This window comes from Zootoca vivipara, chromosome 11 (genome assembly GCF_963506605.1).
Source record: "Zootoca vivipara chromosome 11, rZooViv1.1, whole genome shotgun sequence".
NCBI lineage: Eukaryota > Metazoa > Chordata > Lepidosauria > Squamata > Lacertidae > Zootoca > Zootoca vivipara.
In genome coordinates, this window is record NC_083286.1 from 45,875,041 (window position 1) to 46,288,449 (window position 413,409).

A 413,409-nucleotide genomic window follows, 5' to 3' on the forward strand; every position below is an offset into this window, starting at 1 on the left:
AGGGAAGTCATTGATATTTTACAGATGTTTAAATGGGTATTTTAAATTGTAAAACAGCAAATTTAATAAAAAATTATCCATAAAAACAAACAAAACAGAAGGCCATGTGACTCAAAGCTGTGCAAGGCTCTTTCCACAGCTTCCAGCTGGCCACAGTCCATGGCATGGGAGTGAGGCCGCATTCTGTTGCTCTGTGTTGCTCTTAAGGCAGTCCAGGAAGTGCATCTCGAGGCAATGATTCCCATCAATCACTTCCACTAATCAAGTGGTTTTCAAACTGGTTCTGGGTCATCCCGACCCTGCTGGGAAGTTTATAGGCGGGGTTCAGGAATGAGGAGATTAATCGCAGCACCTGAGAGATGCCTTTGCCACTGCCAATACTTTCCTGCAACATAGAGATGCAGGGGGGAGCACTGAGCATTGTGCTAGTTCACACCGGGAGGCCTAATAAGTCAAGCCGTGGGAAATGCTCTGAACACTTGCAAGAACTGGGGAATGTAGGAAACAGGCCTTTAATGTCCTGGAAGCTAGGGTTGCCACCTTTGGTCGGGCGAAACGCGGGACAGTTCAGGCAAAATAAAGGTCGGGGTGGGGACTGGGAGGCCCACACACTCTCATGACACCAAAATCGTCCCCCTTTGTGGAGGAGCATAGCTGCCAAGTACCCCGTTTTCCCTGGGAAACCCCCGTATTTTCTTACCGTTTCCCACAGGTGTCCCGAATGGCAAAATACCCCGTATTCCCCTGGATTATGGAACTCCTGCCGGCGGCCATGTTCTTCTGGTGCCACGCCAGCACCGGAAGTCAATGTGCGTAGAAGCGACTTCTGGTGCTGGCGCGGCACCAGAAGAACATGGCTGCCGGCAGGAGCGAAACTTCCGGTGCCACGGCGCTGCTGATCCCGGATTTTTCAATCCAGAACTTGGCATCTGTGTGGAGGTGGGGTTCCCCACATTTGGCCTCCTGCCTCCCTCACCACCGTGGCCCCTCACTTCCACTCATGTAGGCAAGCAGGGGCTGTCTTCCATGGGTGAATTGGGCTGCAGCTCCAGCCTCTCGCCCATGCTTGCTGTGGCGCTTGCCCACTCATTATGGAGATGTCGTACTGGGGGGGGGAGAGAAAGGGTTAATAGGCTGACCAATAAGAAAGCCCAGGGGCAGAGCCTAACTGTGTTTAAGGTTCAACACGTGGGTTTTGGCAGTTAGTTCGGCTGGTTTCTTGTGGGTGGGAGGCATAGGAGTCAGAGTGAGTTAGAGACAGAGAGAGTGAATTGGATTACAACAACAACAACAACAACAACAACAACAACAACAACAAAATTTTATTTATACCCCGCGTTCCCCAGCCAAGGTTGGGCTCAGGGCAGCTAACACTAGATATAAAACAACTGATTAAAATACAACTTAAGAACAAGATTAAACAAGATTAAATACATTATGATTAAAATGCAGCCTCATACAGAAGGAAAGGAAAAGGGGGAAATGGGGGAGGGGATCAGGTTGGCTCCAGGCCAAATGCCAGGCGGAACAACTCTGTCTTACAGGCCCTGCGGAAAGAAATCAGGTCCTGCAGGGCCCCGGTCTCAGGAGACAGAGCATTCCACCAGGTCGGGGCCAGTGTTGAGAAGGCCCTGGTTCTAGTTGAGGCTAATCTGATTTCCTTTGGGACCTCTAAGGTGTTACTATTTATGGACCTTAAGGTCCTCCATGGGGCATACCGGGAGAGATGGTCCTGTAAGTACGAGGATCCTAGGCCGTAGTGTTTCAAAGTATTTAAAACTTGTTTGCGTTCACAATAAACTGGAATCTTTGTTAATACGTTACAACCTGACTGAGTCTGAATATATTACCGGGGAAACCTGGTTGGTGGCAGTGGAAGAGATAAGCAATACTCAATAATCCGTGGAAGGACCGGGGGCTCTGTGCGAATACAGGGGGACACTTTTGTCCAAAAACAGGGCAATCCCGTTCTTCTAGTGACGGGTGGCTACCCTACGTGGCACCTACCCTTTGGAATTCCCTCCCATTAAACAGCTGCCGTCTCTGTTATCTTTTGGGTGCCTATTGAAGACCTCCCTCTCCCAACCAGCCTTTTAAGTGGATATCTTTATCCCAGTCTGCATCTATAATTGTACTATTTTTAGGATGTTTTAAATACAGCTCCTCACTGGTTGTTTGCAGCTCAGGCCTCCTCTGGGAGGAAATAAAAAAATATAAATTACACACACACACACACACACGATGCTTTTTTAAAAAATATATTTAAATAAGCATCTGCAGATTTTGTGGCCATCGTGAGGTGCAAGGAAGCAAGGTGCAGAGTTAAGTTTGAAACCTGTTTTATATCCACATCCATGCAATTCCAAACAACAGCCCTAGGGGGCACCCTTGAATTAATACAGTAGCCTACGAAAGAAAACTTAAAAGTAACTAACTGTTTCTCTTTGCTTTGACATATTGGACCTCCATCCTGCCACCTTGCAATTCTTCTGCTTGCTTTGTCACGTTTTGACGGTGAGTTTTAAAAGAGATCATTGCTTACTTTGGGGGAATGTTAAGCCATATCCAGTCCTTAGTCCCTTTGAAAAGCAGCATTCTAAATATCATTCTCAAATTACATTCGTCATGGGATTTTCCCTATTGGGTGTGAGTGTGTGTGTGTTTGTGTGTGTGACACAGGGATATCTGACAGGGATATCAGGCGATCAGGACAGCAAAGAGGAAGAAGCATATGGACACTTTCACTGTAGACTGCCACACTTTTATTGCACCAGGAACATGGCACCTGTATATAGACAGATCTGGGTTGTTTAAAAGCAAATCTGGACAGCTCTTGTCCAATTAGTGCACATGAAACTTCAGTCTCTGGACAATTGCTCTGAAAGTAAAGGAAAATAAAGATCTGCTACAGTGCCCCAAGTGGGGTGCAGGTGGCGCTGTGGGTTAAACCACAGAGCCTAGGGCTTGCCTATCAGAAGGTCAGCGGTTCAAATCCCCACGATGGGGTGAGCTCTTGTTGCTCGGTCCCTGCTCCTGCGAACCTAGCAGTTCCAAAGCATGTTAAAGTGCAAGTAGATAAATAGGTACCACTACAGTGGGAAGGTACATGGCATTTCCGTGTGCTGCTCTGGTTCGCCAGTAGCAGCTTAGTCATGCTGGCCACATGACCTGGAGGCTGTACGCCGGCTCCCTTGGCCAGTAAAGCGAGATGAGCGCCACAACCCCAGAGTTGTCCGCGACTGGACCTAATGGTCAGGGGTCCCTTTATCTTTACAGTGCCCCAAACTTCCTTCTATCATTGAAAAAGTACTGCTAAGTGAGGTGTTGTTGTTTTTAATTGCTTTATTTCTTAAAAACTGGATTGTTACATAACTTCACAAGTACATTTAGAAAAAGAAGCCTCTTTTCTCAGCCCATGATGGAGAAGGCAACAGTGTCCAGCAAAGTCCATGATGCCATTAGTGAATCTGTGTGTCTGGCAGGCACCAGATATAATAATAATAATAATAATAATAATAATAATAATAATAATACCATGCCCACTCTGCACGACTCCCAACAGAATAATAATAATAATAATAATAAAGCAAGAAAACATTAAGCATTAAAAACTTCCCTAAACAGGGCTGCCTTCAGATTTCTTATAAAAGTCAGATAGTTGTTTACTTCCTTGACATCTGATGGGAGGGCGTTCCACAGGGTGGGCGCCACTACTGAAAAGGCCCTCTGCCTGGTTCTCTGTAACCTCACTTCTCGCAGTGAGGGAACCGCCAGAAGGCCATTGGAGTTGGACCTCAGTGTCCGGGCAGAACGATGGGGGTGGAGACGCTCCTCATGGTATACTGGACCGAGGCCGTTTAGGGCTTTAAAGGTCAGCACCAACACTTTGAATTGTGCTCAGAAACGTCCTGGGAGCCAATGTTGCTGTTAGAAAAGGCTATGAATAGATACCATACTTCTAGAAAGTCATGCGAGTCTTAAGCGCCACTTAATGCTTTAACATGCCTAGTTAGTTTCTCCACCAGTGCCACTAGCCACACCTTCTGTCTCCACAAGAGTGGTGGAGACACCCCACAGACATCAATTTGGTCCCACCCGTCCCGATCCTCTCCGCCAAACACGCACACACCTAATAGGTGATAGATACTGTCTCTCTGACACGTCACTCACGCCTGAAGCAGTGATGGGGCGGCAAAACCTCTATGGGGTCCAACAGCTTTTTCCTTCAATTAAATTACCTGGTGCACAGAGGCTTTGTGGGATAATGGCTGGAGACCAGGGAGACACAACTTCAGCCATGGAGCTCATTCGGTGGGCTGGATCCAGTCACTATATTCCAGCCTAGCCTACTTTGTAAGGTGTTGTGAGGATAAATTGGGAAGTGGGGATAGCCATGAATGCTACCATGAATGGAGGAAGGCAGGAAACAAGCAGAAATGATAAACCACCACAGCAAGTGACGTACCGAAAGCCACCCACCGTGCTTCATCCTTGAAGACTTGTTTAAGCCTAGCTTTTGCATTTTTTCCAAATCTGGCATACTTACCAGCTGCCCTGCCCCAGTTATGCACAAAAGCCACACAGAAACTAAAGTTCCGTGCCACAAAGTAATGTGCATTATCCGAACCAGACAGCAGGTCTCAATCTCAGACGGCAGTCTTGGCACTGAAGTATAAAGGACAAAGTTCAGCTCACAAATTAACAAAGAAACTCAATCTAGCCTTAATCTCTTTAAAACTCAGAATCCTTTAAAACCCAGCACATATTAACAGCGCATATTTGAAGTTCTTTCACAGCTGTTTGGGAAGAGGGGGCAGGGAGAGATACTTGTACTTACAGAATTGAAAGTATGGGTCAGTTAAACGCTGTTCTTTATGGGCGCAGCTTACAATATGCAAACTTGCCTAGCCAGCAACTTTCCAGGATTCTATTGCATACTGTAGTCTACCCAACCAGGAGCGCCAGAAAATTGATATTCTGGGAGTGAGAGTCAAGAAAGCCTTTTTTTATATCAATATGGAACTGGCAGAAAAGAGTCTCCTGATTTTCTCAATACTTTTCTAGAACTGTTATTGCATACCATGTGTCCCTCAATACATGCAGACACCTCTGAGTGAAATTGGAAGGGATCCAACCCCCTGTAATGCAGGAATATGCAGCTGTTCCATACAGGGATTGAACCTGCAACCTTGGCATTATTGGCATCATACACTAACCAACTGAGCTATCCCGGCAGGTTAGTTGAATATGGCCCATAGTGATGATTACCAGCTGTGGTTATTAACCACCAGTTAAACTATCACCACATAGTAACTCATTATTCAGAAACGATGATTTGTTTTTTGCATATTGTACTTACTTTCCCTAGCTTATCATCCTATCTTACTTTGAGGATTAATTCTGTTAAGGTAAAAGGATGCAATATTTTATTAAAGTTCTTTCCCCCCAGTGATTTTCATAGATAAAGGAACTAGCACAAAATTAATTCTCATTTCTATAAACTCTCTGTTTCTCATACCCTACTCTCAGTCTGATTGAGTGTAATCACTATTCAGCTAAATTAAAGGCTGGGTCTGTACTTTTCCCCCACTCCTAGAAATTATTTGTTCTCTGACTCTACAAAGAGGCTTTGTTAAAGAGTTTTAAGAACTCACCTGTCCTGCTTAAATGTAAAAAGAAAGAAAGATGGAAAATGGTTATAAAGCAGATCACAGAGGAAGTTTCAAATTGGATTGCCAGGTTTCCAGCAGGCCCCCTTCCTTTTCCTTTAACTACAGGCTGATCTGGATAGATAGATAGATGATAGATAGATAGATAGATAGATAGATAGATAGATAGATAGATAGATAGATAGATAGATAGATGAATAGATGATAGATAGATAGATGATAGGTAGATGATAGATACACAGATACAGTGGTACCTTGACATACGAATGCTTCGACTTCCGAAGGTTTCGACTTATGAAGTCGACAACCCCAGAAGTCTTTTCGCCCTGTGTGTTCTGCGCATGCGCAGAAGCGGCGCACGCGGTCCACACATGCGCAGAAGCACAAAATCGCGCTTCGCGTATGCGCAGAATGGGCGCTTCGACAACCGAAGACCTTGACTTATGAGGAGTGCTGTGGAACGGATTGCCTTCGTAAGTCGAGGCACCACTTTAGATAGAGATAGATAGATAGATAGATAGATAGATAGATAGATAGATAGATAGATATAGATAATAGATAGATGATAGATAGAAAGATAGATACTTCGTTGTCATTGTACATAGTACAACGAAATTGAATGCCATCCCATAAAAAAACACAATTACAGCCACACATACACATACATACACACACATCGCAAATCCCCAAGATCATATTATTTAGTTACAGCATTTAAGACCTTAAAAGACCTTGGGAAAGTGCTGCCAGTCAGAGTAACCAAAACTCTAGGCTAGATGGACAAATACTCTGACCCAGTATAATGCCCAGTATTTCTAGCGAATCTCTCTCTTTTTCTTTCCCCCCTTTTAAAGTGGCATGTAAGAGATCTCATCACATGCTAACCAGCGAAGAGATCAAACCATTCCAAAACACGGCTGGAGGCTTGCAGTAGGCGTAGCAGGGGAAGGGAGACAGCCGACATCATCATTCATGTACAGGAAGTGATAAACAAAGCAGTGGTTTGTCAGGGGCCTCCTGGGAACTCAAGAAATGAATACCCTCTTCCCAGTTCCTCATGAACAGTTCAGATCATCTCCTCCCCTGGTATGCGATGTTGCAAGCCCTCTGATTTGCTTGGAAATCTTTTTAATTAAGTGGCCGGGAACATAGGGATACAGCTGATCGCGACGGCTAGCCAGCTGGCTGTGGCAAACTGCATTTTTCTTTGATGACCGGATATGGACAGAACATTATTAGTCCCCAACTCATCAATCTGCTGTGGCTTCCAAAGCATTGTCCCCCCCCCCCCGTTACAAATCCTTGGCTTTAAAGTAGGGACGGCACAAAAAATAATTATTATTTATTTGGGTATTTCTATACTGCCCCTCAACCTATGGTCACAGGGACAGGGACGGGCCCAGTTCAAGTCGCTCGCGTTAGTATTTACAGTCTTAAATGTCTTAGACCCCAAATATTGAAATAATGAGAGCGATAGTAATAGCACACCAATGAACATTTATCAGACCAGAAACTAAAAGTAGTAGAAGAAGAAGAAGATAAGAAGAATAGCAGCAGGTGACACCAGGTAATTTGACCCACTCACCTGTCAAAGCAGGACCACGAAGGTGGAGACAGATGATAATCTGGCCTACTGGGCCAAAAAGGTTCCCCACCCACATTTAAAGTTACCTTACCCAAAATGTATCACTCTGAGGAAGATCTCTCACACACCTTGGTCCTTTCTCAAACTACGTTGGTGTCAGGGACTGTTTTGATGCCGAGGATTGGTGGGAGGCACAAGCTGGGGAAACCCCCTCCCAAGGGAAGACAGCTGTCAGGAGTATGGGCAGGAGTCAGGCTCTGGGGCCTGTAGTGCTTTGCAGGACTGGGGCCTGCCTCAGCTTGTGCTGGAGAAGCAAGGAGTGGCCACTCAGGTGAGGCCTCAGCTTGTGCTGGAGAAGCAAGAAGTGGCCACTCAGGTGAGGCCATTTGATACCTCACTGCACCTGGTGGCAGGAGCTGGGAGGGATAAAAGCTCAGCATTTCCCTTCAGCTCTTTTCCACAGCAACGTGATCCCTGCCTGGTTGCCTCTGGCCTCTTGCTCCTTGGACCCTTGCCTTGCCGACGCCTTGTTCCTTGGGCCCTCGCCTTGCCGACGCCTTGATCGTCGACCCTTGGACCTCTGCCTTGCTGACACCTTGATCCTCGCCCCTTGGACCTTCGCCTTGCTGACGCCTTGCTCCTCGACCCTTGGACCTTTGCCTTGCCGATGCCTAGCTCCTTGACTCCCATACCTTCGCCTCTGCCTTGCTCCTTGACCCTGCGACTGTCTGCTGCTGGACCCTCAGCCCTGCACCTGTTCCTGCTTCTACACCACCATCTTGCCTCTGGTCCTGACATCCTCAGCCAGGGCTTCAACCGTCCGCTGACTGGACCGTGACAACGGCTCAGAGCCCAGGGTGGGGGGACGACAATGAGTGGTCAGAGGGAGAAGAGGGAGAAGACTGGAAGGAGGCAGTATCGGAAGCAGAAGAGACGGGGAGAGTCTGTGGCAGAGTCCAGAATCAGAAGCAGAGGCAGAAGCAAAAGACGGAAACCAAGAAGCAGAAATTAGTTAGGCTGGTGAAGAAGTCAGGGTGTCTCCCCCTCCTGCTGCAACAAGCTCCCTTTCCCCTGGTCTCCCAGGACCAGGAGAGGCATGAAGAGGAAGGTGCAAAGGCAGACATCCCAGCATAGTCTCAGATTGCTTGGGAAGGACCTGGCGAGGAGACTTGGGCAGCTCTGGGAAGGCAGGGACCTTTAGTCTCCACAACTGCCTCATAGGGGGCAAGAGTTGCTGGCACTCCTGAGACAAGCTTGTTACTTCTAATAAAGCGTTAGCTTCACTTATTCAGTGTGATTTATTCCTGACAAGAGGGGCTAGAGGCGAACTGGTAACTGCTGCTGCTGTGGCACTACCACCGCCACGAAGACTCGTGGGAGGGACAGGAAGAAGCAGCAGGGGTGATGGCGACAGGGGTGTGGGGTGTGGCGAGAGGGAATATGAGGAAGCACGGGGGTGATGATGGTAGCTGCTCCTTCCACCTCATGTGGTGCAGATTGTTTTAAGGACTGCTACCCACCTCCCTGTTGTACTAAAACACAAAGACAGGAACCTGGTACCCACTTACCTGGGAATAAGCCCCATTGTTCTTGGCATGCATAGGGCCAAGTTGTCTCTTCATCTTGCCTTTCCGCAAGAGAGAAGCTCTTGTACCTTGTGACAGTTAAACACTATAATAAAGAGGAAAGACCTGAATAATCCTCGGGGACAAAGGACTTGTTCTTAGCTTTTTGCTACATCCCAGGAAATGCCTCTTAAACATTTGACTTCCCCAGACACCCGCAAGATGTGGGAAAGGATGCTTTGCCTTCTTTAAATGTAGCTGTGGATAGGGCCCTCTAGATGTCATCGTACTCCAAAACCCATGAGTTCTAGATAGCATAGTGCATGATGGGAGTTGTAGTCTGGATGGCCACAGGTTCCCCATTCCCGGAGTTAGACAGCTACCATTCTGAACTGTTCCTTTATGATCCTTTCCCCCTCCATCCACCCCTCAGCTTAACCACATGGGTACAAACCACATGTGGCACAGGTATTTTGAGTCTGGGCACCACAGTTCAAGAAGGATACTGACAAGCTGGAACGTGTCCAGAGGAGGGCAACCAAAATGGTCAAAAGCCTGGAAACGATGCCTTATGAGGAAAGACTTAGGGAGCTGGGTATGTTTAACCTGGAGAAGAGAAGGTTAAGGGGTGATATGATAGCCATGTTCAAATATATAAAAGGATGTCATATAGAGGAGGGAGAAAGGTTGTTTTCTGCTGCTCCAGAGAAGCGGACACGGAGCAACGGATTCAAACTACAAGAAAGAAGATTCCACCTAAACATTAGGAAGAACTTCCTGACAGCAAGAGCTGTTCGGCAGTGGAATTTGCTGCCAAGGAGTGTGGTGGAGTCTCCTTCTTTGGAGGTCTTTAAGCGGAGGCTTGAATGGCCATATGTCAGGAATGCTTTGATGGCGTTTCCTGCTTGGCAGGGGTTTGGACTGGGTGGCCCTTGTGGTCTCTTCCAACTCTATGATTCTATGATTCTATCATATTTCCACAGTGGACAGTCAGAATCAAGGCATGAAGAAAGTAGCTCTTCCCCACTGTGGTCCCTCCACAACTAGCATTTGGTGTCAGGCTGCCTCCAGAATATTCTTTTGTGTGTGGTTGGGGGGGGGGGTTGCATGCAGGTGTGCACCTGAACAGAGGGACTTACTTCTGAGTAAAAATGCCCAACATGTATGTGTGTTTGTGTGTGTGTGTGTGTGTGTGTGTCTGAGTAAGAGGTTGATTGGTGTGTCTTTCTTGTTCCTTCTTAGTCTCTGCACACGCTTTATTATTTTCTGATTTCACATAATATTACTGAGTCTGTGACTGTACAGTACAGTAAAAGTTGTTCTGATTTCATATTACAGAATTTAGTCGGGATGTTGTTGTTGGATTGGGGCTAAGACTTTTCTCATAAGTTGCCATGAGGCCATAAGGCAGGGCATAAATTTGAAACAAATCCCTTTGTATTTATTTTTGCGTGCCGAAGTTTTCTTGCCGTTTCTGCAGAGCTCTTGAGCAAAGTTCGTTTGCTTAAGGCTGAATGTGGCAGTTCCTGAAAAAGCGTCTCTAGAATTTGTTTTGTGCTCCACACAATTCAAACAAACACGTTGTGTGTGTGTGTGTGTGTGTGTGTGTGTGTGTGTGTGAGAGAGAGAGAGAGAGAGAGAGAGAGAGAGAGAGAGAGAGAGAGAGAGAGAATGCATTGTTTTCCATCCTTTCTCCATCACAGGCAGAACTGAAGCTGGTGTGTGTGCCTAAGTTTCAAAAGCATCACTTAAGCTTCTAGCATCAGATAACAGGATTTGATCTCCTATGTGGGGAAATAGCCAAGCAGAATCCAGGGGGGTGGGGGTTATCTGCTGAGGATGTAGTCACATGATCCCTGAAGGGACGGGAAACGAGAGTGACTGTTAAGGGTGAAAGGTCAAGGGAAGGAGCGGCTGATCTGCCTCCCTGAGGAAGCACTTCTTCCTTCATTCTGTCAGCATCCTAGAGAAATGAGAGCTGCGCTGTGCACGTGAGGGAAGAATTCGAAAAGGACACATTTATCAGAAGGATACGAAAAACAAGGCTTCAAATGTGACATCGGATTGTTCCTGGAAGCAATGGACCAGGAATTGCTGTTGCTTCCAATGCTAATGTTAATTATTGTACTTGTACGTGGTATGTCATCCCACTTGGGGTGCAACAGTTAAGGCTAGTTGGGAAAATTACTTTAAAAAGGGAGTTGGGGCATATATATATTTCCCAGCATACAAGTGCAACGGGGGTACATAGCGGAAACACCTCGTGTTTCATAAGCGGTAATCATGCTATAAAACAGGAACGGGAGACCTGTGGCACTCCAGATGTTCATAGAATCGTAGAGCTGGAAGGGATCCAAGGGTCATCTAGTCCAACCCCCTGCAATGCATGAATGTTTTTGGACTCCAGCTCCCATCAGCCTCTGCCAGCATGGCCAGCGATCAAGGGCAGTGGCAGTTGGAGTCCTTCAACATCTGGAGAGCCACAGGTTCCCCACTGCCACTACAAAACAAGGAATGTTTCTCATTTTTTTAAAAAAAAGCGGTGGCTGCTCCCCCCCCCCTGAAAACGCTTTGGCTTATATTCTATGATTATGGATTGCATGTGTATAGGCACACATAGAGAACAGCACACATGGAGAACAGCCTTTACCAAAGGTGTCATGGACTTTAAAGAATCACAAACTCAGGGCAAAAATGGAAAACAAGCTAAGAGGAAGGCACGCTTGGTAATCCTCACCATAATCAGCTCCCACCCGGAAATCTATGTTCCCACTGTGGAAGGACGTGTGGACCCAGAATTGGCCTTCATAGTCACTTACGGACTCACTGTTAAGACCATCTTCATGGAAGACAATCTTACTCGGCTACGAGTGATCGCCAAAGAGGCACATAAAAGGAATCAGTGTGTAACCCGTATAGGAAAAGTATAAGCAATGTTACTGAAAAGTGCAGGCTGTAACTTTAGTTTGGTTTTCTATGTTGCGATTGTTAAAAAGCCAGAGAACTGTGTGAGGAAACTGCTTTGTCCTCTTTGCTTTAAAGAAGGCGTATCTGATTGATGGGAATAATTCCATTGAAAGTTGGGCCACAATGAGGAAAAGTAATTCTGTGTGAGCATTTCTGTATACAGAGGTATGAGGAATGTGTATGCCTCATGTGAGGTTGGTGTCCGAATAGGACTTGGGTTCAATTTCCCACTCAGCCATGAACCCCACTTTGCAGGCTTAGGCTAAGATAGCTCAGTTGGTGGAGCATGGGATTCTGATAATAATAATAAATAATAATAAATTATTTATACCCCGCCCATCTGGCCGGGTCTCCCCTGCCACTCTGGGCGGCTTCCAACAAAAGAATAAAACACAATAATCTATTAAACATTAAAAGCCTCCCTGAACAGGGCTGCCTTCAGATGTCTTCTAAAAGTCTGGTAGTTGTTTTCCTCTTTGACATCTGATGGGAGGGCGTTCCACAGGGCAGGCGCCACCACCGAGAAGGCCCTCTGCCTAGTTCCCTGCAACTTGGCTTCTCGCAACGAGGGAACCGCCAGAAGACCCTCAGAGCTGGACCTCAGTGTCCGGGCAGAATGATGGCGGTGGAGACGCTCCTTCAGGTATACTGGACCGAGGCCATTTAGGGCTTTAAAGGTCAGCACCAACACTTTGAATTGTGCTCGGAAACGTACTGGGAGCCAATGTAGATCTTTCAAGACCGGTGTTATGTGGTCTCGGCGGCCGCTCCCAGTCACCAGTCTAGCTGCCGCATTCTGGATTAGTTGTAGTTTCCGAGTCACCTTCAAATGTAGCCCCACGTAGAGCGCATTGCAGTAGTCCAAGCAGGAGATAACTAGAGCATGCACCACTCTGGCTAGACAGTCTGCAGACAGGTAGTGTCTCACCTGCGTACCAGATGGAGCTGATAGACAGCTGCCCTGGACACAGAATTGACCTGCGCCTCCATGGACAGCTGTGAGTCCAAAATGACTCCCAGGCTGTGCACCTGGTCTTTCAGGGGCACAGTTACCCCAGGGAATCCTCCACACCTGCCCGCCTCCTGTCCCCCACGAACAGTACTTCTGTCTTGTCAGGATTCAATCTCAATCTGTTAGCCGCCATCCATCCTCCAACCGCCTCCAGGCACTCACACAGGACCTTCACTGCCTTCACTGGTTCTGATTTGAAAGAGAGGTAGAGCTGGGTATCATCCGCATACTGATGGACACCCAGCCCAAACCCCCTGATGATCTCTCCCAGCGGCTGCATGTTGATGTTAAAAAGCATGGGGGAGAGGACAGAACCCTGAGGCACCCCACAAGTGAGAGCTCAGGAGTCTGAACACTCATCCCCCACCACCACTTCCTGAACACGACCCAGGAGGAAGGAGCGGAACCACTGTATAACAGTGCCCCCAGCTCCCAACCCCTCTAGACGGTCCAGAAGGATTTTATGGTCAATGGTGTCAAAAGCCGCTGAGAGATCCAGCAGGACTAGGAAGCAGCTCTCACCTTTGTCTCTAGCCCGCCGGAGATCATCAACCAGTGCGACCAAGGCAGTTTCAGTCCCATGATGAGGCCTGAATCCTGACTGGAAGGGATCCAAATGGTCCGCTTCTTCCAGGCGTGCCTGGAGTTGTTCAGCAACCACTCGCTCAATCACCTTGCCCAAGAATGGAAGATTTGAGACTGGGCGATAGTTGGCCAAATTAGCTGCCTCTAAAGATGGTTTTTTAAGAAGCGGTTTAATGAAAGCCTCTTTCAGTGGGCTCTTAATCTCAGGGTCATGGATTCAAGCCCCACATTGGGCAAAAGATTCCTACATTGCAGGGGGTTGGACTAGATTACCCTCGTGGTCCCTTCCAACTCTACAATTCTATTAATCTATGTTCTTCATTCTTTCATAAGGTAAAGGTAAAGGGACCCCTGACCATTAGGTCCAGTCGTGACCGACTCTGGGGTTGCGCGCTCATCTCGCATTATTGGCCGAGGGAGCCGGCGTATAGCTTCCAGTTCATGTGGCCAGCATGACAAAGCTGCTTCTGGCAAACCAGAGTAGCACACGGAAACGCCGTTTACCTTCCCGCTGTAGCGGTTCCTATTTATCTACTTGCATTTTGACATGCTTTCGAACTGCTAGGTTGGCAGGAGCTGGGACCAAGCAACGGGAGCTCACCCCGTCACAGGGATTCGAACCGCCGACCTTCTGATCAGCAAGCCCTAGGCTCAGTGGTTTAACCACAGCACCATGGTGATTGCCCCAAGCACATTAAAACTTGGTTTTAATGTAGCCTCAGGCTGCAATGGCGGCTGTGGGATAGATAGAGCTTTGTTTTCAGCTCTGGACAAATGTCATATTTCCATGATTCTGTATCTGTGTTTGGACAAGCACATGATATTATGCAACTATTTGGAGGTAACATCATTGTTTTGAGTGTCTGTTTCGGATCAAGTTCTGTTAATAAAGATTCCGGACCATATTTTTGGACTGGACCATTTTTATTTCAAGAAGAATCCGTTTTCTTATTCATCCTATTGCTTCCATATGAACAATATTAATAACCGCAACGGAGGACACATTCAATTATTCTGCTATCCTTTTCCACCTCAGAATATGAATCAGCAAGCCACTTTCCACAGCCACACATTCAGCCAGAAAACTGTAAAGAACACTGGGGCAGCCATTCCTACATTACAATATAACCACATCCTCATCAAGAGACATACGTGAATAAAAATGTGTCAAGTGAATCAGGATACCATTTGTAATGGCTTCTGAAACAGCATCTGCATTTAGAATCATGCTACTGTGAATGGAGCTATTCATGAAAGCTTGCAACCACCATCTCCCCCTGTTATTATCTTTCTCCGCCTCCCGTTTTTAAAAAACATTTCTAGGAACCTGCTTTCCAGTTTGATATCCTAAATGCTTCGGAACAAAGAAAGATGATGACATAAGCATATCCCTTTCCCCCCGGCGGATGGATTGTGTGTGATTTAACCTTTAGCTCCTGCCTGTTGATGGAGGTGAGATGTCAAATATTTCTAAGTGAGTTTTTGGCAAAGGCTCATGTGTCTTTTCAGCGGCCATCCACAAAGCCAGGGAAGTTTTTACAGGCTTAAAAAAAAAAGTGGCTGTACTTTGCTTTCCTCCTGCTGCCCGCCACTCTCCCGGGCTACTTCCTTCAGACCGAAACAGGAAAGCCCAAGACAATGAAGTGATCAGCCATGTCCCCTCAGTAAATCTGTAAGTACTTCAAGTGTCACTTCCTGTTTTTGAAAGCTCACTCGCTTGTATGGCTTAGGGGCCCATCCCAGAGAGCACAGGGCATTTTCTTTTTGTAAGAGTGGAGCATCCACGTTCTGCAGTCCAGATTTTCTCTCCAGCGAAGAGAACACAAGGAGAGGCTTCTGGATGAAGCCACTAGCCCATCTATTCCAGCATCCTGTTCTCACAGTGGCTGGCAAGATGCCTGTGGGAAGCTCACAAGCAAGACCCAAGGACAACACCAAAGTGGGTTCCAGCAACTGGTGTTCAAAAGCCTCCGCTGAAGTTTAAACCATTACAATTAATGATTCAAGGGCTAACCTGAGAATGTCAAAGCAAAAACCCTCCAAGGGATGTCACCAGACAAGGCTGCATGTCTGAATAAGGCAACCACTCTCTTCTGAGATTAACTTGCCCAAATTGCTGCAAGGTTTGCGGATTCATTAAAGCAAGGCCTTAATCCTAAACAGGTTAACTCAGAAGTAAATCCCATGGTTTCGACTTGCTTCTAAGTATATATGGTTAGAGCTGATCCCTTTGGAATGAACTGGCTCAATGAGCATAGCTGCCAAGTACCCCGTTTCCCCCGGGAAACTCACGTATCTTCTTACCGTTTCCAGCAGGTGTCCCAAATGGCAAAATACCCCGTATTCCCCCGGATTACGGAGCTCCTGCCGGTGGCCATGGAAGTCGCTTCTACGCACTTCCAGACATGCATAGAAGCGACTTCCGATGCCGCTCTGCCCATTTCCAAAATGTCCGCAGCACCAGAAGTCGCTTCTACGCACTTCCGGACATATGTAGAAGTGACTTCCGATGCTGCTCTGCCCATTTCCAAAATGTCCGCAGCGCCAGAAGTTGCTTCTACACATGTCCGGAAGTTCATAGAAGCAACTTCTGGTGCCGCAGCGCTGCTGATCCCAGATTTTTCAATCCGGAACTTGGCACCTATGTCAGTGAGTGCACAAGTCTGTGGAGCTGCGTACACAACAGATCAAGAAATGCACACTCACACAAACACTAGTACATGTGTACTAGAGAGAACATATGCCTGTGTTCAGTGTAACATGTGGGTCTCCCACCCCTCGCTGAATAACCCCTAACAAAATTTCAAGATCCCTGGGTTCCTTGAAAACTCCTGTTCAAGAGATCTTTCCCAACGGCTTTGGAAAGACCAGCAGCAGTCCCCTCTGGCAGCAAACAAATCATTTCAAAGCCTTCCTTCTCCAAGTAAACCCACCTGGCATTCATTTGGAGTTCTGCACCACCCTCTGCTGGCTTGCAAAGAACTTCCTTCGTTGCACTTAGCTGACTGGTCAGTTGGCGTTTCTTGTGCCTTGCACCCCTGAGGGCTGGTTCCCCCTCCACACAGCCCAACTCCCCATTTTAAAACAATTTTGCTGTCTTGGCAAGCGGATTGAGGAACTGAAAGTGCAAGAGAAGGCAGAATGAATTCCAGGTGGGACTTACTTTTGTTCCCCTTTTGGCATGAACCCAGAGCTTTTGAACCAGCTACAGATATATAGATAGATATAATGCAAAACATTACTTCTGGTATTTTAAAGCTTTCTCAGAACAGTTCGATACAAAGAGCTACGGAAGACTGTAATATATGGAAGACTGCTGCTGCTGCTGTTGCGAGGCCGGCCTTTTGTCGGCCTCGCGGGATTGGGCTCTCTCTGTCACTGCGGGATCGGGCCCTCACCACCACCAGCGGCCTCCCGCCACCCGCACTACCTGCAGATCTGGCCCTATGGCTGGATCAGGCTCTCGCCGCCGCTGCTCAGCCGGCCCCCTGCTGCCCCGCGCTCGCTGCCTCTCGCAGGCCTACTGCCTGCCTTTAAAGTGCCTTTTTTAAAAGGCCCCTGAACGAATTAATCCGTTTCCAATGCATTCCTATGGGAAACATCATTTCCACTTACAAACGTTTCTACTTACAAATGTGCATTCGGAACGGATTAAATTTGTAAGTAGAGGTTCCACTGTACTGACAGTCTGAAGGCAACTAATGCTGGATCTGCTCTGCGAACAAAAGTGATACTGACAGAACTAATACTGGCAGGTTTGAGGGGGTCCTGGGCAAAGCATCTTGGAAGTAGAGATGCACAGATTTGTCAATTTCTTCAGTCTTAAATTCAGCACTCCAGATTTCCACATCAGCTTTTTTTAAAAAAATGTCCCTATGAAAATTCATCAGCATTTTTACTGCAAATGTATACAAATTCAGTGTTATTTTGTGTAATATGCACATTTTTGCAAAGCAATTTTCCCTAACATGATGCATTTTTGTATGTTATTGTCATTAATATATATGCACACTTTACCCCAGGATATGTCTTTTGTGCAGATAACCCATCTGGAGAACTGCATTGCAAAATTCAGCAACGTGCGAATTTCCAAGGACTCCTGTACTATGCTCCATATATTGTTTCAGAAAGTGTGAATGAGATAGATTCACCTTTAAATGCCAACCAAATCAAATTTCTAACCCATCCCTAGTTGCAATGTCATAAATCTGGAGGACCTTCAGTTAGCGAATGTCGCTCTGAGATTACTGATTATTCCAGAACTCAAATAAAGCTTTTCCAGCATTCTTCTCCTGCCCATTTCTGTCCCTCTCCATTGTTAACACTGCCCACAAATTTCATTTTAACATTGATCTGGATCAAGGGAGGATTTTCGGAGGTCTCCTCTTCTTGAGGGTTCTCCCTCTTCTTCCCACAGTCCAAAATATATTCCTGAGAGCCATGATTTGTGCCAACGGATTGGGATGAAGAGCTCATTCTTACAGCAAAGAAGAGCTCCTGCCTTCCCACATGGTTCAAAGACTTTGTAATTCACCAAGATCAAACCAATGGGGTTAAAATAAACAACACTCCTCAGCAGAACTTGATGAAGCCATCAGGAAGAGAAAACTGACCTTGGTGTTATGGCTATGGACAGAACTATTGATATTGGCGGAGCCAGGCTTTGCCCAAAACTTACCAGTTATTCATTGCATCACATGTTTTATATCCCACCATGGAACTCAAAGCTGTATACATGTGGCTGCCAAGCACGCTGTTATCTAGGTGCTGATAAGACCCAAGCCTGCTTGGCTACAACAAGCATTATCTATTTCTTTTTTATTAATTGCAAAAAAAAAATGTTGCCAACATTCCGGAGGGGGGGGGAATCCAATCAAAATTACCACCCATAAAACAAGTTCAAAATACTTCACAGATCATTAGATCAGATACAGGGTTTCCCAAACTTGGATCTCCAACTGTTTTTGGACTTCAGTTCCCATCATCCCTGACTATGAGCCCTGCTAACTAGGGATGATGGGAGTTGTAGTCTACTCCTCTTTACAAAGATACGGATGTTTATTTTTACAGACAGAGGAAGAGGCATTGATGACCTAGCAGGAATAGGAGAGCTCTATAGTTCTGGGGTGGGTACCTGATCTAGCCCTTATGGCCCCTTGTGGGCCAAATTCGGTAGGCAGGCTCAAAGTCACTTCCTATCATTCCATGGACAGTGACTTCAACCCTGATTTCTGCTAGGGTTGCCAGACTCAATAGAGAACAGGACTTCTGTGCCTTTAATTGCCCTGCTCTCTTTTGAGTCTGGAAACCTTAAAGAGAAACCAGCAGAGCCTTTGTTTAATTTCCAAGCAAAGGGTCTGCTGGTTTCTCTTTTAAGGTTTCCAGACTCAAAAGAGAGCAGGGCAATTAAAGGCACAGAAGTCCTGTCCTCTATTGAGTCTGGCAACCCTGTGGGCTGGAGGTCGCCTACCCTTGCCACATTGTAAGGAAACAAACTCTTAGCATGGCAGCACCCAAATGTTGAAACTCCCTGCCTAGTGACATCAGGAAGGATATTCACTGCTGAAAACATTTTCGTTAGCCTACCCAGATATGTTGACATTGTTTCATCTGCTTTTAGTTGATCATCAAAGTTAATTATTTTAATGTTATTGTTTTATTCTTTTGGTGAACTGTTTCGAGGTGGTGGTGGTTGTTTTTACAAAAGTTTCATTAAACAAAATAATATTGCATTGTTCCTAGCCTCAAAGGCCTGCCCTGACCTTGAAACAGACCCTGTGCTCTCAAATGAAGGGAGTCCACACATTTGTGTTGAAACTTCTTCACTTCAGCCAATAGGGTGTGTGTAATAAAATGAAGCCTAGATCACCACAGGAAAATGTGAAGGCAGGCAGCACTTGATCAAGGCAAACGTTTTTGCAGGCTGTGAAATAGCCGAAAGGAGAAAGCTCTTTTCGACAGTCTTGAGAATGTATGACTAGCATTCATTTCAGTGTGACTCAATTCAAGCCAGATCAGTTCATTTCGTTTTCCCCCCACTGAGACTGTTGGTTTCCCTGGTTTTCATTGGAGATGTCATTTTTAATACACAGAAGTGAAACCGGGATGCAAAGGTTTAATATTGCCACCAAGATATTGGTGAGATATCCCCTGGTTTGTTTTGGGGAGTGGGGGAAATCGTGTCTGCAAGAAAAAAAAATCTTCCACCGCCCATCGTATTTTCTTCATTTTGACACTGCTAATATTCTTCAGGAAACTGTGATGTCATTTCCTCTTTGCTGCCTAGTTACATAAATGCTGGAAAACAGCCATTTCAAACAAGCCTCCAACAGATGGCCATGTGTATAAAATGCCAGAAAGTGAGAGCCGCCACTTACTGTAAAAATGTTCCCCCACATATGGTATAATGTTTATTTTATAACCACCCCTCCCTCCCTCCCTCTCCTTCCCTGGGTCTTATGTGGCTCATTCTCCTAATTTTTTCCAGGCACAAATCCCTAGGAAGTGACTGTACAACAGCAAAGCAAAGCAAATTAAAATTATTAAAATATAAAATAATCCGAGTAGAACATGGCTTTGCAGCTTAATGTTTAGCAACCAGAATAAACAATCTCAAAGCGTGAGGGAGTCGGTGTAAAATGCTTCATTTGCTGGAGTACTCTAAAACTTTATTTTAAAAGACCTGACGGTACAATCCTATGCGAGTGCATTCAGTGGGACTGACTCCCACATAGGATTGCAGTTTTAAACCATGAGAACTCCAGGAAGTACAAATATCAGTAGTGGTGATAATAAAAGTTTACTGTGGCTTTGAAAGTTTGGTGTGCTGAGTAAGTTAAGTTCCAGAAACCTACTTTTGGTGCTGTAAAAATATCCAAAGCATCCATGGTACAGATTCATTGCATGACACGCCCGTAAGGGGAAACAGATGGACTTGCAACCTGATTCTGAATTGAGCAACAGAGCAGCAAACAGTCCAGACTGGAAGTTGTCTACACTATGAGGACTAGATTCTTGGCTACTTGCTTTTAAGTTGCTAATATTGATATGGTATTGGGACCTCTGTTTGTACATGGTTCTTCATAACTATCATGTGCATAGCTGCCAAGTACCCCGTTTTTCCCGGGAAACCCCCGTATTTTCTTACCGTTTCCCACAGGTGTCCCGAATGGCAAAATACCCCGTATTCCTCCACATTACGGAGCTCCTGCCGGCAGCCATGTTCTTCTGGTGCTGCACCAGCACTGGAAGTCACTTCTACACACTTCTGGACATGCGTAGAAGTGACTTCCGGTGCCGTTGTGCCCATTTCCAAAATGTCCGCAGCGCCAGAAGTCGCTTCTACGCCTGTCCAGAAGTGCGTAGAAGCGACTTCCGGTGCCGCGGCGCTTCTGATCCCGGATTTTTCAATCCGGAACTTGGCACCTATGATCCTGTGTGTTAGATCAGGCTAGGGGTAAGCAAACCTTTTCAGCAGGGGGCCAGTCCACTGTCCCTCAGACTTTGGGGGGGGGCGGATTATATTTTGGGTGTGTGTGTGAACGAATTCCTATGCCCCACAAATAACCCTGAGATGCATTTTAAATAAAAGCACACATTCTACTCATGTAAAAACACCAGGCAGGCCCCACAAATAACCCAGAGATGCATTTTAAATAAAAAGACACATTCTACTCATGTAAAAACACGCTGATTCCCAGACCATCCGCGGGCTGGATTTAGAAGGCGATTGGGCCGGATCCGGCCCCCGGGCCTTGGGTTGCCTACCCATGGATTAGGCTGAGAGACGGTGATTTGCCCAAAGTAGCTTGATGATCTCCATGGGACTCTGTTCCTGTTCACATGTGCATTGGTATCCTTTCAGAACCGTTCCATCAAGTAACGCCTTGCATTTGTGAAATGTTACAAATCATATGTCAGGGGAGAAGCTTCTCAAACACAATACTGTGTCCTGTTCTGGGCGCCGCATTTTAAGAAGGATACTGACAAGCTGGAACGTGTGCAGAGGAGGGCGACCAAGATGATCAAGGTTGTGGAAATCAAGCTGTAGGTTGAAGTAGTTGGGTATGTTTAGCCTGGTTAAGAGGAGACTGAAAGGAGATAGAGTAGCCGTCTTCAAATATATCAAGGACTGTCACATGGAAGATGGAGCAAGCTTGTTTTCTCCTGCTCTGGAGAGTAGGAGCCAAACCTGTGGATTCAAGTTAAAAGAAAGGAGATTGTGTCTAAACATCAGGAAGACCTTTCTGACAGTAAGAGCTGCTCAACAGTGGAACGGACTCCCTCTGGAAGTGGTGGAGTTTCCTTCCTTGGATGGTTTCAAAGCAGAGGTTGGATGGTCATCTGTCATGGACGCTTTAGTTGAGATTCCTACATTGCAGGGGGTTGGACAGGTTGATTATTGGGATCCCTTCCAACTCTCCAGTGTGGTGAGAGAGCCAGTGTGGTGTAGTGGTTAAGAGCGGTGGACTCGTAATCTGGGGAACCGGGTTCGCGTCTCTGCTCCTCCACATGCAGCTGCTGGGTGACCTTGGGCTAGTCACACTTCTCTGAAGTCTCTCAGCCCCACTCACCTCACAGAGTGTTTGTTGTGGGGAAGGAAGGCAAAGGAGATTGTTAGCCACTTTGAGACTCCTTAGGGTAGTGATAAAGCAGGATATCAAATCCAAACTCCTCCTCCTCCTCCTCCTCCAATTCTATGACTCTATGACAATGTTTTCCAGTGAAGGCCATTGTTATCCAGGGTGGTACAGACCACCACCCATGCCCTCGTCTATCTATTAATTCTTTTTCGTGTGCAGACTCTGTCCCAACATTGGAAGAATTGGAGCAGTTGTGGCAAGCAAATGGAGCTTAGTGCACCTATCAGATTTTCGTTTGCCTATAGAAAAATTTCAAACATGAACACATATTTCTCACCAGCAGCAGCAGCAGCAGCAGCAACTTCTAACCCACTGATTTGCAGAAGGCCTCAGGTTCATTCATTTGCAACTGCAGCTGCATTTGAGCGAGACCCTTGCCTGATGTCCTGCATAATTTGCTGCCACTTGTAGACCATACTCAGCTTGATGGACCTATGATCTCACTCAGCAAAAGGCAGCTTCCTGCCTTCCTTTGCACTTACTATTCTCCCCGTAAACATTTTTGCCTCTCACCATCCTCAATTCAATTTCGTTGTGCCTTTCTGCCCCCATGCAAACATCCAACATTGTTGGTTAATCTGCAGGATAAATAAAAGACACCTTTGTCGTGTGTTGTCTCTCTGGCCACGTGGGTAAGCAAGACGATGCTGGCAACTGCCAGTTAACTGCAGCTCGTTCGTCTCCCTTTTTTGTGGCAACACTCTTGCACATCTCCAAGGAGACAGGCTGACCCTTCCTGCCAATGTCCCCAGAGATGGAGGAATCCAAAGCAGTGAAATCACAGAGTCTTGCCCTCTCACTCCATTACATCACTCAAAGGGCCCGGGATCAGTGCAATTAGCCAAGAGAAGAATGAAGGGGTTGCAGGGTGGTAACTAAAACAAAACAAAACATCATGGACCCTCCCCCTTTTCACTCTTAGCATTGTACAGGGATCCTTGGAAAGAGACCAGCATCCCTGGTCGTGATGTACCCTTGCTGCTTTCGTGCCTGTACCAGGTTGCAAAAGAACACATGCTCATTCCCAAAAGGTAGGGCTGTGCCCTCCAACTTTGCAAAGCTCCTCTTGGGATGGGCTGCCTGAACTTTACCAAATATACTAATAAGTTCCATATGCCCTATTTCCCCCCCCTTTTTTTGAAGAACACATTTTCAAAGCAGCAAATGTTTTGACTGATCGGCTCGCAGAGGGCCTGAATGCTGTTATACACATCGTTTAGCATTTCACAAGGCCCCCACTGTTAAATTCTGGGAACAGGGCCAGAGTGACCTACCTAATGTTGAATTAACTAGCTCCAAAAAGAGAGCAAGAGGTTTGGTGTGTGGGTGGGGGAGATGGGAGAGGGAGAACTCTTAACTATTGTGTTGCCCTACAGCAGATCTGGAATGTGAACACTACTTTGCAGCCCCGGTCATTTCTCCAGGAGGCAAATTGGATTTGGTGCCTCTCGGCAACTAAGACAAAGAAAAGCTTCATGCAAAAACAAAACAGAAACGTCTCTGAGCACCAGCAGAAGCTTTACACAGAGAACATACCAAAACCCCAAACTATGCAGGATGCTTAAAACCTGATCATACAAACATTCATTCAGAAGAAGGTCCCACCAATTTCAGTGCGACTTGCCCCCGAGGAAGTGGGCATGTTGCATTACAGCTCTCTCCTCTACAACTAGGGATGAAAGAAGGCATCAGTTTGCATTCCAGCCCATGTTCATTGCATGCAACACTGCTTCTGTTCTGCTGCAGTTTAGCTTCTGACAACGTTATTCATCTCGCTGTCTGCTGTGGTTGAATTTTATGTAATTAATTAATTACGCTATTCCACACCATTCATTTCAATGCAAAGAAAGTACAATGGAAATGGGCGGTGAGGGAGTAATCAGTTACGTATTGTTTGAGGACCGCAAGCAGCAACAATGAATACTGGTTGTATTTGCTGGTTTGATTTCTATTTCAGACATAGGAATAGAAAGTGAATATTGGCAATTTCTGCTCCTGTTTTCATTTCCATCTGAATTCTCTGGCATCCATATCCACAACCACCCTGAATAAATGAGAGGGCTGCTGTGGGCAGAATGGGACACCACCATCATTATCCCCCAAAAGATGTGTTCTGCTTGGTTCTCCTCATCCAGAATATAGTCTCTATATGTGCTCCAATCTTGTTTATGGTCCTTCTTCTCCACTGACATCCTCATTCAGTTGTCATAGTTCCAGAAATTGGTTTGCTGGACTTTCAGATGTGTGAACTTTGACATGATCCATTTTATAAGAACTCCGCTTATGAAGACAATAATTGTTACTCCAAGGAGGTTCTACATGTCCTTCCTTCACCACTCTTCCAGCCTCTCTAGGGTGGTAGCTCCTTCCTTCCTCTCTGTTAGCCCAGAAAGTTTTTCCTTGGTTGTTAGGGCCTGTGTGTGTAGGAGATGTGGTGATCTTTTTATTTACTTTGGAAGACCAAAGTAAGCCGGGAGCCAAGCTGATGGCTAGGTGGAGGTAGCTCCAAAAGTGGGTGGAGTTGAAGCCAGAAGTGGAATCAAAGCCAATTCTCCACCCCTAGTCTATATACCTAAAGAGGTAAAAGGTAAAGGGGCCCCTGACCATCAGGTCCAGTCGTGTCCGACTCTGGGGTTGCGGCGCTCATCTCGCTCTAGGGAGCCGGCGTTTGTCCGCAGACAGCTTCCGGGTCATGTGGCCAGCATGACAAAGCTGCTTCTGGCAAACCAGAGCAGCGCACGGAAACGCCGTTTACCTTCCCGCCGGAGCGGTACCTATTTATCTACTTGCACTTTGATGTGCTTTCGAACTTCTAGGTTGGCAGGAGCTGGGACCGAGCAACGGGAGCTCACCCTGTGGCGGGGATTCGAACCACTTACCTTCTGATCAGCAAGCCCTAGGCTCTGTGGTTTAATCCACAGCGCCACCCGCGTCCCAAATAAGCAATGGCTGGTGCTTTAAAATCTAAAGAATTTAAAGTAATTCATATCATAGGAGCCAACTCCACGGGGCCATGGGTGCTTGGGCACCCACAATAATATTATTGTGGGGGCTAGGCACCCACAAAGTCAATGAGGAAAGGCAGAGAGAGGCAGCCAGCCAACCAGTCTCTGCAGCACTGCCTCCGAGAGAGAAGCAGTTCAGCTCCACCCTCCACAGCCAACCAGCAAGGCACCCTCTTCAGGAAGTCTAAGACCTTCCCTGCAGAAAAGGGTGCCTCACTGGTTGCGGAGAGGAAGAGGAAGAGGAAGAGGAAGAGGAGCTACCACCACTGCCAGCCAGGGCAATGCGGACATGCAACATCACACACACATGCCTGCATGTAGTGCATGTGCCGCCACCTGCCCAATGTGTCATGTTTTTGGAGGAGCAAGCCCCCCTCCAAAAACAAGACATGACGTTGCGTGTGTGTGTAACGTCACATGCACTATTTTCAGGCATGTGCGTGTGATGTTGCAGGTCCATGTTGTGGTGGCGGGCACCCACAATCCTGAGGGTGAGATAGCGCCCCTGATTCAGCTTAAGTGTCCCTAACTCAATACCGGATTCTGGGCTTTGCATTAATGGTTGGGTTGCATTTAAATGCCTGCTTGTGCAGAATGATCAGCAGGAATGATAAATGTGGCATTCTAGAGACCTTTTTATTTACGACAATGCTTAGAGTATGGAAGTGAAACCAGACAGGATCTGGTTTATCAGGGCGTTGACTTGGTCAAAACTGCAATCTAAATAATGGTGGCTTCCTTCTCCCCCCGCCCCCCTGCTAAATCAGCAATAATAGGTGGAAGACAAAAAAGAAAAGAAAAGGCAAATAAACATTCTGAGAGCTAGAGTATAAGCAGCTATTCATAACTTGCTGCAAAGAAGGCTGGGATCAATCTGAGAACTCACAGAGCTCACTAGTAGAGCATTGGCCTTGCATGCAGTAGATCTCAAGTTCAATCCCCGGCACCTCCAGGAAGGGCTGGCAAAGACTTCCACCTGAAACCTGGGAGAACCACTGCCAATCAGGGTAGACAATACTGAGCTGGATGAACTGTTGGCCTGACTCCTATAATCCTATCACACTATATGCTGCTGCATAGGGAACACAATGGCTGCTGAACCAGCATAACATCAGTGTGATCAGCTAAATCCCCAAAGTTATACTGAAATATATGGCAAGGTATTTTGTTTTAAGTTCAGTGGTGGAATCCTCTAAGGACTTCTCCGCACTTCGCTTGTCCCTTGCCTAGAAAGCACTGGTCTGAGAGATGTTCTGCTTGTCCCGTGCTTTCTGTGCATGAGCCTAGCGGTTTTCCTGATTGGTGACTGCTCCAATTTAGCGGTGAAGAGAAGGCTTTGCGGAGGGAAAGTGGTGGGACAAATCAGTGGCGTAGCATGGGTTAGCAGTGCCCGGGGCTGCACGGAGGAAGGAAAGAGACGGAGTATGCATGCACGTTCAACTGCCTAACGGAGTACACGTCTCCCAAGAGATTGCAGCCACAGAGAAGAGAAAAGAAGAGTTGTTCCGTTGTCTGGACAGGACAGACAACCTGGTTCACATGGAGAAGCCATTTTCAATGGAGCCCAGCGACAGAAGTACACAGCTGTATTGGGGCAGCACCGGGTGTTGAAACTTTGTGCCACTAACATTTTTGTGCCCAGGGCAACCACCCCTGTGCCACTGGGACAAGTGGAAGTGTGGATGAGCTCTCTTACATGCTGACTGGCCCCAATGGTGTGATAAAGTTTCTTTATTTGGTTGGTGGTTGAACTATAAGCTACTTTCCAGGGCAAAAAGGTCTCTCGTGGTGACATACATAATACAGTAATATATTAAAATACACAATAACAAATAGAACACCGTAATTTAGAAGCATCTCAATGGCCACCCAAACAACCAGCTCAAGTTCTTAAGCAAAAGACAACTCAGCTAAGAGCAATTGAAGCAAATCAGTTCCTATTTAGAAGTTCAGAACTGATGAACAGAACAGTGGAAGTGAAGGGCTTGGGCGATCTTGAACATTTCTTCTCCACAGATGCTGAAGAAGGTTGCCCTCTTCTTGGCTGCATCGGTGATGTCCTTTACCTCCAGGGGGAACTTCCCAGTATCCTTCCCAGTTTCCTGAGGCTGGGCTGAACGGCATGAAGCTGTTGTCTGTCGCCATTCTGGGTCCTCGGGTCCTGAAGCTGTAGCCTGGATGCGCAGTGCGATGCTGTGTTGCCTGTGGTGGCTGTGTGCGGCGGACAGCTCAGCAGGATCCCACCTTCATCGCCAGTGAAATATACTTGGAGTCCTGTAGTGACTTCATGCTCTTTATTGCAGCTTGTAAAACAGTGAATGAAATGCCCCCCAAACCTCCGGCTTTTATATACCTTATTTACACAATGAGTCCCGCATGATTGGCTGATTCTGCTTCCCTCCTGGAGCCTGATTGGTCTTCTCCTGCAAGCCAATCAGTTGTTGCATTCTAGTATCCTACTTGCCTATTGTTCTAGGATCCAAGCTTAGTACATAACAGGAGGAGTCTGTAAAAGTGGGTATGCCCCAAAGGAGCTCCTCACATTTCTAGTGTCCACCAGTCTAACTGATCTTGGAGGTAAACCAGCAAGCAAGGTTCCTGAAGGACTGTTGTACAGCAGATGCTCTTCCGCTGCCTCAGTGATTCATCACTTCTGGGTTAGAACCAGTATCTGAAACAGCTAATCAGCATTATAGAATAGATCTCATTTTTGCGGGGGCAGCAGGAGGGAATTGTGCATCTACAGCAGATTTTCTTTTTCTGCCTGCCTGCTACGGAAGGAAATTGGGATACGTTGAGGGCCAAGCATGCATCCGTCAAGGCTCGCTGACATGAGAATGCTAAAGCAACGTATGCGCATCGAGAGGGTGCAACCGCCCAAACCCTAATTCCATTGAGATGCAAGCCAAGGAAAGCCCGCACTCTAGGAAAACATTCCCAAAGCATGGGTGGCCTGAAAGGAGCCTGACCACATGGGGACACCCCAGCCAAGAAAAGCTGTACTTGTAGGATTTCAAAACCCAGTTAGAAAGCCTTGGCTTGCTGGTCCTAGTGTATGGGCTTTGCAAGGATGCAGTGGCCACGAAATTATGATTATCTTATGACACAGCTCAGCTCCAGTTCACCACATTCGGTGGCTCCAGCTCACGGCAAATCCTGACAATTCCTTGTGGTGTTACTTTCGCTAAGGCTTTGCCACCTATCTTGAGCAAAGCAACAATGATTGCCTGGCACAGGATTTGACCAAGGCACAGTTTTCAGGAAGTGACATGGGTGTTTGCACTGTCTCCTCGTCCATTTTCTTTTGGTGATGCCCATTAAACCTCCTGGTTGATTGTCAGCTCCTGCCAAATGCTACGGGTTGTGACCAACGACACCTCCTGAGCAATGTTTGGTGAGGTCCTGCTGCCTCAAGGAGCACTAGGAACTGTGAGTGTTGGGTCACTCTATAGACACCATTTCCCCATCACTGGTACTGCTGAGCCATTGAGTCTCTAGTTCATCACTGTTGACAGACATATTGTCACTCTTCTAGGTTTCAGAAAGGGATCTTCCTGTAGGTGCCAGGAATTGAATCTGAGACCTTCTTCATGTCAAGCACATGTTCTTTCACTGGCTTTCCACCTTCCATGAACACCAGTTTTCAGGTAATCCAGACTGCCTTCTATAAAGCACTCTTGAGCCACCCCTTTCCCCATAATCTGTCCCTGCTGCATCCTCCCTAAGTAAGTGCCTGAATTTCATGAAGTTTGGCTTGATACTGTTCTGCCCATATGCTTGGCTATTCTCTCCTCCGCTCTCTCATACCTCCTTATCCACCCCCCTTTTTGCTTATTTTGGAGATATTCATTGATGTATCTCAATGCTCCCTCAAAACTGGCACTCTAGTCAAGCAACTTGGACAGAATTCATAATTGCTGCAGTGCAGTGGGGTCCAGTTTTAACTCCATTGGCGCAGATTAAATTGTAATAAGCAAAAAAACTACCTCTTTTATAGACTGGGTAACCAAGACAGCGAAAATCTGTCTTTCTTACTGTTTCTTGCAACAGCTGTCCAGCTTCCATCCAAATGGTGAGTCACTAAAATCCCACACCCTTTCCCCACTACTGGTGAAAAACATAGAACATGCTTATATAATCAGAAAACCAGCCATGCCACATGCAAAACCATTGCTTATTTTGATGATACGATACAACATCTTGCTCCTCTATTTCACAGAAAATGGCCCAGGTGTTGCTTGGAAGTGAAGGTGCATGTGATTTGGACCCCAGGAAGTTTCTGCCTCTTATTCCCACATTTCTGGAATAATACAAAAATGGACGCATGGGCTTTTAAGTGCACATGCTGCTTCTACATCTGCTGCTCTTGCATTTAAAATCCACATGCTTTTTCTGATATAGTATCCTGTCAGAGCGCCCTCCTTTTCAAAGCCTAGCATCTCACTTACCCAGCTTCGGGAAGGCAGCACAAGTTCTATAGGGTGTGTGTGTGTGTGTGTGTGTGTGTGTGTGTGTGTGCCAAATATTGCAGGAGGTCACCAAAAAGGTCCTCGAGGGCCGCGTGCAGCCCTCATGCTGTGCATTTGACTACAGTGGTACCTCGGTTTATGAACACAATTGGTTCCGGAAGTCTGTTCATAAACTGAAGCGTTCATAAACTGAAGCGAACTTTCCCATTGAAAGTAATGGAAAGTGGATTAATTCGTTCCAGACGGGTCCGCGGAGTACTTAAACTGAAGCGTTCATAAACTGAAACATGGGTGTAATTGGTTCCGGAAGTCTGTTCATAAACTGAAGCGTTCATAAACTGAAGCGAACTTTCCCATTAAAAGTAATGGAAAGTGAATTAATCCGTTCCAGATGGGTCCGCGGCGTTCATAAACCGAAAATTCATAAACTGAGGTGTTCATAAACCGAGGTTCCACTGTGCCGTGCTTTAAATGCATGGTGTGGATGTATCCTGACCCTGGGGAGCCACTGCTAGATGGTCCAAGTGTCTGACAGCTTCCTATGGCCGAAATCTCTCTCTGTGTGAAGGATTAGCACATCAGGGGCATACCAGGTACACAGTCTGGGAGTCATTTTGGACTCACAGCTGTCCATGGTCAATTCTGTGTCCAGGGCAGCTGTCTACCAGCTCCATCTGGGACACAAGCTGAGACCCTCCCTGCCTGCGGACTGTCTCACCAGAGTGGTGCATGCTCCGGTTATCTCCCACTTGGACTACTGCAATGCACTCTACATTTTCCTACTCACCTTTGAAGGTGAGTAGGAAAATGAGAGTACCCCAAAACATTTTTTTAGGAAAAAAAAAGGCACTGACTAATCCAGAATGCAGCAGCTAGACTGGTGACTGGGAGTGACCACCGAGGCCATATAACACAGGTCCTAAAAGACCTTGATTGGCTCCCAGTACATTTTCAAGCACAATTCAAAGTGCTGGTGCTGACCTTTAAAGCCCTAAACGACCTCAGCCCAGTATACCTGAAGGAACATCTCCACCCCTGATGTTCAGCCCAGACACTGAGGTCCAGCTCCGAGGGCCTTCTGGTGGTTCCCTCACTGCGAGAAGTGAGGTTACAGGGAACCAGGCAGAGGGCCTTCTTGGTGGTGGCGCCCACCCTGTGGAACACCCTCCCCCAGATGTCAAGGAAATAAACAACTACCTGACTTTTAGAAATCATCTGAAGGCAGTCCTGTTTAGGGAAGATTTTAATGTTTGATATTTTATCATGTTTTTTTAATTTTCTGTTGGATGCCACCCAGAGTGGCTGGGAAAACCCGGCCAGATGGGCAAGGTATAAGTAATAAATTATTATTATTATTATTATTATTATTATTATTATTATTATTATTGGTTTAGAATCACTAATATGCTAGCTTTCCACATACAAGGATGTTGTGTCGTGAGGGCACTATTCAGACATCCAGTTTGCTATCCTGGGCCTGTTGAATTGCCTCTCTCAGGCTTATTCTTTCTCGGTTATTGTTAAAATGCTCTGTGGTTTTCTAGCTCCAACTTGATGCATGTAGGTTTCATTCATTCCTCTGTTTGATCATACAAAACCAAATCTGATATGCATGTGTTGGAAACAATGCCATGCTTTTTTCACAATAAGTCACAGGAACAACTCCCAGGAAGCCGACATAAATTTAGCTAAAGTTCTAACAATGGAGAACAGCTTAAAGCTGACCTTAGTACTTGCTTCGGCTGGATGTTAACTAAAACTGGAACAATTATTGCCAAGGCTATTTGCATGGCCCCGTCAAGAGCAGTGTGTGAAAAATGTGTGACACGGCCCATGTTTTTACCTCAGCGACTCCCCTGCCTCCCCTCAAAAGTTTCCTGTTATTCTCTGGAGCTGAAATGGCAACAACTCTTCTTCCACACTTCCAAACACCGAAAAGAACCAGCCAGTCTTTCACATTTGGCCCAGAGGTGATCTCGACAAGCGGGACCACACAAGAATAATAAGGAGCCTTTTGCTGCTTGCCAGTATCCCTGACAAGATTCTTGAGATTGCTGGTGGTTTCTGGATAGCAGGAGGAATGGAAAACTACCTTCATTTCCTGTCTGAAATGTTAAACATTAGAACAACTTAGTAACCCAATGACTAAACTGCAGTTAAAACTTGTTAATACCTGGGCAAAAGGTACACAGACACTACTGTATTATTGCAGACAGCAAGCCCCTCCTGATAAGATAATCATTGGTAAATATGGGGGGGGTGCAATTTCTTTTGTGGTGGGGTTTGAAACAAAATTGTTTTGAGTACTTCACTGAGCCTGCTGTGAAACTAGACTTGCTTGCAGGCTTCCCACGGGGACCTGGTTGGCCACTGTGAGAACAGGATGCTGGACTAGATGGGTGTGATTCCATCTTACGGTCTTATCAGTGAAGACTGCCGACCTTCCCATAGACTGTACATCCATTTATATAGAACGGTTGCGATCAAACATTCGTTGTAACTGAGCTGAGTTCCACTGAATTTGACTGAGCTGCAATAGAAACCAATTTCAATGCTTTCGCTGCTTTGAATTACAGCAAATCCATACCTCCCAGCTTTCATATGTTTTTGGAAATGGTGGCTACTCCTGCTTCTCCTTTGCAAAAACGGTATTTAGGAAGGGCTGGTTCACAGGAGCAATGCAGCGGGTGGTGGGGGGAGAGGTGTGTTTAACCCTTCTTCTCCCTACTGCTTTCCCTCCTGAAACTTCCCTCAGCTGTTTTCCCCTCAATCAGATTTCCAAAGAGAAAAGCCTGGCATGTTTATGATATTGTATCACCCCAGGCTGACACTGGAATTAGTTGCTTCTTCATTGTTGGAGAGAGTTGATCAAAGTTCTCCTAACTTCCTTGATGGTGTTTATCTAGCCTTTCACAACACTTCCTGAAATGGAATGTTCTGGAGCCTCAACTCTTCAGGGCCTCCAAAGGTTGAGGTGTAGAAATAATGACAGGCAAATGTTTCTCACTAACAGGGCAGCAGGTTATTTTTGGTAGCATACAGAGAAATTTCATCACTTTAGGTTTAACTTTCATTCCTCTCTTCTTGTCTTTTTTTTCTTTTTTTGCCTCAGCAGGATTGCCTCCGTGTTTGAGGGGACCGCCTCAGCAAGGTGGGCCACCCCTAGCTCCTACATTACTGGGCCCCTGGCTACCATTTTAAAATTTCAGAACGCCCCAGAGCAACACTGAGTACTCCAGGGCATTGTGGGACATTTAAAATGACCATCAACTGTCACGGAAGGGTGGAGGGGACTGTCACTAGGGTCAGCTTGAGGCTTGGCAGCTCCCCATGAATGATTGGTGGGGATCCTGGCACTTTACCTCAGCACTGTCTATTTTTCTCCCTATGAGTAGTACAACCTGTGCTCATGGTCCCCTTACATAGTTACTCACACTACTGCTATGCCACAGTTTAATTAGTATTTTATTCTGTTATCCTCTGGTTTTTGCCTCCTTCACTACAGACACTCATGTGTAATTGGTTGTTGCACCATCCTCAGAAGCTCTGGGAGGTGATAACCCAGGAAAATACTTTTCTTTCTTTCTTTCTTTCTTTCTTTCTTTCTTTCTTTCTTTCTTTCTTTCTTTCTTTCTTTCTTTCAAGCCCCTAAGCCAGCGTTTCTCAACCGCTGTTCCGCGGCACACTAGTGTGTCGCGATACACTGGCTGGTGTGCCGCGACGTGCAGCGGTGAGAAGGGCAATTTGCATTGTCACGTGCCTGGCGGCCGCCAATAAACGGCACTAACCCGCCGGAAAGGAAGCCGGCCGGGTCACGACGCGGGGCGAGCGCAGCTCTCAACAGCCACCACCACGGGAGGGTGGTTTTAGACAAACTTAAAGAAGCTGGCTGGATGAGCTCAACCTGAAACTTGCTGAGCAAAGGATTGTGCTGGCAGAGAAATCAGCGGCTTGTGAAGCCTTATTACAGGAGATTGCAACCAACACAGCAATTGGCAAGTGTTTCTTACAGTCATAATGATATAGTCAATATAGGGCGGCACAGAGTTAAAATTTTTAACTTTTTTAATGGTGGTGTGCCTCGTGATTTTTTTCATGGAACAAGTGTGCCTTGGCCCAAAAAAGGTTGAGAAACACTGCCCTAAGCTCTGGAAACTCCCTCCCCACAGCTTCATTATACAACTTTTGGCAAATTCTGAAGACACACCTCTTCATTCTAGCTTTTGACACTTTTCAGGACTACCTTATTTCTGTGGTTGAAGGTCACTGGAAACTGTTTTAACATTGTGTTTTAATTGTTGAAGCCCACATTGGGACCTCAGGGTGAAGAAGGAGGAATAAATTGCTATGATAATGATATTCATGATGTGTTGTTGCAACCCAGAGAACATGGGAAGGAAGGAAGCTAGAAATGAAATGAGATATAAAGCACTCTTCAAGAACGCAGGTTCCCCTTCCAGTGTGTGAAATGTTTCCCAATTATTTTTGTTCTGAAGAAGTTCCCACTTTCTGTATTGAGCAAGAGTAACTGTTTTCCGTTACTAATCATACTCCTTCCTAAAATGCAACTTGTACAAAACTTCTGTTTGTTCTTCAAGAAGGGTTTCCTGGAATGAAAGTCATAGGCAAGACAGCAGGTTCAAGAGCAAAGTCATGAACATCTCTTGCCACATCGGATTCCAGCCTTGCCGTTTTGAAATATTCTTCAAAGCATCCTTAACATAACAAGCCATGCATGTGATATTTCCGGGGGGGGGGGGGGTGTGTGGCAGAGGGGAGTTGCTACCAGGTATTCGTAACGTGCCATAAAAATTATTTCAAGGATGAAAGGAATACTCCATCTGTCATGTATCAAGAGGGACTATCCCCAATTCAAGCAAAAGTCAAAGGAAAAAAGGTTTACAGAATCATAAAACTAACAAAGCAAGGCTTTGTAACAATTTTCTTAAACACATGTAGAGATCGATGGCTGATGCTTAGGGGTAGAGCTATGAGATGACAGGGGAGAACATTTGGTTCTATTCACATCTTAAATATTAATCTGCATTTCCTTAAACAATGTGAAAACCGAAGCATCACACTTCACTGAATTTGGCAGATAAGTTCTCAAGCCAACCCAGTTGTCATGGACTGGCTGGATGCAGAAGAATGGTGGAAGGCACCAGCTGGGAGACCTCCATGGGAAGAAGGCTTACAGTCGAGAAATTGGTGGTGGGATTACGATGAGCAGTCAGAGGAAGAAGAGGGAGTAGACTGGAAGAAGGCTGCATTGGAAATGGAAGAGGTAACAGGGTTTAGTTAGGAGGGAGAGTCTTGTGGCAGACAGAAGTCCAGAATCAGAAGTGGAAGCAGAAGCAGGAGAGGAGGGAGGCCAAGAAGCAGAGTTGAGTCAGATTAGTGAAGAAGAAGAAGCAGTGTCTCCCCCTCCTGCTGCAACAAGCTCCCTCCCCCCCCCCGTCTCCCAGGACCAGGAGAGGTATGAAGTGGGAAATGTACACTGGCATAGTCTCAGATTGCTTCAGAAAGACCCAGGAGAGGGGGAGACTTAGGCAGCTATGGGAAGTGTGGGAATATTGAGGGTGGCAGGAGAGGATATATTGTATATTAATATCCTTCCTAACTTGCACTAGCAAGTTTCTTCACTTAGAAAGTGCATTCCCCTTCTTACATTGCTGAAAGCCGGTTGCAAACTCATGTGAGTTTCTTAAGACAACAAGCAATTCAATCTGGCTTGTCCAGATTGAGATATGATCTAATATTCCTGGTAAGACCCCTTTTGAATCCCTCCTAAAAGAATGAAGACACCACACTCTTATTCATAAGTAACAAAAAGTAGTTTTACTGATGATCAGGCAGAGCACAGTGTGATTCCTCAAGGCAGGCTTTAGGCTTAAAGTTACAAACATGTACAAACAGGTTTACCCTATATGGGAGATAACCTAGGGAACTGCTGTGGCAGCCAGCAGTCCAGTCCAGGTGATGCAGGAAGCAGACAGGATGAACAGGAAGGTCAAAAAGAGAGAAAGGCAGCAGTGTGACTTGGCCTTTTACCAGGTCTGGAAAGGTCACACCCACCTGCTAGTCACATGCAAGGAAGGATGCTCCAAGCCAGGAGGAACAGGAAGTTTTGACTGGCTGGACCAAACATTCCCTTGCATGTCCACTCTAGGGGATTACATCCCACAGGAAGACCTTCAGTCTGTATAACTGTCTCATGGGGCAAGACCTACCAAAGAAGAGTTGCTGTGCTCATTAGGCCTGGCAGCATAGCTGCCAAGTTCTCCCTTTTTTTAAGGGAAATTCCCTCATGCTGAATAGCCTTCCTCGCGAGAAAAGGGAAAACTTGGCAGCTATGCCTGGCAGTCCTGAGCAGATCCTGATTCTTCTAATAAAGAGTTAACTTCACTTACTCTGTGTGATTTATTGCTGACTCGCTCCTGAATGACCATTAACAAAAATGCACATATTAGGGGAAAGTGTGCATAAAAATAATGCATTCATGAAAACAATATGAAAACATGCAGTACATTACAGTAAATTACTTTCAAAAATGTCTATATTTGTCAAAACGGAATACAGAAATGAGTTTATTAGGAGAAATTCAAAGTAAAATGCTAGTGAATTTTCATAATGATTTCTTTAACATAGAAAATCACAGATCACTGCAGAAATGTGGAGAATTGAATTTAAGACTGGAACTACAACAATACCTGAAAAATCAGCAAATTCATCCATTCCTACCCAGGATGCCTTGGGTAATTAAACAGAAAAAAATGCAAGGGAAACATTCTTAAAGCTGCTCCTCCACTGATTTTTCTGCTAAATCTCCCTGCTCTCAATGTTTTTATTTCCAACATGGAGAAAGAGGTGTTGTCCTGAAAATGGGGTGGAGGAGAAATTTTGGGGAGGCATTTTTAGCAGGAAAAGATCAGGCAGTGAAGAGGTTAAGAAGCCCTTTTGCTTCATGCAGATCTTATGCTGCGGACTGGAGCCTCAATGGCTGCATTTTGAAATAAATAAAATGATTGGAGAGGGGCAGAATTAGACATGATTTACCTTGCCACCCAATGTATGTGTGCACAGAGACTACCCCACTGAGTTCTGGATTCCTCATGAGAAGCGATTCATAAGGAACGGACCATAGTTCAGGGGTAGATCATCTGCTTTGCAGGCAGAAAGTCTCAGGTTCAATCCCTGTCATCTCCAGGTAGGGCTGGGAGAGGCATCCCTGCCTGAATTCATGGAAAGCCACTGCAAGTTAACGTGGACAACCGAGAGCAAGATGGACCAATGGCTTGCCTCAATATACGGCAACTTCCTATGTTGACTGATGACACCAGGTCTACTTAGAAGCAAGTCCTATTGATTTCAATGGGGCTTACTCTCAGGTCAGTGGAGTTAGGGTCTCATCTTGCATGTTGCATATAGCTTGGCCCTTATGCTGCAATCTTGGGCACCTTTGCCTAGGGATTAAGCCCATTGAATTCAGCAAGCAAATTGTTTGTGAGGTTATTACGCAATGTCCCTATTTTGTGGGGTGTTGTGGGGTGCCTCTGCAAATGCCTATAATCAACATCGAAGTGGGATGGTGAGACAACTATCATTTGCTGACGGTAAGCCCAAACGCACAATGTAAAAACAAGGGGAAATGTAACTGAAAGTGGCTGGTGTTGATGTTGGCAGGAGCTCCTGCTGAACAGCAGAGAAATACAGGATGCTCCTGCTGTTTCCTTTTTCTTTGTGAAATACATTTTCTCTAGATCACTTGGAAGCATTCCCTGAAGGCCACCTCTGCAAACACAAATAGCCAAATGTAAATTAGGGGTGGTTTCTTCCCCCCACAACCGGTTCAGCTTCTGACTTTTGCTGAATCAGGAGCAAAGAACTTTGACAAGCGTGTGCTCAAGATGGCAAGTGAAAGCAAGAGAAAGTGGAGCATTTCGGAGTCTCTGCAAAGCCTATCTCTTACTAATAAAGGATAATGGTATTTGGCAAAGAGCAGCTCAGAACCTTAAATGACTGTGCTGCCTTACTGTAAGAACAATGGAAGCAGGGTAGTCCAAGTTGGAAGAGGCAGAGCGGCCAAGTCTCTTGGACTACAGCTCAATTTAGTACGATTGGACTGGTCCCAAGACAAATAAATCATGTTCTAGTTAAAGAATCATCTTTGCTGGGAGGAAAGGGAATGATATCGCATGATGCATGCCCCAAATCAGGCCATCCAAAATAGCAACCAAAACAAAAAACGCTACACAGCAAAAATGGAATGAGCTAGAGAAACTGCAAAATTACGGTTGTAACTTTTTTAGTGATAAGTTTTATTGTAAATCACTTTGTGGGTTTTTTTCTGCAATTAAGCAGTATATAAATTTTATGAAATAAACACATGAAAGAACTGAAACATGAATGGTCAATGATCACCAATGCCGCACATGTGTTTGCGTGTGGGGTGTGTGCTATCCAGTATATTCTACAGAGCAGAAGTCATGGGGGTGTGCTAGACGCAATAAGCTCCTGGCCTTCAGGGAACACATTTGCTTCCTTTAGACCAAGGTATCTGATTTAAGGAAATCAGCCCTGAGTGCTCACTGGAAGGACAGATCCTGAAGCTGAGGCTCCAATACTTTGGCCACCTCATGAGAAGAGAAGACTCCCTGGGAAAGACCCTGATGTTGGGAAAGATTGAGGGCACTAGGAGAAGGGGACGACAGAGGACGAGATGGTTGGACAGTGTTCTCGAAGCTACGAACATGAGTCTGACCAAACTGCGGGAGGCAGTGGAAGACCTGAGTGCCTGGTGTGCTCTGGTCCATGGGGTCACAAAGAGTCGGACATGACTAAACAACAGCATCTGGCTTAAAGAAGCTGACAGGGTTGGTGGATGAGTTGGTGGGTGTCAACTTCCACAAAGTCATGGAGAAGAAAGGTCTTGGAAAAGGAGTCACTCTAAAGAAAAGCCAAATGATCACTTAGAAGGGACCCTGGCAATGGCTCCTGGTAGCAGTTGATTCAATCATTAGGGACATAGATAGCATTTGTGGTGGACATGTATTTATTAAATTTATATGCTTCCCATCGTCCAAGGATATTTTTACAATATAAAAATGCAAAGATACATGCAGACTGCATGGTAGCTTTCCTGCCTAGTTCAAAGGTTGCAATTCACATGTCACATTTAGATGGTCTGGTAGATAAGGCTGGGGTGAGTCAGTGGCCGTGATGCATATTGGTGAGAATTATGTGGGGGTTATGTACTCCTGGGAGCAAAATATAGGTTACTAGGCAGGAGATTAAAGTCAGGATATTAATATTTTTAATTCATGTCCAGAATGCTTGTATTTTATGTTCTTAAGTCTGGATCCAACCCAATACCCATAAAAGTAGGTATAACTTTTCCTTCTCTTCTTTTCTTTAGGAATTTGGTCCTGTAACTTGCTAGGAGATTAAAAGAAAACATCGCCGAAGTCTTTGAGTGCTGGAAAGTGAAGATATGGTGGACTGACATTATTACGGTGTCAAAGGTTGGTTCCTGCTGCTACGTGAATTTCAATCAGCCAGAGCTGAGGCATTTATAGAATATGAATCTTGAAGCAAAGCTGACAAGTTTATTTTTTCAAAGCAGGAGGCAGCTGTCCCAAAGCAACATTCTACATTAATGACTTCATCATCTCCACTACAGCAAAGAGGCAACACCAAGTTCATTTATCTTAGGCAGACAGCACTTAAGAATTCGAACCCAAGACTGCACTAAAACAAGTGGATTCAATTAGGGACAAACTGAATCCCCCTTACTGTCTTTCAAACCTCATTTTTTTGTTTCCCCCAGTATGTTGTCCCCCCTTGTGGGCCTTTGTTCTCTGTGACCATCTTTCACTTCCCATTCATTCTGCAGACAATTTGAATTGTGCAGTCCTTCACTTAAGCTTCTGGTGTCATTATGCAATCCATCAAGAAATAATGTAGTACATTACCCATTTTCAAAGTGGTTTCTGGTTGGAATCCCTGGCTCTGTTTAATGATGTCCCATCGTGATAGCATGACATCATTACGTACCATGAGATATGATTGTCTTGCAGTCTGACATCATCACACTGTCTCGTGACCAATTCGTTTCATGTGATACCTGGGATCAAAATGCATTGATAGCGTAGAACGTCTTTGGGCTAGAGGCATGGGGGAATTGTGCCAAATGGTTTCAAACCAACATCAATTGGAAGGAAGATTAACAGGGCTGCTTGTTCGACAACAAAAATCTGGATTTAACTGAGCTCTAATGGTCTCCGCAGTTGTGCAACCCCATTTACTAGCTGAAAAATTGGAGGGGGGACATTTTGGTGATTTTCAAGAGTGCCACATGATTTTCAGGGGATTGAAACTCACTGGAGGCCTCCAGTGGCTCTGATCAGTTGGTGACCACCATTTTTTTACCCCAGAATAGGAGCTCCCAGGTGGCGCTGTGGTTAAACCACTGAGCCTAGGGCTTGCTGATCAGAAGGTCGGCGGTTCGAATCCCTGTGACGGGGTGAGCTCCTGTTGCTTGGTCCCAGCTCCTGCCAACCTAGCAGTTTGAAAGCACGTCAAAATGCAAGTAGATAAATAGGAACCGCTACAGCGGGAAGGTAAACGGCGTTTCCATGTGCTGCTCTGGTTTGCCAGACGCGGCTTTGTCATGCTGGCCACATGACCTGGAAGCTGTACGCCGGCTCCCTCGGCCAATAATGCGAGATGAGCGCCGCAACCCCAGAGTCGGTCACGACTGGACCTAATGGTCAGGGGTCCCTTTACCTTTACCTTTAGGAGCTCCCATGAGACCCCCCTACTACTAAATGCAGCCAAAGAGAAATAGCATGTCAGAAAGGACTTGGCCAAATGCTTGTCCTAGGTAAGGAGAACATTCCCACTCACAATGCCTCAGCAGCAGCAGCCTAAAATGCAAAGCCTTCCCCCCCCCTGACTTTTGCTGACTGAGCTGACTGCTGCTCAAGGTGTGTGCCTGGATTGACTGCTAGATTTTGCAATTCACCCTCATGCGTTTTGCCACCTGCTGCCTGCTCCTTTCTGGTCTATCAACTCTGCACGTCACGACTTTATGCAGACGAGCCTCAGAAGTTATTGTTTTACTGCTCTGATGAATGAAAAGCAAATAGTTAACAAGTGACTGGAAGTCTCTATAACTGCTGACCTTCAGAAGTCCATATAATGTGATTTCAGGCCACCAAGTAATAAATAGACTGGGGTAATATTTGCAGACATGTCTGGAATGCCATAATTTGCTCGCTCTCTTACGGGAAACTCATTAATGATCATGCACGGAGGTTGAGGATTATATGATTCTCCAGGGGTCCTTCTCTGTCTCTTGTCACTAGTTTAAATTAAGCTTTTCTATATCACTGTGAATGGCTTTTCTCTTCATTCTGTTTCCCAAATGAGTTCTGTTCCCGATGGGTTCAGCAGTGCTTGCAAGCCCTCATTCCCAACAACTGAGTCCTCATCCAACAACCGGAAGAGGGTATAGAAACAGCCTCTCTTACAGCGCTTGGATCGAGAAAGAACAAGTTCTTCATCTGAATGGAATTTTTTCCCCTTGTCGAAAGTACAAACTGAACCATTTTCTTTGCTTCTGGCAAGCAGATCGTACTGCTTTGAAATACGAAGATGCTTGGGGAAAAGGGGGAAATGCGGGAAGTCTGTTCCATTAAGGAGTCAAAACACAAGGGAAGACTCCCTCCCTCCCTCCTCTCTTTTTCTCTCTTTCCAAATACCAAACCTGCTCCTGAAAACTTTATTGAGTGATTGGAAATCTTCACCATTGGGCCCCAGTGACTTTGAATGCTGGGCTCTGCTGAGGATTTACTTGGTTAAGAAAAGATGAGGTCCTGTTTCATAATCCCCCCCCCCCAATTCTAGATCAAATGCATAATATTTTTCACTTCCACGAAAATGCTTGGTAACTCTTTGCAGCTGCCCTGAGGCAGTTGTCTTTAAATTCCATAATATCACTGAAGGCAGAAAGGAGGAGGCAGTGTGCCAGTTTTCGTTGATCACGGCGTTGGCGGTAAACCGCTCCGCTGTGGTCTCCCAAGCCATTCTGATTATTACTGGCTTGTTTCTGCCTTGATGCCAACTCCAGGAAAACGCATGAATCTGCTTCCTATTTAGAACTGGAATGCAATAACAAAACAATCCCATAAGATTATTTTAGAATATCTAGCTAAAAATATTTCCAAGGGAGAGAAAGCAGCCATTGTGGCATGGACCACTAACCCACTTTTTTTCAATGGGGTTTTCAGCAACTCGGAGCCTCCTGAGCTCCAGGAATCAACAGGAGGAAGCAGAATTGGACAACATATAGATTAGGGGTAGTCAACCCTCTTACTGTGGAGGCTTGTTGTAAGGATGAGATGGGGGGGGGGGAGAGATATGTACCTTCTTGGGGAAAGGGTAAGATATCAATATAGTAATAAATGAAGAAAATAAAGCAGCCAGTCATTTCAGTTACCGGTATACTAAGCTAGCAGCAGTTCAAATTCATTACGAAATATAGTCTGAGTCATGAAAACACAATGGGAAGAATTCAGCGTCACACGCTTCTAATCACTCCATCAGCAAACTTGCCAGATGGCGCAATCCCTAGTCTCTTCCCCAATGCACTATTCAAGATGTTCTCCCAACACTCCCCAGAACCAATTTGGGGGGCACTTGGGGGAGGAAAAGGTGGAAAGCCCTGCTTTGCAAGCAGAAGTCCTTGAACAAGGCTTCTGCTGATGGGACTAGACTAGCTAGATTAATCCTAACCAATATCAATTGATATTATTTGTTGATCTGTATGCATATATACCTGGCAACTTTATATAATCCATATTTGTTTTCTCATACTCTCTATAAAAGCATCCAGACAGTTCCCAGATGTTATCATTTGTTGACGTCAGGTGTCGACAATATGCTGCTCTCTAGATGTTTTGAGGGAGGCGGGTGACACTGTGGGTTAAACCACAGAGCCTAGGGCTTGCTGATCAGAAGGTTGGCGATTTGAATCCCCACGACGGGGTGAGCTCCCATTGCTCGGTCCCAGCTCCTGCCAACCTAGCAGTTCGAAAGCACGTCAAAGTGCAAGTAGATAAATAGGTACCGCTACAACGGGAAGGTAAACGCCGTTTCCGTGCGCTGCTCTGGTTCGCCAGAAGTGGCTTTGTCATGCTGTCCACATGACCTGGAAGCTGTATACCAGCTCCCTCAGCCAATAAAGCGAGATGAGTGCTGCAACACCAGAGTCAGTCATGACTGGACCTAATGGTCAGGGGTCCCTTTACCTTTACCTTTTAGATGTTTTGAAGTACAAGTCCCATAATTTGTCATCGTTGGCTATTGTCACGGTTGAAGCCCTGGCTGAGGACGTCAGGACCAGAGGCAAGATGGTGGTGTAGAAGCAGGAACAGGTGCAGAGCTGGGGGTCCAGCAGCAGGCAGTTGCAGGGTCAAGGAGCTGGGCAGAGGCGAAGGTCTGGGGGGTCGAGAATCAAGGCGTCGGCAAGGCGAAGGTCCAAGGGTCGAGGATCAAGGCGTCGGCAAGGCGAAGGTCCAAGGGTCGAGGATCAAGGCGTCGGCAAGGCGAAGTTCCAAGGGTCGAGGATCAAGGCGTCGGCAAGGCAAGGTCCAAGGAGCAAGAGGCCAGAGGCAACCAGGCAGGGATAGCGTTGCTGTGGCAAAGAGCTGAAGGAAAATGCTGAGCTTTTTATCCCTCCCAGCTCTTGCCACCAGGTGCAGTGAGTTATCAAGTGGCCTCACCTGAGTGGCCACTCCTTGCTTCTCCAGCACAAGCTGAGGCAGGCCCCAGTCCTGCAAAGCACTACAGACCCAGAGCCTGACTCCTGCCCATACTCCTGACAGCTATGCTCTCTGTGACTGATGCGAGTTATAGTCCACAGCATCTAGAGGACACCATGTTGGCTACCCTTGCCTTATAACTAGTCAGAACAAGAGTGATAGGTGGACCAAATGGCTGCAAGCATAAATACATCACTCCATTTCTCTGACCATTCCCGAAGTCTTACTCATTTACTTGTGGAATGCCGTTGCATAATAATAGAGGTGACTTGTGGCTTGTCAGCTGTACTTTGTTCTTTTTACTAGTACTCTTAAGATCCACCAAACAGAGCCAGGTGAATATCTGTTAGAATTAAAGAACTTTTAGCACATTCAGAGCCTATAATTTTATTTTAGTATGGAAACTGAAATGAACTCACAGAACTTCTACCCAAAAGCCTGCTCCTGGTTAGCTTTCTTCATTGAGGTGATAATAAGTCAGTTTGTTGCTGCTGTTAAACAAGTGGGAATCCAAAATCCTCACCGATGTACAGCAAATTACCCAAGGATCTATTCTTACAAGGGCAGCAAAGATGGTGACCTGAGTCACTGTAGGACTCCAATCAGCCACAGCTACCATAGACAATGGTTAAGGATGATGGGGGTCATAGTCCAACAACAACTGGAAGGCATCCAATTGGCCATCCTTGTTTTAGTAGATCCTGATCTACCTTCTGCCTACCATTAATCTAAAGGAAAATGGCTTGGTTATTGGCTTCGCTACACAACAAGGTTCAGGTCATGCAAGTTCTTCTACTGTTATAAACCATATGTTAAGTTGGCCTAACATCCTCAGCTTTATTTTACAGTATATGCAAGGCACAGAGCCTCGGGCATGAAATTATTTGCCCTAGATTAAATGCTCTTTTTCATTTTAAAGTGAAAGCTTATGGCAGAAACCTTAGCCCATGCTTTCAAAAGGATGTGCTTAGCTTTCCTGCTTCAGGAAAGGAGCACTTTCAGATGAAGCAATAGCCTTGGGGTATTAGAGCAAAACACTGAGACATTTGATCCAAACAAACAACACATCTGACTTCTAGTTAAACACTATGGAATGATGATGAGCTGGATACTTATCTTGTTCCCCCTGTTTGGAAGTGGCTTTGTTTTTGGGAGAGACTAAAGTTGAGATAACATCATGTCCAGTTGTCTTTGAAGAAAAAGAAAATATGAAAAAGTTGGAAATATCTTCTGTATTAAAACTACAATGAATAAAATTGTGGTGCTTGGAACTACCATACTATCTGGGGAAGTGAAGAACTAGGTCAATAAGACCATGCAGCTATAGGTCCAGTCAGGAAGATAACAGAATGCCATTTATCATTAAAGATCTCAACCAAAGCATCTCCAGCACATCATCAAGGGTCCATAGCCCATCTGCAAAGATGATTCTTCTAGAGAAGGGAAGGGGACCCTGTGGTCCTCCAAACCATGTTGGACTACAACTCCCATAATCCCTGGCCATTGGCTGCAGGTTCCAGATCCTTGTTCTGGAGGAAGGTATATCTTACCACTAGCTTGGATTCTAACTCGGTCCTCATATTTGCTTTGGCAATATTATCATGGAACCAAACAATATCTGGTCTTTTTCACGTGCACATATGTAGGCTGAACAGAATATGCAACCGAATAAATAAACATGAATCAGGCATTTTAAATGCTGATACTTAGAAACCAGCATGGGATTGTATTGATTGCCAACCATCGCCCGGCTGTGAGTCGTGAAGGCCGCTTCCTGCAAGGCCCTTTCCACCTGGCCTAGGAGGCGGGACCCAAACTCACCCAGACGTACTAAAGAAGCGCCTGGTGAGACCACGGGGACATCACTATGCCTGACAACAAATCCTAATTATTGGATTCTTTTGCCCCATCTTTTTGTGCCTGCCAAACAGCTGTGTTATGCTTATGATAATATTTTATTCTCTTGTTAATTATGCTGTTTTAAATGTGCATTTTATATTTAACTTCACTTAGCAATTTTTTTGAAATGTTTAAGGTTTTTTTTTGTTAACTTTGTTTGTGTTAAATATGTATTTGAAACCTTTAAGATAATATTTTAGTTTCTTGTTAATTATGTTGCTTTGGCTGTATTTTATATTTGACTTTCTTCAGAAATGTTTGATTCCGGAGTGTTTTGTTGATGTTTTAATATGCTGTAAAATGCTTTGAGATTTTTCTTTAAAAATATAAAGCAGTATAGAAAAAGACCAGATATTGTTTGGTTGCATGATAATATTGCCAAAGCAAATATGAGGACCGAGTTGGAATCCAACCATTCTCTGCAACCTGTCCCACTGTGATAGATTGTAAGGTATGCTACCAGGTACAGTGGAACTTCGATTTACGAATTTAATCCATTCCGAATGCACACTCGTAGGTCGAAAACGCCGTAAGTCCAGTTTCCCAAAGGAAACGCGGTTTCCCATAGGAATGCATTGGAAATGGAAAAATTCATAAGTCGAGGAAACCGCATCTAAAAACTCATAAGTCGAAGAAACCGCATCTAGTTCGAATGTCAGAAAAACCGTAAGCGCGCGGCCACTTTTTCCGCTCGTAACTCTAAAACATCGGATGTCGAATAGCTCATAAGTCGAGGTCCCACTGTATTTAATCTTCTTACACCTATTCATTGCCATTGTCTGCTGGTTGCGGGTAGCTCACCTTTCATTATATGCATTTAATTGGATTCTGTATTCATTTGCAATTCACAAAGTACAGTGGATGCTCGGGTTGCAAACGTGATCTGTGCAGGAGGCACGTTCGCAACCCGCAGCGTTCGCAACCTGCAGCGCTGCGTCTGCCCATGCGGGGGTCATTATTTGGTGGTTCTGCTCATGCGCGAGCGCAGAAACCCGGAAGTAACCCGTTCTGGGTTCGGCGCAGTGCGCAACCCAAAAACACGCAACCCGAAGTATCTGTAACCCGAGGTTTGACTGTATAGCACACGATCATTCAACTGATAAATGGGGAAACAGCTGTTATGAGTGCCTAATGCCTAGCACCCATCATTACTAATGAAACACACATACATACACACACACAACACACTAACCATGGAACAAAGGAAGAATATTCACAAACATGTGCTGCTTTTGTATTAGATAGATGATAGATAGATAGATAGATAGATAGATAGATAGATAGATAGATAGATAGATAGATAGAAGTGCCTCTGTGCCAGACAACAAATGGGTGGGCCCCATTTGTAGTTAGAAAAACAGTGGCAGATTTGGGAGTTGAGTTATGTGAGCTGGAAGCTGGAAGCAAGAAAGGGCTGGGAAACTAGGGAGTCAGAGCCATGACTGATTTCTGCTCTGTAACAAGGGAGGAAGCAAATGCTCTTACATTCTGGGCCATCTTTACCTGGGGGTGCAAGGGGTGCGGGCCACCCGGACGCTGAATTCTGGGGGGCGCGCCAGGTGCCCACCGCTGAAGCCGCCTAAGCTCTTAACTATCTACCTGTTATGAAATAATAAATAATTTTGATCAAGCTAGAAAAATAAAATACATATATACCTAGGCATTACCGAAATGTATACCTACTGTTTCACTAAAGGACTTTCGAATTTTTGCGCTCATTTACCAAAGACGCACTGCGCCACTGGCGGCACTTGTCATTCACAACGGCGCCACTTGTCAGACAAATCAATGACGGCGCCTGTCACTCTCAATGGCGCCGTGCACACGAAATTAACTCTTACAAAATATTGTGTTAAGTATTCTATTGAGCTGCTAGGCGGCAGAGGGGTCAGCGGAAACTTTGACACCTGCCTGTCGGCTGCATCCAAGCCATGCAAGATCCATCATGTCAAAGGTGCCGCTAACCCTGAGTAAAACATTGCAAACTGCGTTTTAATTTCATCACTTACAGTTCAAATTCGTTTAGAGAAATCTTTTTTTTAAAAAAAAAAAGTGGTGTCTGACATAAGCATAATAAAAGTTAATTTGGGGACTAAACTAAATTTGGGGGTGCTGGGCGGATCTTTCCACCCTGGTGGCGCATATGCTAAAGACGGCCCTGCCTACAGTGTAGGCTCACGTTTTATATATGCGTAAATAAACCACAGTCTCTGCTGTCTCTCATTCTGAAGGAAACAAGAACTCTGGAACTCCTGGAATCTCTCACTGCTCAGAGATTGGGGTGGCATGCAACAATATAATTAGTCAGTCAGCCATTCAGTTTGCTGTGTTTTAGCAAACAGCCATCATACACATGCAAATAACATGATAATAATAATAATAATAATAGTGACTTACATGACCCAGGTGGCACTGTAGGTTAAACCACAGAGTCTAGGGCTTGCTGATCAGAAGGTCGGCGGTTTGAATCCCTGCAATGGGGTGAGCTCCCGTTGCTCGGTCCCAGCTCCTGCCCACCTAGCAGTTCGAAAGCACATCAAAGTGCAAATAGATAAATAGGGACCGCTCCGGCAGGAAGGTAAACGGCGTTTCCGTGTGCTGCTCTGGTTCGCCAGAAGCAGCTTTGTCATGTTGGCCACATGACACGGAAGCTGTCTGCGGACCAATGCCGGCTCCCTCGGCCTATAGAGCGAGATGAGCGCCGCAACCCCAGAGTCGGACATGACTGGACCTGATGGTCAGGGGCACCTTTGCCTTTACCTTTAAAGGATAAATCCTTTCCCATACCCCCTTTAAGTTTTATAGCATTTCTGTATTTTAGTGTTTTGTTGGAAGCCGCCCAGAGTGGCTGGGGGAATCCGGCCAGATGGGAGGGGTATAAATAATAAATTATTATTGTTGTTGTTGTTGTTGTTGTTGTTATTATTATTATTATTATTATTTGTAGAGCCTTAGTAAGAAATTTAGATATTCTTAAGGATATGTATTTCTCTACATCAGACAGCAAAATACAAGTCTTTGCAAGAGATGACCTTCTTTTCTGCGATCTTAACAGTGGTTGATTATCATTGTTTCTAATATCATTATAAATAAGTGGACACTTCCCCGATGAAGGAAGGAAGGCAAGGCTGAGGTTAACCCAACTCTTTGAAAGCAATCTGCCAACATAATAATTTGCCGATAGACATGTGTAGAACACAAACTGAAGACCCACTGCTGAACAACTTGGTGTGACAATCCTTAGAAAGCTAACGTAACTGTGGGATTCGCTCTCAACACCTCTGGAACTTGACCCAATTTTTAATAGTTCACATTACCCTAATATTAAAAACATTTTTTAGGGGGGGCACACACAAGGTGGGTGGTATAAGAAAAATAGTTCTCATCGATGCTATCTCTTTTTCTCTCTTAATTGTAACCCCATTAAAATATAATTAGCCCATCATTTATGTTTTTATTAAGGCAGGATTGTACCTTGTTTGTTTCTAAATCCCCTTGGAGAATTTCAATTAACTCTTCCTTTGTGCAGCTAAGTGAGCTCTGATTAAATATGCATTAGCATACAAATGGAAAGTTCCCCCCAGGAGAACAGCATCAAGCCCAGATCATGGCTTGTACCTAACAGCTCAAGTCTGAAAGGCCAAATTAAAAACCCTAAATATGACAACTAATGCAATTTTGAGAGAAGCGAGGTAGGTTCTGACTTGTCCCGGTCTCTAATATGGGTGATTCATTCACTTCACATCCCTAGAAGTTTCTTTTCAGTCACTGGTTCCAATTCTGAAACAGAAGCAGAACTCCCCTATTTTCAGATCTGTGGTTCTTCTTTAACGCCTTCTGCTCCTGAACCAATTGTCCTCCCATTCCACCACCCCTCTGCTTTTTTTTCTCCCTCATTGAATTCATCCAGACTCTCGTGAGCTGTTGCGTTGTTCTGCACCCAATGATGTAAGTTTCTCAATTTTTAATTCTCCATTTAAGACGTCTCCTTGTCTGGGTGGCTTCCAAATGTAATGATTCAGCAGCGTTAATGGAAATTGCATTGTGATGAAAATGGTTTTGGAAAAACAAAGATGCCAACACCGAAAAAACTCCAGTCAATATTATCTGTGTCTACCCTTCTGGAAGTAATTCAAAAGCTCGTTCATTCAAGAGAGCCACTTGGCACAAATCCCAGGATTATCAAGATATGGATGGCAAATCATTAGCACATTACCGGTATGTACTGTTATGCATTTTGCTAAAGAGCATCCTGGTCTGCAGATCAATGCAGAACAAGGTGGAAGGTTCTGGGTTGGAGGGTGGCTACTAAGATCTTTGAGCCTCCTAAGAGATTTTGGTACTATCCCCCAGTTTTAAGTAGAGGAGCAGGACTTAGGTCAGGGGTCAGCAACCTTTTCCAGCCGTGGGCCGGTCCACCGTCCCTCAGACCATGTGGGGGGCCAGACTATATTTTGGAAAAAAATATATATGAACAAATTCCTATGCCCCACAAATAACCCAGAGATGCATTTAAATAAAAGGACACATTCTACTCATTTAAAAACACCAGGCAGGCCCCACAAATAACCCAGAGATGCATTTAAATAAAAGGACACATTCTGCTTATGTAAAAACACGCTGATTCCCAGACCATCCGCGGGCCAGAGTAAGAAGGCGATTGGGCCGTATCCGGCCCACGGGCCTTAGGTTGCCTACCCCTGACTTAGGTGGTATCCTGCTTCTAGACATGTGTGTCAGGGATAGGAAACCTCAGGCCCAGTGGCCAATGTGGCCCTCCAGTTCTCTCGGGCTGGCCCCTTGAGACTCTGCCCTCCTGCATCACTTTTGCCTGACTGGAACAAGCTCTTGAACTCTGATAATGCCTCTTCCTTGCTTGAATGGAGGATGGAGAAGGGTATGTGTAGAAACCAGTTTACTGTACAAAGACGAAATGTACATTCATTGCTGCACCCACTTTTGCTTCTGACTCCACACCCACTACCCACATGTGGCGCCTGGAAGGTTATCCAGAAGGGAATCCGGCCCTCAGGCTGCAAACAGTCCCCAGCCCTTTTCCTAATCGTTTCTCTCACAGGGATGAAATGTCAACCAACCATCACAGAGTAAGCTTGGAGAGGAGATATGATAGCCATCTTCAAATATCTCAAGGTCTGTTCCATGGAAGATGAAGCAAGCTTGTTTTCTCCTGCTCCGAAAGGTAAGACCCAAACTAATGGCTTCAATTTATGAGAAAGGAAATTTCAACTAAACGTCCGGAAGAACTTTCTGATAGTAAGAGCTGTTCGACAGTGGGATGGCCTTCTTCAGAAGTTGGTGGTCTCTCCTTCTCTGGAGGTTAAACAAGGTGGGATGGCCATCTGTCAAGGATGCTCTCAAAGTGAACCATTCACAGGGGGATCAGGTGTTAAACAGGGTTGTGTTATTGCCCCAACTCTATTCATTATTTCATTGCCATGATCCTACACTTTGTCAAAGGGAAACTCCCCACTGGAGTAGAAATCATAAATTGAACAGATGGAAAGCTTTTCAATCTGAGCAGGCTGAAAGCAAAGAGTAAGGTTTCCATAACTTCCATCATAGAGCTTCAGTATGCTGATGACAACATAGTGTGCGTACGTTCAAAGGATGACCTCCAAACCATCCTAAATATATTTGCAGAAGCTTACGAAAAGCTTGGCCTATCACTCAACATCCAAAAAACCAAAGTGCTGCACCAACAAGTACAAAATAACCCTTCTGTAGCGCCACAAATCCAACTCAGAGTGTTTGAGGACCGGGACATTCGCAGGGAAACCAAAATGCTTGTTTACAAAGCTATTGTGCTGCCAACTTTACTACAGTGGTACCTCGGTTTATGAACACAATTGGTTCTGGAAGTCTGTTCATAAACTGAAGCGTTCATAAACTGAAGCGAACTTTCCCATTGAAAGTAATGGAAAGTGGATTAATCTGTTCCAGACGGTCCGCGGAGTACTTGAACTGAAGCGTTCATAAACTGAAGCGAACTTTCCCATTGAAAGTAATGGAAAGTGGGTTAATCCGTTCCAGACGGGTCCGCGGAGTACTTAAACTGAAGCGTTCATAAACTGAAACATGGGTGTAATTGGTTCCGGAAGTCTGTTCATAAACTGAAGCGTTCATAAACTGAAGCGAACTTTCCCATTAAAAGTAATGGAAAGTGAATTAATCCGTTCCAGATGGGTCCGCGGCGTTCATAAACCGAAAATTCATAAACCGAGGTGTTCATAAACCGAGGTTCCACTGTATATGCTTGTGAAACATGGACCACTTATAAACACCATCTCCAATTCCTCGAAAGATTCCATCAACGGTGTCTCCGAAAATTTTTACACATCACTTGGGAAGACAGACCAACTAATATCAGTGTACTGGAAGAAGCAAAGATCATTAATGTTGAAGCAATGATTCTTCAGCATCAACTTCGTTGGACTGGTCATGTTGTGCAGATGCCTGATGATCGTCTTCCAAAGCAACTACTCTATTCCGAACTTAAAAATGTAAAGCGCAATGCTGGTGGTCAACCAAAGAGGTTAAAAGACTGTCTCAAGGCAAATCTTTAAAAATGTAGCATAAACACTGACAACTGGGAAACACTGGCCTGCGAGCGCTGCAGTTGGAGAACAGCCTTTACCAAAGGTGTCATGGGCTTTGAAGACACTCAAACTCAGGACGCAAGGGAGAAACATGCTAAGAGGAAGGCACGCTTGGCAAATCCACACCGTGATCAACTCCCTCCTGGAAACCAATGTCCCCACTGTGGAAGGACGTGTGGGGATCCAGAATTGGCCTCAACGGTCACTTACGGACTCAATGTTAAAACCGTGTTTATGGAAGACAATCTTACTCAGCTACGAGTGATCGCCAAAGAAGAAGAAGTTGAGATTCCTGCATTGCAGGGGGAGGGTTGGACTAGATTGGACTTGGGGTAGTTTCCAACTCTATGATTCTAATAGCTAGCAATCTGCCCAACAAAGCCATTGCCAGCTGGCAATTCTAGCAATGTTGAAGAGCAGTCTTGGGTCTTGCCGTAAATCTTCCTTCCCCACTACTACATCAGAATCTCTTTGTTTCTGCCCTCTCCAAAAACAATGAAACGACAGCTTCTGCCTGACATCCAGCCTATAAAGGATTCAGCTCCAGCCACTGGCTTAACTTGAGTCTTGACATTCAAGTTTTCAAAAGAGAAGGAAAAGGGAACAAGGGGGGAGATTTGGAACTTGGCAGGCACATGGTGTGTGTGTGTTTTTTAAATGCAACCTTGCAGACTCCCAAAATACATGCTGAATTCTCAAAATATGCTGAAGCAGGAACTTTGGTTTCTTATAAAATTAGAATGTATTATTTTCCCGTTGCTAGAATTGAACTATCTATCTAGGATGTCAAGGCATTTCATTTTCTTTCGTTTTCTTTCTCCTTTTTTTAAGAAAAGAAAACCTCTGAATCCCGGTGTTCACAGTAGGAGTTGCATATTATGGCAGTGTTGTTGCAAGTCTTGCTCCAAAGGAGAGAAATGTTTTTGCAGGGTCAGCTTCCAAGTCATCATTAATGTTTACAGTTTCAATAGCAGCCAGCATTGCTATAGTAACCCTTAAAGGCACATTCCTCCAAAAGACCAGTTTGGAAGAGAAACAAATCCTTGTAATCCCCCCCTGCCCCCCATCCCGCCGCCGCTGCCGCCACAACTCAAAATTCCTAACATGGCAATTATCAAATGCACACCTTTTTTTGTTTTCTTTTGTTTTTTTACAGATAGGTCCAGAACAAAATGGGTTTCTTGTTCCAAGAGTGCATCAGTTGTACGGAGCTTTGCAAAACTATGTGTTATGAAGCTAATGGAACTGTGGAATGGGGGAGAAATTGAATTCAGATCACATTTAAAAGGCAAACCAACCCGATTTGCATTTCCTAAAACAATACACGAACCAAAACACAGCCGTCCAATGAAAATTTGCACCATTTCCCTTCCCCTAAATGGAACCCAGGGACGCAGGTGGCACTGTGGTTTAAATCACTGAGCCTAGGGCTTGCAGATCAGAAGGTCGGCGGTTCGAATCGCTGCGATGGGGTGAGCTCCCGTTGCTTGGTCTCAGCTCCTGCCAACCTAGTAGTTTGAAAGCACGTCAAAGTGCAAGTAGATAAACAGGTACCGCTCCGGCGGGAAGGTAAATGGCATTTCCGTGCGCTGCTCTGGTTTCACCAGAAGCAGCTTAGTCATGCTGGCCACATGACCCAGAAAAACTGTCTGCAGACAAAACTTCGGCTCCCTTGACCAGTAAAGTGAGATGAGCGCCACAACCCCAGAGTCGTTTGTGACTGGGCTTAACTGTCAGGGGTCCTTTACCTTTAAATGGAACCCAACGGGATTTGGACAAAAACCTGTCTCTCTTTTTAGAAACATACCTTTTATGCCAGGGGTGGGGAGTGAATTCAATTAATGGCTAAAACACATAAAAAGGATGGGGAACCATTTTGAGCCAGAGGGCCATATTTTGTTCTGAGCAACCTTCTAAGGGCCACATGCCAGTGTCAGGCATGGCCAGGGTCATATGCTGATGGGGCAGTGCATGTCGACCTTGCCTTTGTGCAGCAGGCAAGTTTCCAAACCCCCTTCTCTGTCCTCCATCCAGAAAAAGCAAGAAGCGTTATCAGCACTCGACACATTCCCACCAGGCATAGGCCACAAATCCCATCACCGAATCTGAATTTTAACCATTATTTGAACAGCTGTAACATCTTCTGTAAAATGGAAGCCAGGGTGGACCTCGGTGGAGAAGACCTATTTTGCACACAGAAGCTCCCAGGTTCCATCTCCAGACAGAGCTGGAAATAGTCCTCCCTGAAACCCTGGAAAGTTGCTGCCAGTCAGTGTAGACAATACTGAGATGGGCGGACCAACAGTCTGAGTCAGTAGAAATTCTTCTATGTTAACCATAATTAAGAAGGTTGGGAAATGCAGACGTGTGTTGGGGAAAAAATAACTTATCTCATGCCACTTGATTCTAGAAAAAAAGGTGAATGGACTAACAGTGAAATGATTCATTGGCGAAAGGCAAGAGTGTGGTTTACCGAAGAAGTCTCGAATTGTCTGGTGCACAGAAATGTCAAAGGACTTGTTTCTTCTCCCCATCAAAGGGCCTCTTTAAGATTTCCATCAGGCACAATGAAGGAGAGGGGCTATCTTGCATGGCCTGCCATCTCCGACACGAGCCTTTAGTGAATGCAGAGATGGGGAACCCCAGACTCGGGTCTAAAATGTGGCCCTCCAAGCCTTTGTATCTGGCTCATAAAATTATCCATGGCCATGCCACAACCGCTTCCCTCACTGCCCTTCCTCTGTTCTCTCTTCCAGTGCCTTTGCCTGGCTGCACTGTGTCCTTGAAGTGTGATAACACCTCATGCTTACCTCGCTGGAGGTGTGTACAGGTGTAGAAATCTCTGGATTGTGTGTGACTGAAACATAGACTAATGCACAAAGGTAAGAGCTCATTGCTCCATCCACTCTTTGCCTCTGGCTGTGCCCATCAATGGCATGAGGCCCCTGGAAGGCTGGCTGAAAGGGAATGTGGCCCTCAGACTAAAAGTGTTCCCTGCCCCTGCCTTAATGCAGAAGGGGGTTCATCTGAACCCCTCTTTTGTTACTTTTAAGCATAGCAATTGCAGGGGCGAGATGGTTGCCAGGGTCGCTCCTGCAAATTTACTTTTCCAGCCCGTCAATCTTACTTGCGGCTGACAAGTGGCACCACTGGCAATTTTCTTTGTTGCTTTCTGAATGTTAATACTGTCTAAACCGGCGATTATTCTGCTCGTTGGGATTTCATTCCGAATGAAGATTAGACATGGGTGGGCAAGGCAGGAGAGGATTACGTTTAAGCACTTGTCGGCAACAAGAGTCCTCCGTGCGGGAAAGCTTCCAGCTCAAAAACATGACTATTTTGCAATAATAATAGCAGCAGAAGGCAATGGTTTTTTTTTTTAAAAAAAAACAGCAACTAATCCTGGGTTAGTTCTCCTCACACCTCAAAGTTCCTTCCTCATATTTTTATTTTTATTTTATAAGCGTTGTGGGTCTGAAAAGAGATATGATTGGGTGAAGAGACGGCATCATGACTCCTGGGATGCCACTACCGGCCAGGCCATTGACAGGAGGGTGTCTGCTGCAAGGGATCAACCATGCCATCACTGGAGAGGAGGCAATAAGGGTCTGGAAGTTCTTGCCTTCCCTGGGCCATCCCTCAACCTATCAGGCTTGAACTATCATGCTAACATGCAATCCTATCTGGTGGTGCTGTTGGTCAGTTCACAATAAAACAACTCTCATCCATGCTACGGTTGTAGGTAATGTAGATCATCTGGTGTGTACTACCAAGACCAGGGTAGATGAGGTGAGGTGACCAGATTTGACCCAGATTTGCTGCCTGGCTACTCTGTACGGCAACAGCATTGCAGTTATTCTAGGTCCTTCACCAGGAACTCAGTCCACCTGGGGATGAAGAGTGAAAAATTTTACCTGGCCAGAAAGACAAGAAGGGGATTTTGTTGGTGTATTGCCTACCCAACTGCTCAGCAGCATCCCTGACTGAGATGACAGAGATGGTCCCAGGCGTGGTGTTGGAGAACCCCAGGCCCACCTTGTCTGATTGATTTATTTATTTTTAAAAAAAAAATTATTATTTTTTACAGAAACATAACACAACAACTGACAATACCAAAAGAAAAAAAACAAAAGGAAAAAAGGAAAAAAACAAGAACAACAATAATTTCATTTGCTTGATCTCTTATCAACTCATTGTTCTGCGACTTCCTCAGATCCTCCTTACTGCGATTCATTACTTATCCTTTTTAGCAATTTCAATTTCATAATCGTTTTAACCTTATATAAATTGTACTTCTTCTTAATTGTTTACAAAACCATTGTCTTCAATTACCTATTTTTCTTTGCCACTAAACCCAGTCCTACGCTACAGCATTATATATAACTCCAAGTCCATTTCTTATTAATTAATTACAATACTATTCTTCTTCAAATAAACTTTGTAGTTCTTCCAATCTTCTTCCACCGATTTTCTCCCTGTTCGCGGAGCCTCCTGGTCAGATCAGCCAGTTCCATATATTCTATCATTTTCATCTGCCACTCTTCCACAGTTGGTATCTCTTGTGTCTTCCAATATTTAGCTATCAAGATTCTAGCTGCTGTTGTGGCATATAAAAAGAATGTGGTATCTTTCTTGGGTATTTCATTCTTGACTATCTGTCTGATTTAGATCAGGACTTCATGACTACCATAGCAACCATGTGACTGTCTCAGTACATCATTGGCCCAATGAGGTGGAGGTAATGTCACTCTGCTATCACTGATAGATCATTCCTTGGTGAAGTTTAGATTGGTTGTGACTGATCCCCCTGTACAGCAAGAGGATGCATTAAGATGCTCCACTCCTGGCTTCCGATTCGTCGCGCTGGTGAAGTTGGACGCAGGGACTTCGTGCTCTGAAGTCCCTGGCTTCGTGGAGGGGGGGGAAGTGCGCAGAGCGAGCGGACTCCCCGAAAAAACACCGGGTAGAGAGTCCCGGTGACATAGTGCCCAGCTGTTTGCTCCGAACGCGAATCCTCTGCTGCCCGAGAGCTCAGTAGAGCAATCGAGAGCCAGCGGAGTGGAGTCGCGGGAGCCATTTTTGGGTTTCATCTTACCTCCTTGAAGTGAAACTCCGAGTCCTCAGCCTGCAAGCGGCGGATTCTTCCAAGGCAATAAAAGGCAACAAAAGGCAATAAAAGAAGGCAATAAAAGACTTCTTCAAAGTAAGTCAAATCTCTATTCGGATCTTAAAAATTTTAAATTTGAAGATAGGAAGAGATTCTAAAGTAACGGAAGCCAATCTCTTCCAAATGGACAATCGGGAGGCGCATTAAATATTCCCAAGCCGAAAAGGGAAAACTTCTTTCAAGATTGCGGACCCGAGAGAAAGAAAGACTTTTCCAAACCTCCCCAGCCCCCCGGTGTCGTTGCCCCTTGAGGTTCAGCAGCAACAAGGGGGAGGACGTTTTGACAGCTGTCAAAAGCTGTCAAATTGTTAAAGGGCTAAGAAAGACGATTTTATTCCTGTGAATTGGAAAAATTGATTCAAAAGGTTTTAAAAGGATTTAAGCGGACTGTAAATTTGAAATCTGATGAGGTTAAAGACAAAGGATAAGAACAGCCAAGATGGAGCCGAAAACGTGGTAGAGAGGAATTTTCCAGTACCCTTCTGCCCTTATCTCTGGTCTGCCTGTGGTCAAGTGAACTATGAAAACAAAATTCTCTCGAGCTTTCCAGGAAGCTGTGCTGGGTTATCTACAAACATGGGAAGATATCTACAAGGAAAGGCAATGTTTCAATCCAACAGAAAAGGAGAATGAGGTGCAAGAGCAAGATTTAGAGGACAATTTTGATTATGAGATTGTGTGTGAGGAGCAACAATTTGAGGACAATTTGGAGACTGATTCAGACTATAAAAAATATGTGTTGGATGATGAAAAACAAAGATCAGAACAAAGAGATGAGGCCGACAAGGAGAAGCAAAGTGAAGAGAAGATTGATGGAAGTGAAAATCCTGGAGAGACTGAAATGTTGAATGGTGTTAGTGAAGGGAGGGAAAGGCAGAAAGAGGGAGGAGCAGAGGTCTGGAAGTGGATGTGGGAAAGAATTGGTGTGGGGTAAAAATTTTAGTTTAAGGTACTGTTTTTGGTCTATGAACAACGGTGTTGGAATCTTGGCCTGTTAAAGGATATGCTGATCCAATTGGGAGGAGGGACATTGGGGGGGGGAGGAGAGATTTTTATAGTTTAAGGTTAAGAGCTTTCTGGAGGGAGTAAAAAGAATGGCTAAGGAAATATGTTTAGAGTTTGTTTTTGAATAATTTTGGTGATCAGGTGTTTGGGTGGAAAACTGCCTGTCTCCCCCTTCTTACTCTTGGTACCCAGTGGCAGGGGGTGCCTTGAGGGGAGAGGGAAGGGTGGAGGGAAACCCAGACACAAAAATGGAACCTTTTGACTGCTGGACTCCTCGGGCTACCCCAGTGGCAGGGGGGGGGGGCTCAGAGGGGGACAGCATGAAGAAGGAGGAGGATTGTGTTAATATTATAAGAATAAGATTCTGAATTGGATTAGAAAACCCGCCATAACTATGTAAAGAGGTTGGGAAATCCAGGAGGAGGAGAGTCGTGGAAGCCATTAATATTTTTCCTTTTTCCTTTTTTTTTCCTTCCCTTTTTTTCCCCTTTTCATATTTTTGCTTTTTTTTTTCTCTCCTTTTTTCTTTGTTTTTCTTTTTTCCAGTACAGTGAAGAAATAGCTGGGGGATAAGCCAATCCCCAGAGATCCTCCGCCTTTGTCCTCTCAGTGGCAGGGGGGGGGGATGAGGGGGGAGGAAGGAGGGGGGAGGTCAAACCCAGCTTAAAATGGACCCCTTTGTTCCCCAATACCCATGGGGCTCACTGGTGGCAGAGGTGGGCTTGTGGGTGGAGGGAAAATGAAGGGACAGAGTTTATGTTGTATATTTTGTATGTGTTTTCTTTTTCTAAAAATTAATAAAAATTATTCCAAAAAAAAATAAGATGCTCCACTCCTTAAAAAATTATGGAATCTAAGGGATTCCTGAATACTCTCTGACATTTTCCTGTTGGCATGCAATTTGCTCCCATTGAGGCCCTGGTGTGCATTCGGACATGCAGAATATTACGTTAGTTTTCCTAGTTACAATGCTTCTGTTCCATTTTCTAATGTTCCTTTCACACTGAAGTACCTACATTATAGAACTGTGGCTTTCTTTACCAATATACCAGCATGCCACGCTAAGTTTTATCCACACCAGTAGATATAGTCAGTGGCCGAGCAAGCCGATCGGGCGCCTGGGGCGGCGTCCGTTCCCTGTGCCCAGGGGCAGGGCTATCTCCCCATGGGGCGAGGCAAGCCAGGGCATGGCGTTCCGCGGGGCCTCTGAGGAGTCTGCCTGCTTCCTCCCACTTAGCTGCCCTACAGCTGAGGGGCAGGCAGCGGGCAGATTGTTTGGGGCAGCGTGGAGCTTGTGAGCGCCCAAGCCACCGCATCACTCCCAGGAGAGATGCGTGGCTCGGGTGCACTGCAGGTCCCGTGGCGAGTGCCACCTGGCATTTTGACACCCCCCCTCAGTGGTTACACCTGGGGCAGCCTGCCACCCCTGGATACGGTGCTACACAAGAATGAGCCTCATTGGATGACTTTGCCCCACCTTTTCTCCACATAGGCGCTTCGGGTTCCCCATGGTTCCCTCATGAAAATGACAGGAAAGAACCATATACTGCCCCAAATGTTGTCCCTTCACTCCCACAATTTTCCTGGCAAAGGGGTTGCAATTGATTTTTTTTTGGGGGGGGGAATCAAATAACATTGGTTACGAGCACTAAATATGAAAGTACCAATATAATGTAGAACATATTCCAATATAATGTAGAAATTAACGATTACGGAAAATTGAGTAAACTGCCGACATGGTTGACCTGCACTCTGTGTGTGTGTGTGTGTGTGAGAGAGAGAGAGAGAGAGAGAGAGAGAGAGAGAGAGAGAAAGAGAGAGAGAGAGAGAGAGAGAGAGAGAGAGAGAGAGAATCATGAGGAACCTCAGGCCCCTCTGGCCTTGCTATGTGGCCCTTGGAAGTTTCCCCAGGCCGCTCCTCTCGCTGACCCTGCATTGCTCCTAAGTTTTATTTTACTTGCTGCAATGTATCCTTGAACTCTGGTGGTGTCTTCTTGCATTCCCAGAAGGACGATAAAGAGGAGCATGTGTAGAAACCATACGAAGGTAAAATTTACATTCATTGCTCCGCCCATCGTTGCTCCTGGCCCTGCCCACAATTGGCATATGGCTCCCAGAAGGATTTCCAGAAGCGAATGTGGCCCCCCCCCAGGCTGAAAAAGTTCCCCCAGACTTTCTATGCATTTTAGGCATTAACAGAATTGATTTGTATTCTGTTACTTTATGTCGTACATCACGCTGACCTCCTTTGGGAGAAAGGGTGACACTTAAATATAATTAATTGCATTATAGCATGCAATTGCTTAATTAAATGTAATTAAATAAATGCATTAAGCAGCAAAGAACCTGCCGTCTGTTACCGACATCGGGGCAGCTCCTTCCTATACTCTTTCCAATGCCTGAGAAAAACATTTCAGTTTAGGCAAATGTGTCCCGACACATGCAGAATATTGACATGTGTTTTAATCTGGATTTCAGTTTATCATTTATTTTGATTACTTTTTACATGTTTCAAATAGCTATTTTTAACTTTGCCTTTCATTGTTTTATTCTTCCTGTAAAACCACTTTGAGGTTTCTATTTTAACCAAGCAGTGTATGAACCTCGTGAAGTTGATAATGAAAACAAACACAGTACCAATGCAATGTTTTTAAGGTTGCATTGAAATTCGCATTTGCAGCCACATGCTGGTCTCTTTCGGGGGGGGGGGGACTGCTAGGGTAGTTCGGTCATCAGGTTTCACAGGAAGGGGAACATGCCACCCCGAATAATCTGCAACTTGATGGCACAGCATAGATTCACATCCTGGATTGCAGTGTCTGTCTGTTCTTCAGATTCACTTGCATCACTTCCTCTTTTTCCCCTCACTTGCTTTTTATAGCCTGATCTTTCTGGCTCTCTGGTGGGGCTTAATTTGAGCCAGAGGAAATGGTTTCATAGAATCATAGAATCATAGAGTTGGAGGAGACTACAAGGGCCATCCAGTCCAACCCCCTGCCAAGCAGGAAACACCATCAAAGCATTCTTGACATATGCCTGTCAAGCCTCTGCTTAAAGACCTCCAAAGAAGGAGACTCCACTACACTCCTTGGTAGCAAATTCCACTGCTGAACAGCTCTTACTGTCAGGAAGTTCTTCCTAATATTCAGGTGGAATCTAAAGCACCATAGTTTGAAGCACCATAGCTCAGCCTATATAGGGTGGCCATTTCTGCATTGTTACCTTTTTACAGGAGAAAGAAAAGTGAGGAGGTCTCATTGCACAAGTGGAAATCCTTGCACTGACAGGACATGTTAGCTGGATACAACCCAAAGGCAATTTAATTAAGTCCATTTTTTACTGCCTAGGAAGGGGAGAGGCACTTGAAGGCTTTCTGCCACAAGTGCCAAAACTATTTGGTTGGATTTGGATTTATTTATTATTATTATTATTATTATTATTATTATTATTATTATTATTATCATTATTATCACAACGCCCTTAATCAAAAAATCTCAGCAGGGAGGTAAATAATCAAACCAAGCCAACAAAACAATAACTCCTTTCTTCCCACAGACACCTTTAAAAGGCCATAGAATATTAATCCGCCCAATACTGATTAATGGAATGCTCTCCCCAGGGAGGTTCGCCTGGCACCTATGACTATATAATGAAGGTGCCAGGCAAATCTCCCTGGGGAGAGCATTCTATCAATGGGGAGCCACTACAGATAAGGCTCATTCTCGTGTTGTCACCCTCCTATATGTGACTTGGCTACTCTGTTCCAATACATTTTGGGTCTGGTGGTGGGGCCCTTCTATGTACTTAATGGTCTCATGGCAAGCCAGTCCTGCTGTGCTTTGGAGCCCTGATGGACATGCTGTGGAGTGGACCCCTCCACCTCTTCCCCAAAGTCCTACCCTAAGGGCACCACTGCACTACCTCGGTTTACAAACACAATTGGTTCCAGAAGTCTGTACTTAATCTGAAGTGTACTTAACCTGAAGCGAATTTTCCCATTGAAAGTAATGGAAAGTGGATCAATCTGTTCCAGACGGGTCCGCGGAGTACTCAACCTGAAGCGTACTTAACCCGAAGCATGGGTGTAATTGGTTCTGGAAGTCCGTACTTAACCTGAAGCGTACTTAACCTGAAGCGAACTTTCCCATTGAAATCAATGGAAAGTGGATTAATCTGTTCCAGACGGGTCCGCAGAGTACTCAACCTGAAGCGTACTTAACTCGAGGTATGAGTGTAATTGGTTCCGGAAGTCCATACTTAACCTGAAGCGTACTTAACCTGAAGCGGACTTTCCCATTGAAAGTAATGGAAAGTGGATTAATCTGTTCCAGGCAGGTCCGCGGAGTACTTAACCTGAAGCGAACTTTCCCATTGAAAGGAATGGAAAGTGGATTAACCCGTTCCAGACGGTCCGTGGAGTACTTAAACTAAAACGTACTTAACCTGAAGCGAACTTTCCCATTGAAAGTAATGGAAAGTGGATTAATCTGTTCCAGACGGGTCCGCAGAGTACTCAACCTGAAGCGTACTTAACTCGAGGTATGAGTGTAATTGGTTCCGGAAGTCCGTACTTAACCTGAAGCGTACTTAACCTGAAGCGGACTTTCCCATTGAAAGTAATGGAAAGTGGATTAATCTGTTCCAGGCAGGTCCGCGGAGTACTTAAACTGAAAATACTCAAACCAAGGTGTACTTAAACTGAGGTATGACTGTACACATATTCATTATGACATCTGCATACCTGCCAAGTCATCGGCAGCCGCGCGACACCAGAAGTTGCGTAGACGCAACTTCCGGTGTCGCTTTGCCCATCTATGGGCACAAAAAATGGCCGGTGCTAGTGCCGGAAGTTGCGTCTACGCATGTCTGGAAGTGCACGCATGCAACAGAAAAATGGCTGCTGACAGGAGTCAAAATAAAGGAGATTAATGGGAGATGAGCTGAAATGGGAGACCGCCGGGAAACGGTAAGGAAAAATGGGGGTTTCCTGGGAAATACGGGGTACTTGGCAGCTATGCATCTGCAGAGTGCATCCATATGTGGGATCATTTGTGTCTGTCATAATGAATGAACACTGCTTAGAGATGGAGCAGCTCACACATAAACACACAGATTGCTAGTTATTAGAATAATAGAATTGTACAGTTGGGAGGGACCTAGAGATTGAATCCAACCCCCTGCAATGCAGGAATCTCAACTCAAGCACCCATGACAGATGGCCATCCAAACTCTGCTTAAAAACTTCCAAGGAAGGAGAGTCCATCACCTTCCAAAGGAGTCCATTCCATGATTGAGCAGTTCTTACCTTCTTCCTGATGTTTGGTCGGAATCTTCTTTCTTGTAACTTGAGACCACTGGTTCAGGTCCTACCCTCTGGAGCAAGAGAAAACAAGTTTGCTCCATCTTTCATGTGACAGCCCTTTGGATAGTTGAAGGTGGCTATCATATCACCTCCCAGCCTTCTCATGTCATTGCTGTCCCTGTTATCTATCTATAAAGTAATTCAAACAGTGTGGACCTATCAATTGGTTTAATATTTTACCAGATATACTCCTGCCACTTCATTGCTATGAACCAAGGTGACTCACCTGAGTCCAGGTTTCTGAGTTCAGTTCATTCCAGGGGACTGTGCCATTCTCCATTGCTTACTGCCCTCCCCCATAACTCCTCCCACAAGCTACAGGTACAGTAGTTCTCATTTTCATTACTTAGTAAATAAGCCTTCATCTTCTTCTTCTTTAATCCCCCTAATTTGCTATAATTATCTTAACGCATCTGCCTTAAATGCTCCTTAATTGTATGAAAGACATGCACGGTATCTCTGAAGTGCATGTATCCCATGGCATATACCACTGAAGAATGCTAAACCTGTATCAGATACTCTGCATAACAGGTGATGGGCACAATCCTGTAACATATCGTATAAGGGTTTAATTCTGACAGAATTCAATGGCTCTACAAGTCTGAAGATTAAGTCTGAGGTGACTTGTTAATATTTAGCAAAACAAAAAACTACAAGGGTTTCAAAGCTCCAAACCATTTCCAAAGGAGTTATCCTACTGCTGGATCAGAACAGTGGCACATATTCTGAGAATGATATTGTTTCTAACCCTGGAGAGATCATATAGAGACTTCTTTGGCGATCACTCGTAGCCGAGTAAGATTGTCTTCCATAAACACGGTTTTAACAATGGGTCTGTAAGTGACTGTGAAGGCCAATTCTGGATCCACATGTCCTTCCACAGTGGGGACATTGGTTTCCAGGTAGGAGTTGATCATGTTGTGGATTTGCCAAGCGTGCCGTCCTCTTAGCACATTTCTCCCTTGCATCCTGAGATTGAGTTTCTCCAAAGCCCATGACACCTTTGGTAAAGGCTATTCTCCAACTGGAGCGCTCGCAGGCCAGTGTTTCCCAGTTGTCAGTGTTTATACTACATTTTAAAAGATTTGCCTTGAGACAGTCTTTAAACCTCTTTGGTTTAAAGCATTACACTTTCCATTTTTAAGTTCGAAATAGAGTAGTTGCTTTGGAAGACGATCATCAGGCATCCGCACAGCATGACCAGTCCAATGAAGTTGATGTTGAAGAATAATTGCTTCAACACTAGTGATCTTTGCTTCTTCCAGTACACTGATATTAGTTTGCCTGTCTTCCCAAGTGATGTGTAAAAATTTTCAGAGACACCGTTGATAGAATCTTTCAAGGAGTTGGAGATGGCATTTATAAGAGGTCCATATTTCACAAGCATATAGTAAGGTTGGTAGTACAATAGCTTTGTAAACAAGCATTTTGGTTTCCCTGCGAATGTCCCGGTCCTCAAACACTCTGCACTTCAATTGGGAGAAAGCCGGACTCGCAGAGCTCAGGCGATGCTGGATTTCAGCATCAATGTTGGCCCTTGTGGAAAGGTAACTCCCTAGGTAGGAGAAGTGATCAACATTTTCCAACGTTGCACCACTGAGTTTGGATTTGTGGAGCTACAGAGGGGTTATTTTGTACTTGTTGGTGCTGCACTTTGGTTTTTTGGATGTTGAGTGATAGGCCAAGCTTTTCGTAAGCTTCTGCAAATATATTTAGGATGGTTTGGAGGTCATCCTCTGAGTGTGCCCATATAGAGACAGTATATATATGATAGATATCATACAGACTTCATGATTAGCAGCCCCCGTTTGTTCTTTAAAGCCATCGAAGTTGGTGTCCACCACCGGATCTCATGGCAGCAAATTTCACAATCTGATTACACACAGCATGAAGGACTACTTCCTCTTTGTCAGTCCTGGATGAACCCATTCACCAGATGAACCCAACTTCTAGTATTCTGAGAAAAGAGTGATACAGGCTGCTTTGCAAAGAAGGAAGGTGGGGTTCGAGAATTTATGGCCCTTCAGATGTTGTTGGGCTGCACCTTTCATCCACTCCAGCCAGCATGGCCAACAGTCAAGAATGATGAGGGGTTGTTGTCCAACAACATTTGAAGGGTCACAGGTTCCTCATAACTGGGATAAGGGATACTGAATCTGGGATGGGGGCTTACCAGGGCTTAGCATCAGAACTTTCTGCTTCATGGCTCAGGGGAGTGCCTCTGAGCATGTGTAGAATGTCTTTCTTTTTCAGCAGCAGTGAGGGATTTGTGGCCTTCTAGATATTGCTGGAGTTCAACTCCCATCATCCCCAATCATTGGCTATGTTGGCTGGGATTGATGGGAACTGGAGGTATCTGAAGAAGTGTGCATGCACACGAAAGCTCATACCAAAATAAAAAACGTAGTTGGTCTTTAAGGTGCTGTTGGAAGGAATTTTTTATTTTGTTTCGACTACGTCAGACCCACACGGCTACCTACCTGTAACTAGCACCCAAAGGGTCACAGATTCCCCACCTCTGCCTACATATATTTCTAGTGTTGGGGGCAGAGCAAGAGTTTCTTGTTTAGCCCTGGCTCAGCTTTGGAGGACACCAGCCCTATAACCTATTGTTTTGTGGCTGCTGTGTTAGGAAGATTACTGGATAATAGCCCAGAAAAGTTGATTAATGTTGCATCATTGAGCGCCAATGGGTTAGGCAATTGTGTCCTGATAGCTGGAAATCTCTGTGTTTTTGAATGAGACACCCATCAAGGGTTTGGAGGAGGCAACATCCCTCCAGCTGAGGAGGGGGTCCAGACTCCAGACACAAGGTGTGAAAAGGGTGTTTGCATTTTGGAAGAGAAAGTTAGACACAATGAAAGAGAGAGAGAGGGGGAAAACTCAATACCGCTGCAGGTATTAGCTAGAAGTGAGGGTGCAGTCTTGGAGGGCTGCCCAGGTTCCTCTCTGGGGGATCTCCTGCCTCGAAGGAGTGCCAGTTGCCTCCACTTGTGTTGTACTTGTAGATTAGTTAATAAGACACCATGAGTCTACAGTGCTCTCTCATCCAAAGAAAACCAAGCCCTGCCCTGCCCACTGCTCAGAGAAGTGGGGAACGTGGTACACTTATAGCATGGGTAGGCAAACTAAGGCCCGGGGGCCGGATCCAGCCCAATCGATTTCTAAATCCGGCCCTTGGATGGTCCAGGAATCAGCATGTTTTTACATGAGTAGAATGTGTCCTTTTATTTAAAATGCATCTCTGGGTTATTTGTGGGGCCTGCCTGGTGTTTTTACATGAGTAGAATGTGTGCTTTTAATTAAAATGCATCTCTGAATGGGGCATAGGAATTCATTATATATATATATATATAGAGAGAGAGAGAGAGAGAGAGAGAGAGAGAGAGAGAGAGAGAGAGAGAGAGAGAGAGAGAGAGAGAGAGTCTGGCCCCCCACAAGGTCTGAGGGACAGTGGACTGGCCCCCTGCTGAAAAGGTTTGCTGACCCCTGACTTATAGTAATAGGAGCAGTAGTAATGGGACAACTAACCACTCTTGAGACAGTTGAAACCTCTATGTACACGAGCTATGATAGCACTATGTTGAGGGGTTTTGACTTAACCAGGTGTGATGGGGGAAATGCCAACAAGGTGGTTCTGATTACTTCTTCCCTCCTGCAAAGAACCAAAGTAAGAATGGATATTTCTGCAATTTCCAGTGCATGGAACCTAGTGAGAATCAAATCCTATTACACAATCTGTATCCTTGGCTGAATTCCGATGCTATTTTATTTTATTTTGATTAACTAATACATAACAATACTTTTATTACATATTTCATTCGCATTAATGTATATTGTTGTTCACTGCTTTGGGAACCTTGAGTTCAAAAGCGGCATATCAATAAACCACACCACAATGACGATGCACAACATTTGTATGGCACTTTTGACTATTTAAAGTGTTTTACATGCATTTTCTAACAATCCTCAAAACAAGTAAATGTACACGAAGAGGAATTAGAAGTGTGTTAGAAATAGCATGCCATTTAAATGCAAATTTCCCACCTTTAAAAATCCACAAAACGCAGAATGGAATGGACCAATGACTGAGCCCATGACAGGCACGGAACAGAAGCAAGCTGAAAAAACAGCCTTGTAAGGCAGGGATGGGAAAGGCGCAGTTGGTGTCAGATATTTTATTCCCCCCCCCCACACACTTTGACAGGTAGGTTGAATAAACTTGAATAAACTATCGGGAGGGCCCAGGTAAGCCCCCCCCCCATCGATCACAAAACTTGGCATGCACACACCATTTGAATGACAATGCCCATTAACTTTGTAGGGGGCCTGGTCCCCTCAAATGTTTTCTGGGGAATGAAGGGACCTTGGCCCCTAGGAGTTCACTTGCACACACACACACACCCCCAAAAAACCCCAAATATCCCAAACTACAAATGACTTTTAACATTATGACCACAATCCTCAACCCTTTTGGACCTCAATCCTACAAGCATCACTGAACTCCTTTGTTACTCATCTACAGGCCCTTTTAAATCCCATTGAATTTGATGGAATACAATGAAGGATGCTAGGTTGAAGAGTGCAAAGGAAAGAAAGCAAAGTGACTGGGGCCCTGATCCTGAACAGAGCATCTCACAGAGCCAGGTTTTTTGGAAACCATTGAGGCTCCCAGCCTGTCTGTGTGTGTGTGTGTGTGTGTGTGAAGAAATGCACATGGGGAGGGTGCCAGACTGGGTGAAATAAAGTCTAGTTCTGCCCCTGCATAATCTTCTCAAATGCCCCCTCCCCCTTATAGATTTAAAGGAAATGGCCCACCATACGAGGGAAGGGCCATAGCTCAGTCTATGGTGGAGCACTCGCTTTGCACGTCAAATGTCCCACGTTTGATCCCTGGTGTCTCTGGATAGGGCTGCCCTCTGCCCGAAACCCTGGAGAGACACTGCCAGTCAGTGCAAATGATATGGAGCCAGATGGGCAATACTTAGAATCATAGAAATGTAGGGTTGAAGGGACCATGAGGGGTCATCTAGTTCAGCCCCGTGCAATGCAAGACTCTCAACCCATGCCCCCCCCATCCAATCTGAAACTATACCGGATGGACCCTGCTCAGTTTTGCAAACCTGCTGGCAGTTATATTGCTGTGCCATTGGGGACTCGGTTTGGGCAGCTCCCTGGGCTCCTTTGAATTTGTCCCATTCATAACATCCAGATCCTAGACTCCGCCAAACCCTTCTCCCCCCCTCCAGCCCCAACTCCCCCTCCCCGCTTGCTCTAACCACTGATCCCTCCAGCCAGGGCCGGATTTAGGTTTGATGAGGCCCTAAGCTACTGAAGGTAATGCCCAGCTGTCCTTCGTCAACAAATAGTTGCTGGAAAAATTCCTTCAGTAGCACCTTAAAGACCAACTAAGTTTTTATTTTGATATGAGCTTTCGTGTGCATGCACACTTCCTTCGATTTCAGAGGCAGACTGGAAAGAGAAGTTGCTGAATTGGAACTCATTACCAAGCTTAAAACCATGGAACCACCTGGGATGAACAAAGACATTGGATTCTTATCTCATTATGCATGATCAAGCTTTCTTTAGTGCCTCAGCCCTTGCTCCCCCCCCCCCCCCGCAGGACCAATTGCAGTCATCAGCAGTCGTTAACAGCCATCAACAGGTTTACCACTCCTACCAGCCCATCACCCATTCCCACCCACCCCCACCCTCTGTCTGGCTCTTCTGTTTCAAGTATATCAAGTGTGCATGCACACGAAAGCTCATACCAAAATAAAAACTTAGTTGGTCTTTAAGGTGCTACTGAAGGAATTTTTTTATTTTGCATTGACTTAGACCAACACGGCTACCTACCTGTAACTAGAAATAGTTGCTGGTTTTTTGTGTGTTAAATATATGCTATATGGTAATTTATGAATCTAATATCTAAAGCTATTTGCACATGTTGCCATGCAACCAGTCCATGCAGAATGTAGGCACCCTATATATATGAATGAGCAAACCAGTGATATTTTAGGGAGCAGGCGGGGCCCATTACTGACATCATAGGAGCTTACACAACACAAAACACTGTTGCTGTACGTTGGTTTTTTGTTTTTTTATCTTATGTTTTGGAAATGTACATCCAGGGCTTTTTTTCTCTTTAATATTTTTGGGGGGCCCAAGAGAGTGGGGCCCTAAGCTATAGCTGGTTTAGCTGGTCAATCCGGCACTGCCTCTAACCACTGACCCCTCCAGCACGCGCGGCGCTGGACTGTTTCTCACCCCCACCTCCTTCCTTTCCGGGACGGAAGGAGTTAAGTTTGGGAGCGCAAGACACGTTGAGGGGGAGTCGCCCGATCCGAGGCAGCAAAAACATCGGCGCGCATTCCTGGGCAGTGCTCAGCTGCCAGCAGCTGATTAAAACCATCTCTCTCGCTGTGAGTGGCTCAGGCCGCCGAAGGCTCGCGCGGGGCTCAATATTTAAGCGGAGCCGCCGCCGCGTCAGGGCGCTTGCCGGCTTCCAGTGGCGGGATCATGTGGGGAGAGGCGCGGCGCTGAAGCTGGTAAGGAACGCGCTTTCGGCAGGGAGGGAGGGAGGCAGGCAGGCTCCGGTTTGCAGCGCCCACGAGAGCGGCTTCTTGGAGGCGTCCGAGTGACATGTCCGCGTTTTGTCTCCCACCCACCCCACCGGAGGTATCGTGGGGAGGCTCCGGAGCTCCGGGATCGACCGGACGAGCTGCCTCGCCAGACAGCCGTGGAGCCTCCGAGGGGTGGCTGCTGGGTCGTGGAGGCTCGGGGGGGGGGGCTATTGGGTCTTCTGAGCAGGGTTGACACGCACACGCAATGCAAACACACGCGCAAAAAACGTACCCCGCACACCGAAGGTCTCTAGGTGGCCCTGCCAGACCTGGGAGGCAGGAAACAATGGCTATATTTTGGCCTCTTGAATTTGGAATTTGCTTTCCACTCTCTAATGCTGGGTTGCTTTCTATAAAATAACTACAGTGTTTCCTTAGCTTGCTTTTTTTTAAAAAAAACCTTACAGCCAAGAGTGCTGGCCCTGGGAGCTATTATTACTATTAGTTTAATTTTGCTGCAATTGTATGGTGGAGTAATGGAATGAGTGGGGAGGGTGACAAAGTAGCCAGCTCTAAATGTGTTTTGCCTGTACTGTAGTGTAAATGTAGGAATCCTGCTTGAGGATAATGTCCCTGCCGGAGCTACCCCTTTAAGAGACCAGGACTCTCGGCATTTCTTGGGAAGGGGTGTGGGGAGAGCGGAATCCTAGGAAAATAAACAAGCATTGGAAAGGGGGCTAGGTCAAGGCAGGCAAATGTATACAAAACAATAAATCTTGCCATTGAAATGGCCGTGCTGGAGAGCTTGGTTTGAGCAAGCTGAATAAAATAAGGGAGCAATTAAGCAGCGGGAAGTCGGAGGAAGCATCCCTTGAGACATTGCTATTCAGTTGGCACGGGGGTACCCTCCAGTCTGCACAGCACTATTCAGGGATGAGTGGAGCTAGAGTGCATCTGTTATCCCATGTTGGCTATCTTTTGTTTGCATCTGCAGCGCTCACACTGATTGGTTAGGCTTGAACTGGGCCCTGGAAAATGTCAAGGGTAATGGTTTTTGTGATCCCTGGCTTGTGTCCTAAACGTGGCAGCTTTCCCTAGAGTAGGGCACCTTTCCCAGGTGTCAAATGCTCCTGTGACTTCTTCCTTGCCCAGGTGGAAACAGTGGTCCATTTAAAAGTAAGTAGAGAGACAATAGAAAGTCGTAAGTCCCCAAACCCTGGCTGAATATGTGGTTTAGTGTGTGACTTAACAGCTCGCCCAAGGGCTTATCCCAGGAGTTTGTTGGTATAGGGTGGTTTGGAAAGGCAAGTGAACATTTTTTAAACCTCTGGAGTTCTGGGGTTGTGCTGCCTTTCTTCTCTCCAAATAATTTCCGAGAGGGTAAAATATTGGATTTAATACACAATGCATCTGGAAGAGAATTTGTACAGCAAGAAAATATGTACAGGGGAAAAACACACATTTACAACACTCTGGAAAGCTGAATGAAATAATACTTGAAGCCATTATGGTTTATGGTTGTGGGGAGGGAGATATTGAAAAGTATCTGAAGAATGTAGGATTAATGTGGCCAACAGGTTCATGTCTTGTGTATGAAGAAAGGTTTGCCACTTTCTTGGCCTCCAGGATCAGCAGAGCATATACAATCTTAGTTCCATACCAAGAAACCTCACCTTTCGTGTCCAAAGCCTTGACTGACTTGTTGAGGCACAAGACCAGTAAAACATGTCAACTCTAGAAGCAAAACCCTTATTTATATCAATTTGCTTCACTGAGTTCCTTCAGCTCCGCCAGCAGTCAGGCTATAGGAGAAGAGAGGTGGATCTGCCAGACTCCCCATCTGCTTTGCTGATAGACTAGTGACTTTTGGCAACTTCTCCCCTTGAAATCTTGTGCCAGAGTTGGTTTCCTTCCTTCCTCCCAATCCCTTTTCCTTTTGTAAGCATGGAGAGGGATTGTCATATGATTGACCTTTGATTATTGTGCTTTAAAGGATCAATGTGCTTTAAAGAAATAAAATTGTTGGCCCCAGAAAGCCCCTGATGGAATACCATCAATATCAGCATGTAGACATCTTGGGATTCTCTTTCCAGCACTTCGTTTGAAGCAGGGTGGTGGTGGTGCCATCACACAATTATTGCCCTAAAATAGGAATGCATGTTTCTGCAGAAAAGGAACTACGGTAATGGAAGATGAGGAGCAGGTGAGTTGTATTCACAGGTGTAAGGAGGAGAGCTATGGGTGTGGTAGGCTAATCACCAACTAGCCAAAAGCCATGGCTTCTGTTAATGGGATCAAGTGTAGATGGGCTGAAAAGGAGGGTTTTGTTCTACTTCAAGTGTAACTAATTGGTTGAACCGCCTTTTTTTCTTTTTCTTTTTGCTATACACCTGCTTGTTTGAATGAAAGTAGAGTTTGCAGATGCAGAGGTAGAAGCGTTTCAGACAAAGTTACTGCGACTTGCTTTTTTCCTCCTCCCTCCCAATCCCTATTCCTTTTCTGCTGTATCATTCTTAGATAGTAAACAGGTTGAACTCTTATCATGGAGGCTTCTTTTTTTAAAAAAAAAACCTGCCTTGCAAGCAGAAAAAGTGAGAATGCCTAGACCTTTCTCTCTGCAGGTGTAATGCTTAACTGCGGTTAATAAACATTGTCTTAACAGGACTGCAGAACTTGCAAGCAAGCCTCCGATCTAGGAGTCCAACTTGACTGAAATCCGGAACTTTTATTACCCCTTTAAGCTTAGGGGTGGGCTTAAACTTTCTGTGGCAGATAAGGCAAAGCCATTTTATTAATTAGCTGCCCCTTTCAATGAGCTATATGAGATCTTGTGGAGTCACAGCATTCTTTAAGGTGGGGAAATGCCAAGTCATTCCTTCGGCCACAGCAAGGAGATGAAATGTCAAATGGGAATGCTTAACCTAATATGTTATCTTACCATGCTCTGTGCATCTGGGATGAGCAGAGTTCATCAGCAGGCCAATCTCTGCTTGGAAAAAAACAAACACCCCAGCTCTTATTAAATGTATGTGTGGATGTTGGAAGCATATGCATTAATCAACAGACACCTTCCAAAAGCATGAGGTTTTTGCCTGGTAGTATGCACACGTCTTGACAGTTCATTACTGTAGCCATTAGGGGTGGCGGTGTAGAATTGGCTGACTGGTTGGCTAGATTGGTGCTCCGAGTAGGAAAAGAGCCCCTAATTAAATGTTCTCGAATAATCCTTGCTTGAGGTTGTTTGTTCCAAGTGGGGCATGTCAATCAGCAGTGTTCTAATGGAATTATTTCAGATGGCTGAGGCAGAAGTTGCCTTTGGCAGAAATCTCGTTTTATGGAAGTAAGGGGACCTCTGTATCGTGGCAGGATGCCCCTGATCCTTCTGAGAAGTTGCCTTAACTGGAAATGAGGGTTTTGATCGGATGGCAGCTTGGATTAAGGGTGGGGAGGAGGAACAGAGACTTGCGCTGGGCTGAGACGACTTCCCGGAAAGTATTGAACGGCCCCATATTAATGCGAACTTGACAAGAAGCTCTGCAGAAATAGTGTTACCTGCTGGGAGAAGGTAGCAGATTGTGTGCTATGTATGCCTTGTGCTGCTCCTCTTTAAATATTTCAGAAAACTTGAAATTCTCAGGACTTTACTACTAACCATGTAACAGGGCCAGCTAAGGACAAAACATTGGCATCACTCAGCAGTTCAGAATGCAACTGAGTAATAAAATGGGAGGAGCTATTGAAGCAAAGGATGGTGCTGCTTGCCCTGACTTAGAAGGAAATGCATGCACGTTTTGCTGTATGCTCCAGGATGCACCTACTGATAACCTCAGATGTTCTGTAAAGCTGTCTGATGGCCACGGAAATGGTCTTTGCAAGGAGCTATGGGCGAGAGAATGCACCAGTTAGATCTGTTATGTTGAAGCTGGCTACTAAGTCCAGCCAGTTCCTCTTGCTTGAAAAATGCAACCTGTGCTGTTGATAAAGATAGTACAACTCGTACAGCACGTTGGCGACAAATATTCACACAGTTGTTCAGAAATAATTTTACACCATTTATCAAATTTGTGAGAAAGGGACAATTACTTACAAAGTGCCATGAAAACTTACAAACTCCCTAAAATAAAGTGAACTTGCAATATCAGATTTTACTAGGTTCTTACAAATTCTTTACTCAGTTTTACGTTTGTTTTTTAAAGTTCAAGAAGATTCAAGAAAAATGTAAGTTCAGCGTTGTTCCTGGTAGCTGTGAGGTGCTGATGAACCCGCGTATGAAGTTATAACGAAGAGAGGGTGACAGCATTCTATCCCCATTTCACCCTAGCAGTCCAGGCAGTTCAGAGGCTGCTGTTTCGCCCCTCGTGGGGCTGATTTGTTGGGGTTGGTGAATAGCACACGTCCTGAGCACAGTATTCTGGGCTTCTTCGGTAGTCTAGTCTCGAGCCATTGATGCGTCTACTAGTGTTAACTAATTCAAACGGAATCTTATTAGAATCAACATAATACGCTTCTAGGTATTCAATTAAATGCAAAGTAAATATACAGTCTCCCACTACAGTCTCCCACTATCTACAAAGAATCAAATTTGATGCAAAAGTTCATAAATATGTACTTACAAGCAAGTTCCTCTTGCTTGGCAGGATAATCATTGAAATGAAAGCAGGATAATCATTGAAATGAAAGCTAACCTACAAATTTCACCTGCAGTTGCAGAGCAGTTAACTTAAAAAGGTAAAGGGCCCCTAACAGTTAAGTCCAGCCGCATACGATTCTGGGGTTGCGGCGCTCATCTTGCTTTACAGGCCGAGGGAGCCGGCGTTTGTTTGCAGACAGTTTTTCCAGGTCATGTGGCCAGCATGACTAAGCCGCTTCTGGCACAACGGAACACCGAAACCAGAGCAGCGCACGCAAACGCCATTTAACTTCCTGCCTGAGCAGTACCTATTTATCTACTTGCACTTTTTGGCATGCTTTCGAACTGCTAGGTTGGCAGGAGCTGGGACAAAGCAACAGGAGCTCACCCCGCCGTGGGGATTCGAACCGCCGACCTTCTGATCGGCAAGCCCAAGAGGCTCAGTGGTTTAGACCACAGCACTACCTGCGCCCCTATCAGTTAACTTAGAGGGGTGCTAATATACTGTTGCTTGGCTGGTGCTAATACTCTTGATTGGCTACTGCCAAGATCATCCTGAGATTTGCAAATTCTGTAATGCATTTGGTTCACACAACAACGTTATAATTCTGGGGCCCACATGCCAGCAATGAAGAGACCTTGCATTATTTGATCCAAGGCCAAAGGCGAGAACTTTCTGGCACTGACATAGCAGGCCATGTGACAAAGGCATAGCAAAATTGCAGTGATGCATTCCTTCTGGATTAATACAGGCAAATCCTGCAATTTGGTCAAACCTCGTTATGGCGTTCTAAACATAGCTGCTCACCCCAATCTGGAAACCACCCAGGGTATATTCCCTGGCTCTTGCTGCATAATCCTTATATTTCTTCCCCATTAACTTGCCATAGCTGGGCCTGCAGCTAACAAGGGATGGGGAGAATACTCCCAGTTAGGGTAGGCATAGGTCCTCCTTTTGAGAGAGTGCTCTATTTGAAGGGCTGTGGTCAACATCTAAAAGATGAAGAGCCTTTGGAAGGAATAGCAATGAACTTGGAAGTTTAGCAGCAGCAGTTAGTACCTGGACAGCAGACTTTGGTTGTCCAGAGGAGGGCAACCAAAATGGTCAAAGGCCTGGAAACAATGCCTTATGAGGAACGGCTTAGGGAGCTGGGTATGTTTAGCCTGGAGAAGAGAAGATTAAGGGGTGATATGATAGCCATGTTCAAATATATAAAAGGATGTCATATAGAGGAGGGAGAAAGGTTGTTTTCTGCTGCTCCAGAGAAGCGGACACGGAGCAATGGATTCAAACTACAAGAAAGAAGATTCCACCTAAACATTAGGAAGAACTTCCTGACAGTAAGAGCTGTTCGACAGTGGAATTTGCTGCCAAGAAGTGTGGTGGAGTCTCCTTCTTTGGAGGTCTTTAAGCAGAGGCTTGACAGGCATATGTCAAGAATGCTTTGATGGTGTTTTCTGCTCGGCAGGGGATTGGACTGGATGGCCCTCGTGGTCTATGATTCTATATGCTAGTCTCCTGGTCTCTTTCCTACTGCTGTAAATATATATTGTAGTTCTAAGCTTGTGTGTTATAAACAGACTTTACTACAACCATTTAACCCTAAACATTTTTTTTCCAGGGGGACCATTTTATTAAGGGAAATACATGGCTATATACTGTTGAACTCCCTGATTGATGAGCTTTCTCCATATATAACCTTAGAAGGTTTGTGTTGCTCTGTCAATGATGTTGTTGGATATGACAGCTAAAAATGTGGAACACTTGATAGGAAGCGCTGGCCTCATAATCACCCCATGGAAGTGAAAACAGGACGTGGGAGGTGACCCAAATGGGATTTGTCTAAGTGGTTGGCTGGTTCTTGGTGTTCTTACAACAGAGGAAAGATCTCCTGGTGTCAGGGTGGTTTTTGCAGCCAACGCTGTCACAACTGTTTAGCCTTTTTTTAATGAAATGACTTGACTCTCTTCCACTGGAGTTTTTTTACTTGCTAAAAGGCAGCTGTACTTCCAAGAATGTCTGTCCCATGACTTTGACTGGGATGCGCACACAGTATGCACTTAAAGTACATCTCCAAAGAAATCTGGGACGTGTAGTTTGTTAAGGGTGCTGGGAATTGTAGTGCTGTGAGAGGTAAGCTTCCCAGGATTCTTTGGGGGGAACGCCATGTGCTTTAAACGTGTGGGTGCTTAAGCCGCCTTTGTGTCTAGCAACCTGGGAGCCAGTTCACAGAAGTGCCTTAAAACTGTTAGAAACCATTGGCATCTTTCAATGAGAGCTGACTCCCAGTCACCCAAGTATTCTCATGGTAGCATGATTGGAATTCCTCTGGGTTTGGTGGGATTCTAGGCCTCAAGTTAAAGACCTTTTTTACAGGCAGCTGCAACTGAGTGCAAAATCCAAAGCTGTGCCAGTTGCAACAGACTTTGCCAAGTGTAGTTTTGTGAAACTGCTATGGGATGACTAAACAGTGTGCCAAGTGTGAAGCAACCTAGAACAGCAGCATCTGGCTTTAGTTGTACAGGTTTGCATGTAATATATAGCCGGGTGTTAATTCAGCCTCTTCTAGCGCACAAAAGGAAGATAATGGCCCACCTGTAGCGTTGCTGAGCATGTACATCATCAATGTTTCCCTGCCAATATTTCAGATCAAATATAGGCAAGTACCCATGACCAGGGCCCCTCCCACAATGAGCAGGAGGACCACAAAATGTGCATCAGTTTCCGGGCTGACTTTTGCAGTGCAATGCTGAAAGGTGCCCTTTGCACCCTCTGTTCTTTATCCCTGTACTGCGCCCTAGGTCATCCTGCCCTGGTTCCTGAAGCAAGGAGTGTTGCAAAATGTACCCATAAACCTAACTTCAGTGGATCTGGTTGTCTTCAACAGAGAAGCTTGCACCATGCTGTTGAATTTAAATAGGCTGTTGAAGTGAGTGGCTGGGAAGCACCTAACCCATGTAATGGGGCCTTCTAGGTGGTGGCGCCCGTCCTGTGGAACGCCCTCCCACCAGATGTCAAGGAAATAAACAACTACTGTATCTGACTTTTAGAGGACATCAGAAGGCAGCCCTGTTTAGGGCAGTTTTCAATGTTCGATGTTTTATTGTTTTTAATATTCTGTTGGAAGCTGCCCACAGTGGCTGGGGAGGCCCGACCAGATGGGCGGGGTATAAGTAATTATTATTATTATATACATACATACAGGCATGCACAGCAAGATGGCATTCCCCCATGTGTGTTGTTGTTCTTGTTGAACATTAATAGTCAAGGAACCTTTAACATCTTGAAAAATAGGAAGGGTTAGCAGAAAATAAGCATTTGGAGCATATGGTATCTGCCCAGAAGATTCCCATTAACTGTAGTCTCGTGGCTTCTAGAGAATCACTTGCATTAACTTCAGGCAGAGGATGAGGAAGTTTGTGAGAGTCAAAATTGTATAAAATCTATGTGCTGCAAGGAAGGTTGCATTTGGTAATGATTCAACATAATTTGGCAGGTGCCTTCTAAACCTTTTTAGATCAGTCAGAGCTTTTAACTGCTAGAAAGAACAAGGATGGGAGCAGGAGAAGTTGCCTGAGTAATCCTGGTTTAATGTGAACACCGTGTAATCACCATACCACAAATCTTGCCAGCATGGGCAAGATTACGTTCTTCAACGTAAGAAGTTGCCCTTGCACAGAATCAAACCATTGTTTCATCTAGCCCATTCTTGTATATATTGACTTGCAGTGGCTCTCCAGGATTTCTTAGAGGTTTCCCTCTCAGGCCTGTTTGAAGATGTCAGAGGTTGAATCTGGGAGCTTCTACATGCAAAGCAGATGCTCTTGCCCAAGCATGGGTTTATCACCTCATCTGCTGTTTGAGGAAACAGTGTCATTCAGTTATATAGTGCTTTTAAAGAATACATGTATTCTAACACACCTTTCAAAAATCAAAATGCAGTAAACAGCACTTGAAAGTAAAGCTAAGCTGGTTGAACAACCTTTCCCAACCTCGGGTCCTCGGATGTTGTTGGAGTACAGCTCCCATCATCCCTAGCTAGCAGGACCAGTGGTCAGGCATGATGGAAGTTGTAGTCCAACAACATCCGGGGACCAAGGTTGAGAGGGGCTCTGGTATAGTGTACTGCTTTAGATGGTATCTTAAGTCATACTTGGAGTGGACCTATTGAAATGAATGAGCTTAAGTTACTCATGAGTGAATGTTTAAGTCCATTGATGCAATGGGTCTACTGATACTCAGGATGGTATCATTGGATACCATCCTGAGCCCAAGAACAGGCATCCCCAAACTTCGGCCCTCCAGATGTTTTGGACTACAATTCCCATCATCCCTGACCACTGGTCCTGTTAGCTAGGGATCATGGGAGTTGTAGGCAAAAACATCTGGAGGGCCGCAGTTTGGGGGTGCCTGGCCAAGAATCATGAATAATGTGGCTGATCCCTTGCCTCTTCTGGGAACTTGCTAGGTAGGCTTAGGAAAGCTGTTCTCTTTTGGCCTAAGTCTCCCCCAATTGGGGAATAATAAGGCAATTGGGGGATAATAAGGCAGGTGTGCCTTACAGGAGCCTTTCCCAACCTGGTGCCTCCAACTCATACGATTCCCAACCAACTTGTAGAGAGCAGCAGGTTGGTCAAGGCTGCCTTACAGGATGGCTGTAACTACGGTAGATTACAAAGTGTTTCTGAACCCTTCGATGCACTCAGATCAAATGCTTTTCAGTATTAAATATTGCATATACTAAAAAATCAAATCAAATCAATTTTTGGATAGGAACTTGGAGGAAGGTTTCATTTAAGCTCCCCACCCCCTCCCAAAAAGTAATAAGCTGCTTGTCCCTTTACCTTTATATTAAAGGTAATATACATCTTTCAGAGGATGTATGTTAATAGGCATTCAGGAATAGTGCACAAGAAATACCTTGTGTCTTCATCAGCTTTGCAACTTGCCTCCCCCTTCCCCCTTGAAATAGGTAGCTTCAGGAATGACTGTCCGCCCCCCCCCCCTTTGTCTTGCCTACGCATACCAGGACACTTGGTAGAATAGGCACAATAGATAATGCTGTCTTTGCAAATACTTGACATAATTGCTAGTGCTATATCCTACTCAAGTGGAATGCAACCAAGTAATGCTGAATTTGTGTGCATGGCTGAGCAAAGGAGAAAATTGTCAGCGTTATCTCTAGTGGGAGGTGCAGTTACAGTATTCCTTTCTATTCCAGATCACACTCCTTAGTTGCTGATTCCAGGACATTGCAGGCCAGATGAAAAAAAAACCTCCTTTGTAAAGTAGAGTGAATGGGGAAATCTATCTTAATACTGAAGCCAGACCCTATGTGGGGATGGGTGAAGGAGAAATGTAGTTTCCCCTTGCTTGCTGGCAAATAATAACCTATTTTCTAATAGGTAGTAAAATGCAGGTCTCCCCTTGCTGCTTGATGAAGGGAAATAGGGGTTGAGCACACCCAGAAAATACTAGTTTTTTAGAAGTCTTTCCCATAGTATACATGAAAAGGATCTAGGGCAGTGTTTCTCAACCTTGGGTCCCCAGCTGTTGTTAGACCTACATCCCCCATCACTCTTGACTACTAGTCTTGCTAGCTAGGGATGATGGGAATTGTAGTCCAGCAACAGCTGGGGACCCAAGGTTGAGTTTCAAACACTGATCTAGGGGTTCTCTGTGGAGTGCAAGCTTAACATGAGTCAACAGCAGCAAAACATTCTAATAGTCCCACTCTATTCTGCCTGGTCAGACCATGCCTGAAATACTGTGTCCAGTTCTGGGCATCACAATTTAAGAAGGATATTGACAAGTTGGAACGTATGCATAGGAGGGTGAAGAGGAGGGTCTGGAAACCAAGCCTTATAAGGAACTGTTGATAGAATTGAGAATCTTTAGCCTGGAAAAGAGGAGACAGAGGAGATGTGATAGCGATCTTCAAATATTTCAAGGGCTGTCACATGGAAGAGGGAACAAGCTTGTTTTCTCCTGCTCTGAAAGCTAAGACCCAAACCAATGGCTTCAAATTTCAAGAAAGGAGATTCCGACTAAACACCAGGAAGAACTTTGACAGTAAGAGCAGTTTGAGAGTGGAATGAATTCCCTCAGAAGTTGGTGGACTCTCCTTCCTTGGAGGTTTTTAAGCAGAGGTTGGATGGCCATCTGTCAAGCATGCTTTAGCTGAGATTCCTGCATTGCAGGGGGTTGGACTAGATGACCCTCGGGGTCCCTTCTAACTACAATTCTATGATTCTATGGAATAAAACCCAATAAAATTGGAAGTTCCAATAAAATAAAAGCCAGCTGAATGGCATGGGTTATTTAAAGGGTGATAGCATACTCATTGTATTGCGGCTTTCTGCCCTCCTGCTTGTGGCTGCTTTGCCTTCTTCCATCTTTTAGATAATGTGTAGGTACTTAAAAACCCAGCTTGTGTATCTCAGATACATTTCTTGCATGTAGGAAGGAATTGCCATCCACGAGTATCCAAAATAGCAACACTTAATCTCTTACCTTTTTAAAAGTCTCTAATGCTTTAAATGTACTAATATAAAGATTTTTTAAGATCCTGTTCTGGATAAATGTATGGAAAGCAGATGTGTCTCTGAAAGTGCTTTTGGTTCTTGGAACTTAAAACCTCCTACCCTGTAGTACTTCGTGAATTACAAGTGAGGCCTAGAAGAAGGGCAACTCCACTGGGGCCATTACAAATTTCTGCAAGTATGGTGAAGACTGTAAGCCTGGGTTTGGGGGCCGGCACAGACATTGGGCACAGTGAGGCAGTGTCCTTGGGTAGAAGATGGCTGGGAAGCTGTGGCAAGGTATTGGGAGAACTGTGTGGCATATGGCCTACCTTGCACTGGAGGAGGATGCTGTTCCATTCCTATCACTGAGGGTAAGGCAAGAACTGCCAGTCTTATCCATAGAATGAGGAGGTGCACTTTGTCCTTCACCAGTGGTGGCTGGCATCCACTGCTCAGAAGACAAAGGAGCCCAACAGTAAGCAGAGCCAGAATCAACGATTCTAATTTTCTCCCATTCTCCTCAACACAGAGTTCTACAAGGGCAACATTGAGACTTGGGAGGAGGAAGTCAAGGCCAGCTGCTGGGCTGGTTGTGGTAGGAAAGAAGGCAGGTGGGGGCTGGCTAAGGTTGGTGGGCAGTGCCCCATTTGCCCAAATGGACAACCCACCACCGTCCTTCACATTTGGCTGTGAAACGCCTTGGGCTGAACTCTACCCACATGGCTCATTGATCACCGGTGGTGGGGGAAACCGACGATGGCAACCTGCATAATAAGACATTTTCTCCTCTGTCTAACACAGGCTTCCTCAACCTCGGCCCTCCAGATGTTTTTGGCCTACAACTCCCATGATCCCTAGCTAGCAGGACCAGTGGTCAGGGATGGTGGGAATTGTAGTCTCAAAACATCTGGAGGGCCAAGGTTGGGGAAGCCTGGTCTAATGTAACTTGTGATACCGGTAGTAAAGAACAAGTGCTGATATGAAAGCAGTGGGCAGATGGTCCATAGGGCTATTATTGCTCAGTTAAAGGGCACTTAATCGGCTGGCATGTTATTGACACAGTACATCTAAAAAGAAGGCTGCTCTTCTAGAAGCTGTGTGTGCATGATGGGACGGTGCCCGGGGTTAGCATTGTTGGGCATTTTCAGCCAGAGCAGCGTAGCCCTGCTGCAGTCCCTTGGCTGTTTCTGCCCTCTGTCCAAGTCTCCTCACATTATACATGGGCTTTTCTTAGTCAATTGTTACCTGGATTTATTTTCTCTCTGGACACCACCTGCATTATTTAAGTGGCTTTGCTAACAGTAGCAAGGTTAATGCAACCTAGTTATGTGGAACCTCTGGTCCAGGAATAGCAAACATGGCATCCTCCAGAAGTCGACAAGTTCCATTGACCCCTGCCAGTTGGCCAATGCTCAGAGTTGTAGTCCACAACATCTGGACGGCATCAAATCGGCTACCCCAGCTCCAGCCTAAAGCCAAATACAGGCCTCAGTCTAATCCCTGGCACTCACTACAGACCCACACCAAGCTTCCTTTCTCCAACTCGCTGTTCTTGTTCCATTCCTTCCATGTTCGTATTGGCATCTGTGTTCACTTGTGCAGCATTGGTGAGAGGCAAAGGGGACTGCAGAGGAATGGGGCTGAGCTGGCAATGGAAGATAGCGCTCTTCCTCTGCCACTGGCAGCTTGCTGCATTTTCCCCTGCTGTGCACTGTGAAGACTCAAGGCTGAGTTTTCAGCAGAATTTGTATTTGTAAGTGTCCTAGCAGGTCAAGGCTCTGATATACATGAATGTGCTATTGTGCAGATCCAACTCGGATAGTCATACAAAAATGTAGCTCTTTGGGTATGGTTTTGCAATGTGTGTTCATCTTCCGCTTTGTGGTGCTTCAGCCCTACTCCAAACACAATGAAAATATATATGTACAGTAGTTGGGATTAGGAATAGTGTAAATAACATTCCTTGCTGTGTGTTGAGACTCCTTCGAGCAGTTTTTAAGGGCTGACTGTTGGGTAGGGTGAGCTAGTAGCTTCCACGTCCCCCAAGCAACTTTCTCTTAAGAAGCTGATATGGGAATTATTGGGCTGCTCCCCTTCCTCTTCCAAAGGAAAGAGGGATTTTGGGGGTAGCTTCTGCCTTCAAAAGCTACCGTGCTTTTTATTGAGTCCCAGGCTGTGGGTAGAGTCAGTGTTTCATAGTAGCATCCCTATGGGGAACTAAGATTTGTGCAGACTTTTAAAGGGGCAAACAAGCCCCCACAGTTACAACTTGCTCAAAGTGGTATAGAATTGAGCACATGCTTTCCATATGCGAAAAGGCCACTATTTCAACCTCTGGTATCCCAGGATACCACAGTATTGCTAGAGGCAGGTCCATCGCTTGGCTTTGTATTTGGCAATATCCTCTGTGTGCTTGTGTATCAAGCTTCCTTGAGTGTTTGAATTATCGGGTATGCATCTAAAATAAATGAATAACACTTTCAGGAATGCCACCTTCTGGATCCAGTTTTTTTCCAGACATTTGAGCGCTTATACATATGTCTGTTCCCTTTAGCTGACTGGAGTACTTGCAATGAAAAATTCAGAAGTGCAAATTTTGCAGGACAGCTGTGTGTCTTCTTTGCATGTTGCTCTGCTTTGGGAAGTGTCAATTAGGAAAGTCCACCTTTCCAAATGTAGACTGAAATACAATCAGATTTATCCCCCTCCCTAGGAAGAACATTAAGGTTGTCTCTTTTCTCCAAAAGGGTTTTGAGAAATGTGGGGTTTGGTATATAACTGCATCTCTAAATCCCAATGTATTGAAACCTATTTATCATCTGTGTCTCAGGCAAAAGAGGCTCCTTAGGACATAGAAACCTACTTGTCCTAGACTCGGATAGCTTTGCATCTGGAAACTGGCAAGAAACTACCTGAAAGCTGTTGACTGACCTGCCCAGTTAAAACTGGAAAAACATACTTTAGGCACTCGGCTATTGGTTGGCACTGGTGTATTTTCTTGATCTGCTCACCAAAGGAAGTGCCAAGGCAAATGTTGCATGGCTTTATTTTCCAACGCTGGTACAGCCCATAAGCAATTTGTGCTTGGGATTCATTGGGGGATTCCCGAAAAGTCTTGTGCTACTTCAAAAAGTGTGACGGGCTTGCAGTGTGCTGGGCAGGGCCGTCTTGAGCAGATCGCTCCGCCGCCCGCCCCGCCCTCGCAGGGCGCATTTGGGTTCCGCGCAGCTTTGCCGCGCGGCGCCCTCCTTGCCAGGCCGGCGCCCAGCTTACCAGCCCCCCGCCATGGTGCACTGCGCCACCGGGGGTCTATGTAGAGCCGGCCCTGGTGCTGGGTGAGCTGCAAGCATGCATGGCTGCGAACATGAGCAGGCCTGCTGGTTGTAATTGTACCAAGAAAGGGGAAGCCAAACATACAGACCTACGTAGCAATCATGGCTTTAAGGCTACCTTTGGAGTGATGGGAGGCTGAATCTACAAAATGTAGTCCTGGAAGATCAGTCTTGCTTATATTCTGCTTCACTTCTCCCGTCATAGGAGCATTTGCTCAAATGCCAATGGGCATCCCTTCAAAAGAGGAGATCCTTCAGGACCTTGAGGGAGATGTCGGGTAGAACTAGACAGAACACTGGCTTTGGGTAGTTTTATCACCTAGGCATCTATAGTCGTTTAAAACTGCTAAACGGATGACAATGTTTTAAATGAGCACGCTTAACATAGCTGCATCTGTTTTGAGAAAGAAAACAGTCACAAGACACTGATCTAGAACATGCTATGTTTCTATGCCATGGACCCATGTGATGCCCCCCTGCAACCTACTGAAAATAGCTGGCAGCCTTCTGGCTGCTTCTCCCAGTAGTGTTCACTACAACCTGTAGCTGAAGAAGCAGGTTGGAGGGCAGTAGAAAGTTGTGGGGGCCCTTTCCCTGCTATTCCTCCAAATGTAGAAGCAACCAGTTTAAGTATAAATGAATAACATCTGTGGTCTTTCCTTGACTCATACAACCGTTGGCATGCTTGTGGTCATGAGACAACAGATCAGAATTTGTGCTTAATAGAAGAATGGAGAGTAACAGGATTGAGAACTTGCTCAGGTACAGCTACATTCTAAGGAGTGGTCACATGATGTCAAATCACCTTTTGAACCTCTTGGCTCTGCCTTGTGCCCTGTTAACACATGGCACAAAGCAGAACTGCTTATTAATTAAATTTTTTTAAAAAAACAAAACCATTGTTAAGGTACATCCCAAGAGGATTTAAGTCCCTTTTGTGAACTCCATACCAACACACCTTTTTTTTTTTTTTTAAAAAGGCTCTCTCACCTTGGCAATTGTAGTATTTACAAAGGTGTTAAGACAGGTGGTAGTTTTGCATCCCTGCAGCATTCCAGTTGCAAAGATTATGAGGGACTTGGGTGCCATGGCCAACCATCTTGGCAAGCAAATGGGTGCAAAGGTGTGGACCGTATTTAGAATCATAGAATCTTAGAGTTGGAAAAGACCACAAGGGCCATCCAGTCCAACCCCCTGCCAAGCAGGAAACGCCATCAAAGCATTCCTGACATATGGCTGTCAAGCATCTGCTTAAAGACCTCCAAAGAAGGAGACTCCACCACACTCCTTGGCAGCAAATTCCACTGCCGAACAGCTCTTACTGTCAGGAAGTTCTTCCTAATGTTTAGGTGGAATCTTCTTTCTTGTAGTTTGAATCTATTGTTCCGTGTCCGCTTCTCTGGAGCAGCAGAAAACAACCTTTCTCCCTCCTCTATATGACATCCTTTTATATATTTCATAGAATCATAGAGTTGGAAGAGACCACAAGGGCCATCCAGTCCAACCCCCTGCCGAGCAGGAAACACCATCAAAGCATTCTTGACATATGCCTGTCAAGCCTCTGCTTAAAGACCTCCAAGGAAGGAGACTCCACCACACTCCTTGGTCGCAAATTCCACTGGCGAACAGCTCTTACTGTCAGGAAGTTCTTCCTAATGTTTAGGTGGAATCTTCTTTCTTGTAGTTTGAATCCATTGCTCCGTGTCCGCTTCTCTGGAGCAGCAGAAAACAACCTTTCTCCCTCCTCTATATGACATCCTTTTATATATTTGAACATGGCTATCATATCACCCCTTAACCTTCTCTTCTCCAGGCTAAACATACCCAGCTCCATAAGCCATTCCTCATAAGGCATCGTTTCCAGGCCTTTGACCATTTTGGTTGCCCTCCTTTGGACACGTTCCAGCTTGTCAGTATCCTTCTTGAACTGTGGTGCCCAGAACTGGACACAGTATTCCAGGTGAGGTCTGACCAGAGCAGAATACAGTGGTACTATTACTTCCCTTGATCTAGATGCTATACTCCTATTGATGCAGCCCAGAATTGCATTGGCTTTTTTAGCTGCTGCATCACACTGTTGACTCATGTCAGGTTTGTGGTCTACGAAGACTCCCAGATCCTTTTCACATGTACTGCAGGTGTCACCCATCCTGTATTTGTGCCTCTTTCTTTTTTTGCCCAAGTGTAGTACTTTACATTTCTCCCTGTTAAAATTCATCTTGTGTCACCTCAACACAGATCTTCAAGCTGCCTGACCTCTGACCATTCCCCCCTAATCTCATGGTGCCTGCTGGTGCAATGAGTTCCTTCAGCTGAAATTAAAGGCGCCTGAGAGCGCTCTCTAGGAGGGGAACTGTGTTTCTTGGCCTCTATCTACTTGGCTGAAGAGGATCAAAGGAATCTCAATCACTAAAATATTAACTTTGTGAAACGGCAACCTTTGTACCCCTAAACAACCTGGTCAGCATTCCACTTGCTTCAGTTGAGTGATAACAAACAGCAAGCAAGAAGTAAGCATTCCATCTTGAAGAGAGAATGGGTCTCTAGAAAAATAAATGAAGCTGTTTATTTAATTTTATTTGTTTCTACAAATATTTATAGGTGGCTCCCTCATATAAAATATCCACGTGGCATACAACAAAAATTGCACACAGAATCATAGAATCATAGAGTTGGAAGAGACCACAAGGGCCATCCAGTCCAACCCCCTGCCAAGCAGGGAACATCCATCAAAGCATTCTTGACATATGCCTGTCAAGCCTCTGCTTAAAGACCGCCAAAGAAGAAGACTCCACCACACTCCTTGGTAGCAAATTCCACTGGCGAACAGCTCTTACTGTCAGGAAGTTCTTCCTAATGTTTAGGTGGAATCTTCTTTCTTGTAGTTTGAATCCATTGCTCCGTGTCCGCTTCTCTGGAGCAGCAGAAAACATCCTTTCTCCCTCCTCTATAGGACATCCTTTTATATATTTGGCCATGGCTATCATATCACCCCTTAACCTTCTCTTCTCCAGGCTAAACATACCCAGCTCCCTAAGCTGTTCCTCATAAGGCATCGTTTCCAGGCCTTTGACCATTTTAGTAAGATGCCATAACATACCTAATTGTAAAACTGGTGGTGCGTCTTGTTGTTGTTTAGTCGTTTAGTCGTGTCCGACTCTTCGTGACCCCATGGACCATAGCACGCCAGGCGCTCCTGTCTTGCACTGCCTGGTGCGTCTTGGAAGATTTAAAACAAATTGAGTAGGCCTGTTTTTCTAGATTAAAATGGGGGCTGTGGGAAGTAGACTATGGGGCAGGTGGAAGTGTAGCCTTTGTGGTATTCTGGAGCAAGGAGGGGCTTGTACAGATACTGTACTGACAAGTCCAGAATCCCTTCCAAATCCCACACTTAGGCTTGGAATTGGTCCACATCTGCTACACCTCTGTGCAAAAGCACGTGGATGGCACTTCTGCCGCCATTGGTTTTCCTAACCTCGGCATGAATCTGTCTGGTGCTTAAAATAACTGTGTCCCTTACTCAGTATAGCTATGTCGATAGGGTACCTGCCTTGCATCCGATTCCCAGCGCTGTGTAGTAAGAATAGACTGCATAGAAAAAACACTGAATTATATTCTCCGTAACACTTGAGTCTTAAGGTGCAGGGCTTGAAGTGTCTTGTGAAAGCTTTGGATCGTCTGAGGCTGTATGTTACCTGTTGAAACATTTTCCACAAATGGCTGAACAAATGACTCGCTGGTCCACCCAGGCAGTTTTGCTGTATTGCAGTTTTGCTGTTTTGCAACTTCAAGTCTGCAAAGCAGGGCTACTCAAAAGTAAACAGACACCCCAAGACCACAAGCAGATGATGCCCGCATCCCGTGTCCTAAATACTTTGAAATGCAGCCTCAGCTAGAATTTCTATGAGGTCAAGCTCAGCAAAAGCAACTCTGCCAACATCAGCCGGCATTTGAAAGCTGAACCAAATACCTGTAACAGGAATGAAGGCCAGGTCTGGTGCATATGGACATTGCATAGCTAGTAGTGTCCTTCCTGGCTTGAAAACTGTAGATATCCAAAGGCTTGCAGCTGATCAATGCATGTAGAACTAGTCATATGATGGAGCCTTCCCGGTGCTGTACCACTGAAAGCCCAACCCACCTACCACATTCAAATAACACTCCCATAGTGTAAAAACCAGTGGGGGTGGTAGCTAGGGAATAAGAGTTCTCAAGGCGTGTGCAGATGACCATTCCATGTTTTAAAGTGGTGCAGCTCTCCTAGGACTGCATAATATTATTCCCCGCCCATGGCTTCTAAGGAATTGGGATCTGCTGCATTTGTGTACACTACAATTTACAAAGTTTCCCTAAACTGATGGCTAAAGGTAGCATTCTGAAGAGCCCTAGAGAAGCTTAACGAACTCTCTTGCGCAAACCAGAATGAGGTCCCTATATGCAGGAATGTGCAATCTCAGTAGCTGCTTGAAGCATGTGTCTTAGTGACGGGTTTACTGCTGTCTGATCTCCCCTCTGCAACAGATCCCTGTCTTCAATTCACTTGGAGAAAGCCCCCCCCCCAATAAAAACCAGCGGAGTCTCAAAAGTGAACGAAATACAAGATTATAGCTTGCAATGTTTGTGCCTTGGGTAGGTTAGTTGCTCGCTAACAAATCTGTTAGCATGATGTTATTCTGCTAACACAGGCACCCCCAAACTTCGGCCCTCCAGATGTTTTGGACTACAGTTCCCATCATCCCTGACCACTGGTCCTCTTAGCTAGGGATCATGGGAGTTGTAGGCCAAAACATCTGGAGGGCCACAGTTTGGGGGTGCCTGTGCTAACAGTTGGCAACGAACAGGAGCTGGAAGGGCCAGCATCATTGATTCCACCCATGTTCATTCCTATGCAAGCTAATACTAGGCAAAGGCACATGCTTCATTTGTGCAGCATTTGTCTGGAGTTTCCCCCTTCATATCAGCTGCAGACTGTGATCCCTAGTCAATTCACCCAGCGGCAGGATGGCAGGGAGTGTGTAAGAGTCCTTGGTCTGGGTGTGGCGGTCTTAAAGTGCCTTGTCCTTTAGTATTGGTGGGGCTACATTGTACACACATTCCCAGCCTCAACAGGTGTCCCCACTTAATCTAAATCAGGCATCCCCAAACTGCGGCCCTCCAGATGTTTTGGCCTACAACTCCCATGATCCCTAGCTAACAGGACCAGTGGTCGGGGAAGATGGAAATTGTAGTCCAAAACATCTGGAGGGCCGAAGTTTGGGGATGCCTGATCTAAATTCTACCACTACTGTAAACGCTGAATGGGGCCTGCTAAGCTCCCCAGGTTTGTACCCATATCGTGGATGCAACCATCATTCTGGAAAATGAAGGGAGTTTGTTATGCAGCATGCCAGGAACCTTGTAACTGAATCACATCAAGTCTTCATGAATAATTCTTCACTGCGCCCTGAACTTATTGTTGAAGGAACATAAGCTCAGTAGCGGAGAACATAATAATAAAAAATTATATGTTGCCCTTCTGACTGTGTGGCTTCCAGAAAAAATATATTTTAAAAAACCATTTTTTAAAATTTATCTATGTATATGTGTTGTATATATGTATATGTTTTGCATATAATAGGTCCAGTTTCAGTCACTGTCCAATTCCAGTTCAAAAGGCTCAAGTAACAGATAAGGACCGCCTTCTGTAGTGCTGTGCTGAATGAATGAACAAATAGTCCTGATATGAAGCATCATTTTATATTCCTGTTTCTTGAGAATTGTGCCTTGTAACTCTTCAATGCAACGCAGTGGCAACACTGAATTTAATCCCAATTTTTGTCTCCTGAAGGTCAGAGTAGTATGCCTGTCCGCTGCTAGCTGGATTCCAGTCACTTTACCAAGTGCTGCATTCGCTCCTGGAGTTGAGACTGGTGCCTCTCACCATGTCGAACGAAGTGGAAGCAACCAGTGGAAACAGTCCGCCTGCCCAGCAACAGGCACCACCAAAAACACAGCCTTTCAAAAAGGAGAAGAAGAAAGGTAAGGCAGGAGTTGGCACCAGGAGGCAGGACAGCTCTGCAGCTCCGAAGGAGTTGCCATAATTAAGAGCTGCCGAAAACAAGCAGCAGTTGCCGCGGTAAATGCTCGATGACAGGCAATTTAGTCAATTAGTTCTCAACGTTGCAACCTTACGGTCACAAAGCCTGTCCATCATTAGTCCTTTTGATGGGTTAGTACACAAAATCGTGGAGACTCCCACCTGCCCAACTGGTTTTTTATTTAAAGGGGTCATAAACCAGAGCGTTGAAATAAGCAGACAAGCAGGAGTTTGGCAGAAGGCTGCCACCTACGGGCTTTGCCTTGGATTGCACGGTCACGGACGGATCCGTGAGTAAGAAGACAGTGGGCAAGGAATCTGTCGCAAACTCTGCCTCTTTACACCTAAAATGTTTGTGAGTGGATTGACCCTGCTCTTACCCAAGAGCATTCCACTACCAGTGTGGAGATGAAACGGTGGTTACACAATGAATGTTGATATAGCTCGTGGTGAAACATACTTCTATATTAAATTGCATCGTTAGGAATGAACAGCGATGTAGGTTCTGATTTTTTTTATAGCCTGTGCAGGACAAGCCAAGGCACATGATTGTCAATAATTCGGCCATCCTGGGGGCCAGTTGACAGACTGGTCCCACAGGCCAAATATATGATTGCTCTCACAAACGTGATGAACAACACAACACAACACAAGTCAGTAAATAAGGCTTAACTGCTTTATTTACATATAAACAAACTGGGAGTTCTACATCATGGCTCCCTCTCACTGGCATAACAGCCAGTAAAGAGAAAGAACAAAGGAACAACAGTCCCACGTAAACATCCTGTCTACGTCACTTCCACTCTATGGGAATGAAAACACATACAGTCATATGATACACAATAACCCTATGACTGCAGATGGGGAATGAATCCTAACAATGACCATATGGTTTTTCAGGGCCAGAAAAGACAGAAGAATTTCTCTTGGCCAGATTTCAAGGTGATGGTGTCAGATACAAGGCCAAACTGATTGGTATTGATGATGTTCCAGAAGCAAGGGGAGACAAGATGAGCCAGGATTCAATGATGAAGCTGAAGGTGAGTCTGTTGTATTTTCTGCTTCTTCGGTTTTTTTAAGGTGCCAGATCGTGGTTGTAGCTTCATGGGGGCTAGGGATTACGAATGGCATCCTTGCAAAACTGCAGCTCCTATAAGTTATTTTAGCAATGGCAATTATACCACCTTTCCCCAAGTATCTTAAACTAGTGGAGAATGGGTCCAAGCACATACCTGCAGGTTGCTTATAGTGCTGATTCAGATAACAATATAAAGTGGCAAAGTCAAATTTCAGGTTAAGTGCTAGAGCATTATGCTGTAGATGGAACTTGCATGCTGTATTGGGAATCCATGATGAGTTCCATTTAGTTTCTAAGGTGGAATGTCACCACCTTGTGTCAGAACCCCTTTGTTCATTTCCCCCCACAAAATAGCTTCATTAAGATGAATGAGGTTTTTGCTTATGTACTGAAACAGTGCTGGGAAATTCCTGTTTGAGACATGACTGTTCACAACACTGTCCTCCCACTATGTTGTTTGAAGGCCACACATTATGCCTTCATGCAACAAAGGACCCTCTGAATAGCCTCTAGGTGTGGTGGCAATCCCTGGGGGCTGCTTGTCAACAAACACTTTTGAGTTTCTAAGTTTTACTGACCTGGAATGCAAGACAACTGTTGCAAGACGATCCCCCACCCAGCCAATCATGCAATAAATCCTAAAATGTGAGGGAACTGGGGAGCAGTATATAACTGGCATTTTCATAACTCAGATATAGGGAAATTCAGATATGCTGAAATGAAGATTGCATTACCCACTGGTCAGTGGCTATATTGGCTAATGGGGAGTTGGAATGTTGGCTAATGGGGAGATGGGAGGGAAATGGATTCCCCATCCCTTATCTTAAGTGATAGCCGTAAGCTGCAATAAGTTTATATTGACAGTACATCTTGAATACCAAAGTGTCTTTGCTGTTCCATTTGTAGGGAATGGCGGTAGCAGCCCGTTCTCAAGGACAGCACAAACAGAAAATATGGGTGAACATCTCTCTTGCTGGGATCAAAGTCATGGATGAGAAGACGGGGGTAAGTTCTGAGGAGGCCAAGCTGAATCCATTAGGAGAAACTGTCTATTCTCAGAAAGAAAGAAAGAAAGAAAGAAAGAAAGAAAGAAAGAAAGAAAGAAAGAAAGAAAGAAAGAAAGAAAGAAAAGTGGGGTCAATCTAACCTAAAACTTGTTGGGGTGAAGAAACTTCTAAAAATGTGCTGAACCCAAACAGCAGCTTTCCCATTGGAGACACTTCAAAGAAATTCAGAAACTGGCCCAGGCCAGTTAAGTTATCCATCTAGTTAATTATCCCTCCAGGTGAAGTATCTCATAATGGACCAAACTCTCGTGCCAAACCTCTAGTGTGGGGACTGTTGCAGCTATTCTAGCAAACCTTGACTCATCTCACAGGTCACTTCAGCCCTATCTAGGAAATTCTGGCTGATGAACACCAAGTGAAAATTTTAATTGGGGCATTCTATTTTTCTTGGGCTAAAAGCTACGTAAGAGACAGGCAGCTTCCAGTCCCTACTGGAGTGTGTGTGTGTGTGTGTGTTTGCGTGTGTGTCAATGACTTCTCCTTAGTGATTACTTCTAAGCTGAAGAGTAAACTTTACCATAAAGCGAAAACTATTGTTAATTTGGGTTTTGCCTGCCGCATAGCAAATTGTCACAACTTGTAAGGTTGCGGATAGGCACTGGTTCATGTGATAGGGCTGGGAGAACGGTCTCTCCATCCTTTTTGTTTGTTTAGTCGTTTACTCGTGTCCGACTCTTCATGACCCCATGGAACAGAGCACGCCAGGCACTCCTGTCTTCCACTGCCTCCCGCAGTTTGGTCAAACTCATGTTTGTAGCTTCGAGAACACTGTCCAACCATCTTGGTTCTCTGTCGTCCCCTTCTCCTAGTGCCCTCCATCTTTCCCAACATCAGGGTCTTTTCCAGGGAGTCTTCTCTTCTCATGAGGTGGCCAAAGTATTGGAGCCTCAGCTTCACGATCTGTCCTTCCAGTGAGCACTCAGGGCTGATTTCCTGAACGCCTTGTACAGAGGCTAAAACATTTGAGCTCTATTGATGCTGATTACTTTGTTGAATGGGGAGTGCTGAAGCAAAAGCAAGCTGGACTGGCAGCAGTCTTTATGGGGAAGTCAAACTTCCAGGGCACATCTAAGACAGTAAAACATGAACAAGTCATTTTTATATCAGTGCTCCCTGCTGCACCATAAAACAGGACTTAGAATCATGGGCTTGGAAGAAGGTCGACTTTGGACTTGGGGTGGAGGATTCTTCACTTGTGTAAGAGCAGTTCATTGGGACCAATGACATAAAAGGGTCATGAACGCTGCTGCAGGTCTTCAAACAGAAGATGGATAGGCGGTTGCTGGGGGATGCTCTGCCTCTGGATTGAGCAAAGGGTGGCCTACAAGACCACCAGTGCAAGGTTTACACATTTTCAAGAGTTAAGTCTGGTACCATGTCATCCCCTTTGATTCCAGGTTATTGAGCATGAGCATCCAGTCAACAAAATATCCTTTATAGCCCGGGATGTGACTGACAACCGTGCCTTTGGCTACGTTTGTGGAGGAGAAGGGCAGCACCAGTTCTTCGCCATCAAAACAGCACAGCAGGTAAAACTTTACATCGTGGGGCTCTATCTTGGGACCAGCGGTGCCGATGTACAGCTCTTCAAAATAGCATTCTGGGTGCATGAACATTCGATGCGGCACAGTACAAAATTGCAAATGGAAGCTGTCGCTCTCTACTTAAATTGCAGGATTGACAAAATTTTCACACAGCGTGCGGTTAAAACTGGGGAATTGGTTGCCACAAGTGTTTTGGCCACCAACTTGGATGGCTTTAACAGAAGCTTAGATGTACTGTTAAATTGCTTATCCAAGGCTTGGCATTTGCTACATATCTAATAGGTTGGAGAAATGTTGAGCAAGACCAGTGTGGTGTAGTGGTTAGAGACTAAGACCTGGGAGACCAGGGTTTAAATTCCCACTTGGTCATGAAGCTCATTGGGTAGCCATGGGCCAATCACCAACTCTCAGCCTGTTTGGGCATTTGTTGTTGTTGTTCTAGTCGTTTAGTCGTGTCCGACTTCGTGACCCCATGGACCAGAGCACGCCAGGCACTCCTCTTCCACTGCCTTCCGCAGTTTGGTCAGACTCATGTTGGTAGCTACAAGAACGCTGTCCAACCATCTCGTTCTGTCATCCCCTTCTCCTAGTGCCCTCAATCTTTCCCAACATCAGGGTCTTTTCCAGGGAGTCTTCTCTTCTCATGGGGCTACCTTTGAAGGTGACTTGGAAACTACAACAAATCCAGAATGCGGCAGCTAGACTGGTAATGGGAGCAGCCGCCGAGACCAAATAACACCGGTCTTGAAAGATCTACATTGGCTCCCAGTACGTTTCCGAGCACAATTCAAAGTGTTGGTGCTGACCTTTAAAGCCCTAAATGGCCTTGATCCAGTATACCTGAAGGAGCGTCTCCACCGCCATCCTTCTGCCCGGACACTGAGGTCCAGCACCGAGGGCCTTCTGGCGGTTCCCTCGTTGCGAGAAGCCAAGTTGCAGGGAACTAGGCAGAGGGCCTTCTCGGTGGTGGCGCCTGCCCTGTGGAACGCCCTCCCAACAGATGTCAAAGAGGAAAACAACTACCAGACTTTTAGAAGACATCTGAAGGCAGCCCTGTTCAGGGAGGCTTTTAATGTTTAATAGATTGTTTTTTATTTTTCTGTTGTAAGCCGCCCAGTGGCTGGGGAAACCCAGCCAGATGGGCGGGGTATAAATAATAAATTATTATTATTATTAGGTGGCCAAAGTATTGGAGCCTCAGCTTCAGGATCTGTCCTTCCAGTGAGCACTCAGGGCTGATTTCCTTCAGAATGGATAGGTTTGATCTTCTTGCAGTCCATGGGGACTCTCAAGAGTCTCCTCCAGCACCATAATTCAAAAGCGTCAATTCTTTGGTCATCAGCCTTTTTCATGGTCCAGCTCTCACTGCCAAACATCACTACTGGGGAAACCATAGCTTTAATTATATGGATCTTTGTTGGCAAGGTGATGTCTCTGCTTTTTAAGATGCTGTCTAGGTTTGTCATTGCTTTTCTCCCAAGAAACAGGCATCTTTTAATTTCATGACTGCTGTCACCATCTGCAGTGATCATGGAGCCCAAGAAAGTAAAATCTAGGGAACTCTAAACACAGCAGGGAATTGGAACACTGGGAGAAAATGCCACTAGTATAGTCCTTGAATTCTGTTCCTTGAATTCTATTCCACTCCATTTGGAAATGAGCTGAACTGTGAATTCTGCCACAAAGTGGAAATCTAAGACCTGTCCATTCACTCACTCACTCACTCACTGCCTGTTACTCTCTTCTAGGCTGAACCTCTAGTAGTAGATCTGAAGGATCTATTCCAAGTAATCTATAACATGAAGAAAAAAGAAGAGGGTGACAAGCAAAAGGTAATGCTGCCTGTTAAGTTTTCAGATTTTGGGGCTGCTCAGTAGCCATACCTAAGATAAATGAAACCTGCTATTGATCTAAAGTGGCATTGACTGAACCATGAACTTGGTTGATCTAAGATAAATCCGACACGGCTGGAAGGAGCCTGTCTAAACTTGGCAATACCACTTACTCCCAGATAAGTCCACTATTCAAGTACAGTCAACAAGGTAAATGGGGTAAAAAGGAAAATGAATTCATCTATTTGGGTTGGAAGATTGGGGAAATATTGCCTAACAGAAAGTAGATTAGTTGGGTGTCATTCTAGAGTGAATATTTTGAGCAATTTTTTTATGTAACCAACAGAAAATCAGAAGTCCTTATTTTCCTTCTCTTCTTTTTCTCTTGTCTTCTATTTTTTTGTTTTCCTGTATTCTCTTTGGCTTTGTTTTTCGTTTTTATGTAAATTAGTTTCTTTTATTTTATTGTACTATGAAAAAGCTTTTTTTAAAAAGGTAATGGTGTAATAATAATATGCAAGTGTCTCTGCGTCCAGTCCTTGTGTCCCTGGGTTTGCGCTACTGCACATGTGCCCCGCGGACACAGGGACTGGACGCAGAGACTGGACGCGCACGCATGCACTCTCTCCCCCCCTGCCTCCCATTTACTTGCGGCCGCCAACCGCCGCTCCTGGCCGGACAGCGCCTCACGGCGCTTGCATGGGGCGGCGCTGCACAGAGGAGAAAGAGGCGAGCGGAACGTGTCAGGGGGAAAGGTCGTGGCACAGCCGAGCTGAGGGAGCGTTTCTTTGTTCGGCCGTCCCACTGCCGGGCCACTTTCAGGGGCGGCGATGTCGCCGCCCTCCTCCCGCCTCCTCTGAGAGAGCGACAGAAGGGAATCGGGGCTGCCGCACCCCGCCAGGTCAGAGGAGGAGGAGGAGGAAGCGGCAACGGCGGCTTCCACGCGGGCTCTGTGATTCCACGTGGGCTCCGTGAGGTGGCTGGAAGGCAGCAGCAGCGCTTCTTTAAAAGGGCTGTTGGTTTATTTATTCCCCGCCTTTTTCCCCTGACAAGGACTCAGCTGACCACTTACCCACCACATCCAAGCAGCTGCTTTTATATTTTGTTGTTGTTGTTTCATTAATTTATACACTGCTTTTTTCCCCTGACCATGTGTCCTCCCGACCTGTGGGGTCTGTGTGTGGTTGGAGATGCCTGGAAAGGAGCACCTTTTTTACAGCAATTAATTATTATTACATTACATATTTATTTGTACTCTGTCTTATTCGCTGTCAGGGATTCAGTTGACCAGTTCTCGATGTTTCACCACATATGTTCTAGCACCCGTTAATTTAACGGGCTAAATGATACTAGTGGTGTAATGATGGCCATTGGAGTTTAAATGCATCAGTAGTTAAACACTGAATCACTGCCAGAGCAGCACCCTGTACCATGGATATAATCACACTAAGACTTGAGTTGAGGAAAATAAGAATGCTGCATTTATTTGAGGAAATACATGCTTGATAAAAAAAAAGAGTGGTTCTGACTAAGTTGGAGAATTCAAGGAGCCATGCTTGGTCTTGCATCTCAGCAGAAGAGACCCAAAAGATGCCTGCTGTTCCAGGGCATAGCTGCCAAGTTTTCACTTTTCTCGTGAGGAAGCATATTCAGCATAAGGGAAAATCCCTGTAAAAAAGGGATAACTTGGCAGCTATGTTCCAGGGTGAGGGTGTAAAAAAGGAAGTAGGAAATGAGGTCAGCAACCCTAAAAGTATCAGTCTAGCCTGAAGGAAATTGAGCCACAGGTTAAAGGACAGACTAGGAAGCTTGGAGGTTCCACAGTCTGCTCCTTCTCATGCAGACAGAGTTGCCTGCAGTGCAATCTGAGTTGCATCTCAGCTGTTCCAACATGTAGTATGATATCCCCCCCCCCTTAAGGGAAGGGACCATAGCTTGATACTGAAGAACATACCTTGCACCAAGCAGATCCCATCCATAAGTTGTGCATGCTCTAGTTCAGGTAGCAGGTGATGGGGCAGACATTGGCCTTGGACAGTGGCTGGGCAGCTGCTGTCCATCAGAGTAAACAGATGGACAAATATATAAAGCTTTTCTATAAATGTTGATGGGGTGATGTCTTTTTTCCCCCAGAATGAAGAGACCAATAAACCTGTCGAGGTAAGAAACAAATAAGTCTTTAGGCCTGAAAAACCAAATGCAATTGCCTGTTAGACTTTTAAGTACATTCGCTGCTTACAAACAGTATGAAAATGGAGGAAAGCTTATTCTTATTGAGTATCTGTGTAGCAGAGACCAAAAACCTGACACACTCTCTCTCTCTTTTGTTCCAGAATGGCAGTGATGAAACAGCTACTGAACGAGCCGACAAAATGAAGCTGGTATGTGATTTCTTTTTTCTTCATGGGACCAGGGGGGAATCCATGTGGTTTCCCGATAGTCACCCATCCAGGCTTTGACCAGCTCTGGTTGACTTCAGCAAAATAGTGGCCTCTTCTGCTTTGAGACCACACCCAAGGTCCCTAGAGAGGTTTCACACACACATAGTAGCAGTGAAGCTGGTGCAGATTACTTTCCGTGAGCAAACTGAACTACTACAGAGAAGTAGACCACAGAAACTTGGGCTTCCAAGCATGCTCTTGGTTAGACTCGAATGACCTTGTAGGCTGAGGTGTATGATAGATTTTAATTTTCTGTCCATTTCATTCTTAAAGGGTATGGAGCAGATGGATCTGTTTGGAGACATGTCTACACCTCCTGACCTGAACAGCCCCTCAGTGAGTAGTAAAGACGTGGCTTTGTGCTGTTGGTGAGAGAGCCTTTTAAAAGGACTTAATGGTAGGAGGAATCTTCTAAGAACTGACCTGTCTTGGATGCTTAGGGGTGGTTTCAGATGAGCAGTTGACTACCTATCCATATGATGGAACTTTTCCATATATAAATGGGAACACAGTCCCACCCCCAGAGTAAAGGTTAAGGTACCCCTGACTGTTGGGTCCAGTCGCAGACAGCTCTGGGGTTGCGACGCTCATCTCGCTCTATAGTAATAATAATAATAATAATTTCTTATTTATACCCCGCCCATCTGGCTGGGTTTCCCCAGCCACTCTGGGCGGCTTACAACAGAATATTAAAATACAATAATCTATTAAACATTAAAAGCCTCCCTAAACAGGGCTGCCTTCAGGATGTCTTCTAAAAATCTGGTAGCTGTTTTTTCTCTTTGACATCTGTTGGGAGGGCGTTCCACAGGGCAGGCGCCACCACCGAGAAGGCTCTCTGCCTAGTTCCCTGCAACTTGGCTTCTCGCAACGAGGGAACCGTCAGAAGGCCCTCGGTGCTGGACCTCAGTGTCCGGGCAGAACAATGGGGGTGGAGATGTTCCTTCAGGTATACAGGATCGAGGCCATTTAGGGCTTTAAAGGTCAGCACCAACACTTTGAACTGTGCTTGGAAACGTACTGGGAGCCAATGTAGATCTTTCAAGACAGGTGTTATGTGGTCTCGGCGGCCGCTCCCAGTCACCAGTCTAGCTGCCGCATTCTGGATTAGTTGTAGTTTCTGGGTCACCTTCAAAGGTAGCCCCATGTAGAGCGCATTGCAGTAGTCCAAGCGGGAGATAACCAGAGCATGCACCACTCTGGCGAGACAGTCTGCAGGCAGGTAGGGTCTCAGCCTGCGTACCAGATGGAGCTGATAGACAGCTGCCCTGGACACAGAATTGACCTGCACCTCCATGGACAGCTGTGAGTCCAGAATGACTCCCAGGCTGTGCACCTGGTCCTTCAGAGGCACAGTTACCCCATTCAGGACCAGGGAGTCCTCCACACCTGCCCACCTCCTGTCCCCCACAAACAGCACTTCTGTCTTGTCAGGATTCAACCTATAGGCCGAGGGAGCCAGCATTTGTCCATAGACAGCTTCCAGGTCATGTGGCCAGCATGACTAGCCGCTTCTGGCGAACCAGAGCAGCGCATGGAAACGGCATTTACCTTCCCGCTGTAGCAGTTCCTATTTATCTACTTGCACTTCAACGTGCTTTCGAACTGCTAGGTTATCAGGAGCAGGGGCCGAGCAATGGGAGCTCACTCCGTCACGGGGATTCGAACCGCCGACCTTCTGATGGGCAAGCCCAAGGCTCTGTGGTTTAGACCACAGCGCCACCCGCGTCCCCACCCCCAGAGTAAGGTGCATGAAATTGGGCCCGTTGCCCATTTGTACCTCTTAGGAGTTGCCATGTTGTCAGGATGGCATTGGCTTAGTGGAGGGGTAGCTGAAATGGTACCCTTCAACTCTGACCGTTGGCCATGCTTACTGTGACTGGTGGGGAGTATCTGGAGGGCACCATACGTGTTACCTTGGTTTAGTAGAAGAGAATAATATGCTTTAGAGATTGGCTCAGCCATACTAAATACACTATTCGGGGATTCGAACACTGCCACCAGAATCAAAGCTGTGAATCAATAATCTATTAAACATTAAAAGCTTCTCTGAACAGGGCTGCCTTCAGATGTCTTCTAAAAGTCTGGTAGTTTTCCTCTTTGACATCAAGCTGGATCAGCAAGCTTGCATTGGGACAGAGAATATATGCAAAAGTACAATATGATTCTCTAAGATATTCCAAGCAAGGGTTGAGAAGGAAACTAGAAGCAAGAAGCACTGATAATCCTGCTTGGATTTAAGTGACCACAATTGCCTCCATGTTCAGGTTTCCTAGTCAGATGCCTTTGGGAAGATTGCAACTCTTGGGCGCAAGTACTTGTGGTTTTTCCAGACAGGCCACCATGGCATTAGGGGTCCTATCCATGAGGAGGAGGAAGTTGATATCTGGGGCTACCCCCTGGGCTGAACCTAAATTCAAAGGTAGGCCCATGGGGGTTGGCCAAGAGCAGACTCTGGTTAGTGGTTTCCATTTGCTCTAATGGACCAGACTCCACTCAGCATTGTGTAAACATTCTCCCTTTACCACAACTTCAGAATTGATGCTCCTGATCTTCAAATCTCCTGGTTGATTGTTCAATAAGTGCACAAAATTCACTATAGGATTACCTATCAAATGCGGGGACACAATGTGTGTTTCTTATTTTAAGAATTGCTGGAGTTCATTGTCATTCTGCTTGCTCTGTGATTTTTAATAAGCACATGAGACTCTCTTGCACATTGTCTACAGTGTCTCTTCTGCTAATCAGTCTTCTCTCTCAAACCTAATAGGAGGAGGATAAAGAGATCCTGTTAGTGGATTTAAATTCTGAAATTGAGGCCCCTCCGACTTCTCTCAAAGAGGAGGATATTTTCTTGAATGACATCACGCCTCCCCTACCACTGTCCAAGCTGCAGCCACCTTTCTTGCCTGACAATGCTTTCTCTGCAAATCTCAGCTTCTTCCCCACCCCAAATCCCGACCCTTTCAGGGATGACCCTTTCACGCATCCCGACCAATTGGCGCAGCCCCCAATTGATTCTTCTCTGAAGCCTCCCAGCCAGAAGATGGGAAGTGTTGTGACTAGCCCCATGGGGAGCGGTGGTATGAATGGGGATGTAGACTACTTTGGGCAAGAGTTTGACCAGATCTCCAACCGAACTGGCAAGCAGGAAATGCCGGCCAGCCAGTGGCTGCTTGAGAGTAAGCCTGTCCAACTAGCTGCGAGGACTCCAAATGGGGTGCCGGAGAGAGAACAGAACGGCTTCCCTGCCGCCGCATCCCCAGTAAATGTCTTTCTGGAGAGCTCTTCCAAAGGATTACCGGTGCAAAACGGATTACGGCTAGACTCCGATAGCAACGGCCAATTGATGTCGCATGACTCTATCACGATTAGCCCACCTCCCCAAAGCACCAAGCCAGGAAGAGGAAGGAGGACTGTAAAGGTGAACAAAAGTGCATGCACAGAGTGGTGACATGCATGTTTTCCTTCTTGGACTAGGTGAAGGGATTTCCCTCCCCCTTCTTCAACAAAACCTCTGCTGGCAGAGAACTAGCTTGCCTTCGGTCCTCTTATAAGCTGTCGGCCATAGCCATAGCAAACCTTAAACCCTGTGGCTTGGCTTTCTGTGTACATCAATCATTCTTTCTAATCCTAACTTTCCTCTCTCCTCCTAATGCTGCCATGTCTCTGTAGCTCCGGTAAGTAAGACGCTTAAACTCCTAATGCATGTGTTGAATGTAGTTTTGGGGAGATCACTGGTGTAGTTCAGGAACAAGGTGTCGAGGCGTTGCATCGGCCTTGCAATATAAAATACCTCTATTTGGCGGCAGCCCTTCTTGGTTGCTATTGTACAGAACTGACAGAGAATACTGTCGATCAAAGGGGGGTAACTTGTTGCCCTCCAGATGCCGCTCGACTACAAAACCCATTGTCCCTGACCCTGGGCCTGATGGGTGTTGGAGTCTAAAACAGTGTTTCCCAACCTTGTGCCTCCAGATGTTTTGGGACTACAACTCCCATCATCCCTAGCTAGCAAGACCAGTGGTCAGGAATGATGGGAATTGTAGTCCGAAAACAGCTGGAGGCACAAGGTTGGGAAACACTGGTCTAAAACATCCAACAGGTTCTCCATCGCTGCTGTAGATGGAAGCCCACACTCGCCTTTATTGAGAATCAATTTAACCATAGCCTTAGATGCACACTATAGGATTCTTCAGCCTATGGGGCAGTTTGGGGGAGGGGTTGTAGTGCTTGTAATAGCAATCTGGGCAATGTTTAACTTCCTGTACATATATAACCATTGTGCCTGATGTGTCTTCCCCACCAACACATTTCCAGGGTTCAGCCAGTAGTGACCTGTTTGGCTCAGGCATCTTTGCTCCTGCAACAAACACTCTGACAACTGCAGCGCCGTCTCCACCTGCCCAGACCAACCCTCTAGACCTCTTCAACACTAGCGCTCCTGCAGCAGCACCCATGCCTGTACTAGGTTAGTAAAGCCTCTTCTTTCCTTGAGGCAGGGATGGGGAAATCCTGTCCTCGGACTACAAGTCCCACGAGCACCAGTCTGTGTGGCCACCAGTGGGTTGGGGACAATGTGGGGTTGTGGTCCCAACATCTGGAAGGCCATAGGTTTCCCCACCCGTGGTTTAAGCTTCTTAGGTGATACACTTTATAAGCTGAGTTGTAGAATTTCTGAAGGTTAAAAAAAAAAACCCCAAAAACTATCATAATTCTAGGGCATGATTTAAGTCCTGTAGAGACACTTGGGGGCAGACGTACTGGTAAGCTCACAGAAAACTGGGCTCAGGGAGTGTGCTATCCGCCAACCCCAACAAATTGGCCCCACTGGGGGCGAAACAGCAGCCTCTCAACTGCCTGGACTGCCAGGGCAAAACGGGGATAGAACGCTGGCACCCTGTCTTCTTTATACAGTGGTGCCTCAACTTACAAAGGTGCCTTCGGAACGGATTAAATTCGTAAGTCGAAAAATTCGTAAGTCGAAAAGCACCATTGGAAACGCGATTTCCCATAGGAATACATTGGAAACGGAAAAATTCGTAAGTCGAAGCAACCCTATCTAAAACCGCCGCGGTTTCCCCTCGGATGTCGAGACATTTGTAAGCGCGCGGTCATTACCTCCATTCGTAAGTCGAAAAATTCAGTTGTCGAGTCGTTCGTAAGTCGAGGTACCACTGTAACTTCATACGTAGGTTCATCAGCACCTCACAGCTACCAGGAACATCATTGAACTTCTTGAATCTTCTTGAACTTATTTAAAAAAACGAAAAAATGAAAAACCGAGTCAAGAATTTGTAAGACCTTAGTAAAATCTGATATTGCAAGTTCACTTTATTTTAGGAAGTTTGTAAGTTTTCATGGCACTTCGTAAGTGTCTCTTTCTCACAAATTTGATAAATGGTGTAAAATTATTTGTGAACAACTGTGTGAATATTTGTCGCCAACATGCTGTACTATTGTCTGTAATTGCATTAGGGCAAAGTAACTGCCTGTTGGTTCCAGAAGATACAGCTACTATTGGTTCATTTAAGCTGCTGTATTTGGATCCTCTGTCTTATTCGTTTCCTCCAAAAGGCAGCACTGTGATTGTCTGATATTGTTCCCCCCAAAATGTATCCCTTTCTAGCTAGTCCCCTGTCCCTATAAATGTAGCTTTCCTCTCCTCAGAGCTGTCTTGTTTGCTTTAATAAAGAAGTGTTACTAGAGAACTGTCTCCAGCATATTATGTCAAGAGAGCTGAAATCACGAACCCAACGTCACAACAGTAGTAGTAATTTCTTATACCCCACCCATCTGGCCGGGTCTGCCCAGCCATTCTGGGTGGCTCCCAGAAGAATATTAAAAACAAAATAAAACATCAAACATCAAATACTTCCCTAAACAGGGCTACCTTCAGAGATGTCTTATAAAAGTCAGTTGTTTATTTCCTTGGCATCTGATGGGAGGGTGTTCCACAGGGCGGGTGCCACTACCAAGAAGGCCCTCTGCCTGGTTCCCTGTAACCTCACTTCTCGCAGGGAGGGAACCGCCAGAAGGCCTTCGGCGCTGGACCTCAGTCTGAACGATGGGCATGGAGACGCTCCTTCAGTTATACTGGGCTGAGGCTGTTTAGGGCTTTAAAGGTCAGCACCAAGACTTTGAATTGTGCTTGGAAACGTGTTTTTTTTTTCAACTAGGGGTGTTTGTGGAGTTGCCTGATGAGAGAGCAGCATAATCTATTGATGTGTGGCCTTTTTCTCCCCAGGTGGCCTGCCCGCAACTGCTTCTCCAACACCAGCGTGGGGTCCCCAGCCTGCGATCTTCAACCAGCCGCCTTCAGCCTTTCCTGGATCTGTTCTGGGTGTTCAGCCAGCAAGCTTCCCTCAGCCTCTTGGCTTTGACGCTGCTCCACAAGCTCCCAGCTGGAGTCAGCCGCCTTTGTCCTTGGGAGCCCCGATCCAGGCTCCAGCTCCCGACCTCTGGGGTCAGCCTGTACGGGTTCCTCCTCCTCCTAATGCGTGGGTCCAGCCCTCCAGCGCCGGGAACCCTTTCCAGCCCGCCATATTCCCACCTCCGCTCGCAGCCCAGGGCCCCTCTCTGTTGCCTGCTCGAAGTCCTCCTCAGTTGCCTCCCAGAACTGCACCTCAGAAGGAGTTGCCCAAGAAGGAAAGTGACGCCTTCACTGCCTTGGATCCGCTCGGCGATAAGGAAATAAAGGATGTGAAAGCCATGTTTAAAGACTTCCAGCTGGCAAAGCTGCCCGCCGTGCCTGTGAGGAGGGCAGAGCAGCAGCAGCAACAACAAGGTCTGTCGGAAGCTTCTGGAGCCTTTGCCAGTTATTTCACTAACAAAGTAGGGGTTCCTCAAGAGTTGGCTGACCACGATGACTTTGAAGCTAGCTGGCTGGCTACAAAAACTGGTGGTAAATCTGCTATATTCCTTGAGGGAACCTTAAAGTGGTGACCTTTCTCCCCCGCTCGCAGAAGGCGCATACAGTGGAACTTTGGTTGTCGAACGTAATCCGTTCCCGAAGACAGTTCTACTTCTGAAACATTTGACAACCGAGGCACAAAAGGCTGTCGGCAATTTCCATGGAGAAAATTGCAAAACACGCAGTGGAAGCCATTTGGCTTCAGAGGCGCGTTTAAAAAACGGAAGCGTTCGATTTTCGGTATTTGGCTTCCAAAACGTTTGGCTTCCGAAATGCTCGAAAACCGAGGTTCCACTGTATTTTAGTGGACATGATGCATATTTTTAAGTAGTCTCTGGGGCAGGTGGATGTGTGCTTTAACCTGGGGTGGGCAGATGGTTAGGGTCTTCTTTTGGGGCCCGTGGGCACATTTGGAAACTAGAGGAACAATTGTGGGTGCCATGCTACACCACAATGAAGTAGGAAGCTTGCTTCAGTGACTAATGTCAGGGTGATGATGGTAAGAGGACTTTATGGGCCCCAGAGAAGGCCTCTGTGGGCATAGTCCAGCTGCTTAAGAAGCCTTGCCTCTGAATTCTGTCCATGTGTAAACTAAATGGTGATGTCTAGTGATATACCTGCAATGGGTGCCCTCAGCAGAAAATCGCAGCGCTTGGTGCCAAGTTTGGCTGTGTTTGCTGTGTTATGTGAAATGGGTGGCTTACTGTGTCTTTCAAGTGGTGGTTTAAAAATAAGCCTGTTCTGTATTGCAGTGCCGCCAAATCCTGTTCTCAGGCCAAACGCTGTGCCACCTGCCAGGCCTGCTGAAGACTTGTTTGAAAACCCTTTCAAGACAGACCCTTTCGCTGTTCCATCGCTAAACTCGGTAAGTGGCAGAGCAAACTCCACTTCTATCTATCCGTGGCTGTAAATGTGTTGGCCGTAAATTATGGACCACTTCTTTCGCCAGAGTTGAAGCACCCCTGGGGTCCTATTGCCTTCTAATGAAAGCTGGCATTGTCCCCGGTTAACGCTCCCAAGTGCAGGTGGCTGGATAACTGTAAAATTGTCCATCTTGGCCCCTTACTATTCGAACATGACTGCATGATCAAAAGTGTTTATAGGGTAGCTTAAAGCTGGCGATCTGTACAGATAAGAGTGTGTTAATGCCAGCCCTATGGCTTATTCATTGAAGGCTCCATGCATTTATTTTTTAAAAGAGGACGGGGGTCATGCTAGGACAGGGCCTATCAAGCACCCTTCGACCTGTGGTTAGAATGGAAAGCACACTCAAGCAACATGCTTGTTAGCTATCAGCCTACCAACTGCACTGATCCTTGACCAAAATAATTGGCAGGGGTTGTATGTTTGCATAATTCAGCAACACTTTGCTGTAAGACCAAAACACCATAGTATATGGTGCCACATTAGAAGCACTGTGCATTCTTTTCCCTCCACCCCACCCCCCTCTCTCTCTGTGTGTGTGTGTACACACACACACACACACACAATAATGCAATACCCAATCAGGCCCTTCACCTTGGAGGGTGTGGGAGTATAGTTTCTGAAGGTGCCTTGAACGGAACTGTTGCCTGCATCGCCCGTCACCTGCAAGAGATCTGTACTCTAGATATTTCAGTTGGCGATGGGGGTTGATGTCCCAACCACAACTCTCACTTAAGAAGCATGAGCTGCCTCTGAACAAGCTGCTGCAACCTTACTGGATGTGAGAAGCTTAGATCCTGTAGACCAAATAAGATAATTGGCCAACTCGACCCAGCTAGCAAGCATAGGATATTCAAGTATTTGCAGCTTGCCTGCAAAAAATACTTCCCAATTATGCATAAATAAAGCAGTCTCCTTCTTTCTAGACTGCCGTGCAGCACCAGCTGGCTTCTGCTCCGTTTGGCGATCCTTTTGGAAACCCGTTTGCGTAAGCTTGATAGGTAAGTGTCTCTTAGAGGCGTGGCAGTTGACCCTGAACCTGACACAATCTAAAAAGGCAAAACGGGGGTCATGCTAGGACAGGGGTAGGCGACCTAAGACCCGTGGGCCAGATGTGGCCCAATAGCTTTCTCAATCCGGCCTGCAGACGGTTCGGGAATCGGCGTGTTTTTTACATGAGTAGAATGTGTGCTTTTATTTAAAATGCATCTCTGGGTTATTTGTGGGGCATAGGAATTCATTCATTTTTCTCTTCAAAATATAGTCCGGCCCACCACATGTGAGGGATGGTGGACCGGCCCACAGCTGAAAAGGGTTGCTGACCCCTGTGCTAGGAGGTAAAAGAGGCAACTGTGTGGAGAATCAATGTGGTTTTGTGGTTGGAGTGTTGAGCTTAGGACCTGGGAGACCAGGATTCAAACCACCACTCAAGCCATGAAGTCATCTCCAGGGTAACTATCTGTTAACCTGACCTACCTCATAAGGTTGATGTGAGGATAAAATGGAGAGTGGGATGATGCCTGCATGCCACCTTGAGCTCCTTGTAGAAAAGGTGGGATCTTAATGTACTAATAAATAAATAAAAATTGTTCCGACTGGCTTGAGCCGAAGGGCCAAACTACAGTTACACTAATACAGCCTTCCCAAACCTATTACCTACATTCCAGTTGTGTTGGACTACAACTCCCATCAGCCCAGGCAAGCACAGATGGGAGTTGTAGTCCAAAATACCTTTCTTTCTTTTTTTGCAAAGTGTGGGGTGCTATATACAGGTGAAACTCGGAAAATTAGAATATCGTCAAAAAGTGCCTTTATTTCAGTAATGCAACGTAATTATAATTTAATTATAATTAAATTGTAATTAATTATAATTAATTGACCCGCCTAACCAAATAATTACAATTACAACAAAGATTTGACATATCTTGCTTTGCATGTCATGCATCTATCTCCTATATTGGTTTCACCTTTTAAGTTGCATTACTGAAATAAATGCACTTTTCGACGATATTCTAATTTTCCGAGTTTCACCTGTAAGCACATTCCTCTTCCACCAGATGCTGCCAATCTGGATTGTAGCTCCCATGCCTGGGAGTTTCTCACACTGGATAAAATTACAGCTTGCCGCTGCAAAAGCAGGTACAGGGGTCCCAATCAAAAGCAAATGCTTAAAGCCCCTTACCCCACAATGTGGTTCTCATGCTGGCTAGTTATGAAAGCAACCTTTTTTTACTTAAATTCTGTTAAGCTGCCCTTCAGTGAGAGTTATGGAGTAGTGTAGAAAAGTATGAAAAATAATAATTCACACAATGTATTGATAGCTTAAAGCTGGCAGACTTAAACATGGTGAACTACAAGAAATAATAAAATAAAACCATAACAACTAAAATAAGACTAGAACGAACAAAAATAATCTAAAACCTAAAATTCCAAGAATACCTAAGCCAAATAGACACTGCTTTGTAAAGGCCTTCTCTGTTGCAGGAAACAGAAGCTTATGTTTCCTAGAAAGTGTTCTTGGAGCAAGGATTCTCCAGAAGATCTTAAAACACAGACAGGCTAGTGTGAAGAGCTGCTCCTTCAGTAATTTGGTGTTGTGTCATTTAGGGCTTTGTAAATGTTGGGGCCATGAGCTCCTTACATTGCACACAGATGTGAACAGGCTACCAAAGTCACAACTCTGGCTGTACCAATGGACATTCTAGTGGTTGAGTCCTGCACTAAGGGGCAGTCCCAAAGCTTTACAGAAAACCAGCTGTGATGTCATTGGAGCATGGAGCTGTGGTTTAGGTTACGCCATCCACAAATGGTGGTAGCAGGCAAGCCGGTTCAGCTCGTAAAGGATCAAGAAGCACCCAGAACAAAATACGCATACTGCATTGGTGGGGAGTAAGCCTTGCCCAGAGTGGGATGGACACCAGTTTTGGCCCTTAATGTTGGCTCAGTAGGGATATGGTGCTAAGTAAGGAGATGGCTATTAGCTCAGAAGATCTGCTTCACATGTGAATGATCTTTGGGTAGGCCTGGAAAAGATTCTTTCCTGGAAACCTAGAGGGCAGCTGCCAGACAGTGTAGAATATACTGCACTATCTGGACTAATGGTGGTATTATTTATACATACATACATACATACATACATACATACATACATACATACATACATACATACCCCGCCCATCTGGCTGGGTTTCCCCAGCCACTCTGGGCGGCTCCCAACAGAATATTAAAAACATAAAACTTCCTGATACAGGGCTGCCTTCAGATGTCTTCTAAAAGTCAGATAGTTGTTTATTTCCTCGACATCTGATGGAAGGGCGTTCCACAGGGCGGGTGCCACTACCAAGAAGGCCCTCTGCCTCTTTCCCTGTAACCTCACTTCTCACAGAATGATGGGGGTGGAGACCATACCTGCCAAGTCTCCCGCTGAAAAATGCAGGATCAGCAGCGGTGCAGCACCGGACGTTGCGTAGAAGCCACTTCCGGGCCGCTCTTCCCATGTGTGGGCACTGGAAATCGGGCAGAGCGGCACCGGAAGTCACTTCTACGCATGCCCGGTGGCCATCTTGGTGGTGGCCACATGGCGGCAACCACCACCAAGATGGCCGCCACCATGCGGCCACCACCAAGATAGCTGCCGGGCATGCATAGAAGCGACTTCCGGTGCCGCTCTGCCCGATTTCCGGTGCCCACACATGGGAAGAGCGGCACCCAAAATGGAGGCTCCCTGGCAGGTAGGAAATCTGGGGAAAATTTCCAGGATTTTTCTCCATTTGGGAGAACAGCGGGAAATGGATTAAAATCTGGGGGTTTCCCACGAAAACGGGATACTTGGCAGCTAAGGGTGGAGACGCTCCTTCAGGTATACTGGGCCGAGGCCATTTAGGGCTTTGAAGATCAGCACCAACATTTTGAATTGTGCTCGGAAGCATACTGGGAGCCAATGTAGGTCTTTCAGGACTGGAGTTATATGGTCTTGGCGGCCACTCCCAGTCATGCTGCTTAAGTATCTTCCTACATACCAGTTACAGTCCTAACAGCATTCAGTGCTATCTTCATACCAGCCATTTACAGTTACAGGTAGGTAGCCGTGTTGGTCTGAGTCGAAGCAAAATAAAAAAACTCCTTCAGTAGCACCTTAAAGACCAACTAAGTTTATATTTTGGTATGAGCTTTCGTGTGCATGCACACTTCTTCAGATACACTAGAAACAGAAGTGTCAGACCCTATATATATACAGAGGGTGGTGGGGGTGGGTGGGAATGGGTGATGGGCTGAACTATATTCTGAACCACATGGTCCAAAAGGAACCCCAGCAAAAAATAGTGATGGTAAAGACTAAATATTTGCATGATGATAATGCTATATTGCCTCCCATTAGCACATCCCATTATTAACCCATTACTTTTCAATGGTTCCACACAGCAAACCCCAAGAGAGCAAGTTCCATGTGACTCAGCCCAGTGGTGCTAACCATCTCCCCCTCGTTCTCTTGACCCAGGAATGAATGCAAACCAGCACAGGAATAGCTGGACTGCCCATGGTGCAAGGATGTGATGAATAACTGGATACCCTCCCCTGTTACTGTCTTCACTCTGCATGCATTATCTGCCTCATTCTTCGCCATCCACGTTTGGAATGCAGTTCGGTGCAATGAGTCCTTGGATTGTAGCCACCGGAAGCCGAGGAAGGAATCTGCTAGAGACCAAACTGGAACGGGTGGCGAACTTCAGCCCAAGTGGATTTAAGTAACTGAACACTGTGGTGTGTCTCCTAGGCCTTCACCCAACTTCACTTTTTGTCAAGGCTTGGATGCCCTTGGCTGTAAATGGGGCTTTCTACTGAACTTCCTTCTAGGATGAGAAACTGCACAGACTAGTATTCACCTCCACACAAGGGGAAAGAACCGTGATATGAATTCGCAGCACTGAGTCACCTAGAACATAAAATGGTCTCTTGTACGTCTCCCAGCCTTAACTGCAAGCTTTAAAAACTGGACAGAGCTCAATTTCACACCCTCTCTGCTTTCCAGCAATGTCAAAGTGAAAGCATGTTTGAATTGTTATGAAGAATCGTTCAATACCACCTTTGACTTGTAATGGGAAGGTTCCAAAAGTGTAATGACTGACTCTTAATGTCCATGCAGGTTGGCTGTGGTCATAGTCGAGAGACACACAGGCAACACATTGGAAGTGATTTTTTTAAATGCATCTAGTGTGTTGACTGTTGTGACCCTCTAGCAAGATTCTCCAAATCAGGGTTGAAAAAAGGATGGATGCAGAAATAGATGGGTGTCCTTTAAAGAAGGGGGCGGGTCCTGTGAATGTACTATCACTTGTGAAAATCGAAAAAGCAACTGTACTTGGAGCAAAGCAAAAATTGCAATCATGCCAATCAAGGTATAGTATAGCTAGAACTCTATGCAGAGTGACAATGCATTAAAACGAGGGGCGTAATAACAAACCGAGCAGAACTGATGCAAGAGCATTGTGTGTGTGTCTCCTTTACAGCGTTTATCAGTGCAAACTTGAAAATGGTATCCATGTTTAAATGGCTAGATAAATGCATAATGGGAGATCTGCTTTCTAGTAAACACTGTGCCTGTAGTGACCCCTTCTGCCGGGTGAGTTATGCAAATCTGCTCTGTACATATCCTACTGCACTTTCCCTATAATGAAAAACAAAGCTATCAATTTATGTGTTTGTCTCCGACTGGAAATGTAGGAATTTTTTTGGATTGTGTTACATTGTAAAAAGTAGTCAAATACTCTGACAATTAAATGTAACTTCATTTCAAAAGCGGCCTCTGCCTCAAGGGAGTTTGGTGGAAACTTTTAACACGGTTTTCCAGAAGCACGACTCTTTTGCTTTCATATGATAGACTCAGGTTGCCCGAGTAAAACTGCTAAGCCATTGAACAGGTGTGTAAAAGCATTTGTAACTAGAAGCTTAGGGCCCTTGAATCGCCTAGAATGGAGACCCACATTGATAGAGTACTGCTTCCCTCAGTGCACTGGTCTGCAACTTAGGCGGGCGCAGCGTGTCAAATCATAAGCCAATTTTCTGGGACCAGGGCACATTTGGAACATTTGGAAAAATTGTGGGTGCCAGCCATAAAGTGGCTGCTCTAGTGAAATGCCACTACACAAAATGGCCATCCCACTTTACCATGTCAAAACTTGGAACATACGTCTTCTGGGATGCACTCCTGGGTGAGTCACATGACCTGTGCCATGATCCCACTCCCCCTTCCAAAAAAAAGCACTTTTTCAGGGCGAGAGCAGGGTGTGAGAGCACGGCACCAAAAATCGCCTCCATGATCTTGTGAGAAAAGGGGGATGTCCTGTTTTTTCCAGGACATTTGGCGGGTATGTGCTCCTCACTAGCCACCTGCCCAGTTAGGGTGGGAGTGCACCTACATCGGCCACTGCCATTCATGGGGGAAGCTCCTTGCATCTCTCTGTTGCTAAAGAATGGGTGGGACACTGAGCTAAGCCACCTAGAGCAAAATATACATTGGGGGGCTTACTTTCGTCAGAATTTAATATACACTTCCAGAGTTAACACCAAATTCACTACTTCTGGTAAATGAGTCACCATAGCTGCTAGGGGGCCTTGAAAATTTGGGCCCCAGGCCTTTTAGATTCGTCTCGCCATGTACTATCTGAAACCAAAGGAGTGCATTAGTTGCCATATGTGAAATATATTGGCATTATTTTTAACTCTCCTACCCCACTGTTAGGGGTTCGTTCCCAGCTCCTGCCCACCTAGCAATTCAAAAGCACGTCAGAGTGCAAGTAGATAAATAGGTACTGTTCCGGCGGGAAGGTAAACAGCGTTTTTGTGCACTGCTCTGGTTCACCAGAAGCAGCTTAGTCATGCTGGCCACATGACCCGGAAGCTGTAGGCCAGCTCCCTCGGCCAGTAAAGCGAGATGAGCGCCGCAACCCCAGAGTCGGTCACGACTCGACCTAATGGTCAGAGGTCCCTTTACCTTTACCTTTATCCCACTATTGGGGTCCAAAGAACATTGGATGCAGTCCACAGGATGCTGGGAAATAGTCTGTATGCGGGCTTAATTGACAGCAGCAATATGTCGCTATTGAAAATATGACTCTCAACTAGGTTCTTGCTGCTGCCTCAAACTTGGGGTAAAGGCTTGCAACATAGCTGGTGGTACAACAGTTAATATTTGGCTTTGACACCCGTGTGTTATGTGCACCAAGATTGTAGTCCATCAACAACTGGAGGGCACCAGGTTGGCAAAGGTCGGTCTACACAGCTTTGCATACAAAGATCCCTGGCATCTCCTTGGGGAAAAGGGCTGCCCTCTGAAACCACGGACAGCTACCGCCAGTCAATGGAGATAATATAATGCTGGATAGATTTAATAGTCTAGCCTGGTAGAAATTGGCTTCCTATGCACTGCCAGACTGGTAGTAATTCACTGGGCTCTCAGCTAAGGGATCTACTATCTGATCCTTTCAACTGGAGATATTGGCAATTGCATTTTGATTGTGTGTGTGTGTAAACCAGATTTAACCCACGGCTGTGCCAAAGTTCTTTCCCACTATGGCTGTGGGAATCACAAGCTTCTCTTTTTGAAGCATGTTTCCTGAGTACCCTGCACTGTTAGGGCAGGTGAGGAGGGAATCCCCTTCTGCCCCAAAAGCTTCGTTCTAAGCTACAAAAAATGTGTTTGAAGTTGCTTCCCCAGCTACCGAGTTCAGGATGAAATAAATGCCACAGCCAGCTAGTAAATGTTTAATTTTTCTTTTGATTGGACATGGATTGCTAAAGAATCAAATGTCCCTCTGTATCTTTGAAAAGTAAACAATCTTACTCCAAACAAGGGCATATTTAAAAGGAACTTTGTCGAACCTTCTGCACAATCAAGTTGAGCTTAAGATTACTGCAGAACTATTCCTGCAGAAGTATGCAGCTGTGGCACTGGCTCAGAAGGGAAGCCAGATCTTGCAGTGCCTTGAACTAACTCTAATCTCTGCTGCCTGATACTATGCGATGGATGTATGGCAGGCTTCTTCAGACTTTGCCCTCCAGATGTTTTTGGCCTACAACTCCCATGATCCCTAGCTAGCAAGACCAGTGGTCAGGGATGGTGGGAACTGTAGTCTCAAAACATTTGGAGGGCTGAGGTTGAGGAAGCCTGGTTTATAGCATCTCAAATGTGTTCTCATTGGCCTCTGTGCCACGTACAACTCATCTTGAATCAAGCAACTGCACGGATCCTGCTCAGCGATGCTACAACCTCCACCAACCTAACCTGCCCACCCTCTTTGGGAGGGTGAATATTCCACTAACCGTGGCCTGTTCTGATGTCTGGTTTCAGCATTTGTGTAACTCTGGAAGTGTATACTCAATTCGGACCAAACTAGGCCTCCTATGTATATTTTGCTCTAGGGGACTTTGTCTGGTCAGAATCAAGTATGCACTTCCAGAGTTAAATACATTATCTGCCATGGAGGCTCACTTATCAGAAGTAGAGGGCCGTGAAAATTTGCGTCCCAGGATTTTTAGACTCTTCTCCTCATGTATTAAAGGGAAAGGGAAAGGACCCCTGGACAGTTAGGTCCAGTCAAAGGCGACTATTGGGTTGCGGCTCTCATCTCGCTTTCAGGCCGAGGCTGTTTGTCCACAGACAGCTTTCCGGGTCATATGGCCAGCATGACTAAACCGCTTCTGGTGCAATGAAACACCGTGGCGGAAATCAGAGCGCACAGAAACGCCATTTACCTTCCCGCCGCAGTGGTACCTATTTATCTACTTGCACTGCTTTTGAACTGCTAGGTTGGCAGGAGCAGGGACAGAGAAACCCCGTCAAGGGGATTCAAATCGCCGACCTTCTGATCAGCAAGCCCAAGAGGACAGCCCCACTCTTGCCCCAGGCTCTTCTCCCCATGTACTGTCTAAGGTTTTGGGCTGGCTCATTGAAGACCCTCTCCTTGTTTTATCTTAGGCGATCAGTTATCTTAGGGATAACTGATAATGCTGGTGCAGCATTAGGGACTTGTGAAATGCTCCAGTTAAGTGGTCTAACTTGTTTTTGGGTGTGCCTACTGCGTTCTTTTCTCCACATTCTTGCAAAGGTTCCTGTTGTGCGATAAAACAGGGCTGCTTTGTTCTCTCTCCCCCCCCCCACTTTGTGCATAAGAACATAGGGTGCTGCCTTACATCAAGGCAAACCATTAGTCCACCCAGCTCCAAATTGTCCAGGCTGACTTACAGGCAGTGGGTCTGCAGGTTTTCGGATGCAGGGAATTCCCAGCCCTACCTGGAGATGGCAGGAACTGAACCCGGGACCCCCTGTATGCAAAGCAGATGCTCTGACCCTGAGCTACCGCCCTATTGTGTAATGCGTGGAATTGGAGAGAGGAAGGACAGGTATTTGGGCTTTCTCTTCTACGCTTCTCTCTGCCTGGGGAATGCCCAGGCCAGCTGATTTTCCAAATGTTTCACTGTCAACAAACTCCGGAGTGCTTCCCGAAAGTCAGCAGCAGGCTCTGCCTCCTTTCGGCAGGGGTTTCTGTTTGTTTTTCTGCTAATCAATAACAAAAAGGAAAGGACAAAAAAGCTTCCCGTTTGAGTGCTACAGTTTTGGTGTCGCAGCCGACAGCAGCACCATGAAAACTTTACTGCCTCTTATAGCGGCCCTGTGCATCTTAGGAGCAAATAGCTTTGTCTCGCCAGGGAGGAAAAGGTAAGTGGACTTTACAATGAATACATAAATAAAATAAACCTGTGTCGCATTTCCCGCAGCAAATGTAGAATTTCTCTTTGGAGCCTGAGGATAGCGAATCCAAATGATTTCCAATTTCAGCATCAAGGTAGTATATGAGACCACAGTTCTGCGTATGCACAGATTGTAATCGGCACCAATGAATTCGATGGAAGTGGCTTCCAGTTCAAACATGAAAGGAAGATCCACTGTCAGGTTTCCCAGGAGGGAACATCTTGGGATGAAAAATGTCCTGTATTTTAGTCTGCCCAGTCTAGTTTTAAAGATAGAAGCATTATAAGAAAGGACAGTAAGGACCTTAAAAAGGTGAGTGCCTAGAGAGCAAGCACCAGATCACCTGGTGGTCACAGGCTTCCCCACTAGAGCAAGATGGGCTGTAAATATTTCTGCCTTTGCCTCTGTGTCCATAAAAATCAGCATATGAAAATATATGTCCCTTTTCTCTTTTGGTGACGTCTTCCCTAGTATGTAAGCGAAGGGGGCCTCTTTTTCCTGCTTCCCCAATAATATTGCTTCAGATTTTTAGTTTACTGAATAGTACTGCGGGACGCGGGTGGCACTGTGGGTTAAACCACAGAGCCTAGGGCTTGCTGATCAGAAGGCTGGCGGTTTGAATCCCCGTGACGGGGTGAGCTCCCATTGCTCGGTCCCAGCTCCTGCCAACCTAGCAATTCGAAAGCACATCAAAGTGCAAGTAGATAAATAGGTACCGCTCTGGTGGGAAGGTAAACAGCGTTTCTGTGTGCTGCTCTGGTTTGGCAGCAGCGGCTTTGTCGTGCTGGCCACATGACCTGGAAGTTGTACGCTGCCTCCCTCGGCCAATAATGCGAGATGAGCACCGCAACCGCAGAGTCGGTCACGACTGGACCTAATGGTCAGGGGTCCCTTTACCTTTACTGCATAAAAGCATCTTGTTCTATATTAAGAGAGCGAAGACAAGTGGACGTCAGGCCCGTCGATTGTTTGCTGAGCCGCTGGAGTGAATGGGGACCGTGCAATGCATGTGCGAAGGAACGAGTAAGTCATGGGATTGTGACTGATAGTTAGCTCAGGAGGCTTTTGTTTAAAACAACAACAATGTGTTTTAGGGATAAGAATGTAAGATTAGCCTGAGGATCAAGACAGTGGCCCACCCAGTGCGGCATCCTATTCTCACAGTGGCCAATCAGATGCCTGCAGGAAGCACTCAAGCAGCACCCCAGCACAAGAGCACTCTCCCCTCCTGCAATTTCCAGCCCCTGGGATTCAGTATCAATGGCAACTAGTTGTTGCCATTGGTAGCCTTATCCTCCATGAATTTGGATTTGTCCAGACCTCTGGCAATGGCACACTTTGTGGAGCTCCTCCAGTTCATATTGTGATCTGTCATAATTGGTGGTGGCTCTGCTTAGCTAAACCCAGAAGCGACTCAGTAACTCCAAACTCCTGGCAGTAAATGTTCGTGACTTTGGGGGGCAGGGGGTAGCTTGTTTAGTTTTCTAACTTCGTAGAGCCACTGGATAATAATGAACTTAGTGGCATCATCCATAATCCGAATCAGAACAACAGTAAGGTACCAATGATTAAGGCTGTTGATAATTTTATCTCAACGCAGGGATTTAGACTCTGTGATGCAAACTGCAACGTTCCAGTCCTATCCTCAAATTATCCGGCAATGTAGTCAGCGTATATTTGGTGGATTGTAGCACAAAGAGTGCCACCTACTGGTGCACTGCACACTACTTTTAGAAGGTTTCTGTGTACAGTACAGTACAACACCCTGCATACTGGATGTTCCTACAGCCCTACTGTTAGGCAAGGTGAGGCAGCCATCTCAGGCAGCAAAAACTGGGTGACAGGTAGTAGTAAAGAAGTTTGCCTTGTGCTTCTTGTACTGCCCTCAAGTACGGCAAAGGACACTGTCCTTTTGCCACTGTTGAAGTAAAATTCAACTGCTAGTCCAGCAATAATAATAATAATAATAATAATAATAATAATAATAATAATAATAATTTTATTATTTATACCCCGCCCATCTGGCTGGGTTTCCCCAGCCACTATGGGCGGCTCCCAACAGAATATTAAAAACATGATAAAACATCAAATATTAAAAACTTCCTGATACAAGGCTGCCTTCAGATGTCTTCTAAAAGTTCTGTACAGTGGTACCTCGACATCTGAATGCCTCGACTTCCAAAGGTTTCGACTTACAAAGTAAGCAAACCCGGAAGTCTTTTTGCCGTGCGCACGTTCTGCGCATGCGCAGAAGCACAAAATCGCTCTTCGTGCATGCGCAAAATGGACGCTTAGACAACCGAAGACTTCGACTTGCGAAGAGCGCCGTGGAACAGATTGCCTTCGTAAGTCGAGGCACCACTGTGGTTCTTTATCTTCTTGACATCTGACGGGAGGGCGTTCCACAGGGCAGGTGCCACTACCGAGAAGGCCCTCTGCCTGGTTCTCTGTAACCTCACTTCTTGCAGCGAGGGAACCGCCAGAAGGCCCTCAGAGCTGGACCTCAGTGCTGAACAATGGAGGTGGAGACGCTCCTTCAGGTATACTGGGCTGAGGCCGTTTAGGGCTTTGAAGGTCAGCACCAACACTTTGAATTGTGCTTGGAAATGTAGTGGACTTCTGAATGTGGAATGTGAGGGCAGGGTCCCCTTTTGTCCTTTGCTTTAAGCAGCAAAATGTCTTCAGGCATTCCTGGATATATTAGCATTGTAGACAAAGTAGTCATTGGTACAGTATTTTCTAACCAGACATGCTTTTTGACCAGAACACAACAAATGACTTTGAAATAAGAAAATCATCTACCACCACTCTCCCTAATTGTTAATTGTTTCTTAGAAATAGCAGACTTTATTCTTTGTTTTGTTTTTCAACCATAAAACTAAAACATTTTCATTGTCTGGGAGCTCAAAGCACAAAAGAATGGAGACTCCATTGTGGAGGCGCGATGAGTAGGCCTCCCTTTAATTTCATCCATAATTCCCCCCACCCCAACCTCCCGCTTAGTTTCCGTCAAAGTTATTTGGCATGTGCAAAGAATGTACATCATTTCATGGCTGCGCAGCCACACCAGTCCTTTTGAGCACAGGCTGTAATTCTTCCTCCTTTCTTTTCTGAAGTATCGCTCGAGGAGTGTTGTGAGGTTCGGACAATACGGAGGGAAGCCATGTTTGGAAGCTCTGGGAGACAGACAGTTCTGCCAGCCAGACACCCCCTGCCCTGAAGAGCAACCAGATTGTGGCAATGACTTCATGTGTGAAAACGGTATGCAGTTCTTTTGCATTATTCTCTGAAACGGATTTCCCTGGTGGATTATATTGGAGTTAGTTGCCTAACGCAAGGCGGTCTCTAGGCGACTTACAGTCAAGTTTAGAAACATTGCAAAATCATTGAAAACAAGAGCTATCTAAACTTAGAGCAAATCAATACACATGAAACTTTTTTAAAAAAACAGCCTCCACAGATAACATGCAAAAAAGCATCAGCAACCCACTAATATAAAGCCAGGGGCAGGCAAATATGGATTGCCAAGCACCTGCTCTTTCAAGGATAACGCAACCAACATAGAACAAATGAATTGCTCAGTTGCGTGTTTAGATGTTTAAACCTCCCCCCTTAAATAAATTCAGACAAGACTCAAATTTTGGTTTGGTTTTTGGCAGAATTTAGGCCACAACTTTATTGATTACATCAGGTGAGTGGTTGCATAGGCTCTGGTTCGACTAGCTCCCTGCACCAAGGATCAAAGGACAATTATATATGTGTGTGTGTGTGTGTGTGTGTGTGTGTGTGTGTGTGTGTTTAATGTCTACATTTTCACAGTGACAGTTTTTTAAACGTTGAAAGGGTAAATCAGGTTTCCATTTCCTTTATGGTCAAAAAAATCCACCAGTGGCACTGGGGGGAAACCCAACTAGGTTTTGTTCAAGCCAAAAGACTGAGGACAATAAGAGCTGTTTAACAGCTAGAGATACTGTTCCTCATTCTACACTTAGGACACTGTGTAAAGAAAAGGTTAGTGTGTAATACAGAAGACGATTGTGGAGACTTCTCCGATGAAGACAATTGCGAAGGTGATCCTCGTGCACCCTGTCGTGACCGTATAATTGATGTATCAGAGGTTGGAAGAACAGCTGGCCGTGGGTAAGTTCTGGGAAGTTCTTGGGAGAATGATGGGAGATGTAGCAAATGTATTGGCAGGGCCGACCCTACCCTTAGGCAATTTGAGATGCCTACCTCTGGTAGTGGAAGCTGTTAGCTTATGAGGAGCAGTGGCAGCAGGTCCCTTGCCTGTTCCTCATGAGTCCCCTGGCCATTCTGCTTTGTTAGAGGGCAGGTCTCTGTGTGCCATGTGACATGCCCAGCACTCCCTATGATAGCTAGCTTGCCCTTCATTGTGGTAAGGATGAATTACAGTCATACCTCAGAAGTTGAACAGAATCCACTCCAGAATAGGAGCATAGCGTCTAGATCAAGGGAAGTAATAGTACCACTGTATTCTGCTCTGGTCAGACCTCACCTGGAGTACTGTGTCCAGTTCTGGGCACCACAGTTCAAGAAGGATACTGACAAGCTGGAACGTGTCCAGAGGAGGGCAACCAAAATGGTCAAAGGCCTGGAAACAATGCCTTATGAGGAACAGCTTAGGGAGCTGGGTATGTTTAGCCTGGAGAAGAGAAGGTTATGGGGTGATATGATAGCCATGTTCAAATATATAACAGGATGTCATATAGAGGAGGGTGAAATGTTGTTTTCTGCTGCTCCAGAGAAGCGGGCATGGAGCAATGGATTCAAACTACAAGAAAGAAGATTCCACCTAAACATTAGGAAGAATTTCCTGACAGCAAGAGCTGTTTGACAGTGGAATTTGCTGCCAAGAAGTGTGGTGGAGTCTCCTTCTTTGGAGGTCTTCAAGCAGAGGCTTGACAGGCATATGTCAAGAATGCTTTGATGGTGTTTCCTGCTTGGCAGGGGGTTGGACTGGATGACCCTTGTGGTCTCTTCCAACTCTAGGATTCTATGATTCTATGATTCAGAAGTCCGTTCGACTTCCAAAATGTTCAGAAACCAAGGTGCAGCTTCCGATTGGTTGCAGGAAGCTCCTGCAGCCAATCAGAAGCCGCGGAAGCCAAGTCAGGCATTCATGTTCCAAAGAACATTCGCAAACCGGAAAGAATCACTTCCGGGCTTGCAGCGTTTGGGAGACAAAACGTTCAAGTTGGTTTTAAGTGACTAAGATCCTGGAAGACCCTAATTTGTTGTGCGATGTTGTTGCAGTGTCAACATTCTGGGCATGGAACCAAAGGAAAGCCTGTTTTACAATGAGTTTTACAACGGAGTCTGCGACAGAGTCCGCGATGGGAATACTGGAATATACTATCGCAAGCCATGGAATGTTGCTGTGCTCAATTATGACGTAAGCCCCTTTGTGCAAAGTGGAGAGTGTGCATTTGATTCCATGCTTGCGTAGCTTTATCCAAAATGCATACGCCTACTGTACGTTGTTATAAAATGCTACAGCCTGATGCTTCTCACTGACTGGAGTCCTGAAGTCATTGCTAATTTGTCTCTAGCCAAAGTTTTTATTTTAAAAATTGTTGTTGTTTACTAATAATATTGCTGCTTTATTGTTTTGGTAAACCGCATTGAGGTTTTCTACAACCAAGTGGTACGTACATTTTATGAAATGAAATTTAAACAAAGGGGTGAGCACCTTTGCAAATAATGAAGCTGTGCTGATGTGAACAGCTGGGGGGGGGAGAGCTGTGCAACACACCCAGGGGGTGGGAACAACCTTGCCAAGCTCTAAGGCTGTGATAACCTCTCTCTTGCATACACAACTCTGCAATGCTATCAAATCGGTTTACAAACTCCAAAGGGTCACTTTCACATGAAATGAGACCTCTGAAACATCATTAATTCTATTTTTGTGTGGCTACCTTTCGTGTTTTGAGTTGCTATCCTAATCACCAATCACTACCACAGTAAAGCTCTGGACAGGTGTACTGTGGTACTTCGGTTTAAGTACACAATTGGTTCCGGAAGTCTGTACTTAACCTGAAGCGTACTTAACCTGAAGCGAATTTTCCCATTGAAAGTAATGGGAAGTGGATTAATCTGTTCCAGACGGTCCACGGAGTACTTAACCTGAAGCGTACTTAACCTGAAGCGAACTTTCCCATTGAAAGTAATGGAAAGTGGATTAATCCGTTCCAGACGGGTCCACGGAGTACTTAAACTGAAAGTACTCAAACCGAAGCGTACTTAAACCGAGGTATGACTGTATTGTTTTCTGTGAGGCTTCTCCAGCTCACAGAAAAGCAGCATAAAAGGCTTTAAAACGATTCAAGAAGTTCCTTCTCTGGAGTCTAGACAATGGGTGTTTCACTCTAGTCTTCTTTTGGTCCAATGAGGTAGATGTCAGTCATTGCTATGGCTAAAAGGTAAAGCACTGAAGGAGGCTAGTTTCTCACAAAACAATTGAGAATAGCAGCTGCACATTTTGTATTATATCTTAGATATTACAGGTGCTTGAATGTGGGGGTTATGGCTGATCCAAGGGCAACCAACCTTTTCTTCCCACCGCTAGGTGGATGCCCATGATTCTACAGATATATTTAGTTTTAAATATTTTGTTAAAATTTGTACAGACTCAAATTCTTGTTTTTAACTGGTCGGTGGCAGGAATTGATTATTTGTTTATTTATCGGTCCTCTCCCACTCTGCCCCATCTTTTCCCCCTGTTTTGTTTTGGATCTTCTATGCTTTTGTTTTTACTTTGGGAATGTGCTGGCCTTTGCTTATATTTGCTTTTGCAGCCGGATAAATGGGTCATTACAAGAAGTGATCAATTGTAAGGGTTTAAGCCTCGTTTTAAATGTATTTGGCTTTTCAGTGTGTTTTTAACTATTCTATGTGCAAATTGCCTTAAGACAGTGGTTTAGAAAGCTATTAATAAATTAATAACAACAACAAATAAGTAATAAAGTTGATGTGAAATAATAGATAGATAGATAGATAGATAGATAGATAGATAGATAGATAGATAGATATAGTATGAACTTTCAGAGGAAAGGTGAATGAATGAATGAACTTTATCTTAATTAATGAGCTTTTCTCTTTGTCCTGAATCTGCTGCCATACATTTTCAATTATGGGCTCTAAGTTTCTAATGTTATAACAGAGAGTGAAAACCATTCCTTCCATTGGGCTGCATATATTCCATGCAGATTGCCTACTCAATTGCCTGCTATATCTGTTTTTTTTCCCCAAGACAAAGGGAGATAAAAGATTTAGAAATGAAGTCTACGAGGACCAGGTGTCGGCGGTAAGGGAAATGTTCAGCGAAAGGCATAGGTCTGCTCAGTCTAGCTTTTCTCTCAAACTGACGCCTACAGAGATAGGAAATGGCACATCCATCGGCCTCAGTTTCAGCCAGAACACTGATTCATTCGCCAATGGAACTCTACATAAATTCTTAAAGGATTCTAAAGGAAAGGTAAGCTATCCTAAACAAATAAATAAACAAGCAAACAAAAAATGGAGAGCCCTTCTGTGTAATTTTGGGGACTTGATATTAGCATGCCGTTAGGAGTGTTTTATTTATTTATTTATTTATTTAGCATAACCCGTACAGTGGTACCTCGGTTTTCGACCGTAATCTGTTCCGGAAGACCATTCGAGTTCTGAAACATTCAAAAACCGGAAACTAAATAGGCGATAGCTAGGCCTCAGGATCTTGCACTCAGCGGAAGCCGCATGGCATGTTCGACTTCCAAGGCGTGTTCGAAAACCAAAGCATTTACTTCTGGATTTACAGTGTTCGAAAACCGAAATGTTCGTCAGTGCAATGTTCAAAAACTGAGGTACCACTGTATACGGCTTAAGATATGTTTGTGTGTCTTTTCCTTAACAGTATAAAGTATTTATTTAAAAAGCCATAAAAACAGACTTTCTTTAAAAAGGAAACACAATAAAACAATCAAAATATAGATAAAATCAACAGTTTTTTGAAGGGATACATGTGAAACTGACCACAGATCTATCCCTAGCTAAAGAGTTCCAGGAAAGAGCTGGGAAGAATATAGTACCTACATTTTGCCATTAAAAAGTTACCGGTGGCCTTGCTCCTTGTCCTACTTTTTAATACAGATTTTATATTGATAAAACTTTTATATAAACTTAATATTCTTTTTTTAAAAAAAATATGTTTGTTTTAGGGCATTGTGTGACCTATCTACTTTACTATCTCATTGCTCCTGATCAGACAGAGTAGGTTTCATAGGAGACAACTCCTCGGAGCCGAGGTCCCTCCAAGCTCCTCCATTAAAATATTTGAGGGGGGCTGGGCATCCCCAAAGTTGATGGGCATTGCCATTCAAATCCACTGCATCTTGTGATCAGTTATGTGCACAGGGCTTACCTGGGCTCCCCCAATATTTTATTCAAGTTAGTACCGCATTAGGTTCCAAGTCCCTCCAACCAATGGTGTGGATCCTAATCTCCCCTAATAGTTTGAGGGGCCTAAAATGTTTCAAGGGGAGGAGCTGTTCCCACATTAATTTTTGTTTCACCTTCCTTGGATAGGTATGCAAAGTTTTTTGAGTCAGTCCATCCTAATCCCCTAGTTGAAGGGGTCCATTGAAACTAAGTTTTGTTTTGGGGAGTGCAAGACTGTCCCTTCCACCCTGATGCTTAGGAATATGTTTAGAGCCCTTTCCAGATGCATGTTTGCATATACACCAATGAATCTTGAATGAGGAACAATGTGGAAGTTGTAGAGGTTTCCATCAACCTCAGCCAAATTGTCTAATTAAAACAAATTCCCTGCCACTTTGGGTCATTGATAACTGTAGAGCAGGCGAGAATTCACTGGTGAAGCTTCACCAGGAAATATTTAATTTCTATACAACCCTTCATCCGAAGATCACAGGGTGGTTTACAATATAAGAATACAAACCATAATAAGAAATGAAAACAGTAACCCATACACCAGGGGTTAGCAAACTTTTTCAGCAGGGGGCCGGTCCACTGTCCCTCAGACCTTGTTGGGGGCCGGAGTATATTTTGGGGGGAAAATATGAATGAATTCCTATGTCCCACAAATAACCCAGAGATGTACAGTGGTACCTCGGTTTATGAACACAATTGGTTCCGGAAGTCTGTTCATAAAATGAAGCGTTCATAAACTGAAGCGAACTTTCCCATTGAAAGTAATGGAAAGTGAATTAATCCGTTCCAGACGGGTCTGCGGAGTACTCAACCTGAAGCGTACTTAACCCGAAGCATGGGTGTAATTGGTTCTGGAAGTCTGTTCATCAATTGAAGCGTTCATAAACTGAAGCGAACTTTCCCATTGAAAGTAATGGAAAGTGAATTAATCCCTTCCAGATGGGTCCACGGCGTTCATAAACCGAAAATTCATAAACCGAGGTGTTCATAAACCGAGGTTCCACTGTATTTTAAAGAAAAGCACACATTCTACTCATGTAAAAACACACTGATTCCCAGACCATCCATAGGCTGGATTTAGAAGGTGATTGAACCGAATCCGGCCCCCGGGCCTTAGGCTGCCTACCCATGCCATACACACACAGTTTAAAAGGCCATAGTTTCTTTAATTGGCCAAAGGCCTGGGAGAAGAGGAACGTTTTCACTTGACACCTAAAGATATGTAAAGAAGGCACCAGATGAACCTCCCTGGGGAGAACATTCTACAAGTGGGGAGCCTGCTCTCGTGTTGCTGTGCTCTGGCACATGAAGAAGGGCCTCAGTCCGTTTATATGGGGAGGCAGTAGAAGCTTCAACTATTCTGCTTTAAAGAGAAAAGTTGAAGAGGGATGGTTGGTAGGTGTGACTTCTGGGGCAACATTCTAACATGCTACCCTTGTTGAGCACTGCGGGTTTTAATTTTGACAAGGAGTCAAGCCCACGACAAGTTAACCCACTTGCGGAACAATAGTGCTTGGAATCCTTTCCAAAGGGAGGATGCCATCAAACGAAAGACTTCCCTCCATAATGTAGGACACATTGTCACCCTAGGGATGGGAGAACATCTGGTCCTCTCGTTTTCCCACTGGCAGAAGGTTAACCCCGCCGTTCTGCGTTACAGCATCAAACATTTTTTCACGTGAAAGGAAACATTGAACTGGGGACCTTTCAAATGCGAAGGCGTGACGTCCGCCTGACCGACACGTTCCTCGAAGATGTAAAATACCTGCCCAGTGCATACGACAAGGGAGAATATTTTAAATTTTTGGAAATGCACGGAACTCATTTTGCTCAGAAGGGAACGGTTGGCGGGAAATATGAACTAATGTATGTACTGGACAACCAAACAATGAGAAGTGAAGGTAGGAACTGTTTCATTAATTTCAGAGGCTATACTCCGATCCAATTCAGGCTGGGTGCTAACCTATCTGATAATAATACTGAACTATGGACAAAAAAACTAGCAAACATACTTTTACATAACCAGTATCTATGGCAATAAACGATCATAAAAGGAACAATCCAAAACCGATAAGTAATTATTGGTCTGTTTGTGCAGCCTAAAGCAAAGTCACTGCTTGCAAGAGAAACCAACCGACTATAGCTGGTGTTACCTTTGATGTATTAGCAAAGCTAGAATTTCCATCACAAGAGCTGAAAACTCTTATATTAGACTAGTCCTCAATTGCAAAATTGTGACTAATGTAATATGAAAACAGGAAGCGAGAAAAGCATAACAAAATTTGGCATTAGTCATTATGACATGACTGGATATCACACATAAATGAAAACTAAAAAGTCTTTGCTGCTTTTTCTTATGGGTACAACTTGATTGCCTTTCCAAATATCATTTCATGGTTCAGGAAATTTGTTAATGAGCCTTTCCCTCCTTCCATCTCTTATCGGATGTCTGTTTTTAACTCTGTCTGCAGGAGTCACCGTCGAAGATGTAAAAGCTTGCCTGGGTTACAATACAGATTTTGGTTTAACAGCTGGCACATTTGAAGTCAAGCATACCGGCAAAGGAGGTGACTGCAAAAGTGACAAGATTAGAAATGGTAAATATATTTATATAGTTAAAGATTTATGTTCAAAATACACATAAAGGGGACTATATATTTAGACAAACCCTCTTCTGAAAATTTCATGTCCAAGCTGGCATTGGCGATGGCAAATATGCCCCTGTTGCAAAGGTGGCCCTGTGGCAAGGAGGTGCATTTTCAGCACTCATTTATATTTGCATCATCCATTCCAAAAAAAATTTAAAAGACAAGCAAGTAAAATGATGGACTATGCTGAATCAGCAAAGTTAACAGCTAAGATAAGAGAACTTAACAATGACTGTTTTATGGAACAATGGAAGCCTTTTTGGATGATTTAAAGAAATATTATAATATGATGAATTCGCGAGCAGGATTTGAGCTATTTATTGCGTTGTGGTTATGATATAAAATAGGGAAGATAGGGCACAGTGAAATATTTAAAAACACCATGGAAAATGGGATGGGAAGTCAATAAAACTAAATATTAATTTATTATGTATTGAAACAGTGTGAAATTTGTGGAAATTTAATCAAATACTTTTTTTAAAAAAAAAAGACGTTTAAAAAGCAGATTGCACAGTAGCACAGATTTGAGTACAGTACATATGTTGTCATGAATTTGGCAAAGAGGGGGGTTGTTTGTTGTTCTGGGCCTTTCCAGGTGTTTGTCAGCATAAGAAAGTCAGAATGATGGTGAGACAACACCTCGAGGGACCTTGGTCCATCCTTGTCCTGTTTCTTTCCTCTGCAGCGGGCAACGCCCCTAAGAGCGGAATTATCCACGATGTGATATCTCTCGTTCATGGAGGGAAGAGTGAAGTTCTGGTTAGGCTGAAGGAAAAGCTGTCGCAAGGTCACAGTGTCGTTGACGTGGAAGACTATGTCCAGTGGGCAGCAACGCTACCTGATGCTCCCACAGTGATACAATACGAAGTAAGAGGGTTTTCTTCCTAAACTGATGCGCATATTGATATGTGGGAGAGCAGGCATGGCTCATCCCTGGTGAGAATGCGCATCGCCTTTCCCTTCTCATCAGATCTATTATTTTATGAGCAGGGAGGGGTAATAAACGCCATTCCTCCTCAGCTTGATCTGCATGGATCCACTGCAGTTGGTGACCGAGTGCCTTGGTTTGTGTGCAGTGTGCTCCGTGCACATGTAAGAGAGTGTGTGTGGCAACATCTGCTTTCGACCACAAGCTGGCTGAGAGCGACTAAGGTCCTTAGGCCAAAATGTCAGTCACCCCTGCTGTAAATGCTGCCCCCTTGAAATGACCTTTATTCCTTGCTGAACCGTGGCGAGGGAACAGGCAAGTGTTATGTTTCCAAGGTAAGCACAATAATCACCTGAATATAAGAGTCAAGGAATTTTAGGTGCTTTCCATGCTAGGGTATTGTGAAGGATTTGGAGTTTGCTGTCCTAGACTGATCATATGAACCTTGTTTAATGGGTGTTTGTGTATTACAGGCACGTCCAACTCACAAGAGGCTGCGATCTACTCCCAGTATAAAATAACTGGCAGTGATCTACCCATTGTCATTATTGGAGGGAGGAGTAGTTTTTTAGGGGGAGTTGGCCAGAGATGTTGAGCTTGGGGGGGGGGGGTTGGCCAGAGTTGAGCTTTTTGAGGGGTAAAAGGAGGAAAACTGCTCACCATAAAATGCAGCGATGCCGATCACATGCAGCAAAGGAGGGACCTAGCACAGGCAGTAATGTCCCCGCGATCGACCAGGATCAAGCGCGATCGACCAGGATCACACAGGCGATCAACCTGTAGATCACGATCAACCAGTTGGACATCACTGGTGTATTACATGAGGAGGTAGATCTTCCTGGGTTTTAGAATCAAATGTAATGCAGGAATCTTTGGCCCAGCATGTGGCTCAAATCCCCAACCCTGAGATTAAGAGTCCTATGCTTTACCGACTGAGCTATGGGTCGTTTGTTTGGAATGCTGTGTATTGAATGAAAATGCATATCTTTGTTCATGGGGGGTTATGGTGTTAACTAGCTACACCATATCCATGAGGCTAAAATGCTAAGGCAAGGAGCTCCGTTGTGAATATGGGGAAGGTCGCATCTCTTTCTGTCGCCTACTGGGAGGGATTGAACTATTATTTCCCAAAAAGAGCTCAACAACGATATGCCCAAAGAGGGAAGGGCTATTACTTGACGTAAGTGACATAGGGACATGCTGCGTCCCTACGTCACTATGCAGCACGTCACTACGGAGGGATGCTGTGCGCCAAGGGGCAGGGTGCTGCCCCCGGTACCAGGGATGCTTGCGACGCCACTGTGTTTACCTTCAGAGAAAACAGAAAGCTTTTTAGTCCGTTTTTGTGTTTTGCTTCAAAGGGAGTATTCTGCAACTTTTGCATGGCACACACCTTTCTTAAAACTCCCTATTTTTGTGTCTTTACTTGTTTCATAAACCTGTATGGCCCCCTTCCCTGTTTAGGGGAGGTTTTTAATGCTTACTGTTTTATTGTGTTTTTAATATTATGTTGGGAACTGCCCAGAGTGGCTAGGGCGAAAGAGCCAGGTGGGTGGGTTATAAATAAATTTAATTTAATTTTAACATTCCCCAATAACCTATGCTACTACGTAAGAAGCTTCAAGGAGACCCCAGGAAAGTTTGGGGGGGGCTAGTAGATAAAGAGCAGCCTTGCAGATATAATTTCTAACCCCCCCCTTTCATCTGGTGGCAGCAAATTCCTTAAGGGGAAAGAGTGGGTTGAGCAGAAAGATGCACTCTGTGTTACCTGGGAACACCCTTTCCTCACATGGTAGAGGACTCGGAGTAGCTACTGTAAGAGGTGGCTATCATAAATGTCAGGGAAGCTTATATCATGCTTGTGCAAAGAGTAACGCTGTTGTAACAAGTTGGATTAAGGCATCTGCTTTTCTCCGCAGCCGTACCCAATTTCTACTCTCATACCGGTGACGATACCCAACTCCACCGTAAAGAGGCAGAATCTCGACAGAGCTGTGGAGGACTACGTTGCTGAATATAGTGTCTGCAAATGCCAGCCTTGTCAAAATGGTGGCACTGTCATGCTGTTGAATGGAAGGTGTGAATGTGGGTGCCCCCCTTACTTCAAGGGAGAAGCCTGCCAGATACCCACATCGTCTTTTGTACCAGGTCAGCAGTAGATCAAGAATTTAGGGTTCATTTCCGTATTCTATTCAGGACAAGTGAGCTGCGAAGATAAAGCCGTTATCCCACCTAACCCTGTACTAGGGCTCTGCTCATACGAACAGTGATGGAATTGTTCCTGGACGATGCCACTTAAGATGCATAGTTTAATACACCTGCAAAAAACCCTTTGCATTGAAAAGCAGGTGTTACGAAGAATATAACTTTCACCAAGATATTCTCTGGGCCTTCACATCTCTAAACCTGGAACCAAGAAACTCTACCAAACTGGTGGAAAACAGCAGGGGTTGGGGCACAATCTATAGCAAAGCAGTTGGCGTTCCACAATGGGCAGTTGGCCATTGTGTCAGGTAGAAAAGCGCCCTAGGGGAGGAGTTATGGGGGAAAGGAACAAGTGGTGGGAAGGGTTAAGCATTCCTCTCCTGCCCATAGATGCTAACTCCCAGATTGAAAAATCCAGGATCAGCACCAGAAGTCGCACTGCGGCCATTTTGGAACTGGGCAGAGCAGCACCGGAAGTTGCTTCTATACATGCTCTGCCCATTTCCAAAATGGCCGCAGCTCCGGAAGTCGCGCTGTGGCCATTTTGGAACTGGGCAGAGCAGCACCGGAAGTCGCTTCTGTGCATGCTCTGCCCATTTCCAAAATGGCTTCAGCACCAGAAATCGCTTCTGCACATGTCCAGAGACTCCAGACATGCGCAGAAGGAGCCTCCCCGGGCCAGTAAGAATCCGGGGGATTTACGGGGAGGTTTAAAATCTGGGCTGCCAGCGGGAAACGGCTGGAAAAACGGGGGTTTCCCGGGGAATACGGGAGACTTGGCAGCTATGCTCCTGCCCAGCCCTTCACTTAAAACGACACCTTGTCCTATTGCTTTGTAGCTGTTCTGTGGAAGCAGAGATCCCCTATCCACCTAAGAAACACCCCTATCCCAGACTGCACCCTGAGTGACCATTTGGGCTTACAGACACGAAGGCAGTTACTTCAGTATCGAAGTAACTGCAATGCAAGTTTGTTTGCTTTTTGTTTTGATGTTAGACTTAAAATATTTTTCACTCCAATCTTAACTCAGTCCCGACTGGCACCGATGGGGGCTGGAGCTGCTGGTCTACCTGGTCGGCATGTGCGCAAGGAGAACGCACTCGCAGAAGGCAGTGTAATAATCCTGAGGCTCGTGGGGGCAAGGACTGTGCAGGAGCTGACTTGGAATCGGGCTATTGTGCTGCTGACATTAAATAATGGTGCAGAAGACCCAAAGCAGGTTTGTAGTTTACTCGGCGGGTGTAATAAATGGAAGTCCAACTTGGGTGGGGCAGGACAACCCCTAGATCAGCACACAAGTGGAGAGGTAAGATTGTTCCACTGGGCAAGCAGAAATTCTTGCGTTGACAGAACATTTGTGTTGGCACAATGTTGAACTTTTATTGTTGTTATTACAGGGCGACCGCAAATTACATTCTAGGTCATGAGTGGGGAACCTTGAGCCCATAGGCCTCCCTCATGAAGCCAGGGGCAGACTTGGGTTCCATGCAAGGCCAAAATTTGGTGTGTGTGTGTCCCCCGCCACCTCTCACCTTCTGTTCTGTGCATACATGATTACGCCATAGTTGCAACGCTCTGCCATACCTGCCAAGTTGCTGTCAGAGAAATAAGGGACCGGGCCAGAAATAGCAGACCGGAAGTCGCGCTGTCACCATTTTGGAACTGGGCGGAGCATGCTCAGAAGTGACTTTTGATGCTGCTTTGCCCAGTTCCAAAATGGCCGCCACGCCAGAAGTCGCACTGCAGCCATTTTGGAACTGGGCAGAGCAGCATCAAAAGTCGCTTCTGAGCATGCTCCGCCCAGTTCCAAAATGGCCGCTGTGCCAGAATAAACCAGGGGGAAACAAAAAAATCCATTTTTTCAGCTAGGAACAGCTGGAAAAACGGGGATTTCCTGGGGAAAACGGGAGACTTGGCAGCTATGCGCTCTGCCTTCAGCTCTGCGCCCAGTGTGGAGAAACTGGTAGCCCTGCCCTAAATCTGCCACTGATGAAACTTCCCAGGCCCTTCCCATTTGCCTCACCAAGCCATTTCAGCCAAGCCAGTTGCCCCTTACCTGACATCATACAAAAAAATAGAATACCACATGCAGGAGGGAGGGATGGCAGTTAACAGCACCCCCTGGTGGAGCCATCCACTCTGCACACAAAGAGCCTTTACAAGTTATGCCCACTGACTAAATAGGTTGCATCGACACCGTACTTTTAAAGCACGTTCAACACATATGGCTTCCCCAAAAGAATTCTGGAAACTGTAGTTTTCCCTTTGCAGAGCCGTAATTCCCAGTACCCATACCAAGCTACAGTTCCCAGGGTTCTTTGGGGGAAGCCGTGTGTTTTTAAATGTGCATTGAATGTGTTTTAAATGTGTGGAGTGGATGTGACCTTTGCGGCAACTCACATGTGCAGAATTTTGACCATGGCGTCGATCTCAAGTTATTTGGAAGCCACCAGCCTGCTTTGACATTGCAAATGTAGAGGATCTCTGCACATTATACCAGCCGGAAGATTCTCTGGTTAGTTGATCTAGCTGACTGTGTGTCTTTTCACAGGTGTCTGATAGGAACACAAAACAACTGGGATGACCCTCAGATCTCCACAGCAAAGTTCAAGCTGCCAAAGAGATTTGAAATATAAGCCAGAAAATCTTGGAACCTTAACAGTACCTGCTTGCGTTAATTTGTTTTTCTTTTCTTTTTTTCTTTTCTTTTTAAAAAAAGTTTAAAATAAATTTCAGCTGATGACTGGCTTGGCAGAATACATTTGTATTATTTATTGCTGATACTTTTGTGTTAAATTTGTGTGCCACCTTTTCTCCAAGTTGCTCAGTGCAGGGCTTGATAGATTTGTAAAATCATTTATATTCTACTTTTGGGGGCCCCAAAGGACGCCCCCCCAAAAGCAGCTCACATCCAAGCACAAAAGTAACACAACAGAAATCAATCAAAATACAATAAAACTGAGAACAGAATAAAACAGCGAAGCATAATCACCAAGGAGAGACAATGGATTTAATTGTTATTATTACGGTATTCTTTTTTGCTGGCTAAATACTAGGTGGAAGTCTGAGCAGCTCGTTTAAAAGGAGGGAAGCCTGACAAACCTCTTTAGTAGGGAAGCTTTTCCAGATTGAGGGACACATTCCCTTCCCGGACACCTTTTGAGGGCCACATACTAGCGGTGAGAGTGCTGTGTTTATGGAAGACAATCTTACTCAGCTATGAGTGATCGAAGAAGAAGAAGAAGAAGAAGAAGAAGAAGAAGAAGAAGAAGAAGAAGAAGAAGAAGAAGAAGGGGGGGAAGGGGTGAGAGTGGTCAGAAGCAAAAGTGAGTGCAGCAATAAATGCCCATTTTACCTTTTTAGTGCTCTCTCACACACCCCTTTCTATCCTCCTTCAGCCCAAGCAAGGACACATTCCAGCAAGGCAAAAACATTGGGGTACAAAGCAGGGTGTGGCCTAAGGAGAGTTCCATGGGCCAGACTGAGCGTTCTGGAGGGGCTACATTGGGTTCCCGGTCCTGCTCTTTAGAGAGGGAGTCCTATAACCTGAGTGCTGCAGTAGAGAAGTCCTACCTCATGTCCCAACCAAGTGTGCCTGCAAAAGAAGTGTCTTCTCCCTCAAACTTCTGCAAACTTTGGGGTTATTTCAACCCTCCTGTTGCCTCCCTCTCTTGTGTGAGCAGTGCTTTTCTGCCATATATGGACAGGCACTCAAAGAACAAATTTGCTATTGGTATATAAGATGCTATCTGGTTGGGCCTTTGAAATACCGGCAGTTCGTTGTTGGGAGGAAGAGGAAATAAGAATCTAAGAACATGGAAAGAACCTCTCAGCCTTCCTGAGAGATTTCAATTGAGGATGCAATGGAGAGAAGTTTTAGGTCAGGGGGGAATGGAGAACCTGTGGCTCTTCCGATGTTGATGGATTACAACTCCCATCATCCTTGACCATTGGCCATGGTGACTGCGGGTGATGGGAGTCCAGCAGCATCTGAATTGCAACAGCTTAACTATCCCTGATTTAACATAGCAAAAGCCAGCTTTCAATTGCTTCGTTTTTATCCAACTTCTGTGCTTTTTCCGATCAATAAGTTTAGGCAGGCATTTTGCCAGTATGGAAGATGTTTTCTGCCCACTTCCTGGTGCCACACAGACGGCAGCTCATAAAAGCACCATTCCCACCAATGAAGTCCCTCAAAAATCCCTCTGAAATTTGCAAAGTTATTTAACAGTAATGGGCTTGTGAATTGTTCAGCTGAGTTGAACAATGCTGACATTGGGTGAACTGGGGAGGGTGGGGGAGCAACCCATTCTGTAAGCAAACTGTAGCATCATCTACATCAAACGCTGGACACTCTGAGTCACGCTCAGTGACATGTTTGTTGAATGTCTTTCTTATTTTATTTGGCTTTTGTTTCCTTAAAAAAGCCTTAGTGACCAGAATTACTGTCCAGCTGGGATTAAAAATCTGGCATCTTCTTTCTCTTAACAAAGTAGCACTTTGTTTTTCAAATAACCTTGTGGGGCTGTGGGTCTCTTAGGACGAGTCAGTGAGTTGGATGACTTTGCAGAGTTAGAATTTAAATTAAAAGTTGGCTGCCTATGAAAAAAAACCCACAACATTGACAGGGCTTTGTGTTTTTTTGTTTTTTTGCCTGCTTCCAACTTTCCAGAGTTGTGAAAAGTTCCAGAGGTGGTGCTAGGCGAAAATGGCTGCTTGATTTGCAAATTTGTACAAATGGTGCATAAATGCAAACATAGACAGCTGCCTTATAGTGAAAAGGGATGTAAGATGGCAGCGATTTTCATTGTGATATGTATTCATCACAGTGAGTGCTGCTTCCTTTCTGCTGCAGTTCAGTTTCCGCCAAATGCTACATTATCTACAACCCAAGCTTAGGGTATTCATGAGCAGATTTTGAACATCAAACTGGATATTGGAGATTTTATTACCCTCCTGTGTTTAGCTGTTTGTTCTATATAATATTTATTTGAAGAATTCATAAATAACACTTGTTTGCACGTATACTTAAGAACTGCCAGGGAGCCCAGCTCCCCCGGCCTCACTTTGTATTAAACACTGCTTTAAGTATCCGAGGCAAATGAGTTTTGCATGCAAGTGACCAGGCAAAAGTTGTACTTCTTTCTATTTATTGCTTTTTACAAAAAGAGTCTTAAAGTGACTGCAAATACATCAATTCAGACAATAATACACATTAAAGGGGTTTATCCGAAGTACTGTAATCTATTACAGGTTTTTAAAAATGTCTTTTCCATTTGCAACATGAGGACGAGCCACCAGATACAATCAAAATTGCTTCAAAATTGCATTAATGTCCAAATGCCAGGAAAAATAAAAATGTCTTTGCTTGGGAAAGATATTTGTCAAATCAGGTGACATTCTGTAGGAAGAGTGCTCCAAAAGCAGGGGGCTGGCACTGAAAAAATTGACTCTATTTAATTTGATTCTATTACAGGTAACTAGCAACACATTTAACTTTTGCACATTCAGCTTTACACACTTGGCCAAAAAAAAAAGAGGGGGTGGAAAGGGGGGACATGAACCCAGAAAAAAAGACTTTGGCTATCCCACCTGCCATTGAAGATTGTGTTATCTGAAATGCTGTGTTAATTATATATATGTTGCAGATCTTTTCCTGCCCTAGGACTAGCAATTGCTTAAGGAACATAGACCCTGTCCATAAGACAGGGTCTATGTTCCTTTCCCCAGCTTTCAGAGTCACCGCACATTCCTCAATGGAAAGATGCGTCCCCATTTGCCAACCCCAGCTATTCCCCCATAGTGTCCTGAGAGTAAAATCCAATTGCATCCCCACCATCCTTTACAAATAACCAGATTTTGAACCTTCAGGCAATAAATAAATACATCACAGTAATGTGCATAGTGTTAAACTTTGTGCAATGCATTGTGAGAAATTTGCTCCATACTGCACTCACGGCAGGTGTCAGAGAGAGGGGGGGAACACTTGAGGAATGTGATCTTGTGAATTCTGATAAGAAATGATCTGATCCAAACCCCCTAGACTAACATGTGGGTCTGGACTTAAGCTATTTACCAGCTGTCACACTTTCTGAGTGTTTTGACACCAGTCTTCTGCTCAAAAGAAACACCAGAATACATTTAAAGTCTGTATGCTTCTGCCTATTTTTGAGAGTAAAGATTTGTGCACATTTTTAAAAGTGTAGATTAATGAATAAATGGGACTTATGAAAATGTGTCAAGCCCTGGAAATAAAACTGATTTGCCCATCTCCCAAGGTTTGGATCCCCTCTTCCTAGATCTTCTAACCCATAGCTTAGTAAGAACCCACTGGAAAATTGGGGCGGGGGGGGATGTTAGAACAGCTAAATTGGGAAAGCAGAAGCTTGCAGAAAGAACAACACATGCCAGGGAAGGTATCTGAGATGCATTTGTGGTCTGGGGAGGAAGAGGGAGGAGAAAGGGGAGCTGCCTTCAACAAGCTCTGGTTCAGTAAAATGCTTATAAATTTTCATGATCACTTTAAAAAAAACAACACACACAAACACTGATGTAGAAATATAGAGAACTAACTAAAGGTTAGGATGGGAAGCTGGGAGAAACCAAAACTGACAGATCCACCCATAGTATCAGGTCAGGATACTATGGACTAGTTAGAAAAGACTTTATTTTTATCTTAATGCAAACTCTTGTTTCTTTTACTTCCTCTGTCTTGAATCCCTCCAACAGAAGTCTTGAACTAGAAACTCTGAAGGTGGCTCTGTATTTTGCTAAGGAAGGATAACCACTTCTGCATGCCCCAAGTTTAAAGGGGAAGTAAGCGGAAAGTTCAGATTTTGGTCCCTTTGTTAGCAAGACCCTCAGATTATGTCCCAACCCTCAGATTAATATCTGAAGCTCTTGGCCATCTAGCAGCTGGGGAGCAAGGGGATTAAATGGGAGACGGTGGAAGTCTGTTAATGAATTGAGGAAGTGTGGGGCTCCTAGCCTCTTTACCTTGCAGGGAAGAGATGGGAGTGAAAGCTCCTTTTGTTACAAGGTGTGTGTCAAACAGTTGGAGAAAGCACCTACTCCCAAAATGACCTTTGCAGGAGCTCCAGGCTGTGATCAGTTCACAGCAAGTATGTTCCTCCTTGCTTTGTCAGCCATCCATCTTCCTGACCAAAATGGAAGATTCAGACAGGACAACAAGCAGATATGACCTTCCTTTTGCATGGGACTGGCTTAGTTACAATCCTCTTTCCTTTTTGCGTGTTCAGACCTCCCTCCTAAATAAATACACACACGACTTTAGCCCATAACTTTATTGATTACAGAAAAGTGAGTGGTTGCATAGGCTCTGGTTCGACTAGCTCCCTACACCATTGCAGGTAGCAACGGTGGTTCCAGCATAGGTCAGCCTAGGGTGAACACCTGGAATGGCGGAAAGCCGGGGACATGCTATATCCACCACCCAGATGTCCCCCTGGACTCAGGCATAGGCACAACCCCTTGCAGGGTTGTCCAAACCATAGAGTTCCTGGATTCCTTTAATGGAATACCCTTCACATTCTTAAGGAAATCAGCCCTGAGTGTTCACTGGAAGGACAGATCCTGAAGCTGAGGCTCCAATACTTTGGCCACCTCATGAGAAGAGAAGATTCCCTGGAAAAGACCCTGATGTTGGGAAAGATTGAGGGCACAAGGAGAAGGGGACGACAGAGGATGAGATGGTTGGACAGTGTTCTCGAAACTATGAACATGAGTCTGACCAAACTGCAGGAGGCAGTGGAAGACAGGAGTGCCTGGCATGCTCTGGTCCATGGGGTCATGAAGAGTCGGACACGAGTAAACGACTAAACAAACAAAAAGGATGGAGAGACCGTTCTCCCAGCCCTATCACATGAACCAGTGCCTATCCGCAACCTTACAAGTTGTGACAATTTGCTATGCGGCAGGCAAAACCCAAATAGCAACAGCCAATCACTTACCTTCCAAGTCCCGGACTGCAGAATCCGGGACCGGCAGCCGTGTGACACCGGAAGTTTCGTCGGCGTAACTTCCGGTGTCGCTTTGCCCTTCTATGGGCACCAAAAATGGTCGCTGCCGGCTTTGAAAGTCACTTGTATGCATGTCAGGAAGTGCGTCGATGCAACTTACGGTGTCGCTCCGCCCATCTATGGGCACAAAAAATGGCCGCCGCCGACACCGGAAGTCGCGTCTATGCACTTCCGGACATGCGTAGATGCGACTTTTGAAGCCGGTGGTGGCCATTTTTGGTGCCCATAGAAGGGCAAATCGGAAAGAAAAAAAAAAGGCCACTGGCAGGAGAAAATTACGGAGAAAAATGGGAGACGAAGTGATACGGGGGACCACCGGGAAAAGGTAAGTTTCCCGGGGGAAATGGGGTACTTGGCAGCTATGCAATCAGCTAAGTGGGGAAAATTCCTTCTGTGCCCCTGTCCCAACAACAGATGACACACGACGGCATAGCAAGGTCAATTGCAAAATACCCTAAATATAGGGAGAGGTGGGCGGGTGTTCCATTTGCCCAAGCCAAAAGAGAATCTCTGGGTCACGTGCAAGGGATTAAATAGGTTGCTCGAACTGTTTAGACTGCACCCCATTGGCCAGATTACAACCAGCAACGAGGGACCCATCATCCCTGACAATTGGCCAGACTTGCTAGGACTGATGGCGGTTGTAATTCAGCAACAACTGGAGGGCCCAAAGTTCCCCACTCCCACAACAGAAGATGCCTCAAATAGACGATCTTTGAGAATCTAGGGCATTCTTGTTTTTGTTTTGTTTTTTTACCTTTATCTGTTCATCTTAAAACGAACCAGCATACAAAAAACTTCTCAGTCACTCAGCAACCAGTTCTTCCTGGAATGACTTGCAAACTCAGGTGGTTATGTTGGTTTTTAAAACTTTTCCCTTTGATACTAAACTAAAATAGCAGCTGCTCCTTTTCTCTTAGAATTCAGACTCTGGCTCACTACATAGACCTGTTTCTGTAGCTGTCTGATAAATCTGCAATATTTACCCGCATGCATACAAATCGAACTGTTAGGCTGTGATTTACCTCACTTAGAAGTCTGCGAAATCAATGCAAAATATGATGCATTTCCACTTTGAAGTCCAGAGTTCTTGATTAAATATGAAGTGAAATCCAAATCACGGTAAGCTTGGCAGGGAGAGGGGATGTTGGTTGGATGTGTGTTTTTCAAACAATACCTGCCCCTTCCTTCAGTGCCACACAGCAAAATGCTACAGAAGCTGAAAAAACTTTTTTTTGGGGGGGGGAGCATTCTGGGACTGCTTTTCCAGGAAAGAAAAACCTCCAAAAGAAATATCACTAGGCATGGCCCATCTTGCGATATCTGGCCTAAAGGGCCTCTTTTATTGCAGTGAGCTCTTGCAGAGAAACATCTTTGGGATCTTCCGGATTGGAAAGCTTTTTTGTGTGGATATTCTCTGGAGAATAGTCGTACCGTAATGGTAGATTTATACTGTAGCATATACAAAGGATGGGGCGTGGGGGTGGGGAATGAGTCAGTTCACATTTAAATGCAAACTGACCTGATTCCCACTTTTCCAAACAATATGTAGAATTTTCACGTCTCCAAATTTTGCTATGCAAATACAGTGGTACCTCTACTTACGAATTTAATTTGTTCCGAACGCACATTTGTAAGTCGAATAAATTTGTAAGTCGAATCCCATAGGAATGCATTGGGAGAAAAAATTCGTAAGTCGAAGCAACCCTATCTAAAAATTCGTAAGTAGAAAAAATCCTATCTAAACTGCATCCAAGATGGCGGACAGAGCTCCATTCGTAAGTAGAAACATTCGTAAGTAGAGATATTCGTAAGTAGAGGTAGCACTGTAATGTGTACAAAAATGCATATACTGGTGTGCATAGAGTAGTGAAAACAACATAAAAGATGCATTATGTTATAGCAGTTATACAGGAAATTGCTTTGCAGGAAAAGATATACTGTGGTACCTCGTGTTACGTACTTAATCCGTTCCGGTGGTCCGTTCGTAACCGGAAACCGCTCGTAACACGAGGAGCGCTTTCGCTAATGGCGCCTCCCGCTGTTGCCGCACAGTCAGAGCGCAACTTCTACTCACAACCCGGGGCAAATTTCGCAACAATAGGCATCTACTGCCGGGTTAGCGGAGCGCATAACCCAAAGCATTCGTAAGGGGGGGCAGTACGTAACACGATGTACCACTGTATTAGGCAAAGACAAATGTGTATATTAGGAGAAATGCACATTAAAATGTGGATGAATTTTCATAAGAAGTTTCTTATTTAAAAAATGCGAATTGATGTGGAAATGTGGAGAACCAAGCTTACAGTAAGCCTGGAAAAATGAGAAACTGAGAGCAATCACAAATGCCAGACTGTCCACACATCATTCTGCTTTATTAGTTGCTCTGTTGGGCTGGTGGTTGGCAGCTGCAGGCAGCAAGCAGGCAGACGATTTTCAGCAATCCCCCCCAAAAAAGCTCAACAACTCTGGTCAATCCCTACCCCCCAAAAGCTTAACAACTCTGGGCCATCTCCCCCCTCAATTCTCTTAATCTGGACTCCTCCAAAATAGGGGTCGTCTTATACATGGGGGCGTGTTATACATGGAAAAATATGGTAAACAACTATCCTGTTGCAACTCCTAGAAAAGCAAGACCAAAACACACACACACACTGGGAAACGTGTGCGTTAGTATAGTGCTAGGGATTTTTCTAGTTATTTGTGTATTCTCCCGCCCAGAGTGGCTGAGGCAACCCAATAAGATGGACAGGGTACAAGTAAAATAAAATAATTACTATTATTTGTTTGTTTGTTTGTTTCCCAGTTCCTTTGGCTCCCCCCCCCCCCCAGCACTACAGGGCGTTTTCAGGTTACTGCTACAACAAGCCGTGCTAGTTGTTGGATCAAAATATGCAAACTAAGGATTGCACTTGTTCGGTTTTTCCTACGAAGGCTGGATTAGAAGAAGAAAAAACAAGCCCACTTCCTATTTTGAAAGTGTTAACCGTTCCAGGCAAAAGGACAAAGAAAAATTTCCTCTTCTAACACTACATTCTTCAGCAGGCTTGTGATCCCACAAAGAACTTTGTTGTCATGGTAAGTGCAGGCTTCTAATTTTTATCGGTTTCACTGAAATAAGTTATTAAAAAGTAAAGTGATAAGACAGCAGCTGTAAGACTGTATTGCAGCAGTGGTCATGAGTGGATGATGCATGAGTTTTCATTTCATATCTTTGAAAGACCAGCTGTGTGGCATTCTAAGAAACTGTCCAAACCTCTTTCAGCAAGGCCAGCTGATCAGGCTGCACGCAGCTTGTGATCTACTGAGCCAAATGCTGTCTGCCAGCCACATCCTGGTGCCTCATCTGCAGAAGGTCCATGGCCCAGCGGCAGAGTGCATGTTTTCCATTCAATAGGTCCCAGGTACAGTTTCCAGCATCTCTAGGCATGGCGGGCAGAGACTGCTGTCTGAAACCCTGGAGAGCTGCCGCCATTCAGTGTAGACAATGATGAACAAGGTGGTCAGAGTTGCTATATGGCAGCTTCCTATGTTCCCGTGACGATGCCTTTTCTTTTCTTTCTGCAATTTGAGACAGGCTGCACAAATGCATTTCTCAAGAGCCTGGTGGTCCACCATGCGTACGTAGCTGGTGGGCTGCACTCCTCTCCATACACCACAAGTTGTAGATAAAACTGAATTGTGTTGTGGTTGAAGGCGGGGGCAGTAAATGTGCCCCGCCGGTGTCCTGGACTAGAACGCCCATCCGCCCCAGTTAGGATGGCCAATGGTCGGGGATGATGGGAGATAAAGTCTACAACATCTGCAAGACACCACATAGGCTACCCAAGGGTTAGTATTGAGCTAGGAATATGGAGCTCCAGGTTCAAATTCCTACCTAACCATGAAGCTCATGCAGCAATCCATACCACCCAAGTGCCCCTATTTTCCAAGGCCAGTCTCAGAATTTACAAGAGCCTTCCCAGCTTCTGATTTGATCCTGGAATGTCCCTATTTCCCCCACCAGTGCTGCCACTGCTGAGCTCAGGGGGGAAGATGTCCTGAGCAGTGGCAGCTGTGAGGGAGCACCTTGTTGCCTCTCTTTAGCCTCCCCATGGCTGCCGCTGTCATCCTCCTCCCTTGGGCATCTCGTAGCAGCTGCTGGAGAGCAGGCAAGGAGGAGGAGGAGGAGAGGCTACGGTTGCAGAGGCCTCGTATGATGCACTGGCCCCGAGGTGCAAGTAGAGGACAGGGGCTGGGTGGGAAGAAAGAAAGAGGGAGCAGAGCAAAGTATAAAGAATCTAGTTTTTTTATATAAAAAATGCTTTGTGTGTCTGCATCTAATCTTGCCCCTTTCTAAAATGTATTTATTAGTGTGCGTTTTTTCCTTTTCTGTAAATCTACCAAATAATCAAATCAAATAAAAATGGGATTAAGAGGTTTTCTCAGGCTGGTGGAAGGTGTGTGTGCTGGTGTAGTGGTGAAGGAAACGCTCTGCAGGGGTTGGGACAACAAAACTGGGAGGTGGAGGAGGGTCAGTTGTGGGGGAGAGAGAAATGTCCCTATTTTCATCTGAGGAATGTTGGCGGGTACAGTTGATCTTAGACCAACATCTCTCTTCCAGCCCAACCCAACTCCCAGGGTTGTTGCTAAGGTAAATGATCTAGGGGGGGGGGGAGGGAACAACCTACCACCCTTTGATATCCGTGGAAGAAAGATGATATATAAGTATAATTCTTAGAAACATGATATGTTACTGAAGAATATCAACTAGAGAAATACCTTAAAATTGGTGGCAAGGCGGAGTGACTAACATTTGCATTACTTCTCTGCATATGGTAGTTTTTATGTGATTTCCCTTGACAGAGCAGGCGTAAGAGGTTTGCAGATAAAATGATTAATCAGCCTGTCTTTTTGTACGATGAGACCAAATGTAAATGTAAGATAAAAGCCGTCTCCAGTACAGTGCTGTTTTGTGTACGCATTGTTCTTTTCTGGGGCTGAGGCTTTGACTGGATCAAGAGATTGTCTGTGGACCTGCGGTCTTCAGACCTTCCCCTGAAGATCCTTATCTCTTCCACCTAACTCTGGGAGTTGAGAAAGAGTGATGTAACTTTGTGCAGTGACTTCATGCAGTGATTCCCTCTATGTTTGTGTCCTTGAGTGTGTGTGAGAGACGCTTATCAGTGTCCACCATAGTCTGTGCTTAAAAGGTAAAGGGACCCCTGACCATTAGGTCCAGTCGTGACCGACTCTGGGGTTGCGGCGCTCATCTCACATTATTGGCCGAGGGAGCCGGCGTACAGCTTCCAGGTCATGTGGCCAGCATGACAAAGCCACTTCTGGCGAACCAGAGCAGCACACGGAAATGCTGTTTACCTTCCCGCTGTAGCTGTACCTATTTATCTACTTGCACTTTGACGTGCTTTTGAACTGCTAGGTTGGCAGGAGCAGGGACCGAGCAACGGGAGCTCACCCTGTCGCGGGGATTCGAACTGCTGACCTTCTGATTGGCAAGCCCTAGGCTCTGTGGTTTAACCCACAGCACCACCCGCGTCCCATAGTGCTTAGCAGAGCATTATAGAGAACCGGCAACAGCCACCCATTGAACCAGCATATTGTAGGAAGGATTGCAACATGGGCAGGCATCTTGCTCATGGCCAAAGTAGCCTGCTTACGCACCATACATTCAAAGAGCATTCCCAGCCCCTCCCTCCAAACCCTGGGCACTGTAGTTTATAAAGGATGCTGAGAATTATAGTTCTGCAAGTGGTGAACTAGAGTTCCCATGTTTCTTCGCAGTGTACTTGAAACGTACCGTATGGTGTGTGTACATCTGTGGACATTAGGTAGGAAATGCATAAACATCTCTTTTATGGAATCAAACTGCTAAGAACTTTGTTCTTCCTCCATCCACAAGAATAGCCAGCTTTGATAAGTAGGGAAATACTTATTTTTTTTAATTGATAAGGACTTTCTTGCCAAAATTGTTGTTTGTAGTTGATCTCTACTGGCCCTTGAACTTCAGCAGCAATCCTCTTTTTCCAGTGAAATAGCATCAGATAAGAACAACCAGGGCTATATCAGGTGTGGCGAAGCACCTGCTTCCAGGTTGGTTGCAGCCTGCTGTTGGGTTTCATCAGGTTCTCAGAGCCCCCCTCCTGCCTATCAACTGCACAGCAGGGAGCAATGAAGAGGTAAAGGGGCTTTGATATTCTGCAGTGTGTGCAGTTTATACATCTTCCTCTGCAAGTTTTTAAGCCTTGCTTCAAGAAGATCAAAGCAGGAGGGGAAGTGTTTCAGCAGAGAGATAGTCTTGGGTTCCTTACAAATATGCAAAAAGTGCTCATGCATTTTGCAATCGTATGCATGCAATTTTCAGGATGAAATTGGACTTTGAAACATGAGGCTTTCTATAGGTGAAAGGAGAGTGTGCACTGATGTCTTTTGCTCTCTGCTGCTGGGATCCCTGAGCTCTTTTTGCATATATATATATATATATATATAATTACAGTCAGGGCAGGGCAGGGAAAGGGTATTGGAGAACATTTTTGACAAACTTTGTTTTAAAAGAAAAATTACTTTCACTTTTTAAAAAACTCCATTAATTCAATTCCGATCCCTTTCCCCATTAATCTATGACATTTAAAGCAAAGATATGCATTTAAATGCATATTTGTATTTAAGTATGTATTTAAATACACACTTAAATGAATATTTTCTCCAATATACTATTTAAATGCTTGCGGTACTTCAAAAGGCGTATTTAAATATGTGTTCAAATATGTACTTGCTCTAAAAATAAAATAATTAGAATATTTTTTGTAAACCACTTAAAATTTTTATTACAATCAATGGGCACATACATTTCATTAAATAAATTAATGCATTAGTATTTTCTCGCAAAATACACATGCATAGTTTGGGATATTTAAACAGCTAAGGATTCTTGACCATATGCAGATTTGTCCCTTAACCTGAAAGGTGAGGGTGAGGTCATATCGCAGAGGAATTCACAGAGACAAAATTATCCATGTATCCCTGTGAGTCAGCAAACATCTTATACCAGAGACCAAATTCATACCACATTTGTTTTGTTAATATTTACTGAAGTTTAAAGTTGAAAGATAACCAGGGCTGTCTTAAGCATATCCGGCACTGTGGTTCAAAGATCCCTCTGGCACCCCCCCCCCCACTTTCCCAGAGTTGTCTACCTTTTCCCAAGCCTCTGTGGGAATTGCTCTCCTCCCGTGGAAGCTTGGGAAGGAAGCTGCACGCCTGCCAGCCATAGTCATACCTTGGTTTAAGTACGCCTCGGTTTGAGTATTTTCAGTTTAAGTACTCCGCGAACCTGTCTGGAATGGATTAATCCACTTTCCATTATTTTCAATGGGGAAATTTGCTTCAGGTTAAGTACGCTTCAGGTTAAGTACGGACTTCTGGAACCAATTACACTCATACCTCGGGCTAAGTACGCTTCAGGTTGAGTACTCCGCAGACCCGTCTGGAACAGATTAATCCACTTTCCATTACTTTCCATGGGAAAGTTCACTTCAGGTTAAGTATGCTTCAGGTTAAGTACAGACTTCCGGAACCAATTGCGTTTGTAAGCCGAGGTACCACTGTAGTTGGCAGAACGCTGCTTCCATCCTAAGCCTCTGCGGGGATCTCTTTCCTCCTGCGGAGGCTTGGGAGGCAAGCTGCACGCCCACCAGCCATATGGTTGATGGGGCACAGCTGGTGTGCATGCAGGGAAAGGGGAGGCCGCCGGCAAAGCCGTGCAGCTCCCCCACTCACTGGAGCGCCCCTGAGAGGCCAGCACCCTGGTGCAATGTGCCAGTAAGCCCAATAAGAAAGACTGCTCTGAAGATAACACTTAAACCAATTGGGAGAACAAGCAGGTGGCACTACAGCAGCACATTGATCAGTTTGCATCATTGAGTAGAATGGACTCCCAAAACATTCAACTCAATAGGTTGTATCCAACTCAGTTATACTCAGAGCAGACCTGTTGAAACTAATGGACCTACTTTCAGTCCTGTCCATTCATTTCAATGGGTACTCTTGAGTAGGACTAACATTGCATACAACCTTCTGCATTGTAAACCAGCATGGCATAGTGGTTAGAGTGCCAGACTAGGATTTGTGAGACCAGGGTTCAAATTCCCACTCAGCCTCGATGCTTAGGTGCCATAGAAGTGCCCTTTGGAGGTTTGCGTGATACTTCAGGCACTTTGTTTAAATCTACTTTGCATTTGCTCAGGGTGGGAAGCAGATTAGCTATGTGAATTCATGGCCATGGGCAAATGCGTTGCACAAATAACTGCACAGATGTTTTACATATGCAAATTTAAGATGGAAAAGAAGGCACAGCCTTGTTCTGGAACAACATGACAGGCGGAGGGCAATGGAGGTAATAATACCTATTATCTATGTAGCACTATTTTCCTTGAGTGATCAAAATAATGCACATGCATAATCTCAGGAATCATTACAACTGTTCAGCAATGCAAGCCAGCTCTGTTTCCTCTAGAGATTACAGATGGGGAACTGAGGTGAAGGCCGGCATCGCTTACCTAAGGCCATGTAGTGAATTCATGGCCGAGGAGAGTTCATGTACATTGGTTAATCCTATATAAGTTTCCCTGCTTATTATTCTCCTGAATTTCTTTTACAACTTGATATCCAACTAAATTAAAGGTGATTAAGAAGAGAGTGATCATATCACATTAGTACCTGCTACCCAGCTATCCCTAGCCTGCGGCAACAAGTCCTATTTTTTGGAAGCTCTTTCAGATAAATCATAGTTCCAGGTTTTACCTTGGTAAGGCAGGGAATGCCTTGTTTAAAAAAACGTTAGCATGTTAGAGAAAAGGTGGGGTGTGTATAAACCATCTTTATTTATGGACAGTAACTACAGATTCTGCTGTTTTTCTCTCCTTGGGATGGCTGCCTCTTGGATTCTGCTGCCTGAGGTAGTTGCTTCCATTTGCCTCATGGATGTGCCGGTCCTGCCCCCAGGCCACATAACTTGCTAGCCCTGCTTCACACCCTCCTTGAACTCTGATTTCCATTTGTTGCTCCTCTCACTTTGGCCTCTGACCTTACCCACCACTCACATGCAGCCCTTGGAAGGTTTCCAGAAAAGAATGTGGCCCTTGAGCCAAAATGGATTTCCCCCCCCCTTCCTAACAGTAGGGTTAGCCCTGGTTGCAGCACATAGCAGGGAGGGGGGCTTGAGATTGGAAGGGGGTAGGGGGAATCCAGTCCCTAAGTATGCAGACTTTTGAAAGTTTAGCCAATAAATGCTAATAAAAATTTAACATCTTCTGTTGGGTATCTCCTAGGGCCAAGCTATACCACACTCCCCATCTTGATTTAGGCCCTTCAGTTGTTGTTGTTGTTTAGTCGTTTAGTCGCGTCCAACTCTTCGTGACCCCATGGACCATAGCACGCCAGGCACTCCTGTCTTCCACTGCCTCCCGCAGTTTGGTCAGACTCATGTTCATAGCTTCGAGAACACTGTCCAACCATCTCATCCTCTGTCATCCCCTTCTCCTTGTGCCCTCCATCTTTCCCAACATCAGGATCTTTTCCAGGGAGTCGTCTCTTCTCATGAGGTGGCCAAAGTATTGGAGCCTCAACTTCAGGATCTGTCCTTCCAATGAGCACTCGGGGCTGATTTCCTTCAGAATGGATCGGTTAGATCTTCTTGCAGTCCATGGGACTCTCAAGAGTCTCCTCCAGCACCATAATTCAAAAGCATTGATTCTTCGGCGATCAGCCTTCTTTATGGTCCAGCTCTCACTTCCATACATCGCTACTGGGAAAACCATAGCTTTAACTTTACGGACCTTTGTCGGCAAGGTGATGTCTCTGCTTTTTAAGATGCTGTCTAGGTTTGTCATTGCTTTTCTCCCAAGAAGCAGGCGTCTTTTAATTTCGTGACTGCTGTCACCATCTGCAGTGATCATGGCCCTTCAGTTACCCCTCAGCAAATAAAAAATACAGAGCTGTAGAAACATATCACATTTAATTTGACCCCTATTATTTGGGAGAAAATGGCAACTATCATTTGCCAAGCTCTTTTCCATTCATACAGTTTGTTGTTGTCAGTAACAGAAACATCTCAAGAAGTTCAAGGCAAGGTGAAGAGAAGGTTGTCCCAACAGTTCTCTCCTGCCATCGCCAGGAGCTAATGGTAACTGTGCTCTTTGATCTGGGACTCCTTGCTTCTTCCTTCTCTCAAGGTGCCCCAAGAATTGTCTCATGAGTAGACCTAGTGGCAAAAGTAGACGTGCTTCAGCCAAGCTTCATCTGATTGTCCCTGGAAGCTACAAGAAAGTATAGCCTTAGGACATCCCAGTTTGAAGGATGGAGGCCCAAATCACACACTTGTAGCTCCAGAACTTTAGCTGGTTTGTAAATAAATGTACGCCTAGTCCTCCTGGCAAGGAAACCGCAAGGCTTGCTTAACTGTTAGCACACACTGAATATTTTTGTACGTTCTCCTTCTGTGACAGTAAAACAGAGGTTGAGAAAAGAGAGAGAAGTTCGGCAGTGTTGGCCAATGTTTCATCTTCCTCTTTCCTTGCCCTTTCTTCTCTCTCGTTCATGTCAGCTGATGTAGGGCTTGAAGGGGAAATAACAGTGTGTGAAAAGCCTTAATTTGACTACTAAAGGACAAAGAGAATGATTCAGGCTGGCAGAAAATATTGCAACAGCTTCACATTCTTTGGAGAATGGAGTGGTCTAGGGTAGCTTTTGCCAAGCAGATGCCCTTCTGTATGATCTTGTCCTTGGGTTATTTTACAAAGAAATGGCTTACAGTATTTGGAAGCTGAATGTGGGAACTCCTCTCCAACTGTCTTGTGTTTGGCCTGTAGCTTTTTAGTAATCTGTTGATTCCATTTGTCTGAATCATACACACAGAGAGAAAAGGACCTTGGTTTTATCCAAAGGCAAACAGGTCTTATTTCTCTTTTCAGGCCATCATAGCCAAATAATGAAACCATATGCAAAACCCAGCACTGAAGTTTATCAGCAGCAAGACAAGGGTGTGTTGTCTTAGCTGTAAAGCAAGGCAAGGCATGCAAAGTATAGCAGGAAAGAAACATCTAAGAAGATAGAATCATAGAGTTGGAAAAGACCACAAGGGCCATCCAGTCCAACCCCCTGCCAAGCAGGAAACACTATCAAAGCATTCTTGACATATGCCTGTCAAGCCTCTGCTTAAAGACCTCCAAAGAAGGAGACTCCACCACACTCCTTGGTAGCAAATTCTACTGCCGAACAGCTCTTACTGTCAGGAAGTTCTTCCTAATGTTTAGGTGGAATCTTCTTTCTTGAAGTTTGAATCCATTGTTCCGTGTCCGCTTCTCTGGAGCAGCAGAAAACAACCTTTCTCCCTCCTCTATATGACATCCTTTTATATATTTGATATCTCTACAGTGGTAGAAATGACAAAATTTCTCATAACTGGAAAAGAATGAAGAGCATGCAGATTATTATTATTATTATTATTATTATTTACTGAGCCCCATCTGGAAGCAATTAAGCTAATATCTGGCAGTTAAGCTAATATCTGGGCAACTATATAGGTTCTTCCATTCAAAGGGCAGGCAGTTAATCAACCCAGCTATTAAGATATTTGTTTCTAAATATCAAATGCTCTACGGGGCTGAGATATCTGAACTAGAGGTTCGACAAAATAATTTTTTGAGGCAAATTTTGGGGCTTTCCTTGTGGGACACCGGCAGCCCACCTCAAAGCTGAGTTGGGCCTTTCATCGCTAGCAGCCAGAATTGACCTAGCCTATCTGAGATACGGGCGCAGGCTAAATGCCTTCGAGGATCATACTCTTACTAAGCTCTGCTTCCAAGGAACCCTGAACAGAAGTATTCCACACTGCAACATTTTGTTGCAGGCCTCCCTTGGTTGTCCCTATTGCAGGAACAGTGTGTGTGCTTTTTGGCTTGATATGTCACTTTAAGGGACAATTTCCTGAACAGTGGCTAAGCAGTCCTGTGGGGAGATATCTCTACTGCCCTGAAATGCTGCCACAAAATTAACTCGTGGCTCTAAAAATACCAACCCATAATGAAATAAATAAATAATCCTAGGATCTAGCCCTAAATATATTAAGTAAATGAAGAACTGCAGCCTTTTCTCATTCCAGAAATCACATGGGCTACGCTTTTCTTTCTGAAGCCACATGAATTCACATACTAGTTCCTTCTTCTGTTCCCGCTCATATATCAGCACTTTGCCTGCCCAGCCACTCTGGGTGGCTTCCAACAAAATATTAAAATACAGTAATCCGTCAAACATTAAAAGCTTCCCTAAACAGGGCTGCCTTCAGATGTCTTCTAAAAATCTGGTAGTAGTTGTTCTCTTTGACATCTGGTTGGAGGGTGTTCCACAGGGCGGGTGTCACTACCAAGAAGGCCCTCTGCTTGGTTCCCTTTAACTTGGCTTCTCGCAGCAAGGGAACCACCAGAAGGCCCTCAGCGCTGGACCTCAGTGTCTGGGCAGAACGATGGGGGTGGAGATGCTCCTTCAGATATACTGGGCCGAGGGCGTTTAGGGCTTTAAAGGTCAGCACCAACACTTTGAATTGCGCTCAGAAACCATATTCAGACCATATTTTGCGCTCTCCTCTTTCACCCTCATTAATAGGTTCTGTAATTCCTCCTCACTTTCTGCCATCCAAGTTGTGTCATCTGCATATCTGAGGTTGTTGATATTTTGAGCATACAATTTTGCGTAATAGAATGCATTTGATGTTATTTTCACTAATACATGCATTTCTGTGTGTATTCCCCTCCCCCAAATATACACATTTTTGCATGCTTTTCGATTGGTTGGCGAACTGCATTGCAAAATTAGGAGAATTGCTAATGCTTAAAGGTGGCTGTGCTTCGGTTCATGCGCTGCTTTGGGAAATGTGAATTAAGTAACACCGAACCGAATTCTCCCCCAGCGCTAGCTACTGCTGCTGTTCCTCCTCCTCCTACAAACGAGAGCCCGTGTGGTGCAGTGCTTAGAGTATCGGATTATGACCCCACTCAACCATGAAGCTCACTGGGTGACCTCGGGCCAGTCACTGCCTCCCAGCCCTAACCCTATGAGGATAAAATAGGGAGGAGGATAAGTATGTATGCCACCTTGAGTCCTTGGAGTAAAGATAGGATGAAAATGCAATTTTAAAAAATTGTAATCAGGATAATAATCTAGCAAACAAAGCTATAGCTATACTTACCTGGCAAGCAAGATAATCACGAATGTTGGTTTTCCCAGGGTGATGCTCACTCATTGCAATCCAAGTGTGCTCACCTCTCTCCAATGCAGGAATCCTGAGGGCATAATCTGCAAATAAAAACAGAAAGTAATGTAAAATCCTAAAGTAGGAAAGGCATTGCATCAGAAAGTGCCGGTAAAAGTGCTGCAGGGCAGAGCTGGCTCTGGTGGTGATGATGACGGCGACGGCGATGATGGTGGATGGGGGGATGCCAGCAGTTTCCAAGGCGAGAAATGAAAATGCAACAAGAATGCCCCCTAACACCATAGCTATAGACTGTCTTCTTGTCGCTTTAAAAATTCCTATAAATCCAGTACCATTTTCTCAGTCTGTCTGAAATTTCAGAGCTCTGATACCTTTGAGGAACAGGAGACTGTTCAGATAGAAAACAGCCATGTTACAAGCAACAAAAGCCTACGTGGGCCACCCATCAGTGGCATGGGATTTATGGAAATAAATGAACTAGCTCCAAAACAATAATAAAATGAGCACAATTGGGATAAAGAAGGGCAGCATTCAGCTAGGTTTCCGAGTGGACCTGTTGAGGTGAATGGACCTAAGCTAGCCGTGTTCATTAATTTCAATGGGTATGCTATGAGTAAAAAAATAGTTGAATAAATTAAAGGAATTAACCTTTTAATAGTGGAAATGAAAGGAGTAGTGAAATGATTTCTTTCCCCCGCACAAACTCCTGTTTACTTTCTCATAAATAAGTGAATGGTTGTGGCAAAAGTAAATCGCCCATGATTCATTGTCATGTTCCAACATTTACAGGATTTCTAGACTGGTACAGTGGTACCTCGGGTTACAAACGCTTCAGGTTGCAGACTCCACTAACCTGGAAGTGGTACCTCAGGTTAAGAACTTTACTTCAGGATGAGAACAGAAATTGTGGTCTGACGGCGCGGCGGCAGCAGGAGGCCCCATTAGCTAAAGTGGTACCTCAGGTTAAGAACAGTTTCAGGTTAAGAACGGACCTCCGGAACAAATTAAGTTCTTAACCAGAGGTACCACTATTTAAATAGAAGCGTAGCGAAGAGACCTCCCAGATCTTAATGTCTCATCCTTATGAGGTCAGCCTGGTTTGAGAACTCTTCAGTTGGCACATTCTCTTGTGCTTCATGGAGCACTCTGCCTTGAAAATCTACAGGTTCGTGTTTCAAAACGGGATGAGTGTGTGGCACATGCTGACCTGCACATTCAATGCCCCACAGGGCTTTTATGTCAAGCCTCTGACTTCATGCTTCTTAGACTCCTTGGTTCATGATTCAGTCTAGAGTGCCAGTTTACAGCTTGCGGCACTGTGGGTTAAAACCACAGAGCCTAGGGCTTGCCGATCAGAAGGTCGGCGGTTCGAATCCCCGCGATGGGGTGAGCTCCCGTTGCTCGGTCCCAGCTCCTGCCAACCTAGCAGTTCGAAAGCACGTCAAAGTGCAAGTAGCAAGGGCGTACCCACCACGGGGCAAGTTAGGGCAGCTGCCCTACTCTAGAAGCCAGCTGCCCCCCCCCCAAGCTAAAAAGAAAGAAGAAATCTCAATGCGAAAAGCGGGGTGCGCGGCCCCAGCCAGAAAGAAACAGACCAGCCCTCCCCCCTTTCCCCTTTCCATAACCCATCGCACTTTCTCCTCTCCCCCTCCCACTATCGAGCTGCAAAAGCGGTGGGGTGTAAACGTAAGAGACGGAGGGATCCTCGCTTGTTCTCCCCACCCCACCCCAACCACCCCCACCAAGAAGTCACTTCTTTGTAGTTTTCTCCCCTGCAGCAGGAGAAACAGACACTCCCCCAATTCAAAATACAGTCAGTCAGTCAGTCAGCAGCAAACGCACACACACACGCACACGCACACACACACACACACACACACACACACACACACACAGTGCAGGCTCCTTCAACCCTTCCAAGATCCTCCCTCCCCCCACTTTCTCCCCGGATCGAGGCACTCACACTCACTTTTCTGGCTGGGTGCCTTGATGTCTATGCAGAGCAGCTTCAGGGGCAGCTCAGCCAGGGACAGTGGCTGCGGAGCCAGCCCAGGAGGCACAGTGGGGAGCCGGGTGGGAAGCAGAGGAGGAGGAGGCTGAGCCGTCTGCGCTCGGGGCAGAAACAGCGCACCCGGGGGATGGGGCGAGCTGCCCAGAGGGGCGACCAGTGCCGTGGGCAGGGGGGCAGGAGGGGGCAATTGCCCCCCCCTAGAAGCAAAAGGCTAAGGGGTGCAGCGTGGCAGCCCCAGGCTCCGGCTCCCAGCGCAAAGCTCCAGAGGCGCAAGGGGAGCGTAAGCGGAGGAGCGCTAAGCGGGAGCGGGGAGTGTAAGTGGAGGAGGCAGCCACAGGCTCGCGTTCCCCACGCACCTCTGGAGCTTCGCGCCGGGAACAAGAGCCTGGGGCTGCCTCCTCAGAAGAGCTGGGAGGACGCAGGCCACATAGCCCCGCCCACATTCCCACTGTGGCCCCTCCCCTCCCGCCCCTTGCCCCCGCCCCTTGCCCCCCCTAATTTTGATCCTGGGTACGCCCCTGGCAAGTAGATAAATAGGTACTGCTCCGGCAGGAAGGTAAATGGCATTTCTGTGAGCTGCTCTGGTTTGCCAGAAGCGGCTTAGTCATGCTGGCTACATGACCTGGAAGCTGTACGCCGGCTCCCTCAGCCAATAGAGCACCGCAACCCCAGAGTAGGTCACGACTGGACCTAATGGTCAGGGGTCCCTTTACCTTACAACCGACAATATAAGAAAGTCAAAAACTGTCTGCTGCAATCAGCATGTGTGCAGGGTTCATGTGGGTGAGTAGCATGAAATGTGAGGTAAGGAAGGCTTCCTTTGTCGAAACTGAACTCACCTCACAAGGCTGTAAGGACACCAACAACACATGCACTATGAGAGGACAGAACTGCTGGGTTTAGCTGTATGGCTTGCTACATACATTTTAGGTCATAATATCACTTCTTTGTTCCGCAAATACGTTGGGAAGGGGGAAATTTCAGCAGACATAGCAAGGCCAGATCCAGTCAGCAAAACTGCTCGTCTGCAGTAAACGCCTTGAAATAATACTTTAACCACAACGAGTATGTAGCAAAATGCTGAACATCTTTAGCCATACAGGAAGTTTAATGCTGAGATATCTCTAACCAATCAGGAGCGTCACAAGCCTCAAACCAGGAAACCCTTCCAAGTACAGTATATGCGAACGTTGCTGCAAACAACTTCTCACTCGGCTTCTTTATCTTTAACTTTTTTTAAAATAAAAAAACTTCTTTGTGCATTTGTAGGATGGCAAGACAAATGTGAAGTCCATCATGGCAAAGTTTAGTAACAACCCAGCTGGGGAGGTTGACAGCCGACAAGCCAGAGTTGCAGGACAGCCGTCGTTGGTGGCAAGGACTGCATTTGAGAAATTTAACCACCTGGAAAATGCCGCTGCACCTCCCAGACCCAGCAACATCCACAAATCTCCATCTTTTAAACCACCTTTGGGCACCAAACCGTCTCTTCCTGACACATCGGACAAGGACCCAAAGCCACCCCATTTGAAGAGCAATGCAGTGGCCAGCAAGGTTGCTGCCCTGGCGCAGGCAGCTAACAGGGAAACGAGTGAAAAACCTGGATTTCCTAGGCCTTTGGGTCCCAAACCTAGCGATGGACAAAAAGCTGAATCCAGGCCATTGTTCCCAAAGCCTCCTGACAACAGGTTGCCTGGCTCCGCAGCACCAAAAAATGAACTCAGGCCACCGGGACTACCCAGGTCAAACTTTAAACCTGAACCTCAAGGAAACGAGACAAAGCCTGTGTCTCAAATGGCGGCTGGATTTAAAGAAAAAATAACCGCGGCCTCGCAGAATGACCCCAAACCTCCTTTTCCAAAGCCAGCCCTTGGGAAGAAACCAGGTCTACATCCTGTCCCCAATGAAGAGACTCCCCCAAAATACCCCTCCTTGAATCAGACTTCTCCAAGCCCACTAGGCCTCAAACCCAAACCCAACTCATTTATAATGGCCAAGGATGCCGAAGGAAAGAGAGAGAATGGGATGGATCCCACAGCTAGCGCTTTCCCTGGTGTAACCTTGAGACACGTCGCCGACAAGAGCAACCTGTCTCCGGCCCCCCAAAAATCTTACGGCCAACAGAGCAACGAAGAAGCAAGACCAAGTGTGGCCAAGAATATTTTCAAAGTCAGTCAAGAGGATTCTGGGTCAACTTCTGGAGGACCTAAATTCACTGGTCTGCCCAGGGCGACTATGACAGGACCTTGGGATAGCAACTCTGAAAAAGAAGAGAAGGACAAGAATTTGCCGAGACGGAAGGCAATCCCTCCGCCATTCAAATTAGGTCCGGCCCCGCAGAAACCCAGCAGACCACCAACGGTGAACCTTGAAAAATTCAGGAAATACACTGGAGAAAGTGAGTTATTCATCCCCTATTTGCTGTTGATTTTATGCATGGTGGAAGAAAAGCTCCTCTATGCTGGGGGGGGGGGGGAGACATAATAAGAATAATGTGCCATGCAAAAATATTTCCCCAATACATCTTGTACTGAATTGTGTTTTATTGCGTAGTAGGGAACGCTCCATTGTCACTGATTCTCTCACTGTGTTGGTTACCTGGAGCTTTTGACTGGGCCACGCTAGATATTTATTTCATTTATTTACCAAAATCCATATACTGCTTGAATTTTAGTAAAATAGATGGGTGCAATTTTACCCTGGTTGCACTTTTTAAACAGAGAAAACGGCATCCACAGAGCTGATCGGGAGAGGAATGTGTTACCCTTTCCCCCACTTGCCATTTCCCACCCCAAACTGCCACTAGGGACTCTCCCACCTTGTGAAATTCCCTTCTTAATGTGTGTTCGCCTGCACAGGGAACTTTGTGAGGCAGGAAAGCTTGCTAGACATGGCGATTTGGAACGATGGAACAGTAACAAGAGAAAAGGTTAAGCACCCGCTCACTCTATGCCGACACCCCCTCTGACTTTCTGGTGCCAAATCATTACAATATTGCTTCTCCTTATTAGAAAGCGGTCTTGAGGAAAAGTGATATGCATTCAAGGATTTTTTTTTCAGGGGGAGAGGGGCTAAGTAGAACAGTGAAGGGTGGGGGACACAGCCTAGTTTCTCACAAAAATGGAGAAGAACGGTGTGCATACGTTTTGTTTCACCTCTCAGGTTCTACAAATGCTAAAAACTGTTTGAAAAATGGGGTTTCTGGTCCATGTGGGGGTGGGGGTGCAACTGCCCCTCTCCCACCCTTGTGGTTGCCCGTGGATGCCTCTGTGTGTAATATGCAGCCTAGACCACCAGCAGGAAGGCTAGAAGTAGATATGGGGATGCAAAGTCCAGTTATGTTCATTCATGCTAAGGTGGTGGCAGAGGGGGAAATCAGTTCAGCCGTTCTGAACCTGTCCCTGTTTGGAATTAAAACTGGGAAGTCTCCAAGCTTTCTCGTGTAGAAAGTTCCCTTCATGTCGAAAACAAAAGTAAACTAGCACATCAGATAGAATTTTAGGGATGGTTGCCACAGGGGCTTTTGGATGTATGGAAACATTAAAGTAATGTCACACCCATCTATGTTCTGAACTGGTGAAGTTCCAGAAGGATCAACCATCTGCCTTTTCCAAATTTGTGAACCCCCCATTTTACTGCTTCAGACTTGCAGCAGTCTAGGTGACCACAATATTAGAACTGAGACCAGGACAGAGCTCCTGTGCCTGCAATAGCATCGATGCACCTCCATAATCAGGAACACCTGTTGAATTTCTGCATTGAACACTAAAAAAAGGGGGGTGCTGTATAAATGCAAGCTACTCCTTATGCTATCAGTTTAAACTTCCCATTATTTTATGCTGCATCATTATCTCAAATTTAATGCACAGAACTTGTTGTGTTCCTCCCTAAACTTTCACTTTCAGCTTCTTGTTCTTAGTTTTATTTTATTTTTACTTTTTCGGACACTTATTACATAACTTGCTAGGGTTGCTGTTGAATCGCTTTCTATAATACAGTAGTTCTAAAAGTTTGTTCTTTTTGTCTATTGAGGGGAAACATACAAATACACTTTACCAAAAAAGTGTGTTCCTGGATGCTATTCGCCCCAAGAAAGGGGGGGATGGGCACTATTATTATTTTTAAACATCCATCAGCATGAAAGTTGCGTAGCCACACTTTTGTTTTCACCATTATAACAGTTTTGTGCTGGTTTTAATGCATGTGCTGTATTTTGTAAGTCACTTTTGAGTTAAGAAAAAAAACCAGCTTATACAGTACATGCAATTATGAATAATTTAAATATCTATTTATAAGTGTATTTCTACATGTGTAGCCTATATATGTGTCTGGGTTGCTATTTTTCTTTTTTTTAAAAAAAACAAAACATTATTGCTAGTACTAAGCCTTTCTGCATTTAAATAGATTTCATTAACTATTTGTAAGAATTTGGTTTTAAAAAAATATGTTTATAGTTATTAACTGATTGGAGTTAACTTTGTATGCACATTAATTTTGCAAGTAAATATATTTAAATAAAAGATGGGGAAAGTGGGTGGATTTTGTGTTTTAATTGTGTGTGAGATGACTGCTCTTCACTTGCTTCTTCTATTGTCATGTATTAAGTTTGAACTTGTTTTAACTCCACTGTTTGTCTTGCCCCTGTCTCTTATTTATCTCTATTGCTTTCTCTCAGCTATCTTACCTTAGTCTTACCACACATTCAGTACTAATCCCACTTACTAAACTCCTTAGTTATGGATCTTTGGCACATTAAATACTCAGACGTCTCCTTTTCATCCTGTTTTAAGGAAAGCTTATCTCTGACCCTTGACATTTCCTCCTTGATGTATGATTTGATTGCTTTTCATTCTACATTGATAAATTATTGTATATAGCCTTTGCTGTGCTCCATCCCAGACACCAGGTCTGAGTGACAACAGCTTACGGGAATCAAGCTGAAAAAGAGCAGGGAAGGGTTGGACGGCATTGCTCCATTCAAAGTCCCCTACAACTGCATTAAAGTAAAAAAATAAAAATGCAAGGAAGATCCAAATCATTGCTCTTTTTTTATGGCACACGCTCATGCTTATATATAAGACGCGCAGCAGATGCCAGACCTACACCTAGCAAGATGGCAACGAAATACAGGAGTCTGCGTTTTAAGCAGCATGCAAGAAAAAGGAAACTTCTGCAGATGCAGTAGGAAGTGGATGTTGTTATAATTAAGCAATTTGGGAACTTTTTTATTTTTTTAAGAAACAGCAATGTGCAAACAGGCACTTTCTAAAGTTCCCATGGTAAGCTGGTGTTGTTTTAAAATCAAACTGCAAATTGCTGTTACAATTGACAAACTTAGTTGGTCTCTAAGGTGCTACTGGAAAGAATTTTTTATTTTTAAAAAAGAGTAAGCGAGAGAAACTGAAATAATAATAATAATAATAATAATAATAATAATAATAATAATAATAAATTATTTATACCCCGCCCATCTGGCCGGGTTCCCCCAGCCACTCTGGGCGGCTTCCAACAAAACATTAAAATACAGAAATCAAACATTAAAAGCTTCCCTAAACAGGGCTGCCTTGAGATGCCTTCTAAAGGTCTGGTAACTGTTGTTCTCTTTGACCTGTGGTGGGAGGGCATTCCACAGGGTGGGTGCCACTACCGAGCAGGCCCTCTGCCTGGTTCCCTGTAACTTGGCTTCTCGTAGCGAGGGAACCGGCAGAAGACCCTTGGCGCTGGACCTCAGTGTCCGGGCAGAACGATGGGGGTGGAGATGCTCCTTCAGGTATACTGGACCGAGGCCGTTTAGGGCTTTAAAGGTCAACACCAACACTTTGAATTGTGCTCGGAAACGTACTGGGAGCCAATGTAGGTCTTTCAGGACTGGTGTTATGTGGTCTCGGCGGCCGCTCCCAGTCACCAGTCTAGCTGCCACATTCTGGGTTAGTTGTAGTTTCCGGGTCACCTTCAAAGGTAGCCCCACGTAGAGCGCATTGCAGTAGTCCAAGTGAGGGATAACTAGAGCATGCACCACTCTGGCGAGACAGTCCATGGGCAGGTAGGGTCTCAGCCTGCGTACCAGATGGAGCTGATAAACAGCTGATAAATAGACAGATTCAACCTTCCCTATCTATCCTTCATGCAAATTGCAATGCTAGGTTCCTCCTGTGTATAAAAATGGAGCTCCCTGTGATTTCCCCCTTAAATATTATATCTTTTTCTTCCCTTGCAGGCTCCAGCAAACCCCATGTGGCAGGTTTACCTCCTGCACTTCCACTGCCTGTTTCGACCCTGCAAACCGCCACCCAGCTGCCTCCCCCGCCTCCTCCATCAGCTTCCCATCCATCAGCACAAGCTCCAGTCCTTCCCCCAAGAAACATCAAGCCCAGGTATGTCTCTATGTAAATGAATGTGAAATCTGTGTGCGCGGGGTGGTGGTGGTTTACATTCTGCTCTCATTTCACGGGGAACGAGGGAGCTTCTGATCTCACATTTATCAAAGTGTCTTCCCCGTACAGTCATCCTGAAGTACCTTGTCTTTGGCACTCATCATGTCCCTTGTTTTCTTTTGCTGCTTTGTGACGGGGATGTGACGGGGATGCGGGTGGCACTGTGGGCTAAACCACTGCGCCTCTTGAGCTTGCCGATCGGAAGGTCGGCGGTTCAAATATCCGTGATGGGATGAGCTCCCGTTGCCCTGTCCCAGCTCCTGCCAACCTAGCAGTTCAAAAGCACACCAGTGCAAGTAGATAAATAGGTACCCCTACGGTGGGAAGGCAAACGGCATGTCCTTGAACCCTAGAGGCCATGCAAAAGCCAAATTAGACATAATGCAGCAGTAGCTGCCACATTTCTTTAATCATCCACCTCGAGAACCCAGATGTTCTTGGACTAAAACTCCCATTATCCTCAGCCAGCTAATGTATTTGTGACTATATATTAAAAAAATGGGCATAAGCGATTTTTATGCAAATGATTACCCTCTTTCCCCTCTTCTATAGTGATGCTTAAGCAGCCACCCTGTTCATGCCAAAGACGGGGAGTGGTGACTTTTCCCCCCATATGGAAATGGAAAGCTAAACATTTCTCTGACCTTATATAGTTCTAGTTACAGGTAGGTAGCCATGTTGGTCTGAGTCGAAGCAAAATAAAAAATTCCTTCAGTAGCACCTTAAAGACCAACTAAGTTTATATTTTGGTATGAGCTTTCGTGTGCATGCACACTTCTTCAGATCTGAAGAAGTGTGCATGCACACGAAAGCTCATACCAAAATATAAACTTAGTTGGTCTTTAAGGTGCTACTGAAGGAATTTTTTATTTTGCTCTGACCTTATAGTCAGAGTTACTGGCAGTGAGCGAGGCCAGGAGAAAAATTAATTCATTGGGCAAGTGAGGAGAGTGTGCAGAGGAAGGAGAAAGTGTTCTATCCCCTCGTTCACATCACTTATCATGTTAATATACTAACAATGAAGTCAGGTGCAGAGTAATGATGGCTTTGTAGCCAAAACATGGCTATTGGAAAACAAAAGGGAAAGATCAGCATAATGCCAAGGTTTGCAGAAGTAAGCATAGCTGCCAAGTTTTCCCTTTTCTCGCGAGGAAGCCTATTCAGCATAATGGAAAATCCCTTTAAAAAAGGGATAACTTGGCAGCTATGGAAGTAAGGAATAAAGTTACAGATAGGTAGCCGTGTTGGTCTGAGTCGAAACAAAATAAAAAAATTCCTTCAGTAGCACCTTAAAGACCAACTAAGTTTTTATTTTGGTATGAACTTTCGTGTGCATGCACACTGTGTATCTGACGAAGTGTGCATGCACACGAAAGCTCATACCAAAATAAAAACTTAGTTGGTCTTTAAGGTGCTACTGAAGGAATTTTTTTTATTAAGGAATAAAGGTTAGGGGAGGGGAATCCCTAGGAGGCAAAAACCTTTTAAAAACAGCCCAGAGCATTTCACGCTGCAAACTCAGTGTTATGGGTTGTCTCCTACGCAGAGTAGACAAACATTGGCTCTACCGGTAACTGTATATGCTTCCTGCAGGAAACACTAGTTTCAAGGGTAACCACAAAAAGCAGCCTCCCCGAATCTCACCAGATGCCATTGGTCTACCAACTCCCAGCAGCCCCAGCCAGCACGGCCAATATTCAGGGGTGATGGGAGTCGTAGTCCAAAATGTCTGAAGGACATCCAATTAGGGAAGGCTAATAGAAATCACTGGATGGGGCCAAACGCAGGGGCGTAGGAAGGGAGGGGCACTGGGGGCGCTTCGCCCTGGGCAGCGCGATCCTGAGGGCACCATGGCGGCTGCCCCCCCCCAACACGCTGGGCGCCCTGCCCCCCAGAACGCTTGCCACACCTACGGGTGGCGCACCATGCCCCCAGAACATTTGCCATGCCCCCAGAATGCGTGCCAGCCCCGCTCCCGCCTGCTCTCCACCCCCGGTGCTGGAAAATGAAGCTCCAACAATGGCCAAACGTCATGCTTCAGCCCTCACAGCTCTTCAACAAATGCATGACACATGTTACTGAGGCAAGCCATATGGCTACGACAATACCTTATGGGAAACAGCCCTACTAGAAAAACGAACCAACAAACTGAAACTAACACAAGGACAAATAAAAGACGATGCCTTCACCCCAATATGGCTCCCCTTTATTACATACAGTACACAGCCCAACAAGATAACAACAAGAACCCACCGACAGCATACAAATTGATATGGCTGACTTGACCCAACAGCCTCACACATGCAAACAAAACTCACTGCATTCAACTGAAGGCAACCAACCAGGCCCTAGGTGCTCCAACCTCTCTCACCACCAAAGAAATCCAATAAATGTATAGAAAGAGAACCTACCTGCGAGACACTGACACAAAGTCCCTTCCGCCGTAGGAGGAGGGGAGATTGTGGGCAACCACAAGCCCGGGCACATGCTGGGAGAATGGCTGCCATTCTCCCAGCCCATTGGCTGGCTCCCAGACGCGGCGCACCTTTGGCGTGTCCAATCAGGATGCTCCAAGGGGGCGTAGCTCGCTAATTTAAGCGAGCACGGGGCTGGGATTCAGTCTCTCTTTTCCTGACCCCCAGCCGCTTCGTTTTTCCCGCCCACCCTCCCTTTAGGCAGATCTAGATGGTTAGATCCAATGCCTAAGCCAATACCTCTCTACATCCGTAATCAATAAAGTTGTGGCCTTTTAACGCCCATTAACCCTATGCAATTTGTCCAGTGACTTTATTTACTCTGGGAGGGATCGGGGTATCGCCACACAAAAGCCTCACACATACACCATGCAGAAGAATGAAAGTTAAAATCTCACATCAAAAAACAAAACAAAAACAAAACCCAATACCTTATGGATAGTAGTTGTTGCCTTTATTTTTTGACCGGCCTTTAATGTGGGTTTTTTTTGGGGGGGATTTCAGGCCTTAGGTGTGGAATGCTTCCTTCCAGGCATCTTTATCTGGACCTCAGTCCACATCACCTTTCTAAGGGCACACCCCTCTCTGGACCTGCCATCATACAACAAGTGTTTTTGCCTGGCTGGAATGTGTCTTGTGCTCTGAGGATGCCTCTTGCTCATCTAGTCTGGATGGGTGTGTGCGGAGCCTGGTGTCCAGAGGCAAAATGCACATTTGCTGCTCCACCCCTTTTACCTCTGCCCTCTCCCGCCATTGGCATGTTGCCTTCAGAAGGTTGCCCAGATGGCCCTTGGACTGGCAGGGGTTTCCCTCCCCTACTTTAGTGCAGCAGTGGCAGGCAGAGTTTCAACAGCATGGAAGTGCTGCAGTGTGTGAAACCTTGCTTGCCAGATTTCTTGCTGTCGCTACAGCTGTTAAAAAAGAATGAAAATAAAACCTGCCAGGGAAAGGTGTCAGATTCAAACTTAAGCATGCAGGCCTATATTCCTTTACTTAGGACTCTTGGAATCAGTGGGGGCTACATCTGTGGGGTGTCAGGTTTGCATTTTTGGGTTTAGAGATCTTTCCTATTCTAATTAATTCAAGAAAGCTTCTCTGGAAGCTTCTCTGTGTGATGCAAGCTGGTTCAAACTAGAAGTTTCTATCTAACAAGCAAGTTTCTATTCTGCCGAGAAACAAGCAGAAGGTTCCTGATGTTTCGGTTATTCCTTCAGAGAAGCTGACCAGCTGGTTCAAACTGGTTCTGTTATCTCTTTCACTCAAGGTCATGCTGACTATAATAATAGGCCAGAAGGAGCCTGGGTTTCACTTTCTGTTTCTCCTTCTGGTGTGGTGGTCAATACAGTGGTACTGTACCTTGGTTCTCAAACTTAATCCGTTCCGATAGTCCGTTCAACTTCCAAAACTGTTCGAAAACCAAGGCATGGCTTCCGCTTGGGTGCAGGAGCTGCACCCAAGCGGAAGCCACGTCGGATGTTCGGCTTCCGGAAAACGTTCGCAAACTGGAGCACTTACTTCCAGGTTTGCAGCGTCCGGGAGCCGATTTGTTCGGGAGCCAAGCCGTTTGATTACCAAGGTACCACTGTACATAGTATGCTTAAGTGCTAAGGTTTTAGTCTTATTGTAAGTTTAAGTTAAGTCTGCTGCAGCTGGATTTCTTGTGGACTGTACCAATCCTGAAGATGTTGGATTTGTGAATGTAAAGCTCATTTGCCTTCAGTAGGTTTTTTTTTAAGAGCTCTGCTGAATGAAGTTAATTGCCACTGAGTTATTATTGGGAATCCTGCATTGTGTTTTATGTTTTTACTCTGCTAACTATATGTTGGGGTATGCTCTGGATCAATATGGAGCAGAATTCATGGAGGAATGGGAAAACCTAATTTCATTAGAGGGTGCTCTTTTCCCAGCTTCTGCCAACAGAAGGTTTATAGGCTTCACAAACCTCCTCTAATGGAAAATACGCTGAAACAGCTGTGAAGAAGTGTGCATGCACACGAAAGCTCATACCAAAATAAAAACTTAGTTGGTCTTTAACGTGCTACTGAAGGAATTTTTTTATTTTGCTTTGACTCAGACCAACACGGCTACCTACCTGTAACTAGAACTCCTCTGATGGGTTGGCTTTCAGTCAAAAGAGTGTTACGGGAATTGCAGCTGCATCTTTTTCTTTTGAACCTGTTCACCTTTTTCTTTTCATAGGGACAATGAAGAAAGCTACGATGATGTTGAGTTTGGAGGTAAGGCTAATCCGTTTTTGTTAAGACGGGCATTAGGAAATTTGTAAGTGGGAGCTGCGAGAAAGCGTTAAAATGTGGCGTGCTCCTGTTCGGGTGCCAGCCACCCCTGTTTCCACTATACTCCATTTCCCTTCCACTGTTTTCCATTACCGCCTCTCCCTTACAGGCAGCCCATTCAGTATTTCATGCTCTCCATCTACCATATGCTCAGTCCTTATCAGTCTGGTTTTTTGTTTTGTTTTGGAGAGGCTTTCCCCCTAGTATTTCTGAGAACCTAGGGCAGGCATCTCCAAACTGCGGCCCTCCAGATGTTTTGGCCTACAACTCCCATGATCCCTAGCTAACAGGACCAGTGGTCGGGGAAGATGGGAATTGTAGTCCAAAAAATCTGGAGGGCCAAAGTTTGGGGATGCCTGACCAAGGGGTTTCTTCAGATCTGCCAATGCCTCCTGTTTGTGTGTGGATGGTGCCATTTTGACTATACGGTATAAGGATAACTTATCTCCCCGACCTGTAACTCCCCTGGTGATGTCAGGTGACCCAATATTTCCTGCATGGCATGAAATGACTATGTGAACAAAGTCACAGCTCACAAAGTGCCAACAAACAGCTGGTTGTTGGGGCTGGCAAATTCCAGTGCACAGACATTGGCAAAGGGCTTTGCTGGCACCACTGATTAGCTAATTATTGCAGTGAAGGTGGGCATAACTGGCCTAAATGACCTTGTGGCCCAAATGCCACAAGGTGGGCCTGATTTTCCCACTGCTGCTATATAGGATGACGGTGATGGCTGCTGCAGTATGGCCTTATGAATCGGAATGTCCTGTAAAATTATATCATTACTCCCTCTTCCCAGGGAAACCCTAATAACACTGTATTTCTGTGAGGAGGAGCTAGGGATCCCCCCAACAGAAAATCCTGAATATACATACACATTGCCCAACTACAATACCCAGAATTCCTTGCAAGAAGCCATAAAGTCTAATAATAATAATAATAATTGCAGTCAAAGTGATATAAATGTATTGATAAAATACAGATAATGAGAAAGTTAAACAAATAGTATTTATACAGAGTATAGTTTATAATGGTATAGCATCTATATATATATAAATGTGGAAGGTCCATGTTTGTTCAAGAACAATCTTCTCCGAAACCGCTTATCCGATCATTCTCAAATTTGGCCACAACCTCACATTCCCCTATGGGAGTGTTTCCATGCACTTACTTGGGATAGAACTCACCTAGGACAGGCAAAAAACCTGGATTTTTGTAAAAATAAAATAAAATTGCGCCCTCCAGTGGACATCTAACTCACACACGACAAACATACTTCCACAATCCTGCCCACTCCCCATCAACCCCCACCACCCTGACACACAACCCGCCCCATAGACCATGCCCACCACGAGCCCAGGCTGATCCCCATCCCGGACCGTCCACGGAGTAGGCCGCTATAGAGCCCTCATCCCTACCGGAGATCACGTCTCCACAAAGGACCAGGCCGACCCGACGGCACCGCCTACACAATGGAGACCGGGATACCCGCCTGCTCCCCTACCACCAAACAGACCAGAACACACCAACAACCCCACCACCCCCATCAGAGGTAGACTGGAACCCACCGGGAGTCACAGGGATGAACCGGGGAGATACAGGCTGGGGGTGGGGGGAGTCACAGGGATGAACCGAGGAGTAGGGGCGGAGGGGGGGTACAGGAAGGGGGATCAAAACAGTCACAGGGATATGCCGTCCGACTTTCAATGCATTCCTATGGGAAACCGCGATTCGCTAGATGAATTTTTCATAAAACGAATTCGTCTAGCGAGGCAACATCCGCTCGAAAAATCCTTTCGTTAAGCGGAAATTTCGTTAAGCAGGGCATTCGTTAAGCGAGGCACCACTGTAATCTGTATTTGAGTTAGAGAAAAATTCTCGCAAGTAGAAATATCCAACTTTGTCCTAGGCAACACTGTCCTTTGCCCAACACTTTTTGTTTAGAGGGCAATCCACTGACTTTCTACCCTTTTATTTTATATGGATATGATTATATTATATACCAAATCTTCCCTGAAACAGAAAATTAACAATCAATGTTTGCCTTTTGATTCTTCAGGAAATGGGGGTGCAGATGAGGTCAGTATCACCGTTCACAACATATATAAATGCAGTACAACTCTCTTTCATTAACACCCGCTTTCATGAATGCCGAGGGGAACCGTGGGATGTTCAATTACCTGTGTGTCTGTGGAAAGGGATGCGGGTGGCGCTGTGGGTTAAACCACAGAGCCTAGGGCTTGCCAATCAGAAGGTCGGCGGTTCGAATCCCCATGACGGGGTGAGCTCCCGTTGCTCGGTTTCAGCTCCTGCCAACCTAGCAGTTCGAAAGCACGTTGAAGTGCAAGTAGATAAATAGGTACCGCTCCGGCGGGAAGGTAAACGGCGTTTCCGTGCACTGCTCCGGTTCTCCAGAAGCGGCTTTGTCATGCTGGCCACATGGCCTGGAAGCTGTACGCCGGCTCCCTCGGCCAACAACGCGAGATGAGCGCCGCAACCCCAGAGTCAGTCACAACTGGACTTAATGGCCAGGGGTCCCTTTACCTTTACCTGTGGAAAGGGGCAAAAGGCAGAGAGATTGCTTCATTTGCAAAGTGCTTGATGGCCTTGCTCTGTTTGTAGTCTCTGGAAGGGCTTAGCTGGAAGGAGAGTGTAAAGAAAGGACTGCAATGAATGGCTCAGAGGAGGGAGAATGAAAGTTTGCCTGGGTGAGTGAGAAGTTGTGGCAGTATATCCAACTCAGTGTGTTCATTATACCCAGAATGAACACCTAGAAATGGCTACGGTCTGAGCAATATTAAATAGCTGAATGGTCAAGCTCTAACGAAGACCTTATTTCATACAACAAATGGGGTTTGAATTAATGAAATGACACATACCATTTGCTGTCCTTTTCCGTCTTAGTACTAGTGCTTAAAAAAAATTTGTTGCACTTGAACTACAGTATAATTTTCTCTTTCCCATTCATTTCTCATTACTTTTTTCCCCTACAGAGTCTAAACAGTGAAGGGGAGACGTATGAAGATATAAACGAAATGAGGTAAGAAATATGCAGCTCTGCAGATATGGCGGCTCTCTGATTATTGGGATCCCACAACTGAAGTGACAGAGAGACAAAATAGAAACAGAATAAGAGGCCCTAAGAGTAAATAGCAGACACCATTGCATAACCGTGGACAAAAGATCCAAAATCTGAATTTGCAGCTTTATCATCTTCTAGGGCAGGGCTAGCCAGCATGTTGTCCATCAGATGTTTTGACCGCAGTTCCCATCAGCCAATATGGTCAATCAAGGATGATGGAAGCTGCTGTCCTGCAACATTTGGGCTAGTTTGAGAAGGTATTGGCTTGGATCCAGACTTTGCTTCCAGCAGCAGAAGAGGGGAGAGGAGAAGTGATTTTGGCTTTATCTCCCTTGTAGCTTCTAAAACTCTTCTCCTAAGGGTTTGTGGGCACTGTGGAATGGTGTAGGAAGGCACCAGCAAAAATTGATCTTCCCATGTTAGGCAAAAGATTCCTGCATTGCCAGGAGGGCTGGTGGACTAGGTGACCCTCATGGTCCACCTCTACCTTCCAGCTCTACCATTCTCTGAACCCAGCAGGCTCTAAAGGTTGGGTCCAAGGCCTCATGCACATGGACAGCTAAGCTTAGATCCAACACAACAGCAACCATTGAGCACATTGCTCCAATATAGTCATCTTTCAAGAGAAGTGAAAGAGGCCCAGGTGTTTGTCCTCTGCTGTTTGTTGAGTTAAGTATGAATCACTTTTTATTTCACAGACCTACATCTAGAGATGATGAAAGGAAAAAGGAGAAGGAAGAAAGAAAGAAATCAGAGAAAGAACAAAAGGAGAAAGAGAAAAAAGAGCAGGACGTCAGGAAGAAGTTCAAAGTAAGGGTTAAGCTAGCAATTTATTTTTAAAAAAAACTTTAATGAAAACAAATACATTATCCTTTAGCATTGTTAAAGATACTCTGTTTGTAGAGATGGGGGATAAATTCCCTGTGGAGACGTGCACCGCATTGTTGTAGGCAAATTCTGCCAGTGGCAGGCGATCCACCCAGTCCGTTTGCCTCTGGCTGACGTAACATCTCAGGTACTGCTGCAGAATGGCGTTGACCCGCTCCGCCTGTCCATTGGTCTGCGGGTGCCTAGCCGTCGACAAGCTGACCTCCACCTGCAGGAGGTTCATGAGCCGCCGCCAGAACCTGGAAACAAATTGGCGGCCACGATCCGAAATAACCCTTAAAGGCAATCCATGCAGTCTGAATACGTGGTCAACAAACAGTTTGGCCGTCTCTTCTGCCGAGACCGCCCTGGCACACGGTATAAAATGGCACATTTTGGACATGAGGTCCACCACCACCAACACTGCGGTCTTGCCCCTGGACGACGGCAGGTCTGTGATGAAGTCCATGGACACTACTTCCCACGGCCTGTGCGGTGTGGCTAAGGGCTCCAGCAAACCTGCTGGTGGCGCTCTGACCACCTTTGCTCGCTGGCAGGTGTCACATCCCCTTACATAATCCCGAACATCCTCCCGCACCCCTGGCCACCAGAAGTGTCTCATGACTAGGTGAGTGGTTTTGTCCCTTCCAAAATGACCCGCCGTTGGGTTGTCGTGCATCTGCTTGAGGGCCTTACCTCTCAGCTGTTTGGTTGGCAGGTACAGGGCTCCCTTGTAAAAAAGCAAACCCCTCCTTTCCTCAAAGTCTTTGGCCTGCTCCCCCCCCCTCTCAGTTCTCTGAAGATGCGGGTGGCAAATTCATCAGCTGCTGTCAGTGCTGTGAGTTCTGCCTCGCTCACCACTGCTGCTCCGCAGGACCATGCTGATGGGGGGAAAATATGCCTGGGTGCTGGTGGCAACTCCTCCTCCATGTACTCTGGCTTGCGGGAGAGGGCATCCGCCCTGACATTCTGCTCTCCCGGGATGTAGTGGATGGAGAAGTTGAAGTTCGAGAAGAACTCTGCCCACCGTATCTGCCGCTGGTTGAGCACCCTGGCAGTTCTCCAGAACTCCAGGTTCTTGTGGTCTGTGCACACCTGGATGGGGTGCTTGGCGCCCACCAGGAAGTGTCGCCAGTGCTGGAACGCAGCGTGGATCGCGAGAAGTTCCCTGTCAAACACTGTGTAGTTGCGTTCCGGCTGGGTCAGCTTCCTGGAGAAGAAGGCACAGGGTCTCCACTCTCTGTTGGCGTCCAGTTGCAACAGAATCGCTCCCAGAGCCTTGTCCGAAGCATCTGTCTCCAGGCGTAGGGGCGCATCCTGCACCACGTGGAACAGGTGCTGGTCTGAAGCGAATACCCTCTTGAGGCTTTCGAACGCTGCTTGCGCCTCCGGTGTCCACCGGAACTTCTGCTTGCCTCTTAGGCAGTCGGTGATAGGAGCCGTGACGCGAGAGAAGTTCTTGATGAACTTCCTGTAGAAGTTCGCGAAGCCTAGTAGGCGTTGGGCATCTTTGCGCGTCCTGGGGCTGTGCCAGTCCAGGATGGCCTGCACCTTGTCCTTGTCCATCGCCAGCCCCTTGTCGGACAGCTTGTAGCCCAGGAAGTCCACTTCTTTGGTGTGAAACTTGCACTTCTCCAGCTTCACATACAGGTGGTTGTCCTTCAGGCGCTGCAACACCTCCCTGACATCCTTCACATGCTGCACTGGGTCATTGGAGTAGATAAGGATGTCATCCAGAAAGACCAAGCAGTTCTTGAAGAGGAGGGACCCCAGGACGTGGTGCATGAAGGCCTGGAAGCATGCTGAGCCCCCTTGCAACCCGAAGGGCATCACCAGATATTCAAAAGAGCCCAGAGGCGTGAACATCGTGGTTTTCCATTCATCACCCTCCCGGATCCTAATCAAGTTGTACGCCCCTCTTAGGTCGAGCTTGGTGAAGATCTTGCCCCTGCGTGCCGCTGTCAGGAGATCATCCACTCTGGGCATGGGGAAAGCCACTGGCTCTGTCACCGAATTCAGCCGTCTAAAATCCACCACAAGACGGCGCTGTTGCGTGTCTTTCTTGTCCACCCAGAAGACCGGTCTGCCCCCTGCTGCCTTGCTTTCTCTGATGAACCCCCGCTTGAGGTTCTTGTCGATGAAAGCGCGCAGATCCTCCAGTTCCTGATCTGACATGGCGTACAGCTTGGCTGGGGGTATAGTTGCCCCTGGCACCAGGTTGATCTGGCAGTCAAAAGGCCTGTGTGGGGGTAGGTGGTCGGACTCTGCTTCGCTGAAGACCTCCTGCAGGTCCCAGTACGGCTTGGGTATCGCCTCACCCCCCTTGACGTGCATGGTGGCCACCGTGGCTATCGGAGGCCCCTCCCCTGGTTGGTGCTGCATGCAATGTTCCAGACAAAAGTCCGATCCAAAAGTGATGCATCTCTGGTGCCAACTTATGGAGGGGTCGTGGCGCGTCAGCCAGCTCATGCCCAAGACGATGGGGGGGTCTGAGATGGTTGTGACGTTGAAAGCCAGTGTCTCTGAGTGCCTTCCCACCGTCATTCTCATGGGGGGGGTTTGATGCGTGATGGCCCCTCCCAGCAGCTCTCTGCCGTCAATGGTGGCCACGTGCAGGGGAAAATCCAGCTGCAGAAGTTGGATCTGGTGCTCTTCCGCAAAGTTTCTCGAGAAGAAGTTGGCTGAGGCACCACTGTCAATTAAGGCGAGGACTGTCAGGGGATAGCCATTTGGGAGCGTGAGCGTGACTTCTAGAACCACTCCTGCTCTGGGAGGGGTGGGCTGGCTGTGCTCCTCTCTGTGCGGGTGGGCGGGCGGGGGCTGTTGTCTGCTGACTGTGCCTGGCTGCTCCCCCTTGTCTCCTGCAGCCAGGCTGTCTCGTTTCCCTGCTGTGGTGCTGCGTCAGCTGGGGAAGGTACAACCGTTCCCGCCTTTCCTTGCCACTCTCTGCGATGAGGGCAGTCTCTGACGCGATGCCGGGGGGAGTTGCAGAGAAAGCAATTCCCGCCTCTTCCCTCCTTGCGTCTTGGCGCCGCCGGGGTTTGAAAAGCCCGCGCGCGCGCTCCTCCGATCTCCATCGGTTCCGGCTCTGGGCTTGGTCTGGGCTGGTCTGGGGGCGGGCCCTGGGGTGGGGTTTTGTGATGTGGTCTGTCCTGGGAGCGTGGTAACCAAGGTTTTGCTGCGCGCGTCGCTTGTTTGTCATTCCATCTGGATTCCTGTCTCACCCCCACCGCTAGCGCCGCTTTGCTTAACTCATCCATAGTTCGCGGTTTGGGACCTCTTGCCAGTTCATCCTTAACGTCTGCGTGCAAACCCATGTAGAAGGCTGATTTCACTGGCTCACTTTGCAGATCCCACCCCAGTTTGTGCACCAGCATGGTGAATCTCGCCCAGTAGTCCCTAACTGTCGATTTTCCTTGTGTTAAGTTATGAAGCTCCTCTTTAGTGGCCTCCATTTCACTGTCACTAGCGTACATTATTTTTAAAGCTTCTAGAAATAATTTTGCGTTCTTCATGCAAGGATTTTTTTGCGCGATGAGCGGTCTTACCCATTCTCGGGCGGCCCCCGTCAAATGCTCTATGATAAAGGAGACTCTGTGCGCGTCATCTGGGAATTCTGCTGCATGCAATTCCAGCGCATAATTTATTTCTGTCTCGAATCCTAGGTACTCCCTCGGGTCGCCGCTAAACTTGGTGACTAGGCTCTGTCCCCTTCTCACTTGGACTAGCTGCGGCTGGGGCGCCCCCCCCACCTCTAGCGGCTTTCTCCTCTTCCAACTTTTTCTGTAGGTCCAAAACCATCACCCTTAGCTGTTTCTCAGTCTCCTCTTTTGTCCTCACCTGGTCCACCAGCTTGTTCAGCTCCTCCTGCGCCCCTCGCGCTTCCTCCTGAGCGGCATGCAATTGCTGCTGTGCGTGCGCTGTGAGGTTCTGCAGCTCCTGCTTCGCTGCTTCGGCCTCCAGCCTCCAATGCTCAGCCTCTTGAGCGCTCATCGCTGCACTCCAAAGTAGCCAAAAAAAAGATTCGGGAGTTGCTGTCAGAGGGCCTGGTATGGCTACTCTAGAGTAACGACTCCAGCATGGTCTTTTAAGGTTTTTATTAAGTGCTGATTATTTACAGTGTTCAGAGCAGTAAAAATGCATCCTTAAGGTGAGGTGTCTGAACTCCCGAATGGCGATTGGCGCGTTTTCTTCCAGCACCACAGCTTTGGCAGACCCAACCTCTTCCCCCTACGTTTGCGTCGCAATTCGGGAGTTGGGGGAATTGGCCTCCCCCCTGTGCGTCCAACTTCCTGTCCCACCTGCGGCCTGGGCTCCACAACCTTGCCTGAGCCTCGGACACCACTTCCTGACTCTCCGCTGGAGGCAGAGCTCTCCTTACTCTCTCCCGCGCTTGGGGATGGGCTGGAACTTAAGATGGGAGGGACTTCCCTGTATCCCTTGTCCCTCACAAATAATAATAATAATAATAATAGCAAACTGATATGGAAATGTGGAAAACTGAATTTAATATTAGAAAGAAAGAAAACAGATTTGCCCATCCCTATCCATTTGACCCTTTTGCTATTTTATTTGAGTGCAAACCTTAAAGTCTGAATGAAGGATTTGGAGCTGAGCATTCATGCCTAGAGATTTAAAGCATGTAGTTGGATCTAGCAATGCTGAATTGCAACCCACTTCAGTGGGAAACAAGTTGCAACTGGTGCATGTGAAGGCACTCACACAGCCTGATACTTTGCAGTTCTGCTCAGATGTAAAGCCCATTGACGTCAACGGTCGTCTTAATAGATACAAGGTAAAGGTAAAGGACCCCTGGACGGTTAAGTCCATTCAAAGGCGACTATGAGGTTCCGGCACTCATCTCGCTTTCAGGCCGAGGGAGCCGGCGTTTGTCCACAGACAGCTTCCTGGGTTATGTGGCCAGCATGACTAAACCGCTTCTGGTGCAACGGAACACCGTGATGGAAACCAGAGTCCATGGAAATGCTGTTTACCTTCCCAGCGCAGTAGTACCTATTTATCTACTTGCACTGGCGTGCTTTCGAACTGCTAGGTAGGCAGGAGCTGGGACAGAGCAACGGGAGCTCAACCTGTTGTGTGGATGCGAACCGCCAACCCTCTGATCGGCAAGCCCAAGAGAGTGGTTTAGACCACAGCACCACCCGCATCCCCTCATAAGCAAACATGTCTAGGAGCTATGCTTCGACTGCTGTTTATTTTATGTTCTATGTCTATAACAATCAAATGTGTATTGAAAGCTTAACAATTAGCTGCAAACAAATTAACAATGACTGATTAGACCGTTTTCAGAATATTAATTCAGATGCATATAAATTCTGTAGCTTCTTATAGAGTTATTACATGGGAAATATTGGCATCACCAATTCAATTAGTAGAACTCATATTACAAAACCCCTAAGTAGGACTTGCCATAGCACTGATCTGATGTGTTGCCTTCTCCATTGTAAGTTGTGATTTCAGATATCTTTCATACAGTTTCTCATTAATGATCAATGATCAATGATCAATTAATGAACATTTCCGTTTTCCAGCTAAGGTTGTTTTTGCAGACTTGTGTAACAAGAAGATAATGCCATGCATTAAAAATAATAGACAATTGCCAATCTTTAATTTTAAAGAATCAAATACTGAGTCCTTAGTGTCTTTATAATTCCATTGCAAAAATGCCTGAAACAGTGATGGGGAATAACAGGTCCAGGGGTTGAATGTGGGTCTCCAGTCCTCTCTACTTAGCATCAAGACTCAATTCGCCTCAGGCTACATCTTGTTTCCCTGACTGACACTTCTTTTGTTCGGTTTCTGATAATTGGTTCTCATGGGAAACTTACAGATTCTTGCTTCACACAATTAACTCAAGGAAGTGTCAATTTACTCTTGGCAGAAAGCCAAGGTCTGCCTGGCCTGGCAACAACTCTCTCATTGGTTAATAACCAGCACTGAACTCTGTTATCTAGGAATGCTAGCACAGTTGTTTCTTGTGGGTGTTAGGAGTAGGAGTGCTGCGTATGGTTGGAGAGAGAGAGAGAGTAAGGATTTATTTTGCTTTGCTTTGTATGCAGAAACTCTGCTGGTTTTATTTTCTTTTAATAAATCCTGTAAATAGTTACTCTGCGTCTAGCCGACTAGTCATTTCCACCTCAACTCGCTTCTGCACTGTGCAGGAAAACTCTGCTACGTTTGGGCTAAAGCCACTAGAGCCATGCCTGACACTTCAAAATTCTAAGATCTTTGTGCCCTCAAGTAGACACGATTGCGATAATGCCTCTTGTTTGCCTGTACACACCTCTTGACTTCTGTGCATCTGGAATCAAATCTGGAATTGTGTGTAAGAATCACATTATACCCACTATTTGATTCTGGTCCTTCCCACCATGGACACATGGGAACCAGAAGGTTGGCAGTGAGGGAATGCAACCCTCGGGCTGAAAATGGTTCCTTACCCGAGGTCCCGGCTCCAATTTGTCATGCCTGTTTCTCTCTCTCTCTCTCTCTCTCTCTCTCTCTCTCTCTCTCTCTCTCTCTCTCTCTCTCTCTCTCTCTCTGTCTCTCTCTCTCTCCCCTCTTTCTCTTGTACAGTATTAATCCTGACCATATGTGTAATGCTGATTTTCACCCATTTCTTATCCTACTTCTGTGTAGCTAGTGGGACCCATTGAAGTCATTCACCAGGCCCGAGCTTGCACAGACTTCAAAGGAGGGAAGAACGATCTGACATTCAAGCAAGGAGATAAAATCGAAATCATCCGCATCACTGACAATCCAGAGGGGAAGTGGCTGGGAAGGTCAAGAGGCTCCTGTAGGTATAAATTATGCAAATTCAAGTGAACTTATTTTAATATGTTTAATCAGAGTAATTTTTCCGATCAGAAAATTTGGGTTCACTCACCATTTGGAGTATTTGAAATGTCGCTAGTACACAATTCTTGGCCCTTGAAGACGTATCTGTATATTTGTTAAAATACTTAAAACCTGCACAACAAAGAAACCAACAGCAGTTTGATGTTAAAAAATTGCACACCATGCAATGAACACCATTCTATATTGCACAGTGGTTTTTAAAGGATGGGTTTTTTTGTTTTTGTTTTAAATTGCAGCCCTTATGATGTCTTGCTACTAAGTTTAAAATAAAACAGCTGGATCTTAGTCATGAAATGTGTCGGGCTTTTGCTTTTTAGATGGCTACATTAAAACAACCATGGTGGAAATTGACTATGATTCGTTAAAGCGGAAGCCGCGGCCTTCTGTCAACATTCAACTGAGGCAGCCAGACAGTGACCAGGAAGTGTATGACGATGTTGGGGAACAGGATAGCGTCAGCAGGTATGTCGAAAGGGATGGCCACACCTGTGTCCAGTTCTAGTGTGGCTTGCAGTGCAATCTAGCCCGCCATTCATCAGAACAGGAAGTAGTGGTCTTCAGGGAAGATAGTATAGGGAAAGGACCCCTGGACAGTTGAGTCCAGTCAACGGCGACTATGGGGTTGTGGCGCTTATCTTGCTTTTAGGCCAAGGGAGACGGCGTTTGTCCACAGACAGCTTTCCAAGTCATGTGGCCAGCATGACTAAACCGCTTCTGGCACAACGGAACACTGTGACAGAAGCCAGAGAGAATGAAACGCCGTTTACCTTCCCGCCAGTACCTATTTATCTACTTGCACTAGTGTGCTTTCGAACTGCTAGGTTGGCTGGAGCTGGGACAGAGCAATGGGAGCACACTTCATCACGAGGATTCGAACCGCCAACCTTCCAATTGGCAAGCCCAAGAGGCTCAGTGGTTTAGACCACAGCGCCACCCGTGTCCCCTAGGGCAAGGTAGTAGCACTTACCTGACCTCTCGACAGCAGCATCAGTTCCAAGGGCAGTGGGGGGCAAATGTGTGAGCGCCAGATTGACGCTGCTGGCGTGTTTGCACCTTGTGGCTTCTCCCTCCTGGTCAGTGACAGGAGGTCAAGTGAGCGCCAACGCCCCACCAATCGCTACTGCATTGGATTGTTTACTCCACAATCTCCAAAAAGCTCTGGGCGGTTACATTATCCCCCTATCTTTTATCCTCACAGTAACCATGTGAGGTAGGTTAGTCTGAGAGAGATCCAATATGCCTTTTGGCTGAGTGTTGTGATTTGGACTTGGGGATTGCTGGTAAGAAGTCTCAACAATCTATCCTCACCACAGTGGCTTTTCTTGATTGCTCATCTGCCCAAAGCAACATATAAGAAACTGTAGACATAACAAGTATAAAGTGTAAAGAAAGAAAGAAAGTCTAAACATTAAAAATAATGTCAGGCAGGCACGGAGAAAGAAAGCAATAGCGCTACCCACAAATGTTCCAGGTGAAGTGTCTGTCTAATGGCTTTTACCATTTTAATAGCACATCTGAAACCCCACAGTGCAGTGTCCTGATGAACTTCCTCAGGGGAGGTATTCCCAACACTGGTGCCACCACCAAGAAAGGCATATCACAGATGGCATTAAGTCTTACCTCTCAGAAAGAAGGTCCTTGAAGCAAGGCCTCCACAAACAATTCCAAAGACTAGGGAGGTTAGGAGGTGATATCAGTGAAGCAGTCTTAAGTCCTAAAGCAGGCATGTCCAACAGGTAGATCGTGATCTACCGGTAGATCACTGGACGTCTGCGGTAGATCACTGGTAGATCATTGGCTCCCCCCAAAGAAGCTGAACAACTGGCTCCCTAAAAAAAAAGCTCAATATTTTACCTACTCCCTGAAGAAACTCAACAACTATGACCCCAACCCCCCCAATGGGGTTTCCTCAACAACCTGAACCCCAAAAAGGGGGTAGATCACTGCCAGTTTTTAACTGTGATTAGATCGCAGTCTCTCGGGAGTTGGCCACCCCTGTCCTAAAGGGATAGAAGAAGAACTGTCACTTATTCCTAATCCATTCCATAGTGGCAGTGTGAAGGTGCACAGGACAAACATAAAGCAATAGCTATGAGCTTCATTGGGGTGCCTGGCTGGCTACAACTTGAGACAGAATTCTAGGCTATAAAGACCGGGGTGCCCTCGGTATATTTCTGGACTACAACTCCCATCAGACCCAGTCCGCATAGCTAACTGGAAAGGATGGTGCGAGTCCCAGCAAGAGCTGGGGGACACCATATTGGCAACCCCTGACAACAGGCCTGATCCAGCAAAGCAATTGATACCTTCCTTATTTATTTATTTATTTATTTATTTATTTATTTATTTATTTATGGATTACCAGTTTGAATCACATTTGCCATTTTCTAGGCAATTACCTGGCTTTATGTGGGTTACAGAATATTGCAAACAATTGGGTTGGGGGGGGACATGGACTTTTCAGTGCATTCCTATATGTACGTGTGTTCTTTGGATGTAAGTCCCACCATGTTCAATGGGGCTTACTCCCAAGCAAGTATGTTAAGACCTGCATTATTTATTGTACTGTTTCCTCCTTTGACTTCAACCATTTCCCCTCCTTTTGTTTTCTCATGGCCAAAGTGGAAGTCAAAGTGCTGCAGGAGGTAGGTTCTGCTGTTCCTATCTATCCAAATTTTGGGGTTTGTGGGTCATGGGGCCCATCTTTTAACTCCTTCCAAGGGTATCAATTGGGGTATGACCAGGGTTTGTGATATCTACCAGCGGCCAGCAGACAAGCCATATATAGTCAAAGAAAAATAACAGTCCCCAAGCCTTCATACTTCCTCCTTCAATATTCATTTCTAAACCAATCCTGTAAACACCAGGGTCAAGGCCACTTTCAAGATTAGCAAATCTCAGGATTAGAAAATCTTGAGAATCTTCCCCTCCATCCCCACTCCCCCATCAGCACCAAGATGATCCGGAAAGGCTTGTCCTCCTGCTAAAGCAAGAATGGGAAAGCCATGCTCTCCAGAGGTTGTTGGACTCCAAATCCCATCAGCACCAACTAGCATGGCCAATTCTCAGGGATGAAGGAAGCCGTAATTGAAATACAGTCATACCTCGGTTTAAGTACGCTTCGCTTTGAGTAGTTTCAGTTTAAGTAGTCCGCGAACCCGTCTGGAACGGATTAATCCACTTTCCATTACTTTCAATGGGAAAGTTCGCTTCAGGTTAAGTACACTTCATGTTAAGTACAGACTTCCGGAACCAATTGTGTACTTAAACCGAGGTATGACTGTAGTGCAAACAATATCTCTTGGTTTTTTCAATAGAAGCAGTACATATTGTTGAGGCTTGTTGTTGTTGTTCTTATTATTGATCATTTCAGTGTTAATGTTTTATTTTACTTTATGTGCATTTTGGAGGTAAGTAGCCTAGAGACAGTTTGCATTAGGTGACATAAACTGAAACAATAATAATCGAAGTAGTAGTGATAATACTGCCCTGCTTTTGCCTTTTAATTTTTTTTAAACAGGATTCCCTCCTCCTCCTCCTCCCTCTGATGACGTTTATGATGGGATCGAGGGCGATGATGATGCACAAACAAGGTAAGCATTAAAAGCCAACAAAATAATGAAAAGCAGATGGAGAATTCTTGTTTAGTTCATGTTTAAAAGATTATCTCATGATTAAAATATTAGTCCTCAATTGATGCATGATAAAATGGTATCAGCTGGGTAGGGAGTGTGTCTTAGAAGGGTGTGGAGATAATGTTTTTACCATGGAATTAATTGCTTTGGGTGTTGTTTTAATAGTCTTTACTGTTTTCATCTCCTTCACATGGATTGTATTAAGGCATAGCCTTTTCCAACTTCTTTAATTTTCAAGCAGAAGCCAGCAAGCCAGAATCTGAAGCATGGACAGATGTTTGTGTGGCATCAAAACAACGGCACACCTGACTCTTTAGACCTTAGTGGTGCTGTGGGTTAAACCACTGAGCCTAGGGCTTGCCGATCAGAAAGCACGTCAAAGTGCAAGTAGATAAATAGGTACCGCTCTAGCAGGAAGGTAAATGGTGTTTCCGTGCACTGCTCTGGTTCACCAGAAGCGGCTTTGTCATGCTGGCCACATGACCCGGAAGCTGTACGCCGTCTCCCTCAGCAAGATGAGCGCCGCAACCCGAGTCGTCCGCGACTGGACCTAATGGTCAGGGGTCCCCTTAACTTTACCTTTACCTATCCATTCATTACCAGTATGTATTCGCCCTCCATAGAAATCCACACTGATGCTGGTGAATTTCTCTGATCCTGGGATCAGAGATTAGAGCCACAGGGCAGATCAGGAGGCCCATGTACTAAGAACTTGGTCCAGCTGTGTTTGTATGAGGCTCACTCTTCATGCTGCTGCAAAAGTAGTTGGGTGCCTCCCCCTCTCTCTGCTGAGTGGTGGCAAACAGCCCATGGGATCATGGGCGTACCCAGGATCAAAACTAGGGGGGGCAAGGGGAGGGGCCAAGGCACGGAAGGGGAGGGGCCACAAAGTGGGCGGGAACGGCGAACTCGCGCTCCGCCGGGCTGTGCCCCTCCCTAGCAGCAGGGCTGGTAGGCGGAGGCGGAGCCCAGCCCAGCGGAGCGCGAGTTCAGCGTTCCCGCCCGCCGCGCCGCGCTCTCTGGTTCCCCGCCGCGCTTGGCCTTGCCAGAGGGCGCGACGGGGAGCTGGAGGGAGGGCGCAGCGCGGCGGGCGGGAACGGCGAACTCGCGCTCCGCCGGGCTGTGCCCCTCCCTAGCAGCAGGGCTGGTGGGCGGAGGCGGAGCCCAGCCCAGCGGAGCGCGAGTTCAGCATTCCCGCCCGCCGCGCCGCGCTCTCTGGTTCCCCGCCGCGCTTGGCCTTGCCAGAGGGCGCGACGGGGAGCTGGAGGGAGGGCGCGGCGCGGCGGGCGGGAACGGCGAACTCGCGCTCCGCCGGGCTGTGCCCCTCCCTAGCAGCAGGGCTGGTGGGCGGAGGCGGAGCCCAGCCCAGCGGAGCGCGAGTTCGGCGTTCCCGCCCACCGCGCCGCGCTCCCTGGTTCCCCGCCGCGCTTGGCCTTGCCTGAGGGCGCGCCGGGGAGCTGGAGGGAGGGTGCGGCGCGGTGCGGCGGGAATGGCGAACTCGCGCTCCGCCGGGCTGTGCTCCGCCTCTGCCCACCAGCCCTGCTTCTAGAGTAGGGCAGCTGCCCTAACTTGCCGCATGGTGGGTACGCCCTTGCATGGGATTCCAGGCACTCACCCAGGGTCTGTGGCTCTTTGGAGAATTGAGACATGGCGGAGACAGTCGTCGCTTTAAGAAATATGGTTTATTCACCTTTTTACACCTTCAGTCTGCAAGGAGGGACTCCAGATCTTACAGCATGTTTCTTGCAAGAGGGGCTTGCACCCCACAGCAGTGCTTGTACCCCACAGCCAACCACCCTTCTTCTTCCTCCTTCCTCCCAGCAAGCTTGCTCCCAGACTCCCCTTTCCTGTCACCTCAAGGCAACTTTTCAAACCCCTGTATCTGTTCATACCTCAAGGCAGGGGGGAAAGGTGTTGTCTTGTATTGCAAATGGACCTCTATTGTTCTTGGATGGCCCTAGCTCAGTCAGGTTGTTCTGCTTAAGCTAGCTCAGGAATTCCTCTGCAGCTTGCATTCTCCCTCTATATCCCAAACAATTTCTAGGATTCAGGGGGTGTGGCATTTAAATTTATAACAATACATTTGTCGCAGGGAATACTGGCATGGTTGTGTGTGCTGTGTAAATGGTGATGGTGCCCTGAGATGTTCTCCTAAAGCAACCTTTGCCAACCTGGCGCTTTCTGGATGTTTTGGACTACACTTCCCATCAGCCCCAGCCAGCACTGGCATACTGGATGGGACTGATGGGATTTGTAGTCCAAACCAGTCAGAGGGCACCCGATTGGCAAAGGCTGTCCTAAAGAATGCAGGTATGAATGGACTTGAAGGTCCTTTTTATTTTGGGGGGCTGTTGTTGTTGCTGCTGATGTGAATCCAATGCCCCAGCCCAAAGTCATTTCAAATATCTTGCATTTCATTCTGCAATGTGATAATTGCGTGCATACTCCAAAGGTCTGTGCCACATGGTGAAGATAGGAGTGACTCCTGGCCCCGTGGGCTTTTGAAGAATCTGTTGAAGGGAAAAGATTTCCCCAAGAGAAGTATACGAGAGGCAGCAACTAAAATCAATGTGACGGAAGATAATGGAGGTTCCTCGTAAGAGACTGCTGTGAAAGAAAGAAAAATAACCGGTTCACTAAAACTAATAGCTAATATACGTGTTGATCATGCACTACTAACAGCTTCTCACAGCAGCCTAACCAGCCACATAATCGTAGCACATGGCAGATAACCAAAGCTATGAAACCACCACATCCCTTTTCAAAGTTGGGCCATGCTCTGTCCTTGAATACCTCTTAGTTTAAGTCATAGGTACCTGTTTGCAGAAACAGCTTCACCATGAGGCGAGGTAAGATGGCCAACTCAGGTGGCCGATTAGGGGGTGACATTACGGGTGGCAGAGTTGGAAGTAGGCAGATCTGACCCATGGAGCAAAATCTGTTGGCTTTGTGTGTCTCCTATTTATTTCAGAGAGGAACTGAGGTAGAGCATGACACATGATCACCAGCGAAAAGTGGGAGTTTCTCTGGATTCTGCCTCAGGCACCTAAATGTCTTCGGCTGAAGCTATACAGTGGTACCTCTACTTACAAATAACTCTACTTACGAATTTTTCTACTTACAAATGGAGCTCCGTCCGCCATCTTGGATGCGGTTTAGATAGGATTTTTTCTACTTACGAATTTTTAGATAGGGTTGCTTCGACTTACGAATTTTTTCTCCCAATGCATTCCTATGAGATTCGACTTACAATTTTTTTTGACTTACAAATATGTGTTCAGAACACATTAAATTCGTAAGTAGAGGTACCACTGTATCTGAAAAGCTAGGTCATGGCCCAACTTTTGTTCCATTGCCAGCAATTTTGTAGATGTGATCCAGTCTTACCCATGACAAACAGTTTATAATTTCACATATTTAAGGGGCAGCAAATTAGTTGCAGTTGAATATGTGAAGGAAAGCACCCCCCCACCCCCTTTGTTTTCGTTATCCAAGATAAAGTAGGTTTCAACTATTCTTCCTTTTGTCATGATGTACACATGATGTCCCACAATCATTTATATCCTGGGATAGGAATGGATCATATGATTGCAATACTTAATGAAAGTTATTATTTGTTTGTTTCTAGCAGGACTTCGTCAGCAAAGCAAATAGGGAAGGGTAAGTAAGAAGATCAAAAACATGAAGCAGTTATTAAACTGTGATTGAGTTCCTATAACCCTCAAACAGAAGCTTCCTTTTACACACATCGTGGTAAGCCAGAGTATGTAACCACAGTCTGCAACCAAAGGGCAAACTTGCAGATTGTGATTATGGAGGAGAGAGACTAACCATGACCCTGTGTTTGGATGACAAAATAAGTCAAACCTTGGCTTAGCTGCTAGTGATGCAGGAAACATTTGATCCAGTTTGCATTTGAAGACAAACCTATGTAAAGCGTTCTTTCCAAAACAATATGCAAACTGAACTATGGCCATCCTTTGAAAGTTGCATTCTTCTGAGCTTTGCAATGCAGTTCTACACCCAAGTAGTGAAAAATGCAAATTCTAAGGTAAAAGTATGGATAAAAATGCATATATTGAGGGAGATAACATACACAAATGCATTATATTAGGGCAACATTCTTATTAATCAATGTTGTTGTTGTTAATGTTAATGCCCTTCATCCTAAAGTCCCAGGGTGGAGTAAAGGGCCCCCTGACCATCAGGTCCAGTCGTGTCCGATGACTCTGGGGTTGCGGCACTCATCTCGCTCTATAGGCCGAGGGAGCCGGCGTTTGTCCGCAGACAGCTTCCGGGTCATGTGGCCAGCATGACAAAGCTGCTTCTGGCGAACCAGAGCAGCGCACGGAAACGCTGTTTACCTTCCCGCCGGAGCGGACCCTATTTATCTACTTGCACTTTGATGTGCTTTCGAACTGCTAGGTGGGCAGGAGCTGGGACCGAGCAACGGGAGCTCACCCCATTGCAGGGATTCAAACCGCCGACCTTCTGATCAGCAAGCCCTAGGCTCTGCGGTTTAACCCACAGCGCCACCTGGGTCCAGGGTGGATTACAACAATTTAAAACACTGCTTGAAAGAGTTTAAAAACTTAGAATAAAAAAATACACTCACAAAAATAGGGCGGCCTTAAAAATATTCATCATGGGTATCAAAGAGGTGAGTCTTTAACATTTGACAAGAACTGTATAATGAAGTTGGCCAGATGCACCTCTGTGGTGAGAAGGAGATCCACAATTCAGGGGCTGCTGCAGAAAATGCTTTGTGAGCCATCCATCTGAGGGTGGCAGACAAACCAAGAGGCTCCTGAGAGGCTTTGTAGGAAAGGAGGTGGGTTTTTTGGGGGGGTGGGGTGTTTTATATATTTGGGGCCTGAGTTGCAATGATTATATATTATTTCTCATTTTTTAAAAACAAACAACAACCCACCACTTTCTGATTTTAGATTCTGGAGACAGTGATGTCTATGATGATGTAGAGCCAACTGACTTCCCTCCCCCACCCAAAGAACTTAGGTGAGTGGACATATAAAACAAGGATGTGTGCAATGGCCTACTGAGGGATGCGGAGGTGCCGATCTGTTTGCTGTTACTCAAGGGCCTCACGACACACGTGTTATAAGTGACATGACTTAAATACCAGGTGCAGCTTAGGGTGAAGGGAGGAGACTGAAACTTCTCTTTGCAACTCTGCAAACCCAGGCATTTAGAAAGTTTGTATGGGTTTTAATTTGCTTTAGTTTAGCCTACTGTGGTTTTACCTTCTTTTGAAGGCTTTAAATTGGGGTTGTGGATTTTTAGTGATGATTTTGTTGTCTTGTGTTGTTTTTTGGAAAGCACTTTGAGGGTCCCCCCCCTTACAATCAAGCAGTATGTAAATTTGATGAAATAAACAAACAAACAAACTGTGATCTTGGTAAAACATGCCCTCCCTTCACTGTGATTTATCATTAGAAAATTGCGCCTTCTGTTGGGTTAGTGAAAGTTCCTGGCCCGTAATGCTAATTGCCTTGAAGGGGAGGGATATTTTAAATATCTGTTCCATGCATACTGCATTCTTGGTGAAATCCCCAACCACATTTGATGCATGCATATATATATATATATATATATATATATATATATATATATATATATCTCCTAACCATGTCATTAACAAAAACTTAATTAATTATTTAATTAATTAGCTTGCCTTTGGCTAGGCTTTAATTGACAACCTGTAAAATAAAAACTTACCTAATCTTTATATTGACAATCTTGATATTTTTTCTTCTTCTGTTTTGCAACATGGTGCTTTAGCCTAGCGAAATCCCTGAGCATTGCAAGAGCTAAATCAGATGACCGTGATTCGCAGAAACTCAAGAAGATGGAGAAAGAGGAGAAAGAGTTCCGAAAGAAGTTTAAAGTAAGACCTTGGTTTCTTAAAATTGTTTCTTAAGGCAGCAGAGCTAACAGTATAAACCAGAGCAATAAAACTATGCAAAACACTAAAACAGCATAAAACACCAAACAAAATGAGAAACGGGTCCAATTTTGTGAAATTACCACAGCCACAAATCACATTACAAGCCTTAATGAAGTTTACAAAAATAAAAAAATTAATCCAGGTTTTAGCTCACCTGCCTAAAATTAATTTGGCAGCTGCCTGTCTCAATAGAAAATGGAGTTGCGCCTCTGGAGGTGAAGTCAAACTGCTGTGTTAGCAGCACTGAAGTGACCTCCGCACAAGCCTGGGTGGTGTGTATGGAGGTGTACGTAAGCAACAAAAAGTAAACAACAACAAAACCAAGGCCTCATCCGGATGACCTATTTATATAGCATTTATCCTGACTTGCTTGCTCAAAGCTTACAGGGAAGTTAGATTACAGCCAGTCCTTATTCAGCATTAGTTCTGATTTGTTTGTGGGGAGGTTATAAGACAATAGGGACGTGGGTGGCACTGTGGTCTAAACCACAGAGCCTAGGGCTTGCCGATCAGAAGGTCGGCGGTTCGAATCACAGCAACCCCTCAGAGGTACATTTGGCACTGTCACTATTCAGCCTGGTCATATGCTGAAGACAAATCTCTTTGCCCTCAACCTTTGACACTTGAGACATGTGCTTTCAAGACCAACCTATTCCTGTGACTGCGATTTGTTTTAACTGTTTTAAATTATGGATTTTAAACTGCTGTAACCCGCTTTGGGACCTGCTAGTGTAATAAACCCAACAAAAACAAAAACAACACCAAATGAGGAAGCTTTCTGAATATAAAAAGGTTGAGCTTCTGCCATCAGCTTACGGCCATAAATATTTAGTGTGCACCCCGTCAAACGCAGTGTGTTTTACAGTGGTACCTCGGTTTAAAAACACAATTGGTTCCGGAAGTCTGTACTTAACCTGAAGTGTACTTAACCTGAAGTGAACTTTCCCATTGAAAGTAATGGAAAGTGGATTAATCCGTTCCAGACGGTCTGTGGAGTACTTAAACTGAAGTGTACTTAACCTGAAGCGAACTTTCCCATTGAAAGTAATGGAAAGTGGATTAATCTGTTCCAGACAGGTCCACGGAGTACTCAACCTGAAGCGTACTTGATCCGAGGTATGAGTGCAATTGGTTCCAGAAGTCCGTACTTAACCTGAAGCGTACTTTCCCATTGAAAGTAATGGAAAGTGGATTAATCCATTCCATACCTCGCAGAGTACTTAAACCGAAAATACTTAAACCGAGGCCTACTTAAACCGAGGTATGGCTGTACTTCCTCGTGGCCATATTCAGGACTAGATTTTTAATTTAAAATGTTACACAATGACAAGAAAGCTTTTATGAAAATCTGTTTGGGAGAGTGAGCATTTTTCTTCACTTCCCCTGGGGGAAAATGTGTGAAAGTTGTGCACTTCCCCATTCTAAATACTATCAATGAAGCTCATTATGACTACGAGGGGAAGTTATTGGTTGTCTCAGGAGAGCATTTGAGGACTACATCCAGAGGAAGTGCAAACCGTATTGTTAAGATGGTTGCATGTCATTCACGTAGCACCTTCCTGTGAAGAAAACCAGGTACAGTATCCGTAACTGTAGGCCTTGCATTCCTGTAGGCCATACCTTTGTGGACCACTTGTGGACCTAAAATGGGCATACCTGTGTAAAATCCAATGCATGTGGGACTGTATTATGTGGTCAATTGAAGACCCGCACTGGATGTAGCCTCCTCTTTCCACAGTAGCCATCTAGGGAATTCCACAAGCTGGGTGAGTGGGCAATAACTCTCTCCCACTGTAACTCCCCAGGAACTGATATCCCAGAGACAAAACACCTCTGGCATACTCTCCAACATTTCTCTGATGAAAAGAGGGACGTCCCATCCGCAGTGATAATGTTACTTCCCTAAACAGGGCTGCCTTCAGATGTCTTCTAAAAGTCAGCTTCCAACATATATAAAAACACAATAAAGCATTCAACATTAAAGAAAACTTCCCTGTACAGGATTGCCTTCGGACGGCTCGGCGGTTGGATAACTCCATAACCTCCTCCAACATTTATCCAATGAAAATAGGGACATCCTAAGGAAAAGTGGGACATTCCAGTATCAAATCAGAAGCCGGGACACTTTCTCTAAATCAGGGACATCCCTGGAAAATGGGGACACTTGGAGGGTCTGCTCTGGTCTTGGAGGCAGTACATAACCATCATGATTCATGGGTGTTGCTAGGCTTATCCACCATAATTTTGTCTAATCCCTTTCTAAAACCAGCTAAGTTGGTGGTCATCCCTACCTGTTTTGGCAGTGAGTTTCCATAGGTTAACTCTGCACTGTGTGAAGAAGTCTATCCTTTTGCCTGTCCTGAATCTCTTCACCATTCAGCTTCGTTGGATGGCGCTGAGTTCTATTACGATGTGAGAAAGGGGGAAACATATCTCCGTCCACCATGCATAACTTTCCACCCCTTTGCCATTTTTCTAAGCTAAAAAGTCCTAAACCTCGAGGTGTTGCTCCATCTCCATGTTCATTCCGGTTGCCCCCCCCCAGCTGTTCTACATGCTATTTGATATGCGGCAGACCCCCCTGGATGTTTTGTGACTGTTAAACTCTTGCACTTTTAAGAACATTATGACCCAAAGATAGGACAGACCTGCTGGGTGAATGGGGATGGAAGTCATAGTCTTTCGCTTACTGCCATGCATAAGGGCATTAACAACCATGGATTTGTGTAAAGGTAAAGGGACCCCTGACCATTAGGTCCAGTTGTGACCGGCTCTGGGGTTGTGGCGCTCACCTCACGTTGTTGGCCGAGGGAGCCGGCGTACAACTTCCAGGTCATGTGGCCAGCATGACAAAGCCGCTTCTGGCGAACCAGAGCAGCACACGGAAACGCCGTTTACCTTCCCGCTGTAGCGGTACCTATTTATCTACTTGCACTTTGACGTGCTTTCGAACTGCTAGGTTGGCAGGAGCTGGGACAGAGCAACGGGAGCTCACCCCGCCACGGGGATTCGAACCGCCGACCTTCCGATCGGCATGCCCTAGGCTCCGTGGTTTAACCCATAGCGCCACCCGCGTTAATGTGTAATCCTCTCTTAAAGCCATCCAGTTTGTGTATATCTTGTATTCTTACCCAGTTTTGTCCTTTGAGCATCAGATTTCTATAGACTCCATGCCAGCCCACCAGGTTTTTTTCTGGCTCACCTACACCAACAATGCCAATGGGCCCAGTATCCTTGAGATTTAAAAGATAGCTTGAGCATATCTTGTTTGTAAGAAGAAAGTGTGGTTTTAACTTTGTGCATAATGCTTTTTTGTGTGTGCAATCAACCTCTATTTTGATTTTCACAGTATGAAGGTGATATCCGAGTTCTGTATATTACAACCATATCCCGAGCACCATCTGCTAAGAAGAGAGGCTCAAAAGACTTACAAGTGAAGCCAGGAGATTCGGTTGAGGTTATAAAGAATGTGGATGATACTAAAGTCCTGTGTAGGAATGAAGAGGGGAAATGTAAGTACCAAAACATAAGGACAACCTGCTTTATGGTACACAGATAGCAAGGTGCAAAGGCTCTTTATGTGTCCTAGAACACTGGGATCTAGAGAAACATTACAAGCGATTGCCCAAATCATGTTCAAATTAGTCATAGAACTTACTCTGAGTAACTGCTAACAGAACCCCAATTTCCCCTATTATTTTTAAATATATCCTTGCAAAAATCCATATCCTGCATATTTTCCTCTATCCGGGGCATGCCTTTGAAAGCAGGTTCAAGTAATTCACTGTAGAATTAAATAAAACCCTAACTGCTGAAATTAAAGCCACAAAATACTGTTCAATGCACTTTAGTGCTGTTGAGATTTTACTGAGTTGAGTGAAGCCATGATACCTAAGTGACCTGCTATCAGTTTCAGTGGGTGCACAAATAACTGCAGAATTAATATATCATGCATGTCCATTATAGTTGGGGGAGTAGGCAATAAGAGACAAATCTAAGCTTTCTCTACTATTTCTGGGCTGCAAGGCTAGAAAACCACTGGATTCTAGAGGGCTGTGACCAGCCTTAATATGGATCTGATCTGATTGTTGTATTAGCAATAGTAGTTGTGTTGCTGACTAGATCACATCCAGAACTGAATTATCAATAAAGACAGTTTGCCAGCATCTTTGTGCATACAAAACCAGGTTCCAACATTTTGTCAGGTTTTAGTGTCACTAAGAAATGACCGTACGAGCGATGCTGTGTGCAGGTGAAAAGGAGCAGGGCTACAGATAAAGGCTTATGCTTGACTCTCAATGGATGGGGTCACCAAGAGCAGAGATTAGGCTTGGTCTCCAATGTCATTAAATGTCAAATTAAAGTGCTATTCGGTTGCAGCAGAAAGTGTCGGATAGCATTTGCTTGATGCAACACAAGTCGCATCCGCACTATACATGTAAAGCTTATTTATACCACTTTAACCATCATGGCTCCCCCCCCCCCAAAAAAATCCTGAAAACTATAGTTTACCACTCTCACACCTTCAGTTCTCAGCTGCCTTAAACTACGGTTCCCAGGATACTTTGAGGGAAGCCACAACTGTTGGAAGTGGTGTAAAGGTAAAGGACCCCTGACAGTTGAGTCCAGTCGCGAACGACTGGAGCCAGTGTGGCATAGTGGTTAAGAGTGGTAGACTCATAATCTGGGGAACCGGGTTCGCGTCTCCGCTCTTCCACTTGCAGCTGCTGGGTGACCTTGGGCTAGTCACACTTCTCTGAAGTCTCTCAGCCCCACTCACCTCACAGAGTGTTTGTTGTGGGGGAGGAAGGGAAAGGAGAATGTTAGCCGCTTTGAGCTCACTCGCTGGATCATCACCTTGTCGTGGTGAGTGGGCTTGCATGTTCCTATGACCCTTGTGAGCGAAGCCGTCGGGAATCTCGTACTCCCAGCAGGGTCACCCAAGGCAGTAAGGTCAAAGGGAAGGAGCTAGACAAAGAATGATCCAAGAAGTCCTCAACGACAGAACAGGCGGATGATAACAAGTGGTATGTTACAATGGCTGTGAAGGCGGATGAAGGCTGCAGCAGATAGGAATTTACCAGTTTGTTGTGACTACTTCATGCCATTGGAACAGAGCCCTACTGCGAAGACTATGCGTTGGTCAGCGTGCACTGATCTACACACATAAAACAAATTCACACACAAATTCTAAATGTAGTAGAAACACAGACAACTGGGAAACCCTGGCCTGCGAGCGCTCCAGTTGGAGAACAGCCTTTACCAAAGGTGTCATGGGCTTTGAAGAAACTCGATCTCAGGACGCAAGGGAGAAACGTGCTAAGAGGAAGGCACGCTTGGCCAATCCACACTGTGATCAACTCCGGCCTGGAAACCAATGTCCCCACTGTGGAAGGACATGTGGATCCAGAATTGACCTCCACACACAGTCACTTACGGACCCATTGTTAAAACCGTGTTTATGGAAGACAATCTTACTCGGCTACGAGTGATCGCCAAAGAAGAAGAAGAAGCCACTTTGAGACTCCTTAGGGTAGTGATAAAGCAGGATATCAAATCCAAACTCCTCCTCCTCCCCCTCCTCCTCTGGGGTTGCAGTGGTATAAGGGTACATAAATAAGAATGAGTTCTCAATAAATACCTAACGTTTTCTAACTTTCCAGCAAACCCTGTGCAAACATGTCTGAATGAATTATCAATAAACAGCCCACAAGACCTCTCCTTCCCTCTCCCCCTCTCCTCAGTGAGAGCATGGGTTGTGGAATGAGAGGAATGTGGAGTGGGGCTTGTGACCTTTCACTTTATCTGCCTACGAAAGTCTTAGAAAGGGGAAAGAGGTAGCATTCCCCTGAGGTCTCACAAAGGATATCTGGTCTCTTCTGCCCACAACATGATATTTTGTGATGAAGGATAAGGAGTGCCCAGTGTCTTCCTGGGCAAAGATTCCTCTAATGCAGATGATGATGATGATGATTATTATTATTATTATTATTATTATTATTATTATTATTATTATTTTCATACCAGGAAAATTTCCTCTCTTTTTTCTATTTTTCCAAGAAGAAACATTCAGGCACGTTCAATTTCCATGCAGATTACTGAGACTCTCTTCTTTCAAGGCACAAACCCCACATTTATGTCCAAATGTGTATAATGAAACTGTGGCAATTCTCATAATTGCTGTAACCTAGATTTTAAAGAATTTATATATATTTAAAATATTAGGTAAAGGTAAAGGGACCCCTGACCATTAGGTCCAGTCGTGACCGACTCTGGGGTTGCGCGCTCATCTCGCATTATTGGCCGAGGGAGCCGGCGTATAGCTTCCAGGTCATGTGGCCAGCATGACAAAGCCGCTTCTGGCAAACCAGAGCAGCACATGGAAACGCCGTTTACCTTCCCGCTGTAGCGGTTCCTATTTATCTACTTGCATTTTGACGTGCTTTCGAACTGCTAGGTTGGCAGGAGCTGGGACCAAGCAACGGGAGCTCACCCCGTCACAGGGATTCGAACCGCCGACCTTCTGATCGGCAAGCCCTAGGCTCAGTGCTTTAACCACAGCGCCACCTGGGTCCCAATTTTAAATATTAGGTGTTGCTATTGGATTTTGCCCTTCTTTTCGTTCCCCTCAAAGCAGATACACGAGAGCAGAAAACTATTTAAAATCACACACACACACACACAACCAGACATTCTTCACATTTTTTTTTTATAGTGAAACTAATGACAGATGATGTGGCTTGGCTATCTGCAGAACAACTGAGCAAACTCCACCCTCTCTCACAAGGCCTGAACATCTGCCTCGTCAGCTTCCACAGAAATTGCCGGCAGCTGAGGGGGTTCGATATTATTTCTGGTTTCTTATCCCACCCTTTCCCAGAGGCTCAGAGTAGAATGCAGCATTTGAATTTTTTTAAAATAATAATAATACAGTAATAACCATAATAACCAATCCCTGAGCCATCGCTCAGCCAGTAAAATAGCTAGGAAATTAGGAAATAAGGTTGCCATTTCCAGCCTTTTTGCCCGACCCTATTGTTAGGCAGAGTGAAGTGCCAGCCTCGGGCCACAGATACTGGGAGATGGGGATCAGCAGGAACGTGATGGAGCTGGGTGTGCAATATGTGGCCTGCCCTATGACTCCTAAGATGCCCTCCAAGCCCGCTCCACCCAAGTGTAACCAAGGATGTTGTCCTGTTACCCCTGTGTTGAAATAAGACCCAGCTTCTGTCCATGAAATTCTGAGGGAGGGGCCATTTTTTCCTTCCTCTTGGGTAGCAAAATGCCTTGGGAGCAGCTGTGCTTTGCTTGGGCCAAGGTAAAGGTAAAGGGACCCCTGACCATTAGGTCCAGTTGTGACCGACTCTGGGGTTGTGGCGCTCATCTCGCTCTATTGGCCGAGGGAGTTGGCGTACAGCTTCCGGGTCATGTGGCCAGCATGACTAAGCCGCTTCTGGCGAACCAGAGCAGCACACGGAAACGCCGATTACCGGTACCTTCCCGCCAAAGCGGTACCTATTTATCTACTTGCACTTTGACGTGCTTTTGAACTGCTAGGTTGGCAGGAGCTGGGACCGAGCAACAGGACCTCACCCCGTCGCGGGGATTCGAACCGCCGACCTTCTGATTGGCAAGCCCTAGGCTCTGTGGTTTAACCCACAGTGCCACCCACGTCCAGGCCTAACTAAACCTCATGCTAAATGTGCACTTGCATTTAATGCGAGCTTTTCCTTCTAACTAATAGGCAGGAGGCAATCAGGATTTCAACAAAGGCACCCAGGGAAGGAGGTTTAACCTTTCCCCCCAGCTCTTTCCCCGGTGAAATATTCCACACAAACTGAAGCAGCTTATAAGCCATGGGAGGAAAGCTGCCAAATCCTGAGGCTAATAGCAGCTTTGGGGAGGTGAAGTCATCAGGACCATTGCAGGGGTGGAAGGAGACACCCCCTTCCCCACGCCCGTTCATCACATTGGGGAGACCCAGGGCTTTAATATGGAAGGGGGAAAGAAAACTAGACCAGTTAGTCTGCGTACAAACCATAAAGCAAATTCCTCCCCCCCAAAAAATCCTAGGAACTGCAGTGTGTTAAGAGTGCTGGGAATTGTGCTTTTTCTGCAGCAGCCCCTGAATTGTGGATCTCCTTCTCACCACAGAGGTGCATCTGGCCAACTTCATTATACAGTTCTTGTCAAATGTTAAAGACTCACCTCTTTGATACCCATGATGAATATTTTTAAGGCCGCCCTATTTTTGTGAGTGTATTTTTTTATTCTAAGTTTTTAAACTCTTTCAAGCAGTGTTTTAAATTGTTGTAATCCACCCTGGACCCAGGTGGCGCTGTGGGTTAAACCACTGAGCCTAGGGCTTTCCGATCAGAAGGTCGGCGGTTTGAATCCCTGCGACGGGGTGAGCTCCCGTGCTCGGTCCCAGCTCCTGCCAACCTAGCAGTTCGAAAGCACGTCAAAGTGCAAGTAGATAAATAGGTACCGCTACAGCGGGAAGGTAAACAGCATTTCCGTGTGCTGCTCTGGTTCGCCAGAAGTGGCTTTGTCATGCTGGCCACATGACCTGGAAGCTGTATGCCGGCTCCCTTGGCCAATAACGCGAGATGAGTGCCGCAGGCCCAGAGTCAGTCACGACTGGACTTAATGGTCAGGGGTCCCTTTACCGAAGGAGCAAACTACAATTCCCAGGATTCTGTCATGTTGTGAGATGGTTTGCTTGTTCGCTTTGAAGATTTATCTCCTGGCTTTGGCCCAAAGAATGGAAGCTGAGGATTACAGAAGTTGGAAACAAAATAAAATAAATAAATTACAAATTAAATAAAGCACAGCACAGTCGGTTGCATGGCGGTGACAGCGGCAGGGTTCGGCGAGATACTGCGAGATCTCGCTGGAAATTGATGCCAGCAATGGGGCAGGCAGGGTTCCCATGGGGTGCCTGCCGTGGGAGACGGCTGCTTCACCCTATCCTACCAGCCCTGCCCTTCTCGCTGCCAGTTGTGCTTGGACATGCTACCACTCAGATCCCCTGGGAAGTAAACAATGAAATAGTTCCACTGGGGCACATTTGACTGCACATCCCTCTCCTCTCCCCATGCAACGCCCTTGTTCTGTGGGCTGCCTGTCCCCTTTGGAATAGATGCAGGGGGGGCAGAGGGACAGGAGAAGGCAGGGGTGTCCTGTTGCACAAGCAGAAAATCCTCCTGCTAGAGGAACTACTCTTTGGGATACTTCCCCCATGACAATCCGGTTTATAACCCCCTGGAAAGAAACTGCAGCATATTTGGTATGTAGAGTTCTGAATTTCAGTTTGCTAATGTGGGTGGGAAGCAGGCATTACTCATGCAAACCTCAAACAACACACACATCCCAGTGGCTTTTGCTTCTCTGGGAAGTGACAATATTGCAATAACCACTTCACTAAAAAAAACTAACATGGGTTGTCTTTAAGGGACTTGCCAGCTCACACTCAAGAAAGACATCCTCTCTAAACAACACAATGTGATTTATATACCGCACGCCTTGACACTAAAAATCGATGATTTGCTCTGAAAGGCTTGCTAATGGCAAATATTATCTTGATGCGAGACCGGAAAGGGGAATAGAATTCATTCGATATGAGCTCATTTCCCCAAGGGAGTTGTCCTGAAGTTGTGGTATTGTCCCTCCTTTAAGGAGAAGTCTTCCTGTCATGAAATGAATGACAGGAACTCAGGTTTCAAAGGCCACCGAGGGAGTTCCATTATCAGGTTCAGAATGTTTGCCTTGCTGTTTTCAACTGCTGCTACGGAAGAAGAAGAGGAGGAGTAGTTTGGATTTGATATCCCGCTTTATCACTACCCGAAGGAGTCTCAAAGCGGCTAACATTCTCCTTTCCCTTCCTCCCCCACAACAAACACTCTGTGAGGTGGGTGGGGCTGAGAGACTTCAAAGAAGTGTGACTAGCTCAAGGTCACCCAGAAGCTGCATGTGGAGGAGTAGAGACGTGAACCCGGTTCCCCAGATTATGATTCTACCGCTCTTAACCACTACACCATACTGTAGAAAAGAAAGTATCATTCATTATTCCTGTTTTCCCAGATGGGAAACTGAGTCACAAAGGCTGCAATGCGCAAGTCAAGCATAGTCCTTTGAAAAGTCACTCTGAAAGTTCTGAAGGAAACAGGCCGTGGAATGCTGCCAAGGCCCTTAGCACAGTATGAACATGACAGACAGATTTTATTTTTGTACTATGGCAGTGACAGCGGTGCAATTGCTGATTCTCACTTCCATGCAGGAGAAAGCAGCCTTGCTGCAGGGCACAGAATCCTGTCCGCTGTTTTAAAAAATCATTCTAGCGCTGTGGATGCCGAGAACACAGCCTGCAGAGCAACAAAAAAAAATGAGGAGGAGAAGGGGTTTAAAAAAGTGTTTATTAAGATTTATGATACTGTAGCGAGTTAAAAGAGTTCCAAGCTCAATAGGTGATGGTATAGAATACTCTTGATGTACATTTCTGAAAATGCCTGCCGCATCCATTCAAACTTGTCCTGCTGAAGACAATTTTTCCTCTGGCAGACAGATGCATGAGTCTTCCTTCAGTACACTGATCAGCACTGAGTGTGCATTTTCCTTTCCAAGTTTGCAAAACCATCAAAAGAAAGAGGTCAAGGAAAGTGCAATGCATTGCTGTGGGGACGGAAGAAAATCTTCTGCCCCTTTTTGCAATGAGCATCGTTGCGCAGCATCACTCTTTCACTTTGAAGGGCTGTATCCGGGCTTTAGGCTGTTCGCATGTAGAATTGTGAGTCACTGAGTGGTAAGTTATCTGTTACGAAATGCAGTAGAGGCTAGTCCATCAGGTTGCTGCCCCACCAACCTTGGTCTGCTTGCCTCCTGTGAGGGGGTGGCTCTGCCTGTCTTTGGTGCCACCTACAATCAGAAGGTCGGTGGTTCAAATCCCCGCGACGGGGTGAGCTCCCATTGCTCGGTCCCAGCTCCTGCCAACCTAGCAGTTCGAAAGCACGTCAAAGTGCAAGTAGATAAATAGGTACTGCTACAGCGGGAAGGTAAACGGCATTTCTGTGTGCTGCTCTGGCTCGCCAGAAGTGACTGTCATGCTGGCCACATGACCCGGAAGCTGTACGCCGGCTCCCTCAGCAATAACACGAGATGAGCGCCGCAACCCCAGAGTCGGTCACAACTGGACCTAATGGTCCCTTTACCTTTACCTTTACTTTCGGCCTCCCTGCCTTCCACCCTATCATTCCCGATGGCAGCAGCCATCACTGAGAACAGCCCTTTGCATGATCTCTGGACAATGATGGTAAAATATAGAAACAAGCTTCTGAATGGGTGGTGGTGAGGTATTCGCTGATTTTTATTTCACAAACCTGTGCTTTATACCTTCTATAATATGCACCTCCTATAATATGCACCTAGATGGTAGAATCCCTAGATGGCACATGTCCTTTCTGCATTATCATTTTCACCTTCCTGCCTCGTGGTTTTCTTTCAGCTCAGAAGAGTGATATTAGCTTCAGCAGATAACTATGTGCCTATAATTTTATTTTACAGATGGTTATGTCCGGAGAAGCTGCATAATGGATGAGTAAGTGCAATGTTTTCATATTGAAACTTTTTATAATACAGTATTGTCAAAGCTAGTGAAACAGTTTTGCTTCCCAAACAAGGAAACGCCCCCCCCCCCCGGGCAATGCTATGTAAATGAAGACTTTTCCATAGAATATTGCTAAGTTGTTCCTTTGGAAAAGTTCACAGAAACAAAAGAAATTCTCAGAATTTAAAGCCAAGTGTTTATCCTCTTGATTTTTTTTTATAAGGATAGTGTTAATCATCACTTTCATTGTTTATTGGCATAATATATTGGGTAAAATCCACTCAGAATTTTTCCTGTATTGAAATGAACAGCATATGCAACACAATAGCTCAGTTTGAAGAGCATGAGGCTCTTAATCTCAAGGTTGTGGGTTTGAGCCCCAAGTTGGGCAAAAGATTCCTGCATTGCAGGGGGTTGGACTAGATGACCCTCATGGTCCCTTCCGACTCTACATTTCCATATTCAACATGTCTTGCCCTGCACCTGTGGCCCAATTTCTTCTTCTTCTTCTTCTTCTTCTTCTTCTTCTTCTTCTTCTTCTTCTTCTTCTTCTTCACATGCTTCACCTTAAAAACATTTAAATGGTTTCTAAAACAAATTAATACCTTTTTAATACATACCGTACTTTTCTGTGTAGAAGACTAGGGTGTTTTTTTACTCTAAAATGATGTTTAAAAATGCGGGTCGCCTTATACACGAGGGTTATCTTCCCCCATTGTCATAAAGTTGAGTCCCCAAAATGGTTGCCGTGTTATACACAGGGGCACGTTATACTCAGAAAAATATGGTAAGTTGAGTTGCACTGGGATCTGATTCTAAGCGTTCATCCTTTTTAAGGTTTAATGTTTTACTGTGTTTTTATACATGCTGGAGGGACCCAGGTGGCACTGTGGGTTAAACCACTGAGGCTCTTGGGCTTGCTGATCAGAAGGTCGGCGGTTCGAATCCCTGTGACGGGGTGAGCTCCCGTTGCTTGGTCCCAGCTCCTGCCAACCTAGCAGTTCGAAAGCACGTCAAAGTGCAAGTAGATAAATAGGAACCGCTCCAACGGGAAGGTAAATGGCGTTTCCGTGTGCTGCTCTGGTTTGCCAGAAGTGGCTTTGTCATGGTGGCTACATGACCTGGAAGCTATACGCCGGCTCCCTCGGCCAATAATGCGAGATGAACGGGCAACCCCAGAGTCGGTCACGACTGGACCTAATGGTCAGGGGTCCCTTTACCTTTACCTATACATGCTGGAAGCTGCCCAGAGTGGCTGGGGCAACCCAGTCAGATGGGCGGGGTACAAATAAATATTATATCATCATCATCATCATCATCATCATCATCATCATCATCATCATCATCATCATCCACACTTCCACTTGACCTGCATTTTGATTCTTTTGTGTACCAATGAATTCCCCCTGGGTCCGAGAGCTTTCCTCATTGTTCCATGGCCATGCCTTGTGAAAAGATGATCTTACCCGCTGCACAGGATCTTATCAGATGCACAGAAAAGCCAGAAAAGAGAGACTTTGCTTACCTGAGCTTCAGTTCAGGTAAGGTCAGATTTTCTCAAGGCTCAGCGATGGAACGAGAGAATGAACCATGGTCAAATGGACCATGCCTTTCTATAAGGCAGCTTCCTCTGTTCCTAATATATGTGAAAGTAACTACACCAATTGATTTTCTTTTTTTCTTTCTAAACTTACAGTGATGAAGAAATATACGATGATATCGCTGATGATGGTATGTTACACATGTCCAACAGAATTGTAGTGATTTGGGATTGAGTAAACAGAATTGTTTTATTTTGGTTGGTGTTTTTTTTAATAACAAGGGTAGGCATTTTTCATACTGTATTTACATTTACATTTCTCTCCCCACCCCCACCCCCACCCCAATATAGGCTGCATATATGACAACGATTAGCTGTGGATTTCCCCTCAGCCTGAGCTTCATCTACTCTAAATCACCAGGTGGTTGATGCAAGAGTGAAATGTATTCCTCACATTGGTTGTTGTCAGCATAGGTACAAATATTTGGTTAAGCTATCTCACCAGTTTCTGGACTGTAAAGCAGGTCTCACAATGAAGGCATTGCAATGTTGATGGGACATGTCACTGTTTTCCTCGATCAGGTTGAGGAAGCAAACCTCCAAACCACTTCCCTCTTCCACCAGTATGGTGAATATTAAATTATTCAGGCAACCACCCAGTTCTCATTTTGCAAACTTATTTTGTTTATTTCATCAAAGCATGCACTTCTAAAATATTTCACAAATTAAATTAGTCACACTTATGTGTACTTGCTATACCCTGTTCTCACACCTGAAGCATGCTGGGCCTATTTCAGCTCTTCTCTATCAGTTATACATTGTGTTCATTTGCTCACCAGTACCGTACTTCTCCGTGTATAAGGCAAGGATTTTTTACTTGAAAATAATGTCACTGCAGGGACGCAGGTGGCGCTGTGGGTTCATGATTCAGTCTAGAGTGCAAGTATACAGCTTGTGGCACTGTGGGTTAAAACCACAGAGCCTAGGGCTTACCGATCAGAAGCTCAGCAGTTCGAATCCCTTCGACGGGGTGAGCTCCCATTGCTCGGTCCCAGCTCCTGCCAACCTAGGTTCGAAAGCACGTCGAAGTGCAAGTAGATAAATAGGTACCGCTACAGCGGGAAGGTAAACGGTGCTTCCGTGTGCTGCTCTGGTTCGCCAGAAGTGGCTTTGTCATGCTGGCCACATGACCTGGAAGCTGTACGCCAGCTCCCTCGACCAATAACGCGAGATGAGCGCCGCAACCCCAGAGTCGGTCACGACTGGACCAGAGTCGGTCACGACATTACCTAATGTCACTGCAGATGATGACAGCAGTCACGAAATTAAAAGACGCCTGCTTCTTAGGAGAAAAGCGATGGCAAACCTAGACAGCATCTTAAAAAGCAGAGACATCGCCTTGCCGACAAAGGTTTGTATACCGGTAATTAAAGCTATGGTTTTCCAAGTAGTGATGTATGGAAGTGAGAGCTGGACCATAACGAAGGCTGATCGCCGAAGAATTGATGCTTTTGAATTATACACGGAAAAATACAGTAAGTTCTGGCTTTAGAAGCAGAGTGCATTAGCAAACTGACCATAGAATCATAGACTTGTAGAGTTGGAAGGGACCACGAGTGCCATCTAGTCCAACCCCTTGCAATGCAGGAATCTATTGCCCAGCATGGGGCTCTAACCCACAACCCTGAGATAAAGAGTCTCACGCTCTACCAAGCTAAGCTATCCTGACCATGATAGTTTTGTTTGTAACAAGAACTTAACAGTCTTGCAACAAGTTCTCTTCGAGTGCATTTAACCCCCACGCACTCTTGCCTTGCTAGCTGTCTTGTGGCATGAAACGAAGCAGCGTGATGGCTTTTTTGCATGCATGCATATTAATTTGCATCACACACAAAACATAAAATGCTCCAACATTCTAGGCTCTAGAGATAGGGACTAAAGCCTGAAGAATTTTTAATGCAGTTCAAACTAATACAAAATTTAAAACACATCCCCAATATCTCTCCAAAAGGCAAAATAAGGACAAAATAGAGACAGTTTTTTCACCTCCTCCCACAAGAACAGACAGGTAGTGGAGAAGTAAGGGCTGTTCTGTTAAATATTGTTGGAGCTTATGCAAATATTTCTCTATGAAGGCCTGCATGGCCCCACTCCCTCTTATTTGCTTTGATCTACCTCAGCCTCCCCAATAAATGAGCACCTTGAGACGGACCATTGGCTTTTTCAACTTCTAATGTACTTTGTGGGGTGAGTGGGATGCAGAAAGGACCTGGGCACTGTATTGTTTATTTGAACTGTTTATATCAGTCGTGCTGCAAAATATGTGAGAATACACTTCATACACAGTTCAGTCTCCATCATAAGAGATTAGTCTCATATCAAAACTTGCCTGTGGCTTTGCTAGTTGACAGAAAAGACTGGGCAAAAGGTTCCTTATGCAGCAATACTTGTTCAGCAGACAAAGACCACACTACTTGGAGTGACGATGAATGTCAAAGTCCACACAACGGAAATTACAGGTTTTAGTAGTAAAGGTTGCAAGATGATAGGGATGTGTTTGCATCCATATGCATAAGTGGGTTCAGTAATTAGCACTAATGCTGATCAGGATAGAAGGGAACAGGGAGGGGGGTAGGCATCAAACATTTAGCCCACAGCTGCCCTGCCAACAGCCGATAAACCGTTTTGCCTTTCATGGGACTGGGAATACATGTTCAGAACTGGCAACTGGGTGAGATAAGAAACCACACAACACGCAAACAAACACAGAACACAACTTTGCACGCACAGTTTCTCAGTGTAAAGATACATGCGCTGAAGCTCCTTGCTGACTCAGAGTGACAGAGGAAATGTGCCACCCTCACAGATAACCAAGGAATATATTTTCTAAAATTAAGTTATTGCACTTGGTACAAAACAATACTTCTGTGGAGTGTTTTCATTGAACAATCATGAATGTAATTTATGTAGTTTTCAATCCTTTATTTTATGCTGCGTTCCATGGGCGTACCCAGGATCAAAACTAGGGGGGGGCAAGGGGAGGGGCCAAGGCACGGAAGGGGAGGGGCCACAAAGTGGGCGGGAACAGCGAACTCGCGCTCCGCCGGGCTGTGCCCCTCCCTAGAAGCAGGGCTGGTAGGCGGAGCCCAGCCCAGCGGAGCGCATGTTCAGCGTTCCCGCCCGCCGCGCCGCGCTCCCTGGTTCCCCGCCGCGCTTGGCCTTGCCTGAGGGCGCGCCGGGGAGCTGGAGGGAGGGTGCGGCGCGGTGCGGCGGGAATGGCGAACTCGCGCTCCGCCGGGCTGTGCTCCGCCTCTGCCCACCAGCCCTGCTTCTAGAGTAGGGCAGCTGCCCTAACTTGCCGAATGGTGGGTACGCCCTTGCTGCGTTCTGAGATTCCAGCCTTGGCACCCATGACTTAATTATAGTAGCATCTTGCTATGCTAAGATATATTAATCTTGTGTTTTTATTCTCTATAGATTTTGTTTTACAGTTTATCATGCTTTGGGAAACATTAAAGATCTTATGGGTTTTCTAAACTGCAGCATTCTCCTTGTGCATTTCTTCACTCCCTGCTCACCCATAGTTAAGGCATCTTATTCGTTTGATTATGAAATGTATTTCTAACCCAATAAAAAAATTCCTTCCAGTAGCACCTTAGAGACCAACTAAATTTGTTATTGATATGAGCTTTCATGTGCATGCACACTTCTTCAGATACCAGTTGATGGACTTCCATTTCATGAGGCTCAATGTGGTGCCTTCCATAGTTCTAGTTACAGGTAGGTAGCCGTGTTGGTCTGCCGTAGTCGAAACAAAATTTAAAAAAATCCTTCCAGTAGCACCTTAGAGACCAACTAAGTTTGTCATTGGTATGAGCTTTCATGTGCATGCACACTTCTTCAGATACGTATTTCTAACCCGTCCTCCTCCTGCACAGATGCTAGGGTGTGGCACAACACATAATATCAACAAGCTGCACAATTAAAATTATGACACGCAAAAGAAAAAAACCCCACATCGCAATAAAAAGAGATAGCTACAAACAAAACAGCCGCAGAATGGATTGAACAGTAAAACTCTTCCAATAGTTTGGCTACCTTTGTCAACCGCTGCTTCTAGAATATCTGGCAAAGCCACCCCGAAGAAGAAAAAGTAGAAGACGGATGTTTAATAAGTATGACTGGCTTGCCCACGAAAGGAGAGCGCTGTTTGGAATGGAAACATGGCCGGGAATGTGGAGTGATATTGCTGTCTTCTTCCATCGCAGCTTGAGTCAGCTCACAAGGGGAAGGTGACGGCAGCAGAGCCATGCTTGGTCCAGGCAAAGCCTGTCAGAACCCTGGACAGAGCACAGTAGGTGGTGGTGCCTGGAGCATACGCACCCACACAAGGGAGAGCTGTGCCCTTAGCACAGGGGTGGGGAACCTCGGGCCCTGGGGAACAAATGCAGCCTACCTCTGCACACCACGCACATTCCTCTCCAGGTCACACCCGCCCTCTCCCTCCCCGGGCTGCATCCCTCAATGGCCCAGTTTCATCGAAAAGTTCATTTATTTCAGTAATGCAACTTAAAAGGTGAAACCAATATATGAGATAGATGCATGACATGCAAAGCAAGATATGTCAAGCCTTTATTTGTTGCAATTGTGATGATTACGGCGTAGGGCTGAAGAAAACCCCAAATTCACAATGGGCGATGGTTCTTCAGTCGTGGGATTCTTGGTGGCGAGGCCCTAGGGGTCTCAGGTGCGCTTTTAGGCCTTGGCAAGGTTTCCTGTGTCTACCTTCAGGTTGGGAGGGATGCAATCAGGCTCCCCTCCCATGCGGCGGCTTTTGCAGGGGCCCGTTAAAGGGCAAAAACCGGGAGTCCCTGGCCCTAGAGCGGCGGCATGTAGGTCAAACTCCTGGGCCAAGGTTAGTGGAAGGGCATGCTGTGTAAGTGTGCGCTTTACAGTCCCCTTCTACTGTACCTCATCAGCCTGCATATCCTCAGCCAACGGCCTGAGAGGGTTAGCTGCCAAGGCCTATGCCAAGTTTCCCACTTCTGAAGCTCAATAAAAGTTGTGGCCAATTTTAACCCATACTCTGGTCTCTTGCATGTGGTTTAAAGAAAGAAAAAGGGCCATGGGACAGATATGAATTTTCATTCAGTGTTCAATTCATTGACAGATACAGCTATCAAAACAATGGTAAAGCACAACTAGGGGTTAGGCTTTCTCCATGGGAGGTGGGACAGGGGTGGGGAATTCCCCCTTTTAAGTAACATCAGTATGGACCTGTGTCACTCTGGCCAAATAGATTTTTTGCAAGTTTTTGAAACATTATAAAAGCCCTTGGAACCTTGTTTCTAGAGGCAAAAGTGGAATAAGCAGAGATACGGTATATTTCCCCAACAACTTCCAGCTCTTGTGGGGAGAAAAACGCATTTTAGCTGCCTTAAATCTCTGTGTTGGGAAGTAGAAAAACAGTTTCAATACTGCAGTCAGGCACAATTATTCTGAGTGTAAACAGGAAGCAGATAGTCATTTTTTTCAAAGAAAAACCAGTGACTTTTCAGAGTAAAACCACACACCCCATGAAGTGTGAAACTTTGCACACACTATTTGTTGAAAGTTGTGAATTGAATTTAGTGCCTTTCATCTGGGGTTCTTAAAATGCTAGTTGCACAGCACATAGGGCACATTACACTTCAAACAGCCTTTAAAATGTAAATTAAAAATGCTTTTAAAAGCAGACTAACCATTTGTCATGTACGATAAAGACTTAAGATGCTATGCTGTACGCAGGTTGCTTACTTGCACTCCTAGTCATGGGTCCCCTGCAGATGGCATGGATCCAGTATTTAATTCATATTTTATGAATGTCCCCTTAGACTGTGGTGCTTTGAGAACATGTTAAAAGAAGCCAGAGATTACCAATGTGGATAGTCCCGCAGGGGGATTATTTTTTTAAAAAACTATTCACTTATCCTTTGGCTGAGAGAGGTTCATATGCATATCATTCCTGCATATATGTTGGGCCGTGGCCATTTAGATCTTCAAGCCTGTTGTAGGAATCAACTCTTCGAATAAATAGCACAAAATACAGAGATGAAAGGAGTGTTATCCCCTCACCATGAAGTCACTGTCTGCAGCCAATCACCAACGTCTGTTTACCGCAGGGATGTGGAATCCAGCGGCCAAATGTGGCCCTTGACATTTCTCTTTCTGGCCCTCAGAACTCTCCCCAGGTCATACCCCACACTGCCCTGAAGCCACTGGGAAGGCATTAGAGGCACCACACCCACTTGAATATTTTTTTGTAAAGGCCTTTCACAGCAAAGAGCTGCTGTTTTCCTTTTTTTTCATTTCTGCCATGGTGAAATTTATTTGCGTCATTCCTTAATTTGACATAGCCGCCCAGAAATATTCCCTGGGTGGCTTAGCAGAAGCAAAACAATGTTTGACAGAAGTATAGTATTAAGCCCAACATTTTTGTTCCTGTGTAAAAATGTGCAGCTCTGCCTGTTTTTTGATGCCAAGTGTACAGTGGGACCGTACAGTGGGACATGCCCACAACCTGTACTTTCCTGAAACAACCGAAAGGCATTCTTCCCCTTTTTTGTCTTGATGAGCTTTTTCAAGTGGGTTTTAGGTGTTCATTTTTGTACCAAACAGCTCTGTCCTAGGGGCTCATTGTGTATTGCTTTTAAACCACTAAAGCCATTTTCCAGCACCGTTTATAAAGCGGTTTTTAACGTATATCGGCAAATTGCCTCAATAAATTATCATTTATTTATACCCTACCCTTTCCCCTGACAGGGACTCAAGGTGGCTTACAGTTAAAAACATAAAGTGCTGTTTAGACATGTTTAGAGGGCAGTTCATAAATGACTAACAAGAACAGACATTTAATATGAGTTTTGTTGGGGGGGGGGAGTAGGCTGTATGTGAGAACCTTCTAACTCCTGGAACCAGTGAGTGTTAAAATAGAAGCCAGGCAAGCTTCCCATGTCAGGGTGATCGCCTGAGTCATTAAGTGAAAAAAAGAAAAGGGGTTAGTAGTTAGAAGGGTAAGGTCATACCCAACAACATTTCTGAGATGAAAATAGGGACATCCTACCATACTCTCCAATATTTATCAGATGAAAATAGGGGCATCCTAAGGAAAAGTGGGACATTCCAGGATCAAATCAGAAACCAGGACAGGTTCTGTAAATGCAGGACTGTCCCGGGAAAATAGGGACACCTGGAGGGCCTGGAAAGCCAGGGTTCAAGGTTATGTTGGTGATGTGACCTAGAAGGAAAGCAGCAAACTGTAGGAAAAGTCAGACCAACAGTTTGGGAGCAATGTTTGATTTCTGTTTGAATCCAAGACAGCAGTTATGGGGGCAAAAAAGCCACTTTCGGAAGGCGTTGATGCTGTGAACCCCTCCATCGCAGCCTCTGGTTGTGTAAAGCAGGGTTTCCCAAAGTTGGGGCTCCAGCTGATTTCGGGACTACAACTCCCATCATCCCTAGCCGGCAGAACCAGTAGTCAGGAATGATGGGAATTGTAGTCCCCCCCCCCAAAAAAAACAGGCGCCCCAACTTTGGGAAACCCTGGTGTAAATAAAGCACGCATCAAAAAGACAACAGTCTCCGCTGCGCCTCATTCCCAAAAGGAAACGGGAATCTCTGGTGGGGAAGCGCCAGGATTAACTGGAACCTCGCAGCAAATAGGTTTCCACAAGGAGCAAGCCGAGCGGGCACAGCCGCCTGCCCCGAGGAGAATACAAAGGCGGCGGAGGCGGTACCCCCCGGCTCCTCCTCGCGGCCACCCCCCACCTCAACAACGGCCTCATGGGCTGCCTGGCACCGGGAGCGTGCCGCCCGCCCTTCCCTTCCCACGGCGCCCGCTCCTCGAGCGAGAGCGCGCGGTTCCCGGCGCTCGTGAGAGCGGGCGGGCCTCCCGCGCGCGGGCAGTAACTAGGCAAGCCGAGCAAGGCGGCTTCCTCCGCTCTCTCGCGAGATCGGGCGAGGTTTCCGGTGTTGTGACTGCGGGGCCGTAAACATGGCGGTGAGTCTCCGCGCCCGCTCGCTGAGGCACCTCCGCATTCGAGGTGAGGAGGAACCCCCGGGGTGTGTGTGTGTGTTTGGCCTGCGCTTCGGCGGCGGGTGGGTGGATCGGTGTCCGGCTCCTGTCTCCCCCGTCGTCCCGTCCTCCTCCCCCTCCCCGGTCTCAGCATCCCGCTCCCTCCGGCCGCCGGGCTCAGCCTCTCCTCTCCTCCTCCCATCAATGACCGAATCTCGTTTTCTTTTCTCCCCCTCTTCCCCACCGCCCAGGCCGGAACGACAGCGGCGAGGAAAACGTCCCCCTCGATCTCAGCCGAGGTAACGGAGCAGGAGTGGGGGCCCTGCGGGGGGGGAGCGGGGTGGGCACCCTGGTGGCCAGCGCCTCCCACCATCCCGCCCCCCACAAACTCCACATTCTGGGGTGTGTTTTCAGAATGGGAGTGAATGGAGGCTGGGGAGAGAGGGGAGCTCTTTCCTGACTTAAGGGTGGGGGTCGGAGATATAGCCCTGGTAGCGGGGATGTGTCTTCCTCCCAGCAGCCGGTCCCCAGCAGCAGGGAGCGGGGAGAATCCTTGCTCCAGGATGCGAAAATTCCTCCCATGCCCAAGGCAATGCACATTTATTAAGGGGATTCAGCCCCATGGAGCTCAGGCGGGGGTGTTAGATTGGGAATGAAACCCCCTTCTGTTCTGTGGGTCTTCCTGGCAAGCATGGGCTGCAAAGGCTAAATTAGTAGATCTTGTTTTCATTTAAAATAATAGTAATAAACACCATGATAGGCTGCTAGCTGAAGCACCGTTGTGGAGCATCTCATGCAGGAGGTTGGACTAGAAGACTCTCATGGTCCCTTCCGTGATTCTCTGATTCTTCCTCCTTGCAATGGGACTGGCCTCTTTTTTTCCCCCTCTCTCTTTTTTTTTTTAAAAAAGTTTATTACCGGCTTAAGTGCTGTACTTCTCTTTCTAACTAGAGAGGGTGAGAGTGACTGTGAGAAAGCAGCACCCATTTTTATCACTTGGCTAGGAGGAGGAGGAGGAGGATAGGTGTTCTGTTTCTGTTAGCAGAAATAATTTGACTTTGTGTTCAAATCGTGAGAGTGGAAAAGAGAATATGAGGAAATGGTGGAAAGCAAGTAGTCAGCTTCGGAAAACCACCGGGCCCACCGGGCAAGCACTGGAATCCCGCCCTTAATGTGTTATGGGAAGAAGAGAAATCTTAAGTCACAAGGGGAGATGGCGAAGTCTCATTCTGGTGAGCTGTTTCTTGACACATGAGGGAAGGGGAGAGGGGGAGCAGGAAAAGAAGAAGCAGCTGATGGATTATTGGCAGGTATGTTGCTCTCTCCACCCCCTAGACTTGTTTTGTACAGCTTGCTGTGCTGCAGGTTCATTATTTCCCGTCTGCTGGCTGCAGATGGGGCTGTTAGCATCATTTGAGCTTTTCAGAGCTTGGGCATTGATGTAGCCAGCAGTATGTAAATTCCAGTGGTCTTTCCAATTCCGGTTCTCTCCTACACTCTGCTTGCAAATTGATTCTGTGTTGTCAGTGATCTGCTTGGAAATAGTCCACCACTAGCCAGAGTTTGTAGATACTGTACTTAGGGTTGAACTCATGACTGCCTGTCCCTATAGGCAAGCTGACTTCTATTATACTTGGATATAGATCTTAAGACAAGGTGGCAGTTAGAATTCTTATCACAGTGAAATTTTTGAAAAACAGTTTGGATGCTTTGTATATTCCCATAGGTTTTTTTTTACTTCAATTACGGGCATATACAGAACAAAACTGTACAGAGGTGTATGCTGCGTATATTAACTGTTAGTGCACTGTGTAAAGAGAAAACAATTGCCAACAAACTTTTCATTGCTGCATTTTAACAAAAATCTGTTAAAATATTAAGTTTATTTTTTTATGAAACAGTAGATATATTCAATAGGATTAAGAGTGCTGCATGTTATGGATTCAAGATAATTTGTACTGCAAAGTAAAAACTTTGTAGTAATGACACAATATATATAAGTAGACAGGGTATGGATGGTACTTATAGAAGTATGTAATTGGTGCTTTTCCACATGAAAATAAGGTAGCATTGAAATAACTGACAAAATAGTGTGTGGTAATCAGGCTGAAAGCACATTGTGAAATCTATAATGTTTCAGTGTAATATTCAAGGCCCACTGGGGGCCAGTAGGAAGATACCACACTATTCATCTGATTCATGTGTTTTCTCTATCTGAACGTAACTAGAGTAATGTGAGACCGGAGTACTGCCGTGGTAATATCTGAATTAGCACTACAGTGAATTGGAAAATTGGTGTTGAAGAATTGTAAGAGTTAAAATTCAGTGTTGAAATTCAAAACGAGATTGTTTTCAAAAAGCTTGTTCTTACATTGCAGTTTGGTGTTTGCCCAATAAGCTTATTTTTAAAAAACAACAACACTGTTTTGTGCTATGCTGGTTACTATGTGCCCATTTTCTACATTACTGGGAAAATGCATACAGTATTTACATATTTATTTTTGAAGGTCCTAAGGTGCAAGTAGCATCTAGGGAAGTCTTTGAGCTTTCACTGCAATATTGTTTTTGTGTTACTTTGGTTTGTTGCATTAGGAAATTCAGCCCATGGCATTGCCATGTTGTAGTTGCCAGTTCCGGGGACACTAAGAATTCCTTTTTTATCAACGGCTTTTTGTTTTGCTTCTACCCATGCAGGCCTGCTTGCTCCCATATTATGTTAGATCTCCTCTTGCCACAAACAGATAGGTTCATTAGTTTAACTCAGGCACCCCCAAACTGCGGCCCTCCAGATGTTTTGGCCTACAACTCCCATGATCCCTAGCTACCAGGACCAGGTTGGGGATGATGGGAATTGTAGTCCAAAACATCTGGAGGGCCGAAGTTTGGGGATGCCTGGTTTAACTATATGTGATATAGAATTGTAAAGGTAAAGGGGCCCCTGACCATCAGGTCCAGTCGTGTCCGACTCTGGGGTTGTGGCACTCATCTCGCTCTATAGGCCGAGGGAGCTGGCGTTTGTCCGCAGACAGCTTCCAGGTCATGTGGCCAGCATGACAAAGCTGCTTCTGGCAAACCAGAGCAGCGCACAGAAACGCCGTTTACCTACTTGCACTTTGATGTGCTTTCAAACTGCTGGGTGGGCAAGAGCTGGGGCCGAGCAACGGGAGCTCACCCCGTTGCAGGGATTCGAACCGCCGACCTTCTGATCAGCAAGCCCTAGACTCTGTGGTTTAACCCACAGCGCCACCTGGGTCCCTATTTTTCTGTCTAATATAGAATTGTAGAAATTCACAAATTTCTATTACCTTGTCTGTTTCTTCAAACTCATTTGAGAAGATTAACCTGAATATGCATCCCCTGGGAAATACACGAATTTATTAAGCATCCTGTGATGCCATACCATTTCTAAAGCCAACCTATGGCTACTTAGCATTAATGTTGTCCCTTGATATTTGAAAGTGAACTCTGCTACTACCTGTGTTTGATCCTTGGATAACAGCCCCTAAACTCATTCCTAACCTCTGATCTGTTTTTACTTTCAAGAGGTGAATGAGAGGTTGAAGTAAGCTAAAAATGATTCAGTGGCACGTGGCAGGATGAAAAGCTTTCGGCTTGTCTCTTCTCCTTAATCTCTGGATAAGTAATCCATGTAAACAATAGCCGACTTGTAGCTCTCTTAGATGGATAGAACTGAGTTACGACACTCACGCTGTGGAAATGGTGGTAGCGCACCCACAAGTGACTTGTGCATTTTGTTATGCTTCTATGGTTTTGTGCTCAAAAGGAGAAAAAACATCTTTACTCTGGAGTCATGGGTGGGCTCCCCTTTCAGTAACTTCTTGAGATAAGACTCCAAAACAGGAAAAAGGATGCAAGTTACTTGCACATTTTCTGTCTACTATTGCATGCCATGTGAAAAGTCATCTCCAATTCCCTGCGTAACTTTGACGCACATAGCTGAATGCAAGTCATGATCAGTGCAGTGTGGTCTCCCAAGTCCCCAAGCAATCAGTGTTTATTGAGCCCCTGGTCAGCTGACATGCCTGACTGGTGAGCTACGATTGTCTTGGTGGATCAAATGTTTTCCAGCCCTGCTTGAAAGAAACACAATAACTTTTGAATGACTGAGAAATAGTCAAGGAAGGGGAGAGGAGCTGGAAGTGACAAGAGTGAAAGTTTGGGATAACCACCTCTGAATACTGAATGTGTAAGCAAGCTCCAAACTGCCCATTTTTATTCAACATCCCAAAAGCTTAAAACAGTTTTTAGAAGAATTGAGGATCCCTGCTCTTAACCGCAAAACATCACAGTATAAATGGATAATTGTATCAAGAATGCTTTTTTCTTTTTTAATTTTCTAATTTTTCTTTTTCTTTTTTGTTTCTCTATCTCAATTTTGTTTGTCTGAGTGTTCTTTTTGCTTTGATATGCTGATTTTTGCAGATGTCCAGCATTTTTTTCTTTTTCTTTTATACATTATTTATACATTATTTCAGATTCTATTTTATGTAGACATTTGTGAAAGTTTGCTTTTCATTTTTCTTTGAGTTTACTTCGTATTATTCTATGTCTATGTTCTGTACGATGATTTATTATGTAATGTTTTTCAGAAGAATAAATAAAAGTTTTTAATTTTTTTTTAAAAAAGAATGCTGAAATAGAATGTTATTTAATTAGACAAACACACTGAACCAAAACACCTAATTGTATACAACAGATGATAAATAACATAGATGAACCTTGTAATATGTATATAAAGAGATACCAAAGGCTTCAACACATTTCAACCTCCAAAGGTCATTAGTGGGAAACTGTACAATTTAAATATAAATTTCTACCTGCAGGGCAGGATATTATAAAACCCTAACATTTTGATTAGGTATGGATACTTATTTCAAAAGTAGGACATCTGTGGCCCTCGAGATGTTGGACTCCAACTCTCATCAGCTCCAGCCAGCATGGCCAGTGGTTAGGGATGGTTACAGATATGGAGTACCCAGATGGTCGCCAGATTCTGTGTACAGATCTGTAAGTGCAGACCACCACCCCAAACTAGTTCATCAAGAAAATCCCCAAATTCAGTCCCTCGGGTGATTCTGGGTCATGTCTTTGCGGTGGCGCTGTGGATAAACCACTGAGCCTAGGGCTTGCTGATCAGAAGGTCGGCGGTTCGAATCCCTGTGACGGGGTGAGCTCCCGTTGCTTGGTCCCAGCTCCTGCCAACCTAGCAGTTCGAAAGCACGTCAAAATGCAAGTAGATAAATAGGAACCGCTACAGCGGGAAGGTAAACGGCATTTCCATGTGCTAATGATCAGGGGTCCCTTTACCTTTACCTTTATCTCAAAGTTTTTAGTGTCTATACTGTACGCTTATCACATTTATAAATTTTAAGTTTACTGTTGTTCAATGTTTTAAATGTTTGTGTTCCCTCTGGGATTGTACCCTCAAGTGTGTTTTATATGCTGGTCTCAAACAGTAATAAATTATCTATCTATATGGAGTACCACAGGTCCCCCACCATTAATTTAGTTTATTAAATCATGTTATTTTATACTTTTTAATTTAACCTCTTGGATTGGCTTAGTTTGGTTTATGGTTAACACTAGATCATTTTTGTTGTTGAGTTTATCAAGCAACATCCTTGATTCGTGAACATGGATGATTGATACTGAAATATGTAGGATTTCACTATTTGTGTATATATCACTTGGATATCTGTCACATCAGATGTTTAGTAGGTACCTTGTCCAAATATAATCACGAATGTCTACAGTCTGGCATCATAGGTTAAAAATATGTAAAATCCTGTTTATTTCAGTGTGTGTTGAATGCCTCTTAAGCTTCTCAAAGTTCAGAACTTTCTTGATGGATTACATTATGCTATGTTGCAAATGAACTATTGTTTTATGTTGTGAAATATCCTGTTAGAAACAAAAACCCAAAGGAACTATGGGAAGGATTCTACAAATGTGGTTGCCTTCAGAGTCCTGGAATCTCTTTCTGACAGCAGACTGAAATATCTCTCTTCCTTCCAGTTCTTTGTGCCTCACAGAAAACTGGGGTGAATAGGGATGTCTATCTTACTTTATGTGTTACAGGTAGGTAGCCGTGTTGGTCTGATGCAGTCAAAACAAAATAAAAAAATCCTTCTAGTAGCACCTTAGAGACCAACTAAGTTTGTCATAGGTATGAGCTTTCGTGTGCATGCACACTTCTTCACACTGAAGTGTATCTGAAGAAGTGTGCATGCACACGAAAGCTCATACCTATTACAAACTTAGTTGGTCTCTAAGGTGCTACTGGAAGGATTTTTTTATTTTGTTTTTACTTTATGTGGTCCCCTACTGTCTGGAATCCTGTGTGCATGCTGGGAAACCTGGAGAATGTTCTCAGCAAGCCAGAATATGTGAACTGATGACTATAGTGATATAATTTTGAATATCTGAGACTATTTCAAGTGTTATTTGTCTCAGTTTCATATTTAGTAGCATTTGTTCTCAAATTCTTTATTAGAGAAGACATATCATGATGTGGAAGACTTCCCCTTTTCCATGCCTTTCTACTCCTTTCACCTGAAGCAAACAACATGTCAGCTTTGCTGGGTCTTTGGCCAGCATTTGAAAATAACTGTTTTGCATAATACAGTTCACATTTTTAACACTGATATGAAGTAAATTGAAGCTGAATCCTGAGATATGTGTCCTGAGTTATTGAGTCTAGGAAGTGGGAAGACTTCATGTTCTGGCTGTGTTTGCATTTCCTGGGAAGGAGCAGGTCTGTAGTTTGAGGGTTTTCTTGGATCCAAAGCTGTCACTGGAGGCTCAGGGAGGCTTGGTGGCTAGCAGTGTTTATTTCCAGCTTTGGCTGGTTTGCCAGCTGTGGCTTATTTTGGAGCAAGATGGCTTGGCTGCTGTATTCCACATTCTGGTAACTTCCAGACTGGTCTATTGCCATGTGATCTACGTGGGACTACCCTTGAAGACTATTGGGAAATTTCAACTGATCCAAAGTGCAGCAGCCAGATTACTAACCAGGGTTCTATTTTGAATTCATATAACCCCCGTTTTTAAATATCTGCACTGGTATCCAGCTTGTATCTGGGCCCAATTCACGATGCTCACATTAGTGTTTAAAGACCTAAGCTATTTAGGCCTCCTTCATGGATCACTGGATCCATGGATCATGGATCACTGCCTTGTCGTGGCGAAGGGGCTTGAATAACTCAGAGAAACTATGAGCTATGCTGTGCAGGGCCACCCAAGACGGACAGGTCATAGTGGAGAGTTTTGACTAAACGTGATTCACCTGGAGAAGGAACTGGCAAGCCACTCCAGTATCCCTGCCAAGAAAACTCCATGGACAAAGACAACAGGCATATAAAAGTTATGACGCTGGAAGATGAGCCCCTCAGGTCGGAAGGCGTCCCAATTGCTACTGAGGAAGAGCGGAGGACAAGTACAAGTAGATTCAGAGCTGATGAAGCGGCTGGGCCAAAACCGAAAGGTCGCTCAGTTGCGGATATGCCTGGAAGTGAAAGGAAAGTCCAATGCTGTAAAGAAAAATATTGCATAGGAACCTGCAATGTAAGAACCATGAACCTTGGTAAGCTGGAGGTGGTCAAAGGAGATGGCAAGAATAAATATTGACATCCTGGGCATCAGTGAACTAAAATGGACGGGAATGGGCGAATTCAGTTCGGATGACCATCATATCTACTACTGTGGGCCAAGAATCCCGTAGAAGAAAGGGAGTGGCCCTCATAGTCAACAAAAGAGTGGCGAAAACTGTACTGGGATGCAATCTCAAAAATGATAGAATGATCTCGATACGAATCCAAGGCAGACCTTTTAACATCACAGTAATCCAAGTTTATGCACCAACTACCAGTGCTGAAGAAAGTGAAATTGAACAATTCTATGAAGACTTACAACACCTTCTAGAAATGACACCAAATAAGGATGTTCTTGTCATTATAGGGGATTGGAATGCTAAAGTAGGGAATCAAGAGATAAAAGGAACAACTGGCAAGTTTGGCCTTGGAGTTCAAAATGAAGCAGGGCAAAGGCTAATAGAGTTCTGTCAAGAGAACAAGCTGGTCATCACAAACACTCTTTTCCAACAACACAAGAGACAACTCTACACATGGACATCACCAGATGGGCAGCATCGAAATCAGATTGATTCCTATATTCTCTGCAGCCAAAGATGGAGAAGCTCTATACAGTCAGCAAAAAAACAAGACCTGGAGCTGACTGTGGCTCAGATCACCAGCTTCTTATAGCAAAATTCCAGTTTAAACTGAAGAAAGTAGGAAAAACCACTGGGCCAGTAAAACACAATCTAAATCAAATCCCTTATGAATACACAGTGGAAGTGAGGAACAGGTTTAAGGATTTAGATTTGGTGGACAGAGTGCCTGAAGAACTATGGATGGAGGCTCGTAACATTATACAGGAGGCAGCAACAAAAACCATCCCAATGAAAAGGAAATGCAAGAAAGCAAAGTGGCTGTCCAACGAGGCCTTACAAATAGCGGGAGAGAGAAGGCAAGCAAAATGCGATGGAGATAGTGAAAGATACAGGAAATTGAATGCAGATTTCCAAAAAATAGCAAGGAGAGACAAGAGGGCTTTCTTAAACGAGCAATGCAAAGAAATAGAGGAAAACAACAGAATGGGAAAAACCAGAGATCTGTTCAAGAAAATTGGAGATATGAAAGGAACATTTCGTACAAAGATTACCATAATAAAGGACAAAAGTGGAAAGGACCTAACAGAAGCAGAAGACATCAAGAAGAGGTGGCAAGAATACACAGAGGAATTATACCAGAAAGATATGGATGTATCGTACACCCCAGGTAGTGTGGTTGCTGACCTTGAGCCAGACATCCTGGAGAGTGAAGTCAAATGGGCCCTAGAAAGCACTGCTAATAACAAGGCCAGTGGAAGTGACGATATTCCAGCTGAACTATTAAATTTTTTAAAAGATGATGCTGTTAAGGTGCTACACTCAATATGCCAGCAAGTTTGGAAAACTCAGCAGTGACCAGGGGATTAGAGAAGATCAGTCTACATCCCAATCCCAAAGAAGGGCAGTGCCAAAGAATGCTCCAACTACCGCACAATTGCGCTCATTTCACACGCTAGCAAGTTTATGCTTAAAATTCTACAAGGCAGGCTTAAGCAGTATGTGGACCGAGAACTCCCAGAAGTGCAAGCTGGATTTCGAAGGGGCAGAGGAACCAAAGACCAAATTGCAAACATGCGCTGGATTATGGAGAAAGCTAGAGAGTTCCAGAAAAACATTTACTTCTGCTTCATTGACTACGCAAAAGCATTTGACTGTGTCGACCACAGCAAACTATGGCAAGTTCTTAAAGAAATGGGAGTGCCTGATCACCTCATCTGTCTCCTGAGAAATCTCTATGTGACAAGAAGCTAGTTAGAACTGGATATGGAATAACTGATTGGTTCAAAATTGGGAAAGGAGTATGACAAGGCTGTATATTGTCTCCCTGCTTATTTAACTTATATGCAGAATTCATCATGCGCAAGGCTGGACTGGATGAATCCCAAGCCGGAATTAAGATTGCTGGAAGAAATATCAACAACCTCAGATATGCTGATGACACAACCTTGATGGCAGAAAGCGAGGAGGAATTAAAGAACCTTTTAATGAGGGTGAAAGAGGAGAGCGCAAAATATGGTCTGAAGCTCAACATCAAAAAAACCAAGATCATGGGCACTGGTCCCGTCACCTCCTGGCAAATAGAAGGGGAAGAAATGAAGGCAGTGGGAGATTTTACTTTCTTGGGTTCCATGATCACTGCAGATGGTGACAGCAGTCATGAAACTAAAAGACACCAGCTTCTTGGGAGAAAAGCAATGACAAACCTAGACAGCATCTTAAAAAGCAGAGACATCGCCTTGCCGACAAAGGTTCGTATAGTTAAAGCTATGGTTTTCCCAGTAGTGATGTATGGAAGTGAGAGCTGGACCATAAAGAAGGCTGATCGCCGAAGAATTGATGGTGCTGGAGGAGACTCTTGAGAGTCCCATGGACTGCAAGAAGATCAAACCTATCCATTCTTAAGGAAATCAGCCCTGGGTGCTCACTGGAAGGACAGATCCTGACGCTGAGGCTCCAATACTTTGGCCACCTCATGAGAAGAGAAGACTCCCTGGAAAAGACCCTGATGTTGGGAAGGATGGAGGGCACTAGGAGAAGGGGACGACAGAGAACGAGATGGTTGGACAGTGTTCTCGAAGCTATGAACATGAGTTTGACCAAGCTGCTCTGGTCCATGGGGTCACGAAGAGTCGGACACGACTAAACGACTAAACAACAAATTTAGACCCAAATATCTGAAAGACTGCCCAGAAAAACTGAAAGTGGTTCTCCACTTCTGGCTTAGAACTTTTGGCTGCATTGCATGCCATAAATATCTATGCTACTGGCCTACAACACTTAATAGCTAAGCTGGTAAGTGTGCAATTGCCTATTTTGTGAGGGAGTTGTCTGTTGGAAGAGGCAACACCAATTCTCTTCACGTGCCCTCAATATACACACCAGAGTAGTTTCAGAAGTTAGAAAGGAGTCTACACCCCTCTAGCAATTGGTTAGCATCTCCAAGACCCGCTGCTCTTTCTGTAAGATGTTAGAAGCTTGAATTCCATACTTAACCAGAAGGAATTTTTTAATAATTAACCGAATTAATGATGTTAAATAATAAATGGAAAAGAGACTTGTTATTTATCAGTATCCATTGTTAATTACTAGATACGTGCTACTTATATGAATTTCAGCATAAATGTGCAAGTAATTTTGAATTCCACCAGAAGGAGTTTGCAGATAAGTGCTACTCTGACTCCTAACTCAATTTTATAAAGCTTCAACTTTCTTTAAAATTTAGGCATATTTAACTTGAAAGCTTATTTAAAATTCAATGGTGGTTTCCCTAATTGATACAGTAGTGGTTTTGCTCAATACCAAATATTTTTCAAACTCCTTTTTTCACCACCTCTCAACATTTAAAGCTTTCATACCATATAAATGGCTTGTTCTACTTTTCTTCTAAGTTGTGTAACTTTTGTGGCATAGCAGGACTGATAATAAGCAACTTAGGCATACAACCAAACAACCAACTACAAATATTTAATACTGTGTAACTCTTACTTTGGTTGTTGTTGAAAAATTCTGGATTTTCAGAGCTTGTGGGGAAATTTTTGAAAATGTGACTGCACTCTTTTTTGTGTAATTTTTGAAATACAACCAGTGCGTGTTTCAGGATTCTTTGCAATCTGAAATAGATTATATATTTTAAAAAGCAGGATGTGAATTAGAAGGAAGAGTGAGTAGCAGTTTACAGCTGGAGACCATGATTAATCACAGGAGAATTTGCTCACATAAGTGTGTTGAAGTGGCCAGTCCTGGTTCAGCACAAACTGAAACCAGGAATCCAGGTCCATTTCATAACAGGCTTTAAAAATCAAATACTGTATATATATTCTTTCTCTTCTGTATACATACTCATATACATATTGATACATGTTACACACATGCACTGTACCACTGTCTGGAAGATGTTGTGGAATACGTACAAGAGAGTAGCAATCTATAATTGGAATTTATTAATGAAAGTAGAAGAGGGCATTGTGGGATGGGAAAATAGCAATAGTGTTTGATAGGAATCTGGGGAGGTTGTACTACTGCAGCAAAATTAAAAAAAAGTTTATTGTGCATGTGAAAAGTCTTTTATTAAATTCAAATATATTTGTATTTAATATCTTTAATAGTTCTAGTTTATGAGAAAATAGCTTCAAGAACCACAAGTTCTATGCTTTTGCAAATATATTGCAAAATGTAGCTGAAAAGTGTGTATAGTGCCTCGATTATTTTTAAAAAATGTGTATAGAGGATATCATTGGAGCAGCCTTTCTCAACCTTGAGTCCCCAGATGTTGTTGGACTACAACTCCCATCTTCCCTGATCTCAGGCTTAAGAGCTCCACACTCCATCCTGCTGCAGTCATGAGGAGGAGATTAGTAGTTTTCACTTCCTTTTTCAACTAACTGCTGTTTAGGACATAATTACTACCTGAAAAACTGTGGTTAGTCTACTCTTAACTGTGGTTTAGGGCAGTGGTAGGGAACCTTCTGAGTTTTTTGGACTCCAGGTCCCATCAGCTAATGATTATTCCTAAAAATGTGATAAATAGCCATATTACCTGTCCATCATCTCTCAGATGCCACAACAGTTCTCCACGACAAGTGGTTCTCCAGGGTCTTCGGATAAAGTCTTTCCATTTGCCTGACCCTTTTGACTGGAAATAACAGGGATTGAACATAGGGCCTTCTGCGTGGAAAGTATGTGCTCTGCCATTTCTAGTTATGAGTCTTTATAATGAAAGGGAGTAACGTACAAGCATTAACATTCTTGTATGAATTTGATTTGCCATCTCTTCAGGTTAGAATTGGAAAATAACGTCTTGCTTTTACATGCAAGCTGGAACTTGTTTTTCTCCAGGATGTGCTCATGGTGGGATATGAATTTGCTGTGATTGGTTTTACTTTTTTACTTTTTTTGCAAAAGCTGTGGGGGCAGACTTCATTACTGAGGTATGCCAGACCTCACCATAACATGCCACATATACTTTGAAAGGTTTTCCCCCCAATGATTTTTGTGTTAAGAGTGTTTATTACTTACCCAGAGAAGGAGAACATCCTTAGTTTTTGCTTGACATTCTCATTTGACCAAGTTAGAATGTTTTTCTTTTCTTTTCAGGAACCTTAATGAGGAAGTATCTTGTTTTTTTAATTCATGAAATCAAACATTCTAGAGAAATCTTTGAGGCACTACGATTTGGTACTTGAGATGCAATACCAAATCACTTGTACAGCTCAAAGCTTTGAAAGCTAGGGTAGCTGTCACCAATATTATGCTGAAAGCGCAAAACAAAGGAATAGGAATCAGTCAAATTATATTTTCAGCGAAGCTAAATTATAGGGAAGCAGTTTGCTCCCATCTATTATATATCCTTGAAATTAAAGGTTATAACAAACTATTCTCTTTAATCTTGTACTTGTGGTTTGTACTACTTGATCTTGAAACTGGATGAAATGTTCTCTAGAATGGTCCCCCCTGGTAATCCTGAGCTTCTCAAATGCGATATGTGACAATCCATTCCTTCTCCACAGTATGATTTCCTCCACCACCATATTTTGCTTTGCTGTTGAAGAAATTTCAACTACAGTAGTGGCATTTGATGGCTTTTGCTACATCACTTCTTGAACAACTTTAGGCATATTCATAGTAGAACTACTAAAACTAGTTGACACAAGTCCGTTGATTTTAATGAGTCTGATCTGAGTATGACAAATGTTGGATATCACCCTGAATTCTTCCACTAAAATATGTGCTGCTTCATAGTAATTGATTCCAGGGGTAGTTTAAAAAAAAGAAAAGGAAAGTAGCTAGTTATTTAGTTTTTAAGTTTGTTTAGAATTTTAATTTGACCACTTTGAAGCAAAAAACATTGTGTAAACTCATAAAACAAAGAATAGCCCCCCTAAAGTTGAATAAACTCCCTAATCCTAAACTGGCGTCAAACATTCACAAAGGTGCATGTTGAGATATGTTAGAAAATAGACCCCAGTATTCTTCACTAAGTAGGTATAATCTTCAGCAGAACCTTAGTTAGGCTGCTTCATGAAATTTTCAACCAAATTGAAAAAAGCTTCATTTGACACTTTCAATAGTGAAGCCTGTTTAACATATTGGGTAGTCCATGTTTGTTGCTTACAATTATATTGCTAGTAAATTCCCAAATTGTGGGTCTTCCAGCTTTGGAGAGCTCTAGCTAGAACTCAGCCTTGGCCTTGGAACTCAACCAAAGAAACTTTGGGCATGATCCAGATACTTTCTGCAAATTAGGTTTGGGTACGTCCTCATTTGGGCCAGGCAGCACTCTTTGGGAAACAGAGACCTGCATTTTTTGAGAGAGAAATCTCAATTAGCCTTCACTTCCCTCCTGGTCTTTAAACTATTAGCCTGCTGCTATCAAAATGTTTACAACTTCCTTAGCAGCAGAAATTGATTAAAGAAAGACAGGATAGGTAGTATAGTTGTTGCTTCTCTAATCTGTGCCTACCAAAACTTTTTCTCTTGTAGACCCTTCTGATAACCTGAGAGAGATTCTCCAAAATGTGGCCAAATTGCAAGGGGTTTCAAATATGAGAAAGCTAGGCCACTTGAATAACTTTACTAAGGTAAGAATTTTTATAATAGTTAAAGCATTTATGGGTTTGTTTGGTTTTTGCATCATGGCAAATCAATTGATTCAGTTGGCAAATAAAAAATAATCATGGTATGGAAAACTTGTGAGTGAATGATGTAGTGATGGGATGATAAAAGTGATGAAGGGAAACTGTATCAGTTCATTAATGTTTTGCTGAATATTGCTTACTTGGTCATCACAAGCTTTGTGCTACAGGAACTTGAGCCAGAACTTTAATGCAGTGGGTGGTATTCAGCTACATTTTACTCTGACAAGGTCCATTGAAAGTCATGGACCTATCTTTTTAAATTTCAGTGGGTCTGCTCTGATTATAATTTACTTGAGTAGAATTCTATCCAGTGAAAGAAATGGTTGAAGTATCTTTGACAGAAAAAATATTCGTCATTTTGGATATAGATAGAAATAGGGATATGTAAGACGTGTAACAAAATAACCAAAAGAAAAGCATATTGAAAGATATGTACAGTGCATCAGAAGTACCTGATTTTAGGAATATTATTTTGGATAGAGATTGTATAAATGAACTGCCATTGATATCTATTTATTTTATTTCATTGGTTGTAAACTGCTTTGAGGTTTGTTTGTTTGTTTGTTTACAAAGAGAATAAAACAATAAAAGTAGCAGTAAAAACAATTATTTAAAATGTTCAGAAAATAAAATCAGCAATAAGCTAAAAAATAAATAAAACATACATAAACATTCTTCTACATGTCTGGGTAGATTTGCCTAAGCAAAAATGTTTTTAGCAAGCGCTGAAAACTGTACAGTGAAGGTACCTGCCTGATGTCCATAGCCCGGGCGTTTCAGAGTGTAGGTGCTGCCACACTGAAAGATCAATTTCTTAAAAATGCAGAATGAGTATTATGTGGCACATGTAACAGCGGCAGAATGGGGCCTTTAGCAGGGTGGCATCTACCCTTTGGAACTTCCTCCCATTACATATCAAATGAGTACTGTCTCTATTGCCTGTTTGATACCTGTCAAAGTCCTTTCTTTTCCATCAAACCTTTTAAGTGGACATTTTAATTCTAGTCTGTACCTGCACTGAATTTGAGCTGCATATATACACAGTCGTACCTTGGATCTCAAACGCCTTGGCTCCCGAACAAATCGGCTCCTGAATGATCGAAACCCGGAAGTGAGTGTTCCGGTTTGCAAACTATTTTTGGAAGCCGAATATCCGACGGGGCTTCCACGGCTACTGATTGGCTGAAGGAGCTTCCTACAGCCAATCAGAAGCCACGGTTTGGTTTCCGAACGTTTTGGAAGTCAAACAGACTTACAAAACGGATTCCATTTGACTTCCAAGGTATGACTGTATTGTATATGTCTTGTTAATGCTTTGAGATGTTTCATGGGAAGAGATTCATAAATGGAATTAAATAAAGTAATGTGCACCACATTAAGACCAGAAATATTGAAGTTTGGCACTCAAGTGTAATTGTGCTAGCTACATTTTTGGAAATTACATTTAAATAGTGGAAAGGGAAAAGTTTGAAGTTTTATCCTTTTAAACAGTAATCTCAGACACTTTCACTGAATGCAGGCCTCTAGCTTTTTAGAGTTTCTGCGTGATCCAGTGGTTTGACGTATATCTCAATAACTAAATCTTCTATTTAGGGGAAAGACAGAGGGAACTAGTGATATGATCGCTAAACCATGTGAGTGTCACACACTTGTGTCTCTCACTTGTCATGATTTCACTGGATCAAGTAACAGGCATAGCTGACTGCTGACCAACAGAACTTAAATAATATTTGTAGAATTGCTTTAGCTCATTTTGACAACATATCTAGCAAGCAGTTGAGTACCTAAAAAAAAAAAAGTGTTCGTCTTCTGAAAATTTAGTAATTTTTGCTGAGTTATTTTACGCAGGCAGTTTCTTGTATATTAGAATACAGTCGTACCTCGGGTTACGACCACCTCGGTTTGCGAACAGTTCGGGTTACAAACTGCGCAAACCCGGAAGTGTTTTCGCTGCCCGCGCGTGCGCTATCGCGCATGCGCAAAATGGCGGCGCCCATCGCGTTCGGGTTACGAACTATTCGGGTTACGAACTGCGATCCGGAACGGATCGCGTTCGTAACCCGAGGTATTACTGTAGTACATAATAACTGGAGCCGGCAAGCAGCTGTGCCTTGATGCTTTTTAATAACCGGGGTCCATAAGCCTACACAATTTTCTTACATGCCTATATTGATGAAACTGACTTATAGTTGTAGATCTCATCCTTTTCTACATTGGAACAGGGCTTTTATTGTGGCTGCCCCTGTTCTGTGGAACAGCATTCCTCTTGAAATAAGGCAGGCACCCACTATCTGCACTTCCTGGAAACAGTTGAAGACATTTTTGTACCACCAAGCTTTCTCAGCTATTTGAGTAGGTCTCTGCCATGGGTGTCTGTTTTGTGCTGTTTTTAAATGCCCTTTGTTTTTGTAACTGTGTTTTAGCTCTTTTTATTATATTGTAAATTAGGGGCATATGTGGAAGGCAATTAGTAAAGAACAGCAGCAATCAATTTAGTGTTATCCTTTGTGTAGTAAGCATTTTTTTCAGGCCCCTGAAGTGGTATAATCTTTGTCTAGAAAGTTTTGCTGTATCTGATAGACCTCTTCTATGATGGCTTCTTAAAAAATAGCCAACTGCAGTTCCTTGCCTCTATATGTCCTATTATTTAATCTCCTCATCATTTGACTTTGTGTTACATGCAAACTGTTGATCAAGAAAGCTAACAATTTTTAGCTCACTGTTGATCAAGAATCTTAACCATTTTTGAAAAGTACCAGCCATGTTCTAACTTAATTACATTTAGTACTACTGCATATGCAGACTTGGTGATTTCATTCAGTATCATAGAATTGGAAGGGACCACAAGGGTCATCTAGTCCAACCCCCTGCAATGCAGGAATCTTTTGCCCAACGTGGGGCTTGAACCCACAACCCTGAGATTAAGCGATGGGCTTTGTGAAGTGCTTTCACAATTTCTCCACTTAGACTTTATTTGTCTGAACAGAAAAGCATACCCAATCCCGTTCAGTTAAAATAACTGTTGATATTGAATATATATTTTGAAACTTAGAACAAGATCTGAATTGCTTGTCATGGGAAAAGTCATAGCAAACCCTGCTAAGTTGAGGTGAGGGCTGGCTGAAAAATACTGCAACTCTTGAATGTAATAGACCTTGACCCAGCTCATAAAGATTCTGTAGTTTTTTAAAAGCGTCTCGTGTGCAACGCGGTTTAGCGCTTCTGCACATACGCACGCGACGAAACCCAGAAAGATACTTCCGGGTTTGCCGTGTTCGCATCCCGAAGTTTACGTATCCAGAGGGATACGTAAGCGGAGGTACGACTGTATAGCTCTACAATTTGTTTTTGTTTTTTTAAATTTGTTTTATTAAATTTTGTATAGCATTTAAAAAACATAACAAATTACAACAAAACATCAAAAATAACAAACCCAGAAATACACAACAATAAAAACATTAAACACATATCATCTTATATCATCTTGTTAAATCATTGTCCCCCTATAGCTCTACAATTTGGAGCCTCATAAGGACTCCTGGGGAAAGCAGCTTCGCCTTCCCTTTCTCCCAAAAGGGTTACGGGGTGGGGGGAAATGGACGTAATGGCAGAAAGCTGGAGGTCATTCCCATGCTGTGAAGTGTCATGAGGAGATGGGGAGCATCCCTAATTCTTCATGCTGTTTGGGGGAGAAATTTGTGTACTTCCTCATTTGTTTATTGTATTCTATTTATGGATGGCCAGAGGCAATTTACATTAAAAGCAGATTTTTTTTCAAAAATGCCCATTGTCAGAAAAAGGAAACCACAACAAACCACCTTCATCAGGAAGGGTTTTTTCAGTTTCTTTGTGGCTGTGTTTTAGTTTTTTATTTGCAAAATAATAATAATAATAATAATAATAATAATCTGTGCACATGCTGAGTCCTTTAAGAAACCTGTTACCTTGTCTGCGGGTGGCCCTGTTTTGCTATTCTGCTGTCTGGCAGGGGATCAGGAACTGTGCAGTTAGAAGGAATGATAATTTTTCTCCTTTTTCTTTTCCCTGTAACGCCTGATAGTTCTAACTGTAAGCCACTGTTTATGCAATGACTCAGCCCTGTAGCTTGAACTATGGCTAGGTGTTATCCTGGAAGTTTTCACACTTAAAATATGTAGCTTCAATATCAGTGTGGCGAAATGGTAGAGTGTTGGACTAGCACTTGGGAGAGCAGGGTTCAAATCCCCACTCAGACCTGAAGCTCACTAAAAAAAAAATCTATATTAAAAGTAATATTTTTGGTATTTCCAACAACTACTCAGAATGTATTGTACATGCTAAGTATTGTCAATAAGCAGCAGTGAGTTCACCATATAGGTTTTTAAGATACCATACTGCCTTTTTGGTTATTTACTGGTTATAACTATAGAGATGGGGATGTTAGCATAAATCCTATACATGGCACAGATGCGGCATGTGGCTGAATTGTTTACTTTATATGATTGCTGTAACTTTCCCACACACAGGAGACTGTGTAACTTGATCTCCTGTCATGTGATGTTCTTTGTTCTGTTTCTACTTTCACTTCTGAACGGAGAGTGATGGCGAACACACTTAAACCACACTCTCTGAATAAACGTAGATTAGCACCTACGATTGTTTGCTGTCTTCTTTACCGAAGCCAGTGGCAATAGTAAGAATATTGGTGATTTACACCCCAATATTCTAACAGTGGTAGCAGAGCTCTGGCAGAGCTCTGGATCCGATCTTCGGACCTCTGAAAAGCGTGAAAACAGGCACGTAAACAGGCCTCAATCTGCAGCAGCTGATCCTGAGGAATTTCGCCTGCTTGGGAGTCACGGTTCCTGCGTTCCAGGGGAGGAAGTGCACGGACGTCTGCGTTCCTTATCAATGGAGCAGTGAGTAACCGGGACTGATTTATAGCGGCAATAAAACCTCTAAAGCGGCAGCTTAATTGCAGATGCCTGCCGAAAGCCTAATTTGCAGCTTCTTTGTACTTTGAAGTCAGAAGCTAGCAGCACGCTTACAGTAGCAAGATGGCTAAAGCCGGGGATTCAGATCAAACACCCAAGAGTTTGTGTCCTCTGTTAAATGACTCAAATTACGCAACGTGGAGTGTCAAAATGGAATGTGTTCTTATCCGGCAAGGACTTATTGAGTTGATTCAGAACGCACCGCCCGTTTTGCCAGGCCAAAGGTGGTTGAATCGCAACGCACAGGCAAGGGCAACAATAGTTCTGCATTTGGACCCATCACAGCTGGTTCATATTCGGAATATTGATAATGCTTATGATGTTTGGACTCATCTTCGGGACGAGCACCTTAGGTTGCGCGCCGGATCAACAATGTTATTCTTTCAGAGATTAATTAATTTGCGTCTGAAGGAGGGAGGAGACTTGAGAGCCCATTTGCATCAGATGCGTCAACTACGCCAGGAGCTAGTTGACAGAAACGTCAATTTGGATGACGACATTTATTGCTTTACAGTGCTAAATAGCCTTCCCAAGTCCTATAATGCTATTGCAGCCCAGCTGGGGGCTCAAGACCCTCAGCAAATGACTGCAGCAGGAATTTATGCTTCATTGCTTAATGAGGAGGACAGGACCCGCGCACAGGCGGAGGCCAACGGGGAGCGCTACTCACCCTCACCTGGTGCATCTGCAGAGACTGCACAAGCCCTTAAAACTGTGGTCAGATGCCAGTTATGCAATATTCCTGGGCACACGACCAAGACGACGACGGGTCTTATCTGATCATAGATTCGGGATCTTCGCACCATCTGGTGAACGACAAGAGACTGTTCCAGACTTTCGAGAAGCTGGACTCCATCGTGTCACAGGCAGATGGCAATTCTTTGAAATCCATTGGAAAAGGAACTATTTTTCTGAAATCTCTAAATTTGAGTATCAGTAATGTGTATCTTGTTCCAGAGCTGAAGCAAAACCTTTTCAGTGTTTCTCAAATTGATGAGAAGGGGTTTGAGCTGTGTTTTCACAGGGGCACCTGTGTGATTTCTAAAGATGGAGAAGTTCTTTTGATGGGACACAGAGACAAAGATAACCTTTTCAGATTATCTTATGATAAAAGTGATGCATGTTTTAATGTTGTTGATGATTGTTTAACAGGTCCAGAGGAGCCTAAGGTGGCAAAGAAGCAACCAAGCAAGAAAGGTCTAACACGTTGTTTCCAGATCGTTTCTGCTCATGTTTTTGGTCCTATGCCGAAGTCCCTTGGCAAGGCCAAATATTATCTTTTGATAACTGACCACTTATCTAAATATACATGGTTTTATCCTCTGCAAAAGCCTCAGCAGGCTATTGTGAAATTTTCTGAATTTCATGCTAAGGTTGAACTGAAACATGGTTGTAAAATTGAATGTTTATTGACCAATGACATTCCTCTTTTTACTTCACAGGAGTTTCAAGCTTTTTTTGATGACAAAGGCATTCACCACAAGTTTGCCAAAACCCAGGCAGCTTGGGACAAAAGCTTATGTGTTAAGGTTAACACTGAGTTAGAAGCAGGCATGCAAGCGCAACTGCTGAGTTCAGGATTGTCTGAACAACTGTGGGCTGAAAGCATCTCATTTTTCCTTTACCAGTGGCTCAGACAGGTTCCTAAAGGACAGAAGCGTTCTCCTTATGAGATTCTGTTCCAACATAAGCCTGATGTGAGCAACACTAAGGTTTTTGGAACCAAAATGTGGGTTGCTTCGCTTGAGGGCAAGCCAGTCCAAGGCATTCTATTGGGTTTTGAAGGAGGTCAATACAGAGTTATGTTGTCTTCTTCCAATGAGGTGATTCTTACTCAAGAGGTAGAACACACTCCTACGCCACAAGAAACATATGTTCTTGATGAATTTCCCATAGGTGCCAATGATTTTGATGATTCCTACACTGACACAAGTTGTAGTGATAATGATTCCTTTGCTGAAGGCTCTACCCCGAGTAGCTCTGACACAGGGGAGACAGTCATACACAAAGGAACTCATGCTGTTTTTAACAGACCTTCATCGGATGATGAAAAAGTGCTTGAAGCACTAGATCCACTGTTTACCATTGGTAAGAGTTCTCCCAAAAGTCCTGAAGGGGAGAATCTCAGTAAACAGGATTTGCACCTCTCACGCAGGTCTGAGAGGATTAGAAGAGGACCCAAGAGGTATTCTCAGGAGTTTGCCAACACAGCAATTGCAAATTTAGCTGTGCTGAGAACTCCAAAACAGGCAGCAGTCACACAGGCTAAGCCACAACAACAGGTTGTCAAACGCAACACTGTTTCTGTCAACAGAGCAACTGCTCTGGTCCCCTGGAAACCAAAACTGGTAAAGTCAGTCTCAGAGAGTTTCACAGCAGGAAAGTTTTATTTTGTTTATGACAACTGTTTGTTTACTTCTCTTAATGATGCTCTCACATTTGCATCTTTTTCCATTTCAGGATTCAGGGGAGATGTTAGCATAAATCCTATACATGGCACAGATGCGGCATGTGGCTGAATTGTTTACTTTATATGATTGCTGTAACTTTCCCACACACAGGAGACTGTGTAACTTGATCTCCTGTCATGTGATGTTCTTTGTTCTGTTTCTACTTTCACTTCTGAACGGAGAGTGATGGCGAACACACTTAAACCACACTCTCTGAATAAACGTAGATTAGCACCTACGATTGTTTGCTGTCTTCTTTACCGAAGCCAGTGGCAATAGTAAGAATATTGGTGATTTACACCCCAATATTCTAACAGGGGAACCTCGTGCCTGGGGGTGGAAGGTGGCATTCCTGGCCTCTGTTTGACCCTTGGGATTCTCCTCAGTCTTATGCCCCCATCCCCTTGCCAGATGCCTCACCTTCAAGGAGTGCATTTGCCCAGCTGGAATGTGTCATTGAACTGTGATAATGCCTCTGGCTTGCCTTGATGGAGGGGTGTCTGTAGAAACCTCTGACTTTTTTGTGGCAGGAATGTAGATTACCATAGAAAGGTAGGACTTAAAATTATTCTTCCCACGTTTTATTCCCTCTGACCCACCCACCATTGGCACTATAGAATTCAACCCTAAGGCTGAAGAAGTCCCACCCCCACCCCCAGCTGTTGTAAACCAACATCCCACTTCCCCTTTTCCAAGTGTTTATAGTAGGATGAAATATTCTGCCCCCCCCAAAAAAATATTTTAAAAAAAGTGTTGTTGTTTAGTCGTGTCCGACTTTTTGTGACCCCATGGACCAGAGCACGCCAGGCACTCCTGTCTTCCACTGACTCCCGCAGTTTGGTCAGACTCATGTTGGTAGCTTCGAGAACACTGTCCAACCATCTCGTCCTCTGTCGTCCCCTTCTCCTAGTGCCCTCAATCTTTCCCAACATCAGGGTCTTTTCCAGGGAGTCTTCTCTTCTCATGGAGCCTCAGCTTCACGATCTGTCCTTCCAGTGAGCACTCAGGGCTGATTTCCTTCAGAATGGATAGGTTTGATCTTCTTGCAGTCCATCAATAAAAGGGTACTTGCAAGTTAAAGTTTGTTTAGTGGTGATAACCCAACCCTTTTTTTTGCAGAGCTGAAAAAAATGCTTTTCACTTGCATTTCACTTTTCTAGTTTCTATCCCTTTAAGACATTCTGCCACTTACCTGGAAACCTTTCTTTTAGAAGGTGACCTGCTTATCTGTGTTTTTAACAGCTGAATCATATAAAGCAAACTTTATCCTCTTGCCAGCCTGTATTTATAGATGTATAAACAAGCGCGGCAGCAGTGAATTTGCAGTTTTGCAAATGTCGAGAGTGGCAGAGGTTAGCTTCATGCACTTCAAAATGAAAAGTGCTACAGAAATAGATTGGACAAAGATGTGAAACTATTGCCATGAAACTCATTTCAGTCATTTGAATTATCAGCATATTTTATTGAAAGTAAAGGTAAAGGGACCCCTGACTGTTAAGTCCAGTCACGAATGACTCTAGGGTTGCGGCATTCATCTCGCTTTAGTGGCCGAGGGAGCTGGCGTACAGCTTCCAGGTCATGTGGCCAGCACGACAAAGCCGCTTCTGGAGAACCAGAGCAGCACACGGAAACGCTGTTTACCTTCCCGCTGTAGCGGTACCTATTTATCTACTTACACTTTGACGTCCTTTCGAACTGCTAGGTTGGCAGGAGCTGGGACCGAGCAACGGGAGCTCACCCCGTCGCAGGGATTCGAACCGCCAGCCTTCTGATCGGCAAGCCCTAGGCTCTGGTTTAGACCACAGCCCAACCGCGTCCCCCTTTATTGAAAGTACTTTTTTAAAAAAGGGGGGTTGCTAAAATGCAATAAGATGATAACACATCTTTCTCTTTCAGCAATACCTTGAAAAAAATTGCTTAGTTTGGTTATAACTAGGGAGAGATTTGAGTAGCTGTGGAGAAAAGTGTGTTTGACTTGTTACAGAACTCCTTACCCTGCCAGTTGACATACACATTTTTTACTTGCAGCTTCTTTGTAATGCTGGTCATACTGAAGAAAAGCTAGGTTTTACTTATGAAAACATCATCATATGGTAAGTCTCTTTCTCTTTATTTTGGAGCATTATTTGGACCATTCATGAATGATAAGCCAGTGTTTCTGTGACTGTTGTTTCAGTTGTAAGCTAAACAGCATTTTGAAGGCCAGTGTGTTGAGGTCATGATTCAGATTGTTCTGAGTATGTGGCAGGTGCACTATCCATTGCAGAGTTCTTGATTCTGATACAGCATTAGAAGCTGAAGACCAGAAACATCTCAGCCATGATCAGTTCTTGTGTTGGAGGAAGGAGGCACTGGTCTAGATTCTGGTCTTGGCTCTGTGCCCCTTTTGTCATTTCTTGTCCCTTAACTTCTACCCAGTAGCATTTTTCTACCCAGTCTTTGGTCATAGGGATGCCCTGTTGAAATGCTTAGTGTGAGCCTGGTAGCTTGTCTCAGATGGCACCGACAGGCTGCTGTTTGCCAGGTTTTCTACTCAGTTCATTGTGTAGTAAATCTGTGAGCAATTTATCGACTGAAAAGTCTGATTTTACAAAGTTAGCTAAAGTCCTGCAGGATTTCTTTAAACTATTGCATCGAAATTTTGTTAAAGCAACATGCTTAATATTTTATAAGCATAAATACAAAAGATGGGGTTTTTTTTTGTAGTGGTAATCCGCTAGCGGGTAACCCGTTCTTTACGTTGAAGCCAACATTGTCACCAGGCAGAGCTTCACTCAGAGCTTCATGGTGCATCTCCACAGATTTTACTTCAGTTGTAACATTAACTGGGGCAAATGTTACTACCATGCCTGGTTTCAGGATACCAACTGGAACGGTACCAATCCCACCAATTTTGTAGACATCCTGAAGTGGCAGACGCAGTGGCTTGTCAGTTGGACGAGTTGGTGGCAAGATAGAATCCAGAGCTTCCAGCAGTGTAGTTCCGCTAGCATTGCCATCCTTACGGATCCTTCACTTTTATCCAGTGAAGAATCTTGATATTCACATACTATATTGTTCTCTGCTAAGTTTGTGTATCAGAAAATGTTATTTATTTTACCATTAGCATGGGTAGCAGTCCACATCTCATTTACTGCTAAATTCAGTAGAACTTGTACAGCATAAGTCTATAACCCTGCTACATTAAAATCAGAGAGAATTTAGCACTTGTTGTCTATAGCAGTTAAGTGGTATACAGTCGTACCTTGGTTCTCAAACACCTTGTGACTCAAACGTTTTGGCTCCCGAACCCCGCAAACCCGGAAGTAAGTGTTCCAGTTTGCAAACTTTTTTGGAAACCCGAAAGTCCAACGTGACTTTTGATTGAGTGCAAGAAGCTCCTGCAGCCAATCGGAAGTCGCACCTTGGTTTTTGAACATTTTTGGAAGTCAAGCGTACTTCCAAAATGGATTCTGTTTGAGAACCAAGGTACGACTGTATTGTAAACAAATAGAGTGATATATTACTTTCATGGGCAATGAAACCACCCAAAAGATAATTGATAACTTCTGTGTTACCAATCACTACTTCAAATCTGAGTGCAGATTTTATTTTTCTTCTTTTTGGGTTTTAGACATTCACTTGAAGTCTAATCTGATATTTAAAACAAGATGTGACATTGCAGCAGCTTGTGATAATTTTTGTGATGATTCCTAATATTTTAGCAATTATTTGATTTCTACTTTAGAAGGGGATGTGGCTAGTGGACTGGATCCAGTTCCTACCCTACCTTTAATTATCATTTTTTTAAAAGTGCAAATGAATCCAGACAAGAGAAACTAGCACCTCCTATCTAATTATTGGTATTAAAGAACCATTACATTAACAGATTGCTAGAGCTATTATCTGTCTTTGAACTTCTCAACTAAAAATCCAGTTAATGTGTGCCAGCTGTAGAAAGAATGGATTCCACAGTCAAAGGGCCTAAGGCAGATAATTCCCCGAAATAGCTACAGAGGTAAGCAAAAACAGTCTGTCACTAAGCAGTGTGATCAGAATAGCCTCCCTAACCCTGAAAGTGGTGAACAATTGGCCTCTGTTTGTGCAAGCGGGACCATCCAGCTGAGCCTTTGAGACGCATAAGCTCTTTAGCACTGATTTTTTTTTAACCAAAGAAGCTTCAGAACAGGAAGCATTGGGCCACACACATTCCACACACCCTAGCCCAAATAATGACATCACAGGCTGAGATGGTAAGTATTGTTTAATATTCTCTGCACTGTTGGTTGAATTTTACAAATTGGCATTGATGCCAGCTAGCTTTGAAGTGGAAACCAAATTACTTATTACCAAGCTGTTGAAAACTTGGTGTTCACAATTGTGTAACTATTTAAAATGAGGACATGCTTTTCATGGAAACAGGCAGTCTTAACTTACTTTCATTATTAATATTGTTTTCAGCAAGGAGAAGAAAATGCAAAGAAGTGGAGAGTTTTGCTTACATCTTGGGTGTTAAAACGTCTAACATGAATAGCTGTGTACTTAAGCATGGATCTGTTCCTGTCTCACAGAAAGGAAGAGGGAGTCTGTTTTTAGCAAAAGGGACACACTTAATTATTTAAAGCCTGAGTAATTTTCTTATCATTTGCATCATAGTTTGCGGTTAGCTTTACTGAATGAAGCAAAAGAGGTGCGAGCAGCAGGCCTACGAGCCCTTCGATACCTTATCCGAGACTCCAGTATTCTGCAGAAGGTGTTAAAATTAAAAGTGGATTACTTGATAGCCAGGTAATAATAAATTGATACTATATTTGAAATCTTTTTCGTGATTTGGATAATGAATCACCATTTATATGACTCTTTGAACCTTTTCATCTGAGCAGATGGGAACCCGTTACATTTAATATCCATAGATGCCTGCTTTGAGTGACGTGAAACAATAAGGGTTGCATGCGGCAGTGTCACTCAGCTGATGGTCAGGCTTTCTTTGATGGAATGAGGAGAGAAGAAATATTTAGCAGTTCCCCTCCCTGCAGCCTCCTGTACCTGAGTGACGCTGTGGGCTACAATCCCAAATGCACAACTTTTCAAAATAAATTTATTTTGAAATTGGAAATGGGAGAAACACGACAAATCAATAAATATTTATTGCATAGCCTGGTTTTATTGAAAGATAGCCTCAAATATATTGTTACATTGGGTTTAGCTGGTTGCACAGAATGGTAATGACTAAATTGGAGAGTAAATTGAGGGGCGTTGGTGCAAGTGGCTGTCGGGACTGTTTTGCACCAGTCATCTCAATAACTTGAACCTTGCCGCTATATGCTCCAAAGTGAAAAATGAATATATCTGGGAAATGCACGGCTGTTTTAAAATGCACTACATTCTGCCACCTTGAACCCTAATTAAAGTATTTCCTCCACATTTTTATGCTTTTAGGTGCATTGATATACAGCAGAGTAATGAAGTAGAAAGGACACAAGCACTTCGTTTAGTCAGGAAGGTATGTTCGGAAACAATAGTATAGTGCAATTTTCCACTGAATAACCCAAAACCAAATTCTGTATGACTATGAAAAAAGCAGTGGACATGTTGCTTTAATGTGTGAAATGGCTGGAGTGTTGCAACTGTGTTGCAAATGGGGTTGTAAAAATACAGTGGAACCTTGGTTTATGAACACCTCGGTTTACGAATTTTCAGTTTACGAACGCCACAGACCCATCTGGAACAGATTAATTCACATTCCATTACTTTTAATGGGAAAGTTCACTTCAATTTATGAACGCTTCAGTTTATGAACAGACTTCCGGAAGCAATTACACCCATGCTTCGGGTTAAGTACGCTTCAGGTTGAGTACTCCGCGGACCCGTCTGGAACGGATTAATCCACTTTCTATTACTTTCAATGGGAAAGTTCGCTTCAGTTTATGAACACTTCAGTTTATGAACAGACTTCCGGAACCAATTGTGTTCATAAACCGAGGTACCACTGTAGAAACAGAGTTTACTGCCCCTTCTTCCTACTATTGTACTGTATAGCCCTGTGGTCAGGAGCCCTCAGACCAAGCCATTTGAGGACAAAATAATTACATTCAAAACTACTTCTGTCAATGCAATTTACTTTTCACGCTCAATTACTGCAGCAATGTATTGAGCTACTAACAGGTATGTTATCAGTAGATATTAAGTTGTAAGTTTGAAGCGATAAGCCAAATCACTTAAAAGTATTTCAGAAGATGGGATTTTATTTCTACTTTAGTTTTAGCATGCCAAATGATAAACAAACTAATAAGCAATCTTCATTTTTCAATTCTGTAATACAGACAAAATTTGTTAGTAAAAGAACCCAAGCTATAATAAGTGGTCACTTGTTTGTACTTTCCTGCCACCCATGATGAGCATAAGTTTGTTCATGCCTTCAGTTCAAGAATGTAAGTTCTTGTATTTGTGAAAGAGATTGCTACTCCGTTTCTAGTGTAATGGTACAAAATACAAATTAATTAAATGAAAGTTTATCTTCTTGGAGAGAGAAGGGTGTAGCTTTTCCTTTGAAGTCTAGTCTAAAGGAGCTTCCTGTTACATAGTATCAGATGATGATTTACAAAGCAAGAGTTTCTCAAAAATATTGTAACTCTTTCATTGTTGAAAGACAACTTGCAAATAAAGCAGATTCCTCCCTCCCATCCTGTCATAAGTAGGAAAGGAAGAAATTTGATGAGTTCCTATAACTAGACTATATAAAGGGCCACATAGTCCATTGCATCATAGTAGTTGTTCCAACATTTTCCATAGTAACTAGAAATTTCTTTGCTAAAGCCAATATACATGTCTTAAACCAGGCATAGGCAAACTCGGCCCTCCAGGTGTTTTGAGACTACAATTCTCATCATCCCTGACCACTGGTCCTGTTAGCTAGGGATGATGGGAGTTGTAGTTCCAAAACATCTGGAGGGCCGAGTTTGCCTATGCCTGTCTTGTACTAAACTTTCCCTAATTTAGAAAGGTTGGAAAACAGTGATTGGAGTATGCAGTGCTCAGCCTCTCCCTCTTTTTGCACAGTTATTTGTGTGATGTATATTCTACTCCACCTTCCTCCGAAAGGTTCTTGTTTTCCTTTGGGGGACTTCCCACATTACTTTTCCTGAGACCTATGCCGATGCTGTATTTGAGGGGGAGAAACACTGTGTGGTGGTGAATCATGCCTGCCCTGACTTGCTTCTTGTGCGCTTGCTGATGCCTGACATTCATGCACTTGAATGGGGTTGCATAGGAGGCCACACATGTAGGTCTAATGGGTGCAGTCTTGATATTCTGTTTTCGTAGTGTATAAATTACATGGATTAGGCTTTTGCACATTGTGCTGTATGTGTGGAGGCCCTGATGCAAACAGGACATCCATTGTGCAGATGTCATGCGGAGGCAGTATGGATCTGCATGATCCTTCTCAAATACAGTGGCTGCATAGAGGTATGGAGACCCTGGAATCATTTGCTTTTCTAAGAAAATGCATGAGCCCTGTGGTGCTGTTTCATTTCCAGCTTTGCCCCACAATTTATCTGCTGCGAACACTTCAGGACAGAAGGGGCCATTCTTGCTGAACACCATTTAGAAACAGCTTCTTGAGTGCATATCTGCTACTCCCTAGTTTAATTGAACCAGAAGGCCCTGAAGAGAAATCTGCATGGTTGTGCAGTAGATCCTTTATCTTAGTATGGCTTCTAACCTTTTACAGTGCATAGCCATCTTTATGTATTTGTCGAAGAAACTGTTTAAAAAGAATGTGGAAGCGAAAGAGCAGAATACAGAGCCCAAATGTGCAGGTGGGAGAAAGAGTTTGGTACAAACAGATAGCAGAGCCAATAGTGTTGTTTTGTAATCCTACTGTAATGTTGCAGTGACAAACCCATCTCTCCATTTCTTTTTGCATTTCTTTGCAGATGATCACTGTGAATGCTTCATTATTTCCTAGTTCGGTTACCAATTCCTTGATAGCTGTTGGAAATGACGGCCTTCAAGAGAGGGACAGGATGGTTCGAGCATGTATTGCAATTATCTGTGAACTAGGTAAGAAAGTTGAAAAGTATTATAGTTTTGTTGCGTAATTTAATTATGGACATTTATATTTCAGTGTTTTAATAGGTTTGTTTTATTGTGTGATTTAAGTATGGCGTGTTTTTAATTATTTTGAATTTTAATAATGCTGTACAATTGGTTTCTATCTTTTATAAATGGATTAGAAGCCTATTTTGGCATTGGTAAATACCGTAAGTAAATAATGATATTTTTTCCCTGAGCATCCAAGAAAAGGAATTTACAATATTTTTTGACTTTAAACAAAAAAAGATTTTAAGCTGAAATCTTAACATTTTCTTGATATGAAGCTTAACATAAACATAGAAATAAGATTCGATGAGAAATACAGTTAATTGGTTCAGTTAATATCATTCTCTTTCAGCAATTCAGAATCCAGAAGTAGTTGCACTTCGAGGTGGTTTAAGTACCATTTTGAAAAATGTGATCGACTGTCAGTTAAGCCGTATAAATGAAGCTCTCATAACAACCGTCTTGCATCTTCTCAATCATCCAAAGACTCGACAGTATGTGCGTGCAGATGTAGAATTAGAGGTAGGAACTTCATTTTCTTATATAGTCTTAGTTTATCAACACTTAGGTTGCATTCCACACCCCACTTAACTAGGATTAAGACTCACTTAATTCAGTAGGATTTACTGAACAGACATGCTTTGGGTTGTTGCCTCAATCCGGTGATCTATATTATCCATATTTTCTTTTTAAACAAACCCTTAAAGAAGCCCTCAATTGGCAGTACTTTCTGCCAGGTCTGTCAACAAGTAAAAGTTGCAAAAAGATGCTGCATATATTCTTTTTCAAAAGGTAAGTAATAATAGGTCATTCTAATTGGATGCTGCGACGAAAGTCCTTTACTTTCCGTCTTATTTTACAACCAACTTCTCAAATTATAAAAGAACCAATGGGGGTATCCTGAGGTAAAGTACACCTCCCACTATCCCATTTATTCTCCCTGTAAACCCCCTATAACGCTTGGGGTTTAAAGATAAAATGAGAGCACTCTTCCAGCACAAAACGTGGCCAGGTACCTATATAGACTCGAGGCTATAAGTAAGACTGTTCCTATGTGTACTCAGATAAGGGTTTCACTTCACTAGAAACTCCCTTACTGTAAAGCTAGCCTCCTTCCTGGGGTAACTTTTTTACCATCCAGAACCTGTCTCCTCCTTTAGCCCCCCCCCCCTTTTATTGGTGCACTCTCAGCCACAAACTAACCTTTCTCCTCTAAAAGGCAGTTTTGACAGTTTAAAAGAGCTCCCCACCAACTGGGTTCCTGGATACCTTAGCTGGAAATTGAAATAGACGATTACTGGTATGACACTTTAAAGATGGATATTTATTGGCTTGAATCTTAATGGTTGCTTTCTGGTATCATTGGTACAAACTTAATTTCACAGGTAACGTTCTTGGTAATCAAATAACAGAATACCTATCAACTACTTCATCTACTCTAAATCTACCTTCTCCACGACCACCCAAGCTCCCACACAAAAAACCCTCAACCGCCACTTAATGGCTGCACATATACAACAGAACATTTATTTAAAAAAACCAAACAAACCTGTCACAGATGCCTTGACTTTACTCTGCTTCATAGATAATTTTGCTGGATGTATCTTTGTTAAGGTCAGAAGCAAATTCTATTTTCTATATCACTTAAGAAAGAACTACTTATGTTGGAATAGACAGTATTTTTTCAACATTTAAACGATGGATAATAATAAAGATTTTATGGTGATGATGGGAATGACTCCAAACTTTTATTTCCTTACTGCAGAGGATATTAGCGCCCTACACAGACTTTCACTACAGGCACAATCCAGATACTGCAGAAGGACAGCAGAAGTAAGTACAGTCTCCATTAGCTGCTACTTGATAACACTGATATTCAAGTACTTGAACTTTCTATCCTGGGCGAGGGCTTTTGCAAGCCATTCTCTGACTTTTGAGGGCACGCTTTCATGAGTGATACTATTCCCTGCCCCTCCAATATTGAACACTCCATCTGTCCCATGCATAGCAATTTTCATTTTAACAATCCTCAGTAGAGAAAATGGGGGTGGAGGAGAGAGAAACCCATAATTTTCATATTCTTACCATACAATTTTCACAAATCAAAGATACCCATTTGAGTGTTTAATAAACACAACTCAGTTTAAGATGGATATTTATTCTTAATATTGTTTTTTATGGCAGGGAGGACCGAGAAGCACGGCTGTCTGCTAGTAAAATGGGAATTGTTGCAGCATTTCGATCGTGGGCAGGTAAGAACTTGGTTCAACCTTTAGAATGATGGCATACTTGGAGTGTGGGGAAAAGGTGTATGTTACTGGATATATATATATATATGCACACTCTTGTATGCCTCATGTGAAAATGGGTGGTTGACAATATTGGGAGATCTTATTTTCAGGGACCACATTTATGGAGGGTGGTTGTAATTGTTCTGAACAACCATTTCAAATAGATGCAACAAGAGGTGAAGTTTGAGAACTGATTGGCAAATTAAAAATGAACGAATTATCTGGTCAGAAAGCACATACCCAAGATTTCTTTTTAAAAACCAAATGTGGTAATTGGAGCTCTTTTAACTGTTAATGCATTAAAAATGTGCATCCTGCCTGAGCTCAATTAAGTTATCAGGGCAGCTTGCAGTGAAATAAACATATTTAAGTCAATTTTGAAATAAAACAGCTGCAACTGCAAAGTTGAATCAACCAATACTGAATTGGGAGAAAAAGTAACAAACACAGCCGATACAATAAAACCACTTCAGCTAACATTTAAAAGGCCTATGAAAATAGATCTCCCCCCCCCGGGGGGGGGATTGAAAAGGCCAAGTAGGCACTAGACAAAGCCTCCCCAAAGAGAACATTTTATAGATAGGGCACCACAATGGAAAAGTCACTTGCATTGCTAATCCCAGAAGGCTGTGGAGTTTGGAAAAGGGCTTTCAACTGTTTTAGTGCATGAGCCAGTATTTGGGGAAGCAGGCAGTATATGCAACTTGCTGCTGAAATTGGCCTTCTTATCACTGGATTGAAATTGTGACTTTTAAAAAAAGATTCAGGAGGAGCTAGAATTACTAAACGTATACGGGAGAAAAAATATTGCTGAGGAAGAACAAGTATCAGAATCAGTGCTGTCTTGTCGATCTTTTAGAACTAAAACATGACAAAGTAGCTGATAAAATAACAACAAAATAAATTGTTGCAAGAGCATTAACAGGAAGGTTTTCGCAGCAACACAAAGCCATCAGGGAGGGGGTGAGATGAATTCTAGGGAGAGAATTCCACAACCCAGAGGTAGCCTTTAAAAAGCCTCGGGTTCCTGACAAACACAACTCTGAAATTGTCTGGACACAGAAGATAACTTCTTTAGAAGTTCTGATGGGAGGCTAAAGCTTTGTCGTTGGCAAAAAAAACAAAAACAAAGGGAGATGTGGTGGAAGTTTATAAAATACTTCATCTCACAGCTGTGCAGTTCATTGCCATAAGATGTGGTTATCTTAGGTGGCTTTGGGAAAGGGTTAGGTGCATTCATGGAAGTTCTAGGTCAGGGGTCCCCAGACTTACCGGGCTTTGGGCCGGTTCCCACCGCACCGATCGCGCGGTGGGCCGGCGGGCGGGGGAGTGCGCATCCGTGCGGGCCTGCGGGCGGGGGAGTGCGCGCCCGTGCGCATGCGAACGGGCGCTTACTGGCGCGCTGGCGCGCTTCCAGGTCGGAAAAAGCGCCGGAAATCATTTGTGTGCATGCGTATGGGCCTCCCCCAACCCAGAAGTGCACCAGAAATGACCTCTTCTGGGTCGGGAGAGGCCCATACGCATGCGCACAAAGGATTTTCGGCACTTTTTTCCGACCCGGAAGAGTGCCCCCGCGCTGCGCGCCGTAAGAGCAGGCGGCGAGCGGTGGAGGTCGCCGCGGGCCGGATTGGGAGCCCAATTGGGCCGCATCTGGCCCCCGGGCCGTAGTTCGGGGACCCCTGTTCTAGGTCTATCAACAACTATTAGCCATGATAACCAAATGTTGTTTCCGTGTTCAGAGGCAGTGAACCTCTGAATACCAGGGGCTGGGAATTGACCATAGGGGAGGCTGTTCCTGTCCTGCTTGGAAGCTAGCATCTGGCTGCACTCTTGAGAACAAGGTGTTTGAGTAGAGAAACTCCTTATCTGAACCTGCAGGATTCTTAAGTTTCAATAATTATCTGGTACGATTCCCATTTTTCGGTAGCATCACTTTGGCCAATATTATTATTTTCTTTTATTTTGTTGCTTCCTGGCAAAGCGAATGTTGCTCTCTTTGAGCTATATTATGATGATGATTCCATGATAAAAGAAACACATTTTGCTCATGGTTCTAGAAATCCTGTGACATTTATGCTGTGTTATTTTTAGACCAACTGTCTGTTGTTCAGCCTGTGGCAGAAGTTTTTCCACTGGGTATTTGCACGTGCGTTTGCCATCATGTAATTATGCATTATATTTTGTTTTTAGGCATTATTAGTTTATGCAAGCCTGGAAATTCCGGGATCCAATCTCTCATTGGAGTGCTGTGTATACCTAATATGGAAATAAGGGTATGTGTTTGACTTCTACAAGATGGATTCTGAGGGCTTGTATGCTCGCTCTTCTCGTGTAGACAGATGTACAAATTCTGTTTTCTCAGAAATCGCTCTGTGTGTATATATCTGTATTATTGGAGGTTGTGCACACATTGGCCCTCTGACTCCATGGCATGACTGACAGCTGGAAGTGCCACAAAGCTACTAATGCCCAATTGCAGTCCTCAGAGGCTACAGAACCTCTCAAGAATGAGCAGAGTTGGGAAGCTGTAAGTTGAGGACGACAGTCACTTGGAAATAGGGACAGGAGAGTCAGGATTAATCCTTCTTGACTGCCTGAAGCTACAGTGTTGGAGCAGAGAGGATAGGGTCTCTGAAACAAGAAGAGTGACAGCTGGTCAGATCTCCCTGAAGTGGCATCGTCTGACCCAAATAATCATGAAATGAGAGCACGAGATAGGTTCTAGAGCAAGAGAGTTAACAAACAAAACAAGTTGAGAGAGGGGTTTTTTTTATACTGTTGGAATAACAGCTGGAAGATTAAAGAGTGAATCTATATATACCCCTGAGTCATCTCATATTATTTGTGATGTGTTCACTAGGCATCTGTGACTTGCAACAAGCCTTATTGCTCACTACAAGATATTAAATGCTAAAATTGTATGAATGAGCAATGTTATTTTATTATGGTCATGCTTCTAAGAGGCAGAAGCTTAGGATCCGTCTGTAATGTAAAATTATTTGTGACAAACTGTTGAATGCAAATCATGCTATGGAAGACTATTTTGCTTATTCCTTCTGTGCCCTCTGGGCCACTATGGGAAGAGGAGTGGACAGCTGTAGGGGAAAATGGTATCAGCAAAAGTCACCCCTCACACTCCAGTGCAAATTCATTAAATTTCTACTGGTTTTTAAAATTCTATTCCTTTTTATGTTTATAGCGAGGACTGCTTGAAGTTCTTTATGATATATTTCGCCTTCCTCTTCCTATCGTGACAGAAGAATTTTTAGAAGCACTTCTCAGTGTAGGTTAGTATTGAACTTGCGTGTTACTCTTCATTCATTGGGAAAGCTTATCAAGTCCATTCCTGTAATGGCTTCTGCATACTTGTGTTCAGCAGTTCATTGCCAGACTAAGTCATGAGTACCTTACTGTAGAATTGCAGTAACCAGAAGCTTCTCTGTCTAAACAGCAGAAATATGTCTGCCACTTAGCAACAAGGATTCCTGCCAAATCTCTGATGGAAGACTCTCTCAGCACGGGACTGGCAACACTAAATGCTTAACTTATAATTGAAGCCTGAATGGCTTCTGAAACACCCCCATGCTCTTCCAGATAAAAGGCAGTGCTAATCCAGATGATATCAGTGATGGAGCTGGGTTACATGTGCTCAGGTAGTCCTTAAAAGTATCTGGGATCCAGGTTGTTCAATCAACACAACCTTAAACAGTTGCACAGCCTGCCATATGCTACAATTTTTAGCAAAGGTGCTACATGCTGTCAGAGAGCTGCCCCCACCAGCAGTCTAGCTGCTGCTTTCCTCACTTTCTGGAGCTTCTGGACTAGCCCCACGAGCAGCCCCACATAGAGCACATTGCTGTAATCCAGCCTCAAGTTTGTCACTGCATTGGCCAGGCTATCCCACTCCATATACAATTGTAGCTGGCATACCAGATGAAGCTTATAAAAGATGCTCGTAAACACAGATATCACTTGGATGTCTAATGATAAAGGAGTATCCCCAGGCTAGGTACCTGCTCCTTCAGAGGGAGTACACCTCCATTCAGAACAGGCAGTTGACCTATCTTACGGAACAACCCTACTCACAGAGCTTTCATCTTCCCATGACTCTCACCCAGTTTATTGCCCCTCAGCCAATCCACAATTGCATTCAAGCTCTGGTTCTGGGCGTAAACAACTGCTGCTCATGCAGGTGTTGTGGAGAAATAGAGCTGTGTGTCATCGGCATAGTGATGACCCTGTGCTCCAGATCTTCTACTGACAGCTTCATATAGATGTCATTCATAGCATATTGTGGATTCCCTCTATCGATGAAGATTCCACTTCCAGGTTTAGTTATCAGAAAATTTAAAGTTAAAGAGGGTTTAACTTCCTTGCAAGGTTCCTCCTGATTCATCCCTGCAAGCATGCTTTATCAGCCTGGCCATCTCCTCGACACCAACAGGCTTCTCTTACATTGTGACTGTTCTGTTGTTGCTTTTTTGTGCATCTGCAGGTCATGTGTACACATGAACAATTTGGCGGTAGCTGGCAAACAAAGGAAAAAGGGATGCCATAAAGCCAAGCAGCAGCTTGAAGTGCTTACTGATTAATTCATCTGCTGCTTGGCCTTCATGGTGTCCCTTTCCCTCTCTCAATTAATGATTCCTGAAGTGTTCACTTGCACATATGAACTGCAGATGTGCAAACAGCAGAGAAAAATAAGCGCATAAACAATAGTATAACAAAGTTAAGTAAGAGGTGGCAAGGGGCAGTGGTGCAGACAGATGCTAAGATTTTGTTTTGCAACAAGGCTGAATGTGTCATGCCTCTGTCCCCCCTTTTGCTCTGATATGCTCAGGCAGTCCCCACACTTCCCTGTACCACCTTTCCACTCTTATGAGGATGTACTGCTAAGAGCTAGGCTTTTTCTGGTTATTTCACTAAACCCCCTTTATTCCTGCTGCCACCACAGATGCTATTTATCTGAATACTTACCCCCAATGCAGCCAAGAATGAGGCATGTGGTGTAATGAAACTAATTTGTTAAACATAAAAAGGTTTCAACATGACTTGCGTACATAAACATACGATTTCAGTTTTCTTGCGCCATTAATGGGCGCATTAATGGCTATTATAAGGTGGTTCCTATACAGTAAGGTTGCAACGTGCGCTTTCAGCTTTTCGTGCGTGGTAAAATTAAAGGGGGAGGGGGAAATGGAAAGGGGGCAGGGTTAGAAGGGATGTAAGAAATCCACAGTATCCCTCATATACATGGGCATATTAAGCAGATACTAAATGGTTTCTTATCAGGGATGTTGCATTAACAGAATCTTTGAGGTTCCTTCAAACTCTGTGGTTCTGAACCTGAAACATGTAAAGTTCTATTAAAGTGTGGAAAAAGTACATTTTACTTGCCTTTAGAATAGGTCCACCTTGTGTACTTTTATATGTCACCGACTTGTATGTCTTTCTGAGATAAATGTGAGACCATTAGTGCCTACTGTAATTTAAACCTGATACCATTTATTATGTGATTAACTAAATGGGAGCTTATGTGTATTTATGTAGCTATAAAGCACACACACTAGCATAGAAATCAAGCAGGAGACAAGGAGAGTGGAATAACAATACCAAATCAAAATGAAAGGTGACTAGGGATTATGGTACTGGCATACTCCCTTGCTCTTGTTAATTAAACTCAGAATTTCCACTCGGTGGCTTTCTTGTAGATCCAAGCCGGTTTCAAGATAGTTGGAGACTTTCTGATGGTTTTGTTGCTGCAGAAGCTAAAGTTATATTACCTCACCGAGCCAGATCAAGGTACTGTGTTGTTATCAAAAGCATTAATGCCACTTCTGCTTGCTTCACTTAGATAATATGAAAAAGAGCATGAAGCTGATCTCAATTTTCTTTTGCACATTTATCTAGGCCTGACCTCATGGACAACTACTTGGCGCTGGTTCTCTCTGCTTTCATTAGAAATGGACTCTTAGAAGTACGTTCAGACTTTCATTTAAATGACAATTAGTTAACTCTGTTGTAGTAGGTTCTGGGCAAAGCAGAACAGTGAGATGGTTACAATAGCGTTTCACTTCTTACTTACTCCAGGGTCTAGTTGAAGTAATCACAAGCAGCGATGACCATGTATCCGTCAGAGCAACAATCTTACTTGGGGAACTTTTGCATATGGTAAGGAAGACTTTCTTTCATGTACTGATGATTAAATTCTTTACTTTGGGAATCTTCCAAGCATGGAAGAATAGTTTTAAAAGGAATATTTTACTTAAGGAAGATGGTATAGTTACCGAATACAAAGAATTCTCTGGTTCCCTAGAAGTGTGTCCTTGCTCCAGTAAAAGATGCAGTAGGTTATAAAAAGGTCATAGGATCATAGAATTGTAGAGTTGGAAGGTAACCCGAGGGTCATCTAGTCCAACCCCCTTAAATGCAGGAATATCAACTAGATCATACATGACAGGTGGCCATCCATCCTTTGCTTAAAAACCTCCAAGTCCACCGCTTATCATGAGAGTTTGTTTTACTGTCAACAAGCTCTTACTGTGAGAAAATTATTTCTTCTTTCTTTTAACTTTAATCCATTGGTTTGGGTCCTATCCTCCAGAGCAGGAGAAAACAAGCTTGCTCTATCCTCCATGTGACAGCCCTTTTGATATTTGATATTAGATATGGCTATCATATCTCCTCTGAGTCTCCTCTTTAACAGGCTAAACATACCCAACTCCCTCCACTGTTCCTCATAAGGCTTGGTTTTCAGACCCTTGATCATCTTGGTTGCCCTCCTCTGCACATGTTTCAGCTTGTCAATATCCTCCTTAAATTGTGTTGCCTAGAACCGGACACAGTACTCCAGTTGTGATCTGACCAAGGCAGAATAGTATACTTCTATACTTCTGTTGTTGCAGCCTAGAATAACATGAGCTTCTTTTGCTGCTGCATCACACCTTTCACTTTCTTCCTGCTGCTATGATTCAAAACCCTGCTGTCTTGTTGAGAACTACCAGAAGGACTAGGGACTGGGCATGGCTCCTGCCCAGTTAAGTTTCCTGTAGACTTGTCTCAGCTATGGAAACTCGGCTAGTTCTCTGATGGATCCTTGCTTTCTTCAGTGGATTACCGGCCATCCCTGGATGGCTATCTAATACTGGCTCAAGAGAGCACAGTCAGCTCTCATAATTGGTTTACAAGCTCCCTGTTCATCATTCATTATTTCTGCAGGTTGTTAATTTTGTACTTTTAGAATTAAGAGCCCCAGCTATAAAAGTCATTCTCCAGAGAAGCAGCTGTGTTAGTCTTTTGCAGCAACAGCAAGACTCCAAAGATTAATATTTATTATAGCATAAGCTGTAATAAATAGCTTACATTCAACTTCATTAGATGCATGGATCCACTGCTTGTTGGCTCCTTTAATGTGGTTTGCCAACTGATAATATCTCAAGGAAGTGGGTTTTCCAAGAGAATTGTTAGAAATCTTGTCGAAGCCTGCAACATATACAAGCAGTTAGCAAATGCTTTTTCTACAGTTGTCATCAAATTCAGTTGTTTGGAACAAACTTAGTTGGTCTCTAAGGTGCTACTGGACAATTTTTTATTTTTTAAAATTTATGTCAAATTCAGTATTTTAAAAAAAAATCTGTATTAGCTGAATTGTATCTGAAGGGGAAAGAGAAGGGAAAAAGTGATTTCCTTTTGGCAGAGTTCTGTTTGTATACCATTCAAGTTAAATTGGTTTCCATTGGGTGGGACCTGGGCTGTATCTGAAAATGAAAATCTGTGATGTTTCTTCTCTTTTTCAGGCAAACACCATTCTTCCTCATTGTCATAGCCATCACTTACACTGCTTACCAACTTTAATGAACATGGCAGCTTCTTTTGACATCGCAAAGGAGAAGAGACAGTAAGCATACATTTTATTAACCTGCTGAAGTTACCCTAAATTGGCATATCCAATTCAGTATAGCTGCACTTCTTCTTACGGCTTATCTAAATGAGTGGCTTTAGTGATTTTATATATTTGAAATTAAAAGCCATATTATCCAAAGAATACAGAGCAGTGGGCATGATAGTAAATACATTTATCAATGGGTACCATATCTGAATGGTGCTGTGGGTTAAACCACAGAGACTAGGGCTTGCTGATCGGAAGGTCGGCGGATCGAATCCCCGCGACGGGGTGAGCTCCCGTTGCTCGGTCCCTGCACCTGCCAACCTAGCAGTTCAAAAGCATGTCAAAGTGCTAGTAGATAAATAGGTACCGCTCTGGCAGGAAGGTAAACAGCGTTTCCATGTGCTGCTCAGAAGCGGCTTAGTCATGCCGGCCACATGACCCGGAAGCTGTACGCCGGCTCCCTCAGCCAGTAAAGCGAGATGAGCGCTGTAACCTCAGAGTCGTCTGCGATTGGACCTAATGGTCAGGGGTCCCTTTACCTTTTACCATATCTGAAAGGCTTTCATGATAAAAAAACAACTCAGCAGAAACGGGACGAAGAGCAGGAAGAAACAAAAGCCATGAAAACAAGAACACAAGTTTCTCTTCTTTTTTTGGCTAATAAACTAAGCTATCTAATATGTACATTGTATGTACATTAAGTCCACCTTCCATACAGTGGGGAAATTAAGATTTTTTCTTCACCCTGTGTTTTCTGAATTACAGATATCTCACTGACCTAGTTTACATGTAATGCTGGTCATGTGGCCAGCATGACTAAGCCGCTTCCGGCGAAACCAGAGCAGCACACGGAAACACTGTTTACCTTACCGCTAGAGTGGTACCTATATATCTACTTGCACTTTGACGTGCTTTCGAACTGCTAGGTTGGCCGGAGCTGGATCCGAGCAACAGGAGCTCACCCCGTCGCAGGGATTCGAACCGCCGACCTTCTGATCGGCAAGCCCTAGGCTCTGTGGTTTAACCCACAGTGCCACCCGCGTCCAAGTTATCTCTAGTCAGGTTCAAATTCTAAGTTTGCCCTCTTCTTAAAGCCTGTGATTACGAACCCAGAAATGGAGTGATTACTCTTTAAGGAGTGAGTTGTGGTTTGCTCCAGAATACCTGTGATAAACTTTTACAGTAGCCGTTTAAATAGTTAAGTGGAATGTTTTCCTGTCTCAATTTAAAACTGGGAGCGCTCCTAAAAGGAACAAACTCAGGCTCAGTTTATATCTGCCTCAGATTAGTTTCTGTAAAAGGTCATCTCTGTCCATGTTTGCAGCTTGGTCATGCATCCAGGAGCATAATGACTCCTGTGTGCCTCCCCACCATTCTTCCTGTAGCTGTGACAGGCAGGTGCAAAGGGGGGGCTGTGTTGTTCAGGCCATTGTTAGACTTTGAAGCCATCTTCTAGTGCAAAGATCCCTGGGAAATGCAGTTTGACTATATTACGCATCCTTTCAGATTCCTTACTAAAGGCAGTAATCTTATAGAAAATTTTGACTGTCAACTTTCCCCCTTGGTAGACGGGCCAGCGCTGCACTAAATTGTCTAAAACGCTTTCATGAAATGAAGAAACGAGGACCGAAACCTTATAGCCTTCATCTAGATCACATTGTTCAGAAAGCCATGTCAACACATCATCGAAGGGATCAGTATCGTGTGCAGAAAGACATATTTATTCTAAAGGTAGCTATTTTACTGCATTGTCTGTGATTTTCCTTTCCTTTCTTTCTTTCTTTCTTTCTTTTGTAAACAGCCAATAATCTTTATTGATTTAAGCTGAATTTTCAAAATAAGAGTTGCTAGGAATTACAAGTTTAAATGAAAACCTTTCATGGGGGGGATAGGGTGGGGAAACTGTTGCTCTAGAAATCTGACATGGCTTCTGAGTGCAGAGCGAGAAAATGTGGGCATACATTTTGGTGGTGGTCTGTCTACAGTTCAATATATTTTAATCATCTGCAAACTTGTGCATTACTTTCTAATGTTGATGCAAGTGTTTGCAGCAGTTTGAACTTTGACTTCTCTTCTTCCTTCTGCTATTCAAGGATACTGATGAAGCACTGTTAATTAATCTAAGAGACAGCCAAGTTCTTCATCACAAAGAGAATCTTGAGTGGAATTGGAATCTGATAGGGACCATACTTAAGGTAAGCCGTTATATGGCTCCCTAATTAATGTCTGAGGATTAAATTGAAATAAAAGGAAGTAGTATACAAGTCTTACAAAACTCTCTATCTATTTTGCAGTGGCCAAATATCAGCGTAAAGTTCAACAAAGATGAACAGTGGAACAGGTATTAATATTTACTAAAGGAGGGTGGTTCTGTTCTGCCTTGGCAGCTTGCTTTTCCTCCTGCAACTGCTTCTGGGGGTTCTTGACACTTGTAAATTGTGGGGTACATTGTCTGTACAGTCGTACCTTGGAAGTCGAACAGAATCCGTTCCGGAAGTCTGTTCAACTTCCAAAACGTTCGGAAACCAAAGCGTGGCTTCTGATCGGCTGCAGGAAAAGGTGCTTGCATTTCTGTTTTTTCCCCCAGTTGCAGTTTTGAATTACCTGGCCTTTGTGTGTTTTGAATTAGAAAAGGAAATTCCCTGAATTGAATTAACTCTCTTGGGGAAAGAGGACAAGGATGCCCTTCTTGAGGTTCCCCTGCCTAATTGAGTAAGATGGGTGGTTAAAAGGAATATGACCTTTCTCAGGGTGGCACCCTATTTATTGACTGCCTCAGCAGAGTTGCTTCCCTGACACCAGTTTTTCTTCTTCTTTTAAGCACCAGGTCAAGACCCTTCTTGTTTTCATAGGTTTTAAAAAATTGTACTGAGTACATCTCTCGAGTGCATTACACCTTTGTACAAAGTTTCCCGGTTACTGGTTTTATGTTGGTTTTATCTTCTGTGCATGAGCTGATTTTAGACTTTGCTGTTGGATTTTTTATAATTGCTTTTAAAGTTTTATTGTGTAAAGTTTTGAATTGTAGCTAAATATTTTTAATGTTTCCATAAACTGCACATAGAACTTAGTTAAATGGTAGCATACAAATAGAATGAACAAATAAATTAATAAATGCATATTGCTTGGGATTTTTTTTGTATTAGGAAACTAATCTGCTCTTCCATCAATAAGCCAGTACAGTCACAAGCAATATATAAGCTAGCAGCAGGGATCAGGCAGGCTGGTATGGGAAGAGAAGGTATTGACTTCACTATGACTCTATAATAGCATTTGCATTTAAGTACAGGTGCTAACATTTGAAAACATAAAGCCTCTTGGCCATCTTGTAAATAAAACAGTGTGGTATACACATTTGCCTGAAGCTTGCAACAAACTTTTCAGCACCTCATATGTCTGTTTAATATTAGATTTATACGGCGACTGATGTATTTTTACAAGCCTAGCAGCAAATTGTATGCCAACCTGGATCTGGATTACGCAAAGGCCAAACAGCTCACAGTTGTAGGTTGCCAGTTAACTGAGTATCTCCTTGAATCTGAAGAGGTAAGATTCATTTTGTTTAGCTCTAAGTAACAACTAGCAGCTTCTTGTATTGTTGGCATTACCTTTTGGGGGGTTATTACCTTTATTGCATATTCTAAAAAATATTAGAAGATTCATTAGACCAGGTTTGCCAGGTCTAAAGGAAGTGCAATTGGAACATTTAATTCAGGCTGGGAAATATGAGTATTTGCTGGTCAAAATCTTAGAAGAAGAATGGAGTTTATGAAAATGTATGGCTTATCCCATTGATATATAAAGTCGGGCGAAAAGTAGCACATTAGTAAGTGTAATGGTGCTGGGGCTTCCTCACGAGTAATCCGCTCCAAACTCTGTGGTTGGTTTTTACAGAGTTTTATTTATATACATATGTACAAGACAGAGCAACAAAAAGCATGACTGTTCTATCCCGAATCAGAATCCGGAAGCACCGCCCTTCATGACTTCCTCCAACAGAACACGCTGGGTGTTCGGAATCTCCTCCTCTCTGTGCGCCTCTCTTCACCCCTCCGTTGTTGGGGTGATGGGGCTGCTGGAGAACCCTCCCCACTGGAACTGCCCAGCTGGGGGGCTGGTGCTGTCTCCTCTGGCACCTCCCCTTCCTGGGCGCTCTGGTCTGACCCTCCAACGCTTCCCTCTGGGAACCTTTCCCTCTCAGCATCCTCAAGGCTCTGCACCGCTGTCTGAGGGTCAGTACCACCTTCTGCGAACAGCTCTGAAGTGCTGCCATCCCGGGCTCCTACTGCATCAGGGAGCCCTTGTCCGCACTTCCTGGACTCTCCGCTGACCCCTGGTGGTCCCCTGACAGTAAGAGCCCTAAACTGTAGCAATTCATTAATAAAACAGAAATGGCTTGATATCCCTGGAGTCCTTCATAGTCTTTACCCTGCTCCTTAACCTTGCACTGCAGGGCGTCACTAGGTAAGCCGTATTCAATGGGTGTCTAGTTACCCTCATCATCCTGATTGGCCAGTGAATCACTAACTTTAACCAACTCAGTTAACAGAGCAGTAGATCTCTCAGTTTTATGGGAGGAGAGATCTTGCTGGTTACCAAGTCACTTCTCAGCCAGCTCCCAAGCTTTGCCTATCCCAGCTACCTAAACTTTAGAGCAGGCATGTCCAACCGGTCAATCGCCGGTTTCCCCCAAAAAGCTCAGCAACTTTGGTCAAGCCAATGGGTAGATCACTGCCAGTTTTTTATAGTGGGACATGTTGGACATACATGTTGGACATGCCTGCTCTAGAGGATGAACGGATGCCTTTGGTTCAGAACACAACAGATAATTAAGTTTATTATTCGGAACACACAAGTGTATCCAACAGTGTCGTTCAGCTGATGGTCAGGCTTAACATTAGCAGAGTGGCAGGGGAAGCAATTTCCAACAATTCCTTTTCCACCTGCAGCTCCCCGTGCCCCCTAAATCTGCTCTGACGGGTCTCCCAGTTCTCTGGAGCAGATTTATGAGAGGTGCAAGTGTCTACGGGTTGGAGAGGGAATTGCCAAAAATTGCTTAATTGCCAAAAATTGCTTCCTTCATTTCACCGAAGGAAGCCTTATCAGCTGAACAACACCTCTGGGAACAAAGCACAGAGGATAAAATTGCAGCCCACTAAATAAACAAAGAAAAATGATGGCTATAGATCCTGAGACTTGCCCTAGCTGGAATAATAGACACCTGATTCATCCCTTATGCACTGTAGGAGAACTATTATAAGAGGCAGTAGTGGATTCAGGAATCAAAGTCTCCTCTACATTCCTTTGTCTACAAATCACAGCAACATGGACACTTAATGAAAAATCTAGCTTTCATATTTGTAGAGTCTTGCCTATGAAATTTACACACTGGCCTGATAGGCTTCAGGATATTGGGAGGGGATGATACAGAGGTCAAATCAACATGCCCTTTTGCCCCTCAGGAAGGAAGACAGGAAGGAAAGAAGGAAGGAAGGCAGGTGCAACAAAAGGTAGATACAGACTTAAAATTATCTCAACTTTCTGTAGCTAATGCCTTGCATTCCTAATTCTCTGTGACACATAAGGGGTAACAACTTAAAGGTGTTCTTCCTAGTCTATTTTCTTCTTTTGTTTTCATTTGACCAAATTCAGAAGCTGGTGGAAGAGGGAAAGGACCAGAAGGTGTTATGTTCACTTTTGTAAAAACCTGTTCTTGAGCTGCTTCACTCGTCACCTGCCACTGTTAAGCTCTCACAAAACCTGGGACTGCCTGAGGCTTATTTACTCTTGTGACAGGCATAATCCCCACAGGAATTGACTTTTCAGCTTGTGACAAGATCATTTGAGGGCAGTATCACAGCAGATTCTCCCCACATTTCAGAGTTTACACATGTTGCAGCGTTATCACAATAAAGGGTTTTCTTCTGGTTTTAATTTATCGGGTGCTTTTAGGTTTGATGGTCGCTTTCTCTCTCTTGTGCCCAAAGAAATGTAAATGGGTGCTTTTTTCAATGCGGCAGGGAAATGCTGCCAAAGGAACTGAAGTTTTTGTCCTTTCACTTTGAAGCAGGATGGACATGGTTACCTCGAAGAGTTAGTGAAAGATATTGTACACTGGCTCAATTCTTCTTCTGGACTGAAACCAGAACGCAGCCTCCAGAACAATGGGTTACTTAACACTCTTAGTCAGCACTACTTCTTGTTTTTTGGTACGCTCTCCTGTCAACCCCACGGAGTGAAAATGCTTGAAAAGTGTAACGTGTTTCAGTGGTAAGCATTATCTTCAGTTATAAGAATCTTTTGAACTACTCAGATCCTGGAAGTTTTAAAATGAATTCTTTCACTGTTCTTAAAATTTCTGTATAAATGGATGTGGTTAGTTGACCCAAATTTTTACATTTTTTGTAGAAGAAAAGAAAAGAAAAAGATAAATAGATTCCCAAAGGAACTAGGTTAGGGGTGATATGATAGCCATGTTCCCAAAGGAACTAGGCTAGGGGTGATATGATAGCCATGTTCAAATATATGAAAGGATGTCATATGGAGGAGGGAGAAAGGTTGTTTTCTGCTGCTCCAGAGAAGCGGACACGGAGCAATGGATTCAAACTTCAAGAAAGAAGATTCCACCTAAACATTAGGAAGAACTTCCTGACAGTAAGAGCTGTTCGGCAGTGGAATTTGCTACCAAGGAGTGGGGTGGAGTCTCTTTCTTTGGAGGTCTTTAAGCAGAGGCTTGACAGGCATATGTCAAGAATGCTTTGATGGTGTTTCCTGCTTGGCAGGGGGTTGGACTGGATGGCCCTTGTGGTCTCTTCCAACTCTGTGATTCTATGATTCTATAGGTTGCATATACTGTTCAAGTTGAATGAGCTCATCCAAACCATCTATATTTCATCTACATTATTAAGAATAGTACTAGATTCAGAAGTGTACAATTAGATTTTATGAAAGTGACAGTAATATGCAAAACATTTTCCCAAGTCTGTATTTGTTTATAAAGTTTTTAACTTTTTCAGGAAAAAGAAAGCTTTCAATGCTGAAAGCTGGAGAAAACTCTCCAGCTTCCATTCAATAGAAATAATTTTATATCATCCTATTGGGCTACATGGGATTTTAGGGTAATTTAGCAGAGGGAATAAATATTCCTGGCCTGAAGGACTTAGCTTAAATAGTGGAGAAAGGCAACCAATGAAGGAAAAATGGAGGGACTTTTAAAGTTAGTCCAATTCTCATACAGATTTACAATTAAATGTTTCCGTCTTCTTCCAGTCTTCTTAATCTTTGCTCCTTGAAGAACCAGGATCACTTACTCAAACTGACTGTTTCTAGTTTGGACTACAGCAGAGATGGATTAGCGAGAGTTATTCTTTCCAAAATCCTAACGGCATCTACAGATGTAAGTGACAACTCCTCTAAATGCCTACATTCTGAAGATTATCTTTAAATAGATGTTTTCACAGGGTGGTGTTACGGATAGAACGTTGGCCTGGGGAGACCTAGGTGTAAATATGTTCTTGATCTCAGCCCTGAGCCTGTGACTTTGGATCAGTCGCTTCCTCTCAGCCTCAGTATAAGCTCAAGGCAGTATATCATTTGCATTTAATTTTAATGGCTTGTTAAATGAATGGCTCTAGGTGTTCTGCATCAATACGTGTGAGCTAAAAGTAGGGAGAGGTATAGGTGCAGCCACACCACCTTGACCTTCTTGTGTTAAGTGGTAGGGTCTGAACATGCTTAAAAGCCCCCTTCAGACTTTTCTGCTCACTATGAGAAGATTTTAAGTGGAACTTGCATGCTCATTGATGTTGGTGTGCTTGTGTGTATACCACTGACCACTCCCCACATTGTGTATGTTCAAGCTGAGTGCTTGGAGAGAGCATGGATCTGGCTTTCTGTGTGCAAAAATCTACTTTTCTCTACTGTATTTCCCTTGCCGTTGATCAATTTGCTTGTTTACTTGCTTCGTAGAGCTGTAGGCTGTATGCCACAAAGCACTTACGAGTACTGCTGAGAGCCAACGTAGAGTTCTTCAGCAACTGGGGAATCGAGTTACTGGTCACCCAGCTTCATGACAAGAATAAAGCCATTTCCTCTGAAGCACTTGATATCCTCGATGAGGCATGTGAAGACAAGGTGAGAATCCTGGCATCCATTCTTCAGTTACCATGAATTAATACTGTTGTTTATCAGTTTATTAAGAAGCATGACATACTTCTCAAGCAGTGGTCTTAGGCCTGGGCGATATATCACCCAGGACTGGTCCATGATGTTGGCTTCACTCAGCAGTATATCACTGGTGAAACCGTCACTGCTCCTAAGTCTCTCTGCTAGCGACTTCCTCCACTGGGTATTGCTTGTTCCTTCCTCTGCATATTTTAACTGCTCAGCTGAGGAGTGTGTGGTTGCTGCTCCCCTCCGAGCAGTTAAAGGATCCCCCAGCCCAGCACTGGCTCCCGCCCAAGCAGGGGGAGCACCAGGGATGGGGAAGCCTCCCCATTATTGTATATATTGAAATTTCCTGCTAATTCCTTATTGATGTGAGTGCCCGTGTAACCAAACTGATTTCCTGAGACATAACTGCCCTCCCTCTCCCTGGCTCTCTCTTTTAGGCAAATCTTCATGCTCTTATTCAGATGAAACCAGCGTTGTCTCATCTCGGAGACAAGGGCTTGCTTCTGCTCTTAAGGTAAACACCAAATATGTCACTTCATACGAAAACAAACCAAATTAACTTGCATTTTCGTAATCGGTGAATATGTTTATAAATGGTATATGATGGTACTTTTTCAGGTTCCTATCAATCCCAAAAGGGTTTTCCTATCTAAACGAACGAGGCTATGTGACAAAACAGATGGAGAAATGGCAGAAGGTACTTTTAAACAAATCCAAATCTCTCTATGAAATTCATAACTTGGAATACATCTCTCCTTGTTATGCTGAGGCTTTCCTTGGCTAAAGCCAGCCCTATAGACCTCCCTGGAATGAATATGCTAGCCCCATCCATCCTATCTTGTATGTCCAGTTGTGTTTCTTCATTCAGAAAGGTGAGATAGAGCCACTTGCATGGCTCTGAGGTCTGTGGACCTGATGAGTTTTTAAGGGTTCCTGAATTTAGGCATAATGCTCAGCTTCATTGCACCTGATAGTCCTGCTTTTGTTGGGCCCATTATGTATGAGCTACTGGCATATGAGAACTGAAAAGTTAGGCTTACAGGCCTGATCCAGAACCGATTTTCCCACTTGAATTATATTCTCTTTGGATTACTTTTGTTCAAACTGTACTTTATACAGCTCTGTATCTAGGAGAAAACAGCTCCCAGGGAAGATAGTTTTTACTGTAAGTTAAGAAGTTGCAGGAAGGAGGATTCCAGGTGTATATTTAAAGATAAGCACTTGGGGTGCTTTAGACTGAGGAAAAGGACACGGGACAGATTTGCAGAGAAAAAGCAGCAGGCAGGAAAGGCTAAGCTTTGCCCAGAAAAGAAACGCCCACACCACTTTGCTCTCACCCAGAGCAGCCTTTGGTTAGAAAATGTGGCTGTTGGAAATGATTCAGCATAACATGTAGTTTCACCTTTTTTGAAAAAGGCTTTCTGGGCCAAAATTTGAAGAGGAGAATAAATCCTTAGGCAATATATGAGGTGACACTTGAATGTATTCACTTACTAAATTGGGTAGAGATCTGCTCCATCATGGAAGTGCTATGGAGAGGAAATTCACAAGTTAGAAACAAATTTCCCATTTATATCAGTCAGGCTACTCTGTAAAAATGTGAGGCAGAGAATGTTCTAGGGATAATAGGGTTTCAGCCATTTCCCAGTCTTGCCAACCATTATTCTAGAACAAAAGGCTTTGCATTGTGAATTAATTAATTTATTGCAAAGTGTTTAGACAGCTAAACATCAGAATATCCGAGGTCATGAAACAACATCATGAAACAACAAAACTTAAAAGCATAGTAAAACTTCAAACATATTCAAAATGCTGTTAATGGACAAATTAACAATAATACAAAACTAGTAAAGATCAGGTGAAGAAGAATGGTTTTTTGTAGTATATACCAAAAGCCCACAGTTGTAGGAGGAAGGGAATTCCAGAGAACTGGTGCCACAACACTAAAGGTCCTGTTCTGTGTAGTCGAGCCACCAGGCGTGTAAATAAATATTTTCTTTCTTTCTTTTTTTTAAATGGTTTTTATTGTTTAAAAACAACAGAGACTACAGATACACATTTACATAAAAAGGATAATAGGGTAGGAGGGGGGAAAAAGAAAAAAAGCAGTAAATCAGCAATAAAGTAAAAAAGAAAAAAAGGGGAAAAAGTGAAAGAAAAAAGAGAAACCTTGTCTCACAATATTTCATCGAAACGTATCCTCACAAGTTTACAGAACAAATATAAATACAAAGCAAATACACTCATTACATCCACATATAGATACTTCCCGTCCCTTTTGTTGCACACTTTTCTATTTTTCGTAAATAAATATTTTCATTCCAAAATAGCTTTTGTCTTTTAAATCAAACGTTTGACTTCAAAAACCTTCAGTAGTTCCCTTGGAATTATGAAAATAAGAAGATTTTTCTCATTTGGATCACAATGTCCAAATTTCACAGTATTGTAAATACGAAGATCTGCTGGAGAATTTTCTCTCTCTCTCATGAGCTCTGTATCCCATCATCTTAGGAGTACAACCTAAAGTATGTTGAGTTGATAGAAGAGCAACTCAATGAAGCACTTACCACATACCGCAAACCTGTTGATGGCGATAACTATGTTCGCCGGAGCAACCAAAGGTAAGCTAAGTTGCAAATGACCTTGATCGGTTTGTTAAAGCAATTGCTACATATGAGATGATTGTGTGACTGGTTTTTGAAACAGCCATAAGGAATGCTGTGCAAACAGACCATTTTTCTTTCTGGCAGATTACAGAGGCCACATGTCTACCTGCCGGTTCACCTCTATGGACAACTGGTACACCACAAAACAGGCTGCCATTTGTTGGAAGCTCAGGTGAGGAAATTTAATATACCTGATTCAAAATCAAGGTAACATTAAATGCATTGCAGCCTTCTTGGAATTGGTCCCCCCCCAAATTTGTTTGGATGCTACTGGTTCAGGATTGTGTGGCATATGCAACCTCATTGGGAAATTTGGCTTGGTTTTTTTTCTGTTTGGACTGCAGAAGAGGAATTCCCAGGCCATGCATGCATCCTTGTTCTATAAAATAAGCTTGCTTCATCTAGGGATTATATTTTCTCACTTAGCTGGAGCACATAGAAGACTCCTTTTCACGGATTGGAATAGTGAGCAAGGTTGTGTAGACTTTGCTTGCAGAACAGAAAGCAAGGGTTGTAGCCAAGGTAGCACTGAGTAAAATGACCTGCTAGCACAAGGATTTTCACTTGTGCCACAGGAGTCCCCCTCCCTGCATACCCCCGGAATTTATGCTTGGGGTTCCCCCAAGGTCATAGCTTCAAGTCCTACATTGGGCAAAAGATTGGGCAACCGCATTGCAGGCGGTTGGACTAGATGAACCTTGTGGTCCTGTCCAACTCCACAATTCTGTGATCTGTGAACCTTCTAAAGCAGATTGGGGGGGCAAGGGGGGAGGTTTGTTGGGCAAGTGGACTTAGATGCCACCCCAAGTACTTTTTTGGTAATCCCACGGGAACTGCTTTTATCTGCCTGAGGATCCTATTGCCTTTTCGTCTTTCTGCATTTTTAGGCTATGAATACTGACTTCTGGGGTAGGGTGTCAAACACTGGTAGGTGGTGGTATCTTCCTCTACCAACTGTCACCTAGCTGCAGCCATTCCAAAAGGCTGCAGCACAGAGAGACAGAGACAGAGACAGAGACAGAGAGAGAAAAGGGAGGCAGAGCCACAATATCAGCTGTGCTGAGAGATCAGAAACTTTGGCACCTACTTTCCATGAGCTGTTTCCAGCTGGAAGGGAATGCACTTTACAGCACACAACTTGTGCATGGATTTGCTTTTTTTCTTCCTTTCTTCATTCTGGGATGCTATAGCTAAGGACTAGGTCAGGCATAGGCAACCTTGGCTCTCTAGATGTTTTGGAACTACAACTCCCATGATCCCTAGCTAACAGGGCCAGTGGTCAGGGATCATGGGAGCTGTAGTTCCAAAACATCTGGAGAGCCAAGGTTGCCTATGCCTGGACTAGGTGATTGGTTCTGAAATGTGCAAGATGCTGCTGTTCTTACCTTTATGTGATCGAATTCTGAGCTGTGTCTTCTCAATTTTGAATTGAAAGAAGAAAAGAATACTGGCTTATTTTTATAGAAATTGAATTACATGTTTGTGTTTTTAAATATTTCTTGTTGAAACAAATAAATAAAAAGCCTTATTTAATGACCAGAGCTGTTATCATTGTTCTGTATATCTGCCAGAGTACCAGTAGTACTCTTGTTTAAATGGTTGGTAGTTTTTGAAAAAATTGTTTAAAATGTTTTTTTATATTAAAAAAAATAACTAAACCTATTTGTATTTTGCTCTTAGCATTTATGTAAGTTTGAAAAGCAATTCAGCAGATTTGAAGAATGTTAAGCTTCACATTGAAGCTACTTTGTGATTGATCTTTTTATTCTTTTAGAGTATTGTTCCTGACCTGAGTTACACTGTTCGTTCCCCCATGCTGGATAAATGGGAAGGGATTAAGCAGCTGAAGGCAGCTCTCTGGGCTCTGGTTAGTAAAAAAAATAAAAATCCACCATGGTGTTTTCTGCATTTCTGCAACCAAAATAACAATAATGGTTCCCCCAAAGATCTGTTTTTTGAGTTTTGGATGTTGCAAATTAAATGGCCACAGATACAGCAAATAATTACTAAGCACTTAATACACGTTATTTCCCTGAATAAAATAGATTTGTATTGACTATTAATAGTAGGGCATTCAGGATTTGAGAATCAATTTTCAGTGTTTGAAGCCCTTAGTCTTTTCACTTTTAATCCAAAAGAGATCTCAAAATGTCGAAAGTAAGGCATCTAAAGACAAAAGACTTTGCAATGTGGAAGGGAGCATATGAACCCAACCCTATATTTCTAGCCAAATTAACAATCATATTTGTGTGTGTGTGTGTGTGTGTGTGTGTGAGAGAGAGAGAGAGAGAGAGAGAGAGAGAGGGAGAGAGAGAGAGGGAGAGAGAGAGAGAGAAAAGAATATAAAAGATCTAAAGTTATATCTATGAAGTTGAGAAAGTAGGTAGACTGTAACAAGCTGCTATTAAATATTGTAAAAGAAAAGGCTTGAATTGGAGTGAAAGAGACTCAGCTGTGGGTATAAAGAAATGTACAGTATAACTTATATACAAAATATCATAAGTTTGTTAATCAAGTTCTAACCAATACCCCTTTGTTATATGACATAGTATCAGCATTATCAGCCAATAGCAAATTTGATCACAAATTGTTTACATTACAGGGTAATATTGGATCTTCAAACTGGGGTCTGAATTTGCTTCAAGAAGAAAATGTCATCCCTGATATAATGGCACTTGCCCAGCATTGTGAAGTCCTATCTATTAGAGGGTAGGTATGACATGGTTTGAAATTGACTTATAAAGTGTTTATAGGAATTTTTTTTTTTGTCCTGGAGTCTTTAGAATGATTCTATGCCATCTGCTGCTTTATTCTTTAGAAACGGTACCCTTTTAATTGAAATAATAATAATCAGGTGACTTACTATTAAAATAGCAAGTTGCTAGTTATTATTATGTTAATAGATTTTTTGTGACATTAGTTTTGCAGCCTTGTGTGTGTGTGTGTGTGTGTGTGTGTGTGTGTGTGTGTGTGTGTTGCAGTCATGATTTGAGGAGCGCACACAGAAGATGGGAACAAAACTGGACGTCTCCTACTGTGTTGAGTGATAATAATTTTAAGTAATACTGTATAGGCATGTAGTGAATGAAATAACACTCCTCATATCTGTTACATGCCTAGTTCTACTCTGTATCCCCTTAGAGAATAAGGCTGCAACCCTATCTAGGAATAAGCCTCATTGAACTAAGTGAGACTTATTTCTGAGTAGACATATACAAGACTGCACTGTTAAGTCATATGTAAACCCATTCAGTTTTTCAGCCTGTATTTGCAGGCCAGCTTACACAAAGGATTTATATTTTTCATTTCACATATTTATAAAGCAGCACAAGTAACATTTCCTGAGGGGAGGGAAAAGAAGCTGGAGAATAGTTTTGGTGGCCTGAATGTAAAATACATATTTGTTTAAACTGGATTTTTGTTTTATAAACATAGGACGTGTGTCTATGTGCTTGGGCTGATCGCCAAAACAAAACAAGGTTGTGACATTCTGAAGCATCACAACTGGGATGCAGTGAGACACAGTCGTAGGCAGCCTTGGCCAGTTGTCCCCGACGACATGGAACAACTCTGCAACGAACTCTCCTCTATTCCCAGCACTCTTAGTTTGAACTCTGAATCTACCAGTTCAAGGCACAACAGTGAAAGTGAATCTGCACCGTCAAGTAAGTATGCATAGCAGCGCCAGCACAGTTAGTAAATTCCCTTTGGGAAAAAGCAGATCATGGGTCTGTCCAGTGAAATCAATAGAATCGTAGCGCTGGAAGGCACCTCAGGGGTCATCTAGTCCAACCACCTGCAATGCAGGAATCTCAACCAGGGTGGATTTGATTTAAATCAAACTGATATAAATCACGATTTAAATCACTAGTCAATAAGGCTTGATTTTCATCATAGTTTTCTACATAAAGACTAATTCTTGCTGGTATAACTTTAATATGCAAGTAGATGGTGATTTTTAGAATAACAACTTTTCATATTAGTTTTTTTTTATCCCCAGTTTAATAGGTTAATCATTCATATTTGGGCAACTTTTCTGTTGTACTTAGGAAGGAGAAAAATAATCATTACCTTAATAATAACAATTTAAATAGATTTATTCAACTGAAACAATAACATTACAGCATATGTTATTTGCTTAAACAAACATCAATGTTTGTTAACTAATTTGGCTAAACAATATATATATATATATATATTAAGAAACTTAGACTGTCAGCCCAGCCTACACATGAAAAATTTAAATACTGTCCTCTGTAGCTCACTCGTAATGGAATTTATTTACCAAAATAAATAAATATATACAGCCTTATTCTACATAATTAAAAAAACTAATCTTTATTTGGATGGAATATCTTTATATGATGGAGTATATTTTCCTCAAAATGCATTTTATTTAAAAAAATCCTATTAAAAATAATAATCTATTTTATTGATTGATTGATTTTAAATCATTTATTTTTATCGACCCTGATCTCAACTAAAGCATCCATGATAGATGGCCATCCAACCTCTGCTTAAAAAAGCTCCAAGGAAGGAGAGTCCACAACCTTATGAGAGAGTCTGTTCCACTGTTGAATAGCTCTTGCTATTAGAAAGTTCTTCCTGATGTTTAGTTGGAATCTCCTTTTGCCTACCCATTTTGAGAAGGCATTAGCTTTCTAATCTGAAGGCATTCTGTATTCTTACATGAGCATGATGTATGCTTAGTGGATAAAGACGAGGTTTATAGAACGTGGCTGGGTATCCTTTGATAATTTCAGAAATGATCGGGATATAGGGTGTCCAGAATGTCCCTTTGCTGATCAGAGGCACTTTGATTCAGTGAAAGCTTTCATCTGGAGGGAATTTCCACTTACTCCCCTCCCTACTATACTGTACAGTCCTCCAACCCTTTGGGGCAGATTGAGGCTGCTGGGGGAAGGAGAATTGGCAAAAACCTCACCCTCTATGTCCTCCTGACAGAAGCCTCTGCTGGGTTTAAGTGCCTTCCGCCAACAGAGATACACTACTGGGTAAAGCCCCCTTGGAGATTCTATAATTTGATTGTATAGTCTTTTTTTAGTTTCATCTTCCAATGCTGTAGAAAATACTACAAATGTAATCATTTTAGATCATGCTTTTATCTGGTGCAAATGAAAAAATAGAACACTGATTTCCTTTGCATAGAATTAGATTTCTCCTCCAGGATGATAGTATAAAAGAGAAGATAAAGACTGGACATGAGAAAATTCTTCCTTGAAAGTTAGAAACTCTGATTTAAGATGGATATGGGAAACGTCAAAATATCTATTGGGATAGTTTGAGTATCACATTATATCTAAAGAGCAGGTTCGGGATACGTTGGAGCTAATCAGAAAAGTCAGGTGTGGAAAGTAAATACTATCACCAACTAGATAATGCAAAGTAATGTCTTGATATAAGAGAGGCACATTCATTTTAGAATTGATTTTAGCCTGAGGCTGTTGCTGGACTACAACTCCCATCATCATTGCCGTTGTTGTCTAGGACAGGTGGGAGTTGATGTGAACAAACACTGACCCCTCAACTACAGCATGAAATTACGGTACATTTCCAAAAGTGTAGTTTGGCTCATGAAGACCCCTAAATTCATGTTAAAAGGAGAAACTAAAGAACACTACCGTAATATGAAAATTTTGATTGCTCAAGAAGTGATTAAGTGTACCATTGTATTCTTTCTTTTTTTAAAAAAAGGCCAGGTTCTGTTGATCTTACTACTACTACTACTACTACTAATAATAATAATAATAATAAATAATTTATTTATACCCCGCCCATATGGCTGGGCCTCCCCTGCCACTCTGGGTGGCTTCCAACAAAATATTAAAATACAGTAATCCATCAAACATTAAAAGCTTTCCTAATCAGGGCTGCCTTCAGATGTCTTCTAAAAGCCTGGTAGTTGTTTTTCTCTTTGACATCTAGTGGGAGGGCGTTCCACAGGGGCAGGCGCCACTACCGAGAAGGCCCTCTGCCTGGTTCCCTGTAACTTGGCTTCTCGCCGTGAGGGAACTGCCAGAAAGCCCTTGGCGCTGGACCTCAGTGTCCGGGTAGAACGACGGGGGTGGAGATGCTCCTTCAGGTATACTGGACTGAGGCCGTTTAGGGCTTTAAATTTCAACACCAACACTTTGAATTGTGCTTGGAAACCTACGAGTAACGTTTGTTGTTGTTGTTAGTCGTTTAGTCGTGCCCGACTCTTCGTGACCCCATGGACCAGAGCACGCCAGGCACTCCTGTCTTCCACTGCCTCCTGTAATTTGGTCAGACTCATGTTGGTAGCTTCGAGAACACTGCCAACCATCTCATCCTCTGTCGTCCCCTCCTCCTTGTGCCCTCCATCTTTCCCAGGGAGTCTTCTCTTCTCATAAGGTGGCCAAAGTATTGGAGCCTCAGCTTCAGGATCTGTCCTTCCAGTGAGCACTCAGGGATGATATTCTTAAGAATGGATAGTTTTGATCTTCTTGCAGTCCCCGGGACTCTCACGTAACGTTTAGTAGCACATAAAAGGATACCAAGCACATTTCCCCTACCTTTCATAGACTATGCAGTGACTTTTGAGAGCTAGTTTTAGTTACCAAATATTCATAGACCAAAAATATTTGTAACAATGCAAGCTTTTATTTAAATTTCAGGTATGTTTATTTTGGAAGATGACAGGGTCGGCAGCACCTCTACTAGCACATTTTTCCTAGATATATCCGAAGATGCAGAACAGAATTTCTACGACCGATCTGGACCCTTGAAAGATAAGGACCGCAGTCCCTTCCCCTTCTTCACTTCCAGCAGGCTTGTGAAGAACCGCATTTTAAATTCTCTAACCTTACCTAATAAAAAACATAGGAGTAGCAGCGATCCTAAAGGGGGCAAACTATCTTCTTCAGAGAGCAAGATGGGTTTGAGACGAAATCGTACAGTAACTGAGCCTTCCAGCAGCATGGATTTTACACGAGGCGAGGACTTTGCCCCTATGTTCCGGGTGCCTAAAATCCACACTCTGAAACTAGAAACGTCATTTGTTGGGAGCAGACACAGCGAAGATGCAGATAGCACTCCAAGTATAGGCGAGAATGACCTCAAGCTTCCCAAAGGCCTCGGCCACGAAAACCACCGGGAAAATGCCAGCCGGGAGAGACTGATAGGAGAGGTTTCTACGCAGACTCACTTCAAAAGCCGCAGCTTGAGTTTCAATACAGACACCACAACGAGTGGCATAAGTTCAATGAGTTCGAGCCCTTCGCGGGAGACTGTGGGAGTGGACACTGCAAATGTAGACACAGACAGTGGGAGTTTAAGTACTGTGGTGAGTACCAAGACAGTTAAAACAATCCAGTGCTCGACCCCACAGCCTAACCACCTCCCCCTCTCAAAATCAAATTCTGTCTCCCTGGTGCCACCAGGGTCCTCGCACACCCTTCCTCGGAGAGCACAGTCGCTTAAAGCTCCTTCGCTCGCTACAATAAAAAGCCTGGCTGACTATAACTTCAGCTACACCAGTTCGCGAGATGCCTTTGGGTACGCAACGCTCAAACGCTTGCAACAGCAAAGGATGCACCCCTCTTTGTCACATTCGGAAGCCCTGGCATCTCCAGCAAAGGATGTGCTCTTCACAGACACAATTACTATGAAGTCTGGTAGTCTAGACTCTCGACTAACACCAAACAGGTAAGCACTTCTTCCTCAAGTTTTCTTCATAGCATAGCTAAGTAGTGTTCTCGCGATTCCAGCTGTCAAACAAGAGAAGAATTAGCCAGGAATTTGGGGTGTGATCCAAACAAGTTTAATTGTACGCAGTGGAGAGCTCCATTCACAGCCGAAGCTTCCTTTGATATGTTTTCCATAGCTTCCACCGCCTAAAAGGCAAACGGCCGTTCAGTTTCAACTTCGGAGAAAGCTCTAGCTGCATGAAAATTTCTTTTTTCAATCAGTCATGGCCTTCCACTTCAGGCAAGGGCCTATACCAGTGAATTCCCAGGGCATTCCTAGCACTCTGAACAACCAGGCTTTAGGGGAAATAGCAAACTCAGGGCCTCCTTCCAATTCAGGGAGGGCTATTGGATCCTATCGTAAAAACTCCCAATGCGGGGCTCGAACCCACAATCCTGAGATTAAGAGTCTCATGCTCTACCAACTGATTCACAGTCCCAATTCAGGAAGGGCTGCTGAATCCTATCATACGGTCTCAGTTGCATTGAAAAACCAACCCTCCTGCTCAAAGCAGTTCACTCTAAAATAATAATTTTAATAATCGGGTGGGGTTTTTTTTAGGTTCAGAGCAATGGAAATATTAACTGAACTATTTTCAAAGTTAGTTTCTGAATGTGAATGGAATAAGAGAGTAGAAAATACAGATGATGCCCATCTGGAACTGAACACAAATTTACCTCTTAGAAATGTGTTGCTCTCACAGTATGTCCTTCAATTATTAATAAACAGATAATATATAAGAAGGTAAACTGTATACTCACCCAAACTAGTCCTACTTTAAAAATGCTATCTGTGTTATTACAGAGCAGAGTTGTGATTTTCAGGTTATACTGACTTTGGTTCCCTTAATGCTGTTACAGGTTCATGAGAGCTTTAAGTTATGCATCATCTTTAGATAAAGAGGATTTATTAAGCCCTATTAACCAAAATACACTGCAGCGTTCTTCTTCTGTTCGTTCCATGGTGTCTAATGCTACTTATGGAAGTTCAGATGATTACATTGGGCTTGCTCTCCCAGTTGATATCAATGAAATATTTCAGGTATGTACACTGTGTGTGTGTGTGTGTGTAAATTTTCATGCAGAACAACATCAGAACAATGAATCTGAGATGACAGGTTCCCTCATGTGAAATCACTTCACGTTCGCGTGAGAGAATTTGGCATGTTTTATTGTAACTCTGTTGGTGTCAGCCGCCCTGAGCCCGGTTTTGACTGGGGAGGGCGGGGTATAAATAAAAATTTATTATTATTATTATTATTATCTTAGATTCATTGTTCTAATGAATATATCCTCTGGAAGCTACACTTACTCAGAGAAGGGATTAGCATGGAGCAATTTGGCTAACTTACTTGATCAACTCTAGCATGATTTTTTAAAAAAAACCTTATTTGGAGCCTAAATCCACATATTTACTGGTTATCCATTTCTTTCCAATTCAAACCATCAGTCATCATCATTAAAGCCCTATAAATGACTTAGGGTCAGAGAATTTAGGGACTGTTCTCTTGCAGATCACCAGATCAGCCTGCCCACTTAATAAGGAGACCTCCCTTTGTGAGGCAGATAATGTGTTTATGATTGGGTTTTACATGTTTCTATGTTTTATGAAAATGTGGGATTTTTTAAATTGTTGGCTGCTCTGAGTTGTGAATTCGCATTCAAATTAAATGCTTGAATGAATGGCTATTTACCAAAAATAGAGGGCTTGTTCACTTTTCTAAAAACTCATCTGTATAATTTTTCACTTCAAATATTTCAGGTAAAGGAAACCCCTTATTTCCAGAAGAAGACCATGCCTTCACTTGATGAACGAGGCGCTAAAGTCTATCCCCAAGATGCTGGAGGTACCTTTTCCTTTCCACTCTTTTTTTTTGGTCTGCAATGGAGTCTGTTCAGCAGTGGAATTTGCTGCCAAGGAGTGTGGTGGAGTCTCCTTCTTTGGAGGTCTTTAAGCAGAGGCTTGACAGCCATATGTCAGGAATGCTTTGATGGTGTTTCCTGCTTGGCAGGGGGTTGGACTGGATGGCCCTTGTGGTCTCTTCCAACTCTATGATTCTATGAGTCTTCACACTTTTTTGAGTTCCTTCTGGAATTTTGTCAGTGCCAATTTATTTCTTGGCAGCACTGACTAATTTTATAGAACAAAATAATTCCCAAAAAGTCAGACATGGGGTTGAATGGCAAAAGCTGGTCTTCTGCCACACTTATCATTAATATTTGTTTTTCTGTCCTTTAACTGGAAGCCTCTCCAGGTGTGCCGAGTGGTTCTTCCGAGGTGGTGAAGAGTCCCTTCCAGATGCTTCGCCAGCAGATCAGTCTTACAGAGATAATGAACACAAGCCGCTCGGATGCTTCTCAGTTCCTTGAAAGCATGGAAGACACGGGGCTCCAAGAGCACACAGAAGAGAATTGCCTTTATTGTGTCTGCACACACATTTTGGGCTACCAGCAAAACAAAGTGAATTCTTCCTATAGTCACACTGGTTAGTACAGCTGGGCCTCTTTCAGTCAGAAGTCTAGCCCAGGCATCCCCAAACTCAGCCCTCCAGATGTTTTGGGACTACAATTCCTATCATCCCTGACCATTGGTCCTGTTGGCTAGGGATGATGGGAGTTGTAGTCCCAAAACATATGGAGGACTGAGTTTGGGGGTGCCTGGTCCAGCCATTGCTCCTATTTGCGTCAAGGTTATGGAGGCTGGAGACCTGTTTTGGGCTTCTCATTCATCATGAAATAACTTTCCAGAATGTTTCATAGTCCTGAGACGCAGAAACCTACACTGAAATTTAATGTAGGGTGTCATATTCTGTGGAAGTTAACATGGCTATGGTTCACAATTATAATTTATATTACGTTAAATTATCTAAGTTGAAATGAAGCTATATATTTTCCTTTATAAACCATTCCGTATGTATTTTCAGAATTTTCAGACATTCCTTATTCTGACTGGTGTGGAAAACCCATGCACAATCACTTGGATGTGGTCCCCCATTCCTCAAAGTTTTCTGGGATTTCGGGATGCAGCGATGCTGTATCTCATGGCTCAACTAGTAGCACCAAGAGTACGGATATTGTGATAGGTAAGTGGCTTTATTATAAGCATAACAACATGTGACTCTGCCTACCTCTAGTTATTGGGAAGAAGTCAGATATTTTCTTTAAGGCACTTGCAGCCTGATTCTGAACATTTTGCGTGTCGGTATTGCATGCGGGTGGCGCTGTGGTCTAAACCACAGAGCCTAGGGCTTGCCGATCAGAAGGTCGGCGGTTCGAATCCCCGCGGGAAGGTAAACGGCGTTTCCATGCGCTGCTCTGGTTCACCAGAAGTGGCTTAGTCATGCTAACTAAGCCACACCAGAAGTGGCTTAGTTAGGCCTTCTCGGTAGTGGCACCCACCCTGTGGAATGCCCTCCCACCAGAGGTCAAAGAAAACAACAATTACCAGACCTTTAGAAGGCATCTTAAGGCAGCCCTGTTTAGGGAAGCTTTTAATGTTTGATGGATTTTTGTATTTTAGTGTTTTGTTGGAAGCCGCCCAGAGTGGCTGGGGGAACCCGGCCAGATGGGCGGGGTATAAATAATAATAATAATAATAATAATAATAATAATAATAATAATATATGCTGGCCATATGACCCGGAAGCTGTACGCCGGCTCCCTTGGCCAGTAAAGCGAGATGAGTGCCGCAACCCCAGAGTCGTCCGCGACTGGACCTAATGGTCAGGGGTCCCTTTACCTTTACCTTTATTGCATGAACATGTTCTTCCTCTAGCTCAACTTAGGACTGCAACCTTTATTAAAGGTAAAGGTACCCCTGACCGTTAGGTCCAGTCACGGACGACTCTGGGGTTGTGGCGCTCATCTCGCTCTATAGGCCGAGGGAGCTAGCGTTTGTCCGCAGACAGCTTCCAGGTCATGTGGCCAGCATGACTAAGCCGCTTCTGGCCAACCAGAGCAGTGCACGGAAACGCCGTTTACCTTCCCGCTGGAGCAGTACCTATTTACTTGCACTTTGATGTGCTTTTGAACTGCTAGGTTGGCAGGAGCTGGGACCAAACAACGGGAGCTCTCCCCCCCCCCCCCCCGTCGCGGGGATTCAAACTGCCGACCTTCCGATCAGCAAGCCCTAGGTTGTGGTTTACACTACAGCGCCACCCGCGTCCTCCGCAACCTTTATTAGGTTTTTCCTAACATTACAACTGCCAAATAGTGGAAGGTGATGTGTGTTCTCTTAAGGGCCATTCAGGCAGCGTTCATTTTCCCACCTTCCCCAACATGTGCTTGCACCCTCTGTGCATGGTGTTTTGGGGTGACACAATTCCTTCATGTTGTCCTCTGTTTTCCCCTGTCTCCTTTATTGCATGTAGAAATGAAGGTCCAGACCAGGAGGATCTGTGTTTGTTTCTTCTTGGCCCTAGACTTTGGCCCCATATGTAGTGTTGAGGAGAGGGAATAACATCTGAATGAGTCCTTGGCCTAATGGCAGGCATTGTAATGCAAGTGTGGCACTTCTCATAGAATATGCATGGAACGATTTTGATTCTGTAAAATGTCCTTCCCCCTCAAGGTGTAAAGTCAATCCCAGATGATACCCCTGTATGCCGCATACTACTGAGAAAGGAAGTCTTGCGATTAGTGATCAACTTGAGCAGTTCAGTAGGAACTAAAGGACATGAAACAGGTCTCTTGACGTAAGTAGCACTCTCTTCTCGCTACAATTTTAGCTTTCTGCAAATAGTCTGTCAGCAGTGGCTGAGGGAGGCAGAGGAAAGGGGGATGGATGTTGTCGTGGAATTCTGCTCAGTATTGATCCAGAGCAGATTCACACATATCAGAGTAAACATAGCGGAGTAAAAACTTAAACAAGTTGCAGGATTCCCAAAAAATAGACCAAAGGCAATTGGAGCTTTACTGCTACTGAAGGCAAATGAGCATAAATGGTCACAACTCCAATACCTTCAGGATTGGCACTATCCATAAGAAATCCAGTTGCAGCAGACGTAACTTAAACTTACAATAACTTATAATAAGTCTAAACCTTAACACTAAGGATACTATGTACAGAACACCACACCAGAAGGAAAATAGATAGACAGAGTGAAACCCAGGCTCCTTCTGGCCTATATTTATAGTCAGCATGACCTTGACTGAAAGAGATAACAGGACCAGTTTAAGCCAGCTGTACTCAGCTTCTCTGAAGGAATAACCCAAACATCAGGAACCTCCTGCTTGTTTCTTTCACACAGAGAAGCTTCCAGAACCCTCTTGACTTAATTAGAACAGGAGACACATCAGATCAATACTTTCTGCACTAAGAAATGCAAACTGACAGGTGTAGCCCTCTCAGGCTCCTCTCTAATCCTTTGGAGTTGGGAAGAGTGGGGAGGAAGGTTGTGGGTGAGCTCCTGGCATCATCAGCTCTTACCAAAGAGGACGCAATGAGAATATGTTAGAAATCATCTGTGCTGATTGGGGTGTGGGGAGCGGAGACTATCCCATATGCCAGTCTAGAATCCTAGATGGGTTTGGAGGCCTTGGCAATTGTGGCAAAGCCTTCCTTTGAGAGATGCCATTGAAACCGTGACCCATCAGCCAATCCCTTAGCAAAGGTGGTTGCTGTACTTGGTTCTAGAGTTAATAAAATTACTTAGCCGTCATGCCTTCAGGGGCTATGTGAGATGTCAAGTTTATGCCATGTCTGTGGTTAAGATTGTTGTGGGCGTGTTTGGTTCATATCACTTTTGATATGCTTTTGACACAACAATGTCAGTGTAACATCTGCAGCAGTTGAATCCAACATCTGGTAATGGGGATATGACCATCTTGGAAAACTATTTTCCTGCATCTATCACATGCTGCAGTAATTGTGAGCATATGCCCTTTGAGGTTCGGATTAGACTCGTTCAAGCCTTTTCAGTTCCATATTTGTCTTTTCAGTCTGTATTTTTGTTCCTCTTTCGATTGAATTCACATTATTATTTCCTGAGATTTGTCTTCATTGATTTGCGTGGAATATCAGATAGCTGTCTCAGCTTCCTTCCCTAAAGGTTTATGGTATTAGGTTTTGATGGAACAGTTAAATCATGGCACATGAATTGGTTTCTTTTTCTTTCTGATTAGAATTAAAGAGAAGTTTCCCCAAGCATTCGATGACATATGCCTTTACTCTGAAGTGTCCTACTTGCTAGCTCACTGCACATTTCGATTACCATCCCGAAGGTTCATACAAGAGCTCTTTCAAGATGTCCAGTTTTTACAAGTGAGTCGAAGTGAAATCTAGCTAATTCTTGATAGGCTTCCAGTACGACTTTGTCTTTAATGCTAATTTACCAACATTCTATCTCATTACTTCCAGATGCACGAAGAAGCAGAAGCTGTACTAGCAACCAATCAGCAAATGGCTAACCCATCGGCTGAATCCTGACCCCTTGTTTTTTGTGGTGTGGTTAAATATGAAGTTGTCGGTAGCCTCGGATAATAGCGTCTAATTGACTGGGCGAAGAGAAGAGAAGCATTCTGGGTACAAGTAACAGAACCTCTCCTCCATGAAACTTGCTTCCCCATCCATCCATCTGAGCCCTATGGGAATGGTTAAAACAATGAAAGTAGCAATTACCAAGATATGCAAGGAGAACGAAGCACTGAACACTTGCACAGGTTTTCATTTCACTTATTTTTGAAACGCAGCATCGTAATAACAGAGGACAGCGTGCAGGGACGTGTTGTACATGGTTGTGTTTTTTTAAAACTTCCGTTCAGGACAGAGAGTGATGCCTTTTAAACCCTGGATCTCGGAGCAGCTAAGGATCTATCTCCATTGTCATCAATGGAGCTGCTCGAACTGTGGACGTCAGGGGATTAATGATGGCTTTCTGTGATCTTTTTCCTAACCTTTGTGAAACACTACTTGGAGAATTTCTGGTCTCTGAGAGAGAGAGAGAATCCTTAGTAACTTGGGGTAGTCTTAAGTTATTGTTACAACAGCAAAAATCCTTATTTGTGTTAGCAGTCGGTCCAGTTTTGTTGCAGTTACATGTGATGATGTGTTAACTGAACCAATTAAGGAACTTCACTACAGTTCGATTATTATTTTTTAAGAAAAGAACAAATCACTTATCAGACCCCTGGGATCAGAATTTCCCTGTACATATAATAATGCATGTTGTTCGGTCGGGTTTTCTACATTAATGCTCATCTAGTATGTAAATTGTCTAAATGTAAACCTTTTAACAAGCATGACTTCCATCAAATAAGGGTGCATACTTTATCAAGAAAAACTAGGAAATATATACCCGTTGCTGCTTTTAATCAGGAAAGAGGCAAGGAAAAAAAAATACCACATTCCATGTCTTTAATTTTTCTCCTTACCACTTAGCTTTGATTATACATGTGAAAGGTTAATTGCAACAGAATACCGGTAATGGTAGTGAAAAGCCTTAAAGGTGCAATGCGGAAGCGAACACTCCTTTGCTTTAATCCATTGTTCTTTCACAGATTCTTTGCACAGATGATGTGATGGTGACAATATATAGGTCAGTTCTCCCCACACCCTTAGTGCGATTCCTAAATTTCTAGAAGTGCAGACTTGAAACACGTGCATCTTGTCCCCAGACCGAAACCCCCCCCTAGAATCAAATAACTTGATATATGCAAACCTGTACATACAAATGCCCAACCACTTTCATTACAAAAGACTGACTGTAGTGGATTGAGGTCACTCTGTAATTTCTTGTGTATGAAAATAGTACAGCGGGACTGTACTGGCAATCATATGTCCACCCATTTTTACCTCTCTTCCCCCCCCCCCCATTAAACAAATTCAAAGATTTGCTTATCAAGGTGTAATTAGCTCAGTTTTGCATATTCCTTATCACAGCTTAATCAGTGCGCTAATTCTTTTTGTGGTAGGATTTTGTTCCATGTTATAGAACGTTAAGAATATTTGAATTTTTCATCACGTAATCCAATCTTGGTTAGGTTACCTCCATTGCCATTCCAAAAAAAAAAAAAATGCTCCACAACTCAGGGAAGACTGCAAAAGTTAAAAGGCCAAACCACCTCTAAGAGTCACTGCTTTCCTTAGTAGGAAACTGGCAAGTGCTTACAGCCGGCATCTTTTTGTCAAGCTCCTTTTTGCAGTTCCTCGTGAGCCCTTCTTTCACTTAGGCTCCTTGCCCTTCCTGTACAGGGCAGATGGAAGAACGAGCAGTTCTTAACCTCTGGAAGTTTTGGATACACAGCACCCGAATCCACTTCTTTTGTTCTTCTCCCACATTCACCACGGTGGCTCCTCTTGAGAGCATCTTCCCCATCACACTATGGCTTACTTTTTGCCAAAGCCTCTTTCTCCTGGCTCGATGAGCTCAGCGTTCATCTCCAGCCTCCGTGTTTTCCTTGCATTGTCCACACTGCCATCCTAACCTGCCATTGGGGAGCAAATAATTTTCAAGGAACAGGAGTTGTCTCGGTGGCGGGCTCATTTTCACCTCTTCTGACTTGATGATGACTTTGGTTCCAAGGGATGCGACACTGGGTGGGGTTGGGGGGCTTGCAGAGGTTTTGAGATCTTCTTTCACATATGATGATGGCAGGGGGGGGGAGGAAATAAGAATAGTTACTAGGTCTTTGAAGTTACTTTTCTCCCATTTGTTACTTTTGGAAGCTGTTAACTGGAAGGTGACAGGAAGGAGCAGAGGGCCCGTAGAGGCAGTTGTCACCTCCCCACCACCACCACCACACTTTACCCAGACGTCTTATTTTCCTTGAGCTGTAGAGGAATGTTTGGAGTGGCCGTGGAGGTTCCTTTCAAGTAAGAGTTGGCCATTTCCCCCTTCCTATAGTATTACTTGTTAAAACTGCTTTCATCGGGTCATGTGGCCTTCACTATAATTTAATCTGTAGAACCCCTTTAGGCCTATAAATGGAGGGTTCCTAGCAAAATTAGCTCCCTCAGATTCCCCCCCCCAATTTTCATCAGAGCTCTTTGGAGATTTTGGTGGGGAGCTTCAGCTGCTTTACTGCCTACCTATTAACCGCATGGAATCTATTAATCTTATCCGCCAGTATTTACAGATATATCGTTTGGACTTAAATACAACTCCTTTGCAAAAACCAAAATGCTAGCTGCAGTAAACCAAATAGTGGTGTAAACCCCAAAGGAGTGATGTAGTACTCATGGTTAAAATGGGGGGGGGGGACGGACCGCGATCTAATACAGTAGTAGTGAACACTACCTCAGTTAGGATAGAGTAATTAAGGCCTATAGGTTGCTGATTCCAGCTGGAGTTAATTCATGAACTCTAGTTTACATTTCTGCTTCCAAGACAAAAGGTAGCTGAGGCTCTTTTTTAAAGTAAATAAATAAATCTATATTTAACAAAATAAATTGTTCAGGTGGTTAGGCTTTCCAACCCAGCTCTCTTAAAGAAGGGACATGAAAAATGAATAGGGAAAATTAAACAGTAAACTTGGATTGCAGCATCTACACCCAGAAAATTCACCACAACCCTTTTTTTTAAGTGCAAAGAACTCTGACTTCCAATCCTGACGATCACCAAGAAAACTGCAAAGTAACACCAAGTGATTTTTTTCAAGTACATTTAAGGAAAGGCAGCATATTTCCATAAGTGTCGAGGATGTAATAATGTCAGTACTGAGTGTTTCATATATGATACCTTGCGTTTACTTTAATTTGTCAATTAATTTGATGCGGCAGAAAATATTCTGGAGTGTAACACAATGGGTTTTCATTGAAAAGCTGTGTTTTGAACTGAGTACTCCTTGGCCAGTCACGGTAGCATCTCATTTGGTTGTATACTTGGATGACCTTTAACTTTAATCTTTGGGTAACCTTTAATCAAGCCAAATGCAAAAGCCCTGAATTGTGAACTGCCTGAGTGTTTGACAACCTCATGAGTCTCCGAGATACAGAAAAATCAGAGGGTGGCTGTATATACTTGGTCGGTTGCATTTGGCTCGGAGGATCAAGAATTCGACAGGGTAGCCTTAGGTGCTCCTACACAGGAATTTAGCACCAAGCCAAAACCATAGGAAACGTTCCCTGAAAAGGAAAATACGATGGCACGTGGGGAAACTCTCAGCATCGCATTTTGAATTATGTGGGTGGTGCGGACCATGCCCCTCATACTATGTCCCACTGTTGCTTTTGCAGAAGGGTGGGAACTGCAGGCTTGGCTCAGTGACTTCTGGGACATCAGTGCATCCGATCCCTGTAGAAATCCTTGTGCTACTGATCCCCCTTCTGACATTGTGAGGCACGTCACAAAGGAGATTCCAAGTGCTTCAGAACCGACCCTTGTTTAGATGCAGCTATCCCACTCTCACGCACACACATTGTCCTGCCCTGCTTACTGCAGTAAAAGTTGGACAGAAGGGATTTTAAACAAAAGACCCCAAAGTTCTCCAGGTCTTTTAGAGGGAAAGGGGAGCATGTAGTATTCCCAAAAGCTGCATTTGAGAGAACACTTTTAATTGACACCCTTTTCCTGCTTTGGTTCAGCGCATTCCAAATGCAAGAGTTCTATTTTTCCTGTGAGAGATAAGTTAAGGATTAGATATTGGCTATGACGCCGACTGTTAGATCTGAGTACCTCAAGTTCAACATCTCCTTTAATACATTTATGGCAGCAGCCTGATTATATGATATGCATAGAAAACCTTTAGCTGTTACTAATTCTCTGTGTCTTTAAAAGGTCTGATCATCAGACAAGGAAGTGTTAGCCCCTTGCAATATAGGCTTGGATTCAAAGTTGGTCCTCTGCTCACATAAGCAGGGTGATTTCTGCCAATTTCCTCTCTATTTGCCAATGGCTTCCCCTTCTAGTCCCAAAGGCCCCTCCAACTCCCAGGAGCATATTTTTTGAAAGGGCAAAGGGGAGCGGAAGACAGGAAAGCTCTGTCCACAGAAGATCCAAGTCATATTGTCAGATGCGTGACAAAAGGCCCACACAGTCCTAAAAAGACCCTGTTCATAATATCCGCCATGTAGGCTGCTGCTAATTAGGCACCATCGGTTTTCATTCCTCTAGAATATTTTCAGTATTCTAGAAAATGGGTCGACAACGTTCAGAAGTTGCTTTCTCCGACACATTCTAGAATACTTGCCAGGCAACAGAGAATGTCCTTTGGTAACTCTTCAAATAGCAGTATAAGGAAGAAATACAATTCTGGAAGCATTTTGGTGGCAGCTCGGCTGCTTGCGTTTCTGGCAGCACTCTATATATAAAGATTTTTGTAAAGTTGATGTCCCACTTGTGAAGTGAATGTAAGTTTCAGAGGGCATGGGGTCCGACCCAAAGAGAGGCACTTATAAATTTAGGGCTTAACTCTGGATGAATATTGCCTTAAACATATTGATCCTTTTTCTTTTTTGCTTTTAATAGAAAAAAGAAACTTTTTTTTTTTAGATTGCCTTCTGTAACAATCCTTATTACCGTACCCTTCCGCTTGCCCTCTTGTGCAGAAAAATGTGACCCTGCAGATGGGCCTGTGTTTTCCAGTTAAATGTACCTCACTATTAAATGCTGGCTAGTGGTGATGGGAACATGGTAGAATCCCTACTAGAAATTTTCCTTTTTCTAGAAATGGCAATAGCCCTGTCTTTGTGGTTTTTTGTTTTTGCTTTTGTTTTTAGACATCTCAGCGCAAACCTCCAGATTTGCTATGTAATTATTATTTTTTAATTCAGTCAAGGACGTGGTTTTTATTTGGATTTTTTCTTCTTTTGTAAAATAGTTGAATAGCAACGCCACAGCATGCAGAAATTGCACTTTTTTTTTGCTTGACCTGCTTGTATAAAATAGACACTATTTAATTTGAAAAAAATGTAATTTATGCCAAAAATAGAAAAGAAAAAGAAGAGCGAGAGAACTTGCCATTCTGCCACTGCGTAAGGTTAGATTAGCACAAAACACAAGAAGTTTTGAGGGGGAGGGGCAGTATTTTGTAGGTGTAATTTGTGGGTGGGTGGGGGGCGGGGAGATGTGCTTCAATAGTGGCTGCCAATAACCCAAACTATGTGTGATGTTAGAGATTATGTAAATTAATCATTCTGAGGAGTGGGAGAAGAGAGTATGAAAAACTTCAAAGTTCATTGTCTCCACCTCATGTGGTCATATTTCCTTTTTTCTTTTCTTTTTTAGTTGACAAGCTGCTACATATTTGGAAGTTATATTGTTTGTAGGTCACTGAATGGACATTGAAATCTGATTTATATTGTATACCTGTAACATAGAAAGAAAGAAAAAAGTATTTATATATTTTCTGTATGGATATTTCATTGAGCTGTGTATAATTTTGAAGAGGCTTTGTCCCCAATTGGATCTGCCCATCTGGATTCTTTCTCTTATTTTTCCCCCCCTTTTTGGATTTTTGTTTTGTTTTGTTTTGTACAGCGTGTACAGTTCACATCTATGAACATTAAAAGCCTCCTGAAGCATTATCTTATCAAAGGGATGCATTGTTAATAAAATGGACTTTAAACTTGCTCTCTTAAAGTAAAACGCCTGGTGTTTCACCATCTTTGCACCGTTTGGTGCTACTGGGTACCAAGCTAATCACCTTACGGCAAATTTAAGGTAAATATCCCTTTCGTTTTTGCAACTCAGGTTTGCCACTGTATCGAGACATTAGCCCTATTCAGATGTTTGCCTGCCAATGCGTGGACGAAAGTGGTGGAGGGGGGCAGGTCCTGTGCGTGTCCCTGCTCCCCATGTGATTCTAATTGCGTTGAACAACCAAGTAGGGTTGTTGGTGTTTAGCATTTGTCTTGTCTTTTGACCTTTTATTAGCTGTGGCTTTCTGCCTTCACCCTTCATTTTTTGTTTCCTTTTAAAGCTGACCTGGAGTTTTCCTTTTCCCCACCAGGTGGCACTGTAACCTAATACTACGCAAGCTGACTTACGTGGGAGTCAGACCCAGTGGTCCATCTAGCTCAGCGTTGCCCACACTGGCAGGCAGCAGCTGCTCGGGATCTCAGGCAGGGGCCTCTCCCTATTTGGAGTTGCCAAGGGTTGAACATTGGTCCAGATGCCCTACTACCCCTGAGCCACGACCACTTCAGCTGTAGTGAAACTGAAGCAGGTCCTGCTTTATAAGCACAATGCATTTCCAGGGAATGGTTCATTAGGTGAATGTTCATATTCTAATGCAGGGTTTGTTCGATCTCCCCCCCCCCTTGGTTTCTTCCTGAAATCGCTACAGCCAAAGGAAATAGCAGGTTTGTCAGAGCTCTCTTGCTCACTGATAGGTCCAACTTTTCCTTCTGTATGATTTGTCTGACCTTGGTCCCCACTCTCTCTCTTTCCCCGTGGTTTCTGTTTGAAAATGGCCGATGGTTACCCGCAAAGCACACAAAAAAAGTAAGGAAGTCGACTGTACAGATAAGTGAATCTGTGGAGTGTATAGCAATGTTTGGGCATAATTCTTTAAGGGCAGATTGATGAATTTCCGGTTAGCGGGACCCGCATGGACGGTAGTATGAAAGTTCTCTACCTTGTGCCAATAGCTTCCAGTAGTATAGAGGTCGGAAGAGCAAGAGTAGTCAACATGGTGCCCTCGAGATAGGTTGCAACTCCCATCATCCCACACCATCGGTCCCCAGGCTGGCTGGGGCTAATGAGAGCAGCATTCCAACAGCTGGAAGGGCAGCTGTGTTAAGATACCCTGGACATTTTTGTTTTGTTTCTTTCAAAATGAAAAACCACCTGGAGAGGCTCTGACTTGGGCAAGAAAAGTAGCTGCTGAGAGGAGCTGATTAGACTCCTAAGGTGATCAGGAACCAACAGATCGCCACCCAGTGGCACTTCGCTCTTGAATTTTATGGGCATTTTCTTTCAACACATGGGAAAGTGCTTTTGAAACTCTTGAGGAGTCCTCAAAGAGTTTCAAATGCAACTCAAGTGGAAAGCATGAGAAGATCGGCTGGCTCCAGTAGAACGGTCCGCGATCCCCGTCAGCATTTAAAGGAATCCCAAATGGCATTATATAAATGTAAAGAAACCAGTAAGGTGCAACTTGGTTCTGGACTGAATTTAATTGGGAAACATACGGTATGACTGGACCAGTCATGTTTAAAAGTTGCAAGTATTTCCAGCTGAATTCCTTAGAAATGTGCATGCTTTATGTGAAACTCAAGGTCGCGCTATGTTGAATGTTCTGTCTGTGCAAGCATGTCAGTTTACCAGATGGAACAACCCCCCCTCCCCTCTTCCCTTTCATGTTCTAGGGGTCTCACGAAACACATCCCCAGCCAATACAGGGGGGCACAGGGGAAAGCCCTGTTGCGCAAGTGAAAGGCCTTGCCCAGGGCTTCTGCTGATGGAGTTCATTAGGCAAATCCTGACGTAAGAATGGTACACCTTTAAAAAATATTATTTTATTCTTTACCCTGCTCTTCCACCCCACCCCCCCCAAAGGCACCTAAACTGGCTTACAAATATCAGTGCTCTCTGTATAAAAGACACAACACAAAAGGAAAAGGGACTGGGAGGGAAGAGGGGACAAGCATACCTTAGTGGCTCCCCAGCTGCTTCCTCCCACCATTCCTCTGCCTGACACCAGCTTTAGAAAAAGCCACAATCTCAAGCCCTGACACAGAGCGCCCTGGGATCCACAGGATCCAAAACTTCCCCATTCCCCTAACTGGATCAGCCCTGAAGCCATACCAGACTGGAAATTAATTTCCCTGCCTTTGTGCTCAATAGGAATTAAGGGTGGCATGGAAGAGAGAATGAAGAAAAAGTTGCCTCTTTCCACAGTGACCCAAAGGAGCCAGCAGGGGCCTGGGTGCAGCAGAAATCTCTCTCTGCCGCACCGTAAGTTCATGGCCTAAATGTGTGAACCAAGCCGAAAGCAGAAAAAAAGAGCACTTTGCAGATTCTTCTACCGTGATGTACTGTCCCCATTTGCACTATGAGAAGGAGTGATTGTAAGGATCACCACCTCTGTTTGTTTCCACATAAGGTAAAAAAGGCAAAGGACCCCCGGACGGTTAAGTCCAGTCAAAGGCGACTATGGGATTGAGGTGCTCATCTCGCTTTCAGGCCAAGGGAGCTGGTGTTTGTCCACAGACAGCTTTCCGGGTCATGTGGCCAGCAGGACTAAACCGCATCCACCTGTCCGGCTTCAGAGACTAGGATGTTGATCTAGAAGCCGCTCCTGTACAGAGCTCAACAGTGTATAGCAGTTAAACGCGCCATTTCATCATCAGATGCATCAGGTGTGTTTGCTCTGGACTCTTGGGACAGCTGGGGTTTGTAAACCGATAGCTGCCTGGGTTCAACAGAACCCACACCGAGAGACACTTCTGTTTGAGAGGGAGAGTCTAAATCACCTTCACTCGTTTCTGGCGGGTGGCTGATAGCGGTGCTTCCAAAACCAAAGCGCTTGAGCGGCTGGTAAGATGTCAGAGGTAAGTTGGGCTTCTTGCTTGCTGCCTTTTGTGATGGTAGAGTCTCGCAACCGTGCGGGTTAAAGTAGCTCCAATTTTCCACAAAAATTGGAAGTGGAGGCTGCTTGCAGACAGGACCTGGACACTTTCCTATCAGCTGTAGTTTGCTGGGAGGGGTGTCGCTTATTTCCATGGGTCCGGACTTCACCTGTGGAATCTACAGAAAGCAAGCAAATTAAAACAAGACTCAGAAAGATGAAGATAAAGAGCACTCCCTAAAAAAGAATGGGCTGGATCCAGGCTAAAGTGTCCTCCAGCCACTCCTTCCATTTCTGTGGTAGATGAGCGTGAATTTAAAACATCTCATTAACCTTCCAACGCACGGAGGGCACCTTGCTCAGGCAGCTTCCTGCAGCCAAGGAGGTTTCCTTGTGCATTTTAGAACCCTGGAAAGTATGCAGGGCAAAAGGAACACTAGGCTAGCATATTTGTTTCTAGAGACCCACACACTATTGCCCAACACAATCGGAACAGGTTTGAGTCCAGCTGGATGTGATATCAGTGGGACTTACCATGACTTAACTCTCATTGGATTTCAATTAAGGAAGAATGGTTGATGAAAATCTTGGAATATGCAGAGATGGCAAAATTGATGGCACTGACAAAAGGTACTACAGTCGTACCTCGGTTTAAGTACACAATGGCGCCGGAAATCTGTACTTAACCTGAAGCATACTTAACCTGAAAAGAACTTTCCCATTGAAAGTACTGGAAAGTGGATAAGTCTGTTCCAGACGGGTCCGTGGAGTACTCAACCTGAAGCGTACTTAACCTGAAGTATGAGTGTAATTGGTTATGGAAGTCCGTACTAAACCTGAAGCGAACTTTCCCATTGAAAGTAATGGAAAGTGGATTAATCTGGGTCCACGGAGTACTTAAACTGAAAATACTCAAACCGAAGCGTGCTTAAACCGAGGTATGACTGTATTTTAGAATCTAGGCTCTATAAAAAGTTATTTCCCACACATTAAGACCACAGTGGAGTTTGAAGTGTTTCTTAATATGCTCTGCTATTTTCTTACATGTTAGAGAGGATGAAATAAGATAAGATAAAATGCAATTGTATGTAATTTGGGTTAGAAACCTCAATGTTGGGTGAGGGGGGAGTCACTAGTTTTGTTGAATTGGAATATAATTGTTGAGTAACAAATGTAACTTTCTGCATGGAAAAAAGAATAAAATATTATTTATTTTTTTTAAAAAAATCAATTAAACAAAAGCATGACCAGCTTAGGGCTTGTAGCCAACTGAAGGGTAACACGAATGCAATGACTTTTAGCTGTGCAATGTAACTTCCCTGCTCTAAATCTGCTCTGGAGGTTTGGGGGGGAAACCCCGGAACAGATTTAGGAGAGAGTCACATTGCACACCTAAAGGTAGTTTTGCCAGCTTCACTGTTTATAGAGTCCTCCACTATCAGATTTTGATAGTGATTTTATCCTACCTTTAAAAGAGCTGCATCAGGATGGGGGATTTTCAATGAATTCTTCACGCTAGAAAAGCATGGGAGGGGAAAATAAGAAAAGAAAGGCAACTTATTTTGTTGCTTAAAACACAGCAGTGATAAAGTTATTTGTCGTGTCAAAGGACTAAATCCACAACGGTCTTCTGAGAATCAGCTGAAACAGTCAAATGCAATTGGCGTGTTTGTCCATAAAGTTAGAAATTTACCTGCCCAGGTACGCTGTGCACTAGCCCCCTTGCTCTGCCCAGAGTAGGTAACTGAAGTGCACCTGGGTAGGAGGCACAGCACCACCGGCTTATCAGGGGAAGCCTAAGCAAGTTTGTTTTGTTATTGCTCCACCTTTCCTCCAAAGAGCTCAAGGTGGTGAATGTGCTTCTCTCCTTCCCCATTGCTGGCCCAACATCACCCAGGTGCCAGTCAGAAATTAACTGCTGCTGCACCACAACTGACATCAAGCCTTGAAGCTGCACTTAAGAATTAGCCTGTTAGGGTGACAGGAGCTATTCATTCTCCCACTCCTGGGCCATGACCACTGTTCTGAACCATGCACACACACACATATATTTACAGTCAATGATCATTTCATAACTTGATAAGCCAAGATATGAAAAGCCTTTGTGTGTCTACATACCCCCTTTGCTTCAGCCACAGTTTAACCAGGTAGCCTCTAATTAACCATCGTTTCCCATTTTATCTAAACCAGGAAACTATGGTTTGCAGCTGTCCAGGCTCTGAGCCATCTTCCCTTAGTGGCTCCCCAGCTGGTTCCCTCCCCCCCCCCCAATTCCTCTACGTCCAACCAGTCTCTGACACCAACTTTAGAAAAAGCCAGGATCTCAAGCTGGCTCCACGTAATGACACCCTGGCTTGTTCCCAAGCTGGCAATTAGTTTTCCAGTTTGGTTGAAACAAGAAACCGTGTTAAGCAGAAGCTTCTAGGTTTGTTTATTCACACCACAAAGGGAAGAGCAGAAGGACTGCACAAGTAGGTAGAAGACCCATTCACCACACATTAATTCAAGATACAACACCCCAAGTGGGGGAAACAGAAAAGACAATGATGGATAAAGGGTGAAAGGGTCACTTAATAAGAAAGCAAGGGAGTTGGGGTTTGATGTACATAAGCAGCTGTGCTATGTTTTTAACTTCATCGTTACCCACTTACAGATCCACTCACAACTGGGTCGTTCTTATCTGAAGGGCACTGCACCAGCAGTATTGTAATCACCTTTTAGAGAGATGGCATGACAGAAGGAGGGACACAGGTGGCGCTGTGGGTTAAACCACAGAGCCTAGGGCTTGCCAATCAGAAGGTCGGCGGTTCGAATCCCCGTGACGGGGTGAGTTTCCGTTGCTCGGTCCCAGCTCCTGCCCACCTAGCAGTTTGAAAGCACGTCAAAGTGCAAGAAGATAAATAGGTACCGCTATAACGGGAAGGTAAACGACGTTTCTGTGTGCTGCTCTGGTTCGCCAGAAGCGGCTTTGTCATGCTGGCCACATGACCTGGAAGCTGTACACCAGCTCCCTCAGCCAATAACGCGAGATGAGCGCCACAACCCCAGAGTCGGTCACGACTGGACTTAATGGTCAGGAGTCCCTTTACCTTTACCTTTATGACAGAAGGGGGAAACACACAGCCAATCCCCTCTACACTTTGGATGAAAATGCAGAGGGGGCCATGGGGGCTACAGAGCCACAGGACCTTCACTGGAAAGAACTGTATGTGTGGGGCACCCCTCCTCACATGTAAAAGATTAATTTAATGAATTGTGCTAAACCCACCATTCACTTTTCCAAATGCACACAGCAAGTAGGAGCACTGATGGTACAATCACAAGTGGCAGAAGGATCTGCAGCCATCCATTTCCTGTTGAAGAAAAATAAATAAACAATATTAGGAACAGATGCAGTACCCAGATCACCCGATGTTATTTTAGATTGGTTTTCAGTACCAGGAAAAAAAACATGGCCACATAAAATTCAATAAAAATGAATGGGAAGGGTGGTTCTGTAATATGCATGCCAGATGTGGAACTGACATGCAATATAGACTTTAAGAAGGCAGATTTCAAAAACTTTAAGGAACTACTGGGAGAGATACCATGGTTAGAAATACTCAAAGAGAAGGGAGTCCAAGATGGAGGGAGTTTCTTAAATGTGAAATATTGACGGCACCAATGCAGACAAATCAGTCTTCCATATCAGGACAGGATTCATGACTAAGGACACATGAAACTTGTCTCCCGCTATATAAGACAACTTCACATTGTCAAAACACTGCAGCTGATGAAAAATGACAGAATTCAGCAAACTACAGAGCTTGTTCACAATTGCCATACACATAAATGCCTTGTTAAAATATGCAAGTAACATTTACCCCTCCAGCCAATGTGCCCAATGATCAGGGAACAACATCTGGAAGCCATTACATTAGTTACCCCTGCTTTAATAAATTAAGTGACTATTAAGACTTGCCATCCTCAGGGGGTGTCAATACTTGTCTGAAGTTCTTAGGGAGAGCTTGTGAGCCGACACTGTAGGCTTTAACTCCAACCTCGTAATTTGTGCTGGACTCCAAGTTCCTCACTGTAAAAGTCTTAAGATTTGGATCTTCAATGGTATAGATGCAATGCACTGGATGGTCTGCATTCAAAAACAAAGGCAATGGCAGGTAAACAAGTTCCTTTCTTCAAGCTCTTGTAGCCACCCAATATAGAAGAAATGAGGAGCCTGTGTTTTTTGGACTCCAGTTCACATCAGACCCAGTAAACCTGGCCAATGGTCTTGGCGGATGGGAGCTGGGTGGGCACAAGCTCATCATCTCCATAATATAGGGCCACACAAATGTGGATTTGTGTGTGCATATGATAGAAATCAGAATGAAAATCACAATGCTTTTCGCTGATGTTGGGCCACCTATTCAGTTACCAGTCAGTTGGATCTGAAGAGCATGGCTTTCCCAACTTGCAGTATCATTTATAACTGAGGTGGCCCTTTCACACATGTCACACTGACACTGTATGAAACCATAAAAAGCATCCGTAATACAGAGCTCAGTAGAAGAAAAATACACGCCAACTCAGGGGCAAATAGAAAGTAGATTGGCATCCAGAGATAGAACTCCAGATTGTTTGCAGTAAATAAGTAAGTGTTTTGAACTCCCAATGGTTTAACAGCGGCAACAGCGAAAAGACTTCCACCCTCCCCAAATTAGACTGATCAGGGAGGTGGATAAAATCAGGACCGTAAGAGATTCTGAGCTCAGAGGTGATCAGAGGTGCTCTGTTTGTTCTAAGTCCATCCCTGAACCAAGACATAATTTTGTACTTGAGGTAGGTGGTAGATCTCTTGGTTCTAGAAAAACAATAACACAACCACATTTCCCCCCCTTCTACCAATTCCTAAATGACATTCGACATAGTAATCATGTGCCGCACCCTATTTGAGCATCATTTAAAGCTTAAAGGACCCCTGGCCATTAGGTCCAGTCGTGACTGACTCTGGGGTTGCGGCGCTCATCTCGCGTTATTGGCCGAGGGAGCCGGCGTACAGCTTCCAGGTCATGTGGCCAGCATGACAAAGTCGCTTCTGGCAAACCAGAGCAGCACACGGAAATGCCGTTTACCTTCCCGCTGTAGAAGTACCTATTTATCTACTTGCACTTTTGATGTGCTTTCGAACTGCTAGGTTGGCAGGAGCTGGGACCGAGCAATGGGAGCTCACCCCGTCGCGGGGATTCGAACCGCTGACCTTTTGATCGGCAAGCCCTAGGCTCTGTGGTTTAACCCACAGCACCACCTGCGTCTTATTCGAGCATCATACTCATGTGTAAAAACAGTGTGTGAGTAGGACTACACAGAGTACCCCCCCCCCAGATGCACCAAGTAAACCAAGTAAACCCTACCCTGGCAGCTGAGCATGTGGTGTGAACATTTGCAGAAGAGGGAGCATGGTAGTAGGGCAACGCTGTGAAACTGCCCCCACCTGACAGTGGTGTCTACGTGAATGGTGTGAGGCCAAAGAAATGCAGGATCAGGGCACAACATGGGCACACCAGGGGAGCTAATCTGGCACTCTTGTCTTGACTCACTGTGATCCTCCACTGTCCAGAAAAGTGTTAGCAACACTGCTGTCAGGGAGGGAGGTGTGTACAACCGCGCACACAAATCAGTGTTAGAAACCGAGATGTGAAAGCTAAGAGCTAAACGGCACCTTAAACCCAGGTTATGGGCGCAACAACGGGCTGTCTAGGTGTGCTTTTTAATAACAAGAATACAATGCTGAAAATTAATGAACTGCAGCTAAAATATTATGTTCATTTTTCACGTGGTCTAGTCCTTTCCCTGCCCACCCCCCTAATATTCTTAAGAGGCTCTCTTCTTCAGTCTTCAGAGAGTAGCTGGAAGTGGGGAGGCAGAAAAAGGTCCTCCTTTCCTTCCACTCTGCAGTTTCAATCTGAAATCTTTGGCGCAGTACTGCGCCCAGAGCTCAGAATCTGCTCGCGCTAATGAAATTCCCTGTCACAAAATGTGCCTAGAACAATGGGAGTTTCAAACACTGACACAAAGCCTTCCATGTGATCTGGCACCCTGAGCAATCAGCTGGGACACATGAAGTCCCCTCTCTCAACATGTTGGTCTTGTATGTGTGGACACAGAGGGAGGCCACACATGATTATGGGGATGTGGCTACTTAGTACAGCACAGTCCCCCTGCCATGTTGGTTTTAAACATGGGTGTTTTGCCTGAATACAAGACGTTTTGGGTGTTGAACCAATTACCTGGATGTAATGTGCAGTTTCCATGTTCCATTTTCACATAAACATAGTAACCTCTGATAAAACCTGGGTGGGTTTCATTGAGATGATCAAATTCCCAAGTTAGGGTAAATGAATGGGAAGTCACTGTATGTGTTTTCAGATTCTCAGGCTCATGAGCTGGGTCTGGAAGAAAGGATGTTGATGAAATGGTTATGTGCTTCTTGGACTGCCAATCTTTGACCTTGGCTCCACTGTCAGATTTCCATTTCTTGCCTGTGCAAGTTTGCATTTTGAGAACATCACCAATTTAAAAGGAAACAAGGGAATTGAGCCAACTCTTTCTCAGAAGTCCTCACTATCTTAGAATAGTCATCTCACCCCTGCTTCCCAAGACAGACACACTCTAAAAACCCCAACTTAGGGTCAAATCTCAGGATTTCACCTAGACCCCGTTTTTCAAGTTTCGTTCTGGTAAGAAACTCTGTTGTTTTACAACATCAGCACCATACAGTGGTCTGAAGGTACACCATGCAGCAACCTGGCTGAAACTAAACAGGGTTTTTGGGGGGAGGGAAGGGGTAGCACATAGACTAGAGGCCACTTCATAGCCTCTTGCATACTAACTTGAGTTCAATGGGAAAAACACAGGCTATAAAGGCAATAAATAAATGCACAGAAGCATGCACTTCCATGGGCTACAACCAGCTGCAGAAGATACTTCCACAAACACACTCAGAAAAACCCATTAGTATGTGATTCAGCACATGTTTAAGTGTTCTACTGAGTGACCCAACTCCCTTGGACTTTGCCTCCTGTTATAATAATTACAGAGACCGTGGCCTCCTACTAACGATGTGGCCATGGGCACACTTTGGACATAGCTGCAGCTATTCTGGTTATAACACCAGGGGCATTGTTTGCCAAATAGCAGGATTCTCCGCACACAAACCTGACAGATATGTCTAGCTTCTGTCCAGCAAGCAGTGTTGATACAACTCACCATGCTCACTGGAACATGTCCATTGCTTGGCTTTTGGGGGAAAAAACAGGGTCCATAGTACTTACTGGGAACCACTGCTCTAGAACTAGTTTTCAGAAGACTTGTTCAGCACATCATTTTCAATGTAGTCAAACATCACCACGGGCTTACCTGATTCGTTAAGATATTTAGCCTTCTTTTCCAGTAAATGGGCTCTACCATCTATAGTCCCATACACCCGGAAAGTGTATCTCACATGAGATTCGAAAGCATCTAGAACATAATACATTTCAGGTAAGCATTTCTACTTAGAGATTAAAGTCAGATTGCATTTACTGAACAGAGCAAGCCATCAACTGAAGGATGTGATATTTAAGTAATGGAATGAATAGGAACAAGATGAAACTGGGTGTGCTTTTGCGCATGAGGAATTTGTGCCCATTCTCCCTTCAGCTGTCTCTCACATTCCCCCATTCATATACATCCAGTCTCACAGATTATTATGCAATAAATGTATGCACCATGTCATAGCATCAAGCCATCAAAGTGCAGCGTGCAAGACAAAACCAAAACCCAAAAAACAAATTCTAGAACCAATCAAATTATTTCGGCAAACCCTAAGAACAATTAAACCATGTTTTGATACTATTAAAAAACAATTTATGCAGATAAATGGATGAAACAACAGCTGCACCCATTCCTGGACAGGGATGGACTCTCCCGTGATGGTCCAGGCATCAAAAACCTCACATTTAGTTTACTGTAATGCACTCTGCGGGGTTGCCCTTGCCAGGGGTGTAGGAAGAGGGGGGCGATAGGGGCGCTCCGCCCTGGGCAGCACGCCCCCGAGGGTGCCATAGCGGCTGCCCACCTTGCCCGTGGGCGGCGCGCCATGCCCCCAGAACCTGTGCCACGCCCCCACAGGCGGTGCGTCACACCCCAGAACACATGCCAGCCCCGTCCCCGCCTGCTCTCCGCCCCCGGTGCCGGAGCATGAAGGTCCGCCACTGGTCCTTGCACTTGGTTCAGAAGCTACAACTAGTGCAAAATGCGAAACTAGAGTACTGAGTGGCTCATCAAACAACATATGCATTACTCTTAGTTTTTAAGGATCTGCATGCCACACAGGTCACTTGGGCCTCTAATAATGATTGATTTGCTCCTAAACCAGCGCTGTTTCGCTAGGAAAAGAGGTGCCAAAACTCACCATGAACACCTCCCTTGCTCTTTTCGAATGGCAATGGCACCCACCTGAGAGATGCCGGAACAGAGTTCTGGCAAGTTCTGGCTGGAAAAAAAGCCCTGTCCCAAACGATGTATCTGCTCCAGCAGAAGAACTGCAACCTCATCCAGCACAGGCAGGCATTTGAATTCTTGGGCCTGGGAACCACAGGCCCTTAAGATCTTCTCAGTGTTCACTTAGCTAGCCCTCATCCAGCCTATTATTGCATCTGGGAAACAATTCAGGACATGCTCCTGACTCAGATGTTACAGAAAAATACACTTTGCTCCAGATCTTATGGCCACTCCAATAGGTAAAGGTAAAGGGACCCCTGACCATTAGGTCCAGTCGTGACCGACTCTGGGGTTGCGCGCTCATCTCGCATTATTGGCCGAGGGAGCCGACGTATAGCTTCCAGGTCATGTGGCCAGCATGACAAAGCCACTTCTGGTGAACCAGAGCAGTGCACGGAAACGCTGTTTACCTTCCCGCTGTAGCGGTTCCTATTTATCTACTTGCATTTTGATGTGCTTTTGAACTGCTAGGTTGGCAGGAGCTGGGACCGAGCAACGGGAGCTCACTCCGTCACAGGGATTTGAACCACTGACCTTCTGATCAGCAAGCCCTAGGCTCTGTGGTTTAACCCACAGCGCCACCTGGGTCCCTCATGACCACTCCCATAGCAGATGTTAAATAGCATTGGGCATAGAATATGATGCCCTGAAATGCTACTCTCTGGAACCATGCCTATCAAGCCATCTGCCCCCCACCGATGAGGACAATCCAAGGGAATACTGCAGTCAATGGTTGGTGTATGTGTGTATACACACACACACACACACACACCACTGAGTTATTGATAAAAATGGATAGCTTCATCACTGTACCCCCAGCTTTCTCCTGGAGAAAGTTATAAGAAGTTTCACTTCCTCTTCAGCTCAAGAATTAGTCATTCAATGACAATGGTATGCTGTTCCTACCAAGTGTAATGAGAGCACTGGAGTCATTGGGGCCGAACTTCTTCCACTGAAAGTCACAAAGATGGGACTTCGGGTTGTTGCACCAGTCCACGACGTAGCCATCAAACCTGCTTTGAGACTGCCAAGCAATATAAATGCCATGTTCTGTGTTATTCTGTGTGTCTTCCATGCTGCAATTCATGTTCCCTAAAAAGCAGTATATTGTAGTATATATTAGTTAAGAGCTTTGAGTGCTATCTCACCCAAGGGACACTGAACTTTGTAGTGTTGTCCCTGGAACGCTCAAGGAAGCAAGGCGCATATCACAACATGGAGAGCCAAAAGTTGCAAACCCAAGTATTTTGTTGCATCAGGTTAGACAAACTAATGAGATAATGACCACATCTGAATGTCAAACTTAGCATGTGAATGAGCTGCATTGAGTCACAGGCTCATCCCTTTCTCCTACTCCTTTGTGGCCAGGAGCAGAATTTCTACAGCTTTCACTGCTGCTTGCTTTTAACCATGGTTTATCATGTTGTCCAGAGAGACCGTGGTTAACATTAGCAATGGTTAGGTCAGGCATCCCCAAACATTGGCCCTCCAGATGTTTTGGCCTACAACTCCCATGATCCCTAGCTAAGAGGACCAGTGGTAAGGGATGATGGGAATTGTAGTCCAAAACATCTGGAGGGCCGACGTTTGGGGATGCCTGGGTTAGGTCAAAACAGAGGTGAACAAACTATGATCCTAAGGCTTTGGCCCAATTCCTGCATTTGACTAGGAAGTGAAAAAATAAGCAGAGAGAAGGGGGCAGCAGAAAGAAAGTAGGGGGGGGCACTTCTATTCACTTGTGACTACTGCCCAGATTGCCCTCAAAGGAAATGTGGCCATCAACAGAAAAAGGTTGCTGACTCTTGGTTTAAAGCAGACCTACTTGATACTTTCCCCCCCTGAAGATAGCTTTTTCAAATTTAACCACAATTGACATTGAGTGCAGTTTTGGTTCCAGACAACACAGCAGATTGTGGATGTTATGTGCTTTGGAAACAAGACCTCTCAAACTCTTCCTCTCAACCACTCAGGACAAGAGATGAGAGGGAGTGAATGAGGTGAAGAGGAAGCTGGGTTCATTAATGTCTCTCTAAACCACAGCTTGGCTCACACATAACCAGTCATTAAATCTGTTACAACCCCATGTAACAACCCCATGAGAGAGAAATAATACAAAATTGATTTTTTTTTAGTGTTACCCATTGTGGCGTTTGCCTATTATGCTAGTGATGTAATCCCAGTATGAGAGTGAAAGAGTTAACTGTCTGCCCAATGAGAGCCCAGGGGGCGGAGTCAGCTAGGGTATAAAAAACACTGGGGGAGTTTTAGGAGTTAGTTGAGTTGGTGGAGTTGAGGGCTAAAAGTGGAGGGTTGAGAGTTGAGAGTTCTAAGAGTGGGGTCTGTCGGTTGGTTTAGTCCGTGAGAGAGAAAGCGAGTCTGAGTCAGAGATAATAATAATAATAATAATAATAATAATAATAATAATAATAATAATAATAATAATAAATTTATTATTTATACCCCGCCCATCTGGCTGGGTTTCCCCAGCCACTCGGGGTGGCTTACAACAGAAAAATGAAATAAAATAATCTATTAAACATTAAAAGCCTCCCTAAAAGGGCTGCCTTCAGATGTCTTGACATCTGAAGGGAGGGCATTCCACAGGGCGGGCGCCACCACCGAGAAGGCCCTCTGCCTGGTTCCCTGCAACTTGGCTTCTCGCAACGAGGGAACCGCCAGAAGGCCCTCGGTACTGGACCTCAGTGTCCGGGCAGAACGATGGGGGTGGAGACGCTCCTTCAGGTATAGGAAGGTATAAGAAGGTATATAGGTGCTGGAGGAGACTCTTGAGAGTCCCATGGACTGCTAGAAGATCAAACCTATCCATTCTTAAGGAAATCAGCCCTGAGTGCTCCCTGGAAGGACAGATCGTGAAGCTGAGGCTCCAATACTTTGGCCACCTCATGAGAAGAGAAGAATCCTTGGAAAAGACCCTGATGTTGGGAAAGATTGAGGGCACTAGGAGAAGGGGACGACAGAGGACAAGATGGTTGGACAGTGTTCTCGAAGCTACGAACATGAGTTTGACCAAACTACGGGAGGCAGTGGAAGACAGGAGTGCCTGGCGTGCTATGGTCCATGGGGTCACGAAGAGTCGGACACGACTAAACGACTAAACAACAACATAGGAACTAAAGATAAGATACTGACAGAATACTACCTGAGTAACCATAAGCTTGTAATCTGTGTTTTGTGTTCACATTCTAAAACCTGACTGGACTCAGTGATTTATCGGGGAGTACCTGGTTGGTGGCAGCGAGTACTGTGGTGGCGCAGGGATCAATAGACCGTTAAAGGACCGGGGACCCTGTGTGATCGCCACACCCATCTCCTTGGGATGTGGTGGCAGGAGAAAAATACACGATTTAGTGTTTCAATGCACAGGATTAAGAAACCCACTTTTGAGTGAACTCTAAGGCGTTCAGCCAGCTAGAAGCCCAAGTCATGGCAGTTCCACAAAGGAAAGAAGGTGGAGTTCTAGGTGTACAGGGGTTCTCATATATTTCTCAAATCTGGTAGGCATAACATTATCTCATTGGGACAAAAGGAAGAACCACATATTGGAACAAGTTTAGCTGTACAAACCATCATCTTCAGCTGCCGAGATGACAATCACAGCAGGATGAGATGCGTTCACAGAGTTCCTTGCCGAGACGCTGATTTTGTAAGATGAGTTACCAAGGGAAATGGTGCAATTATTCAATGTGGGGCTTATGTCACTGCGATGTGTTTCAGTAGGTTCCGCTAACTTTTCCCACAATATCTCATACTTTACAATTTTGCCATGAGCATGGAAGTCTGGTGATGCCTATTGGGTGGAAAACAAAACAATGTCCTTTTCTACAACGGGACCAAGTTGCTTTTGTTGACTATTCTTTATAAGAAATGTCAGTTTATCTTTTTGTATTTTTGTCTTGAGAAATCAGAAGCTGCCAGTTGACAGCTGCATGCTGGGTGAAGCGACAAGACTAGTGAGTCAACTGGGCAGGCAGATTCTGGAACAACGACTCTCTTGCATAATGGCTTTTGAGTCTTTTTATTTTTGAAAGGGGAAAAAACCACCCTTCCATATAAAACTCCTGCCCATTAACAGGGGACATGGTTCCATCCTGTTCTTTGAAACCAACAGCTCAAGTTGGAGAAAATTCTAAGGCTGTGTACTTGTTTAACTCTGCGCCCAGTGTGTTCCCATGGCTGGTTTGGAAACTGGTGTTCACACAACGTTGAACAAAATCCGTACCAATCTTATTATAACGATCCTGCTGTTATTTTTATTATTATTTATTGAATTTATATACCGCCCTATACCTGGAGGTCTCAGGGTGGTTCACAGAATAAAATCGAAATATAAAACCACAAAATATATAATCAAAATAAAAACAACAACCCTTCCGCCCCGCCCCCCCAAAACCCCACATTTTAAAAGGGCATAGGATTTTTAAGGGCATTGTTGCTAATGAATTGCTGTGTTTTGATGTGCTTCCCCGCCAAACCAGATTCAATCCAAATTAAGAAAAGGAATGACATAGAAGCCTTGAAAGCTGGTCAAGTGTACACAGCCTGAGTCAACCTATTTATCCAACTACCCCAGGACCAGCATTGGTTTTCTAGGACTGTAGGCCGAGATTTTTCTCATTCCCTGCTACTGGATCCTTTTAACTGGAAATGGCAGGGATTAAACCTGGGACCTTCCACATGCAAAGCATGGGCCCCACCAAACTGTTGTCTCTCCCCAATGAGGTGGTACCCAAGCTCCCATTGTGGAATTCTGGATATATGGACAGCAGAGTACTAAGGGGGCAAGAAGATTTGCTTAGACTGGTGAAGCCTCCTGGCCAAGCTTACCCATCCTTTCCTTTTGTTAGGGAGCTACATTTTGCCAGGATCAAGGGTTCTTCTGACACTCCAGTTAACAAACTCCTTAAAAAATATACTAGTAATTTCCTAGGGAACAGTAACGGAGCAATGATTTGTAATGCGCAATGTATATGTGAAGTACTTTATCTAAAAAAATAGTCTAACCCTTGCAGTTTTTAGTTATTAGCAGTGGAAGGGGTGAAATCTCTCATCATCACTGGCTGCATGACCTGAAAGACTTACTTTCCAGAATATGGTTATGCTACAGTTCTCCAAACACGAGTTGATGTCTCTCCAAATATCCAGTTGCCCTGATGGAGCTGTAAACCAAAGCACATAAAACAGGGTTATACACTGTGGAATGGAACTCATATTATAAAACCCAGGTGGGGGAAACAGCTGAAAAAGGCTTCTTTGTCACTAGCTCCAACAAAATATCCTAAACCTCTTGGTAGTGTGTGCAAGAATAAACTTGAGTGCTGGACATGAGTGTCGTTCAGACACACACCTTATAACATTGGACTTGGGACCTGGGAACTATTACGAGTACAGTGGTACCTCGGGTTACAAATGCTTCAGGTTACAAACTCTGCTAACCCAGAAATAGTACCTCAGGTTAAGAACTTTGCTTCAGGATGAGAACAGAAATCGTACTCTGGCGGCGTGGCAGTAGCAGGAGGCCCCATTAGCTAAAGTGGTGTTTCATGTTAAGAACAGACCTTCGGAACGAATTAAGTTCTTAACCAGAGGTACCACTGTATTCTAGATGTCCCAGTGGAGGAAGAGGGAGAGAAAAAACCTTGCTGCCACTGCTGCATTATGAGGTCCATGTGGAAGATTTGCAGTCAAATCTAACAATGCTAGTTAGTATGTGAAGGAGTTAAGGATCACAGAGTTCTAATTTGTGAGAGTAGGCTCAGTGATGTCACATCCCCTCTTCTCCTGGAAAGGAGGAAGTAAGGCTTGTTTCCTGTTCCTGTTCCCCCCTCTCTCCCTACATATTTCTACCCAATAATGTTCATGCCTGCATTTGCTTATTGTTGCTGCTTAAGGCAATGCATGACGATAAGTATATTTTAAACTTACTTCAGTGTGTGGTTTGTTTCACTGCAAAACAGCTTCATGCAGTTGAACACATTATTAAAAGAAGGTTTAATGACCTATTCCTATGCTTCTTTAATCTGCCTAACGATAGGATTTAAGCTCTGCTACTAGGACTCAGAGACATCACCTTGCCTACAAAGCAGAGACATCACCTTGCCTACAAAGGTCCGTATAGTTAAAGCTATGGTTTTCCCGGTAGTGATGTATGGAAGTGAGAGCTGGACCATAAAGAAGGCTGATCGCCGAAGAATTGATGCTTTTGAATTATGGTGCTGGAGGAGACTCTTGAGAGTCCCATGGACTGCAAGAAGATCAAACCTATCCATTCTTAAGGAAATCAGCCCTGAGTGCTCACTGGAAGGACAGATCGTGAAGCTGAGGCTCCAATACTTTGGCCACCTCATGAGAAGAGAAGAATCTTTGGAAAAGACCTTGATGTTGGGAAAGATGGAGGGCACTAGGAGAAGGGGACGACAGAGGACGAGATGGTTGGACAGTGTTCTCGAAGCTACGAACATGAGTTTGACCAAACTGCGGGAGGCAGTGGAAGACAGGAGTGCCTGGCGTGCTATGGTCCATGGGGTCACGAAGAGTCGGACACGACTAAACGACTAAACAACAACAACAACACTAGGACTCTTTATGTACTAGCCCCCATGGTTTTAAAACAGGTACCAGCCATTATTTTCCTTTGTTAGTTAACCCGCACAAGTGGGTCTGTAGAGGATTAAATAAATTTACTGTATCTTCTTCCCAATTCCCATGATAGGAAGAAGGAGAGGGGGAGATTGGGGAGGAGTGGGTCATCTACTCCATATGTTTTTTTATTCTTTTGCCATTTTTCATTCTGCACATTCAAAAAGTGAAAAAGTTCCCTTTTGACCATTTCCCCACAATTTTTGTAAAATGTGGGCAAACAGCATCCTGCAGAAGAGGATTATAAACCTAGTCACCACAAACTTCTTCCCCACAACATGGCATCCTTACCAGCTTCATCTGTTGGGATAGTTTTACTTTCGCTCCATTTGCTCCATTTCCAAAAATGTCTAGCAGCACCACAGCGTACTTTTAATGTGTAGTTTGTAGAAGGCTGCAACCCATCCAGGATAATTTGGGGATGTGAATCTTTACTGTACTGCAGTGTAACATTTTTCTGCAAAACATGAACATTAAACATGTTTAGGGTCAAACTACAGCTTCCTATTGTTAAAAACCTTTTGTTGCATTTAAAATAACGTGTTATGCAATACATCCATCCACATTAGAAACTAATAAGATGCAGAACAGGGCTATATCAAAAGGAATCAAGTTTCAACCAGGACTTTCATGTTAGATCACACACACTCCAACACTGGTCAGCAAGGAGTCCTAAGCTACTCCTGGCTAAGGGTGGGACCTTTGTTTATAACATGGCTGTGATGTTGGTTTTCAATCTATATATTTAACAGGGTCTTTAAGGATAGAAGATTTGCTATGATTATGCGTACAGTTAAAGCTATGGTTTTCCCAGAAGTGATGTATGGAAGTGAGAGCTGGACCATAAAGAAGGCACAAGGAGAAGGGGACAACAGAGGATGAGATGGTTGGACAGTGTTCTCGAAGCTACAAACATGAGTTTGACCAAACTGCGGGAGGCAGTGCAAGACAGGAGTGCCTGACGTGCTCTGGTCCATGGGGTCATGAAGAGTCGGACGCGACTAAACAACAACAATAACAATGCGTGCTTATTTGCTTTGGTTGAAAGTACCAACTTTTTGTGCTCGCAGCTTTAACAATTAATGCTATAATCACATCCATGATTACATGGAAGCCAGCCCAACTCAATATACTGGTAGTAGTCTCATTCACACCTCATAATCAGCGGCGGCTGGTCCATTGGGGCAAATGAGGCACTGCTCCACCAACCTCACTCTGTCCTCAGGCAGCCCACACCTGCCTGACTTCTTTAATGCATCCAGTCCTGGTTGTGGCACTAGCTATCAGCTTCCTCTTCCTTAAGCTCAGTGTTGCCATTGCAGAACTAAGTTGGGAAGAGCATGGGAGCTGAACTAGAAATAGTTGGCTTTGCTTGACGTTGACTGTGGCTCCACCTATTTCTGTCCTACCGGTCGCAATGGGCACCAGTCACACCACTGATCACAGTAAGCCACAGTTTATGGCTTACAATGAACAAGCAGATGACTCCCACTTCACTCCTCCCCTAACAAAAGCAAAAAAAAAAGCTTGTTGTGTGAATGCAGGACCACTGTGCCTAGTTCAGGAAAAACAACAACTAGGAAGCCAATAACATAGCTTAGCATCAGGTTGTGGTTTGTTTCAAGGGAAACAAGGCCCAATCACACATTTGGAAGTCACAGCAAATCAAATTTCATGGGCTATCATGGATGCTTTGGTTGAGATTCCTGCATTGCAGGGGGTTGAACTAGATGCCCCTTAGGGTTCCTTCCAATTCTACAATTCTGTGATTTTATTTCGTTTCTATACTGCTTTATATAGAAGCGAAGAAAAGAAGTGAAATCTCCCCTGTTGGTGTAGGGGAGAAGTGACACAAGAAGTCATTTGCTGTAAGCCATAAACCATGGCTTCCCAAAAACTTGGGAACAAGTAGTTTCCTTTGTAAGCATTTGCAGGTATGCACTATATGCCACAGTTCTGTGGAATAAAATCTTGACACACGGGGGTCCCTTCAGGAGTTGAAAGTTTTGTGCCATGTTTTTTTTTAAAAAAATTACTTCGCTTTTGCAGACTAATCTGCGTATTCTTTTTTTAAAACCATTGTGTATATTGAATTTTCACACAGAATACAGCAAGACCCATAACACTGTCAATGTTAAATTTAAAGCATAACAAAATATAAAGAAAAACAAAACAAGTCTGTAAAATGGATGGGTGTAGGACCTTGCCCGATACATCGTCACAAATCTGTTTGTTGCTTTTGCTTTCCCAACCACAGCTGCTTATGTGTAGACAGGCGGCTTAAGTTATTTTCTTTTCTTTTTTACAACCATGTACAATAAAACAATACCACGTTTCATGAAATTTATATGCCTCTGATCCCCTTTTTTAAAGTGTACATTTTGTAAGTAAGCTTTTTCCTTTAGCACTAGTTTCCATACTTCTTAAAACAACCATGCAAAAGATTGCCGTCTAAGTGTTTTCTAAGCTCTCCGCCATCACTAGATGTTGAGCAATTTAACAGGGAAGCCACAAATGTTATGAATCTGAAAAAGACCACCACACATTTCTTTGTGCTAATCATGTTTCCTCCTTACCTGTTCCCCATCATGAGAAGCACCATGAATTTCACATAACAGCAACAGGGCTTGGCTTGTTTCATTTATCTGCCATTGTAACTGGATGGTAGTAGCGTTTGTATAACCTGCAAGGAGGTTGTAGGGGGCTGCAGGATGAACTAGTTTGAGAAAGAAAAATGTACATTACTGAAAGAGCAATTCAGTGACTTTGGACAGTAAAACGTGTGCAATAATAACTCTGAATTATTTCAGGATAGTTTCATAGAATTCCATGATCAAAACTGGAGGTGCCTCTGCTGTAGTCTTGGAACATAAATGCAGATAAGAGGAAGTGAGACAGCTACTGCTGCTATTTATAAATAGAGTGTTTTTCTTTAAAAAAAATTGTTTAGGAGTACTCTCATTTTCCTACTCATATTGAAATACTGCCCCTCAATGAGACCAAACTTAGATTCACAAAATGTGAATGAGGGGACGCGTACCCCTGTGTCCCCCCCCCCAGAAAAAAGCACCGTATAAATATATGCTAGTAGATACTTGGTCCCCTTCATGGATCAATGCCTTGTCGTGGCGAAGGGGCTTGAATAACTCAGAGAAGCTATGAGCTATGCCATGCAGGGCCACCCAAGATGGACAGGTCATAGTGGAGAGTTTTGACTAAACGTGATCCAGCTGGAGAAGGAACTGGCAAGCCACTCCAGTATCCCTGCCAAGAAAACTCCATGGACAAAGACAACAGGCATATAAAAGTTATGACGCTGGAAGATGAGCCCCTCAGGTCGGAAGGCGTCCCACATGCTACTGAGGAAGAGCGGAGGACAAGTACAAGTAGATTCAGAGCTGATGAAGCGGCTGGGCCAAAGCCGAAAGGACGCTCAGTTGCGGATATGCCTGGAAGCGAAAGGAAAGTCCGATGCTGTAAAGAAAAATATTGCATAGGAACCTGGAATGTAAGAACCATGAATGGAGGTAAGCTGGATGTGGTCAAAAATGAGATGACAAGAATAAATATCGACATCCTGGGCATCAGTGAACTAAAATGGAAGGGAATGGGCGAATTCAGTTCGGGTGACTATCATATCTACTACTGTGGGCAAGAATCCTGTAGTAGAAATGGAGTGGCCCTCATAGTCAACAAAAGAGTGGCAAAAGCTGTAATGGGATGCAATCTCAAAAATGACAGAATGATCTCGATACGAATCCAAGGCAGACCTTTTAACATCACAGTAATCCAAGTTTATGCACCAACTACCGGAGCTGAAGAAAGTGAAATTGACCAATTCTATGAAGACCTACAACACCTTCTAGAAATGACACCAAAGAAGGATGTTCTTCTCATTACAGGGGATTGGAATGCTAAAGTAGGGAATCAAGAGATAAAAGGAACAACTGGCAAGTTTGGCCTTGGAGTTCAAAATGAAGCAGGGCAAAGGCTAATAGAGTTCTGTCAAGAGAACAAGCTGGTCATCACAAACACTCTCTTCCAACAACACAAGAGACGACTCTACACATGGATATCACCAAATGGGCAGCATCGAAATCAGATTGATTATATTCTCTGCAGCCAAAGATGGAGAAGCTCTATACAGTCAGCAAAAACAAGACCTGGAGCTGACTGTAACTCAGATCATCAGCTTCTTATAGCAAAATTCCAGCTTAAACTGAAGAAAGTAGGAAAAACCACTGGGCCAGTAAGATACAATCTGAATCAAATCCCTTATGAATACACAGTGGAAGTGAGGAACAGGTTTAAGGATTTAGATTTGGTGGACAGAGTGCCTGAAGAACTATGGATGGAGGCTCGTAACATTATACAGGAGGCAACAACGAAAACCATCCCAAGGAAAAGGAAATGCAAGAAAGCAAAATGGCTGTCCAACGAGGCCTTACAAATAGCGGAGGAGAGGAGGCAAGCAAAATGCAAGGGAGATAGGGAAAGATACAGGAAACTGAATGCAGATTTCCAAAAAACAGCAAGGAGAGACAAGAGGGTCTTCTTAAATGAGCAATGCAAAGAAATAGAGGAAAACAATAGAATGGGGAAAACCAGAGATCTGTTCAAGAAAATTGGAGATATGAAAGGAACATTTCGTACAAAGATTACCATAATCAAGGACAAAAGTGGTAAGGACCTAACAGAAGCAGAAGACATCAAGAAGAGGTGGCAAGAATACACAGAGGAATTATACCAGAAAGATATGGAGGTTTCGTACACCCCAGGTAGTGTGGTTGCTGACCTTGAGCCAGACATCTTGGAGAGTGAAGTCAAATGGGCCTTAGAAAGCACTGCTAATAACAAGGCCAGTGGAAGTGATGATATTCCAGCTGAACTATTTAAAATTTTAAAAGATGATGCTGTTAAGGTTCTACACCCAATATGCCAGCAAGTTTGGAAAACTCAGCAATGGCCAGAGGATTGGAGAAGATCAGTCTACATCCCAATTCCAAAGAAGGGCAGTGCCAAAGAATGCTCCAACTACCGCACAATTGCGCTCATTTCACACGCCAGCAAGGTTATGCTTAAAATTCTACAAGGCAGGCTTAGGCAGTATGTGGACCGAGAACTCCCAGAAGTGCAAGCTGGATTTCGAAAGGGCAGAGGAACCAGAGACCAAATAGCAAACATGCGCTGGATTATGGAGAAAGCTAGAGAGTTCCAGAAAAACATCTACTTCTGCTTCATTGACTATGCAAAAGCCTTTGACTGTGTCGAACACAGCAAACTATGGCAAGTTCTTAAAGAAATGGGAGTGCCTGATCACCTCACCTGTCTCCTGAGAAATCTCTATGTGGGACAAGAAGCTACAGTTAGAACTGGATATGGAACAACTGAGTGGTTCAAAATTGGGAAAGGAGTACGACAAGGTTGTATATTGTCTCCCTGCTTATTTAACTTATATGCAGAATTCATCATGCGCAAGGCTGGACTAGATGAATCCCAAGCCGGAATTAAGATTGCCGGAAGAAATATCAACAACCTCAGATATGCAGATGACACAACCTTGATGGCAGAAAGTGAGGAGGAATTAAAGAACCTTTTAATGAGGGTGAAAGAGGAGAGCGCAAAATATGGTCTGAAGCTCAACATCAAAAAAACCAAGATCATGGCCACTGGTCCCATCACCTCCTGGCAAATAGAAGGGGAAGAAATGGAGGCAGTGAGAGATTTTACCTTCTTGGGCTCCTTGATCACTGCAGATGGTGACAGCAGTCACGAAATTAAAAGACGCCTGCTTCTTGGGAGAAAAGCAATGACAAACCTAGACAGCATCTTAAAAAGCAGAGACATCACCTTGCCGACAAAGGTCCGTATAGTTAAAGCTATGGTTTTCCCAGTAGTGATGTATGGAAGTGAGAGCTGGACCATAAAGAAGGCTGATCGCCGAAGAATTGATGCTTTTGAATTATGGTGCTGGAGGAGACTCTTGAGAGTCCCATGGACTGCAAGAAGATCAAACCTATCCATTCTTAAGGAAATCAGCCCTGAGTGCTCCCTGGAAGGACAGATCATGAAGCTGAGGCTCCAATACTTTGGCCACCTCATGAGAAGAGAAGAATCCTTGGAAAAGACCCTGATGTTGGGAAAGATTGAGGGCACTAGGAGAAGGGGACGTCAGAGGACAAGATGGTTGGACAGTGTTCTCGAAGCTACGAACATGAGTTTGACCAAACTGCGGGAGGCAGTGCAAGACAGGAGTGCCTGGCGTGCTATGGTCCATGGGGTCACGAAGAGTCGGACACGACTAAACGACTAAACAACAACAACAACAGATACTTGGTGGGTAAGTCTGCTTGTCTCAGTTGTATTTTGGTTCTGCTAGTAGCCATTATGGTCCCTATATGTTAGTTGTTTTAGTTTTAGGTTGCTGTTTTAAGAAAGATAGCTTATCAAATTGTTCTGTGCTGTCACAATAGCTTTTTTGTGTTATCTACTTGTGATATTTGTACAATGTTGTAAGCTGCTCCGATATTTCTTTCAAATATGGAGCTGTATACAAATTGTTGAAATAAAAAAAGGCCCAGTTATCAACTCTGGCAGCTCAAGATGTTGAGCGGTATTGGCTTAGGCATTGGAACCTAACCACTAAATCTGACTGCAACCCGTGTGTTGCAATCTGTGAGAAGTTAACCACCAGCAAGTTGCCCAGTGATGTACATCTACCGGAACCGCCTTCTGTGGCTGCCGTTGGGGCGTGCATTACGGCCCTGACCTCCACAGGCTCAGGACAAGCTCCGCCCCCAACACCTTTATCGGAATATTTCACTACTCTCTGGGCAGATGACGACGTAATTTATGCTAATTTCTAGGCGGGAACTCCCTGCACGTGAGGGGCTGGGCTCCCAGCCCCATCGCGAGAGTGCAGAAGGTCCCCGCCCACAACAGCACCTCCATTGGGATGCGGAAGTGGTTTTCCCCCTCTCTCCCAGCACCAACCTGCTTTTGCTACAGAGGCAGGACAAGGGAAGAAAATAAGGTCTCCCTCACTTATCTCAAATGCAAACAGGGCACTGAGCCAAGTTTCCCAGAAGTCCTGCTGTGTTTCCCAACATCCCTGGCATCAGTTTCACAGCTTTAGCAGTACCAAAGAGGGAGAAGAGAGAAATGAGAGCAAGCAGGAGAACTAAGGTGAAGGAGTGAGCAGGAGATATGTGCATTGATCAGAGCATTTATTTGCTATTTTTGCCCATGTCTCAATCCAAATCAAGCCTGGGGGGAACGGGTGCTACCAGTATCCATTTAGCCATAGGGCTAAATCTTCCTTGCATAATATTGAGTGGACCATCCCTTACAACAACAACAACAACAACACCCCACCCCACCGATAACCTGGTATAGATCCTTCTGAAGGTCATGTCAACATTCATTGTTAATATAAATGATATGTCTTGACTATTATTTTATTCATTCAGCAGCTAAATGTAGTTCACCCTACAGGCAACGGGGGGGGGGGAATTCCATATTGCTCTTGTTTTGCACCCCGTTTAAGTTCTGGAGGCAATTAAGTTCTGTATCAGGCCAATGGCACATCTAGTCCAGAATCCTGTTCTCATAGCAGCCAACCTGTAAGGAAAGAGCAGCAGGAAATTTGGAGCTGGATCTTTACCACATACTGGAACTGGGAAATACCAAGGGGGCAAGGCAGTGCATTGCAAGCACCGCCATCTCATGGGTTAAAATTAACACAAGCATTTAGCTTGGCCTTATCTCACTGGTGGAGCACCTGCTCTGCATGCAGGCGACCCCAGCTTCAACCCACAGCATCTCCAAGTAGCCCTTCTGAAACCCTGGGGAGCCAATGCTTTTCAGTATAGACAATACTGAACTAGATGGACTTGCTGCTCAGTAGAAGACAGCTTTCTGTGTTCCTACTTCTTCTGCTTCCATTGGTAGTAGTAGGAGTCTCATCCTCTTATCACTTGGGAGCAAACAGAACAGGGTAAAAGGGAGATATTTGCTGAGATTTACCAATCTGGAATTTCGGCTTGCCCAGAATTCTCTTTGTGGAAATGAACTGGATCACCTAAGAGTTCATTTTACCCACTTGGGGATGTCAGGGTATAGCTTAAATTTTCATTTAATGTTTTGCCCCAGCTGCAATATGCAGGAACCTATTCTTTATTTTAGAGGTGGTGGTAGTAGGTAAAGTGTAACACCGATAGAGAAAATAAACTCTTACCTCTGTGGGCTACATCAACAGTAAGATTGGTAAGTTTCTCTCCAATGCAATTTCTGGATGTCAGTATTAAATCGTATATGGTTTGCTTGCCCATCTTGAATGAACAGGATGGTACAGAGGTCGAGCTGCAATACGTTTCGTTGGAAGAACTTTCGATACATGGTGATTGACGTTTCGGAGAGGAAGAAAAGAGAGTTTATTGTTCTTCCATCAGAAATAGAATATTAGAGAATATTTGGACCATAATGGGAGTGGAAATCAGGGTTTTAAAAAATGCATACATTTCTCCCACCTACCACCCACACCACCCCCTGTAGGGCATGTTGAATTTTTCAACTTTCAAATTGCAAAAATGAGGGGAGCTAAAATGTCGTTACTTTACTTGAGATTTCAAAAGATATTTTGGTTGTTAATATAATTTAGTTTTGCTTTGTGTGTAAAAATGCATAGAAATAATTAAAAATGATTGCCAAGTACTTGCATCATCATCATCATCATCATCATTAAGCATTACTTGACATTTCCAGAAGGTAAAATTAAAATTCTTTGGTTTTTCGAAAGCAGTTTATGTGCTGCTTCTTCAAATGTAGACTTACCAAGCTAAATGTTGTCCAATCACAAAAATAATAGCAGAGTTGAATTTCTCACACTCAAAAACATATTTTAAAGCCCCCTCATTTAAGAAATTTGCAAAAAAAATTAGTTTCACCCCCTAAAATGACACCCACTACCACCTCAAGTACAAATTACTAGTTAGCACTAACTAGGTTTCCTTCTGAACCATGTCCTTTAAGCCCCAGCCAGCGTGACCAATAGTCAGGGCTCTCAGGGATGATGGGAACGGTATCTTAACATCATCTGGAGGGCTATAAGCCCCTCCACCCCTAGTGCACAAATATAAAGTTTTTCCTCTACCTAAAGTCCTGTGTGCAAATAATCAATTTGATCCAACCCTCTGATCATCTTCCAGGACACTTTCTCTCCCTAGAATTCATTTCATCAACAACTCATTTCCTTAAAAAAAGGGGGTTATTATTATGATGCCTGGCACAACTGTTGTCACTTCCTAAGGATCTCTCCTGTCAGCATCAGGGTTTCAGAACACTTACCCATCAGACAATGTGAAGTTTGCTGGACATTGCAAATCAGCATTCGTATATTTAGCTCTATCACCAGGATCCCAGGTACAATTTAAGTTAATCATGTCTTCTGTCTTGCAGGCTAGGTCTTTGGGTTTATCAGGCTGGTCTGTTGAAACAAGGCTGGGTTATGATGTTTTTCCTCTTTCATTTCATTCTTTCAACCACCTTGGAAGACAATTACTGTTAGGGTCAGCTGTGAGCACACCATCAACTGACTACCAATTTTGCAGATCGAATCAATTTGAACTGATATTTTTGCCACCTTTGATAGAGCCGCTCATGGTGACTTTCTGGATATTCATTTATTAGGATAACTTATATCATATCTTTCTACTTTGCAAACTTTCACTCAAGGTGGCTAATAATGTCCAAAGAACAGAACAATCATCAGCAGTCTTTTTAAAGCTGAAAACTGCATGGCAAATTATTAAAACACCCAATTCAGGCCAAAAAAAGCATGGGGAATTAAAAAGCATGTGTGAACAAAACTCATCACCAGATGTAGGAACTTAATGAGACATGGGGCACAAACTGGGGTGTGGCCACATAAAAAAACTCTCTCATTCTTCCCAACTTAACCTAGCACCCATGCACACGTATCAGGATATGGAGAAGGGCCTCTACATATCTTGGGGTGTGTGAAGAATGATAGGAGGCAGTCCTGTGGAAAGTGGGTGAGGAGCATCAAATGTCTCTCCCCCTGGTCTTCATCTGGCCCACAGGACTCTCTCCAGGCCAGGCACGTCAGTGGTCTTCCTCAAGTTCTCTTATCAGATAGAATGTGCCCTTGAACTGTGATAAGGCCTCTTGCTCAGAGGATAAAGAGAAGCTCTGCTCACAGGATGAAAGAAGGTTCCTCACCCCAGCTTTAGGACACGAGTTCCTCTTCAGGTATTCCTGTTACAAAACTTCATGAACCTGGCCAGTAAGTATAAAAAGCTGCTCAGATGGGACACAATCCCCCTCCCTCAATGGAAACACCAAATATTTTCTGCTTACTGGTCACAAAGAGAGATGCACTTTCGGAAGCACACTGGATAGTGTAGCCAAGTCTCTTGGAACGAGTAACATTTTTCAAAGTAACTAATACTCTTCGTTGCAGTCCAACATTCATCTGCATATCACCAAAGTAAAAATTCGGCACACTTTTGTTTTCTGCCCCAATGCAGCAATACTTGACGTCAGAACCCATTTCAACGATCTTCTCACCGGCCTCTGGCCATAAGAAATACCAGTGAATGTTTACGACATCCAGCCCTGAACAAAGCAACGGGGGGGGGGGGGGAGAGAGAGATTTGCTTGTACATATAATTGTGACAATGCAACTGGCACCCTTTGAGGCGATTGCAGCCCCACTCTGTAAATTAAGAGTTTTAATTTAAAAATAAAAAAAAAGTTTCCAGGGCAACAATTCCTACCAGAGAATAAACACAACAAACACAATGAGGCTTACTTCTGAAGAAGTATTATAGGATTACGTTTCATTCATTGTAACTGGAATTCACTGTACATTTGTGTGTGTGACTTCACCACCACCTCAAAGGCTTCTTTCTATGAAAGCTCACGCCACTAGGTACATAGGACAGTCCTAAAATTTCTACATGGTTCTGAGCTTTTTGGGGGTAACAAACCAAACAACAAACCACCTGGATGTTGTTGTTTCATCTTGAAGTTGTCTCAGAGGTTTCCTTGATATTTTGACTCTAATGAGTCCTAGGGATGGAAGCGGTGTCAGAAGGAAAATGAATTGATATGGATTATACTGTATACAGTGGTACCTCGGTTTGTGAACACAATCCGTTCCGTGGAGGCGTTTGCTCGCCGAGGCATTCGCTCGCTGAAGGCACGCTTCTGTATGCGCGCGAAGCGCCGATAGAGCGCTTCTGCGCACGCACGCACTCACTGCGCAGATCGCTTGTTCGCATGCGCACGCTGCGCAGATTGCATCTGTGCATCCGACGCCGTGGAACCCGGCTGTAAACACTTCCGGGTCCGCAGCATTTGTAAACGGAGGTTTTCATAAACGGAGGTAGGCGTAAACCGAGGTTCCACTGTATATGCGTGTGTTTGTGTGTAACATTGTACTAATGTAACATTTTCACATGCAACTGTATGTAATTTTAACATTTAAGCTGTCCGTTGTTGCTTCAGTTTTCTGTACACAGTTTAGAGATATTTTCAGTATATGGAGCAGTATAGAAATGAAATCATCAAGCAGGCAAGGGAGCAAGCAGATAAGATCTTAATGCAAATCAAACACATCAACACTTCCCAAAAGGACATAAAAAATGAAGCACAAAATTCTTTCAAAATTCTTCCAATATCTTTCAAAATTCACACTTCCTCCGATTCTGTAATGCTGTTCTCCAACAAAACGTGTGTGTAAATGTGTAAACAAGCATGCCTTATATTTGGAGCAACAGCTTTCAAAAACGCCCTTGCTATCGGCCAGGCTAAAGGGTCTCTATCCTTACATGCAACAGTGATAATACAGTTCCCCCAATGCAGGCATGTCAAACCTGCGGCCCTCCAGATGTTTTGGCCTACAACTCCCATGATCCCTAGCTAGCAGGACCAGTGGTTGGGGAAGATGGGAATTGTAGTCCAAAACATCTGGAGGGCCGCAGGTTTGACATGCCTGCCCCAATGGGAATTTTGCTCTTTCATTGCTCACCATCTGCTATCTTCCATGGGCTCCAGTCGCTCCAAACTTCTGAAAACCTCACCATGCTCCTGATCCTTACTGCATGAGCTGCACACTGCAAGGGTATTTCTGAAGTCCAGTTCCATTGCAGATGTCTTTTTGATTTACTGAGAATGGTCGTATAATTCTCCTAAAAAGCAGGCAATTGAAAAGGAAAACACTGAGGCAATATATATCTTAGTTGAATAATTAGGGACAACTCTATCAGTAGAGCCTGAGACTCTTAATCTCAGGGTTGTGGGTTCGAGCGCCATGTTGGGTGCAAGATTCCTGCACTGCAGGGGGTTGGACTACAATTCCCATCATCCCTGACCACTGGGCCTGTTAGCTAGGGATCATGGGAGTTGTAGGCCACAACATCTGGAGGGCCGCAGTTTGGGGATGCCTGGACTAGATGATCCTCATGGTCCCTCCCAACTCTAGAATTCTACAGATTATACGCTTTAGCTTATGAAATGTGCAGGCATCTGTGTATGTGGATGAGTGACCGTTCTAAAAATAATAATCATAGGGCTGTCTCCAATATTGCATGAGCAGAACTCAAGCTTGCACAACGGATCTTTCCTCATTCTTCCTCCTTGTCTATGTCCTCGTCCTCTGTGGAAGCCACTGTGCCTCATCCCTCCCATTTTTTTAAAAGTTTTTTAAAAATTATTTTCATGTTATACCAATCACCAACAACCCCGACAAACAAAAGTGAACCCCCCCCCCAGGCTGCCGATACAGTGGATGTACATCCACAATAAAACATATTTATATCAATCATATGTACAATTCTGTACATATGTACAATATGTACAATTCTGTATCTCACATTCTGCAAGGTTTATTTAGCTTTTAAAATTTTAATTACCTCAATTTGTTCAAACATACCCAAATAATTCAGTGACTTCTCCAGCCAGTCCTCCTCTTTCTCACTGACCTTAAATCCTTTCATTCTGCATATCTTCACCGTTAAATATTCTAAAATTATAATATTATTCAATTTTCCCCTCCAATGGTTCACTTCTATTTTTTCTGTGTTTTTCCACTTACCGGTACTTGCTATAACCTGTCTGGATCAGAAAGACCTACCGCAACATGTGTGTTGCATGAGGTTGCAGTGCTGGGAGGTGGGGGGGGGGTTGTCTATTGAACTTAAACATTGGCTTAAGATTCCTCTGCTCAATTCCAGGCAATCCTTCCCTCTCACTGCAGCCCCAAATGACACAGACCACACTATTCAGTAGGTCTCCCTACAACAATCTGGAAAGTCTTTCTAGATTATTTATTTATTTGTTGAATTTATATCCCACCTTTGGCCTCCATGGAGCTCAACGTGTCTTACATGCTTCTCCCCCCCCCTCATTTAAATCCCACAACAACCCTGTGAGGGAGATTAGGCTGAGAGGCAGTGACTGGCCCAAGGTCACTCAGTGAGCTTCCTTGGTTTTCTTGGTTAGCCACTTTTACTGAAAGATAACACTGGATCGCAGACTAAACGAATAAGCCTGAATCATTCCCAGACTTCCAAGTGAATGCATGGCATTCCATTTTGGTGACTCAACATACACCAGTGGTGCCTTTTGAGTTTTCTGACTTTTGCAAAATGTGCCTGGGATTTGGCAACATTCACATACGAGTGGAGGCAGTCGCTAATAAAACATACGTAAGACCAATACGTTGAAAGCTAGCTCCACTAATATCAGCTTGGTTTAGCAACTCAGTCAAAGATCTAGTCATACACACACACAAACACACAACAGACTTATATCTTATGTTCCACTTGTTTTCAGTTAGATAGGTTAGACAGATACTTTCTACTTTGTCAGATTAAATGATAGCCTGAAGTATGTGTTAAGTGTATTAAATATACCTTAAATTTCTGTAATAAAATCCACTAGATTTGCTTGACACCACACCGCAGCATTCCATTTATTGCTGGACTATTGAACATTGGTTCTACTTTTAAAAGGACTAACCATAAGCTTAAATACTGAATTATTTTTATTATTTTAAACAGCTTTATTCACAAAACTTACAGCCCATGCTTGATTACGTGCTAACAAAATCCAAGGAGAAATTGACAATGCCCTACAGACCTGGGTTTGTTTGGCTTTTTAAAAATTGTACACAGCTGATAGCAATTTCGCACGGGGGTTCTGTTCCTGACCCCTGCATGCAGAAGTGCCCCCTGCCCCATGACACTCCCCCCCCATTACACCCTTTTCATGCTGTGTTGACATTTTTGGGTCACTTCTGGGTTCAGTGCAATGTGCATGTGGGTGATCGCATGTCTTTTAGACACGCATTAATCAGCCATTGCCTGAATTTGAAAGCTTTGTCATTCCTCAAGAGCAAATGAGGAAGGCAATTCTTTCATAAATATGCCTCCATATCCCAGAAAATAAGGAAGACTAGAGAAAAGATACCACAGTGGTACCTCCGATTGCAAACAAGATCCGTTCCAGAGGTCCAGCCAGATCCCGAGGTTTTCGCAACCGGAGGAGAAGCGGTAGACCACTTCTGCGCATGTGCGCATGGCGGTAGACCGCTTCTGTGCATGCGCACGGGGTGAAACACTTCCAGGTTTGCCACTTTCGCAACCCAAAGTTTACGTTACCCAAGGGTAACGTAAGCCGAGGTGCTACTGTATTTAATTCTATGATTCAGCCCTTTTGCAATTACAATTCTGAGTATTTACAGCAGTTTAAGGAACTGGCTAAGGATTGTGGTAGGCATTAAGAATCTTGGGTTTCAACTCAACATAGAACAATAGCTTTCCCCAGCCTATATTCAAATGTTTTGCTTTTTCTAATGCAGCCTGGTAAGTGTATTTTGAATAACAGGCATAGAAGAGAACACATATGTATGTGGCTTATCTGGTTTTCATAGGAACATAGGAAGCCATCTAAAACTGAGCCAGACCATTGATCCATCAAGCCCAGTATTAACTACACTGACGGGCAAAAGCTCTCTCCAGTTCCAGGCCTTTCCCACCTATACCTGGAGAAGCCAGGGTCTGGGAACTTCACGAAATGTTGGGAAGTCAATAATCTTCTCTTCGGTTCGATTGACTTGGATATTAAAAACAAATTCTGTTTCAGAATCTGCTTCAGAATCACTGCCAACATCCCATTTCACTGATAGCTGCTGAAGACGAATCCTCATGGAAATCTCAAGGTTTCTAGGTTGAAACAGATTACGATCTAAGGGAGAAAAGAAAAGACTCGCTGACACTTCAGGATCCGTTGAACAGTCTTTAGGGTAACATTTACCCAAGAATAGTTCCATCAACTGTGGCGTAGCATATCACCTGGTACTTCTGCTTTGTGTAAAATAACTAAAAATCCCTGCACTTAAGGACACAGATACTTAGAAAATGTACCTCGTTTGGCCTTGTCTACTCAGAAGTGTGCTCCATTGAATACAGTGGTACCTCGGTTTACGAACTTAATCCATTCCAGAAGTCCATTCTTAAACTGAAACCTTTCTTAAACCGAGGCGCACTTTCCCTAATGAGGCCTCTCACCGCTGGTGCCCTTCCACCGATCGGCTTCCGTTCTTAGACCGAGGTAAAGTTCTCAAACCGGGACACTATTTCCGGTTTTGCGGAGTTTGTAAACCGAATCATTCTTAAACCCGACTAAAAAAATTCCTTCAGTAGCACCTTAAAGACCAACTAAGTTTATATTTTGGTATGAGCTTTCGTGTGCATGCACACTTCTTCAGATACATCTAGAAGTGTGCATGCACACGAAAGCTCATACCAAAATATAAACTTAGTTGGTCTTTAAGGTGCTACTGAAGGAATTTTTTTATTTTGCTTCGACTCAGACCAACACGGCTACCTACCTGTAACTTAAACCCGACTGTTCTTAAACCAAGGTACCACTGTACTATGGTACATACTCGTAAGTTCTACCAGTTTTCTTTTTAAAAGCAGGAAATTACCAATCCCAGTTGGTACACACACTCAAACACACATTGTTGCCTTGCTATATATGTACTATTTTTTTCGAGGAAATAAGCATTCATATACATACCTTGATTTTCAAACAGGCCAGAATGCAATACTATATAGAGCACTACCGTCTGAAGCACCAAACGCTCCATTGGTTATACCTGAAAGAAACAAGCAATACATTTCTTTGGGGTAAATCCTCTGTTTGGAATCACATTCAACAACCCCAAATTAATTTTCAAACAATGTAATAAAATAATAATAGTAGATCTGAACCGCTATAATCTTGGACAGAAATAGGGTAGTCCCTGGGCTAATCTTGACCCTCCGGAGATCCAAACTGGCAATTTAATTTTTATTTTAAGTCACGCGTACTCACCATAGCTGCCAAGTTTTCCCTTTTCCTGCGAGGAAGCCTATTCAGCATAAGGGAAAATCCCTGTAAAAAAGGGATAACTTGGCAGCTATGGTACCCACCAATCAAGTGATGTCACCTGTCAGTCATATGGTGCATTGCCACACCTTACCAGGGCAGCACTGCTATTGATTGAGCCTATTTGCTCAGTCAAGCCTCTCTGAGACTTTTCCCTAACTTAGACAGTTTTCAATTAGGAGCCAGAATAACTGTTGCTTGGGAGTTGTTTAAGGAGTCTCTGGCCACTGTGAGCACAGGAACAAACTGCCGGATCATGACAGTGGCACAACTGTAATGAAAACTAATAAAAAAAATTGTTACAGAATGAAGCGCCCATGTTGAGAAACCTTAGTTCACTATCATCCATGCACACGAAAGCTCATACCAATGACAAACTTAATTGGTCTCTAAGGTGCTACTGGAAGGATTTTTTTTATTTGTTTTGACTACACAAGACCAACACGGCTACCTACCTGTAAATATAACTCCAAGAATGCCAACAAGCAGGACTTTCTATGTATAAAAGCCACTGAATAAAATTATCTGATACTGCCTTTTTTTTAAAAAAAAATGTGGTGTTTATCTAGTGTATGCTTTTTAAATTGAGGTTAAAACCAACTTTTCCCTGCTTTACTGTATGTGCTAAACTGCAAGATTCCTTTATGCTAAGATGCAACCCAACCTAATTCATGTGTCCTGCACTAACACAGAGATCAGAAAGCAGCTCTTGGTCAGGCAGCAGAATTCTCTCGATTTAGTAACACAGTTCTGGTTCAAAAAACAGGCACATAAAAATACATTTACAGGAATACCATATAGCCTCCCCACCCCCCATTTTAGGAAGAAATGCGTACAAAGTATATTTACCAGTTTTATGGGGTATGACAGCTCATTAGCACAGATGGGCTCGTCATGCCCTTGCTTCTGCCAAAAGACCAATATTGATTCACTGGGAAGATAATACTTTTGGCCCCCTTTGATCATTGGATAGAAGATATGGCAACTCTTGCAGCCTATGAATGGATTGCTTTTAGACACAGATTGTGCATGGATAAATATGATGAGACTTGAAATGCTTTTGTAAAGATTATGATGACTTGTGATTAAATGTATACTTATTGAAATAATAGCATTACTTATATAAACATTATCGCATTGTATTACAGTTTCAAGCACCTTTTTCTTTTTAAAATTTCTTTCTGTTTAATTTCTTGCCCCCTGAAAAACGTCAGTAGAATGTCAGTATTAATTCCACAGATAGAACAAGAAGAGTTTGCAGTCCTAAATTGGCATTTGGAAAATATTTCCCTGGTAGAACTCCACAGTAATGTAGCAGTATTTTGTTTTTGCTGTGACTGTTCTTGTTTTTATGAATGTCAAGTGTTCTAAAAGCTAGCCAATTTTTTTTTCCTAAAAATCAGTAATCATAGAGAATGTGGAGGAAGGAAGGTTCCTATGCAGAAACAAAGATGTTCTGGAATTTTTTGTTTCCCTTTAAACAAAAGTAAACCACAGAACCCATATGTGTGCAGTTAATGCATAGATTATGTTGGAGCTCCACTAGACTGCGATGTTTAATGGGCTGCTGTGTGATAGATTCCAGTAAGGACAAGGAAGGAGCAGCCAAATCTATTTGTTTCAGTGCCAGATGTGCCAAATAGCACATGCATATAAATCACCCATTGGATGCAATTCAGAATGGTCAGCCAGCAAAGTAAGGTTCAACATTAAGATACAGCATCCCATCTTCTGAACTGGTCATGCTGATGGAAGTTAATGAAATATCTGCCAACATCAGCCTGTATTGGAAATGATAAAACAGTACGGCATACCCGGCAAGCATCCCAGAAAAATTGGGAAATCTCATTTTTTTATTGTGAAAGAACAGGGGCCATTTGGGTTGCTGTGATCTCACATGATTTTGCAGTGTGATCCACCCACCCACCCCCGGAAAAGTGCTTTATCGGGGTCTGTGATCTTGCACGGCAACCCCAAAACATGTGTTTTGGGGCACCATGCCTGGAAAAGCACTTTTGGGGGAGGGGGAAACCACCATGAGAGATCACGCAAGGTCATGGCAACTGAAATGGTCCCTGTGCTCTCACAATGAAAGATGAAGATGGTGTCCAGGATTACGGATTCAAAATGTTATGGTAGGGTAGGGTATGGTAGAATGGCTAGACTCGAGAGCATTGGTGGGAAACCTGTCACCCTCCAGTTGTAGTTGGACTCCCAAATAGCATGGTCAATGGTCAGGTAGGATGTGAGTAGTAGTTCAGAAACGTCAAGAGGGCCACAATTTTACCACTCCTGAGCTAGACTTGAGAACCAGGACCAGGGAGACTTGGTTTCAAATTGCCACTCAGGTGAGATGTATAGTGCTCACTCTCTCCCAGTCCAACCCAACAGGTTGTTGAATCTAGAAGCCAGCATGCAGCACCCTGAGCTCTTGGGAACTAAGATGGAATGTGATAGTTGCAAACATATTCGCTATTTTTTTCAGCGCATATCATAGCTCTCTATATTTACAGAACTTTGATGTTTCCACAGATGTTGCGACAGTTAAGCAGCTTCCTTTATTACTATGCCATGGCACTGATTTACAATGATGTTGCAATAAAACGAAACCATGCATTTTAAAGAAATGGGATGTAGCAGGGTTACAAAACCACACAGTCAGCCTCTGTCTATTTTACTGGTCAAGGGCATTATTAGAGCCAGTCCCCGGGTCTTTATGCTGGGCCCCAAGCCCCAATGCACCTTTACATCCTCTTTTAAAAACTTTGCTCACAGCTGAGGACAATGAAAAGCACTACGCTGATGGAAGTCCAGCCAACCACCAACTTAATTTGCCCAGAGGCATCTATAAATATAAGTTAGGACATAAAAAATGTGCATCAGGGCCCGCGACAGCCTTTGATTAACTGCTGGACTGCAAGAAGATCAAACCTATCCATTCTTAAGGAAATCAGCCCTGAGTGCTCACTGAAAGGACAGATCCTGAAGCTGAGGCTCCAATACTTTGGCCACCTCATGAGAAGAGAAGACTCCTTGGAAAAGACCCTGATGTTGGGAAAGATTGAGGACACAAGGAGAAGGGGACGACAGAGGACGAAATGGTTGGACAGTGTTCTCAAAGCTACCAACTTGAGTCTGACCAAACTGCGGGAGGCAGTGGAAGACAGGAGTGCCTGGCGTGCTCTGGTCCATGGGGTCACGAAGAGTTGGACACAACTAAACAACAACAAAGGGTGATTTGACCACCACCCCTGTCTCCTATGTAGATCTTCACTCACTCCCTTGTTCCCAATGTAGATATTTCTTTTCCTGCGGTAGATTGCCACCCACCCCTTCTTCCCTGGTGTATGTAGAGGCACCATTTTGTGGGTTTGCCTTAGATGCCAAAATGTATTGGGCCGGCCCTGGACATGGGTATGTATCACATGTCCCTTTGTTTCTCTAGCAATGCCCGTTACCAACGCACAACCAGGGGTTGTGTGAACCAGAGCATCTGGGTGGCAGTCTAAGTTAATATGGTCATATAACCCACCCAGCCATTTTTGCACAGAAGGTACTCCACCAGAATCCCAAATAGCCATCCCATAACACACACACACACATGCACTCATGCACACTCTTTCTAAGGCCACATTGCTTTGCATCCCCAAGTACGAGCACAATCAACACAGTTTCTTCTACTTGTGCAAAAGTAATCCTAAGCATCTGCCTTACCAGAATGTGGAATTCCATCAGCCACCAAGTTGAAAGTGTGAACCAGTGGGTAAATTGAGTAAAGCGTGTCTGGTGAAAGCTACAGCTGGGCTGTGGGCAGCACAGTGGGATGAGCCAGGAACTGCAAGCAGTGAGACTCAGCAGGAATCGGGAGCAATAGACAAATCAAAGAGTCAGGAGCAAAGATGCAGGAGCACCCCAGAGCTCACAGAAGCCATGCTGCTCAAATATGGCTGAACCGAAAGAAAAACCTTTTATATCCCTTAATGCCCAGAGGGATTCAGGGCCAACCTAAGTGGGTGGAGTCAGCCCAGGGCCAGAAGGCTCTTTACTGAAGAACTAGCTCTTACGGTTCACCAGTTAGGGGAACGGTACACAGATCCAGCACATCTGGAGAAACCCACACCCAAGAGGTGCTGCAAATCCCAGTCTCAGCAAGCAGCAAACATCTGGCAAGATTACCATCTCCACATCAATGTATAAGTTAAATAGAATTATAGGCAGAAGAAATGAATGTGTGATAAAACCAGAAAGGGAAATTGGGGGATGTCAAGAAAATATAAAATGTAGTTTTTTATTTAGTATTGATTATGTTAAAATATATTGGAAAATCTCAATAAAAATATCACACACACACAGAGAGAGAGAGAGGGGGGGGGGGAGAGAGAGAGAGAGAATAAAAGTGAGGATGGGTGAACACAAATCCATAGCCTATACAAATAGAACTAACTGAATCCTACCAGCAGCACTGCCCCAAACTATCCCAAGGTTCAACACCCTCAGTTAGGTTTGTCTCTTCATCCTGACTATGCAGAAGTTATTAAGACATCATTTCATATAGGGAAACACAGATTTTTCTCTTGTCCATCTCTAACAGAACTTCTTCTTGACTCTAGCAAATCAGGACCATAGGTGCACAGAGAAGGGGAAATAGGTTTCTAGACATATCACTGAGCATGCCTTATTTTCGCACACTGCCTAATATACAGAAACAATCAGTAGATTATATAAATATTGAAGCCAGCATTTTATCATAAATGATACAGAAAGATACCAATAAAATTATCAGTAAAACAAAGCAGTGTGGTAAAATCCCATGAGCCAGGAAACGCCTGCAGAAAAAAAGATAAGTCTTTAGGAGAGGCTAAAAGATAACCGCCATTTCTGCCTCACGAACTTCACATGGGTGCTGTTTTACCTCATGATTATGTGGTTACAGCCTGGGTCAGGTCCCTTAGATCTCTGAGACCCAGTAAACTGTGTCCTTCCCCTCCCTCATGCTTCCCCACTATCATTCCCTTGCTCAAACTGGCTGCTTAGCCTTAGGCTGCTCTTCAGTAAAAACAAAACAAAAAAAAGAGAAAATTGGGAGATGGTTCTGAACAGTTTATGAAGTTAAGGCATCAGTCCAAGTAGCCTGCCAATGTCTGCACTCGCAGTGGTTCTCCAGGGAAAGATATTTCCCAGCCATCCTTCAGATAGCACAGCTAAGAGAAGCCAGGGTTCCTACTCAGCATGGGATTGGCATATACAATGGAACCTTTTCCTTCCTTCCTTCCTTCCTTCCTTCCTTCCTTCCTTCCTTCCTTCCTTCCTTCCTTCCTTCCTTCCTTCCTTCCTTCCTTCCTTCCTTCCTTCCTTCCTTTATCTGAGCTCTGACTCTAGGGCTGCAAATATTTTTTCTGGGCTCCCCACTGTGCATTTCGAAGCAGGGAAAACATTTGGGAATTAAGCAGGTAAGGCTTCTCCCTTCAATTTTATCCCCGTGCCAGGAAAAATGTATACTAATACTGCATTTCTGCATGTTATCAGCTTGCTGTTTAATAGAAAGCAGGTGCGTGGCAGAGGGAAAGCAAGGATGGTTTAGTAGTCATTCAGATAAACGCAGGAATACAAAGGGACAGCTCAAGGGACAACACAGATGTGAAGCAGGGGATCGGATCTCCCAAACTCCCCCCCCCCAACCTGCGGGACTCCGTTTTGATCAGGGTGGTGCCCATTCTCCCTAAACAGTTATTCTGATCCAAGTCTCCCTCCCCAAGCATGCTATTACCCCCACAAGGTAGGGAGTGGTAGAGAAAAAGACCATTGGGCTACAAGTATATTCCCCACTTTCCCCAGAGGGGCCATTTAGATCCTGCTAGGATATCCCAAACTTAATTCAATAGGAGAGAAGAGTCATTTTTTTTGCTGCTGGGAGGTAGAAATCCTTTCCCGATCTAAAGTAAACAACTCAGAGACCTGCCAGGAGATCAGATCTACTTTCTGCCCACCCCTGGCTTTAGGTCAAGGAAATGGGATGGAAAAAGAGCTAGCACCCCTCCTGCCATGAGGGCCTTGCTGCAAAAGTAAAACATTGCTTGAAATAATTAAAAGAAGCACATTAAAAACCAAAAAGGCAACATACCTCGTCCCTGTGGCTTTCTCTGTGCAGCGGTCTTGTGTAACTCTCCCAAATGATCTTTTTGTCTTATCTGGTCACAACGTGCTTTGAGCTTCCTCTTTTTCCATTCTTCTTTTCCTTGCTATTCAGGGTAAAAAGGGTTTTGTTTTTTTAATCCTTCATGTTTTCTTGTTGTTCTTGCAAGTTATTGTTATCATCCACAGTGCAAAAGGAGTGAGTAAATGGGCCAGCGAGATCCCAGCCAAGGAAAGCAGTTGCTGGGAAAGAAAACGTGGCGTTTCACAAACGAAAGTGCCCACCTATTATTTGCATGTATTTTCCCTTCGCACAGTACTTCCTTTGATCCAAGGGATGTAACATAGGAAGGTGCCTTATACTGAGTCAGACCACTGCTCTTATCTACAATGTGGTCACTATGGTGCTTTCAGACGTCCCTCTTGGCACCTGCCAAAAACTCCTCTGAATTTTATTTATTTTAATAAGGATAGGGTGTTTTGGCTGAAAGGGGTTACCTTCTTTTGGGTGGGGCTCCCTGCTTTTTCTGTCTTAATTTGTTTTGTGTGTGGTGCATAGGTGTTTCCCTTTGTTGTTTAATTGGGAGAAGAGATCTGAGCATCACCACTTGTTGCTTTGTGAAGTGGATATTTTGGGGTACTCCACAGCAGTTTCTTAGATTTCCAAATGTGTTTCCAGGCCCAGAAAGGCTGAGGCCTCCTAGCCTATGGTGGCTGGTAGTGAGTCTTTAAAGCTTTGGACACCGATGGGAATTCTCTGTTAATCCGCTTCCTGGAGATGTCTGGGATAGAACCTGCAACCTTTGGCATGAAAAGCAAGTGCGCTATCACTGAGCTAATTTGACCCAGAGTACAAATATGTATGGGATGCAGGTGGTGCTGTGGGTTAAACCACAGAGCCTAGGGCAGGCATCCCCAAACTGCGGCCCTCCAGATGTTTTGGCCTACAACTCCCATGACCCCTAGCTAACAGGACCAGTGGTCAGGGATGATGGGAATTGTAGTCCAAAACATCTGGAGGGCCAAAGTTTGGGGATGCCTGGCCTAGGGCTTGCCGATCAGAAGGTCGGCGGTTCGAATCCCTGCGACGGGGTGAGCTCCCGTTGCTTGGTCCCTGCTCCTGCCAACCTAGCAGTTCAAAAGCACGTCAAAGTGCAAGTAGATAAATAGGTTCTGCTCCAAGCGGGAAGGTAAACAGTGTTTCCGTGCGCTGCTCTGGTTCGCCAGAAGCGGCTTGGTCATGCTGGCCACATGACCTGGAAGCTGTACATCGGCTCCCTCAGCCAATAACGTGAGATGAGTGCCGCAACCCCAGAGTCGTCTGCGACTGGACCTAATGGTCAGGGGTCCCTTTCCCTTTACAAACATTACTGCTACATTAATGCCCAGGTGCATTTGTAAACCTACAATCGTGCACTACTACAATGAAACTCATTATTTGTTTTGCTCCAATCGGACAGTCATGGGAAAAGTTGTTAAATTTATTTATTACATCATCACACCTTCCTTTCTTCAAGGAGCCCATGGCTTTTCTCTACCCTCGTTTGATCCTCACAACAACCTTGTGAGGTAGGCAATCTGAGGAAGACCAAACTGGGTCCCGGTCATCCAGAGAGCATCATAACTGACACAACACGCAAAGATTTGGAGAAGGGAACAGGACCAAAAGGCTTCTTGTATGCAAGTTTTTAATCCAGGTGTCCCTAGTTCAGGATAGGAACCTGTGGCTCCTCATATTGTTGGAAGTTCATCTTACATCAGTCAGTCAACAGAGTCAGGGATGATCCACTATTTTTGGATGGCATTCAGTCATGTTATTTGTGGAATTCTCTCAGTGAGGCTAGCCTGACACTTTCAAAACGTATCTTTAGGAACCAGCAAAAACAGTCACCTCCTAGGCCCTGGGATGTTTAAGCAATCTATGGCATTTTAAATGTGCCTTGGGAGAATATTGTTTCGTGTGTGCATTTCTTGTTATTATGTCATGCATTTTGTGCTTTTATACTGGAAAATGTCCTGTGATCTTTGGATAAAGGGTGGTGTATATAAAATAATAATAATAATAATAGCAGCAGCAGCAAATTCTGGTTGCACAATTAAACTTGATTTGGTACTCTTGCAACACAAACCCACTTCCCCTCAAAATCAGATTTTTTGCAATAAGGAAAATGATGAGAAAATGAACTGGAAAGCATGGGGAACTGATTGCTTGACAAACATCATAGAACCTCCTTGCAAACAAGCCCCCTTCCCCACTTGCGACTCCTAGCAACTGGTATTCAGAGGTGTACCACCTCCGACAACCGAGGTAGAAAAGGTCAACAGGTCTCCTCTCCAGTAAAACTTAGCTGGATCTAGCCCATTTTGTTGGGGGTTGTGGTGAACTGCAGTGAATGCACACACAAAAAAGGCAGAGACCGTTCACAGAATCTTCTGAGAAACGGTTAGCTTTTGCATGACAGCAGAAAACCAAATCAACAGAGCATTATCGGGGAAGCCTCAGAGAAATCTCTTCTGAGAAATCACAGTTCAGCCGTAGGTTACAAACGCCATCCAGCAGAATTGGAGTCCCCACTCTTCACGTGCAAGATCCCTGCTGAATCAGATCTATTTTGTGCAGTGGTGACTCTAGGTTTGGAAGCAGAGGGTTCTGGGAAATTTAAGCCATGTCATGTGGGGTAGGAGGTACGTGATCAGACCATTGACCCCTGAGTTTTAAAAATATTATAAATAATAAAGCTGCTGTGCTGGGGCAGGGAAACTTTGACTGGTACTGCAGGAGGGATGTGTAACCAACTCCCACCAATTCCACTTGTTCTGAATCTTGCCCTCTCTCTCTGAAAGTACTATTAGCCTTTTGGGTGGTGGTGGCAGAGGGGGAGAGGGAACAATACAGTAACAAAACAGGCAGCCATCTTTTTCTGCCACTGGAACAAATAGCAGCTTTTGGAGGGTAGGGAATTCTAGAAAAAGTCACAGCACTATTACTCTAATGAAAATGGACTCACACACCCCACCCACACACACACCTGACACCTCAGCTGCTTTTAAGTTTTGAAAAAAAAGTTGAGGATTCCCCAAGAAAGTCAGGCAGTTCTGGTCACTGTGCATTCAAAAAGGACACTCTGGTGCTGGGGGGAAAGTGCAGAAAACGACAACAAAGATTATTAAGGGGCTGGAAGAGCCCTTCTATGAGGAAATGTCATTACGTTGTTGGCTTTATAGTTTAGAGCAGGCACGTCCAACAGGTAGATTGTGATCTACTGGTAGATCACTGGACGTCTGTGGTAGATCACTGGTAAACTACTGGCTCCCGCCTAAGATGCTCAACAACTCTGGCTCCCCTAAAAAAGCTCAGCATTTTTGCCCTGCTTTCCTCCTCCCCCCCAAAAAGCTCAACAACTTTGACCTGAAAGGGGGTAGATCACTGCCAGTTTTTTAACTCAGAGTAGATTGCAGTCTCTTGGGAGTTGGCCACCCCTGGTTTAGAGAAAAGAAAAGTAAGGGGGAGAGGGAGATGGGAAATGGCCGATCTGCATGGTGTGGAGCAGGCATTCCCAAACTTTGGCCCTCCAGATGTTTTGGACTACAATTACCATCAGGGCCGTCTTGAGCAGATCGCGCGCCCTGGTGCTGAGGGGCGGAGATCGCTCCGCCGCCCGCCCCGCCCTCGCAGGGCGCAATTGGTTTCCGCGCGGCTTCGTCGCGCGGCGCCCTCCTTGCCAGGCCGGTGCCCAGCTTACCAGCCCCACGCCATGGTGCACTGCGCCACCGGGGGTCTACGACGAGCCGGCCCTGATTACTATCTTCCCCGACCACTGGTCCTGTTAGCTAGGGATCATGGGAGTTGTAGGCCAAAACATCTGGAGGGCCGCAGTTTGGGGATGCCTGGTGTGGAGAAAGTGGATAGAGACAAGCAGATATTCATATAGAATCATAGAACTGTAGAGTTGGAAGGGACCCTGAGAGCCATCTAGTCCAGCCCCCTGCAATGTAGGAATCTCTGCTATAACATCCATGACAGATGGCTATCCAACCTCTGCTTAAAAACCTCCAGGGAAGGAGAGCCCACAACCTCCTGAGGCAGACCATTGAACAGCCCTGAGGAAGAAAAGTTCTTCCTCGGAATCTCCTTTCTTGTAACTTGAAATCATGAAAAAGGTTTATTGATAACCAAGCTATTAAATCTGGATTTTCTTGCATTTTCTGCCTCTTATTTTGCCAGTGAATGCCACCCAACTTTGCTCCCTTGCTTGATGTGAGTTTTTTGACGAAGCATATTCGGCAAATGGTGAGAGACTGGCAAAAAAAAAGAGCATAGGGCAGTTAAAACTGGAATTCGCTAACCACAAGTTGCCTCAACTGCTGCCACCTTGGACGGCTTCAGAACACAAAGTGGACTGAGGCATAAACAAAAGCATCTTCATCATGGCTGTGCATCACCTGTGGGTTCAGGTGCATCCTGCATCCTGAGCATCAGCCACTGAGGCTTAGGAACACGAGAGGGCTACTGTGTTCTTCCAGTAAACATATGGCCACTGACCAGGCATAGACTGATGGCCGGACTCAGTATAACACAACCTGCTGCAACAACGACAACTTTCTCTCAGCACAAGACTTAGGAAGACTCCCACCTGTTAGGTACCTGCCTTTGAGGTTTTAAAGAGCAGAGGGCAAACCAAAATCACCGCCTTCATCATAGAAGCCAACTCCTGGAGGCAGGGGTCCCTTCAGCCCCACAATAAAATATTTGAGGGGATGCCCCCCCCCCAAGTTGAGGGGAATTTTCATTCAAATGGCATGTGTAAGTCAGGTCATGTGATCTATTATGCAGGGCGGGGCTTACCTCCCCCCAAAAACATTTTATTCAAGTTGTCTTCTTCTTTCTTTGGCAATCACTCATAGCCCAGTAAGATTGTCTTCCATAAACATGGTTTTAACAATGAGTCTGTAAGTGACTGCGGAGGCCAATTCTGGATCCACACGTCCTTCCACAGTGGGGACATTGGTTTCCGGGTGGGAGTTGATCACGGTGTGGATTTGCCAAGCGTGCCTTCCTCTAAGCAGGTTTCTCCCTTGCATCCTGAGTGTCTTCAAGGCCCATGACACCTTTGGTAAAGGCTGTTCTCCAACTGGAGCGCTCACAGGCAAGTGTTTCCCAATTGTTGTTGTTTATACTACTTTTAGATTTGCCTTGAGACAGTCTTTAAACCTCTTTTGTTCACCACCAGCATTACACTTTCCATTTTTTAAGTTCGGAATAGAGTAGTTGCTTTGGAAGACGATCATCGGGCATCCGCAAAACATGACCAGTCCAACGAAGTTGACGTTGAAGAATCATGGCTTCAACACTGGTGATCTTTGCTTCTTCCTGTACTGCACACTGGTATTAGTTTGCCTGTCTTCCCAAGTGATGTGTAAAAAAATTTCAGAGACACCGTTGGAGTTGGAGATGGCGTTTAGAAGTGGTCCATGTTTCACAAGCATACAGTAAGGTTGAAAGCATATAGTAAGGTTGGCACTGGTCATGGCAAAAGAACAGCCCTGCTGGGTGAAGCCAAAATCTAGTTCAAGCAACAGTTTGCCTAATAATCCTTTCCTAACAAGCTGCCCATGTTGGTTTGCCCTGAGCTATAAACCTGACGCTGCGTGACGATTCAGAACTACGACGCGCTCGATTTTTGTCCCTCCGGACTCACGAGCATCGACCAGAGAGGGAGAAAGAGAGGGAAGGAGAGAGACACACTCTTGTTTTCAAGACTCCTAGATTGGGGGAAAAGAAACGAAGGGCGCGAAGAGGCCCAGCAATGGAGGTGGGGATACTCACGGCGCCCGTGGGGGCCCCCGCAAGAGGGTCGAGAAGAGATGGGGGAACCAGGAGATCCCGCTGCTGCTTCTGCTGCCGCCGCAGCGTGTCGCTCCCTTCCAATGGGGACGGGGGAACTTTGGAGGGCGCGGGGAGAAAAGGGTGTGCGAATCCCAACCGCGGTGAGTCAGCGCCCCACGTCCCCAACCTTTAACTGGAAGGGGAGAGGATTCCCCTCAGGAAGGTGGCACAGCGCCCGGGGCGGCGCGACCCCACCAATGTTATGGAGCTTTCGGGTACTTTTAAGAGCGGCGTCGTGAGGGAAGTTGCGCCAAGTTCGCTTTCGCGCGGCGGCGGCGGCCTGGCCCGACCTCCTCCGCCTTTCGCCGCGTGAATCAATCATCCTCGAGTTGGGTGGAAAGCGCGTCTTTTCCACGGAAGCCGACCGGCGTCTGGCCCTCTCTGCGCTCTTGCGAAAGCCTTGCTCGCCACCGCTGCTGCTGTGGGATTTGGGGAGATTTTTCTGTTCCCTCGTACACCGAATACGACTTTCTGGCGAAACGGAGGAATGTGGCACCTTAAGTTCAGGAAGTGAGCAAGGAAGGCCGGGCACCGCGCTCCTGCTCTGCGCCCCCAGCCGTCCGCCGGCTTTTCCAACAAGAAATTGCACGGGGCGCCCAAGAACGACGTCTGGTTTGGGCTCATTCACACGTGCAATATAAATTAACAACAACAACAACAACATTATTTATAACCCGCCCATCTGGCTGGGTTGCCCCAGCCACTCTGGGAGGCTTCCAGCATATATAAAAACGGAATAAAACATCAAACAATAAAACTTCCCATACAGAACTGCCTTCAGATTTGTTGAGTATATTTTTTACTACCTTACTTTCACATATCTATGCACACACGTGTGTGTGTGTGTGGTTTATTTATTACATTGATGTACTACTTTTAGCTTCCAAGGAGCTTAAAGTGATGTACATGGCTCTCATCATCCCCATTTCATCCTCACAACAACCTTGTAATTCTGGTTAGGCTAAGAGATGGTGACTGGCCCAAGGTCACCCAGTGAGCATACACACAAATATAACATGTTGTACATGTGACCTTGGAGTGGGCCGCAAGAGCATATGGGGCAAGGCATTCGCTTGTCTACAGCGTCTTCTTTGTATGCTGCATTTCCATGAAAAGGATCACGCTCAAAAGTGGCTTACAGCAAAGAAAACAGGAATACATCACAAGATCTGATCACAAGAATAATTTCATAACAATACAACAACACAATAGGGACTATAGCAACATACCAAAAACGTTTAAGCACTATATCCTGAAGCCAACTCCTTTCTGTGTCTGGAAACAGTTTCTTCTGCTTAAGAAAATAGTAACTGATTGTGTCTCTGGCTCCAAATGAATGTTTAAGTGGATAAATGTATCACAAGCACTTTAAACAATTAAAATGGTGGACAGCTCTCCTCCTGACACATTGACGAGGGGCAGAACCAAACACTAAGAGTAGGATATGGGCAGGAAAGCACCTAACAGGATAACATCATAGGATAGGGTATGTGTTCTTACATGTCCCTAGGAAGAGAGGGGAAATTTGATACAGTGATGTCATTTTTAAGAGTCTTGTTTCACCACCTGAGTTGACTCAGAGATCCAGGGGAAGAAAAATTGTTGCTGTTAATAGATTCCCCCACTCCTCTTTCAGATGTTTTATAGACTCATCTCTTTTCTACTGTGTATTAAAGCCAGGGGGGGGGCAGAAAGCAGATTGGGATCTACTGCAAAATCTTTGGATAATTTATGGTATGATCAGCTTGGGCAGGGATAGCCAATGCCGTGCCCTCCAGTTGTTATAATCCAACTACATCTGCAGGGCACCATGTTGGCCACCCCTGTTCTAGCATTTCTGGCTGCCAATTGCTTAAAAATCAAGTTACTTTCCCCACCCAAATCATGCTGCTGAAATGAAGAAAGTTAACCAGGATTTTTGTGCAAAGGGACTCAGTTCAGTTTTGGAAATAAATCCCTAGGCTCAGAATGTGCTCAGAGTGCAGCCTGTTATGTCTCTTGCAGCCGGCAAGGGTTGGTAGATTTTGGGGTTTTAGTGAACAACAACAACAACAACAACAACAACAACAACAACAACAACAATGATCTAACAAGACTGAAGTCTGTCCAACCCCATTTTACAGCATGGATATTAAGTTCAAGAAGGATACTGACAAGCTGAAACGTGTCCAGAAGAGGGCAACCAAAATGGTCAAAGGCCTGGAAACGATACCTTATGAGGAACGGCTTAGGGAGCTGGGTATGTTTAGCCTGGAGAAGAGAAGGTTAAGGGGTGATATGATAGCCATGTTCAAATATATAAAAGGATGTCATATAGAGGAGGGAGAAAGGTTGTTTTCTGCTGCTCCAGAGAAGCGGACACGGAGCAATGGATTCAAACTACAAGAAAGAAGATTCCACCTAAACATCAGGAAGAACTTCCTGACAGTAAGCTGTTTGGCAGTGGAATTTGCTGCCAAGGAGTGTGGTGGAGTCTCCTTCTTTGGAGGTCTTTAAGCAGAGGCTTGACAGGCATAAGTCAAGAATGCTTTGATGGTGTTTCCTGCTTGGCAGGGGGTTGGACTGGATGGCCCTTTGTGGTCTCTTCCAACTCTATGATTCTAGATGTTGTGCTCCATAGTAGCAGGTGACCCAGAGAACCTAACATGACTCCTGCTGGATGAAACCAAGGTGTCTTTGTTTGCTCCAGCATCTACCCAACAGTGACTAACTGGATATCTCCAGGAAGTCCAGAAATAGGGCTTAAGAAGAAGAGCCCGCACTCATTGTTTCCTCCCCTGAATTTGTTATTCTGAAGTACATGCCCTCTGAGCTAAACATATCCAGTAAACCTTTCCTCCATGAATTTGTCTACTCTCATTGTAAAGCAACGTACTCATGTAGCCATTGCCATATCTTCAATCGTTTCAAGTTCAATGGGACTTAATCCTAGATTAGATCTCAGGCTCATCTAGTCCAGCATTCTCGCCAACCCAATCCTCTAGGAAGCCTACAAAGCTGGTAAAAAGGTAAAGGGACCCCTGACTGTTAGGTCCAGTTGCGGACGACTCTGGGGTTGCAGCACTCATCTCGCTTTACTGGCCGAGGGAGCCGGTGTACAGCTTCCGGGTCATGTGGCCAGCATGACTAAGCCGCTTCTGGCGAACCAGAGCAGCGCATGGAAACGCTATTTACATTCCCGCTGGAGCGGTACCTATTTATCTACTTGCACTTTGACGTGCTTTCGAACTGCTAGGTTGGCAGGAGCAGGGACCGAGTAACGGGAGCTCACCCCGTCGCAGGGATTCAAACCGCCGACCTTCTGATTGGCAAGCCTGAGGCTCTGTGGTTTAACCACAATAGCATCTCCTGCTCACTCTCCCACTTGTGATCCCAGCAACTGGTGTTCATAAACATTAAAAAGGCACTAGAGAAATTCACAGGGAATGAGATTGTCAATGCTACTAGCCTTGTTGGTTATAATACCCCCAGCATCTGAAGCGGTACAGATTTGGCTGCAAAAAGCTTTCGTTGAAAAAGAAGTGCTGGTGCTTATGCATGCATGTTTTGCCGTATTTTTCCCCATCAAAAAGAGATCTGCTTTGTATCTCTCAAGGAGAATCATTTTCATGCCTTTAGTCTTTAATGCACTCACATACTTGTGTGTGATGCTGCTGCCAAGACCACACAGATTTGTTCGGGGTTATCTGCTCAAGGGCCAGTGGAGGAAAAAAAGTCTGTTGAGTTCCTGCTAGATGGCGCAGTAGGTCAATGCTTTAAGTTTGCGTTCCTGTAAATTTCCATAGACTCTTCCTATCCAGCAACATGATGGAGCAATTAAGGTTTTGTGATTCCCATGAAATGGGTGTTCCACCAACATTCAACAATAATAAAAGTGCCGACCTTCACATGCATATTCCGTACCGTACTCCTGCAAACTGACCTGAAAGAGGTTAATGTTGCAGACCAAAGTCTTTAAAAACAAAACACATACGACCCCCAAAGCTTTCTGGATATTTTCATAACACACACATATATCAATCCAGACAGGATATTTAACAGGGGAGGGCGGGGAGAGAAGTTGGAATGTGAAATGTTTTGGATGGGGAGAAATTGTTCTTTGTTTTAAATAAGAATGCAAGGCTGGCAAACATGTAAACAACAAGAGCCCAAACCCAAATGTTCTTGATAGAGAGGAACTAGGATTTCAGTGGTGTTTTCAGAGGAGGAATTCTGTGGGCAGAATGTATGTTTGGCATAGGACTGCTCCTTTATTATCCACTGCAACTATATACTAATCTCCACTCCTTTCCACATTCCCAGATTCCTTATGAAATCTTTAGGCAAATAGTACCGATCTCTCTGTGTCATTTTATGCACTGAGCAAGCCTTAGCAGCGTTCAAAGAACACAGTTTATGCACTGAGAAGGGGAACGAGGCTCCACCTGCCAGCCCTTCCACTAATACGCCCCTGTGACCACACACCCTTGTGTTTGGCAAGCATGAGGAGGGACCCTACATGTGCAGCAACATATTCACATAGATGGGGGGTGGGACACATGGCTTGAAAAAGATCTAGGGGTCTTGGTGGACCACAAGCTTAACATGAGTCAAGAGTGTGATGCAGCAGCAAAAAAAGCTAATGCTATTCTAGGCTGCATCAACAGAAGTATATCAAGGGAAGTCATAGTACCACTCTATTCTGCCTTGGTCAGACCACACCTAGAGTACTGTGCCCAATTCCTGATGGCACCACCTGCGCAGCCAGTGGATTTCCTCCAGTATTTCCCTCTCTCTCCCTGGGCCACGACCTTCAACAGGAAGGAGTGATGAAAAGACCACCCATCCCCCAAGACTTCGGCTTCCAGCCCAGAGTCTCACAGTCCCTTTCCATATGTTGAAAGCTGTGCACGGCAGTATGATTTGTACCCACAGAAGGAAGGGGTACAGGCAGGGGACTTATCTGGAAATCATACATAAGCTGTTCTGACCTTTTCAAATAAAGAGTCTGTGATAAACTGATAACTCAGAAATTATATGGGCCACCTTCAGATGGCTCCTGCTGAGAGCAAAAGGAACTTTGAAAGCTCAGTCTCCATACACAAAGTGCTTTGCTGGATCCGACCAAGGCCTGTTTGGGCCAACTTAAATGGGCTTTCAGCAGCCGATACCTGTCCATTTCTTTCCCAAATCCATTAATTCTCATGGTTGAAAAGCATTGTGGTGTACTTATCTGGTTCACTTTCCTTAAATGCTACAATCCAATTTCAGGATCTAATTATTAAACGTAATAGCATAAGAAGAGTCTTGCTAAATCAGACCACAGCCCCACCTAGACTGTTCTTGCAGCAGCCAACAAGACTGGGAAGTCCGTTAGCACGGCATGAGTGCAAACAACATTGAAGCATATGCTCATAGCTGTCAAGTCCTCCCTCTTTTTAAGGGAAATTCCCTTATGCTGAATAGGCTTCCTCGCGAGAAAATGGAAAACTTGACAGCTATGCATTTGCTATAAACTAGGGCTGACTCCCAGTGAAATAGCAAACTTGTTTCAGGACTATTACAAATTACATAAAACATATTCTATGTTGGAGCAAACTGTGAACCTAAAGGGAACTTCCCTCCACTCACAATATTTGAAGGCCTCTTACAGATAGGTAGCTTCAGTACTTTAGAATAGCAGTTTCATGCAACATGCACTACCGGTAAGGTAAAGGTAAAGGGACCCCTGACCATTAGGTCCAGTCATGACCGACTCTGGGGTTGCGTGCTCATCTCGCATGACAAAGCCGCTTCTGGCAAACCAGAGCAGCACATGGAAACGCCGTTTACCTTCCCGCTGTAGCGGTTCCTATTTATCTACTTGCATTTTGACGTGCTTTCGAACTGCTAGGTTGGCAGGAGCTGGGACCAAGCAATGGGAGCTCACCCCGTCACAGGGATTCGAACCGCTGACCTTCTGATCAGCAAGCCCTAGGCTCAGTGGTTTAACCACAGCGCCACCTGGGTCCCACACTACCGGTAGTAGTTCCCATTCAGAGACAGTAAAAAAGAGGGAGGGTCAACACCAGATAAAGTAAGGTGAACCTCAAGCAGATGCCAAAGAAGAATGCATTTATTCATTTAAAATACTTACATATTTTGGTTTTAACACATCACATACAAGAATGCATGCATGCATTTGTTCATTCATTTAAAATAGTTATATGTTTCTGTTTCACCCACCCACCAACTCCGAGCAGCTAATAATAATGTAAAAGAATTGTAAGATAATTATAAAACCACCAGGTGGTACCAGCTGGTGCCTGCCATCACATCATCTTGTGACCAACCTGGTCAGAACTAAACATGGCCAGGCTGGAAGTGATGAGTTCCAGCAGCAGGTAGCATTCTGGTCTCCCCTGCAGCAACATAAAGAGCAGGCACAGCCAACAGGTGAGTTGAAGTTCTGTTAGAAAGGCTGGAACTTGGAAGCCACAAAACAGGAAAGGAACTAGCCAAGCAAGGGCCACTCTGAACTGTGAGTTGCCCACATCTAATTACCAGGTGGCAAGCCAGAAAGGCAGGAGGAACTAATTGGAGGAGTCCTGGGTTGGGAGATTTTCAGGGAGTGGGGGACAGTGCCAGGAAACAAGGTATGTAATGAGCAGAATGCTCAGGCCTCTTGCTCAGGGTTTAGGGGACTCGCTATATTTCCTCCGAAGTCAAGAGGTAGGTGTGGGGCTCTGAGGATGCCTAACTTTGTTAGGAAACTCCCTCTCCCCTGGGCTGAGAAAAAAAGAAGAAAACCCCAAACTGGAAACTACATCTGGGGTTCCCAACCTTTTTGGGGCTTGGGGGCACATTAGGAAACTCTTGTTAGCACCACAAAGTACTCATTTTAACGCCAATTAAGCAGGTGAGTAGAAAATGCAGCATGTATGTGATTTAGTCTCTCTCGTCTTTCTCTCCAGGTGTTTCTGGAGTTTCTCAAAGAGCCTTCAATGGGCTCAGGTGAGGCTGGAAGCAATCCTGCTCCTGGAAGGATGGGAGTCCCCTCTTCCTCTTGTGGGACATCACGTCAAGTTTCAAGCCATGATGCACCCTGCTTGTGGGACTGGAGCTGCTTGCTGTATCCTGAAGGAGTATTTGGCTTCCAGTTGACTAATGCTACGTGTGAATGTGCACAAGCTAAAATGCAGATTGGTTAGTCTCCACATATTTTGTCAGTCATGCTGGTTTCATCCATCCTTGTTTGTTTTGCTTTTGTGAACAACCCTATGAATCATTTCTGTTGAATCTGGACCTAGCAAATGACTGCATTTTGCAGTCTAATTATAAGTTATTTGGAAAAGCAGCTACCCTTGCAGCAGCTGGGTGTTTTTGCTTTTTTCCAGACTGGCTGACTGGAACCAGGAAATCAAGTCCCTTTCCTACCACCGCAAGAAGAGCCTGTTGCTTATTTAGGATGAACTTAAAGGGGGCAGTTGGTTGGCTTCCACCATTGCTTCCACCACTGCATGATTTAGTGCAAAATAGGGCAGGGATGGGGAACCTGTGGCGCTCTGTAGGTTGCTAGTGTGCTGGTCCCAGGGGTTATCCAAGAGGGGAAGTCCAAGTCCAGTCCATGGTTCGTAGGTTCAGGGTAAAGACAGTCCGAAGAAGCCGAAGCTGGAAGCAGGTCAGGGCGTCAGGTGAGGTCAGGAACAGGTACATAGGCCAGGAACTAAGGCAGGTCAGGAACACTGGCAGGGTCTAGCAACCAACAATGTTTCTCCCGCAACCCAGTGGTTTGACTGCCTTTTATCTTGAACGGGGTAACGGATGGCCCCGATACCGTGCCGACTCACTCCCTTGCTTCGCTTGGAGGTGAGCACTACTCCTGCGAGTACTCAGGTCTCTCCTTCTATCAGCCCCGAGTCTCTGCAGCTCGGGAGATGCCGGCGGGTTACTGGACCCAGGAGCCGCCTCAGCCCCAGCCAGCAGTGGGCCAGCTGCTGGTGACGACCTGGCCGATGGCAACGAGGTACCCCCTGCATCTGGAACCAAGGCAGGGTCAGGCCCCAGACTCAGTTCAGCTGATGCTTGCTGCAGGGGAGGCTGAGTGGCTTGAGGCTCCTCAGGACCAGGCCCCAAACTTGGTTCAGCCGATGTTCCAGGCAGAGGGTCCGGTGCAGGCTGCGATTCTTCTGGCTCCGAGTCCGAGCCCGAGTCCCAGGCCATCACAGCTAGACTCTAACTTCCACCATCCCTGACCACAGGCTATGATGGCAGGGGCTGATGGGAACTGGAGTCCAACGGCATCTGAAGGACTGCATGTTCCTAGCGCTGCATTAGGAAGAGTGAGGCAGCCAGCTGAGGTGGCAGGTTCTGGGGGTGGTGGTGAAGGAGGCAACAGAGGAGAAACCCTTCGCCCCAATTGTCCTTCCTAAGCTTCCCAACCCATTCACCTCTGTTGAACTGTCCATGTCAGATGACCTGTCCTGCGTCACCTGGATTTCAGTTTTGGTGGAACAAGCTGGCCTTTCTCAAGTGCTGGAATATAATTCAGCTGCCAGAGTGGTTGGTGCCTTTGCAAGCGGGAAACATCCTTTGCCTGACTTCCGGTTCAGCGCCAGCGCCGTCCGGCGGGGTCCGTCTCGAGCTCCGAGGCGACCCGTCTCTGCGAGGGAGGGGGAAGCAGCGGGAGCGCCGCTGCACCCCAAAGAACCCCAGATCGCGCGTTCTGGGGGCAGAAATAGCCAAGCAGCGCCCCAATCCCGACTCCCCAACTCTCCGGTAGGCTCTAATAAGAGCTCCGGAGCGAGATGGGTCGCAGTCGCGGGGGCCATTTTGGAGCGCCATCGCTACCCTCGCAGGGAGAAGCTCCGTGCCGGAGGCGGAGAGCGCTGGATTTTTCCAAAGAAGAAGTCAGGAAATTGAGAGACCGTGAGTAAAAAGGACTCAAAGATTTAAAATTGGATTTGAGATTCGGAATGGGGGTGAGATTTAAAAAACGGAAGCCGATCTCCCCCTTACTGATCTAAAAAGGAAAGCAGCTTAAGGAGGAATCCCAGTGCCGGGGGCTAAAAACTTTATTGTTTGAATATCTCCAAGGACTGACTAAAGACTCTCCTCCTGAGGCAAGGTTAGGGGGGAGAACTGTTATAGACAATAAGAATCCCTGCAAACATATTTAGCTGAAGAAGAGACCCCCCTCTGTACCCTGAAATTCGGCACCCCGAACAGAACAGCGAGTGGAATATAATGGGGTGAGTGAAAGGAAGGAATTGACATTTTAAAACTTTTGGTTCGACATTTGAGAATATACTGTATCCAGTTTGGGCTATGTGGAAGAACTGCAACTTGTAACCACTTCCTATTTTCCAAGTCTTGCTCTGCCCTTGAAAAGCTAGAAAAATGCCAACAGAAGATTACACACCTGGCTTCCAGGAGAAAGTTTTGAAACTTTTGTGGGAAATGAGAATTAATATGTATAAGACTCAACAACAATTGGAAGGAACAAACCAAGATCAAGATCTACAGGAGGATGAAATACTTCAAGAAATGGTGCATGAGGATAAACAGACAGATGAACCAATTTACAACACAATTGAAGTAAATGACGATGAAATACAGGACTTGCCAATGAATAAAGACTTAGCTGAGAGTGGAATTAACCCTCCTCAGGAGGGGAACAAGCAAGAATTTCTGAAGAGACAAAAAACTCACAAGAAAAGCATCAAGCAAAGAAGAAGGGACTTATGGGAGGGAGAGAACGGAGAAGATTGGATTGAAAAATTGGTCAGGAAGGGGGTGGGATGAAGGAGGAATATTTGTTGTTTAATAGGATGGATAAAAAAGGACTGAAAACTGGATCACGGACTTTGGACTTGCTGGACTGGAAGGGGAAAGCCGGGATCAGGGGATAGAGAGGAAAGAATTGAGGATAAAGACAAAATCTAGAATTGGGAATGTAAAAAGGTTTTTAAAATTATGGGAGTTCTGGGGGGGAAATTGGGGCATGGGAAAAAAAAAAGGAAAATTGATAAGTTAGAAATAAGATTTAGGAGTTATTTAGAAGTATCAAAAAAGAGAATTTGGTAAGATGAATGATTGAAGGGACGGTTGGGGGTTCTGGACCTCTTGTCGGCCCTCTGCGCGCGCGGAGCTCCTGGTGGCAGGGGGGGCTCCTGGTGTGGGGAGGGCGGGGAGGGAGGGAAGTCCCAATTGGAAAAAGAACCATTGCCTCTCCCTTTCTCTCCTCTGGGGCTCTCGGTGGCAGAGGGAGTGCTGGGGGGGAGGAGGGGAGGGAGGGAATGGGAAAAGATGTCAGAAAATAAATTTAATAGAAATAAGGATACTATTGAAGTAAGTTTAGAGAGTTTGGAAAATAGAATGGGGAATATGAGAAGAAAACTGCTAAAATGGAGTCAAAAATGAAAATCAGAAAAAGGGGGAGGTAGGGGAAGCCCATAATAATACAATGATTTTAAAAAAAGAAAAGAAAGGAATAATTAATAATTGTTCCTTTTTGTTTTTTCATTTTTTTTCTTTTTTTCTTTTTTTTTGCAGCTGTTCTTTTTTCCTCTTCTTCTTTTTTTTATTAATTATTCCTGTGGGTTTTTTTTCTTCTCTTTTTGGGTGATTTTTGATCAAGTTTAGATAAATAGTTGGGTGAACACCCACCCGCTCTCTTCTTATATCCCTAGGATCTCTCGGTGGCAGGGGGGGTTCTGGGGAGAGGAGGGGGGTGGGGACAAGCCCAACTATAAGATGCACCACCTTCGACTGCGCACTGTCCATGGGAATACCTGGTGGCAGGAGGGATCTCATGGGGGGGGGTTGGAAGAAGGAGGAAAATATGTTATTTTTTTGTTTATGTGTTTATCTCTTTGCTTTGTTAATATGCAAAATCAATAAAAATTAATTTTTTTAAAAAAAGGGAAACATCCTTTGCCTCAGGTAGCAAAATGTCTTGGAAGGCAGCAAGAGCCGTAAAACTACTTGCCCAATAAAACCCTGTTTGGACAAACCAGGCTCGTTGTGTGGTTCACAAATCTTGGGTGCGCTACATCAGCTTTCCTGCCACCCCAAACATCCTCCAAGTGGTGTTTCAGGAATTACATGGCTATTTTCTGACGTTATTTTCACTGTTAGGAAAAACAGTGCATTACCCAGAATGCACAACCCATGGCACATGTCAGAGACTTGGAGATTTGAAATAGAAATGTCAGCCTTAGGTAAAGGGTCATGACTCAGTGGTAGAACATACAAAAAGGTTCAATCCTCAGCATCTTCAGGTACAGCTGGGAGAAATCTCTGCGTGAAACCTGCTGGTCAGTTTAGACAATACCGAGCTAAATGGACCAATGGCCTGGGTCAATACAAGGCAGGTTCCTATATTCCTAAGTGTGAATAAGATCAGCCTGCGTGACTTGACACAGTTACACTCACAACTCATGCCATCTTCTCAGCCTTCCCCTTTCAGCCATCCATAACTTTTGGCCACACCTGGCCATGAGTACATGAATCAAAACGCCAGTTCCTGTGGCAGCCATCCACCCCATATGCTCACCACATGCTTGGTTGTCAATACCCTTCATATGCAGGAGTCCCCCCCATTACGCAGGGGCTATGTTCTGGGGCCCCACAACCAAAAGCAAAAATTGCGCAAGTGAGGAGCACCCTCTAAAAAGTCTGTTTTTTCTTGCTCTTCAGCTCTCTCTTCCACTCTTTCTCCACACAACTCTCTCTTCAGCTAGAGTTGAAGCTCTGGGGACTGTTGGAGGATGTGCGGAAAAGATGCTGAATTTCATTAAAAAAAAATTAATGTGATGAACTTGGAGCTTTTCCTGCTCAGTCAAAATTTCCCTAGAACTAAAGGAAGATCAGTAAGATTGGTGATATTCTTCAGGAGAATGGGAAGGTTGCAGACCTTAAAACTGCCGTTGAATCCTGCTAAATTTGGAGTCGTATCATACAGGTAACATACCTTAGGAGTTATGTTGGGGGGAAGCTTTTCATTTTGGCACATCCTATTTTGGGAAAAGCTGGTATTCTTTGGAATTGTTTGCAGAGTTTCGCTCTGGCACCCAGATCACGTGATTTCTCCTCAGCAGGACAAGGCAGAGCTCATATGTGAGGAAATGAAACTTGAGATTTCTCAAAGCGTTTTGTGAGGGGGGGGGAGAGAAATCTAGCAGTGTTTTAAGAAAGTTTTTCTTTGCGTTGGCAATGCACCAACCTTACATATTTCCCCTGAATTCATTTCTATTAGCAAAGTCAACACAAGATTCTTCCCTAATGGATTTTCTTGATCTAAGAATGTGCATGTTGGTGAATGATGTGCTTAAGTGTTCACTTTAGAAGAAGGAGCTATGGTGAGTTGTCCATTTTGTGCTAAATTTCTTGTTGTTTATTTATTTTTTATTTTTTTATAAAACAGACTACATCTACACCAATTAAACAAGAAGAACACAAAGAAATTTCACCCACCATTCACTGCAGCAAATAACATAATAAATATTAATTTCACTTCAGCAATAATAATAATAATAATAATAATAATAATAATAATAAATTATTTTGCAAATTGCAGTATAATATAGAACAACAATAATGGAACAGGTACAGATCTCTCATGTGTTGTCACAGTATATGATTGGAAAGAAGTGATAAGCACTGAAATCAGATAAAGAATAAGCAAAACAGCTGTCTGATATGGCCCTCCAAAACCCACTGTGGGTAGTGGGAGGTCATGAACTCACAAGAAAAGTGTTTATGAAAGTCAGGAACGGAAACCATATTGTGTCAAATTGTTTCCTTGATGGGGTGGGGGAATAGATAGAGGGGAATGTTACAATGCAAGAATAGCTACGTTTTACCCAGTCAGATCATTAATCCTTCCAACCTGATACTATCTACCAAGACTGGCAACAGTTCCCTGAGGTCTCAGACCATTCAAAGACATATTTCAGTCAAAGGGCACTCAAGGAGGGTACAAAGCAGGACAGGAGATGGGATGGTCTGAGCCCCAACAGAGAGGCCTTGAGGGCTCCATTTGGTTCCGGAGTCTGATATTGCCTATCCATGCACTAACACAGCACTCCTAACAAATGACAATTCCCACGGGGAGTGCACCATTTTGTGTCCGTCTTAGGCAGCAAAATGCCTTGGGTCAACCCTGTCCTATTCCCCAAGATCCTATTCTTAAGTGGAGATGCCAAGGGCTGAACTTTGAACTCTTTGCATGCAAACCATCTACTGCTGATCCGTTCTACTGTTGTTGTTCTGCTACTAATCTTACTGCCTTCTGTGCCAACTTTTAAATGCTGGAAACTTTTCTATTCTGCCAGGCCTATGCAGGCAATTAAGAGCTCGTCCTTCCAACAGTGGTTTATTGATTTATTTATTTTAACTTTTCAGCTCTTGAATCATTTTAAACTTTTGAACGCTTTCTTATTGTGTGGGTTTTAATCTTTTTAAATCTTGTAAATCACTTTGAGATAATAGTTTTTATGATTTAGCAGTTATAGAAATATTTTTTAAATAAATAAATAAGAAAATTTTATGAAATCGTTTCACAAAGGCACGTGGAATGTAATGATCAGTTTCAGCATTCTTTTCTCACCTGCCAAATGTTGGAAGAATAAGAGCACTTAGCTCTGCTGAAGAAATATGAAAGGAAGGGAGGAAACCCTTCATATCACTCTGGATTCTTCAGAAAGAGAGAAATGATTATACGTTGCTTAACAGATGTGTGTGTGGTGTGTTGTTGTGGTTTTACAAGTTCTCTTGTAAGGCACTGTCTTGAAGGTACACACATACAACTGTGTGATGTCAATGGAAATCTGGGTTTGTCAAAGGCCAATTTTAAAAGGGAAGTGGCCGATAAAGAGGAAAAGATGAAAGAAGAGACAAAATGTACAATGTATAAACTCATTTTCTGTCTACTTAAAAAACATAGAGAGAGAGGACCCTAGAGGAACCCTCAGCTTCAAAGCCATCAGGAAAAAGGTAAAGCTGAGAAAACAACGAGGTCAAAAGGTATTGAACCATACTGTGTGCCCCGATTGAACTCAACAGAAAAAGCAGCTGTAGGACCTATGTATGGAGGGACACACACAGAGAGAATATCAAAATGTTTTAAAGGGGGATATGTTTGAAAATAGAAAGAAGCTGGCTGCCAAGAAAAGTATGAGGGGCAATAATAATAATATTTGATTATTACAAAGAGTTGTCTTTGTCCATGGAGTTTTCTTGGCAGGGATACTGGAGTGGCTTGCCAGTTTCTTCTCCAGGTGGATCACGTTTAGTCAAAACTCTCCACTATGACCTGTCCATCTTGGGTGGCCCTGCATGGCATAGCTCATAGCTTCTCTGCGTTATTCAAGCCCCTTCGCCACGACAAGGCATTGATCCATGAAGGGGATTGGTGCTTTTGAATTATGGTGCTGGAGGAGACTCTTGAGGGTCCCATGGACTGCAAGAAGATCTAACCTATCCATTCTGAAGGAAATCAGCCCTGAGTGTTCACTGGAAGGACAGATCGTGAAGCTGAGGCTCCAATACTTTGGCCACCTCATGAGAAGAGAAGATTCATTGGAAAAGACCCTGATGTTGGGAAAGATTTGAGGGCACTAGGAGAAGGGGATGACATGAGTTTGACCAAACTGCGGGAGGCAGTGGAAGACAGGAGTGCCTGGCGTGCTATGGTCCATGGGGTCACGAAGAGTCGGACACGACTAAACGACTAAACAACAACATTATAAAGAGTCTAAAACGATGTTTGGGACTATATGGAGTCAACATTCAAGCTGTACACATGTGGAAAACTGGTTCTCTAGCTATTAGCTTTGCTCTGCTGAAGCAGAAAGGAAGTTGATTAACCCTTACTGAAATCCAAGGTTCCCCTTAAGAAGGAATTTTCAGAGGCATATTAGTCAGTTTGCAACTAGGGCACCACCTGTAGTATACATTAAAGCAGTCATTGCATCATTATTTTTTAAGGGTGCCGAGAGTTGTTACAAGTCCCTGGCATTCCTGCCCCACAATGCTACAGTTTCCAGAGGTCCCTGGGAAGAAGGACTGACTTTTAAACTGTTTTGAGAATTGTAGCTCTGTTAAGGGAAATAGGGTCTTCCTAGCAACTCTCACCACTCTTAAAAAAACTACTTCCCAGGGAGACACGATGGCTGTTTAAACTGCTATGAACCTGCTTTAAATGTATAGTGGGAGAGATGGTGCCTGTGCGGATCAGGAGAAATGGAATCTATCGGCCATATACTTTTGCGATGCTGCTTCTACGAGGAGGTGCGAGGCGAGTTTATCCACACTATACTGGCAGAGCTACCTGGACGCTCAGATAATTTCTATATAGAGTGGCTTCTTTCCGACGCTAACTCTAATTGTCAGCGAAGGTAGCCAAATTCTGTGCTAGAGTCATAAAAATTTGGTCTAATCTAATTAGCAATGTCCAAATATCTTCAGAACATCTTCAGGACTAGCTCAAGAGGACCCAGTGTTATTAATTGCTGTAGTCTACCTCCCTAAGTAGTAACACTCCTTTTAATCAGTTTTCTTTTAAACAATTGTTAAAACCTATATTTATTGCCTATTTTTAGATTATTACTTATTACTATTTTTCTTTTATTGTTTTATGTATTGCATATTTATGTGTGCTGGTCAAGAACCGTAATAAATCAATCAAAGCTTCTGTGGTTCTAAATGTATAGTGGCATATACCTTTCATAGTCTAGAGCCTATTTCCTCAGATGTATGATATTATGAGGTCCGCTTATTATTTTTATATGGATAGCCTGTGCAGGGAACCAAAGGCTGAAATTCCAGTCATGGAAAGACATGGGCGTAGCCTGAACCATAACCAATATCCAGGTGGAACGCAGACAACTCTGAAAAGTTGTCTGATACACCTCTGTGGTATGGCTATTTTTTGCGACTTTATCCCTAACCAGACCCAGACCTGCTTAGTTTCAGCAAGGGGTTGACACCCAGTGTCTTCAGACTATACCCTGCTAGCTGTCATAGTCTTCAGAAGATGGTTTCTGCTGATCTGCTTGCCTTGTTTATACATAGAACTTGCCATGGTTCCTTCCCTTTTGTTCTCCTTTCATCCTGACTTAGAAAATCAGTACGTTGCCTACCCTTTAATCTTGTGGGTATTTGTTACAGTCGTATACACAGCACTGCATTGTGGGGGACAGAATATACCAGCCACAAGTCTACCTTTGCAAGTCCTGCTGGTGTCCTGCAAGTCTCCCAGTCTGTCCACTGTCATAACCGCTGGACCACCCAGTAAGTCCCTGAGGAGGGGGCTTGTAAGCCCAATGGAGGCCCTTTGCCCTGGAGGCAGCATTGAAGGCGCTGTGTGAAAGCGAACACTGCATTATGCCAGTCCCCAAAATAAATGCCTCACAGATATGTCCATAGATCAGAACCAAAGACACAATAAGTTTAATGCTACCTGAAACAAATAATATTAAGGTGTAGATCTAGAAACAACAGTACATTTGCTAACAGCTGCAATGATCTTCCTTTCCAGAAGCTGGAAAAAGAATAGCACTCCAGATTTGGCAGACTTTGGAGTTTGGACCACAGTAATAACGATCCAATTAATGTATTTAAAAAGGGCCAGTGTCGGAAACTTGAATAAGTTCATGGAAAAAATGGTCACTTTTATAATGCTCTGGAATGACAATTAGCGGGACAATATTCAACCTTGTGGAGCATTTCTATGTTCAGTTTAATTTTTGTCTCCTTTTCTTTGTACAGAAAGCTTCTCTATTTTCATGGTGAAAATTGCAAGATGTTGAAGTTGATTGTGGAGAATTAACTAACAGGGTGATTTTGAGCGTATGCTGAGCCCAGGAATTTGTTTTCACTTACACAAAAATGCGCTCCTAATTCTCACAACCACCAGCAGCTGTGTTAATCTTAGTAATAATAATAATTTATTATTTATACCCCGCCCATCTGGCCAGGTTCCCCTAGCTACTCTGGGCGGCTTCCAACAAAATATTAAAATACAGAAATAGTAGCCTAATTTAGAAAAAAGGGGAGCCTTCTCATTGTTTTGTTTTTTTAAAGAAAAGACAAGAGTCAGAATCCTTGCTGATCATTCAGAGATGCTGCGCCAACCTCGTCTTAGAAGTTTACTGTTAAACATAACCTAAAAAGGAGGGCATGAACCCTAATGCAAGTTAAATTATAACTCGAAATGGCAGGGTATAATCTTAAGTACAAAACAGTATAATCTTAAAAACAAGGGCACTGTCATTTCCTGTCATGGAGAACCTCAACTAAATACAGCCTAACCAGCAAAAGTGCTTGGGTAAGTTACTGAGTTGCCAAGAGAGATTTAACGTGGGAGCAGGCCAGCTATTCAGTGTTTACCCAGACAGCCCATTGGTAAGAACTTAAGACAAGTCTGCTGGATGAAGCCAGTAGCCCATCTGGTCCAACATCCTGTTCTCACACTGGCCAACCAGATGCCTGTGGGAAGCCTGCTAGCAGGACATAAGGGCAATAGCATTCTGTCTCCGGCAGTGGATGCAGAACATAGCCATTCATGGCTAGTAGACATTTATAGCCTTGCCCTCCGTCAATTTGTCTCATCCTCTTTTAAAACCATCCAAGCTGCTGGCCAATTGTGAGAGCAAGCTCCACAGTTAATGCACGGCATTAGAAGTGCTTTCTTTTGTCTATCTTGAAACTTCCAACATTCAGCTTTGTTGGATGTCCATATGAGTTCTAGTGCAATGAGAGAGGAGGAGGCTGGAGCACAACCTCACAGGCCCCACCCACTCCACTCCCAACAATTTATTGACACGAGCTGCTGCTTTGTGTATCTGTTATTAACTTAACCTTGTCTACTGCACAGGGCTGTTGCAAAACTAAAAGGGGCAGTGTGGATGGGGCCTAAATTCAGATATTTGGATGGGGACCAATGCATAGCATGTTGGTGACTTGTGGAAGCCAGTGTGATGTATCACCAGAGTAAGCAGAGCCCCGGCAGAGTTCTCAGAGGTTTTCTGCTCCCAGCAAACAGCTTCTTCCAGAGTTCCTGGTTAAGGATAAAACTCTTCTCCCATACAGTTCAAAGTAACAAAGTGTTTATTGTCTCCAGACAAGAGAGAAAGCTAAACACTATCTGTTCTGGCCTTTGAAGTGAAGATACGTATGTAAAGATCCACGAAGACTATCACCATGCTAGCTAAGGCCACTGTATGAAACCCACAGCCTCTTCCCCTGACTCTCACAGATTCAGAGTCATACAGTATCAGGATTTGCAACAGGACTTAATGAAAGCGATGTCCTAGAGATCATTGTGCCCATCTCTACATGGAAGGGTGAATGACTCTAGGGAAGCTTTTAATAATAATAATAATAATAATAATAATAATAATAATAATAATAATAATTTATTATTTATACCCCGCCCACCTGGCTGGGTTCCCCCAGCCACTCTGGGTGGCTTCCAACAAAATATTAAAATACAGAAATCCATCAAACATTAAAAGCTTCCCTAAACAGGGCTGCCTTGATGGATTTCTGTATGTTAATATTTTGTTGGAAGCCGCCCAGAGTGGCTGGGAGAACCTGGCCAGATGGGTGGGGTATAAATAATAAATTATTATTAATATTATTATTATTATTATTATTATTATTATTATTATTATTATTATTATGACTCAGCAAGTCATATACTTGATCTCTCTGGTGTTGCTATGGCAACACAGTGCACCTGGCACCTTTCTCTCAGAACATCCAGATGTGATGGTTGTGCTCCTCAAGGCATGAGACAAAGCACTGTGCAATTTAATCCATTATTAGCATTACACTATTCTGTGAGCCAAACTGTGACCCACCAGGTATCACTGAACAACTCCCAACATCCCTGATCGTTGGCTAACCCAGCAACATCTGGAGGGCTGCAGGCCTAGCCTCTCGTTTGTTCCCTTTCTTGGGCCTCTGTCCTGAATTCTCCACAATGCGATAAAAGAAAAAGAAAGTGGCAGGGAGGGGAAACGCCTTCTGTAGCCTATGCAGCTGAGGTGTTGCAAGGGACATGTTTAGCTCAAAGTCAGGATAGAAGAATTAATGTAGGTATTGTTACGTGCGTCGAGAAAGTGTGAGTGGACTGGTCAGAAGGAGCTGTACTGAAGTGGAATTACGTGGTGGTGGGGAAACTGCCTGGTGTGCTTCTCAAATAATATCAGTCTTAAGTCCAGCCTTTCCATTTCTGGCCTCATGACAAATTATATCACATAAATATAGTTGAAACTTGTTAATACTAAGGAAGAGGACCCATTTATCATACACAGGCTGTTGGCAGTGGAAGACTAAATTGCACGTGATATATCAAAAGAAGGCATGTAAATATTTGCTTCTTTCTTTTTGGTCATTGATGAATAATAAATTTACTTCAGCAATATGCCTGACTTCAGTTGGAGATGATGAATCATCTATTATATGTCAGGGAGGGGGAGGGGGTGGATTTTGGAAAGGTAAATTCAAGCGTTTGCTCCTTAAGGCTTTGGGGATCGTTTAGGTCCCAGGTAGCAATGGGCCCACCTCACTGTGAGCTTTCCCCACATCTACTGTTCTGTACCCAAATAGTAGTGGAGATGATGAGGAAGAGGATTCCTGTTGAAGCTTCTCTTAGGCACTAGAAACTCTTTCAACTATTTCAACCACCCTGAGCCCCAGGAACCTTGGAAAAGGTAGCTTCCACTTTTCCTGATATCCCTAGCAGACACACTAGAAATCATTTGATACTGTTTTGGGCAGCCCTTGCATATATAGATATTAGGAGCCATGAAACTACATCTTCCGTGGAGATATATTTCATCTCTTGGAGCCCAAGAGATGCCCTGTAATGTGAGCAGAAACTAAAGTGATTTAGAAATGGTTGTATGGAGGGAATGAGTTCTGGGTTAGACTAGCAAGGGAAGGAAACGAAGGAGATCGGACCAGTTTCAGTTTTGTATACAGTTGGTAGCTGCACAGTGGCAAGCAAAGGTTGTCTCTTCTAATCCCGTCTCTGTGAATCATTTGTAATCTTGCAAATCCTACACATGCCCTGCTGGGAGGTTTTGCTGGCAGCAGATAGGTAAAAGGCAGTGTTGTGGGAGGGTGTGGAAAGGCTTAGCTAGGAATGAGACTGAGCTTAAAGAAGTCAACTGAGATCCTATCAGTTTGAATTGTTGAGCGAGGCTCATTCCAAATCAAGCTGGGGAAGCTCACCTTGTAAAGACAGTCGACTTGCAACTTGCCTACAACTAACTTGACGATCGCAACATTACGTGCAGCTACAACCACACACATTAAACACACACAAGGCATAGCTGCCAAGTCTCCCGTATTCCCCGGGAAACCCCTGTTTTTCCAGCTGTCCCCAGCCGAAAAAACGGATTTTTTTGTTTTCCCCCGGTTTATTCTGGCGCAGCGGCCATTTCGGAACTGGGCGGAGCATGCTCAGAAGCGACTTTTGGTGGTGCTCTGCCCAGTTCCAAAATGGCTGCAGCATGACTTCTGGTGTGGTGGCCATTTTGGAACTGGGCACAGCAGCATCAAAAGTCACTTCTGAGCATGCTCCGCCCAGTTCCAAAATGGCGGCAGTGCTACTTCCGGTCCGAGCCCTTATTTTTCAGGCTGGAACTTGGCAGGTATGCACAAGGCAGAGAGCTTCAAAACTCTTCGTGGTGAGAGATTTTAAGCTCTCCATATTGCTTATTGGGTTCTGGGAGTCTCTAGGGCTCTGGGAAGCTTTTGCAAGATCTTGTGGCGCTCTCCAAGGTTTCTCAGGACCCTCCCAAAGCCTGGTAAGCAAGGTGGAGAGCTTAAAAGCTGTCTGCCTTGCATTGGGGGCAGGGGTGCCAACTTGAATAAAATATTGGAAGGGGGGCAGCTAAGCCCTGCCCTGCATAATCAATCACAAGACATGGCACACACACACCATTTGAATGACAATGCCAATCCACTGGGGGGGCCTCAAAAAATATTGGGGGGTAAAAAGACCTCAGCCCCTAGGAGTTGGTTCCTATGATTGGGGGCAAGGTCTTCTTGGTGTGCTGGCTTCAGAAATGTAGGGATGCTCATGCAGGGCGAATCCAGATCTGTTCTGACTACATGTGATGTCAGGTTTATGCACAATCCCCAGAATGTAACTCCCACAGAAGCTGCAAAATGACTGGAACTTGACAATGAATTTGTTGCACGTAGAGAACGTTGCAGAAAATCTTCATAACAAATGTGGGCAGCTTAAAGGCTCGCGCATGAGATTCACGCATCTAATGAAGTACATGCTTGCTTATCAAAGCTCTTTAACACGATACCAACGTGTTAGTCTTCAATGGTAGCCGCCAGTGGGGATAGCCCTAATAGCCTGGAATTGTGCTGTGTCTACTAGGGTTTGTGAGGAAAGAAAATGGTGATTGGGCCTCTGAGAAGGGAACGCTGCCTGCAGCAGCAGCAGCAAAGACAAAGCCATTGCCATTTTTAATAATAATAATTTATACCCCAACCACTCTGGGCAGCTTCCAACAGAAGAATAAAATAATCGATTAAAGATTAAAAGCCTCTCTAAAAAGGGCTGCCTTCAGATGTCTTCTAAAAATCTGGTAGCTGTTTTTCTCTTTGACATCTGATGGGAGGGCGTTCCACAGGGCGGGTGCCACTACCGAGAAGGCCCTCTGCCTGGTTCCCTGCAAGTTGGCTTTTCGCAACGAGGGAACTGCCAGAAGGCCCTTGGTGCTGGACCTCAGTGTCCGGGCAGAATTATGGGGGTGGAGATGCTCCTTCAGGTATACTGGACCAATGCCATTTAGGGCTTTAAAGGTCAGCACCAACACTTTGAACTGTGCTCGGAAACGTACTGGGAGCCAATGTAGATCTTTCAAGACCGGTGTTATGTGGTCTCGGCGGCCGCTCCCAATCACCAGTCTAGCTGCCGCATTCTGGATTAGTTGTGATTTCCGGGTTACCTTCAAAGGTAGCCCCACACAGAGTGCATTGCAGTAGTCCAAGCGAGAGATAACTAGAGCATGCACCACTCTAGCAAGACAGTCCGCGGGCAGGTAGGGTCTCAGCCTGCGTACCAGATGGAGCTGATAGACAGCTGCCCTGGACACAGAATTGACCTGCGCCTCCATGGACAGCTGTGAGTCCAAAATGACTCCCAGGCTGCGCATCTGGTCCTTCCGGGGCACAGTTACCCCATTCAGGACCAGGGAGTCCTCCACACCTGCACGCTTCCTGTCCCCCACAAACAGTACTTCTGTCTTGTCAGGATTTTTAAATGGCAACACACACACACAAATAGCATGTGGTGAATTCATCCCAAAATGGCCTCCTGTTTTGAGTCCTGACTTTTTGCCCACCCTCCGCCATATGCTGGAATTCTAATTTCAGTCATTATTTTTTACCTCAGTTCTAGAATATATATACCAGGAACAGCCAATAATAATAATAATAATAATAATAATAATAATAATAATAATAATAATAATTTATTATTTATACCCCGCCCATCTGGCCGGGTTCCCCCAGCCACTCTGCCAACATGGAACAGCCAACATGGAACTGAACTACATCTCCCTCATTCCTGACCATTGGCTATGCTGGCTGGAGCTGATGATATTTCAATACAGTGGTGCCTCGCTAGATGAATTTAATTCGTTCCACGGGTCTATTCTTATAACGAAAAATTCGTCTAGTGAATCCCATAGGAATGCATTGCATTTTTTTGATTTTTTTTTGCCCGTAGGAACGCATTAATTGAATTTCAATGCATTCCTATGGGAAACCGCGATTCGCTAGATGAATTTTTCGTAAAACAAATTCGTCTAGTGAGGCAACCTCCGCTAGAAAAATCCTTTCTTTAAGTGAAAATTTCGTCTTACAGGGCGTTCGTTAAGCGAGACACCACTGTATCTGAAGGGCACGAGGTTAGCTACCCCATATAGACCAAATGTGGCACATTTTGACATATGATATGTGGAGAATTGGGACCCAGGTGGCGCTGTGGTTAAACCACTGAGCCTAGGGCTTGCTGATCAGAAGGTCGGCGGTTCGAATCCCTGTGACGGGGTGAGCTCCCGTTGCTTGGTCCCAGCTCCTGCCAACCTAGCAGTTCGAAAGCATGTCAAAATGCAAGTAGATAAATAGGAACCGCTACAGCGTGAAGGTAAACGGCGTTTCCATGTGCTGCTCTGGTTTGCCAGAAGCGGCTTTGTCATGCTGGCCACATGACCCGGAAGCTATACGCCGGCTCCCTCGGCCAATAATGCGAGATGAGCGCGCAACCCCAGAGTCGGTCACGACTGGACCTAATGGTCAGGGGTCCCTTTACCTTTACTTTATGTGGAGAATTAAGAACAACAGCCCAAGCAGAGGGAGTGTAAACACTGGAAGTTTTGTAAAAGACACCAGGAAGACCACATTGGGACAGGGTGTACAACTGTGGTCAACCATTTTCAGGAAGGTGATGGCAAACTGGAACTGGCTCACAGAAAACCATTTAAAGTGTCCAGACGGAATAAAAAGAGGAGACTTAATATTGTTTAGTCTGGCAAAATGTAAGCCGAAGATGGACACTCACAGTCTCCATAAATAGAGCTATGGTAGGAACATCAAGTGGAGTGGGAAAAAACCTCCTTATATTAAAGGACAATTGTTGGCATGAGGGCAAATGCACATAAACAGGAAATGAGTAAATTTAGACTGGAAATTTAGAATTCCTTTACCTTTTAGGGGAATGGAAGCCTTGAAAAAGGTTGCCAGAAGGAGTGTCGTGGTAACAAATTTCACTTATTTGGAGACAAAGGGTGATTATTTTACAGAAGGTGTAGTGCGATGCGATTGACAAAATTGTTAAGACATAAATTTCTGGTCAGAGGTTACTCAGATTCACTGCCTACATTTATAACTACTTTATAAATAATTGACAAATAGTTGTTCAGGGCTTACGCTAATGTACCTTTGGTTATGCCTAGTAGCAAATACACAGCCAGTGCAGCTTCTGAAGAATTTATGTTGCATGATTCTACAGTGAGGCATCAGAAAACAGTCTGGTGGCTGCATTCTGCACAAGCTGCAGTAGGGTAATGTAGTAGTCTAACAGGGCAGTTACTGTATTGGCCCGAATATATGGCACACCTGAATATAAGCCGCACCCTTAAAATTGGAGGGGGGGAAGAGAATTTTTTTAAAAAAATACCTGAATATAAGCCACTCCATTCCTCACTGATCCTGGCTGCATACTGGGCAATGGTAGCAAGGAGCTGTGTTGCTGACGGCCTTTTCCCTTCCTCACTCTCTCCCATCCCTGCCTTGGGGGAGAGGATGGGGGACTGTGTGCGGGGTGGGGGCCGCTTTGCCATGCTCCTGGTGCTGTTAGCCTCACACTCCTGGCTGCATACTGTGAAATGGTGGATATAAGCTGCACTTTAACTTTTCACAGTCGGAATTTGGGGGGAAAGTGAGGCTTATATTCAGGTACTAGAGTATTGATTACTGTGAACAGGAAGCATCACAGCTGGCAAATCAGCTGTGAAGGGGCCTCAAGTTACAACACTGGATCCATGAATACCCCCAAGTTTTCTATTTGTTCCTTTAGGGGGAGTAAACACCCACCCACCCCAGCTTAGCTGCCAAGTACTCCGTTTTTCGCAGGAAACCCCCGGATTTTAATCCGTTTCCCGCTGTTCTCCCGAATGGAGAAAAATCCGAGAAATCCCCCAGATTTCCTACCTGCCAGGGAGCCTCAATTTTGGGTGCTGCTTTGCCCATGTGTGGGCACCAGAAATAGGGCAAAGCGGCACCAGAAGTCACTTCTACGCATGCCCGGCGGCCATCTTGGTGGGGGCCGCATGGTGGTGGCAGTCACCAAGATGGCCGCCGCCATGCGGCCACCACCAAGATAGCCGCCAGGCATGTGTAGAAGCGACTTCCGGTGCTGCTCTGCTCTATTTCTGGTGCCCACACATGGTCAGAGCGGCCCTGGAAGTTGCTTCTACGCAACGTCCGGTGCTGCGCCACTGCTGATCCCACATTTTTCAGTGGGAGACTTGGCAGGTATGGCCCCCAGTTCCTGGACATGACCACATCTACCCTCAGCACCTCCATCTTCTCAATATTCAGTCTCAGTCTCTTCATCCAGGCCATTGCTACCTCCAGATGATGGTCCAACGCCTGGAAAGGTAAATGACATCTGAATATTGAATGTGGGGAAAGCAGAGTCCTAGCAATTTGCAGTGTGTGTCTGTGCACATTCACATTCATATATCATTAAAGGTAAAGGTAAAGGGACCCCTGACCATTAGGTCCAGTCGTGACCGACTCTGGGGTTGCGCGCTCATCTCGCATTATTGGCCAAGGGAGCCGGCGTATAGCTTCCAGGTCATGTGGCCAGCATGACAAAGCCACTTCTGGCAAACCAGAGCAGCACATGGAAACGCCATTTACCTTCTCGCTGTAGCGGTTCCTATTTATCTACTTGCATTTTGACGTGCTTTCGAACTGCTAGGTTGGCAGGAGCTGGGACCAAGCAAAGGGAGCTCACCCCGTCACAGGGATTCGAACCGCCGACCTTCTGATCAGCAAGCCCTAGGCTCAGTGGTTTAACCACAGCGCCACCTGGGTCCCTTAATATATCATTAAGCCAACATAATCTACAGTCCGCATTTCACTTTTAAAGATTTAGGAGAAGCAACTGGGACCTGGCAATTAGCATCTTCAGAACTCACGCTAACAATTTTTTTTTTAAAGCCATTGCTCAAATAGTGCGAAAGATCAAACAGGCAATTATTGATCGAGTATGGGTACAAGAAAATAGCAGCTAGTAAACAGAATGTCATGAGATTGCAAGATACAGAATGGGGGCTGAGAGAATTCACTTCATTTAACAGGGACATGAAGTGAAGCCACATGTTTGATCTTCTGCCAATGCTGTCCTTTAGTCCAGATCGTTCCAAAGAACTCTGTTTAGAGATATTTAGAGAGAGTAATGACCCAGGAGCTATCTTCCCACTGCAGGGTCCTGTGTGAAACTTTCTCCAAGGCTTGTGGTTCCTGTGGGCTGGATCCGAGATGTCTTGTACCATGGCTTTAAGAAGGCTAGCATTTTCAACCGTCACGCCCACATTTACCGAGGATGATGGATTGCTTAGCGGTACCAAGATGCCACAGTGCAAATTTCCCTCGAAAATTAAAGTCGTATGTCAGGGCAAGCGGGCCAGAGGTTAGAAGAAAATCTCCATTCCTATGAAGTCCCCCTGGGAGCAGTGAAATCTCAGCCTCTGCTAGCAAACTTTGCTTCAACGTGCATAAACATCTTCCCTCTTCCATGGGTAATTACTTAAGTATGATTCTACAAATATTTATATTACACAGAATAACAGGCTCCCCCATACACTGCATGCAAATTTGGGTACTGGATGCACTCCCAATCATCCTCTTTAAAGGCCAATCTCAAGATGGCCTTTTGCACCAATAGGGACAACTCTTGGAATATGAATGCAAGAGAAACAGCTTCCCAGAAGAGAGGAAAGTTGCATATTACTCACCAGCCAACTTTCCACTATGAAAAGCCAGATGCCCCAGGAAAGTGAGCAAGAATGTCATGATGAAAATCATTGTTAAAGGTAAAGGGACCCCTGACCATTAGGTCCAGTCATGACCGACTCTGGGGTTGCGGCGCTCATCTCGTGTTATTGGCCGAGGGAGCCGGCGTACAGCTTCCAGGTCATGTGGCCAGCATGACAAAGCCGCTTCTGGTGAACCAGAGCAGTGCACGGAAACGGCGTTTACCTTCCCACCACATTGGTACCTATTTATCTACTTGCACTTTGACATGCTTTCAAACTGCTGGGTTGGCAGAAGCTGAGACTGAGCAATGGGAGCTCACCCCGTTGCAGGGATTTGAACCGCTGACCTTCTGATCAGCAAGCCCTAGGCTCAGTGGTTTAACCCACAGCACCACCCGCGTCCCTTGAAAATCATTGTTATCTGTTGCTTATTGGGGAGAGATGTCAGTTCAGTAGTGAAACACATGTTTACAAGAACAGCGAGGTTGGAGTTTGCAGGATAAACATGTTTATAACTGTGTTTATTGATCATTTTAATTCATTGTTTGGTGCAAAGCAGCATATAAATTTTATTAAGTAAAATAAATAAAACCTTTAAGCCTCTTTCTCCCGGCTACCACTTGCAGGCTCCACCCACGTATAGAGAACACCAGGCACTCCATTCCATAACCTCCCTTCTAGTGTGCTGCATGTGCTGCTGAACTGTGGTCTTCAGTGGGGGGCATTTGGTTCCTCGGGGGAAGGCGCCTATGGTCAGCATGCATGCTGGTATCTAGAGGTGGGGCTAGCCACATATTCTCACTTGCCCCTTTAAGCATTGGACTATTATCTTTCCACATTCTAATCTCCCTTTTGGTTCTTCTGCTCATGTTGTGTTGGTGCGAGGAGGGACTTAATTTAAGTTCTATGCAGATAAAGATGCCCCTCTAGGTCTGATGGGAGCTGTAGTCCAAAGCAGCAGTCGAGGGAGGCTGCAGCAAGAAACGATACATGTGTCAGAAGATTATATTGCATGCTTCAGAATATTGTCAGTGAGCCTCTAGAATCTACTGCCCCTATAACGTATTAAATTTAAGGGGTAGTAGCCAATGCAAGTCATCAAGTAGATCGATTGATTACAGTGTGTCTGCTCTGAGTATAATTTAGCTGAAAGATCGCCCAAGTTTCTTCCTCCTTCCTTAATAGTGCATCTACCAAATAAATAAGGTCCACTGATAACGAACAGGTAGTACGTCTAGGAGTGATGCACATTGTCCCTGTAATATTCTTTCTGTGACTTACACGCTTTACGCATTCATAGCAACTATGAGCAATGTGCCGTTAAAAAAATGGAACGGCCCAGTGGTGAACTGAAAAGAAGTTGCTGTGTTCACATTCCAAGACATTTTACCAACCTCCAATAAAGAGACTGATGTCTCAACACAGAGCACTCTTGTTTTCAGGAAATATTCCCCATTCCTTGGCCTGGCATTCTTCACATACACATTACTGTGTGTATGACCCATATACACATCCCCAACAGCCGGCTTGCTTTGGTTTTCCCCACTGCACACTGACATTAGGAAATTCTTTTTCCCAGCAGCAGTAATTTCATTTACCATAAATTATTTTATTTGCAGTACCTTGGAGACATCCTAATGCTTTCATGTCATAAAAAGCTCCTTCTTCTTGAAAGCACGTCTTCAAAACATAAGAATTACACTTGGTAAGAAAAACCATCACATAATATGTGAAGAGAAAAAGGCAAACTGGCCTTATGGACTTTAATTGTGTGCCAGCTTGGGCAAAACTGTAATGGCAATTTACAACGGTTAAAAAAAGAGAAAGAAATCAGGGCTAGTCCTACTCAGGGTAGACCCATTAAGATACGTTTTACTTTTAAAAAAAAGTAAACTTAGATGCATTAATTTAAATGGGTCTACTCTGAATTAGACTAGCACTGGATACAAAGCATAGTTGTCTCCACTGTGTAGCATCCATGAATGTGCAAAACTTAACACCCAGAACATTAAACTGTCGAGATCAACCCCTGCCAAACCTCCTGATACAGGACTGCCTTCAGGTGTCTTCTAAAAGTCGTATAGTTGTTTATCGCTTGGGATGCACACACTTAGAGGACCTCATGCTAAAAAATCTGACACTTTCTCCTTGCAAATACCCATCTTTCAGTAGCTTCCCCCCCCACACACACACAATCCAGATTTCAGATGCATGATAAAGGAAAGCTTTGGAAGGCCAATAGAGTAAAAGCCAGGAGGGGGGAATTCCATGGAGAAAGCAGAGGCAGAGGTTAAGATCTCCTTCAACCCAGCACTCCTTCCCTTCCCAAACTGCGCTGAAGCAGAGAAACAACAGCAAATGTTCGGATAATGTTCTGGCCAGATTCTTCTAAGTTTTCCTGGAATTAGATTTTTTTAAAAAAGAAGAAGAAAACCCCTACATTCTTGAAAGTTTTTATAAAAGCCTGAGAAATAGCCATACATACATCTATTATACTACGGACTTCTTTTAAAAAAAAAACCCCCACACATTTTGCACGTCACACACTGAAGCGGCAGTGACCGATGGGAATAGGTCTCACTGATCTTTCCAGTAACAATTCTGCACTTCCCATATTTCACGTTCCAGAAGGAGTGAGAAGTTATTAGCCTTTAAAGGCGGCTGTTGGTCGTGTGACCTCCTACTTCTTTGGAAGGAGGGGAGGCAAATTAATGAGATCATTGCGAGGGCCAGTTCACAAGAAGCTCATTTCCATTTCCTCCTTTTAAAAAGGGGCATGCTTCTTGCAGTTTTCAGGGACTGGTTGTTGGGTTTTTTAAAGAGATAATAAAGAAGGTTCTTAACCAGGGCAAGAAATGACAAAAGAATGCTGTAGCTCTGGTTCGTTAAGATGTGCGGTGGGGGTTCAGTTCTGCCCCTATGATGTCAGAGAGAGAGGAGGAGGAGGAGGAGGAGGGGGAGGAGGAGGAGGAGGAGGAGGAGGAGGGGGAGGAGGAGGAGGAGGAGGAGGAGGAGGAGGAGGAGGAGGAGGAGGAGGAGGAGGAGGAGGAGGAGAAGAAGAAGAAGAAGAAGAAGAAGAAGAAGAAGAAGAAGAAGAAGAAGAAGAAGAAGAAGAAGAAGAAGAAGAAGAAGAAGAAGAAGAAGAAGAAGAAGAAGAGAGAGACCCAAACCCAGACCCAGACCCAGACCCAGACCCAGACCCAGACCCAGACCCAGACCCAGACCCAGACCCAGACCCAGACCCAGACCCAGACCCAGACCCAGGACAGAGAGCTGGAGAAATGTTTGCGTGGACAGGCAGAGTCCCCCAAACCCCCAGGCGACCCCCTGAGCGGAATAAAGACACAGGACCATGGGCGTACCCAGGATCAAAACTAGGGGGGGGCAAGGGGAGGGGCCAAGGCACGGAAGGGGAGGGGCCACAAAGTGGGCGGGAACAGCGAACTCGCGCTCCGCCGGGCTGTGCCCCTCCCTAGAAGCAGGGCTGGTGGGCGGAGGCGGAGCCCAGCCCAGCGGAGCGTGAGTTCAGCGTTCCTGCCCGCCGCGCCGCGCTCTCTGGTTCCCCGCCGCGCTTGGCCTTGCCAGAGGGCGCGACGGGGAGCTGGAGGGAGGGCGCAGCGCGGCGGGCAGGAACGGCGAACTCGCGCTCCGCCGGGCTGTGCCCCTCCCTAGCAGCAGGGCTGGTGGGCGGAGGCGGAGCCCAGCCCAGCGGAGCGCGAGTTCGGTGTTCCCGCCCACCGCGCCGCGCTCCCTGGTTCCCCGCCGCGCTTGGCCTTGCCTGAGGGCGCGCCGGGGAGCTGGAGGGAGGGTGCGGCGCGGTGCGGCGGGAATGGCGAACTCGCGCTCCGCCGGGCTGTGCTCCGCCTCTGCCCACCAGCTCTGCTTCTAGAGTAGGGCAGCTGCCCTAACTTGCCGCATGGTGGGTACGCCCTTGCACAGGACAATGTGCTATGGGATTCAAATTGGCCACAACTTTATTAAGATTCAGATGTAGGGAGACCTTGGCTCAGGCACTGGGCGTTATCCTTCCCAGTCCTCAGCCGGGGTTCTGGGAGGCTTCGGGATTATCCAAATGTATGGGGGTTGGGGCTGGCTCTGGAGAACATATGTTCAAGCAGAGAGAGCCCGCCCCCCCATTCGTCACCACTGGAAGGGGGAAGTGATGACGCCTATTGGCATGGTCAAGGCTTCCCCCAATACCCCGATCTTGTTGCCACAAAGGGGGTGAGGTCTTCACCTCATGCCCCTCCCTCTAGGAAAATCGCCAAAGAATTCTGCACAAGGCCTGACACTGCCAAAGTTGTGACGTATTGCCACGGGAAAGGCGGAACCTGCCAATGCAGGAAAATTCCTTTCTGACCCTTCAACAGCGGCCTCAACAGCAGCCTCCCCTTACCTGGCCATTCCCTGGCAACACCTCCCCAGGCAGGATTGGACGCTAGGCTTGGGTAGGCACAGACCCCTGGCATCCTACCTGGGAAGGCGATGCCAGCCGCAAACTACCAGGGAATTGCCTCTGGGATCAGGGGGCTGCGCACGACCACGCAAAAGTCGCCCCCCCCATTGATGTGTGGAGCGGTCATTCCCAGGAAAGAAAAACACACCCCACCCATGGCCACCTTGCTATGATTAAGATCAGAAAGGAAAGGAAAGGAAATCCCACACACCGAAAATATAAAGAAATTCTCAAAGGCCCCGAGAAGGAGGCAGACAGAAAAATGGAAGAGTCTTAGACTGAGGATGAAACCTACCGATAAACTGAATGGCAGATTTTGGCACACCGCTAATTACAACAATAACAAAGTAGACAATTAAGAAGTCAGCCTGCCAGCCAATTACATAGCAGATGCAATGTAAACAGAGGTGAGGGGGATTCCAGAAGATAGTGAACCTGAGTATTTCCATATGATTCAGCTTTCAAATCCCTCCCTTGGTACCTGACAGCGTCCTGTTTTCCTCTCATTGTTCCAGGGATCTAAATTTGCTGCAAAGGATATTTGTCTATGAGAGCGGTGTGTGTGTGTGTGTGTGTGTGTGTGTGTGTGTGTGTGTGTGTGTGTGTGTGTTAAACTTCAAGTTCCCAAGAGGGTCATAGGGCAGAGTTTCAGTGTTCTGATAGCTCCCTGCCATCTTTAGCACCCGCAGACATGCCTTTTATTGCACATTCATGATGATTTGCACACTTAATGCTATTGGGGCAATCACACACAAGCCCACTTTCAATACTGTGTGCACCTGAAAGTTTTTGGTCATGTTGCTTCACTTCCCATAGCTTCATGCTGAAATCCCATAATTTTCTATACTACCAGTGTTCTGGTTTTTATTTCTCCAGCTTTTGTTGTGTTATAGTCCCTCTGGACAGCAAACATGTGGCAGCGTAAAGGAAGCATCACAGAAAACTAACAAAGTAGAATAAATCCCTCACCAATGCAATATTATCGTGTTAAGGCATAGCTGCCAAGTCTCCCGTTTTCCCCGGGAAATCCCCGTTTTTCCAGCTGTTCCTAGCTGAAAAAACGGATTTTTTTTGTTTTCCCCCGGTTTATTCTGGCGCGGCGGCCATTTTGGAACTGGGCGGAGCATGCTCAGAAGTGACTTTTGATGCTGCTCTGCCCAGTTCCAAAATGGCGGCAGCGCTACTTCCGGTCTGCTATTTTCGGCCCGGTCCCTTATTTCTCTGACAGCAACTTGGCAGGTATGGTGTTAAGGACATGTTGCAGAATATACCTGCAATAAAACACCAGTCTGGAGGGGTCCTCTATGGCAGTGTTTCCCAACCAGTGTGCCTCCAGATGTTTTGGGACTACAACTCCCATCATCCCTAGCTAGCAAGACCAGTGGTCAGGAATGATGGGAGTTGTAGTCCCAAAACATCTGGAGGCACACTGGTTGGGAAACACTGCTCTATGGTATTCTGAAATGAAATAAACTGTGCAGCCTAAGCAAAAAATGCTTAACAGGTTCTGAATTTACCTTCCTTGAGATTAGAGCTGCAACTAAATGAAATAATCAGATTAATTGGAACTGCTGTTGACCCCGAAGTTGATGGTCGTGAACCTGCATACCCTGGCCTGAGCCAGGATGCTCACAGATTCCTCAAGTACAATTCACATGAGAAATTAAGCTCCTCCTGTCCTGCTCTTCCTTCCACAGGAGCCCAAGACTGAAAACACATCATAAAAATATATAAACAGTGCTATTTTTCTAGAAAAATAGGTGCCAAAACTCACCATGAACACCTCCCTCATTCTCCTGAGAAGTGCCAGAAATGAGCTCCAGTGTTCCAGCTGGAAAAAAGCTCTGTATATAGCTAGATTATTCTTTTTTTAAAAAATCTAATTTTCTCAGTCAATGGCTAAGAGGTTTAGGTTACTTTGGTGCAGAAATCTGATTGTTCTGTTCATTGTGGGAAAAAGGGCAAAGTATATATACACAGCCCTATTACAAGCACTCACATTCTATCTCTCCTTTCCTAATAGCAAGCATTGTAAACTATAATGTGGCACGTGTTGCAGAGGGCTTGATCCAAGGATGCTGTAAATTAAGCACAAGAGCCTTGCTTCCCCCATCCTGAAGGGTGGGGGTTGGTGGAGGGATCCACACAAGGCTTGGGTTGGCTCACAGACAAACAACCCAGAATCCTCTTTGCTGACCGAGTCACATGATGTCAGAGGGCCAATCCCATGTCACGTCCAGCTACGGTAGGAGGCATGCTACCTTCCCTCAGCTGAAGTAGCTTGTTGCGTAAGGCAAAGATTCGCAGCGAGAGCCTGAGTGGGTTGGCAAGTAGAAGTGGAAGGTGTCCAGTTGCTCCAAGGTGAGAGATAGAATCATAGAATTGTATGGTTGGATGGGACACAGGGTCATCTAGTCCAACCCCCTGCAATGCAGGAATCCTGTCCACATGGGGCGGGAACTGTTGCTAAGACCATCTGGTTTTTCGGTTGGTTGAATATCCTGCTTTCTTTACTCACGTATTTGGTTAAACCTATAATTCTATTTGTCCTCATCATGGTTTAGCTTTGTTCTCTTTATAATGCAGTTCTTAATTTGTTCCTCATTTACTGGACTTGTTTTTTATTGATTTTTTTGTGTGTGTAACTTCTCCATCTTGACATCCCTTTTCCTGCATATTTTCATCATTGCTTAGTGTTCCCTGCTCCAGAATGCAAAATACTCAATGAAGAGTGTGCTATAAATCCTTCAGATAGATAAACAAACAAACAAACAAACAAACAAACAAACAAACAAGAAGGCCACAGATTTCTTTTTCCATGTACTGCCAGATTGCCCATTTTTGGCCTTCAGTATGCCCACCCGCCCTTGGGCCTGAGAGCTTGACCTCTTTTCTTTCAGCAAACATAGTACATGAGGTTTTTACCAGACAGCTTGGCTGTTTACGTCTGTGCCAATGCCTCAACGACTTGTCCTCTGTTTTCTTTACACTGCCACTGTGCTGATTAACGTCTTGGTGAAGATCATTGTCATAACCGTGAGACACTAGAACATGGGTAAACCAATGTCACCAATGACTAATGGCTCTGTATAAGGAGTCAGCTATTTAAAATGCAAACATAAAAAAGTAGAAAAACAGATTAGATATAAGCCATGCAGAACTCAACAGAGAAAACCACAGTCCTCCAGGTAAATCCTTCTAACTACCGGCTGAGTAAGTGTAGAAACATGGCAGTGTACAAATGAAACCAACATTCCGGTAGTATCATAGAATTGTAGAGTTGGGTCATAAGGGTCATCTAGTCCAACCCCCTGCAATGCAGGAATCTTTTGCCCAACATGGGGCTCAAACCCATGACCTTGAGATCAAGAGTCTCATGCTCTACCAACTGAGCTATCCCAGTTCGCTTGCTTCTCTGTTCCACATTGTTAGACCTGATGGTCTCAAAGAGTTTGACTGACCATTCAGACGAATGTTTTCCAAGGATGAGAAAATTTGTCAGTTTTTGGTTTCTCTCAGTTTCTCATTTTAAAAATCTTATTTCCACATCAGTTTGCAATTATATTTAATTTTAAAAGTCTTTCTCAAAATTCACCAGCCTTTTAGTGCAAATTTCTCCTAATAAGACACATTTTTGGTATGCAATTTTATCTAATATGCACATTCTTGCAAAGCTATGTCCCCTAATATAATGATGTTTCTTATCTTCATTACTGTCAGGGGGTTGTTACGGCTACTCTTGAGTAAAGACGCTCCAGCCTGCTCTGTCTTTAAGAGCTTTATTGTGCATACTATTTACAGTGCAGAGACGTCAGAAAACATGACTGCCTAGTCTGATTCAGAACCCGGCAATGGCGCTTGTCTGTTTCTGCGCCAGCATAATAGTCTGGGAACCCCAAAATGCCGCCCCCTTGCCCTACGTCTGGGTGCATGACCCAACGTGGGCGCTGGAAGGGGCTGTGTTCCTTCTCCCGTCCTTTGGCTGGAGCGTTGCAGAGGCTCCGACACCTCGCTGCGCTGTCCTTCCTCTTCTGGCCAGCTGGGTCGGTGCTGAGGCTCTGACATGTCTTGGAGCCCCCTCTCCTCTCCACTCCGCTCCATTCCTCATTCCCTCCTCCTGACCCGCTGCTAGCGCTGTCACTGGGCGAAGTGCTGGTCAGGATGACTGGGGGAGGGTCCTGTAGGGAGTCCCCCTGACAATTACTATATGCTTTTATAGATGCAGTGTTTTTGTACGCGCATGAAGAGCTACATTGCAAGATTTGGAGGAGTGCCAGATTCAAAGGCTGGCTCTGTTTCAGTTCACATGTTGTTTGTAAAGTACGAATTGCCTTTAAATGCAAAATGAATTGAATTTCTCCTCCATCTCTTAAGTGGGGTCACAAATCAAGTCCAAAGTATGAGACAATGCCATGGTATGGTATCTTTAAGGGCTGCCACTTCCCGTATGAAGTGGGTGATAATGCTTCATGCAGTGTCACCTAACTGCCCTGGAAACAAATTGGTATGAACGCTAAAAAAAAATAGGCAGAATTGTCTTATCTTTCTGCAGACAGATCAGCAATGCCGGATTTACATATAAGTTAAACAAGCTATAGCTTAGTGCCCCACTCTCTTGGGGGCCCCCCAAAAAAATAAAGGAAAAAAACTTGGATGTACATTTCCAAAATATAAGATAAAAAAACAAATAAAATAAAACTTACATACAGCAACAGTGTTTTGTGTTGTGTAGGCTCCTATTTTGTTATGTGCAAATGGCTTTAGATACCTATTAGGTCCATAAATTACCATATAGCATATATTCAACACAAAAAACAGCAACAATTTGTTGTTGACAAAGGACAGCTGGACATATAAAGGGCCCCATTCCCTTCAGTAGCTTAGGGCCTCATCAAACCTAAATCCTGCCCTGCAGATCACTATGAATGATTGAAAAACAGGTCATCTGGAAGCAACTGCTATTGTTTGTTTGTTTGTTTGTTGCTTTTGTAAACCACCTTTATGCCATGACACCCAAGCTTTACGATTTATAATATTAGCAGAGCTTCAAGGTCAATCTAAAAACACTACCCAGATTCACTATGGCTAAATGCGCCATCTAAGTGGATAGCCCAGCCAACATCTGAAGAACAAGTTGTTCAAACTGAAGAGGTGGGCCAGAGTTTGCAGCTTTATAAGACTACACAGATTACCATTGGTCTCTGGCATCACCTGACTCCTTCAATGCACTGGAATACAGTGGAGAGAAGGCAACAGCAGCCTCCTCTGGCAAGTTGCTGCAGCAGTAGAATGAGCTCAGCCTCACCGCTAGAGTCTCTCCGGTGCCTTTTGAGAGTTACGTGGCAGCTCTCGAATTGGTGTTGAGCTCTGTAAAACTTTTTTTCAGGGAGAGGGGGATGCAATCCAAGCCCCAATGGTGTCTTTCTTTACATCAGTTCTTCTCCATTGCCCCGTGATATAGTTTTGTCCAGAGTTGCAATCACCTCTGATAAACCTCTCTCGATTCCAGCCAAGCGAGTTAAAATCCTTAAATCCCATTGTTTTCAAAAGGCGCAGAGAACCCGTCACAGGACTGCTGCATAGCTGGTTTTCAGCCACTCCATTTCAAAGGACAGCCTTTGGTCTTCACCTCTCTGAGCAGCAGCCACCAGCATATTTGTGGCGTGGAGGACTTAAAAAGTATCTTCTCCCTTTAGGACTTGGCTGATCAAGCAAAACCAGGTGGATTTCAAGGTCTGTGAGCGTCAGCAAAGCCCTGTGCAAAGATCATCATCAGGGCATGACACACGCACCCTCCCCAAATAATAATAAAAGAAATAAAAGTTGTTATCTCTTGATGATGTGGAATGGATTGTCCAAGTGAAAAAAAAGCTTCAGGGTGGCCATGGAATAGGGCACAGCAGAATGGGTGGTAGAAATCACAGAGGTAAAAGTTATATTCCCAGCTGCTATATGATTCTGTCTGGCTTCTTCATTATACAGTTTCAGCGTGCGTATGCTGCAAACACACCTATTTGCCCTGGCCTTTGATACCTGAGATGCGTGCTTTGAGGGCGCACCCTATTCCTGTGACTGTAGGTCCTTCTTAATTCCAAATGTTAAATTGTTGTAGCCAGCCTTGGGACTTGCTGAAGTGTGGATAATAAATTTATCATCATCATCATCATCATCGGGCAGCCTCTTTAAGAGTTAGTGTGCTGCTTGGGGATGCGGTTTCACACAACGCTCTCTGTGCTCTGTGGGGATGCCACACTCCCCCAACATCCACACGTCCTACCTATGTCAGATAGAGATTTGCTTGAGCACCAAGGCACACATGTAGTCAACTTCCACACACGAGAAAGAAAGAGAAGAGGGGGGGGGAGGATTTTCAAGGCCAGCACAAATAAGGAGGGAAAGAACTCCGATGGGACAGAAGAACAGGGAAGCTTCAGGAACTGTCAGGGGGCTGCCTGTGTCTGACCTGCAAGTATATATGTGCCAGGCTGCAGTTAAACTGTGGGTGGCGCTGTGGTCTAAACCACTGAGCCTCTTGGGCTTGCCAATCAGAAGGTTGGCAGTTCAAATCCCCATGACGGGGTGAGCTCCTGTTGCTTTGTCCTAGCTCCTGCCAACCTAGCAGTTGAACCTAGCAACCTAGCAGTTTGAAAGCATGCCAGTGCAAGTAGATAAATAGGTACCACTGCACTGGGAAGGTGCGCTCTGGTTTCTGTCATGGTGTCCCTGTTGCGCCAGAAGTGGTTTAGTCATGCTGGCCGCATGACCCGGAAAACTGTCTGTGAGCAAACCCCAGCTCCCTCGGCCTGAAAGCAAGATGAGAGCCGCAACCCCATAGTTGCCTTTGACTGGACTTAACCTTCCAGGGGCCCTTTACCTTTACATTCAAACTGATATTTAGCATTAGTCACAGAGCTGAACCTCTGAGATCAATGGGTCTTCTCTGAATATGATTAACATTGTCACCAAATACCATATCCAGTGTTGTGTAATGATTAGATCAGAGGTGGGAAACTTTGGGCTTGGAGGTCAAATATGGCCCTCTGGGCATTTCTATGTGGCCCTTTGAACTCTTCCGAGGCCATGCCCTCACTGGCTCCATTTTGCGCACACACACACACACACACACACACACACACACACACAATGTTTTTGCCTGGCTAGCATGTGTTCTTGAACTCTGATAATGCCTCTTGTTTGGATGGAGGGTAGAGATGTCTGTTGTACACATTATACAATGGTAAAATCTATGTTTGTTGCCCTGTCTGCTTTTGCTTCTGGCTCCACCTGTTCTGCCGCTGGCACATGGACCTCCGAAGGTTGGCCAGAAAGGAATTGGCCCTTGGATTGAAACAAGTTCCTTTCCCTGGGCTAGAATTGTGGGCTCAGAATGGAGAGATGTGGGTACAACCCCATGCTCAGCCATAGTTTATCCAGTGATCTTGGGCCATTTGCTATTTCTCCATCTGACCTGCCTCCCAAGAGTACTGTGAGCATAAGTGGTAGGACTACCTAGGTACTCCTGAGATTCTCAGGGGGGGGGGGAATCAGGCAGAGCACCAATGCAAGTAAGAAAGCTGGCAACCCTAAATGCTATTGCTGGTGAGTTTCCAAGAGGCATATGCTTGACCACCGTGAGAATAGAAGGCTCAATTTGATCTGACCCAGCAGGACTCTTTCTGTGTTCGAAACTAAGAAAAATAGCAATATGGCTTGGGGTGGATTTTTTAAATTAAGTCACAGTAAATGGGGGGGGAGACATCTTTTCTTACAGATCCACTTTTTTTTAAAGAGTGCCCTTGAAATTACGTGCTCCCAGTTAACTGTGCAGTTCTCTGTTCCAAAACATGAGACGCAGCCAAGCTGGCATGCTGATGAACAGCAGCTTCCCTTCAAAAACAAAGTCAGGAACGAGATTCTGGCACAGTGCAGCTGGCAAAGTGCAGTTGAGAATGGTAGGCACGATCCGAGGCAGAACTGAGCATGCTTAAGCCCACTGAAATCAAAGGGATTATCTGTGCCTGGTTTGTTCCAACTTGGACAGCAACCTACTGGTATATATATATAAGTGTGTGTGTGTGTGTGTGTGTGTGTGTGTGTGTGTGTGTGTGTGTGTGTGTGTAAAATATACACAGTATATGTAAGTTTTCAGGATGAATGAAATTGTTTAATTAAGGTTTAGGTACAAGAAGAGAAGCTATCGGTGTTCTTGTGTCAGAAAAAATAGCTTCTTTTTTTAAAAAACAAACAACTCCTTTTAGAGATTAAAGTTCTTTTTACATCCAGTTTGCAGGGTGTTCATGATTTTGTTGCTAAGATAATAAAAATGAGTTTTTGTTATGTGCTTTCTTTTCTTTTCTTTTTTTAAAGCCCTGCCTTTTTTATCTTCTGACTTCCAAGTGCCCTAAAGTTATCATTCAGCCATTAAGGAAATTGAGTTCAACGGAGGTTGAATATTCAGATCCAGGCATGCACACCTCGAGTTTGCTCAGGGTTTGCTTCTGCAAATACAAGTATAATGTTTGCTTGGGTGTAGAGCTGTACGCCTTAGTTTAAAAGGTGAGTGGCAGGTCAAACGCACACCGCAACAGAAACACTTCGAATCAGCGAAAATGTAAAAGCAGTAAAGTCGCATATGGACATAAAAGCATAAAATGGATAGCAAAACCAGCCAGTACCCACAGGCTCACTGCAGACATAAGAGCATAAGAGCCTTGCTGGATCAGGCCAGTAGCCCATCTTGTCCAGCATCCTGTTCTCACAGTGGTCAACCTGTTCCCTTTGGAAAACCTGCAAGCAGGATCTGAGCTCAGGAGCAGTCTCCTCTCCTGCCGTTTCTGACAACTGGTATTCAGAAGCAATTCAGCCTGCCTCTGACCACAGAGGCAGAGCAGTCAACTTTGTGGTCAATATGCCATTAATTAATAATATCAAAGCACAATTATCACCTAATGGCAGGCATTCAATTGGGCTACAGAACACAGAGAATATCTGGGGGGGGGGTGTCTTTGTCAAAAGCCCGGCTGAAATCAAGATACGCTATGTCCACAGCATTCCCCTGATCCTCCAAACTTGTGACTTTAACAAAAAGAAAGAAATGAGATTTGTCTGGCATGACAGCTCCCAATGTTCTTTTGTTTTAAATGTATGGTATGTACACAACCTAAGTCTTTATCCTTTTCAGTGTGTCAGCCCTTCAGGTATTTGAAGAGCGCTGTCATGTTCACCCCACCCCAGTCTTCTTTCCTCAGGCTAAACATGCTTCAATCTCCCCTCGCAGGGCTTGTTTTCCACACTCTGTTCATCTGCTTCATGCTCTTTCCCAGTGACATTGCTGATAGATTCATTTAAAGCATTTTTATTCCTTTCTTTGGCTGAAAAGGCTCCCACAGCCACCTATAAAAGTCATTAGTCATAAGACTTGGCCTGAGATACCATCTAAAAGACATGACATACAAGAAAAAAAGGATGGGGAGGGAGGAGGAGGAGGAAAGAAAGCAAGGTCAGGCCCCCATGCCTTACAGTTTTACAGTGACTAGATGGGATGGTACCCTGATGGAATGGATGCCAGTAGATTACCATTGGGGGAGGCCCAATGCCTTCTGGCAGAGGTAATGGAATAGGCCTGATTTTTCAGCCAAAGAGAGGAGTAAAAATGGAGAGGCTGGTAAAATCTGGGCTGGATGAAGTAACCGTTAGGTGGATTTGTAGCTGGTTGACTGATTGAACCCAAAGAATGCTCATTAATGCTTCCCAGAAAACAAGTGACAAGTGGAGTGCCTCAGGGTTCTGTCCTGAGCTTGTTGTTGTTCAATGTTTTATAAATGACTTGGATAAAATAATCAAGGGGATGCTCATCAAATTTGCAGATGACACCAAACTGGGAGGGGTAGCTACAGCTGTCCAGCATGTGGGCTAGAGGTGTTTCCAAGACCTGCTAGCTGAGATCTTTTAAGAGATATCAGGGAATGAATGTGTGGCCTCCTGAATTTAAAGCATGTGATATACCACTCAGCTATGTTAGAATCATAGAATCATAGAGTTGGAAGAGACCACAAGGGCCATCCAGTCCAACCCCCTGCCAAGCGGGAAACACCATCAAAGCATTCTTGACATTTAAGCCTCTGCTTAAAGACCTCCAAAGAAGGAGACTCCACCACACTCCTTGGTAGCAAATTCCACTGCCGAACAGCTCTTACTGTCAGGAAGTTCTTCCTAATGTTTAGGTGGAATCTTCTTTCTTTAAGTTTGCTATCCATAAAGGTAGTGTAGTGGTTAGACTGTTGGACTAGGATCTGGGAGGCCAGAGTTTGAATCCTTTCTCAGCCATGAACCTCACAGGGTGACCTTGGGCTACTCACAGTCTCTCAGCCTAACCTACCTCACAGGGTTGTTGTGATGGATAAAATGGGAAGGTAGAGAACCATGTGTGCCAACTTGAGCTCCTTGGCAGAAAAATTGGAATATAAATGTGTCAACAAACTATATATTGTTGTCACAGATGGGGTCTGTAATATTTGCTACTTCAAACCACCAAACAACCAAAGACTAGAACAAACCTTACTTAACAAGATGTAATTTCTGTTACAAGTGAAATTATTTTTTCTTATGCTTTAAAGCCATACAACAACATGGCTGCTGTCTAAGGTTCAGTTCTCTGCTAGCATCCCACAGAACTTCTTTCTTCCTTGCATGTGCTCCCAAAAACTTTGATTCCTACTACCATTACAGCAGGTGGTCTCAAGTCTGGAAACTGGTTACTTTATTCGTGTACCACACTTCAGCAAAACAACTCCCAGAGCAGTTCACAATGAAGTTCTCCAATAATAAAATTAATAGAATGCAGCAGATAAAATAATAAATCATGCACAAAAGCAGCAATAGTAAGCTAAGATACCGAAGGGGGGAGCAATAAGAGTGTACCCCAAAATTCAATGAAGCTACCTCTTGTTAGGGCTCTGCATTCACTTAATGGACAGAATACCATTTCCAAGTCTATTAATAATTAGCCAAGGTGCAGGAAGAGAACCTGAAGAGGCAAAGGAAAACAGATTAATTAAAAATTAACAGGTAAACACAAAGCTGATTCTTTCATAGTTAGTTATTAACTTAAAAACTTAAAAACAGCCTTTACTCTTGAGGAGACCTGTGAATTGTTTTTCTGCTGATGCAAATCCCTTTACACAATCGTAGCATTCCAGATAACCATTGTTTTTAGGGCTGCCTTTGATATTGGCCCAACACAAACATTTCGCAAGCAAAGTTTTGCCTCTGCTGGGTAGGAAACCTTTCATGCACTTAATTTCTGTATGCTACAGTTAAAGGCTCCACAGCATGTTTAAATCATTCCCAGCAAATAACTGCCAAACTCAGACCTTCCACATGTCCCTTTTCCCCAGGGACAGTCCCAGATTTACAGAAGCCATCCTGGTTTTTGATTTGATCCCAGAATATCCTGCTTTTCCTTAGACTGCCCGTTTTCATCAGAGAAATGTTGGAGCGTATGGAGTTATGCAAACCCCAAACTAAGGAGATAAGTAACTATACAACCTTTGGAAGAAACCTGAAGGCAGCCCTGTATAGGAAAGTTTTTAAATGATGTTTTTAGATATGCAGGAAGCCACCCAGGGGCAACCCAGCCATGCAGGGGCAACCCAGCCAGATGGGTGGGGTATAAATAATAAAATTGTTGTTGTTGTGGAATACAGTGTCCCTATTGTTATAGGAATTTAGGGGGTCGGGTGACCCAGAAACAACTTGGTTCTGACCCAGGAAGAGTCCGAGAACCTGACAAGGAGACCAGTTTAAGGAGCTCCTTGGCAGAGTAAAATGACAGGGACCACACCAGAGCATCTAGAAAGCAAGGCAGTTTATTTCTAGTAAAAGAAAACTGTTGCAACAGGGTCCTTCACCCACGTAGCAGGACGGAGTGAAGAACCCAGAACAAAGGGAGCTTCCCACTTTTATAATATTTTCTCCCCATGTTACACAGTCACAAGAAAAGGCGGGAGACAGGTTGGGAGGAGGGCAATCAGGTGAGTACAAGGGGTTGGTAGGTTTTTCAATGTGGGGACCTTAGCAGGACAATTGGGGTGATGGTCCTGATAATGATTTTGCATACATTTTATTTGTTCACAGGATGACACCTGTGTTGAATGAACTTGTTTTTCTTCACTGAGTTGTGTATTGGTGTCATTATTATAAGACAGGCTAGATGGAAGTGTGGTAGGGGGTCACAAGAGAACTTGTCAGGACGGGAGGAAGTATAGAGCTGTTCAAGGAAATTTACACTATGCGAAGAGACTGACAGAATGTGATACAAGTAATACATAGGAACAATTAATACATAGGAACAATTAATACATAGGAACAATATTAGAGGGAGAGGACGCGTACACTCAAAGTTCCGCAGAGTATTACAGAAATAAAGTAACTAGTAGTGAAAGGAGGAATACATTTCAGCAACAGTAATACATTCATGGTTTAAGGCAACGTTTTGACACTTTACGAAAATCTCAAAGTTTAGTGCAGGGGTCCCCAGACTTTCTGCGCGGCGGGCCGGTGCCCGCCGCGCCGACCGCGCGGTGGGCCGGAGGGCAGGGGAGTGCGCGCGCAGCGGGCCGGAGGGCGGGGGAGTGCACACCCGTGCGCATGCGCACACGCACACGGGCGGGAAAAAAATCGCCAAAAATCGCTTGTGCGCATGCGTATGGGCCTCCCCCGACCCGGAAGTGCACCAGAAATGACCTCTTCCGGGTCGGGAGAGGCCCATACGCATGCGCACAAAGGATTTTCGGCGATTTTTTGCCGATTTTTTAGATCGTCGCTGCGCCGCGCGCCGTGAGAGCGGGCGGCGGCAGCGGGCGGCGGGAGTCGTTGCGGGCCGGATTGGAAGGCCGATTGGGCCGCATCCGGCCCGGGGGCCGTAGTTTGGGGACCCCTGGTTTAGTGAAACCACACGTAGAAGAGTACGTAGAAGGAAACCCTTGTTTTAAAAGTAGAATCAAACAGATAGGTTTATACAACATAGTTTTATTCAGGTAGAATTAAAGAGGGTTTTAGAATCAGTAAGTCTCCTTCCTGGGAGGAGGGGTTGGTGCAAAAATGCACAATTGCTGTCGGCTAGGGGCTTCCTAGTTGTGAAAGGGTTTAGGCGATAGCTATGTAAAAGAGGTGAGGTGTATCCAGGTGAAGGTCTGGGGTCAAGTGGGGATTATTTTCTCCCATGGAACAGGGGCTAACCTTCCCTTGACCCCAGCTTTCTGAAGGAATAAAATGGCTCTCGTTTGGTCAAGGCAGTGGTTCCCCTCTCTGTGTATTACTGGACTCATAAGGCTTGTATATGGGGTTTACCCCTTATATCACTATTTTCATTGGAGAATACTAGTCCATTCTTCCAAGAACCTCATCATCCCCCTGCCCTTTGAATGGGTTATACAACAGACAGATCTACCATCAAGTAAGCAAGAACTTGGCCTCTGTGTTCAAATGAAAACATGTATAATTCCTTAATTTAGCTCTCTAAACATTTTCTGTTTATTCAGCATGACCCTTCTTAAGGGGAAATTGTCAGCTCTTATTTGGCACAGATATCTCTCTACATCACTACATATTGTGGTAGCAAGTTCCACAGTTTAATTCCATCAATGTCACCAAGTTGCAAAAACACTCGTAGAACCCAGTCATGCAACTTCTATGCTCTTCTGCTTGCTATATTCTGTTTTCATAAATAGTTAAAGATTGTTCTTCGGTAGGAAAGAACAGTTTGGAAAGCTGGACTATAGTTAGTCAGCAACGGTGGTGTCCAGGTTTTGCCGCTGAATGCCAAGAAGGTGGCTTGGAAGTGCTCCAAAGGCAGGCGGTTTGCTGGGGGGGGGGGAGCACTGAAATTGTTTAAAATACCAGCACTTTCCCATGGGGTGCTTGTCTGCCCTCCCTTCAAAGTCCTTATTAGGGTATAAAAAGGATAATTTGACACTGATTTAATGTTGTATGAAAATAGCCAAATGTGGGAGCTTGGCAGAGAAAATAGCCACCTTAGGATTTCGTGCTGGCACGTTGGCAAGATTTGTGTGTGTCCGGCACACTGACATTCCTAATAACAACTCCAGTTTTGTTTTGACTGTTTCAATGTGCAAAGCCAGCTCAAGACATTTGGGCAATGGGCAAGATTCTCTTTCTCTCTCTTTCTCCCCCACCCCCTTACCTCAAATATGAAGCTTCAACACTAGCAACAGGAGACCATCCTCTGTTGTATCTGAGGGCAGCAGGCTAAGCAGGGCATAAGATGCAGGGCATAAGACACACAAACTCACACTATACCCATCACTTTGTTACCATGTGCTCACCACCTAAGGGCCTCTAGAAGATGATGGACTACAAACAACAGCATTTCCTATGATGGTTGGGGCTGATGGGAGATTTTATGAGGCTCCAACATCATCTGAAGGCCAATAGGTTAGCCATCCCTGGTGAAGACAATACTGAATTAGATGAACCATTAGTCTGATTCAGCATAAGGCAGCTTTGCATGTGCTTATGATTGTGACGCATGAGCATCAAAGGATGACTTTTATCTATGTGATATCCAAGGGGTAGTTCAGTCAGGACAGCATGAGATTCTTAATCTCAGGATCGTGGGTTCGAACCCCAAGTTGAGCAACAGATTCCTGCATTGCAGGGGGTTGGATCATGACCCTAGTGGTGCCTTCCAGATCTACAATTCTACAATTCTATGAGTGCCTCATCACAGATCAATCAGCCTAGCCCTAAGCGCTAACACCTACCAAAGTAATCATGCACTCACCATGTTGTCAAATACTGACCGTGAAGTTTCACAATGAGGTTTATGTATTCGCATTTCACCTCTGTGCTTGCAAACAGTTAACAGGAATATGTCTGAAGTTAAAGATACCTCTTTCTTTCTTTCTTTTAAGTCATGGGAAAGAAAACCAACAAGTCCAAGAAATGCCAACAGGCTCAGTGGAGTGCCGTTCTAATGAATCCCCATGAAAGGATTATTAACTGTGGGCTGTAGAATGTGGCACTTGGGGTCCTTGTAGAGCTCTCAACTACAAGGAAGTAAATAAGCATCATTCTTGAGAAGCTGGCTTCAGTCCAACTGCAGAGAATGAGAATTTTAGCAGTGGCTTTGGAAAGGCCTGGAGACAGACGTATATGGAAGCCAGGAGCACTTTTGGGTATAAGCAAGCACACAGTGAACCCCAGTGTACCAGCATATAGACACAGACCCTTCGCATGTCCCTATTTTCCAGGGACAGCCCCAGATTTTCAGAAACCCTCTCAATTTCTGATTGATCCCAGAATACCCCACTTTTCCTTAGGACGTCCCTACTTTCATCGGAGAAATAATAAATAATAATAATAATAAATTTTATTTATACCCCGCCCTCCCCAGCCAAGACTGGGCTCAGGGCAGCTAACACCGAATATAAAACAATTAATTAAAATACAGCTTAAAAACAAGATTAAATACAACATTAAAATTAGAATGCAGCCTCAACAGAAAAAGGAAAAAGGGGGAGGGAATCAAGTTGATTCCAAGCCAAAGGCCAGGCAGAACAACTCTGTCTTACAGGCCCTGCGGATTCAAATCCCACAGGGCCCTGGTCTCATGAGACAGAGCATTCCACCAGGCCAATGTTGAAAAGGCCCTGGCTCTGGTTGAGGCTAATCTGACTTCCTTAGGGCCTGGGATCTCTAAGGTGTTGCTATTTATGGACCTTAAGGTCCTCCGCAGGGCATACTGGGAGAGGCGGTCCCGTAGGTACGAGGGTCCTAGGCCGTGAAGGGCTTTAAAGGTCAAAACCAGCACCTTAAATCTGACCCTGTACTCCATCGGGAGCCAGTGCAGCTGTAAAAGCACTGGATGAATATGCTCCCATGGCAGGGACCCGTGAGGAGCCTCGCTGCAGCATTCTGCACCCGCTGGAGTTTCTAGGACAGCTTCAAGGGCAGCCCCGCCTAGAGCGAATTACAGTAATCATGCCTGGAAGTGACTGTCGCATGGATCACTGTGGCCAGGTCGGGGCGGGAAAGGTAAGGGACCAACTGTTTGATGCGGTGAAGGTGGAAAAATGTCGCCTTAGCTGTTGTTGTAACCTGCGCCTCCATAGAAAGGGAGGCGTCAAGGATTACACCCAAACTCTTAACGGAAGGCAATGGCACCAATTGTGCCCCCGCAAGAGAAGGGAGTTGGTCCCTCATCCCCATGCCATCTTGACCCAGCCAGAGGACCTCTGTCTTCGAAGGATTTAGTTTCAGTCGGCTCCCGCGAAACCATCCAGCCACGGCCTCCAAACATCTGGCCTCCATCAACAGATAGAGCTGAGTGTCATCTGCATATTGGTGACAACCCAGCCCAAAGCTCTGGACAATCCTGGCAAGGGGGCGCCTAAAGATGTCAAAAAGCATCGGGGAGAGGATTGCGCCCTGTGGCAATCCACACACCAAGGCAGGGGCGTAGCCAGGATCAAAATTAGGGGGGCAAGGGGTGGGGCCAAGGCATGGGGGAGGGGCCACAGTGGGGCAAGGAAAGCCATGGTCGTTCAGGGGCAAGGGGGCGCCAGGATCAGCTTTCCCTCCACCCGCCCCACAGCCAGCCAGGGAGAAGGAAGACGTCCCTTCTAGCCGGCTGGCTGTGGGGCGGGCGGAGGGAAAGCCAGCCAAGCGCTTTGCGCGGCTCTGGGGCTTTCCCTCCACCCGCCCCACAGCCAGCCAGGGAGAAGGGAGACGGCGGCGGGCAGCGGCGGGCAGCGGCGGGCAGCGGAGCAGGCTGGCCAGTGGCCCTGCTTCTAGGGGGGGCAACTGCCCCTCCTGCCCCCCCTGCCTACACCCATGCACCAAGGAGTGGCACGACAACATCTCCCTCCCTAGTGCCACCCTCTGTCCCCGACCAGATATAAAAGAGCGCAGCCATTGTCGGGCTACACCCTGTATCCCCCACGTCGGCAAGGCGGTGGTCCAGAAGATCATGTTGGAGGATATGGTAAGGATGCCCCTATTTTCACTGGAAAAATGTTTGAGGGTATGGAGTTGTGCAACCCCCAATCTAAGGAGTAACTATACAACCTTTAGAAGAAATCTGAAGGAAGCCCTTTATAGGGAAGTTTTTTAATGTTTAATGTTTTATTATGTTTTTAGATATGCAGGAAGCTGCTCAGAATGGCTGGGGCAACCCAGTCAGATGGGCGGGGTATAAATAATAAAATTATTGTTGTTGTTCTTATTAGTATTAAGTAATACAGCATCCCTATTTTCATTGGAGGATACTGGTCTATTCTTCCAAGGACCTTATCATCCCCCTGCCCTTTGCCCTTTGAATGGGTTATACAACGGACAGATCTACTACCATCAAGTAAGCAAGAACTTGGCCTCTGTGTTCAAATGAAAACATGTATAATTCCTTAATTTAGCTCTCTAAACATTTTCTGTTTATTCAGCATGACTTTTCTTAAAGGGAAATTGTCAACTCTCATTTGGCACAGATATCTCTCTCTATAGATATGCAAATAAAGATTTATAATATACCCAACATATTTTACAATACTTGGGCGGTTGCAAAAGTTTTCAAGAGGGAGAAGATGGATGGAAAGGAGAGTGCTTTTTCAAAAAGCTGAACTGTTCAAATACATACCCTGTGCTCTAGTGGCCACCCCAAACTGACAAACAGCAACAAATGAAATGTTCTCAGTTGTGAAGTTGCAGAGCTGGCTTTCAAGTGCCAAGTTTCATATGGCAGAAGGCATTGATTTGCTTTTAGGGAGTGTTGCACTTAGTGCCAGAAAATGGAAAAAGAAGCAACAGGGATGGGGAGGGAGATCACACATATGAATGACAACTAAAACAGCCAAACAACAACCCTAAATTGAGAAATAGTTTTTAATAACAATGTGTCAAAGACAAGGCTCCCCCCCCATTGAAAAAATAGGTAGCAGTACTTACCATGAAGTTGTTACAGTAAGTGTCACACTTTTAAACAAAACAACAACAACAAAAAGAGGTGCCGGTATTCACCATGAAGTTGTTAAAGTGCTACACTTTTTAACAACAAAAAGAGCACGCCCTGAAAAAAAACACTGGTCAAAGGGATGGAATTGCATGGATACAAAAACAAACAAAACTACATTTAGAGAGTGGTGTTCAGTGAAGTCTTGCTCAGAATGGAAATTAATGAATGTGACTAAATTAGTATCGTGAATTTTAATAGGTGTACTCTGGGTAAAACATAGCTGACTGCCACCAAAATCTATTATATACATAAAACAACTTCAAAATGGTAACTTTAAAAAAACCCAATATCATAGTCCAATGGCTAATGGATTCATCTCCAAATGCAATGATATTGACAAACTGGATACATGCAGATATAATAAATTACAATGACATGTCATGTGCAGTTGCACGAAGCAAATTATTTCCAAAGCCAGTCACTGTAACCAGACAAGTTTTGACTAATCGGTCTTCTTCAGTGGCACATAAGGATTACAAAATAGCAGAACAGCATTTAGTCTTATCTAGTCTTGCTGGCTATACTACCTCCGAAATGAGAGGTAGTGTGCCTCTAAATGACAGTTTCTGAGGATCTTGACGACATCCCTTTCTCTCCCAACTTGCGCTCATCACATGCAGCGGGATTTCTGCTTTGCTGCAGTTCAGTGCATTATTTGTCTCACTGTCCACTGTGGCACAATATTGCACGTATCGTTATGCAATTCATTACACTATTTCACCCCATTCATTTCTGAGCAAAGCAAATGTCATATAAATAGGGGGGGGGGAATAATCCATTGCGTACTGTTTGTCACCTGAAATCGCAGCAGCAGTAAATACCAATTGTACTTGCTGGATTTGTGTTCTGAACGGGGAGCAAATAAGTGAACATTGAACATGTTTGCTTCTATTTCTGTTGGGATTCTCAGACACCCCTAATTATGACCAAGAGGGGGCTCTTGCATTCATGAGCTGCTTACAGGCTTCCAAGAGGTGTCTGGTTGGCCACTATGAGAACAGCTTCTTCATCATCATCATCATCATCATCATCATCATCAATTTGTATACTGTCATTCTATCTTACAATACCCAAGGTGGTTTACAAGCTGAAGAAACAAAGAATGTACTACTTATAACAATCTAATGCAATAAAAAAATGTGATAATAAAACATAACTTTAAAATAAGCAACTTACATCAAATAAAGTAATATTCAACAACCATAGAATAATATTAAATATCAGCATATAAAAATTAAACAGAAATCCACTCTTAGCAATTACAATAAATTATTTCTAAACTACAATCAATAAAACAATGGCAAGCCAATGGCAAGCCACAGTGTAATAATAATAATAATAATAATAATAATAATAATAATAATAATAATAATAATAATATGGTATACAACCCTGAACTCAATGGGCATTTAGTCTGATCCAGCAAGATTCTGCTTATGTCCATGATATATTTAGCTGAAAATCAAATACAGTAGCTATTAATGCACGCACCCCGCCCATAACAAAAATGTTTGGTTCCATTATCTTCCTTTTATTTCCCCCCACACAATCCTTTGTTTCTACAGTATACGGTTAGATACCTCCGGGCACATTTTCTGGCTAGGGGCTTTCTCACCATGACAACCCGCCCACATCTGCTCTTTGTCAGCTTTCGGAGATAAGTCTTTTTACAGAATCCCAAAGGTCCAGCCTGTGTTTCCACTCCCCTTTCAAGCCCAAGGCTCTTTCACCTCCATAATAGGCACCCATGACAGGTTGATAAAAGGGAGATCAAGAGTCCCTTGCTAGGCAGGTTTAATTGGTTATCGTCACCTATTATATTGATCCCATTACTCCCTCATTTTGACACCCTCCTCTTTTGCCACCTGCTACCAAGGTGGAAACAAAAAGTTGTGATACATGGCTCCGCTAGTAGGCTGGTTACAAGAGACTGTTGACCATGTGGGTGGCTGCTTATAGACACAGCCTGGGGCATCTACGCCCGCACAGGAGCATTTGCAAAAAAAAGAAAAAAAAACAGTTGCAGAAAAATGGTAAAACAGTTCCCAGTTCATATCACTGCAGCCTCCAGAGCAGAGGGAAATGATTTAGTTGAGTGTTTTCCTATGAAACATATCCTATGTACATATAAAGCGTACATATCACAGGGAAGCTAGGTCAGGACTGTGGCACCTGATAACCAGGGGTTCTTTGCGCAGTGTGTATACAAGTGAGGAGGAATGTTTGTACCACTGCCCTGAAGCGCTAGAAACAGAATACGAAGCTGTAAAAACATGTCTATTGGGTGCATCAAGCTTAGTATTGTCTACACTAATTGGCAGCACCTCTCCAGAGTTTCAGGCAGGACTACCTAGAGATACTGGGGATTAAATCTGGGACTTTTTGCATGCAGAGCATATGCTCTACTGCTGAGCAATGGCCATTATGCCGCAGGTTTAGGGTTAGCTAAGGACCAGAAAAGACACACACACACACACACACCACATTAGAGCTCACATCAGAAATAACTACTACTAGTAGCTTTTACCATTGATAGAATTGAACATGCAAAAGCCACAATTTAGAGCAGGTTGCCAGCTCTTATCTGTTTGTGTGAAGCTGGAATGTATGCCTTAGAGCCAGCTGCATTTTCAGTTAACACACATTACTTGAGCTATAGAGCGTGCGCACATGCACATTAAGGAGCAACCTTTTCAAGTTTGAACCAGAGGCCCCAAGAGGCCTCGCCATTGGCTTTGAGCCTTAACAGCTGCCTGAGGATCATAGCTTCCAAGTCTCCTGTATTCCCCGGAAAACTCCCATTTTTCCAGCCGTTTCCCGCTGGCAGCCCGGATTTTAAAAAACCCCGTAAATCCCCCGGATTCTTACCGGCCTGGGGAGGCTCCTTCTGCACATGTCTGGAGTCTCTGGACATGCGCAAAAGCGATTTCTGGTGCTGAGGCCATTTTGGAAATGGGCAGAGCATGTGCAGAAGCGACTTTCCCGTGCTGTTCTGCCCAGTTCCAAAATGGCCGCAGTGCGACTTCCGGTGCTGTGCTGCTGCCGATCCCGGATTTTTCAATCTGGGAGTTGGCACCTATGCTGAGGATACCAGGTGCTGATCATGGAGTTGATTCTAAGGTTAGGAATATACCATTTTGTGTTGTGTTTCGTGATGTGCGATGGCTTTCCTCCATGTGCCAGAGCATTTAGATTTATTAATGCTCTTACTGGGCCACAGCGCTCACCAGGTGTTAGCAAGGGGTGGAGACATGTCCTTTCTCTTTCCATGCACTTGCTACAGTGCCAGAGAATGTAATAATGCATTGTGCTTTATAGCTGAGCATTAATCTCATTAATCTGAAGCTACCCTAACTGATCTGTAGCTTCCATGGTACTGGGGAGATAGTACCTGCACACATTGCATTTAATGAGTTGATTCTATAGAAAACAACCCTGAAGGCTCTCCCAGGTCACACCCACTGCCCATCCACACCCTCTAGTGGCTCCATATCCTCCTTGAGTGTTTTTTCTTTCCAAGCTGGAAGGGATCCTTGACCTCTGATGATTCCTCTGACTTGTCTAGATGGAGTGGAATGGATGAGTCTGCCTGCTCCTCCACTTCTTCCCAGATCAAAGAATGTCTCTTAAGGTCTACACCAGGCATCCCCAAACTTCGGCCCTCCAGATGTTTTGGACTACAATTCCCATCTTCCCCGACCACTGGTCCTATTAGCTAGGGATCATGGGAGTGGTAGGCCAAAACATCTGGAGGGCTGTAGTTTGGGGGTGCCTGGTCTACACAATTCTGAAAAATCTTTTAAATACAGATTTTCCTACAATGTAAGCCCCATTCACATATTACTTGAGTGATTACTGGGGCAGTACTGTAATATGATATGATTCTTGGGGCAGCACATCTGGTGTCAGTCCTGCTGCCTGGCTATCCTTACAGACATCCCTGATTCAGCATGGTCACCTGTAATGAAGAGGCCTCTGCACAAACAGGTAGGCTTTTGCAAGTCATAGGGGCCCAGTTAAGAATTAATGGAAACTCTGCATTCTGGAAATGCAGTGTTTGGTGTTCTAATCCACTTGATTGTCCTTAGATACACAGAAACACCTAATAGGATTTCAACAGAATTTACAACAACAGTATCACCCTGAAATGAAGAAAAATATACAATGAAAAATTGAGGCAACGAGGGGTCAATAGCTGCCGTTAGGGCCAGCTCACCCATGAGACAGGGTGAGGCTACTGCATCAGGTGACAGTATCCACAGGCACAGCAGATCTGGCCTCCAAGGAATGCATTACCCCCTACTGCTGCCACCCCAGGTTTACTTACATTTCAATGCAGGCAGCAAATACTGCAAGGTAGTTTGAAGAAAAAAGTAGTTCTAAGTTACAGTAAAATAAAAGTTGGCAGTCTTAGCTAACATGACTGAAAGCAGAAGCTTTAGCCATCTATGCATGGTCATCTTGGAGGCATGGTGGAAAGAGAGGGCCTCCTCAGAAGCGGAAGGAAGTGTAAGGGATTGTCTCCTTTGTTACAGAATTCCCAACCAGAAGAGGCAAATGAAGTGGTCACACACAGAGGGTCCTCTCTAGGAAGTTTAAGAACTCTCTGTGCACTAGCCCTGTGCTTGCCTAGCAAAACAAACATTTGTGATTTGGGCTGCAAACCCCACAGAATCTTCATTTTGCTGGATTTTCTGTACTGCATCCAGCTCCCAACAGGCCTAGTCAGCCAATGGTTGGGGATGTTGCGAGTTCTGCTCCAGCAGTACAGGGCAATAGGCTCCCCATATCAGATTTATAAGCTGGGGAAATCAAATGCTGTTTGATTAGCAACTCTAAAAGGGATAGCATGATAGTGCTGGATTTTATGAAATTGGCTTGCTCATGATTCCGCCACCGATTCACTTAATCTGGGAGAAGAAGAATCATTTCTAGCTGGACCTGTTTAATATTAGAGGTTATGCAAGTCGATTAAGAGAGTCATATACTCCCCTGAGCGCTATTTGAAATTTGCTTCTATTTTAGAACATCAAAATCAAAGTTGCTCAAACAAAACTGGATTGTGGTTTATGACCATGCCTTGTGGCAATAAACAAATATTGATGGCTGTTTCCAAAAGAATGAAAGGAATTAATAGCTCAAGTTATAAATGGACTGGTTTTCCAAGGATTGTGAAGTTCTTGGCTATTATGTTATTTTTGTTACGCTGGATTATAACAAACCTATAATAATCAACTACTAATTTTGCTTGTTTTTCTTTAAAAAATGAAACACAGGAAGTTAACACTTGTTTGGATTGTATAAATACTTAACTGGCAATGGGATATACCACAAGAGAGTCCCTCCTTGGTGCCACAGTGTCGATGGGCATCACAGGAAGGAGACAGGGGACTTTTCTGGAGACTGAGAGAGGACAGAACCCCTAGGAATCAGAACCATAATGTGCAATTTATTTTTGGTCATTTTTTTCATTTATTATCTGTATATCTCACATATCCTCCATCAAGCTAAATATGGCACATATAATTCTCCCTCACCTCAATTTATCCTCACAACAACCCTGTGATGTAGGCTAGGCTGAGAGAGAGTGACCAGCCCAAAGTTACCCAGCAAGCATTGTGACTGAGTGGGGGGATTTGAACCCTGGTCTCCCAGGATCTAGGCTGACACTCTAACCACTATACAACACTGTTTCATGACAAATAACTCACTGAGCAAAGTGATTAGAACTTTGCGAACACAGATTAGCTGTGTTCTCACCTTCCATTTATATGCCTGTTTTCTTTGTCCATGGAATTTTCTTGGCAGGGATACTGGAGTGGCTTGCCGGTTCCTTCCCCAGGTGGATCACGTTTAGTCAAAACTCTCCACTATGACCTGTCCATCTTGGGTGGCCCTGCATGGCATAGCTCATAGCTTCTCTGAGTTATTCAAGCCCCTTCGCCATGACAAGGCATTGATCCATGAAGGGGGATGGATTTTTGCTCACTGGAAGGACAGATCGTGAAGCTGAGGCTCCAATACTTTGGCCACCTCATGAGAAGAATAGACTCCCTGGAAAAGACCCTGACGTTGGGAAAGATTGAGGGCACTAGGAGAAGGGGACGACAGAGGACGAGATGGTTGGACAGTGTTCTCGAAGCTACCAACATGAGTCTGACCAAACTGCGGGAGGCAGTGGAAGACAGGAGTGCCTGGCGTGCTATGGTCCATGGGGTCACGAAGAGTCGGACACGACAAAACGACAACAACAACACCTTCCATTTGCTTCTTCCTGATTGGAAAGTGCTCAAGGCTCATTGGGGATCTGGGCCTTTCTCTGTATTTATGGAAGCAAGCAAAATCTTGGCCAATGGACCTTATGCTGGGCTTTGGATTTTAGGGTCCAGATAAGTGCTTATTAGGGCAGGTGACAGGACCTCCTCAGGGTAGGACCCATGTAGTTTGGGATAGATGCACAATCTTAAATTGTTTGCAAAGCCCTGTGGTTGCTTTCACCAACACCCCTATACCTTTTCCTCTTTGGAATTGCCTTTGCTCACTTATTTTATGTAAAATTACTTTATCCGGATTACATCATCAGATTGTTGCAATTCAGGTTTCTGTGTTCTTTTCTTGTGCTTTTTCAGACCGAATTTGTGTTTGTGTGTTTGTTTAAGTAAGAAAATTGCAGCACAAAGCCTGCCCAATGTGGGATGCGCTATCAAGACTGTTAAGAGTTATTCTGGATTAATTAAATGAACTCTTTCTCATTCTTGCCCATTTTATTGCTTCCCATTGATAAACAACCTCCTGCTTGCCTCTGCAATAGCCAATAGCCCCTGTGTCAGTTTCTGTTCCTACGAAGTTTCAATGAATACCGTAGCTTCCTCTCATGAAAATTGATTTCGTTTCATTTTCCATAGTGAAATAGTGCTGGGGGGGGGGGGAATAGAGGAAATTATTAGGTAAGTTTACCTTTAAATGTGAACTGAACTGAATTTCTGCCCCATCCCTAGTCACAGCAGAAGGCAGGATTTAGCCCTTTTCTCATCCCGTATCTTGATATCTCTGTTATATAATCTTTGTGATGGTATCATCTTTGCATTGGCTCAGGGAACAGTGTGTAGCTCGATGAACTGGAATGGCTGTGGAGGGTTGCTAAATCCTCAGCTGTATTTAGTGTGCAGAGTCATAGCGTTAAGCTTTCCTTTGGCTTTTCTCCAGCTCCTGCCTACCGGTAGGGATGTGAGTGAGCTGTTTTGAACTGTTAGGGATAATTCTGGGTGCGAGGCTGCTCAGCCACTCAGCTCGTCAGGCAAGAGCCCGCGGTCCATAAAGAAAGGAGTCCAGCCACCAACCAGAGCAAAATAGCAAGGTTTATTGCACAACAGGTTCACGCCAAGACTGAACACCGGGCACAGGGTTACAAGAACTTTTAAAACTTCCCACCTAAATCCCAGAATCATCACTACATCATAGTTACATAGGCAACACATCAGAAAAGGGGAGGTACATAGAATATTAACATACTGGTAAACAAAATTAACATAAGGGTAATGGTTCAGGGCAAAAGTAAATGTGTGATAAGTACCTGGAGGAACTTCTTGCAAATAAATCAACACTTCCCTCCATTCACTAGTTGTGGATTCCTACTTGTCTAAAGTAGCAAGGGAGGACCACCCTGGTTGTAGAAGAGGAATCAACTGGTTCAACCATCCCTTTCAGTATTTAACTTTCATTTCTTGCTCTGATTGCTTTCCTAAGGTTAACTTTAAGGCATTTTCATATGTGCCCCCCCCCACCATATATGCATTTTGTACTCTGTTTTGGTTGGAGATTCAGCAAAATGTGGATTTCGGATGATATTTTTTGCTGGCTTCATTTTTGTTTGCCCAGGAAGTGTGGTCCAGGAAATCACATTCAAATGCAAACCAAACTGAATTTCTCTATCCCCCCCGCCCATCCCTAATGTTCAGTGGTACTCACTCCCAGGTAAGTGCACGTAGGGTTGCAAAGTAAGTGCAATTATTTCAGCGAACTTCTTCTGGGCATCCTCCAGGAAGCTTCCACTCCAACCAAATAAGCAGCTTCCCAGGAGATTATGGTGGAGAGCTTTCTTATGCATTAACTTGCAGGGCAGCCCATTCACTTTGTTCTAATTAGCAATTGGACTGATAAGAAACACACTGTTCAGGATCAGCCAAGAAGCCAGGCCTGATGAAAGTGTGCAAAGACAACGGCGTACACTTAGTGCTCTGTAATTGGACTGCCTGAAGTACACAGCCTCAGGCACAAATAAATAATCGGAGCCCCGTGGGAACAGGTTCAGCAGCTGGCAAAAATGAGCAGCTGGCAGGTGCAAAGCGGCATAGTGGGTGGAGGTGCCTGGATCACACAGTGCTCATTATCATGCGCACTCTGTGCATGTACACAGCCTGCCTGATTCTGACTTCTGCTCGTCAACTTTATTGGCATAGGCCTGTGTGTATCTTGCAAGCAATGCCACTCAAGTGTTGCACCAATAAATCCCGCAATCAGAATAAATTCTATAGATTGAACAAGCACCATATTTTAGGTCGTAGTGATCAAGTGGCATATAAGTGTTACGTGCAGTCATACCTCAGCTCCCAAACGCCTTGGGAGTCGAACGTTTCAGCTCCCGAACAATCGAAAACCGGAAGTGAATTTTCTGGTTTTTGAACATCTTTTTGGAAGCCGAACGTCTGGTGCATCTTTCGCTATTTTTTCTGGTGCACCTGCGCAATTGAAACCAATCGGAAGCTGTGCCTTGGTTTCCGAACCTTTTGGAAGTCGGATGGACTTCTGGAACAGATTCTGTTCAACTTCAAGGTACAACTGTACTTTATTGCACAGGGTTGAATGCACAGCCATACAGTACCACCCAAGTATTGCACCAAGGAACTCCAAATTCAGCTGTCAGAATAAGTCCTGTTGTTTGGCACCTGTTAAATGTGTGTGTGTGTGTGAATCATAGAATTGTAGAGTTGGAAGGGACCCCCTGAGTAATCTAGTCCAACCCCCTGGAACGCAGGAATTTCAGCTAAAGCATCCATGACAGATGGCCATCCAACCTTTGCTTAAAAACCTCCAAGGGAGGAGTCCACAAATTCCTAAGGGAGACCATTCCACTGTCAAACAGCTCTTATGGTCAGAAAGTTCTTGAAATTTATACATCTACATTTATACATTTTTTTTGCTGTCTACTACTGAGCAGTGGAATTCCACCAGTGCGATTACTTCCTTCTGGTTTCTGTTTCATGGGCATGCATTTCAGTTGAGAATAGGAGGGACTAGATCCCTATTTTATCAGAGTACCAATCCCTAGAAAAAAAACGTGCTCCATCTCTGTCCCATAGGATAAGATGAGCCTTTCTATTTGCCTAGTAATCTGTACACCCCAGTACAACAACTTCAAGTTCCCATGTGGTACTGTAACTAAGGCCCTGTCTGCAATGTACATTTACAGCAGTATCATGCCCCTTTAAGCAGTCATGGCATCACCCAAGAATCCTGGGAACTGTAGCTTGATAAGGATGAAGGATTTCTTGACAGCAGTCACGAAATTAAAAGACGCCTGCTTCTTGGGAGAAAAGCAATGACAAACCTAGACATCATCTTAAAAAGCAGAGACATCACCTTGCCGACAAAGGTCCGTATAGTTAAAGCTATGGTTTTCCCAGTAGTGATGTATGGAAGTGAGAGCTGGACCATAAAGAAGGCTGATCGCTGAAGAATTGATGCTTTTGAATTATGGTGCTGGAGGAGACTCTTGAGAGTCCCATGGACTGCAAGAAGATCAAACCTATCCATTCTGAAGGAAATCAGCCCTGAGTGCTCACTGGAACGACAGATCGTGAAGCTGAGGCTCCAATACTTTGGCCACCTCATGAGAAGAGAAGACTCCCTGGAAAAGACCCTGATGTTGGGAAAGATTGAGGGCACAAGGAGAAGGGGACGACAGAGGATGAGATGGTTGGACAGTGTTCTTGAAGCTACAAACATGAGTTTGACCAAACTGCGGGAGGCAGTGGAAGACAGGAGTGCCTGGTGTGCTATGGTCCATGGGGTCACGAAGAGTTGGACATGACTAAACGACTAAACAACAACAACAAGGATGCTGAGAGTTTTTAGCATACCCGTGTTCCCCTCACAGAACTACAATTGCCTGAGCGGTTTAACAAAAGGGGAGAAAGAGTCGACTTTAAATTCCTACTCAGACGGAAGCTCAATTGGTGACTTTAAGCCTATCGTTTTCTCTCAGCCCAGCCTTCCTCACATGAAAAGGTATGTGTGTCTGCATAGGAAAGCCTATGCACCCTGCTCTGAGATCCTTTGGGAAGGGATGGGATATAAATGTAATCTACAAACTGCCCAAGTTGAATTTCATGGTCTGCATATAAAATGTAACATGTATTTATGTAAATTAAGCAAATTGTCAGGACTAGACTTATTTCACATGCTTGCTAACTAGCCAGACAGAGGTGCAAGGAGCAATTCTGGAGAAGGGCTGTTGTAGGAGAGCACATATGTTGCCTGCAAAAGACACCAGGTTCAAAACTCTGGCAACTCCACACAGAGGTACTTCTGCCTGAAACCCTGTAGCTGCCAGCCAGTGTTAGGCAACACTGAACTAGAAAGACTCCTGGTCCAATGTGGTATAAAGCAGCTTCCCGTGAGCCATAAATATTGTTTAGCAATGCTTCTAGCACCAGAGAATTCTCAAGGCATAGATTAAACACTGCCAAGCATATTTCCACAGTCATAAGGGCTGTGAAGCAGTTTTTTAAAAAGAAAAAAAAGTGAAAGCTGAGATTCTTGGAACCTTTTGCAGCCTTTTGTGCTTTCCCATAATTGTGACACCCTTGCAACCCACAAGGATTTGACTGCACACTCATTCTTGCAGATTAATTCTTGTGTCAAGATTGTAATCAGAAGGTCAATAAAACACCTCTAGTGTTCAGCTACAATTGTATTATTTGCTCCCCTGTATGAGCCTTCAGAGAAAGCTTGCTGGATAGAAGAAAAAAAACCTGAGTAGGGGTAGAGGAAAGGGATAGGAGTTTGGGTGCACAGCCTGGGCAATCATTTTTCTCCTCTGAATCTGGACAGGGAAAATAAACAACCAGAGGTGCTACGTATGTAAAGTTTGGTTGCTTCAAACTGTCAGGATGCCGGAAATTCAACCATGATGTCCGCTGTTTCCGTTTTCCTGTTTTACTTTTGCACCCAGAGTGAAGTGATAATCTCATAATAGCTAATCCTGCTTGCTCTAGTTCTTGCCATTGACCCAGTTACACTCTGCTCTTTTTTTAAATCATGCTGTTTCTTGCAACCTGAGAATTTTGCAGATAAAGCACCTGCTCCATCCAACAGCTTCCTTATTTCTGGCTTCACCAAGTTCTCCATCCTTTCTTCTCTTTCCTCCTCTCTCTTGCTTCCTGCCAGGATCTGAAGGTTTGATTGGGCTCCTGCTGTCCACCTGAACTCATAGTAGTAAGCTGCTGGTATATCACTGCCCCCCTGTAGCTTGTGAGTGTTTGATTAGTTGATTCAGTGCACCCAACATTTGCAAATCCCAAGCTCTGGAAATGTATGGTTAAGTCAAGCATGCCTTTTCAAGCCCTTTAATGGTCACATTTCTTTGCATTTCTTTCTTCAGCTGATGTGCATTGTTGTTGTTTAGTCGTTTAGTGGTGTCCGACTCTTCATGACCCCATGGACCATAGCACGCCAGGCACTCCTGTCTTGCACTGCCTCCCGCAGTTTGGTCAAACTCATGTTCGTAGCTTCAAGAACACTGTCCAACCATCTAGTCCTCTGTCGTCCCCCTCTCCTAGTGCCCTCAATCTTTCCCAACACCAGGGTCTTTTCCAAGGATTCTATTCTTCTCATGAGGTGGCCAAAGTATTGGAGCCTCAGCTTCACATCTGTCCTTCCACTGAGCACTCAGGGCTGATTTCCTTAAGAATGGATAGGTTTGATCTTCTTGCAGTCCATGGGACTCTCAAGAGTCTCCTCCAGCACCATAATTCAAAACCATCAATTCTTCGGCGACCAGCCTTCTTTATGTTCCAGCTCTCACTTCCATACATCACTACTGGGAAAACCATAGCTTTAACTATACGGACCTTTGTCGGCAAGGTGATGTCTCTGCTTTTTAAGATGCTGTCTAGGTTTGTCATTGCTTTTCTCCCAAGAAGCAGGCATCTTTTAATTTCATGACTGCTGTAGCCATCTGCAGTGATCAAGGAGCCCAAGAAAGTAAAATCTCATGTGCATTATAGTTCAGTAAAAACTGAATTCAATGCCACATTAGGAATCCAAGATGAGTTTACATAATCATCTAGTCCAGCAACTTGTTCTCACAGTGGTCAACCAGATACTTTGGGCAAACCAGTCAGCAGGATCTGGGCACAAGCCCACTCTCCCCTTCTGGAATTCGGAAGCCTCTGAGCATGGAGGCAGAGCATTATCACACCTACTAGCCATTGATACCTTTACCCACCATGAATTTGTCTAATCCTCTTTTAAAGCCATCCAAGTTGATGGCCATCACTGCCTCCTGGGGGAGCAAGGCTGGATCTACAGTGACCTGTTTAACGTTATTAGAACAATATTAGATATAGAGTTCTAAAATGACACAGGGCATAATTGTAAAATAACATTAAAAACCATAAGTGCAGATCTGCCCCTAGTTCCATTATTTGACTATGCGCTGCATACTTTATTTTATCTGTCCTAAATCTTCCAGAATTCAGCTTCCTTGGATATCCGCTAGTTCCAGAGTGATGAAAACTTTTATATTTTTATATAAAAAAATTAAAGTTTCTAATTTGCATTTCAAAATATTCATTTAAACAACCTTAAATTAATGACTTCCCTTCTTCTCTTTCCATGGTTCATTTTGCAAACCATGCATCCCTGCATATTTTACATGAACTAAACCATTCAGTAATCCATTGTTACATCCATCAAAACGTATTTACACGGTTGTTGAGTTTCTCTTAATGCTACCAGTGTTTTTAAATAAACACAATTTTCACCCATATATTCAGTAAACATTTTCCAGTCTTCTTTAAACGTACATTCTTCTTGGTCTCTTATTCCAGGCACATCCAACAGGTAGATTGTGATCTATTGGTAGATCACTGGACATCTGCGGTAGATCACTGGCAGATCACTGGCTCCCCGCAAAGAATCTGAAAAACTGTGGCTCCGCTAAAAAAACGCTCAAAAAGCTCCTCCCTGAAAAAACTCAACAACTTTGACCCAAACTGCCCAAAATGGGCCTTCCTATAAAAAGCCCAACAACTTTGACCTGAACCCCCCAAAAGGGGGTAGATCACTGCCAGTTTTTAACTCTGTGAGTAGATCGCAGTCTCTTGGGAGTTATTCTATATGTTAAGTCTGCAAGCTGTGCATATTACATCAGTTAAAGTTGCCATTTTTCTTTGGTTGGGACCTCACTCGTTTTCCATTTGGGGGCTAATAAAACATGGACCGCAGTAGTAGCATACATAAATAGTCTTTTTTGACACCTAGGAATTTCTCTATCCTCTTTCTCCATGCCATGCATAATGCTATAAACTTCTATCATGTCACCTTTTCCTCTAAATAGCCCCAAATGCTCCAACCTTTTTTAAAAAATAGGATCACTCCACCCCCTCGATCATTTAGGTGGCCCTTTTCTGAACCTTTCCCCACTCTACAATATTGCTTTTGAGGTGTGGCAATCAGAACTGCACACAGCACTTCAAATGCATTCGCACAGGTTTGTAGAATGGCATTAGGATGTCGACAGTTTTATTTTCAATTTCTTTCCTAATGATCCCTAGTATTATTAGCTGGGAGTGAGTCCCAGCGAACTCAGTGGGACGGATTCTGAGGAAATACATATAGAATTGCTCTGTAAGTTTATCCTTAGGAAGACTGTCAAGTTTGGTATATATGTAAGTAATGGACAAGAATTAAAGTCAAGCGGCTGAAAGCTGGGTGGTCCAGTTAAGACTCAAGGGGATTCAGATCTGGCATCCACATAGCCCTTGAGGCCAAAGATTTTAGATATTTCACATGGCCTTAGGGTCAAATGACACTGAGTTCTGTATCTTTTTCTCCTGTTGGTTTATTGCTGGTTTGATGAAAAGCAGCATTGGGAGGCTGCAAAAGAGCAGGAAAAGAGCAGCAAGAAAGAAAAGGATTAAGCAGATGCTCCTCCTCACAGCTTTTCTGCCCAGGCCCGGCTCGCCCATTGACTCTAGTGGCGCGTTGCGCCAGGGCGCCAGGGTGATCAGGGGGCGCTGAGGGGCGCCCCAGCAAGTGGGGGAGCTGTGCGGCAGCCTCCCTTTTCCCTCCACCAGCCGCGCCAGGAGAGCAGGGAGGTAAGCGAGCGGAACAGGGGCACTAGGAGCCTGTTCCGCTCTGCAGCACCAGGGTCATCCCTCACCCCGGCGCTGTGTTTCATTGGTAGAGGCGACGCCACATGGCAGCACCTCTACCAATGAAATGCAGCGCCCTGTTGGCGGGAAGGAAACGGCCGTGGACCCAGCAAGCGCCGGAATCGCGGGAGACGGCCGGGAAGGCCCCGGCGAGGCCCGGCCTGCCCAGGCACCCCGGCCTGCTGGGAGAAGGGAGGAAGGCTGCGCGGAGCAGCAGCACCCCCTCCCCCACTCAATCTGGCACCGGACAGGCGGGCGACCTCCGGCACAGCGTGGCCCCGCTGTGAGGTGCAGGGGCCGCCGTGAGGCACGCCAGGTAAGAGCTTTCCTTTTTTTTAAGAGTGGGGGGGGCGCCCAAGGGATCCCTGCACCAGGGCGCCCGATGACCTTAAGATGGCCCTGTTTCTGCCTTCTGATTGCAGCCTCACGAGACTGCTTTGCATTAAAAATAAATAGGAAGGGAAAGAGATGCAGAGCTCTGTGTCTCCTCTAGTATGGCTCTTAGCCAGTTTCACGCACATGAGCCAGGGAGGTAGAGGCAACTTAGGGGACTCTGTTCTCAAGGCCACCCCACCACCCAAGAGGGATTAGCAACAGAAACCCTGCTAGTGTCCATCTTTTAGATTCCCTTTTTGTCCCTCTAATTCAGTGGTTCTCAAACGGTGTGGCAGGAGAGGATAGCAAGGGTGGCAGGAAGATTCAAGGGCAATCAAAGAAGCATTTAAACAGTTCAGTGTAGCATAGTATAGTATCTCTCATATATATATATATATATGTGTGTGTGCGCACATACATACTGTTTCTGATTGTATATTCATATGAATATACAATCAGAAACAGTATCCACACTGCTCTTCAAGAGCATTGGCTATTCTTCTACAGTTCTCAACAACATATTGTTGTGAATAAGGATTTTCAGCTCTGACAAATATGAAAGATCAGAAAAGAGAAAGGCTTATTTGTGATGAGGAGGAGATGAGGTTAGCTTGTCTCACATTAGATCTAATATAAATGAGATTACCTGGCAAAAGCAAGCTCATGTCTCTCACTGAGTTTGTACACACACTTAAGGTACATATGAAAGAGGCTCGTTTATAATTATTTCGGAATGGTTCATATGTTCTTATGTAGCTGTATGTTTTTTTTACTTTCTGGGTGTCCAGTGGTCATATTATAAAGCAGTTTATTCTATGTTATAAAAATCAAGCACTGCTAGGAGTTGTTTCTTTCTGTTTTCCAATGTATTTCTTATCAATTAAAAAATATGGTGCGGCACGAGTAAATTTTTTATTCCAAAAGTGGGGCCCAGAGAAAAAAAAGTTTGAAAACCACTGCTCTAATAGGGTCCAGACAAATGAAACGTACAAGGAAACAAATCCCTGAAAGAAAAGCCTGGAGAGTCGCTGCCAATCTGTGTGGACGAGTCAGATGGACCAAATGATCTATCTCAGAACATAAGAAGAATCTTGCTGGATCATTCCAAAGGCCCAAATAGACCAGCATCCTCCAGTTTTCACAATGGCCAACCAAATGCCTATGGGTAATCCACATGCTGGGCCTGAAAAGACTCTCCCTACTTGTGATTTCCACGAAATACCACAAAAGGTATTCAGAGGCATCCGAGAGCAGAGCTGGAATGTAGCTGAAGTGCAGGTGGGTTCCCACGAGGCAAGAGACGGTGATAACAGCAAGAAGCTTTATTGAACTAAAAGAACTAGACAACAGGGGCAAAGCAACTGCTTATATACATTTTTGAAGGCCTGGGCCACTCCCACTCCCAACGTGATTGGCTATCTAAACTTCCAAGCTGTGAATCATAACTCAGAGTTTAAGGGCCAATGGCAGAGGCCCAAATCCTGAATTGTTCTGTGATTGGATATCATGTTTTGAATCAGAACACAGGGGCTCAGAATCCTTAGTCCAGACTCAAGCTCAGGCAAACACAGACCACTGAATATATAACAGTAGACATCATTGCTAACAGCCATAGATAGCTTCCCCTGGTACAAGGTACAGTAGCTTCCTATATGCCTATGGTTCTCTTCCTCTTAGCATGAGGGGGAGGCCAGATAAAGACCCCTTGCCCTATGTCTTGACGTGAGGTGGCTTGACGTGAGAGGAGAGCTTTACCACAGAGGCTCAGTTGTTGCTCACACCAGGAAGGAAGAGGGTAAAAAGTACTTTGGCTCCATCCTGGTTAGAACTGGCTCCATCCAGTGGATAGAACTAACAACGCTGGCCCCTTCCCCTTTTCCTCAGTTCGAAGTATCACACACACACACACACACACACACACACACACAGTTAAAAAGTAATTGCTAGAACAGGAGGTAAATGGTAAATGAATAGACTAGGTGAACTAAGGGTGAAGAAGACAAAATTAATATAACAACAGAGAGCACAGAGTGGACCCAGGATCCTCCAGGTTTTATAATTAAATTGGAACTCCCTCCCCACAGAGGTGTGCCAGGCACCTTTATTGTACAGCTTCCAAAGAATGTTGAAGACACACCTCTTTAATCTGGATTTTGACCTTTGCGGTGCACATTTTTAGGGCTAAAAACTGAACTCTTTTAAACATTCAGCATTGCATTTTAATGCTGCAACCTGCCCTGTGAACTTAAGGTGAAGAGGGCGCAGTGGTGATGAATAAATCGCTAATGCATGGCTGCCATATTTATCAGCGGGGAAGGGGAAATCCATCAATCATAGTTTCTCATTCTTCTAATCTGAAATTTAGTTCTCCACGTTTCCACAGTAATTTGGGGTTTGTTTCTTTGTTTGTTTTAAATCCTCATGAAAATTCACCAGCATTTTAGTGGAAATGCAAGCAATTTCCCCTAACATTTAGCAAATTTGTCTGGTTTTTTTAAAAAAGGAGGAGGAGGAGGAGGAGGAGGAGGAGGAGGAGGAGGAAAGAATGCACTCACATTTATGCACACTTTCCTCAAATGTATGCATTGTTTGGTTGGAGAAATGCATTGCAAAATTCAGAGACGTACAAATTTCTTTGTCTTTCTTTTAAAAAATATATTTATTGATTTTACAATATAAAACATACAACACAGAAAAATCACACATGATATACACAAAAACAAATTACAAACACCACAATAAAAAGTATCAAAACATTCTTCTATCAAAAAATTCTATCTTTGTCGACTTCCTCCAATCCCTCCCCACTGCGTTTCATTATATTACTTCCTTACTACTTCCATATCTTGATTCCAATCTTCTTAATAATTATCTAAACATATTCTATCACTTACTAACTTATCAATCTTATGATCTCTTATAATTGTCTCAAAATACAATTCTATTCTTATTAAATCTTAAAACTCAATACAATAACAACACTTAACTAAATCTTAATATATAATAATAACTCAACTAAGCTCTTCCACAACCTCTTTATACTTCCAAATCTTTTAATAAAACTACTAATCTTATAATTCTTTTAAATTTCACAGGGTAATAGAGCTTCGGTTCTCGTATCGATTTAAGAAGTGCTAATTGGACTGCTTCTTGCCAAAATGCAAAGAAAGTTGAATTTATTCCCTACACACCAAGGTATCCCATGCCAGCTTAGCTATCTTGCACCTCCCTTCAGGATACTTTTGTTTTAAGGGGCAAAACAGATATAAAGGAGGAGGAGGGTGCTACAGTGCTAAATTTTAAAATGCAGGAGCTCATCACGACAGCCCTCATAGCCGCATCCCTGAGCATAGCTGCCAAGTACCCCGTTTTCCCCGGGAAACCCCCGTTTTTACTTACCTTTCCCCGGTGGTCCCCCGTATCACTTTGTCTCCCATTTTTCTCCGTTATTTTCTCCTGCCGGCGGCCATTTTTGAAGCCCATAGAAGGGCAAAGCGACACCGGAAGTTACGTCGACGCAACTTCCGGTGTCACACAGCTGCCGGTCCTGGATTCTGCAGTCTGGGACTTGGAAGGTAAGTCCCCGAGGAGGATCCAAAAATGCAAGCAGCTGTGTTGCTCTATTTTATATGGCTATAGATCCCATCAAGGGAAGCAGTAATACCAAGTCAAAGACTAGTGAGCTGGCAAAGGGTAATGCAATGGATAGCACATATCTGAGGTGTGCTGGTTTCACATCCTCGGTCAGCCATGTTTCGTGGGCACAACCGAAATCCTCTGCATAGCTACATGGAGCTCAATAGGACTTATTTCTGACAGTATAAGTTCACTTTACTAAATACACTGAGTCTTAATAAAACATCTACAGCCTGCTTAACTTGAACCTTTTAACTTTTAATTAGACATGCAAGAAATGCAAGCATTTAAATTGCTAACAGGAAGTAATAACCCACCAAAGGAAATAAATGTCCCTGCTTGATTGCTTTCCTCTATCTCTGATTTCCTCCATGGTAATAGTAAATGGCAAAACTTAAAAGCCTTGTTATCACTTCATTCACTTGCCAGATCAAGGTGAGGTGAGGTGTGTGTGTGAGAGAGAGAGAGACCAGGAATCATCCTGGTACTCCAGTTGATGATGTCATTTCTCCGGCTGCACTTCCCCATATCACCCACTCCCAGCATTCCTGGTTCACTACACTACTGCTTTCGGCACCACAGTGGGGCAGTCAATATGTAAATCACCACAGCCAGCTTCTGCTCTGAGCTTGCTTTTGTTCCAGAGCTCAGCTTGGGAAAGGAAAGTTGCGTTTGATCTGAGCGCACTGAGGTTGCTTTCAAAGTGTCCCCAGCTGCTCTAAAAATGTCACATTTGTCTTTTGCCCTAAAGTCACAGTATTGAATTCCCTTCTCACACAGTGTGACAATAGCCAGACAGGAACATTAGCCAAACATGCGCTGCATATTTTCTGCAAGATTCACATTACAAAGCGCACAACAGCTTCTTGTAAGAGCACGATCTGAGCAACTGTAATTTGCGTCGGTAAACAAACACTGAAACCGCAGGGGGAAAAGGAGGTCTCTAATTCCAGTTATCATGTAGACAAGGGGTCTGATTTATCTTGGAGGATGACATTTGGTTTCACCCAGCAGTGCTGAAAGGCTCTTCATCCATGCACTCTCCCTCTCATAGGTCTAATCCTAATACCTATGTGTTGTTGTTTAGTTGTGTCCGACTCTTCGTGACCCCATACCTACGTACCAGACCCCAAAAAGAAAATTTGTAGGAGTATTGTTGCAATACATGCACACTCATATTCAAGTACAGATCTGAGTGTATAGAATCTGGGAGGTGGGGAGAATTTATCTCCTATATTCTGCCACATAGTTTATTTCCATTTAAAGGAATAAAACAGATTAACTTTACACGAGAGAGAATAATTCAGTCGGCCGTTAAATAAACTTTGTGAACCAAACCCCATGAAGTCCTTATAGGTAATGGATCAAGACTGCTTCAACTCAATGGCTGGACTGTAGCCAAAATCGTACAAGGCACAGAAGCTCTATCCACTGTCTACTGGGAATGTGCCCCTTCTGGTTTCTGATAGTTCACCAGGTCCCTTTCAGTCTTAATTCCATAAGGACTAGAAACTTGGAGTGGCATTCAATAGAGAGCTCACCCAGACTTGCCCTTGCCCCACTGCTAAACCTGATCACAATGGCTAAACTTTGCACCTCGCCTTGAACAGCTTTATGTCTTGCCATTATTTGCTCTAGATATGAAGTGCAAAGATTTGCCTGGCTGGAAGCTACTCAAGGCAGTGTACCTGGGTTTGCATGCATCCTTTTACCAATATGAAACTTCAAGAAACTCTCTCTGAGGTGCACTCTGTTGTCCGGAGAAGCTGATATCATAGTTTCCAGCTTGGAATTCCCAGCAGAAATTCCCGAAGACCATGCAGGAGGCCTACGTAACAAATGCCAAAGAACTGGTCTTGTTTGTTTATTTCCCAGATGACCTGTCCAAATACTTCAACTTAGTCAGCATTAACCATGTGAAAGGATGCCTTATTATGCAGTGAAGGGTTACTTTAAGTACATTGGCTTGGATCCTAAAATAGCTTAACTTAAAGGAAGGAAACTTTCCAGTCCCTTTATTTCCCTTCAGTCCCCTGCGCCCCAGACTCACATTGTTTAGGAAAGACCCTGACCCATTGAAGAGCTTGTGGGGTGCCATTTTATTCACCTCTAAAAACAGCAGGATAATCATGGGCAGGACTAGGCAGTCCAACATGGTCTGATTCTGATACATTTTGACAGCTCTGCATTCCAGGTGGAGAGGTTTTTTGCGCTTGTCCAGGTCAACAAGCTCAACTGTAAAGCAGGGATGGGGGACCTGTGGCTCTTCAGATGTGCTGGACTACAACTCCCATCTTCCCTGACCACTGGCTGATGGGAACTGGAGTCTAATAATAATAATAATAATAATAATAATAATAATAATAATAATAATAATAATAATTTATTATTTATACCCCGCCCATCTGGCTGGGTTTCCCCAGCCACTCTGGGCAGCTTCCAACAGAAAAATGAAATAAATAATCTATTAAACATTAAAAGCTTCCCTAAACAGGGCTGCCTTCAGATGTCCTCTAAAAATCTGGTAGCTGTTTTCCTTTTTGACATCTGATGGGAGGGCATTCCACAGGGCAGGCGCCACCACCGAGAAGGCCCTCTGCCTGGTTCCCTGCAACTTGGCTTCTCACAATGAGGGAACCGCCAGAAGGCCCTCGGTACTGGACCTCAGTGTCCGGGCAGAATGATGGGGGTGGAGACGCTTTAGGTCCAACCACATCCGGGAGAGCCCCAGGTTCCTCACTCCAACTGTAGTGTATGCTTAGCTGCTAAATAGAGGCTCCGTGGGTCCTGATTTGGCCAGGAACTGTGACACATGACCACAGCATACAGCCATTCCATGAGGACAGGGCTCAAGCCATCTGCTGCCCATCTCAGCATTGCTCTGTGCTGTGAAATGAGAAATGTAAACATGAAGTGGCAGCTTAAAAACTGTATTTCTGGAATTTAAAAACATCTCCTGGTGAGTCAGTGGCCCTGAATGTAGCATCAAAGGCAGCCACAAGGATGAGCAGAGTCTACCCAGTAATCTTAATGTTAGTGCTCAAACCTTTAATTTTTCACTGGTTTTGAAATTTCAGGCTTCCATGGGAGCAGGTCCAATGAGCAGCAGTGAAATGTGCATATAACAGAGTGCAATTTCTTAGCTTTCTACACAGCCGTGTATTGAGTTCAAGACACGCGACTGAGCCTAAGTACGTGTAACTGAAAATAAAACTGCATGCTGCTTCCTAGCTGACCCATTTCCCATCTAACTCTTCACTTTGTCTGTTGTTTCCTGTGTCAAATTTTAGACCAGGCCACTTGTATTCAACAAAACACAATACACACTGTAATAAGAATTCTAAGGTCCCAAATATAAAATAAACGTTTATAAATGTACAAGGCAACCACATCCATAAGTATATAAACCATGTGTCTGAAATAGTACAGGAGAGCAATCCTGAAGCCATTTTGACTCTCCCAAATTGACCTCAAATATTTCTCTGCAAGGAGGAAGGAAATGGGAAAGCCTCTCCATTGTCTTTTGCTTACCTGTCTTAAGTGGGTATTTGTGTATGAATAGGGTGAGCCTGTAACCTGGATTCAGCAATTAAAGTACCGGTATTTACCATCACAAAAGAATGACCAGGCTGCCCAGGTAAAGCAACCAGTGACCATTAACAGATATCCAGGCAAACAGGATTTCTGCTGTAGACCGCCTCCTTCTGTGATGTATATATGATGTTTTGGGGGGTGGTCTTGAGCTAAAGGGTGGGCAATTTCAAAAGTCTATATAAGAGCTTGTGCACCATTGTTTGGGGTTCCTTCTCCCTCCTGCATATGGTGAGTGTTGCAACAGTTTAATAAAGACCAGGCTTACTAGCTGCTCAATATTCTCTGGTTGGCCTCATATCTTCTCCTACCGATAGGATACCCACTTAAGGACTCTTTTTTTTATTAAAAAATGCTTTTTCTTTTTTTATCATCATAATTATTTTATTAAAGATTTTATTGGGTTACAAAGGTAGTGCAATGTCTCATTTTTTTCATGCATCATTTTTTACACATCACTTTTACTTGTTGAGACATTATGAGGAAGGGGGGGAAAGAGGTGGGTGGGATGAGGAGTTGAGTGTGGTGGGTTGCCGATGTTTCTGTTTTTCTTCATATGTGTAGGGGTTTTATTAGTTTTTCATACATAATCATTTATACAAACTTATATATTCTTATTCAAAGTAACTGTCAACAATAAAATACTATTGATGTACACTCAAGAAATAAAGTTGTTAACAATACCACTAACCATTCTATCCCAAAATATAACCCCCAAACCCCCACCCATCCCCCTTTATTATATTAACATCTTCTCTTATCTTCTATCTCCTTTGGTTCCGCTGAACCAGACTTCCACCTTCCTTCACATTTGGTTTTCTATCTTCTTTTCTCTTTTACCTGCTCTTTATCCTTCATTTCGCTATGTTTTCTCTTTTTCCAAAACTCATTTATATTCCACTAGTGTATTTCAGCCCGTTCAATAACGGGCGCTAGAACATCCTGGGGTTTGGAGAAGCGCTTGCGCAGCGCTTCTCCGAACCCTGGGACCTGTCCTTACTGTCGGCGGCAGGGGGACAGGAACGGAGGAGGAGAAAGCGCTGCTTTCTCCTCCTCCGTTCCTCTCTCCCAGCCGCCGACAGCAAGGAGACATCCTGGGGTTTGGAGAAGCGCTTGTGCAGCTCTTCTCCGAACCCTGGGACCTGTCCTTGCTGTCGGCGGCAGGGGGACAGGAACGGAGGAGGAGAAAGCGCTGCTTTCTCCTCCTCCGTTCCTCTCTCCCAGCCGCCGACAGCAAGGAGACATCCTGGGGTTTGGAGAAGCGCTTGCGCAGCGCTTCTCCGAACCCTGGGACCTGTCCTTACTGTCGGCGGCAGGGGGACAGGAACGGAGGAGGAGAAAGCGCTGCTTTCTCCTCCTCCGTTCCTCTCTCCCAGCCGCCGACAGCAAGGAGACATCCTGGGGTTTGGAGAAGCGCTTGTGCAGCGCTTCTCCGAACCCTGGGACCTGTCCTTGCTGTCGGCGGCAGGGGGACAGGAACGGAGGAGGAGAAAGCGCTGCTTTCTCCTCCTCCGTTCCTCTCTCCCAGCCGCCGACAGCAAGGAGACATCCTGGGGTTTGGAGAAGCGCTTGCGCAGCGCTTCTCCGAACCCTGGGACCTGTCCTTACTGTCGGCGGCAGGGGGACAGGAACGGAGGAGGAGAAAGCGCTGCTTTCTCCTCCTCCGTTCCTCTCTCCCAGCCGCCGACAGGAAGCAGACATCCCGGGGTTCGGAGAAGCGCTTGCGCAGCGCTTCTCCGAACCCTGGGACCTGTCCTTGCTGTCGGCGGCAGGGGGACAGGAACGGAGGAGGAGAAAGCGCTGCTTTCTCCTCCTCCGTTCCTCTCTCCCAGCCGCCGACAGCAAGGAGACATCCTGGGGTTTGGAGAAGCGCTTGCGCAGCGCTTCTCCGAACCCTGGGACCTGTCCTTACTGTCGGCGGCAGGGGGACAGGAACGGAGGAGGAGAAAGCGCTGCTTTCTCCTCCTCCGTTCCTCTCTCCCAGCCGCCGACAGCAAGGAGACATCCTGGGGTTTGGAGAAGCGCTTGTGCAGCGCTTCTCCGAACCCTGGGACCTGTCCTTGCTGTCGGCGGCAGGGGGACAGGAACGGAGGAGGAGAAAGCGCTGCTTTCTCCTCCTCCGTTCCTCTCTCCCAGCCGCCGACAGCAAGGAGACATCCTGGGGTTTGGAGAAGCGCTTGCGCAGCGCTTCTCCGAACCCTGGGACCTGTCCTTACTGTCGGCGGCAGGGGGACAGGAACGGAGGAGGAGAAAGCGCTGCTTTCTCCTCCTCCGTTCCTCTCTCCCAGCCGCCGACAGGAAGCAGACATCCCGGGGTTCGGAGAAGCGCTTGCGCAGCGCTTCTCCGAACCCTGGGACCCGTCCTTACTGTCGGCGGCAGGGGGACAGGAACGGAGGAGGAGAAAGCGCTGCTTTCTCCTCCTCCGTTCCTCTCTCCCAGCCGCCGACAGGAAGCAGACATCCCGGGGTTCGGAGAAGCGCTTGCGCAGCGCTTCTCCGAACCCTGGGACCCGTCCTTACTGTCGGCGGCAGGGGGACAGGAACGGAGGAGGAGAAAGCGGCGCTTTCTCCTCCTTCCTTCCTCTCCCCCAGCCGCCGACAGGAAGGACGCGCGCACTCTCCCCCCCCCGCCTCCTCCAACCGCCGCTCCTCACGGCCAGGGAGGGTTGTGAGGAGGCCTTCGCCGGCCTCCACCCCGGCGGGAGCGGCGGTTGGAGGAGGCAGAGTGGGGGGAGAGTGCGCGCGCGCAGTCTCTGCTGTCCAATCCCTGTATCCCTGGGGCACATGCGCAGTGACCCAGGGACACACGGGACATCTGGACGCAGGGACAACATGGACATTATTATATAGGATTATTACAGTTGTAGGTACCGTGTTTCTCATATTTTAAGGCATCCCCAAAAAATAAGCCATGACAGGATTTCTAAGGGTTGGTGAAAAATAAGACATACCCCGAAAATAAGCCATGTCGTGTAGCCCCGACCGAGCGAGAGGCGAAGGCGCGGGACCCAGCAGGAGCTCCCTGCCTGCTTCCTCGAGCCGTCGCGCATCGGGGGACAGAGCCGAAGATCGGCGGGCGCTCCTTGCTGGGCTTGACAAGCCCGGGAAACAGCGCCCGCCGATCTTCGGACCTGTGCTGTATGACAGGCAGGGGTGGGGGGAAGCGGAGATCGTTCTCCGCTCTCCCCCCACCCGCGCCTGTCACCAAAGATCGGCGGGCGCTCCTTGCTGGGCTTGACAAGCCCGGCAAACAGCGCCCGCCGATCCTCGGACCTGTCCTGTGTGACAGGCGGGGGTGGGGGGGGAAGCGGAGATCGTTCTCCGCTCTCCCCCCACCCCCGCCTGTCACCAAAGATCGGCGGGCGCTCCTTGCTGGGCTTGACAAGCCCGGCAAACAGCGCCCGCCGATCTTCGGACCTGTCCTGTGTGACAGGCGGGGGTGGGGGGGAAGCGGAGATCGTTCTCCGCTCTCCCCCCACCCCCGCCTGTCACCAAAGATCGGCGGGCGCTGTTTGCTGGGCTTGACAAGCCCGGCAAACAGCGCCCGCCGATCTTCGGACCTGTCCTGTGTGACAGGCGGGGGTGGGGGGGGAAGCGGAGATCGTTCTCCGCTCTCCCCCCACCCCCGCCTGTCACCAAAGATCGGCGGGCGCTCCTAGCTGGGCTTGACAAGCCCGGCAAACAGCACCCGCCGATCTTCGGACCTGTCCTGTGTGACAGGCGGGGGTGGGGGGGGAGCGGAGATCGTTCTCCGCTCTCCCCCCACCCCCGCCTGTCACCAAAGATCGGCGTGCGCTGTTTGCTGGGCTTGACAAGCCCGGCAAACAGCGCCCGCCGATCTTCGGACCTGTCCTGTGTGACAGGCGGGGGTGGGGGGGAAGCGGAGATCGTTCTCCGCTCTCCCCCCACCCCCGCCTGTCACCAAAGATCGGCGGGCGCTCCTTGCTGGGCTTGACAAGCCCGGCAAACAGCGCCCGCCGATCTTCGGACCTGTCCTGTGTGACAGGCGGGGTGGGGGGGAAGCGGAGATCGTTCTCCGCTCTCCCCCCACCCCCGCCTGTCACCAAAGATCGGCGGGCGCTCCTTGCTGGGCTTGACAAGCCCGGCAAACAGCGCCCGCCGATCTTCGGACCTGTCCTGTGTGACAGGCGGGGGTGGGGGGGGAAGCGGAGATCGTTCTCCGCTCTCCCCCCACCCCCGCCTGTCACCAAAGATCGGCAGGCGCTCCTTGCTGGGCTTGACAAGCCCGGCAAACAGCGCCCGCCGATCTTCGGACCTGTCCTGTGTGACAGGCGGGGGTGGGGGGGAAGCGGAGATCGTGCTCCGCTCTCCCCCCACCCCCGCCTGTCACCAAAGATCGGCGGGCGCTGTTTGCTGGGCTTGACAAGCCCGGCAAACAGCGCCCGCCGATCTTCGGCCCTGTGCTGTGTGACAGGCGGGGGTGGGGGAGAAGCGGAGATCGTTCTCCGCTCTCCCCCCATCCCCGCCTGTCACCGAAGATCGGCGGGCGCTCCTAGCTGGGCTTGACAAGCCCGGCAAACAGCGCCCGCCGACCTGTGCTGTGTGACAGGCGGGGGTGGGGGAGAAGCGGAGATCGTTCTCCGCTCTCCCCCCATCCCCGCCTGTCACCGAAGATCGGCGGGCGCTCCTAGCTGGGCTTGACAAGCCCGGCAAACAGCGCCCGCCGACCTGTGCTGTGTGACAGGCGGGGGTGGGGGGGAAGCGGAGATCGTTCTCCGCTCTCCGCCCACCCCCGCCTGTCACCGAAGATCGGCGGGCGCTGTTTGCTGGGCTTGACAAGCCCGGCAAACAGCGCCCGTGTGCACTTTATTAAAAAATAAGACATCCCTCAAAAATAAGCCATGTCGTGTTTTTTTGAAGAAAAAATTAATATAAGACATGACTTATAATATGAGAAACACGGTATTAACTCATGCCAATTAGTGTTATTGTTGGTTTACCATTTTTTAAAAGAAATATTCTGTAAATTTGCACCATTCTTTTTGGGCTTTCTGGTCTTTTTGTTCTCTAACTTTTCCAGTAAGTTTGGCCACTTAAGGACTCTTGGATGCCCCATAAGGGAAAAGGAGCAGGTTTTTTCTATAACAGTACACATATCTGGTCCCAGCAGCTTTTCCAGGCTAGCACTGGGACTCTTGAGCTGGAGCTGCTGGAACCCTGACCTCACTTGACTCTTTGCCCTCAAGAAGAGGATCTTACTCCTGAGGAGGCCTTGACTTCCAATGATTCCTTGCCTACAGTCAGGCACATCTCCAGATGGGGCAGGTTTCTGTTTGGCATTTCAGTTGCCATCTCTCCTGCATCAAAGTCAGGTCCTGATTGTGGGATGGAACACTGGGGCAGACAAGTCACAACAGTTCCTAGAGTGTCCACTAACAGGAACTTACCTGGAGGGACACCTGGTTAAGTTCCTGTTCCTAAAGACATGCAAATGAGATGGTTTAGCTGGGACAAAGCCTCTGACCAGCAGCCATTCTCTCTCTTAGCCTTCTATCCTTCGATGAGAACACATCTCCAGAGAATCTCCAGTTAGGATGGTTCTCCCTCTTGGCCTGCTGCCAAGAGTGAGACCAAATGGAGCCTTACTTTACCAAGTAGTCTCCACATGTATATAACTGTAACTTTTCTAAGCAAGCCTGCCTTTCTGAGATTATGCTGTTAACTCAGGATGAAACTGTAAGTAAACTCTATCTTATTTTATAAACACTGTGTTGTGTATTTCTTTTAAGAGGGACAAAGGGGACTTTGCCAGGAAGTGTAATATTGAAGTATAAAGTATAATATTGTTATAGAGGTTCTAGCGAACCTAACGCACACGCTTTGCTGCGCACAAAAGGGGAATGTCACTCTGCTGATATTGGAAGCTTGCTAACATAAGCTTGGATAGGATCTATCTAATAATATATCCTAATCCACATCCCTAACATTCCCACACTGATGGCACCTCCAATGGAATACTGGAGGTTGCCCATTCTTACCTTTGACACAGTCTTATGTTGTGATGGGGGTGAGGGGAGACTTTCAGTGGCAGCCGAATCTGAAAACAGGACAAGTTATTCTATCCCCATTGTGGATATATACCAACAATTGCCAGGGTGTTGTTGTTTTCCCCCAATGACGGTAAATGCTGTGGATACGCTTGCAAAATTCGAGATGCATCTTCTCGTATCACACGTATAAGCAAAAAATATCAAAGGGAACCAACAGAACTAGTCAGACAATCAATGTAGGGGAAGACACTACTTATACAAGTCATTTATTGTTTACACTGAATCAAAGGTCCTGTCTGCCAGAACATGTTTTTAACGCCAACTTGCTGTTTTCCTGTAAAAGCTCTTATGGTTTGCTGATATGGACTCTTGTTAATATTTTATACAACGGCAGATGACATAGATAAGAATCAGTTTGTTGATCTAATTCTTATTGATTGGAAAAAATAAATGATACAGTTTTGTACGGGGTGGGCATGGCCCCAATCAATGCTAAACACATTTAGGGTCCCATTTAGGAGGAACATTTAAGCACATGCTAAACTGGTCCAGTAAAATCTGGCGGGGTTTTAAAAGTGGCTGCATAGTACCTTGAAAATGTGATTTTTAAAAAATAATAATAATTTAAAAGCAGGTTTTAGACATTCTTACCTTGAGCGCAAAGTGCTGGATTCAACTAAGCCATTCTGCTAGTGGAAGCCACTGCCAGGACTGCTGCTAGCATAGGTGCCAACTCCCTGGGGCCTTGGGTGCCTGAGCACCCACAAAATTTCCCGTGAAGGGGCCGGGCATCCACTAATTTCAGTGCCAGGGCCATGCATGCTGCATGGCACCCACGGCCCCGGGCACCCACGGTCGTGGGGCCAAGTTGCCATTCCTGCCTGCTAGCACAAAGGGGCTTTCCCCCCCCCTCACCTCACCTCACCCCACCCCCAGTCTGCTCTGAAGGGTTGGGGAAAACCACACAACAGCATTCATGGGGAAGAGAGGGGAAATGTTCCCATTGAGCAACCAGAAATACTTGCGCTGACAGAACAATCATTACCTCCCAGTATGTTTCCGAGCACAATTCAAAGTGCTGGTGCTGACCTTTAAAGCCCTAAATGGCCTCGGTCCAGTATACCTGAAGAAGCGTCTCCACCCCCATCGTTCTGCCCGGACACTGCCAGGTCCAGTACCGAGGGCCTTCTGGCGGTTCCTTCGTTGCAAGAAGCAAAGCTACAGGGAACCAGGCAGAGGGCCTTCTCAGTAGTGGCACCCGCCCTGTGGAACACCCTCCCATCAGAGGTCAGAGAGATAAACAACTACCTGACATTTAGAAAATACCTAAAGGCAGCCCTGTTTAGGGAAGTTTTTAATCTGTGATATTTGATGTATTTTAATGTTTGTTGGAAGCCGCCCAGAGTGGCAGGGGAGGCCCAGCCAGATGGGCGGGGTATAAATAAATTATTATTATTATTATTATTATTATTATTATTATTATTATTATCATCATCATCATCATCATCTCCTTAGTGCTGCAATGAATGCCACTCAGAGTCAATGGATTATGAGTATCCGATTGTTATCTTAAGTACAGTAGTACCTCGGGTTACAGACGCTTCAGGTTACAGACACTTCAGGTTACAGACTCCGCTAACCCAGAAATAGTACCTCGGGTTAAGAACTTTGCTTCAGGATGAGAACAGAAATCGTGCCGCGGTGGCACAGCGGCAGCAGGAGGCCCCATTAGCTAAAGTGGTACCTCAGGTTAAGAACGGTTTCAGGTTAAGAACGGCCCTCCAGAACAAATTAAGTTCTTAACCCGAGGTACCACTGTAATACAAAGGAGCTACATTTCCCAGAGTTCCCTGGGAAGAGGGATTGATTGTTAAGGCACCCTGGGAATTGTAGCTCTGTGAAGAGAATAGGGTTCTTCAGGGACCTGGTGAACTATCAGAAACCAGAAGGGGCACATTCCCAGTAGACAGTGGATAGAGCTTCTGTGCCTCGTACGATTTTGGCTACAGTCCAGCCATTGAGTTGAAGCAGTCTTGATCCATTACCTATAAGGACTTCATGGGGTTTGGTTCACAAAGTTTATTTAACGGCCGACTGAATTATTCTCTCTCGTGTAAAGTTTTGCTCAATCTGTTTTATTCCTTTAAATGGAAATAAACTATGTGGCCGAATTTAGGAGATAAATTCTCCCCACCTCCCAGATTCTATACACTCAGATCTGTGCTTGAATATGAGTGTGCATGTATTGCAACAGTACTCCTACAAATTTTCTTTTTGGGGTCTGGTACGTAGGTATGGGGTCACGAAGAGTCGGACACGACTAAACAACAACACATAGGTATTATGATTAGACCTATGAGAGGGACAGTGCATGGATGAAGAGCCTTTCAGCACTGCTGGGTGAAACCAAATGTCATCCTCCTCATCCCCCTAAGCTAACAGTTCCCAGAGTTCTTCTGGGGAAGCCATGCCTGTTTAAAATGATATAACACTGTTTTGTTTTGTTTTATGGACAGGGCAGATGAGGCCATACATGCATGCTTATGCGTACTAAGACACAATGAAATGCACACTGTGCCATTTCTCAGTTTGCTTCTATGTTTTGATTTGCAGATAGGACCGTTATGCTTTGAAAAAAAAAAACACTCTTGGGAGAGGTTGAAATCTTCCCACCCAGCACCAGGTATCCCTTTCCACCGGTAAGCTTACTTAGCTGCAAACTGACTGCAAGGAGGCATGGGAGGTTGTGGCCCTAATCCAACACTGCCATTAGAAAAGGAATTTTTAACAAGATATCTCTGTCCTTACAAAAAACCGCACGCACAGGGAAGCAACAATGAAGCAATTCAGCATTTCTTCCCAAATCCAATTGGCATGATGAGAGTGATTTATTGAATTAATGTATCACTTACCCAAAATCAACTTCCAGTTCAAATCAAAACAATTAGGGATGGAGGAAAAATTAATTTGTGCATTAGGAGAAGTGTGCACAAAATGGCAGAGGACTTTCTGTGCAGATTTGCAAAATAAAAAATAGCCAATGTATACCAAAATGGGGCAAACTGAACATAAGACGGGGGGGGGGGAGGAAAGAGAGAGAGAGAGAGAGAGAGAGAGAGAGAGAGAGAGAGAGAGAGAGAGAGAGCGCAAAATTACAGATTCATTCATCTCTTAATCAGCCCATACTGATACAGGACTCTATGTGCCAGAATTGCACACACATGGGTTGCGCAGTGCTGTGGGGAAACTGCTTCTGTAGTGCAACAATGGCAAATGTTCAGGAGCAGGTCTAACTGGGATTTTTTTTTCTCTTTCCCAATAAAATGGCTTCTAAACCAACAAAAAGTTGCTTGTTTAATGGAGAAATTGTTCTATGTTATCTAGAAACTGTCCTGCCATGATGTTAAGTAAGACCAGAGATGTGGGTTTATCACCTGCATATTTAGCAATTGTGCAAGTTAAAAATTACCCAGAGAATATCTGAGATGCCTCCAATTATTAACACAGTTTCAAGCACAAAACTATCTTATCTGTTTAAATCAGGGGTTGTGCTAATTGTGAAAGGCTACAGGATGTAGCAGACACGGTAGATCTGGGGGCACACAGCAACTTCCCAAGTGTGGCCGCAAAGTTTGCTGGTCTGCACAGTGACAACAGGGTTTCATTCAACATGAAATTCATGTTGAGCCCAAATTTCTCAAACCTCTCAAGAGCCCAAATGCTTCAAGAGACTCTTGTGGTGGACCTGTACAAACGGGAAGCACATTTTGGGAGGAGGGGTTCAGAGAAATCAAAGCAATAGCAAGGGGGAAATGTTACCCAGAGTTGGCCTTAAAGGTAAAGGTAAAGGGACCCCTGAACATTAGGTCCAGTCATGACCGACTCTGGGGTTGCACGCTCATATCGCATTATTGGCCGTGGGAGCTGGTGTACAGTTTCCAGGTCATGTGGCCAGCATGACAAAGCTGCTTCTTCACCAGAGCAGCACACGGAAACGGCGTTTACCTTCCCGCTGTAGCGGTACCTATTTATCTACCCTGTTTCTCCAAAAATGAGACGGAGCCATAAAATTAGCTGTAGCAGGATTTTTAAGCATTCAAGGAATATAAGCCATACCCCGAAAATAAGACATAGTAATAGGTGCAGCAGCAATGCCGGCCGCAGCAGGAGAAGGAGGGGAAAAAATAAGCCATCCCCTGAAAATAAGCCATAGTGTTTGTTTGTTTTTTGAGGAAAAATAAATATAAGATGGTGTCTTATTTTTGGAGAAACACGGGTACTTGCACTTTCAAACTGCTAGGTTGGCAGGAGCTGGGACCGAGCAACGGGAGCTCACCCCGTCATGGGGATTCGAACCGCTGACCTTCTGATCGGCAAGCCCTAGGCTCTGTGGTTTAACCCTTTACTCAACCTTTATATGGGAGATAATACGGATCTGCAGAATGAAAACCTTATCGGACAACTGTTGTTAGCAGCAAGACTCGTGATAACCAGATATTGTTGCAAAGTTGCCTAGGGTGCTGCACTGGTTTCATGGTACAAAATAGTCTGGCGACTAGCATTAACAGATAATTCAACCAATAAAATAAAAATGGGAATGGGAATGGAAACAAAAGCCACCTTTTTGGCAAACTGGTATCCCTTTACTATGTACGTATCTTCAGGGAAGAGCACCCCCCCCCCATATTAGCATATATATTTTTGACTGGTATGATTGGTTTACAGCAGGCATCCCCAAACTTTGGCCCTCCAGCTGTTTTGGCCTACAACTCCCATGATCCCTAGCTAACAGGACCAGTGGTCGGGGAAGATGGGAATTGTAGTCCAAAACATCTGGAGGGCCAAAGTTTGGGGGTGCCTGGTTTACAGTATTCAGTGTTACCACATGTCTGAAAGTGGTAATCCAGATTCATGGCTCCAGGAGTGGGAGGGTTATAATTACACATTTTATATAAAAGGAGTATATTTTCAAAAGACTTTTCTGAGAAAATTTGTTGGGAGAACTTCATCCCCCCCCCCCACAACAATGCAGTATTTCGCAAAAACAATTCCATAAATAAAAGCAACGTTATAAGGAAAAAATAATTGGTACAAATCCAAGACAGATACAGACAGTGATGAAGATGTCCTCTTAAAAGGCTTGTGAGAAATGAAGGGCTATCTGTTTTGCTCAGCTCTACATATAGTATGTACTTTTCAGCATTTAGACATTTCTGTTGTTGTTGTTGTTGTTGTTGTTGTTGTTGTTGTTGTTGTTGTATTTCTTACTCAGTCTTCACCATGAGGTCTCAGAGCAGATTACAGTAATTTTTAAAATGCAATATTAAAATTAGTTAAAACAAATTACAGTCAAGAGAACATGGTGGGTATTATTATTATTTCATTTCATCTTCAGAGTCAATTTATCCTCTTTAGGTCTGACTTTCTCAGTTTCCTGTTGGGTGTAAAAGTTGTGCTGAAATAAATGGCTCCATATTTCCTCAAGAGAAGGCAGCATTCTGCTGATCTAGTAAATGATATTAAATGTAAGATGAGCCATTGATAGCAGAGCTAATGACTGCCTAATCTGAGTGTTAATTGCTAATGCATCGTCCGTATGCTTTTGGTTTGTGTCAGATTACACAAATTAACTGTGTTTCCAGGACCAGATGTTGAAGCACCATCTTTAAAACAAACTAATTGGCTTTTAGGATCTATCTGAATTGCAATAAAGAGATGGGGAAGACTGCAAGAAGGACTGGCAATGACTCAGGGTGGGAAAGAACGCAATTGCCTTTTTTCTAAAGTAAAGCTCTCTAATTTCAGTTCCATTTATCTTTTTGCACAATGGGGTTTTGAAGAACAAAAGCTGTGTCCTAGGCCTTGAAAATCCTAATAAGTCCCTCCCACCCACAACTCTATTATCTGTTCACATATTCTGTTGAAAACAGGTACAAGCTGTCTCTACACACACACACACACACAAGTGATTGTGTGGAAGTATACATACTTGTTGATTTGTGCAGCTCAATGTCAGGAGTGGGTCAGCAATAAATCACACGGAGTGCATGAAATTAACTCTTTATTAGAAGAAACAGGCTGCTCAGTAGTGCCAGGCCAACGAGCACAGCAACTCTTTCTGACAGGTCTCGCCTTTCCACAGCTGTCTAAGCCTCCTCCTCTCCCAAGTCTCTCCGAGGCAATCTGAGACTCTGCCGGCACAGCTGTCTCTGCTCCACCCTCTTCATGCCTCTTTGGTTCCTGGGAGACCAGGGGGAAAGGGAGCTTGTCATGACAGGAGGGGAGGACTCCCTGCCTCATCTTCAGCAGCCTGCCTCATCTCTGCCTCTGGGCCCCCTATTCTCCAACCTCCTCTTCTGCCTCTCAGCCTGAACTGATCACTGCTCCAGCCTCTTCCTGATCACTAAACCCTGTTGCCCCTTCAGCTTCTGACAACTCCCCCTCCCAGTCTGCTCTCTCTTCTCCCTCTGACCACTCATTGCCATCATACCACCAATCCCCAGCCTCTGAGCCTTCATCCCTTGGAGGTTCCCCAGCTGGTGCCTCCCACCATTCCTGTGTCTAGCCAGTCCATGATGCTCAACTATTGTGTACACAGTTTGTATACTCATTGAACATTACATATGAATAACTGTATGAGTGTATAGCACAGCTCTTTGTGCTCACAGGTTATCTCTCTTGTGTACAGTGGAGGTGTGTCTGCCCTAATCAGTATGGAGGAGGAGGAGGAAGAGGAGGATAAACCAACTACAGTCGTACCTTGGAAGTCGAATGGAATCCGTTCCGGAAGTCCATTCAACTTCCAAAACATTTGGAAACCAAAGAGTGGCTTCTGATTGGCTGCAGGAAGCTCCAGCAGCCAATCGGAAGCCACAGAAACCCTGTCGAATGTTTGGGTTCCAAAGAACGTTTGCAAACCAGAACACCACTCACTTCTGGGTTTGCGGCACTGCGGCCAAAACGTCAGAGTACCAAGGCATTCGGGATCCAAGGTACGACTGTACTTGTTTTGTACAGGAGAAGCAAATGGAAATACTTTCTTCAGCAGAAAACCACAGCCTCCTATTCCAGTTCATAAGGAGTGATCCCATCCAAGTGCTTTCTGTTCCAAGCCATTGCTCTGGGAAAGAATTATGTACGTGGATGTTAGCCAGACACAGTGGACGTGCCATGCAGTTGGGAAGGTGGTGAAGGAAGTGGTGCTATGACTTGCTGGAGACAATGCAAGAACAGATAAGCTGGTGGGTGTCAAGCAATGGAAAGGTGAAGGCCTGAACTTAAGATGATAAATCAAGAGGACTCCATGGGAAGGACTGGAATGTTGCATTCTTCAGCATTTGAGCAAGGAGACTTCTACTTCACAGCCATACATGAGTGATCACTGGGTGGGGAAAAGTATATTATGACTATGACATCCTTGAATTGTTGAAATGGGAGGTGCCTAGCTTTCTCACACAAGAAAGAACATGTTTTAACCTTCTTTTCACCTCACCTTGAAAAAGAACACTGTGTTGATTTTTAGCAATCACAAATTAGATTCATCTGAAAGTCTGCAGTTCTAGAACTGGGATAATAATAATAATAATAATAATAATAATAATAATAATAATTTATTTATTTATTTATTTATACCCCGCCCATCTGGCTGGGTAACACTGTGGGTCATTAAACTGTAAAGCCTGTTTTGTCTCAGTTTTTAGCTTTGTATTCTTTAATAAACTAATGCCGCAATCCTATGCATGTTTACTCAGAAGCGCCAAGGTCCTTCTGGCAGTTCCTTCACTGCGAGAAGTGAGGTTACAGGGAACCAGACAGAGTGTTTTCTCAGCAGTGGCGCCTGTCCTGTGGAACGCCCTCCCACCAGATGTCAAGGCAATAAGCAACTATCTTACTTTTAAAAGACATCTGAAGGCAGCCCTGTTTAGGGAAGTTTTTAATGTTTAATGCTGTACAGTGGTACCTCGGTTTATGAACACAATTGGTTCCGGAAGTCTGTTCATAAACTGAAACGTTCATAAACTGAAGCGAACTTTCCCATTGAAAGTAATGGAAAGTGGATTAATCCGTTCCAGACGGGTCCGCAGAGTACTCAACCTGAAGCGTACTTAACCCGAAGCATGGGTGTAATTGGTTCCGGAAGTCTGTTCATAAACTGAAGCATTCATAAACTGAAGCGAACTTTCCCATTGAAAGTAATGGAAAGTGGATTAATCCATTCCAGATGGGTCAGCGGCATTCGTAAACCGAAAATTCATAAACCGAGGTGTTCATAAACCGAGGTTCCACTGTATTGTGTTTTACTATTCAGTGGCTGGGGAAACCCAGCCAGATGGGCGGGGTATGAATAAGAAATTATTATTATTATTATTATTATTATTATTATTATTATTATTATTCCTAGGTAAGCACGAGTATGATCGCATGCTAACAGTGCAATCTTACACATGTCTGCTCAGAAGCAATGTAGAATAGTGGGTAAGAAGGATGATGACACAGCTCTCAAAACAACCAGCTCTTTATTCTAGCTCTGAGTCCAGACTGAACAGCAGCTTAGCCAACTGGCTTATATAGTACTCAGTAACTTGCAACAGTAACAAACTTCCCCTAGCTACCCAATCCGTGAACAGCACTCTCAATCCTTCATTTGCATGTTGTGGAACTGAGTAAGAACTGCAGCCACGGTGGCCAGAAGGAATACTGCAGTTAACTTAATACATAACAAGCAAGACCTGCCGAGTTCAAAGAGACTTGCTCCCAGGCAAGGGTTGCAGGTCCAATGTGTTACTCTTAATGGATTTCATATTTTAAGCCACTCTGGGTGTCTTCGGATGGAAAGATGGGATGCAAATTTGATTGCATGAATAAATTAATAAACAGGTTAATGTGTAAGACTTGGATGTGTTGGAGTTTGGTAATAAATGTATTGCAGTGGCACGCAGAAATAGTTTGGCAAAGCTGATGGTTGAAAGGATAAAGAAAAATTTAGATTTATTACTCCTATCAAAAAAGGCCATTCTGAGTACAGGTTTTACATGGGGCCAAGGCAGATCCAAGAAGTTAAGAGCAGTGCGTGTTGACTCATGCTTTAACTGACTTGCATTAACTAAACTTGGAGAAGAAGCAGGAAGTCAGTAAAAAGCCCTAGAAGAAATCTCCTCTACCGATGAACAGTTACTAAACGGGAATGAACAAGACAACTCTTTCTGTCTATCCCCCACCCTCACACCCGGTTGAAGTAACTTATTACAAGAGTTGATGCTTAACTCACAATAGAATAAGAATAAGATATCTTTATTGTCATTGTCCCCTTGCGGGAACAACGAAATTACTCGGTTGCTACATCCACTCAGATAAAGCATTCCACATAATCCAAAATTACAAAACCTAATTAAAAACAGTAAATATAATACAAATAACAAGTAAAATAAGATGACTTCAAAGTCCAGGCTTTCCATTTAAGGCCAAAATCGCTCTAGAGAAGAAACTGTTCCTGAGACGGCTCGTTCTTGCCTGCATAGTTCTATATCTCCGTCCCGATGGCAGGAGCTGAAACAAATGGTGACCAGGGTGCGTTGGATCTCTAGGCTGAGGAGGCCCTGGGGTTAAGTCTCTACTTTGCAGTGCTGTTTTCAGTCAGAGCAGTTCTGGCACCTCTCAGTTGGGTGCCGTTGTGGGCCAGCCCTCCCCCTGTCCGCTTCTTGCCTTTACATACTTCTGTTTTTTATATATATATATAAATATTTTATTGATTTTCCACAAAAGGATTAACAAAATTTTTAAAACAATATAAAAAAAGAAGGAGAAAAACAAAAATACAAAGTACAAAAGTACAAAAGAAAAACAAAAAATAAAAAGTATAAAGCATTACATCTTATCTTCCTCACAGTGTAAGTTGGGACCTCCTCGGGTTCCCGTCCCTGTGGTTCTTATATACATTTCTAAATAGCAAATTCTACATCCAAATAATCACCTTTTAAAATACATCTCTTTTTTCCCCCCTTCTAAATATCCTATTCAAATATTCCACAGTTTTATTTACCACTTAATTTCTAATCTAAAATATTACTTTAGCATACTTTTTAAAGTACAATTTAAAATCTTTCCACTCTTCTTCCATCGCTTGTTCTCCCTGGTTGCGGATTCGTCCGGTCATCTCAGCCAGTTCCATGAATTCCATCATCTTCATCTGCCATTCGTCAATCGTTGGTAATGTTTGCTGCTTCCAGTATTTAGCAATCAAAAGTCTCGCTGCTGTAGTGGCATACATAAAAAAAGATACCTTCTTCTTAGGGATCTCCTTTCCTACAATGCCCACTAGGAATGCCTCTGGTTTCTTAACAAATGTGCTTTTCAGCACTTTCTTAAGTTCGTTATAAATCTTATTCCAGAAGTCATTCACTAGTGGACATGTCCACCACATGTGGTAAAATGAACCTATTTCTTTCTTACATTTCCAACATTTGTTATCATGGTTGTGGTATATCTTTGCTAATTTTACTGGTGTAAGATACCATCAATACATCATCTTCATTATATTCTCCTTTAATAAACTACACGCAGTAAACTTAATATTCTCCTTCCACAACTTTTCCCATTCCTCAATCATGATGTTATGTCCCACATCCTTTGCCCACAAAATCATAGCATTTTTTGTTTGTTCATCTTTCGTGTGCCACTCTAGCAACAGTTTGCACATTCTGGAAAGTGTTTTCGTCTTAGGTTCTAATAATTCTGTTTCCACCTTTGACTTCTCTGTTTGAAAACCAATTACTCTATCCATTTTAAACACTTCATTTATCTGATGATATTGGAGCCAATCATCTAATTTACCTTTCAAATACTTCTGAGAAGCCCAAAACAAACATTTCATGTCAAAACAGAAGCTGGCCAGCGTGTTCGAGTCTACGCTTTTCTTTAGATCTATAACTCCACCTAGCTCCTAGAGCCATGATGGGTGGGGCCAAATCATATTTCCTTTTCTTCAATCCATCTCCCATGTAGTGGTGGCGGGCTGTAAGCTTTTCAGCCAGGCCCCCTCAAAAATGGTGCGCTTGGGGCCACGGGCCCCTAGCACCCCCCCATGTGACTCCCCCTGCCTGTAGAAATAATGGGGGTGGCTGGATGCAAACAGGCAGGTAGGAGAAATGTCAGGCACCCTTTTCTGTTGTACTGTAAACGTTAGGCTTTGAATGTATTCCTAGCATTTATTGCTACTGTGATTCATTTTGAGAACATCAGGAAAAGAGCGGGGTGGACTTTGGTCTTTAAATTTCAGCATTGCCCTGTGCGAGGCCCAAATTTGGAGCCCCGCCCACCTTTCCATTCTGCTCCATTCACTACGTCCAGCTTCCAAGAGACTCCAATCTACTCCCACTATAAAAAATCTCGCAGTGATCTACCCATTGACCAGAGTTGCTGAGCTTTTAGGGGGGAAGCTTCATCAAAGTTGTTAAGCTTTTTGGGGGGAGGATCGATCAGGTTCCCGCAATCGACCAGGATCAACCAGGGACCATAGCTGCCAAGTCTGCCACTGAAAAATGCGGGATCAGCAGCGGCGCGGCACCGGAAGTCGCTTCTACGCATGTCCGGACATGCGTAGAAGCAACTTCCGGTGCCGCTCTACCCGATTTCCGGTGCCCAGACATGGGTAGCGCGGCACTGGAAGTTGCTTCTACCAGAAATCGGGTGTCACCAGCACCGGAAGTCGCTTCTACGCATGTCCGGACATGCGTAGAAGCGACTTCCGGTGCCGTGCTACCCATGTCTGGGCACCGGAAATCGGGTGGTGCCAAGACCCAAAATGGAGCATCCTTGGCAGGTAGGAAATCTGGGGGATTTACGGGATTTTTGCCAATTCGGGCTGCCAGCGGAAAATGGTTTAAAATGTGGGGGTTTCCCACGAAAAACGGGAGACTTGGCAGCTATGGAAGGGACACCCCACGATCGACTGGTAGATCACCATCGACCGGTTAGACATCCCTGCACTACGTCATAGTTGCAATGCCTTACAACGCCCCCTAGGGTGTGCTGCCATAAATCCACCTCTGCAAAGAGCAGCATGCAGGGTCACCAGATAAAGAGGGGGTGGGGAAGAAATAATCCCTCTGAGATCTTGAAACTGGGTGGGCTAGAAATTAATAAGAAAGCACATAAAAATAAAACTTTAGCCGTTGTTGTTGGTCCAGAGAAGACAAAGTCCAGACCAGAGAAGAATGGCAGATTAAGTTGACAGATCAT

General features: G+C 44.7%; 5 protein-coding genes and 1 long non-coding RNA gene across 13 annotated transcripts; 4 read left to right on the top strand and 2 right to left on the bottom strand.

Annotated features, from left to right (window-relative positions):
• Positions 1-69,741: 69,741 nt before the first annotated feature.
• DAB2 (DAB adaptor protein 2) lies at positions 69,742-110,920 on the top strand. 3 transcript variants are annotated; one of them, XM_035100493.2, is made up of 15 exons: positions 69,742-69,920; positions 90,250-90,440; positions 91,399-91,538; positions 92,483-92,581; positions 94,041-94,172; positions 95,936-96,019; positions 98,153-98,179; positions 98,353-98,400; positions 98,734-98,796; positions 101,231-101,884; positions 102,781-102,931; positions 104,708-105,247; positions 106,126-106,238; positions 107,224-107,298; positions 110,720-110,920. In XM_035100493.2, exons 2-14 carry the CDS (start codon positions 90,344-90,346, stop codon positions 107,287-107,289), a joined length of 2,214 nt encoding a protein of 737 aa, XP_034956384.2. In that variant the 5' UTR covers positions 69,742-69,920; positions 90,250-90,343; the 3' UTR covers positions 107,290-107,298; positions 110,720-110,920. The 3 variants fall into 3 exon arrangements, with proteins under 3 accessions (XP_034956384.2, XP_034956380.2, XP_034956385.2); XM_035100489.2 differs by having other exon boundaries at positions 110,796-110,920; XM_035100494.2 differs by lacking the exon at positions 101,231-101,884 and having other exon boundaries at positions 110,796-110,920.
• A 4,936-nt stretch (positions 110,921-115,856) lies between these two features.
• C9 (complement C9) lies at positions 115,857-133,022 on the top strand. Its single transcript, XM_035100495.2, has 12 exons — positions 115,857-116,012; positions 116,978-117,068; positions 119,162-119,306; positions 120,038-120,185; positions 121,320-121,458; positions 123,316-123,540; positions 126,154-126,394; positions 126,965-127,090; positions 127,827-128,008; positions 129,989-130,217; positions 131,305-131,493; positions 132,826-133,022. The coding sequence occupies exons 1-11, from the start codon at positions 115,936-115,938 to the stop codon at positions 131,469-131,471; spliced, it is 1,770 nt and encodes a 589-aa protein (XP_034956386.2). The 5' UTR covers positions 115,857-115,935; the 3' UTR covers positions 131,472-131,493; positions 132,826-133,022.
• Positions 133,023-141,270: 8,248 nt separating this feature from the next.
• On the top strand, positions 141,271-201,353 carry FYB1 (FYN binding protein 1). Its single transcript, XM_035100805.2, has 19 exons — positions 141,271-141,391; positions 154,858-155,986; positions 159,806-159,962; positions 164,696-164,733; positions 166,850-166,869; positions 167,784-167,830; positions 168,571-168,682; positions 175,400-175,556; positions 175,936-176,080; positions 178,241-178,263; positions 179,139-179,211; positions 181,706-181,849; positions 182,882-182,913; positions 184,200-184,269; positions 185,053-185,158; positions 188,568-188,730; positions 196,778-196,811; positions 198,517-198,551; positions 198,712-201,353. The coding sequence occupies exons 1-19, from the start codon at positions 141,389-141,391 to the stop codon at positions 198,732-198,734; spliced, it is 2,511 nt and encodes an 836-aa protein (XP_034956696.2). The 5' UTR covers positions 141,271-141,388; the 3' UTR covers positions 198,735-201,353.
• A 4,986-nt stretch (positions 201,354-206,339) lies between these two features.
• On the top strand, positions 206,340-276,852 carry RICTOR (RPTOR independent companion of MTOR complex 2). Of its 4 annotated transcripts, none has more exons than XM_035100375.2 (39): positions 206,340-206,441; positions 206,665-206,712; positions 220,584-220,681; positions 230,190-230,254; positions 232,797-232,928; positions 233,580-233,643; positions 236,078-236,204; positions 236,596-236,765; positions 238,009-238,076; positions 238,428-238,495; positions 240,725-240,807; positions 241,734-241,821; positions 244,246-244,336; positions 244,445-244,511; positions 244,625-244,705; positions 246,331-246,431; positions 247,991-248,153; positions 248,516-248,617; positions 248,717-248,763; positions 249,833-249,968; positions 251,885-251,932; positions 252,490-252,692; positions 253,692-253,818; positions 254,391-254,555; positions 255,032-255,108; positions 255,213-255,291; positions 257,106-257,215; positions 257,345-257,432; positions 259,035-259,127; positions 259,863-259,969; positions 260,696-260,925; positions 263,917-264,946; positions 265,849-266,029; positions 266,750-266,834; positions 267,234-267,473; positions 267,912-268,070; positions 269,558-269,681; positions 271,111-271,249; positions 271,346-276,852. In XM_035100375.2, the coding sequence occupies exons 1-39, from the start codon at positions 206,393-206,395 to the stop codon at positions 271,412-271,414; spliced, it is 5,202 nt and encodes a 1,733-aa protein (XP_034956266.1). In that variant the 5' UTR covers positions 206,340-206,392; the 3' UTR covers positions 271,415-276,852. The 4 variants fall into 4 exon arrangements, with proteins under 4 accessions (XP_034956266.1, XP_034956267.1, XP_034956268.1 ...); XM_035100376.2 differs by having other exon boundaries at positions 252,493-252,692; XM_035100378.2 differs by having other exon boundaries at positions 206,404-206,464.
• A 1,958-nt stretch (positions 276,853-278,810) lies between these two features.
• On the bottom strand, positions 278,811-283,832 carry LOC132592809 (uncharacterized). Its single transcript, XR_009558333.1, has 3 exons — positions 283,706-283,832; positions 281,904-281,952; positions 278,811-280,616 (listed from the first exon to the last, which is right to left on the bottom strand). It is a non-coding gene; the product is annotated as an uncharacterized LOC132592809 (long non-coding RNA).
• A 305-nt stretch (positions 283,833-284,137) lies between these two features.
• Positions 284,138-324,646, bottom strand: OSMR (oncostatin M receptor). 3 transcript variants are annotated; one of them, XM_035100381.2, is made up of 17 exons: positions 324,032-324,644; positions 318,194-318,311; positions 312,922-313,081; positions 311,722-311,800; positions 310,682-310,884; positions 307,667-307,826; positions 305,992-306,249; positions 304,960-305,098; positions 303,851-303,999; positions 298,191-298,330; positions 295,906-296,071; positions 294,058-294,134; positions 292,543-292,765; positions 289,864-290,049; positions 287,833-287,934; positions 286,704-286,865; positions 284,138-284,566 (listed from the first exon to the last, which is right to left on the bottom strand). In XM_035100381.2, exons 4-17 carry the CDS (start codon positions 311,789-311,791, stop codon positions 284,388-284,390), a joined length of 2,214 nt encoding a protein of 737 aa, XP_034956272.2. In that variant the 5' UTR covers positions 311,792-311,800; positions 312,922-313,081; positions 318,194-318,311; positions 324,032-324,644; the 3' UTR covers positions 284,138-284,387. The 3 variants fall into 3 exon arrangements, with proteins under 3 accessions (XP_034956272.2, XP_060136301.1, XP_034956274.2); XM_060280318.1 differs by having other exon boundaries at positions 305,992-306,207; positions 311,722-313,081; positions 324,032-324,646; XM_035100383.2 differs by lacking the exon at positions 312,922-313,081.
• Between the last annotated feature and the right edge of the window lie 88,763 nt (positions 324,647-413,409).

Coding starts and splice junctions, on each gene's coding strand:
- C9 (XM_035100495.2), top strand. CDS start 115,936: ATGAAAACTTTACTGCCTCTTATAGCGGCCCTGTGCATCTTAGGAGCA. Junction 119,307..120,037: donor TGACTTCATGTGTGAAAACG/GTATGCAGTTCT, acceptor TTCTACACTTAG/GACACTGTGTAAAGAAAAGG. Junction 130,218..131,304: donor CACATCGTCTTTTGTACCAG/GTCAGCAGTAGA, acceptor ATCTTAACTCAG/TCCCGACTGGCACCGATGGG.
- DAB2 (XM_035100493.2), top strand. CDS start 90,344: ATGTCGAACGAAGTGGAAGCAACCAGTGGAAACAGTCCGCCTGCCCAG. Junction 90,441..91,398: donor CAAAAAGGAGAAGAAGAAAG/GTAAGGCAGGAG, acceptor ATGGTTTTTCAG/GGCCAGAAAAGACAGAAGAA. Junction 92,582..94,040: donor TCATGGATGAGAAGACGGGG/GTAAGTTCTGAG, acceptor CTTTGATTCCAG/GTTATTGAGCATGAGCATCC.
- RICTOR (XM_035100375.2), top strand. CDS start 206,393: ATGGCGGTGAGTCTCCGCGCCCGCTCGCTGAGGCACCTCCGCATTCGA. Junction 232,929..233,579: donor GTGGATTACTTGATAGCCAG/GTAATAATAAAT, acceptor TTATGCTTTTAG/GTGCATTGATATACAGCAGA. Junction 233,644..236,077: donor CACTTCGTTTAGTCAGGAAG/GTATGTTCGGAA, acceptor ATTTCTTTGCAG/ATGATCACTGTGAATGCTTC.
- OSMR (XM_035100383.2), bottom strand. CDS start 311,791: ATGGAGCGTTTGGTGCTTCAGACGGTAGTGCTCTATATAGTATTGCAT. Junction 305,099..305,991: donor TGCATCTCTCTTTGTGACCA/GTAAGCAGAAAA, acceptor TTGTTTCAACAG/ACCAGCCTGATAAACCCAAA. Junction 292,766..294,057: donor GCATAACCATATTCTGGAAA/GTAAGTCTTTCA, acceptor TCCACCCAATAG/GCATCACCAGACTTCCATGC.
- FYB1 (XM_035100805.2), top strand. Junction 167,831..168,570: donor GAAGATATAAACGAAATGAG/GTAAGAAATATG, acceptor TTTATTTCACAG/ACCTACATCTAGAGATGATG. Junction 178,264..179,138: donor AAGTCAAAGTGCTGCAGGAG/GTAGGTTCTGCT, acceptor TTTTTTAAACAG/GATTCCCTCCTCCTCCTCCT.